Source organism: Triturus cristatus, chromosome 1_2 (genome assembly GCF_964204655.1).
Source record: "Triturus cristatus chromosome 1_2, aTriCri1.1, whole genome shotgun sequence".
Classification (NCBI taxonomy): Eukaryota; Metazoa; Chordata; class Amphibia; order Caudata; family Salamandridae; genus Triturus; species Triturus cristatus.
Genome location: NC_140580.1, coordinates 89,268,320 through 89,845,035, shown reverse-complemented (window position 1 = coordinate 89,845,035; position 576,716 = coordinate 89,268,320). Strand labels below are relative to the sequence as shown.

Sequence of the window (576,716 nt, the reverse complement as noted above, 5' to 3'; positions counted from 1 at the left end):
GGTGTATAGTGGGCTTTCTGACCCCCCGAAGGGGCAGATTAGGGGCCAATGCCCCATATGCCCCCCGGGGGGGCAGAAATACTGTGATAATTGGGGGGTCTGCCCGTTTTGGGCAGCCCCCACCCCTATTTTTTTTTTATTTTTAATTCCCTGGTGTCTAGTGTCTGCCCCCCAGGGAGGGCAAAAAGACTAAATTTGGCCAAAATTATTTGGGGGGTGCAAAGGCCCTTGCCCAAGGGGCCGCTCCCCCCTCCCTGGTGTCTAGTGGGTGGATCCCTGCTTGGGGATCGCCCTCCTGAGGCTATTTTCACTCAAAGGGAATCAATCTGGTGCCCGCACCAGAGGAATTTCCCAGGGAATGCCTCATGACGAGCTGGACTCGTCATGGGCACAGCGCGACTGTGCTCCATGACGAGTCCATCTCGTCATGGGCACACAAGGGGTTAATGTATCACAAGAGGCAAACATATGATTAAGATCTGCCTGATGAAGAGAGCATCGGGGACAAAAAGTCCCTTTCCCTGTCCCCCATTTTGTGATCTTTTTTGGGGTGTAATAAAGGGAAAAGCAGGTTTTGTAGTATGGGCTTGAAGCCGCGCAGGAATTAACACACTTTGTGATAATCCGATAGAATGAAAAAACAAGTCCTCGGGTGTCACAATATCCGATTCCCATTTCCTGGCCCGTGTAATCAAATCATCAGACATTAGCACATTTAAAGAATTATATACATTGCCAATGGTTAAATGTTTCTTTCTCAGGCCATCAATAACAGAATTACTTATAAATCCTAATGGGCCACCGCATTTTTTCCTCAAAAAATCCCGTATTTGCAAATATTAAAAAAAGTCCCTCCAGTCTAATCCATACCCTTCTTTAAGTTTTTCAAATGAATCTATCTAGGATGAAGAAGAAAAAAAATCACCAATTTTAACCAAGCCTTTGATTTGCCATTTTTTCATTATTGGGTCTTTGAAAATTTCTGGTAGGTTAAAATTATTGTAGATCGGGGGTGTAATAATTCAAGCGACCCAGGCTTGGTATTTTGCGAGCGGCTTTCATGGTCTTGAATCAGGCGATTAAAGTCTTGAAACTAACTTTCTTATAATGAGAATCATTCAAAAATTTCCATAACCATCCCCAAGAATCTCTGCCCATTATAAGTTCTATTGGGGTTGGTATACCCCCGGCTGATTATCAGTTAGTGTATCGGAAAAAAGGGTACGGTTATGCAAAAGAGTTGTTGCCCAGTAGTAAAGTTTTATATTTGGTAGGGCGAGGCCCCCCCTTTTGGGTAAGGAAAGATATTTGTAAGCTCTTCTAGGTTTTCCGTAGCCCCAGATAAATCGAGAGAACAGGTCCTCAATCTTTTTCAAGTAGCTGGCACTGAATTCTAACGGGATGGCTCTTAGCAAGTAAAGACATTTTGGGAAAAAAAAGCATTTTGATTAGATTACATTGCCCAATTATTGAGAGGTGTAGATTATGTAATCGAAATAGTTTGGGTTTGATTTTATTTATTAACGGGTCTATATTGCTGTCCACAATTGCTTCAACGTTAGCCACAATATCGACACCAAGGTATGTAGCCTTATCAACTTGTCGAATATCGCCTCCCATACTAACATTTTTGCAAATGATCTAGGTTTTGGTTTTGTTGAGGGAGTAGCCAGATAAAAAAACAAATCTTTCTGCCTCTATTTCAACCTCCTCCATGGATATTCCAGGATTTGCTGTTACCAGGGCAATGTCATCGGCGTAAGACAGGATTTTCGTTTCCCAATTATGAAAAATAATAGGACAGATTTTTTGATTAGCTTCCAACTGTCGTAAAAAAAGATCTGTATATAATGCAAATAATAATGGTGAGCTTGGGCATCCCTGGCGAGTACCTCTAGTTATTTTAAATGTCTCTGTTAATGTGCCATTTAAAAATAGTTGAGCAGTTGGTTGGGTGTATAACATCTTGAATGCCTGTATAAAGCCCTGGCCGAGGCCGACCCTGGACAGGGTCTCCCACAAAAAAGACCAGCAGACCCTGTCAAAGGCCTTCTCGGCATCAAGTAAGATAAGTGCAATTGGATCCCTAGAAATATGAGCAGCGTCAAACAATGAAATAGTGCGCCGAATATGATCTATTGTGCCACGTCTCGGGATGAATCCGTGTTGCCTGGGTGATATTACTTTATGTATCACCCCGGCTAAGCGGAACGCTAGTATTTTTGAATAGATTTTGCTATCAACGTTTATCAAGGTTATAGGGTCGGTAGGAGGCAGGTTCGAGAGCAGATTTGTGTTTTTTCAGAAAAAGTATGATTTTTGCTTGTGACCATGTTCCAGGTGTTCTCCCCCCCTTAAATACATGCACAAACAAACAGAGCATAGCCTCTTTTAATTCGGTAGAAAATGTTTTATAAAATTCTGCTGGGATATTGTCCAGTCCAGGAGCTTTACCATTAGGAAGACTATTTATACAAAGGAGGGTGTCTATCCGTTGGGGAGGCTCCTCAAGTAAAGCCTGATCATCTTGGGCTAATTGTGCCCCCGGAATTGAATTAAGATAGGCTGAAATATCATTTGCTTCTGCAACACTAGATTCCTGATATAAGGCTTGATAATATAAAAAAAACACTTGTCGGATGCCCTCTGGATCTGAAATTATTTTTTGTGTTGAATCTTTAATAGATGTTATATTATTCCTAGTGCTTTTTTGTCTTGCCCGTATTGCAAGGTGATGCCCAACCTTTTCACTGCATTCATATGCTTCTTCCCGCCAAATTGATAATCTGTCAGCCACTTTCTTGGCAATTTGTGCCATCACGGATGATTTTGCTGAGATTACCCTGGCCAAAGCATCCGCCGGGTCAATATCATCCCTAAGAGCAGATATTAAATTTTCCTCAGCGGCAGCTAATTGGGTCTGTAATTTATCCATAAATTGGCGCTTTTCTCTGTTTAAAAAAAGTGAAAAGCTCAGAGTCTCGCCTCTTATTGATGCTTTTAATGCATCCCAAACTGATTCGATCCCGGTGCTGTCTATGTTTTCTTTAATAAATTGTGGAATCCAATATCTAATATATTTGCAATATTCATCATTTAAAAGCAGGGATCGATCAAAGGTCCAGTTGTTCAATTTTCTAGGAATGCCGATGCCCCCTTTTATTTCGACAACTAAGGGATTATGGTCTGAGACTATACGTGGGGATTTCTCAATTGAACATAAATGAAGAATTGAATGAGATACAGAAATAAAGTCTAATCTAACCATTTTGTTATGTGGAAAGGAGTAAAAGGTATAGCCGGGGTCAGTGGGATATTGTGTACGCCAAATATCTATAAGGGCCTGTTCTTTACATAACGTTCTTAAGGCTTTGAAAACTTTTGGTTTACGCCCATGATATACCCAATTTTCATCAGAAGCTATGTTCTTATTAGAAGGCAGATTGATGTTGAAATCACCACAGATAATTAAAGGCAGTGGCCATGTGGCCAGTTCATTATTCATAGCTTCAAAGATTGCAGGGTCATCTGCATTACTACCGTATACAGTACAAATCGTAAGGGGATCTCCATTCTTCCGGCGACACACCATAATAACCCACCTCCCATATTGATCAGTTAGTGTACGTATAAATTGAATTGAATGTTTCGCGGACAATATTGCCACCCCGCGTATCCTAGTGCCTTTTTTTGTAGCCCCAACCACAGTGTAGCCGAGAGAATCTAACAGATGGATCTGTGTTCTCTCAACATGAGTTTCCTGTATACATAAGATATCGGCCCTAAGTAATCTAAGAGCTATGGCAGTGTTACGACGTTTCTTCGGATCGTTAAGACCACATACATTGATCGTTGCAATGCGTAGCTTACTCATTAAGGCTAAAAAAAAAACTTCCTATTCCAAAAAGCCATAAAACAAATTGCAAAAACATATTCAACCTGTTCAAGACATCCTCCTTGTGCCAACCCTTCCCCTCACCCGACCCCAACCCCCACCGACCCACCCCAAGAAACCCACCCACCACCAACCACTGAGGCTACCTGGTTCAGTGAACCAGGATGAGGGCATCTGAGGAAGCGGAATCCCGCTTCACCACCGGTCCGGCCTGTGTCCTAAACTTCTGAATCTAACTAAATCTATTTGTTCTATAGTTTCACCAAGTTATTACATTTAATGTGGGCCTAAAGCCTTGAAATCATAGCTATTAAACCTTGTTTCTATCTTTTCTTGTATCTGTGATTTCTTGCAGGTAGGTTTGAGCCTGAACTTCGGAGATAAAACTAACAAGTGACCCCATTAAAAATAATTTTCAGACGTGCAGGATTTTGCAGATACACTGTGGCTCCGATTTGTTGAAACGGTGTAAATAATTGCCGTAGTCTCCATCGTCGCTCTACAGTAGCATGTGCAAAGTCTGGCCTTGTGAAGAAGGTAACACCATTGAATTCCTTCTTACTTGTCGGCCTGGCTGAGTCAAAAAGAGCATGCCATTGAAGAAAGTTTCCAAAATAGACTAGAATTGCGCGGGGGTATTGATCCTGAGAGACAGGCCGTTTCGAAAGTGTCAGGGGAAATCTGTGAGCGCGTTGTATTTCTTTGTCCCAGTCCCAGGATTGCATCTCCAGAAATGCACCTTTAAAAAGTGATATTATATAGGCCCTAGGGTCGTTCCCTTCCAGCCCCTCCGGGACCCCAAGGATGCGGAGATTGTTGCATCTCATCCGATTCTCCTGTTCTTCAATCTTGGCCATTAATTCTTTAACAATACCATCATGCGACTCTGTTTGTTCTTTCAGTAAGGAAACATCTTTTTCTAGATTTTCATTGCGCACCTCTACCGACGACATTCTATCTGCAATTTCGGTGCAGGTTCGGCCCACTTTCCTGATTGCCCCCTGCAACTTTTGTGTGGCTTGCCGATTTTTTCTATTATCCAGTTTGACCTCTTCTTGAAAGCCCTTGATTGAACGTAAGACTTCGGAAAGGGTTGGTTCTTCAGAATCTCTGGATTTCCTGCTGCCTGACTTAGTCCTTGCTGAGAGATTGCCTGCTGACCGTATGGTGCCGTCTGATGGAGTCGCAAACTGGGAAGACGAATAGTCCCATCTAAGCTCAGGGTTACTGCTTAGATCGGTAGTTTCACCACTTTTATGGCCACTTTTTCTCCCCTTTTTCTTCTCTGATTTCTTTTTTCCCCGAGCGGCCGATTGCCATAGGGTTGCTGAGTCCGTACTACTTCCCCAGTCGTGTTTCCCTCCGTCATCCTCCCCTTCACTGGAGGTGGATATACCAGTCTCATAAAGTTCTGATTCGTCTGTGACTGCATAAGGTTTCTCCAGGATGTCAGGGCATTCGGGGTTTTCAGAGCTTTCAGTATTTCCTTGTAATGATTGATTTGCATTAAGTTCAGGAGTAAAGGATCTTGAATCCAGGGTCGGAGTAGTGGCTAAGGAAGCATCTACTGGTTGTATGATCTCTACCATTGTTGCAGGAATGATCTTTACCATTGTAGCAGGAATCAACGGCGAGGGGGGAGCATAATTTGGAATACCCCCGCCAGCTGTTGCAACTGTTGCAGATGTCACTGGCTTCGGTAATACAGGTAATATAGTTTTTTCCATGGACTCATTGTGCTGACTTCCCACCTCTAATGGGCTAAACATAATTGAGATTAAGGGTTGAGAATGATGGGCTAGGGCAGTATCCAAGAGTTTTGTGCTATTATTTTGTGTCCTTTTGCTTAACTTTGTCACTCGGTCTGGCCTGTCCATTGGTATCACCTGCTCCGGCTGCTCCTTGTTTTTTAGCCCCCTTGTTTCTGGGCGATTAGGATGTATACCCTTAGTCATCATGGGGGCCGATGATTGATTATTTGGATTTGTGGCTTTTAAACTTTTCCCCCCTCGCCCCGACATCCTTACTTGTTTGTAGGAAATGTAGCGAGAAACCAGAAAACAAAGTATCCAATATTGACCCCTGTAGCGATGATTCGGTGGAGCTGGGTTGACTGCCGTCGTCAGGAAGCTGTAGAGCACCGATGGTCTCGCTTGGATGCAGTACATTGAGAGCGGCCGCAGGGCGCTGAGCGGAGATGCCGGGATCCGGCTGCCTGTGCATGACGCGATCGTCATGCGGGTTACCGCTCTACAGCCGTGCCGGTACCGCGATGGATTTCGAATCGCTGTCATGCGGCGGGTGCTGCAATTCCTCCTTTCTTGTCAGGGCTGTCAGATCAGATCATCATATCATAGCCCAGCATGCTTTAGGTATGAAAACAGGTCAGTCTTTAATTTTTGGGACCGGACCGGCGAGACGATGTGAGTGGCCGCTACTCGGATGCCATCTTTCCTCCGTCATGGATACTTCTTACTGTACGAAAAAAGTTAATGATCATGTAATGGATACCTCAACATACCTTCTCCTGGATAAGGATCCAACAATCACCTTACAAAGGATGCTACAAGAAATTTTGGACCAAGTTGAAGAAACTGGAATAATAATTTCACAATTAAAGTCTTACCTTACTACAACCAAACCTAGGAGACCCAAGATTTACATGATACCAAAGATACATAAACATCCAACAGATACTCCATTTCGTCCTATTGTTTCTGGATGCGGGTCAATATTTGATCCTTTAGGCAGGTTCCTCGATCATTTCTTTCAAAATTTTGTGCAAGGATGGTGCACATATACCAAAGACATCACAGATTTTTTTTAAAAACTTGAGATGATTGCCCCTTTCTTTTGTGAGGATTGGATACTCTGTACAATAGATGTGACTGCACTCTACACCTCTATAGCTCACACAGAAGGTAGAGAAGCCACAGAATGGGCTCTTCTTCAAATGGATTTAACAGAATAATTCAGTGTATTTTTACTTAAACTTTTGTTTTTTTGTCTTCACAACAGTTATTTTTTATGGCAAGACAATTTTTTTTGGACAACTCACTGGAACTTCCATGGGTTATTCCGGTGCCCCAACACACGCCAACATCTTCATGTCAAAATTTGAAAATGATTTCATACTCACTGATGACAATTGGACCAAAGGATTGGTACAATATAGCAGATACATAGATGATATATTCTTAATATGGTCACAACCACTGACAAAACTGGAGAATCTGATTGATCAACTTAACACAAGGAACCCCAGAATTCAAGTTACCCATACTATTAGCAATAACCAAGCTAACTTTTTGGATGTTTCAATCAAGAAGGATCAGACCAAACAAAAAATTAATCACAGAAATGTTCATGAAACCCACGGATAGAAATAGCACTTTACAATTCACCAGCTTTCATCCAAGAAGTCTTATCTCCAATTTACCTTATTCACAATTCTTAAGGATCAAACGGATCTGTTCTGAACCAGAGACAGCAACAATGAAAATTGAACAATTTATACAATGATTTGAACAAAGAGGATATCCCTCTGAAGTTATAGAGAAAAGCATCATTAAGCTGAAAAACAAAGATAGGAAATCATTACTCAATGAAAATACCAAAATTCAAAAAACCACACCTACTTTTGTATCCAAGTATTCTACTGGTTCGAACCAAATCAGGAAAATTATAAATAAAAGATGGGAGCTGCTACAAAATGAGCCCGACTTTAATGGAATCTTTAAGGAAAAACCAACATTTTCCTACACTCGGGGTAGGAATTTATAAGAATTGATTAAAATACCTGATAGATTACCAATCAGGCAAACTTCAAAGGGCACAACTAGATGCAATAACTGCACGCATTGCAATAATATAACTTTGGGCAATATACTTACACACCCCGTTACTGGTAAAAACATGAAATTGAATCACACATCTGACTGTAACACCACCAACATAATCTATTGTTTAAAATGCCCATGCGGCAAGGCATACATAGGCAAAACGGAACATAAGTTCAAAGTTCGCTTAACAGAACAGAAAAGTACCATACGTACTGGTAGCAAAACCGCAAGCGTAGCCGTTCATTGGGCAGAAGCGAAACATAGTATATTTCAGCTCAGAGCACAAATAGTCGAGGTTGTCCCTAAACATGAAGGAGTTGATAACAACAATAAATTGTTACAAAGAGAAATATATTGGATTGACTTTTTACAAACTTTATCCCCTACGGCTCTTAATGACAAAATGGAAATGATTTGTTTTCTGTGATTATATCGGATATTTTTGGAAACTGTACAATACATATAATTCTCTTATTCACACTACTTTAAAAATTCTACATTAGTTGGTTAGTAGAAGTGAATTTCCACATTAACTAATATCCATTGTTCTCTTGAATCCATTTAAATCTCAATCCACTAACATCCTCTTCTATTTTTATACAAGGTATTTGTTTTGAGCATTTCACTACTGCTAACATCCACGTTTACTTTTACCGACTTTTTATTCAATACGCGTCTAATGTTCAACTTGACGTATTAGTTTCAAGCACTTAACCACTGCTAACATTCACGTTTACTTCCATTGATTTTTCATTTAGCACGAGTTTAACGCTTTATCCGATACATCATTTGTGTTATATTTCACCATCTATCACGCTTATTTATCTACTAAACACAATAAACGACATTTCCCATAACTCTTTCACCACACACGCTGCTAGATAGCGTACCGGCATAGTCCCATCTCTAGTTCATAACGACGCAGACGGACATGTTCTAAACCGCTGCTTGCACACACAGCATTTCTCGAGAAGCAAAAATCAGCACGCAGTTGCACTGAGTTTCTTCTTCCATAGACGGTAAGAATTGATTCTCTTCCATTTAGTACGCATTTATTAGTTTAGAATGGTACCTTATGCAATTTATTTGCAAACAGATCCGTTACTCGTGAGTGCTTAAAGACATCCCCAGAACTCAGGGCGAATCCAGGAAGCCCCGATCAGATTATATACAAATGTGTGTTACACGATGCCCCTGGTGTGTGAGTGCACGCATTATTGTGCTGCCTTTCGGCCTGGGTATTGGCGGCTCAAAGGGGTATCATCTGTCATGGGCAGAGTGCACATCCTAGATCACATGTGACAAACAGTAAAGAGTAATTTGTAGATTTGTGTTGCAGTATGCTCTGTTGTCAGGCTTTACCAGTATAGTAGTGTATCATATGTGAGACTTTCAGATTCACGTTTGACATGCATTGCTTAACTATAATGACCGTTATCACTGTGTATGACGTAGCCTCACTGCTGATCCTCCCTCCATCCGAGCACATTTACATGTGTGCGCTTCGCGATAGCAACACTTTCAAAAATACCGCACACCATTGACATGCGCATATCCACAAGTTTGACAACGACATGTGATGTTGTCCATTCAATGTTTTCGGACAGCATCTCATTAGAGATAGTTGTCGCCCTCCCGGTACATGCTACATTGATGTAAATTGCGGATTGTGCGACGTCAAAACTGCAACAGGGACAAACACATAAGTACGCTTCCTGCCCAGGAACAACGCCCAGGTCCCCGGAATAATTATTCACACCCCTACACTGGCCTGGCATACGCAAGCCAAGCCCACTTTGCGTATGTATAAATAGGATAACGACGACGCCACAGGTCCCAGTTCTTCCACACTGCTTCAGGTGATATGGCTGCATCCACCTCGCATATCACAATGCGCAATTAAAAAAAAGGTATACATGAGGTGTATATCATCCTGGCAATCAAAAATCCATCTGAATTTGATCCCTGCTGGACGTCGTGTTTGGACACAAACTAATGACAGCAGGTGAGCAGTGGGGCCTTCGGGCACAGGGGCTGCAATTCAGCGTGGTGCGGCGGAAGGGATGGGGTGCATCAGACTGGGTGCACAGGTGCAAACAAGCGATGTTGCCGTGTATAATGATGTGATCTCTGACCTCATTCAGTCACATCTCTCTCTCATTTTAATGACCTGCTGGACCGTACTGTAGGCCTGAGCCAGCTGCCCTACAGACACATGGCGTTGGCTTTTGGGGCACTGTAGTGATCTGGTTACTAAGTGTACATGCACACAGACTTGCCCAACTGCATTGCACGCGCACATTATCCTTCTAGCATGCGCTCTGTTCCTTTGTATGTGAACGTTGGCATAATATATTATTATTTACCCTTGTGTATTCTCGTGCACTCCAACTCCTCTTTGAACCACAATTACCACTAACAGTTGGTAGATCGTACTTCAATAAGGAAGGATGCACTCAACTGGTGTTCTCTCTTAAGCTTGAAATAAACCTTCATTTACCTTAAGACGTTTCCGCCATTATATTATTTCTCCCTTTTCAGACACTGAGTTAGTGGCACCATAATTGGCGGAGCGGATGCTCAACCCGTGATGAGGCCATGGGCATTCTGACACCTTCCATCGTGGTATCAAGACACCGTCCCTGACCGGAGACCTGCTGTGCCACCCTAAGAGCGGCACCCCAGAGTTGGAGCTCGCACCGGTTGTGACAGGTGAGCAGTGAATCCTCGGTGCGCAGGAGCTGCAATTGAGCACAGTGCGGGGGAATGGGCTGGGGTGCAGCAGCCTGGGTGCACAGGTGCAGACAAGCGATGTTGCCGTAGATAATAATATCATCTCTGGCCTCATTCATATCTCTGTTTCATTTGAAAGACTTGCTGGACCGCACTCTTTCTCGCGGACCCCAGCGACCCAGACACACGGGTGACGGGAGTTGAACAGTGAGGGCTGGGTGCAGTAGGCTGACGCTCTGTCTCCTCCTCTCTCTGACTCTCCCTCCCCTTCTCCCTTCCACCCACTCACTCTCTGTCCAATTCTCACTTTCTTCCTTTCATTCGGACTACCTTTCTTTATAGATCTCACCTACGCAGTGCGCATGCACTGCATAGGAGACCTTTAGTCATCGTGCAGCTCTTTTTACAAAGCACATACTTGTGCTTGTGGCGGCATACGGCTTGCGGGAGTGCACAGCCACGCGCCACAAGCACGAGTATGTGCTTCGAAAAAGAGCAGGATGTGCGATCACGCACCCGCTCATCGCCAGCGCACTCACTCAAGAGCCTCTGAACACCACTCGCGAGCTTTTTAAATTTTCTTTTAGCGCGCGTGCACGCACACAGCTTGTTATTTCATTGAATTTATTTTGACGTTTTTAGTGCGCCTAAGTGGCGCCTTACGAGAACTTTAGGGCACATGCTGGTATTGCCTCTTTTCTGATGCCAGCTCATGAGCGCGGCTTAAGGCTGCCTCTGGTCTCATGCGGTGAGCCAATGGTGATGAGTTTTAGGGATAGGAACCTCATACTGTGAGCAGGAGCCAGTGTCACTGGGCAGGGTGCCTTGGGTCAAAGGGCAAGGAGCCTTTAGTCTTGTGTAGAGGGTGCTTGCTTGAAATGTAAATTGTGCAGGGCTTTAAGTGGCCGGGTCCCTCCCGGTCTTAGACTTGCCAGCAATTAACAAGCATTTGCAATGCAATAGGTCTCGCATTTACGTGAGTTTGAGCTATTGACAATGCAAATAACAATGCCTTTTATTTTTGTTTTCGTTTTTAAAACATCAATAAAAGGCATTGTCATTTGCAATGCCAATAGCTTAAACTCATGTTAATGCGAGACCTATTGCATTGCAAATGCTTGTTCTCTTGGACATGGCACACATACTTATGTTTCTTTTTTCTCTTGCAGGTTTTGTACGCTGCTCCCGGAGGAGTCCCACCCACTTCTTTCATGTTTTACTGTTGTTCGAATAAAGTTACGTTTCCATTGATTTGTGTTGTTTTAATAAAACAATAAATAAGTGGGTGTATGGGTCTTCTTTTTCTGACAACACTTGTCTGTAGTTTATTGTGAAAATCGGCGGTTGATAGTAGGTTATGAGGGAAAACATTTTTAATTTTGCGGTGCACCTACCAAATATAAACCAACAGACTATTACATAAATGAAGCATGGGTAATTCTACAATGGCAAGGGTTCTATGAGTGTATCACTTTATAACACCATGAGTACTGCCCGTGTGATTACAGAACCAATAAGGCACTGCCTAGGGCCACCGAGGCTTCAAGGACTGGCGAGGCCCACCCTGCATATTTAAGTAAAGCCCCGGAGGTTGCCGATCCCCGGTCTTGAGTTGGCCTCGAAGCCCCCCAAACATTTCGTAAACAATTCCTGGGGAGGTGTCGATCTCCTAGTCTGCAAAACGTCTCTGCGCCCTCCTGCGCCTACTTTACATGTGAGATTAAGGTCCCCAGTGCTGCAGAGACCCCGCAATATAATAATAGGATTGGCCCCGGAACATTACCCACCAGTGGGCTCATTTAAATGAATGGGTGAGACCACGCTTCATTTTTTTTTCTCCATTTTTACCATCCGGATCCGCTTTATTGAAGCAATACGAGGTTTTCCTCCTCTCGCTTCAACAAGGCAAGGCAAACAAGAATTTACTATCACAGGGTGGAAGCAATGCTCCCGCCCTGTAATATCAAACATAAATGTCCCACGGATGCACACCCCTTGACATTGTATGGCCTGGAAGGTGGCGCTCCATAGGGCCATGATGCATTGGTTAATGCATAACTACAGAATTAGTATAAACGCATACTAACACTACTTGCACACGTGTAGTACAGCAACCAGAGTGTAGTGAAGAGGCAGAGGAAGCCCAAAACCAAAAAATATAAATCCTACCAGAGGTAGGATCACATAGTTCGATGAGCCGACGACCCTGGGATGAGTAGATACAGCTTCACCAAGAAAACGGATCTTCGGCAGAATGCAAGCAAGCTCAAAATCTTGGTGAGTGCTGCCTTCTTTTTACCTTCTCCCGCTCGTCTTTAAATTTATGTAGTGAAGAGGAAGACACCAGTGGATCCGATAAGTAGATTTATTGCAGGAAAAGAAGACATCTTAAACAGACACCAACAGGACCAGACAGCAAGGCAACCGTCTTCTCCAGCACCGTGTACAAACTCCCCAAGATTCCCCTCATGACAGCCCTACATTCTAACATTACATACATACATTATAGTAGCATTACATACTAACATTCTACTATGACTTACATTAAAATACTACACAGAGCACATGACTTTACAGCAATGAGCTCATGGTTTCATCCACGAGTCTTGAGACCGGTAGGGGTGAGTAGTTTGCGTCCCACTCACTGTATTGTATAAATGCAAACTAACACTACTTCCACAGGTATGCTACAGCGCCCATAGCACATCACTTTACAACAATGAGCTCACGGTTTAATCCCCAAATCTTCAGACCAGTAGGGGTGAGTAGTTCGCTTCCCACTCTCTGTATAGTATAAACGCATACTAACACTACTTACACAGTTATACTACAGCGGCCAGTATGCTACAGCGCCCACAGCCCATCACTTTACAACAATCAGCTCGGTTTGATCCCCGAGTCTTCACACCGGTAGGCGTGAGTACTTCGCTTCCCACTTCCGGTATAGTATAAACGCACGGTAGAGGTCAGTAGTTCGCTTCCCTCTCCCTGTATGGTATAAACGCCTACTAACACTACTTCCACAGGTATGCTACAAACACCAGAGCACATCACTTTACAGCAATGACCTCACGGTTTAGGCTCTCCGTTTCATACCCGAGTGTAGCAGCATCTCATCTCAGCACCATGTCACTCTGAGCAACACCGCACTTTCAGTCCGGTAGGCGTGACTACTTCGCTTCACACTCCCCCACAGAGGTTACAATGCTCCTATCCTCCTGTTTCCTTCTCTTTTCGCCCTTTTTCACCATTACTCATTTCAACGGAATCACAAAATGGCTGTCAACACTTCCTAGTTGCAACCGCTCGCACCGCTCACAGCCAATAAGCAGCAAGCTCGTGCACGTAACGCCTCAGCCAATCAGATTGCAGAATTCCCTAATATCGATATCTGTAAATTTCTATATTTCTCCAAAACTACTGAACGGATTTACACCAAATAAACAAAAGCGTGCTTTCTAGACCAAGACCCTTCTCCCTGCCAAATTTGGGGTAATTCCTTTCACCCGTTCGACCTGTAGCCTTGTCTAAAATTTCCTATGGAAATTAACATGGAGAAAATATGTTTTGGGACCCTCCTTTTTTCTCGGCCCCCCTTGACGAATCACCCCCAAACTTTCAACATAGGAGCTGATATGAACAAAGAATTAGTTTGGAAAATTTCTTTAAGATTCATCAAATGACGCCAAAGATATAAGCAAAACAAAGAATGTTCTTCCTATGGAAACTTGGTCCTAACTATAACTACCTACTGGTGAATATATATATATATATATATATATATATATATATATATATTCACTTAAAAAACCATAGGTTTCACACATGTTATAGTTAGCTGGACATTTCAAACATGAAAAACCATTGAAATTCCCCCGTTATAGTTAGTGCAGGCAACTATAACTCACGCGACCGCAATCCTCTGCTGATGACGTCAGATATTACATCACTGTATTTAGACACCTATTTACCCATGTCTTCTTCCATTAATCTTTAGCTATACATATATTACAAATATTTTTTTTTCAGAAAGACACATATGTCATCAGTGATGTAATATCTGACGTCATCAGCAGAGGATTGCGGTCGCGTGAGTTATAGTTGCCTGCACTAACTATAACGGGGGAATTTCAATGGTTTTTCATGAGTGAAATGTCCAGCTAACTATAACATGTGTGAAACCTATGGTTTTTTAAGTGAATTTGCAAGGTTTTTTAAATGCTAATTCCTAACTATAACGTGTGTGAAACCTATGGTTTTTTCAGTGAATTTGTACGTTTTTTTAAATGCTAAGTTATGTATTTATTTATTTAAGGTTTTTCACCGTGCGCGTACCGTACGCGCACGGTGCGCTTTGCGCACCGCGCGCCCACGTTACGCAGTTCGCGGAATTTTTCCATTTCTACCGTACACGCACGCTCTGCGCACTCCGCGATTTTTCGGAAAAAAAATTAAAAGAAATTTTGGCCCTTGGGGGTCCTTCTGGGACCCCCTGACAAAGGCTAGGGGGTCAGGAACTGTCCACCCTGCCCCCTTTTCACGTTCTCCACCTTTGTTTTTCACCCCCTCAGACTGCGAGAGACAAAATGGCAGCCGACACTTCCTGGTTTCGACCGATTCGAATGTTTACTAAGATCTAACAACCAATCAGAATCGCGCTCGCGCACGGCAGCGTGCGCGTACGGTACATTTTACCGTACGCGCACGGAGCGCGCCTATAGATATATATATTGATTTAAATGCTATTTTCTCAGGAAATATTGAACAGATTTACACCAGACCTGCAAAAGGCACATCCCTGACCTGAGGACTACCTCTCTGCCAAATTTCAAGTAATTCTGTTCAGCCGTTCAGGCTGTAGCTTGGACTAAATGTCCTATGGAAAAATGCATGGGGAAAACGTGTTTTGGGACCCCCCCTTTTTCTCAGCCCCCGCTTGACAAATCCCCCCGAGACTTTCAGGGAAGGAGCGGAGCGGAGCGCCCCACCTATTTTGAAAATTTCGCGAAGATTCGTCAATCGGCGCCAAAGTTATTCCAAATAGAATGTTGCGGATTTCCTATGGAAACACAATCCTAACTATAACTATCTACTGGCGACCGCCAGTAGATAATATATATATATATATATATATATATATCACAAAGCCAGTTCCGATGAAGACGAAGGCTGTCTAATAGGGCGGTCCGTGTCGGGGGTAATCGGAAGCCCCAATTATGCAGCTTTACACACTCCTTCTTCAAAAAAGTATACACGGACACCGGGGAGATTTGCAGATTCAAAAATCGGTTTTAATGAACTGCACTCGCTACGCGTTTCAGCTTTCGCCTTGTTCACGCTGAAGCACAGTTTTTTTGTGTAAAGTTATATACAATTCATAAACGAAAAATAGACAACAGACTCTTCACATCAACAGAATGTAATGCAGAGACATGGTAATTTGGCGGCCATCTTAGCCTAGTGCGAAATTCATTATACAAGTGTATATTACCCAGTAACATATATAAAATAAAGTTACATGTATCATAGCATATATACAAAAAGTGGCTGTATATCCAAATAAATTTTGGAAAAGGGTGCAGATGAAATCATATTATCATTTTAAAAAATAATATGAACACACTATACATAATATACAAAATATGTACAAAAGTTAAGCCCCAGTGGGCAGGTTTACAAAATGTTCCAGCTAATATTAGCAATATACACCCAGACCACATGAAAATCTTATTTGTGAATATGCCATCACATCACCCTAGTGGGTATACTGGAAAAATATATAATACTGTAAATGCAACTCGAAGTTCCTGAAGGGCCACAGCATGATTCAATACCAATCTCTAAAAAAGTAAGAATAAGATCAATTTTAGTATATCATAAACAGAGCCACAATGTGATGATATATCTTACTTATGCAAATGTACAGATAGCTCTTCACTGGAATTCAACCCTCTCGGGACCATTGTGTCAAAGTCCACAATATATCTAGATTCTAATTGTCTCAGGAGGAGTAATCTATTACCTCCACGTGCAGTGTCCATGACAGCATCAATCACCACCATTTTCAACAATTTCTCATTTTGAGCATGTTCTTCGAAGAAATGTCGTGCAACTGGATATTGTTTGTTGTTATGGCATAAGGCCCTTACATGTTCTAATACTCTCTTTTTTGCGCGATGGATTGTGCTGCCGATGTATGCCTTGTTGCATGGGCAGGTTAGCGCATAAACACAGTACATAGTATTACAAGTTAAGGCTTTCTTGATGGTAAACTTGCTATTCATACTGGAAAATTGTACCTCCATGCAATCGATGCTATTTCTACAGGCCTTACAATTTCTGCAGCAACGGAATCCTGGCCTACCAACATTCTTAGAAGATATAGTACTAGTTATTACACTAGGGCTTAGCTCATCCCTCAAAGAGTTACTTCTCTTGAATGTAACTTGCGGATGACTAGTCAAATGTTCTTTGAGATGGCTATCAGTTAATAAGACATGCCAGTGTTTGTCTAGGACACGGCGCAGATCATGCGCTTGTCCTGAATATGTAGTGATGAAACGTAGACTCTCAGTTTCCGATATTCGTGGCACAGGGTGTAGTAGCCCATTACGTGCAACACTATCCACTTTGCTACAAGCTTCTTGGATCGTGCGTGGATGGTAGCCCCTCTCTCTGAAGCGTTGTACCATGTTGTTTTTTTCAATAGCATAACTCCTCTCCGTGCTACAATTGCGTTTGGCATGCAATAGTTCCCCATATGGGATGCTGTACACTAGCGTGCGAGGATGCGAGCTGGAAGCACTCAAGATACTATTACCGGCAGTCAATTTCCGGTAAAGATGTGTATGCATAGATTGTTCTTTGATCTCCACAGTGACATCGAGGAACTCCACAGTGGTCCTGCTGACGTGTTCTGTGAAGACCAAATTGTGTGGGTTGTCATTCAGTATATTGACAAATGCAGTGGCAGAGTTCATATCACCCTTCCAAATTAAAAAGATGTCGTCAATATATCGGAGCCACAAGACACAGTTAGAGAATTGTTCCAATTGTGAGGCCACCTGCTCCTCCCACCAGCCCATGACAAGATTGGCATAGCTGGGGGCGAAGCAGATGCCCATCGCTGTGCCCTGTGACTGCCGATAGACGACATCATCAAACAGAAAGAAATTGTTTGTCAAACAATATTCAATCATAGCCATGATCATCTCTGAATGGTGTAATAAAGAGATGGAACGACTCTTGAGGAAATGTTGCACAGCCTTCAAACCTAGCTGATGTTGAATGCTGGTATAAAGGCTGCCAACATCCAGGGTAACCAAGGTATAATCAGGTTCCCAGTGAATTCCATCAATAATGGTCAAGAAATGGGTAGTGTCGCGTAAATAAGCTGGTAAGGCAACAACATAAGGTCGTAAGTAGTGGTCGAGAACACCTCTCGGTACATCGACCACTACTTACGACCTTATGTTGTTGCCTTACCAGCTTATTTACGCGACACTACCCATTTCTTGACCATTATTGGGAACCTGATTGTACCTTGGTTACCATGGATGGTTACCCTGACTCAAGAGTCGTTCCATCTCTTTATTACACCATTCAGAGATGATCATGGCTATGATTGAATATTGTTTGACAAACAATTGCTGGCCATCGGGCCCTCCAAGGGATCGGCCAAATCCAGGTGGTCCAGTGCATTGTTGGAGTTGTAGTATTGCCTGATACAAAGTTTTAGGCTACTATGTTACTCCCCTGGACCCAGTGAAGTTCCCAAAGCTGTTTGTTGTGCTTACTGCTGACTTGGCTTTGTGGTCACCAGTCCGGTACACAATCCCCACACTTGATGCTGCATGTACAGAGAACACCGTGCAACCATCATCCGACATTAGCAGTTGTGTACCTGTTGTGTTTTTGCATGTTGTTTCTTGCCGTACTATGTAAGTGGTAAAATCAGCACCACCCATGTCTCCCGTTCAATACCAAGGACGCCAGAACAACTCTGCACCCAGACACCACGGCCTCTGTAAAATTGATCTGACTGTTGTGGCCTGGTCCTGGGGCCCACATGACCGTAACCCTATAAGGGTTCTCAGTAACGCGACCTGCAAGTGACCAATTGTCACTAGTGCATTTTGCCATTTACCGCAATGTTATTTTATCTATGTATTTTCCTGCACTGATTTAATATTGCTTAAAAAATCTATAACTCCGGTTATATGTATGCTATTCCATTCATTTCAGTGTTCAAATTAAGATAAAAATACAGATTATTTTTATAAATTGGTTTTGGATTTCTCTCGAGTCGTGTCAATTTCTTCCATGCTAGTACTCAGAAATGCTTAACACATGCTCCTCTAGTAAAGCCTGACTGCTCTTTGCCACTCTAACAGGACTGAGCTAAGGATTTATTAGTGTGAATCCAAGATTTATCTTTAGGGTATTGTGATAATATTACATGGTAAGGCTACCCGGCCCTACCACATAATATTCCACTTTCCTGAATGTGCTCCATACTGCCTTAGGACATTCCCTGTGATACAAGCGCCCCCACCAGGTAGCATCAGTGTAGGCGCTGCAGGGGGACCTTTTACCTCTCACACTTGTTCCAGTGCTATCCCGGAAAGAGGATTTGGGCCCATTCATGCCTGCCAACGTCCAGTGTTTCAAAGTATTTCCAAAGACCGATTCAGATTTCTGTATTAAGCTGGCCCACCCTCCTTTTGAAATAGAGAGTGCTCTGAATACTCAGCACTCGCCCCTGCCAGTCCATTTCAGGGTCTCCCAAGAGCTGATATTATCTCATGCTAGTCCACGCCTGCAGCCTCATGGCTCCCTTGGACATCGCAGTGAGATGCTTGCCTCTACATGATTATCACCTCCAGTCCCTTCCTCTGCCCAGCTCAACCATCTTCTGGTCTAGCAAGACCACTGCAGCAGCCCCCTGCTAGGATGCCAGCATTGCTTTGTGTCATCCCCGGAGAACCCCTCACACACGCTACCTACAATTCAACAGTCCCAGATACACCCCACCCGCAGCCATCAGGCTGGTGCCTAGAGCTGGATGTATGATGTTACAACGCAAACTATTACAATGTATACCTTTACAACAGGGTTTTTACGATACAACTTCCAATACAACACATGTTCCATTACAACGCAAGCCATTACAACGCATGTTCCATTACAACGAAAATTACTATTCTAACACCGCTGGGTGCTTACCTCAGAGAAGGTGCTGGTCAGTGAGGGATATGCGTTGTAATGGCAAGCGTTGTAATGGAACTTGCGTTGTATTGACCGTGTTGTAAAGGCATTGCGTTGTAATGGATGTTCAGAAATTCCTCAGTCCAGTCTTCATGTCTGCTCTTGCTCGCGCCAATTTACACCTTTTCAGAACTATCCCTTCGAGGCATCCCCTTTAACACAAACATCAGTTCTGCTACAAAACCAAAATGAATAATGTGGTGGCACTCAGAAGTAATTACATTGTGTACATATTATAGAATTTGGGTTTTGGGGTGCCCCCTACATGATTATTTTTGGTTTTCAATTGCTGATGGTAGAGAGCAACTACCCCTTGAGGTGCACTCTTCGCTGGACAGTATCCCCATTCCTTTGCACTGCCGTTTTTCCTCTACAAGATGAACATGCATCTCCCTGGCTCGGCATCCCCAGACTCACACACCACCTCCTTCAGCTCAAGCCCCCACTGCCCAGTCTCCTGCCCCCACGGTCACCGTCAAGCTGACGCATTCCCTGTTGGTCACCCCTGGATTTTAGTGTATCAGGCTCATTGGACCTGGAGGGTTTGTCCTGCAGTGCCTCACTCACCACCCTCACTCCTTCCTAAACACTGGCTTTCAGTTACCATCCACCAAGTTCCTACGCAAACGGTTTAATGTAAACTCTACGCAGCATTTCATTTAGAAACATTATGTAAATAAATACACACAAGGCCCCTTTCAGTATCTGCTTGGCTCTGCTGTCAGTCCGACTGTCCGAGCACCCTGTCTCCATCCACCGACCTGCAGAGCGTGGACGGCGCGGGCACGCCTACTTTTCTTCACTGTTAACCATTGAAAGCACGGATAGGGTTGGGGGATGAGGAGAACCCCAACAACACGGCGCCCTGCAAGAGGCTGGGCATCAGCCATGGGAGCCAGGGTCCCTTCTTAACTGGTGGGGCCAAGGTCACTTGAGCAGATCCACAGAGGTGAGATGAGTGCACAGTGCTCCATGGAAAAGGCAGGGAATGAAATAACTCACCCTGACTGAAGAACAATAAATAATCAAGCTATTCATCCATTGTGCGTAGCACCAAGCCAGTGCTGGGGGCCCAAGCTTGCCATCCCTTGAACCCCAAAAGTAGGGACTGGGTTCCAGAAAAAATAGGAAGGAAATAATTAGCTTAATCAATGCGCATTGACGTAATTTCAACATTGGAAGGGATGTCACAGCCGTATTGTCTCCTTTAAAGTGATAGGAGAGGTAAAAAAAACAGCATTGTGTGTTATGAAGGCAAGTAAATATGAGGTTTACAGAGATCATTTTCGCATATAAATCATATGCAGGGATCTCAGAGGTTTATGATCATCTTTTGTTTTTATTGATGCCCTGTACATGCTTCTTTTTTTTAGCTCTAGTAAAAAAGAAAAGAGCCCCTAATCTCAAAGGATAATGTAAAAAGAACAGTTGTTATATTACCTCTTGTAAGTCACATGCATATTTTCTACGTTTTGAAGAGTTGAACTTATGAGTCAAAATGACATCTAAAAAGTGGGCCCACTTAGTGCATTGTTTTGAATTACTTCTTTAAGTATGCCTCTTACACCCCACCCCAGTCCCTTTGGAAATGTTGTTTACTTTTTCACACCTTGTCTTTCAGAAATGAGGCGCACAACAATGCATGACCCTGGGGTTCTTACTGTAGTCTGTAAATGGGTGGTAGGCCTAGCTCTACGAGTCTTATAACCTGGCGCCTGGGGCAAAGGCTGCGATAGCTGCACTAACATTTATTTGACATCATCCGAGCTTCTGACTGCACCACAACCGGAAGTGACGTGGGAGGGCTGGAAACATCACCCCTGTGCCCCACTTTTAGATAGTTAGATGCTGGTGTGCAGGTGTTGGCTGCTTCACTGACCACTGTAATGCTGGAAAGAGGTCACAGACAGCTGCCTCCTTGGCTCCACCCCTCCCCCCCACCCAGGGACCCCCACCGCTGTGTCCTCTATTCCCCAGCCAGCAGCAGTTAAACGTTATAGGCAAGAAGAGGGAAGGAGGTGGAAGGCTCGTAAGGGCATCACGTTTAAGGGTATTTCTTGGAGAAGGGTAATACGTGTGCTCTACGGCATCAAGGAAACTGAAATGTATGCGTACTGGGCATTATCTGCAGGCGGGGACATTATGGAAAAGAGCAATGAGTGTAGAGTTGGGCACTGTGGAAGCAGGCAAGGTTTAGTGCTGACATAGGCAACCTGCCCCCGCAAGCAGAACATAGTATGCACACCAATACAATAAACATACAAGACATGTTTGCTGGAAAACATTTTCCTGCAGGATGATTTCATACAAGAAATATATACCAATGTGGTGGGTTAACTTACGGGCGATCCAAAGGCAGGCAACGGTGACTAACCTGCCCTGCCCGCCTGATGAGCCAACTGCACCGTGGTCAACCCAATCGGTGCTACCATTTTGTGGGAATTATACCCATTAAATACCATGGACCACTAGTCCATCCCTTTACTCACGCCTTTTTAGGGGCGGAGCGTGTCCAAGCAAGCCCCCGGTTGCTCAGGCTTACAACCGCCTGAAGGACTAGCAGGGCGCCGTCGTTTTCCTTCAGGGTCCTGCCGTAAAGACTCCTGGGGTTGTTTGGCATCTGCACCCCCATTTTGCTCCTGAAGAGGTGACCCCTATGTACAATTCAGCCTGCAGATCGCCCTATAACTCCGCCTGCAACACAAATGAACAAGTTTGTTACCTGGCTACGCACCCCAGCCAACACGCCGGGTATGCGGTAGGAAATAGCATCGAGTATTTTAGGCCTCTATCTCTCAGGTCTCGCTTCACCGATAGGAATGTCCTCCTTTGCCTCTGCACTCTTTGAGTAAAGTCCGGGAAGAAGGAGATGTCGGCGTTTCATATTTTGGAGGATAACGTCTCTATCTCGGAAGTTTAAGACCCGAGCCAACATGGGCTGCGGGGGAGCGCCTGGCTTGGGTCGGCTGCCCGGGACCCTGTGGGCTCGCTCGATCACAAAGAATTTACTGAGGCCTTTGGATTTCAAATGGTTGAGAATGAGTTCCTCAACAAAGAGGTCTGGGGTTATTCTGCTTTTTATTCAAGACTGAGAACAATGACAGTAAGGGAACACAATGTGCGCAACTAACGCATACAGTACCACCCAATTGAAAAATGTTAGATGCTCAACTTCCTGTGGTTCACTGTCATCAAAACCACAATCAAAAAAAGAGTCCAGGTAGGAAGGAACATCCATTAAATCTTTCCTTCAGGTTTCAGTAACCTTTTATTTATTTTATTATTATTTTTTTTTTCTCTCTTATTTCAAATTTGCTGATTCTTTCAACGAGTTGCTTCAATCGACAATACAAAATCGATGTGTAGATCACAGTTTCATTTTCTATAGATCAACAGCCTTTCTGCCTACGCGTTTCATCCTTCCCTTAGGACTTCATCAGGGGTGGAATTCCATCAATTCTTATTTCTCATAATTTCTTCAATACTCCTCTTTTCACTATGTTCAAAAGATAATCACTTGAAAATAATCAATTATTATTTTTCTGAAATTCTTCAGTCCTCCTCCTTTCACTAAGTTCAAAATCTTTCACTCTATCAATCTTATTTCACAGCGATCCTCTCTCCTGCCGCGGGCCCGATAAATCCCAAGCGGTCTTTTCATTCATTTTACCTTTGCTGCTGGTCTGCTTCTTTGCACTTTTTGCTCCTGCTCTCTGTTCGCATACCCGCATTTTAAAACGTGAAATCTTTTAATCCATTTTTGCACTTCCTCACACTGATGCTGCTTACTGGGGTGAGGGGGCTAAGTTCACTTCCTGGAAGTCCCGTGGTGCCGCCGAGAGATGCCATTTTGTCAGTTGGCATTCTAGCTCTCTGGCACTCAGGCTTATTTGAATGCGCGCTGAACGGACGCGCAGCGGGCGCCGCTGGCACGCCAAAGGCGCGCCTAAGGCAAGCCTGTCTGCGCCCGTCAGCGTCCCGGAGGCGGCCAGCGCCAGCCATGCTGCCCGAAAGCCCTTGGGAGTTGAACTGAGAAGAATCCATTCTGGAGCTATGTTAAGAGCGCTGGATGCTGAGGCCTGTTGCCACCCTCACAACTGGGATGTGGCGATGACTTCATCAGCCGCCTGCCCAGTATGTGGCTTCAAATTGGGGTGGGGGCTTGTTCCCCCTGGTTAATGAGGGTTGCCTACCCGAACAGCGGGCTAAGGACTCTCATATCCTGGCAGCTATGATCAACGCCCGTTCTCTTAGGAAACATCATGAGGATGTATTTGATCTTTTAGAGGACAATTCATTAGACATATTGTTCCTAACAGAGATTTGGCTTGATCCTACTTCTGACCCCATTGTCTCCTTTGCCATTCCAGTGGGTTATAAGATCTCTAGAGCTGACCGTCAGGGGAGGAGAGGAGGTGGTGTGGCCGTTATATATAAAAACATATGGGAACTTTGTTTGGGGGACACTATTGCATGGGCAGGCTGTGAGGTGCTTGATTTTAGCATCCGTTTTTCAGCCCACTTTACCATGGGAGCCTCCCTGATCTATAGGCCCCCTGGACCTGCGGGTCCATTTCTCCTGACCTGTGGGGACGCTATCGTCTCTAGGGCGGTAAGGTTTTCCCACTATATGGTTCTGGGTGATTTTAATATCCATTTGGATCCACCTGATACCAAGGAGGTGATTGACCTGCTGGATATATTACAACTGGCTCAACTCAACCAGCATGTCCGCCTTCCTACTCATCAGGCCGGCCATATTTTGGACCCGATTTGCTCCAATTTCCCCATCTCCATAAGGGATCCTTGCCCGGTGACCTGGTCTGATCATTTTATATCCTACTTCTCTTGGATGGTTTCTAACGCTGAGACACAGGTGCGCTCCTACCAGAAGCCAGCTTTTGGGAAAATTGATCCTCTGGAACTCAGACAGGCTCTGGAATATTCTAGGCCTGTCCTGTCAGGTGAACTGGAGAAGTGCATGTCGGGGTTTACTGGTTGGGTGGCTAGGGCGGCTGACTCTGTGGCTTCTCTTCGGCCCACCAGACCCGCCAGAGAGGCGCCCTCTAATCCTTGGTTTAACTTGACTCTTAAAGCTGCTAAGCATGATTGCAAGATTTTGGAGCGAGCTTGGCGCAGGAGTGGTTACTGCCCCATAGCCAAGAGGAAGTTTAGAGCAATGAAAAACATCTACTACGATGCCATTGCCGCGGCTAAAGGGCAATTCTTCGCAGCTCGCATTGATTCTGCCAGGAACAATGCTAAAGAAATCTTTGCCATAGTGCAGAGTTTTACGTCTCCGCTGGCTCAAGCGAGTGTGATTCCATCTTCTCTCGCCTGGTGTAACACGCTCTCTTGCTGCTTCACAGATAAAATTCAGGCCATCCAGGCTACATTTCCTTCTGGTAATGGTTGCCGTGAGGGGCCTTTGGCGGTGCAACTCGCTGCCTCCACCTGCTCTCTGTCAGCATTCAGAGCAGTTGACCCCCTGGAATCTCTTAAAATCCTCAGGGGGCTCAAGTCTGGTTCTCTTTCGGACTCCTGCCCGTCCAGGCTTTTAGCAGCGGTGGCAGAGAGAGTACATATAGAGGTGAACCTTATCATCAATCTGTCTGTTCAGACAGTGGCTGTTCCTCATGGGTGGAAGCAGGCGAAGATCTTGCCGCTTCCTAAAAAACCTTCTCTGGATCCCCTTTAACCCAGGGAACTATCGGCCCATCTCCCTCCGTCCGGCTATCGCCAAGGTCTGTGAGAAGGTGGTCAATAAACAATATATGTGGAGACTGAGGCACTTCTGCATCCAGCTCAATCAGGGTTTCAAGCCTCTCACAGCCCTGAGACTGTCTTAGTAGAGGTGGCGGAGGCCATCCGGGAGTGCCTCGATGCCGGCAGGAGGACGGCATTAATCTTGCTGGACCTCACGGCGGCATTCAACATGGTCCCACACGCTCTTCTCTTGGCTCGATTAGCAGAGATTGGTGTGTCGGGAGCTGTTTGGGGTTGGCTTAGGTCTTTCCTGGAGGAGCGGGTTGAGCAGATTTGGCTCCATCCTTTCTCCTCCTCCCCTCAGCTGGTTACTACTGGAGTCCCGCAGGGTTCCTCCCTTAGCCCTCTCCTCTTTAACATTTATGTTACGCCACTGATATATCTGGCAGAGGAGTCTGGGGCTAAGGTGATGGCCTATGCGGACGATACCCAGTTGTTGTTTACCTGGGACAAAACATCTGATTCCGTCTCAGCGGCGCAACAGTGCCTAGTTTCCATTTTTAAATGGTTGGCCGATGCACAGCTTAAGTGCAATGAACAAAAATCTGAGATTCTGCTCTTTGGTAAGTTCCCCACTGACTTCCGAGAGCAGCTGTGGCCGCCCGACTCTTTACTGTCCCTTTCCTAAGGACAGCCCGCTAAAAATCCGGGAGTGTGGTTCGATGAGAGTCTTTCTTTCTCAACACACATTGAGAAACTGGCCGGCTTCTGCTTCGGCCTTCTTAAGACTCCTAGGAACTTTTTTCCACTCCTCCCCCAAGCGGCAAGAGAAACTGTCACGTGTGCTTTGATTTTGGCACAATTAGATTATGCCAATGCCCTCTATGCTGGCGCCCCTGGCTACCTGCTTAAAAAGCTACAGGTGGTTCAGAATACGGCGGCCAGATTGTTATTGGGCATTTCGGCAAGGAATAGTGTGGTTCTCCAATTGCACTCTCTCCATTGGCTGCCTGTGGTGGACAGGGTCAAGTTTAAATCTTTGTTTCTGGCCCATCGTGCTCTCCACGGTTATGGCCCTCTTTATCTTCAAAGGCGCTTCTCTTTTTATGTTCCTTCGCAAACCCTCCGTTCCACGTCCCTTCATTTTGCTTGGGTCCCGCGCTTCAAGTTCCGGAGGCTAGGGGGCAGCTCTTTTGTGGTGAAGGCAAGTGTGGCCTGGAATGCCCTCCCCCTTGCCTTGCGGTCCATCCAGGACCCAGCTGTGTTCAAAAGGAAACTTAAGACTCATTTCTTTGCTTGATAGCTTCTTGTTGCACCCATCTGGCATCGCGCCGGGACACTCACGAATATCCGAGCGTGTTATAAATGGATATAACATAACATAACTTAAACTATCCCGCAATAGTGCTGTTTTTTAAAAAGTCCACTATTCTAAATTGCAAAGTTTGCAATACCAAATTCTGCTTGAAGTGCAACATATCTAGATGTATATGGTATTTGTAGAGCGCATGTTTAGCCAACAGCAGGGTCAAAGGCAGAGATGCAGTAAATGTATGACTGGAGGGCTGCTGGTTTATAAGGGCAAGAGGGGGCGGTTCGTGATCTTTAAAAAGGTGCATTTTTAACTCTTTCCTAAACTGGAACAGTGTTGGGGCAGTCCTGATGGATACTGGGCTGTTGTTCTATACCTTGCATGCATAGATTGAACAGTTCTGCTCCTTTGTTTTTGATTCTTGTACATATTAGCCTCCAGTCTGATGGTGTCCCAGCTGCAGGTTTACTGAGAGTCACTGGAGATGGTGGGTTCACTAGTCAAGCAGGCCGGGGTGCCGACTGCGATGGCTTTGTAGATGATACAAATGGTTTTGAAGATGGGGCGGGCCAGCAAGGGGAGCCAGTGGAGTTCCATCAGGGAGGTAGTGATGTGGCTGTGTTTCTTTAGGCATTTGATGGGGCATGCTGTTGCGTGGAGGATGGCCTATGGGGAGGGGTGTCTGCAGGACCCCGGGTCCCGATGTGGCATTGCCTCTATCTAGGTGCCAGAATCCAAAAGCTTGAATGGCAATTCTGAAGTCACTTCTATAAGGAATGGCTTCCCTTTCTTTAGTACACAAGTAACTCCCTCATTCTTACAGCACATGTTTTTTACAACATAATTCCACTATTTGAGAACTGACAGAGTGTTTTAGCAATAATTTACTGATAGGAAACATCTTTGGAATTACAAGCTGTCAATATCAAACATTCAGTTCCCTACTACAAATCAACTAGGAGCTTAAAGTGAAATCACACGTTCTAGAATTAATGAAAAATATAAGGTGAAATTAGACAAATATGCCAGCAATTTTAGTTCGATATACAAAAATTATCCAGAATAACAAACATACATACTTTATTTATTTTACCTAATTACTTATGAGCTTTGAAAAGGGCTGCACAGTGCCAAGGTCAGAGTGTTAGAAAAGAAAGAAAAGGCAAAAGCTCAAGAATACTAGGAACAAGGGAGTAAGCAGTGCTTAATTTATAAAATATGAAGTGCAGGTGCTCAATTTTTTTTTAGGAGGCCATATCCACTTCCCCGGCTCCGCCCACATCCTCTAGTGGCTCCACCCACTTCCTTAATTGGCTCTGCCCCTATCCACAAACCTCAACACATCAGACCCACCTCCTCACTTCTTGAGTTCCGCAAGAAGCTGAAGACCTGGCTCTTCACAAAAGCACCTCAGGGAACTCACACCTAAACACCTTCCGAAGCACCTGGATACACACTCGGGTGATTAGTGAGTTATACAAATCAATATAACACAACATAATATAACATATGGGTAGCCTAAGACAACAACTTAAAAGTGAACTTGAATTAGAGAATGTGTGTAAATCTTAAAATGCAGCTTTAGGAAAGGTCATTTGAGGACCTGAGGTAGCTTCGCAAACTAAAGAGAGTGTGCTTGTACTGTGCTGTTTAAAAGAGATGAAGAAAGGAATGCATTAAACATTAAAGAAAGCAGCAATACATGCAGGCGGGAAGGGGAGCACTGGAGTGAGGAAATAAATAAGTAATGGACGAAAGAAGGAGGAACAAAGAAAATAATGTGAAAGGAAGAAATGAAGAGATAGAGGGAGAAAGGAAGTGAACGATGTGTAATGGATGAATAGAAAGAAAAAGGCAAGTTAGCACCCAGCCAGATGTATAGTAAGAGCTTAGATCATCTGGAATTCCTTTGACTATTCCCAAGACTTAGTTGAAAGTCTGTATGAACATCCATTTTTTAGGAGTTTCCTGAATTGATTGTAACGAGCTTCAGTTTAGAGTCGGGGGTTAGTGCTGCTTTACATATTCGTACACCAACGACCTTCTGTCACATATCAGGCTTTTATTGGGGCAATGTTGGACCATGTGGGTCACAGAGGAAAGCAAGGTTCTGGCTGGAATATAGTGGTATGCTAGATTCCGAGGATAACCAGGACCTCCGTCCAAGTACGCGTTTTGCAACATGTTGTGAATTCAACTAAGAGCCTGCGGAGAGTATAATGTGGCCATATCTTGTGAAAGTAGGCACAAACTAGCTGCCTAATTTCCCCCACTTTACAATCTAAGGATGAGTTTTTACAGATAGTCATGTAAACTGCATTACTACATTATCATAGTGCAAAAGAGCATGTGTTAGTTCTATTCTGTGGTTGGTTTGGAGCAACATGAGGATTTTCTAAAGGAGGGGAAGTTAGGATTTCGTTAATTTCCTAAAAGCTGTGATCTATTAAACAAATTTGAGGCCCAAGTAAAAAACGGTCCTCTAAATAATGACCCTTTGAGAGGGGACCAAGGTTAAGGGCGTAGTCCAAGGAAAGAAACCACGAGTCAAATCCACCTGTATTTCAACTTCAGTCTGTGTACAGTTCAAATAAAGGATACTTTCTTCATCCAGAAGTAATCACAGATGCAGCCCTCACAAAAATAGTGTGCTTCCCTACAACGTTCTATAGGAGGGTGTTAACTTGGTAATATCTAGCGGGAGCCATTGTGGAGAGATTCAAGCTTCTCTCCTGAGCATTTGTGTATCGTCTGCAATCAACTGTAATTTTGCCTGAAGTTGCCCAAGTACTCTAGGCAATGGATGCATGTTGATATTGAGGAGTAGAGGGTGCAGGGAGAGCCTTAAGAACTTCCACTGTGTACTTTACGATGGGCTAAAACACAAGACTGTGTAATTGTTCACTCCGGGTTAAGAAATGGTTCGATACACTCAGGTGCATCCCAGAAACCTTGTCCATTCCATATGCCGTCTGAAGAGGAGTGCGGACCGCGATGTAGGTGACCAAGAGGTAAATGAGGACCAGGGCTGCTCGCTGACCTTCATGAAGGGCAACAAGGAAGACTTCTTAAATGTTTATCAGAGCTGCTTCTGTCCCTCAAGTGGGCCTGAATCAGACTGGAGATTCTTCAGGGTAAGGTTTTCCTCTTTGTGCTCCTCTGGGTGAGTGACTGAGAAATCCGCACAACACTTGTACACCAATATAGTCATCATAGCACTAAGGACCCAGCAGAAAAAGGAGAAAAGAGTAGAATAGCAAAGGCACAAAAGCAAAGGCGCAACACAAATCAAAGCTTTTAAAGCTTCCCCAAAGGCATGGTCAGAAGAGAAACTTTTAAAATGTAGATACAAATCCTTCAAAACTTGGGGATGAGCGACAGCCCAAACGAGAACATTTTGCACGCTGAAGACAGAAAAGTAGATGTGCTGTGGAGCGATCTAGTGACAACCTAGTGAACATTAAGTTGCAATAGGACATTTCTCTGTTTCATAGAAAGAATAAGTCTGTTTTTTACTGGAAGCCAATGAAACCCGATTAGGGATTATGTGACATGATCAAACAAGCATTGGCATAGCCAATAGGTCTCGCCTTTGGGACCCTATAAGTGTTTAGCCATGCAACAGTTGCATAACTAAACACTTATAAGGTCCCAAAAGCGAGACCTATTGGGTATGCCAATGCTTGTTTTAACTGCTGCAACCTATTGAAGCCTCATCGAGAACATCAAAGCGGCCGTGTGGCCGCGAAAGTGATCGCGATCAAACATCAAAGCGGCCATGCGGCCGTGAAAGTGAAAGTAATAGCGGTAAAGCGCGACGGGCGCATCCGCGCACATGCACTGTAGGTCTAGACTGGCCTGGTAGCACTTTTTGGAGCCCTCACAAAAATTCTCGCCAGACCAGCGCATGCGCTGGGTCAGATGAAACCTAAAAATTTGAATACTTTGCCGTTTAGTCAACGAAGTCTCTGTGAATCCTAGATTTAGGATGTTACTTTATTTTAGCCTGGAAACGAGACATACAGACACTACTTTGGCATGCAAGTGCCTAGGTAAAAATGGAGAGACCTGTTTAAGCAAATGCAACAAGTAAAAGCAAGATGAGACAGAGTTGGTTTGGGCTGACAGAGAGAGGCCGCAATCGAGTCTGACTTCTAAGGATTTTTCTTTAGTTGCAGGAGGAGGAGAATTACCTAGCAGTTAAGCAACAGAGGATGGTGCCAATGATCCCTGTGGTTCACACAGTGTAAGTGCTTTGCTTTGTTGACATTAATCTTAAGAAAAATACAATACATTGAATCCTGGATCCTCTGCAAACAGGTGGTGAGGCGTGTGGCTGTGAGGGGAGCAGGATGATCTAAGCGGATAATCCGCTGGGTAACTTCAGCGCACACAACGGCAGTACAGCAAGATGACCTGATTAAGCAGAACAAAGGCTAGATAAAATGAACAGGAAATAGAGACAATTCTTGTGGGGCTCCAAATGTGATAGGACCAATAGGTCGAAGATTGAAATGGATGAAGCATAAAAGAATGAGTGTGTGCATCAAGAAGCAATAGATTCAGGCAGCTACTGAGCCGTTGAGGCCAATGTCAGAAAGTCGATTTGAAAGTAGGGAGTGATTGATCATATCAAAGGCTGCCAATAAATCAATCAAAATAAGGGCATAAATAAGCCTGAGCTTGAGTGATGAGCATTGACGTGCAAAAACCAAGGTGCCAAGAGTCTAGAAGGCTGTGATCTTCCAGATACTTGGATAGTTAGTTTACAATTACATACTCAGGGAGTTTTTCCAAAGCAGCAAGATAATGGATCTATAGTTCTGTAAACCATTGCTCTGATTTTTTGTTTTTGTAAAATAAAAGAGTAACTACGCCAGCCTAAAGAGGGACTGTTAGAAGGTGGTTCTGACACTATGGGCTGCCCAGAGTTTTACATTTTTTTGAGCACCTAATTGTTGAGCTTTCACTGTGGGGGAGCCTCATAAGTTGGGACTCGCGCACAGTGAACTCAGGATGAAAGATACTGCATGGGTATTTTACTGGTGTCCCCCTGGCTTGACCAGGCCACTGCGCAGCAGCTGGAGTAAGGGACACCAGGCTGGTTACATGCAGACACATGTACATGCATGTGCACACGTGTAGGGGCTGCACAGGGGAGACTCCTAGCGTGCGCAGCCACTGGTGTGGAAGGACTTATGCAGAATGGGGTGGTGACATGGAATACGCTTTATACACTGGGAAGAAACATGCCAGGGAAAGCCAGGGTGTTTTACTGTGGTTTTCACTTCATTATTCCCGTATGGGGATGTGGAGCCCATGGACTAGATTAACTTTCCTAAGGCCTACAGATTCCAGACACGCACTAAAGTCCACTGTAACAGGTGTGAGAAGAAGTATTCTGCGGAGTCCAAAGTCATATTTGTACTGCTTTTGGGTCATCCAGAAATGTCATATTTCTCTGAGTCAGCTCATAATCAAGACCTGGCTGGGGTCTGGTCCTGGCAGGTTAGATTAATGACCTTTCTTCCCAGAGCTAAGGCCTCCTCTCCACAAAGAGAAGATGGGTGGGGCTACAGACTCATCCATCAGCAGCTATCACTGGGGGCCAGGCACCAGGCTGCACCAAGGAGGGAAGGCAGTAAGGGGGAAGGGGCTTTTTCAGAGACCATGTGGCAAGAGACCCTGGACGACGCCATTTTGAACAAACCCAGAAGCTGGGCAGGAAGGAGGGAGCCGGGGCAGTCAAGTGATGTGTCGCTGTTTGATAGGACAAACAGAGACTTCCTGCCAGCCCCCTACTCAACTTTTAAAAAGTGCTTGCACAGGAAGAGAAGCTCTCTGGGGTGTGGTCTGCTGAGGCAGAAGGTGCTGGAGCCTGGCACAATGGGCAGTTGAAAGGAGGAACCCCCTGACTGCCCCCAGGGTCCTGAACAGCACCGGAAGAAGAGTCCAGGACCAGTGCGCAGAAGCCTCTGCTCAGGGAGAAGAGAGGCCCAGGAGGAGAGCAGGCGAAAGGCTGGCTCAGGGAGCCAGTGAAGACCGCTCCCTGCAGAGTGCATCCTCTTGGAGATAAGGAGGGCGAAGGAGAGTGCTCCCAGTGGCTGAAGAGGCCAAAATGAAGCCGATTGGACCCCTGGGGGCCGAGATATGCCCCCGGAAGATAGGCGACATTTGACCCCTAGGAAGAACGACGACAAAGCACGTGGGGCTCCGCCGCCGGTCTCAGATATGCCCCCGGGGTGGGTCAGGTCCAGGGGCTGCCCCCAAAACGAATTCAAGCCGGGGGGGGGTGCCGTCACGCTCCCCGTGAAGGTGACCAAAGGGACCCGGGACCCCATCCTTGGGCCACACAGAAGAGCCAAGTCAGGGAGTGCCATCGCGCTCCCCGTGAAGAGGGCACTGAGGAGGAGGGGGGCGCGCCGTCGTGCAAACCCTCTCGCGGCCGAAGTAAAGCCAGATGGTGTCCGGGGGTACTAGGGGCCTACCTCGGCCCCCGGCGTGAAGAGTGAAGTCGGGGGGGTGCCGGACCCCATCCCCGGGCCCGAAGTGAGGAGGAGATGGGAGGAGCGCTGTCACACTCCCCAGAAGAACCGCCTGCGAGGGAGCAGCCTCCGCGTCTGCCCGCTGGAGCAGGCAGACCAGAATGCACACGCTGGCTCCCTCAGCCGCACACAAGAGTGCGGACCAGGAGGGAGCCGGCAGGGGCAGGCGGGGTTGGGCTCCCCGGGCTGCCCTCCAACAAAGAAGGCAGGCGGGGGTCCCGGGTGGGACCGGGACCCTGGAAACCACAGTGGAGCACTTCGGGGCCCGGGTGGGACCGAGCACTGCGAAAAATAAGCGGATCGGCCGGGGGTGGGCTCCCCGAGCCGCGCACTCACCTGAGGGCCCGGGTGGGACCGGGCCCCCCACCGGGGCCCAGGAAGGCAGAGAAGTGCCAGCACCACCAGCGTGGGTCTCCCCGGCACTGCTAGGGTGTCTGGCTGTATATGCGTAATCCTCTGATTTCATCTGTGATGCCTTTAGAGGCTGTAATTGTAATTCATTCTAATGATCCACAAATGTGATGAGCACTGTCATTCCAAGGTGATGCTTAAACATGTATTCTTGCTGCTGCGCTTAAGTGAAGAACCCAGACTGCTAGCCCTTAAGATGTAGAGGTGTATACTCCATGGTCAATAGGAAATGCTCAGTCAGGGCTATGTGTCACAAAGGCAGGGTTACCTATTTTAAATGCGTGTTGAGGTAATGGGGTGGATCGCCACTGGGATGGTGCCAGTGCACAGGGCCCTTGCTCCAGGTTATGTTCAACTAACTGCATTGGGGGCAAAATGATGTGCATACACGGGAGTGGTGGTACTAGATCCCACCCCCCCTGCGGTAGGGGTGGAGATGTTATGCAATGTCACAAAGTATTTCCAACAGCTTATGTATATTTGTAAATTGGTGCATAGTATTGAGTAGTGTGTGTGTTTAATAAATGTACTCTTACTTTTATAAAGCAAAGTACAGACTGGACAATCAATTATTGAGTGTTATTCCTGCGCACCTGCAAATGGCGATTACTAGCCAACATCACATCCCTTGAGTAAGCCTCAGACTGCTCTGCACCGCTACCCTCTGAGAGTCAGTCGCTGCAATTGGGTGTTTGGTTCCCAGTGAAGGACAAATGTAGTCATGTTATTTGTGCAGGTCTCACAGATGCTGCCTCGTTTTCCAACAGGGACTTTACCAGAAGAGATAGATTTGGGGCTGCAGTTATTAGAGGGCCCATGGCCTGAATGCAAGTATGAAGAAAGGAAGCTGGATGGATATCATCTGGTGAGCTACACTTAATCCGATGAAGCAGAGCGGTAAATTCGCTAGAGTGGTGAACCAAAATTGTCCCAAGAGCAAGATGGCATGGAAAAGGGGGATTGATGAAATTAAGGAGTTGGTATTCAAGGATAGTTGGTGACCGGACTGTGTTAACCACCTTATCTTCCATGCTGTATTTTTTTTTATCCCTGGTTTTGCTTCCTTACTGCCTGCCTACTATTTAATGCAATTTCGTCTGTTTTTATTTACAGTATGTAAGTAAAGCGCTCTGATACCTACGGGTCAAGCTAGCGCTATATGAAACTTTTAAAATAAAATAAATAAAATACAAAAGGAGTGACTCACTTCAAAGTCCTTGATATTTCAGTATATGCAGGGCACAAGTCCTAAAAAAAGAAGTGGGGGGGACTGGCCAAGTCAGGCAGCATGAGTGACATCATGACACGTGCTATCAAAGCAGATGACGTCACGACACGTGACATTTCACGTGGCATCACAGGAAGTGACCTCACTGGAAGTGATGCTCTAATATGTGTATGTTATAACAAATAAATGCCAACTGAAAATGCAATAAAATATGTTTTTTTTAAAGTTGTATCCTGCAAAGCATACCATGTAACATGCAGATCACAGATTTTTATTTTATGTAGCTAGGTAAGTGGATTACTACTATGAACACAGAGATCCTTTTGTTACTTGCAGTTAATAAATAGTAGACCACAGTGAGCTATGAAGTGTATTTGACTCCTACACCTTGTAACACTGACTGTCTCATGTAACACATCTTGTACATTAATTTACACACTTACATGATTTATTTGGAATGGATAATATGTATGTTATGTAAAGTGCTCTAACACTCTGCATTGGCATGAGTCGCGCTATAAAAGAAACAAGCATTTACAATGCAATAGGTCTCGCATTATTAAAGTTTGAGCTATTGGTGTTGCATTCTTTATTACCAACCCAAGACACCAAATCAAAGCACAAACAACAAAATAAAAAGTAAAATACAGTACAAGAACGGCACAGGACTTTAACAAAAACCATAATAAAATGTTAATGAAAAATAAAAAACACTCAGTAGTTGCAGGTTTCAACTGAGCTACTGTAATAAAAAAAAACACTCCATAACAGGAATCAGTGCACCCTGTTATGCTCCTCAGTGGAGGAGAAAGAATATATATATATATATATATATATATATATATATATTACCTACTGGCGGTCGCCAGTAGGTAGTTATAGTTAGGACCCCTTTTCCATAGGAAAACCTCAACATTCTATTTTGAATAACTTTGGCGCCGGTCGATGAATCCTCGCGAATTTCTTAAAATAGGTGGGGCGCTACACTCCGCTCCTACCCTGAAAGTCTCGGGGGGATTCGTCAAGCGGGGGCTGAGATAAAAGGGGGGTCCCAAAACGTGTTTTTCCCATGCATTTTTCCATAGGACCTTTAGAACGAGCTACAGCCCGAACGGCTGAACAGAATTACTAGAAATTTGGCAGAGAGGTAGTCCCTAGGTCAAGGAAGTGCCTTTTGTAGGTTTGGTGTAAATCTGTTCAGTAGATTCTGTGAAAATAGCCTTTAAATCAATATATATATCTGAGCCCGCTTACGGTACGCTTACCGTACGCTTACCGTAAGCGTACGGTGGCGTGCGCGAGCGCGATTCTGATTGGCTCTTAGATCTTAGTAAACATTCGAATCGGCCGAAACCAGGAAGCGGCGGCCGCCATTTTGTCTCTCGCACTGAGTGTTGTTTATCAAACAAGATGGCCAAAAACATGTTACGGGGCTGTTTTGACAACTCCCTCCCACATAGTCATGTTGAGGGAGTCCCCAAACATCCCCCAAGAGCAAAAACGGTTTTATTTTTTTTTCGGCAATTTCGCCGAGTACGCTTACCGTACGCTTACCGTAAGCGTACGGTAAAAAAAAACAAAAAAAAAAAACACTATCCACACTTACCCCACCCCCTGTGCTTTTGGTGGCCGTAGGCCACCAAATGTACAGGGCTTATTAATAGGTAAAAAAAACTAAATTTTGGCAACATGAAATTATAAAATCGAAATAAAAAAAACACTATCCACATTGACCCCACCCCCTGTGCTTTTGGTGGCCGAAGGCCACCAAATGTACAGGGCTTATTAAAGTTGATAAAAACCGTGCACGGAACGAACTGCGTTAAGTGGGCGCGCACGCCTCGAATGGCGTAAAGTAACTTAGCATTTAAAAAACCGTACAAATTCACTGAAAAAACCATAGGTTTCACACACGTTATAGTTAGGATTTAGCATTTAAAAAACCTTGCAAATTCGCTGAAAAAACCATAGGTTTCACACATGTTATAGTTAGCGGAAATTTTACTGATAAAAAACCAGTGAAATTGCCCCGTTATAGTTAGTGCTGGCAACTATAACTCACGCGACCGCAATCTTCTGCTGATGACATATGTGTCTTTATGAAAAAAAAATATTTGTAATATATGTATAGCTAAAAATGTATGGAAGAAGACATGGGCAAATAAGTGTCTAAATACAGTATTAGCATCAGCAGAGGATTGCGGTCGCGTGAGTTATAGTTGCCAGCACTAACTATAACGGGGCAATTTCACTGGTTTTTTATCAGTAAAATTTCCGCTAACTATAACATGTGTGAAACCTATGGTTTTTTCAGTGAATATATATATATATATATATATACAAACAGGACCATGCTAGTGAGCTCAATGTCAGGGACAACCAGTAAATCAAGACAATGTCCCATAGTCAATAACCACAGTAAGGTATAGCGAACAATAATAATAAATGGCCCTCAAATAAAACGGAACCTTATGTGTAAAGCAATAAGTCTAAAACGCAAAATGCGTCAGCGTAACAGCACCCTCACTCTCCTTACCCGTATCGAAGGTCCAAATGTAACCATCTGTGTAAGCGAGTACTGCTCGCACCAAGGGCCCATTTAACATGAAGTAGTACCTCCCCCTCTGGAGGCGCAAACAATCACAGCTCGGAAGATTTAATGAGAGAGGAATAGTAGAACGGAAACACAAGCTGGAAAGCGGTGTCACGTTTCTAAGCGCCGCCGCCGAATAGCGTGTGAAGGCACTATTGCGAAAATAGCGAACACCGAATCGTACAGGCTGGAACTGGTGAAAGTAAAAAGGAAACCGCCATGATGGAGAGGTTCCCAGAGTGTCAAATGTTAAGTAAAGTGCGGCGCTCCAAAACCAATTAAATGCCAGGTTGCTAATAAGAGTAGCAAAACGAATTGCCATTTCCGGAGCACATTAAATACAAAAATCAATTAATCAAGCCATGTTTAGCTGGTCGTAAGTTAGCAGGAAATCAATGTGGGGTGGGTGGTGACACTAATATTGCCACGGAAAGGAACCGCCATGATGGAGAGATCTAAAGGAGCGCCAACTCATAAGTAAATTGCGGCACTTTTTGATACAAACGAGAGGAGGAGTGGTCATAATGCTAAATCACATGTGGTATTAAATATGCAGACATGTGTAGCCATATTAATTGCCATATGTGGGCGAGATGAAGAGTAAGGTAATGCGGGTGATCTCATCACCCGTAAGTGGAACTTGTAAAGTAAAGATCATAGGTAATAAAGCACCAACGTGAAAACAGAGTCAATCCAACAATGGTATTGAGTAGCCAAAACGCGAGCAGGCACCCATACAAACGAGTGGTGCGCATGCGCACTACAGCGAGCGATCTGTTTCCAATTATCGCGCCCGTGTCTGGGCACTATAATTCAAACCAGATGTCGTCGTGCGGGTAACAGACACCAATAGGACATGGGCGGAGCAACACGACCGCCTTTGGCCTATTGCGTGCTGTCTTTCTGAAAAAGACCACCGCAAACGCCAATACCGTGGACCAAAAGGAATCGCACACGCACGAGCGTGTTCGATTCCAGTGACTGTTTTAGAACCCTCCACTAAAGGACTCTCGCCTGCGCAGGCAGTGCCGCGTACTACATCGCTAGGCGCGAGACCTAATAAAAAAGTGCTATTTAAATTGTTATTGTGTAAATACTGAGACAGACCAACCCATCTGACATTCTTACAGTGCATATACTTATATACAACAAAGTAAAAAGCATACATCTCTGTGCTCTGACTTTGGTCCTAGGATCGCACTCTCCCCTCCAGCTCCGCTGTGCTCTGTGTCACCTGGCAGCCCCACCGTTGCAGGGTTCAAGACTACCCTGATTCTGGTCTTTTTTTTTCTTTTTTTTCAATCTGTGCCTCTTTATATTCATTGTATTGTGCCTTACTTTTGCTTAATTCTTGTATTGTGCCTCACTGTTGTTGGTTTTATTTTTCACCATTCCCCTATTTTCCCTATGCGTTCCCCCCATTTTCCCCCCGTTCCCGCCACCGCATTGAACCGTGACCCCTCCCACTGACCGCCCCACACCTGCCTCCCAGCTGCACGTCCCTCCCTCCTCCCCTACATAATGGGGGCCGCTGCACGGTTGTGCAGCTGACGTGCGTAGCGGGCGCACCGCTGGCGTGCCGAAGGCGCGCCTAAGGCAAGCCCGTCTGCGCCTGTCCGTGACTCGACCGCTGCCAGCGCCAGGAACTCTGGATCTCCAGGAACCCACCGATACAACTCCGTGACACTCCACGCACTCAACCCCAGAAGACACACCAACTGCGAAAGATCCTCGCCCATCACCACCCATGGACAGTTCTCGTGTAGACTCTGCCGCAGATCCTTCACCGTCGGCAAAACCACCTCAACCGCCTAAGGCCCGCATTATGATGCACGCACCGCCGAAACCCTAACTTGCATCCTCCTCAATGTGCGCTCCCTCCACCGACACGCCATAGAGATCTGGGACTTGATCGACACCCTCTCACCTGACGTTGCCTTCTTCACAGAAACCTGAACCAACGCCACCTCCGGCTCCGACATCGCCATAGTCATCCCCGACGGCTACAAGATCCAGAGAATGGACAAGTCCCACCGCCCTGGAGGTGGACTCGCCATTGCACTCAAGACCCCCCTCCGACTCTCCACATCCAGCATGAGTGACCCCCATGCCAACACAGAACACCTCCACTTCCAGATCCAGACCAGCCCCAGAACCACGCTATGCGGCACCCTCATGTACAGACCACGGGACCTCGCACCCAGTCCGCGATGGACGCACCCCACCCCACGCCATCACCTCCACGGACTACATCCTACTCGGGGACCTGAATTTCCACCTCTACAACCGCGACGACCCCGACTCCACGACTCTCCTCGACAACCTCGGACTGAAGCTGCTGGTCAACGCGCCCACGCACAAAGCTGGACACACCCTTGACCCAATCTTTGCGGGTGGGACAAACATCTGCTTCAGCCACTCCACCCAGCCCCTCTGAACGGACCACCACTGCGTCCACTTCACCTTCAACACCACCACCGCACCCAAGCCCCCCCGCACCCGCCACGAAGGAACTGGAGCAAGATCTCAGAGGAACTCCTCAACACTACCCTCCTCCAAACACCCCCAGTGCCTCGACCAACACCAACTTCACAGCCAGGGAATTCCACCGCTGTATCTCCTGCTGCGCCGACAAACTCGCACCCCTCCGCCGCCCCACCAAACAACGCCCCATGAAGGCCACCTGGTTCACCACAGAACTACAAGAGGCCAGACGCTCCTGCAGACGCCTAAAGAAAACCTGGCGAAACCAGAAAACCACAGAAGCACGGAACAATCACAGGAGCGCCCTGAAGGAATACCACCAGCGCATAAGAGACACCAAACAGACCTTCATAAGAGACAAAGTCCAGACCAACGCAACCAATGCCAAGGAACTGTTCAATGTCATACAGCAGTTCGCAAAACCCCCCAGCGAAGCCACGGACATCACACCTTCCCAAGAACTCTGTGACAAGCTCAGCTCCTACTTCCATCGGAAGATCAAGGTCCTCTACGACACTACGACAACTTCAACAAACAGACGCCGGATACCACCCCCTCCCCCCCTAACTCGCCGCCGATAAGCCATCCATCATGACCTGGAATCCCGCCACCATAGAGCACATCAGTGCGACCATGAAGAAAACCCACTCAGGAGCCCCAATGGACCCCTGCCCACTGCACATATTCCACAGGGCCGCCGCTACCATCGCACCCAAACTAGGACGGACCATCAACACCTCCTTCAGGTCCGGCATCTTCCCAGACGACTGGAAGCAGGAGGAGATTAAACCCCTCCTCAAGAACCAACCGCCGACCCAACAGACCTGAAAAACTACCGGCCCATCTCTCTCAACCCCTTCACTGCCAAAGTCACTGAGAGACTCGTAAATGCCCAACTGAGGCTCATCAAAGAGAACTCCACCCTGGACGCCTCCCACTCTGGAATCCGCAGAAACCACAGCACCGAGACCACCCTCCTCGCCACCACTAACTACATCTGCATGCTACTCGACCAGGGACACACCGCGGCCCTCATTCTTTTGGACCGCTCCGCAGCCTTCGACACCGTTTCACATCGTACACTCGCAGCCAGACTCCATGACGCGGGGATACAAGGAACCACCGTCGACTGGATACAACCCTTCCTCTCTGGCTGGGCCCAGAGGACCAGACTCCCTCCCTTCGTCTCCGAACCCACCGATATCAACTGCGGAGTACCCCAAGGATCATCGCTCAGCTCCACGCTCTTCCACATCTAGATGGCCCCCTGCGCCGCCATCGTCAGATAGCATGGGCTCAGCATTGTATCCTACGCCGATGACACCCAGCTCATCCTCTCACTCACGAAGAAGCCCGAATACACCAGACTCTGCTTCCAGGAAGGAATGAAGGATGTGGCAGCCTGGACGAAAGACAGTTGTTTGAAGCTCAACTCTGAGAAGACCGAGGTCCTCATCCTCGGGCCCTGCACCTCCGTCTGGGACAACACCTCGTGGCCCGCCGCCGTCGGGAGCCTACCCACCCCCACAGACCACGCACGAAACCTCGGCATCATCCTCGACTCCTCCCTCTCCATGAACCACCAGATCAATGTCATTGCCTCCACCAGTTTCAACTGCCTAAGCATCCTCCGCAAGATTTTCTAATGTATCCCCCCCGACTGCAGAAGAACTGTCACCCACGCACTCATAACCAGCAGACTGGACAACGGCAACGCCCTATACACCGTAATCAACAGAACCCTTCTACACAAACTCCAAACCATCCAGAACGCCGCAGCCATACTCAACCTCGGGACTCCACATCACGAACACATGACCCAACACCTACGAGACCTCCACTGGCTCCCCGTCGAGAAGAGGGTCACCTTCAAACTCCTACCCACGCCTATAAATCACTCAACAACATCGGACCCAAATACCTCAATGAGAGATTATCCTTCCACGCACCCAAGAGGAACCTCTGATCCGCCGACCTCGCTCTGGCATAGGTCCCCCGCATCCGCAGAAACATAACAGGCGGGAGAGCCTTCTCCCACATCGCAGCCAAGACATGGAACGAGCTCCCTGTGAACACAAGACACTCCCCGACCCTGCACTCGTTCAGGAAGGACCTCAAGACCTGGCTCTTCAACTGATCCGGAGCTGACCCCCCCCCAGCGCCTTGAGACCCTCACGGGTGAGTAGCGCGCTATATAAAATCCTGATTGATTGATCTCTTAAGTACCTGTAAAGAGATAACAAGCTGTGTGCTTTTGTTTTCTCCCAGATGTATTTGCATTTGTGAGGTTCCAGGACGCCTCCAGTCCCATACTGGATCAAAAGGAGGCCTGATGGCCTCTTAACTTCTGTCTTTATCTTTGCCCAGCTGGAGGTGAGAAAAAAAAGCTCCCTCCCTGCATGCACGTTGCTGCTGGGGATCGAAAGCAGACAACGTGCAAGAGCTGATGAATGTGTCCCGGTGTTTCAAAATTACACTGGGACAAGTTTAATATATTTCTGTGGGGCCTAACTTCTTAAGAGGGGAGACGGAGTCCACCCTGTGAAAAGAGTGGGTGGACACCGTATACACCTGCGTGTGCCCCTGACTTGTGCCCTGAGTATATGTTTTCAATTTGTGGTGTAAAAGAATTGGGCCAGATCTTCACAAAATGCACAAGATGATGGGCCAGACACGTCGGCACAGGAAGGTTTGTAAATGCATTTTAGAGTTGTGAATAGTGTTTTTTTGCAGAGTCAATAGCATGAAGAATTTGATTATGAAGGATTTTAGATTTGGAAGTAAAAAGTTGATTTTATTCAGTTGCCTACTTGCTATCCTGTCCAAGAGTTTGCTTAGATGCGAGAGGGTTGATGTAGTCGATAGCTGGAAGGACTGGCTTGGACGAGCTTTAAGACATCTGCAGGCTAGGGGAGTCCCTAACCCCCCAAATGATAATCATCCTAAATGCTGGGATTAACCTCAGCACAGGTGATATGAATAGCCACTGATAAGGGGAAGCTAAGGTTGCATCAAGAGGTTTGTCTATAGATGTGTGTGACCCCAGGATTATTGCTCTGACAAGGTGACTAAGGGTGGGGTCCCCTGGATGGACCAGGAGACCTTCAGTCTAGTAGATGCCAACAAAGGCTTTGGCGAAGTGGACTGACTTACAGATGTGCGACTCCCAAGGGGCTCCTGTGGAGCGGCACTTACGCAGGCAGAGGTGCCGCTGGAAGAGCCAGGGAGGGCATAAGGCCCCTAGTGAGACAGTGGAACAATTCATGCCATTTTCCGAGAGGTGCCTGGTCCTGCGCTGTGTCAGCAAGAAAGTTCCAAACTACAGAGTTAACATCTTTGAAGCAGCTGGCCTGTGATGTGGAGGAGTTGACTTTTCCCCAGCATACGTTCCAGACAACACGTACCAGTGATGCAGCCTGGAAATCAGCCATAAGAAGATGTTCTGCTGGGTGATGCCTTAAAGGCTCTGTCTGATGGAAAGCTTTGGATAGTGGTGTCTGCATGCACACATGGTTCAGAAGTAAGAGGAAGGTAGGCTGAGCAGCTTGAGGGACTGAGAGGCGGCGCAGAGAGTTGTTCCTCAACGAGCTTCTGCTCCCTGTGCAAATGGAGGTGTTTCTCTGGCGAGTGCTTGAGTCCACTAGACCCCAGGTTGGTAGTAATAATTCTTCTGGGCCTTGGTCCCAACAGCACAGTCTACGAGTGCCACAACAGCTTGGTGCCAAAGGTAGACAGACGGAGTAAGACTCTGGGGGTCAATGGAATGTGCCAGTATGGAGAGATTATATACTTCTTTTTTAAAACCTTGTTTTTATTAAACAGTTGCTTCAGGCACAACTCTGTACAGTACATGGATAAGATGAAGCATAGTCGGCCTTAAATCAAAGAGTAAACACTTAATCCTTTTACGGTGTTATATACAGTCAGCATTCATGACTTCCCGGATCTTCCTTCTGTAACTCAGACCCGCAACCCCCTTCCCTTCCCTTCCCCTCCCCATGTGACACTCCCTGAGTTAGCTCCTATAATTCCTCCAAGCGTCCCAGATCTTTTCCCACTTATGGGGACAACCCCTCCATTGATAAATAGTGTTTTCGGCCTGTTGGCACCAGTCTAAATCCCTTTCCAAACTCCATTCTTTGGAGCCCCGACAGCTCCCAATGCTTGCGCCGTATTTTTGCATATTTTTGCCAGACCATCTCTCCTGTTACTCCAATATATACCATTGTGCGTCGACCGGGACCTGTAGGACCACTACTGTCGTCATCACTTGGGCAATCCCTCTCCAGTATTGTTGGATTTGGGGACAGGACCACAGAAAATGGAAGAATGTGCCTGTCTCCCCACACCCTCTGACACATTAGCCCGAGTCGCAACAACCGATGTGCTGTTGCAGTGTCCTAGGGGCATATGATGGGTACAGGATCCGAAGTTGGATCAATCAAAACAGCACCCAAATAGCTATTTCTCTGGAGTTCTGTATGGCTTCCTCCCAATCGTCATCTTCCAAGAGCCCTACATCTGATTCCCATGCCATCCTTATGGGGCCTAAACAATCTAGGGAGTTGTTCATGATTTTCCTATATGTTAGGGAGATAGCTTTGTTGATCATTGGGTCAAGTAATAGTCTGTCTTCTAGCGGGGAATATTTAGGCAACACTTTCCCCTCTGTCACATGGCATCTGAGGGCATGTATCAATTGGAGGTTTCAAAAATATTCCCCCCTCTCCATCTGGTATTCCGCCTGCAATTTTCCAAACTAGACCAGAGCCCCACCATAGCAGACATCTCCCAAACATTCTATCCCAATGAGCTCCCACTTGTTAAATCCTCGCAGGTGCCGAATCTCACTCAGCAGATCGCAGTACCAGAGTGGGGTTCCCTCCATCAGCCTCGCATCCCACCCTAAGAATTTTGTGGCTTTTTTCCATGCCTGAACTGCTGTCTGCGTATGTGCATGATTTGAACTGTAAAGGACGGCTGGGTAACTGCCTTTTCCCATCGCTGGCGGTCCATTCGGTGCACGGGCTCAGAAATTGGAGCGAAAACCCGGTCATTGATATTAATGAGGAATGACGCCAAATAGTAGTTCCTAATGTCCGGGACCGCCAGACCACCATCGTATACCCCTCGCTGCAGTTTGTGTAGCGCAATGCATCGCCCCCTCACAACACAGTATGTTGCTCAGTCTCAATCGCCCGTAAGACAGCCTCCGGTATCTAGTACAGGATTTTTTGCAGTACATATATCAGGCGGGGGAGGGACATCATTTTGAACAAGACTTCCCTGCCCATAAGGGACACTGGCAGGCGCCGCCAATGGGCCACAACCTCCTGTAACTTCTCTAACTGGGCAATCACATTTTGTTTCAGAAATTCCTCTTTCGATGTAGTGATCCAGATACCTAGATACTTGAACTCTTCTTTGTGGACCAAGGCCGCACACGCCGACATCAGGGAGTGCACCCCACTGGTCAGGGAGAAAACTAAGGACCTATCCCAGTTTATCCGGTAGCCCGAGTAACTACCGAACAATTGGAAGATGTGGAGAAGTCTGTGAAACATTTGACGGGGTTTATTTGCATAAAGCAGGATGTCATTTGCGTATAGGGATATGCGCTTCTCCCAGCCACCCCCTACATCAATGCCGTGCACGAGTGGATATCTCTGCACCCATGCTGCCAGAGGCTCGAGTGGCAGCGCAAAAAGCAAAGGGGAGAGCGCGCACCCCTGCGCAGCTTGAATGGTCTGGATACTACCCCATTTACCCGGACCCTTGCCAGCGGAGCACTATATAGGAGCTTGACCCAGGCGCAGAATTGCGGCCCAAACCCTAGTCTAGAAAGAACCACAAAGAGATATGGCCATTCAATACTATCGAATGCCATTTGCGCATCAAGTGATAGCAATGCGGCTGCCTCATTCGGTTGACCCGCTACCATGTGCATAACTTCATATAGGCATCGACGATTCAGTCTGGTGCTTCTATGCGGCATAAATCCGTACTAATCAGGGTGGATAACCAAGGATATCACTGAGCCTAACCGGTTGACCAACACCTTCGCTAGTACCTTAACCTCAAAGTTGAGTATGGTAATGGGTCTATAGGAGCTGCACAGCTCGGTAGGCTTCCCTTTTTTATTTAGGATAACTACAATGGTTGCCAACCTCAGGTCTGTTGGCAGCTGACTATCCGTTCTTGCAGTGAGAAACATATTGAGCATGTGTTGGGCCACGCTATCTGCCACACACTTATATAGCTCAGCAGGGAACCCATTTGGGCCCGCTGCCTTCTCAGACTACACATCCCCCATGGCCCCGATTACTTCTTCTTTTGTCAGGTCATGGTCAAGTACCTCCTCATCTTCCACCGAGAGTACTGGCAGTTGAATCCCTCTAAGCAGTTCGGCACTATCTTTGCCCGACCTCCCAGAGACCGGTCGATATAGGTCTTCATAGTATGATGCGAAGGCCCCTGCTATCTCAGCGCTTGACCTCCGCTGGGGGCCATCGGGGGTCCGCAGCTCCGGGACCCAGTTTCTACTTCTGTCTCTCTTTTCTAACGAGGCTATCAGCTTGTCAGCTTTATCACCGAGGTTGTATACCCGTCTCTGCACGGCTACTGCATGCGCTTGGGCCGCGTTTTCTCCTAGATCTTGGAGTTCTCTTTGTTTGAGACTCAACCTTTGTTTCAGGGTTGAGTCGGTTTTCTCCTTTGACTCCAGCTCAACGTCCATATCTGCAATTTCTTGCTCCAGCGTCTCACATCAGCCCCCGCTGCTGCCTATACAAATCCCCAAGCTACAACTTTATATGCTACCCAAAGAATGCTATGTGAGTCTACTGAGCCTGTAATCTCATCAAAATATTGCTGCGTACGTTCCCTACACTGGTCTCAGAACGCATGGTCTTTAAAGCAGCAGGGGTCCATGCATGGTGGCATGTTATAGTCTCGGGTAGGGCTCTCCAGGATCACTTCAACCGGGGAGTGATCTGATATGCCTCTTGCCCTGTGTTATGCCTCCCGGAACTGTCCAGTGTGTGTAAAGATGTAATCCAGCCGAGATCAGCTACCATGTGTCGCCGATATGTGTGTATAGTGCCCCACGGTTGGGTTATGCATCCTCCCTAAATCCACAAGTCCCAATGCCCCCCCGAAGGCTCTCAGTTGCTGCTATCCTGTTGATCGGGGGTAGTCTCTGTCTAGTTTTACTGACATAATAGCATTCATGTCCTCCTCAGTATAAGGGTACCTGTGGGCATTTCTTACATCAGTTTGCTAACTTCTGGCAGAGTCTTTGCCTGCAGCCTCATCGGCACATAAACGGAGCAGAGCTTAAGGGTCCTACCTTCCCATAACCCAGTTATCGCCACATATCTACCCAGCGGATCATACCACGTGCGCTGAGGCATTAGGGGGACTGTATTTTTAACTATTATTGCGTTTCCTCTAGATTCTGACCCCTGCATGTGCCAACAGAGTATATACGAATTGGTTGAGTGCTAGGCAGTTGTCACCCTTCAAATGTGTCTCCTGGAGGAGTACTAAGTCAGGGGATTGCCTGTGTAGGTATTGTAACACCATGGTATGCTTGATTTTTATCTCCCAGACCATTGACGTTCCACGTCATGACCTTCATTACTGTTGCGTGTTGTGGAGACATGGCAATAATGGTTTAGAATGTCTCCTTTTCAGTTTCCTCACCTTCCCACCATCAGGCCATGATTCACCTAATGCAATTATTAGTGTCCCTGAAGCTGAATTCGAATAGGTCTGCAACTTATCATATAACCAACAATTTGGACCCATGCTCATATAACGCTTCCCCCTCCCTGCTACCCTGCACCGTAGGTTTACAACTACCCACATCCCCAATTCCCAGAGTGCCTGTCGAACAAATAAACAGTAAATGTGTGATGGGGTCGGCTAGTGCTGCTTTCTATGGGCTGATGTTGGCCCTCCTGCCACCCGTTCCATTAGATGTTTTGAAGTTCAGTGCATATCTGTCTCTTTAGGGCTATGCAGCCCCAGAACTTACAGTGTCACCGAGAATGTAGAATGTCTGTTGTTTTCTGCCTTATGCAGCATTCTCGTTCCGCTCTAGGTTTAATACTGTACCTATGCTGTATCAAGTTTGTCCTCTGCCAGGAATGCGGCCAAGTGCTACAGCTCCTCTGTCCCACTCATACAATTAGGTTCACCGAGTCTTGGTTCTGGGACAGTCTCTCGTCCACTTCATCGCCTCGTGGACCACTGGAGGCCCACCTGCTCTGGTTTCAGTGCTTTCATCGATCTCGCCCCGCTTGGTGATCCTGCCTGTTCACCCGTCCTCCCTTCAGTTAGTCCCACACCTCCTTGGGCTCTGTGAAGTATTGTGAATTGCTGTTATCTAGTACTCGGAGCTTTGCTGAAAAGAGCATCATATATTTGAGGCCCTAGTCTCTTCACCTCATCGAATGTGCAACGCTGCATCAGGAGGGTAAAGTCTGGAAAAAAACGGATGACAGTATTCTCGTAGGGAAGGTCCCCCTTGATCCACGCGGCTTTCAGGATGGCATCCCGATCTCTATAATTCAAAATCCTGGCTATGATTGGCCTAGGTAGGGCTCAGGGCCGCAACAGAGGTACCGGAGCTCTGTGCGCTCTTTCAATTGTGAAAAAGGTTGATAATCGTTTCGGCTTAAGATGATTCAATATGAGGTTCTCTAGGAACAGGTCCACGCTTGGCCCCTCTGCGCCCTCCGGAACCCCCACTACTCATATATTATTCCTGGGGGCCCTTCCCTCCTGATCTTCTAGTTTTGCAGCCATAAGTTGGTGCTATTGGGCCCTCTGCTGTACCCGATCTTCCAACTTGCGAGTAGCCGTCTGGAGTTCAGAAATGTTAGTTTTTGCTGTGGAAACCACCTTTGAGGTTTAATTCATGTCCACACAGATGAGATTCATTTCTATGGTGACTTTGTCTATTTTTGTTTCGAGGGTCATTTCCAGTTCCTGGATGGCTACCATTAAGGCTCCAAGCAAGGACTCCGACCCTACCTCCCGACCCCCCGTTGCACCTTCTTCCGAGGTCGTCTGCCATGGCACTGCATACTTGTCCAACTTGTTTATTGTATGGGAGGGGGCTCCCTTCAGCCGCATTTTGGAGGGTTTGGTGGTGTGCTCTGTGACCTCCAGGTCTGCGCTTTCTGCATTGCGCTTGATCACAGTTGCAGGCCTTCCAACTCCAACTGTGCTTCTTTCTCTCAATTGTTAGGGGTCGACCTTGCAGGATGCAGTGTTTCCAGGCGGCTTTGTGTTGGTTCAAATGTTTGTTACTACAGCCCTCAAGATCCATCAGGAATCGCCGTCCCCAGCCAGGCCAACATGCCGGCACCACCTATTCGTGCACCAGGGTTCATGTATCAGTGCCGCAATGTATCACTCTGATAATGCCGGTCCGCTTAAGTCCATCCGTGCCCTGCTGCGTCACTTGGCTCGATGGCTGGTGATGGTGTCTCAAACATTTCCCCCCATCCTCCACTTCTCATCAACTTGTTTTGTGGACTTGCCGATTGCCCATTTGTTGTATGGCACTGCGCTAGCGCAGAGGTCTCTCGCCCGCGCACCCCTCTCGGCCCGTTCAATACCCAAGGGCCCATTTCGCTTGCAGGCCGGGTCTATAGTCTGCAATGTGCAGATCAACGTTATATGCTTATATGAATGGGGGTGGTGTCCCTATCCCCAATTGTATCCCCAATTGCTGCTGACCCATCTGAGGATGAACCTCCGGCTGGAGGCCTCTGTCCGCTCCTCACCTTCCCATCCACACCGCTCTTGCCTGTTCTTACTTCCTCAGCGGCGGTGGCACCAGCCTGGGGTATCGCCATCTGCCCCAACCTCTTTGGCTTCTCCGCTGGACCAAAGGGGTGGGAAAATGCTCATGGTTCTGTGCTCTAGGTCCTTCTCTTCGGGCCGCTGCCTCTCTCACCCCTGCTCACTGTCTGCTTTCCTTCGCAACCGCGCTGGTCCTGGCGATCGCTTCCTGTCAGAGCCGCAGGTCCGGTACCGGCTTCTTCAGTTTCTTCGCTGGGCAAAACTGAGGGGGAAAGGCATCCTCCCTCCGCATACGCCTCCCGGGCCTTCTCAGGGGTCGATGCATTTGCAATCCGCTCCCACTCACAGCGCTCACTCCCCGGCTACGCCTCGGTCTCAGTTCTGGGGGAAGCAGCACTGCAGGGTGGGTGCTTTAGTACCCTGGACCGCACCAGTTACTGCGGACTAACGCCGGATTTTAGGGCTGGCAGGGGGACCCACGGCGGAGCTCTCGGTCTACGCTGCCATCTTGGCTGGTGCGAAGCAACGCCCGAGAAATTATATACTAAGGTGCAAATGTAGTGTAGTGATTTGGTTATGTAATGATATGTTGATTTGTATAGTGCACAACCACCAGACAGGGTATCCAGGCACTCGGGCAGGTGTGTGGGTGTGTGGTCACAAGGTGTTTATATGAAGAGCCAGGTCTTCAGCTTCTTGCGGAACTCAAGAACTGAGGAGGAGGCTCTGATGTCTTGATCATCTAGATTGCAATCTTAGCTTCTCCTTTGGCATCACCGTTTGTTCTTGGACAGATCACCTCATCTTCATGTTTGTCTGTAAACATTTGTAGTGTTTACAAATAGGATGGTATCAAGTATCATATACCCAACAAAACATTTGTATTACTCATCGGCAATATCAGAGAGGGCAAGGACTGTAAGGGTTCTGACCTTCTCCCCCATACCCACCTTCTCAAACAGGTATACTGTAGTGAAGCGATGGAATGAAGCTAACAACGCTTCTCAGGAGATCAACTTTATATCAGAAGGCCAGACGGCTAAGCAGGGTAGGTGCTCGCATAGGCATTTGGTGTGACCTGCAGGTGACACGTTCAGATCTGAGGAAGGTGATCTCAGCTGTTCATCCTTTAAACCTTGATAAAAGGAGTACTGTTAAAATGGGTGATAATACCATGGCCTGGTAATTACAGCAAACAACCTGGTAAAATACTGTGATAGGAATCCCCTATAAGTAAGTCATTATAATTTTTCTTTAAAATGGACATTACTAGTACCTCTCAGCTGGATAGCTATACTTTTATGGCACAGGCAGCTCTCCTCAGCAGACACATTCACAAAGTCTCAGCAGGGTTATTTCTTATGCTTCGAAGGATACTGTACCAGCACTTCTCAGAAGCCTTGAATAGCGCTTCTCAGTAGGGCTTGCATACTTTTAATGATGATGTTTTGCAATTGATAGAACTCACTTATACCCAAAAAAGGTGTAAGGGCCCGTTTACATGCACATTTTAGCAGTTAAAAATGAATACATCATTTTCATGAGCTCCATACGGCACTTATTCCATTTCTAACAGGTGTTAACCACCTTTAACCCTCGGAAGGCTGGGTTAGCCTTGCTGGGATTCAAGCCTGTAAACTGTGGGTCACTCTAAATGTCAGTGGTGGCCATCTTCTGGCCATGTGGCCTGTACAGGGGGTCAAAATATTCCTGGGTTGTATAGCAATGAGTAGGTGTAGGAGCAGTATAAAGGTGCACCAGGAGTTTGTTACATCATGGGCAATAAATGAACGTGGTGAGGCAGGCAAAGGATGCACCTCACACCTAAACATTTTTCAATCTAATGAATATTTCATGACTCGTTTGGTTTCTATTGTTGATAATCCTACAGCAAGCATAAAGGGGCTGCGTTCTGGAACATTCTGTCACACCAATAATGTACATTTATACGTGCGACAGTTCATTAAAGGACCCAGTAGTCATTTCAGAGTCTTTGGAACTTTTTTGGATGTATCAAGCTCAATTATCCATATGCTTACTCTTTTTAGGTCATAGTGGACCAGACAGCGACTACAGCGATATGGGCAGTCATTCTGCCAGTTGCAGCAGGTCTGTGAACCAGTACTGTTGTGGTAAGGTGGGTGCTATGGTGATCAAACTGCAGGGTTTCCTTTAAATTTTAGTGGCCACTCTTGTCAGAAGGTGAATTGGTGGAAAGGCGTAAGCAAACATCTTGCACCATCCAATCGAAAGAGTTGCTGATTGTCATTTTTTTATTGCCATTCAAAGTGAAAGGTCTGTCTTTGGTTTCCCCTAGACAAGGAATCCTTTTTACACGAAAGTGTCCTTCAACAACTAGTTGTGGCCTTCTTTCAGTCTTCTGCTGAAGTAGCCTTCTTGGTCTTTTTTTATCCCTGGAAGATGTTAGAGCAATTCAGTGGTAAATTGGCCAATGCCATAACATTGGAGCTTCTGTTGACAGGACCCGAGAGCGTGTTGTGCCCTGTTTGTTTATTCAGAACATTGTGTAGTGGTGACCGTTTGGACCAACACCTCTGAATTCTGGACATGAGGGTGAAAAGATTAGTGTTCTGCTGATCACTCTAAACTTGAGCAGATTTACATGTAGATGTCTTCCTTGTTGAGTCCAAAGTCATCTGGCTGAAAGCTCCACAATGTGAGTGACCCACCCATCCACCAAATGTAAATCCAGGAAACGGACGTTTACAGACCTTCACACCATGAACTTTCATGTAGTGCCGCCTTCCCCTACCGCCGCAGTAATTTCAATATGCGACTCGTTTTCCATCAACTGCAATTTTTTAGATACTACCTCGACCACCGGTCGTCTTGTGATTTCCTCCAGAAGCGTAGTACCCCTTCAATGCAGCACCAACTACTCTCACTTAATCTTACCGTCTCCACCCATCATCCTATCTGGGTTCGATGCTAGATAATTTTAAGTCGTGGGCATAATTTAAGTGCTGATGATGATCCCCATATTAATAAATGGAATCGAAACGTCATCGACATACAGTACCACGACTATTGCAAATACCATTGTTTTACAAATTCAATAGCATTGGTACCAAAACATTGTGATAGAATCTTCGTAGCATTGTTTTAGGTCACTTTTATTTTTAAATGTCTGAGTTGTAAAGTATCCCCCGGGTTGTTTTTTGTCTTATGTTTCCCGCTTTCATTACGTTTTTTTGTTATGTGATCGAATAAACACTTAAATATTTTTCTTATTTAAAAGCTCTTGTTACAGAGAACTTATTTATTTTCTGGGCTCATTGATTTGTGTAATTCCATATCCTTGATAAACCATCCATCCACCGAGGCTTCTGAGATGACCACAAAGTGATACTGAGGTTGAAGGAATGAGAGGCCTGAAACTGTACTCTCTGGTATTGTCCACCAGGAAAGTGTCTTTTTTCACATGTTTGTAGTTATGGCTTCATTGTCTTTAACCCCTTCGCTGCAGCGCTGGGGGGTTTTGGGGGGGGGTTGACGGCGCCGCTGTGCTCATGACGGAACCACGCCGTCATGAGTCAAGGGTGAGCTGTGCTCATGACGGCGTGATTCCGTCATGACTCCACCCACTGCGCTAATCGCCCGCACAGGCGGGGAATTAGCGCCGCGTGGGAGGAGCGGCCGCCAATGGCCGCAGCATGACGGAACCACTCCGTCATGAGCACAGCGCACCCGTGGCTCATGACGGAGTGGTTCCGTCATGAGCGGGGAAGGGCTTAAAACAACCAGAGAACTGATCCCACTGCTTGTTCAATTCTTCTTGGATAGACCATATGTGCAGTCTACAGAACTGTATTAACAATCTACATGATGGCATCACACCCATATATTGCTTCAGTAGGCATACTTTCACTTCTGTTTGTTTCAGTATTTTTGTCTTTGTTGATGGATAAGCCTTTGTTTTCCTGGTATCTCCTAAGAAGTGGATGCTTCGAGACAGTGTAAGGGAAGATTTGTTTTCATTGATTTCAAGTCTTAGTGACTTGAAGAGTCTGATACAGGAGGTTATTGAATTGTTTGTAGAGACTACAGACAAGTCTTTGGCCATTCAGTTGTCTAAGTCAGGGTAGACCTAATGCCTTGGATGCCAAAGGAAGGCTGCGACTTGTGGCATGCATTTGTTGACGATTCTGGGTGCAGAGTGAAGGCCGAAAGGAAGAACTCGAATTTGTAAATCAGAGATATTTTTGGTATTCTCTGTGAATTTGAATATGGAAATAAGCATTGATGATATTTAATCATGCTATGGATTTGTTCCTCATTAGGAACAGTAATACCTCTTGTAGTGTCACCATCCTGAATAATTGTTGTCATTGAAAGAGATTGTGTTGTTTTAAGTACAGAATGGGCCTCCACACTTTCAAGGTTTTATGTACCTGGAATAGAATCCGACATTTTGATGATGTTTTGGAACCATTTCTATGGCTTATTTCTATAGCATGTTGTGAATATTTGCCTTCAACAAAGTGTAGGTACTCGTGTCATTCCTTGGATAGAGAAGTTGTTGGTGGATACTGTACAATCTCTAGAGTGTACTGATAATAGATCACAACCAGCACCCTTTTGATTGTGATAATTGCCTTCTAGTTGTGGTAGAAGGTCGAGATTCTGCCATATATGGCCCTATATACTTGGGATATGTAAAGTGTTATCTTGTGCCTGAAAATCATCAATGACATCTTGAAGTCTGACCTTTTCTTGACCTTTATGTTTTTGTGGTCTGCTTGGTTAGGACTGCAGCTGTGTCTTTCTTTATGGTGGTTGCTATTGACAGGGCCCATAATCTTGGTGGTACAACTGAGGATGATAGGAGGGTTGCTAGAATGGATACACCTTGGTATGGATGCATAAGGATTGAAGTTTCGTAGGCTGTAGAGGCCAGAGGATCTAGCCGTCAGTGTAGCCACTTTAATACTCTGCAAAGCTTCATCCACATGTTTCCTGAATAGTAATTCCCAGTTTAATGGAATGCCCATGATTTTATTCTGGATCTCTGGTTTGAAGGAATTAGCTCTTAACCACCCTTATTTTCATAAGACAGAGGCTTTAGCCCGTTGCCTGAAGCCATTGCAGAATCTGAGTGCAGTCAAAGCTTTCTCCTCATGAAGAATAGATTTAACTTCACCCATCTTCTCCTCTGGCAGGAGTTCTAGATATGGTGTTACATCTGACCACAATTGTCTGTAGTACCTGGCAGTAATCACCATGGCATTAGTTGTCCAGATGGACATAGCTGCTATCGAGGAGAATCACTTGCCTGACAAGTCCATCCTGAGGCCTTCTCGATCCAGCGGTGTTGAACAGTGTGTCATCAGGTTTCTGAAATGCCACTTGCATGACAACTGAGTCTGCTTTGGGATGACCAAGGAGAGAAGCCAGAGACTTTTTGTGGGGTCTTGCATTTCTTATCTATCCTGGTTACCACCACCACCACCACTGAAGATAGAGTTTGCAATATTATTATTTCCACATGCCAAATGTGGTCCACAAAAGGAATAGCCTTTACTGATTTCCTTGCTTGTTTCTTGTATAGGAAACAGTCCATTTCTTTGATGGTAGTGGGCAAGTCAAATCCCTGTGCTTCTCTAGCCCCTCGTGTGTGGAGCTTGCTGATGTCATCTGCTGGTAAATCAATAGGAGGAAGGCTTGGTGTGTCTGTTGCAAGGAGGTTGTAATCATTCCACTCATCACCCTTTGGTCTACCTGTTGAAGGTATTTAACTCTTCTCTATATGAGCGTATTCATCATCCGATGCGCCTACTAGGATAGACACTTCAGGTATGAAGTGCTGTATATGTTGATCTGGAGTTGGAAGTGTGAAATGTTCTCCTTCCTGACTTGATAACTCTGGTGTAGTTACAGATGAAGCCAGAAGAGAATGGGGAGGTTCAAGTTGATGTTCAAAACCCAAAGTGAATTTTGCATAATAGTCTGTAATCATATAGTGTATGTCTTTTATAAGGTGGCATACTCATCATGGGGCGTGGTTCATAATTCTCATACACTGACTCATACCAAAGTGGCAGTTAGAAAACTCCCTCTCTTCTCAATGATGGGGAAGATAATTCAGATGAAAGGTTTCAGGTTGTTCCTTCACGCAAATATGCCTGTTTTTCTGTGTCTTGATACTTGATTTTTACCGGTCTTGGACTATAGGCAGTCCATAAAAGGTAATCAAGAGCCATCATTTTCAGCTTCCATGTGTAGAGCTTAGCTAGTGGCTGGGAAGGAATTTGTTGGGAGAAGTATGCTCTGGCCGCAGTGTAGTCATGACTAATAAAGAGGTTGACAGTAACTTTGTCGACGGTGTTGTTCTGCCGTCAGTTGTTGATCTCATCAATGGGTGAGTCATCAGCGATTTTTCCTCTGTCATCCTCAGCAACAAGACCATCAATACAACTTTCATCGAGGATTCTGTTGATTATGAATAGTGGTATTGATGAACATTTGGGAGACAACAATTTAAAAATGCCTGACTGTACCAGCTCTTTGCTCACCTCCAGCAGTGTTGAAGAGAGTTAATCAACAAACTTACCATCGACAGCGAGGTTGTCTTAGACTTTTTAAGTCAGAGAACGATGGTAGTGGGAGAATGAATCTTTTTATGCTACTCGCCTGAAGAATCTGACCCTGCTGATTTTTTTAGAGCATTTTTGTGTTTCTTTTCCTTAGGCTCTTTTGATCTTGAATTTTCCCTTGAGGCTTCAGCTATATCAGGCTTTATTTTACTACCTTTCGCTCTCCAGACTTTTAAGAACTAGCCTCAGATTTTCATTGACAGGGAATGTGTTCTGCAGATTTTACAATTCTTAGCTTGTTTGTTTTTGGAAGAGGGAGTAAATGCACCTTTTCTAAAAATAAATAATTATTATTTTACACACAGGAATCACAGACTTGAAAACAGCTCATCTTGGATTTCTGCAGGGTGTTGCCGTTTCTCAGATGCAGTAGGGTCAGAGACCTACATTTACAGTCTAAGGAAAGCCTTTAAGAGTTGACTTCTCTTACTTGAAGCAAGAGCAAAACTCTGGAATTCTCTTCCACACAATGTGTGATCAGAATCAAGGTGTGAAAACATTTGGGGGTGGTGAGGCAGAGAACACTCTCACTTCATTGACTGTTCGGTTCCCTTAAAATAAGGTGGATGTGCTAACAAAGCGGGCACAGTCTGGGCCTTTCAACCTATCAGTGCCTTGTACTGGTATGATAAAGTTACAGAGGGACTCCTACTTTGGCGACAAAGAACGATTCAAGCCAGTGGATCTATGAAATATCTAATGCTGGAAATGTATTTTTTACGATTAAATAGCTATCAAATGGAGGCGGATGTCCTATGATCAAAATCTGAGTTGTATTTTTCGTACATTTGTAGTCCAAGATCTTGCCAAAGGAGGCAGCAACAACTTTAAATGCCCCCCCCCAGTATCCTTTAGCATGGATTCACTGCTGTGCATCTTGAAATCTTGAAAGATGGGGATGGCCACTTATAAACTTGAATAGCAAAACATTCACTCAAAAGAGACAAAAGCACCCTTGGGGAAAACTAAAAGAATACATTTTGTGTGCTGTTATAGAAGAAATACTAGCTGTACTTCTTCAGTAACTACTTGGAAGGAGTGATGCAAGTTGCTCCTGGCCGAGGAGCCGTCCAGATTAGTGCAGGAATAGAGAGGACCCTTAGCTCTGAAATCCTGGCCACATTTCTCAGTGGCATGAAGCAGCCTTCCAGGCTAGAGCCAGACAGACCAAACACGAGTAGTAATTTTTGGTGGTGAAGCATCCTTGTCTGTGGCTAACATCAGAACTGTATTTAAGGGGGCGTGGCCACGACGCCGAGCAAGATGGCCGCCTGACGCGGGACCTCCGATGCACCGGAGCTTCTCTTCTTTGCCGGTTCTTCTCCGGAGAGGATTTTAACATCATGAACATCGGTTTTTGATGTGGGAATGCAGCGCGCTTCTGGTGAGCGCTTTTTGACACACTTTTAAGACCGGGCTGCCTCTTTTTTCACCGCGTCCGTTCTCTCCTCAGAGAGCGGCCGCCATTTTGTTTATCTGAGGCGCGATGCTCGTCTTGCTGCTGGCTTGCCTCCATTTACTTCACATTGCCCTTTTTTAGGGTCCTGCACCTCCTGAATGCCGATTCATCCTCTTTTTTGGACACTGCCTTGCCACATGACTACCTTACTGCTTGTGCTGCTTCACGCTACTGGAATGAGGTAACCTTTGATGAGGACTTCCATACTATGTTTCTGCCTCTGATGGGAGCGTCCTTGGCCTGGTTGCTCACTGACCCTGCACTCTTCATTTTTGCATAGTCCGGCATTGGCCTGTCTCTATCTGTTTATTCTGGACTGTCTCCCGGAACATTTCTTTATTCACTCCACAAGCCTATGGTTACTGCTTCATCTTATATGTGACTGAACACCTTCACTTTTTGGTCTTACCTTATAATCGCCCTCTTCCTTGCTGCTGGTCATTTCCGATTGGCTTCTATGGGCAAGTTACGTAACCCAAAATTTGTCTTTACTCCTTCGGGGAACTCTCCTGTGGTAACTTCTTCACCTCACTCAACGGCGGACTCTCCTCCCAAGGCAGCCCCAATGGCGGGAGTAGCTCTCCCTCGCTCCTCCTCAACACAGCCGCCTTTAAACAAATCCTCGCCTCCGTCAGCAACATCTTCTAAGCGTCTCAAACAAGATGCCTCTTCTTCAGAGAAGTCACCATCCCCTATTTCCATGGAGATGCTTTTTGAGGAGATTCGTGCCCTTCGGCCATTTGTGGAGGAGACCAACAGTAAGATGCAGTTTCTTGAGGAGAAATGGTCGTCCATGGACACCAGAGTTACATCTGTGGAGCAACAGATTTCGGATCTTCAATCTACTTCCCAGAGGGTCTCCTCCTTGGAAAAATCTGTTTTGGCGCTTCAACAGCATACGGAGGAGTTGGAAAATAGAAACAGGAGGAATAACCTTCGTATTTATGGTTTACCGGAATCTTTAGAAGGGGATGACCCTGTGCTCTTTTTCTCCTTCTTTCTCCCGAAGCTTTTGGATATGCCGTCCACCACTTCCCTCAATATTCAGAGAGCACATAGACTTGGTCCTCGCTCGTCCACATCAACCAAACCGAGGGGAGTCATTATCCTTTTTTTGAAGTTCACAGATCTTCTCTCTGTTCTCTCAGCAGCCAGGACCAAGCGTCAGATCTCCTGGTTGGGTCAGAGAGTGTACCTCTCCCAAGATGTTTCAAATGCTACTGCCTCTCGTCGGAAGGAATTTTTGTCTCTACGAGCTCCTTTGAGGTCTCTTGGTGCTAGATATGGTCTATTCCACCCATGCACTTTCAAAGTTACGCACCAGAATCAGACTTGGACTTTCCAGGATCCTGCTGAACTCAAAAATTTCATTCATATCCGCTCTAATTTTGCCATGGAGACCTCTTCCTCTTCTTGTGGCTGATTGTTCAATTGTTTTTTACACTTTCAGATTACTTGAAAATGTCTAACTTTTGCTTCCCTTACAGGTCATCCATTTTTGTCCCTGTCTTTGTTTCTCTCCATTTATTAGTCTTTTCGTATTGAGTATAAATATACTTTCTTGTTCCTTCGTATCTAATTTTCATCTCCCTCTATCCTTTATTTAATAATTGCATCTTGTTATTGTCCCTCATCATTCCTTCTTGATTTCTTTGCTTCTTGCTTCCTCAATTCTTTCCTCTATGTATCGCTCTTGGATTTTTACCCTTTGATTGTCATAGTGTCTTTTCTTATTCTCATATGTTACACATTTTTTATTCATTTATCTAGATGGACCGACTGCCTCTTCATCTGGCTCTTCGGTTATGTTCCTTGTTCCGGTGCGATCTGGTCTGGTCTCCCGTTTTGGGGGATCTGTCTCGTTGAGTGTCGCCATTTCCCCGTTGTCCTATTTCGTTCTCCCCTCAGGTATGTTTTCTTCAGTCATCCCTTTGGGATATGTGCTGTCTCTCCTTGTATTCGCTTTCCTTTCCCGCTTCCTTTCTCCTTTTCTCTCCCCTTTACTGGTTGATCAATTCCGATTCTCCTTTATTTCTTTTTATCCCTCTCCTTCCTTTTTCAACCTACCTTACCGATATTTCTCAAAGTTTTCTCTTTTTCGGCTTGTCTTTTGCGCATGACCTCTCTTTTTCACTTTTTCTGTCCTATTTGATTCTATGTTATTTGTTCATTCAAAGTTGTTACTTGGAATGTAAAAGGTTTCATTAACCCTATTAAGCGGCAGAGAGTTCTGTCCCATTTGGCTTCCTATAACCCAGATATAGCTCTTTTGCAAGAAACCCACCTTAATGATGTTGAATCTCTGAAGTTAAAAAGAAGTTGGGTGGGTACAGTTTTATTTTCACCCTCTGACAACAAAAAGAATGGAGTCGCTATCCTCTGTCACAAAAGACTTAAATGTACGGTTCTGTCCCAGGAGACGGACTCTGAAGGTCGTTGGATACTAGCCAGATTACTGCTGAACTCTATTCCTTTGACTGTTTTCAATGTTTATGGGCCTGTACAAGCAGATTGTTCTTTTTGGCCTTTAATTACAAAGAAATGTATTCAATATAAGGATGTATCATTTATTTTGGGTGGTGATTGCAACCAGATTGTTGACCCGTTCCTTGACCGTAAATCCACAGTCCGTTTCACACCGCACAAACCCCACAAACAATTCCTTAATTCTATTTCACAATCACACCTTATTGACTCTTGGCGTCTTACACATCCTGACACATTGGACTATTCCTTTTTCTCTCCTCCTCACTCATCTTTTTCTCGCCTTGACTATATTTTCCTCTCTAATTCTTTATCTCAGAATGTTCTGTCTTCTTCCATTGAACCTATTGTTATCTCGGACCACGCTCCCATCGTAACAGATTTTGACTTACTCCCACCACATCCTAAACCCTCCCGATGGCGCTTTAATAGTGCACTTCTTACTGATCCCAACTTTTCTTCCTCTTTTCGCTCCTTTGTGGAAGAATTATTTTCTCTTAATTCGGATCCTAGTATTTCTTCCCACACTCTGTGGGACTCCTTTAAAGCCTCTGCGAGGGGGTTCATCATTGACTTTGTCTCCCGGAAGAAAAAACAGTTTACTCAAAAGCGGAAATCTTCCTTGGCCCATATAAAATTCCTGGAGCATCAGTTCTACACATCTTCTGACAAATTTACGTCACCGGATCTCCTGCGAGCTAAATTGGAATTCAACAAATTAACTACTGATAATGCTTCTTCGGTTCTTCTCCGCAGTAGTGCAAGGTATTACGGAGGTCGCAATAAATCTGGTAAGCTCTTGGCCAATTATCTTAAATCCCGTAAGGAACGCACTCTTATAGATTCTATATATTCTTCTGTTGGCACTCTTCTCCACAAAGACAAAGAAATCCTTGAGCAGTTTCAATTGTTTTACCAGAACCTTTATACCCCAGAATGCCCTCCCACTCCTTCTCTTATTCAGAGTTATTTTGACAAGCTCCCTAAACCTTCTAATTCTCACCTTAATTTTCCGGATCTTGACCTCGATCTTTCACTACATGAACTCTCTGCAGCCTTGACATCCCTTACTAAAGGCAAAACCCCTGGCCCTGACGGCTTTCCTGTGGAATTTTATTTGCATTTTTCAGACATTTTACTGCCTAAACTTTTAACCCTCTTTCAATCATTTGCTCATCCGGCAAGGCAGAAGGCACTTTTCAAGATGCCACCATTTGTCTGATTCCCAAAGAGGGTCGCGATCACCAATTTTGTAAAAATTACCGACCGATTTCGTTAGTCAATGTAGACTACAAAATCTTTGCCAAATTACTTGCAATGCGCCTAGACCCCCTTATGCCTCACCTCATTGGCAAAGAGCAATGTGGCTTCGTTAAGGGCAGGCTTACCTCGGACAACTCTCGCCTTTTTCTTAACGTCCTAAATAAGGCTCCCTCACTCTCAACCCCTCTTGCTGCTATCTCTGTTGACGCAGAGAAGGCCTTTGACAGGGTTGACTGGTCTTTTTTGTTTGCTTCATTGCGATGGCATGGCTTTGGTCCCAAATTTATATCCCTTATCTCTCTCCTATATTCTGCTCCCAAGGCTTCGGTACTTGTGAATGGACAACTTTCTCCATCTTTTAATCTTCAGAGGGGTGTTCGTCAAGGTTGTCCTCTTTCCCCACTCCTTTTTGTCTTATCTCTTGAACCCTTTTTATCCTCCATTCGCAATAATACTTCCATTTCTGGTTTCCCATATGGTTCTAATCAATTGAAACTTTCTGCCTATGCGGACGATATCTTATTGTTTATTTCTGATCCTGAATCCTCCGTACCCCCCTTGCTGTCCGAGTTTAACTCTTTCTCTTTGGTTTCAGGTTATAAGATCAATTCGGACAAAACTGAAATTCTACCTCTCACCTCATCCTGTCTCCCCCATCTTTTCTCTGCGACTGGTTTCGCCTGGAGTAGCTCCAAGATTAAGTACCTTGGCATTTTGTTTTCCAACTCCATCTCATCCTCGGTTAAATTAAATATGTCGGCAGTTATTTCCAGGATTGATCAATCGCTCTCAGCCTGGAATCCCCTCTTTCTTTCCTGGTGGGGTCGATTGGATTCAATTAAAATGATGATTGCTCCTATTTTAATGTATACCTTTTCTATGTTACCGGTTCATATCCCTACATTTTACTTATCGATTCTCTTCTTTCTCGATTTCTTTGGAAAAATAAGAAATCCAGAATTTCTCTTGCCACCCTCCGTAAGCCCAAATCGAATGGTGGAGTTAACTTTCCTGATTTCCGTCTTTATCATAGATCCTTTTCTTTACGTCAGGCTTCGAGATGGATCTCATCAACTCTTTCTCGCCCCTTTGGCTGCTCATTGAACACTCTTTACTATTACCCTTCTCCTTTGCTGAGGTGGTACGATTCTCTGCCAGGAATCCCTACTCTCTCTGTCCCCTATTCAAACATACCTCCTCTCTTTTAAATCCTTTGGTACTTCCCTCCATGGTCACACGCACGTCCTTTTTGAATTCTCCTATCTGGTATAACTCTCTTATTCTTCTAAAAAATAGACCCATTTTTTGGAGATCGTGGAGGGTAAAGGGCGTATTGTGGGTCAACCAACTTTTTGATGGCATATCCCCTTGCTCTTTTCCCCAATTTCAACTTTTATTCCGATGCCCTCGTTCCTTTCTTCGGAAATTCACAACCCTCATGGCAATTATCCTAGATCGTTATTATTCTCTCCCCTCTACAGCATCACCGTCACCTCCCCCTCCCCTTCTAAGTATTCTTGCTACACTCCCTAAAGCATCTCTCATCTATAAATCTTTTATAGCTCCTAATCCTAATCGCGTCAAGACTAAAGTGGAGCTTTCTTGGGAAACAGATTTTTGTTGTACTTGGCCGATTGCTCTCTGGGATAAGCTGTGGTCCAGATCTTTAAAAATTTCTCGCTCTGCTTCTCTTACTCAATCCTTATTTTATCTGTATCACAGACTCTACCTCTCTCCCCTTTCTTTATCCCGTTTTTCCCCCTCCTCTGACTCTAAATGCTGGTCTTGTGGCTCTTCTGGTGCCGACCTTTTCCACATGTTTTTTCTGTGCCCAGTCATTTCCACCTTCTGGGGGAAAGTGTGGTCATGCCTCTCTCGTATCTTCTCTCTCCCTTCCTCTTTCACAAACTCTTTTCTCTTTTTGGGTAGCCTCTCTGAACCTTTGAACCTACCCGCTCATCTACACGGTCTCTTTGACCTAGCGCTTGCTCTTGCCTTCCAACACATTTCTTCCAACTGGAAATCTCTAGCTTCTATTTCCCTACAAGGCTGGTGGAATTCTTTATGCCATTTTCACAGACTGGATGTCTCCTTTGCCTCCACTTGTAAACCTGTTCTTAACGTTGATCTTTTCTGGTTGCCTCTCACCACGTATCTGGACTGCTTGGCCCTAAAGAAACCCATACGTCTCAATGCAGAAAATTTTAGGCCCCCTTGATGTCTTGAACTCTCTCCTTTTGTTATCCCGTATACGTTTATTTAATACTATTGCTTGTTTATGATGGTAATTTTGCATCGCTGATTTATATAGTTTGAATATATGCCGTAAATATTGGATAATGAATGGTCTATATTATTTCTTTATATCTTCCCCTCTCCTTCCCCCTCTTTTCCTCCCTTATCCTATCCCTTCTCTTGTCTCCCTCAATGTTAAAATTCTCTTAAAATGCTTTGTGGGTTTCTAACAGTGATATCAGCAGTATTAAGTTTTCCCATTGGATTCTGTATTATTGCAATGTTTGCTGATATCTTCCTTTTGTTGTCAATTCTTTAATAAAGCTTTCAAACATAAAAAAGAACTGTATTTAAGGAGTTAGTCCAGAAAAAGACAATGGTGAGGCACGGTCTGGCTCCTATGATTAGTCTCCTAATTGCCCAGTCCTTAGGGTTTAGAGGACAGTACTAGCACTTGATAGCAGCTGGCTAGAATTTTCCTTTCTCCTAGCTCAGGATATAAGTTGGATATTGAAGCGTTCCCTCGAGCAAAATCAATGGCCGGCTGGGTGTTTTAGTTTGGCAGCAGCCTTAGATTGTCTATAATTCATCTCTAGTGGATGCCTTAGAAATTAGCATGTTGGCCCTGTTCCTTCAAATTAAAATGTTGTGGACAGATCGGATAGCTTGGGTTGATGGATACGTCTGACTAGCACGACTCTCTGGCAGTGGCAGGAACATCCTAGAGCAGGACTCTTGCCGGAACTGATCCTAGTTTTCAATGGTTTGGTTTTTATTTAACATTTTTTTTTTATTGACAGTATTCTGGATGGGGCTGGTCTGGTATAATCCTCTGACAGTGTCCATTTTCCTGCTCATGTACCAACTTAAGGACTTTCTCCTTCGATTTTTCACTTCGTACTTCCTTCATTGTTCTTGTTGGTGCCCCTTTGACTTCTTCGGATAGTTTCCTGGTTTTCTCGTTTTGGTTCTATAAAGTAATTGTTGATAATGGTATCTTGACAGCTCAACTCTCCATGTGGAGGTTTTGCCGTCTTTCCGACTTGTGTGTTTTTCACTCTCCTGGACTTGGTAAATATCTGATGAAGAAAAATAAATGCCGGTCCTCAAAAAAAAGTGCTGTGGCCCCCACTGGTTCACATTTAAGCACTGAATTGCCCTTATATTTCCTGTCTGATCTAGAACTTTGTGCACTTTACAGTAGTAAAGTGTCTGTGTTTCCACTACAAAATGTGTAGTGCAATCGGAACTCCCTGTCAAGAATATTTAACTTCCCTTTAAGTCCATTGTGGATGGTGCCCATGATGCACCTATTGCATGGAAGGATGTCATACATGGGCTGTAGTGTGTATTTGTGCCACTCACCTATACATGACAAAAATGCAGGTCTGCCAGGAGTGCTACTGATCGAGCTTGGCTGCAGTGTAAAGGCACTACGGTAACGCAAGGAAAGGTGCTTTCACCATATGAGAAAACCCAGTTTTATATTTTAATAAGTCACCCCCAAAGTGTATCTTGTAACCTCACAATGTAGGGTGCTTAATATATAAAAAGGGACACACTCCATATTTAACAGGCATTGGCCAAGTCTCACCATCATAACGTGAGTGCCACACTTTGAACTTTGCCAATGTTTGTTTGTGAAGCATTGTTTGAAAAAAAGTAAATGAAAAAATATTCAAAATTCTGGAGAAAAAGCAAACACGTATCTCAAACCAGTATATTGAAGTCAATATGTTTAACTTTATAAATGGCACAATTAATTTTTCAAATACTTTTCACCCAGGAATATCTAGCTGAGCAGAATATAAAAAGAATAAGGAAATCCTTGTCGATGCCTAATCTTCTTTCCAATTGAATCAGAACTCAAGTAAATGATTAGCCATTTAGTCCACTGCAGTAGCTCCATGAGCAGATTTACGGGTCTCCCATAGAAGCGAAATTTCCTTTGCAGTCATACTAAGTGCACATTCTGTTTCAAACATCAGCCGAGTCAGTGCTGCAGCGGACCTCTGCCCAGCATCATACAAGCCTTTTGAGTGCCAAGGCCTGGGCTTTCATGCAAGACCCAGAATGCAGGATATAATTCAACCAACCCTTACAGGCTGTATTTTTATAATACCCTGGCAAAAATATACTTATTGCTGTGCTTTTACAGACAAGCTAGGAAGAGTGGAACGAAGCACAGAGCACACAGGGGCAGACATTTTAGAGAAAGTAAGAAAATACGTGCTCTCCTGAAATAAGTGTTGATTTTACAAGATAAAAGTAGTTTCCTGAATGTGAATAGTGGAAGGATACAAGTCATTCAATCAAAAGGATGGTGAGCTATGCTCCAGGGAAAAGACGAACACGGGAAGAGGAAGGAAAGCCACCATCAAGAGGAAGCAAGCAAATAAATGACAAAAAACCCCACCAGTGGTAATCAGTGAGCTGACACAAAGACTACTGTAAGTTTTTGGTATGGTCCACAAGAGGTCTTTCGACAACAGAAAACTAAATGTTGTGTCCAGACAGTGACTTAAGGCCTAAAAATCTGTTTCACTGTGTGGGTGCCGCTAAATTGTTCAGAGCGATCAGCTGGAGGACCTCGTCTCTTTAAGGTCCTCAAAGTGTAGGAAGGTAAGGGGGGAGGTGGGCAATCATACTCCTCGGGACAATGAAGGAGGGGATAGGGTAACTGATGGCTCTGTCAGGAGCCCAAGCAGAGTACTTTCTGCAGGTCACAATCCTCCATGCAAGTGCACTTTCATGAAAAGCTTTTAAAACCCAATTCCAAACAAGTAGACACACAGGCACAGATAGACATCCTTCCACGTATAGTTACAGTCCTTCAGCATTACAGGGCTGTACAATAGCCAACCTTTCTAAGATGGACAAGGTGGCAGGTCACTGTGGGTGCCAAAGATGGGCCAAGCTGAGCCCTGTGCCCTGACCGAGCATACTGGCTGCATCTCCAATCAGAGTAGGAATATCAAGTGAGGCAACGACTTCTCCATCACACCTCTCTGTCAGTGAGTGGTGGTTTCACAAGCTGGGTCCAGCATCCTGCTTTATGCATGTTTCTTCTGTTGCTGTTGTCTGTGTGGTTTACTTCTCATTTGACTACTACAGCGACCCCAACTCTCCCATAAAAAAAGAAAGCCTCCTCTCTTCGACCTGCAGCAGATGCACAGCAAACATCTTCATGATGGCACTGCCTAAGCATCTCCCCCTGCTTTGACGTGCCCCGCTGGAGCATCTTTACTACACTGTGACTGTAGATAGATTCAATAGGAGGCTATTGCTTAAACTGAATGCTGAAGAGGTTTCGATGAGCAGGAAGCGGTGTCCTATTATTTATTATGGTAGAGGATGAGGCAGGGTTTCATGGTGTGTGAATTTTATGAGGCTGACTAGTTCACATGTTTTAGGAGCCCATAGAAATGGCAATTTTTAACAGGCAAATGTTTCCAGGCTTAAGTAACATACACTTATTGGCACAGGAAAAGCACTACTAGCATGGGGCAACTTAAATCGGAGAATAAGGTGGGAGAATTTAAGAAAGTTCTCAAAAAGCAATGTAGGGTACATTAACTCGTAAGACACTCATGAACTTAAAATACCGGTATATTTGGGGAGAGGGGTGTGGTTCTATCTGGATTACATGTTTTTAGAAGAGGACAGCAAAATTGTATATGTGAAAGTAACCTGGGCGAGTGACCTTGGACAAAACTTTATAATAACTAGGAGAATTTATTGGTTCTGTTCCCAGACAATGCTTTGACATTAGAGCATAACTGTGCCAGCAACAATGTTAATAACGTAATATGCTATGAAAATAACTTTAAAACATCCTCCCCTTTCTTTGCATGCCTCTCCTGAGTGTTTCTTTTTTCTTTTCAGACCCGTCTTTCTGTCATCTCCCTCCTTATCTCACTCTCCCTATCCGTTCATCTTGTGCGTAATCCTTTTCTCCTCCTTCTATTTGCTGTCGCATCTTTTTCTTCTCTATTCTCTTGTTTAACAAGTTTATTTTATGCTCTGTTTCTCCTCTTTTCATTACTTTCTATTTTGCTACCTCCTATTTTACATCCCTTCTACATTTCATCTTTCACTTTCTGCACTTTACTCCCATTAACAATCCTTCTATTTCTGTGTGTGCGTGTGTATATATTTCCCCTGCGTCTTTTTCACTTTCTCCAATATAGATTTTTGCTTTCCCTCTTTCTTGCCTTCCACCATTTTTTCGACCCCTTCATTCCTTTTCCATCCTTCTTTCTACTTCTTTCTCTCTCTCTTCCACCAAATGCCTTCCATCTACTCTTGCCTCACTCGTCCTTGTAATGTAGGTGTAACTGGGCCAGTATCCTTTGAATGTACAGCTGAAGAGAGCTTTCACTCTTGAGGCTTGACCCATTTATGTACAGTGGATTGGAAGAAATGTTTTTGAAAAGCCCTTGACACATACAGAACTGGTGAAACATGCTAGCTACAAGGAACCACTGGCACCATTGTATTATTTAATTGGTGTGCAAACTGCACCCTTCTCCTAATTAGTCCTGGTCACCGTGAAGCATTGCCGGCGTAGTACGGTAATTTCATCTATTACAGAGGCGTTGACTTCATAATCATTCAATGTTTCCGAAGTTTAGGAACAAGATATGGCAAGGAAAACCAGAACTTGCTTAATCCAGTGGGCAACAGAAGAACTATTTATTCATCCTTGTTCTAAAATCTCTTAAATATGTCTGTATGTATCAAATCTGACTATTTAATCATTTATCTCCTACTTATCTAGGAAAGGTGCTCATTGCTGCATCGGGTCTTGGGTGAGTACAGATTTAACTATGCTGCCCTTTTTAGGTCTCGCCTGAGCCAGCGCTTTAGCGTTGCTCTGGCAAGAGCTTTAGTAAACGGGGGATTTGGAAGTGCAAACTAGTGCTTTTCAGGCTTCCAAATGCAGTGCATGTGCGCCGGGCGCGCGCACCATTTGGCAGCCTGCTTGATCACTTTTGCAGCCGCTTTGATGTTCTCAGTGAACATCAAAGCGGCCACGAAAGTGATCACCATTTGCCACCCCCTCCCTTATCCCACTTCTCTTCTCCCTCGCATACTTGCCTCGTTCCTCTGTTGTCCCTTTGTAGCCCTAACGTAAAGTTCACTTAAAACCCCACTTCTCTTCTCCCTCGTCAACACACTACTGACCCTCTCTTGTTGATTCAGACCTGTGATGCAGGGACACCCCTGCCAGGCTCAGACTGTAGAAATGCTGTATTTGCTTCTTTCTGCGAACCCTTTCTTAACGCAGGCTTGTCATCACTGTGCCCCCACACTAGGCCTAGGCTGTCACTGGGAGACGCACACAGGAGTAACTGTTGTTCGTGTCTCCTCTCTTCTTGGATCCGGACCAGTTCTGAAGAGACGAGATAGGGAGCCTGGTCCAGAAGGCTGAGCATCGTGTCATGCAGCTGACAGCTCTGGGCTGACGAATAGATTGCTGATGCTCAAGCCTGGCTCTTAAAGATAAAACATATATATGAGTTATTCATTTAGATTGAAAGTTTGGTGTCAGCACAGACTCTCACATTGGAATATGGTAGGTAACTTGGCATGAAATGCCACACCGGCATGAGATCTAAGCTGTCTGAGAGAGCCTTGTGCTTGCCTGCAGCCAGCTAAAGGGGGTCAATACATTTCAGCTGGAGAAGCAGAGGCCCTACTCACATCATAATGACATTGTTTGCAATCTACCAAACTCTGGCTACACAGGGGTGATTTACCAAACCAAGAAATTGGGTCGGATAATTGTTCCAAAATTGCCAAATTGTGTTTTAGTATTCTTAGAATTCGGTCATCCTATATTTTTCAAGACGCAGTCTGTCCCTGGCATCGTGACTTCTCTGCCCGGCGGGTAATGTACATAGCGAGGGACAGCAAGAAGGGTCGGAATGTCTTTGGTGTGAGCTGGGCTAAACTCGCAACTGGAGCTTGAAGGAGAGAGAGCTCCTGCTGACTTCACCAGAATGCCTCCCTGCAAGGGTTGGCACTTAGGCTGGCTGCTACCTACCTCCTGGACAGAACTCATCTTAAATGAAGGGAAAGTGGGAGGAAACAATGGAGATTTTTTATGTTTAGAGAACTGGACTAGGGTCACCCCCCACTGCATTATAATGAACACTGCAGGAACTCGCTGAACTGCATACGTGCCGTTCATAAGTAGCTTATATTGGAACACGAAGGTACCACATGTGTGCCTACTAGCAGAAGCCTCAACTAGGGAGAATGTCCCCCTCTTAGAAATCAAGCAGGCTAGAAGACTGAGAAGGCCAGAGTCAAAGAGCCCTGATGGAAAGGCCAAGAAACCCTGCTAAAAGGCGTGCTGATGGAGAGCTGTGGCGATGTGCCGCAGATGAAGGAACCCATCCAGAGAACTTAAACAACCAACAGAAACACCAGCTCAGAAACTGGATGTCTCAGCTAGAACACCACTCCTGTAATTAAACACCATCAAAACTGAGGCAAAGAGGCAACTTGAAGCTCGCAGGTAACTGTCTCTATGAACATCATCGAGGGGAGTTGAACTGTCTGGGTGCCCTGCTGCCTTCTGCCTTTAGACTTGCGACCCCCTCTGACAGTGTCTGCAATCATACGCAGCTCACTTCCCCCACTCGCAATAACATTGAGATGACCTAACACCAAACTGTATCACAAATGTAATCCCAGCCCGTGGCGCTCTAACTAACACAAATTAACAAGTTGCTGTGAGAAAGCTTCACAGGAACCCCAACAGCGACGCCATATGAACAGCAGGCAGCCACAACACTTCTCCCCCAACTTTGCGAGGAGGAACGGGGTGATGACTGCAGTGTGCACTTTTACGGGCGCCAAGGGCCCGTTATTAAAAAATGCTTTAAGTTCAACAGGAAACTTCTACAAGGGCCGTAGTGTCCTCGCGTTCAGCAGCCTTGCATGTTGTCATGTGCTGTGGCATTATATTAAGCCACTCTTGAACACTGCCTGCTCCTGCGTATTAAGTTTCCGAGGGGGACGGTGTTACACCTGCAGTGTGCGCTCTTTCATGCCATGCTTTTAGGCCTAATGTGTTGTCCTTTAGTTATCACGTGCTCCTGGCTTCCGTTTACTTTTACAAAGTATATGTAACAGAGCACTGAATAACTTTGCGAAGAGGGACGGGGTACGACTGCAATGTGCACTCCTTCGCCACCATGCTTTGTTGTCCTTTACTTATAATGTTTATGGAGCGGCACGCACGGACCATCTGTTTTTAAAAAGTGCTTTCAATTAAATAACAAGCATTGGCATAGCCAATAGGTCTCGCATTTGGGACCTTAAAAGTATTTAGTTATCCAGCACAATATCCTTGGTGCAACAACATCAACTGTTGCATGGCTAAACACTTATAAGGTCCCAAAGGCGAGACCTATTGGCTATGCCAATGCTTGTTTACTCTGGCAATTTACACAACCCAGGGACAGATGCAGCTGTGCAACGCCTCTTGATCCAGAAGGAGCAATCAGCTAATCATCTATTTTCCTCGGAGTTGCCCTGTGCAGGGCTATGTCCAAATGTCCAGCATGTCACTGTCTGCTGCAGAAGGCTTAGCACTGCACTATTAATAGCAGCGAGCCAGTTACAATTAGTGAGAATACCAGTATTACATATGTGTGCAACCACCTTATGTAAGATTTAGGGTCAATCTGAGTTCATGGACTGAAACACGTGACAGTTTAGCAGAGCTCATATATTGTTTCAATATCGTGATTCAGTAAATTCACCAGCATTGTATATTCCATTGATTCACATGCTCGAATCATTCCCTGCCGTTGAAGTGCGAGTCATAGTGTCCACTTTTTTTTTAGCACATCCACCTCACTTTAAAGGAACAAGACTTCAGTTAATTAGGTGAGAGTGGTCTCTGCCTCGCCCCTTCCAAAGATCTTCACATCTTAGGCTTTTACAGCATTTCATCTGGAAGGGAGTTCCAGAGCTTTGGTCTTGCTACAAATCAGATAAGCCAACTTTTCTTGCCTTTCCCTGGGCTATAGGTGTAGATCTCTGATCCTTTGCCTCGAGAAAAGGCAACTTCTTGGAGAAATCCAAGGGAAGCCTTTTTCAAGCCTGTGATCCTACTGCCTCTACCTTGATCACAAAGCTCAGAATTGTAAAATCTGCAGAACATTCTCTGCCAAGACCCTCGATGACCATGAGGGAAGATTTAAGATAAATCCCGAAAAATAAGTCTACGTAGCATCCCTCATCAGGGAATGAATCTGAGGGCAGCTCTTATAACTCAGGTGAGGGAAAGGCAATACAAAAAAGAAAGCCCGATATAGCTGATGCGTCAAGAAAAAAATCAAGACCAAAAGATACTTCGTTAAGTGAACCTGAGGAAAAGTAACACAAAAGGGTTCTAAGAAATCCTCAGGGTCAGATTCTCCAGACAAGGAGTGCAAAAAGATGCATTCTTCCACTACTATTCGTACAAGTTACTTACCTTCGGTAACGATGTATCTGGTAGAGACGATTCTAGCCGCAGATTCCTTAACGTAAAATTATCCCCAGCCATGAGACTGGACCCGGAAAACTTTCTTGCCCAGCATCTCTGCGCGATGGGGGGCGGTACCACGCGACTCCGCCCGGACATCCTTCGCAGGCGTGATGTCAGCGAGGTCACATAAGCCCCACCCCGGCGCGCTGACGTTAGTTTGCTTCGGAGAACTTTTCCACGCCACAACGCGAAGCCATCACAACAAAACTGAGGAGAGCATGGAAACAGTGTGCGAAAAAAACAGAGAAACAAAATAGAGAGAAACAAAAGGTGAGAAACAGCACCAGGTGGCACTAAGGCACCAGAAGGCGACAACAGGAGGCCAGAGCAGGAAAAGAGCAGAACATCACTCTGAGGAACAACTGTGCAAGCCAAGGTGAAAGCACCTGGTCGCATTAAAGCACCAAAAGGCCAGAGCAGCGTAGCCATAGCCAGAAAAGCGTAAGCTCCACTCCGTGGAACCACCTGGCAAGCCAAGGCAACAGCCCTCCTGGAGGCACGAGCATGTGAAAGCACCGTGACAGAAAGGGAAAGAGAGCGAGAGAGAGCCTGCAACCACAACCACAACCACAAGGGGAAGGGCCACAAGCCCGGAACAGAGAGCAACTGCAATCCATCCCCAGACCACACCGCCAAGGATGGCCAAATCTCATGAAAGGAGCAGGAGGTCAAAGGACAGTGAATCCATCTGCAGACTACAGTGCCAAGGAGGGCCATAACCTCTGAAAAGAGTAGGAATTCAAAGGACAGGTAAAAGAAGACGGGTGGGAATCAGAGACTCCGACAACAGAGGGAAAGAGCAAAAGTAGGCCTACACGTTGCAGAGAAACCAGCTGGAGGGATGACTGACCGGAAGAAAACGAAGAGGACACCCACAGAAGACAAGTCACCCAGAGGGAGGCGACTGCAGAAACCCAAGCAGAGGGTCCTTGCAGAACGGGGAGGAAGGGCCGGTCATGAAGGAATCTGCGGCTAGAATTATCTCTACCAGATACATCGTTACCGAAGGTAAGTAACTTGTACCTCTGATAGAGACTACTAGCCACAGATTCCTTAACGTAGAATAGATACCGTATCCATACCCAGAACGGAGGAGGGCCTGCGAGAGAGCCACCCCACCAGGAGAGACACAGGGCCCCAGCAGGGGACATGTCACAGGGACAAGGGAAAGGCCAGGAAATCCTAAGCCCAACCAAGGGAGAACCGCCAAACAACCCGCAGGGGCAGACAGCACCCTAAAAGCCTCAAGGAACACAAGGACCACCTCAACCCCCAGGGAGAAGAGGTAGAACAGGAGGCAGGGCCCACCTGAAGAAACACATACACAGTGACAGAAAGAGAAGCACACACCCCGACCGCAAGCAGCAGACAAGGCAGGGATGGTTGCACCGCCAAAAGTGCAGACGGAAGTAGAAGAACACAAGAGAATGCATCAAAGGCCACAACGGTGTAGCAGAACAAGAGGCCAGCACTGGCATGCACAGCCAGCAGCAGACAACACCACGGAACTGTGCACCCAGGACAAGCTAGGCGCCAGCCAAAGGCAGAGGCCAGGAAGGGCCAAGAAGGGCCAGGACACCCCCCAAGGGAGGGGCTGGCACACACTGACCCACGAATGAAGTGGAACCAGGCATATAGAAAGAGAGGGAGGGATGCACCAAGCAGTCCACCAGAACACAAAAACCAGGGAAACCAGTCCCCCCCGGAACACCAGACAGAGGACCAAGGCGGACAGAAAGGCAAAAACGCTACAACGCAATGCCGCAGACAGCAGGCTGGACTAGGCTAGCGACACAGCGATCCAGGAGGACGGACGGACCGGGGAGCCACGCAAGCCATTTCAAAACCATCAGCAAGAACATCGCACCTGCGACATACCGTGACGCCACGGAGAGCAGAAGCCCGAAGGACGACCACACCTCCCCAGCACAGGATAGAGCTATATAATAGCTACCAGTACCCCACATAGGGCATGTTACGTCCCAGAAATAGGGAACCCTCTTAGGAAAAAATTCCCGCAGCAGAGGACAAATAGAAAAACCTGCGGAGAAAACTGCAGTTGGCTTGCCAAGCAGCCAATAAAGAATACACAGAAGGCCTAATCTCAGGGCCTACACAGCTTACAAACAGCCAAAACCACAAGTCAAACAAGGGCCGGACCAGCAGCCAACAGCACCAAAGTCCTAACAAAAGGACCTGAAGGCACATCAACCACACAAAACGGACGACGAAGCCCCGCAAGAAACCTCTGATTGGCAGAATCCGCAGGGGCGTGGAACAAAAGAGTACCATCAAAGGGAAGGTCCACCAGCCGTTCCCTAACGTTCTCCGGGAACACACTATCCCATAGCCAGGCATGCCGACGAAGGGCCACTGAAGAAGCCATGGTACGACCAAGCACCTCCGAAATGTCCAGAGCCGAGCGAAGAATAAACGCGAGCTCCCGGCCATCCAACACATGATGCCTCAGATCAACACTGGCACCCTACTGAGAATCAGCAGACATAAGGGACTCCGCCGAATCCCACAAGCAAGAAGTGGCCCTAGCCAATACACAAAGAGTGTTAAAGGCCTGCAAAGCCGCACTGGTGGAGGCTTAGATATTGCGCCCCCAGGAATCCAACCAGTGGGTCTACCGTGATGGGGGAGACAACACCGATGGCAGGGAGGGAAAGGCAATCTGTAAAAGAGGGCCCCTGGTGGAGGGAAAGACAGACAGGATCATGCGGTGCAGGACGGTGGTGGTGCAGAAGTTGTTGGGGCACCGGGTCCCCCGTGGCGGGCCGCTCCCAAAAGAGAAGTGTGGAGCGAAGCCTCGAAGGGAAGAAGCAGCTTCCGACCACCAGAACCCCGATGGAGGACCACCAGAAGATGATCCGTGGGTAAACGGGCAGCTGGATCGCCCATGCGCAGGATACCCGCAGCCGTGAAAACAGCCCGAGCGAACGCAGCACTTGCCATCGTAGAGCTCAGCGGTGGGGAAAGCAGTTCCTCCGTGGGCGACGGCTGCAAGCTAAGGCGGCTGTCTCCCAGCCCAACCGGAGGAAGGAAAGGCCAAGCCCGAAGCGGGGGGAGGGTGGGCCGATGAATGGGGAACCTGAGGCGCCTTCGGCGAAGACAGCGGGCACGGCGACAGCGCAGAGCCGTCCTTGGAGGACGCCGGGGAAAAGGCCACGATGTGATGACCCGTCTCCAGAGAAGATAAAACCAACAACCGCCGAACCTCTGGAGAAGAGGGGGCGTCCAAAGACGAATCAACAACCCGACGTCGGCCCGGCGCCGTAGTGGCGCCACCGGCGTCAGGTCAACGACGACCGGCACCAAAGGGGACACTGGAACGACCTCCACCAGAACGCGCGGCGCAGGAGACCGAGGTGGGATCAGATCCAGGGCGGCTAAGGAACGGGGCTGGAAAGGCGTCGATTCGACCTCCGACGAGGCAGCCGCCTGTGGGGAGGGACGGGAGGGGCCCGGGGACACGCCCCGACCCCTAGCCGGCCCCTGCAGCGCCGCCAGTGCCAGCAGCCGCCAGCACCCGAGCGGTGTCACCACAGCCTCGGATAAGGCAGCCGCCTGCCCAGAGGACCGAGGGGGACTCGAGGACACGCCCCGGGCCCTGGCAACCTCCCGTGACACCACAGGGACCCCCGCTGGGGTTTGCGGCGAGGCAGAGGCGCCGTGGTCTGAAGGAGGGAACCCTGAAGGGCCTCACCCCGACTGAAATCCACATGACCCATTGTTATTGCCATTGCGCATTGTAAGTACCATTATAGTACACTATTGCTCCCACAAGAACCCTTGTTTCTTGACATATACTGAACCCGACGGCACCACATGATCCGAACCTGTCGGTGCCGGAGCTGGAGCCGCCGGCGACGTCGCAGGAGTCCCCGCACGCGGCAAGGGATCCGCAGATGTCCCAGGAAGAGAAGGAGAAGAAGGAAGAGCCAAAGAGGCCTGCCAGGCCGCCGCATAGGCCTCCATCTGGGCTCTGGTCGCCCCCGCGCTGGGGAACGGCGGATAGGGTGGCGACATGCGGGGCCGCACCACCCGCAGGGACCCCACGCCCCCAACAGGCCGGGGACCGGGCCTCGGGGACAAACTGCAACACTTACCAACAGGTGAGCGACACCCCTGCGGCCTGGGAGAGGGACGATGTCGGAGACGGAAGAGGCGGGACTTGAAGCCTTCCGGAGGGGATGGGCGTGGCGACAACGACGACCGGGACATGCATGCCGAAAGGAGTTTCATCCGGCGCTCCTGCCGGGACTTCGGCTTCATTTGCTCCCCCAAACACCACATGCAGATGGGGTGAGGATCCGTTGCCGATATCTGGCGCACACAAGACGAGCACGTATTAAAGGCCTAAGGCATTCGCACACTGTTCTCAAGAAAATAGTTTAAAAGTGGAAAAAGAAGGCGTGAAACAGGCCAGGGACAAGATCCGGATCCGCGTTGCACGCGGAAAAGAAGAAAACTGACGTTAGCGCACCGGGGTGTGGCTTATGTGACCTCGCTGACGTCACGCTCCCGCGGAGGATGTCGGTGCGGAGTCGCGTGGTACCGCCCCCTGGCGCGCAGAGATGCTGGGCAAGAAAGTTTTCCGGGTCCAATCTCATGCCTGGGGATAATTCTACATTAAGGAATCTGCGGCTAGTAGTCTCTATCAGATCTCTGTCATCATCTACTCTGACTAAAAAGTTGAAGGCAGCCCCTCTGTCAACAATAATACCACTGACGACAACCTTCAAAGAACCTTCGCCAATACCACTGATGGTGAGAAAACTGCTGACCCAGTCAAGCTTTCTGAAGTCACCTTCTCCCAAAGCTTCACCGATACCACTGTTGATGACAGAATCATTGATGAGAGATGTATCAACATGCTTGGTGCTGAAGCAGACTCCGCAAAAACCATAGACAATGATACTATCAATGGCTTTATTAGCCATGACTTCTCTGCAGCCAGAACGTACTTCCGCCAGCAAAGTTCTACCACAGCCACCAGCTAATCTACTGGACACAGAATTTAAGGATAAATTGGCTCCTGATGACCCTCTGAGGGCGGACTATAGTCAAAAAGATGAGAAAATCAAGCATCAAGACACGAAAGAACTGTATGCTTTAAACCTTTCATCCAAGTTACCCTCCACAACATTGAGAAGAAAGGGAGTCTTATGATCACCACTTTAACCCTCACGAGTCAGTGTATGTCAATTATGAACAACGCCCTATGATGAGGGTGCCAGTAGATCTTACTAAATCATTTGAGCTTTTGTTAATTATGTTTAGATGTAGTAAGTGTTTCTTACGTAATAATTGATTGGGTGAGAATGATTTGTTAGTCCAAGGATAGGGGAATGTGGAGCCTTAAGAGTAATTGAGTTTAAGTGATCATATGAGTACAGGTGCTGTTGAGAAACTAATTCTATTTTTTTACACTTGAAGTGATAATTGACCGATTACTGATAACAGGATGCTGATTGACACGTGGTGAGCCTGTACATACAGTTTTTGATGAATAGGGGGAATAATAATATTTCTATATTTTAGTGGAGATGTGTTTACTGAACGATCTGTATACGCGTCTCAGGGAAAGACGTCCTCACATTAGCACTCCAAAGCGGAAGAGTCCGCTGTAAAAAAGTAGTACAAACGGTATAACTTGATTCTTTGCTTGTTTAATTCATATTAGCTTCATATAACTGTTCCAGTAGTATGATACTGCTCATACTGACAAAAGTGGATTCAAACCACGAGACAGTTCACTAGATTATATCCATCGTATTTAGCAAGCCATTTTTCAAATGTCCCCGATGCATTTCGGGACAAGCCCTTCGTCAGGGGGAATTCTACGAAAGAAATAAAAGGAGGACATAAAGCTGGGATCCAGGATGTATGCGAACAAGAGTAGATAAACAGTGGACGCTTCAGTTGCCGTAGTGTCTATGATGTTTAAAGTGAGTAAAATATCAGCGTGCTAAACAGTGCTACGGCGGTGAACTATTGAAACGGAGTAGGCGCATCAAATGCCACAGTGTCTATAATATATAGAGATGGTGAACGAAATATCAACATGCTAAACAGTGCTGTGGTGGTGAGCTAGTGACAAACGGGGATAACATAGTATCCGTATAAATTGCAGAACTGGTGCTTGTAACGCACAAAGCGTAAAAGAGGAAAAGATTAGGTGTTAACACTCGTGTGTTAAATAAAGTTAAAAAAACAAAAGATAATCCGTTCTGAGTGCCTAATGGTAATAACTTAAAACCAGTGGTGTTAAGAATAGCGTGAATCTAGGGGAGTAAGAAAAGATTATCAAGAAAGGATAACGGGAGCAAATAAGTACCTGAATGGCGCCGATGGTGTGAGATTTTTAGGAACCTCGTCCGAAAGGGTGAAGACATGCGAGCTTAGCTCCGGAACTAAATATCAAGTACCCGGAAGTAGTAAACCAAGTGAAACGCGCGAGCGGGTCATGTGACTGAAAGGAGCTAGAAGAAAGACTAGCGAGCGTTAGTGGGTGACCAGAAATGAAGAAATCAAAATAAAAATAAATAATAAATAACGTAGATTAAGAAAACTAGTAAACATGAAGTAACATGTATACAATAAATGAATGTAGAAAGAAAAAAGGCAATATCAACAATAGTAAGAAGTAAAAGGTGGAAATATACAGTGAAAGAAAAAGAATATAACTGGGAGGTTCAGCAACAGGATACAAATGAGTATGCATAAGAGGTTAATTACAAAAAACAGCTGAATTCAAAGCGTTCATTAAGACCATGCGGGTAAACCGAATTCAATCTGTGTATCCAATAAAGTTCGCGCTGTAACAGAACAGCTCCATTGTCTTTCCCTCTTTGGATCTTGACTTGTTCTAGAATCAAGAATCTCAGTTGACTGCAATTGTGATTGTTTTCCATAAAGTGTCTTGCCACAGTCGATTTCATATTCTTAGTTCGAATATTGCTTTTGTGCTCTATGAGCCTGGTTTTCATTTTTCTTTCTGTTTTACCCACATACGGGAGTCCACATGGACATTTAAGCAGATACACTATGTTGCTGCTGTCACAAGTTGCTGTAACTCTGAGTTGGATGGGTGTTCCTTTAGAGGGATGCATGAGGGTCGTACCCTTAATGATGTTGTTGCAGCCACCACAATTTAAGCAGGGGATGGTTCCTTTGTGTGTTTTCGCGGAGTCCGGAGGGCTCTTGTTAAGAAGTTGCTGTAAATTTTGTGTTCTTTGGTAAGCAAAAATTGGCAAATCATTAAAAATGCCTTTGAAGTCAGGTTCCGATTGTAGAAGCAGCCAATATTTTCGGATAGTAGTTTTGATTTTTTGACTTTGTTTTGAGTATTTGGACACAAAAACTGATCGTGAATCATTCATAGTTTTGGAAACTTGTGTTTGTAATAGGTCTCCACGGTTTTTTGTTTGTGCTCTTTTGACTGCTTCTTGCAAAATAGAATCGGGGTAAGCTCTCTTCTTGAATTTGTCGATCAGTAGACGACTCTGTTCCTGAAAGATCTCTTCCGTTGATGAGATCCGTTTGATTCTCAAAAGTTGAGAATAAGGTAGGTGTTTTTTCAATAATTTTTGGTGAAAACTAGAGAAATGTAATAAGTTGTTGCGATCAGTGCTTTTGGTGAATACTGATGTGATTAGTTGATGATTGAATATGGAAATGTCAACATCCAAAAAAGTGATGTGATTGTAGTTAATTTCATGAGTGAATTGAATGCGTTCATTGATAGTATTGAGTTGTGTTATCAGTGTCAATAATTCCGTCTGGGTACCTTTCCAAATTAGAAAAATATCATCAATGTATCTGTAAAACATCAGTAGATTTTTTGACCAGGACTCTTGGGTTAAAATGTAATCCAGTTCAAAACGATGCATGAAAAGATTGGCATATGCTGGAGCAGCACAATTTCCCATGGATGTTCCGGAGAGTTGAATGTAGTAGTTGTTGTTCCACGAGAAATAACTGTGGTATAAAGTGAAATGTATGAGTTCGAGTAAAAAAATGTTCATGTCTTCCTCTTTGTCAGTATCAATCAAAAGAGATTCAATAGCCTGTATACCTAGGTTGTGTGGAATGGAAGTATACAAAGACTTAACGTCTATGGTACATAGAAGAAGCTGGTCATAATCTTGAACATTTATGTGATTAAGTTTGGTAAGGAAATCCGTGGGATCTTTTAAGTAAGTAGACATAGTTTGAACAAGAGGTTGCAAATGTTTGTCAATATATTTTCCGATGGGTTCATGGATTGAATTTCTTGTGCTGACAATGGGTCTGAATGGTGGTTTCTCCAGGTTTTTATGAATCTTCGGTATCATGTATAGGTACGGAACACTAGGGTTTTCTACAATGAGAAAGCGTTTATCTCTGTCATTGATAGTGCCTAGCTGTAGTGCTTTATTGATGATAGTCGATAAGATAAGAGAAAATTCCGTGGTGGGGTCTGACGTCAATTTTTGATAGGTATTTGGATCGCTTACATGAGTTTCAACGTTTTCAACGTTTTCCATGTAAAAAAGAGTGTCCAAAATAACAAGAGCACCGCCTTTATCCGCCTTGCAAAATGTGATTTCTTTATCCATAGATAATTGTTGGATGGTGTTTCATTCTTTTAAAGACAAATTACTGGTTTTCGATTGTTTTTCAGAAAATAGGTTGGTTAACTCCTTTCCTACAATTAATTCGAAGTTGTCAAGCACTTTGTGGCTTGTAGGAGCCATAAATTTGCTTTTGGGACGTAAATCCATAAGTGTTCCTTTGACTTGGGTCGTAGTTGGTTCAATGACATTGGTGAAAAAATGTTTAAGTCGGAGGTTTCGCATGAATTTGAACAAACATACTTGTGTTTCCAAATTATTCGTATTGTACGTCGGTACAAAAGACGTCCCTTTTTGAAGTGTTTGGATTTGCTGAGGTGTTAGAATCTTTTTTGAAATGTTGATTTCGCTATGGGCGTATCCTTGGTTCTTACGTTGGGACCTCCTGGTTTGTCTCGTACGGATGAACCTCTTCCTAAAAAAGGGATCGATTCGTTGGAAATGTCTGCTGAGGTAGAAGGTTGATTATCACTTGAGCCACCAGTTTGTTTGGGTATGGGTCTCCTAGATTGTATTTGTGAGTCATCAGATGAAGTTGTTTCACCATCTGTAGATCGGTTATACGGTCTTTGTTGTCTGCGTGTAGCATACACTTCGGCCCATGTATACACCTCTCCTAGCTTATAATCAACGGTGTCTCTCTTAAATTTGCGTAGTTTTCTTTCGTCGATTTCTTTTTGGTACTTATCAAGTTGACTGTTGATGTCCTCGAGTGTTTTAATCATTTCTTCTGGGGTCATATTTTCACTCAGGTCTTTTTTGAGTTGCGTCACTTCTTTATCTAATTCTTCAAGAAGGATAGATAGTTCTTCAACTATCAGAAGAATAAGGTCTAAAGAGCATTTATTTAGAATAGCATACCAACGCTCAGTGAATCTCGTGTTGTTTTTACAAAGGGTTGACTTTAATGGAATACGTAATCCTCTGGGTATACGTTGAACTTTGTGGTAGCGAATTAGGGTACTAGCATGCAATCTCTGGTTAATCTCGCGTTTAGCTGTGAATAAAAGTTGTCTGATAATGGATTGTGTTGAAGCAGTATTAGTGATAAGGCATTCTGGATCCTGGATCAAAGCATAAATCCTGCTTGTCTCTTCTGTTGAAAAACCAAAGGTGTCTGCTTTGTTTGCAGTAAGTTTGGCGATGTCGTCATAGGACATGTTTGAAGGTTATTCGGGTGCCAACCGTGTCGATTACTCACTTTAAACATCATAGACACTACGGCAACTGAAGCGTCCACTGTTTATCTACTCTTGTTCGCATACATCCTGGATCCCAGCTTTATGTCCTCCTTTTATTTCTTTCGTAGAATTCCCCCTGACGAAGGGCTTGTCCCGAAATGCATCGGGGACATTTGAAAAATGGCTTGCTAAATACGATGGATATAATCTAGTGAACTGTCTCGTGGTTTGAATCACTTTTGTCAGTATGAGCAGTATCATACTACTGGAACAGTTATATGAAGCTAATATGAATTAAACAAGCAAAGAATCAAGTTATACCGTTTGTACTACTTTTTTACAGCGGACTCTTCCGCTTTGGAGTGCTAATGTGAGGACGTCTTTCCCCGAGACGCGTATACACATTGTTACTTACACCTCAACGATTAGGAGGTGGTCTCACCAGCACCAGAGTATTTACACAAGGATTACCCGAATTATTATGTTTTATCTGTGAGTGCAACCGCTCCACATTTTTATCTATTTACTGAACGATCAACATTTATGTTATGAGGTACTCTCCATTTTAGGCACGTGCACTTTATACACAATGGAGTTTGATTAATTTTGGGAGCATGAGCAGATGAGAACACAAGTTGAGGTCTGTCTTATTTTAGTCAGTACAATATGTAATTTGCAAAAAATTATTTTCATATGATAAAGCTATTTCACACACGTGATGGGGATTTCCCTGAATATTATTGATATATAATTTTAAGTGCTTGCTCCACTTGCTGTTTAGTTTGTGGCACTATTTTAGTTGGTGGTGGTAATATTAGAATTTGATTATGAAACAATTATTTTAGGAGTGTTAAATTTGTTTATCGCCCTGATGAAGTCAGAGGCAAATATTCCATAACGATGAAACAAGTGTTGGCCTGAGTGGATATCAAGAGATGTGGGCCTGTGGATTACAAGTAGGCGGAGGATTTGATTTGGAAGATTGGTATGAATATTCAGGAATACTATTGGACTGCCAACAATGATGCTATATACATTTCTGGTAAGGCTGTGATTGTTGGGTTTTTATGCGTTTTTCATGTATTCGAAGTGCACTGGTCCACTACTTTGTCACCAGGTTGTCTAGGACAACATGGTGCTTTGCATATACCTGTATACTCTGAATTACCTACTGTTTCAATGCTTTCTTTGTCCCTCACTTTAGTGCGTGCCCCCAACACCCTCGGTCTAGAGTACCATGGCCTTCCTGATCCTGTCTCACACATTTTTTTTACTCGAAAAGAGTGACCTTCAAGCTTCCAACACACGCCTACAAAGCCCTACACAACACCGGACCCCAATACCTCAACAAAAGAATCTCCTTCCACGCCCCCATGAGAAACATCCAAATTGCCCACCTAGCCCTGGCCAAAATCCCCAGCATCCACAGAGCCAGAACGGGAGGCAGATCCTTCTCCTACATCGCGGCCAAGACCTGGAACAAACTCCCCCCACAGCATCAGACGAAGCCCTAGACTGCAAAGTTGAGCATATGAGAGCACACTATAAAACTCTTCTCTTTCTTTGTATTGAGTTGGTACATCTTGGACAGTTGGCTTTTGCGGTTTGTATGTTTCTTTTTACAGTTTCCAATGAAGAGTAATGTTACCAACAACTCCAGACTCACAGGTGGAGTAACGCCCAATCTAGTGGGTGTACCAAAGGGGTTTAATAAGAAAAGTAGCATAGGGATCCAGTTTGTCCTGATGAATGCCGGGTAAAGAACCTATAACCGGCTGAAACATGTCGACCTCTATGCAGAACGGAGAGGTGGTGAGCACTTAATCTACTCCCACCACCATCATATGTAGGTATATTTATTATTCCATTTTTAGCTCCGACTATGGAATCAAGGAATAAAAACATTATACTGATATCCCATAGCCAGTTTTAAATCACGATTTTTCTGCACTTTCATAGGATCCTTTCTTTTCCTTTCTTCTTTATCACTGTTGTATTGTCTATCCCTCCCTAATGCTCTGCCTCTAGCGTTGGTCTGCGCAGAGGCGTTAGTAGCAGCCCTATGATGAAGCATGCCACAACTTGTTGTGAGTGAGGGCAGTTTTTACAAAGTAGTTGTGCTCCCCTGATTAACTAAGTTCGGTAAAACAGAAATAGGACGACTGTTACTTGCTCTACCTCTTTGTATGTGTTTGCATTATTTCTGAGGAGGATGAGGTAGGGTTGATCCTTCACCCCCTTTACTTTATTGTGCGTACTGTTACTAGCTCTTTACCCCAGATGCCAAATTCAGTGTGCAGGAGTTCACGTTTGCAAGCCACCATGAGACCAGACCCTGTTAGGACTCGGTCTTTCTGCTGCAGCTGGTCATCCAGTAATCTAGGATAGTGATTGATTTATTCACAAGGGGGGGGGGGGTAACAACGTAGACTCAAATTAATTTTGTTTCTTGCCATTCTGACCTCTCGCCTGCAGCATTCATGTCACTGGAAAGATTCTGTATATCCGGATATTAAATGACTGGATGCATGATATATTTTCATTTGAAAAATAGTACAATGCTACAAAAAACACTAAGAGGATTGGGGATTGTTTATTATGATTGGCCTAGCAACTGGGAGACCGGAAAATGCAGCTACCTCTTCAAACAACTGACAATGGTAGTTAATGGAGATGAGAGTTCGGTTTAAATTGTTATTTGAATTATTTCCAGCCTCTACCTATACTTGCACCTGGGTTTAATTTTGATTCCTTAATAACAAAAGCCACCTTGTTTCAACTTATGTTTTTGATCCACTATTTTTAAATATATACCAGCTGCCACTTTCAATCATATATTAACTGAAGGACAACTTGGTGTCCAATTCTTTTGCTTGTAACGTTCTTGGAAAGGCTGCTTTAATATGTTACATTTTACCTTCTTTTTCCCCCCAAAAAATCTTGAAATGAGGGAGAGGAGGTGGAGTTGCCAAGCTGCCCTGTATAATAGCATTAAGATTTGTTTAAGGTGTAAACAACCGACTTCCCTGGTGGGCAAGGTTGCAGCTCACTACGCAGGATTAGCGTCAAGCTGATTGGTCATTGGGGAGCCAATCAGCCACCCGGTTGGTCGTAGGCAGTGGAGGGGGCTTGCCACACCTACTTAAGGAGAAGCATGGCGTGTCCGCGCCTGTAATGCTGATCGCCTTTCAAACCATTACATAGAGAACTGTTTTAACTGATTTTATATAGTACTTGCACTGGGGGAATATTTAATTGTGTTTTTAACTCGAATCTGACTGTAGTATATTCTTACCTGGGCTTACCCGACTTCTCTGCTGGGTGAGGTTGCAGCTCGCTATGCAGGACTAGCTGTGAGATGATTGGTCATTGGGGAGCCAATCAGCCACCCGGTTGGTCGTAGGCAGTGGAGGGGGCTTGCCACGCCTACTTCAGGAGAAGCATCGCGCATCCGCACAGCAGAAGCGCGCAGTAGGCACGTCGGTGGCGTGCCGAAGGCAAGCCCGTCTGCACTTGTCCGCGGCCGGCCGGGGCCAGTCACTATGCCCCTCGCATCACCTATGTTAGGAAAGATCTCATGGCCCTCAACCTAGTGAAGCAAACCATTCTTCCCTGTTAGACCGGGCACCATTGGCGTGGGTCTCCCTTCCATTTTTTCTGCTGTTGCCTCATCTGTTTTTGCTGGCCTAGACGCTTTGGGCACTTTGCCACTGCTGTTCAGTGCCAAAGTGCAAGTGCTCCCTTTGTAAATTGATGTGATGGATTAGTGATTCCATGATTGGCTGATTTGATTTACTTATCAGACACTAGTACAGTGCACCATGTCTTCCCAGGGCCTGTAAATCAAATGCTGCTGGTGGGTTTGCAGCACTGATTGTGCCACCCACAGAAGCAGCTTGTAAAATGTGGCTCAGGCCTACCATTGCAGAGCCTGAGTGCAGTCTGGAACCGCCATGTCGACTTGGCAAGTGCACACACTTGCCAGTCCCTAAACCTTCCCTTTTCTGCATGTTAGTCACCCCTAAAGTAGGCCCAAGGTACCCCTTTGGGCAGGGTGCATTGTATGTGAAAGGTAGAACATGCCCTGATGTGTGTCGCATGCCCTCATAGTGATATACTGCCAATTTCGTTTTTCACTATTGCAAGGCTATCTGTTCCCATAGGGCAGAATGGGCAGTTTGTTTATAACATCTTATAAACATAACTGACCCTAGGAACAAGATCACTGCTTGCTGCCAAGGAAAGGAGAAGAAGGACTTTGCTGCTTTGCTTTGTCATCCGCTTGAAGAAAAGATCTCCAAGGGCCTGAAACTGAGCTTGCCTCCTGTTCTGAAGTCTCAGGAACACAAAGACTTCACCCCTTCTGTCATTCTGCATCTAGAACTGCTGTTTTAGCTGCTACAGAAGGAAATTGCAACACCGACGCCGGCGAGCGATGCCGTACTCTGCACCGAAGCCGTGAGCGCTGCTCCGACTTGCAAAGTAGACCTGACGCCGGCCGCCGTGCCGCATCAACTCCGAGGCCGACTTCATCATCACGGAGCCGATCCTCGACATGGGTGACTCCCCGAATCCATAGACATCGAGCCATCGTAAAGAACAGTGTTTTCAGCGCCATTGTGACGTCATCTCCCCGATGCAGTAAGGAACCGTCGTCTCACCTTCCCTGCGCTGCATTAAGGAACAGAGGCTGCACCTCCCCTGGGGTCGTGATGAGTCGAACGCCGCACAGCGCCAACGTAGCCGCACCTCCCCAACGCCATTAACTGACTTTATTTTCACCATCTTCCAAAGTACTGTTCTGTGTGGGTCCGACGCCGAGCACCTCGCGGTCAGCGTTGTACTTTGGGATTTTCACCAGTCACGACGTCGTTATAACTCCAAGCTATTTTTGAAGATAACTTGATAACTGTACTGTGGATTTTTGTCGTTTGGTCCGGTTTTAACTTTAGATAAAGATTACTTATTTTTTAAACTGGTGTGGTGTCCATTTGTAGTGTTTTCACTGTATTACTATATGTGTTCCAAAATGCTTTACACACTGCCTCTGAGATAAGCCTGTCTGCTCGTGCCAAGCTACCAAGGGGGTGAGCAGGGGTTATTTTAGGAGTGTATCTCCCTTACCCTGACTAGAAGCAAGGGCCCCTATTTGGACAAAGGTACCTACCTCTGCCAACTAGAGACCCCCATTTCTAACACTCCCCCACTCACAATGTTACTAAAGGAACTAGGTATATTGGGCTCCCCTAAAGAAGTGGCCTACGAAATCTGTAGCCACCTTAGCACTCAAACGACCAATACACCAAGCACCAGTCCTACCACTATAACTAACGAGGTAGATCAGTCTGAAGTTCAGATGATATACTTGAATACTCACTTCTTAGTGAAGCATCAGGATGAAATCTTTTACCTCCTGGAGTCCCAGTCCCCAGTCATAATATTATTAACGGAGACACTGATCACAGAGGAGTCCTCTCCTGACATACTCTCGGCTCTTCCAGATCAGTATTACATTCTGCAAACTAATAGGACAACAGGGAAGAAGGGGGTGGGGTGGTATTGCAGCCATCATTAAGAAAGAGCTTCGATATGCAAAGTTGACCCTCTAGACCTACCCTTGGTGGAGAACTTAGTAATTCATCTGGAGTCGTTGACGTCATCCCTCACTTGTGTTCTGTTATACAGGCCCCGAACTACATGCAGGAATTCTGTCCGGCCATTGGAGAATCTATTGTGCCTCTAATTATAGATCACACCAATGCAAGCTATTGATCTCTCCACCACTTAGCGACTTGCACATGGAACAACTAGTAAATCTCCTGACTCATATTAAAGGTCACATTTTGGACCACCAAATTTCCGGTGAGGAAGCAGAGTATAGCCCCATATGGGTGGTCAGATCATCACCTGATCTCATTCTCTGTGTCGCTGCCTAATGGGATATGTCCTCCTACTGGACCTGACATTATCTCTAGAAACTGGGCCCGGGTCAACTTTGCGGCCTTCTGCAGGGAACTAAGGAAGTAACTGCCTGAACCTAAGAAAGACATTGAAGTTTATGAGCATGAAGTTACAAGCTGGCTGAGGGAAGTCAGCGATGACCATGCACCACTTCGTCAAGAGGCCACAAGGCCAATAAATGGTTCTCGCACAATCTGAAATTGGCCAAACGTAATCTTCGATGAGCAGAAAGGAAAAGGCAGTCTAAGTACTCGCCAGACCTTAAAATAAGGCATATCCAACAACTTAAAACCTACAAATATATTTTAAGGCAAACGAAAGTGAGTTATTTCACAAGTAAAATCTTGAATGCCCCCAATAGATCCAAAGAGATATTTAAGATTGTCACAGACCTCTGCAACCCAGATAGAGTCACTCTCCCGGTTATACCCACTCAGAATCTGTGTGACTCTCTCAATGCTTTCTTTGTGAACAAGATTGAGGCTATTAAAAAAAGCATTCCCTCTGGCCCCTCTTATAATAATTCATCACTAGGCGATATGAACAGTCACGCGATCTTCTGTTTTCCCAATATATCGCAAGAGGACCTAGCTAAATTACTGACTAAAGTTAAGTCAGGTTCTCCTAATTATATCTGCCCCCTGAAGGTCCTAAGAGTAGTAGCGACCTCTTTTGTCGACAATATATTGTCCCTGCTCAATCAATCCATTAATTCTGAGTTGGTCCACAGATCCTTCAAAAAAGCAATTATTGTACCTCTTCTAAAGAAAGTGGGAGCAGATCCCACAGATATGAAACATTTTAGTCCCTTCTCTCTACTACCATATTAGGCAAAACTTTATGAGGCACCATGTAGCCTCCATCTCTGCTCAATTGTAGAGGAGTCAGATTTCCTTGACCCCAGTCAAGAGCGATTTCAGCCCTCACACTCCAACGAAGGAGTGATTAGGTCAGTTGTTGACGACATGCGTAAGAAAGTAGACAATGGAAATACTCAAGCTTTGGTGTTACTAGACTTGTCTGTGGCCTTTGACATGGTCGACCACATCATTTTGACTGACCAGGTTAGGGCCGCAGGGCTGCGGGGTACAGCCCTGAAGTGGATCATATTATTTTTGAGTGATAGATCCCAATCGGTTAGGTTACCCCCTTTTTATTTCAGCAGAGGTTCAACTGAACTGTGGGGTACCACATGGCTCCTCTTTTTCTCCTCACCTCTTCAATATCTATAGCCGTCCCTTGGTCAACTCCCTTAAAAACATGAGTCAAATTTTTTAACTATGCCGATGATATGCAATTGTTATTCACGATCAATGACAGCTCCACATCCAGACAGCAATTCCAAGATACTATGCTGTTCATCCGGGATTGGATGAACATCAACCATTTGAAGCTAAACTCTGACAAATCAGAGATAGTCATCACAAAGAATAGGGTGGACCACTGGAACCCCCCTTCTGGCCCAGCAAAATGCCCCCCACACCCAAAAAGGCAGTAAAGAGCCTTGGTGTCATCATTGATGAGGACGATCATTCAATCAGCAGGTTAGCGAAGTGACATCGGCTTGCTTCTGCCAATTGCAACATATAAAAAAGATAAATACATTCCTCACTAGGGAGGCTCTGACCCAAGTAATAATAGCCTTAGTCATGTCCAGGATTGACTATGGTAAATCTCTTTATTAGGGTCTCCCCACGTTTCTTCTGCGCAGGAGCCAGCTAATTCAAAACAAGGCCCCCCAGCTGAAATCCCACCTGCTGAGATATGGCCATATTTCTCTGGTGACCAAGGACCTTCACTGGTTGCCAGTGGCACAGAGAACTAGGTTCAAGGTGTGCTGTACGGTCTTTAAGGCCTTATATCTGAACTGTCCTTCCTTCGTAAAGTCTTGGATTATTAAATACTGAGATCCAGCCACCTACACAACCTAATCATTCCCTTTCACAAAAACAAAGGACCTTTATTACCGAGTCTAAATTCTTACACAAACAGCAAATGTTTACAAATGTCTTGTGGTGTGTAATTATGATTCTCTCTTCGACATACCTATACCATGAATATTACCATTGAGAATAACTATTATCAAATATTATTTACATTGTTCGCAGGAACCACTGTTCCTTGTTATATATTCTGAACATTCGTTCCACCGCCCCCGGTTTAGCAGCAGACTACAACTCTGATCGCTCCCGAGGACTCACGTTCCCATTGCTGACGCAGCATGTTCCATTCTCAGATCTCCTTCCTCAACTGGGCTAAGTAGCATCTCTGCTGCAGATGACTGCGATAGAAACGCCAGACAGGGCTTCAAACACCAGGTCGGGCCAAGCATGGTGGACGAACTTTCGCTTGGAGAGGTGCTGTCGCCTTTGAGCCCGCTTTGCCAAAATGTTAATTTCCATGTGATTTATTGGAGTTTAAAATAGTACATGACAATGTTCTTCAAGTTAAAAGTTGATGAGTGGTGAAGGGAGTCTGTTTTTGTGGGATTGTTTTTATTGCTGTGTAGGTAACTATTGTGGTGGTGTTATGTGCTGAGTTGTGTTTGTGCGATGTTTTTGCTGTGTGTTACTGTGCTGCAGTGTTTTTTTTAAGTTGAGCAGTTTTGCATTGTTGGTGTTGTGGTATCTCACAGAATTTTGTTAATTATATACCATCTTTTATTATGGATTTATGTTGCCTTTTGCTGATGTTCAGCTACGTAGTTATGTTGTGAAGCCACACTGTTGTGTTGTGCTATTGTGGATTGACCATCAGAGTAGTTACTGAGGGCTTGAAAGGGTTCATTTTTAGTCTATCTTAACCACTGCTTGAAAGCTGGTGAAGCATAAAAAAATGCTTGTGCAAATTCAAAATCAGATACAGCTTGCTGCCCAATTATCTGTCATTACACACAACAGTTATTGTTGTAGTGCAGATCAAAAATACCTCTGCAATTTAGAACTTCAATATCACCTTGCAATCCCACCAACCCTTTGTTCAATGCATTCGAAATCTGAAACCTTGCAAAGAACACTGGTAGAAAGGATCAAGTGACTGATAAAAATATAGGTAGGTCCACCAATCTGCATTACATTTATTAGCGAGGACGCATATACACTACTAAGCCAAAGCATCAAAAGAAAAGCTGACTAAAGTTCTACCTTCAAGCCTAGTTTGGTGCAATTCTGCTCAGCAGTTTTCACTATGGCTTAGAGCAACAATTGCTATGGGACTTGAAATGGCAAATCTAATGTCCAATCACCGCAATCACTTCAACCCATCCCACCCTTTGATCAATCTAGACGAAACTTGAAACCAAGAACATGAGTTGAATGCACAAAGCAGCTGCCAAATTTTGTGCAGATTCATGATAAACTGCAGATGTTACTAGCCACAACAATAAGCCCATTTACTATGTAAAGTGAAACTCCGCCATATCTCGAGTGGTTATGGCGTACACTTTCGGGTATACTACTTGTAGTTAGCAATAGACTTCAAATTACGGTTTAGAAGCTTAGAACATTTTTTTTATTTAATAATGTTGGCCATGTTTGACAATTCTGCACAAAACTTGGCAGCAATTTGTCTGTTTTCATCTACTAAGGACTTCCTTTCAAATGTACTGAATATTGGTCCGGGGAGGCCAAAGTTATTGGAGTCTCTCTGTAAGGGGCATTTTCATTGTTAATGGGTTTTCTATAAGCTACCACAAACACTGCTGAACAAATTTACATGAAACTTGGTATTAAGACAGAAACGTACTCAACACATCCTTTTTGTGGTCAGTGTAGTTGCATTCAGCGTTTTTTTTTTTTTTTTTAGATATTTCTGTTCCAAAAAGGTACTGGGGTAGAGGAATTCGTCATTTGTTAATCAGAACCATTAAGTTCATGAAGCGTTTGCAGAAGAGAAGCATTCAAATTGATGTGGTGTCCTGATTGGCTGATCAGAAATTCAAATTTTACTCTAGCCACCTTTTTGTGTAGTCGCTTGATGTCCATGAACTGATGTGAGGTCCGTGAGACTCGTTCTGGAAAGAAATATTTTTTATTTAGCAGCAGAGTTTGTAAACCGTCCATTGACTATTTTAACATTTTTCCATCAAGTCGAAGTTCAGATGCATTAACGTAAGTCATTAATTCAAATCAAAGCTCACATAACATTAATGTAGGTCTCTACCTTATAACTTTAACATTATACTAGGACTCCGCAGTACCAGTGGTGAGTGCAACCACTGAGATATCAAATTTTGAATTGCTAGGAAGTTTGGCCTTCTATGAATAATCTGCATTAAAGGCTTCCAAACAACGATATATGCAGTTTAGATCTTCGGACTGTGTGCAGATTGGTGAAGGTGCAGTTATAATGGGTGCGCCAAACGGTGCATTTTCCATTGAAATACCGGAAGAGAATTATGGACAAGAATATGAAAACTTTGGATTGAGTACTGTGCTGAGTTGATACAGGGAGTGGTGGCAGTGGAACGATTGAAGGCACCACGAGGCCAGTGCCAGCTGGACTCAACTAAAGGTCGTGATCCGCGAACAGTCGGATTAGGCTATTAGAAAAACCATGGAGTGTGCTCAAGGCACATTCCGTTAATTTGGATTCCTCAATACTTTGCTCATGACTTCTTGCATTCCCTCTGACATGTTACATATGACGTCACAAAATACATCACCTGTGACATCACTGGCTCTATCACTTCACCACTGATATCACTGAGGCCGCTAAACAGGCTTTGAAAATGAGTGCACTAATCCTTTATGGGTTACAGAGTAGCGAGCTACTCGCCAATAAAGCGCTTCAACACCTCATCAGGGGTGACAAGCGCTTTATAAATGCAATCCTTTTTTCCCGCTTCTATCCCTCCGCTATCCTTCTGTTTCCAAATAACGGACTAATCTATCCACGACTCAAATTACTTTCATATTTCACTATACTAATTCAACACTAATCCTTTATGGGTTCCGGAGTAGTGTGCTACTCGCCGAAAAAGCGCTTTGATGCCTCGTCAGGGGTAGTAAGCGCTATATAAATGCAATTACAATACAATATGCCATATCCAGTGGGCTCTTGGGTTACAAGTGTTCCTGCAAGGAAAACCCTGCCGTTATCTGCTATGGGACGCATAGTTGTGGCTAAAATGGTGATGCTTCTCCACCTCCTATACAATTTTGCTTAATATTCCGGTAATCCCTGTAGACTGACATTCTGACACCTGAATAAATTACTAGAAGATCTAATATGGCATAACTGGCGGTGGTTGGTAGCCCTAAAAAGTTTTCAGCTCCCTTCGAATGCAAGTGTCTTAAGTGCCCCAACTTTTGAGCTATATTTCTTAGCGGCCCAGCTGCAGTGGCTCACCCGATGTTTAGCAGGGCAGGGACTAGAGGAAATGGGAACGCCTACATACTCTTTGAGGTGGACGAGAATACAATTGCTAACGGCACCAGAGGGGCACCTATCACGAAGGCTCAACTGCATGACCCGCATAGCCTTACAGTGCCTAATTAGACGACGCTAGCAGAGCCGGAATTCCTCTACCTAGGCACTTTCTGTCCTCCTGTCGGGCCATCCCAACTTACCAGACAAGACCTGCAATTATGGGATGGAGTGAGAACTCAGAACTGTTGGCCACCTGTTCGAGAATGGACAACTGCAAGCATTTGAAGACTTGTAAACCAAACATGACTTACTACCTGGCCAGTTCCTTACCCATGCTTCCATTAGCAGACTCTTGCGACACCAATGGCAGATAGAAGTTACAGATCGAACCTCAAATACCCCTATTGATTGCCTGTACACACTGGGTAACGGACATAGCCCACTCACCTGGATCATGAGGGCATTGGTGACCCACAACAAGGCCCTCCTCAAACCTCTATGAGACACCTGGGAAGCCGAGTTCAGTAGGGTGCTGCACGACAGAGTCTCTCAGAATGCCTGATTCCAACTGATACAGTTTTAAGTCCAACATGGAGCTTGCCTCTCAATCCTAAGCTTAGACCCCATATTCCCCACTGTCGCAGACACTTTTGGTCGCTGTGGATCTTCGATGGCGGACCTTGAACATGTTATGGGACTACGTGACGTGTACACATTTTTGGCGGGAGGTCATCCAAATGCTTTCAGCGATCACAGACCCTCGTTAGACAGTTGGGTGCCCTGAGGATTTACAAAAGGATGAAGAAATGCAAAACAGCCTTGGGTTTTATTGATCTGGCCCACATATTAGCAAAGTGGGGGACCACGTTGAAGTGGAATAATGTTACCCCTCCTAGCAGTGCAGCATGGAGCGGTAAAACGATGGTCAGAGGCAACAACCCTGCACAGAGAGGAGGCTAAGGCCCCTTACCACCACGAGAGGAGGATGGCACAGGGCAGGTCCGCTCCCGTCTACAGAGAACCGAGCAGCCCGCGCATGATTAATAGACAGAGTGCATTATTACCGTGGTCTTCTACACAACGTAAACACTCATTCTCCCATTTGTTACAGTTATATTCTTTACCTCCTTTGAGGAAGACACTCTCACGCGCATTATAGACAAGACAACCTAATAGACCGAACCCTCCCTCCTTAGTCTGCCACGGTGCATTTACCACAAAGTTTAATCGTGGAGGGGATATCCAAAGACCTACCCACATCTCAAAATCCTGTAATGTAGATTTCGGTCACAAATTGTAAGTATTTTTACAGATACAAAATTCAATAAAAGTGTTCTAAAAATAAAAGGGTGATAGTGCAATGTTTGGGCTAGATTTAGGCAAGGCCCTGTAGCCAAAGCCGGCTGGGCATGGCTGAAGGCCACGACCAGTGGGTGCTGAGTGCAAACCCAAGTGAAGACACTGCCAAAAGGCAGGCCCTGCTCCCAGAGCTCAATGGGCACTAAAGAAGCCTGTCCTCAGAGGGATATTGGGGTAGGAGCAATTAGTGTAGGGGCTGACAGAAGTACTCCAAATTTTCTAAAAAACACACAGACACACACATCTGTGTGTACACATTATGACAAGCATTCTTTAAGTGCAGTTGAATATGCTTGACAAAACAAACATTTTATACTATGTATTTTTGTACGGTCCAGTTACTCATTGCTTGCTTGCTTTAAATGACTATATTACTTTGTGGATGAACCCCACCACGCTTGCATATTAGACTTATGTTGGATGCAATGTTTTGGAAAATAGTATTTTCTGAAAAGGCCATTTAAGGATTGCTAGTTTGTTTGCTTGAATCATCGTCCCTCCTACAGAAACATGTTTCTAACCTATAGTTTGAAGCACAGCATCGAAAGAATTGAGTGAGATACAATGTCTGCCTGTGAATGGCCAAGAAAATAAATAAAAGCTGCTTCAGAGAAACCCAGTGTCACACATGCAAAAAAATAAACAAGATTACTGTGAATTTTCTTGACAGTAAATTCAATTAATTTTTTGTGTAGTTTACCGCCTCACTGGTCAGCCCCTGTAGTATAACAAGGTGCAGGAAGATGCTCACAGTGATGCTGAAGTAATGACAACCTACTGCAGATGCATCATGAAGGTACGTCTTCCTGCAGAGCCAGGACGGATCCCAGCAGTGAGGAAAGAGCAGAAGGTGGCTCCTGGCACTAGAATGTTGGGAGAGGAAGACACATTCTAATACATTTACGCACTGTTGGTTACTGTAACACATAGCTTTACATTTGATCACACACCAGAAAGCCTTGTTAAGCACTTCAGTGACATCAGCCATTTTTGGAGCATTGCAAATCACTAACGCAGACACTTGGATCCCATGGGATTCTTCATTTATTTGAGCCGGTCCAGTGAATAAATATTTCGGGAGCCTTATAATTGTTCAGTGTAGTACTGCTTTACAAGACGTTTGCAAAATCCCATTGGGTGCCACTCTGCACAACCAAGCTGCCCTGTCGTGTTGAGAAGCTGTGGTTGGCCTCGCCCGCTATTCCCACAATGACTCCGCCCCAGCCGTGGCTATGCTGGACTTCATAAAAACGGGTCTGGCATCTCTTCAGCTTCGATAAAGCACCATCCGCTCGGCACATGTCTGCCCCACAAGCGAGGCATATTGCTGCACCGCCGCCTCGTCACTTGGACCTTTGCGCCTCTTCTTGTACATACCATACGGCATCACTGCACGCTTGTGCAGTACACGCACACGGCTAAGCTCTTTCAGGTGGTTTACATCCACTACAGGAGAAAAACAGGAAAATGCTCACAGTCATGTCATACACTTTAAAATCAGAATCATCGTACTGCCTTCTATTTGGATACATTATAATTTATTCCTCATACCAAAGTTACACTGCCCTAGTTTAAAATCAGTGAAGCACTTTAAATAAATATAAACACATTACATATATAACATTGAGCAGTCCAACAACTTCCCCGGTTAAATGTTTGCGTATGTAAGCAATCTTACTTTTGACATGTTGCACAGTTCAAAGTGGAGCACGTTTTAAATAATGCCCACTTTGATCCTACCTAAACATTTAATGTTTATATTAATAAATTATCATTTGAGTGCAGTTTTATTTGCAAACTCATCAAAATGGGCATGATCCGTTTTAGTTGGAAAAAAGAGAACCAAAAAGAGCAATAAACAAAATAGGATCCACACAAAGCAACTACAACGACTCAGAAGGAAAAACTGTGCCAACTGTAGCGAAGATTAGACAAACCAGTCAAGGGAATATTTTGCATCTCTTTAGATTAAATTGAACCCGGGCCTTAAAAACACAGGACTCCCTAGCAATATTAAACCCCCGAACCCCCTCTGCCTTTGAGAGAAAACAAATCTAGGATGAGATTATCAATAACCTCGAAACCTCACCAGCCCCTTCCATGACAGAGGCTTCCCTGTTTAGTTTTGAACCCTTTACAGTGATCCTAGAGAAGCCCTGGAGATCACATCACACCCTGCACTGTGCCTTAAAAAGCTGCTACCAAAGATGGGACCGCAATTCTAGAATGTCCTTAACACACTGCTCGCCAGCGGTCAATTCTGCTACGCAAGAAACGGGCAAGACTTACTCCACTTTAAAGGAGACCCAGAGATGATCTTGAGCTCCATAGCAGCTAACTGACATTAACTAATGACACAAGACAATGCATCTGCCCCGGTTTCACAACTGCCAAACTGGGCTTCGGTGCTCTATAGGGACCAAAACTGATTTCAAGCAGTTGAGAAGTTTCCTATCCACCATGATTCACCACGACCTATGTCCATGCGGTTCGGATAAAAAAAAAAAAAAGGCTTAAGAAATGACAGGAATTTCAAGGGCCAACTTGAAATGGATTATAACATGTCTTAGTAAATGTAATCAGACATCAGAAAACGAGGTTTAAGGGCCTAAAAATCATCCACTCAGGAATCCTATATGGCGTACCGCAAGACTGGGTTAAACTCCTCTTCTCTACCTACACATATAATAACATAACACACACACTCATTTATCTCTGCCCGGGCAGGCAGGGGTAACCATGCTAACATAAAAAAGTGCCTGCATCACATCTACTATTGGGCGAGGGAGAGCCCTCCCACAGATTAGAAGAGTTAGAACAGGTACTTATATGTATATTTGTTTATTACTGATATTTTAGCCCCAAACTGGAATTCTACTAAATGTCTTGGCTTGGAAATCAACCTTACAACTTGTGGTTGCCAACTGCTAGTACTCTATCTACAGTTACTTGCAGGACATCCAGAGAGTACTTCTACAGAGTGCCCAAAACACAGTGTTTTTCCTCTAGCCCCCATGCTAAAAATCACACAACAAACAAGATTGACCCAATTGTCAATGAGAGGGAGATATATGTCCAGCTGCATCTTAGTGTCAAGCTTTCTTTTACTAGAAAGTATAAATGGGAGCTATGTAAGTGTGAGTTCTCCACAGAATAATTCTGATAAGTGAGAGGCAACTTTTGTTTGGCCTATAAAAACTATTTAAAAAGTGCTCTAGTCTCAGTGAAAAGGGCTTAATCGATTCCAAGTCTAACCACATAATCGTAATTCTAAAATGGTGTAGAAAACTAACAACGGGAGATACTAGGATCCTTCATTTACACCAAGCGAGTAGATGATGGTGAAGTTCCCAAATGCATCACAGAGTCAAGAGGGTGAGTTGCCAGGGGGGCCACAGGGTGTGTTGGAACCTGGGGTAGAATCCTGGCTTGAGTCAGAGTTGGTGGTGACTTATTCTTGTCACCTTCGGAAATAACAACAACAATCAAATGGCACATGGCACATCTAAAAGGAGTGTTATTTTAAAAAAAATGCCATTAAAGTAGTCATATCAGTGCATGATTTCCAAATGTAAAAAATTGCTATCAAAGCTTGCGGCAGCCACATATTGGTTTTATACTTTTCTTTTTTGTAAAATATGCTTGCAATAAAAAAATAAACAGCTTGTCAACGCCGGACATGCTGGTTTTTCCAATGCTTGTTTACCAATGGCAATTTTAATGCAATGAGCCTGACAATTGGGGTCCACACCATCACAGTCCTTTGGCGTTAAGCATATACTTTTAAAAAAAAAACTGCCAATAATGTGACACAAAATATCCTAGACAAACAGCATAGTGATCTAGAAAATGCCTTTTCGAAGTGTGAAGCTGTTTTCAATTAGCCGCTGACACTGGTGCAGGCGACTGCCTAGGCCTGCAGGTCACTTCCTTGGGGAGAACCAGTCTTCGTGCTTGGGCTCTACCAAACACAGGCCTGTCACCAGCACCTCAAGGAAGCCAGGAAGCTGGGAAGAGTTAAACAAGGCGGAGGTGAGAATAAAGGCTCCATGCCTTATGAGAGGACGGCAAGCATTCATGGTGTAGATTTAGAAGTGCACATAATTGAACATGAGCCCTGCTAAGCTCAACAGAGGCTGGTCCAGGTGTTGCTGCCGATGATGAGATCCAGAAGGGACACAGACCGACGGGCAGCGTCAAGAACCCCGTTTCATAGTTTTTCACTTGGTCTCAGACTTACAAAGCTAACAATTCTAAACACAAAGGCTGCTGCCAGCAATTGCGGGCGCTGATCAATTTTCATCAGTAGTAATCAATTCATGCAATTTCTTTTTTCTTAGCATTTATTTACTTAAACAGTAAATAGGAGAGGTGGGCGTGCCATGAAATTTGCACGGACAGCTGCTGTAAGCTGAATACAGCGAGCAGCATCTAAAGAAAGGGGCGCGGCCACCTTTAAGTGGTCTAGCATTCACGATGCTTTGAGCTATTACCAATATAAATAACAAGGCCTTATTTATGTGTTGGTTTTCAAAACACATAAATAAAAGGCATTGTAATTTACAATATCTTAAACTCTCGCAAATGCGAGACCTACTGCATTCCAAATGGTTGTTGGACTTCTGTCCGGGTGTCTCGATAGCTTTCTCCAAAGTAGATACATGTCTCGGTTTTTCACTTGAAATGCTGCTCATAAATCAGACCCTGTTCTGTGATTAGTCTTATAGTGCATTCGAAAGATAGTCATCTCTTTTCCCAAAACAAGTGCTACATTCGATCAACTTCATTCAGGAAGAAGAGGTTGCTGCAGAGCTTAACATGTCATATGCCACACATCATGGCTTAGTTTTGTGGCATGTGCCCTTTTAAAAGCAGTTTCAAAAGCGGCCTTTTGTGATCTACAAATCAGGTGCGACTATAAAAGAACTAGAACATTCACAGCACTATCCCGGTCATGACTCAGTCACTGCCATGTTTTTATACCGTAAATGGACATTTACTATGGATAAAACATTTGCATTTAATATCCTCTGCGAATGTCTAATGTTGTGAAATGAGTGTCGGTATTAGTATATTCGTCATATGTATGTAAAATAGTTTCTAGCTTTTGTGATATTGTAGAAAAAAGGCCCAATACGTTGAATAGTACCGGGGTAAAGATAAAATCACATGAAAAATCACATGCAAGTCATCTGCAATTACGAGAAATACCCCTTGAGGTTTTATTGCATAGATTTACCACCTGCTCTGATCAAGAGGTAAAGGTATGTGCAGGCCTAGTGGTGTGGTTGAGGGAGAAGTTGAGGGGAGTCTGGGAGAGAAAAGGAATAATTTTTCTAGCAACAAAAGGTGTAATGAGACTCGGCTGTAATTATCTGCGCACGCCACGACATGCGGCGCAGAACACCACATACGACGTGCGGCGCAGAACACCGCATTCGGCTACAATACTCACCTGATGCTTTACGGGGCACGCAGTACTGTTTTCCATACCATGCGAGACTTCCTCATCTCTTTTGCCCTCCAGTGACAGGCGGCTGATTTAAAAATACTGTATCAACGCATAGTACAGGGTGGAACGCATCAAAATCACCCTTTCTACTTATTCGTATTCATGATGGCGCCCCCCTCATGAACTGGTTACCCTAGCATTCGTACAGACGGTCTCCACATTGAAAATCGGCATCAGTTACCACGTCTACAGGTCGCTTGATTTTTCAAGCACCCTAAACTTTTCTTAATATTCACTGCCAGATGCTTCTGTTAAGGTTCTATTATTAAATCATACATGGCTTCCTGATGAAGGTACATCGCCGAAACGCGTGTAGGACACAGATTTTCAACAGCCATGCCAAATATGATTGTACTTCAATGAAATGAAGTGACTCTTTTCTGTATAAGCCATGTTTCTTCTCTTAAAAAATAATATAATCCTTGTATGACATTTCTACATATCATATTATGTACAATACGCACTGTGTGAATGTATCCGCATGACTGAATATTTACAGTAGGAATCATGCTTTCACAATCCAGTAGAATGAATTAAGCATATCATTATAGTACATATTGGGATATGGTCTTGAGGAGAAAATTCTCATTCTTTTTCCTCTTTTTATTATTGACAACAGAGACAAAATTGTTTATATAAATAAAATATATTTTTCATACCCAATACATGGGTGTGTACACATTGTTCTTGTAAAATTCCAGGTCCACGTTTTTCAATAAATTTCCTAAATGTTTTTTTCACATTTGAAATGCATACCCCGATTTAGGAAATTCTGTCAGGGGTACCCCTATTTTTGCCAACATGAGACTCGGCTGCTACATCCAAAGGCCCGCATTTGAGGCATTCAGGGCCCCCTTTCCCTCCCCAGGTGTCGTGTCGGGTCGACTCTCTTTCATGAGCCTGGATCATTTGAATATCTGTGCAGAGTGGCAATAGTAACTTAACAACCGGACCACTTCTAGATGCGATATATGTTATTAGAAATTGTATATCGGACAGGCTTCCATGTACAATATTATGATTTGTGAAAAGGTCTAAAGGACCCCCACCCCCCTTTTTTTCTTTTCCTTTTTTTACTCCTTATCCACACGAGGCGTTATCTCGCTGTATGCAGATTGTGCAGGGTCCCTAAGCAGCAGTGGCCTTACTTATGTTCAGGTGTGTTTCACCATAGTGAACCAATCTGTCAACAAAGAGACATGGCATCATTTGCATTTTTTTTTTATATCATAGTGAAGTTAAGAAAACATGCCTCATTTACAGAACGTCCCCCCACCCCCCATCTTTTTATAACACTTCACTGAAGCAGTGTTTTGAAAAAAACCGATGCAATCCGCAAATGTGGGTCACTTTTTTTACGGTACCCGAGCCAATTTTTTATCCCAATCCAACCCTGCGGATGGGTTCAATCCAGGGGCGCTGTGAATTCTGTCACTTTCAAATGATTCTTGCGAATCCCATTCCGTTGTCGCAAGTCATAAACTCATAATCAAACCCCAAAGGTGCCTAAAGAAGCTCCAATTACTAAACACGCCACACTGACCCAAATAAATACCCATAGGCGCTAAACAAATGGAAGTCTAACGGGAGCCTGTTAATCTCGCCAGCTTTATTTCAGGGTTACACGGCGGGCAGGGAGGGGACCGGTTCCTGCCTAAAGCCTCCGTCACCACGCCTGCCTGGGATGGTGCGAAAGCCCGGGTTTATGCGTTTCTCCTCTGAAGCGAGGGGGTTTTTAGGGGATCAAATGAAAAATGAAAACAGGCTGCGACTCGGCGGCAGTTTAAGGCCGGGGCTCTAACCTCAGAAGCTGACTGAGCCCTCGGCCATGTGGCGTGCAGCTGGGGGCGAGAGGCAGGATGGGGGGTAAAGGGTGGGGGGGTATGATTGACATTTTATCAAACAGCGGGGGAGGCTGCCACCCCTACGCCTAAACAGAGAAAGCCACAGCATTCCTTGGGCAGGCCCCGCCTTGAGAGCTTGGCTTCTCGTTTCCTGACGTGCGCCTTTTGATTCGTCTTTCTAGCAAGGCTGGGGCAAGTACCCTGCAGGACAAACTGGAGAGCTCGCTAATGCAGCGCCGCGGCGGCACGCTTCTGTGCGCTCGACGCTGCACGCCGCAGGCGGAGCATGTGGCTCGGTGTGGTGGGGGCGTCTAGCAGTCTTCTAATAACACCTCTAGTAGCGTCTAGAGGTTAACACGCGCAGTAGAATTAAAAAGCATACTCTGAGGCACTTACCGTAGTGAGTATCAGGGATGTTGGTGGACCCAGACTTACAATGACTGCCGAGGCCTCACCATGCCAACTGGGTCTGCCTATTCACCCGTACAAGAGGGCCACCCTGCGTCTCCAGCTCGGTTCTGGATGCCCCCATCCTTCCCTACGTTTGGATCCGGCTTTGGGGGTTGGAATTCACAAGCACATCTCCAGCCAGAGGCCTGGACTTTCTACCACTCCCCCCTACTGGCTCAGGCAAGCGGAGAGCTTCATGGACTTTTAAGGTTGATGAACACTTAAGAAGAAAACACAGCATCTGTTCTATGCCACACCTGAGTTGTGACCGACGGATGGCAGCGTGAGACCAGCTTGGCAAGAATACTGCCAAGGGCTGGTTATAGGAGGGGAGAGGGGGGCTTCTAGGAGCAGGAGCGTACTGTTGGTGCGTCGTGTTACAGTTGTCTAGAAAGGTGGTGCATCTTCAAGCCTTTGCTTAATTGGGGGGCTGAGATCCTGGGTGACTGGTATCAGTTACTGATATGTGCGGGCACCAAGGTGATATCCAGGAACAACAAGTCCCATATTAAAAATGTCTGTCCCCTAGGCACGACCTAGATTCAGGCCTCCCAGTCTGGAACAGCCTTGGACGTATTATCCATTTTGAGCTATTTCAAGTCGACGTGGTACCAAGCAATATTCTTTTACATGTTAGACCTAAAGAAGCGGGGCACACACAACAGCCGACATGCTTAAGCTATAGTGTCGTCCAGCAAAATAGTACCAAAAGACAGCGTGAACAAGCATTGATAAAACCTTTTCTTTTCGCGGTTATGTACATTGCACTTGAAACTTTAGCTTTAATTTCCAGAGCTTCGTAATCACAAATAATTATTGAGAACCTGAGAACAAAGACCAGCGGTGGAAAGAGCGGTGAAGGTAGGTTAAATAACAAATGAATGGTAAGGTAAACTGAGAGGTTACTTAGTGAGACAGAGATGGAAGAGATGAGGCAGCGAGAGAGATGTGAGGTAGAGAGAGAAATGAGGTAAAGAGAGTTATTGAGAGATGTTTTACAGACATGTAGAAAGAGGTGAATTAAAGACAGAAGAGGTTGAGAGACAGGTGAAGCAGATGAACGGGAGTCCCAGGAAGGGGATATGGAACAGAGCAGTGAGACATGAGGTTATCGACACAGCTGGGCTACAGAGAGAGAGGTATAGTGAGACAGAGATGCAATGGTAGGTCCAGAAAGTGGTAGATAGAGTCATCCTTACCAGGGGCTACTGACCACTGGGACCATCTCTTAAAACGTCTCTGGGGCCAACAATGAAAGGATATTGCACAACGAGTAAGAGGGAACGGGGAGCAGTGAGCCAAAGCAATGCACGTTCAACATGTGTGCGTGAGCCGAGGGGCAACCAAAGACTGCATTCAAACATTCCTCGAAAGGGATGATGAGCGGTGTGCACCAGAAGCATGCAACTACTAAAGGAACGGGGAGAATATAGATCCTAGCCACCGAACAAACATCCGAAGAGGGGAGAGTTACAACGAAAAGTGTGAAACGTACCTCACTTGCCGAATATACCAACAGGCAACAACTGTGTTGTGCAGGAAGGGGCCTGGACACAGAAGCACTAGTACAGCTACTGTCATTGTGTCACTCAAAATATTTTGGTTTACGTAACTGCTGAAAAATATGTTACATTAGATTGTTGACAAAGAAAGCTAGTGGAGGGGTTAAATCCCTGTAAAGGAGTCAGAGTATTGTATATTAATAAATAATACAGTCAAGTAAGGACCACACAACATGGCCTCCTGCACCCGAATGCAGAAAGTGGCTGACTGGGTTAAGACCCTGGCAGTTCTGCGCCCATGGTCTGTGGTCCCAAACATTGCTCTTCTGTCCGCAGTGCCTAGATGAGCTCCATGGACTAGCTTTCTACAGAGTATGCAGTTGAAAGATATCATTCATGCAGAGATTTGGTGCAGCAATGATCAACGTCATGGCTGGGATCACCACTCTATGACACCGACACAGTTCCTTCTAAAGCACGGGTCACGGTGCACAAGAGAGCAATGACGGTCCTAGTTTGGATATCAAGTCTGAGCTCCTAAACCATTGTGGCAAATTTAAGTCCAGGTCGGCAGTAGTACCAAACATTTCTCCTCACAACATCCAAAGCCTGACTCTACCTTCTAAGGACAGGTGGCATTTGTGGGATAGGGCCCCTTCCAGACATACCTGCTTTGGGATTCTGGTTAAGGCGGGCATACTTGGATTGCTCCAGCTTAGGCAGGCACTTTTCAATATCCACCCAGGTATATGTGTCTGGGCACAGCAGATCAGACGGGCGGTACTGTCCCTAGGAGAGAAAGGAGCACTGTGTAACCACAATGGCAGATAAAACAGCATTGCTGACAATCAGATAGGGCATTAATGCCTTAGAAGCTAAGACCTGTTCAACATTTCACACAAAATTATATGTATTTTTATGACAGAGATTATTCAGTAGACATCAAAGGCTGGATCACCAAGGCATTATATACCAACAGGGCCGAAATGGCCGTAGCGGGCATTTTCCCAGTGAGGCCGCTAGGGTAGGGGCCGGTTTCGGCCCTCCGGGGGGCCGTATTTGTTACTGGGGGCCGGCAATATCGGCCCCCTGTAACAAATTCGGCCGAAATCGGCCCTAGCGCACAGCTCGGCCGTACCCCCCCTCCTACCCCTAGGGGGCCGGGCAGAGCAGTTTGCCATGGCCGATTTCGGTGCCCAGTCCGGACCTGTATACCATACCAGTGTTGTAGAAGTGGACTCCAGGTTGCTTGTGATCTGTAGAAGCATACTATAACATAACATATATATGCACACATCAAGTAAACTAATATAGAACAACCTTAAAAGGAACAAAAACACTCAAAGAAAATCACATTTGTGCAAACTAATTTGAAAACTAACTTTGAACTTGCATCAAACATTACATTTGAATGCCACACAATTATTTGGAAATAGTTAATGAAGTACAGATTTCTTTTTGGAGGGGAAGTAGTTTCTATGACTATTTGTCATTATGACCCTTGAAGAGCTGCTGCTTGCTCAACTCTCTCAGCTTTTCACTGTAAGCCTCTGTAGTTTTCTTACTCTCAGTGGCAGAGACAGCACTGCATGCCATGGTCTTAGGGAAGAGGAAGTATCCGTTTAGATTCTCACCTCCTTCTAGGTCAACAGATACTGTATAAAGTTCTGGACCTTCATGTGATGGCCAAAAGCATTCTGGGTGCTGTAGACTTGTTTTGCTTCAATTTAATTAACAATGATTAGTTCAGGACTGGAGACAGTGGGCCCGATTCCCAAATTTTAGTATGAATGCGTATATCTTCAACATCTAGGTGTTCATATTTTTGCTTTCATTATTTCTAAGAGGAGATTTACACCTACATGTAGACATGAGAGCCTTAACCTGCTCAAATGAGAGCGTGGACACTCCTACAACAGGACTTAAAAAGAGTAAAATTACCATTAGTTACTTTCCAACCAGGGTTGAGATCTTCTTCAAGGAAAATGTAGGGGAATTCAATAGTCTATTATTTTATTAAAGAAATTAAAATAATTTTAAGCACAATACTAATTTAGGACTACTTGAATATATAAAATATACTAACTCTTACAATTAACTTTGTACTACATTGCTTTAAATTGTAAACCCCTTTAAACATATTGATATGCATGAAATGTATAAAATGTAAAAATATTTAATAATATTTTATTAAAATTACCTATCCTCACAAACATTTGCATTTTTATTTAATTTGCAACAAAGTTGGTTACAATGTATGATCAATTATTATGTTTTGACATTTTAAACTAACATTTGAACTGAAATTCCTTTCAATGTAAGTATGTTAAATTAAAAAAGTAATACAATTGAACATCAATTATCCTTAAGTTTTTTCAATTTACAAAACTGCATGTCACTATATAATACATTTAGAATTAATTTATTTTACATTATTTCCTATCATGTTTTAGTGTTATAGCTTTCCTCCATCATTTTCTATGGGAGTGTGTTGCAATACCAGTGATTGGCCATGTGTGGTGTTTGACTTACTCGAAGGCTAGGCTAGAGTACATTTAAGGCTATTTTATTGCTATTAGTGCTGCAGTAGAATTGAAGAAGTTACTTGCCTTCGGTAAAACGTTTTCTGGTATGGACTATCTAACTGATGATTGTTCTTATGATAGAGACTACTAACAAAACATTCCTCACCTTACAATAGATAACCAAGCAATACCTCTCTGGAAGTTGGTGTGCACACTGGCTCATTTCAGTAAATCCGGGAGGACCGAATGGGCAAAACGCCCATCTGAACGGACCTGACTGTCCAAGCAGTAGTGCTTCGTGAGCGAGTGGAGTGATGCCCACATAGAAGCTTGGTAGATGGCCAGGACAAGTATTCCGCACGCTAACACAATAGTTGCGGCCTTGGCCCTGGTGGAATGGTCTTGCCAGCTGTCAGGTGGCTGCTTCTTAGATAGTGTGTAGCATATCTTGATGCAAAGTAGAATCCATAAAGATATGGTTCTATTTTGCACAGCCTGCCTTTCTTTGCTCGTATGAAAACAATAAGGAACTGATCGTCACTCCTGGAGTCTTTGGTACGGTCAATGTAAAAACAAAAGCTCATTTTAGATCCAACCAGTGAAGCCTCTCCTCTTCCTTGGATGGGGTGGAGTGAAAAATGTCAGCAACATGATGTTTTGTCCGAAATGGAATGGAGTCACCACCTCTAGCAGGAAGGAGGTGCGAGTCCTAAGAAATCAGTTTGTTCGGGTAGAAGCTGGTATAGGAACAATTAACTGAAAGAGCTTGAAGCTCACTGAACCTCCTGGCTGATGCAATGGCCACTTAAAAGACCGTTTTAAGAGTCCAAAGTTTCAGAGACCAGCCATTAAGATGATTTGGGCCTGGTTGGTCCTGATCCATTTGAGAACCCGAGGCAGGAGAGAGATTGGCAGAAAAGCGTACATGAGTCTTTGGTTCCATTCTAAGCAGAATACGTCTCTGAGAGAGAGTTGGTTTAGAAATTCAAATGCACAGAAGCAATGACATTGTGTGTTCTTAGCTGTGGTGAATAGATCGAGCCGAGGTTCTCCCCATTCTCGGAAGAGAGACTGCGCCACCTACTGATGTAGACGCCATTCTTGACCTGCAAGTCATCGATGGCTGAGTGAATTATTCTGCCCACCCTGGCATCCAGAGATCCTGCTAGGTGCTGAATGACCAGGAAGTTGTCCTTGCACTCCAGACAATTCCAGAGTTGCAGGGCCTCCTGACACAGTCAAACCCCCACCCTGCCCTGTCTGTTGCAATACAACATGATAGTGGTGTTGTCTGCCCACCTGAACAAGCCTTCCCTTGATGGACGTGAGATAGGCCTTCAATAGCTCGCAGCTCTAGGAGATTGATATGGAGCTGGGATTCTGCAGAAGGACAGAGTCCTCTGATCTCTACCTCTCCCAACACAGAAGTTTTGCATCCGCCATCACGGTCAGCTCTGGATGGGAAGGGAGAGGGTTATCTATCTAGTCATCCCGCATTTGTTTTCCCCGCAGGGAATCACAACGCGGTCATTACAACGACCGTGTTGTGATTCCGCATACCATTACTCCGCAAGTCGGAACAACGACTTGCGGAGGGGGGCGCTGGATGTTGGAATAGTATAATTTACTATTCCAACTGCAGTCTGTGCGCACACTAGGGAAGGTGTTGGATTTTAAATCCAACACCCCCCCCCCCCATCCGCAAGTAATTGTTCCGACTTGCGGAGTAATGGTATGCAGAATCACAACGCGGTCGTTGTAACGACCGCGTTGTGATTCCCTGCGGGGACAAAGTTTGGCAGTAAACGTTGTTTACCGGGAGAGGGGTTTGCTGCTGATCCAATTGCGGTTCATCAATCACCACGGCAGATCTTTTGAAGTCTACCTTGAAATCTGGACCAGGTCAGGGAAATGCCCCTGGTATTGTGCCCACTGAGACTTCAGTTCCCACTGCAGAGTCCACATATGCTATCAAGCATGCTTCACCAGCCGCATGCAGGAGGCCAGCAGACACAGTATCCTCAGAGTCAGTCTCACAGAAATCCAGGACTAAGGTTGAAACATCAGGATCATAGTCTGAATGTCCTTGACTCTCCGTTCCGGAGGGTAGGTGTGGTACTTCACAGTGTCAAGAATGGCTCTGATGAAAGAGCGTATGAGGAGTCAGGTGTGACTTCGGCATGCTGATGCTGAACCTCAGAGATTGCAGAAAGTTCACCTTAGTCTGAAGGGGGGGGGGGGGGGGGGGGGGAAGACTTCCCTAGGCGAGCCAACTTTCAACAGCCATTCATCGCGGTATGGGGAAGAGTGGGTCCCCTGATCCCAGCAGGTGTAATGCAACCACCACCATCACTTTAGTGAACACCCGAGGGACACTGGCGAGGCTAAGAGGAGCACAGTTAAGAAGAAATGCTCGTGGCTTACCATGAACTGCTAGAAATTCCTGTGGGCCTGTAGGACGTGAATGAGAAAATATCTGTACTGAAGGTCTAGCGCCATCATCCAGTCTCCAGGATTCAATACAGACAGAACCTGAGCCAAGGTGAGCATCTTGAATTTCTATCTGTAGAAAGGGGGGGGTCTAGTATGGAGCAGAGGTTTCCGTACTTTTGTGGCACCAGCATGTAGCATGAATAACAACCACATGCTATTTCTGACGCTGGCACCCTCTCAATGGCTGCTTTGGCCTGCAGTGCCTGCACTTCCTGACAGAGCAAAAAAGACATGGCCCTTTGTCAGCTATTCTGCAGATGGTGGCAAGGTAGGCGGGGTTTCCAGCAATGGAAGGTCATAACCCTGCTGCACAATTTGGAGCACCCACTTGTCCCAGGTTATCACTTGCCAGCAGGATCGGTGTGCTGTGTTGAAGACAAAGTAAAAAGGTTTGTTGTTTTTGTCGGGAACCAGCAGCGACTCAACTCTCCTTAAAGCCCTTGAGCACCGTGTCTGCCTTATCTTCGTTGCATCCCGGCCATCTATTAGAGCCTGGTTTAAGATGGCCAAGCCCTCTTCGGGCAGCATGAGGAGCAGCTGCGCAACTGAGTCTCACAATGCATGGGTATACCGGCTCAAAAGGCATGCATTGTTCACTGGCAGTAATCAATCAATAAGGAGCTGCAGAGGGAGAGGACAAACAGGTCACCCTCCAATCAACGTACAATATAAACACAAAGACCTGTTTGTCAAAAGGCACTTTGTATTAAGGAACGTTATATAAGTGGAGGAATGGGTTCCATCACTCTTTTTCCATAAACACTCCTCAATTTCACCAGAGGTAGTGTCCTCCCACTTTACTACCTAAATTGTCTTTAAAAAAAAAAAAAAACTTTTACATACGTCAGTCTCTACACATCCATACCCCCTATACATATAGGGATGTATCTTTGATAATATATCAGGACGAGGTCACATCAATCTATGTGTGAACTTCAATAAAAAATGTGAGAGGACAAAATGGCACCTCACGTGCGCACCATCAATAGAGCTTGCTGATTGGTACTCACCAGCTATGCCCACCTTTCTCATTATTGGTAGCCATTTTGCCTTAAATAATAAAGATGTGTCCCAAAAATGAGTGCAAAAAAGTAAACATGTGATGTGTGTATCACAACTACCACACAAACAAGACCCCGTGAAAGTAAAATTGAAATAGGTGGTACAATAACCAACTTTATTATTCACTTGTACACCTATTCAAATTTAAAACAGGCTGCATTTATGCAGACCACTTCGTACTAAGCCGACATGTTTCATTGCCAACAATGCTTTAAGGCAATTTCGTCAGGGCAGTAGGGTCATCAATCACCAATCATGGACAATGGTGTTGTTCTGTATAGTGACTGTCAAATGCAAAAAGAGACACAGCTTGGTTACTCAAACGAGTTTCTCCCTTACCAGAATTAAACACACATTATTACTCAAATGCACACGCTGTCATTACCATGTAGGAGCCAAAGTCACTCGTACCAGCTCTCCACTTCGTCACAGTGAGGTTAACTCCAACCGGTAGTTCCTCTTGTTAGTGTGTACTCTGTCGTAGTACAAGGTCTAACAACAATAGGGACATAGAATGATTCAAACAACAGTATTTTGTAATCACAGCGCAACTCGCCACAATAGTTTTATGCCCATTTAGCTTCATTGCCACGAGCAGGTACCATATTTAAAAATATTCACTCTGTAAATTTAACCTCACCCCTTGTTTCAAGGCTGTCTTCAACGTTACTAAAGAACCTGGTACTCTCAGTGGCTCACTTCCACCCAGAGTTAAACTCCTAAAAACCTTACCGCCTTCTCAACAAGCAGCGCGTTCTCTCATCCCTCGCTCTCCGCAGTCAGGCGCTTTGATTTAAAAACACATCCAGTGCAGTCACCATATCACGTGACTACTCTCACACTCGCGGGCGTGTTTTTTTCTTTCTTCAGTGCCGCTTGCATTTTCTTGCGTGCAGCTTATGTGTTATCGTTTTTACAAAATATTGGCATGTACTGTCTTCAGCCGTAGCGTTATACTGCAGAGCGCCTTCTCGCTCTTTTGAGCGTCCACACCGAGAAGCTGTTCTGAAACCTGCCATATTACCACTCTCGGAGCAGTGGGCACGAGAGCAGAGCACTGACAAGGAGCGAGCCTAACTCTATTTTAATGTGCGTCCCATGGTTGCTTGGATACCGTCCGTGACCTGGAAACTGCAAGGTCTACTTACGGACACGTTTTGTTGATGTTGCATCAGAATTGGTGAACAAGGAACCGGGATGGAATCTGCTGGACAGCAAAGTGAGTGTCGAGCGCGTTTGAAAATGGGGATGGGGGCTTTGGAGTGCTTGAATGGTGTGTATTCAGTGTCACTGGCTGCGAACACCGGGGTCTTTGACGCCTCTTGTACACATAGTATGTAGTGCCACCTGGAATTTACAGGACATCAGGGCACTCGCCTGGTCCCCCCGCGTCCCCCACCACCTCTTAGAGTCAGACGGAGATAGAAGTATGTGTAGTTGGTGAGTTTATAATACCTAAACTGAGGTACACCAGCACTTTTGAAGGTGCTCTTGGCCCGCTATTTTTTGTAGATCCCAAGATGGAAACCTGAGAACATGAGAGGCTCTCACTCTGTTGCTTAATAGTTGATCAGGATGCTTTAGATTGTTATGTTTCTAGTTTTTGTTCCATTTATATACTGGCTGTGATTTTATAACATTCGTGGGAGATGTGGGACTTTTATTTCCCTTAAAGGATCAATTAGATTTTTCCAAGTGTGACGCAGTTTCAGAGTTATCACAGAAAGTGCAGCAGGATCTCTGTCTGGAATCGCCTCACTGTCCTTTCAAATTAAGACCCCTTTCCCACCAATCCTTTTTGGTGAAATGTTCTTTTCTCTCTTGCTGTCCGTTATCTGACAGAATCTGACACACAAGGTCTTCAGAGAAGCAGGGACGCTGACTATTTGATGTTAAATAGTTTTTCCCCAAAATTCTTAGGACCAGAGCAATTCCTTGTGTTTTTACATGAGAACCATATATTAACAGCGATGCTAGCCCGCATGCTCAGTTGCTATCTTTACTGAGAAAAGGTTCATACTCTAGGCATCTTTCCTTTGGCCTAGACAGGCTTTAGGCAGCGAATAGAATCACTGGACAATGTAGCATACGATGGAGAGAGAGGATGCTTATTGGCCAAGATGGCAAGGCCTTCCTGGTTGACAGGCATTCCCAGTGCAGTGTAGGAGAATCTTTTTGGCCTAGATACTTGAGTGGGCACTATAGTCAAAAGCCTAGCAAGGCAGCGGGGGAGTGAGTCGAGATTGTGTCATTGCACTGATCCTCTTTGTGATTTATGCAGGTGACCTATCAGTCTAAGTTGATTCCTCGCTTCTGAAGTTGAGCTGACCTAGAACCTATGGTTTTGGCTCTTCAAGGAAGTCTGTACCGACTCTAAACACATAATCTCAAGGGAATTACCTTTCTGTAAATCACATGAAGACCAGGCTGCTTTTGGCATTTGGGGAGCCAAAAACTAGTAGTAGTCAGCCAGTGCAATTTTTAAAATGTTACATTTTATATAGTGTCACTCTACCTGTGAAATGGGGATAATGCACTTTACAATGAACAAACACCAATTTTCTTTACATTTAATTTTAAGCGAATAAAATAAGGGAAGGGAGAATTAAACGATCGCCAAGTACATAATTTGAGTGCAACATCTTCTTCCAAAAAGGTAGGAATGGATAATGAGACGTATGTGGTTGTGTGTGTGTGTGTGTTTGGCTGTGTGTGTGGTTGTGGTTGTGTGTGTGTGTAATTGTGTGTGTGTAATTGTGTGTGGTTGTGTGTGAGTGTGGTTGTGTGTGTGTGTGTGGTTGGGTGGCTGTGTGTGGTTGTGTGTGTGTGGTTGTGTGTATGTGTGTGGTTGTGTGTGTATGTAATTGTGTGTGGTTGTGTGTGTGTGTGTGGTTGCGTGTGTGGTTGTATGTGTGTGGATGTGTGGTTGGGTGTGATTACACATCACAGAATTACACTGTATTCAATACAACATAAATACACTCCACATACCACTCAGTACTACATAATTGCACATCACATAATTACTCTCTACTTAATGCAAGATAAATACACTCCACACAATACCACTCTGTGCCACATAATAACACAACACATAATTACACTGCACTCAATGCAACATAAATACACACCTTTCACTCAAGTTTGTGCTATATAAAAAAACCACAAAAAAACCCAATTGCAATGCAATAGGTCTCGCATTACTGAATCTTTGAGCTGCTATTGGTGTTGCATTATTATTAGCAATGCCAACAGCCCTAACTTTAATAATGCGAGACCTATTGCATTGAAAATGCTTGTTTTTAAAGATATGTTTATTGGCATTTAGTAATTCTCACATACAAAGAGAAACTTAGAATGTGTCCATGAATTTCAATCCAGCAAAGGTGTACAGGTACACAGCAAATAGAGGTAGTTATATGTTGCACATATCAACATATTTGCTTTCGGTGTATATTCTACAAGTGACTGATTTTTACTATAAGGTGTTTTCCTGTAGCAACATTTGCTTGCTATCCTGGGAGCGGACCCTGTTTGTTGTCTCCTATGGTAGGCAACAGCTGGGAGCACTTCTCTGGACAACCGGGAAGCAACAGGAGAGGTACCCCCCCCAATGATTGGGCTAATGGCTAGAATATGGGACAGGACGACTAAACGACTTATTAAGGGGGGGCGCTATGCACCAGAGGCAGATATTTGGAACATGCCCAGGTTTGCTCATATAGAACGAGTAATGTCGACTGAAAAATAGAAAGAGGGGGTTGCCTGATGTTGTCGGACCTATACCCTGAAAATAGGTTTATCACTTATCAGGATGCAGTAGACACGTTTGAATTGGGGGCAGGCACTTGCAATATGCCAAGGTAGCAGCTACGGCCCAACAACTTTTGCCGACATTTCCAGAAGCCCCGGAACACACACGTACACTGGTCACCATGATTGCAATGATGGGAGGCTGGAAACTGGTCACTCACTTGTACAGGGCACTCAGAGAAGATAAAAAGATTGAATCCCTGAAGGTGGAGGCGAAATGGCAGGAGGTCAGTCCGCAAGCAATCACGAAAAGAGAGTGGGTCACAAATCGCTTTAGAGTAATGCCAAGGGAGGAGTGGGAAGATAAAGAAAACTATGAAATATAAAGTGCATCAATAGAGCCTCGGGGGATGTACATCCTGGTCAATAGGGAATATATCATTGGCAGTGTTGGCTGGTGCTAATCATCACTGTGTGCGCATCTCATGGTGTCTACAGAATAAACTTCTAAGTCCGGGTGTGGGGGGGCAGCGTAGTATGCACTGTGCGCCAGTGGGCATAGGTTATGTATGGCTTGAGGTACAGTGTGGAATAACCAGACCCACAAATCACCTATTACCCTTCGAGAATTTCCCTACTGATCTCTTCGTCTGAATCCGTTCTCTTGTCCCTTTCCTCACGGTTGCCCGGGTCACTCCATTCCGAGTCTCCTCACAGTCTCCTGGTTCACTCTATTCTGAGTCTGTGCATCCTTCCGGGTGCTCCCAGCTCCGTCAGACCCCCCTGGTCTCTTCTCAGCGGAGGGTTCTTTCCTCTGCCTCAGCCCATGTCATAATGTCTCTCACCAGGTCTCTAGCACTGGGCCCCTTCCCGACTTTCATGTCATTGAATTTCTACTTTTAGCCAAGGCAAGCAGAAGGTCTATAAATCTAGTGCCTATTCTATGCACGTTGGGTCTGGTGAACCCTCCCAGGAGAAAGGCGTCCATTGTACAAGGAAGAATGCGTCCTAGTGTGCTATGAAGTTGGTGAAAAACAGCGATCCAGAAATTTTTAGCACGGGTCACCTCCATGTCATATGACAAAAGTCTGCATCGGGGTAAGGTAGGTCATGTGTAGATAGTTTAATTCTATATATTTTAGTCTTGGATTGCAAAAGATGCTTTTAGGGTAAGCCAATATCCTATTCCATTCTCTATCAGCAATTTCCAGGCTCAAGATCCCATCCAGTCCTGAGGGTTACCCACGGTCTCTGCCTAATATTGCTCAAGGAACAGTAGAACCACATCACCAGGTGTCGTGCCGAGCCCATGGAGAGTAGGAGTTGGAGTACTGCATGAGGCGACAGTTCCTCTCGCCCCATAAATCTGCAAAAGTCTGCACCAATGCCTCATAGTTCAGAAACAGACCTTGGGGTAGGGTTTATTGTTCTGTTAAGTCTTCCAGGGGTATGAGAGCGTCCATCGTGAAGCAGTCCTCCACCGTCATAAGCTCAGCCTCTGTTCAGCCGGAGAGTTGGGCGACAGTTATACAGGTTATAGGGTTCCTGTGGGCCAGGCCCACCCTCAGTAAAACTGGGGCCTACAACGGGGACTTCGGGGGCATACCAGGCAACGGCGCTAGAATCGCAGGGCCACCTGCAGAAATGTACTGGGCTGTGGTATGGCTACCTTGGAGCGTAGCAGTCAGGCCAAAAGAAGGTCCTGGTGGGAAGCTAGACCCATAAGGTGCAATCCGCTTCTTTGAGTTTCATCAAGCCACCTGGCCACCCATTGCAATTGCACCATCAAATAATACAGTTCGAAGTCCTATGCCTCCATCGTTCGGTGGGCGTCTCAGGACCTCAAAGGACACTATGGCGGCCACCATCTCAAATTAGTTAACTGCACAGGGCATCCACCTGTTTGAACAATGACCTGGAAATTTTAACCAGGAGATTTGTTAAAAAAAGTACAATAAACGGGGAGCATCACCATTTGGAAAATTGATACTCAGTTCATAAGTGATAGCCGCAAGGATCTCCACAAGGTGACACAGGCCGCGAGGGAGTGAATGCCCCCCCTAGGTTTCCTTCCCGTAAATAGTCTAGATCGTGGTACACGTTAATGCCTAGATATTTAAAGGTTGTGGATGACCATATTAGTCCCTGAGGGAGGCCCAGTGGTTGGGGGAGCCCCCTGGGTACATTTTGGTTCAGTTCACTCTCAAGCCTAATGAAGTTGCGAATTCCTCAAGGAAACCGATCACATCCTGTGCGACGTCCAATAAGTATACAAGAAGGTCACCCGCATATCCATCTATCGTTATCTCTACCCTCAATCCAAAATTGTTCCACAAAGGGCTCTATAGCCAGGGCAAAGAGCAGGGGAGATTGCGGGCAGCCCGGTCTACTGACCCTGAATATGCCATATGTGGCAAAGATCATGGAACCAGTCTTTACTCAGGCCGTCAGGTCACAATACAGTAGGGTTACCCATTTAACCCAGTCATCACCCAAGCCTATCCTACTCACGACTCTCAATACGAAGTCCCACCGTATTGTGTTGAAGGTCTTCTCAAGGTCCACCAACATAAGCAAGACCTCGGGCATGGCTTCTACTTCTGGGTGGTAAAGGATATGGTGCAGTCGCCTGAGGTTAAGGGAGGTGCTACGGTTTGGTATGATCCGTTTTGTTCTCTATGAACCAGAACCCGAGATATGGGGGAGCAGTCACCATGCCAAAACTTTACTTTGGATCTTGAAGTCCATGTTTAACATGGACTGTGGGCGAAACGCCGACGTGGTTGGTCTTGGGGAGGGGCGAATCACAATGGTGCTTCTCGTGGACTCTGGTAGACGGCCTGGTTCCATAGATTCAGCATAGAGTGTCTCTAATTTTGGGGCTAGGGAACCAAAAAAAATCAGAGTAAAATTCCGCTGGGAGACAATTGGGGCCTGGAGTCTTGCCAGTAGCCTTTTCCTTAATAACATTTCGTATTTCCTGGATGCCACCAGTCCCCCAAGAGTCTTGCGAGCCCCGTGTGGTAGTGTTGAGAGGGTCCAGGAAGTTATCTTGTAGGCTTTCCGATAGTGTCTCAGGGAGGCAATAAAGTGCCTCACAGTATATACCGAACTTATCATTGACGGCCCCCTGGGACTAAATGTGTGCCCCAGTAGCGAATGTTAGATGTGTAATGGGGGAACCTCTCAGTTCAGGGCGAATGAGTCACGTTAGTAGTCCCCCAGATTTACCCTCTTCATTGTGGGCTCTAGGACAGTATTGTAGCGTTCTTTCATTTCCACTAGCCTTCCCTGGGTATCGGGGTCAACTCCCAAGTTGTTGTCCAATGTTTATAATGTATTATCTAGTCTGGTAATTCTTCATTAAGTTCACTACAGAGGCAATGGCCCCGGACTACAACCTTGTAGGCTTCCAATTCGATCAGGGCAGATGAAGCGGAGCCTTGATTGATTGTGAAATACTCTGTGATGGTGTTGTGAAGTGATTCCCTAAAGCAGGCATCCTCTAGTGCCACCGGGTGGAGCCACCACATAGGGATCACCGGCCTATCATCTATCGGCCTAAACTCCACGAGTAGGAGACTGTGGTCGGAGATGGCTCGTCTCAGGTATTCAGAAAATGTTGAATTTTGGCTCAACCTCTCCGAGCACACAAATCTGTCCAGTCAAGTGTGGAGAGAATGCATGTGTGAATAATAAGAGTAATCTCTTTCCATTCCATGTTGGATACGCCACAGGTCTGTCAGTGGGGAGCAGCGGTGAAGGAGCACATCTGTGACACAACTTAAGTACCCTCCCATGCGCAAATCCCCTCCCCCACTGATTGCCCCAGAGGAGCTCATAATGAATGGAAGAATGCCAACTGGTCCTGGTTGGGTGCGTAAATGCTACACAAAGCGGTCCCAGCTCTGACCCAAATCAGTGCCCCCTTGCATAAGCAGAGGACAAGATGGCGTATAATTTCCCATGCCATCTACGGGGTAGAGGTTCCACCTCTATCCCTGTAAGATGGGTCTCTTGTAGCATGGCAATGTGTACTCACCTGTGTCTAAGATATCAATGAATATTATGGCGCTCAGCTACCGATCTCATCCCCCAAACATTCCAGATCATACAGTTAAGGCCCAGGTTTCTATTAGCCATTTAGACCATACACTTCCAGACTAACCACAAAGCCCTCCCACAGTGACAAAAAAGAACACATTTCCCAACAGCAAATTCCCCATTCCCGGGGCAGAGCAACAACAACTGTCAATCCACACTTATCATAACCAACAAACAAAGTTATTTGCAAGGCTCCACCAGATTCCTGGAAGGGTTCAGGAGGTAGGGCTTGAGCAAATGCGGTCCAATGTTCCTGTGTCCACTCCGGACCCCACTTGGCATGCATACTGGTGGTAAGTTAGGGCTTCCATCACAATCTACAGGAAGTCTGCATTCCAATTGCCCATGTGATGTAAAACTAAACAGTTACCTCAACTTTCCTGTGCAGCATTGTGGATCATTCAGTTGTTTCTCAGATGGTGGGTAGTGACCATGGTTGTCTCCTGCACACCCAACCATCTGACGACAGCAAGGCAGCAGACAAGGGTCAAGACAACACTGTGCAGTTGGTGTCCGTGAATCTAACTAGCTCATCAACATACTGTGGGGTCACCACAGGGAGGCCCCCCACCCAGCTCTGAACCCTCTGTTTGAGTCAGTTGGTTGTTTCGTCATGGAGAGCAGCTCTGCGATGTCGATCCAGTCCGTGCAGAAGTACCGCAGCTCTCCCCTTCTCAGTCTGAGTCAGAGTTGGCTGACTCAGCGCACTTCTACTCCTGGGCCTGCTGTGTCTTTTCTTGGGCCTGGGTCTGTTTTCCCGTGTCCACTGCAGATGGGTTGCCCCAGTCTTGTAAGCCTTCAGCCATGCCACTTGAGGTTCTTCACAGAAGTGGGTTTTACAAACCAGTAGGAAATTTAGTTTGGCTGGGAACATTAGAGAATATTGCAGTCCTTCTCTCTGAGCTTTTTTCACCTCTATACAAGAAGATCGCTTAGTTTGCACAGCAGCAGTGTAATTCGGAAACAGTGTAACCTTTCCATTTCCGATGAGGTATGGGCCATCCACAGAAGACCTTTATAGCAGGACATCTCTGTCTCAAAAGTGGAGGAGCCTGCCCACCACTGGACGGGGTGGCCGGCCAGGGGCTGGTGGTCTGGTTGGGACTTGGAGTGCACCTTCCAGGGTGAAAAAGCTTGTCAGGTGGTTCGGGGCAACCTCAGCCCGCATCCAATTTTCGAGCTAAGCACCATCTCTCTTTTTTCTGTATCCTACAGCACCGCTAACATGGAGTACAGCCTATATAACACCCTTAACCTACAGCCGTGCGTAGATGGAGCTTAACATCTTAAACAACGCCAATGCTAGTGATACACTAGATACATTAATGTTGTCTACTTGTGGCAGTGTGAAGCAAAGACAAGGGTGTATGGTGCTCCCAGTGTCCCTGGTAGAAGTGTGATAAAGTGCCATCTTTCTTGCATGGTATGCCCACACTTTTTGCTGAATTGCTGAATGTACTTTGACTGAGTGTGCCATGGACTCCTGCCAATCAGGTGCCCAGGGCCTATGTTGCTTCCCTAAAAACCAAAAACCCAAATTGGCAAACCCTGGCCACATGTCAGCCCCTGGCAAATGGTACCCTAGGTACCCAGGGCCTTGTGACCAGGGAAGGCCTCTAAGGGCTGCAGCACTCATTGTGCCACCCTTAAGAGGCCCTGTACCCTAACACACACACACACACACACACTGCCCTTGCAGGCTGAGTGTCTGGGTGCAAGACAAAACAAAGAGTCGACATGGCACACATCCCTGTGTGCCATGCCCACCACCTACACTGCCCTGGCATACATCAGCCACCCCTCTAGCTGGGTGCCCTATGCCAGTGGTGTGGGCACAGGGGCATGAGCCCTGCGCCCCTACAGTACCTAGGTCTATTCCTGGGCACTGTAAGTGCAGTGCTGCCATTTAAGAGTACATGGTGCTGAGAGCTCGTCAAACACGAACTCCACAGCACCATAATGGCAACACTGAAGACTGAGAAGTTTGGTATCAAACTTCTCAGCACATTAAATCCCACACTGGCATCAGTGCAGGTTTAATGTACCAAGCACCCCAGAGGGCATCTTAGAGATGCCCCTGAAACCTAACCTACAATCCACGTCTGGTCTGGGAGGCTGCCTAGGCTGCCACACAGCGGAAATGTTGCTGGACCCCTCGGTAGGAGAGCCCCCGCTCTCCTGGGCCTGCAACAATGCACATCCTGGGCGAGGTGTTAGATCTCCTCCCCCAGGATGGGCAGTTGGAAGCTTCAAAGGAATGCCGCCTCTGGGAGCTTCCCTAGGCCACTGGCAGCCCCCACTCAGGCGGGAAGCCTGGCCGGAAACCCCAAATAAGGACAGGGGATGTGCCAGCCTGCCAACCCCACCCCTCAGGTGGGGGAGGCGAGGTGAGGTGAGGTGAAGCACATCTCCGGGCGCTCGCCATCTTGAAGATGGGAGGCCCTACGCAATCAGGAAAAGGCTACTGCCCCCCTCCCACAGGAGAGAGGCAGGGTAGGGGGTGTACCCACCCCAGGACAGGGACCCATTGCTCCCTGCCCTTCACCTACCTGTAACGCCCCTAAATCTAGTATTTAGGGGCACCCTGAACCTTCCCTCCCCAGATTCCGAAATACAAAGAAGAGCGAGAAGAAAGAAGACCTGCCCTGTAGCTGCTAAGAAGAGGAAGACACCAACTGCTTTGGTCCCAGCCCTACCGGCCTGTCGACCCTCGAACCTGCTCCTGCTACAACTCGGCACCTCTTGTGGCCAGCAACCTCACAAACACCGGAGGACCTGGCTACCTTTTGGCTCTAAGCACCTGGGACTCCCATGAGTAGAGGCTCTACTCAAAATCTGCTTCTAATCCCTGGCATCATCCCGGAACCGCAAACCCTGCACACTCTGCACCCGCCAAGCCTGGCCTGGAGTGAAGAAAGACCACGAGGATGACCCCCCAGTGACTTTGACCCCGAGTCTGGCACCCAAGGACTTCCCTTGACACTCCTTATAACGCCTGCAGCCTCAGAACCAGGTACCCCCCCCCCCAAACCGCGATAAACAGAGGGTAAGATTTCCCGACACCAAAAGGCACCCCTGCACCTGGTGCCCTGCGGCCCCCTGTGCCCAACTCCTGGGTACCTACCTATCCTCCAACTACCCAACTTACCTCTCGAAGTGGTGGTGGCACCTGAAGAATCTTCGTCCCTGAGCTTGCAGTCTTTTTCCAAACCGGAGCTCTCCCATTGAAATTAATTGAGCGCCAGAAGGCTCAAAAGCACCCTGCACCCAGCCGCCTGAGTGGCCCTGGCAGTGTAACCTTTGCACCTATCTACTTCCCCATTTGCCCTGAGCAAGTGGCCAGGAGCCCAGCTCCCACAGCCGCATGGCATGCTAGTCAGCAGCCACCAACCAAGGCCCCCCTGCCTCCCATAGGATAACATTGGGCCTAACTCTCTCTGCACCCGGCTGCCCCTGTGCCGCTGAGGGCGAAACAACTGTACCTACCTGACCCTGGGAGACCCCTGAGTCTATGCCCAGAACCTTAACTTTGCCAGTCGAGTACTTACCTTAAAGCCGATAACTAAATTTTCTCCATAGAGTAACATTGACTGGTTTCTTCTGAAATTTTTTCTAAGTGTGGGACTTTCAAAACTTAAAATATTCACCAAAAATCAGCCGAGTAACGAAAACGAAAATACTCACCTGCTATTAGGTGAGCTCCCAGTGCTGGATCTTGGTGCCCAGCACCGACCCTGAAAAATATTCACAACCGTACTTACCAGTAACCCAATTTTCTTCCATAGGAAACCATTGACTGTTTTTCTGTGAAATTTCTTCTGTGTCGATTTCTGCAAACTTTAAATATTCTTTAAAAATCGCATAAATTGTGAAAACGTAATTACTAACCTGTTTTGGATAAAGGTCCCAGTACTGAGTCTAGGCACCCAGTACTGGATTACAAAAGTAACGAGAACATACTATACCTGCAACTTGAATTTTCTTCCATAGGGAATCATTGACTGTTTTCTATGAAATTGTCAACTTTTAAAATAGCAAAGTGTTACTTAAAATCCTAGTAGTAACTAAGTTGACTTTTATCACTTGTTTCCAAGTACTGTCCCAGGACTGAATCTAGGATCCAGTCCTGGAATCACAAAAGTAATCCTGAAAGTAATCTATTGCAAATAACTTGAAACTTCCATTGAACTCAATGCATTATTGTGTTTAAAATTGTGTTGCCGGAGGAGCCTAGCGCTTGACCAAGATGGCCGCGTGAGCACTGAGCTCCCACTACCCTCGCGCCCTCCTGCAATTATCCTGTCCTAAATCCTGATTTTCATGCACGGAATCCTGCAACTGAGTCACAGCTGGGGCGATTGACGTTGTCCGGGCATAGATCGCCCACCGGGGACCGAAGTTGTGCATGGCGGAAGATTGCGGCCTACCTCCGAAGGATGCCAGGGGCTTGCGTTGGCAGGATGCCCGGCCACTAATTGAACAACAGCGGCCTTGGGAGGTGGAACTGACGGACGGATGCCGCTGCACTTTCACTTTCGCTTTCTCGCCCTTTGTTCGCTCTGGGTTGGGAGTGCTTCACGCAGATCCTCTGTTGTCTGGAAGACCTCCACTCGGTCCTGACTGGCTGTTGAAGTCCTAGTTGACCCTGTTTCCTCCAGCTGAGTGAGGCACGTCCCTTGGCAACTGACCGTCCTGCTGTTCGGGATGTCGACCAAATCGGAGGCAGACAGGTCGAAGTCTAAGACTACCAGGCGGGGAGGCTATACCCAATCCAACAATATGGATCGTTATGCCCAGCAGAAGGGGTCGCCTGGCGGATCGGGACAGTCGCTGGAAGCACAGAAGGCCGATCCATCCCCAACCTCGGAGTTATCATTGCAGGATATCAAGGGGGCGATAGATGGGATGCAATCTTCGATTGGGCGACAGTTCGAGACCCTGGCGCACAAGGTGGACATGATTTTGATTGAGGTCAACTTGATTCGCGCAGACCTGGGCAAAAACAATGAGCGGGTCAAGTCACTGGACCTCAAGACCACTGGCCTCGCGGACGATGTCTCGTAACTCCAGGCTGAGGTTCGTAAGTTACGAACCGCGAATGACCTCTCCGCCCGCCGGTTCGAAGACTTTGAAGGTCGGGCCCGGCGCAACAATGTGCGCCTTATTGGGGTCCCGGAAACTTCAGAGGAGCTCTCCGTGGATCTATTCGTCGAGGATTTGGTGGTGAATCATCTTGCGCCTAAGGGCCTAGGCAAGTTTTTTGCGGTGGAGCGGGCTCACCGAGTGCCTGGAGGACGGCCTAAGGTGGGAGCCCCCCCGAGGCCGATTGTCGCCCGGATTTTTAATTTTCGGGATCGAGACGCTATCCTGCAAGCATCGAGGGTGACAGGCCCGGTGCCTTTTCAGAACGCCTCTGTGAGCTTTTACCCTGACTTCACCCAGATGGTGCAGAAACAGAGGCAAAGTTTCCTGGGGGTGAAGCGGCGGCTTAGGGATATGGACCTGAAGTATGCCATGCTTTTCCCTGCCAGGCTACGTGTGGTGTATGAGGATCGGACTTTCTTCTTCGAATCACCAGACATGGCAGGGGACTGGTTGGATGCGCTCCCTCGGCGACAGCCCGGCCGGGACAGCGTGGATGGAGCGGAAGGCGACCGGGATGGACAGAAGTGATACCTCCGGTGTCGGCATTTTTTGACTCAGCCCCGGACAGTGACTCGCACCTTCCTGCAGTAATGGGAGGGCGGCGGGGGGAAGATAGGAGCTCTTTCCTCCCTTGGGGTACTTTTTGTAGATTTGTTTTTGATAGGGCGACAGGCACACTGCAAGTTGGGGGGGCTTTGTAAGCTGACGCAGGGGTGCAGGGAGGGGGGGGATTCGGGATGTTGGGGTTGTTGGTGGGGGTGGTTTTTCTCTTGCAAGGCGTAGCAATGGTTGTCAGTATTGTCCGATCGTGGTTCTCCGGGGGGGCTGGAGGTCTCTTTGTGTTTGGGGATGGGGGATAGGGGCTTAAACATAATTAGCTGGAATGTTAATGGCTTAGGGGATCGTATCAAACGGGGGATAGTCCTGCAATTCTTGAAATGGACCTCGCCAGATGTGGTCCTCCTGCAGGAGACCCACCTTATAGGGAACATGTGTTATGCACTTAACAGAAAGGGTTATAAATTCATTGCTCACTCGGGGTTCTTCTCCGTCTCCAGGGGTGCGGGTATACTTGTTAGAGCTTCCCTACCATTTGAGGTTGACTCCACCATTGCCGATGACAGGGGGCGCTTTGTGGCTGTGGCGGGGAGGTGGGAGGGCAGAACGTTGGTGTTGGTTTCTGTTTATGTCCCTCCTGCCCTGCAGGCCTCCACGTTTGCTGATCTGGGCAAGGCCTTGTTGGAACTCCCCAAAGGGATGCTGGTGGTGGGAGGAGACTTCAATGCGGTTGGTTCTGGAATGCTCGATAGGTACCCACCCAGAGACACCGGGGGTGCTCAGAAGTGGCTTCCCGACTTTATAGATACTTTTGGTCTGGTAGACTGTTGGAGGCTACGGCACCCCACTCAGAGACAATATACCTTTCATTCCGGGGCCTACGGGAGTCTCTCTCGGATTGATTACTTGCTCACTCTGGCTGCGCACGCCTCTTTGGTATCTGAGGCTAGGCATCTGGCACGGGGCATATCTGATCATTCACCGGTGTGGGTCCGTCTGGATATTGGCTGGGTGGTGGGGGGCAGGGTGGCTCCCATTAACCCCTGGTACTTTCGTGACCCCAAGCTGCGCAGTGCGTTGCTGAAGACAGTTGACCACTATTTTCAAGATAATCAGGGTTCAGTTGAATCTGCAGTGTCCTTGTGGGAAGCTTTTAAGACTGTATTGAGAGGGGAGGCCCTTTCCTTGGTAGTGGCCGCCAAGCGGCGGAGAGACGCCGAGGTGACGCAAGTAGAGGACGAGATAGCGGCTTTAGAAGTGGCCTTGGAAGAGGATGTTGCACCGGCCACACTGCATAATTTGAGCTTGAAGCAACTGGAATATAGGGATCTGGTGACGAACGCTGCCAAGACCCTCAATAGGGAGCAGCAGGGTCGATTGTATGATGTTGGTGATAAGGCCGGGAAATTGCTGGCGTGGTTGGATAAAAAAGAGCGTGTCAATCGAGTGGTGCCGGAGTTGTCGACGGATGGGGGAGAGGTTGTCACTGACCCGGACGGTATAGTTCAGTGTTTCTCGGACTATTTTCGTACGGTATACACCTCGGTCTCGGATAGGCCGACTGAGGACTCGTGTGACCTCCTGCGTGATATCGCTCTGCCCTGCCTTTCTGCCATTGATAGGGATGACCTCGATGGAGAAATAACTGTCGACGAAGTGGCGTGTGCTATCCGCGCGTTGCGCTCCGGTAAGGCTTCGGGCCCAAATGGTTTGCCGATTGAGCTGTATAAGCTTCGTCCGGATAAGTTGGCTCCTCACCTGCGCGCCATGTTCGTGGAGGCGTGGGCGAATGGGTTTCTTCCGCTCGATCAACGGTTGGCGACGATTGTGGTAATACATAAAGACGGTAAGCCCCGGGACAAGTGTGGCTCCTATCGGCCGATATCACTTCTCAACGCCGAGCCGAAAATCCTTGCTAAGATGCTTGCTAACCGCCTGGTCCGGGTGCTTGGCGACTTGATCCACCCGGATCAGTCGGGCTTTATCCCGCACCGTAACACTGCACTGAATCTTAGACGCCTCCATGGAGTGATTGCTAGGACGGGCACGATGCGAGAGCCGGCTATTGTGGCGTCCCTAGATGCCACGATGGCCTTCGATACGGTGGAGTGGGCATACCTGTGGGCTGTGCTAGCCAAGTTCGGCTTTGGGCCTGGATTTGTGGGCTGGGTGAGGCTGCTCTATGAGGGGCCTCTTGCTAGCGTCGTGGTGAACGGGCGGGCGTCGGCACCGTTCGAGCTCGAGAGAGGCACCCGGCAGGGTTGTCCCCTGTCGCCGTTGTTGTTCGCCCTTGCTCTCGAGCCGCTGGCGGCGTGGATACGATGGCACCCGGATATACGTGGGATTCGTTGGTCGCCTGACCACGAAGACCGTATTTCACTTTACGCCGACGATATCCTGCTATACCTCACCTCGCCTAAGAACTCTCTGATAGTGGTTTGTGACGTCTTGACTTCTTTCGGTAGGAACTCTGGTCTTGTCATTAATTGGGGGAAGTCATACTTGTATGTCCTGTGTGGAGAGGTCCCGCCTGTCCCGCGCAACTGCTCGATCCAGATAGCCCAGCAGGGCTTTTTGTATTTGGGGATCTATATCTCCACCGACCCCATTTTACGATACGAGAGGAACTTGCTCCCTCCCTTGGCACGTCTGCGGCGGGACGTGGCGGGCTGGCGGCGGTTGCCGCTTTCCCTCCTTGGCCGTGCCGCTCTGTTCAAAATGATGTCTCTTCCCCGTTTCCTCTATGCCCTGCAGAATACCCTTGACTGGGTCCCGGCCAGTTATTTCCGTGAGGTCGAAAGCCACCAGCGCGCGCTATTGTGGGAAGGGCGTACGCGTATAGTGATTGCTAAGTTGACGCTTCCGTGGTACGACGGTGGTATCGCGCTTCCAGACATTCGACGCTACTACTGGGCCACCCAGTTGAGCGCGATTAACCATGGTGTGTATGGTCCAGCGCTGAGCCCCGGCTTCACCATGGACCGATGGTTGCTACGTGGGGGTAACTACCCCAGAGCGTTGTATTCGAAGTCGTTGGACTTAACCCTTACGGGGCCCACCAGAGTGGCCGTGCATGTATGGAAGGTCACGACGGATTCACTGGGCTGGAGGGGTAAGCTTACCCTCGCCACCCCTCTGTTTGACTCCGATGTTCTGGGAAAGCTTTGGCATAGAAAAGGGTTTGAGAAATGGGACCTGATCGGTATATCCAGGGTTGGAGACCTTTTGGTTAAGGGTAGGATAAAGTCATTCGAGGAGCTGCAGAAGGAATATGAGCTGGGGAGCACGGAGTTCTTCCGATACGCTCAAGTGTGCCACGCCCTGCGGTCAGTCCTTGTAGAAGGGGAGAAGGTGCCTGAGTCCTCTCCGTTAGAGGACCGGATCCTGGATGGCCATATGCCAGAGAGTACGATCTCGCTCATTTATAAGAAACTTATTAATGTTCGGGCGGATCTTCTTCTAGGGTTGCGTGATCAATGGACCAGAGATGGCCTTGAACTAGATGATGAGGATTGGCAGTACGCAGTTTCTTCTCCCAAAGAGGTTGCGATCCCCGCGCGCCTGCGGTTGGTGCAGCTTAAAATACTCCATAGGGTCTACGTGACGGGGCCCCGGCTGGTCCATATGGGTTTTTCTGAGGAGGGCTTATGTAAGAGAGGCTGTGGTATGGTGGGCACCTTCCTACATATTATTTGGGAATGTGGTGCGATTATGGAGTTTTGGAGGCGAATCCACGAGGTGATGGGGGAGGTGACGGGCATCGTCATGCAGCCTGAGGCGCGGTGTTGTCTCCTGAATGTTTGGGGTCCTACTGACCACGACGCGGCACAGACTCAGTGGGTGACCCTGGGGAACATGGTAGCCAAGCGCGACATCGCTCGTCTGTGGGACTCTAATGGGCCTCCTACATTGACAGCGTGGATGGAAAACATGGATTGGTGCATGTTTAGGGAGAAGACAGTGTATTGTGCTCGAGGCCGCCCTCGGAAATGGCACTCTGTATGGGGGCGATGGAACCAGTACAGAGGGGGCATATGCCTGCCCCCGGACCCGCCTGAGGAGCAGCTCTCCCCTTAGCTTCCTTTCCGGCTTTGAACTCCTTGCTGGTATGTGTTTGTCTTCTTGAGTCCCTGACTTCCCCTCCTTTCCCTTACTATAGACCTGTGTCAGTTGGACGAAATGGGGCTCGCTCCCCCTGATGGGAACCCCTTCTGGTGCTTACAGTACTTATCGCCTTGCTTGTGTTCAGGTTTGGGTTTGTGTTTATTTAAAATAGAACCTTTGATTCTCCTGTCAGTGTAATGTTGACGCTAGCATGTGTTGTGTTTTTAAAGCTGCCGTACCTCCGGGTTGTCGGCTGAACAGCTGTGTCACTGATTTCAAAGAATAAAGGTTTTTTTTTAAAAAAAAAATTAAAAAAAAAAATTGTGTTGCCTATTGCAAAAACTTGTAACTTTCTACAAAAGCCAATTGCATATTGCAAAAGTATTTATATAAAGCACCTCATTCTGGGAAAGTATATTTTAATACCTATTGTCGGTTCTAAAATAAAACAGACATATATTTTTTATATAAACCATTGGCCTAGAGTTGAGTTATTGAGTGTGTGAAATCATTTTGCTGACTGAGTGTGTACAACAAATGCTTTACACTGTCCTCTGATACTGCCTTACTGCTCGACCCAGCTACCACTTTAGAGAGTAAGGTTATATCTAACTTTAGCCTCTGCCAAACCTCTGGGGCTGTGGACTCTGTACACACTGTACCTATTGGGGAACAGTATACACAGAACCACTTTCTCACAATAAGAAACTCCGGTTTCTAATGAGAGCTTAGGAATCTGCTAAGAATGTTCCAGGTCTTTCATTTCCTGCCTTCCAGCTGAAGTCCCCAGATAGGAGCAGAACTGACTTCACCCTGGGTTAATTAGATGCTTTCAGTTTGCTCCGTGCTAATATTGACTAGTAAAACAAACAGTGTAAGCTGCAATTAGTTGTTCATTCCAGGGAAAGAGTATGAAGTTCACAGCAGTGGGAAATAATTAATAAAAGGAAGGACAGGGGCCAAGGAACGTCAGCTTAAATCCCTAGCCTAAACTTTACCAATTAGCCCGCCAAACGTTTCGGGCAGTAGAGAGCTGACAGAGAGCAGAGAGAGTGTGAGAAAGAGCAAAGAGGGTGTGTGGGAGCAGAGGATACAGGAGAGCAGATAGAGGTGATTAGAAAGAAATGTCAAGACAGTCATTATAAAAGGACAAGTGCACCAAGAAGGGAACTTTAAAAAGCAGGCAGCGTGTGATGGGAACAGAGTGCAGCTTATGGTGCCATTGGGAGAGTGCCAAATTTCTGGGGACCAAACAATGGCTTAAAGCAATGTTCTGCATCAGTTGCAACTTGCAGCTGGTGAGGGATGGGGTACTACCATAGTCAATATTTAATAATAAAGCCCTGACGAAAGAAGCTCTTCGAGATCTTGGGGAGGGAAGGTATGATCTTCCTCAAGAGGTGCAATTGGAAACAAGCATTTGCAATGCAATAGGTCTCGCTTTTACAAGAGTTTGAGCTATTAGCATTGTAATTGACAATGCCAATAGCTTAAACTCTCGCAAAAGCGAGACCTATTGCACAGCAAATGCAATTTTTGGAAAGCGCCCCACGCCACGCTTTCATGTTAATGTTGGCCAGGCCCCTTCCTTTAGACGAGCAGCATCAAAAGATAGAGGCGTAGCAGCCATTAAAGTAAGAGCGCGGTATGGGGCGCTTTTACAAAAAAAAGCATCTGTGTGCCAAGTTAACAAACAAATGCTTTTTTTTTTTGTAAAAGTGCTCCATGCCGCGGATTCACTTTAATAGCGTCTGTGCCGATTTCTTTAGTCGCGGCTCGTTTAAAGAAAGGGGCATGGCCGACATTAAAGTGAAAGCGCCCTATGGGGCGCTTTTACAGAAAAATATTTGCAATGCAGTAGGTCTCCTCAAACTTTCGTAAATGAGGAACCTATTTCAGTGCAAAGAAGCAGCCACGATTGTTCCGGGCTGCTCTGAAAGTGAAAGTGCGCATGGAGCGCTGAAAGTTGCAGGAAAGCATGTCGTGCCTGCAGTAGGAAAAAATCATTAAAGACAATAGTGCTTACAGACTAAATAAGACATACCGTTTAACAACAGAAGTAAAAGGGCCAGTCCTCATGAGAGGTTACAAATGAAGACAAGGCGGTACTAAGGAGGGACCAACAAGCCTAATTATGAATCAGAAGCCAGCAGTTACAAAGGACGATAACTCTAGCCAATGAAAAATATGGGCGGAGAGTGGACGAAGCTTCAAATCTTTACTCGAATACAGCATGCGTCGCAGAGCCGCACATGAACTATCCAGACTCTACTTAAAAATGGAGGACACAGCAGTATTAGCCAGCAGAACTAAATAAAGCACCTTCATCGATCAAAGTCCACGTTTTTTTCAGTCTGGCTTCACATCGCACCTGTTGCCAGAATTTATGTGATCAACAGAACAAGAGATTTCAGAAGTAGACTTATTATTGATAGAGGGGCTTTGGATCCATCCACATGTTGACTTCTTGGAGCACAGCATTTGATTGGGCAGAAGCTGTGCGCTGCCACTTAAAAGGAGAATGCTTGGATCTCTCTTTTTGCTTTGTGAGAAAGCTTATGCTCAACAAAGCAGGGTGTAGGCCCAGCATACTCATTGTGAAAAGCATATGTTACGTCAATAGGCATTTAATGTTGGAGTATATTAAAGTCTGGAAACTCAAAGATAACCGTACTTGCAGAGAGTTTTGGTGTTGGTTACACCCTCTGTTAAATGTGGGCGTCGAAGATTCCACTGCGTACACTCAGCAATGCTACCAAGTGTATTTATTCACACAATAGTTTCAAACATATATTTTATTTGTGGAGGAATGCACCCAAACGCACCCCCTTTTTTAATTATTTTTTTCGCTCTCCACTACTCTTTTACATTTACCCTTTACAACCCCTAATGCTTACCAATCCCTACACCTTAAATCCCTTAAAACCTTCACTACCAGCACCCTTACCCATCTCTGAAACCCTAAAAGAACCTTTACTACCCCGTACCCTTAACCATCCTTGAACCTTAAAAAAACATTTAAAAACTTTTACTACCCAGAACCCTTACCTGTCCCATGACGCTTAAAATCATTTTTTTTTAAAGAGATAATTATGTAATTTTTTTTTTTTTTAAGTAATTTAGCTGTGTGGCAAGGTACCGCGTGGAAATGATTTTAAAAAAATGCCCGCGTGGTAGTTACCTGCATGGTAAAGGCATGCTTGGTAACATCCTGTGTGGTAAAGACTGTATACCCTGTCACAGGCCGCTGTAGTTGTCATCCTGTGATAGCTGGAGGGCAAGGCCTTCAGACACAGGGGCGTCCGTCACGAAGGTAGGTGCGGAGTTCTTTAACATCATATAGCAGGGTCACAGCTCGCCAATTCACTGCATCGTTCGTTCCCTTTCCTTACACAGGCACACCAAGTGACGGCCAGGCAGGCCCTACCCTTGCAGGGCTGAGAGTAAGAGTCTGCTGAACCCAGTACGTGACCCACTTCTCCGTTCTGAAGTGAGAAATAATAGGGCAGCACATCACTAACGAACAGGCGCCATACCATCAGGCCAAGCCGAGGTCCAGCCCCGGAGCCGGCTCATGTTGCAGCGGGATACGGGGTGTGAAGGAGCCACGGCTGTCACGGGCTCCTCCCGAGGGCATAAGGAATCTACAAGAAAGGCAGACCCCAACGGGAACACGCCTGGGCTGCTCTAGGTATGGAGGAGACACGCTCAGATTCCAGGCTAGGCTCAGGGGGTGGCAGGGGGTTATGGCCTCTGCTGCAGCACCCTGGCACCAAAAGACGGCTCTGTCCTGGTGAAAATTATCAGGGCTGCCTGACTGCATCCATGCATGGACAGGCACATTCCACGAGTAGCACTCGCAGCGGGACAGGAGTCGGCTTTGAAATTCAAGGTGGAGGGGCAAGGTTCACCAAATCCCCCTCCCTGGCTGAAACAGAAGGTCTTCCTTCACACTCAGAGCCTCGGGTGGGTCCTTCAATTTACAAAGGTACACGGGGGTCAGAACACGCACTCTACCAATGCCCGGTTAGTACAGGGATGCCAGACAGCAGCTCCATATTATTCTCTACATTTGCCAGCGCCTTTTCAATGCACTGAGTGAAGAACTTCAAATTCTACTGTTGCAGGCAATGGCACTTCTCCATAAAGAATTTGAAAAATAATTATGGTGACAGAAATCCAGGCCCATTTATTTCTCAACCTGTTAAACATTCAACGTTGCCTGCCGTGATCCGGGGATGAACAACAGTCCGTCCATGATTTAATTACCTTCTCAAAATCTCAAAATGCTGCACCTCAGAAACAGTTTGTTGAGACAAGGCTCGGACTTCAAACAATGACCAGTCTGTATCATTACTGGACCCTATTCTTACACGAGAGATCCTTGACAGGCAATAGGAAAAAGAAACTTTAAAACAAGCTATTCTGTGCCTGTCTTGTTCTGGCTGCACTTTTTGATCACATTTCACGCACTCTATCCTGGCAAGCAACCAATCTAGGAGGACAGGTCTTGCTGTCTAGTTTTCTCCTTCTTGCATCTCTTGGTTTTCAATGCTGCAATGTTACTGCTACTGAAGCTGCATCTGCTGTCAGAAGAGACATGGGTTTACAGCAATCCAGTCACCAGAGCATTGCTTCCATGAGCAGTCATATGACAATTTTGACGTTTGGTCCCGCTTCTCCTCATCATGCTGGCAGGTCAGTTCTAATTCTCTAAGTAAAGACAGACTTAGCCAATGGCTGATATAATTATTGATTCTGAAATTTGCTAAAATTACAATTGCATTAGAAATATTTCCGCTCAGTTTTTAACTGCCTCCTGCCGGGTCATCACACTTGCCAGTAGAGGGGACTTCAATCCCCAGGAAGCCTTGCGCCAGGAGGCACCGACGCCCGTTTTGCACGCCTGGAGGCGCATAAAGCCAACTCGCGGGATGTGGGCGAGCCCAGGCCAAGGGCGGGCCGGTCTGTGCCCCTCAGAGGCCGGAAGAGGCAAGGCCGGGCCGGGCCTATTCTCTTGGTTCTACTGTTGTTTCTGTGAGCCCCTGGCGCTGTGAGTTGACCCCTGGAAGTCTGTCAGAGCCCGTCTACTTAGTAAGTCCTTCTCTACTAGTGACTGTGCGTTATTATTAGTATATTAAATTTGGGTCTTGAAAATGGCCAAAGGGAAGCAACAGGGGAACAGGGAGGGGACACCCAAGATCCTTCAAAACTCCACACTTGGCTGCTAACTAACTAAGGCTGCTTCAGTTATTGATAAAGAAATCCTGGCACTCAAACGTTGGTCATCCCTAGGGGGAAGCTCCCTTGTCACTCTGAACCAGGACCTAATGAATAGTGGGGTCTTTGAGGTCGTTGAATGTGGCGCTCCTGAAAGCGCACAATTACCAGTTGTATCTCCAGATGAAACAGTTTTAACCCCTGAAGAACCACACCATTCCTATCAAGTCCCTTCGTCATTTGTACCATCTGTGAAAAGGAAGAAAAAACTCAAACGCATGGATCCCACAGTGGGTGCGAGGACGAGGTCCAAGAAAAAGTTGCAGGAGATTCCACAAGGGACTAATAATACCCACTTAGTACCAGCTCCTGTCCAAGAACCTCAACAATCCCCCTTGGCCCCACCTTGCCAAGACACGGACTTGTTACTAAACCGGTTGGAAGAACTACTAATCAAAAATATTTCACCAGTTTTGTTTAGACTTGACAAGCTTGAGACTAATGTGGGAAATCTAACAAAATCTGTTACTTGTCTTCTGGAAGGGATAGGAAATGATAGGGGACTACAATCTGCTTGTACAGCCATGGAGGGATCTGCAGGTACTTTTAATAGGAGGGGGAACCAAAATAATAAAACCCCACTACCTAAGCCAACTGGGTGGTTGGGACTGCACTGGGGGAAGCTTATACTAAGAACGGGGGTTTAAAGCATACCAACCGCCTGGGTAATGGTGAGTCTGCTGGCGACTGATGTAGTTTCACAACCCAGAGCTCAACAATCCACTCAAATGGTATTGGTCCAGTGAGACAGCCTCTCCGCCAGAACAATTCTTTAACTCATTCATATAAACCATCAAATGAGGCCAAACTGGATCTTCCACACAAATGCTGTCCCTATGTTGCTATCCTTACTAATGTCCCCCCGGCTCCAGGGTAGTTTACAAGGATCCGCAGGCCAACTGAAAAATAAGGTATGTCACTGGCTATCTCTAAATACGGAATACGACAACTCCAGGTTCCAGGACATCTTGATGGTTAGAAGAGTAAGCCGGGTTGGTCCCCTATGCAAGTCCATTGAGGGTGATTGTATTGTCGAAACCCAGACCTCGCAGGATCCATAATTAGGAGTGTGAGAAACCAATACAGTCGGGGTCCAGATTATGGATAGACATAATGCAGTTGGGTTTCTTTTATAACCATCTAAAAACCTGCGGTCCAGTAAATCCACAAAATGCCCGTCTATCACGGTATGAGCAGTCGAGGAAGGAGCAATCCCTCCTTGCAACAAGTAATAGATATGAGGCACTAACAGACCTGGACAAATTAGATTGATTAGAGCCCAGTAATGCCCTTCACATGACAGCCCAGGTCATTCCTCAGGATGGTATTTCTATGGGAGACCAGACCCATTCCAGCCCCAAAGAAATAGCGGTCTATACCCCAGGCAGCCCACCTGTAAATAAGGATCTAACCACGGCCATAACAAGGGGTAACCCTCAAATAAGACATCTATCAAAGGGAGGAGCTACTACCGACCCCCAGCTGAACTTCATCTCATGGAATATTGCAGGGTTATGCTCTAAACTTAATGATCCTGAGTGGAGTAAATTAGTGGATAACTGCCATATCTGTCTCTTTTGTGGCCTGAATAGCGGAGCGCCCTTACCTGGGATTCATTGCTGGGGAAACCGGGCTGCTGGACAGTCTTGTGTGTTGGACGCTTTGCCTCCCGCTGCCGCTGCTGTTGGTGTTCGCAGCGGTCGCTGACCGGAGGGAAAGGACTTCGTTGTCCAGAATTCCCCCAGTGGTACCGCTCCCAAACACTCCCACTTCCGCGCCCGGAGGCGCCAAATACGTAAGGCTCCCTCGGTGGAGCGGGAAACACTTTTGTGGCCTGAATAGCGGAGCGCCCTTACCTGGGATTCATTGCTGGGGAAACCGGGCTGCTGGACAGTCTTGTGTGTTGGACGCTTTCCGTCCCGCTGCCGCTGCTGTTGGTGTTCGCAGCGGTCGCCGAGCGGAGGGAAAGGACTTCGTTGCCCAGAATTCCCCCAGTGGTACCGCCCCCAAACACTCCCACTTCCGCGCCCGGAGGCGCCAAATACGAAAGGCTCCCTCCGCGTCGCGGGACACGCGCTGGCGGCGCCGGGCTAAGCCCGGGCAAAGGGCGGGCCCTCCTAGGCCCTCAGAGGCTGGGCTGGGACACCCCTCTTACATCTTGTGCCCTTATTGCGCTCCAGGTGTTTGTAATGTTGGGTGGTTTTTGATTGTGTCTTATTTGATTTTGTGTCCTCGTTAAAGCGAGACACTAACTGGTGTTTATTAACCGTCTAGTATGGCTAAAGTTAGGAGCAAAACAGGCATGAAGGCAATGGGGAAGGGGACACTCGACGGTTATTTGAAACAGGTAGAAACGGTTGTTGCCAGGGAGATCGATTTAGTCGAGCATAGACTGTCCCTGGATCCCATTATCCACCTAGCTCCCCGGTCTTCAATTGCTCCTATTGACGTCCCATTGGATTGTTCACATCCCCACTTGACTTCCAATGGGTCAATAGCAGCTGACAATTCCATGATTTCTACTGCTCTTCCACCTGAAATCAGTATAGCCCCTTCCCCTGTGGCCATAGGCACTAGACTATTGAGGGCCGGACCACATACAGCAACTACTCGTAGTAAAACTGCCCCTATGAAAAGGAAGGCCAAAAACACTCTTCATGGTAGCCGGCAACAGGCAAAACAGCCAAGAAATAGTAAATCTGCATCTGGGCTGGCCCAAAATGAATTTATAGCTCCTATCATAGCTATTGAGAGCCGGGGGGAGGTTAGTAATGACTGTTTGAATTTAGACATTGAACATAGTGAGGAAAGTATGTTGGATTTTGTTAAAATTCTGGATGCACGTTTTAGGTCATTTGTTTCGCCCCTAATGGCCAAGCTGGAATCAATAGAAGATCGTCTTAAGTCTATTGAAACACATCTTAATATGAAGGACTTAAAGTTGGGGCCTTGTACTTCAGCAGCTCACTCATTAAAAGTAGCCACAGCCTCTGTTAATAACTTGTTGGACTCTATTATCACCCCACTTCAACAACCAGTACCCTTAGTTGCTCCCCAGAGGGCAGGCCTTAGTATTCCATCTTTAATGCCAAGAGTTACCAGAGCCACTAATGGTGAGAAACAGGGTCTCCGGAGTCCAGTGGAGAGATCAAGTTCTTTAGTACAGCCCCACGAGAGAGAACTGCCGTTACATTTACCTGCAGAGGCATCTCCCTATACTATAATACTTGCCAATGTCCCTAAAATTGAGGGTGGACAAAATGAACACTGGACCTGACTAAAAAATAAGGCCCTCCACTTTTTATCTAACAAAACAGTCTTGGGACAGCATTTGTATGATAATTTTTTGATGATAAGAAGGGTGCCGTGGGTGGGTAGGACTTAGAAAAGCTTAGATGGCGACTGTGTCGTCATAAGCTTTAGATCCCCCAGGCTGGTGGATAATATTCTGAGGCAGGCTGGGTCTGCCAGAATTCAAAATGAATATGTAAATGTATTCCCTTTGGTTTTTTTTTTTACCCCCCACATGACACTAGGCCAGTGAGCAGCGATCCATCTAAAGGGAGAGGCCCTTATGAATTCGCAGTCCCGGTCTGTAATAGATTTGACACACTTTCAAATCTGGGCGATATTGAATGACTACAGACTTGTGAGGATACTCTTCTCCCAGTTACCCCGGTTAGTGCCTGTATCTCAGGGACTTTGGCAAGAAAAGCTTCCCTTGTAGATGGGTGTGCTCTAGGGGTTAGGGGTATATCTGTAAAGCTGGTAACATGGAATGTTGCAGGCCTCAAACACAAAACTGATGATCCAGTTTGGAGGGATTTTGTAGGTCTGGGTGATATTATAGGATTACAAGAAACATGGGACATTGGGAATACACTGACATTGGATGGATACACTAGTTATTTTATTACGGCGGTTCCATCTAATATGGGGAGGGCGAAGGGTGGCCTGGTCACTCTAATTTCAGCCTCCATTCCCGGTACCCATACTCAACTAGATACGGGATCACGAAATTGCTTAGCTGTACAAATTTCTTTGAGCAATGCGAGAGTGGTTTTAATCATTAACTTTTATAATTCTTAGGATAGAGTTACCCCTACAGATCACGTTAAAACTTTTTTGGGCAGACTATAAGGAGGCTAATACTAATGAATGCTTTATTATTATTATGGGCGATTTTAATATTCATGGTTGCCCAGACAAATGTCTGTCACTAGATCTGTTAGGCCCAGTTGAGCAAGGGGACACTCATTTTGAACACTCTGCACAGGGTGATCTCCTTGAAATTATCCTGGCGGACAGTTTGATGCTTCCAACAACGATGGATGAGGAGATACTCACCTTTAAGGGGATTGGAAGTCACTCAGTTATTGACTATATTTTTTATTAGCTTAGCACTGGGAGATAGGATTCATGGTTATTTGCCGGTTTGGTCACAATTTAGTGACCATAATCCAGTGGTTCTCAGTGTCTTGGACCTGATTATTAAGCCTGAGGTAGTTAAAAATAGAAAGGACAAATTCGATATCTGTCCTACGGATCAGGCCCGTAGGATTAGATGGAATAGAGTCATACCGGGTGACTTTCATACAAATTTAATAAGAGAGGTAGGTCCTGAGTTGGACATATGTTTGAACCTGCAAGCAGATGATGCAGGGGTCTTAGAGGCTTACTCAAAAATCTGTACTCAGATCTCAGTAGATCTTAGTTGTACAGGGATAGCCAAAGATCCTGCTGAAAAGGGTTGGTTCGATCATAACTGTACGTCAGCCAACAAAAAGCTGAAGGCCGCCTTGAACTGTAAGCCAGTGAACCGGGCCACAGTGGCCTTATTAACCCCTTCAGCGCGGCGCGGATTTCCGCGCCACGCTGAAGGTTCTGAGCGCGGGCGGGGCCATGACGGAACGGTTCCGTCATACGCACAGCCCAACCGACGTGCATGACGGAACCGTTCCGTCATGCGCGTCGAAGGGGTTAAGGAAAAATTACAATAAAGCTTTGGAAACTAGAAAAAGGCAGATACCTGAGGATGCCTGGGAAGAATTAACCTCTGTGGACGTGCTTAGGAACAGCGCCAAATTTTGGGCTGTTGTAAATAAACCCTTTTTTCACAATCAATGCAATAATCAATTAGACTGTGGTATTCAGGAACAGTTGTGGTACTCTCATTTTAAGTCAGTCTATGAAGGGGATAATCTTGAGGAGGAGGTTATGTCTACCCCCATTTTTGACCCTTAGACTTTAACGGTTACTGAGAATGAGGTGGAGGACGCTATCGGCAAGTTGACGAGCAATAAGGCTCCGGGACCCGATGGCGTCCCAGCCGATCTCTTTAAATCAGATATCAAGACCTGGTCTAGAGTTTTAACCAATGTTTTTAATAGGGTATGTACTGTAGGGATTCCTGACACTTGGTCTGAATCTGTCATCATACACATTTTTAAGAAAGGTAATAGAGGAGACCCCAGTTGTTATCGCCCCATTTCTCTTATCGATTCTGCGGTTAAGGTGCTGGGGCGAGTGGTTCTAAGCAAAATAAATGATTGGCTGGAAGATACAGATACCCTTTCCTGTTTGCAATATGGGTTCAGGAAAGGGCGAGGGACCATAGATCAAAGCCTTAACCTCCACTTAATAATTGGAAAATACACCATTGCCAAAAGGGGCACCCTATATTTAGCTTTCATGGACCTTTCCTCGGCATTTGACCGTGTGAATAGGTCCAAACTCTGGGGATTGCTCCTTCAGCTGGGCATAGATAAAAATATTGTATATTTTATGGCCGATTTACACAGAGACCTAACAGCTACAGTTAGATATGATAGGTTAGGCAATTGTACGGGAAAGATTGGGATTATTAATGGGGTTAGGCAGAGGTGTTTCTTGGCCCCTCTGCTCTTTTCTCTCTATATCAATGATTTGGGTGTGACCCTTATGGGGGCGTCCCAAGATATTACAAGGGCTGGCAAGTTTTTTATTCCGGCTTTATTATATGCGGACGATGCCGCCCTTATAGCACGCACAGCGGTGGGGCTGCAATGTCTTTTAAATGTATTTGATAATTTTATGAAATTGTTGGATCTTAGTGTGAACTTTTCGAAATCACACGTAATGATTGTGGGCAGCAAGCCCAAAAGACTTAAGACTTTGCACTGTGAAGGGAACATTCTATCTAGGGTCTCAAGATTCCCATACCTGGGGGTGATTTTTGACGATAAGTCCACCTGGTTGCCCCAATTAGTAGCAAAACGCAATGCTTTCTCTAGGTCCATCCTGGCTGTTTTGGACTTTGCCCGTAATTTAGGGGCAAAACCTTTAGAGGCCGTATTGAAAACTTATGATGCAAAATGTATTTCAATAGCTATGTATGGAGCGGACCTGTGGGGGTGGAAAAATGTAAAGGCGTTGCAAGTAGCTGAGGATAAGTTCTTGAAAGCCATCTTATCTCTCCCCCAGTCGACACCTGGTTACATTGCTCATCAGGAGTGCGGGGTAGATTATCTTACAGATCGTATAGCCTTAGCCCCGCTACTTAAATGGATCTCATTATGGTTAAACCCTGAATTAGAGTTGAATCATGAGATTCTTAGGGATTGTTTAGCCCTTGAGCATGGTAATACCATTCCATGGTTGAATTATATCAAAAAATTAACCACAGAATTGGGTCGCCCAGAACCGTTTGATCATCCACAAAAGCTATTAAAGGGGGACGTGAAATGGGTGAAAGATACATATAAACAGTTGGCATATTTAGCAAGGGAAGAAATGGAATTATGCAAACCAACAGTAAGGGCTCACCAGCTGTTAATCACCACCAGTGGTTTAGAACCCTATCTGAGAATTGTTAACAATATGAATCATAGATATTTGTTAACTAAGTTTAGATTGAATAAATTCCATCTTCTGCTTACTGACTGCCCAGGGTGGACGAAGGGAACGGATTTGGAGATTTGTTCCTGTGATAGTTTTTCCATTAAAGACACTGTGCACTTTATTTTCTTCTGTAAACATCTTTGCCCCATTCGTAAAAAGTTAATTATTCCTCTTATTAAAGATGGAGATTTTAAACAGGTCAGACCCTCCCTTCTGTATTTACAGTTGTTGCAGAATTCCTGGTTGATTTTTAACTTAGCAAATTTTTTATCAATAGCACTAAGACTGAGGAAAAATATCAATTGGTCACAGCCTTACAGTGGGACATTATGAAATTTGTCCGTGTTTCCTGTTTCTCCTTTTTATAAAATTGTTTGTATATAAATGATTTTATGTGTATAGCTCATAACTACTTGTATTATTGTCTTGTCATATTTTATTTATGTGGTCCTGATATCGGTGTATTATGTAATATACTTTGATGGTTTTTGATATGAACCGAATAAAGTACTCTTGACTGACTGACTGTCTCTTCCAAGAAAGCTGGTCCACCGAACAGATCCACAGGGTGGGTTTTTCCACATTTAGTATAGAAGCAAGACGGTCACCATCTGGTAGACCAGCGGGAGGAATGCTGATCTGGGTCAAGACAACAGTAGCTTGAAAAATTGAGCACCTAGACAGACTCCCAGGAGATCCTTGCTATTGATCTGGTCTTGTTTAAAGGGGATACCCTTGTTAGGCTTATCAATGTATATAATAGGTTTAAAAGTCCTCACAAGCCCTCTGACACAGTCACAATGCTAACTGATTTCCTTGAATTCACCAAAAATGAATGCCCCCTTATTATAGCCAGAGATTTTAATACCACATACGATCCTGTTGAGTACATTCAGGAAATAGTCCAGGAGGAAGAAGACGCTAGAGGCATTAATAGGCTTCAGATCCCACCCTTTAAAAGATGCACTTGTGTTGCACATCAAGTCCTTTCGCTTACTCTTTCTCATGGGGTCCGTGCATGCAACCGGAGGACATGCTCAGATGCCAGCGCAGACTATACCTTTAAGAGGGGGAATGTCAAAAGCAGAATAGATATTATGGTTGATCTTGATCTTTGGCCACAAGTAAGCGATATGACCATCCTCAATCGTGAGGATAGTGACCATAACGCATTGCTTTTAAGTCTCTATGGGCTCCCGGTTTTACAGCCTCGGTTTAATTTAACGAAGGCACCGGTGGTAACGACCAACAACAACAGGAGAGTTAAATGGGCGAACATAGTCGGTTCGGTTCAAAATCTTTATTCGATTCATACAATGAATCATAAAAGCACAAAGTTAAAAAACATAATACACAATTAAGGTGATCCATCTGTAAAACAAAGATTACAATTCGAAAAATCCATCATACAGCATAAATACAAATCCGATGGCAAAGCACAGTTCTACAGCTAAATTATCCATAGCGTTTCCTAATCTGAAGTGAAACTCGTATAAAATTTAAAATGGCACAGCAAGTATCAACAGAAGATAATGACAGCAAATAATCGTAGCCTTCTTTATAGGTACATGGTTGCCGCCCCTTCAGGATAGGCTTAATAAATCTAATCCTTGGTTCTTGATATAAGGAGCAAAACAGGACAACATGTATAGTACTTTGGCTAACTCTGTCATTACAGGGACAAGGGGGTAGCCGCTCACACCAACCCCCTTGTTTAGGAAAGGCAAAAAGAAGATGAAGGATATTTAGCCTAAACCTCGTGAGGTAAAACCGCCATTGGACATTAGTTGTAAAAGTAAGATAAAATTGGTGCTGTAACTTAGGTACATAACTAGTTGGGCCTCCCAGACAAGGTGAACCTAAAAATTTCCAGTAATTTGACTTAATTTGGGTTTTTATGTTTCCCTGGATATTTGCAGGATTTTCATAAACATGACCCAAGCCTATCTTGTTCAACATGTCACTGACGTATGACAACCAGGGGATCTTTTTTGCGTTATCCAGGCTCATGCAGTCTGAGAGAATTTCTCTCGAGAGCTGCAGATCGTCAGATAACCATATTTTGCCCCATAATAATAGGGGCGACAGACGAATAATGTCAGTCACTTTGGTCATTCCCATTTCATTATGACAGAAGCTATTTGATGAACCCGATGGGATCAGTAATACCCGTTTTAGGAATTTATTTTCCATCACTTGTATCACTGAGGGGTTTTCGGTCCCCCATACTCCTGCCCCGTAGGTGGCCACAGATAAACATTTAGATATATAAAGGGTTTTAAGGTGCGCAACAGGTTTTTGACCCAGCTTACCACAAAAACGAAAAAGACCTTCTATGGAGCGGGTAGCACTCTGGACTCGAGCCTTCATTAGTGGGGCCCAACTTAATTTGCTATTGAAAAGATTTCCAAGGTAATTAGAATTTTCCACCTTTTCAATAGTAGAGTGATTCACCACAAATTTTCTTGGTTTTGTCCCTTTTGGACCACAGACCATTGCAAAGGATTTTCCAAAATTTACCTTCAGGTCAAGATCCAACATGAAGGTGTTAAAGGCATCTAGGCACACCTGCAAACTGTTTCCAGTGAGGGTCATTAAAACAGTGTCGTCTGCATATGAGAGTATAGGAATACTCCTACCGTTTATCTTTGGAAAATCACAACAGTGGTCCAACAAGTACTTCTCTAGTCCATTTGTGTATACTAGGAACAAGAAAGGCGCCAAAATGCAGCCTTGACGCACCCCCTCAGTTGAGGGAATAGGTTTTGTTGTTTCACCCCCAGGTCCGAATCTTATAGCCACGGACGTTGCTGCGTGTAGTCTGCGGAGAAGTGTCACCAGGGGTTCTTCGAAACCCATATCGTCCATCATCTGCCACAGCCTACTTCTACAAACAGTGTCAAAGGCGCTTGACAAGTCCATGAAGGCAAGGTAAATTGCAGAACTCCTTGCCTTCATGTACTTGCCAATAATTAGCGCCAAATTCAGACACTGCTCAACTGTCCCCTTCCCACTTCTGAATCCATACTGGGAATTCACAATTAGACCAACAGAGTCAGCCCATGTTTCTAATCTGGCCAAAATGACCCTCCCCAATAATTTACATGATGCATCAATCAAGGATATAGGGCGATAGCATCGGGGGTCACACCTATCGCCCTTCTTAAAAATCGGCACCACCACTGCCTCCTTCCACGATACAGGGATACGACCAAGAACAACAGCCCTAAAAACATTCAGTAATAATGGTGCCCAAGCTTCAATATTATATTTAAAAAAGTCCAAAGGGACAGCATCAGGGCCCGGGGCTTTTAATGATATGCCTTTCCTCAAAGCTTCTTCAACCTCTTCCAGTGTAAGTGAAGAGCTAAGAAGCGAAGCTGAAGATGGTACCACCAAATCCCCTACATCATCCAACAAATCCGAAAGTAATAATGCTTTGGGATTAAAAATTTTACCAAAGTGAGCTTCCCAAGATTCACCAGTAATCTGCGTCACTATACTTTCCTTGGTGTCACTTTTAAACAGGGGACGATTTACTACTTCCCAGAAGAGCCTACTATCTTTTAACTCAGAGGCCTTCTCTAGATCGTCCCAGGCACGATTTTTCAACTCCTGCTTCCTCTTTGTGATGGCCTCTTTATAAGCGCTTCTGGTCGATCTTATCAGTTCTTTATTTCTTGGTTTTTGTATAAGGGCCGCTTTTAAGGATTTATGTGAGGCGGAGCATGCGGAGTCAAACCATTTAAAACACCTTAAATTCTTTTTCCCCGCCGGTTTTTTAAGGTGCTCAGCCACGTGCCCACATAATTTTTCAAAACTCCCAATGACCTTGTCTGAGTCAGACGTCAGCGACAGGCATGATTCGATCTCAGTTTTACAAACATTCAGAATCTCTGCCTCAAGGCCTGCAGCATTTATTTTCCCCCACTTCATAGTGACTCCCTGATTTTTATTATATGTTATGGGTTGCTCCCAAACCAAATGTTTCCTACTAGCAGGAGCACACAAAGATAGCATTAAAGGGTTATGATCGCTTACAGCACTTACTATTACCTCAAGCCTATTAACATAATGGAGAAAGTTACTGGACACAAATACAAAATCGATAGTACTCATTGCACCTCTTGTTCCCTGAAAGGTTGGTATTGGCGATATGTTTGGGGCAGCCCAGGGCTCTACCATGCATAAATCATTTAGAACAATGATATTATTTAAAGCGTCCCCCTGGGGCGTGTGTTTAAAATGCATCAAGGGCTGTTCGTTTAGGTCATCGATGCCACAAACATTGGAGCCACCAAATTTGCACAATGTACAATTAAAATCGCCAACCCAAATAACTACTAATAAAGGTCGATCACTACGAGCCATACATATTGCTTCCTCCAAACTCTGAATTGTAGATACATCATTTCTATCAAAAACATTATGGTACCAATTAATTAATAACAAAGGCTCCGGGAACAGATTTTCCAACAAGAGCAACTGGTACCAAGGAGTATCCACTATTTTTGAGGTTATCAAGTTCTTTAGTTTGATGGAGAGAGCTGTCATTATCCCACCCCTTGCCCTCCCAGCTGGTGATGGGACCGCCAGAACATTAAAAGATTGAAAACCATCAATTTCCCCACCCGCTCTGCTCCATGTCTCCTGAAGGAACAGGATATCCTGACCACCCACATGCTCCAGCCAAGCTTCGTCCTCCATTCTACCCGCAAGACCTGCAATATTCCATGAGATTAGACACAGCCTAGGTTCCCCTAGGCTATCGTCCACAGACTTTTTGGGAGTTGCCAGGTCAGGCCCAGTAATTGGTGGGTTTAGCTCACAGGCTAAGTTACTGACAGTCTGAGTGTCCGAAAGCATATTAGGTTGTGCATTGTGGTCGAAAGCATCCACCACCTGGTTATCCTTCTGCCTTGTCCCCCCGTTTCCCCCATGGCCAAATCTGTGGTAAATAGAATGCTTTCCCTTTTCTTGTCTAATGGTCAATCTAAACCCTCCATTACCACCAGTGGGTCAAATCGGTTTCTTAATGGAATATTATTATTTGGCATCCACCCTAGGTATTCCTCCCCCTGAAATCTCCTTCTTGATTGGTCATAGGGGATTTGCCCAAAATTTTTGAAACTTGTTGGCCCCATGAGAGATCCATCACCCTGGTGCCACAAACCAGGATGATTTTGAGAGGGTCGAGATATAGTATTAATCTGTGTCCATCCAGAGTAACTATTACCCTGCAATCTCGACCCAGGGAAGCGAGGGTTAAGGGGAACATGATGCAGGTTGGGATAAAAATATTCAAGACCTATACATTGAATATCCCCCATTCTAGCAAACCTTGCTTTGTTACAGATCAAGTCCTTGACCCACCTGTCCCTAAAGTTAATTAGGATACAGTCCCCCCCTTCTTGCTTGGACCAACCCAAGGGACCCTTCGTACATTTAATATTTTTGTAACAGAGGCTGGGGGGAGTGGTCTATTGTTGTTGAGCCAAAATATAACTTTATTTAATAGGTCCTGATTTGATTCATGTTTATTTGGTGCGACCACCGGGACACCTGTCAGGATGGCCATAAAAGGTGCAGATTCGGGGGGTATATTCACACATATTAGTTTGCTTGGAGGTGCCATTTCATCCAGAACTAATGGGCCGCTCAGTGGAGTTAGTTTGACTTCAGATGAGGCTACTGGCTTAGATGTAATTAAGCTCGGTGCTGCTGCTATAGCCATAATCGACATTGACTGAGAGCCCCCGTCAGCCACCAATGCAGGTCTAATTGGGACTGATTGTACAGGGGTTCGCTGGGAATCAGCAGATGCAATAGGCTGGGGTGAATTACTTGGATTTTGAGTAAAGGTTTTGTGAGCCCCCTTCTTTATTTCGATACAATTCCCCAGGGCCTGAGGGAGTTTGCTATTATTAGCCAAAATTTCCAGCGAATGTGTGTTAACTGATATTAAATGCTCTAATTGGTCCAATTTTAGGTTAACAATTTGTGTTCTCTCTATAAGGGGCGTCAAAAGACTTTTTACCAGCTTCTCAATATGTATTAACAGATCTTTGTTATTGTTGTTTTGGCAGCAATGAGTCAGATAACCGGGGTCTCCCATTCGTGTTACCCTTCCCTTCAAGTGACCTCCCCCTCTTTTACGTTTACTAATTTTTGTGGCTTCTTGAACAGGAGCCGAAACTTTGGGTTGTAAGGAAATGGGGCCCAACAAGGTCAAATTAGGGTGTTGGATCCCATCCCCAATATTACTCGATACAGAACAATCTTCTATTGGACCGTTCACTACATCGCCCATAGATATTTCTTGATTATCTGGAGTAACGGCTAGATTTGGGCTGGCTTCCAAGTCGTTTACTATGCTCTTTTCGGGAGTGACCACAGATGCAAACCGTCCCAGAGATGAACGTTTCCCCGTAACTAAATCCAGAGACAAACGCTTTTCAGTAAGAGCAATTTCTTTATCTAATATCCCCGTGGCACGGGTAATAAAATCATCTAGGGTTCCAGTGGCTTTAACACTACTTGACTTTACTGTGACCCGCCTACCCTTTCTTAGTGATGAGGACATCATAAGACTAAAAAGTAAGAAATAGTGTGTACAATTTAAAATATAAATTAGATAAAAATTTAAAACTTCAATTACACACTATAACTACATTAAATATCTCATCACATTCATAACTAAAACATACTATGAGTCCTCGAATCCCGAATGTAAGAGAAAGGGCCCGGCCCGTCCCTGTACGTCCTTGGACGGCCTTAGACGGCCCGCCCTTTGCCCGGGCTTAGCCCCGCACGCTCCCGCGCAGCGGGGACAATATCCCGCAATAAACTGTAGCGTGGGCGGGGCAGGCAGGGAGAGCGACCCAGGTGTTGCGGGTCTGGACCTCACGCAGGGACTCCTGGTACACTGAGTCCCTGCGGGTCAGCTCGCAGCCCTGTGGTCCCGTTTACGCGCACACAATCGCGCCAGCTGCACCGCTGTTTATTCGTGAGAGGCACAGGAGGCAGGCAAGCCCAGCAGCAATCAGAGAAGCCCAGCAGGAGTCCAGAAGGCAAAGGCAGCGAAGCGGGACCCGCGAAGCGGGTCCGGCGAGGAGTAGCGGCAAAGAGGTATGTCCAGGAGCTCTCCGCTCGTGATTTTTAAAACAAATGGTGATCCCAACGATTTCCACCGGGGTATCTGCACTTAATAGCTGTAGCGTGGGCGGGGCAGGCAGGGAGAGCGACCCAGGTGTTGCGGGTCTGGACCTCACGCAGGGACTCCTGGTACACTGAGTCCCTGCGGGTCAGCTCGCAGCCCTGTGGTCCCGTTTACGCGCACACAATCGCGCCAGCTGCACCGCTGTTTATTCGTGAGAGGAACAGGAGGCAGGCAAGCCCAGCAGCAATCAGAGAAGCCCAGCAGGAGTCCAGAAGGCAAAGGCAGCGAAGCGGGACCCGCGAAGCGGGTCCGGCGAGGAGTAGCGGCAAAGAGGTATGTCCAGGAGCTCTCCGCTCGTGATTTTTAAAACAAATGGTGATCCCAACGATTTCCACCGGGGTATCTGCACTTAATAGCTGTAGCGTGGGCGGGGCAGGCAGGGAGAGCGACCCAGGTGTTGCGGGTCTGGACCTCACGCAGGGACTCCTGGTACACTGAGTCCCTGCGGGTCAGCTCGCAGCCCTGTGGTCCCGTTTACGCGCAAACAATCGCGCCAGCTGCACCGCTGTTTATTCGTGAGAGGCACAGGAGGCAGGCAAGCCCAGCAGCAATCAGAGAAGCCCAGCAGGAGTCCAGAAGGCAAAGGTAGCGAAGCGGGACCCGCGAAGCGGGTCCGGCGAGGAGTAGTGGCAAAGAGGTATGTCCAGGAGCTCTCCGCTCGTGATTTTTAAAACAAATGGTGATCCCAACGATTTCCACCGGGGTATCTGCACTTAATAGCTGTAGCGTGGGCGGGGCAGGCAGGGAGAGCGACCCAGGTGTTGCGGGTCTGGACCTCACGCAGGGACTCCTGGTACACTGAGTCCCTGCGGGTCAGCTCGCAGCCCTGTGGTCCCGTTTACGCGCACACAATCGCGCCAGCTGCACCGCTGTTTATTCGTGAGAGGCACAGGAGGCAGGCAAGCCCAGCAGCAATCAGAGAAGCCCAGCAGGAGTCCAGAAGGCAAAAGCAGCGAAGCGGGACCCGCGAAGCGGGTCCGGCGAGGAGTAGCGGCAAAGAGGTATGTCCAGGAGCTCTCCGCTCGTGATTTTTAAAACAAATGGTGATCCCAACGATTTCCACCGGGGTATCTGCACTTAATAGCTGTAGCGTGGGCGGGGCAGGCAGGGAGAGCGACCCAGGTGTTGCGGGTCTGGACCTCACGCAGGGACTCCTGGTACACTGAGTCCCTGCGGGTCAGCTCGCAGCCCTGTGGTCCCGTTTACGCGCACACAATCGCGCCAGCTGCACCGCTGTTTATTCGTGAGAGGCACAGGAGGCAGGCAAGCCCAGCAGCAATCAGAGAAGCCCAGCAGGAGTCCAGAAGGCAAAGGCAGCGAAGCGGGACCCGCGAAGCGGGTCCGGCGAGGAGTAGCGGCAAAGAGGTATGTCCAGGAGCTCTCCGCTCGTGATTTTTAAAACAAATGGTGATCCCAACGATTTCCACCGGGGTATCTGCACTTAATAGCTGTAGCGTGGGCGGGGCAGGCAGGGAGAGCGACCCAGGTGTTGCTGGTCTGTACCTCACGCAGGGACTCCTGGTACACTGAGTCCCTGCGGGTCAGCTCGCAGCCCTGTGGTCCCGTTTACGCGCACACAATCGCGCCAGCTGCACCGCTGTTTATTCGTGAGAGGCACAGGAGGCAGGCAAGCCCAGCAGCAATCAGAGAAGCCCAGCAGGAGTCCAGAAGGCAAAGGCAGCGAAGCGGGACCCGCGAAGCGGGTCCGGCGAGGAGTAGCGGCAAAGAGGTATGTCCAGGAGCTCTCCGCTCGTGATTTTTAAAACAAATGGTGATCCCAACGATTTCCACCGGGGTATCTGCACTTAATAGCTGTAGCGTGGGCGGGGCAGGCAGGGAGAGCGACCCAGGTGTTGCGGGTCTGGACCTCACGCAGGGACTCCTGGTACACTGAGTCCCTGCGGGTCAGCTCGCAGCCCTGTGGTCCCGTTTACGCGCACACAATCGCGCCAGCTGCACCGCTGTTTATTCGTGAGAGGCACAGGAGGCAGGCAAGCCCAGCAGCAATCAGAGAAGCCCAGCAGGAGTCCAGAAGGCAAAGGCAGCGAAGCGGGACCCGCGAAGCGGGTCCGGCGAGGAGTAGCGGCAAAGAGGTATGTCCAGGAGCTCTCCGCTCGTGATTTTTAAAACAAATGGTGATCCCAACGATTTCCACCGGGGTATCTGCACTTAATAGCTGTAGCGTGGGCGGGGCAGGCAGGGAGAGCGACCCAGGTGTTGCGGGTCTGGACCTCACGCAGGGACTCCTGGTACACTGAGTCCCTGCGGGTCAGCTCGCAGCCCTGTGGTCCCGTTTACGCGCAAACAATCGCGCCAGCTGCACCGCTGTTTATTCGTGAGAGGCACAGGAGGCAGGCAAGCCCAGCAGCAATCAGAGAAGCCCAGCAGGAGTCCAGAAGGCAAAGGCAGCGAAGCGGGACCCGCGAAGCGGGTCCGGCGAGGAGTAGTGGCAAAGAGGTATGTCCAGGAGCTCTCCGCTCGTGATTTTTAAAACAAATGGTGATCCCAACGATTTCCACCGGGGTATCTGCACTTAATAGCTGTAGCGTGGGCGGGGCAGGCAGGGAGAGCGACCCAGGTGTTGCGGGTCTGGACCTCACGCAGGGACTCCTGGTACACTGAGTCCCTGCGGGTCAGCTCGCAGCCCTGTGGTCCCGTTTACGCGCACACAATCGCGCCAGCTGCACCGCTGTTTATTCGTGAGAGGCACAGGAGGCAGGCAAGCCCAGCAGCAATCAGAGAAGCCCAGCAGGAGTCCAGAAGGCAAAAGCAGCGAAGCGGGACCCGCGAAGCGGGTCCGGCGAGGAGTAGCGGCAAAGAGGTATGTCCAGGAGCTCTCCGCTCGTGATTTTTAAAACAAATGGTGATCCCAACGATTTCCACCGGGGTATCTGCACTTAATAGCTGTAGCGTGGGCGGGGCAGGCAGGGAGAGCGACCCAGGTGTTGCGGGTCTGGACCTCACGCAGGGACTCCTGGTACACTGAGTCCCTGCGGGTCAGCTCGCAGCCCTGTGGTCCCGTTTACGCGCACACAATCGCGCCAGCTGCACCGCTGTTTATTCATGAGAGGCACAGGAGGCAGGCAAGCCCAGCAGCAATCAGAGAAGCCCAGCAGGAGTCCAGAAGGCAAAGGCAGCGAAGCGGGACCCGCGAAGCGGGTCCGGCGAGGAGTAGCGGCAAAGAGGTATGTCCAGGAGCTCAACGCTCGTGATTTTTAAAACAAATGGTGATCCCAACGATTTCCACCGGGGTATCTGCACTTAATAGCTGTAGCGTGGGCGGGGCAGGCAGGGAGAGCGACCCAGGTGTTGCGGGTCTGGACCTCACGCAGGGACTCCTGGTACACTGAGTCCCTGCGGGTCAGCTCGCAGCCCTGTGGTCCCGTTTACGCGCACACAATCGCGCCAGCTGCACCGCTGTTTATTCGTGAGAGGCACAGGAGGCAGGCAAGCCCAGCAGCAATCAGAGAAGCCCAGCAGGAGTCCAGAAGGCAAAGGCAGCGAAGCGGGACCCGCGAAGCGGGTCCGGCGAGGAGTAGCGGCAAAGAGGTATGTCCAGGAGCTCTCCGCTCGTGATTTTTAAAACAAATGGTGATCCGAACATAGTCACTGTTGGCAAGCTTCTCCCCAAAATGTATAAAGAGGTGGCACAGATCTTAGTGAAGATGTCTAATGCTAACATGAATGACAATACTATCCTGGCGAGTTATCAAGACCTGTCGAATAATATTACGCATTATTTTAGCACCCAGGGAAGGTCATCCATGCACAAAAGTAATAATGCCGCTTGGTATAATAAGGAATGCAGGAAGGCAAGAACAGCACTGATGGTGGCAGTAAAAGAGGGGATAAGGACCGACATAAATAACAAAAGGAGACTGTATAAGAATATTCAAGGGGAGGCTAAACGGAGCTGGGAGGTAGAAAATTGGTGTATCCTTGTTGAAGCATCCAGGCAAAACGACTGTTGGCTATTCTGACACCTTTACCCTAAAGGGGTAACTCATCAGGTTAGTGAAAATGATTTTTATATCCAGCCACACATCTGGGAAGAGTACTTTCAGGCACTATATTCTGTGAAGGATTGTGAGCTCGTAGGTGATGCAGAGGTGGTAGCGGGGGCTTGTAATAAAGTATTTGATCCAAATGAGGTAGTGAGTTTCTCCCTATCGGAGACCATAAATGCAATTAACTCACTACAAACTGGTAAAGCCCCTGGGCTAGATAGACTTCCATGAGCTCTATAGAAGTCTGAGCCCAAAATATAGGGCCCTCTGCTCCAGCTAGTCTTTAATGTAATGTAATGTAAATAAAACTTGTAGAGCGCGACTAATGCCCGAGAGTCTCTTGGCGCTATAGGAAAGCTGAGTCAGGTGTAGCAGGGATGAAAATTACTGCTATAGACGAGAGCTGCGAGAGGCTTATTATCCAGCTTGTATAAATAGCCAGGTTTTTAAGCCTTTTCTGAAACTAAGCAGTGAAGGTGCTGTTTTTAGGTCAAAAGGCAGTTGATTCCAAAGCATTGCTGTTGTCCTAAGGAAGCTTCTGCCTCCCCATGTGGCCTTCTTAGCTGGAGGGACCATCACACGTGGAAGAGACATCAAGGCAACATAGAAGGGTGCCGAAATAATCCAAATATTCAAAAAAGGGGGCAAAGGGGACCCTGCTAATTATAGGCCTATCAGCCTCATAGATGTGTTGCAAAAATTATTTAGCAAAATGATTTTATCACAGCTCCAAAATTGAATTGAGGATACTATACTCTCGCACCTCCAGGCTTGGTTCAGAGCAGCTACAAGCACCCTAGATCAAGTGTTTCGTTTCCTCATGCTTATATGGAAAGAGGTCAAGCTTATGAAGGATCATCTTTATGTAGTGTTTGTTGACCTCAAAACGGCATTTGATTCAATTGACTGCACCAGGCTCTGGTCAGTTTTACGGGACATGGGTCTCCCCCCTGGCCTACTCCGACTCCTAATCCGTCTACATGATGCCAACTATGCTAGAGTGAGATGGAACCCTGATGGGAGCCTGACTGACAAAATATCCATTAGGAGAGTTGTGCGCCAAGGGTGTGTGCTGAACCCTACTATGTTTACCATATACATAATGAGCTCATAAAAGAGCTGTATGATTGTGGAGGTGACCCACCGAAACTGGGAGGCAAGTAAATACCGTCCCTCCTGTTCGCTGACGATACGTTACTTATATAGAAAAACTCCTATGGGTATTCAGAATGTATTAACCAAATTTACGACAGCATGTAAAGTTCGGGCCTCAAAATCAATTGCTCAAAAAACAATTTTATGGTTTTCAATCCCTATAAATCAACCTAAGGGAAAGTGAGGCTCGAAGCCCAACTATTAGAACAGGTCAAGGCTTTTGACCATTTGGGTGTTAGAATTAGCGACAACTTGGCTTGGTCGCCCCAAATCGAGAAGTGTGTCCTCACACTCCAGCATGTGGACTGCAAATTGTAAAAAGAGTTAAACCCTCACCTTTTCGCCCAATCTCTCCCATACTAGAAATACATAGGGCCAAAGGTCTGGGCGCAGCCCTCTATGGGGCAGAACTGTGGGGTCTGGAGCATATTGACCAATTAGAAGTCGCTGAGAATAAATTCTTAAGAGCTCCCAAAGAGTATGCCCATACTACCCTTACGCCTCGACCTTGGGCTAAAATCTATTCCCCACTGAGCTGTCCTGAAGGTGCTTATGTTCTGGATTAGAATATGGACAAGTAACACCCAGGTACCAGTGAAAAATGCTGTGGAGGAATTACTAATCACTCAAAGGAAATCAGTTTTTTTGCCGTGGTTTAAAAAAGATAAAGGGTGGTTCATTAAAATAGGGCTTGTGAACATGTGGGATGATCCTCATTCCATAACCAAAAAATGATACCAATGTTAAAAATAACGTGTTGGAATTTTATTAATACTGTTTGCACTGAGTCTAGGTCATTTGGCACTTTAACAACATCTTTTTAAAATGTTAAATGTTGTTTTAGTTTTGAACCCTACATGGACGATGTTGAATCAGCTCAAGCATGTGCACTTTATATACAATTTAGATTTGGCACTTTACCTCTGAATGCTATGAGAAGTAGGTGGGTAAATTCTACCATTACTCCTTCGTGTCCGTTTTGTAAAATTACCACTGAAGCCATTGAACATTATGTTTTCTTTTGTCCTGCATATGCTATACTGAGGAAAAAATGGATAATTCCTGTATGTCGAGTACTGTCTTGCTCACGCCCTTCAGATGTGTTGCGTGTATTTAGTTCTGATGCGACCAAATGGCTTTCTTTCTTTCACCCTTTCTAGATATCTCCTCTACGCCTGGTGGCAGAGGTCCAAAATGGCTACTTAATCTCCGACTGCAGGAGTATGGGGATATTCAAAGAGGGGGCTTAGTCGCCGAGCCTAGTTAAAAAAACAACACAAAATAATGTAGGATAATGCAGCAGTCCCCCTCATTATAACATTATAGAATTGATTTTATCAATTTTAATCTTCTCTTTTATAATGTTTTATATTTGATTATGCGACACAATATGTAATTTCATATTTTTAACATGTATGTGCCTTTTTTAATCTTGTTTTTTTATTGATGAAATTATGCACTGAGATCTTTTAATATGTGTGTGTTTTTACTTTCTCTATATGATCATGCTATTGACCGAATAAATAAATATATAATAATTTTGACATTTCAGAACCGAAGCAATGATAATTGGTATCATGGGGTTTTTATCTTCAGGTGACGTGGGTCTTTAAGCTCAAGGATGTGTAAGTGAGGAAACCAAAGAACTTGGCACTGTTACTCCGCTGGGATGCAAACCCATCTACATTCATTGATGAGAGCAAGTTTTGAATTTGCTCAGTGTGTGGTGCAATGAGGACAAATTTGGTATTGTTTGTATTGAATTTGAAGAAAACATTAGACCAGCTTGAAAGTCAGATATCCACATTGTGTAGAAGGGAAATGCTACTTACCAGTATGCATCTGTTCTTGGCATGTAGAGTTGCAGATCCACACACTAGCATAGTAGATCGCTATCTGGTGTTGGGCTCGGATGCTTGCACCTTGTTGTTGTCTTGGAAGAAGTCTTTGTAGTCACGAGATAGGTGACTCCTCCCTTGGACGATAGTGCGCATGGGCATCGACTCCATCCTTAGATTGTTTTTCGCCATGATGGGAAATGGAGTTAGTAGAAGAAAAATTTTTTTCCATGTGTGTATATCTAAGTAAGATAGAACTGGAACAGATACAGGTCCCGGGGAGGTGGGTGGGCGTGTGTGGATCTGCATCTCTACATGCCAAGAACAGATGCATACTGGTAAGTAGCATTTCCCATTCGAGGCATATGAGCTGTAGATCACACACTAGCATAGACTATACAGCAGTATCTCCCCTAGCGGTGGTCACCTATATCGGTTGCAGTAGTTTGAAATAAAGTTTTAAGGACAGCTTGGCCCACAGAAGCTTGTTGCTTTGCTTGTACGTCAACACAATAGTGTTTAGTGAAGGTGTGTGTTGTAGACCATGTGGTGCCTTACAAATATCTTCTAAGGGAATGTTCCCGAAGAATGCCATGGAAGCCCCTAGTTTGCGTGTGGCATGCGCCCTAGGAGGAACTGTTAATGTGCGTTTAGCTTTTTGGTAGCATATTTGGATACATTTAACTATCCACCTAGCAATCCCATATTTGGAGATGGGGTTACTCTTATGTGGTGGAGAGAAAGCTAAAAACAACTGTTTTGTTTTGCGAAAAGATTTAGTTCTGTCAATGTAATAAAGAAGGGCTCTTTTTACATCCAAGGTGTGAAGAGCTCTCTCCACTACAGAGTCTGGGTTTGGAAAGAACACTTGTAACTCCACTGACTGGTTAAGATGAAAAGGAGATAGGACAAATACAAAATTCCTTCCAAAAGTCATAAGAACCACTTTGTTACGATGTAATTGTAAGAATGGTTCTTGTATGGTTAAAGCCTGGATCTCACTCACTCTTCTGAGAGATGTGATTGCAATAAGGAAAGCTGCTTTCCATGTAAGGAACTGCAGTTCGCATTTATGTAGAGGTTTAAATGGGGGTCCCATGAGCCTAGTAAGAACAATGTTTAGATTCCACACCGGAGAGGGTGGTAATCTGGGAGGAATACTTCTTTTAAATCCTTCCATTAAGGCTTTGATCGCAGGGACTCTAAAAAGTGACAAGTGTTGTCGATTTTGTAAGTAAGCTGCGAGTGCTGCTAGATGCAGTCGCATGGATGAGTATGCTAAGTTACATCTTTGCAAATGTAGTAAGTAGCAAATGATGTTCTGGATGGAGGCATCCAGTGGTTGTATATTATTGTTAGTGCAGTAAATGGCAAATCTTTTCCATTTTGCAGCATAGTAAGCTCTAGTAGTAGGTCTTCTTGCTTCTTTGATAATGTTCATGCAGTCCGGTGGAAGGTTAAGGTAACCGAACTCTAGGACTTCAGGAGCCAGATCGCTAGATTCAGTTGTTCTGGATCTGGATGTCTGATCTCTCCATGGTTCTGGGTTATTAAGGACGGGGAGAGACGTAGTTTTTGGTTTGGAACTAGTGAGAGTTCCAGTAGTGTTGTGAACCACGGTTGGCGTGCCCATGTGGGAGCTACTAGGATCAGTTTGAGAGATTGTTGCCTGAGTTTGCATACCACTAGTGGAATGAGCGGGAGAGGCGGAAAAGCGTACGCAAATCTGCCTGACCAGTTCATCCATATCGCATTTCCTTTTGACTGCGGGTGCGGAAACTTGGCAGCGAAGGTTGGGCATTTTGCGTTTTCTTGTGTGGTGAACAGATCTATGTCTGGTTGGCCCCACATTTGGAAAAAGGGTAGTAGAACTTGGGGAAGTAGTTCCCACTCGTGAATATGTTGTGTCCGTCGACTTAACAGATCCGCAATGTGATTGTGAACTCCTGGAAGGTGTTCTGCAAGTAGGTATATGTTCTGAGGTATGGCCCATCTCCAAATGTTCTGTGCAAGCTGGGACAGCTGCCGAGAATGTGTACCTCCTTGTTTTTGTATGTAATACATGGCTGTCATGTTGTCCGTCCGGATGAGGACAGCCTTGTTCTGTACATGTAGTTGGAAGGATTTTAGTGCTAGGAATATCGCCAGCAGTTCTAGGTGATTGATATGGAGTACTTTTTGTTGAGTGTTCCATTTGCCCTGAGTTGTGTGTCCGAGGAGATGGGCTCCCCATCCTGTATGTGATGCGTCTGTCATCTGCACTATCTGTGGAAGAGGCTCAAGAAACGGCCACCCTTTGGACAAGTTTGTTATGTTCCACCACTGTAGAGAGTGATGTGTGCAGCTGTCCACCAACACCAGATCTGTAAGTTGTCCTTGAGCCTGGTTCCACTGACGCGCTAGACATTCCTGTAAGGGAAGCATTTGAAGTCTTGCATAAGGCACAATGAAGATGCAAGATACCATCATGCCTATGAGTTACATGAACACTCTGGCTGGAAGAGAGTGTTGGTTTTGAAATTTTGTGATAAGAGTTTGTATAGTGGCTATCCTGGCTGGAGTGGGATATGCTAGCGCTGTGGAGGTGTTTATTGTGGCTCCTAGATATTGGTGTATATGAAAGGGCTGGAGATGCGACTTGGTGTAGTGGATGGTGAACCGCAAGTTGTGTAACATTTGGATGGTTTGGTGAGTGTGTAGAACACATTGGTCGAATGATTTGGCTTTTATTAGCCAGTCGTCTAGATATGGGAAGACATGAATTTGTTGCCTTCTGAGATGTACTGCTACTACCGCAAGACATTTCGTGAATACTCTGGGTGCGGTGGTCACTCCGAATGGAAGGACTCTGAACTGGTAGTGTTGTGCGTCCACTGCAAACCTTGGGTACTTCCTGTGAGGAGGATGTATGGGAAGGTGGAAGTAGGCGTCCTTGAGATCTAGTGTGGCAAGGAAATCGCCTTGTTGCAGCAGCGGGAGCACCTGTTGAAGGGTGATCATATGGAAATGATCTGAGTGTATATACAGATTTAGGGGTCTGAGGTCGAGTATTGGTCTCAGAGTCCCGACCTTTTTGGGTATTAGGAAGTACAGTGAGTAGACCCCTGTTCCTTGATGCTCTAAGGGAACTGGCTCTACTGCGTGCTTTTGAAGCAGTGAGAGAACCTCTTGTTTGAGGAGTGTAAGATGGTCTGCGGACATTGGACGCTGTTTGGGTGGTATGTGGGGGGGGGGGGGGGTAGCAGTAAGTTCCAGGCAGTAACCATACTGGATAATTTGTCTTACCCACCTGTCTGTTGTGATGGAATTCCAGACAGGAAGGAACTGTGTTAATCTGCCCCCGACCGGAGTGGAATGGTCTGGGGGGAGCGGAGGAATGTCAATGTTTTGTGGCAGGGGAGGTGCGAGTGTTATTACCTCGACCTCTTCCTTTATTGTTGTTTCCTCTGTTTCCATGTGCCTATATTTCTTATCTATTCTAGGGTTAAGAATCCTGGCACGTATGGGATCTTTAAATACTTCTGGGGCATGCTTAATGACTCCTTTGATCACTGTTAATATTTGCACTGACTTTTGGGATTGTTCAAATGTATCTAAAAGGAAGTCTTTCTCTGGTGCGTCTGAGTGCATTGTGACACCATGATAAAGTGCAGCCCTATTTATTAACTGTCCAAACCCAAGGTGATCATCTGGGGGAGATGGTTTTGAGGGATATGGCTGTGGGTCTGGGAGGTCTGGTAGATCTGTTGGGATAGGGTATGCCCAATCAATCAACTTGTGGTGAGGTATCTGGATCCATGAACGGGTCATTCGGATCACCCCGCCCAAGTCATCATGATCATCATCTGGAGGTGGTGTATGTGGTGGAGAAGTTAGAGGTAAGGGTGGTTTTGGCAGAGGTGGTTTAGAAGGCAGTATAGGAGAAGAAGGAGACATAGGTGATGTAGCAGAGTCCTTCTTCTGTACAGGAACTGGAGCAGGTGGTGTGTCCAGTTTCCTCTTTTTACATGGCACAGCCGTGACATGTCCTGTTTTTGGGTTTATATAAATCTTTTTCTGCCTTGGATCGATAGGATCTGGGTGAAAAAGTTCTTGTTCCTCGGGAACCGCTTTCAGTGCCGATTTTTTCGGTTCCGTGCGAGGTTGTGGTTGATCTTCATGGTCTTTGGCCTTAGGAGGAGTATTAGAGTCCTTAGGCTTCTGTTTCAGTGCCGAGGATGTTGGTTTCGGAGCCGAAGCCGGATCTTTAGGCTTGGAAATGTTCGAAGCCGGCTTATCCACGGGCCTCTGGGTTTTCGGGGCTGTTTTGGTGGAAGGCGTCGGAGCCGATTTCGGACCCGAGTGTTCCTTTGGCTTCGGTGCCGAAGGCGCCAGCGGGACAATTACATGAGGTTTGCTCGGTCCCGAGCTACCGGAAGGGTTGTCCCTTTTCTTCGGAGCGGAGCCCAGAGGCGGGGATTCTGAAGGATGTTTTCGGTCTCGACTGGGGCCAACAGGCGAAGTCTTGACCACTGCCTTCGGTTTTGGAGAGGTTGGGGAAGGGGCAGTAGTACTCACTTGTTGCCCAGGACTGATGGGGTCGTCTGAGTCTTCTGCCTTTGATACGATTGAGAGCTTCAGAATCTTCTTCCGGGACATCGGGGCCTTCATCAAAGATGTCCTCTGGTTCCGGAGCTGGTCTCTGCACCATGATGTCGTCGAGCTCTTCGATCTCGAATAGTCTTCTTCGATCAAAAGGATGCGCAGGCTAGACATCTGGACTCGTCGTGTTCAGGTGAAAGGCACAGATTGGAGACCTTGTGATGGTCACTGTGCGGGAACTTTGCTCCACACTGGGGGCATTTTTTGAATGGCGTCCTTTCCATGAGCCATTGGCCGTACGGTGTGGATAGGCCCAGTGGCCTGCGTCGAGGACCGGAATCGAGCCGATGAAGTCGGATCGAAGATGAAAGTGATTCCGATGATTTCTTGGAAGTTTTGCGCTTCGAAAAAGTTTGAAATTGAGATTTCGAACCGGAGCGGAAAAGTTGCATCCGAACCCAATGGCGGAAAAAAACAATCTAAGGATGGAGTTGATGCCCATGCGCACTATCGTCCAAGGGACGAGTCCCCTATCTCGGGACTACAAAGACTTCTTCCAAGACAACATCAAGGTGCAAGCATCCGAGCCCAACACCAGATGAAGATCTACTATGCTAGTGTGTGATCTGCAGCTCATATGCCTTCAACATAAAGATTTTCATGTAGAGTTGTGTGCCATCAATATGTTGATGCAGTTTGGTGTCCTTGCCATCTAGGAGATCTTTATGGGCTCCATGTAGCTGGTGACGATGATCAGAGCAAGGGCGGGGCTTTTGGTACACAACAGACACCCCTTCCAATCTGGAGGAGTTCCATCTGGAGAAGCTTTTCATTTCATGAGGTACAATTTGAGCCTCAGGAGTATGCATGCTACAAGCCCATTCTGGTGAAGGGGTGATGGGCAGGACTTGGTGGTCAACAGAGACTAAGGCTTCAGAGAGATCTAAGCTAAAGAGAGGATGCACTGCTGCTGTTGGTGGTGCAGAGGTCATTGCTGATCACTTGCATGGTGGCGGTCCTCAAAAAGCGGTCTGACCTAGATGAGTCTGTTGGAGGCTGTTTGTCTTGATTTTCTCGTGTATTGCAATGTTAATGGACTTTTTAAAGATGTTCTCTAGAAGGGGAAAGTAGGTGGTTGGGTGGTAATGAGTTAGGTCATCTAGGTCCAAATTGTGCTTCTTCATTAAGGGCAAAGTTATCTCAATCTATCTTCACAGAGGGACATGATGGTGTGAGTGATGATATGAGTTGGAGTGATGATATATGAGCGATGGTATATTGGACTGTGGTGGTGTGAAAGCGGATGTGTCTTGGTGGAATGTGTTTGATGGTGTGTAGATGTGTGGAATAGTGTGTATGTTTTTGTATGGTGGCATGTGTGCAGTGTTGAGATGTATGATGTGATGACTTATGTGATATAAGTCAGTGGTGGTTTAATTCTGCTTGTTGGTGTGTCTAGATCGGTGTGCTAGTGTGTATTAAGTGTGCCTCTAATGAATTAAAGGTCTCATACTGGAAGGTCTTTAATGATGGCGGCCAAGGCTATAAACTTCTCCATGGCTTACTGATCTCCTTCTGGGAGACAGCCGGTGTCAAACCCGCGTTCAAGTACCTTCCACCTTTTTTCTGGAGTTTTGTAGGTATAACAGGCCCTGTTGCTCCAACATCTCAGTGCATTCATTATGTAAAGCAAATCACCAAGCTGCAATGCGATACACTGCAATGGCAGACAACACTGTTTTCTGGCAGCTCCAGAGATTCGGTACAGGCTTGTCACTTTTGCTCCTCCTGGACCCTACTTTTGCCAACATCTTCGCCCTCTTCCGTGGCTTCGCCACTAGGTCCAAGGTTCATAGAAATCGACTTTTACACTCTGTTGTGCTTGTGCCCCAAAGAAGCTGAACGCGAGAACACGCAGCAGGCCGAGATGTGGAATAATTGGAGCCCCCACTGAACTCTTGCCCTGCCCGCGGAGGCCAAAATATTCCGAAAAATAATACTCGAAGGGATATGGAGTGAGATCGAGCCGACACGAAAGCAGGAGCGTTTATTTTTACAGTTTAACTTAAATTGAAAACTGAACACGCATGGAAAGCGAGGGGTGGAGGAGATGGTGGGAGAACAAAGAGAGGGGGAAATGGGCAGCGGGAGGAGCATTAAGGGCGAGCTTTCTAAACACACGTAGAGAAGAGGGAATTAATGAAAGCTCTTTCCCAACACGGGCAGCGGAGGAATGTGGAGACCACGTCCTTTTCACCAGACCAGGTATTCATCTGAGCGTCACCACAATGAGGCCTGTTGATCTTTTATTAAAAGTGAATTAAGGGCGCCTTCCTTCTTAAGATACTCCCCACCCCCTTTCAAGACTCCAAACAAACACAGGCTGCTTCCACTTGCCCCAGACGCCTAGTAAAGGCAGGGGAGAGGGTGGGAGGGGAGGGGGGGGGGGGATGCGCGCGAAGGTCGAGAGTAGGCTGAATTGAAGTCGGGCCCTGTGTAAGCTGACACCGGCGTAGCACAGCAGGCCGCGATACGCCCAGCTATATTACCCAAACACTTCAGTGTTATTCTCAGGACCCGGAGCCTTCTACCTAGATCTGCACATTTGCTCATTTCAGCCTTTGCTTGGGCCCAAGAAGTATGTGTTCCTGCGCCTGGACACGGAAGATAAATCGATACTTGTCTTACTGGTGCTCGGGTATCAAAGACAATGTGCCCTCATATGTGAAACATAAAGAGAGAGTGGGAACTTGCTGAGCTGAAAAGTATAGCTTTATAAAAGAGGCACACAATATACAAATATTCATCTCTTCAGTAAAGATTTTTTGGGAAGGGCAGGGCTTTAAGTCGGATGAAAAAACTGGTGGGTCTCTCAGAGGGGGCGTCACCGATGTAACTCAGGGGGTGGCATAAAATATTTAAACTAAAAATCTGTTTTTAGCATAGTGTGCTGCCCGATTGGTTTTTTGCTGCTTCTGTCATTGCATCCAGATATATAATACAGCAAGTGAAATTACTCCGATAACAACCAAGGGCTATTGGCTTTGCCAATGGTTGTTAGTTGCATAAGGTAAATAAGCAACAACTACAGCTTTACTGTATATAACAAAAATGATGAGAAAAAGTGGTTGAATAGAATGCTTGAATCTCAGCCACTGATAATTACTCGGGCCACATCCCAGTCCATCATTATTTTGCACACCATGCACCTCAGTTCGAACGCAGCCATATCCAAGCCAGTCCAGACCCTGCTCCAATGGGAACAGTCCAGCTTAAACTGCCAGGCATGGTCCTCCCTGATTTGTAACATAGGTCCGGTTTCGCCCTAGTTGGGTCTCATCAGCCAGGTAAAGCTTGGTTTCAAGCTATTTCTGGACGGGTATAAGCTATCTTGGACCCTTTGACTTTATCCGAAACTGGACTGGGAAGAGGACGCGGGTTACACGGAGAGTAAAGATTAATACAGTACTTGGTGCTCAGACTAGGATTCTGGCACATAAAACTTAATTAATGTTACTCGTCAGGATGGAACCAAAGAAAAAATACCCTCACAGATAAAGTGGCACTGCCAACAAGTACATTTTGATTGGCAACCTCTCACTTATATAAAAAAAAAAAGTATGGCAGAGAGGAAAGGTCTATGTCTTCTCTGCCCAATACATCCTCAGACTCAGCTTTGATCCTTTGCATGGAATTACTGACTGTTTGGCAAACACATAAGTAAACATTCTGTCACCATTAGAAAGAACACACTTGTTTGTCCAGGCTGGTAGAAACAACGTAGCAGGCAGCAGAGTCAGGAAACCACCTGAAGCTTCCAGAACAAGAACAACAGCGTAGAAGCCTGGGGTTCGAAAAGCCAAGGAAGAAAGACTTGGTGACACACATTTAGAGCGGTTCTACACTCACCAGCAAACCTCTATATCAGTTTGCGGAGCTGAACAAAAACAGTCATGTGTACAATCTAATATTTGCATTCTTCGAAAATTTCAAAGGATAAAGGGAAAAAAAGTTGATTATATAGAGTATTCTACCAGCACTTTAAAGAATTTGCACTTTTTTGATTAGACCTATTTGGTAAAGTTGCACTTATATGATGTACAGATAGTCCCCTCCAGTCTTTGGTTCTTCTCAACCCTATCTGGCTTTTATGTTCTATTCAAATGTTCCAGATATATTAAACCAAGCCTAGCATTTTTATTATATTCATTATATTTTTAACTTGTTAGATACATTTCCGGTTTTATTCTCTTTTAAACATTTTGTATTTAAATTGTGAACCTTTCAGTATTTGCAAATTGGCCAAAGCGGTACCTGTGGAATGTTTCTTTCTTTTAATTGTGTTTTATCAACCATTGTGTATGAATTGTTACTGTGTATCTTTTATGGTTTAAATTAAACCGAAATAAACATTAAAAAAAAAAACCAAAAAAGTTTCTTAAAACTTCCAGATTATTCAAAATCTCACTTGAAAATTAAGAAACAGGTTGCGAGGAGGGTTTGGGGACATTGGGGTGAGAATCAACACAAAGTTATTGTATAGCTGTTTTGTTGTGTATAAAATCAATAAACCCATTAAAAAAAGAAAAATTCATTTAAATTATTTAAAATCCTGTAAGAATGTATTCAACCATAATGTGCTTATAAAACCAAGGCATTCAGCGGACGTGTTTTACACAAATAGCTTTCCAGGGTGCTAAATCAAAAATTCATGTTTTATAAAAACGAAGATTCATAATCAAAGGAATTCAAACACGACTGTCACATTTGAAAATGAACAGTATTTCTGGTCCAGATCTAATCACTAAGTAGATATTGGGGTACCACTCGTCAAAGAATGGTATAAGTCCTGCAACATCCAGTGCCAGTCACATCACAGTTACCCCTCAAAACGACACCTTTATATAGAGAATTACCCTAATTTAGAGAGAAAAACAGCCAAGGCTGAAGATAGGGTTTGCTACACCAAGTGATCCTCGACACCCATGATACTAAGACATTGCACAGGCTCAATCTACTTCGACAACACTGAAACCGCTGACACTTTGAGAGCTGCGACAATGAAGACCCAGCCTCGGATAAACATGTGAAACAGGGACTTGAACAGAGTATGTTAACATGTGGGCTCTTAACAGCCAGTCATTTTCTGCATGTGCTGCTATGAGGGACGTTAGGCATGGTTCATTATGCTCCAAATATTGCCAAACTACAGCTCTTGCCTCTGTGAGCGATAGTCTCCATGAACAACAAATAGTCTTGGAAAAACACATTCTCTGATTCTGGGTGGCATCTTGAGCCAGGCAGGGCACTGGAGAAATTAAACCATAAACCAAAAATATCCAAACTTTGACTACAACCTTCCAACTCCACATTTATTTACTCTATGGTTCTGGTCAAACCTGTCCTTGTACTCTTTTTGGTACTCCATTATTATATTCTGTGTTTCCTCACTCAAACACAAATCACCTTTTTTAAATTTTTTTTACTTCTACTCAACCTTCTGTGATGAATTTTAGTCCCTGCTGATCTGCCTTTGATAATCTGAAACTGAGTTAAATTGGTGACTACATTGGGGGTAGTTCTGTGTGCCCACAATTTCTCTGTGAGTAAATCTCTAAGACTATTCCCACTTTGTATGGCTTGCCGTGCACAAGCCTTTACCACACTATTTATGCTTTTCACTAAATCACTTGCTTGTTCAGAATACAGTGCAGTTCTCATATGATTAACCCCCATAACCCTGAGGAACTCTTATTTCTGTAGACAAAAACTGAACTCCATTGTCAGTAACAATTATCTTTGGGACCACTCCTCTGGCAAACTAATCTTTGAGAAAATCAATCACAATTTGAGTAGTGAATATTAAAACAATTTGCAATAGGTTGAATGGTCCAACATTAACTAGACCCAATTTGCTTCAAGGTCTACATGGCACCATCACTGGTGACAAAAGAGCTTCTCTTGCCACCTTGCTCTTGTCGCAATCCACACACTGCATAAATCTTTCACCATTTGCTTAATTATATGATCATCACTGGCCAGCAATAACATTCACATACCTGGGCTGTAGTCCTGTTCGTCCCCAAATGCCCTTCATGGACCAAATTTGCCATCTTCTCTCTTAACCTTACAGACAGAACTAATCTTACCCCTCTGCAAAGAAATATCTCATCCATGGATAACACATTTCTAATATCTCTGAATGTCTTCTCATCTACTCATAACCCTTTCCCTTCAGGCCATCCTTTAACCACATAGCCACGCACTGAATCTCAAAGTTAATCAGCACTGAATCTAAAAGTTAATCGTCTTTGCTGCTCCCTTCCACTCTTTCTTGGAAACTGCATGCTCTTAAACCCAAAACTCACTTTTCTCTTCCACTTCCTGTTTACCATCTTCCACTGGTAGCCGAGATAAGCAATTTGCTCTCTGATTGGAAGATCCTGACACATATTCCACTTTGAAATTTAATTTCCTCACACCTTCAATCAACCTGTTAATGCATGAACTGGCTCTTTCACTAACTTTACACGAAAATATTTTGATTTCTCTACCCTTGAAGTTTATCAGTATGAGAGCAAAACCAATGACATCAATCATGGCAGCACCATAAGCAAAAGGTTTGATATCTGGTGAAAATAATTTTATTCCATCTCTGCTAAATGCATCATTCCAAATGCAATCCCCAACCAATGAATATGGTGAGCCAGAATAGGCCAGTACCGTCGATTCCTTCTCACCAACCAAGACCTTACACTCAGGCATCACCAATTCATCCTGATCACACCCCACCATATCAATCTTCTCCTCATTAGTGACCGCAAATACCATTTCTTCACATTTTCATTCAATTTCTCTATTTGACGCACAAGGTTATTTTCACTTTTAGACTCCAACCTGTTTTTACAAACGTGGGCATAATGTCCGGTCCCAGGATGCTTGTTTCTGCTTCAGGGAAGACCTGGCTTGGCAGTTCGGGCTGGACCGTTCCCATGAGGCACAGGGTCAAGACTGATTTGCATATAGCTGGGTCTGAACTGAAGTGAGCTAAAGAACGAGGATGGATTCAACCCAGATTTGTGACGGGGGGGGGGGTGAATATCATAGTTTCAGTGCTCCGTCCATCATCTCCTTGTGTTTGCTTTGTTCGCCCTAAGTTGGCAGGGTATGCCCAGACGTGGGTCCCTAGCTCACTTTGCCACTGGATTCAAGCTAGCCTTGCTGATGAGGGGTGTTACCCCGAAACCGGTCCCAGGATGCTTGTTTCCTGTTCAGGGAAGACCTGGCTTGACAGTATGGGCTGGACTGATCCACGAGGCACAGGGTCAAGACTGTTTGCCTATAGCTGGGTCTGAACTGAGGTGGCAAAGTGGGCTAAAGAAAGATGATGGATTCAACCCAGATCTGTGACTGGGGGTGAGTGTCTGAAAAGTTTCAGAGCTCCATCCATCATCTCCTTGTGTATTGCTATAATGTCCTTTCTTTCCAGATGTGATACATACAGCACTTTGGCAAACAATAAAGACTAATGGCTGTATGTTAACTGCTTCCACAACTATAGTACTTTGTTTTATTTGCAGCTGTTCTAAATGCTTGTTCTTTCATGGAAATCCCTTGCTTCAGTCCCTCAAATTTAGGTGCCACAAACCTAGACACCTCAGTTCCTTCATGTCCACTTTTCCTCATCTCCTTCCCCTAACCCACAGTGTGCTCCATCCCCTCAATTATCATAATGACATTTGTCAAATTAGGATTTCTTGCCAGAAGCTTTTCTTGAACTCTAATATCATTAGTGCATCTCACCAGCTGGTCCCTACTCAATGAATCTGTCAAATCTCTAAAGTCACAGGTTCTGGCAAGATTTCTCAAGGAAGACACAGTTTCCTATGCTTTCAGTTTTTCCTTGCTGCCTCACAAAAAAAGTATGCCTCTCCAATACGAGATTTATCTGTGTACCAAAAGGTTCCTCTAACATCTTTACAGACATTTCATACATATTCCTGGGTTTGCCTTCAGCATTTCCCACAGTTAATTTATTCAGACTTTCATAATCATTCCTTCCCTCCACACCCAGCTCATGTAGACATACACCCCATTTCTTGGATGCAGATAACGTTTCTCCACCTATGGCCACCAAAGAGGAATCAAATAATTTCTTCCATCATGCCACGCTAACATTGGTTCACCCGCATCACTCAAATTGAAGCGGTTCAGTCACTGCCATCATGAACAAAAAGAAATAACCAAAACAACGAATCAAAACTAGTAAATAACACAATTAAGATAATATTCTAAAATAACAAACCAGTCCTCAGTTTCCAACTCTTAAAGATGCGCGTAATTCACTTGCCTTTACCAGACAGTTGCATAATAAACAATCATACTAGTCACTGCATCTCTTCCATCTCATGGATGTAAAAAAAACGCATTAATACGACCCCAAGATATCCACTTGATGGGTAAGGTAACTGTCAGATGATAGGAAAAGCTACTCTTCTGTTGGACAACGAAGTACACTTCAGGCATAAGCAAACACCCAATGCAACATGGCAGTTACACAGCGTAATGACGCCATCGCCGTGCGTGTCTTTCCCAGTACGATTCGTAGAAATTTTACGCCTCAGGTTTCCGGATTAGCACCAGCTTCTAAATCAGCAAAGTGAACACAGGCGCTTGGCCGCTTCACATGCCTCTTCATGAGAACAAAAGAAGCCATAGCCAGACCCTTGTGCAACTTCTAAAGGTAAACGCGCTTGACTCTCACAACTGCAACGTACAGATGTACTCGCAAACTCTCGAAATTAAAAGCAGCTCCACAACTCCAAATGTCACCATAAGCCACAAGAGATAGGTGTCTTTTCTGCAGGAATCGTAAACACAGGGCCTGGTGTTGCTTAAGACTCATCCCCTGCATGAATCACATTTCGCCAAATTTCTTCTGCAATGTTCCACACAATGATCTCTTGAGAAGAAAAGCATTCCTGGACATTTCTCGTAGTTTTAGTATAATGTTTAATAGGTCACAGAAGAGCAACACCAAACAGACCTTTCCATGCAGGTTCCTTACCAATTGATCATGTTCACCAGTTTCAACTTAAAAAATCCAGATGACCTAGCTACTAATCCATTCTGGAACTAGGAAGCAAAAACATGTACAAACCTAATCACAACATATCCCAGCACAGGATGCACTAATTTACCCAGAGAAAACCAGACTGCACTCACTTAACCACAGTAATTTCGGAGTGAAAGCACTTACTGCCCTAGAGGCAACTCAGGACAGTTTCAAGTCGCTGTTATTCCAAGAACCATAGGCAGTCTGAATTCTATGTCAGGACTGGAGGCATGTATTATGCCTTCTTTCTTCACTTTTATTTTACAGCAACCATCATATTTTAAAATAAATAAACTAAGTTTCCCATGAATTCCTGGGAAAATGTAATACAAGAAAAACATCCAATTAGGAAACAGTCTGAACGTCCAATAATGGGCCTCAACAGCCCAACATAGTCCTTCTTCACTGGTTCTTCGCCCTCTTCGCTGCTGTGCAGCGGAGATAAGTGCCTCATTCCTTTCATTGTTTGAATGGTGTTTTTACATACGGTTTCTTAATATATTTGAATGCGATATGGTTTATGACTTGTTTACTTTGCTAGCGTGCGTCGTTATGCAGCCCTGCCGCGTCTTGAGGCGAGTAGTCCGACAGCGTTCTTTAAATTTTATTGGCTTTGTTTTTCCCTTTAAATGTTTGTCATTAATTGTTTTTTGTTACCGCGGCGCCGCATCTGCTGCCACTGTTTATTCCCCATGAGAGCAGCTTTGGGAAGCAAGATCGATCTCCGCTCTTACGTGTGCCGTCCTGGTGTGAGCCTCCGACCTCCTGCCACTAGAGGGAGCTGGAGCCAGGGCGCGAACGCGACGCGTACATTTGAAATTCTTCACAGAGGAGTTTCACTCGGCGCGCCGTGTCTGCTTCTGTTGCCGGCCTGAGGGAGACGCCTCAGTGGGGTCCGTAGCGAATCGAGCCTATAACAAAAGATAATCAGGCCGATCGCTATGTCACGCTCTGCAGCCCTGGGGAAACATATTGAGCTGCAGAGTGTGTATTGAGTCATTTCTTTACACCCATTTGGGGTCTGTACTGTTGGCCCCAGAGGCCTATAGGGACACGTATCCAGTCCGGTCCCTCTTAAAATTACTTTACGCACCAGGCAAGTGTCCCAGGGCTTAGACCCAAGCATAATCCTTGCGAGACCCTCGCATTTCAATAATTACGGACTGCCACCCAGTCCCCCAGTAAAGTGGTCGCCTTATAGGAGGGCTACTAGTCTGCCACCCAGCCTTCCTTATTTCAACTTTTTCCTCTCTAGTCCGCTAATTTTTACATTATCGACTTTGAGGATGACTCCAAAGGGGTGGAAGACACTATGGCCGACCTCACTTGGGATGATGATTTTGATGATGCAGTGGATGCCTCGATGTATCAAGCTTTTTGGGCTGCCCAATCTTCCTTACCGTAGGGTATGGGAGTTTACCACCTAAAGTTTCTGCCCCCCCCCCTCCCAATGGTTCAGGGGATCCAGACAACGAGCCCGGACCATCCAGATCGTGGCTCCCCTCTCGCCCATCCATACCTCCCAGGGCACCTCAGACATGCTTGATCCGGATGACATAGTTCATCCCCTGTCTTCTGAATGGGCACCGGCCGACAAGGTCGCATGTTACGCGGCAGGACGCATTCGCAGACCACTGGAGAAAGAACTGCCTCCAGGCAGGCTGAGTGCCCTCGTCCTTCACTGGAGAGAAAGATGACTCTCACCCCAAAATTGACTCTCGGATGGCCAACTTTCTACAAACATTTATGGAAAACCCTAAGAAGGGAATTGATCGGTCTTGGCGTGCATGGCAGGACAAGCTCCTGGATGCCCTGGGCCCCCTCACCAAGATCCTCAACATGGCTCAGGAAGCAAAACTAACGGGCTCCCCCATATCCCCAGAAACCCTTTCAGGATGGGCTCAAAGGGCTATTATTTTTTTGGGCAACGCAAATTACGCCCTGTCCACGGATCGTTGCCGCGCCCTCCTCATAAAGGTGGACCCTAAACGGGGGGACTTAGCAGATCCCGAAGCAGGGGCCGTTGTGCAGGGAGGGCTCTTTGGTGAGCCGTTCGTCAAGAAACTAGGGAAATTCATGAATACCTTCACCTCCCTAGATAAAGCACAGACGTCCATCAGAAAGGTGTTCCCTCGGGTTTTGCCCGGGGCCGGTCGAGGTGGGGGATGCTCGACCCGACACGCCTCCAACCAGTACCCTCAAAAAGGACAGGCCTCCAGGCAAGGCTAGTACCAGGACCATTACAGGTTCAGAAACTTCTACCCCACGAGGGGGCGACGAGGCAAAGGCAGAGGATACCGAGGAGCGGCAACTTCCTCAAGCTCCGGGTGAGTGTTCGCCCTTCTTCCCAATTAAAGATAGTGGGCGGCTGGCACATTTTTGCCAGGTTTGGACTTCCATCACAGGGGGTGCGTGGGTCCTTCAAACTATTCAGGGATTCCACATAGGGTTTTTCTGGGAACCCTCCCAACGAGGCCACTTTCGCCCCATCCAATTCTCACAACAGGATGCCACTCTGGTGGACCAAATTGTCACATCCCTCCTCTCCAAAGGCGCTATTTCCCTCTCCTCCCCCCACCCAGAGGGTTCATCAGCAATATCTTTCTGGTCGACAAGACCAACGGGGTCCAAAGACTGGCGATAAATCTCAGCGAGTTCCACGAGTGGGTGGTCTAATACCACTTCAAAATGGAGGGGATTCATCTCCTCAGGGATGTCCTGAGACCTTTGGATTGGATGGTTCGATTGGACTTCAAGGACGCCTATCTGGTAGTTCCGATTTTCCTGCCTAACCGCAGGTTCCTTCAGTTCATTTGGTACATGAGACATACGAGTTTGTGTCCCTTCCCTTCGGTCTATCCTCAGCCCGTGGTGTTTCACCAAGGTTCTCAAGCCAGTGGTGGAATATCTCTGGGCTCAGGGTATGCAAATGATGGTTTACCTAGACGATTTGCTCCTAATGGACCCATGCCCCCATCAACTGCTTTCTCATCGCTGGCTGGCGGTGAATTTGCTTCAGAGTCTAGGTTTCGTGATCAACAAGAAGAAGTCGCTTCTATCTCCTTCTCAGAAGGTGACATTTCTAGGTTTCGTGATAGACTCCACCTCATCTACTCTAAGCCTTCCTTCCAGAAAGGTGGCGAAGATTCGACACACGTTAAGACGTACTCTCGTACTCTGTCCAAACATCAGGTGTCTCTCAGACAACTAGCATGAGAAGTGGGACTTCTCTCCGCATCGATCCAGGCCATCTTCCCGGGGCCTCTCCACTACCGGGCTCTGCAGCGTCTAAAGGTGACCCACCTACGCAGAGGTTACCCCTACTCTCACAAAGTGTCGCTTTCCGTGGAGGCTCGAGAGGAAATCCAATGGTTGCTAGTCCACATGGACAAAGCCCTCTCGGACCTGGCGACCGGGCTTTGGCAGTATTGCCTGGGCCATCGGGTGTCGGTCACAGGGGAGTACGTACTTGCCAGGCCGGGAGAACCAAGCACCGGACTTCCAGTCCCGCAACCTCAGGGACTCAAGCCTTTGGAAGCTCGACCCAGAGGTGTTTGCAACTTTGAACGGCCATTTTGGTCCTTTCTCGTGGACATGTTTGCCTCGAGATTGGACCCCCAGCTTCCCCGCTTCTTCAGCTGGAGGCCGGACCCACTAGCAGTGCCCACCGATGCCTTTCTCCAGAACTGGTGTCGAGAGAAGGGGTACGCTTTTCCTCCCTTTGCAATGATTGCAAGGGTGACAGCGCAGGTCTGGAGTCAAGGGACGGAAGTGTTCTGATCAGCCCCTATGGAGATCTCAAGTCTGGTTTCTGGTTCCCGACCATGTTTCCCATCCTCTGGTGTGGCAGATTACCAGAGATGATGGAAGGTCCCGGGGCTTTCGGAGAAGGCTGAATTCCTCAGGTCCAAGGCTTGGGCAGATGGTCCCGTTGGTGTATGCGAAGGGACCTTAATCCCATGTACGCAGATGTAGTGCACATCCTCAATTTTGTAGCTCACTTGGCTCATAGGTGTTTGGTTTATGGATCGATTAATAAATCTGGTCAGCCATTTCAGCAGGGCATACCCCGATCAGTAAGGCGACAGTGGGGGGGAACACCAGCTAGTATGCAGACTGTTACGGGGTATCAGGCTTTCCTTTCCTCTGGTGCCCCTCTACTCTGCTCTCTGGGACGTCAACCAGGTCCTCAATCTGTTCCTCTCCTAGCAACCGAATCATTTTCTGTCTAGTAAAGAATTGTCTCCCAAGCTGGCCATGTAGCTTTGCCTAATTTCTTGCCGCCTTGTTTCTGATATGAGGGCGTTAGATATCACAGGCAGGATGTTTTCCCCAACCGGAGTAACTTTCACTCTCCACAGAAGAACAAAGTGCCACACAAGAGTCATTACTTACCCACAGTTCCCAGACTCTCCCAAACTGTATGTTGTCCGATGCTTAAAAGCACATGAGGAAATGACTGAAGAGATACGCCCTCCCGGTGAGCAACAACTCCTTATTGCCTTACGTAAGCCCTTTAAGGCGGTTTCTTCCTCTACCATGGCTAGGTGGGTTAGGTGGGTAAAGCAGGAAGCTAGTATCGCCCTTCGGATTTTTAGAGCACACTAGGCTATAGGTGCTATGGCTTCTAAATCATTTGGCTTAGGTGCCCGTTTGGATATCCTTAACGCAGCAGACTGGTCTTCGGACTCGACCTTTAAGATGTTCTACTTCAAGCCAGTGCTTAACATGGTTCACCTTGTGGTGAGCAAGCTTTAAACTAGCATAATACTCGTCTCCAGTCCCGACATAGAATGAAAGATTTGCTAGCTATCGTAACAGAAATTCTTTTAAGGACTCGCAGGTGAGGATTATTCCACCCTAGAGATTCCTTCAAGAAGATCGCCCTCCCGTAGCTGAGTAAGTAATTTATTTGAGTTTACAATCGTCTATTTAAAAGCGTTTGTCCTGATTGCACAGTATTTGCTTTCACTGTAGTTTCTCCCACAGGCTTTAGTGGTTAAAGGCCTAGGTGGTGACAATGTTCCTTGTCTTTGCGGGATGTGATGCAAATAAACAAGATTCGTGAGGCCGATCCAGTGGCTGACTTCGCGCAACGAAAGGACGAAGGGCCAGTGAAGGACGCTGTTGAGGCCCCTGATTGGATGTTCAGACAGTTTCCTAATTGGATGTTTTTCTTGTACTACATTTTTCCATGGTTTCATGGGAAACGTAGTTTATTTGTTTTCAAATATGATGGCTGCTGTAAAATAAAAGTGAAGAAAGAAGGCATAATCCTCGCCTCTGAGTCCTTAATAGAATTTCAACTTTCCGTTACGATAGTTAGGACATTTTTCATTCATTACCACATAAATAACGTTGACCAGGCGGCAGTCACTGCCACAGAGGCAACGTCCTCTTGAGGCCAACTGCCATTGACAGGTCACACTTGGCTGAGAAACTACCAGGCAGCTGCACTCTCTCGGGTGGAGGCAGGTTTGTGCATGCTGAAATCTCTGTATCACTGCTCTCTACCCAATAAAAAAATCTTGAACAAGCTGGACCCACATCCATACACAGAAGTGGTGCACACGCGTCCCCACCGGTCCCCCCCATAGCTGAATATTTGTCACTCCTATGATGGAAGACAGATTGCAGTTCATGCATAAAGTACAATTTCGACAGGCTGTCCCATCTGCACATATTTCTGGATTCATCCATGCAATGCCGATGCCGAACAGGTCACTGAGTTCCATCAGAGAGCACTACTAGCCCAACTGTCCCATCTCTTGCTGTATAGGCCTGGACAGGCTACCCTCCTGTCAGAGAGCGCCAGACTAGATCTTATCACTGTTTCATAATCCCACAAAGGCTGTAGTCCATGTCCCACAAAACAGACAGTCTGAGGTCAATTCCACCCAGTCATGCATTAACTATAGTATGTGCCCCACAGTCCGCGACAGACTACACTCACATGCTGTATAATCCCAGAATGCTGCATGACATGTACTTTAATTCTAACCTGCAGCCATGGGCAAAGTGAGCGGCTGCCACAGACTAAATTCATGCTATACAGTCACATGGAAACTGTACCACGGACACACAACAATCTATGCTGTGAAGTCCTGAAAGGCGCTGAAGCACCACAGGCTACCATCCCTGCATCTGGTTGCATGGAGTTGAAAAGCCATGAATGGTTCTTTGTTTGGGCTGGACACGTCCTGACGCCAGACCACCTCCATCCTCCTGCAGAGGCATGATGGGCTTCGCTTACTTTGGCCTCCACCCAAGTCTAGAGAAGGTCTGCATTCAAACACATTCTCAGGACCCCCTGAGAGGGATTGCAGTGGAGGTAACCATGGTTCAACCTAGCCCACAATTAGCATCGCAGAGTAGTATCACAGGTCATCAGTACCATTACACAGTATCAGAGTCCACCGTTACTATGAGAGCAAACCACAGGCTTCAACTCACATCACAGACTATCCCAGCACACAAAGCTGAGAGTGCCCCAGCCAAAAGTTTAGAGCCAATAGTATCGTAGCCCCCACTCACAGATTTGAGAGCTCCCAAGTCTAGCGCTCACATCACAGAATACAGCCAAGGCCACTATTCACAGAGCTGAGAGCATCATAGCACATTGATCCAATCAGACATCATTCTACCTCGGTACTCACACAAATGAAACTAGTACATCCCACTGCTTACAAAACTGGCAGTAACACAACCCACAACTCCAAGCACACCGTATTGCAGTCCACTACTCACATTAAATATATACTAGGTCAGTACTGAAGTCGAGAGTGCTCCAGGAAACCACTAGGATCACAGAAAAGCTCAGCCTATTGCTCCCAGGGCTCATAACAAGTGATCACCGACCCATCAACTATTCAGATCAGAGTAACACAACCTGTTGCAGGAGATGGAGCTCTGGTATGTTAGCATGCAGTCTTCGCCCTCTCACCAACCAGCACCGTTGGTGCAAATGGTATAAGGTGGGAAGATAGGCTTGCCCTACCTACTCTGTCACTGGGCATCTGTGTCCCAGGATCTGTTCCTGAAAGAGAGCTCCAATGATAGGGTATAGTTTGTGGGAGAAGAAGAGCTCTGGGTGCAAAAGAATATGCTACTAGCTTTTTACAGTTTCTGAATTATAATCATTATAAAAGGAAATTAACATATGAAAATGACAGCTAAAAATAATTTCCATGCAACCTTCTGCTTTAATGTGGAGTAATACTAATCAGTGCGCAAGGAAGACGCCTATTGCCTCCTACCTCATTCTAACTGTAACAAATTATAATAAACCTATCAAACAAACGCTCTGCCAAGACAGTAAAAGCATTTATCAAAATGGTTTGCTCAAATCCAACACATCTACATGCATTAGCCTTACTAAAGTGAGCAGTTGGTGTCTAGTTCAGGAACTCAGCATATCATGTTCTGCATTTCTCCTGGCTCTCCTCACTCTCTAATAACTGTTCTCCCAAAGATAAACAAGATGCAGAGTGAGAGGCACAGCATCAAATGTCATCATCACAAGTTGAATGAATGAATGAACGGGCTGAATCTCGATGGTTGCAACCCAGAAATGGACAAACAACAATAAGAAATGCAGCGAGAGAGAGAAAAAACATTTTTGCAGTACACACGTGCACACAAAATAATAATTGCAGCCTGAACGATGAAAAATAATGTTTTTCATTAATAAGAAATTAGATACTTTTCAAGACCACTGATCTATAAACAGTAAACTGGGAATAAAAACACTGCCAAAAAGCGACACAGACGCATAATAAAGCGCTACATTGAAGATGATTACGAACATATGTATTAAAAAGAAAATAAACAAGGAGATAAACTGAAGGGCGCACAGAAAATGAGGAGGTGAACCGCAGGTATAAAAATACAACATGGCTGTAACTCAAAAGAGAAGAGTATCTTGGTTACCGCTCTGACCTGAGTTTAAACCACCAATCAGAGAATTCAGAACCCCCGTAAACCACTGATATAACAGAGTGGAAAGTATCCCAGCTCAAACCTATCAAGTAGAAGAATACTTCTCCCCACCACTTAGATCCCAGTGTACTGCAGACCACGATTTACATCGGGGAATCACGAGCGACCCACCACTCACCTCACCAGGGACTATCCCAGTCCACCAGGTGTGTAACGCAGGCCCTTGCAGCATATGAGGGACCCCAGCCTTTCAGAGGGCCCCAATCGGCCCAAGGCCAATGAATATCTGTGAGCTAGGGGAAACACTGGGACCCTATCATATTGCACGGCACCGCTGCAGCCCACAGCTACCACGCTCTTAAGAGAATTACAGCCCACAGTCCATTACCGTACCTCAAGTGCACTACCCAGCAATTTCATTCTATTCGTACAATATTGAGAAAAGGATGCAAAAAAATGGATCCTGTGAAAATGGGCGATAAACTAGATGCTTCCTAAAAAGATGCAGCACACGTTGTATATAATATATGAAAGCACAGGAGTTGAAAAGATTTAATAAGTAATATTTCTGATTGATAAATCTGTTTGCAAGTGCTTCTTAATTCTGAGGATCCTTAACTCTTGAATTTCCAACAAGGATAAGCAAGACAAAAGGCCAAGTTTAATGTGCTAACTCACGCAGTGTAAGCACATTTAAGCCAAACAAAGAAACAAAAGTGGTTCTCTACTGAAATCTCCCTTCCCTTTGATACAATCCTGTTATTGTTTCTGTTTCTAACAAAGGTTAGCTGTCAATGAAGCTTTCATTATAATCTTTCTTTTTCTGTCATAGAAGCTGAAGAAGTACTATAATGAAGGCTCCCTTGTCACCAGATTTAACACACAGAAACAAATAGAACTGAAGTGAGTGCAAAGGTGGCTTCAATGTAGACTGCCTTTCGCTTCTAGGGAATTGAGATACCCAGCCCTAGTACTACTACGGAGAAGTCAGTGGCAGGGAAGAACGAGCAAGGGGAACGAAAGGGGGTGGTGGCCTGGAGGCAACGTGGAACACACAGTGGGAGGGAAGAGTGAGACTGGTGAAGGAACAGTAAGACAGACTAAAGGGAGCCAGAAGGATGCAACACATTCCAAGCACTGCCTTGGAGACAGAAAAAGCCAATCCAAGAACGAACAGCATCATGAGAGATAATTACTCTTCTGGGCTGAGCTAAGATGTCAGTGAGAAAGTCTCAAGGCAATGGTTAAAAGAAGGCTGGCTAAAAAAAGCCAATGAGTTAAGGTGCAGAATTAAAGTTCCGTTCAAGCATATTGGAAGCACAAGGTCTGCTTCACAGGTGCGAGATTATCTAAATCGAAAAAGGAAAGAAGTAAAATACATTGACATGTCTAATAGACTTATTTGATACAATAAGTCTGTTCCAATCTTTTAGATTTTTATGCCAAATGAAATACTGTTTTGCTTATATAGCATGTTTTGTAATTCTAAACGAAGATTTATTTTTTATATAAATGGGTGAAAGTTGTAGTCGTACGATAGGATAAGAATTTAATACGTTTTACTAAAACTTCAAGAAAAAAAAAATATAAGTATACTCCTGTGTAGATAATATCAGTCACTTGCCCGAATGATTTCCATTACAACACTTTGATTGCACAGGCCCTCTTCCTTCTGGGAACATCAGGATTACCATTATTTTTCTAAACATATACTAGCATACAATACCCTTCATACAGTACCCCAGGCCATGATTCACATCACAAAGGATCCCAGCCCTCATGCTTACATCTCATAGCGAATCCTAGCCAGAACTCAGAGCAGTCCAGCATAGTCTGCACACACAGTAAAGTTTCTCATCCGATCACTGCGAATATTCCAGCGCACCACTCACAGATTACTCCTAACCCATAGCTGTAAAGAAAAGCTGTAAAGAAAAGGTTATCACAGTATGCCAATCACAAAGAGCACAGGAACCTCTACTCACCGATCACAGGGCTGAGAATATCACAAGCAGTGCTCAGAAGGTCTGAGGGAATTTCAGGCCTCCACTCAAAGCTCAGAGTATCGCACACAAAAGTTTCCTTTTACTCCAGGAGCTCAAAGGATAGTCCAGTGCATAAAAGTTAAAGTTGCGCTCAACACTCACGGACCAGACGTCTAGCAGTGACCAATGCAATAGAAATATTTCCATTTAACTGCTGAATGGCGTCTTGGAGTTAGATAGTCCAAGCTGCCATTGGAAGAGTGTCCAAGTTTTGTCCTTGGTTGCCGACTTGCTGTTGGCTCCAATACCTTTCACTTCAAGGTCTTATCTTACAAAGAACAGTTGTGAGTGACTAATGCAAATGCATAGACCCTATGTCCATGACTGCGTCGTGGGTTAGGCTCTCTTTCAGAAATGGGTTGCTGGGATGTGGAACTGGAGAGTGGTAATAATCTAACATTGTAGAAGGATCTGCAAGTGCCCAGTTGGAGTTTGGCGGGTGGGGGCGGGGGGGGGGGGGGGGGGGGGGGGGGAGTGCCGACTGCGCTTGATGATGTAGCTGTGAAGAAAAAGTAACTTATTTCCTCAAACTACACACATTGTGTGGAGTCGTTAATCTTAGCACACTAAATGACTTTGACTGATCAGAGTTCCCAGAAACAAACCGCTCTTTTAGAAAACCACAGAGAGCTGCGCTAACTTTTGAGGCAATCACTGAACTGGAAACCACCCAGAAACCATGCCGGAGCATTGGCCAAGGCACCACCTTCATCAGACAAGAAGGTGGATGTTTAAGTCTTCCCTTGTCCACATCCTTAGACCCAAATCCAGCATTTTACCTTGGCATGAAGGCGTAGTTTGTATTCACTGAAAGCCTTTAAGTTCAGTCATTCCCAATCAATTGAAGCAGAAGAGACATACAATGCGCAAATCAAAGGTTACCAGCTTCCACAACAATGGAAGTAAACTAAAACACAGTTTTTTTTCATACCACCATAAATACAAACTATTCTGCAACGTAAAGAAATTAATAAAAGCAGCATACATCAACTGCAACATTAAAGACGAAGGCAAGATATTTGCCTTCCAGGAATCAAAAAGTAGATTGCCTCACGATCAGGTGGTGTTCCTGCTTCAAGTATTCTGGTTTTCTGTTGGCATCAGAAAGTTCAGCTATTGACAATAGCAGTCTTTTTTATTTTTTAACAACTTTTAAGAACTGTCAAGAATCAACTCACTAGGCGGCGGAGTTATGCAAAGCTTTTGGTTCTCTAAAAGAACCATGCTGCAACCAGAAACACTGGAGAGGCGAGGAGCGGATAGCAGTGCTCGAGCAGCTGAAAGAGAGTAAGAGGAAGACCAAGGCAGAAGAGCCTGTCAGGTTAAGATTGTGAAGCACTGTGGTGTTTAAGGGTAATCTCTTTCATGCCTCATGCTGGAGAAACAGGACAGGGCCCAGTTTAACGTGGCATGTTTTTCTAGAATAATCATGAGGTCTTTCGAACACCTGATCACAAGCACTAAAAGCTATCTGCTCAGCTGCCCTCTTCAACTTGAATAACTACAATGCTCAACACATCGCACATTTCCCATAAACCTATAGCAAATACACAATGCACAGGATTCCACATATATCCATTTTACTGAACAGTCAAAAAGTGAAACACCACAACTCCCTAAACCAGACCATACACCTAAGACCACTTGTGCGTTCTAAACCCTGGACAACGTATATAAAAAAAAAAAGCCAAATCATAACTCTTAACTCTCACCAAGCCAACACCAACTAGTACATAACAGCGCACCATGCACAAACCACAGCACGGCCACTAACAAAAGGACAACACAACGTCCTCCCTCATTTGCTACGAAACAAGGAACGCCTTGCCAAACTAAGTCACCAGATAAATATACCTCTCATCAGAAATGCGACAGAAACCGGGACATACAGTTCCACTTTTATTTTTACCCACCCATACCTCTCTGGAAAAATGTGAACGTGCTACAATCACAATTTCCGCATCAATATCATGTTGTTGTAGTGGCCACATAACCCATTATGTGGTGCAAAATTTGCAGATGTTAACTAAAAGTATCTGTAGCACAAACATATCAAAAGTGATTAAAACTGCTGAACACAGGGTGCAGCGCTGTGCAAGAGGCATAAGAACATTAACTGGTTTCCTTTTAGATGTAGATGTCATTATGACCCAGATAGCGAAAACTTCCCCCACTTAACAGACTGAGGAATGGTTTTTGTCTGCAACAGGAAAGAAAATCCGTAAATACTTAAGTAATGCAACAAGGGTAGTTAGTATCCTTTAATTACTTGCATGTTACTGTTTTCATTTCATTATTAACAGATATTCATATGCAAACAACAGACGCTACTCTCAAAACTGCAGTACTTCACCATGACACGCAGGCTTTAGAACAACTACAAATATGATGGCTCTCTTTTTTAAAGTCTCGTATACTAAAGTAATATGGAAAGTACTAAATAGTTCTGTAGAACTGTTTTCAAACGAAATAACTGCATCATAATTGCTGCATAATTTGCCACATAATTTAGTACACCAGTCAGATAACTTGGTCCTTGTCCTCCACTGATGTATAATTCCAGTGTCCGCAACTATACTACACACTACAGTGCATAAAAAAACACAGCAGAAATGGAAACTGCAATACCGGTGTCAGGAGAGAAATACACACAATAGAGGCAAACACAAATCCATCATTCCATGGGTATCCTTACAACTAAATGGATTCACTTTCTTATAACATGTATTGCCACACGTTTCTAATCTTTAGCATCTCATAAAAAGAGCATACTGCTAGGATATTTGAACTAGAAAATGTGCATGGTACACATAGAAACCTAAACTGTACATCTTACAATGTAACACTTGCAACAGGAGCGTTTTGTGAGAAACTCCAACTTTTTGATATGCTCCTTCTATTTCTGTTGTAATACTTTGAGCAACTGGTATTTGAACTGTGGAGTAGCTGTGGCCTTCTGACCAGACTTAAACTGCAAGCATGGGCGGCTCCTCCCCTAAGGCGGAGGAGCGTCGCCCTACTGCTTTTCACCAGTGTAAGGAAAAATAAAATGAAATAACTCAAAGTTCTTTGCTGCTGCGGCAGCTTTGGGGGCAGGGCGGGGCTGCTCTGCTGATAGAGCAGGAGAGGAGTGGTTTGCATACCCTAAGTGCGCATGAAAGTTTGGCCAGCCGTCTCAGGTAGGCCAAACATTTATGCGCACTTTGCATCTTCTCCACCCAGGCTGCATTACAGCCTAGGTGGAGAACATGCCCAGGCGTTGCAGCATTGTGATTGGCTCTGGGGAGCCTGGGTGCTTTCTGTTCCGGAGGGGAGGGACGAGGAGAGACGTGGCAAGAAGGACGTGGCGAGGAGGTAAGTGAAATTTGATTTTCATTTACCCTCTTCCATCCCCCACCCAGCCACTCCCAATCTGTGCCAGCCGCAATGGACTACAAGTGCTCTGTTACAATGGTTACAGAGTACCCTGTCTGCCAAGCTGTTTGTCTGCCCACCTCATTTAGAGACAGGCAAATTTAAAGTGTGCCAACGATGGAGCCTACTCTGGCTTCGTCGAAGATATACTCCTCCAACGGCCTATCAGGTTAGATATCCGATCACTCACCCTATTTAGCATGGGAGGTCGTAAGACTTTACATTTTGCTGGCAGTGAGGGACAGTAAGAACAAGAAAAATACCCCCACACCATGACAGAAAACTCCCATGGTCTGGGGGTCATTTGTTTTTCATTTTTCAAAAACAAACTCCCCTTCTAGGTCTTTGTTTTTGAAAAATGAAAAACTGTATTAAAGTTTGACAGGCGGCAGTCATGTTTGACAGAGCCATATATCAAACCGTTACAACATTGACAGGAGCAACCGTTACGTCAGTTCCTGATTTCCCGTCTTTGAAGAAGCAAGAAGGCTTCATTTCCTATCACCCATCTACACAGGACATAACTGGATTTACCATCATCCATGTGTAAAGGAATTTACATCACTAATTTCCTGCCCACAACCGCCTCACTCCTCCCCCTTCCCAGGACATACTTCATGGTGGTTTGAGCACGGACGTGCGCAGTTGGTGCAAAGGTAAACCCGTCAATGTGTGCACCACACCCAGCGTCAGGATCCCTTATTCTCCTCCTACCCACCACTACCCTGTTGCGCTCCTCTGTGTTCGTAACTCCGGCCACCTGTCGCCTCACTGATGCCACACAACACCACACTAGGCAGGAGTGTTCCCATGCACCTCCTGCAAGTTCTCATGCACTCTCCCACAGCCTACAACAACTCCCGCACCATCAGCACCCAGCAACCCACCCACTCACACAATCCCGCCATCCACTTACACAGACCAAACACCAACCACACAACATGTCACATTCACATGCGTGCACCTCAACACCTGTTGCTCATCAAACATGCCACAGATATGGGACCTACTGCACAAATAAGCTCCGAATCTGCTCTTCATTACAGGAACCCTATCTTTGCTACAGCCATCCCAGCTGGCTACAAGATAACTAACCAAGAACGTCAGCACAAGTCTGGAGATGGAGTCGCCATTATATTCAAAGATACCATCAGCTGCACCACCGGCTACATGGAACACCTTGCATTCAAGATACACATCACAGCCAACTTTTCCCTCAACGGAACCTTGATATACAGGCCACCAGTACCCTGCCCCAATTTCACCATCGTTATCAAGGACTTTGTCGCAACCCTCATCGTGAACGCCAGCACCTTCATTCTAATCGAAGAACTTAACTTTCAACTAGAAGACCGTACCGACAAATTCTACGGTCCTTCTTGAAAACTTCACAAACTCCTCAGCAAGTTACAGAACCCACCCAATTGGACCAGATGTTCTCCTCAATAGGCAACATCACAATAGAAAAGAGAGAAATGTTGACTTGGACAGACCTGGCCTCATCAGTTTCAGCATACCCATCTCGTACTGCCACTGACCTGCCACCATCAGAACCGCCCACCGCAGCTGAAAAAGCATCACATAAGAGGAATGGGCTGGCACCCTCTCCCAGCACTGGCCCGAGCACACCAGCAATTTGCTGAACGCATTCAAGAATCTCAACAGCTGGATCATCGCATGCATTAATACCTTGGCTCCCCTCAAGTGCTGCCCACAGCAAGAGTCCGACCACAGGCCAGCTGGTACGAAGAGAAATTCAAGTGGAGGAAGCGCCACTACAAGTAACTAGAGCACAAATGGAGAACAAGACAACACAAATAAAGGCATCTTCAAATCAGCCCTAAGTTGCAGATACAGAACACCAAGCGCACAGCTCTTGCAGATCACATCGACACCGGCACTAACAGCAAGAAAATCTTCGCCATAATCAAAGATTTTACGGCGCCTCCTGCCGCCTCCAGTAACATTCCCCCTCACAAGACCTTTTACAAAAAGCTCTCAGAATTCTTCTGTTACAAAACCACCTCCATATACGGCAACATTGACCCTCGACCGCAACCAGTCACCGTAGCAACTCAATTTCCCATCACAGCTGAAGAACCAATCCTAACCTCGTGGCCCACCAGCACCACTGACAAAATCTTTTCAACCATGTTGATCATTTACTCGAGGGCCCATCTGACCCTTGCTGCCACAAAGCCTTCACCAGAGTGAAGCACTAAAACCCATCTTCAACACCTCAATCGACTCAGTCACATTACTGGACATCCAGAAACATGCCACACCCTCGCTCAAGAAACGTTCCGCTGACCCAGAAACTTTCCAACTACAGACCCATCACCCTCCTAACATACCAGCAAAGGCTTTAGAAAACTAATCAACTGACGCCTCAGCGGCCACCTCAGCAACCAACAGCTCCTTGATGCCACACAGTCTAGATTCAGGTCCAACAATAGTACAGAAACAGCACTCCTAGCTGCCACAGACGACATCCGCATGATCCTTGACAAAGGACACAAGGCAGCACTCATTCTCCTGGACAGACATCACTGCATTTGATAGGGTCGCATACACCATCCTCATCAGGCTACTGCACTAGATTGGTATCCAAGGATCCGCTCTCCACTGGAGCTGCTCCTTCTTGACAGGTAGAACACACGCTGTCAGCCTGGTACCTTACTCCTTGGAATTCCACAAACTAATTTGTAGAGTGCCTCAAGGTATATCGCTCAGCCCTACCACCACCTTCACTGCATACATGATCCCTCTTGCCAACATCATCCAAACACACAACAACCTCGCCTATGCTGACGACAAGCAACTCACACTCTACCTTATGGACAAGACACCAACATGAGAAACAAGTTCACCGATTGCGTGATCAAAGTTGCAAACAGGATGATAGCCAACTATCTTAAGTTCATCACAGACAAGATCGAAGTAGAGATCTTTGGCAAGAACCATAGGACTCCAACTGGTGGCTGGCCGATCTTCGACCTATACCCACGCCAAGAACCTCGGAATAATCCGCAACAGTAAACTGGACATTCCTGCACAAATCAATGTTACTGCATCCTGTTTCAAAACCCTCAAGTTCCTGGTGAAGATGTTCAAATGGCTCCCAAGCAACACTAGAAAAACTGTCACTCATGTCCTAATCACCAGCAAGTTCGACTATGGGAACACCCTCTATGACGGGATTACCAAGCAACTCACTAGTAGACTATAAACCATCCAGAACTCGGCAACCAGACTCATCATTAACCGCCCATGCAGAATTTGTATTACTTTACATATCAGGGAGCTCCACTGGCTGCCAGTACACAAACACACTCATTTAAAATCCCTTATATTTACAGTTAAGGTGTTACACAACTTAGGCCCCACGTACTTGAACAGCCGCATCTTCTTCCATTAACCACCCAGACATCTCCGGTCTGCAGGACTCCTAGTCCCACACACACAACGATTAACATAACCAGATCAAGAGGTTGGGCGTTCTCCTAAAGCATGGAATTTCCTCCCACGCCACATTCGAGCCTCCTCCTCTCTTCTTGAATTCCACAAGAAACTGAAGACCTGGCTCTTCAATTAATAAACGTACCATAGGCATAACTACGCACACATCTGCTCAGTGACAGCAAACCCTTGCGGGTCCTTGCAATCCTGCCCGCCCTTTTTTTCCACAGTCCTGCCAAGCAGCCCAAAGCAGATATCTGCCTGCAGATTTGAAGAAAGGTCCACAACCAGGCAATCTTATGGTCACACACAACAGCTCTGTAGAGCTTTTGCAAAGCAACATCACTCTGACCCTGATCTTACAGAGATCTTCTGCCGTCTATGGCTATAAAATTGCATACATTCTCATGGGACTTCAGATAGCTTACATCTTTTCTTATTTTTATTTTTTTGTTAGTTTGACATTTGTGCTGCCTATGAATGGGTTCTCATGCATGTTATGACTAAGTTTATGAAGATGTTCTATATCGAGTAGATGTAAATCCATAGCAGACAATGATCAGGGTGTTCTCAGCTCAGTCTCTACAAACATCTCACATAACACTCCCACTCAACATCAGCACCACTTAGAGCACCCAATGAATCATTTCATTCTAGTCAGAGTGTAAAGCTACACATAAACCCGACAATGGAGAGACATGCCATAAAAGATGCCACAAAATGTCCAGCGACAAACTTTGGTTGTGCAAAGGGTCCTCCCAGACGCAGCCATCAAGGGTAGTTACTAACAGCCCATGGCATGCCTTTGTACTGTCACGTCTGTCTATCGTATGCTTCACAGTCTTGCTTTACATCAGTATTTGGGACAGATGAATCCTTTCCAGGCACACTATGAGAACTATGACCAATGTTGGTGACCTTCACTAAGGAGAATGAAGCGGAATCCTTACCTTGTACCTCATCTTGGGGCAGGAATGGATGTAGAAGCCCATGTAGTAGTAGCACAGTGAAGGGGCTGTCTCATGCAGCCGCCTGGTGAAAGCGATTTCTCTGGAAATATAAAGAGCAGAACATATAATGAATTAAAAAGAATTCTCGTGCACATAAAGGCAGAAGTGGCGATGAGAGGGGGGCATTACCAAATGCAAGGGAATGAAGGCAGACTCTCTGAGCCTGCTGTGGAGGAGTAGGAGTAGAATATGAAAGAGGCAAAGGAGAAAGAGACACCAGTGAAAAAGGAAGGAGGATGAGAATAGGCACAGGGAATAACAGAGAGTAGGAGTTAGGTGTGGAAGGGAGGTGAAAGTAGGTAATAAGAGCCAGACAAGGAAATACAGAGAGGGCAAAGTATTCGTTCTAAAGGAGGAGTCTGAGAGTGTAGAATCCTAATAAAGGATTGTAAAGAGTCATTGAGTGCTTGGTATGAGAACAGGAGAGCGTATTGTGGCTGGATGTCAACACTGTGGGAGCAGTAGGAGAGGTGGTTCATGCTGAGGGGGTCAGGAAAGCATCTTCTGTTTAGAGAGAATGGCAAGAGCAGCAAGTTGGTTAGTGGTGGGGGCTTTGATTTGGGAGGGGTTTGCAGCAAGTACTAACACAGACACCAGTCCTTAATGCGGTGTCAGAAGTGGCTCTTGTGCCTAAGAGGTAACAGAAGGCAGCAAAAGCCTGCCTGCCTGGCTTTCTTTCTTTTGTGGGAGAGAAGAGGAGCCTTGGGCTAAAGAGACACTAGAAAATTCTTGAGTGTGAGACCCGGAGTGTCTTGCCACTAAGTGGGGGTTTCACACAGAGAACGGAACAGACCAGGAGCTCAAGTTGCTACTCAGGTTTCTCTTTCTTAGCTAGGGCAAAAATCCAAACTCTAAGAAGTGTTTTCACTCAAGATATCCTCACTTTTCAGACAAACGTTTTTCTTCCCACTCCTGTAAGTACAAATATATGGGTAGTTTTTGTGCCACTCTCTGGAGCTAGGTAAACTTACTTCACAAGAGCAATCAAATAAACCAATCAGAGATCAAGAGAATCACAATCAGTAATCTAAGAGTGGACCCTCCATCTTCTCTGTGTGGCATCAAAGACACTAATGTATGGAGGTATCATTCCTATAGCAGAAAGGAGGAAGAAGAAGTAGTGATGGAAGTATTCAAAGGGATCCTTAGGATTATTGCTTGGTGCCCTCACACATCCAAAAGTATCTCATGCTTCATCATAGGGCCTGCTCCTCTTAGGGCCAGCACTGCAATACCCTATAAGCACTGCGAAGGGCCTCTTTATCCGAGATCTTTTTATTTTAAGCCATAATTAAGTATGCATGTGTAAGGTTGTGGAACGTGTGAAACGTGTGGGGTGGAGTAAGTGTGGAAGTGAGGCGAAGTGAAACTAAAACTGTCTAAGGAATACCAAATTACATTTTAATGTGGTGGCTCCCTTGACAGGGTTAAAATAGATAAAGGGAGGCTATTGTAAGGGCTCATTGAACCCAAATCGCCTAAATGCGTGGGTGTGGTCGGGTCGACATGTTTCGCGCTTATGGTCCAGCCAGATTCTCAGCGCTTCCTCAGGACCTAGAAAAGGTCCCTAGCCCACACATACGAAGTGATATATAGTGTTCAGTACTTCCCTATAGGACAATACATTTATAACAGAGTCGTCCAACCTAAATAAAACAAGAATATAAGAAGACATTAGGCAATCCAGTTGTCCTATTACATGGTCAGGTGCTTCTGAAGATTTGCACGATATTTTATTGTGTCACCTGATGGTAGACATGCTCATGCTATTATTGGCACTGAAAAGTTGCCACAACGTGAAGTGGTGTACACACACAAAAAAAAAAAAAAAAAACAGGTCAGGAACGTTGACACACGTGGTACAAATGGAAGTCAAGCTTGTATGATCAGTAGTTCCCCTTAGGTCAAAAGCAAAGGGTAGCGCACATCTGCTAAACTGTTAAAAAAAATTATGATAATAATAACAATAAAGGTATAGGAAATCAAGGAGACCTCCAAGAGGCACGGAAAGGTGATGGCAGCGTAAGGCTCAAAGTCACAACAGTACTCACATGGTCCTGTGCAGAGAGCGCCAGAGACCTACCCTCCTCTGCTTGCCTGGATCGGGGGTATGTAGAGGAAAGCAAGCGGTACACGAATTACCTGTGACTAATAAAATTGGAATCAGGTGTTCTTGTTATGGCCGCTAGATTAGAGGGCAGGGTCAAGGCATGGGTACACAGCGACCAACGGGCAAAGTCGTGAGCACCCTGCAGGTGTATCGGGGCCAAATGTGATGGACCGCTAGTGCGCATGCGTTTGCACACATCAAGGTAATAGTGGCCACTATCTTGGGAGTGTACATGAGGGAGTTTAGTGGTCCTAGAAAATGTACTGTCTCACTTACAGCCTCTGGAGTGGCACGTATTCAGAGTCAATGCCTGAATAAAATAAATGGAGATGTCGTCCGAAGACCAGGCATAAAAATGAATATTACATCGCATGGAATATCATGCGGGAGCGCCTTGAGGTCAATTGTGATGGACTGCTAGCGCATCTGCGTAGGTCAATGTTACAGTGGCCGCCATCTTGAAGTGCAAATGGAGGTGTCTGGAGACCCTAAATATTGTGCTATGTCAATTGGAGAATTCGTGTTGGCAAGCTTTTCAAAGTCAATGGCCTGACATAAATAAATGTGGCTCAGAGACCAAGCGCAAAGATAATGAAAGTTATGTTGCATGTGGAAGCATGTAGAAGCACGTGTTAGCGGTCAATGCAACAACGTGAACGCTATTATTGACAATTGCTGCTGTTCAGCGCCCTTGTATGGAGTGGTTCAGAGCAAAGTAATCTGATGCATGGTGATAATCAAACCAGTAGAAAAATGGGCCGTTGAGAAATGTTATGGGTGTGACCTCATGGTGATACTTTACAGATGGGAATCTGGTGAGCACATATTCCTCTAGGGATATTTAGTTAATTGTGGATCAGAGTATGGTTGTTACATCAGTTGTAACAGAATTTTGAAATAACTGGGGTTTAGGGGGATCATTGCACCTTAGAATTTCATTGTTCAGACCTCTTGTATTGGTGGAGGATCCACTGTTACTCTATTCTAAACTGTTGCATTATTCCACAGGTTGTTGGCTTCAAACAGATTCACCTCAGGTCATCTGGTGAGTGATTAGAGTCGCATAAGTGGTCACACATTTTAGTGGTGCTGCATCTGCAGTGAATGTTGCTCCGGAGTTCCATTATCCTTGTTTTTGCAGGTCTTGTGTTCAACCCCACATAATGAAGGCCGCAGGGAATGAGGTAGAGACAGTGGTCTGTATTGCAATTTGTGTGAATTTATTTTGTGTCCTAACACGGCCCGGACTCAATGAAACCTCTTTGGTAGGTTTGGTTAAAGGCAGACCCCACAGGGATAGTGTCCGGTGACAGGTGGTATGGTCCAGAGAGTGTTCTGTTTTGGTGTCTGCTTAATGTAAGGCCTGGTATGCACCAGGAGATCCTTCAGGTACTGGGTGCGTTTGTATGCGGTGTGGCAGTGGAATCTCCAGGGTCCCTGAACGTACGATACCCCAATGTCTCATGATAATGCGTTGGATCCGATTAGAATTTGGAGTGAAGGTGATCACGTAGTTTAGGACATCTTCAGTGGGTAGGGCGCTGGTCTCGAGGAGAGCTTCCCGGTGTCTGTTCCATGTTCTCTTTTGGCCCAGTTTGATGATTCTGGGAGGATAGTTGTGGAAAAACATTACTGCTGAGTTTTTCAGCTTGAACATCAGTCTTTCAACGTACTGCAGTTTCTCCTAAGGTGCAGAAATTGTCCATACAGTAGATTGTCCAGTAGGGCTTTGGAATGGTGGCTATCGAACAGGAGCAGACTGTTCCAGTCAGTGGTTTTCCTATAGGTCCTGGTAGACAAGCTCCCTTCATTGATGGAGATCAGTAAATCCAGAAATTGTATCTCCTTTTCTGAGATGGTCTGAGTACATCTTCGGAATGGGTTGAGCGAATGGATCCAAATACAAAATTCCTAGCACATAGTGATGGCGCCTTTCCAGAAGATAAGAATATAATCTATGTACTGTTGCCATGAAAGGATGGTTCCTTTAAAGGGGTTGACTTCAGCGAAGATATATTGTTCTTCAAAGGAGGCCATGTAGACAGGCCAGGCTAGGTTCAAATACGCTACCCACTGAAGTTGCTTGTATGTGATGGTAGCTCTGGGTTTTGAACTTGAAAAAGTTATTCTTCAGTATAACAGTGATGCATTCAACGATGAAGTCTATGGAGGTCGTTGCTGTCCAGGTCTGTGCTTGAAGGCAAGTCTCAACCTCAATGGTTGCATGCTGGGAAATGTTGGTATACAAAGACACTACATCCAGGGTCACTAGGAGGTTGATGTCTTTTTGGTGGTTTGTTTCTGCAATTAGATTCATTACATCCCTAGTGTCTTTCAAGAAGGAAGGGATCTTTGAGACCAATGGTTGGAGATAGTTCTTCACAGAACTTACTCAATGGTTCCAATAAGGATTCAATACCAGAGACAATTGGTCTCCCAGGTGGAGGGAGGGTCCCTTTGTGTATTTTGGGTAATATGTAAAAGTACGGAATCATGGGTGAGGTGTTTATCAAGAAGTCTGCTTCATATTTGGTAATCCATTATTGGGCCTCTGCAGTCTAGAGCAACAAATGGATTCATTTCATCAGTGTTTTGGTGGGGTCGGAGTCCAGGGGGGAGGTAGTATCTTCATTCCACTAGTTGGCACAGGTATTCTTGGTCATAGTCGGTAGTGTTTATCAACACTATCGAGCCACCATTATCTGCTGGTTTTATCATGATGACAGGGCCATCGGTGAGGGCCCTCGCTGCTTTACGTTGTCCGGATGACATGTTGTCAAAAGGTCTTGGGGCCCGTATCAGTGCGGTCTCCTTTAATACGGCTTTTTCAAAGGCGAGGACTTCACTGGGTATCATGACTGTTGTAGCTGGGAAATTGGACAGGTTGCGTAGTCCTCATTCATCAAGGTCAGGGATGATCTTTTGACCCTAGGGCAACTACTGATTGATCCAAAAGGTAAGATTTTTGCTCTCACCTGAGGATCAACTCACCATTCATTATATCCCATATGTCTTAATACAAGCTTGACTTCTGTTTGTACCACGTGTGTTCACTTGCCTGACCTGTTTTTTTATGAGTGTTTGTGGGTACACCGCTTCACGTTGCAGCAACTTGTCAGCGCCAATAATAGCATGAGCATGTCTACCATCAGAAGACAATAAAATATTGTGCAAAACTTGAAAAGCACCTGACCATGTAATATGACAACTGGTTTGTCTAATGTCTTCTTATATTTCTTGTTTTATTTAGGTTGGATGATCATTGTATTAAGTTATTTTCCTATATGGTAGTACCCAACACTATATACCATTTCCTAGGTGTGGGTTAGGGATCTTTTCTATGTCCTGAAGAAGCGTCGAGGATCCAGCTGGACCATAAGGTGGAAAAAATGTCGACCTGACCACACCCACTCATTTAGGCAATTTGGGTACAATGAGCCTTTACAATATTCTCCCTTCGTCTATTTTAACCCTGCCAAGGCAACCACCATATTAAAACTTAATTTGGTATCCCTTTGACAGTTTTAGCTTCACTTCACCTTACTTCACACACACTCTACCCCACACATTCTACGCCCTTAAACACGCATACCTCATTACGGCTTAAAATAAGAAGATTTCAGATAAAGTGACCCTTAGTTAAACCGTAGGGTATTGCAGTGCCAGCCCTAAGAGGGGCACGCCCTATGATGAAGCTTGAGATCCTTTTGGATGTGTGAGGGCACCAAGCAATAATCCTATCCCCTTGAATACGTCCGTCACTACTTCTTCTTCCTCCTTCTTTCTGCTATAGGAATGATACCGCCATACATTGGTGTCTTAGTGTTTTCGGAGTGTGGGTACTGGACCTTTATTTGCTCCCAATTCCCCCTTCTTTTTTTTATATAGGGTGTAAATTACTACATGATGTTTCCCCTTACAAATCCTGAGTAACATATGAATAACATTACATCACTTCACCCTTCAAACAGACATAAAAAAAAATAAAAAAATAATAATAATACCAATAACACTTATAGGTAATACACCCAACATACCACTTACTCAGGTAACATACCCCAAACACCCAGAATTACAGTTTAACGGAATCTAAATAATACATTCTAAGTGTGAGTACTTCTGCGAACCACATGCCTATCACTATCCTCCCTATCCGGAGACATCTGGTGGGTAAGCACTGACAGAGGCATGCTTGTTTTAATGACTCTCTCAACATTCCACCAATTGCGCCCATTGACTCTTACAGTATTCCCACATACTTTGTCAACCACAGTTGGTTCCTCAAGCTTAGCTTTTCTTAGTGTGAAAAGGCATTTTGGTATGGACAACATCCCGTACTTTATAAGAAGGTGTACATACTTTTTTCTTGCATCCAAAGAAAAATTCTGTTTAGCTTGCACTTAAGCTACATTACTTCTGGCATGATTATCAATGCCATTTATCACACCCTCCTTCACCCACTTATGCATTCATCCTGGGAATAGCTTGGAAGATGGTTTTTGCCCTCTCATTAACTCAAAATGAGATATCTTGGTAGTACAATGTGAAGTTGTGCTGTAAAAACCATAACCCTGAACGTGCAGCATTTGGAACTACACAATTGCTAGCCAAAGTCCACTGTACACACTCCACCAAAACACAGTTCATGCGTTCAACCAAACCATTCATTTGAGGATGATAACGTGAACTTTTGAGATGCCTGAGATGACCCTGTTTCAGGAACAGTTTCACTTCCATGCTGATAAATTACACCCCATTATCAAAAATTCTACAACATTTTTAAAAATCGGTTTTTCCACAAAACAAATTTTAGGCCACTTCAATATTAATCAGTTAGGACTAACGGAAAAACTAAATCTGTGTGTAAAGAGTTGAAAGGACCAACAAGATCAATTCCAAACTTTTCCCAGGTTTTGGATGGAAAATCATTAAGTTGTAGTGGAGGACTCTTAATATTAAGTCCTTTCTCACAACTGTCACATATTACAGTCACTTCCATACTCATCAGCATACAGGTTCATGCCAACCATCAGACCATCTCATGTACCATGCATTTAGTGAGAGTTCTTTCAAGGTGACCTTCATGGGCACTATTGATTACTTTGGATCGTAAACTTTCTGCAGAGACAAATCTCTGACCATACAGAAAATGCCATCTTCAAATGTACGCTCAGCAACTTTCACAAACGGTTGACAAGTATAAGGAACACTTCTCTCATTTGGTCAACCTTTTTTTTTTTTTTTTTAAATATAAAGTCCAAAACCTAGGATAACAACACATACTTGGATTACTCTTCCCTCCATTCATTCCAGCTAATTGTACACGTATCCTAAATCAATAGAAGCAATGATGCAACTCTCATTGCCTTTGTTCTCCATATCCTCTTGTGATATATTACTTGGCGATTCTGTGTGCTAAGATAGCTTCATACTAACCAACAGTCTGTTTTTCGCCCTAGTGAAAACAGTTAAACCTAGCTTTGCATCCTGCCAGGCAGAGAGAAGTTTTTATTCTTGTTCTACACAAAATCTCTTTTCAGGATAGCCTGTTTCCCATGACCTACTTAACATGCCATTTCTTCTTTTCGTTGTCTTTCTTTTGATCTGCGGGACCACAGATTAAGCATACATCCTTCAGGCCCATCAAAAGACATATCGCAACTAACAAGTGACTTATTGTCAGTAACTCTGTTTTGGATTTTTTATCTAACCACAGATTTGATACCTTCTGAATTACCCCAGGGCCGAGAATGGATCTAGAAGCTCCTACAATAGCTTCAGTGCGCCAACAGGTGGTGCCATTGATTTCCATTTATTTTATTTTTATTTTGAAGGTTTTGTATAGCGTGAACAAGACCCTTGCGGGTATCAGAGTGCTTTACAAGGTAATTGTAGGTGATGGACATAAACAAAGAAATCATATAAGGTGTACTAATACATAAGTGGAAACTATTTTGATGCAGTTACAGGATGGCAGATATATACGCGACTGTGTAACAAAAAAAAAATTCGAGTGAGAATTAGCTGATAAAACATATATATAAGAATAATATAATTTACAGGCTCGCAAATATATAAGTGTCTCTGTGTTCAAGTGAATTTGGCCATGAGAATCGCTCACTTCTTTTTTGAAAAAAGTAGCGGATGGGTTTTGTCTCGTTTCTACGGGCAAGGCATTCCAAATCCTGGGAGCCATTCCTGAAAAGGTACGGTTGTAAGTTTTCTTAGTAAATCGTTGAGGTTTCAGTAGAAGATTGGAGGAGCTCCTAGTGGTTCTGTTACCACCCGATAGTTCCAATTTCTCCGCTAGGTATCTCGGGTATTGTGATGCAATGCTTTGTGTGTCATACAGGCGATTTTCAGGTGGATTCTGGTCTCAAAAGGTAGCCAGTTGAGGGTACGAAGATCTGGGGAGATGTGACAATTCCTTTTAGAGCCTTGATGAGTCTGGCAGCTGCATTGATTGAAGCTCTTAGAGGGGCCGTCGTCAATCTGGGAAGGCCGCAAAGCGCGACACTCCCATAATCCACTCTGGGGGTTACTAGAGCTTGAACTGCCTGTTTGAAGTCATTTGCAGGTATGAAGGGTTTCATTCGTCTCAGGGTGTTCATCTGGAAATTTGCTCCTTTAGTTGCTGCGCTGAGGTGCTTCTGCATATTTAGCTTACTGTCCAGAGTAATTCCTAGCGATTTTGCAGAGTCAATAATAAGAGGTTGACCGTCGAGTGCTGTTAGATGCTTCATCCACTTGCGTATGATGGTAGTTAGGTTGGGGGCAGCGATTAGGAGAAATTCGGTTTTGAGTGTTGAGTTTTAAGTGGTTTATTGCAAGCCAGGTCTGCGTTTTTTGTAGCGTTGAGTTGAGGGATTTGATGTCCTCCGGTGAGTGGACCTTAATGTAGAGTTGAGTGTCGTCCACGTACATGTGGTAGTGGACGTTTGAGGAGTTAAGAATCTCTGTGAGTGGTTCCATAAACAGATTGAAGAGTGCTGCTCCAATATGCGTCCGGACAGAAGACAGAGTCACAAAGATGCCTCACCAGTGTGCAGACATCAGCTTTAAGTCTTAGTTCTTTCCGCACCCAAAGATGCAAAGCATAGCAAACAGATTTCACTTAAGCCGCCAGTGTGTTAAATCTAGCATGGAACGTTATTAAATCCTGTAAATCTGCTCCCTAGAAGAGAGGAGGTAGGCAGGAAGAGAGGAATCTGCAGTTAGATATATTATCCTCCAGGAAGAGCATTACTGAAGGCAAGTAATGTATTTCTCTGATGGATAAATCTAACCACAAATTCCATACCTTCTGAATCACTACCAGATCAATGCCCCCTCCAAAGCTGTGAGGAGTAGACTTTACACCAAGAAGTCCTAGAGAATTGAGGTGTCAAAATGACCCTCCCTGAAGACGTGTGAATCAATGAAGCACTGCCTGGTGAAAGTATGGACAGATTCTCAGGTGTCTAACTGCAGACGTCCAAAACTGGAGAGCCCGAGCAGAAGTGGAAGTTGCAACTTTTGCACTGGTGGAATGAACTCTAAGATCAAAAGGGTGATCCTTGCTAGCCAAGGGCTAGCACAGCTTGACCCAGAGGAAAACTCATTGGGGTAAGTATTTTTTTGAACCACCTAAGCTTTATTTTCAACAGTGACTCGGTCCAACAGCTCCCTGGCTCTATCAACAAAGTGCTCCCTGGTTCTATTATTATAGATGCAAAAGACACACGCTGGATCCAACCGGTGCAGTCTCGCCTCCTCTTAAGATGAATGTGGTAGTGAAAAGAATGCTGTGAGAATGATGGACTAGCCCATATCAAAAGGGAACATTATGTTCAGTAGAAAGGACACATCAGTCCTAACCACCAATGTATCTGCAAAGTAGGCAGTATGTGGAGACTAAACTGACAAAGCCTGCAATTTGTTGATATGAAACACAGATGATACTACAATAAGAAATACAGTCTTCAAGGTCAAGAGCTCAGAATACAACAATGGAAGAGGTTCAAAAAGGGGAACACATTAAGAATGTTAGAACCAAATTGAGATCCCGGTATACTGAAATGAGCATATATAAAAGCCCTTTTAAGAGGAGGAGATAGAAATAACAAGGGCTGACTAGTCAAATAAAAGAAGGTTGAAAGGGCCATAATGAACACTAAACATTGCCCACAAGAAAGTCTTGCTGGGCCACAGATGGTATTTATAGTAGCACATCAGCTATTCAAGCCTGTAGAGGGTCAACCAGTTTTTTTTCACAACAGGTGACACATTTGGATCACCAAACGGAATAAATAAATTAGGTGGAAGGGCAACAAACAGCCAAAATGGTAACCATCTCCTCCAACAGTAAATCAAAACCTCTCTGCTGGTTCTTCTCATTTGCCATGGTTCAAGAACAGATTGTAAAGGTTAGGATGCAGCACCCTCTCTTGATGCTGGGGCAGCTGATTATCCCAGAGACTAAGTCAAAGTGGGGTGAGGTGTGGCCAAGGGATGGGAAACACTCGGGGTCCAAGACCCAAATTGGGGTTAGTAGAATCAGCAGTGCTCGGTCAAGCCTGATTTTCTTCTCGATTAGCAACAGAAGTGCAAATGCATATAGGAAGCCAGAATCTCAATGATGGCCAAACAGCCCTTTTAGTGACCCAAGAAGAGGAAATGCAAAAATGCAAATGGCTCGACACGGAGTTCTGTCAGAGATAGTAAATAGGTCTACCCGGTGAGCAAAGCTACCCTGTGTCACCTCTGGGCACAGATGCGACTTGTAATTGGCAAGATGACATCTGCTGAGTTAGTCACCCTGATGTTGAGGGATCCTATCAGATCTATTGACCGGTAGTAAAATCCTAGGAAACACCAGCCAATCCCAAAGCTTCAGAGCTATAAAGCGTACCAGACCCCATTCACCTTGTTAGTTGTAGTAACACAAGGCAATTGTGTTGTCTGTCAGCACTTAGAGAGACTTATGTTCACACCATCACACCACTCCCAATTCTGTCACGGGGGTTTCTCCTTTTTCAGCACTAAGAGTTAGGAAACCGGGTACCAAATTCTTCCCGTATTGGTTAGGAGGGGGATCCCACATCACAGTAGACAAACACGCTTTCAGGGACAAAGTTGATGCACATCAAAGCAAGTACAAAGCTCAGTATGACACAAAACATGGAACCAAAGTCCCGCAATGGAAAGTGGGGGACTGGGTATGCATAAGGGTACCAAAGAGGTGCGAAGGTGAAACCAAGTTTTCAAGACCTATGCGCATCAAAGTGGTGAGGAACAACACAGCTATATTAGACAATGACCAAGTGTGGAGCATGGACAGGTTAGTGAAACTGCAAGGCTCACACAGCCAGTCCGACGATCAAGTTGCAATGCCACAAAACCCGGACACCAATGGGTTACCGGTCACTCGCAGAACATGCAGAGCTCCTGGGTGGCATTAAGACTTTATTAAGTATAAGTAGAGAATTGTAGCTAGTCATGTTATGTTTACTTTGTTTATTTACTTTAAGGGGGAAGATGTGTTACGATGTGTTTTTCCTACGTTGTGCCATGTTACTGACCAATATGTGTGCCAATGGTACATCCCTAAACCACCCCTACTGTAATTGGTTTGTCCCAAGTCCCTGAAGGCGACATTAGAATGTTGGTGAGGAAATGCATGCTGGTGGAGAGAGGAGTCAGGAATAAAGGACAGTACTCTTACCTTTTTGGAGTTTTCATCTTCATTGTATCAACTTACTTTAGGGCGACTTGGATTGGCCTACTCCTGATAGAAAGGACTTTAGGGAGAACTTTATGTCTCACAGCTCCAGAAGATTTATATGATTCCGTTGTTCAATACAGGGCCAGAATCTTAAGATCTCAACCTTATCAAAATCACCTACCCAGCATAGAGACTATGCATCTGTTACAAATATGAGCTATGAATAGGGAAAGGAGAATGGCCTGATGCACGTCAGACTTGTATCTGTCATCCACCACCAAACGTCCTAAACTACCTCATTGGATACACAGATCTTTCACGAAAAGCCTTACCAGTGCCAAGTACACTACAGCCGCAGATTTCATTGATGGGCATTAATGTGCCAATGGGCATAAAGCACTCAGAGGATTCATAATGCCACAAGCCTAGGAAGCCTCATAATCATCAAGGTAAAGGCCACAGCTGCTGCCTGAAACATCAGAATTGTAGCCTGACTGTCCAGTGCAGGATCCTGACCCCTACCAGCCTCGAGAGATAGGTGGAGGGCAAACTGCTGTTGTCGTCTGCTGGCACCACCTCTGCACCTGTCACCATGAAAAGTCTGCATGGATTGCTGCACATGCTGAGATGACTGTCTCTGGCAATACGCGAGACCCCCTTGAGTATTCTTTCAATTTTCTGTATTGCTTGTGGAACTGGCATGCAGGAGAAAGTAACTCCAGTGAGCAGACTGTAGCTTTCCTGCATGTCAATCTCCCGGACAATGCATCAGCCTTCCGCGAACAAGTCTAAATGCATCAAAAGACATGTCCATTAAAGAGGCCTGGACATTGCCAGAATTGACGGTTTAGCACATCCAGATAGGCCTGCTGATAATTACATTGTTGCCTATAGTGCAGGCAGGCGATAACGTAGCATCCAATACTGAGGAATAACACACTTTGCAGCATCTTGTCCTGACTGAGCAAAGGCATCACAGATATTATCTAGCAATGCTGACATCACGTGAGTCATGTCAAAACAATAGGTGGTAGTTGCAGCAAGCACCAAAATGTGCATGTTATTCCCCAAAACCTTATTTCTGAGCGCTATTCATCACGAAAGATCAATTCCGACTAAGTGGAGTTGGATTTTTTTCACGTTTGATAAATATCACACCAATTAGCAGGCCACTTGCAATGAGGGCTTATTCCTTATGTTTTCTCTAATTCATAAACTGTGGATCTAGTGACTAGGACAAAAACTGTTTCGATAGTTCTTTGATACATCTTAGTGGGCCTGGTACTATGCAAATAGGTGCATGCCAAGCCCCTACTCACATGCAGCTCTGCATTCTTGATCCTTTTTGGGACTCAGAGTAAGTCACATTTGCTGATTAGATCGTCCATTAGTTTTGTTGAATAGTAACAGGATATCTGTACATTCTTCAAATGCCAAGTGTTTCATACAATATTTTATTGTATGATGTATTTAATGAATAACAGTGAAATACAAGCACAAGGTTGACTCCTCACCTTATTACTGGTTACTCCTTTTGACTTTCATCTGATACAGAAATTACTTCTCCATGCTATGGGGGTCAGCAAAAATAGAAGGCAAAGTTCCAAGCTAGCAGTCACAGCAGCTTCATTGTGGTTCACCTTTACTAGCAGCCCTGTGTCTGCAGGACGTAGTGAAAATGTTCACTCAACAGCGGTGTTCTACAGCTCAGGGTATATAAATAAGAGACCGGAAAGCAGGGTAATCACAGGAAGCGCATCAACCAGCAGGAGAATCTGCGTACATTTATCCTATTCATTTTACTGCTGAAGTGGATGTGGGATAAACTAATCAGCACTCACCAGAGAGGAGATCAAGCACAGCAGCAATTTAAAGGAACCCTAGATCTAGACCCGGAATAAATCCTATTGACAGAAGAAAGTAACAGATTATATATGGTTCTCCACAAGAGCAAAACATGTCAGTCTCTCATCTAAATTCATCTGGTGAACAAAATGCCTCCTGCCATGTCCTAAGACATTATTAACTCTGTCATTGTCCTTCACCTCTAACTACCATCATTTCTTAACTGTTGTCTTGGAATTCTCAAGGTGCAGTTCTACCTCTGAAGCTGGTAAGGAAGTACATTAAGAGAGGCTATGTATGCTACAAATCTCTGGGTTTTACAGCCTTAACTATTCTCTAAGACACTATCACAGACAGGAATTTAATAGTGTGGTGCCGGGTTAACCTCAAATAGGAGGAGTTCATTTGGTAAAATTTGATTTTGTGACCATCAGCTGCAACCATGCTCGAGTTAGTACTTTGTTTAAATGAGCGGTCTAATCCTAAAAGTGTTTATCCTATTAGTCTATTGGGCACTTCTTGTCTGAGGCTTTGCCATTGGTCATGTGTTCTCACTTCCTTAAGCTCCGTATGTAACGGATAGTCAACTTGCAGCTGTGGGTCATCTAGATCGAACTCTCCGCAGTAGGGGGTGATGGGTGATTGAGGGGGATGGTGGAACACTGCCTCTAATCTATACACTACTCAGGTAGTAAAACGTGGGTGGAAAGAGCCGAATCCCAGCTAAACTTAGAAGGGAGAAGTTTTTAAGTTTTGTCAATGCGTGAGAGATTTCCAGAGTTTGGGTCCTGGAAGAGAAACACACCGAAGGCTAAATTATGACAAAGCTTCCCCACTGAATTTAAGGGGAGGTGGTGCAGGTAGGAGGAAATCCTGAAATTCAAACAAACTGAAGTAAACTGTACAATTTAACATGATTAATTAGTTCTCTAGTTTAAAAACTGAGCACCATCTGAACGGCACGCTCCATAGATATGGAGGTACAAAGGTCATGTTTACGGGAAGTCAGAAAACAGGACACTGAATTACATGAGCAAGGAGTGAAGGGTTGCTCAGATCACTTATGTTTTTTCGGGGCTCAGACAGCCAGTTCTAGATAGGCCTTCGCCATTTGAACTGTAAGCTTAAATATTTTTCCCCAGCTAATTGAAAGCAAAGATTTTCACAAATTCTGACGATTAATTTGTCAAAAAACAAAGACTATGGTAATGGATATAGAAGGTGAACATGTTAGAGCCATTGGAGTGACAAACCTTGTAAGCCAGAGAACTCTTCAAATCACTGTCCAACAGTTGAGGACAGTGTGAATAGCGATATCACAGGACATCTCAAGTTGGGCTAACGAAGGACGAGGTGAAAGAATTTCACCATACAGCATGTTCAATAAAAATTGAGGGAAACAAAAGAAATTATTAGCAGCACTAGAAGACCGACTTGAGTAAAGGGTTAGCGGGTCTGTATTAACTGGCATGAGGGGTCTATGAGAAGTAACAGTGAGACGAGCCGGCATGATTAAAGCAGTCTTACTTCTGTAAATTCACAGGAATATAACTTCTATCACCACTTTGCCAAATGGTTGGGTAGGTAAAAGATAAGCAAGAGAAGAATTGGCAAACTTTAAAAGAGTTAAAGCAAGATTTGTGGGAAAAAATGCAAAATCAGGCAGACAGCAGCTGAATATTGTGAGTTAATGGGTTTGATGGTGCTCATCATCTAAAGCACAAACTAAGAAGTGCTGCGAAAGGAGACATTTTCCATCGTCGGTGGCAATGGGATTTAAAGATGTGAATACACATACTAGGCAACCCCATGCTTCTCAGACACTTCAATAAAATGTATTTTCTTGAGAGGGTGGTTTTTACAGAAGGGCACCATTGGACTCTCGATATTGGAAGTATCAGCAATGAATACACCAGCAGGGGCTTTGCATGGGACGGATCTTAGCTGAAGCCTCGAAGGTGGGAAACAAACAACAATATAAATAATACAAAGCAGCTCACAAGAACAGCGCAGCTCACGACAACCAATGAAAAACCTTCTGACCACTGCCTTTCAAAGAATCCATTGCCTGAAAAATATTGCTTTTGCATAAAGCTTATTGATTTCATAATGTGTTTAATATTCCCTCTCAGAAGACTCCTACCCCTTTTAAACCCAAACATTACAAAAACATTTCTTAAGATCTAATGAAAACTACAGGGATGTATGTTAGCATCCATTTGGAATTACGGGTCAGTCATGATTTTTTGGTTTGAATGATTTCCTGGGTGGCTCTGGAAATACGTTTTAATACAAAACTACCCCTCCTGCACACCCCCTCCCACCCCACCACACACAGTGAGGTATTACAGTGCGTCATTTGGGTTGAGAAGGAGGTTGGATCCGACGTCTGACTGACGAGCGCTGGCAGATAAAACAAGGATTAAGACACTAACATCACACAATGGTGGAATTTTCATTTGAAATTTAAAAATTACGTTTTTTCAGACAAAAATCCACTCGCATAAAACAAAATATAGCTAGCATTAACGGGTTTGAAAGAACTGTGATCCACCAAATATGGACATGTTTCACTTGTTTGTTGTCAAAGAAGCTTATTAAATGGCTGTGAATCAGTGGAGATTAAGAGATTCCTCATCCATTTCACACAAAAAGGACATCTGCTACTTTTGTAAACTGGTTACCAAGCTATAGTTACAAATCTCCAACTACATCTCTTGTATACAGTTGGATGTAGATATGTAAAGTAATAGCAGGGCGACTGAGAAATGTCTGTAGCTATATGGAATCAAGAGAGCACAGAAAAATCCTGAGTTTATAGACTCTTTCAACACCAACCTTCCAATGGTCTGCAGCACAAACATTACACCCGAAAGAGAGAAATCTGGGAATTATAGTCAACAATAACCTATAAAATCCAATAAACAAGCCACAACAGTAATTAAGTATAGTAACTTTCAGCTTAATATATTGTAGCAATTCTTGTCTTTTAGTTCACAAGGGAATTGGAGCAGAGATGTTGCAGCTAATCAGTTGAATCAACTATGGGAAATTCTACCTATTACCTTTCACTGCACAGATCACATGTAAAACTATTACAAGTACTAAAATATTAACCGTTTGCTCTATTCTGCAATTTTGTTTTTAACTAAATCATCTTACCTCATCCTCTTCTCTACAGTCCACACTCAATTTCAATCCTACCTCCTGATCTCTTGAGTCCTTTATCACCTCCCTCCTCGTGTGCATTGTTGCTTACATAATCGTTTTAGTAACACAGGTGCTTACTTTTGTTTGATAAAATAATGCTATGCTTTGTGTTTTTCTGTTGTAGAGTGCACTAATATCACCGGCCAATACTCAAAATGAGCCAACTTTACTAGGTTACAGGCTTTGGGAATCGCTACAACCAATTAATTGAGAAACCAATCTAGTACGGAGAAAATTATAATTGCTCTGGGGTTTCTTTTCAGTCCATTATTTTTTTTTTGCTCACCACGCATGTGCTGGCAGGGCCCAACCTTATGTTAATCAGTATTAGTCAAGCCCCAAAATGATAATCCAGTGCATCCAAAAAGGACGGATCATGTCCCTTCTGTACGGGAACAAAAGCAATTCCAGACATATTTTGGAGCGGTCGGGCCTCATCGGTGGTGTGAACCTCGAGTTCTATGGCATAGTGACCAAGGAGATCAATGTTGGACTATTAAAGTCCAATACAACTTGATTCAATAAATGTTACTTGTTAAGCGTGACTTTGCGACTTTTCTAAAAAGGCAAAGGTAGTCAGGCAGTTGCAGGGCAGCATTTTCTGGTGTCCCTGTGGTGCAGCAAAATCATGGCCAGGATAGAAGATAGTGAGCAAGTTTAACAAGTGCTTATCCCAGGAACTGACAAATTGCTGTGGGTACCAATGTTTTGGTAGACTTAACTGTCAGTGAGGAAACGTAAGATGAAAAGATTTTGCTAACAGTCATGTTTTTCTTTCGCTACCAGGTTTTTGTTTGTCTGAAACACTTTGTTGATAGGATTCAGGGGTTCGAAGGGTAAGGGGCCATGGAGATCCACTAAAGAGGCCATCAAAGTTAATGAACTCAATCTACTGGTCGACTACTTGTTGTAGGACTTTAGCATGATGATGGGCAGAGACCAGCAGAGGAACCATGAGTCTCCGTAAATTTACAGAGCACATCACAGAAAAATGTAACAGTTTGTAATACGTGCAGGAGGTACTTACATTAATAATGATCAAGTCACCTAAAGGCCTCTGTACTTCTTGCTCCATCTATTTCAAGGTTTATGTGGATCATGCTATCAAGAGTAATGCCCAACTAACACCCACGATGGATGAGATGCTGGGTGCCTTAGAAATGTCTCATTTTTAGCAAAGCCTTTTAAAGAAGAAACTGACATGCAAGGCTCAGAACAGTCAAGGCACATCTTCACGAACAAACCTCAAGGTTCACATGGGAAATTGTATAGGGACCTTAATTGGCCAAGCCTACATCTCAATGGTTTGCCAAAGCATAAATGGACGGTAAAGCCATGTTCCCCCAACTGGGGAATCCATTTGAGGTTCCAGTCTGGATCAACAACGACCTTCACAACAAGGCACTTAAACACCTCTTTGGTCTTGGAAAGGCTATGCTGCGGGTACACCACATAGGAAGGTGTCTTGTTAGAGACGATGGCTTTTACCTGGAATTCATTTTCAATTGCAAAGAGACAGCAAATGTCTGTCTGTGAGATACTGCTAAAGTACAAGCTTAAGCAAGTAGGGCAAAGCCTAACCCGCAAGGCTGACTCCAGCAAATGAAATATGCACTGTGTGCTTTTCTCATCCCGGCTAGCTTAGTCCTAAAAGTCCCTACCATCATGCCAACAAATATATCAGAGAAGGAGTTGAGTTTAACATCATGAATGTCCACATGAGTGAGATTATTCAATGGTTTCCTACAGTATGAAACTCCTGTCCTGATACTCAGAAACAGCTTGTATTGCAAGGTTTTTGGTCCCACCTAAAGCCCAAGCCATGGCAGTGTGGACTGTGCATCATTGAGCAGACAGACTAAAATCTGATATTTTTAAGTGTCACTAATTTAAGACTCCTATAGAGGATCAACGTACTGAACTTCAACATAACCCATCACACAGCAAGCATCAGAAAACAGACAGACCCTACCCTACATTCTAAAAGGAATCAGAACCAGGACTCTCGAGGTTGTAAGTAGCCCCTCACTTAAGAGACCACCATAATAGTAATGCGGTTAGAAGTGACAAATGACCGTTGAACTTTTCCGACACAGAATATCCTTGCTCTTCTGATATCATGGAGTAGCAAACCTCAGATCACTTTCCCAGTCTGACACACTATGAAGGGTAGCTATATTTACACCCACCTCTCTCCTGCCTTAGCACCTCTAACCAACACTTCTATCAGCTCGACTAATAAGTTGTCTTATTTTCTGGGTGATCTGTTTCCTTGTCTATAAAGCACATCTTCTATTACAATTTCAGTCTTTCTTCCTGTGCTAGAAGATCAAAATGTGAGCTAAGACAATAGGATGCTAAAGGCCAAGACTTCATCAACTCCGACTCTATGCACCCTCTAAGAGTTAAGCATGGGACAGATTAGAAAGACAGTGCTGAGACCACTCATTGCAGACAAGAAGGTGTTCACAGGAAAAAAGAAATAAATGACCTTGCAGCTACAAAATCACCAGCCCTGAAAATTTCTGAACCACTTGGGAAAGATGTCAAAACACAAATACGTAGGTTGGTATGATGCATAAGACATGTATGTTTTGGGAGATACTTGATGGTGGGTGTCCTTGGCATGCCCAATCCTTACTTGATGTCATACACTGCCCTATACTATACGTCACGGGGGTTTGCAAAGCTCTATTTTACTACTTGCTACTCTTTATGCGTACTCTTCCCAGAGCACTCTCAAGTCACGAGAGGGTGGTTACCACTCCTCTACAAAAAACATAAATAAAAGTTATTTTAAAAGCTTTCTAACGTGCAACAGAGATTTGTTTTTTCTGAAAGTTACAGAGAAAGCGCCAAACTGAACTCTGCAAGAATGGGAAAGGATTCAAGCCAAAGTGTGCTTGGGAGATATTAATCTTATCTGGTCTACACAAATAGGACACCAGCACATTGGATTCAGACGAGAGAAAAGCTGCAACAGTGATGGCCACTAATGCAAGAGATGACGGTGCTTCGCAGGATGTAAAAAGAGACTCTTGGGCAGGGGAGTGGTTAGCAGAAAAGGCAAGAGAACCTGTTGATAATGTCAACTAAGTACAACGGCTTGTGCCCTGGAGAGGCCTATAACATGGCAGCAGGAGATGCAACCTCCCCTATACCTGATTTGGTATTGTCAGAATGTTCTGTGGTTGAAAGGTGTCAAGGCAACACTAGGAGAAGCCTAGTGTCTGTGTTGTGTCTAGAGTCTCTTGTGCTTTAGAATAGTGGCTTAGGTGATGTCCAGACCTAGGTACTTAAGTGTGGTTTGAAAGTGGTGCCTATGCCCCTATGCTTGGTGGATTCATGAAAGTGCCTTGCTGATGGGCATGGCATACAAAGGAACAGCAGGGATAGTGACATACATATGTTTGCAGCAACATCCAATGAGGGTCTTGTGTTAAGGAAAGGTCAGCGAGGAAACAGAAGATGACTCAAGTGCTTTGTGTAGTTCGACAAGATGGTCCACAGGTTGGAAGGCTTTAACGCTGGAGCAGCAAGTAGCTTCAGTGATTGGGGTGGTGTCAGACAAGGGTATTCTGATTCAGATGGGTGACAAGAGGAGCCAAAACAACATGCAGTGGATGGTGTCAAGTGTAGACAGGGTCTTATGCCCGAGTCAGATGACACCAGAGTGCAGCAGGAGACTGTCAAGCATGATCAATCAGCAGGGGGTACAGTGTTTGACACACCACAGACGCCTGCATTTCTAAAAGCATTAGGTCAGTGTATTATTGCTTTAAATGTCACATCAGTGTATTATTGCTTTGAATGTCACATCTGGGAAGCCAGGAGATTTTTGGCGTAGCAGCTGGTCACACAAAGCAGATCTCATCAGACGATGAGGTGATGGCGAAGGTCATTTATCCACAGGGGTTAGACTGCAATATTATGATCGTATTCTTCTAATGCATTTATCGAAATGGTATCTCTATGGGCGGAAAGTTTTAAATACATGCAGATGCTAGATCAAAATCAACACACTTTGATGATACAAGTTTCCATTACTTTAAGTTGTCCAACTGCAAGTTGTTAATGACTGGTTTTTCGAACAGTGGCAGTTGAGGCCTATACACTAGAGCTGGATATGTTCAACTGTCCACATTTTTAGGACTTTTTTTGGTTTCCAGATACCTTCATCTCTAACTCGAGCCATGCATGTTGTACTGAGGTGCTGATGAAGTGCACTGCGATTGAATGGCTGGGAAGGCAAACCAACACCTACTGTCGCATGGCTCTTGGTTGAGACGGTAAGGCTGCAGAAGTCCAAGCCCAGAGACCTTATAGGCATGTTGATGTTGGAAGACATTTGGAATAGAGGGAATGGAAGTCACACAAAGTCATATAGCGCTGCCGGAGTAATTCTAGCTCCAGAGACCTCAATGTCATATGTACTAGCAGCTAAGACATGCCCTAGAGCAAATATCACAAGTGTTAAACATCCTCCAGGAATTCAATCCAATAGAGGTGAAGGTGGTAATTGTCCCCTGGGGCTGGAAAAGCATTTCTCAAATGCACTAATCGTTGGTGGTGAATGCACAAGACTTATTCAATTGCTTGGGCCATTGCAGGGAATAGAATGTGACACAGCTGGAGGAAGAGGAATGGAGGGAAGCCAAGATGGCACCTCTGGAGTTGCCAATCTCAAGTTGGCTGCACCTGATTCCAGTTAAATTCCTGCACCAAACATATTATACCCCTGATAGACTATGGAAAATGCACAAATGACAGTCCCCAAGCAAATAACCTTATTAAGCGGTCTAGGGCACACATCAGAGGACAAGGGTCTGGTATCAAAACGTATGGAGAGCTGCACCTTTGTATAACATACTGCGTGACAAATTTCGGTGGGAAAAGGCTTCCTGTTTATAAAGTATTCTGGATGCATCACTATATGTGAAGTGGCACCTAGTACACTCTTGTATAAAGAAAGTCTTTGCATAATATTACATGGAAAGCTGCATTTCTGTGCATAATGTGATATGAGACAATGATTAAGGAAAAGCAGCATCTTGGTGCATAAAGAGCTTAAGATCACATAGCTGTGGGGGAAGTCTGTTTAATGTGCTATGTGACAAAGCTCTCTAGGAAGCTATACTTTAGTGCACACAGAAGGCTTTATGGGAAGATGTACCTCTATGTCAAAGAGCTAGGCACTAGGCAGAGCAGTATGCGATTTTACACTTTTGTGCGTTAAGTGCTCACAAAAGCATGTTTATATAAAAAGTGGCCTCTTTGAGACACAAAGCTGTAAGTGTAGGTGCACCTCTATGTGTGATGTTGTCTGGGGAGTGGAATTCTAGAGGAAGCTGCAGTACAGTTTCAGAAGGGCGTAGGATATGCCGAGCTGTAGGAGTGGTTAGCCTCGTCTAGACAAACGCATGTGAAGAGTAGACTTATTCCACCTCTTACCGCAGTGCAGAGTACACTCCAAGAGACAGAAAGGAGTAATCAGGATCATAGTACAGGTACACCGAGGACACACAGCTAGGCAGTATATCGAGGACTCCCACTGCAATAATCTTCCCATCAAGCCAGTACTGCTGGTGAAAGGAGCCATAGCCACAGTCGGGTCCGTCAGGTCGCATTTCTGCCTATATGGAGAGAAAAATAACACTGCATTCAACAGAAAAAGAGGACTGCTCCACAGTAGTGGCAAAAAGTTGAGCTGTGAAAAAACAGGATCTGATACATTTGAAATTCTATGTTAGGGGGTCCCCTCTGTGCAAACTACTGGCATGATGGTGAAGGATGGGTGTCTTGTTGACTATATGACAATGAAGGAAGGCCTAAGCCTCTATTGTGATGCTGAATGAAAGGGCCTCAGTCTCTATTATCATGATGAAAGAAAGGGTATGAGTCTTCATACGATGATGAAGTATGGATTTCTTAGTTTCTATGAGAGGAAAAGAGGGGGTCTTAGTTCCCACATGATAACAGATAGAAAGAAGTTTGTCTTAGTCTTTATATGACGATGTAAAAAGCGGGTCTTAATCTTCATAAGATGATGGGGTCTTTGCCTTCCATGACTACAAAGGGAGGAAGTCACACTCAATATAATAATAATGAGGGAAGAGAGTATGACAATGAAGGAAGAAGATCTTGGGGCCTAATTTAGAGTGCGACAGCCAGGTTATTCCACCACAAACATGATGGATATCCTGACTACCGTATTACATGTGCATTATATCCTGTGATACTTGTAATAAGGTGGTGATGGAATACCCATCTGCCAAACTCTAAGTTAAGCATTATATGATGAAGGATCGTGGAGTGGTCATGGATTTCATGCAATAATGAAGGAAGGGAGTTTGCCCAAGTCTCTATATGAGCATTAAGAGAGAGATATTATGACGATGGAAGAGGGAGACCATAGCTTGAATAGAGTAGGGAAAACCTCTTGGCAAAATAAGAGTCTGACATTGATGACAATGATAATGATTCAAGTTAACTGTCAGGAACCAAACTATGCAGTCCTTGAGGGCCTTTCTGTTCTAGTTTAGTTAAATGCCTTAATTCCCTTCACACATTGCACTTGTATCAGCAGAGTAAGGTCGGCACCTAGAAATTCTAAATGCTCATTAATGTGCATTAGAACATTGGAATGTTGGGAGCTCCATTGAAAACAATGGAGTGCTCCGGGCTTATAATGGCTGGTATAAGCCCGGAGCTTCAACATTCCAATGTGTCTTTGTTCACAGCTCTGGCTGTGAACAAAGACTTCAGGGAGCCTGAGGGGATTTCAATCCCCTCGCGCTCCCTGAAGGCTTTGTTTTGTTAGAACATTCTGCCCTCTAGTGGCAGCATGTTCTAATAGCCTTATAGCCCTTCGTAGCAGGGCTATACCGGCTTTTAAAGTCCCTCTGCTTTGTTAAAGTCCCTCGCCTTCGGCTCGGGCCTTTAATGCTGCAGCGGGCCTTTAACAGCCGGTATAGCCCGCTACGGCGGGCTATAAGGCTATAATATCAGTGCAATAATAAAGTAATTCATTCAATCCTTTTACCTCATCAGGGCAATACACTCAATGGAAGGTACCCACATGAGGAATTTAATGAAGAGGAAAACTAGAAGTAAACAAATCAACAATTGTACTGCTTCCAAGCAAGCTCGGCCTAGGCAACTACAAAGAGATTCAGTTAGAAGGAGCAAATAACTTTAGAGAGTATGCTTCGCAGGCCCAACCATGGTAGAAGTTGTGCAGGTCTCAAGGTGTCATGTAAAGCACAGGTCGGAATGTTTTTTGTGGAAATCGTGCAGATTAACACCAGTGATTTCTATAGGAAAAGAGGAGGAACTCTTTTAATCTACCCTTTTTCCATGCTGTGTAAATCAGAGGTGGAAGTTCACTTTAGGACTCCAGCCTACGGACCCTCCATCAACAACATGTAAAACATATGTGGGAGCCTCCTTTGAAGATACCCAGCAACATCATCATTTGTAACATGTAAACCAAGGTAGGAAAGAGTTCTCCTTGTGAACCTCCCATCTTCTCACCCCGCCACACGCCCCTCAATAATATGGGCAGAATAGGTGGCTGATCTTTTTTCTGAAACCAGCTTTCAACCTCTCTCCACTACCCCTACTGCACCCTGTATCCTAGAAGTAGGAGGACCTGCCCAGACTTTTGCATGATCACTTCATGGATTTCGGGGGGTTGTAGTAAAAACTTCAAGTATGGGAACAGTGTTGTAATGAGGAAGTCCCCGAAACTAGAGGTGTCACTTCCCTTTCAGTATCACACTCACTGAAATTTGTAAAACCAAGGAAGGAATTAAGCAGAGGTGGGAGTTTTCTTTGCGCTACTCTCACACTCACACATAACAACATAGCATGGGTGAGAGAACTCCGATGTGAACCCCGTAACATGTAAATCAAAAAAGGAATTTTAATTGTGCATTTCAAATGCACCTCATAACAACTTACAACTCTATTGGTGGATCCATCTATACTCACACTAATATGCAAGGCAAAGGGGTGAGTCAACCATGGATCCATCTCCCCTTCTGTACTATGCAGCCAGGGTTGGAACTTATATGTGCAAGACCACCAATCCTCGAAATCTAAGGTGAAGGCTCGCTTTAGACCCTCCTCCCCTCTCTGAAAAGAATCAGTTTTTCTTCTGTCAGATTTTATAATTTTATGGAATGCTGATCTACAGCTCCAACCGCACCTAGTGTAATTAATTTTAATGGCCCAGTCATCAAAGGGTGCAAGTAAGGGAATAACCAACTACACTTAGTGCTGGAGGTTGACAATCCTCAGGTTGTTTGCAGTAAAGCATGACATCACAGGTATTGTGGATCTTTCTCGTTAAAAGAAAGGATGAAGTCCTCCTTTTCGAGAATGCTGAATATTTATCAGACTGCCTGGGTATGTTTTGGGAACTTGGTCAGGCAAGTGACATCAGAGCATGTGCAAATCCACCCCACTAACACAAATGTAAACAGAACCTATGAGGTGGAGGAAGCATAATGAGCATTTGGCATTCCCTGATGGACTGGCTAATACAATCAGAGGTTCTGCTACTTTTGAAACCTTCATGCTAGCCAACAGCTTAAGCAAATGTTTTTGGTAGGACCTACACAATGGTCCCTGCTAGGTAGGTGGAGGTTGGCACAGCCAAGTATGTGCTGTCGTCTATGCATTGTCCCAAGACTTTCTTCCACCCCCGTCAGTCATGGTAATTCCTTAACTTGCTTAACCCTACATCTCTCCGCATCCTTATCACTTGTGTTCTTCTCAATCTGGCTGTACCAATGCTGGGAGTGGGCCACCCAAGAGATGGAAGTTGAAGATGCACTACAAAGAAATATTTTGTTACCAGAACTATTTTAATTTTCTTTTTTTACAATTTAAGCACTGGTTCCACCTACCTGAAAAGGACACCACTGCCCTTGTCCTTCAATAGAACTTTCCTAAATCACTGACTGACTATTTATCACACACTCTGCCTAGAAGATCTCTTGGGACGGAAAGCATTGCCTCATGCCTTACAATAAATACATTCTCAGCCTTTTTTTAAAATGTGAATAGTGTTTTGGTCCAACAGAATAAAAGGGGACATGGGAGTAGAATGATCTTCCATCTAAGCACTGGCAAAGCCATTTGGTCTGGAATTTGCTGTCAGCCTTTTTGGCTTTGTCAATGCTTGTTTTATTTTGTCATGGGATTTGCAAAACGTTATTGTTGGGGAACTGCTGGCCTACTAAATCGTTAATTAAACATAAAAAACCTAAAAGCAAAAATTAAATTAAAAGCAAGACTATGGTCTTAAAAAGCACCCCTTGCCATAGTATTCCCTGGCAATCAAGGGAACTATTTTGTACGTTGATGTACTCCTTGTGAAAAGGAAAAATGCCATAAGTCACAGTGAATGTAGCCAATGGCTGCAGTGGACTGACACACTGCCCAATGTTGTATGCTGTAGTGGGCAGAAGAAATTTGTAAATGACACAATAAGAGACCAATGGATGAAGCCAGCTGACTGTAAGGTCCTAAAAGCATTTTCAACTACTAATTTGACTAAGATCAAAAGGTCTTGGCTAACACCACACTTATAGGGGTGAGACTAAAATACACCTGTTGACTGATCCAAGATGTGGCTGACAAAGCATTGAGCCAATGGCTGAAAGTCCCGGAGCAAAACAAAGTTAATGGCTGAAGAAGGCTGGTACAAAGGCTAGTATAAGCTTAGAATACAATACGTTTGCCATGAATGATGCAAGGGCCATACATGTTCAATCTAAAAATGATAATTAGGCTCCCATGTCAGAAACACAGATGCAACACAGAACAGATCCCTCTTCAATCCTACCTTTAAGGACAGATTCTCCAAATTTGTAGGCTTAATATTACCCAACTTTGAATAAGAAAAGCTTTTCCATGCATGACTACGACTCGTTTCTGTCTGCAATCTTAATAGCTACACAACTGACTAACTTTAAACTTAGGTGAAAACCACCTTTGGTTTCCTTAGACTTCATTTTATGTACTTCTGTGACAACTCCCAGACTGCTGCAAATGGTATACAAGGTCAACAGAAAAAGTTAATTTAATTTGGCAACCCAGTTTCTGGTGGATACTTTATCTAACCACCGATTCTTCACCTTTAGAATATCCCTTGGTACCAGAATGGTTCTGGAAAACAATTCAGCAAAGCTCCCAACTGTCAATAAGTGGAGTTATGTGGCTTTGTGATGATTCCATACCATCCCGGAAGTGACAGGAGGGGAGCCGCATATAAGCGCTACACCTGTGCACTGACATCAATTTCTTGTATCTTTCTTCTTCAGCGCCCTCAAATGTGGAATATAGTGTAAATTGATTGAGACAGTGTGCTGGTTTCTCATGGGACCTTTTCAGGTGCTAAAAAGGCCACACCTCAGATTATTGAGGAAACAGCATCACTGAAGGTAAGTAACTTGTTCTTCTGACAGATAGTTCTACCTACAGATTACTCACCTTTAGAATAGACTCCGTAACAATGCTTCCCAAAGGTAGATGTTCTTGGGAGTGGAATTAGAACAAAAAGTCCTACAGAACTGCTAGGGCAAAGTGTTGTTGCCACTGGATCAGACTGTCAAGGCAGTCATGTTTTGTGAATGTATGCACCAACCCCAAATCACAACCTAGCAGATGACTCGAACAGGTACTCTTTGCCAAAGCTGTTGTAGCGGGTTGACCCTGGGGTAATGGGTCAACCCGCTACAACAGGGTACTGCTCTTGGCCAGTGTGTTGAAGATTTTGAGCACATGATAATCCACTTCGACAGGGTCCTCTTTTGCATCACCTTGTCTGTATTTGGACCAGAAAGCCTTATTAAGAACTCCTCATCCACACACTGTCTCTTTACCTTTATGCTGCTGATGTAAAAGCTCAGCGCCCCCTTTTGGGTCGAAGCAATGATGTCTCTCTTCCTCTTTCGATGGGTGAAGCAAGGCAAAAAACACAGGAATAGTGATCTTCTGACCAACGTGGAAGAAAGTCACCACCTTTCGTACGAAGCCCATCTATGTCCTCTATATCAATTTGTCTGGAAAGAAGGGGGTGTTGGGCTGTTGCACCAAAAGCAGCTGCAGTTCACTTATGTGGCGTGCTGATGCAGGACTGCTTTTAGAGTCAAAAGCCTTAAGGAACAGCTGTGCATAAACTCGAAGTGCTTGCACATGAGAAATGTCAAGACCAAGTTCAGATGCCACTGTAGCACAACAAATTGGTTTGGTAGGAAAACATGAGAGTCAAATCTTTAATAAAACGCTTCACAATTGGGGACTTAAACATAGACAGTTGGTCAATTACATACAGAAAGATCAAAAGGGCTGACAAATAACCTTTTACTGAGCCCACTTCAAGACATTACTGGTTTAATAAACTATCTAACAAAATAAAATCAGAAAGTCTTGTAAACCGTCAATCTTTCGGGTACCACCCCAAGCAACAAATTTGTCCCAGGACTCAGCATAGATCGACTTTGTGAAAGGGCGCCCGACTGCAAGGATGCCAACAACAACTTCAGTTGACAAGTACAACTAATTTAGCTGCTGCTGCTCACCCTCCACTTATTGAGGTGTAGGTGGTGAAGACTCCGGTGGAGGATCCTATGCTGTTGCTGAGACAGGCGGTCCTCCTGAAGTGGACATCTGATCGGAGGACAAATGCTCAGCTCTGGGTATTACACCCTCCTGGCCAAGTCAGACTCTGCAATAAGAATTAATTGGGCCCATTCTCTTTTGATCGTCATCAGAAATCAAGGCAGGAATGGTAGCAGTGGAAATGTGTATAGTAGTACTTCCCTCTTTTCCAGCCAGAATGTGCCATCTAATTAGTGCCCTGGAGGAAACTACAGCACACAGAATTGTTGACACTGCACCCACTGAACAGTAGCGCACAGATCTAGCCAAGACTTATTCCACTGCCCGAAGATGCCCTGTGCCACCATGGGATGAAATTGACAACTGCGGTCCACCAGAAAAATGCTAAATTGCTCAGCTTATCAGAGACCCCACCAGGTGGCTGGTGACCAAGAAGAAGTTCTGCTTGTCCAGCATTCTCTCTCCAGAGGTGCAGCACCCTGACAAAAAATTCAAGTCACTTACTCCGCCCTGCTTGTTGCAGGACCATATGGCTGTCATATTGTCTGCAAGGATCTGCATCAGCCATCCATTTAATGGATGGTATCCAGGCTTCTAAGGCCTAGATCGCTTGAAGCTTTAGAAGTTTGAAAGGGAGTTGTCGCTCTGTCTGAGACCAGAATCTTCTACCTTTCACCTCTCCCAGGTTACCATTCCTTCCAACCCAACAGTAATAAATCTATCGCCACTGTGCACTCTGGATGGGGGATGGAGACAAACAAAGTGCTTTTTCTGCTGGAGGTTCAGGTGGTGAGTCTAGCTTTATTTCAGGAGGTGTGCCTAGCCCATCAGCACTTTAAAGTATATATACAATAAATTCTCAGTATAACGAGGGGGAAGAAACTTGACCCCTTCTTCAACATCATCATCTCTATGTTGAGGGGCAGTGGCTTCTTCTTGCACAGGGTCAAAATCAAAACCAAAAAGAGTGCTAGCATTCTGCTAGGTCCGGCCTTAGGGCAGAGGCAATAGAATAGACTGTGAAAGGACTGTACAACCACTGGTTGTGCTTTTGTAATTTCATAGTAATGAAGTATGTCTGGATTGAGTTGAAACGGGTCCAGAGTTAGAGAGCACCGTCTGGATCATATCATCAATCTGTGCCAGCTGAGTTGGTAAAGAAACAAATGGCTTGGATCTTGGAAGTGGAGTAACAGTCAGTGTGCGGACAAAGGCCGGGTAGTGGGTCTGGCGTGTGCAGAAGGCATCAAGAGTGTTCTTGCCAGCAGAAGTGTGACTGGAAACTCTTGCAGCTATGTGGAGTCCAAAGGCGTGCCAGAGGGAGCAGGTGTTGCACTGAAGATCTGCAGCATGGCCTCTCAGGGGTCCGTAATTTGCTGTGGTGTGGTCAAGGTCCAATAAATTTGGGGTATGTCAGGACCAATTAAAGGATTCATTCTGAAGGCATTGTGGGAGTGTGATCTTTGTTTTGTGACCATCACACTGGACTTTTAGTGGTGGGAACGGATCAAGTGCCGCTTGGCTTAATTGTACTCGTGTTGAAACTTCGACTTGGACTTACAGGCAGACATCGACCAGGAGTGGATTTTAAATCGGAGTGGCTTTGAGAGCAGGAGTTACCTGGTCTGCCATTTGGAGCTGGACCTACGCTTCAGTTATTTTTGTTGTTTAGCCTCCCGGTCCTGAATCAACAAGGGATTTATGAGAGCACACCTGCTGCCTGCCATTAGAGACGTTCCCAGAGCCCAAGCACCACAAAAGTACCACGTTTGGGTCCATGGCCGAAATCTTCCTGCACAGCTTAGACCCTGCTGTTTTCAGTGGGGACATCGTTCAGCAGTCCAATTACTAAAGTTTTTGAAGTTGATGGAAAACAGACGAAATTGGGAGCTTTGGATTCATGTCGAAAGAAGAAAGAAGGGAACTTACTTCCACATGCAGAGGTGACGCTTGGCTTTGTCTTCATTCTGTAAGAATACTACTAGAAACAAAAATATTTTCCCTTTTGTGCTGTGACTTTGCCAAAGCATAAAGCTGCTAATCATCAATGATTAGAAGATGCATTGATCAACTATCTAAAGTGGGAAGATGGCCTAAATCGTGACAGTTATTTACAATTCTCAAGAATTACACGTTTTACTGCATGTATAAAATACATAACATTTTTATTTTTTGCTATCAAAACATATCCTTTTTTCCTTTGTGTAAAAATTAGTACAGTACAAAATAAATTCATATTTAATACACAATCCACATCACTTATCAATTCATTAAAAGATTTTCCTATTGTAACCCAATTTTTACAACGACCCTCTTCCTGCCAATTACCTAAAAGAGTTCATACCGCTGCTTCTGCCTCTATGGACCAAGATTATCAACACTTCTCTGTTTCAAGGAATCATTCCTGAAAGCCTTAAATCTGGCCAGGTATCACCCATCCTAAAGAAACCAACGGCAGACCACACAGACCTAAATAACTACCGCCCGATCTCTAATATCCCAACTTTGGCCAAACTCCTTGTAAAATGAGCTCACAGCCAGCTGGGAAACCACATTGACCATTTCAACCTGCTCAACCAATCCGGCTTTCGTGCAGGGTACAGTACTGAATCGGCCATGACTCACATAATAGATGAGGCACTAAAAATCCTTGACCAAAACGAAGCCTGTCTACTAATCCTTCTTGATCTCTCTTCGGCATTCGACACTGTCAAACATGATAATCTTCTAGACCTTCTCAGATATAGAATGGGCCTATCAGTATCAGCTCTAAATTGGTTTGCCTCTTTCCTCCAAAATAGATCCCAAAGATTTAGGGTCAATCAATCCCTATTTATGGCCGTCCCAGTCACTCTAGGAGTTCCACATGGTTCATCCCTCTCGCCTACACTCTTCAACCCTTTCATGGAACCCCTGACTGAAATTCTCAGCTCCTCAAACATACATTATCATATGAACGCTGACGACACACAACTATACTTAAAGATCACCTCTCTAGACGATGTCACAACTCTCAATTCAACTCTAAAAAAACCCAGACCTGGCAGGCAGACAACCACCAATGTAGAAGAATGGCTTAAACAGCTCACAGCGCTCAAATGCCAACCTCATATAGTTGACTCAGCAAAATCGCTAGGAATAATACTGGACAGAAATCTTAACATGCAGAAACATATCAGTGCTGTAACAAAAGGCGCAAATATTCAGATCAACAGTCTGAGAAAACTAAAACCATTCCTGCTCGCAAATGACTTCAAACTGGCTGTTCAAGCATTAGTAATCCCGAGACTAGACTATAGGAGTGCAACGCTATGCAGTCTTCCCAAATCATCAACGGGCCGTCTAAGAGCCTCACTCAATTCAGCGGCTAGGCTAATCATGGGCTCAAAAGAAATTGTCATATTACCCCCAACCTTAGAGCTCTTAACTGGCTTCCTTTCTAAGCCAGAATTGAACTAAAAATCGCTTGCATGACCTACAAAGCCCTACATCACAATACTACGAGATACTCGGCCCACAAATTGGTGCTCTCTTGTGGAAACAGAACCTCCAGAAGTACCAGCAATCTTCTACTGAAACCACAACGCTTTACCAAAAAGAAAACATACAACCGCGCCTTCTCTGGAATCGCTCCTAGGATTTGGAACGCACTGCCGCCTGAAACTAGATGGAACCCTTCTTTTACCTCCTTTAAAAAAGAAGTAAAATCCCTACTTTTAAGGAAATTCTCATGAAACATTGTACATTTGCATCTACGCAACTGAGAACTGTATTTCAAGTGTTAACTATGTATTCATATGTTCCTTTGTTTCCTACTCTCGACTCATGTAAAGCGCTCTGATTCCTGCAAGGGTCATGTTTGCACTATATATAACCTTCAAAATAAAATAAATAATAATATTCATGTCTCATAAGCACACATTATAAACACACAAAATAGGTTTCCTGTCAAACACATTAAATACAATTAACATTTTTGTTTTATTTTCTGTTGATGCAGCATTTCAGTGGTACATATAGTGGTTTACCCCACCTTCTTTAGGACATACTAATACATACTTTAAAATATCTTCCTAATTTGTCGTAGGATTATGTCAGTGTTCTTTGTTATCCCGACGTATATCCAAAGGTTTCAGATCCTAATTTCTTATGACAAGTTGAAGTATAATGTGCCAGGTTGTGCCACTAAATCTCCATACAATTAGGGAATTAATCATGTGTGCTCTATTTTGTCTCTTTATATAGAGTCACCGTGAACCCTAAATATTGCCAATCGATAGTTTTAGTGGGATAAAAAAAGGTATTCCTTTCCTTTGCAATCCAGATTTCAATTCAAACTCAAATCTGCATAGTTCCGATCTGACTGACTGAATATGCAGATTTGAGTTTGAATTTAAATCTGGACTGCAAAGGGCAGGAATACCTTTTTTTAATTCCACTAAAACTATTGTATGGCAATATCCAGGGAGCGCAGTGACTTCTTTATTTAAATTACGCAAAATCTATTAATTCAAATGTTAAAAGCCTTAGACAAACAAAAATCTGTGTTAACTCAACTATATTCATATTTTTTATTGTTATCTGCTCCACTTTTGCCCTACAAAGTGCCTGTAAGCCTTCTTTTTTATGCATAGTGCTGCCAATACCATACTTATCCAACTCTGTCTTCGCCACACTGTCTCGATTAAACAAAATCGCCATCTTCTAATAACAAACTAGTGCATGAAGTCATCCAATGCATTAGGACTTTCTCAAATTGCTTCATAAAACGGCTTTTGTCTACAGTGCCTTCCAGATCAAACTGTATTATCAGCCATGGTTCTAGATAACAAAGTATCACGATTTCGGCCTGGGTATCACTGTGTTTGTGCACACCGATTACTGTTTCCTGACTTTTGTTAGTCACATGCAGATAACTTTTAACCCACGCAAACACAGATGTACATTTGATATTCCAGTCTTACCTTTTTTAACACCCTTAAAAAGCTTGTTGGCTCAAGGAGCCAAAGAGGAACCCATGCTGGCTGAAAAAACCTTGTGCTCATATACTGAACAATAATTTGTTCAGAATATAACAAAAGTAAAAGCACCAAAATTCACCTACTGTTTGACTCGTATCTATCTCCATATTAGACATACAGAGTGCTCCCATCCATTCTCCATACAGTGTTTTTCTAAAGCATCCAAAGTCATGTGGAAAGCGGCATTTTGAACACTCTTTAGCCTTCAGTCACCCTCCTTCCTGCCAGGCCCTCCACACAGGAGACCAACTCCAGCAATCCACCCAACTGAGATATACTGCACAATGACTATGTAAGAAAGTGGGTATGGCTCGTCCTGGACAATCTTGTTTTTGGTTCCTTTGAGTGTGGAAGGAATGTTTTTGTTTCTAAACGAGACGCCAGCCCTCTACGTTTTCGCCTCGACGTCTCACAACATACATACACATACAAATATATACGCGTATGCTCAAGAGCTAGAAAAATACTGCAGGTGAGGAAGCACAGAAGTGAGATGCTATGTGAATGCGTCTCTCCTCAGTTCAAACCCAAATTCCTGGAGATATAGCTCAACTCAGAAGCGCCTCTTTTCAAAGTCCCATGGCTCAGATGTGGGCCCGGCCAGAGTGTAGAGATGCAGGTAGGACTGAAGCCTTTCAGAGGCAGTGCTGTGCTCAAAGCATCCTTTTGTTGGTCTGCAGCCACATGCCTCTAGGCTCTCACAGGAGAAGGTCATGGTCTGTAGGCTGTAAATGAACATTTATAGAAGCGGAGGGGATGAATCTGACTGCAACATATAGTCCGGGTGTACTGCCAAGGCAGATGCGAGGAAACATGAGCGCAGTGTCGTGAAAATGCTGTACCCCAATATCCTACCTTGGTTTGACGCTGCATTTCCTTCCCATTTGGTGCCATCCAGGCCTCCACCACTTATCATACCACATAAGTCATTCTTAGGAGTCACGATTTCTCAGTACAAGCCGCCAAGCTCTGGAACTATCTACCAGGCAATGTTAGAAGCACCCAGGAGCATACACACTCCGGAGACAGTTGAAAACATGGCTATCTCCTAGTTAACTGCACCACTCACATACCAGCAACAGAGCCCAGAAAACAGTCACACCCTCAAGCACAATCCTCAGCTTACAACCTATGAATTGCAAACAACTTAACTAGCAAACTGCTTTCAATATGCAGGTAACCTTAGAAGGGCTGACCTATTATTCACCATAGCATTATATAGTTATGTACTTGCATATCTAACAGTTATGGTCCACAATAATACTAAAACCATAATACGTAACTATTGGCAACAAATTATAACTTTTACGTCTTAAACTCACAAAAGACATATCTGTTATCAGAGTTGTCCATCACCAGCACTGTAGAGCCAAAAAACAGCCATCCCCAAATAAACAGGCATGAAATAATGGAAGAGATCTGTCACACATTGCTAGACAATTCGGAGGACATTAGTACAGTCCACCACTGCAGCTACCAAATAACTATCCAACATGACCGCCTCTTTACATCTCACAAAGACACTCAGATACGGAATTATAATAAAAATGCCCATCCAACCAGGTCTTTCCACTTCTCTTTCCCTCCAACCATTCCAGTTCCAGACCACAAATATACACAAAATCTCATATTAGACAACCCAGTGCAGCAACCAGCGAAGCAGAATAGATCATATTAAATACCACAAAAGGACATGCAGAGCTGTTCAAAGATACCAGCATACTGAAAACCATAAAACTGTGCATCTCTCGCACACATTATCATTCAACACACTGCTAAGTGCTGTCTCCCATACCACTATATAACCGCATCTCAGTGGTCATCAAGCATGACATGGAAACACTTCCCACATAGGTTCAAAACAAAGTCAATTTTCTTCCAACCACACACCCTACACGGTGGAGTTTTCTACTCATGTAGGCAAGCGCTTCAGAACTCCACATAGGGGAATTTTGCGCTATATTAATACTGCAATAATGCACAATAACACAAAATAAAACAAAGTGCAGCACAGCCTAATGGAGGCGGCATGAGTTCAGGTAGGCAGAATAGCCAGTTCATTTCAACTGCTTCACTCTTCCGCCAATGCAAGACCACGTCGTCGGAGCTGGGGATTTCACTCTGGTATCCTGCTCTATATCTCGTCCCAGCTCAGTCCTTATGTTTATGGGTGGGTAGGGTGATGTGGCTAGCTCTCAGTGCTATTCATTGAGCCAAGAATGGCTTTCCAGGTGGCACATAATGGAAAAAACAACTTACTAGGCTTGCCACCTAGTCAGTTTTTCACCAGACTGTCAGGTAACTATCACTTCATGGCTGGTGGGAATACATTTGTCTGGCAATTGTTTACTTCATTATAGTGTATACTGTGGGGCTACAGAGCAGGCAAGGGCGCCTCTTGTATGTAGACATTGGTATTAAAAGAGCAATGAAGTGCTGCACAGTAAGGGTAGTGTTGAAAGTTATCAAGCGAGAACTTTTCATCTTTGAATTACAGGCGATTTGTCCAAGATCTTAAAATGTTATACTCAATGTAAAGGTGCGATTCTAACCCCTGCCCACAGGCTCAAAGTTCGCGACTTTCCCATTAGACAAAACCTCTAGTTATGCATGCTTAACATTTTGAATCGGTAGAAGCAGAACGACCAATTTTGAATCCACACAGGGTCTGGTTACAGCTTGCTTCATTTGTTTTACGCAGTAGGTTATTAGACCCAATAAGCTCATTTTATTTATTATCAGCTGTGTTCTCAGACTACTTTCCGTGCTTTGACGTGGGTAGCGTGATAGCAATTTCCTGTGATATCATAGTTAGGTCACTGGTAATATATTTCTAATTGAGTCATTTTAATGCTAATTACCACTTTCACAGAATGTTTGTTGGCAAGTTGGGTACGCCTCACCACAAAGATGGCCGACCCCCCTCCCCCCCCCCCCCCCACCACACACGCACACACACACACATATCCAGGTCCGACCCTCCCGGAGCTGTGCAGTGACTCACACCGGCACGTGCCCGTTCCCTGCAGGAACTCACGCGCTCGGCAGGACTTCTTTTTACAAAACAGCGCCTCTACATTCCTCCTACCGGTTGTGTGTACACCCCCTTTACTCTTAACTGTATTTTAATCGAAGACATATGCCAGTGCAGTCAGAGAAAATGTAATTCAGGCCCCGAAGAATGCCCATAAAACGGGAGCGGTGGGGGCAGAGAAGGGCTGGCAGCCTGACCTCGCACAGAAGAGCCTGTGTGAGCCCTCAGCAGGCCTGATGAAGTGATAAAAGCCCTTTTCCTATAAATTGTAATAAGTACTGGTGTTCCAAAGCAGAGGAATGCGAGGAAAGTGGCCCACCGCAGCGCTTTCACGGGCCTTCTGCACACAGCAGCTTTGGCACACCTCTCCACCTGTTGCCTCAAAAAGTCAGGCATTTAAGAGGGTGATCCCTATAAGGTCAATGGGAAATGAATACTATTGGAGGGGGATACAGGTTGAAAAGCGTGTGACAGTTTTGTTTGTCAGGAGGATGAATGGAAGTAAATCGCTGCTTACTTACACGTATGCTTTGACTGCTATTCAATAGGCCCCCATGGCTTCAATCCCAAGCACTCGTGTGCCAGGTACTCGGCACTATGATTTCTTCAGTGCCCATTCGAAGACCCTGGACGAATAAACCCAGTGTAGATTCAGGCTATTAAATGCAATACTGAATCAAAGTGGGGTAAAGTTCTAACAAAGTGAGGGCAGCTGGAGGGACTGAGGCACAAGGAAAGGTGGTCTAGAGAGATGCTAAAGAGGAATGAAGCATGGAGTACAGAAGCAATGCAAATGGCAGAATCAAGAAAGGAGTGATGAGGAAGGAGAGGCCAAAGGAATGGTGTAGTGAGGGTGTGCTGTGGAACGGAAGGAGGAGTTGTCAGTAAGGGAAAGAGGGAAAGAGGGACTGAGGATAAACTAAGGAAAGAATCAAAAGTGAAGAATACGAGAACCATGTACGACACTTTGGAAAGCTGAAAGCAGACGAGTAAGGTGGGTACCTAGGAAGGCAGAAAGGAGAGAGGGGGAGTAATTTGAAGAGAGGGCAAGAAAACATGAAGGGGAGAGATGGATTGAGTTTTCAAGAGTGAAGAAATTATGCAACATAAGAGAGGATAGAAAACAGTCCTTAGAATTTCCACAAAGTTTAGCAGGCAGTGAGCCCTTGGAATTATATACGTCACACAACATCAACCATGTTCCAAAAAACAAACAGTCCCATTATCAATCCATGGAAGGAATTAGTGGTACAAAAGCTGTGCTGTCATTCTCATGCATCTCATTTCAAGAAAAAAAAGATGGAACAGCGAACACCCGGCTGCCAGTAGATGTATCCAAAAAAACTACTACAACAAAGCCCAAGGGGCATACTACTAGAGATAAAGCAAACATCACGGTTATCATTTCATAAGTTCTCTCCTCTGTCCTGTTGTCGATATTTAGTTGTAATAATGGCTAACGATATAACATGCAGTAGTCACCTTTTAATTAGGCCATATTGAAGCACTGACCAGAAGCTCTTGCCTCCCAGCAAGACAGGCGCTTGAGAAGTGATTTTCAAAACTCGCTGTTTAAGAAGACTGGTGATATTGCCAAACCTCATATCTAGATACACCTGAAGGACACACAACCTCCCAATTTCACTGCCTCTCATTATCTCATTCCTGCACCTACTGCTTGGATTATCCAAAACTTTACCCATGTGACTTGATTGTAGAAACGTCTGAAAATTGACAACGTGTTTCTTGCTCTGACTCTGGAAGCTCCTTTCTTGGCAAGGATCAGGGGACCAATGGACCAATGCCCCACAAAGAGCGGACTGTGCATCAGATTTACGTTGGTGCAATCTATAGTAAAGCTTAGTGTCCTCTTGCGTCCTAACAATTGAGTCTCTCTTCCTCCTTGGGGGGATATTGTGGAGCTAACAATGCTAGAAGGGGGGTCAGCCAGCCTGAAAATTAAGTGGAGTGACCAAATGTGACAGAAAACAAACTTCAATAGTCCACGCCAATCTATCTGGAAGAAATGATGTATAAGGTGGGTACATAGAAAGAGCCTGCAGATCGCTCACTTGCCTGGCTGATGTTAAGTCGATGATAAAGACCGTTTTCTACAGCACAAGCCTTAACAGACAACTATGAAGCAGCTCATAAGGGGTGCACTTCAAAAAAGTGAGAACTCAAATTCAAGTCCAACTGTGGCATCACAAATGATTTTGGCAGAAACAAGTGCTGCAAACATTTCACAAATCCAATCACAACACATGATTTATACAAAGTAGGCTGATCAGGCAACCACAAAAAAGCCAAGAGTCAACAAATAGCCTTTAGCAATGCCCAAAGCAAGTCCTTGATGGGCAAGAGATAAAAACAACAAAACTTCAGGTAACTTGGCTGCAATGGATCAATTTGCCAGGTGCAGCAACAAGCCACAAATTTGTCTGACGGGCTTATACAGATTTTATATAGGGACGTCTCGCCACCAAGATGATATCAATGACCTCATGAGGAAGGTCAAATGCAGTCAGCTACCACCACTCAATCTCTACGCATGAGATGCATATTGAGCAGGCTAGGGTAGAGATGAAGATCCTCCAGAAGCATCAGCTTAATCAGAGGACAGATGCTCATACCCAGGAGCTCCTCGTACCACACTCTCCTGGCCCAATGCATGCCATTAGGGTAACTCGGTCAGGTAATTCCTGATTTTCTTCAAAACTCTGGGCGGAAGAGGTAGCAGCAGAAACGCATACAGGAGGCCAGAGCTCTACTCTAGGCAGAATGCAAACAGAAAGTCCCCTTGGGAACTCCAACGTACAAAAGTGCTGACGTCTCCACAGTGGATTGAGCCAGAGTTTTCCCCATGGATGGAAGATGTGCTGGGCGACCTCTGGGTCTAGCTGTCACTCATAGTCTGGCTAGGAGTCGGAGGCTGTGTTGGTCAACCCTGGTGTTTAGATATTCCTCCAGGTGGTTCATTACCAGAAGATTTTCTGGCTCACCCAAGACTCTGTATTGCTTGCTGCAGTACCAAATGGCAGAGGTATTGTCCATGAGCCCCTGAACCAGCCATCCTCTGATAGTGTGCGGTAGGGCCTTCAATGCCAAGTGAATAGCACCCCAACAAACTGATGAGGAGTCGAGCTTCTGCTGGAAACCATAGGCCTCTGATCTTCACCTTTCCCGGATGGCATCCCCAACCCAGAAGCGATGTTATCTGTCACCACTGTCAAATCTGGGTGAGTTAAGCAGAGGCGTCTGCCACCGACCCAATTGAGGTCCAGCAGTCACCTCTACAGGTCTTTTGCAGTCTCCTCCAAAATCTGGATACAAGATTCCCTGGTATTCTGCCCATGGAACTTTAGGTCCCAGTACAGAGCCTGCATATGCCATCCAATATAATTCATCAGCTGGATGCAGGAGGCCAGCAATCCCAGCAACCTTACAGTCATCCAGACTGAAATGAAGGACAAGGCCTGAAACATTGGGATTGTGGTCCAAAATAATAAATTACTTACCCTGGGTAACACTCTTTCTGGTAGAGACCCGGTAAATATTTTCCAGGCGTCACAATAGAGCCAAAAACATTTCCATAGTACCTCCGTGCACCGTAGCGTGGTGCTGAGTGGCTCCACACAGGCGCCTTTCAGCTCCAGAAGTGATGTCAGTTGCTTTTGAGACTGTCCGCATCACCAGACGTAGAGCCCCAAAAGCAAATTGATAGACGAGTGTACAGATTCCTAGACTTGGGATCTTACTAATGGACAGAGTTTAATCACAGAATAGGGAGGATAGGAGGGTCTGTGAGGATTCTGCGGTTAGATAAAGTCTCTACCAGAAAGAGTTATTGAAGGTAAGTAACTTACTTCTTCTGCTAGGGACTTCTGCCCTCGTATTCCTCACCTTCTGACTAGATATCCAAAGCACTAACGAATTGGAGGAGGGCTGTGAATGGACTCAACCAGAAAGTCCTTGGCTGTCCAGTCAACAGTGCTTTGAAAACTAATGGAGAGACGCCCACATGCTTGGCATATGTCTAGGACAGGGACTCTGAGTGCTAGGGCAGTGGTAGCAGCTTTAGCCCTGGCAGAATGAGCATGCAGTTCTTACAGAGGCTGCTTTTTAGCCAGTGCATAGCAGATCTTAATGCAGAGCACAATGTGAGATGGTATGCTTCAGCACAGCCTTGTCTTTTTACACTCTGGCGAACCCACAAAGAAATGATAGTCTACCCAGTGGTCCCTGGTACAATCAATGTAGAAACTGAGCACTTTTTTGGGGTCCAAGCGATGGAGTCTCCCCTCCTCTTTAGAGGGGTGAGGCGGAACATAGAATGCCGGTAAGGTGATGGTTTGACAGACGAGGGAGGGCATTACAACTTTCGGTAGAAAGGATGCCCTAGTTCGCAGAACCAGCTTATCAAGGAAGAAGGTGGTGTATCGTGGATGAACACACAGAACCTGAAGCTCACTTACATGCCATACTAAGGTAATGGCAATCAGGAACATGGTTTTGATGGTGAGGAGCCGTAGGGAACAGCTGTGGAGCAGCTGCAATGGAGTACACATTAAAAAAACATAAGGACAAGATCGAGGTCCCATTGAAGAAATGGGAACCAGAAGCTGCAACCCTTTCAAAAACCTCATCACAACCAGTGATTTAAATAATGAAGGTTGATCAGGCAATCGCAGGAAGGCCAAAAGATAACCTTTAAAACATGCAAAAAGCAAGACCTTACCGGGTGAGGGACAGAACAAACAACAGTACATAGACAAATTGGAATTGCACCAAACCATGAACTTGTCCCAGTGACAGGTTTACACTCTGTCAAGGGATGTCTGGCAACCAAGATGAGATCAACTACGTCTGGAGGGAGATCTAAGACATTCAGCTGGTGCTGCTCAATTTCCATGCATGATGGTGAAGATTGTGAAGGCCGGGTGGAAAACCGGTCCTTTCTGCGGCGACAGCAGATCCTTCCGGAGGGGCAGTCTGATTAAAGGGCAAATGCCCAAGCCCTGGAGTTCTAGATACCATACTCTTTGTGCCCAGTCTGGAGCCATTAAGAGGACTTGGGTGTGGTTGGTTCTGCTCTTGAGAACTCTGGCCAGGAGTGGAATCATTGGAGAGGTATAAAGGAGTCCAGAGTTCCACCCGAACCAGAACGCGTCTCTGAGTGAGAGACACCTTGGAAACTCCAACGTGCACTGATGGCCTTCTGCATCCTGTTGGTCGAGCATGCCAGGTGGCATAGGTGGATCTGAGGTCCCAGTGGACCTTACATCAAGGGGACCACTATGACCAAGTTCAGATTTCAGAGGAGATTGAGAAAGATCTGCAATGGTGTTTACTGGACTGTGATTGGATAAGTGGCAGACCCCTCCCCATTCCCCATCCAGAAATGACAGTGGTGTCTGGTGAGTCAATTCTGGGCAGGAGCGACCACCTGGGAGAGATGGAGCTCAGAGTCCTCTGGTCTTCAGCAGAGCCCCGGCTCCATATCAACCTTATGCACCTGAGGCCATCTGCTTGAAGCAGCAAGCCTTCCGGCTGTTCAACAAGGGGAGGCTGATACAGATGCACACGGACAACACCACCGCCATGTGGTACTGCAACAAACAGGGTGGGGTGGAGTTATGGACCCTGTGCTAGGAAATGGCTGGACCACTAAGGAATCTTCCTGGTGGTCAACCACTTGGCAGGTTAATTGAACGCCAGGGCTGACAAACCCAGCTATCGGCGCCTAGCAGATCACGAGTGGTGGTTACACCTGGAGGAAGAGCAAGGTTTTTTCTACAAACGGGAAAAAAATTGGCTAAATCTATTCACCACTGCTGAAAACACGCAATGTCAGAACTTCCCTCACTGAAATCCAGGACCGAGGCTGAAAGATCAGGATTATAGCCTGAATGCACTTGACTCTTTCCGGGGGAAAGGCACGAAACCGAATAATGTTCAGATTGGCTCCAATGAAGGGGAGTGTCTTAGAAAGAGTCAGGTGTGAATTCCAAGGATGCCAGGTAGTTTGGATGTGGTTGGTGACTGCTTGGTGCGAGCCCTCCGCTTCAACAGCCAGTTGTCAAGGTAGGAGAAGACTCCAATTTCTGACCTCCAACGGTGTGCTGCCACCACCACCATTATTTTTGATGAACACGAGAGGGGTGCTGGTGAGACCAAATTGGGGCACAGAGGACAGAAACTGCTCCTGTCCTACCATGAACCGCAGGTAGCGCCGAAGTGGCGGAATGATGGGTATACGGAAATAGGCAAAATCCAGGTCCAATGTCAGTATGCAGTCTCCAGAGTCAAGGGCAAACAAAACTCGGGTGAGGGTGAGCATTTTGAATTTCTCCTTCCAGGAAGAAGGCTTTGAGATGGAGCAGATCTTCAATAGGCTAAACACCTCTGTCCTTCTATGGCACCAGAAAGTGGTGGGGTATCACAACCATGTCCTACTTCTTGCACTGGCACCCTCTCAACAGTCCTTTGGCAAAATGGGCATGCACTTCATGCCACAAAATGAAGATATTGTCCTCAGTCATTTGCTGGGTGGACGGTGAAAAATGCTGTGGGGACGATGTGGCTAAGGTGGGTGGAGAGGACAGAGGGCTGGATGGCACGTTGACCTAGGCCACGGGGGTAGTGGGTACATCTGCCTCAAAACTTCTGGGTTCCCAGCTGAGGTGGGCCAGGCTGGCAGCAAGAGATGCCTCAGCCGAAACCACGAAAAAAACAGTGAAATTGCTGTGAGTGGCGAAGCTGGGCAGACAGGCCAATGAGATTGAGTGGTGGCCCTACTCTCCTTGAAGCGGTCAGCCTTATCCCCAATTAGGCATGTCCCATCAAATAGCATGTCCATCAGGGAGGGCTGGACATTGCCCAAGAACTCAGTAGATCGCAGCCACACATGGCGATGAATGGCAACACTGGTGCTTATAGCTGGCCCAGCGAAGTCGGTGGTGACCAAGCCACAACAAATTGTGAACTTGGCTGAATCACAGCCATCTTGAATCCTATGCAAAAGAACAGGGCGAAGATCTTCCGGTACAACAGGGAGAACTTGTGCCACAGTATCCCAAAGGGCATGAGTGTTACAGCCCAACAAACAGTAGGCATTGATCGGTCATAGGGCTACATTTCCTGATTAGGTGGTATTTTTCAAAAATTCTTCACTCACTTGCATTCCCTGAGGTTTAGCTGGTGGAAGCCTACAAGACAAGGCTCTCTGGAGAAGGGTGTTGTGACAAAATGGCAGGGCTGCCTGGAGCAGGGTGATGGCGCCTGGCAATTTGTCTGTTAACTGGAGTGCCAGTACAAGGTTTGGCCCAAGCCCCTAGGAGGGTGTCTGTCAGGGCCTTATTGAAAGGGAGAAAAGGCTCAGAAGTAGTCTGGCCCATTTGTGGGTCCTTAGTCAGCAAATCTGTTTTCACCACCATGGTGGGGGCTGGAGATCAAGGATTTCAGCTGCCCTACGCATAAGCAAAGTATAGGGGTAGGTTCTTCTGTGCCTGGGCAAGGAGGTGAGAAAAAATAGCAGACTCCGGTGAGGTATCTAGCCCACTAGCCTCCTGCAAGTTCTAGTACTAATTATCCTCGGCATAGGACTGAGCAAACTCATCTCCCTAGTCATAGTCGCTGTCAGAGTCAGTGCCGAAGATGGAATGCAATGAATGTTGCCTACCATGCGTAAGTTCAAGTACAGGGGCTGGTGCCTCCTTCAGATTCAGGCGCATCATCGTCTGTAGAAGGCCCAGTATTGAGTTGGTGTTGGAAAAGACATTCGGCACCACCTCGTTAGAAGGCGAGGTCGGCATTGACAAACCCAGACCTGACTTCGGTTTGGGTGCTGAGTGCAGCATCAGAACTGGAGCTGAGCGCAGAAGTGGCTCAGAGTGTCCAGCTAACGCCGAGGTCAAGCATGGCAGTGGTAGTCCATGTGGAAGGCCACTTGCCTCCATTGGACCCAAAACAAGCCAGAGGAGCCGGTAGAGATACGAAGAGCCAGAGCATAGCAGGGAGGAACACTTCAATTTGGTGCAGCATGGCTGAAGGCCCTGGAAACTCAGGTTGTGCCAGAACCAGCTGCGGATCAGCTCAGAAGTCGGCTGACTTTGAGAGCGGGAACGAGACAGTTGGTGCTACCCATGCACTTCATCAGGGGAGTGGGAATGGCACGAAGGAGTGGAACTCCTGCTCGACTTCTTGTGTTTTCTGTGCTTACCGGACGATTTGGAGTTCGACAAAGACCAGGCTTTAGAGAGGCCCCATCGACTCCAGGAACAGGAGTGTTACTGGAATAGAGCCTTGGAGCAGGATTTGGGAGTGGTCCCGACGCTGCGTCTTCTTGTGTTGGGAACAAAGTATCGCCTTGAGATCCTTGATGGCCTTTGAGTTCAGAGTTGCACAGTCTCTCCAGCTGCTCTAGGAGTCATGGCCTGACTCCAGACACCACTGGCATACCTGGAGGGTCTCTGTCAATGACATCATCTGCATGTGACAGTTATTAGGAGGTGACATCTATTGCGCACTGAAAAAAAATTGTGAGAAGAAAAATCGAGTTAAGGGTCTCTGACATACTAGAAGCAGCTCTGGACTTGTGTCTGGTGGTGCGTAAAGAAAGGAACTGACGTCCGCGCACAGGAGTGGCACCTATATAGGCAAAGAATGTCATTTCCGGATCGGAACGGCGTCAGTGAAGAGCCACACAGCACCATCTTCCAGCACGCAGAGGTACTATGGAAATGTTTCCGGATTCAGTCTGACACCTGGGGAATATTCAAAAGATGAGCAATCTACTGCTAGAACTCTCTATTAGAAGATCTGGGCTCTACACTCAGAGTCAAATTTGACAGCGGATTTGAATCCCAACGATATCAGGAAGTTCTCTGTCCTGCAGGTGGTTGCTAGCTGCCTGGGGCATGCCCACCATCAATTCAGTGGCAAAAGATAACTTCCATCAAAATAGATACAATAATTTGGTTTGAGCCACTAAAGTTAGAAAGGAGTGCGAAATCCTTGTCAACCTTCTGACTAGAGCCTCAATCTCCTCTATGAAGAATGCCAAGATGCACCTAACATGGATGCGATTTCCCCTTCAACATACTCAGAGGGTTCTCTCTCCAGGAAGAGGCAGAACCGGCTTCTTCTGTTCTCTAGCTCCACACATAGATAGCATACAGACAAAGCATCCCTGAATTATCCAGTCAGAATACAAGAGGTTGCATAGTCTATGAACTGGACTCCTAGTTCAGAATATCTGCTACGGTTGATCAAGCAAGAGCTTTTTTTCTGCTCAGGGTAGTGAAGATCACACATGACTGGGACCAAAGGTGGGTGGGCAAAATAAAGCATGTGACCCAATTCTTGCTAGGGTAAAAATGTGTTTTTGCCATATTTCAGCGGGAAATTCAATTATGTCAATCTCAAGAAGAACTAAACACCTCTAGAATACCCCAATGTTGGAGTATGGGTGATATCAGAGCCTACTCATTGGTCAAGAAGATTTCATTGACTTGAGGACAAGCCAAATCACAGGTTAACATATCACGGCACCGAGAAAGTGTATCAAAGTCCATGAGGTCTCCTCCACACATTCTTCCAAACTCACATCAGAGTCATGGTCTTGCCTCTCTGAGAGCCTAAATCCCTATCCAGGAATTTAGCCTTCAAGAGTAAGGAATTAAAAATGTGTCATTACCCACTGGGCTCAGGGCTTGTGAAGTAGCCAGAATGCCAGGGATGGGGGTAGATTAGTTGAAGACCATGGAGCGGAGATGAAAGTTATCAAACCAGAGCCAGTACCAGACCTGGCAGAAGTTGTTTTTTAGCTGGTGAAGTAACTTGAGATGGGACTAGGTGCAGAATCTTGGAAAACAATTCAGTAAAATGCCCAGAAGAGTACCATAGTACTAATAATGAAGACACATGGAGCAGCAGGTCAGCATTCCCCAGATTACAGATCCTGGCAAATGTACAAGGAGTGATGTACTAGAGCCGGGCAATATATTAGCTGAGGGAAGTACAAATTAGCTAGGCAGAAGTTCAGTGTTTGCCAGGGAAGGTGTTAGCCATGGAGAATAGCTTGTTTGCCCTCCGGCTACAGCACCAGACAAGGCACGTATTGAAAATGGCAATGGGAAATAGGCTATCCACTGAGAAAAGCAGGCTACGCAAGGGAAGTAATGCAAATGTCAAGGAGAATACCTAGATGCCGCATGTCTACACATGTGGAAACATGGAAAATGTTAGCTCTTTTGGTGATATGTAGAGCTGTAGTTTTTACCAAGTGATTACTTGATTCTAGTGACCACAATAATTAGAATGGCATTGTCAATTTGAAAACTACATGTAGCATATTGCACTGGGGTCACATCTGTGCTGACATTCATGACTTGTTTGAGTGCTCTTATGTGAAAATGCAACTGACCAGTTCAAAAAGATTAGGAATTCCATGATGACCAGTGGAATACTATGATAGCCAGAGGTTTACCAATTTATTGAGACCAACAGACCATATTTATTTTAAAGAAATATTATGTTTGATGATTTTGTATTTGATTGACCATTCTGGATTTGCTTTTGATTCATATGACCAGTCAGTCTGTCATTCTTCAGCTTGTAAATTACACTGTGGTGATCCAAAAGGGTAGAAACTATTTCAAAGCCAATGTGTCATTCTTACCTCCAGGGGTGAATCACAGAGGAAGCGTGTGAACTGGAGTGCCAGCAGTGAAATGAAATGATCCCAGGACATGCAAAAGAAAGAGAAGTAAAACAAGACAAAAAGAAAACACATTAATATCACAAGACCAGTCACAATGAAATATACATATATGCATATATATATATACCGCCATGTAAAAGTTTTCCGGTAGCCAGCCAACAAACAACCCTATTAGCCAAACCATTTGTCGGGGAAATGGACAGAGCCACATTTTCAAGACTTTCCACCAATCCATAGCCACTTCTGTCTCCTACCCGGTCCTTATTAAAACAACAGATTGACAGCCCAGAACTCCTTGCGTAAGCACATAAGACTTCACTCCACTCCTGCTGTTGGTACTCCTGGTGTCAGTGCTATTCCATCTTATGCACCTTGCCTTCAAATGTATGCCCTGTTGGACTGGAAAAATACATCCAATCGGCTCCCCCTATTGGCATTGTGCTTAAGTTAACATTTGCGGCACCATGTTGCCCACAGCCGCCATTTTGTGTGATGATCAAAACTAACTTCTATCTCATTCTGTCTGCCTCAGCAGAAAGCAGCGCTGATATTTTGTATTTCTTCAAGGTTGAACTCCGCTGTCTTAATGAATACATGAATGTGCCTTTGCATACCTTCCTTGTTCTCATGCTCTACCGTAGCTGGCATGGGCAAAGTAACTTTGAAGTGAAGATAACATGTACCCGATCCCAGGAACGCAACTCATCTTCTGTGTCTCCTTTGTTAGCCTGCCCCAACTTGAATTTTCCAGTTTTGGGTAGGTCTCGCTGGGCATTGGAAATGTATAACAACTAATGTATGGTTGGGGAGAGTCAGTCCCCTCTGTAGCAACTCAGGAGGCTAGTCAGACTGGACTCCGCTAGAGCGAATACTAATAAATACCTTGGTTTGTATTCTCTACTATCTGACCGACTCTTCATTTGTGTGGAAGGCTGCGAGGTGATCGCGAGTGACCCGGGTGGCCCTAATCGGGTCACTTCCTTCAGCTCCAACATTCTTTGAGAGTTCAAATATTTTTTGGGACATTTTTTATGGCAGTATTACAAATTATATACAAAAAGACAAACTACCCCAGTTTTGAACTGAGGTAGTTGGGACAAAAAAGATAGAAAAGAGAATGCAAAATAAATACTGGACCTTTGAATAGCTGAGGCTATAGTAAATCTCTACTGACATTGAGGTGGGGTTGTAGGTGTGTTCACTGTACTATGTGTGGGTTTACAGTATCTTCTGAGCAGTATATTGTTTGAATTTGTTATACAAAGGGCTTACTTTTGAAATATTCACTCTACTTGTATAAATTCAATAAACCCTTCATAAGGTGCATAAAATTAATCAATGAAGGTGTCTGACATCTATGATTTCATTTCCAAGGGAGTGCAAAATATTATCGAGGAAACAAGCAAATAGGTTTTTACGGTTCATAAAATCCACTGATGTGCCATAATCGAACACCCAATAACCAATTTTGAATTTAATACTAATTCCAAGGGACTCCAGATAGGAGAGAGTCATTTTTTTGCTATTCAAGCTTGCTATAATAAAACTAGAACTGTGAGATAATAACGGATTTGGCATCAGAAAAGTCCAGGCATAATAAGCTTTGTATCACGGTGGCAAAGATGCCTGATGCTTATAGTTTTGAATCCTAATTGAAAGAAAAACTCCAACCTCTAAACACTGGATGGAGTCAGTCACCTCGGGTGAAGAAGCCAAAGGAAGGCACTGCTGGCTCACCTCTTAAAATACACGAGTTTGCTAACCTTAGAGTTAGGAATTCAGCAAAATTCAAGCTAATTTACACCAATTGGAAACAAAGTGTCCTAAAAACTGACTGCTGGCAGCGTTTTTAATTTAACAGGCGAGCAAGTTTTAGTAAACTCCCATCATGCTGCTTAGACAAAACAGAAAACAAGCATTGGCATAACCAATAGGTCTCGCCTTTGGGGCCTTATAAGTGTTTAGCCAGAGCTATTAACTTTGCCAAGGTATTTAAGCTGTGCTGTAGAGAAGTGTGGCTCCTGAGCAGCATGCTGAAGATTTTTAATAAAAAAGTGTCAGAAGCATTTTGTTACCTTATATATGACCAAGAAGGCATTATGTACAACTGAACGACCATATTAAAAAAAGTATTAACAATAAAAAATGTACTCAGTTTTCTTTTGTTCTTGCAATGCTGGCAACTTGATTCTGCCAATTCCAATGGTTGTTAAAGTCTTTTTTGAGGGGGCATAAACAATCGGAAGGTGAAGGTTGGGAACTAGTACCTGTATTATAACACTAGCAGCGGCCAGACGCTAGGGGAGAATCAACAGATGCCAGATTCCGAGAGCAGGCTGAGGTGATGGTGAGGTGGTAGTGGTGGTGGTGACTGGTGCACAGACGATGCTGAGGTGATGCTGAATGATACTCAGGTCTTGCTGAGTGATGATGATGTGGTGGTGTACTAGTGCAAAGGCGATGCTGAGTGATACTGATGTGGCCCTGAGTGATGCTGGGGTGGCCATGAGTGATGCTGGGGTGGCCATGAGTGATGCTGGGGTGGCCCTGAGGGATGCTGGGGTGGCCCTGAGGGATGCTGGGGTGGCCCTGAGGGATGCTGGGGTGGCCCTGAGGGATGCTGGGGTGGCCCTGAGGGATGCTGGGGTGGCCCTGAGGGATGCTGGGGTGGCCCTGAGGGATGCTGGGGTGGCCCTGAGGGATGCTGGGGTGGCCCTGAGGGATGCTGGGGTGGCCCTGAGGGATGCTGGGGTGGCCCTGAGGGATGCTGGGGTGGCCCTGAGGGATGCTGGGGTGGCCCTGAGGGATGCTGGGGTGGCCCTGAGTGATGCTGGGGTGGCCCGGAGTGATGCTGGGGTGGCCCGGAGTGATGCTGGGGTGGCCCGGAGTGATGCTGGGGTGGCCCTGAGTGATGCTGGGGTGGCCCTGAGTGATGCTGGGGTGGCCCTGAGTGATGCTGGGGTGGCCCTGAGTGATGCTGGGGTGGCCCTGAGTGATGCTGGGGTGGCCCTGAGTGATGCTGGGGTGGCCCTGAGTGATGCTGGGGTGGCCCTGAGTGATGCTGGGGTGGCCCTGAGTGATGATGGGTAGCGCTAAGTGTCAAGATGGAGTGATGAGGATGTAAAATCTGCATATGGGAGGCAAAATAATATGGGGAGGGCAACTATGAGAACAGGAAAGAAAAGCACCAAGGATGGCAACAAGTTGAATGCTACTTTATAAAGGGAAAAACAAGGCAGGTAACAACGTAAGATGAACTACAGGGTGGTCAAAGAACATAATAAAGAATTAAGGGATAAATGTGAGTGTTGTGGACAACAAGTGGTCTAAAAAAACAAACCTGGCAATGGGTTTGTTAGAGCACCAGAAAGGTATGGAGTTCGATATTTGAAAATAACGTAGTAATCAAACGATGAAGGACAATATATAGGTTACATTTCTGCGCGAAACAATAAATAAACAGGAAATCTTTGAAAGATGGTGAATAGACCAACGCTTCCCAATATGCAGAAGAAATTACTGAGATTATCCTCTGGGGTAACGAATGGGAGAAAGTGATCTATGAAAAGCAACGTATTGTGTATATTGTCCTTTTGTGTTAGCGTGATGTAATAAACAATAAGGAGGTAAATTACAGGAGTTCGAGGCAGGTGAGGGACGGGGAACAGGATTTACAAAGCGACACGGTGGAGTGCTGCAGAGCGAGTCAGCTCCGCCGACTATTAGCTGCTGGGGCAGGATTTAGAAAGTGACACGGTGGAGTGCTTCAGAGCGAGTCAGCTCCACACACGATTATTAGTCGCCGGGAACAGCAGGGGGAGGCAGGATTTAGAAAGCGACATGGGTGGAGTGCTGAAGAGCGAGTCAGCTCCACCAATGTTTATTAGCAGCTCCACTCATAAGTATTAATTGCCGGGAGTGTATGTGTGTTTTTAAGCAGAGGTGTCCGAGCTGCGCCGTGTTAAACATTAGAAAGGTGCAGCCAGTATACTTGAAGATAAAACGCGGCGCACTCAAAAAAAAATAAAACATAATTGTTTTAAAAGTTGAGTTTGGTGAGCAGCGCAGAACAATAGAAAGGCATGCGTCCTCCATTGTTAAACATAAAGCACAGGAAGAAAAAGAAAAGTGACCAGCAAAAGAAGCCGAGAGTGTCTGCGGGCAAGCAAAAAACGGCGCGAGAACATTCAATGAACAAGGAGGACCGTCTGGCGAGTGGTGTGTTAATGAGCCAGGACGAGAGAGGAAAGTCAGTTGGTGCCTCTGCGCGTAACCGCACGCTTTAGGCCACACAAAAAGCTGTGGTCGGCTTTTTGAAGCCAACTTACTAAAAGTCTCACCAGCGCTTGCGCTGGCTCAGGCGAGACCTAAAAAACTATGGGGCACATGCATCAACAATGCCATTTGCGATTCCTTATTAGCGAAAAATAAGGAATCGCTAATAAGGAATAGCAAAAGGCTATGCATGTAGGAATCGCTATTCAAATAGCGATTCCTTAACTTTCCTTAATTGCTACTAGCAAATTGCGAGTAGCAATTAAGGAATGCCATCCCAATCATTCCTATGGGCCTCCAGGCCCATAGGAATGAATTGGAGATTGCATGAGCAAATAGAGAGTACCAGTAGGTTCTCGCAAATTGCTCATGCAATTTCAAGGGTGCAAGGGTGTCAAAATGATACCCTATTGCACCCCTGAAATTGATATGTGCACATATGTTGCACACACACATGCTCTAAGGGCATGTGTGTGCGCAACATGAAACTTTGAAAAATGCACAAAAGTGCATTTTTCAAACTTTTAGCAAATTACCATGCAGTTCATCTTCATGGTAATTTGCTCCCCCTATTAGCGAATTCGCTAATTTTTTAACTTTCATGCATTGCATTTAAGGAATCCCAAATTGAGATTCCTTAAATTAAGGAATCTCTATTTGGGATTCCTTAAATGCTATCGCTATTTAAGGAATCGCTATTTAAGGATTCCTTAAATAGCGATTTTTGCTTTTGGGTTGATGCATTGGGATTGGGTATTTTTAACTCAAAACCGGGAGCTATTAGCGAATCGGTATTTTACCGACTGGATTTTGGCTTGATGCAGGAGGCTGAAAGTATGTTAAAAAATATATTTTTTTAAAAAGTCAAACTTGGAAAAAGGAAACTAACGGGGAACATTAAATTAGCCATCAGACTTCAAAAATAACCAAACTATGGCTCAAAAATATAATAGCAATTTAAATATCCACAGATCCACAAGGAATAGCTACAAAGAGGAACCAATATAATTCCCAGTTGATAAGCAGCTTTCCGACATTATAATGGCAAAACAAAATGCAAAAAACTTTTAGATTTGGACATTTTATTTATAAATGTTGGAGAACCTTCTCTGTTTTAGGGAAAGATTCAAAGCACATGGATGTACAGTGGAGAGTGATTGTGATTTGACTTTCACCCATACAGCAGTACATTGGTTACCCATCGCTCACTGCACTGTAGCAGTTAAGAAGGGAGCGAGGAAGCAGAGCATGGCTGGGATGCAAGCTTCGGACACCTTCCTCATGTACTTCTGCTTCAAGGGGCTTGTTTACAGCCCAGTTTTCCTTTAAGTGCTGGCTTTTCAAAGAGGTTAAAACCTTGCTGGAATTTGAAAGTGTGGTTAACAATTCCCAGGTAGTTTTGTAGCCACTGGAGAGGTTAGTCATGCCTTCTTTAGGCTTAGCCACTTCTAAAGGAGCATCAATTGAAAGCAGGTGATCCACTTTGGCAAATTATCTACATTTTAACCATTTTTATTCAAATTCTTTGTTGTTAACATAAAAATGTTACGCATTGTTTAATAAAGTGATATCAAGTTCTTTAAAATCTACGAAGAATGCCATCAGAATTAGAGCTCTAATAGAACATCAGCCTGTTAAACAGATTGTTATGCACCTTTCATCTGACCTATCAACTCTAGTTCAGTAGGCCTAGAGAAAATACTAGCAAGGCTGGTTGGTAATCACCTTGCAGGAGGTGCTACGATCCAGTCAATGAAAGGGTGACATCAGGCAGAAACCAAAACTCTGGCGGCATCCCAGCAAGAGTCTCTGAATTATCGCTCAACCTCATATAAAAGGGTAAAGAACTATCACTATTGGTTCAACTAACTGGTCTAAGGACAGGGCAACCACTGAAGCCAGGAGGAAGGCTCTGAAGAAGCAACAAGAAAACAAACAAGCTAATGAACTTTGTTAAGTGCCTCGTAAGTTACCTGCTGAGTTACCCTCTGAGTAAAGTGCCAAAGAGCCTGCTTTTAGGGTCTTTGCTGAGGGAACCTACCACGAACTACGAAGGATTTCTGTAAAATTTGTAAATACGTCAAGATTAGGGAACGTTTCAAGCTCATCCTCACAATGCTGTTTCTTCCTCAGAATGACCGAATAAGAAGACCTGTGCTCAAGAGTCTTGCCATCAAAGACTCTTCCTACTAGCTTGAATGTCATGGAAATTGAAGACTATCAGCATTAGTCAAGACTATCAGCATCTGGTTGTGCAAGTACCACACTATATGCCCAGCAATGTGGCCCACAGTGCATAGTTTCAATAAATGATATCTGGCACACATCTTAGCAGTCTTGTCCAAAAATACACAGTTTCATTTGTCAACGTGCTCTTTTTCAATATCACAAAGACGTCTTGGCCAGGTTCAGGAGCATTTGTCTGCAATGGAGAACTCTGTGACAGCACCGACTGCCCGGTCCAAACATAGCCTGATAGCACAGGAGGCCTTACTCTCAAGGCAGTCGCAGAATCATGTATCTGTCATAATAATTGTGCAGGCGAGCAATAATTGGACATGGTGGCACTCCAAAGATCGATGAGCAGGCTATATCACAAACATAATGGTGAAGTTGCCCTGGCCAACATTTCCATCTTCATATTTTCCATAAAGATCTCTGGTTTGACTAAGTGCATAGACTGCGCCAGGCCCAAAATCCTGATATGTTTAAAGCGAGTTCGCACTTCAAGATCTTCATCTGTTGCTGTGTCTGTGGTCAGTGCTTTCATCAGCACTTTTAACTTAGTGGCCTTACCCACATTGTCATCCTCCAGATCAAAGATACAGCATTCTATGCCATCCAAGCGCACATTGTGACTATCCAGATCATCAAGGTGAGTCGACATGTCATCCAACTTCACACTGATTGTTGATAAACATGAGTGGAGTTCAAGAAGCAGTGGTTTTGTTTTGTGATCAAATCCCTGTGACATCTCATGGTCTGTGTTGGGCTGAACTGCTTGTTCTCTTGTGCTCCTGCATTTTTCAAATGATAATTTAGACTGCTTTTGATCAGTTTTCCCCATGTTTATTTAGCTTAAGGTATTGTGAATGTGGAAAACTGCAGTCTAATCTGGTCATGTAGCATAGCACAAGTATATAGCAGCACCACTGTTGAGGCACTTGACACCCAGTAATCATAGCGGCAAAGTAATGAATAGGTATATAGTCACACAGCCATTATGCCAGTAGTATCGTAATAAGTCATGTAGTGAGCATTGGAGTAGGCCCAATAAATGAGCATCTGCCAAAACATAGAGGGTAAATCAGATAGGACACCATTCACCATATATAAAGGGCAGCATTGGTTTGCTATTTGTGTGTATGCCTAGATACCTGTAATTGTGCCAACGTTTAGCAGGGGAAGTGTGCCGACATGGTCGCTATCTCCTTTGATGTTTAAATATGAGAGGGGAATGTCAATGAATGTGGCATGTGACTGTAGGCAGCAGCCACACCACAAGCCTGCACCCGTGACCCTGTAGTCCCAGCCCAGCTCACGGGCAAGCAAATGTGTCGCCTCAGAAACCCCACTTAACAGAGAGCGGTTGTCGCCATTGCAAAAAGTCTATGCCTCCAGCCCACCTGAACTCTGCATAGGACGTAGGTATCATGGGAGAGAACGTCCGTCAGGAACCATGGATCCACCCGTTCAGAAGATCCTATATATCAACTGGCTGTGCCCAGTCCGTCAAATATGAGAAGGTATGTCTCAAATGGCCTGTAGGGAGCGGGGCTGCAAGACGCTGGGAGACCTGTACCCAGGAGAACTATTCCTGACATTTGAGGAGGCTAGGAAGGCCTTTGGAATTGCGACCGGACAATTCCTGCAATTTGCAAAACTGGGTTGCACTGCCAGGGAAATCTGGGCTAGCTTGTCAGAAACACCGCCTAGTACAGGGACCCTGATCTTCGAATGGGAGAGGTGGGGTGGAGGGGGGAGAGAATTAGTGTTGCGACTGTACAAGACGTTGAAGGAGGAAAAACCGCCCTGACGCACAGGGGTCGTGCAGCTTGGGATGCGGACCTACAGTCCCCACTAACTGATAAAGAATGTTAACATACTTACACACAGGTCCAAGTGATGGGCAGCAAAGCTAGATTTAAGCTGCTTCACTTCCACTTTCTACACAGGACATAAATGACGCCAGGAAGATTACACAGAATCTACCCTAACAGGCCATCGATATGCCCCAGGTGCATGAAGTGAGACACTGCTTTCTTACATATGACGTGGACATGTGGTGGGAGGGATGGCCTACTGGGAAGAGGTGCTGCCACGATTATAGAGTAACACGGGTCCTGATCCAGAGATCAATCGGACCATGTTTACAGAGTATACTCCCTAAACCCAAATGTGGGGCAATCCTATATAAATATTCAAAGTTGTATTGAGATCTCTGCATGGATTCAGGACGTACGTGAGTGGATACTAGCCGAGGAGATGCACATGAAAAGGTGTTGCAGAGTTTAAAAACTAGAGGATGACCTAGGCTCTGGAGGGAGCTTTGTCATGACCTACTTGCCGACGGTCGTCGGGCAAATTCCCCATGTGTATCGGCTGGGGGAAGTGTTGTGGGTGCTGAAGGGGAGGGGGACTAAATGTGTTTAACACTTGGCTATGGACAATGGAGCAGGAGGGTAGTACCGTGTCTTGAACTGCTACCACCTTAATGCATGATCACATGATCTTTTTTGCTGGTTTCGAAATGCACACCTGTGTTATGTTATTTGTAAAATCTTATATGCAACATCGGGTCTATTCCTAGCGAAACGCTGCATTGCAATACATTGGCTGACGGTGAGGGGACCCACAGTGCAGAAATGGATGGCAGACCTACAGGAAGGGGCACTTGCAGAAGAGATCAGACTGAGAAGTGTCAGGATTGATGAACTAGTAGAGGAAGATTTGAGGGACTAGGCAGACATGATGGCACAATTAGTGGAGAGGCCACCTGCAGAGGATACCAGACTGTCCTGGAACACTGATATATGGCCTTCCTGTGCAGAGTCCTACCTGTGCATACAGGCGATGGGTACGAGTGGCGTGCCAACCAGGGCAGATTGGGCGGGGTCAGAAGTCATCATCAATGATGTAATTTGAGATGTTATCAGTGATGTTATAAAACATGTCATGAGTGCTAGACTATGTGAGGTCATAAGCAGTGCAGGACAGGGGCACAGTTATAGTTAGCTCTGCTAAATAAAACTGGTGAATTTCTGTGTTTTTTTCAGTTCCAAACGTTAATGTTATTACTGACATATCCACCCAACTATACCGTTACTTTAAGCATTGTTTATTTCAGGGAGAGAAGAAAAAAAATTATATATATATACACACACACACATACATAGATACATATATATTTTCCACGCAGTTAGAAATAGACACAGATAAACAAAAACACACGGCTGAGCCCGTACCACAAACCATTAAAGCCTACGCTGACCTGCTGCTGTGAAACCTCATGCAAGGCTATAAACTTTAACAACAGTCACTAAAAACGGCCACTAAAAACAGCAACAGAAAATGAAGCTATCATCGCTTAGCTTTGACACACCAGGCCATAAACAGCACAGGAGAGCTGAAATAAACCCTTTTTACACACCAAGTCTCTCCAGTTACCCCGCCCCCTCCCGGACAACCCCCGCTACCTCTGTTAACTCACCCATGACAAATAAATCAACAAGCGGGATTAGCGGAGACTGGAGGCGTGGGCGAGAGCCCTGCCCTCGGCGTCGGTTCAAACAGGAACAATAAGCGAGCTGTCAGAAGCCGGGAGCATGGGAAGGTGTGTCTGACGGCAGCCTGCTGGGCTCAGCTGGGAGAGGTGAAGATCTCTGCCCAGCAGCACCGAACGCGGCGCGAGCCAGCTGCGACCTTAGGGGCTAAGAGATGCCCAGAGAAGCATGGGGAGATGACGGGTAAATACGTGTCAGGAGCCGGGTGCATGGGAAGGTGTGTCACTCTGACGAGGGCCTGTTGGGCTCAGCTAGGAGAGGCGAAAAGCTCTGACCAGCAGCACCGCACGCGGCGCGAGGCGGCAGCGGCCTTATGGGCTGAGATGCACAGAGAAGCGCGGGGAGCTGACGGAGTAAATATGTGTCATAAGCCGGGTGCATGAGAAGGTGTGTATGCAGAAATAACGCCTAGTATAAATGAGACTGCCTCAGAATGTCCTATGCAGAAATAACGCCTAGCATAAATGAGACTGCCTCAGAATGTCCTATGCAGAAATAACGCCTGGCATAAATATGACTGCGTCAGAATGTCCTATACAGAAATAACGCCTAGCATAAATGAGACTGCCTCAGAATGTCCTATGCAGAAATAACGCCCGACATAAATACTGTGTACCAAATACCCTTTACCACAATGCTGTCCCACAGGGACTAGGTTTTCTATTATTCACTCCAAGTGGTGACATGTTGTATACGATACCTCTACCACCAACTCTGATGGGAGAGGTTCCAGGACAGGTGGGATGTAGCATTGGAAGTGCCTCTCTCAGATTCCGAATGGAAAAGGGTAAACGAAGGGGTTAAACAAATTAGTTCCAAAACTAGATTTCAACTCATCCAATTTAATTTTGCTAAAACTCAATGGGAGAGGTGCAGCAGAGGCCAACGAAAGACAGGAGCAGATCTGATCAGCGACCGAGAAGGCAGGAGCAGATTTCCCGGGACAGACCGGGACATGGTTCCTAAACAGAGGAGGGCAGGGTCCGCAGAAAGTGTCCAGGACATTGAGGTGCCGCAGCGGGTTCGACCATGAAAGATACAAGAAGCATGTCTGCGACAGCGAGTGACGAGGGCAGCTGGAACACTACGATGAGGGGTAGGGGGTCCAGGATTGGGAGGGTCAGGGGCAACAGGCCCATCAAAAAGAAGCTCAGAACATGATCTAGGACGGTGAGGGGCATGGGCATCGATCTGGGACCAAGACTGAGAGGAACAGAGGGTGCAGGACCACGGCGGAAAGGGGCATCAGATCCAGGAGTGTGAAGGCCAGGGGCAGTGGGTACAGGGCTGTGAGGCACAGCATAACCAGAACAGCGAGGAGGCACCAAGAAAGTGAGGGGCAGGAGCGCCAGAGCACCAGGTGCAAAACCATAAGGGACAGAAGCAGTAGGTTAAATAGGATTAGCGGCAGATGTGAGGCATTTTCTTTAGGCCCTGGAGAAGTCCACGTTTAATGGGCAGTATCCAGTGAGGGGACTATTGTTTAACACTATTGTACCAGGGCCATAACACTGCTGCACTCCCACTGGATGGGCCAGATAGTGCCTTTAGGCAGATGACTCCCCCAGGTCACTGAGGGCGAGCAGCCGTGCTTTGCTTCAAGCGCTGGAGGTTGTTAAACACTCTGTAACGTGTCACAATTAAATTCACACAAAAAGCAAAGAGGTACTAGAACCTTTTGGACACCAAACGTCTTTGTAGAGCTTTAACACTATGCGCCAATTAAAACATATATTATTTGCCTTAAGGGTTTTCTTTCACGTCTGCATGGAGCTCTTTGGCAGAGTTCACGTCTCTGTGTTCTTCAGAGGGGAAGACTGAAAGGATGCAATTATGCATATGGAAATGTGAACTTTACTTTCATGTATTAGCTTAGTACTCAAAAGAAGCTCAGGTGGTCAATTATTTAAAAAAAAAATAGGACTACATCTAATGTTAAATCAAACAAAATATCTATCCCCAAATACACATAATTCAAACAAGAAGATCCTCGCCCTCAGGAAATATTTAAAGTGTCCCTGGTGATCTCAACGTGACCTGGTGCTCTATTAGGAGCAAAGTGGGTCAGGTTTTTTACATAGGAATAATGAAGGATAGTAAGCCAGCCTCCTCTACATGTCATAGGAGGTGCCTTAGACGTTCAAGTGCTCCTAACAACGGCTGCACCAGGCATGGAGAGTAGAGTCATCAACAGCAGGTCAAGGTGGCACAAGCCACTATCACGGTCAATGTAGTCTTTACCATGGTTACAACCAGTAATATCTGCAGACTGAAGGAGCTAGAAAGATGGTTCAAACTATTCCAGAATTATGACAACACCCCTGGAGGCTCAGTGCCAACGCTGTGAAGACATTATCTCTCGTGACCCCACTGGTTTGGATGCAGGGTGAGAAGGGACACTATGAATGCTAGGGAAGGGTTGAGGGTGAAGCTTGCTCACCCTTTTTAATCTAAGGAGAAGATGAGGCAGGATCTCAATCCAGATATTGTTCTTGCTTTTCCTGTACATCAGGTCTTGGGTAACCTTGAAACTCTCCTGGGTAGTCTTAGACAGCCAAGATGTCGATTCCAGTGTCAACTTTCCTAACAATCAGGCAACTCATCACAGCCACAACCCAGCTCTCCGGCACACCTGTAATTCCTTCTCCTCTTCCCAGGTTGCAGCAGCTAGGTGACTCCCTGGGCTTTCCCAGACTTAAATCCTACTCTAGGGCGAGGGTAGCAATCTGGCAACATACTAACCCTGGTCCTGAAATATTCTCTACCAAGTGTGGGTTGTAGGCCTCCTCGGTGCTGAGTCAATGATGTTCAAAGTACTGGCTGACTGGTCCAGTAATTCTTGTGATGCACATTGTGACCTGCCCTCTGTCAGAACCAACCAGAGGGCACGCCACATTCAAATATTCGTCAGCTCCTTAAGTCCTGGGAACGCATTCCGTTGATGGATAACCATTGAAGGCTTCCTGCCCAGTGTGCAAACAGAGGGTAATTCTGCAACGTGTCTCTTCCTAGAAGCTCCCTCCGCTCCACAGCCATGGGAGGTGGTCGAAGCACAGGCTACAAGAGATGGGTGACTTCACCTAGGCAGCAGAAACCTACATGTAGGAGGACTAAGGGAACAAGGCACATCCTTCCCACGATGCAAACCAATGTCAGGGAGGCAGACTAGACCTGTAGGCTGGGATGTCCAAGATGGACATAACCAGCCCACCAGAAAAGAAACCACCATTTGGTATACATGCATCCACATACACAATTTGAAAAACACATTCCCAACAGACATCTTTCTTGTATGTGCCAGGTATGATGAGGGCACAAGACTCAAAAAATGGACATTGAACTGACATTTTACAGAAGAGCTGTGACTCACTACTAACATGTTGCTGCTGCCTCTATCAATAATGGCACAATCTAGACTCAGATGGCAGTGGCCACTCTCTCTCAAAGCAACTCTGATGTCAACAAAATCAACAAACACGGGGAGCACTTCCAGCGGGCTCGCATAATTCTCCAGCTTACCGGGAACAGAGGGCTGTCCAGAAAACAAGCGGCACGGCATTACAAGAGTTGTAGACAGCACTTATTCCAAAAGCATGGGCAGCAGAGCCAAGCAATGAAAGACAGAGGGCAGCTGGTCGAGAAAGACAAGTCTGCAGCACCTAATACAGGACAGTGACAGGGAAGGCCCAAGCATCAGTGCAGTATAGGAGGAGACAGCCAAAGGCAGCTGACTGACCCAGGGTTGGCTCTACGGCTTCCTCCCATGTCCAGGGTTGCCATTTCCAATCCCGTTAAGGTTTTTCTCCACTTCCTGGTGGCTTATTGGACAACGGATTGAGCAAACAATATTCACTCTTTACACATTAAACAAGAAGTGTAATGCCAAGCATTTGTAAACAAAAATCAAACACTTATTCAAGTGTCTATAATTGGAATAAGCCATGATTTCGCACTCTTTGACACTGCACCGCAGTTGCTGATTTGGCCACAGAATCCACCCATGTGTCTTCATACATTCACAAGGGCCACCGGAACTATGCGACTGTATGACAGAAGCGTTCTTTGCATAATTATCGATTTGCCAAATAACCCCTCATCTGCAGCATAATATGCAGATTTGAACAAAAAAGTGTTTGCCTTTAGCTTAAACGGTTCCAAATTTACTAAAAATGCAGCAACACGTCTTGCTGCACAGTGGAAGGCCCTTTGAAAGGTTGCCTGGTCACCTTTCTGTTGTTTATTTCTGTATTTGGGTCCCAAACTGGTGCTAACGAGGTGCTACCAATGCCCTGACCGTGTTTACCGGGGAAAAGTTCCCACTGCCCATCACACACAGTTGGGGAGAGGTGCACACTGCCCAGCAATCAAATCTGAGGAGAGGGGTTCTCATTTCTCAACACTTTCATTCCTCACTTTCATCCCTGTCCTAGCGCGAGGCAGGGTTCACCCTCGTGCTTGTTGACTCCCAGCTCGCAGGGCGGTCAGAGAGACGGAATGGAAAACCTATTTCTGCCCTACTGAGTAATAGATTTTTATATTCTTTTACACCTTTTTAGACGCGGCTTCTCGGAGGCTTACAGGCCCAGAGCCGCCAAAACTAATATTTAGCTACGGGCTCTGCAAGGGGCCGCGCGGATACATTTCCACTGGAAAGTCCAGGCCTTACGTTCACTTTTCCATAAACTTGTCACTCTCCACGACCAGAATAGACAGAAGTATAGAGCCATGCGTGACTGGTAGGTCCAAATCACCATAATCCGCCTCTGTGCCCTCCCCCTATTCCCCACATCCTCGTGTTGGGAGCCATGTTGAACTACCAGCACTTTCTCGAGGCGGGCCACCAGCAGGGCATGCAGCACACGCCCATTCTGCGTGTTTTTTTTATAACATCGCAGGCTCCCACATATGGAGAAATGCACAACGCAAGAAACTAAAAGGCGGATTGAACTAAAACAGTCTTTAATGAGAAGTCTCCACATACCGCTGTTGCGGTGAGGAAATAGACGAAGACTCTTTCAGCCCAAAACACAGAAATGTTGGACAGCCCCAAGAATTTATACTTGACCAGTTAATTGCCCATTGACAGCATATGGGGTTTTGGACATTTTGGGGGCGAGAAGCACAAGGATTAGTGCATGGGTATGTGTGTGTCTAATGCACAGAAATGAGAAATTCTGTAGGCGAAACAGGCCTACTCGCAGATTATATTCAGATTTTCTACATAGTCGTTCAGTAGATGGCCAAAAACAGATTTCATCAACTGAAACCATTCGTAACTGGTTAACAGGAATATAAACTATGACCAGCGCTAGGTAGACAGGAGCCTACATACAAGCGACGTCACATGCTTTGCCTCTGCACTTGCACTATAAAGGCTACAGGCACGGCCGAGATCACTCAACGTCAGAATGTATGCACTGTGAGTGTGTGAGGGAGCGAGAGAGGTTGTGAGTGTGTGTGTGAGAAAGCGACACCATCTCTGTGTGTATAAGGGCGGGGAAGTGCTAGTGTTGAATGCAGGACTGAAAGCAATGCATCCTGCAGTCATTCACAACTGTGAGGTTTTCACTGCTTGCTTAGCCAATTACAACGCTCAGCACTGTTGAAAGGGACCCTTTTTGAGTGGTCATCCCAGTTTTCAAATGTTATTGGGACTGAACTGCTGGTAATCTTGAACTGTAACACTGGGACAATGCTGGCCAGTGCCCAGTGTGTGTGCTCTGATCCCTAAAAGATGTTGAAATTGGCATAAAACCAGATAGGCACATTTAACTTTCTTATAAGGCCAGAGAATTTGGGGATTTGGTGTAGAAATACACCCTTGGTATGGAAAGGTAAATGCCACGTGGACTGCAGCACTTCTTGAGCAAACCATTACGGTGGCAGTGAAAACATGGATTCAAGTCTAGCCTTTGTCGACTGACAGCAGCAACTTAAACCCTGCCGCCCAGACCTGTCATAATCACACTTTTGACAAGTAGGAGAACCCAATTTAAAATAATAACTCACCCTTCAGCACCCCCAGCTGCCCACAAGATAAGGTGCATAATTTTAAAGATGGAAACATATGTAACATTAAAACTGGCATGTTCCCCAAGTGACTAGGCCCAATACAACATAGTCCCCTGGTAGCATTTTGCTGGCACATGGGGAAAGTCAAAGTATTGATTAAACACTTTACACTCACTCTAATGTTTGATGGCTACCAGTCTCAGACTCCATTTAAAGAATGATTTTCATATTTAACAATAATCCAAACTAATGACAAAGTCTGGTTTTTATTAACTATATGGGAAATGTAACATTTATTATGTTACCTTTACTCTGCATGAAGATACTGGAGGTTAGTTTGTGTTAGCTCTCCAGCAGCTGCCCAACCAGTGCTTTGCCTACATTATGTGTGAAAGACGTGTGAAAACTGCTCTCCGAGCAGAGACACTGGCCTGGGAATGGGCGTTGGCCCAGAAACTTCTCTGACATAAGTAATTGTAAGGTGACACTAGGAAAGGCCCAGCTTTTGTACCCCTAGTCAGGTAGTCAGGCTGTCAAAAACCCAGTGGGAGGAAAGTTACCACAGAACAGGTTTTGAATTACCACAGAGGAGGGGACTGCTCATTACCCTGGCCATACCTCTGGGAGGGTACACAGCTTTAGCACAAAGGGAAAAGGGTTTCCTCATTTTGGAAATAGGGTACACTGTGGGATTGTTTGCAGTAAGGCAAACAGGAGCTACAGAAAAGTGGGTTCATTCACTTGATAGGTGGAAACAGGCTAGAAGGGTCTTAGCGCCCAGTGTGTGGCCCTACACATAAGCTGGTGGACCCTACAAAGTAGTGCCCTCACCTAGCCATCGTCAGAAAACTTTCTGGACCTGCGGAAGATCATAAGAGGACTGGAGCTGCTGTCTGTGACCCAAGAGGATCCCTGAAGGACTGGACTTGCTCCCTCTTGCACCCAGGAGAAATAAGGTAGTCCAAGGCTCAGCTGGCTGACTTCCAATGTGGCTAAAAGGACACAAATGCTTCAAGATACCTTTTCCTGAAAGTACCCAGCTGACCAGAGGCAACTGGACTTTGCTGTGGGCCTCTGCATGTTGCCCAGAGAGTCTCACAGGGCCTGCCATTGAGGTCCTGGGGCCTTAGAGGTGTACCGACTGGTTGCTTGGGCACCAGAAGAAAGTTTAGAAACTTTGAAAAACTTTTCTTCCAGAATTTCAGGAGGATTTGTTAGGAAAAAGTATTTGAACGTCAGTTCCACAGCATCAGATTGAATTTCAGCTGCAGTCCAGGCCAATGCTCCAAGCAGCTCTGAAAATATAACAAAGTCCCATTCTGAGTTGGAACATGGAAATTTCCAACAAGAAATCTCCAAATCTCCATAGCTCCAACAGGACAGTCCTGCTTCAAGTATCCAGCCTTCCTTTACTCTACAGCAGCTACAGTTTGAGCAGCAGCCCAGTCACGAAGGATTGTCATTCTCAAAAAGTGAATATGTCCCTTTCTGTGTTGAAATGTAGAAATAGTTTCAAACTTCTGGACTTGTAGACTTTCACCAGGACCAATCCGCTTGTATCTGACCAGGGTTGATTGCAGTCAGTCTCAAATCATGCCTAGGTCCAAGCCTGTCACTTCCATAGACTATTATTTGCACTTTGTGTCTTTTTGGCACTATTTTCACTTAAACCTTTACAAATTTATAGAGTTGTTCTCTAATTGGATTTTTGTCATTTTGGGCTTATTTTACTTCAAAAGTGTTCTATTTGTTTTCAAATTGGCTGTGAAAGTTTATTATGTTTCTTGTGTGACATTTGCTCCTGTCTATATAAACGTATTAAATATTTTACACTCTGCCTTTGATTTAAGCTTAACTGATTCGAGTCAAGTTACCAGGGACGGAGCACAGATTTATTGTATTTAATTTGTGACATCTAGTAAGAGTTGGCCTTATCCTTTGAGGTGGACTCTCAGCCACTCTAAAAAATAATCCACGTTCCTACAGGCAACAAAAAGAAAGACTTCACATTCTGTGCCCATGCAGTCCTTGGTCTTTATACTAAGACATCAAGAAGACTGAAACAGTTTACTTAAGACATGACTATATGCCCAGTGCGTTTCAGTCAGAGGACAAAGACTCAATGGCTGACCGGTAGAACTTCTGTTGTACACGTCAAAGAAGACAGTGCTTCTACTGCTAGGGCTATACTGTGTGACAGTTCCACAGTACTCAAAATACCCCATAATGGAAAAGGTGGTTATCTACTTCATTGGCAGTGGCAAAAATCGATACCTCTAGGAAACGGAAGCCATCCTCCACGTCCACAGCACTGAATGGATACAACAAATTATGACCGTGGTTTCACACAATAGATGTACTCCAGATGCCCATATTGGAGACAACTTGGTGATAGTTCCTGTCACCTTGACATCGGAGTATGTTGGCCCAGCACATGAACGGTACAGGTAGAAAGGGGGAACTGTACAGGTGAGAAATACAGGAGCCCGTAAGGAAGGTCAATGCCAAATGAGTTTCCCATTGTGAAATACCACATAAAATGGCACTTTTATAGTACTTTGTTTGTAATGTGCTGAAATGTTTTGGGATTCTACATACAATTATTAAGGCTACAAGTACCAATGTTATGTTTTCTCTAATGCTGGGCTAGTATTTTGGGACTGCACAAAGAGGCTGACCCAAAAAAACCCTCTAATGCAACTGAGGATTATAGCATCAAGGAATAGAAGATGTGAATTAAGCATGATGACCTTAATGCATTTTATGTTTAATTTTGTTTTCAGAAACTTGTTCAATGTTGAGATTATGTGTTGATTTTGCAGGTTATGTAGTGCCAGCAGTAACAGTTATAATTCACGGATGTAGATATATTTCAAAATCCCCAAGTATCAATAACAAAACTTTAAAAAGGAATGATGTCCTAGTGGGGTGTCTGTTATGCACTAGGGTACTTCTGCCGCCCAATAGCGGGGTCTGTAAATAATAAAAAATTGAAAAGAGGGGGAGGAGCCTAGCGCGCAACCAAGATGGCCGCGTAGGCTTACGGCTCTCGAGGGCCTCCGCAACCTCCCACGTCTATCCTGACTTAATCCTGGTTTATTTGACGGGCTTTTGCAGATGAACTTGCGCTGAGGTGCCACCCGTTTTCCAAATTCAGATCGGACGCCGGGAGCCGGAATGGTTGCACTCCGAAGTTTGCGGCCTGCTCTTGCCTTGGTCCCAATCTCGAGCTGGTGAAGTGCCCGGGTACGAAGTGAACAACAGCGGCTGGCTGGGCTTGACCTGTCACGGACCCCGCACTTTCACTTTCGTTTTCAAGCTTGTTTTCTGATATCGGCTGAGAGACTTTGGTGTTTCAGAGGGGTGCGGACGGCGGAGTGTCTGGCCTGCCTCTCGGACTCTACATGGGCTTACTGTCGGCGACGGCTGTGTTCAATTGAATTAGCCACCTGGTTCCCTTTTTCCTGGTGCGGGCGGGTGCCAACCTTGGTGGCCTCCGGACGATGGCGGCGAGACTAGACGGAGACAAGTCGAAACCCAAGTCAACCCGGAGGGGTGCCTATACCCAGGTCAATAATATGGATCGATATGCGCAGGCAAAGGGATCACCTAGTGGCTCGCATAAATCGCCTGAGAGGTCTAAAGAGGTCTCAGACCCATCGTCAGAATTGACTTTGCTGGACGTCATGGGCGCCATTGAGGAGATGAATACCGCTGTGGGTCAGCAGTTTGATACCCTGGCTCATAAATTGGATGCGGTCCTGATCGATGTGAATTTGGTCAGGGCAGACCTGTCCAAGACTAACGAGCGGGTCGACTCCTTGAGTCAAGCGGCGTCGAGCTTAACTGTGGACGTGGCCGCCCTGCAGACGGAGGTCCGTAGGTTGCGGCTAGCCAGTGACCTGACGGACCGTCGACTTGAGGACTCCGAAAGCAGGGCTAGACGGAACAACGTTCGTATCATTGGAGTGCCGGAAAGATCGGAGGAATCTGCTGCGGATCTTTTTGTGGAGGACCTGGTGACCAATCGTCTCGCGCCCAAGGGACTGAGCAAGTTCTTTGCGGTGGAGCGGGCCCACAGGATTCCGGGTGGTGCGCCGAAAGTGGGTGCTCCCCCGCGGCCAATAATCGCCCGGCTCTTTAACTTTCGGGATAGGGATGCTATCCTTCAGGCGTCGAGGGTGGCCGGGCCGCTGAAGTTTGAGAACTCTAATGTCAGCTTTTACCCGGACTTCACGCAAGCGGTCCAAAAACAACGGCTGGGATTTTTGGGCGTCAAACGGCGCTTGAGGGACATTGAGCTGAAATATGCGATGCTATTCCCGGCTAGGCTGCGGGTTGAGTTCCGGGGTTGCTCACACTTTTTCGACCGGCCGGAGGCGGTTGGAGACTGGTTGGATGCCCTGCCTCGGGGACAGGATCGAGACAGTCGGACGGCGGAGAGCGGACGGGATTTGGTGGAGCAGGACTAGAACTTGGTTCCTGGTGATGGACTGGACTGGTGACGTTTTGTACCTTGGCTCAACTGGACCCTAGTTTGGCACAATATGCCCTCCAAATGCCCGGGGGTTGTGGGGAGCTTATTGGGGTCCTTTCCTCCTTCTGGGGTTCTTTTTGTGGTATATGTTAGGGCGACAGGCACACTGCGAGTTGGGGGGGGGCTGTTTGGGCTCATGCAGGGGTGCAGGGAGGGGGGAGTTGTGGTTTGGGGATTGTGGGGGAGGGGGGTTGTTGGGGATTGTTTGTTTGTTTCGCAAGGCAATGTGAAGTTCTCTGCTGACTTATCCGGTTTGTGCTTTCTGGGATGTGGGTATCATGCACGGGATTGAGAATCCTTTCGTGGAATGTGAATGGACTGGGGGACAGGATCAAGCGCGGGGTGGTGTTGCAGTTTTTGAAACGGATCTCGTCCGACATTGTTTTCCTGCAGGAGACACATTTGATTGGGAACTCCTTCCATGCCCTAAATAGGAGGGGCTATCGCCTTGCTGCTCACTCTGGTTTCACTTCTGGCTCTAGGGGAGTGGGTATTTTGGTTAGGGCCTCTCTCCCCTTGGAGGTGGACGAGGTGCTTCACGATGATAGGGGGCGCTATGTGGCACTGGTGGGGAGATGGGAGGGTAGGACTGTTTCGCTCGTTGCTGTGTATGTGCCTCCGGGGTTACAGACAGCTACATTTGCTGATTTGGGGCGTTTGGTCCTGGGACTCCCTGGGGGGGTTCTGGTCTTGGGGGGTGACTTTAATGCTGTTGTCTCCGGGTTGGAGGACCGTCACCCCCCCAGGGATCTCCCTAGGGCTCAGGCCTGGTTGGGTGGCTTTTTGGACACTTTGGGACTTGTAGATTGCTGGAGATTGATGCACCCGGGACAGGCGCAATATACCTTTCACTCGGGGGCCCATGGGAGTCTCTCGAGACTTGATTACATGCTTATGCCGGCGATCCAAGCTGGTATGATTGGGGAGGTGCGTCATTTAGCCCGAGGTATTTCTGACCATTCCCCTATATGGTTGCAATTGAAGGTTGTCCCTAGGGCAGAGGGGAGAGTGGCACCCATTAGCCCCTGGTATATACGTAACCCTAAGATCCGCGCGGAACTGGTCAAGTCCACTGATCACTACTTCAATGATAATGTGGGGTCGGTGTCGTCGGCCGTCTCCCTATGGGAGGCTTATAAAGTGGTGATCAGGGGGCAGGCCTTGTCCCTTATCTCCTATGCTAAGAGGTGCGAGAGAGCAGAGGTGGTTCGCCTGGAAACTGAAATAGCTGAAATGGAGGAGGACTTGGAGCGGGGAGTTACTGATGAGAAATTGCACGTTTTCAGCCTCAAACAATCAGATTATAGAGCGCTAGTCACGGAAGCCGCTAAAGGGATGAGTAGAGAGCAGCAAGGACGACTGTATGATGTGGGGGATAAGGCCGGAAAGTTGATTGCTTGGTTGGATAAGAAGGAGAGAGCGAGCAGGGTGGTGCCCGTTGTGGAGAGAATGGATGGAGTGCGTGTGACTGACCCGGTGGAGATCGTTGACTGCTTCGCGGATGGTTTCCGCGGGGTATACTCTCCGGTTTCGGTGCGTTCGGAGGAGGACTCTCATCTGTTGCTTAGAGACATTGCATTGCAAACCCTATCGGAGGCTGATGCAGTGTTGATGGAGGCGAAGTTGTCGTCAGATGAGATCGCTCTGGCCATTCGCTCGATCGCATCGGGTAAGGCTGTGGGTCCTAATGGTCTTCCCATCGAACTATATAAGTTGCGTCCCGATAAGATAGCGCCGTATCTTCGGGACATGTTTTTCGCGGCACGTGCGGCGGGCTTCCTCCCCCCTGACCAACGCCTCGCCAACATAGTTGTGATACACAAAGAGGGGAAGCCGCGAGATCGCTGCGCCTCCTATAGGCCCATTTCGCTGTAGAACGCAGAACCCAAAATACTGGCTAATCGACTGGTTCGGGTCGAGGGCGACTTGATTCATCAGGATCAGTCCGGTTTCATACCCCATCGGAATACCGCTCTGAATTTGAGGCGGTTGCACGGCGTGCTTGCTCGAGCGGGGTTTATACGTTAGCCGGCCATATTGGCATCTTTAGATGCTACTATGGCGTTCGACACTTTGGAGTGGCCGTATATTTGGGCCGTGTTGGCGAAATTTGGGTTCGGCCCTGAGTTTATTGGTTGGGTAAAATTACTATATGCTGACCCACTGGCTCAGGTGGTGGTGAATGGTAGGGTGTCGGCTCCCTTCGCACTGGGGAGAGGTACGCGGCAGGGATGTCCGTTGTCACCCCTTCTCTTTGCACTTTCTTTGGAGCCTCTCGCCGCCTGGTTGCGTTGGGAGCCGTCGCTGCGAGGCATTAGATGGACGCCGGAGTTTGAAGACCGTGTCTCCCTTTACGCGGACGACATCCTTCTGTATCTCACCTCCCCCCGACAGTCGCTAATCGTATTGGTGGACGTACTGAATTCCTTTGGTCGCAACTCTGGCCTGGTTATCAACTGGGCCAAGTCGTGTGTTTACGTCCTCTCGGGCGAGGCCCCCCTCCTGCCACGGGATTGCCCCATCCAGATTGCTACACTGGGGTTCAAATACTTGGGAATCTTTATCTCTCTGGATCCCGCGGTCCGCTATGAGCGAAATCTTCTCCCTCCCCTCCAGCGATTGAAGGCCGACGTCTCGAGGTGGCGACGACTTCCGCTTTCGCCGCTCGGACGGGCGGCATTGTTTAAAATGATGTCGCTACCTCGCTTCTTGTATGCGTTGCAAAATACTTTAGATGTCCTGCCAGCCCGTTATTTTCGGGAGGTGGAGGGTCTTCAGCGCCAACTGTTTTGGGACGGGCGGCCGCGGATCGCTCTCGCCAAGTTGACGCTCCCTTGGTACGATGGGGGGGGGTCGCCCTCCCCGATATTAAACTATACTATTGGGCGTCTCAGTTGGCGGCAGTGAACCATGGGATATACGGTCCTGCCTTGAATCCGGCCTTCGAGATGGATAAATTTCTGCTCCCGGGTGGGGATTACAATAGGGCGCTGTACTCGTTGACCCCGGACACGCGGTTGACGGGACCCACACGGGTTGCGGTACGTGTGTGGCACGCGGCGAGTGCTGCGATGGGGTGGAGGGATCGCTTGACTCGGGCGACGCCGTTGGATGCCTCCGGGCGGCTGGGCTGTTTGTGGAGATCGAAAGGCTTTGAGAAATGGGATATGATTGGTATATGTAAGGTAGGTGATCTTTGGGCGAAGGGGTCTTCCAAAATGTTTGAAATGCTTAAAACTGAATACAAATTAAATGATAGAGAGTACTTCCGGTATGCGCAAGTCTACCACGCGCTGTGTTCGGTTTTTCCGGACGTTGCTGCTATCCCCGAGTATTCCCCACTGGAGGATAGAGTGTTGGATGGCTACGTGCCCGACAGCACTATTTCTCTTATTTATAAGAAACTCATTAATGATCGCGCGGACTTGCTTCTCCGTCTGCGGGAGGCATGGACGGGCGATGGCTTGGAACTGGACGATGAGGACTGGGTATCGGCGGTGGCCTCCCCGAAAGAGGTGGCGATCCCGGCCCGCTTACGATTCGTACAGCTGAAGATCCTTCATAGAGTGTATGTCACGGGGCCCGGTTTGCTGCGTATGGGTTACTCGAGGGATGGACTGTGTAAGCGTGGGAATGTTCGGAGGTTGTGCGATTTTGGAACGGTATCCACACCGTAATGGAGGAGGTCACGCACGTTGCTCTGTTGCCAGAGGCTAGGAGGTGTTTGTTGAATGTCTGGGAACCGAATGATTATAAAGCGGCACAGACGCAGTGGGTGACTTTGGGGTACATGGTGGCTAAGCGTAACATTGCACAGCTGTGGGGCTCCCCGAGGCCGCCCACGATCGAGGTATGGAAGGAGAATATGGACTGGTGTATGTTTAGGGAAAAGACGGTGTATGTGGCGAGAGGAGAGCCAGGGAAATGGACTAAGGTATCGGGTCCATGGAATTTATATCGTGGACGTATCTGCACCCCGCCTCTGCCATTAGAGGTCGATATTGCTTTGTCCCCCTAGCCACACATTCTGCGGGATTGTGTGAGGTGTGTTCCATGTTTTGTCTTCCCGTTGCCCCCTACTACCGCTTTCAGACAAGAACTGCTTTGGACACTGTACGTTGTTCCCCGTCCTGGGAAGAGCACGCTGCTATTTCGGACTCTCATTGCCTTGAGTGTGTTTTGTATTTAATAGAAAATGAAACTGTTTTTTCCGATTGCTCCTGGCCTATGGCCACGGCCTGTTATATGTGCTTACGAACTGCCGGGAACTTTGCCTCTGGTTCATTTGAATGTGTGGCGTCGCATTGCTGTCCCTCGGGCTCTATAGCGGCCGGCCTTGGTGGTTGTAGGCCCTTGTCTGTATTTTATCGTATAATAACAGTTTCTAATAAAAAAAAAAAAAAAAAAAAAAAAAAATTGAGAAGACATCTGCGGGTGTCAGAGGGAGTGTCTATCCAGACGCTAAAGCTCTCAGGTTAAACACACCTTCCAATGCTTCTTGGCGAGGTTGGGTGGAGTACCGGAGCATTCTTAGCAAGCATCAAAATGTTGAAGTTTTAAGTAATTAACTTTTCTAACATAGGTCTATAACCGCTTTACATGGTTTAGATAAACTGAAAGTAGAATCCTAGCAGCAGTGGGCTAGGGATAAGGTAAATCAGTGGTAGTTTAGTCTACTTAAGTGTCCTCTAAGCAACAGATTTCAAGAAGTAATGCATGCAACTGGTTTGTGGAAGGTTTCCTAGTGGTGTCTCATTTACACTTACAGTCTTGTGAAAGAAACCTTAGAATTGGCAAGCAAATCATTTGAAACTGATTGAGTCACTACACGTCATCCTCCCCAACATTCCCGCAGCAAACACAAGCTTGGTACGGATCACCCCCACCTCCTCCAAGAAGAGGTGCCTGCACTTACACAAAAGGGGGGCGTATAACACATACCCACACAACATCAGGAGGCAGGGGTATAGTCACTGTATTTCTGGATACCCAAAAAAGGATGGGTCTATCCAACCAATACTCCATCTCAGTCCCCTCATCCGCTACGTCAGAGAGGTGTGGACCACTAGTGAGCCTGGAGGGACCTGGCCCTTAATGCACATGCGGTCATTAGGTGAAACTTTAAGGATAATGGGGCACATGCATCAAGGTATGATTTTGCGAGTCCTTAATTGCGATAATTAAGGAATCGCAATTAAGGACTCCCAAAAGCCTATGCATGTAGGAATCGCTATAAAAATAGCGATTCCTAAACATTCCTTAATTGCGACTCGCAAATTACGAGTCGCAATTAAGGAACGGCTCCCCATTCTTTCCTATGGGGAATGAATGGGAAATTGCATGCGCAATTTGCGAGTACCAATAGGTACTCACAAATCGCGCATGCAATTTCAAGGGTGCAAGGGTGACAAAAGGACACCCTATTGCACCCCTGGAATTGTGATGTGCACCCATGTTGCGCACACACATGCCCCAAGAGCATGTGTGTGTGTAACATGAAACTTTGAAAAATGCACTTTAGTGCATTTTTCAAAGTTTTAGCAAATTACCGACCAGTTCAATTGCTTGGTAATCTGCAGCCCCAAATAGCAAAATCGCTATTTAAAAGTGGTTATTGCATTGCATTTAAGGAATTGCAAACTGCGATTCCTTAAATGCAATCGCAATTTAAGAAATCGCAATTGCGAGTGCCGTACATTTTGATGCATCGCAAAAGCCATTTTTGCGGGCGCAAACAGCCGATTTTTCGAATCGCACCGTTTGCGCTCGCAAAAAAGGTTGATGCATGTGCCTGAACGTTACTTAACCAGTAAGCATCTGTCCTTGGCATGTAGAGCTGTAGATTCACATGCTTTGCATACTTCTGCCATCTAGTGTTGGGTCCGGATGTTTACAAGTCGTTTTTCTTCAAAGTCGTCTTTCCACTTACACGGTCAGGTGACTCTTCCTTTCGGTGATAGTGCACATGGGCATCAACTTCATTGTTAGATTGCGTTCCAACACAGAGTGAGAATGGAGTTAGGAAGTGTAGAACAGAGATGTCCATGCGTATGTATGTATGTAAATTGAGAACTGTAACAACTACAGGTGACCGGGGAGGCGGGTGGGCGCATGTGAATCTACAGCTCCACATGCCAAGTACAGATGCTTACTGGGTAAGTAACATTATCCGTTCGAGGCATGTAAGCTGTAGATTACATGCTTTGCAAGGACTATAAAGCAGTATGCTCCCAGAGCGGTGGCTAACCTATAGCTGTTGTAGTTGGTCGAAACAATGTTTTGAGAACTGCCTGGCCTACATTAGCTTGTTGCCTCGCTAACACATCTACACAATAATTTTTGGTGAATGTGTGCGGTGTAGATCATATTGCTGCCTTACAGATGTCAGCTAGGGGAATAGTCCCCAAGAAGGCCAAAGTAGCCCCTATTTTGTGAGTGGAATGTGCTCTAGGAGGTATAATCAAAGTTCTCTTTGCTTTCGTATAACATGTTTGGATACATTTTACAATCCATCTTGCAATGCCTGATTTAGATATGGAATTGCCTTTGTGTGGTGGAGCAAAAGCAATAAAGAGTTGCCTTTTCTTGCAAAATTGTTTTGTTCTTTCAACGTAATCTAGTAGAGCTCTTCTAACATCAAGGGTGGGTAGAGCTCGTTCTGCTAACGAGTCAGGCTGAGGAAAGAACACAGGTAACTCAACAGATTGGTTGATATGAAAGGCAGAATCTACTTTAGGGAGAAATTTAGGACTGGTGCAAAGAACCACCTTGCCTCTGTGAAGCTGAAAGAAAAGCTCTTGTATAGTTAATGCCTGGAGTTCACCAACTCTCCTCAGTGAAGTTATTGCGATAAGGAAAGCAACCTTCCATGAGAGGAATTGCAATTGGCACCTATGCATTGGTTCGAATGGTGGACCCATTAGCCTTGTAAGGACTATGTTTAGGTTCCACACTGGTGAAGGGACTCTTGGTGGTATCACTCATTTTACCCCTTCCATAAAAGCTTTTATCAGCAGGTACTCTGAATAGAGACATGCGTTGTCTGTTTTGTAAGTATGTAGCTACTGCTACCAGATGTAAGCGAATGGATGTGTAGGCTGGTCCAGATTGCTATAAATGTAACAGGTAATGGATGTGTAAGCTAGTCCAGATTGCTGTAAATGTAACAGGTAACAGATGACGTTCTGTACAGAAGCATCAAAAGGATTGGTATTGTTACAATAGATAACAAATCGCTTCCATTTTGCTGCATAACATGCCCTGATAGTAGGCCTTCTAGCCTCTTAGGAAATTCATACAGTCTGGTTTTAGGTGTAACTAACCAAACTATGACTTCAGGAGCCAGATCGCCAGGTTGAGTTCTTTGGGATTTGGATGCCTGATTTTTCCATGGCTCTGAATGAGGAGACTGGAGGTGAGATGCAGATTTTGGTGTGGAACTACCGACAGCTCCAGCAGGGTGGTGAAACAGGGTTGACGGGCCCATGTGGGAGCTATGAGAATTAGTCTGAAGGATGTTTGCCTGAGATTCCGAAATACCAGTGGAATGAGTGGGAGAGGCAGAAAAGCGTAGGCAAATATTCCTGACCAGTTCATCTGTAGGGCATTGCCTTTGGAGAGCGGGTGTGGGAACCTGGAGGCGAAGCTTTGGCATTTTGCGTTTTCTGCTGTGGCGAATAGGTCTATCTGAGGAAATCCCCATTCCTGAAAGTAGGGGCGGAGAACCTGAGAATGAAGTTTCCACTCGTGGCTTTGCTGCCTCTGTCAGCTGAGAAGGTCGGAAATCTGATTGTTTATCTACCAGGATATAAATCATGTGGTGTATGGCCCATTTCCAAATTGCTTGTGCTAGGCGTGACAGTTGGAAAGAGTGTGTGTGCCCCAGTTTTTGTATATAGTACGTAGCTGTCATGTTGTCAGAGTGGACTGGGACAACTATGCCTACGAGATGAGTCTGACAGGCTTGGAGCGCTTGAAACGTAGCTAGTAGCTCCAGGTGGTCTATATGGAGATTTGAGTGCTTTAGACTCCACAAGCCTTGAGTTGTGTGATCCTGTAAGTGAGCACCCCAACCAGTGAGCGCTGCGTCTGCTGTTAGCACTGTCTCTGGAACAGGGTTGATGAAGGGCCACCCTTTGGATACATTCTGTGAGATCCACTACTGCAGAGAGCGATGGGTGCGGCCATCTACCAACATTAAATCGGTTTATCGACCCTGTGACTGGTTCCACTGACTTGCTAATCATTTTTGAAGCGCACGCATGTGAAGTCTTGCATGGGGTACAATTATGATGCAAGACGCCATCATTCCCAGCAGTTGCATGAAGACTCTGGCTGGTAATGAGTGATTGGGCTGAAACTGAGTGAGACGAAACGGAATACTGTTAATTCTGGCTCCATTGGCAGAGGCTAGAGCTTTTTGAGTGTCTATGGTGGCTCCCAGAGAAGGCTGGGTGTTTGAAGGCTGCAGATGGGATTTCAAAGCAGTCACTGTAAACCCTAGTTGATGTAGTAGGTGAATTGTGGATTGAGTGTGTTGGAGACACTTCTGCTAAGTGCCGGCTTTGATGAGCCAGTCATCCAGGTAGGGGAAGAAGTGGATGTGCGGTCTTCTAGGATGAAGCAAAACCAAAGGGGATGATGGACGGAGTGTTGAACATTGCAAGCACTCACCCCCAGTCAACTGATCTGGGTTAACTCCATCATCATTCTTTAGCTCACTCCGCCATCCCAGTTCAGACATGGCCATATGCAAATCAGTCTGACCCTGTGCCTTATGGGAACAGTCCAGCCCGAACTGCCAAGCCATGTCTTCCCATCTCTATACTGGGGTGTATGTATGACATTGTTCTGCATTCTGTCCATCAATAGTATGCTCAGACGTGAGTCCCGTGCTCTCCATGCCACTGGAATCAAGCTATCCTGGCTGAAGAGAGGTGAAACCCCGAAACCGGTCCTAGGATGCTGGTTTCCAGTCCAGGAAGGACCTGGCCTGGCAGTTCGGGCTGGACTGTTCCCATGAGGCACAGGGTCAAGACTGATTTGCATATGGCTGGGTCCAAACTGGAATGGCATGGTGAGCAAAAAAACGATGGATTTAGGCACAGATCTCTGTACTGGTGTGAATGTATGATATTGTTCTGCATTCTGTCCATCAATAGCTCGTTTTGCATTTGTCTTCTAGGATGAGCAGTGACTACTGCCAAGTATTTGGTAAATACTCTAGGAGCAGTGGTGACTCCAAACGCTAGCACTTTGAATTGCTAATGTTGACCCGCTATCACAAATCTGAGATATTTGCGATGAGCAGTGTGAATTGGAATGTGGAAATATGCGTCTTTTAAGTCTAGAGTAGACATAAAGTCGCCCTGTAGTAAAAAGGAAAGAAGCCCTAGTTTGAAGGAGATTGTAAGGCTTCCATAGATTTAGCTACCTCAGTGTCTTTTTTCATTTTCTCTAATGCCTGATTAACTTCAGGCCCGAAAAGATGCTCATCATTAAACGGAGTGTTTAATACGAATTGCTGGACTTCAGGTTTGAAACCAGAAATCCTTAACCAGTTGTGTCTCCTAAGTAACACACTAGTGTTAATTTCTCGAGCTACGGTATCAGCAGCATCTAAGGCACATCTAATAGAGGAATTCAAGATAAGCTTTCCTTCCTGTATTAAATCCTGTGCTTTAGCTTTGTGCTCATCTGGGAGATATTGGAGGAATTACTCAATTTTGTCCCAGTGCGCTCTATCATACCTGGCTAAGAGGGCCTGGGTGTTGGCAATGCACCAATGATTCGCGCCCTGGGCAGCTATTTGTTTGCCAGAGGCGTCCATTAATTTTGACTCATTGTCTGGAGGTGGGGGGCATCTCCAGAGGTTTGTGAATTAGCTCGTTTACGGCCTTTAGAGACAACATGGGAGTCTAGGGGTAACTGTCCATTAATGAAGACTGGGTCAGACGGTTAACGAAAACAATGGCTCCTGTGGAATAATATCAAAGTGATAATGATATGCTTATGCACAATGGCAATGAATAGGGTTAGAGTGATGTCAAAAGGAGAAATGGCCTCATACACCTTAATTTTTGTATTTCACAATCAAGTTTATATAAATCTTGAAAGAAATCAAGATATGTACAAGGAAATAATATAACAGTAGTGCGTAGTGTCCCCAGTGAGAAAAAAGGAACCTAAAATATTGGTGACATATTTGTGACATATGTACAAGGTTTCCAATTAATCATAGAGTCGACCATTTGTAAGTATACAAAATGTACACCGCATTTCTTATACAATGATAAGCGCTGGTTTAATGGTTCACTTCTGTTATCTGCCGACAACGTTTCGACCCTTTGCGCAATGTAGGGTCTCTTCAGGACCTACAAATGTAGGGACATCTACAAAGAAAGGGATAATATCAGTGTGTGGCCAAGGTGTAGGCGGGGTCGCTTGAAAAGGAGCACATGGGTTTGTATAGTACTTGAAGGGTGGTTTGCGCAACCGTGTAGTAGATGTGAGCCACAAGTGAGTATAGGAAAGAGACACAGAAGATGAAGATACTCTCAAGGGTCCCAGCCGGGCGCTGTATATGTGAGAGAACATTCATATATTAGTGGAGAACTGGTAACACAAGGGCCCTGGAAATGAGAAATAATCGCTAATGCAAGCTTACCCCATGTGAGGGTAGAGTAGAGGGTAGAGTAGGGTGGGCAGCCTGTGGTGTAGCACGACGTGAGGATTTGACGTGTTGAAACCTGCTTCTAACAGCACAACAGTGCATGCGTTCCTGGTACGATCTCTGTGAAGAGAGTGGATGTGTGTTAAATCCACTCTAAGGCGATCAGTGTGAATGCCATACGAATGGTCAACAGTAGTGAGAATGAAGGGCTTACCCATTTTCTATGAATGACGTGCACACAGGAGGGGCGTCCGCTCTGTACTGTTCTGTGGGTTATGGATCACTTCCTATGTATTAGGCTGGATTAGCGTTACCTAGAATACAGCGAAGGGATGCACTAGTAACAAGACCGAGACTGTGTGTTATTACTGACATGTAGCACGGGTAAACAGGGGTTCTTACTTGTTTAAAATAGGTAGATGAATGCCGGAGGTGCAGTCACTCAGTGTTGGGGTTAGAAGGTGCCACCGACCGAGTCAATCAGTCATTTATGTGGTCGACCTGTAAGTCAATGCGAGGGTGATATTAGAGGGAGTAACCAGAATACAATGTATTCAAATGCATGGCTACAGGGTGTCTCAGCCACTTACCTCTAAAGTATGTTGAAAGGAGATCAGCCCAGCCTGCTGATGCAGCGCGTGGGAGCAGGACAGCATGTGTCTGTCTGCTTGGCCTAATGACAGAGAACCTGTGAGGCGCCAAAGGATATATAAGCTAGTTTCCCGCTTAAAGCCAGCCCTCAATCACAGGGCAGGCATTTCTGTAGGGTGCCGCCTTTCGGAGTGATGCAGTTCTCTGCTATCCACAGCGGAAATAGAAGAAAGACCGGTGCACATGGGGAATGGCAAAATGCCAAGAAAATAAATTAGACGCAAGGGTGAAAATAGAAAATAGTGTAGTTTGAAAGAATATTAGTGTGACAAAAGCCAAAGAAAGGATGAAAATCAAATTAGTGTCTCTTTATACTCACTTGTGGCACACATCTACTACACGGCTGCGCAAACCACCCTTCAGGTACTATACAAACCCATGTGCTCCTTTTCAAGCGACCCAGCCTACACCTTGGCCACACACTGATATTATCCCTTTCTTTGTAGATGTCCCTACATTTCTATGTCCCGAAGAGACCCTACATTGCACAAAGGGTCGAAACGTCGTCGGCAGATAACAGAAGTGAACCATTAAACCAGCGCTTATCATTGTGTAAGAAATGGGGCGTACATTTTGTATACTTACAACACTACACAATAGTGTTTAGTGAAAGTGTGCGGTGTTGACCATGTAGCTGCTCTGCAGATATCATCTAATGGGATGTTCCCTAGAAATGCCATTGAAGCCCCTATTTTACGTGTAGAGTGGGCTTTTGGGGGAACGGATAGCGTTCGTTTTGCAATTCTGAATGCATTTGACAATCCACCTAGCTATCCCTGACTTGGAGATGGGGTTGCCTTTGTGTGGTGGTGAGAAAGAGACAAACAGTTGTCTTACGAAAAGGTTGTGTTTTCTCGATGTAGTAGAGTAAGGCTTGTTTGACATCTAATGTGTGAAGAGCTCTTTCTGCAACGGACTGTGGTTGCGAGAAGAATACTGGTAGTTCTACAGATAGATTTAGGTGAAAAGGAGAAATTACTTTAGGGAGGAATTTTGGGTTAGTACTGAGAACAACATTGTTATGGTGCATTTGGTGAAAAGGTTCTTGAATGGTAAGTGCTTGTATCTCACTGACCCTTCTGAGGGAAGTGATGGCTACAAGAAAGGCGATTTTCCATGTTAGGAAGTTCACATTTGTGTAGAGGTTCAAAGGGAGGTCCCATTAGTCTGGTGAGAACTATATTTAAGTTCCACACAGGTGAGGGTGGCACTCTGGGGGAAATTATTCTTTTGAGGCCTTCCATGAAGGCTTTAATGGCAGGTACTCTAAAAAGTGATAGATGTTGCCTGTTTTGTAGATAAGCTGCTATAGCTGCAAGTTGCAGTCTAATGGACGTATAGGCTACATTGCATCTTTGCAGGTGTAGTAAATAGCCTATGATGTGTGGAATGGACACATCTAGGGGATTGATCGTATTGTTGTGACAATACACAACAAAACGTTTCCACTTGGCTGCGTAGCACGCTCTAGTGGTGGGTTGCCTAGCTTCTTTAATGAAGTTCATGCAGTCAGGGGGAAGATTTAGATAACCAAATACTAGGATTTCAGGAGCCAGATCGCAAGGTTTAGCTGAGCTGGGTCCGGGTGCCTGATCTCTCCATGGTTCTGGGTTAAGAGGTGTAGAGAGAGGTGTAACTTTTGGTGCAGTACTACAGATAGTTCCAGCAGTGTGGTGTACCACGGTTGTCTGGCCCAAGTTGGAGCTACTAGGATTAGCGTGAGGGAGTGTTGTTGTAGTTTGCGCACCACTAATGGAATGAGTGGGAGAGGCGGAAAAGCTTATGCAAATCTGCCTGACCAGTTCATCCATATCGCATTGCCTTTGGACAATGGGTGTGGATATCTGGAGGCGAAGCTTGGGCATTTGGCGTTTTCGTGGGTGGCGAAGAGGTCGATCTGTGGATGCCCCCACATTTGAAAGTACAGGTGAAGAACTTGCGGGTGGAGTTCCCACTCGTGGAGTTGTGTTTGTCTGCTGAGCAGATCTGCCATAGTGTTTTGGACTCCTGGGACATGCTGGGTTAGGAGAAAGATTTTCTGGGGGATGGCCCATCTCCATATGCTCTGTGCTAGCTGAGAGAGCGTTGGAGAGTGCGTGCCGCCTTGTTTTTGTATATAGTACATGGCTGTCATGTTGTCTGTGCGGACTAGGACTGCTTTGCCTGAAATCTGTGTTTGAAAAGATTTTAGGGCTAAAAATATGGCTAGTAACTCCAGATGGTTGATGTGGAGTAACTTTTGTTGAGATGTCCATCTGCCCTGCATGGTGTGATGTAATAGGTGAGCTCCCCAGCCGGAGAGCGATGCGTCCGTTGTCAGTACTACCTGAGGGACCCGGTCCAGGAACGGTCACTCTTTGGAAAGGCTTTTGGTGGTCCACCACTGCAGAGAGCGATGGGTACGACCGTCTACCAACACCAGATCTGTTCATTGACCCCGGGCCTGGTTCCATTGGAGTGCTAGGCACTCTTGGAGAGGACGCAATTGGAGTCTTGCGTGGGGTACTATGAATATGCAAGAGGCCTTCATTCCTATTAGTTGCATGAACACTCGAGCTGGAAGAGAGTGTTGTGGCTGAAAGTTTGCGCGTAGAGCTTGAATGCTTGCTATCCTGGCGGGACTGGGGTAGGCTAGCGCTCTTGAGCGGTCTATAGTGGCACCCAGATATTGTTTTACGTGGGACGGTTGGAGATGGGACTTTGCGTGGTTTACCGTGAAGCCCAGTTGGTGAAGTAGTTGGATAGTGGCGTGCGTGTGTTGTACACACTGGTTGTATGAACTGGCTTTTATTAGCCAGTCGTCTAGGTATGGGAAGACATGGATGTGTTGTCTCGCAGGTGTGCTGCCACTACTGCTAGGCACATGGTGAATACTCGTGAGGCTGTGATGACTCCAAATGGGGGTACTTTGAATTGGTAGTGTTGGCCGTCCACTACAAATCTGAGGAACTTCCTGTGAGCTTTGTGAACAGGAATGTGGAAATAGGCGTCTTTGAGGTCTAAAGTGGTCAGGAAATCGTTGTGGGAGAGCAGTGGAAGTACCTGCTGAAGTGTTACCATGTGAAAATGGTCTGAGTGTATGTATTAGTTTAGAGGCCTGAGGTATAGGATGGGTCGTAGAGTGTTGTCCCTTTTTGGTATGAGAAAATATAGGGAGTAGAACCCCATATTTTGTTGGTTGGTAGGAACCCTTTCTATCGCCCCCTTTTGTAGGAGGGAGATTACCTCCTGCATTAGTAGTGTCAGATATTCCTGTGACATTGGGCGTTGTCGGGGTGGAATGTTTGGGGGGGTAGATATTAGTTCTAGGCAGTAGCCTGACCGAATTATTTGTGTTACCCATTTGTCTGAGGTGATGGTAGTCCAGACAGGAAGGAAAATGTGGAGTCTGCCCCCGACCGGAGTGGGATGGTCTGGGGGGAGTGGAGGGGAGTCATTGAGTAGGTGCGGAGGCGGAGCGGGCGGTGTGTGTCTTGCCTCTGCCTTTATTATTGTTGCCTCTGTAGCCACCTCTTTGGGAACCCCTTGTAAAGGTGGATTGGGTAGGGGCCTTATATGAAGTGGAAGCGGTGTCACAGGAGTAGCCTCTGGACGTTCTCCGAAAGGAACAGCGGCGAAAGGAGCGCCTGGGAGGGTGTGATTGTAAGGCTCCCATAGACTTCGCCTTATCTGTGTCTTTTTTCATTTTTTCTAGCGCCTCATCCACTTTTGGGCCGAACAGATGTTCCTAGTCAAAGGGGTGGTTAAGGATGGAAGCTTGCACTTCTGGTTTAAATCCTTAGCCAGGCATGGCGGCTGAGGAGGGTGCTGGTATTAGTGTCAGCTGCATCTAGGGCACAGCGGATGGAGGTATTGGTAATAGTTTTGCCCTCCTGAATTAACTCATTTGCCCTATTTTTATATTTGTCAGGGAGGTGTTGCATTATGGCTTCTAGTTCGTCATAATGGGCCCCGTCGTTTCTTGCCAGTAGCGCTTGTGTATTAGCGATGCGCCATATGTTGGCAGCTTGGGATGCAGTGCGCTTGGCTTATGCGTTCAAGAGTTTTGACTCTTTGTCCGGTGGTGGTGCTTCGCCTGACGCTTGGGAGTTTGCCCTCTTTCGTGCTGTAGACACTACTAGGGATCCTAGTGGTGCTGGCCCTCTGATGTAGGCAGGATCTGCAGGGGCGGCTTTATATTTTTTGTCTATGCACGGGTTAATGACCCTGGCTCTGACTGGGTCTTTAAAGACCTCCGGCGCGTGTTTGATAACCCCTTTGAGCATGGGCAGTATGGAGGTGGCCCTACGCGTGGTGTCAAAAGTATCGAGAAGGAAGTCCTCCACGGGGTCGGTATGGAGATCCACCCCGTGATAGTGTGCAGCCCTTTGGAGTAAGTGGTTGAACCCCAATGAGTCTTCTGGTGGGGATGGTCTCAAAGGGTAGAGATCATCTTGCGGGACGTTAGGAATGTCAGGGATGTTATAGCCGTCCCATGGGTCTGGGGAGCCTGCTGTGGGAGTGTAGGTAAGTCATAGGGTACGTCCCCTATGACATCATAGACAACATCATTATCATCATCCGGAGCGGGTGTGGGGGAACGATGAGGTGGGGGGGTGGAGGAGGGGAAGGTGGAGAGGGTGGAGGAGGGGGTGAAGGCATTCTGAAAGGGGAGGTAGCAGAATCCTTCCTCTTAGGAGGTGGAGCTGGGGCAGGCTTTTCCAGCTGTCTCTTTCTGATACTGAGCATTAAATGTCCGGTTTTGGGGTCCTTGATCAATGTCTTTTGCAATGGATCAGGTGCAAAAACTTCTTCCGAGGGTGGTTTGTCTGTCGGCGTCGAAGGCACCGGGGTCGTCGGTTTGCTTGTTTTAGAGTCTGCGCTAGTCCGCTGTTTGGAACTATGCACCTGGTAAAGGGCTGTCTGTTTACTCGGTGCCGAGATATTGGTGTCGGTGGCCTTGTGTTTTTTGCTCGGTTCCGAGGATGGTGTCGGTACCGATGAGCAGGAGCTGGTTTTCGGCACCGAGTGTTTCGGTGTGGAGCTCGGTGCCGAGGAGGAAGCCATTTTCTTTTTCGGCGTCGGTGCGGAGGAGTGTTCCTCGGCACCGACGCAGCCGGAAGGCTTAATAGGCTTCTTTACCGGTCCCGAAGGTGCGGTGTGGGAAGCAGTGTGTTTGGTCTTGCCTAGGCCTGGAGGCGAAGGAGTGACCGAAGCCTTTTTCGGTGCCGTCGAGGGTGTGAGGGGGGGGACTTCGGTACTCACGACCCTCTGTGCCGGAGTGATGTCCTCCACATCTGAATCGTCGGCTTTGGAGGCGCTGACGAGGCCCTCGTCGGTGTGTTGTTCTTCTGGAGCGTCGACGCCTTCCCCGAAGATGTTGTCTGGAATCGTCGTCGACGAGTGTGCCATGGTTCTTCTCGCCCTTCGGTCTCGATTGGTTTTCTTGGACCGGAAGGACTTGCACGCCGGACAGTCTCGAGCCTCGTGTTCAGGGGAGAGGCAAAGGTTACAGACTTCGTGAAGGTCGGTGTGTGGGAATTTGGACCCACATCGAGGGCACTTCTTGAAAGGAGTCCTTTCCATTAGCCAGGACCGGAGCATGGGTAGGCCCGAAGGCCGTCGTCGACGACTGGAATCGAAGGTCTTGATCGATGAGAGCCGCGTCGAGTGTGGAGATCGCGATCAAAAACAATACCGCGAATGAAGTGAGGATTGCATGTCGATAGAGGAACTGGAAACTGTTCGGAACCGGAGCGCGAAGATCACACCCGAGCCCGATGGCGGAAAAAAAACAATCTGAGGATGGAGCCAAAGCCCATGCGCAATACGATCCAAAGGAGGAGTCACATACCTCGTGACTACCAAAGACTTTCCAAGAGGAAAAACAACTGCAAACATCCGGGCCCAACACCAGATGGCGATCTATGCACAGTGTGTAATCTGCAGCTCATATGCCTCGAACATCCTCTTCTATCTCCGAGTCCAATTATGGCACGGATAAAGCCTGCCCTTCTTGTTCCTCTATGGCACCTTGTGCATCGAATTCGTCTTGCTCGGATCCTTCACCTTCGAATTCGTCTTGCTCGGATCTTTCACCGAAGTTGTCTGGCGTGTATTTGATGTTCTGGCTTTGCATTTCATGGCGTCGAGCCAGACTATCGCGAAGAGTTTTCTTGGATCGAAACAATCTACATGTACCACAGTCCTGTTCATTGTGCTCCGGAGATAAGCACAAGTTGCAAACTTTGTGCGAGTCGGTGATCGGACCGATACTTTGCGTGGCACCGAAGACATAATTTCAATGGAGCCTGTTCAATCGACTGCGAGGTGGACCAACGAGGTTAGGCCCAAAGGCCTTCCACGGGTCTTCCGATCGAAATTGAAATCTTTTTCGACTGATATGATAAGCAGAGAAGTGGGATAAGCGTATGAAACAATACCGACGTGGGTAGAATGGATTGCGCACCAAGGGAAACCCGAAGAACGGTTTCAAACCAGAGCGCAGCAATACACGTTTAAACCTGATGGCGGAAAAAAACAATCTAACAATGGAGTCGAAACCCATGCGCACTATCACCGAAAGGAGGAGTCACCTTACCTCGTGACTGGAAAGACTTCTTCAAAGAAAAATCACATGCAAACATCTGGACCCAACACTAGATGGCAGGAGTATGCAAAAAATGTGATCTACAGCTCACATGTCTTGAACACAAATTTTCCATCCAAGGGGTGACTACCCTGGTTCTTTTGGGGTCTTTGAAGTTTTTCGGGTCAAACTTGAACATTTTATTCAGCATAGGGAGAAATTGGACCAATCTCTCAGATTTTGCAAGGGTCTCCACTAGAAAAATCACCCACCTCCAGGACTACATGCATGTCTATCTTATGGTAGGTGGCAGCCTGCTGGATGACCTTGTGATATGAGGTGGTTTCACCTGGAATGGAGGGGCAAAAAGATTAGTGATCCAGTTCAGCATCCCCTGCTGGAACTACAGGATCGTCTTTCCGTGGGATGTTTGTTGGTCCTCCATCTACAGCATGATCGTACAGAACAAAAGGTCTGTAAGGGGATCAGTTGGGGAGGTCTGAAGCAATGGTGGTGTGCTTTTTGGAGTTGAAGGAGTAGGCTTTGGAGCCAATGCAGCTTTCAGTGCCAAATTGGAGATTGGGATGATTTCAGAGCCAATGTAGGCTTCAGTGTCAGAGTCGAATGCAGGGTGTGGCCAATCTGGGTGAGAGGCATGTGTCAGGTACAGGGTCAGTGATCAGAATGATATACAGTCACTAACCTTTGTTGCGGGACTCAGCAGGAACGATGGCAGTCGTGTGATCCCCCTTCTCCCAAAGGCGCCCCCCCCTCACAGTGAAAATACACTCGACTGCGTGAGGAGACCCCCAGGGGAAAAGGGAAAAATAAAGGGGAAAAACAACAAGGGTAGTGATGGCAGGTGAGGTGTCCCCCTGGGCTGTTCGTGAGGACCGGACTTCCCGTGAGTGGAGTGCTCTGGAGTGGGAACAAAACAACAAGGATTACGAGTTCTCCTAACTGTTCGCTCGCTAATGACCCCTTGTGCTTCTCTCCCTAAGTTGCCCGTTCCACTCACCAGGATTCCCCTGCAACCAGGACACTATTCCTTGTTTCTCGTGTCAAGCGCCTAGGAGGCAGAGGTCTGCTTTCACCTGTAAGTGTCACGTCAAATGAAATAATGATGTCTGCAGTAACCTTAGTTGAGAAAGAACCAAGGGACAGAAGGCGCCTGCAGAAAGTCTCGTAACTCAACAAAAAAGGAAGGCTTCCTAATAAACGGGTAATGGTCCCTTTAAGTCTCGCAGCGCAGAGGAAGGAACCATGCGCCGGGGATCTATGAAGCGGTTTCTGTCACCGCTTCTTCGTTTCCTTGGAATTGGCCCCGGTAACTGCAAGGGTACTGGAAAGCGTATGTCAGCTTAAAGCGGGTCAACATAAAGCGGGTCAAAAGAACTGAACTCGGCGTGAGAACGCTGCTCGTAGCGTTCTGTGTTGAGACGACAGGCCCGGCTATCGTGGAGTTTTGAAGGGAGACAGAGCAAAGCAGTGCGCGCTCAGCCCGTCCCACGAATACCTATGTCTTTGCTTCGCTAGGGCAGCTCCGCGGTTCCTCCGACTCGGCTGGGCTTCGACGACTGGAAAGACGCAGTAAATGCTTCTCGCTGGAATCCGGCGGGGAGCACCATCCGCCATATCCTCTTGGTCATGGATTGTCAAGCACCTTCCTCTGGAGGAGGAGGTGCTTATATACAGGGTGTTCCCAACTTCCTTTGGAGGCGGCCCATGGCATGCTGGGACATGTAGTATCCCGGGCCTTTTCTCCACCGGCTTCCTGGAGGAGGGTTATGTTGGTATCTACCTAGTGCCTTCCTAACTGTGGCCCCTCGAGTGATCGCTACAGTACCCCCTCTCAAGGACCGCCGACTCAGCGGGCGTCCTGGTTTGCCCGGATGAGCAGCATGAAACTGTTCCAGCAATTCGGGACAATGGAGGTTGCTTACGGGTTCCCATGTTCTGTCCTCCACCCCGAACCCCTTCCAATCTACCAAGTATTGCACCCTCCCTCTGACCAATCTGGAGTCCAGGAGCTCTCTCACTTCGTACTCCTCCTGCCCATCTATCTCTACAGGGAGTGGCTTATCGGGGAGTCTCATCGTTAAAGGGCATGGTCGAAGCAGGGACACATGAAATACAGGGTGAATGTGCCATGAAGTGGGCAAAGACAGTCTCATGGCAACAGGATTGATGATTTCTTCAATGGAATACGGCCCCACGTACTTGGGTTTCAACCTGGTTATTCCTTTCAGATGCAAGTTTTTTGTGGATAACCACACTTTATCCCCCACTTGATACTGGGGTTCAGGCGTTCGTCTTTTGTCTGCGTTACGCTTTAAGTTGTACTTTGGCTTCAATCAACACCGCCCGCAGGTGGGCATGATGTTCCTGAATACTGGGCAGTCTCGAGGTGGTGGGCCATTCAAAAGGGAGCATGTTCGGATGGTAGCCATAACTACAGAAGAAAGGAGAACATCCCAGTGTTGTATGCGTAGCGTTGTTGTAGGCAAATTCGGCCATCCATAACAAGGTGGACCAGTTCAGGGGTTTCTGTAAGGTAAAACAGCGCAGATACTGCTCCAGGGTCTGATTTAGGCACTCCGTCTTCCCATCCGTCTGAGGGTGGTAACTGGAGGAAAGCCGGGCCTCGATAGTCAGCGTCTTGCATAGGGCCTTCCAAAAACGGGACGTGAATTGCGGTCCTCTGTCTGTGATTAATGCGCTGGGAATTCCGTGAGCCCTCACGACATGTTGGAGGAACACTCTGGCTAATTCAGCTGATGTAGGTAGATGAGCCAGTGCTATAAAATGCCCCATCTTCGTCAGGTGATCTACGATGACTAGCACTACGGTGTTCCCCTCACAGGGGGGCATGTCCACTATGAAATCCATTGAGATGGCATGCCAGGGTCGTGGAGGGATAGGGAGGTTTTGTAGCAGACCTGGGGGTTTGGTGTGACTGGCCTTTCCCTGTGCACACGTTGCACATGTACCTACATAGGTTTTAACGTCTTTTCTCAGTGAAGGCCACCAAAAGGATCTTTCCACACCGGCTATGGTCTTATAGATTCCTGCATGTCCACCCAGCGTGGAGTCATGCTCCCAGGCTAGTACTCGTTGTTGTAGCTGCGTGTCCGGGATGTACAGGGCATGGTAATGGTACGCCAAATCCCCGACGAGCGATCGGTGTTCGGGTTCCTCATTCACCCAGGCTTGGACGTCCTCCTCGGCTACTGACACGAGCAAATCTTCAAGAAAATCCTGAGAGGTGATTAGTGCGATGGTTTGTTCCGGGAATACTGCTTCCGACAAGATGAAAGGCGGCTCAGCCCCTTCTTCTGTTGGTTGGTTCTCTGGTTCTTCTCTGCGGGACAAGGCATCGGCCTTTCCGTTTTGTGGTCCTGGTCTGTATTTTATAACAAAATCATAAATCGGAGAAGAACAATGTCCAACGTAGTTGCCGGGGTTTCAGGGCCTTGGCCGTCTTTAGAAACAACAAATTCCGATGGTCGGTGTAAATTTCCACTGTATGAAGCGCACCCAATAGGTAATGTCGCCACTCTTCGCATGCTCTCTTTATGGCTAACAATTCCTTGTCGGTTATGGTGTAGTTGACTTCACAGGGAGTGAGTTTCTTTGAGTAGTAGGCGATCGGGTGTACTTGCCCTGTCTCTGGGTGTCGTTGAGACAGCACTCCTCCCACTGCATAAGATGACGCGTCTGCTTCCAAGATATATGGGAGCTGTGGGTCTGGATGACGCAGAATCGGAGCCTGAGTGAATTTGTTTTTCAAAAGCTGGAAGGCTTGGGATGCCTCTGGACCCCATAAAAAAGGGGTGTTTTTTCGGAGTAGGCTGGAAATGGGATGAATGATCTTCGAGAAAGAGGGAATGAACCGCCGATAGTAATTGGCGAAGCCAAGAAAGCTCTGTACTGATTTCACATTTTGCGGGGTTTCCCAATTGGTAATGGCTTCGACTTTACTGGCGTCCATTTGAAACCCCTGGGCGTTGATGACATATCCCAGAAAGGTCACTTCTTGAGCATGAAAGAGACATTTCTCCAGCTTGGCGTACAACGAATGATGTGTCAGTCGGTCTAAGACTGCCTTCACATGCGCCACATGTTCCTGGAACGTTGGTGAATTATTTAAAATATCGTCGATGTAGACAATACAAAAGCGGTCCAGGTAGCCCCGCAACACCTCATCCATAAAATATTTGAAGGCAGCAGGGGCGTTGCATAGTCCAAAGGGCATCACCCTGTACTCAAAAAGACCGAAATTTGTCCGGAACGCGGTCTTCCACTCATCTCCCTTTTTTACCCGCACCAGGTGGTAAGCCCCTCTGAGATCAAGTTTGGTGAAGTACCGAGCCCCTTTCAACTGGTCCAGGAGCACCGGAATGAGTGGCAACGGATACCGATTTTTCACGGTGATTCGGTTCAGAGCACGGTAATCGATGCATGTACGTAGATTGTCACAGTCTTTCTTCGGAATGAAGAAAAGAGGAGACGAGGCAGGGGACGAGGAATGTGTAATGAACCCTGAAGCAAGATTTTCTTCGAGGTAGTTCTTTAGATAACGTGTTTCTGGCTCCGTCAATGCATATACCCTACTACAGGGTACGTTGGCTCCTGGTACTAGTTCAATGCAGCAATCATACACCCGATGGGGTGGTAACCGGGTTGCCTTCTGCTTATTAAACAAGGCGTGATATTCAGTATAAAGCTCCGGTAAGGTGGTGGCCTCGCCTTGCAGAGGTTGGCTGCAAGCTGACGCCAGGAGTACAGCAGCCGTTTGTTCTTCGTTCTTCCGCGGACCCTCCTTCTGCGTACAATACGACCTGCAATAAGGTGAACTCAAGGCGACTGTGCGTGCTGCCCAACAAACCACTATCATTCACTGGTAATACATAATGATAAAGTTTATTTTTATGAATTTGTGTTGGATTTCTATAGCATCTTATCGATTTCTTCAATTGTTTGGGTGCTGTTTAAATGCTTTACACTGGTTCCTTCGTGTAAGCCTTGCTGCTAAGAGCCACAGCTACCCAGGGTTGAGGAGCTGAAGGTTTGACAAACGAAACCTACTTGTCGTAAAGGGGTTGGCAAGTGTATTACAAGGTGAGGTCACACAACCACACTATATATATTTATAATTACCCTTTACAGGTGGCCCTACCAGCTTAAACTGTGGCGCACTGTGTCCCCCACCATCCATATCCCTCTGGCCCTCAAAAACACTTCTAGAGACGCCACTGCCAATGAGCCCATTTCCCTCACTGTTCCAAAACTTTATACTCTACTGAGGCTTTAGCTCCTGACCTAAAATGTTTTATAAGTCATAAATGAAGCATTCTGACCAGAAAAAATAGGTGTCTACATTATTTAAAGCAAAACCAAAGGGGGTGATGGACAGAGTGTTGAACATTGCAAGCACTCACCCCCAGTCAACTAATCTGGGTTTAATCCATCATCATTCTGTAGCTCACTCCGCCACCCCAGTTCAGACATGGCCATATGCAAATCAGTCTGACCCCGTGCGTCATGGGAACAGTCCAGCCCGAACTGCCAAGCCACGTCTTCCCTGGACCGGAAACAAGCATCCTGCAACCGGTTTCGGTTTCATAACCCTCATCAGCCAGGCTATCTTGAATCCAGTGGCAAAGTGAGCAAGGGACCCACGTCTGGGCATACCCTGCCAACTTAGGGCGAACAAAGCAAAACCAACGTCTACATGAGCCCCCTCGCGGCCATCGCACGCCAACACAACCTCAACATAATCTCCTACGCCGACGACACCCAGCTGATCCTCTCCCTGACCAACGACCCCGCCGCCGCCAGAGCCAACCTGCACGAAGGGATGAGAAAGGTAGCCGAGTGGATGACGACGAGCCGCCTGAAGCTGAACACAGATAAGACGGAGGTCCTCATCCTGGGCTCCTCGCCCTCCGCCTGGGACGACTCCTGGTGGCCCCCTGCCCTGGGCACCGCACCCAAACCGACGGACCACGCACGCAACCTGGGTTTCATCTTGGACTCCTCCCTCTCCATGACCAGGCAAGTCAACGCCGTCTCCTCGTCATGCTTCAACATCCTGCGCATGCTTCGGAAGATCTTCTGGTGGATCCCCACAGAGACCAGGAAGACCGTCACCCAGGCCCTCGTCACCAGCCGAATGGACTACGGCAACGCACTCTATGCCAGAACCACCGCCAAGATCCAGAAGAGACTCCAGCGCATCCAGAACGCCTCAGCCAGACTCATCCTCGACATCCCACGACACAGCCACATCTCCGGACACCTAAGAGACCTGCACTGGCTCCCGGTCAACAAGAGAATCACCTTCCGCCTCCTTACCCACGCACACAAAGCTCTCCACGACCAAGGCCCGAGCTACCTCAACAACCGAATCAACTTCTACGCCCCCAAACGCCACCTCCGATCCGCCAGCCACACCCTCGCCGCCATCCCACGCATCCGCAGAGCCACTACAGGAGGAAGGTCCTTCTCCTACCTGGCCGCCAAGACCTGGAACTCTCTCCCGGCCGACCTGCGCCTGACCCAAGACCACCTCTCCTTCAGGAAGAAGCTCAAGACCTGGCTGTTCGAGCAGTAGCAGCACCCCCCCCCCCGCCCCCCCCAAGCGCCTCGAGACCCTACGGGTAGGTAGTGCGCTCTATAAATGTCTTTGATTGATTGATTGAAAGGGGATGATGGACGGAGTGTTGAACATTGCAAGCACTCACCCCCAGTCAACTGATCTGGGTTTAATCCATCATCATTCTTTAGCTCACTCCGCCACCCCAGTTCAGACATGGCCATATGCAAATCAGTCTGAACCTGTGCCTCATGGGAACAGTCCAGCCTCGAAGTCCTGAAGCTCAGGTAAGTCGAAAAAATAGTAAAAAACATATGACATCCAATCATGGCTCTTCCTTCCTGCCCCAGTTACTTCCACCCCTCAGAGTCATTCCTTAGCTTTGGAACAGATTCCGACTTTGCCCCCATTGCTTAACCATTTTCCTAGGGCTTCGGCGATGCGCAACATCTCCATTAGCTGAGGTTGTCCATGGATCTAATCTTTGGTACTCATCCAAATCTCGCTGGAGCGCCTTCGGGCCCTAAGGATTCAAGGTGACCTCCAGACAGATTACCACCATCGGATCTGTCCCCGATGTCAAATGCATCACTCTAAGTGAACAAGTAGGTGATCGGAGTCTAAGACCATACAGCAGCTACAGTCTGTTCACCATAACAGTGATAGCTTTGACAAACAATGAACTCCTTGAAGTCAGGAAAAAGCACAAAAGTAGGAATTTAGGTTATTGTACAAGATACGTTGGATACTCAACAGTGCATAACATTTCAAATCTACCTACGGCATACAATTCCAGTCCTCGTCCATCAGTTTCAAACAGGAATTGAAGGCGAGAGTGGCCAGCACTATGTTAGTGTGAATCCCCTAATGTCAGAAGAAGGTTTAAAACATAACAGCTTTTACCTTATCATCTGGTTCAAAGTACTCAAAAGCTGCAGATAAGAAAGGCTTTGAAGAAACAATTAACAAGCATATTCTCCCAACTAGATAGATTTAGACACACTTATACCACCATTATGTTGAGAAAGAGAGAACATAATAAGGTCTGCCAATACTATGGGGTACAGCTCACACCATCACTATCCTCATCATGAAATCAACATTACTTGAACGCTTTTTTGCCCACAGCTGTGGTCTTTACCACCTCTCCACCATCAAACTTAACCATGCATGATGAGCTAGGAGGTCAGATATTTTAACATGACAATTCAAGCTGCACTCTCCCAGATTCAACCACAAGCATTCTATCTGAACTGAGCCAGCTTGAAGTTTTGAGGCAAAAGCAACATTCTGCCTCATTCATCCTCAATGCAACTGAGACCTACGAACACAAACATTGTAAAAGAAGAGAAGAGCATGCATACTGCATTTGGGAAGCATACCTCTATATCGTTGCACTCTTGTGGTGCATCCTTGTGAATCGCCATCTGATACTTGGCATAGAGCGCTGCAGACTGGCAGAAGGTTGATGAAAATTCTGGGTCATCCATGGAGACAGGTACTAACCTCACCTTCAGAGCAAGGGAAATTCAAGCAGAGGGTGGTGAAATAAATATTTCTGACACCAAGATGCTTCTGAAGGGAAGGCAAGTGGAAGGTCTCCTCAGGCCGGTTTCCAAAGCTCAGCCACGTGTTTACAAAATCAACCAACAAGTCCTCAACAGCAGAACGATGCAAGGTCACCCACCTCTACTTACTAACTGATTGCACAAAAGTTCTGTGCCCATTGATGACCCAATGGAAGGAAAGCACTGCACTCCCCAAGAGACCTGCAACTGGAGAAAGTCCTTCGATACCAAGAGCAGGAGAAGAACATGCAATCTCTAGAATTGGCTGGATATAAACTGCAATATCCAATGCTATAGGCAGGTATGCCAGCCGCTACTGGACAGAGGCCTACAACACATCCAGCAGGATTCATTCCTGAGATTCATGTGGCTGGCTCAAAGTGGACATAGAATCTGCCTCACAGAGACTATTGAGCCTTTGCAGTGAAAGACAGTTTGGCCTCTTAAGGCTCATGGTCTGAAAGTCCATGAATTTGGAGCACTTTTAATTTTCAATTAATCACTGATTTTTTTGCCTCAGCAAGTGTCCGGCTTGCATGAATGAGGAAACGTCATTCAGTTACTGGCTGTGTCATGAAATTTATAACAGGATTATTGGATGGGCTGAGTGGAACATGCTGAGGCTAGCATGCTGGGACTTGCCTACAGGAATTACTTCTATAGACAGAGGAATGCCTTTACTATGGGGTGGGACATTCCTGAGCAGTGGAGAGGCATGCTCAAACTCTGGAGAGAGTTCCAATGGACTAAGGAGAGGGCACACTGTGGCTACAGCGAGCGCAGCAGTAGGTAGTTCTTATCACAGGATAGCCCGCTTCCCAGGAGAAAGAGATGAAGAGATTAATGAAGAGAGCTTCATTCATTGGCTCTCCACATAGAATCAAACACTGCGGTTTGTCAAAAAAAAGTAAAGCTCTACCTATTATTTTCTTCCCCACACACTCACTTTCCTATCATTTAACAGTACATTAACAGAGCGATTCACAAACAGAACCTACACTAAGTATTTGGGAAACCAAAGGGTTCACTGGTTGCACGGAACTGACAACTATGGAAGACTCTGACCTGGCTGACGGTCGGCTTATCAGGCGGATCCCCATGCACTGTCATCTGGTAGCGCTTGTACACCTGGTAAGACTCCTGGAACGTGGCTTTGAATTGGGAACTGGCGGGAGAGGACTGCACCAGCCTCACCTTCAGAAGGAGTGAAAGACAGAGGCATTACTCAACTATCACAACCGAGAAAAGCAAGATTTTAAACTTCAATAGTTCTGACAATGCAACACGCCTGGATGGAGCCTGTTTTCCATTGTTGACACTTTTTTTTTTTTTAAACAAACTTTACTGCTTTTACATATAAAGTTAGATATCTATATCTGGCAAAAAGGAAGCATTGCATTATGTGCGTCATTTCCATCATCAACATTTCATGAGTCAGTTGGCAGCAATAGTAGTAATTTAGACATTAACAATTTCACCAATGCAAAAATTGGCCCCTCAATGTGCAGCACAAATTTAAATCTACATGCAAGTCAATAATACTTCAGTAAACCCTGGTGCACAACCACACATTACTGGGCTTAAGCAGGGACATTAGTTATGAGGACACTTAGAAGTCTAAGACCATGCCGGAGGGAGGAACAACATGATCTAAAGACTCTAAGGCATGGTTGAGTAGTAAAAGAGAATTTAACTAGAATTAAGAGTCTCAGGCCCAAGGAGGAAATAGGAGAAGACGGACATGAGTTTTCAAAGGCCAGGCCAGGAGGTAGGACAGCAGTAATGTGAGGGGGGTCACAACAGGTTTAGGATTCATTCGAGCACCTGCTTGAGCGATCACAAACTTTGCCAAGACTTCTGACAAGAAACAAGTTGCTTACCTGTAACAATAGGTTTGCTGCAGATTAATATTAATCAAGTTTCTTGAAATGTCAGATAAATGCCATCAGTGTTTATCTACTAAGTCCAAATAAATTATATTTTCCAAAAGGGACACAATTGGGGGGGAAGGGGAGGGATTGAGACTCCTTTATGCAGTCATCTAGGCACACAATACATTAAGCATTAGTGCTAATTTCAGATAGATTATGCCTATTGGTTATTATATTGTATTGCAACATTTATATGTTGACCTCTGATTAAGTATAAACACCTCTAGTTTGTACTCTACTAGTCACTGAAAAGATTTAATTCATGACAAAAGCAAAATGTTTAGCTTTAAATCTGGGATATCTTCAAACAATGACCTTGCTGCTATGAAACCCTATAAAGTCCTCTTTAACATAGAGGTGTTACAATTCACAAACACTTCTCAATTCAGAGATTGGTATTAAAAACATCACTTTCTACGGCCTTTCTACAAGTGGGGCCATTTCAGTACGAGTTCAATAGGTGAGCTTGAGTTGACATCACTGCACAAATAAGTCTGTCTAAAAGCTCCGATAGGGAGCTTCTAAAGAGAGATCCATTTTGTTCTGACTTGTATCACAGCGAAGCCCTAAAATGTGCTTTTATTGAGTTGTACAGTAGACCCGTGTGAGGCAAATGCAGCTCAAAGTATGTCACCGCCTATTCTAACACTACAAGACAAGTTGCCACAACTTAACAGAATAATCTGCCCTCACAATAGGCCTTCTTGTTTCTCTAAGAACTAGCATGCATTTTAGTGATCCTTAGAAGAAGTGAAACAAAAGAAGCCAGGCTACTAAATTGGACACTGCGATCCAGACGGCAGGCAGTTTCCTAATCAATATATCAGTGCAAAACGTAACTTCTTGTACAGGACAACAACGGCTATCCCACATTAGAAGCGAATAACATGACTGGCTCACCAGTGTGGGTGTAAGCACTGCCATACTCACTGGAGATCTTCCTGCGGACATGATGTATCAGTGGAATTAAAGTAGTAACAGTAGCGCATATTCTATACCAATATATACTGCGAAGAGTTCTGTAGTGGAAATTTCACAGAAAAGCTTTGTTTTTAAAAATTCATTGTGAATAGGTCTATTCCAGTATTCCTGCCTACAAAATAGTTAAGCTGCCCGATTATCAATATTTATATTTTGTGGATTTAAGTAGTGTTTTCTCAATGTTTTTCAAACCTTTTGAACTCTGTTTATTAAGCTGACTGACCCCTACAATAGACAAAAACAATGTTCTTATAGTATTTACAAAACATGTTTTAAAAAAAGTAAATGTTTATTGCTTTCAAGTACAACAATAGTTGCTATCACAAGGTAAACAAAGTGCACTGTACTTCGCACGGATACTCACCTCCACCCACATTCCCACCAATACAAAAAGTGCTTACCATATCTGACCACGACAGCCATAACCTTCCACACTATTATAGATCCACCATTAGTTCTAAACCATCTCATATTTGCGGGGACACCCTCGTGTTGTATATATATTTTCTCTTCCAGATTCGGGCACTAATCCATACCTTTCTTACAAGCTGCGCTGGCAGAAAAAGTAGGGGAGTTCTAGATTTTGGCTATATCCCTTTTGGCCAGCAATGTGCCCAGCCCTACCTGCATCCAGCCCCTCCACCCCGCATTTCCTCCATAATGCCCAGTATAGCGAGTCTAGGCTTTGCGTCGGTGTGTAGTCCCACCACTCGGGAAAAAATTAAGAGAATACTTACCAGTATGCTGTATGACAGGGCTGGCCTATACTGTGTGGTAGAAATCCCCTCTAGGCTCCGGGCTCCTAATGCATGTAGGTGAGGGGCAGACCCGGGCCTTCCAGAGACGGTAGGGTATGAGGTAAACTTGATGGAGATATTTAAACTGTATGAGCCTAAACCATGCAGAGATTGCCAGAGTGCAGGCTGCCAATCAGGCATCCCTCCAAACCATCTCTTCCCGGGAGCCTATCCACTCCTCCTACCTCATCCTCAGGGGCCCCTACAGGTAATGAGAATGTGTAACCAAGGGTTTATAGATTTGTGAAATCCACACCCCTTTTCCCAGGGAACCCATAAGTACTTTCCGCTCAAATAGGCTGCATTCCAGGACCTCACCTAGCTCTTCCTTGTCATCTGAAAGAGCATGCTTACGTTGCAAGTGAAAAAAGAACTGGGATTTATGCATATGGAACTCGGATTGAAGATTCTGAAATGATTTAATTTGGTCTCTGTCACATACATCTCCCAAGCGCTATATCCCAGTGCGGTTCCACGAGGTTCACCATGCGCTCCACCCAGCGGCCCACCCACAGGGGAGTCTCCAGCCTGAGCCTGCAGTCCCATCCCATCCACTGTAACATCGCATTTCACACATGGTACACCCTGCGACAATCTTGCAGTGTTTTTCATTAATAAAATAAACACCATTATTCAAAACCTGAAAACACCTCCCTCTTCGGGAACTTCCAACACGCAGGGACCAGACACCAGCTCTCGAAACTTGTCGTCTCCAGGCTCTGTCCTTTTGGCTAGACTACGGGAATTTCCCCCAATCCCGGCCTCCGAGTTTGAAAGACTGGCGCTTGGTATCACCTCGGGTTCTCCACTCGACCCCCTACCTCCAAAAGCTTGGAAAAATTTTGGAAATGATCTTTTTGGCACCATGCGCCTAATATGTAACCAGTCTTTGCACAGTGGCTTTGTCCCAACCCCGTGGAAACAGGCGCTAATCACCCCTCTCTTGAAGAAAACCTCCCTGAGCCCAGATTGTCTTTCAAACTACCGACCCATCTCCCTGCTGCCTTTCCCAGCGAAGATCGCCGAACGATGGGTCAGTTCGTGCCTGTCCGCCCACCTAGAACAAAACAACCTTCTTGACGATCACCAGTTCGGGTTCCGTCCTGCCCACGGCACCGAAACAGCAGTCTTAACAGCCATGGAGGATCTTCGCTTGCGTGCAGACAGGGGCCAACCAGTGGCGCTGATACTGCTGGACCTGTCTGCCGCATTCGATACGGTCAACCATGGTATGCTGCTGCAGAGACTTGGTGAAGTGGGAGTGGAAGGCACTGCACTGCTCTGGTTTCACTCCTACCTTCGGGACAGAAGACAGGCTGTCTCCCTTCCCCCATTCCAATCCACCTTTGCACCAGTACCCCAGGGAGTCCCTCAGGGCTCCTCCATCAGCCCCATCCTTTTTAACGTGTACCTCATCCCGCTAATCAAGCTAATCCAATCCTATGGGATCAAAACAATAAATTACGCTGATGACACGCAGCTCATCCTCTCTTGGGAAGGTGAAGATGCCATTTCTTTTTCCACCTTCCACGACTGCCTAAGAGAGACGGCTGGATGGCTACACAGAAACTCCCTCCAGTTTAATTCCTCTAAAACGGAGGTCCTGTTTTGTTCAGGCACCATGATACCCCGCAAGTTTCCGAATGAATTCTGGCCCCCAGAGATTAGAGACAAACCTCTGCCAGTTGCCTCGGTTCGCAACCTGGGAGCCATGCTGGACAACAAATTAAGTATGGAAACCCAGGTAACGAAAACTGTGGGGATCTGCACAGCCCTGCTTCGCTCACTGCGGAAAATCATGCCTCTTCTCCCGGCACAAGCCAGGGCGTCGATAGTCAGGTGTACGATACTCAGTCGCCTCGACTATTGTAACGCCCTGCTCCTGGAGTCTCCAGTCACGTTGATGGATCGACTACAGCGAATTCAATCTGCCGCCGCCAAGCTGGCTCTGGGCTGGACGAGGAGGGCTTCGGCCACAGCAGCTCTGGCTGAGCTACACTGGCTACCCTTAAAACAACGTGTGGCCTTCAAGTCCCTCTGCATTGTCTTTAAGGCTCTGCACGGACTTGGACCCAAACCTCTGCAAGCCCTGTTTCGGTGGTACACTCCTGCCAGAGATTTACGATCATTCTCGGCCTGTCTGGTAAAGGTACCCAGATTCAATAAAACCAGAACAGGGGGCAGATCCTTCAGGGTTGCAGCGGCCAAGCGGTGGAACAGCTTGCCCACTGACATACGTCAGATTTCACAGCTTCTTCCATTCAGGAGACGTATCAAGACCTGGCTTTTCCCCCAATAAATGTCCGTCTGACTGTTCCCCCGGTTATCCGTCAGCAGAGTACTCTCCAGCGCCAGGAAGCCTGCAAGGTATCAGTCGCGCTTTACAAATTCTCAAAATAAATAAAATAAATACCCTCCCTGGTCAGTTCCGGGATCAGCGCACCATAAAGGATACTTGTTATGTTTTCCAGTTCTGCTATGGCTATCTCTCCTCGGTATGCTGGGTCCTCCCAGCCCCTCTGTAATCAGTCATTCATTATCAGGATGTGTGCCGACCAGAAGCATAGACGGATATCAGACATGGAAAGTCCACAGTCGAATACAACACGGATGCATTCATAGAAATGAGACTTCCTGGGATTATTTATCCACATGAACTATCTCAAGAGCGCAGCCTGGGTATTGAACCAGGTCTGCAGAATGTGGAGGGGAAAGTTCAGGAGAGCATAGAGCAGACGTGGGAGGATCATCATCATAAAGAGGGCTACCATTCCCATGAGATTAAGGGGTAGCTTGTCCCATCAAGTCATGTCCCGACAGCCCCTTTGTGGCAAGGAGCAGAGGTTGATGCTCCAGGTGAGTTCCTGCACCCAGGATATATGACCTCCCAGGTATAGAAAACTAAGACGGCGTATGGAGATCCCCAGGTGCCATGTCTCATCGTATTGGGATTTATCCCAGTTGACCCACAGACCAGAGACCAAGCCAAACGTGTTAAGGATGTGAATCAAGAGCAGGACGTCATCCATGTATAAGGCGATCCATCGACAGTCCCTAGTCAAAGTAGCATATCTGCACCTCGCAAAGCACCCAGGCCGCACAGGCTCAATGGCTAGTGCAAAAAGAAGGAGATGAAACATCCCCTGCATAGTGCCCCGTCTGAGGAGAAATCTACGGGATAAGGATCCATTTATTCTCACTTGTGCCTGCTGGGCCGCATACAGGACCCAGATGTAGGCCCGATATCGGTATCGTGGACCAAAGCCCATCTTTCCAAGGGCTTTATCCAGAAACAACCAATGCAGGGTATTGAATGCTTTTTCAAAATTAATAGGGATAAATGCTGCTGGGTCACCTAGTGACTGAATGCGAGCTAGCGCCAGGTGAACCCTTCTGATACAGTGTCTTGTGCTGCGGTGTAGGATGAAACTGTGCTGGTCTGAGTGGTCCTTTAGGAAGCGGTTAAAAAATCATTTAGCATAGAGTGTGACCTCCTTGTTGATTAAGTAGTTTGGGCAGAATGAGTCACATTGGTCTTGTGGGCAGCCCGATTTTAGCAGGACAACCAACGCTGCAAGGTCTATTTCCGCCAGAAACTGTCCTTCGAAGATCCCCTCCATGAACAGATCTAAAATAGAGGAAAGGATCTCCGGACTGAGCTTACGGCAATATTCCACCGGATAACCATCTGTTCCGGGGGGTTTCCTGAAGCTGAGGTCCGAGAGTGCATCGCCCACCTCCTTGAGCGTGAGTAGAGGCTCAAGGGCATCCCTGTTGGCCGTTGACAGCGGAGGTAGCGGTAAGTCCGCAAACAGCGGAGTCCCAATCTCGCACCACAGGTGGATTTGTTCCACATCTAAAACGTCATAGTATAGTGCAAAGACAGCTGACATTTCTAGTGACTTCTTTACCAACACCCCATTTCCATCGGTCACTCTGGGAACCACCCTTGATACTGTGTTATTCCTAGCTAACCAGTAGATGATCTGTCCCCTCTCTCCCAAACTTTCTGTGTGGAGGCTATCCAGCACCTGCAGGCATCATCCAGGCATAGCTGGCGCAGAGAGGAAATATCTTGGGCCAAACAGCGCTGCATCCTGTCTGTTTGGAGGCCTTGTGCAATATGGTCCTGTGATAGTATGGAAGTTTTTAGCTCAGTGATCTTAGCCAGCCTTTCGCGTTCTTTACTCCGAGCATATGTGCGGGCCATTCCTCACATGGAAACCTTACAGGTGCCCCTTAGCACACTGGCTGAGTCTACTGTGTCCTTGGGGAGGTCTAGAAAAATCTTCAATTCATCAGCAAAGTATGCAGAGACGCATTAAGACGCCACACAGCCCTTTCCCCTGCGGAAGGAGAGCAGAAGTGTGCCATTACTGGAGCATGATCAGAGATCCCTCGAAGTAATATGTGACCCTGTTGTGTGCGTGAGGTCAGGGGCCAGGAGTAACAGGTTGTTGATGTGGGACAGCGAGCCAACGCATGTGTATATTCATGGTGTCCGGGATTCCATATTCTCCATACATCACTAAGTCCCAGTCCGGTGGTCCAGTCAGACAGGATCCTCCCCGTCCTCTATGGCGCTTTAGTGAGCCTGCGCCAGTCTTATTCAGTCATGATATAATTGAAATCTCCCCCTACAATCGAAACGCCTTCTGGTAGGGCAACTATGAGCTTTCCGAGGCTCACCAATGTAGACCATGCCATGGTGGGTGCGGGGTCACATGTACATATCAGATTGTAGGGGGCACCCTCCATAGATCATTCCAAGACCACAGACCTTCCATATGCATCTCTGGACATCCTGGAGATCACTAGGAGCAAGGTTTTGTGAAGTAGTATGGCCACCCACCCGTTGAACCTCTGCAACAACCAGAAAGGAACACTCAGCCGTGCCGCTGGCAGGCCAGGAACAGGCAACTGATACCTTGTAGGTGAGTCTCCTGGAACAGGATTGCTTTGGTAAGTTGATACACAAACTGCATTACCACCCCGCTTAATCCAGTCCAGAAGCCCATTAATGTTCCAAGTTTTTACCATGAAGGCACACATTGCAGTGGTGATGGCCGGGAGTGGCGTAGGACAGTGTATCATGAAAAAGGGCCTATGGTGCCAAAGACCTTCTGGTAGATCGCTCCCCCCCCCCGCTGCAGTGCCGCCTGCACCCCCGCTGTCTGCTGCCGCCGGTGGAATTCGAGGCCCTCCACCACCCGCAGGCTTCCACCTGCGCCTCATCCCTGGTGGCCAGTGGTGGCCTTAGGTACGTCTCACTTGCTGCCTTTGTGCCTCCGTGCCCCTTGATTCTGTGCCTGTGACTGTCTGTGCCCCCTGCCCCCCGCTCGCCGCTCTGCTTCTGTGCCCCCTTTTTATTTCTGTACCCCACGCCGTCCACTGTACCCCTGTGTTTACTTTGTGCCTGTGACCCTGATTTTGTACCCCTTCTCTCTTCTGTGCCCCGCGCCGGTCTCCTTTTCCCCTGTCCCCGCCGCTGCCTCCCCTGCGGCCCAGCCCCTCCGCGCCCATTCGTCACACCCGTCCCTCGCCTCCCAGTTGCTCCTCCCTCCCCACCTCCCCATATATGGCGGCCGCTGCGCGGCCGCAAAGGCGCACCTAAGGCAAGCCCGTCTGCGCCCGTCCGCGCCTGGACCGCGCCCGGACCGCGCCCAGCGCCAGAACCCCTGGCCCCCGCAGCAGCCTTAAAGACCGCCTCCACTACGACCCCAAAACCCTCGTCGCTCTCAACCCAGGAAGGACCCACACCTGCTGCAAGGCCACCCCGAAGCGCACCCACGGCCCCTTCACCTGCTGGAACTGCAACTTCTCCTGCCATGAAAGCGCCAAGACACCCACCACAACGGAAGCCAACAAGCTCAGATGCATCCTGATCAACACCCGCTCTGCACACAAACACGCCGTCGAACTCTGGGACCTACTCGACACCACATCACCGGACGTCGCCTTCCTGACCGAGACCTGGATGAACGAAGCCTCCTCGCCAGACATCGCCATAGCCATCCCAGACGGGTACAAGATCACCCGCAGAGACCGCTTTAACAGGGCCGGAGGAGGAATTGCCATCGTCCACAAAAACACCATCAAGATCTCAACAAACACCAACGACACCCTCAGCACCGCCGAACACATGCACTTCCAGATCCACACGGACCCCAAGACCACCCTAAGAGGCACCCTCATCTACAGACCGCCAGGACCCCGGCCTCAACTCTGACTCCCTCGCCGACCTCATCAGCACGCACGCGCTGACCTCCACCGACTACATCCTCCTCAGAGACCTGAACTATCATCTGGAGAACAACAACGACAACAACTCTTCCACCCTGATCGACAATCTCGCCAACCTCGGACTGAAACAGCTCGTCACGACGCCGACCCACATCGCCGGCCACACGCTTGATGCCATCTTCTCCTCAAGCCCCCACGTCACCTTCAGCCACGCCTCCGAACTCTCCTGGACAGACCACCACTGCATCCACTTCTCCTTCCGAAAACCACTCACACACCACCGCACCCCACAGACCCCCCGCTGCCGCTGGGGCAAAATCACTGAAGAACAACTACAGACAAGCCTCGCACTCAACCCTCCGACGAACCCCACCAACCCGGATGAAGGTGCACTCTCCCTCGAACGCTGGATGAACGACTGCGCCAACACCGCCGCTCCGCTGAAAAACTCCACCAACAGAGGACACCAGCAGAAGAGTCAGCTGGTTCACCCCGGAACTCCTCTACTCCAAACGCACCTGCCGGAAACGGAAAAACATATGGCACAGCAACAAGACGCCAGAAAGCCGCACTGCCCACAAAGATGCTATCTGCAACCACCACCACCTCATCAGGACCACCAAAAGAACCTCCTTCACAGACCGCCTTGACAACAACGCGCACAACAGCAAGGAGCTCTTCACCATCGTGAAGGAACTCTCCAACCCCAGCTCCAACGCCAACGACATCCCACCATCGCACCATCGCAAGCCCTGTGTGACTCCCCCGCCACCTTCTTTCACTGGAAACTCACCGACATCCATGACAGCTTCAGACCACGGACGACCGCTGCCGACCACACCGCACCGAACCCACCGCACCCCACTGTCCACGACACCCTGACAACCTGGGCCAACGTGAGCATCGAGGACACAATCAAGACCATGGGAACAATCCACTCCGGTTCCCCGTCCGACCCTCTCCCGCACCACATCTTCAACAAAGCCAGCAAGTCCATCGCACCCAACCTGCACAAAATCATCAACCTCTCCTTCGAGAATGCCACCTTCCCTGAGAACTGGAAGCACGCAGAGATCAACGCCCTACTGAAGAAACCCAAGGCGGACCCGAGCGACCTCAAGAACTTCCGGCCCATCTCCTTGCTTCCGTTCCCAGCAAAGGTCATCGAGAAGATAGTAAACACCCAGTTCACCCGGCACCTCGAAGACAACAACATCCTAGACCCGTTCCAATCAGGATTCCGCAGCAACCACAGCACTGAGACCACCCTCATCGCCGCCACAGACGACATCAGGATCCTGCTAGACAATGGCGAGACGGCGGCCCTCATGCTCCTGGACCTCTCCGCCGCATTCGACACCGTCTGCCATCGCACACTACGCACGCGCCTCCACGACGCAGGGATCCGAAACAAAGCCCTGGAATGGACCACCTCCTTCCTCTCCGGCAGAACTCAGAGTCCGCCTCCCCCCGTTCCGATCCGAGGCCTCTGAGATCATCTGTGGCGTCCCTCAACGATACTCCCTCAGCCCGACGCTGTTCAACGTCTACATGGCACCACTAGCACGCATCGCCCGACAGCACGACCTCAACATAATCTCCTACGCCGACGACACTCAGCTGATCCTCTCCCTCCCCAAGGACCCCCTCACCGCTAAATCCAACCTCCACCAGGGAATGAAGGCCGTCGCCGACTGGATGGAGGACAGCCACCTCAAACTGAACACAGACAAGACGGAAATACTCATTCTCGGGTCCAACCCCTCCGCATGGGACGACTCTTGGTGGCCCACATCACTGGGGTCCCCCCCGGCCCCCACGCAACCTGGGAGTCATCCTCGACTCGAAACTTTCCATGACCAAACAAGTCAACGCAGTCTCCTCCACCTGTTTCAACACCCTCCGCATGCTCCGCAAGATCTACAGATGGATCCAGACAAACATGAGGAAAACAGTCACCCAGGCCCTAGTCAGCAGCAGACTTGACTACGGAAACGCCCTCTACGCCAGAGCCTCGTCCAAGCTCATCAGCAGACTACAGAGAATCCAGAATGCCTCGGCACGCCTGATCCTCGACGTCCCGCGCCGTGACCACATCAACCCCACCTGAGGAACCTGCACTGGCTCCCCGTCGACAAAAGAATCTCCTTCAAGCTCCTGATCCACGCATACCAGCCCAGTCTATCTCAACATTCGAGTCTCCACTCCTTCGTACCCAACAGGAAACTCCGCTCCGCTGACCACAACCTGGACACAGTCCCACGCATCCGGAGAACTACTTCCGGAGGCAGATCCTTCTCCCATCGCGTCAAGACCTGGAACACCCTCCCCCTCTACCTGCGACAAACCGAAGACCTGCTGACCTTCAGGAGACAATTCAAGACCTGGCTCTTCGACCAGTAACAGCAACACCCCCCCCCCCCCAGCGCCTTGAAACCCTCCCAGGTATGTAGTGCGCTTTACAAATTATGTGATTGAATGATTGATTGAAGAGGCGATATAAATACTGACAGTAGTGGGGCTTATCAAGTTTGTAATGGGAGTGTGCGAAGAGCAAACTTAGTACTTGGAGCGACTGAGCAACAATAAAATACAAAGTAACCAAACAACCAAAGCAAACACCGACTGCCCCAACTAACCCCACTTTATACTTCCCTCCATGAAGAAGCATCTGTCACCCAAACCCCCAAATTAACACAGAACTAACTCGGGATTGGTGCAATTAGATGGTAATGACAGTTAACCCATCTGCGGCTCCGCATGGGAAAGGATAAAACCATGTCACATGGGTACAAACCATTATCAACAAGGGGGATGGGGTGAGGGAATTAGGACAGCATTCCCCTATGGCGGAGGATACCAAAGATATGCAATGGATAATTCAATAGGATTCAATGGTGCTGGCATGCACTGCTTTGTTATGCAGTATGGTCATCAGAGGAGCCCTCTCTGGGGGCCCAACTCGGGCGGTGGCAGAATCCGAGGGCACCTTCTGGCACTACAGTGCTTTGGCATCATTCTAGTTCCGGTATTCCCCCTCCGACTAAGTGGAGGCCTGGATATACATTGAGCCTTGAGATTCCACCATCGGGTTAATTTCCACTGCCTCGCTTCACAGGTCCTCCCAGTCCCTGCCTCCCTGGTTTCGAGGGGGTAGTCGAGTGCCATTTGGGGGGCTGGTGCACTGTAAGGGGTTGCCGCTCTATAAACCAGGCCCAAGCCTCCTTTGGAGTATCATAGAAAATGACTTGGAATCGAGAAGCACCTGCAACCGTGCTTGGACATGGAGAGTATAGTCATAGAAGATCATAATGCGGCCAGAATTATGCATTAGTTGACCCTTCGCCCCTGCCTCTTTCAGAAAGGCGTCCCTGTCTATACAGTTTAAAAGAATTGCTATCAAAGGGAGGAGTGGACCTCCCGGAAGAGGTTTCTGAGCCAGTGACCTGTGGGCCCTTTCAATTATAAAGCAAAAGGACAGACAATCCTTGTCCATCCATCATCGGATCCACTGCTCTTGAAATATTTACTGTGCTGAGCCCTCTGTTCCCTCTGGGAACCCAACAAATTGAAGATTATTACATTGGGCCCCTTCTATTTTCAGCATTCTTCACTCAATTCTGGAGAGCCTTGGCAATATGTTAAAAGCAGACCACTTCAGAGGAGAGGCTCCACACGGTATGTTCCAATTCAGAGATCCTACCTTCCAACTCAGAGCGGCACCACAGCAGGTGAGCCTCTCAGCGATGCACCCAGATCACTCCGCCTCTGATCGGGGTGGTATGCGTGTGCCGGCTTCCTCCCCTTATCAAGTGGGCCCACCCTGTTGGAACTGCTTGGTCAATCCGCACTCCGCACTCCAAGCTCCCGGCAGATCTTCGCCCGGCACTCAGGGACGCCACGCACAACAAAGGCCACATAGTGCATACGGGCCCGATCCTCAGCCCTGGGCTGCCATCTTGTCGGTGAAGTCCTCTGTCACCGACACTCGGGAACAATGTTTTCCCTACTTCATCAGGCCCAACGACGCGACCTCTCCTTCCTTAGCTCAGCGGACTCTCAGAGCCAGGCGTCGACCCCACTTAGAGCACCCCAGCACCCAGAAAATCATTCCACCACAGAAGCAGGATGGGAGCTCAGAAAAACACATCAGCCATCTTGGCCGTCCAGGCCCCGTCACCACAAAACATGTTTTTAAAGTGATTGTTCACGAATACAGGCTTGTGTTCCACTGTAATTAATTCACATGTTTTGCTTATTTCATTTATTTGTATAATAAATTGCCCTTATCTGGCTGGATAACGGCTAAAATATAGTACCGATTGGGGCTATATTGATTTCCTCTCCACTCCTTGCTTACTCAGGGACCACTGTCTCTCAAAATAAGTTAGCTACAAAGGTCCCTGACCGATCTGAATTGTGTTCCCCTGTACTTCATAAACATACTAAGAGCAATCGCCTGATTGCAAGGGTCTTTGCTCTGATTCCCCTTGTCTCAAGTGGGTTGCTTTCCCGTTCCCCTACACTTACATACTTTCTTTATCTTCTCCTACCACTTAACACTTCGTTTATTAGGGATATGTCAGATCATGCACCACTATACACATACGATTATATTGAAAAAGATCTTTGAGGAGACGGCTGCAGTACATCAAACAGAACACAAAACTGCCAGAACCGCAAAAGAGAGGCGGGGTCAAGCGACAACACTGGCAGAACCCCCCAGGAGAACGACGGAACCACTACCAGTGGTAACCAGCTCAGTAGGAAGAACCAACATGTCAGACAACCTATCGATGACCATCTTTAACCTGTCCACATATCAACTCACTGACTCAGAACTGCCACTATTAAGCAAGGGTCTCTCATTTGTTCCCACCACCCACACTAACTTTCTAGACCTACAGACAGAAGTCCTTAGATTTTTCCTCAAAATAAGGCTTCAGGTCTTCTTATTACTCAACCCTCGCCCAGCCCTATCTCCCAACACACCCCTAAGACCTCCTACCTTCTCACCTTTTTCAAACATGGTACCAGCTTTTGAGAAATTGATCCTTAATGACCTTACTCTAATGGAAAAAGGGCGCCGTTTTATTCCATTTAATATTTCCCTGGAAGAAAAAGCCGCATTGAATACACTGAAATCAAACAAACACAATCATAAAGCCAGCGGAAAAAGGTAGGGGTATAGTTCTGCAAGAACTTGCCCTCTACAAAAAGGAAATTATGAGAACATTGGAGAACACTGATCATTACTGTAAATTACCCACCACCGAGCTACAGAAAATGATTCTTCAAGTTATCACAGAAGGCCTTGAACAGGGTTTCTTGAGCAAACTAGAACACCAATTCCTCAATACCAAATCACCCCGCACGCCACTAATCTACACTCTCCCAAAGGTGCATAAAAACCAAGAAAACCCGCCAGGGTGACCCATTGTGTCGGGTTGTGGCTCTATTTTAGAGCCACTGGGACTTTATGTTGATTTCTTTATAAAAGAATTTGTCCCGATCACGGATTGCTATGTACGCGACAGCATGGCAATGATCAACCTCGTGGAAAACCATCCCTTTGATCCGTTAACAGACACCTAGTGTACCCTCGATGTGGAATCATTGTACACAAACATTCCCCAAATTTACTCATTGTTAGTTATTGAAGGCATTCTCAACACACGCCCTCGTCCCCATGCAGTGCCCACGATCTTCATACTGCAACTATTAGAAACTTGTCTCACTAGGAATTTTTTCCCTTTTGACAGTCAATACTATCAACAAACCAAAGGTACATCCATGGGAACTGTTTTTGCTCCCAATTTGGCAATACTTTACATGGATGCCCTTGAGACTAATTCCATTTGTTCATTCCCGAATCCCTTGTACATTGCCATCACAATGTGGAAGAGATACATTGATGATATCTTTATGATCTGGCACGACTCCCAAACTCTCCTTTTACAGTTTCTGCATTGGCTAAATAACAACTGTGGCGGTCTCAAATTCACACTATCACATAGCAGGACGTCCATCCCCTTCCTTGACTTCAACATCCAGCATAAAGAGCTGATTACCAGTCTCTTTAGGAAACCCACAGAGCGAAACACCCTGCTGAAATACGACAGTAATCATCCGCGAGCACTTAGGGATTCACTCCCCTCCTCCCAATTCCTCCGTATCAGACGGAATTGCACATTAAAGGATGACTATTTTTCTGAAGCAAAGATCCTCAGCACTAAACTCACCACCAGGGGATACCCCCGTAGATTAGTACGTAATGCTCTAAAGAGAACGTGGTATTGTCCTAGAGATTGCCTCCTTGAACCCAAAACCAAACAGCCACAAAACCGCATAGTATGCGTAACCACTTTCTCTCCAGCGTCACACAAGTTACGTAAGAGCATACTCAAACATTGGAATGTCATCAACGCTGGTATCCTAAACTTGGAACGCCCACTTTTTGCTTTTAAGAAAAGCAAAAACATTAAGGATCATCTTGTTAGAGCCGCGCTCCCCAGCTCCACATGTACAGGTACACTTCTCGATCATTGGGGTCTACCTCCACTGACAGGGCATGCTAAATGTGGAAATTGTACAGTCTGTAAATTCACCACCGAGTGTAAAGAATTTGTATTGGAAATATAAAATTTGTACTGAAAGAATTTTCTAATTGCAACACCTGCAATGTGATTTATGGCATCCTATCCCCTTGCAACAAGATCTACATCGGCTAGATGACACAAAAAGTCTGGATCAGGATTTGCCAGCACAGGAGCAGGCTTGCTGCAACACACCAAATGCCCCTCTGGTTGAGCATTTCCAAACCATGGGCCATACCTAGGATGATATACGCTGGACAATAATAAGCGCCGTCAAACTGCCACTATGCGGAGCTAATCTCTCACAAATGCTAAACAAAGAAGAACTCAAAGGGATCCTGCGCACTGGCAGTATCCACACAGCCCTGAACCGTCTGGAGGATTGGACAACATTAATATAATGGGCTACTGTTACATCAGGCTTTTACAAGCCCTCAATAAGACATTTGAAGCATCTATGCCAGTTTGACATCCTCCCCACTTATGTGGGAGCATGTCCTGTATATATATTATGTCTCGTTCTACTTCCTCTTTCTTATGTCATAATGTTTTCATTCACAGTTGCTTAATTTCTGTTGGACAATGCTCTTTTTTATTTCTAATCCTCTGATCGACACAATTGATGCGTCCACTCGTACCGCTTTTAAATTCATAGAGGTACAATTGCAATGCTCTCATTTTGAAATGTCATTTCGTAATCTGACACAACGATGCCCTTCCGTAATGCTGACATTATATTATTACATTGCGCTTAAGTATTTTATTTGTTGTTCTCTTTCACCAGTCTGTTCTCTCTTTTCTATTTCTAAAACACACTCGCTTCTTGATGCGTAGCGCAACACAGGCGTGCTCCTCTCTTTTCCACTCCAATATGGCCGCCACGTTACCCTGGTCACATGACCGCGTGACACACTACTTAGTTCTGACCCAGCCCGGCTTCCCTACTTCCCGTCCAGGAGAAGCAGATGCCATTTTGCCGCAATCTACTTATTGACCGGTAAGCCCATCTCCCATGCGCAGACATCATTATAGCATCGCTTTCCCCACACCTGGTAATCTTAGAGATCGTTTTTTGCCCCAGTTTCTAGAATAACAAATTTTCTGTTGGTTGCAGACCATGTATTGACCCGTTACACGGACCTCAACAACCCTACAGGATTCCCCGTGGCCAGGTCACCCTCGATGCAGGCTGTCCTTTATCGCCTAGTGGACGCTCATCTACTTCCATGCAATTGAGATACCCTAAATAGGTAAGCATTCCTGCTTGCCTTACTATGTGGTTGCTCCTCCTTCATTTTCTGCTTCCCCCCCATAACACCCTCCTTTTACCTTAAGGTCCAACGATTGCTTCCTGTGATTATTGCATCACTTCGCTACATCCCCTACCTTCCATCACTGCTTCGCTCCCCCGGCTTGACACGAGGTATTGAATCATTTTCCCTTAGATTGTCCCTACCTTCACTTACTAGTTACACGAGGCAATTATTCCGCCTTTAATCACGTCCGGTTCGCTAGTCGATAAACCATTTCTCACTCACTTTTCATAGATGTTGCCTGGCTCCCACATTACTGTGGTTTATTTCTGTTCACTCGCTAATAACACAGCCTAATTTATTCACGGCGAGATATATCTACCTGGATTAATGGCATTGAATCCCCGCGTAAAATCTAACTGGCTCCTCCTGAGGTTTCAATGTTCTTGTAATACAAGAAACAGCTTGTCTTTTTTAACTATGCAACGCTACTGATTATAGCCCTTATTCACAGTCTAACTTTATGTTATCTCCCTCTTCTTTTTCCATACTCTGTATTTTCCCTTCTCTTGATTTAGTAATTACAGGCAATTGTTTTCAGGCACTATATCTTTGAAAGTCCTCATGATGATCCTATATCTCTTATGGATCGAAATGCCGTTGACAAGTTGTCAACCTTATACACAGTGATTTGTATGTTATATTATGTGTAAAGGTGACCCTTCTGCAAATGTTTGTTTTATTGTGATTACTCGATACAGACAACTACATAGTGCCTGAGCCTTTTTTCATTTTCCCTTGTTACGCGAGTTCATGGATACAGGCTTGTGTCCCACTGTAATTAATTCATATTTTGTTGATTTCATTTATTTGTATATTAAATTGCCCTTATCCGGCTGGATAACGGCTAAAATATAGTACCGATTGGGGCTATATTGATTTCCTCTACTCTTTGCTTACTCAGGGACCACTGTCTCTCAAAATAAGTCCACCCCACTTAGGGCACCCCAGCACCCAGAAAATCATTCCACCACAGGAGTTGGATGGGAGCTCAGAAAAACACATCAGCCATCTTGGCCGTCCAGGCCCCATCACCACAAAACATGTTTTTAAAGTGATTTTTATAAAACACACATGTATTTTTAGGGAGAAGTAGGCTGTATTTTTATGCTATGTTATCTGCAATTGCTTTAGCGCGTAAACAAATCACCCCAAAGGAATATTTTGGCCCTAGGCTAATCAGGCAAGCAGTATCCAAGGAGCTGAACCAATCAACAAGAATAGCTGTGTTTTTAAAAGCTTTTTTTTTTACTTTCCAAACTCCAAGCATAGTCGGATATGCAGAGGTAGTTTGTTCCAATGGAAGGGACTCAGATAGGAGAATGCTCTTGTGTCATATCTGGCAGTGTGGATTCGTGGAATTTGAAAAAGTCTTTGTCTTTAGATTTTAACAGTCTAGTCGGGTTATGCTGTTTGAGACTGATTTGTAAGTAAGATGGGGTATTCCCATTGAGTGACTTATGTGTAAAGACAGCATATCCTAAAGATGAGCCTTTTCCTGATGGGTAACCAGAGCGAAGAGCTTAGAATCGGGGCAGATGTGGATCTAGGTGCAAGACTGCAAACCAGTCTGCTGCCATGTTCTGTACCACAAGTTATTTGGGCAACAAAGTCTTGTTTGCAGCAGCCAGTAAAGCATTGCTGCAGTCTAAACGACTTGTGATCAAAGCTTGCACTAAAGATTTTCTGGAAGTTGGAGGGAGCCAAAGGAAAGCTTTTTTCAATAAGCTCATGGCAGCGAAGCAGGTTCAACAAATCATGGATGCCTGCTCTTTCAAAGGTTGAGAACCAACTTGATGCCCAGGTTTTTTGTTACTTCCTTTGGGGATAGGACTGATCCCTGCTCGGGGTCTTAGATCTTAAACCCAAGGATGACCTACTGTTTTCCAGTCTCAGGTTTCACTGCAATTCGAAGGGTGGGCACTCTTTCACCTATCTAGTGGCCAAAGCCTGGAATGAGACACCGCTTTTCCTGCACCAGATCTCTAATGAACCACAGTTTAGGAAACAACTTAAGATGTGGCTGTTTAGTAAATAAGCTAGGTGGAAAGATTTTCTTTGCTTTTAGTGCCAAGAAGCCTAGTTGGGCAGCTGTGCACTTTAGAAATCCCACTGTATTGCGTTGTACAAGTAGTGTAGGGTATGTACTGTCTTCCCATGGGCATTGTGTCTAATGTACTTCTGTTAGCATAGAAAGTCTGTGTATTGCACTCTCAAACATCTCATTAACTCACAGACTATCGATGTCAGGACTCTGTATGGTTTCTAGGACTATTAACAGATTAATGTCTGGTTTATAGGACTATTAACCGATTAAAAATGTAGGAGCGATCAATTCAAATGTTTTAATGAACACATTTGTGAAAGAGTTGGGCCTCACTGACCTATTCCTTACTGAGTAAGGGTGGTCAACCTTGCCAACAGCATGGTACCTTGTGAAACCTTCACAATTTTGAATTACACCAGATTCATTTGTAGTCCTGCAGTCTAAGGTACCTGAAACTTGATATTTTAATCATGTGTGCTGCTGCTTTTCTGCATTATTTGCCTGACTACATTAATGTGGTGCTGCTGTTTTTCGCAAAAACAACATTCATAGCTGCCATGTATCCAAATGTAGCAAATGTCACACTTTGTCTGTCCTTAAATCTTAACAGACATTACATTGTATTCTGGGGCTTGAAAATATGCTATCATTATTGTAATATAGGCTCAAAAACCCCAGCAGTAAAGTGCAGTTGGGTATAAATCCAGGATTATCTAAAGGTATCACACATACCAAGGGAACACATTAAGCTATGGATTTTATTGGCATGTGGAAAGTCTTGTTTTATGTTTTCAGCACTATCCAATGTGCATAAGGACAGCATAGAGGTACTGTCACTGCACCATGCATTGAATGTTTAAACCCTGGGGTGTTTGACAGGTGACCTGCTATCAATATTTGCTTGTGAGAAAAGTGTTTTACCCATTCTTTGAGTAAACGTGATAGTACATATCGGCCAAGATTTTAATGATGCAGTCACTTAACCAATGAAGGGATTAAACACTCCCAAAGGATCACATATGCTTTTATTCTTTTCAGATTATCTACAGTGTATAACATAATTAGATCAGAGCTAAACCATGCTTTTAAACCAAGCACATTTAATCTAAGTACACAAAAACAGAGGAAACAAAAGGAAGAAGAAACAATAAGTAACATCCCAAAACAACAAAACTCAAACAAAACAATCTTAGACCAATCTTTCATGCTGCTTCATTGTATAAAAAAGGTCCATTGTGTTGCCCTATTCTGAAAGAAATTAAAATGATTCCCTCGCTTTTACTTTTCTTTCTCTGAATGGAAATTTTAGTTTGTGGTTGTACAGGTTCTTATCAGTGCTTATCTTTTTAAAAGGATGAGCCGTTTCCCTTTCAGTGGGGATTTACCAGTTATTATAGGGTAAACTTAAAACAGGATAGCCAACAAATAGTTAGTCATACTGATGTTTAGTTCCGATACATCATGTGCCTTCCTTCATAACTGGAAGCCCACAATTAGGTAAGAGCTTGATTTCACCCTCTCAGTCCTGAGCTATACTACTGTACCTTGTTCCTGTGTAATTTCTTAAAGCATTTGAACAAGTGCGTTTTCTTTAATCATCACGTATTGACGTGAGAGTTTACTGTTTTAAAGGTCAATTTTCCTCATTGTTCCAAAATGACTTAATTCGACAACATAGTGCCTCAAAATCATCTTTCATAAATAAATCTGCATAATTAAGATCCACCTTGTGGTGTCAGGGTGATTATGTGTGCTTTCCACTACACTAGGGAAGTATCTTTTGAAATGGGCACCTCTATGCCTGAGAATCCCTTTGCTCTTGATAAAATGTGTACATTAAAACTACACAAGCATTTCACAAACTTCATTGTTTTAGACACTTGTTTCCCCCAGACACCCAGAGCTTGTGGTCACTTTCTATCCAACCACTAGCAACTTGATCAGTTCCCTTTATTTAGTCCTCCATAACTTTAATAACGTTAATGCATGCTCCATCATATTTTTTTTAAAAAGCACGCTGGGATGTTTTGGAATACTGTATCCTGCATGTTAGTGTAGCATAGTTTGTGCCCTTTGGTGAATCTGCGTTTCTCACTGCTTACATATTAAAGTCGGTGACAAGGGCTTTGTAGATCTGGTTCAATCGAATTTTACATACAAAAACCTTTTTTTACATGTTAACTTTACGGCCGTCTGACTAATCGATATCAAATTTGACACACCATTAGAAAAAGTGGGTAAGCTTTGGCATGCACCATTTTGTGCAGATCTGTGAAGGATAAAACAATTAAGGGGGGCATTAAAAACACGAATTTCTCCCATTTGAGTTTCCAATACAATGCTGCATTCAGCACTCAGAGTTGACATTTAGAGGTATTTCTGCCGTTTAAGCTCATGAGCTGAAAACTCACTAGTTCTATCAATCACATTTGAATTTTTACTAATTGGCTGATGGAGGGCTTCAATTTTTTCCCGCCAATTTGAAATGCAAGAATTCACAAAATCTCACGAATTTAGCACCTTAGGAAAGAAAACGCAGAAAATGGGAAACCTGATTGCTAGTTCTAGGCCACAACGGAGAGTAAACAGGTACTCCGATGGACAAGAAAAATGATTTTAAAAAATTACAAAAATTGAATTAGTGGAGAGCTCATAAATGTGCAATAATTCTAATTTACAAGCATATTGCCACCATTTTGTCATCAGTCAGGAGTGTCATTTCACAAACTACCGGATTTCCCAAAAATAATAATAATCATACAAAGCACCACTGAAAGCAAGACTATGGGACAGACATTATAAAAGCTCTGCTGTTGTCACTCGGGCCGGTTATATATGTGTTGATTTTTCAAGTAGTAACCGTTAAGTAGTATCTAGATCACTGTTATATGGGAGCAGCCCAGCCACAGCCTTAGGAATTATGCTCAAGGCAGGTAAACAAGCACCAACTTCTTCAGAAAGGTTTTGAATCTGAGATCTGGTTGACCCAGTAAAATATAGTGAATTTGTCCAGGTGGCATTTTTGGACACGGGGACACATTTCAGGAGCGCCTGCATGTTGTCTGCTCTCTGGTGAGAGCAGCTACCTGCAGGCGACGAGAAGGCGCTCTTATTTTCTCTTGCAGCTGGGACTAAAATAAAAAGACCTGATTTAAAGGCTCATCTTCCCCTTTCTTTTCGAGAATTATCCAGGCAAAGAGCTACCTAGAGCCTAACACCCAGATTCCATGGAAATAAAAGCACACAGCTTATCACTTCACAAGTACTTAGGAGAAAGCACGATTAGGAGGCAGGTTTTTAACTTTGTTCAACGCTCCATTTAAGATAAGTGATTGCATTCTAATAAAGCTAGATGTATCAGTGCATAAGAGTAATTACAAAAATAATGATTTTATTAGCACAAAATTTATTTTCAATTCTTTTAGAGCACTAGTCATCCCAATGAAAGGGATCAGAGTGCTTTACCTCACACAGAGAGACAATAAATAAAACAAGCGTGTAAATCAATGTACAGAAAATGTTACGCAAAACAATGAGGGTTATAAGGTGTAGGAGTCACATATCGTTCATACTTACAGACACTATATGTGGAGTGCATGGTCCGAAGAAACACAAAGTCAGGATTCAAATCTTAATGTAGTGGTTGGGGTTTTCTCTACTAACAAGACCTTATTAATACCCAAAGGAACCCTTTGTTGCAGACTTACAATAATAACAGATTGAGAAAAAAGTAATACAGATCTAATCCCAGGACTTGCATTTCACATGCAGATCTGTGATGCCAGTTAATACCACAATGTGATATTAAAAGAACCTAAAATATGGAAGTGACAAAAGGATTTATGTATCAAACGCAGTAACCCACTTCGCTATCTACATAAAATACAAATCTCTCTTCTGCATTTTATACGAAGTGCTTTGCAGCAGGCACTTTAACCCTCTATGATACTTTATGAGTCAACGTTGACTAGACAAAACAGATCTCTCCAGCAAGTGCGTTAACCACCAGAGTTATCGGACCTTTCTTATTATCCCCTGACCTTTGCCAGGAACACAAACATCTCTGCAGCAGATGCCTTAACCTGTAGAAGATATTAAAATAGACCGTTTTTGTTAACAACAATGGTCCATGGTGCCTATTTCTTTGTGGCAAATTAAAATATATATATATGTGTGAGGTGACTGTCAGACTCCGCTTTTCACTACACCTCCCTCGTGAGTCCACCCCCTTTTCTCTGCCACATCTAGACCACAAAATGAACGGGTTTCCAGAGTTATTTGTTTTGCAATTCTTTCTAGGACTGCCTGTACAAAATGGTGAGGGCGCCGCCTCTGTGCATTCTTATTAACTTTAGAAATATAGTTCTCATTCGTCTGCCTCACTAAGTCATAAAAGCATTCATGGCGGTTTGGCGCCCTCAACCGTTGAACGGCAGTAGTAAAATCCTCATTAGAAAGCAATACTGTTGCGTTTATTTGACTTGCAGGGTCCATCGTGCTAATGTGCTGCAACTGCATAACCCGGGACTGCACGCGCCTCCGTTCCAGATTACACCTTCCCATGGAACGTTACAAGAAATCCGATCCGATCTATTAGCGCACTCTAGGATGCCAGGCCCTATGCCCGTCGGCATATCGTGTGTATGCACGCATCATGTGTTGTTTCTAGGAAGACCATTAAAATGAAGCCATGAGAACATAATATGAAGTTTTGAACCGTGCACCACTGCCACCTACAGTGTATCTTCACCGAATGCAGCGCCTCCTTTACTGTCTTAACTGTATGCAGTACTGCCTCCTATACTGTATCTTAACTCTATGCACCACTGCCTACTGTACGGTATCTCCACAGTATGCAGCGTCTCCTTTGCTGTGTTCACTGTATGCACCACTGCCTCCTATATTATCTTCACTGTATGCACCACCGCCTCCTATACTATCATTATACTATATGCGGTAATGCTTCCTACACTGTCTTTATACTATATGCGGTACTGCCTCCTATACCGTCTTTACCGTATGCAGCACTGCCTTCTATATTATCTTTACTGTATACACCAGTGACTCCAATACTATCATTATACTACATGCGGTAATGCTTCCTACACTGTCTTTATACTATATGCGGTACTGCCTCCTATACCGTCTTTACCGTCTGCAACACTGCCTTCTATATTATCTTTACTGTATACACCAGTGACTCCAATACTATCATTATACTACATGCGGTAATGCTTCCTACACTGTCTTTATACTATATGCGGTACTGCCTCCTATACCGTCTTTACCGTCTGCAGCACTGCCTTCTATATTATTTTTACTGTATACACCAGTGTCTCCAATACTGTATCTATATTGCATGCAGCACTCTCTCTTATACTGATGCTTTACAGTATGCAGCACTGACGCCGATACGGTCTTGACTATATACACCACCGCCTCCTATATTATCTCTATACTATATGTGCAACTGCCTCCTATACTGTCTTTACCGTATGCAGCATTGCCGCCTATACTATATCTTGACTCTATACACCACTGGCTCCTATATTATCTTCATTCTATGTACCACCGACAGCTATAGTGTCTCTACACTGCATGCAGCACTGCCTCCTATACTGCCTTCACTGTATGCACCACTGCCTTGTATAATTTATCTACAATGCATGTATCGCTGCCTCCTATGCTATATGTTCACAATATGCACCACTGCCTCCTATAGTGTGGCATCACCTCAAGCACCACTGCCTCCTACTGTGTGTCCTCACTGCCAGCATCACTGCTTCCTACTGTGTGTCCTCACTGCCAGCATCACTGCTTCCTACACTGTGCACTCACAGCTAGCATCACTGCTTCCTACACTGTGCCCTCACTTCAAGCATCGCTGCTTCCTGCCCTCACTGCAAGCATCACTGCTTCCAACACTGTGCCCTCACTGCCAGCATCACTGCTTCCTACACTGTGCCCTCACTGTCAGCATCACTGCTTCCTACACTGTGCCCTCACTTCAAGCATCACTGCTTCCTGCCCTCACTGCAAGCATCACTGCTTCCAACACTGTGCCCTCACTGCCAGCATCACTGCTTCCTACACTGTGCACTCACAGCTAGCATCACTGCTTCCTACACTGTGCACTCACAGCTAGCATCACTGCTTCCTACACTGTGCCCTCACTGCCAGCATCACTGCTTCCTACACTGTGCCCTCACTTCAAGCATCGCTGCTTCCTGCCCTCACTGCAAGCATCACTGCTTCCAACACTGTGCCCTCACTGCCAGCATCACTGCTTCCTACACTGTGCCCTCACTGTCAGCATCACTGCTTCCTACACTGTGCCCTCACTTCAAGCATCACTGCTTCCTGCCCTCACTGCAAGCATCACTGCTTCCAACACTGTGCCCTCACTGCCAGCATCACTGCTTCCTACACTGTGCACTCACAGCTAGCATCACTGCTTCCTACACTGTGCCCTCACTGCCAGCATCACTGCTTCCTACACTGTGCACTCACAGCTAGCATCACCGCGTCCTCACTGCATGTCCCGCTGATTAAGACTGAGTGCATGAACCACTGGCTGGTATACTGTATTTACTGTGGGCACCACCAACCCCTAAACAGGGCCGGCCCCGTACAGTATACACAGCGAGCGGCACCGCCTGTACCATATCCTCAGCAGGCATGGAACACTGGTTCCCATCCTGTGCCTCTTTACTGTGCACGGACCGCGTACTTTCTTCCCTCCATGAAAGCACGGGGCGGGCTACAATACTTTACCAAAGGCTGACTCCAGCAAGGGCGAAATTTGTCGTTTCAATATCATTGCGAGCAAAAATCCGAGCCTGTCCCTCTCCGTGCCCTTCCGGAGCTCCCCCACTTCCCCGCCCCTACAAATAATAACCTCCTTTCCAGAACACCCACACACAGCCAGGGCCTGCCACAGGCCTGGAATAGTAGCCAAGCTGGCCCCGGATCCGCTCCATGAAATACCGCGAACACTAACACTGCGGCGCGGCCCGTCGGAGGACAGCTGGCAGCCATTAACAGGCAAGCAAGAAAAATACAATCCGCACTTTTAAAAAAAATAAACAGGAATCGAAACATAACATGGAAGGAGATGTTTAGAAGCAGATGAAGTGCAGTGTGTGGCGGGGTACTAGGAGGCCGAGAGGAACCAGCTCTGCACCATGGGCCCCTGGGCCTGTATAATAAACCGCGTTTCCGCACAGGCTGCCAGCGCACACCCACAGACTCCATGTCATTTCACACACGATGAACTGGGGAAATCAATTAAACACAATATAAACAATACCCTGAAACCTCCATGTGTGAATGGATTGGTCAAATAAGATACAAGCAGAGTCGCCAGAGGGGATACTTATCAGGTGATCTTACACTAAAAAGACAGATCAATCAATCAAGGATTTAGAAAGTGTGGATAATCACCCGAAAGGGTAGCAAGGCGCTTCCTGGCCCCTGAGGTCATTCGGACAGCCAAGTCTTAACAACCCTTCGGTATTCCAGAAGGGAGGTTATAGTCCGCAGTTGCGAAGGTAGGCTGCTCCAGGCAGGGTGTGCATTGAGATTAGAAATCGGCCCGGGGACGCAATAAAAAGTGGCCCACATTTGCATAATGCCTTTCCTCAAAACACTGCTTCAGCGAAGTTTTATAAACACCTGAAAACAAGTTAGGCCACTTCTGATCAGGCCCCCTGCCCCCGCTCAGTATGCACACATGAAGTGGCGGGCCCAGCAAGATAAGGGAGTGCCACCTCTGCCCGTTGATAAAAGGGAGGTAATGGACGCCCAATCCGCCTCCAGAAAGGCCACTCAAGCACCCACCGGGCCGCTGTACAGGGAGCCAGTGGAGTTGCCGGAGGTGGGGTGTGATATGGATTCGTCGAGGGAGGATGAGTTTGGCTGCGGCATTCTGTATGTTCAGGAGTCTCTGTAGGTGGTGGGAGGCAATTCCCTTGCAGAGAGCGCTGCCGTACTCCAATCGGCTGGTGATGTGGGCCTATGTGACAGTGCGTCTCGTGTGCAGGGGAAGCCACTTAAGTACCATGCGCAGAGTATAGAAGCACGCGGAGGAGACTGCGTTAATTTGTTATTTCATGGTGTGCTTGTCGTCGATGATGATGATTCCGAGATTTCCGGCGTGGTTGGAGGGAGTGGGTGCAGGTCCTAGGTCAGATGGCCACCAGGAGTCGTTCCATGTGTTCCTGCTGCTGCCGAAGATCAGTACTTACATCTTTTCTGTGTTCAGCTATAGGTAGTTTTTCTTAATCCAGTCGCCAATGCTTAGCATGCACCTGCGGAAGTTGGTTCTGGTGGAGGTGGATCATCAGTGAGTGACATAAGATGGGTGCCATCTGCGTAGGAAATTATGTTAAGACCGTGGGATATGATGATGTTGGCCAACGGGGGTCATATATGCGTTGAAAAGCTTCGGGCTGAGGGATGAGCCAGGGGACACCACAGGCAATATCCTTGGGTTCGGAGGTGAACAGTGGGAGGTGAATCCTCTGGGTTCTTCCGGTGGGGAAGGAGGTGATCCATCTGAGCGCATCCCCTTGGATCCCAATGTAGTAGAGTCTTTCAATAAGTATGTGGTGGGATGTAGTGTCGAAAGCTGCTGAGAGGTCCAGGAGGATCAGAGCTGCTGTTTCTCCTCAGTCAAGGAGGTTTCGGATGTCATCGATGGCTGCGATCAGTGAAGTCTCTGTGTTTAGATTGCTGCAGAAGCCGCATTGTGAGGCGTCCTGTAGCTAGTTCCGCTCCAAGTTTATCAGGAGTTTCTTATTGATGATCTTTTCCAGTACCTTCGCTGGGAATGGGAGCAGGGAGACTGGTCAGTGATTTTGAATTTGCTGGGTTCGGTGGAAGGTGTTTTGAGTGGTGGTCTGACTTTAGCATGTTTCCAGGCATCGGGAAAAGTAGCGGGGGTGTCATAGTAGTGTTGAGCAGGGTGGTGAGTTCATGGCCAAATTTTTTGGTGTACGAGAATGAAGATGTGGTGAGAGCATGGGCCTGAGTGAATGAATTTCATGGTGGAGGTTGTTTCCAGGGTGCAGAGAAGGTTTCAGGTGGTCTGTCTGTGGTTTCTGTGGGTTGCGGTGGTGGCACATCTGTCAAGGAGGACCGTAGGTCTGGGCTGGGGTTAGACGTTTTTGTATATAATTGAGATCTTGTTGTGAAAGAAGTGGCTTGGTTGTCGCATAGCTCCTGGGAGGGTGTGTTGATGTTTTTGCTGGCAGCTGGGTCGGAGAATTTCTTAACGATGTTGAAAAGTTCCTTGGTGCAGTTGGCGCTGGTTTCAATGTGTGCAACAAGGGCGGTCTTCTTTGTTACCCTCAGTAGGTGGTGGTAGAAGTTGAGGGAGGTCTTGAAGGCTGCTCTGTCGGAGGTGTCCTTGGTGGCGTGCCATCTCCTCTTCAGTTGTCTGTTGTCATTTTTCGTGCTCACTCTCTCTCTCTCTCTCCCTCTCTCTTAACAGATCAGCTGCTGATGCTATAAGAATGTGAAATGCACTGAAAAGACAAGAGTTAATGGTACAAAAGCAATGCCTCGTCAGGGGTAGTAAGTGCTATATAAATGCAACTTAAATGCATAAGGTGATGACATCAACATGTGCGATCACATTTCCTCAGGACAACCATTCATGGAACAACAGCTGAAGATATCTCAATGTGTGTGATCTTGCACAAAGAGGTACAGCCTTCAAGAGACCGACAGCTGATGACATCAAAACGTGTGCACAAGACTGAACACCTTCAATGAAACGACCATTGATAATATTACTATATGTTCCCTCATTAACTCCGCCCGTGAAAGGAAGAAATGCAGGCATTGAAAGGCCACCTGTCTAGTGTAGACTCACAATATGACAATCTCATCTCAAATTGTTCTTTCCTTGTGGGTGCACATTGTGATGTCATTAGCTGCCTTTCCAGGAGATTGCGCTTCCTGTGTAGGCACACATGGTGATGTATTCTTCGGACGTTTAATTAAATATTCTTATAGTGTGAGTGCACACTGTGATGTCACCAGCTCTTTTTCCCTTATAGGTTGTTCTTTAGGTGTCGGCAGGTTATTTTAATGTCGGTGCAAATTATGTCATCAGCAATTGTTCCATTAAAGGATGTTTGCTTAGTGAAGTGTTGGCAAACATTGTGATATCATGAGCCAACGTTCTCCTACAAGTGCCCTTATAGAGTGCCACTTTGAGATGTCATCAGCTGTTCCTGTAAATCTAAGTGTTGATATTTGTAAAGCACAAACCTAGATGAAGAGCACAGAGCACTGAACAGGGGGCATGGCCCATACAATTATTGGGGGGAGGTTAAGGGTAGATTATTGGGTAGTGCTCATTGAAGAGGTGTTGTCAATGTTTTTCAACTTTTTCTGAAGTGTAGGAGTTTTGACGCTGATATTGATATGGATACTGTTCCAGCTCCTTTGGGATTGAACACAGACGTCTGGCATTCTGTTTTTAACTACTTGCAATGTTTTGTCTCCAATCTGGTGATATCTAGGCTCATGTGCTGGTATTGTCCATCAGGCATGGCTAGTTTATTTGCCTTGAATGCTGGTGTATTGTTGAGGGCTTTAGAAGTGATGCAACTCATTTTGAAGATGATTCAGGATGGAAGGGGAAGACAATGCAGGTCTTTCAACCTGGGGGCTTGGGGGAGGGGAATGTGACTCAATTTTTTTGAGCCCTTGATTAACTGTACTGCTGCATGTAGGATACCCTTCATGGGTGCCAAGATGGTACTAGGCAGATTGCTTGAGCAAGGTGTTGCGTCCATATGGAGAAGATGAGGGCTTATACGGTTGGGGATGAATCCCAGAGATTTTGCATGGTCAGCCAGCTTGGGGGTGAGGGGAGTTTGAAGGGTGAAGCCTGGTAGGTTTAAGTGGGAGAGCCATTCCAGGAGGAATAACATCTTTGTGGATTTAGCTTCAGGAAGTTAGTTGATATCCAAGACAGGAGGGGTTCGAGTCAAGATTTGAGACTCTGTATTTCGTTATTTGAGGATATTTTTTGATAGTGATGGTCAGCATCTGTATATTGATAGATTTTGATGATCGAAGAATGGGTCCATTAGGTTCAATATAGAGGTTAAAGAATATGGGAGAAAGAATAAAGCCCTAGGGCACAGCACACAAGATGAGGAGTGTCCCTGATTTTGTGGAACCTAGTTGCATGATCTGCCTCAGTTGGTGGGGAAGGATGTGAACAGTTTGAAGATAGTGCTAGAAAATCCCATGCACGTTTTCAGGGTACTGATCAGAGCTGGATGGTCGACTTTGTTGAAGGCTGCAGAGAGGTCAAACAGGACAAAGAGGCAGGGGTCATGTCTGTTGTTGAGGATGAGGGCTTGCTTTACTACCTGCAGCAGGACTTCCTCAGTGCTGTAGCGTGGTCTGAGACCTGATTGGTAGTCCTGTAGAAGATTATTCTTGCTAATATGCTTCTCTAGCTAAATAATTACTCCTTTCACGATTATTCTTCCTATGAATGAAGAGTAGGAAATAGGGCAAAGGTTGGTGAGGTCTGCTAGGTCCAGGCATGTTTTCTATAGTTTGAGAAGGATTTGACCTGTCTTAAGGGCTTCTGGGGAATTTTCTTTAGTGCAGGGAGGTGGTGGTGATGATGATGTGGAGAAGGGGTGTGTGAGCCTCTCAGAGTGATTTCATGATGGGAGAAGGAGGGTTTTATTTTCATAGGAAGTTGCCTTGAGAAAGTTCAGAATATTGATGGTGACTGTTAGAGATGTATGGCTGTGCAAAGAGAATACCATTTTTTCTTTACTCTGGATGGTGCCATTATAGTAATCACCATCACTAAAAGCAAGGCCATTTACACTCTGAGGTTTCTTCTGACTCTTCCACATTTACCCACCTACTCTGCCTCAAATAGGACTTCTAAATAAACCTGTTTATGATTCTTTCTCTGGATCGCATTCTTCTACAAGTCTTAACAACTCCACATTCCTAGTATTTCTTTTAAAGTTGGGATTTTTACTCAACGCCATTAAACCAACTGGAATAACTACAGTGCAAAACAAGTATGTAAAAAACAAAAGGTCTGTTAACAAGCTGGCAGGATGGTTAACATTTTTAAATCTGGTAAATACCACCACAAAATACTAATAACAAAGATAACATGCCGGTGCCTTCTCACAGGCTATTATACTTAGAACAGGTGCAGAACCATTTTTAATTTTAAGGCACATCACAGTGAAATAAGATTGTTATTGGTTAAGAAGAATATGTTCTATTGGACTTGAATTGCTGTGACATTTGGATTTAGTTTAAACACAACAGGATAACTAAAAATGATTAATTAAAAAAAAAAAAAATGATTGAAAATAATAAAAAGCATTGATAAAGCTCGTCGAATAGGACGTCCCTTCTCGCTCCAACCAGATAACACTGGATGACTAAATAGGTGTTCTTCTCGACGTTTGGGGACACATATTTAAGGAGCTAAACGGAAGCATAAAGATGCGTGTACAAGTAGTATTCTGACAACGCCTATGAGAACAGTTGCAGAGAAGGTGGGTTGAATAAACGTGGGATGAATCACGTGGGGAATTAGATCCATGTAGACAATTAAACACTGCAGGAATACGCAGTGGCTGTCGATGCAGTCTATTGTTATGGATTACGCACCTATTGCATATGGATTAGATACATTTTTGGAGTGATTGATGTTTCTTTGTTTTTTAGAATTTAGATTATCCAAGACCTAACTTTTGCCCTGAAGAAGTCCTGTGAGGTTGGGATGAAATGCGGAGGGTGTGCTTTGGCTGTACCTTGATATATATGTACAACTATATGAAGATATACAAATAAAAGAAGATAAAAGTAAGGACACAAAGAGTACGGTTTTCAAAAGGAGAAAGTGGCTGTGTTGTCTCTTATTTAAAAGAAACCCCCACTATGAATGTATGATATATGCTCCATGCCTTAAATAATTGAGATTCTGATGTAAACTAGTAACACCTATGATTACTGTGCTCCTCTACTCCTGCTATTGTTCAGGTAGTTCAATTATGTTATAAGGAAAAATGGCAAGGAAGTAAGCCAGTTGATGAATTGAGCTTGCTCACTTCCCAATGGCTGACAAAAAAACAAAAAAAAAAAAAAAACAATTATATATATATATATATATATTTCTTCAAGCGTTACCTCGTCAAAAGACACAAGAACGTGGCGCACACTCTCGATGATAATCAAATTTCCATTTATTCCGTTTTCAAGGCAGACAAACGCGTTTCGGCCATGCTGGCCTTTGTCAATGTCAACGCACATTCTGTTTGCACGGTTTAAATAATCATTATTCAACCTACGTCATTTTAGGTTACAACAGAAAGAGGACTGTTACATTTGTGGAAACCTCCAAAGGGCAGATCTAATTGGCAGCCATTTTGGACTAGTACAGAAATGTCTATTCCTATACCTAGTTTCCCAAATTTATCATCATATATACATATATACAAATCAAACATTGTAATTACATATCCAGGTAGTCCCTAAATTTATCGGAATACCAATGCTAAATGTTTTCTTACGCCCTGGATGGGCAGAGACATACGTATATAATAATAGACATCAGAAATTAATTCATTCATGTTCCATCTCGCCCTGGATGGGCCATTGTCTATGCTAAACCACACTTCTGTTGATTCATCTGTAGGTTCAGATATTTTACAAATAAAATCACTCAAAATTTTAAACAAAATATAATTCATTTCAGGAGGGAGAAGTTTTCTTCAAAACATATATCTATAAAGTATATGAACTTGTTCTGAGTGGCACACCATTAATTCATTTGAGTTGCTCTAATTTTACCATGCCAATCTTCCTTTTTATTGTTTCCAATATTGATCTTCATTTATCACCATCAGCTCTTATCCCACATATTTGTATTTCATCATTTTCACCTGATACCCTAACATCCTCTTATGTCACATTTATTTCTAACAGTTTCACAATTCCTTCTAATGTTCTAACCAACATGAATCCACATTTCTTCCTCACAGTTTAAACCATTCGGTGCCAAGGTGCGTAATTCTAGGATATATTTTGATTCCAGCTGTCTAAGAGTCCTTATCCTGTCACCCCCTCTCCTAAGCGGTGGAACTCGATCTAAACAGAAAAATTTCAGGAGATTACTATTGCTATTATGTTTTTCGGCAAAGTGCCTGGCTACCGGGTAGTTGGTGTCAATTTTAGTTATAGCACGCATGTGCTCCAATATTCTCTTCTTCGTTTGGTGTATCGTGCTTCCCACGTATTGAAGGTTGCACGGACACACTAAACAATACACTGTGAAGTCTGAATTGCAGTTCAATAATTTGTTTATACTTTTTTGTTGGTTACTTCCTGGGGTCTGGTAAGTTTTTATGACTTTACTGTTCTTACATGCCTTACATTTTAGGCAAGGGTAGTAGCCTTTGATATTATGGTGGCATGTGTCCTTTTTGGAAAAGTAACTGTGCACTAACATATCCTTTAAGGAAACGTTTTTCCTATAGGTGATGCTAGGTTGTTTAGTCATTCTCCTGCCGATAATTATATCTGCTTGGAGAATCCCCCAATGTCTCTTGAGAATTTTATAAATTTCTCCTGAGTCTGCGGAGTAGGTGAAAATGAGTCTGGTGACATCATCATCATTGGTTTTTGGGGCCTTGTGTAAAAGATCTTCTCGTTTACGAGTTTCTGCCCTATTTTTCCGCTACCTTGAGAATTTGTTGTGGGTACCCTCTCTGTTTGAAACGCTCCATCGCTTCTCTGGTTGCAATTTCATAATTCTCTTTGGTGGTGTTATTTCTTTTTAAACGCAGACATTCCCCATATGGTATACTGTTCACCAGACAGCGTGGATGCTGGCTGGTGAAATGCAAAGTTGCATTCCCTGCAGTGGGTTTACGGAATAATCTGGTTTTGAGTGTACCATTCTCAGCATATACCATAAGGTCTAAATATGGTACTTCCCTTTTACTGATGGTTCCCGTAAAATGAAGATTAACATCATTTTTGTTCAGGCTTTCAAGGTATTCGTCTAATTCTTGTCTGCTGCCCATCCATGTAAAGAAAATATCATCAATGAAGCGGGTCCAGATTCCTATTTTCTGTGCCCATGCTTCATTTGTTCCTGCCCAGGCCACGTGCTTCTCCCACCAGCCCACGAAAAGATTCGCGTAGCTGGGGGCGAAGAAGGTGCCCATCGCAGTACCTTGTTTTTGAATGTACAGTTGTTCACCAAAGGTGAAAATGTTGTTTCTCAGACAGAATGACAAAAATTGTAGGATCATTTCACTATGTTCCATATATTTCAATGATCTCGATTTCAAGAAGGATTTTACAGCAATTTCCCCCTGGCCATGGTTAATACTTGTATACAAGCTTGTAATGTCCAGCGTTACAAGAAAGAAAGAGTCTTCCCAGTTTGTGTTATCAATTATCTTGATAAAGTCTGTGCTATCTTTTATATATGACACCAGTTCATACACAAATGGGCATAATATGCTGTTTACCAAGATAGAGGTGTTTTCCAGGAGGCTTCCCATCGATGAGACTATTGGTCTCCCTGGGGGCCTCTTGTCATCTTTGTGGAGTTTCGGGATGTGATAAAAGGTTGGAGTGATTGGATGTTCTGTTTTGATGAAGTCATATTCGTCTTGACCAAGGATTCCCTTATTCTTCCAGAAATCAATCATCCCATAAAATTCCAAAATACTTTGATTATAGTCTCTAGTTGTGATTTTTTCATAGCACATGTTATCATTTAGTTGTCTTAAGGCTTCATGTTCATACGCTACACCATCTTGAATGACAATATTTCCGCCTTTATCTGACGGTTTTATTACAATTGTCAAATCTTCTTGTAGAGATTTTATGGCTTGACGTTGTTCCAACGTGATGTTTTGATTTTTCTTCCTTATTTCTTTCGGTTTAGATCTTAATTTATCCAAATCCCTGATTACTACGTCATGGAAGCTGTCAATCATGTCATACGCTGAAAAAAAAAAAAAAAAAAAAAAAAAATATATATATATATATATATATATATATATATATATATATATATATATTTATTTACACACACATATATCATATATCTCCCCAAAAAAACAAAGGTTGAAGGAACGTTCTAGTTAGGTTCAGAGTTTGTACACATGAAACCAAAGAAATTCACCTGTTATAGTTAGAGTTATGTCAAGAAACTAACTTTTGCTCTAAAGTAACTATAACTTGCACCCACATCACGCACAATTCTCTCATCAATAATTTTATAGCAAATGTTGCACAGACATTATCCATGATGTCATAGAAGATATCAGGAGTGATGTAATATGTGGGGTAACTAGCAGTGCATGGTGAGTGCGTGGGTTATTGTTACGTTAGGGCACGAGTTATAGTTTCATGACATCATTCTAACTATAACTGCTGTCTTTCTATCATTTTGTGTGTAAATTCGGAACCTACTATAACGTCCCTGTAACAATTGATTTTTTCAGTGAATTTCTCTCTTTTTCTTTTTTTTGTGAAAGTTATGTAATAATTAATAACCTTACATTATTCCAACCCCCGCCCAGCATGGCCAGGCCCTGGAAACAAACTCCCCAGAATCACCCAGTCCCGCATAGCCTTCAGCTATGTGCACCAGGGGGTGGAGTCAGCTGGGCCTTGAGGCCAACCCCCAGCAGCCACCCAACCTCGTGCCACACACTGTCTTTGGCCATGCTCAGCGTGGAGTTGGCCAAGGGAAGGGCCTGTGGCCAGGCCCTTTGGCAAACCCCCCCACATGCGATCAACCCAGGAGAGAAGCACGCATTTCCCTTACTGGGGCCAATGACTGCCTCGGGGAACCCATCCCCTGGGGCCCTTTCCTTATAGTAAATGGGAGAGGGGCACGCAGCTCCCCCTCTGGGCAGATATCGGCCCTGGGAACCCCAACTCCTGGGATCCAGCCATCAAAAATTAGAGAAACATGTTGCCCACTTTTCCCCAGGCCAATATGGCCCCGGGGCTCTGTGCCTCTTTAAACTGGGAGGGGAGCACGCAGCCCCCCTCCCTGGGCCAGTATTGGCCCCAGGAACCCCATCCCCAGGGCCTGGCCAATACAAAATAAAGGGGTTGGGGGGCTGCGTGCCCCCCTCCCTGGGTCTATTTCGGCCACGGGGACCCAGTCTCCCATAGTCCGGCTAATAAATGCTAGGGCAGGGGGGTGGCACGCTCTCTGCGGCTGATTTTTCCCTATGGACCCCATCGCCTGGGACCCGGCCAGTTAATGGTTGGTGCCTGACCTCACCCATTGTATGTTTGTTGGGGGCTGCGGGCAAAAAATGATACTCCCTGTGTGTGGGAGGCATTTTTCCATCTGTTTCCCTGCCCACTTCACAGCGGGCAGGATAACAGGTGCAACGTCCGCACCCAGCGGGCGGGAGGATTTTTAATGCTCCCGCCTGTTGGTGTTTGCTCTTGCTTGGCAGGAGATTTAAAATTGCTCCCGCCAAGCAAGAACAAACACTACATGGCCAAGTAGTAGACACCTCGAGAAATAGCAGGAGCCAGGCCCTGCCAGTATTTTCTTAGGCTGTGCCCTAGGGGGTGGCAGTCACCAGGGCCAAAAGTGGCCCAGGGAGTCGGCCACGCGTGCCCCCCTCACCCTGTAATTGAAAGGCACTGATCCCCCGGAACCAGGCTCGAAAAACCAAGCGCCAAAGCTCACGTTTTTCAGCCCGCAGTTACACTGCGAATTCGCAGCATAAACCTTTTTTAAAAACCTTTTTGGCCCCCTGCCGGGTTTCTGTGACCTAGGTATTCCTACCCTGCTCCCTTTTGTTGCTTTTTGCAATTTGGTTTGGCACTTGAGCTCAGGTTGAAATCTTGGCAGCCAATCAGATATCATTCTGAAATCTGTTGCATCTGTGGAGAATTTGTGTCTCTAGAGATATATATATATATATATATATATATCTTCCCAACTACTGACTGGATCTACAACAAATCACAAAAAGAGAACTTGCTGAACCAAAATATAGCTTGCTGCCAAATTTGGTGTAATTTAGATCATCAGTTTGGGCTTTAGTCGTGTCTAAATTCCCTGTGGGAAATCGCATGGGGAAAACTTATTTTGAGACCCCCCCCCCCCCCCCCGCTTTTCTCGGGCCCGCGCGACGGAGCGATCCGAAATTTTCTAGACAGCAGCTGAAGTGACTGACCCACTAGTTTTAGTAATTTTACGAAGATTCGTCAAACGGCGCCAAAGTATTTGCAAATCAAAAAACCCTTTTCCTATGGAATCTAGGTCCTAACTATAACTAGCTACTGGAGATATATATTTATACATATATATTTACTTACCCTGTAAGCAAAGCATCTGTTTATGGCATGTAGTGTTGTAGATTCACATGCTCTGCATACTCCTGCAATCCAGTGTTGGGTTCATTCGGAGTTGTGCAACTTGTTTTTCTTCGAAGAAGGCTTTCGAGTCACGAGGTAGAGTGACTCCCCCTCTCAGTGATACTGCGCATGGGCATAGACTCCTTTGTTAGATTGTTTTCCCGCACACGGGTGACAAAGGAGTGCAAGTAGAGTATCAGTATAAAGATGTCCATGCTAAAGGAATTGTGTAAAGTGTAACAGCAACGCTCACAAGCATCCGAAGCGGGCGCATGTGAATCTTCAGCACTACATGCCACAAACAGATGCTTACAGGTGAACATAATCCGTTTGATGGCATGTGTGGCTAGAGATACACATGCTTTGCACAAACTGTAAAGAAGTCCCTCCTAAGAAGCGGTGGCTAGCATGTGGGAGGTGCAGTCGTTTGAAAAAATGTGCGTAGCACTGCCTGACCTACATTGGCTTGTTGGCATGCTAACACATCTACACAGTGGTGTTTAGTAAATGTATGTGGTTTAGCTCATGTAGCTGCTTTACAAATTTCATCTATGGGGATATTTCCTAAAAATATAATTGTTGCTCACTTCTTACGAGTAGGGTGTGCTCTGGGAGAGACAGATAAAGGTCTTTTAGCTTTAATGTAGCCAAGTTTGAATATATTTTACTAACCATCTGGGTATGTCGGATTTGGATATAGGGTTACCTTTATGTAGTGGCGATAAAGCTACAAACAGTGGTTTTGTTTTCCTGAAAGTTTTAATTATATCTATGTAGAACATGAGTGCTCTTTTAACATCTAAGGTGTGAAGAGCTCTTTCTGCCACAGAAACAGGTTTACGGAAAATGACAGGTAGTTCAATGGATTGATTTAAATGGAATTGAGAAACTATCTTTGATATGAATTGTGATTAGTCTGAAATACTAATTTTTGATTATGTATTTGAATAAATGGTTTTTCTAAAGTCTGGACCTCACTAACACACCGGAGTGATTTTGGCAACTAAAGATGCCACTTTCCATGATAGAAATTGAAGCGAGCATGAGTGTAACAGCTCCAAAGGAGGAACCATGATCCTAGTAAGCACAATGTTTAGGTTCCAGGTTGGTGCTGGAGGCACACTAGGTGGAATGATTTGTTTGAGTCCTTCCATGAATGCGTTAATGACAGGATTTCTGAAGAGTGATAGATGCTGTCTATTTTGGAGAAAGGCAGTTATTGCAGCAAGACATAATCGAATGGAAGTTCATGCCAACTTGAAATTTTGCAAATGAAGAAAATAGCACATAATGTCCTGCTCAGTGGCTTTGAAAGGATGAAAGAGTTTTGGTTGGCAATAGCAAACAAACTGCTTCCATTTTGTAGCGTAACAGGCTTTAGTTGTGGGTCTGCATGTCTTTTTAAGAATATCCATGCATTCTGATGGTAAGTTTAAATAACAAAACTGTTAAGACCTCAGGAGCCAAATCGCTAGGTTGAGCATCTTGGGGTCGTGGTGCCTAATTTGTCCTCGATCCCGAGTGAGAAAATCCAGCCTTTTTGTGAGCCTCTCGTGAGGGACTACTGAGAGATCCAGGAGTTCTGTGAACTAGGGCTGACTTGTCCAAGTGGGAGCTACTAGGATCCTGGTGAGAGATGTTTGCCTGAGTTTCTGAAACAGAAATGGAATGAGAGGGATAGGTGGAAAAGCATAGACAAATGTATGTGACCAATTCATCCATAGTGTATTGCCCTTGGATAGTAGGTCTAGGAACCTGGATGCGAAGTATGGGCATTTTGGATTTTCTTTTGTGGCTAACAGGTCTATGTGAGCAGCCCTCCACTTTTGAAAGTATCAACGGAGGACTTGTAGGTTGAGTTCCCATGTAGGAGTTGGTTGTTGCATACTGCTGAGCAAGTCCGCAAGATGGTTGTCCGTCACCGGCAGATATTCTGCCAACAAATGAATGTGATGGTGAAGAGTCCAGATCCATATGGTCTGACAAAGGTGTGACAACTGAGAAGGCCTTGTCCCCCCTGTCCGCCCCCCCCCCCATCCTGTTTTTTTAGATAGTACATGACTGTCATATTGTCCATCTAGACAAGGACAACTTTGTGAGATACAGTGGGGAAAGGAACACTTTCAGTGCAAGGAATACTGCCTTAAGTTTCAAGAAGTTGATGTGTAGGGACTGAGGTTTGGCATCTCACAGACCTTATATTGTGTGGTTGTTGAGATGTGCACCACAACCAGGCTCTGAAGCGTCTGTAGTTAGTGATTTGAGGAACACGGTCCAGAAAAGGTCACCCTTTCAACCAATTGTAGGGATGCCACCATTGCAGAGAACGGTGAGTCTGGCATTCAATCAACATTAGATCATGGAGGTGAACCTGTGACTAGGACCACTGACGAGAAAGAGATTGCTGTAGTGGGCGCATGTTTAGTCTTGCGTTGGGAACTATGGCAATGCAAGATGACACCATACCAAGTAGATGCATAACAGTCCGAACTGTGAGTGTACTGTTTGTCTGACATTGCATTTAGGTTAAAGTGCCTGAAAGTTTTGTATCCAAGTGGGATTGGGGTAAGCTAGGCCTGTGTATCGAGTATTGCTCCCAAGTATTATTGAATTTGAAGACGTTGATGGTGGGACTTGGGGACATTAATGGTGAATCCCAATTTGTGTAGCTGGTCTATTGTCATTTGTATGTGCCGACACTGTAGATGGGTGTTGGCTTTGATTAGGCAATCGTCCAAGTACGGGAATACATGAATGTTTTGTAGACGTAGGTGTGCTGCTACTACTGCTAGGCACTTTGTAAAAACCCTTGGTGCTGTAGTGACACCGAAGGGGAGAACCTTGAACTAGTAATGTTTTCCTGCTATGACAAACCTGAGGTATCTGAGGTATCTAAAGGGGCCATAAAGTCACCCATACGTAGAAGTGGAATGGCATCCTGTAGAGTGACCATGTGAAAGTGTTCTTAAAGGATGTAGTAGTTGAGAGTTCTGAGATTGAGATCAGTGACCCGTTTTTCTTTGGTATTGGAAAGAACAGGGAATACGCCAGGGAACCTTGTGGATGAAGGGGTTGGATCTTTTTAGAAGAGGTAATTGACCTTGTGATAGTCTGTGATTGTGATGTGGAATTTTGGGTAGAGTGGTAATGAGCTAAAGACAGTAGCACTGTTGGATAATGGCTAGTACCCATTGGATGGTTATGATGGCTTCCCAGATTGGGTAAAAGGATGTAGTCCTCCCCGACAGGTGTTATGTGATCAGGAGGGAAGGGTAGGGCAGTCACTTCTTGGCGCGGAGGCTGCACCATGTGTTGAAGCACCCCTACCTCTTCCTCGATTATTTCCTCTAAAGGAGCCTTTGTAAAATCCTTTAGTGTAAGTGGATTGCTCCTCCTTTTGCTGGGAAGTGGGGGCATCTGTGGCAAAGGATTTGTATCCCCCTTATAGCCTGAGCAGTGAAAGGAACCACAAGGTGTAGGAGTTTGTAGTGATCCCATTGCTTTTGCGGTGTCAGTGTCTTTTTTCATTTTGTTTAAAGTGGAATCCACTTGAGGGCCAAATAAATGACCCTTAACAAAAGGCATGTTCAAAACTGCCTGTTGAACTTCTGGTTTAAAAACTGAGCCAGGCATGCCTTCTGGGCAATACAATGGTGTTGATGCCCCTAAAGGCGGTGTTTGCTGCATCCAAGACACATCTGATTGAATTATTGGTGATGGGCTGAACTTCGCAAACTACTTGTTGACCCCTATTTGAGTGTTCTTCTGGAAGATATTGCAGCAGTTCTTTCATTTCATCCCAGTTGGACCTATTGTAACGTGCAAGTAGGGCTTGGGAGTTAGCAATACACCAATGATTGGCTGCTTGAGCTGCAACCCGTTTACAATCAGGATCAATGCGTTAGCTCTCTTTCTCAGGAGGTGGGGGTGTCTCCACTTGCCTAACTATTTGCTTGTTTAAGAGCTGTGGTAGCCACAATGAAGTCCGGTGGGCTAAGTGTAAAAAAGTGGTTCGGCGGGAGCTTCTTTATATTTTTTATCAACCTGTGGTGTTATGACTTGGGTACGTACGTATGTCATCTGCGTGCCGTAACATGCCTGGAAGCATGGGCAGAAACTGGGTTTCCTTATGGGTGGATGACAACATGTCAAATAGGAAGTCTTATTCTACGGATTCCCTATGAAGTTGGACTCCATGCTAGGTTGCGGAATCAGTCGTTCTGGCTGTTTTTTATGTATCGGGGTAAGTATCCTAGTTCTTTTGCACCTGTCTTTAGCACTGACCCGCATTGACCATGGCCTCCTTCTGAAGCCCCTGCATCAGGGCTTAGAGGCACAATGCTCGATCGGTACTGCTCTTTCCTCAGGTTGAGTAGTACTCATAATGTTGTGATATCTTGTGTTTCTTCTGGGGTCAAGCCGTTGACCGGTAACATTCCACAAGACTCCTATTGGTTATGCAGCAGTTTAATGATTTTAAAGTGTACATTTATCCTCTGTGCATCCAACCCAGTCACAAGATTTTAACTTTTATCTGCACATCAGGGCCTTTTCTATTTGGATAAAACCATGGGCTTAGAAGACACAATATTCATCTGTGTATGTTGTATATATGTGGCTCGGTGGCAAGTAAATGGCTCAAACTTAATTCTGAGAAGGCAAATCATAGTTGTGGGTGCCACAGAAGACCTCTCAGCCTGAATTTTTGAGACCTAGCATGGTGTCTCTCCCTCTCTCAAGTAAGTGAAAAATCTTGGGGTCACAAGAAACTCATCCCTCTCCCTTGATGGCCATGTTGGTGGTGTCTTCTGCCCGTTTCATTCATCTCTAGATTATTGTAAATCCTATCACGCATGACACCATGGCATCTGTGGTCTCCAAAGTGACCTGGTTCTAAACTTCCCGGTTCTGAACCAGTTCTGAGCATTTGTGTGCGGTACCATAAGGATGGCATGCCTAGGATATTCGTCAAGTACTTAACTTGTTAAACCCCTTACAACAGCTGACCTCCGTCCATTGGTAATGCAAGTGCTTATCTTGTAAAACTCATGCAATAGCTGACCTCCCTCCATGGCTACTACTATTATAAGTTACAAACTATTCATTATGTCTGGTCGGTGCAGCCTCTGACAGCCTCCAGCCTAAACTCTCATCCTAATACTCGCCTTGCGATAAAATGATTGTGCCATCCAACTGAGCAAGTTATGTGCTACGAAAGGGAATAGGGGTCCACACTACCTCTAAATATCAGAGTTCCAGGCACAATCATGAGGAAAGTGCCATAAAGATCGCCAAGCCTGCCAGGAAATGATCACTGCAACCACCTAGTTAGAGACAATAAATATTGACAAACAGAGTCAGGCACCAATGTCTCAATTTACAGATTGTGTCTGATCACTAAGAATTCTACTGGCGTACTGTTTTCATCCCGCTCGACCTTAAGAGCAATTTAAAATGCAGAGCAAATTACAGTGCTGTGCAGAGTAAGCCCTTACTGCAGGCACGTACAATGTGTCCCAAGGTTGCAGTGATCATGGTCAATATCGACTCCTGAATTAGCTGGTCTTCATCTGGAAAGTGATACATTATAACTAGTTACTTTAAAAATTTCAGTTTTAAGTGGCTCCAAATTTTGGGCCCAAGGAAAAGGCATCAGCACCCAGAGGAATGAACCCTGGCAGAATGAAAAGAAGGAGAACAGTGTGAAATTATCAATTACTATCCCTGCGTCAAGCTAACACATCTAATTCTTATACAGCTGAGATCAAACACCTACCTCCAGTTCATGTGCAGGCTTCTCCAGTGAGGCCTCTGTAAGGAAGTCTTCAATAGACTTGGCCATACCACCATCAGACTTTACTGGACCCCCATCAGTCTTATTTGGTGAGCTTGCAGCTGCCTCTTTCACTGCAGGCTGTATATCATCGGTTGCCGTCTGCTTCTGCAGCAGCTTTTGCAATTTGCGCTCCCTGCGGAGGTCTTTAGCTTTCCGGCAAGGCGGGCGGCTGGTATCAGCCCCTTTGCCTAAGGAAACAGATGTGTGTTATACTTAAGATGGCATTAACATTCAACCTACAAATCTGTAGAAAATCAGATTCTCAAAATACTTCCCCAACATCCTCATGCACATTTTGAACATCCAACGGTAGATTGTTAAGCAATGAAGCTAAAGAGGTGTCCTATTCACGCCCCACCCTCCTACTGATGTTGCCAAGTCAACTGGAAATTGGTGACATGAATCGTGGAAGCAGCAAGTGGTTCTAGTTGTGCCTTCTAGGGAGAATGTATAAGCAGCCTACCATGATATCAAAGACCGCCACACTGCTATAAGGTTGCAGAACAGAAAGGCAAGAACGGCATCTAAAAGCTCACTTTGAATATACAGAGTGGACGTTACAACACTTCAAACCACACATGCCTGTTTTAGAAGGCTACAGCGCTCTTTATTTAGGATGATTTGGGGTGGAGAATATTGGTTGAAACAAACTAAAGACAAAGCAACAATATAAACAGATCTAGATCCCCTTCTGAGCACCCCCCCTTGTTAACCGTTTGACAAAGCAGTGAACAGATTGGAGGTTATTGTATAGATGGTTGGTGAGTAACTGGGTTACCAACAATAAGCAATGAGGAAGATACAAATCAATAGTATTTACGTTTTCGGGAACAGTTTCTGAAAAGCGCATAATTGTTTTTAGACGCTTCTAGTACAAAGCCATGCCATCCAGTAACAGTGACTAGACAAATGTTTTACATGGGCCCCCCCTGACTTTCAAGGTATAAGCACTTGTCAGAGGCTAGCTTAGTATATGGTACTCACATAAGTAAGTGTAGCACCCTGCACTAATCCAGACAACTCTTATGGTGATTTTACTGGTCTTAGACAACCTTAGAAAGCGATCAAAGTGGTAGCTGTGGAGAGCTGCCTTCAGGCATAGTCCAGAAGGCTGCGTAAAACAGCTTGCTTTGCCAGTACTTAATCTTATGGTATAGGTTATGTGGAAAAGAACCGCACAGTGTAGGTATAAAAATATGTATTTATTATTAACACTCACTGACACAATGTATTATCTCCTACTGGGAGATATAAACTCAATACTTTGTCAATAGAATAAGAAAGTAGCACAGAATACACACTGGTCTCCATGGGGGAGGCCAAACCATATATTAAAATAGTGGAATGCGAACCACGACTTAAGTCGAGAACGGACCCAGAAGATGTAGAAGAGTCGGGGACCCAAAGAACCACCCAAGGTGAGGCCGTGTGCTAAGTGGGAACATGACCGCGGACTCAACAGAAGTCAACAGGTAAGTTGTGATTGCAGTTTTAAAGAAGAAGCACCCTTCCCAGCGGACCCTGAGGAAACCCTGTGGAAGATGGAAGCTTGGAGAATCACCCCACCCGTGGATACCCCAAAAACCAGGATACCTACACCAGGCAAGCCGGATGCATAGGTGCGAAGGGACGTTGGAAACCACCGTAGACCACAAAGGAGGACTTCTTAAAAGATGCCGCTGGCGAAGAAGGTGAAAGTGTCCGGTAGAACCCAAAGGTGGGGACAGAGTCTATGCCACTCAGAAGTGACTAGTAGGCACGGAACACGAATGCCCACCGATGTCGGAGATGCAGGAGAGTTAATGGTTCCCCTTGAAGTTGCAGCTGTACAGACCAGGCGACGCAGATGAGGACCAGGAGCCCTGTACAAGCTGTCCCAGTCAGATGTCAAGAGCCAAGGGGTCAGTGTCCGGCAGGGGCACCAACAAGCCTTGGCAACGGAAACCTACGTAGTTGAAAAAAAAGGTGCAGTGTCAGGACCGGCAAGGTTCAAGTGACTCACCACGAGCAGGTAAGCCCCTAGCAAGCAGGAGAAAAAGAAGACCCTCAAGAGGACCCACGTGTTGGAGGCACAGGAGTCGCAAGAGAACGTCAAGCAGCTCACAGAAGGATAAAGGTCCACGGTGCAAAGGATGCGATGCAGGCTAAGATCTTGGCTGCAGGAGATGCTTGAAGCTAGAGCTTCTTAGACCCTGAAGATCTCTGGAGGAGACATTCAACAAGCCTTGACAACAGCAAGTCAATGCGGTCCGTAGGGGTGCTGTTACAGCGGTTCCAACGAGGGACACTGGTCTCAAACTTGGTGAGAAGACCGTGTAGGCGTCAAGGGAGTTCCAGAACCACCACCTGTGTTGCTGAGCCTTTCAGAGTCCATGGGAGCCCAGGATCAGCACACCGGTCAGCTGTGTTGCGGTGCCTGCAGATGCAGGGGAGTGACTCCTTCACTCCAAGGGAGATTCCTTCAGGTGTCTCGGATGTCCACATGCCTTGTGAAGAACCTGTATGGAGCACAGACGTTGCAGCAGACCTCCAGGACGATGAGACCAGGGGCAGCAGGAGTTTTCCCAGTTGCAGTCTTGGTTCCCAGTGTCAAGTCCAGGTAGGTCCAGAGTGCCCACACGGTTTAAGCTGAAGTAGTATTTGATTTAAATCTTGTTACACAACAAATCTAGGGACCCACCCATAGGTAAGCCCTTAAGTACCCTAAGGAAAGGGTTGGGACAATTCAGGTGTCCCTCCCAGAAGAGTGGCTTAACAGTGGGGAGGATACCCCCATGTCCTTTGTCCTGTTTCGCACCAGAGCGGGAGCCAACAGCTCCCTGAACTGGTTTGAACTAGAGTATGCAAGGAGGGCACCCAATGTGCCCTTCAAGCAGTCTCAGTGTCGCTGGAAAACGCTCCCACCCTGGCCCAACACACAAAGTCCTGTCTGGGAAGTGGTCACACCTCCCTGTGACAGGAAACCTATTGTCCTGCCTTCCCCTGCTTGAGCTTGGCTCAGCAGGAGGAGGACAAAATCGTGTCTCTGGTCGGCAGGATCCATAGTTTGCTGTCCGGGTCTAGAAGACTGGTACCGGGAGCACGGAGGGCCTCCCGGAGGAGTTTTGCACTGCATTAAATCATAAACCGTTGACGGTGTTGGGGGTATGATTCCAATATGTTTGATACCAAACACGACAGGGTTTGTTACAGCCAGTTTAGAGGTAGCCATTCCGTAGTGACGCATGGCAACTCTATGCATCTGTAGTGTAGTTCCAATAGTACCCTTCATGCAGGACCTACACGTTTGCGGATAACAAACTGTGGGTCTGGTGGCAGACGGACTCTGTACACCCCTGACGAATATGTTAGCCTGTTTTCACATTAGCTAGCTCGTGGTGCTACTAGAATCTCCTGTTATCAGAGAGATTCGTTTTTGCAACCTCAGAACACAATAACCTCAGACTCGTGGAAACAATATACTACTTTTCACCCAGTCACTTGTGCTTGCTTGTTTTGCTCTCAGAGAGATACACAGAAGAAACAGTTGGGCGTGTTTAGAATAAGAATTTATTTTAACATTGTTCTTCTCATGTAAAACAAATGTGCTGCTACAACTGTAACACAGTAGCAGAGATATAGAACCAGCAGTACAGTGAATAAAAAGGAATATTATTGTTCAACCATTTTGCAATAGTCATGAACACATACATGAATATAAAATGCATTTATAAAATAAAGTGCGTACTCCTAAGATGCCTGTCTAGATGTGCCTGAGTGTGCCTAGCATGTAAGTAGGTGCGAAAGAGCTACTAAGCCTAAGAGCCCAATACCGAAGATCTAAGAGCCAAGAATCCTGCTAGGATTTAGTCGAACCTCCATACCTGAATAGTGAGATTGTGGGACTTCGTCCTAGACTGGAGTTGGACACCCAGTCAGGGATAGTTAGACCACTGTCAGCTGGAGAGATGGCATGCCGGAGCGTCTCTGGTCAGTGTGTCGGCCTTGAAGTCTCGGTTCCCTCCTGACTACTGATAGCAAGAGGTGCTGTATTTATACAGTCTATGTGCATATGTTACTCATTGTTCAGTATGAGGAGGACGTTGGGGATTAAACCGTTGTGCGTAGATAGGAGAGGTGAAGTATGCCCCCCTGGAGAGTGTACTCATAAATTATTCATATGTGCTAAGGATGATGTCCTAGCAATATCGATTCGGGCAGAACCCACCCTCGTCATAGAACTAGGTGAAAGGTTTAGTCCTTAAAAGGCGTCAGTCCTTATAAGGCGTTCAGTCCCTATAAGGCATTCTGTCCTTATTTGGAGTTATGTCCTTATAAGGCTCGTTCATATGAAATGAAGGAGAGATGATGTAGGGTAAGAGTACGATGTTCTCTAAACCTATATTAGGGTACCGATATGAAATATAACATGGCTGAAGCACTTACAACCTGGGAGAATGGACTCCGAAAGTTGTAGAGGTGTCCTGCTCATGCAGGGGCACCATCACACTTACAACCGAGCACCCTGCCTTCAGGATTGAAAGACTTGCCTTAGGGGTGACTTATAGGTTTTAAGTACAGGGACCTCAGATATAAGGAAACTTATGTCTGTCGCAAGTGGTGCTAGCACCAGGTTACACAAGCTGCAATGTCAGGCCTGCAGTCACCATTCAAGTTGCTCATTTCATGGATGGCATAATGCATTCTTCAGCCCATGGGAGACCGCTGGTGTACCTATGCCTTGGGTACCTTAGTACCATATACTAGGGACTTACCAGCCAATCTGGAGTGTGCCTAAGTACTCACCAAGTCTAATTTAGGGAAGAAGCACAGAGACTGGGGTTCTGATTAGCCGGATCTAGACTAGTCAGTAAAACATAATGACACCAGCAAAAAGTAGGGGTGACTATGAAAGCAGATCTTACTTTCCAACAGCACCCATACTTGGTGATTATTTGCTGTGTCATCAAATGCAGTCCTATATGTGGAGTGCTAAGCGCCCATTTGATCAACGCAAAAGTGCCATCCTATGGTAAAGCACTTTCACAGTCTGAACCAAGAAGCATTAATCTTTTCAGCCAATGTGTTTGGATCAGGGCTGATGCACAGTTCGGCTGACCTGAGGTGCCTTTAGGATTTGTTTGGTGAGATGTTTTTGCTGATGCTTCCATGGGCTGCTCTGGTAAGGCGGCTGTAGGCCAGGTATAGGATTTTGATGTAGATCCTTCCTCTTCCTGGCAGCCAGTGAAAGTTTAGAGGATGGAGAGTGCAATGTCCCTTTCATTACGGCTGACAAGGAGTCGGGCACCCTTGTGTGTTGTACTTTTTAACAGGTGGTAGATTTGATAGTCAGATTCAGATGCATACATATTGTAGACCTCATCACATTTTGTGACTAGAACGACAGCGATGTATCAGAAAGGTCAGAAAAAGAAGGGATATTCCGAGCTTGCAGACGTGTAGCAGATCGGTCATACATGGGACAAGCATTACCAACAGAGAACTTGGAAGATGATTGGCAGCAAACACTTTAACCACACCAAACCTCCTGGCTTATCAATATGAGGACTACAGCATTTCACTAAGACCCTAAAAATCTACAGATGTTTAGACTTCAAGGTCTCAGGAGCATGGCATGCATTCTTATAAATACTGGTTAGAGTTATCGACGAAGTTGTAGTCCTCTGTGTTTGTTACATGATGTTGCTGGAGAAATTAAGGGAGAAAGTTTATGGATAATTATTCCCAAAATAGAATTCATGATTGGTCGAGAATAAAGTAGGTCACAATGGTCCTCCCTCTCTCAGCACATCACTCTTGGCAGGTCTTCGTGCAGTGAGTGAGTTGGCTACTTGCTAAGCAAAGAAGCAAAGGCCAAAGTTCAAAATACGTATCTTAGTAGACGAAGGCACCCTGTGCTTTGACCCTTCCTATCTGACCCAGTCGAAATCACAATCCCCGCCTGCTCAATCACTACAGTTGACCATTATGGAACGTAATGCAAGTCTTGATCGGATCTACTTGCAACACCTTCCAAGAAACATCACGTTCTTACTCGAACAAGGCCCACTGTTTTGTAAATATGGCTGAGGCATATTTACCTAACGTGTGGTTGTATGTGGTAAAACTGCAGTCAACAACGTAAATGTCCCCATTAAGGCCCAACTATCCTAACCAAAGAATCCACATTTCTACTGACTATTTGTAAATGCTCAAATACACATACTACGGTCATTGCTCTGCTGAAAGGCCTAATACACAAATCAATACATAGCAAATGAAATTAATGGAAAGCTATAATTGGTTGGTTTTCATGCAAAGACAATACAACTAAAGCCATTTAACAAGAACTAAAGTATTAAGGGTTACATCAGTGCAGTGATGCAACATCTGATTAAGGCCTTGTGAGTTTCGGCCCAGCTGTTTTCTCCCGTAAAGTCCTGGTACCATGGAACCTATGAAGTAGTGAATTTTTTATGCTAATTATACTAGGGTGAGAAAATGGAACTTGACGTTTGCACCGCAGTCATAAACCTGTGAATGTACATTTATGAGTCAATTTGACCTAATAACAGGTTTTATTGGTTACAGCCAACATTATTACATCTTAAAAAAACAGTAAAAGGAAAAGAAATTCAAAAGTTATGCTGTTCAAGCAACCTTCCCTTAACATCAATTACTGATGTGTTATCTTTATTGCGTTATATTGATTACTCTTTGTGCAGCCATGTTATGTAATGTATTATGATTTTCAAAGGTAGAATGTATTTTTTGGTTTTAATGTCGTCAGAATGGTGTGTTTGTGATGTCATTATGATTTTAGCTTGCAATTTGGTTGGCTTTTGTACGTTTGGTGAATGTCAGCAGATTTTTCTAAAAGTGGTCACTTCATTATTTTGTCATGGTTTTGTCATTGTTTAATGTCTTTGCATGTCACATTTTGTGCTGTTTGTTTTAAAGGAATGAGCGTGTTGGTATAGATTAATAGAGGTATGGAGTATTTATCTGACGCTGAATCATTTTTTTCCTTACTGCCACTATTGAAGGGTGACTACATGGGTACTAAAGACAGAGCAGTGGAAGATAGAAAAATACAGGCAACCAGAATTTTCCATCCATCTCTGGAAGGAGAACCACAGCCCAGTATCTATCAGGACGGTCCTTATCCTTCTTCAATTTGAGAAGACTAGCTAGAGACACATCCCTCTGAAGACATCCGTAATGGCACAGTAAAGAGTCCATCTTCCCATACCCTCCACCAAGTCTGACTCTCCGACTGGGTCTATGCCTTCAATCCTGTACAACGCACTACCACCTTCGCCATGATATCATTGCAAACAACACATATGTACATGCATACTTTAACTTCAGAATTTCACTAAATATTAGACTTTACTATTTTAACGCTTAACACTTTTTTGATTGTGCTGCACCTATTAGTTTCTGGGACGAAAGTTTCTCTTCGTTGTATATATAGGTTTAAACACAAGTGCACACAGTGGGAGCTGCATTCGGTATGTGTGGAACAGTGAAACCTGTGTGCATTGAGTGTGTGTAACACTGGGGTGAATGTAAGATTGTATGAAGGTTCAGCACGCGGAGGGGTTTCCATGTTTTAATGTCTGAACATCCATGGAAATGTATTTCTTTGGTGTGTATATCTAATGATGGATGCGTAGCATTTCATGTTTGGATGCAATAAAGATGTGTTTAAGTTTACTTCTTGATTCCGCTTACGGTAGCTTTGATTAGGAGGCACCTTCCTAAAAGTCATGCAGAAGTGCATCAAACACAGGAAGAAGAGGGTTGCGCACTTGTCTCTGTGAGCGGTTTAATGTAATTTTAATAGAAAGATTGGAGTGTTTCTAAATTCATCGTCCACACAATATTCTGTATGATGCACCTGTACTGCTCCCACAAATCAATCTGATATATGAATTTTATTTTTTAGCATCCAATTTCAAATTCCTTTACATTTACAGTATTTTTTGATATTTTCAATTGTACATTCAACTTTATTTATATACACTTTATTAATCTGTTAATATGTTATTATCCAAGTAGGCCCGGACCCCTGAGGAGGCTTGGTGGAGCCCTAAGGGTCCCTAGACCACAGTTTTGGAACCACTGCAATAGAGCATAAAGCATGGGACAACTGGTCAACCACTGGCTACTGTGAGTGAGGCATTCTGCTCTTTCCCAAACAGTGCATCCTCAGAATTTGTTCCATTCAGTACCAGGGACTGCTATGGTAAAGTGCACTTTGTGAGACCACAACAAAATATTTTTGCTTTTAGGGTCTGGTAGCTACTCAAAACACAACGAAATAAGCACACATGGACACTGAGCTCAACCCCATGGTAGCTGTGGGACAAATCAGACAGGCTTAACTTAGGGCAATGCGTCAAGCATTTATGTAGTATCAAAAAAGCGATAAGGTTGAAATGAAAAACATTAAAAATCCCAAGCCAAATTAGGAAAACAGAGTAATAAACAAAATGACAAAAATCCAATAAAGGAGAAGTTTTAAGTAGAATTGCGCCAAGAAACATAAAATGCCAAAGACAGTCACATTAGACAGGGAGACCTACGCACAGTTTGACGCTGACCGTGTTATGAGCTCGGGTCGGATACACCAACCAGGTTCATCGAGGTCAAAGATTTTACCTGCTGACTTTAGTCCTTTAAGTCTCCAACCACCTTAGGAGTACACTTCCTAAGGCCTCCAGGACCACAGGGGCCACTTTAAGAGACTCAAAGGTGTCAGGCAGAGGACAACAGAAGGGTGCAGTCCAGGTCCAATTGCCTCTGATCAGCTCATCAGCCGTGGAAAAGGCCCTTTGGAGCTTGTTTGTCTCCCTGTAGCTACACAGGAGGTCAGCCAACCGACCCCTGGAGTCCACTTCTTTGTCCAGGGGTAGAAGAGAGCAAGTTCAGTCCTTCGGGACCCCTCTTCGGTCACATACAGCAGGTCCAGTCATCATCTGTTCTTACCCAGGCCCAGCAGTGTCCATGAGACTCCTTTGAGCTCTAACCAAATATCGGCAGCCACCGGTTGCTGCCCTCCGTCCCTCCCCGTGGCTGCAGAAGCATTTTCTGCCTTGATTCCAGCCTGGTTATCACACCCTCCTGACGTGTCCAGGATAGGCGCCTCCTCCTCACCCCAAGGCTAACTCAGGCAACACCATTATCACCACCTTGTCATCTGATGATCAATTGAAGATCGAGTACCGGTGTTCACGCCTCGCGCCACCTCAACGACGCCTCGTACTCTATTACCCTAATGAAAGCGTATAACTCATATCAAGCAACTTTGTAAATTGTAGTCCTGAGGATGATCCCACTGTATTAGGAGCTAGGGATCGAAACGTCGACTTTCCATAACAGCACCACAATTTATCCACTGTGTAAAATATATTGTGGTTTCTGTTGGTCTGAGCTTACTTGAGTTTTTTTATTCTATTGTAAGCCTCCTTGTTTGCTCCCAAAAGTTTTTGCCTGTTATTCTTTTCTTCCTTTCATTTCCTTGTTGAAAACTAGGTACAGGATTGTGCCCTTGTTTCATTGCTTTCGTGCTTCCTTATCTTGTTTAAAAACTTTTTGTAATTCTCCAAATAAATGTTCCTCTGTCCGGCTGGACACTGGAAGAATGTGCATAGGTCTTATCTAAGTCTATGTGAATATAGTTACATTATTTATGTTTAAGCTAAGGACCTTTGTTCTTTAAAATAATACGTAATAACCCGAGGTCCAAAGCTACCTATATCGGGTACCCTTGTTACGGATACTGACACCATACCAGTATAAGCATGAAAGATAGAAACAGCACCAGCCATATACCAGAACCAAGGAAAGAGAGAGGAAGAATGCCTCCTCTCAGTGTAATGGTGCACTCGAGAAGACACAAAGAGAGGCAACCAGAGCCTGCCAGGCTACGGTCAAGGGCCAAAGGCTAAGAGGTAGAAACCAGCAATGTTTCTAGAATTGTAGGCGGGGACAAGAACACCGCCAAGTGCACACCCAGCCCCAAAAAGGGGAAAAAACAGGGGTGAACAGTGACATTGTGAAGCACGCAGAAGCAGGCCATCAAAGAAACATGCGCAGAGCAAACAGCCATAGAGACCAGAAGGTGGTGCATCTAAAATAAGCACAAGGCCGCTCGACCAGGCAGTTGGATGGCCAAAGTGAGAGCCAGCACATGAAATACAGATACGCAGGGCGTAGACCTAAGTCGACTGATAGTAGAAGAGTTGTCCTGTATGCCCAGCTGATATCAAATAGATAGCAAACTAGGGTGAACTGAAAGAAGGAGGCACCTCCGAAGTAAGGAGCAGCAGAGACACCAAAGGACTAAGGCGTCAAGCTGCATAATTGAAGACCACACCCTCTGAATGGAAGAAGAAAAACCTCTGTCCAAAAAATAGATTGTTCAGGAACTGGAAACAACTCCAGTAAGTGGAACACAAAAGAGTGCTTTGTCAGCGATGCCGTATGCATAACTGAATAACTCACTGAAACATGGAGACTTCCGACCCTACGTCGCCGCCTCGAAGAGCGGGGAAGAGGTAGGAAGAAGAGTACTCAAGAAACTTGTATGTATATATATATATATATATATATATATATATATATATATATATATATATATATATATATGTATATGTGGCAAACAAGGGTAAACCATGCACAACCATGGAACAGAGTCGTAGAGGAACACATCCGGTACATTAATGGCAGACAGAAGCTGCCGTCAAGCGTGAAAACACTCTGATAAGCTCCCAAGGAGTAGAAGGAAGCAATTAGCAAGAGGATGTATAAAGTACAGAAGACGACGCCAAGGCCCAACAGTGAGTGCCGTACAATCGGCAGACAAGAGTACCAGAGGAGGCATAGAGGCCAAGGAATCCCATAGGCCCAGTTGACCCAAACGGAGCTATATAATAGCAAACAAGTACCCCACACGGAGTATGAACACCCCAACAACGGGGAACACCCATCAGGGCAAGCCACAATCCAAGGAACAATCTGTGGAACACTGCCACAGTCGGCTAATTGCCAGTTTAAAACGCATAATGCACCCAAACGATGCCAATGAAAGGGTAATCACCCCTGACCATACAAAAGAAAGACCCGAGGCTTACTGCCAGCCAAAAACACAGAACGCATCAATTGGATGCTGAACGAAAGGGTACCACTCCAGGACAAACAAGAAACACAGGTCTAAGGTGGGAGGCGAAAGCCTGCAAGAAGACGCCGAACAGCCGATTCGGCGTGTGCATCAAACAATAAAACCCCATCAAAGGGCAAATCAACAAGTCTTTCCCGGATATTTTCTGGAATGACGCTATCGCGCAACCAAGCATGGCGCTGCAAGGCGACTGAACCAGTCAAAGCCCGGCCTAAGGAATCTACAGTATCCAAGGCGGAGCAAATGGTAAACTCAGCAAGGTCACGGCCGTCCCGGAGAAGGTGAAGGAGGTCAACACGAGAGCCTTCAGTGCTGGCGGAGAGCAAAGACTCCGCAGAGTCCCAGAGGGCAGAAGCAGCCCGAGCTAGGACACTCACTGTATTCAGTGACCATAGTGCGGCACTAGTGGAGGCAAAGATGTTCCGACCCCATGACTCAAGCCATCTGGACTCCCGGGAGGGAGGAAGTACCAGCTGTGGCAGGGAAGGGAAGGCAGTTTGCACAACAAACCCTTGCACGTCCGCTGCACAAATAAGCAGACCGGATCATGTGGAGCAGGACGGTAGCGGTGCAAGATCGAACGAGCCACCGGTTCACCAGAAGCTGGCCAAACCCAGGTACCCAAAAGGGCGTCATAAAGAGAGGCTTCGAAGGGCAGAAGCGGCTCCACATTCCCTGACCCCCGGTGAAGAACATCAAGTAAAGGGTCCACAGAGAGGGGTACCGAAGGGGCTTGCATATTCAGAACCGAGTGGCCAAAGAGACCACTCGCAGAAAGGCTGCACCAGCCTCAGTAGTTCTCCGAGGAGACAGCAGCTCATCATTAGGAGAGGGCTGTAGGCTAACCCTCTCAAGACAGTGAGGGTGTGACCAATGCTCCACTGAGGGGAGCCCCATTGAAGAATGGGGGTCCTGACGAGGCTCCTGAAGAGGTGAGGAGTCCGTCGGTTGTGGACCCGCTTGAGGAGGCGGGGATCCTGCCGGCTCCACATATTTTAAAGGAGGCACAGGCAAGAATACTACCGGCGTTGACGGGGGTGAGTCTATCGCCACGCTTTCTTCCAACGCTTCTGGAGAAGACTCATCAACAACCCTGCGTCGATGCGGCACCAAAACCGCAGCCGGCACCGACTGCACAGCGCCTGGCGCCGACCCAACTCCATCCGGCGCCGAGGCGGCGCCGTCCGGCGTCGAGGCGGCTCCGTCCTGCGCCGAATCCACAACCAGCTCCTCTTCCGAAGAAGATGAAGGAGAATGAGCAGGATCCGGGAGGCAAGCCTTCGGCGCCGCACCGGCACCGACTCCATCTCGACCACAGAAGGCCCTGACTCCGGAGAAAGAAGCAGAGGCAGAGCCAGGGAGACAAGTCTACGGCACCAGGCCGGCCCCGGCTCCCGACTGGCATCCGCCTGCCCGGAAGACCGAGGCGTGCACAAAGCGAAGCTTCGGGCACTAGCAACCGCCTGCGATGCCACAGGGAGCCCTGTGGGACTATGTGGCATGGAAGGGTTACAGGGGGTCGCAGAGGGGGACCCAGCCGGGCCGCACCGTGACGACGCCCTAGGGATAGTACAGGGAGACCCAGCCAAGCCAAGCCCTGACGATACCACATCTCCGACGTCCCTGGAGGGCAAGAGCTCATTTGATGCCGGAGGCGAACCCCCTGGTGAGTCCGTCGGGGACCCCACAGATAGCGGAGGCCCCGAGGACGCCCCAGGAACGGGAGAGGACCCAAGTGAGGCCTTTAAGGCCGTGGTATAGGCCGCCATTTGGGCCAGAGGCACCCTCGCACCCGGATATGGTGGGTAGGGCGAGGGTGACTCGCTGGGGCGCGGGACCAGAATGTCCCGAGAACCAGCGCCCCTGAAGAAGGTGGAGGTCGATGACCTCGGCGACATATGTCGCAAATTACCAAGAAGTGGTGAACGACGGCCTTGGGCCCCAGAGGGCGAACGACGGCGGAACTTCGTTGAAGAGGTCGGGAGGCACGACGACTCCGACCGGGACAGCAGTGCCGAAAGAAGCTTTATCCGGTGCTCCTGCCGGGACTTTGGTTTGAGTTGTTGGCAGGCGTCGCAGTCTGTGGAGTCGGGGTGCTCGCCGAGACACCACATACAAATAGGATGCGGGTCCGGTGCGGACATTTGCCGCGAACAGGATGTACAGGATTTAAAGCCAGAGGGCATCGCACATTGTTCCAGACGCAAAACGTCGATGAAAGGCCTGAAAACAGGCCAAGGGAACCGCTCCCTCCGGATCCGCGTTGTACGCGGAAAAGAAGGAAACTTGATGTCAGCACGCCGGGAGGGACTTAAATGACCTCGCTGACGTCACGTACGTGGACGACGTCAGGGCGGGGTTGTGTGGCGCCGGCGCGCAGAGGTACTGCTGCAAAGTTTTTTCCGGATCCCGTCTGACGCCTGGGGATATTCTAAGTTAAGGAATCTGTGGCTAGATGTCTCTATCAGATACAGCTATACAAATAGGAAAAAGGCGAACAATAAAAAGTGACTACGCAGAAAAGCTGGATTTCCAACATATTGATTCTCCCAAATGGGAAACCAGTTCCAGCCCCAAGTAGGATGAAGCATGTAAATATGGCAGAATGTTGAGAGAAGTTAATTAAGTTCTATGTCAGGATCAAGGCGAGGATAGCTGCATCTTTCTTTCTTTATTTCTCTAGCAGCCAAGAAAAAAATAAATAATAACTATATTTCCCATGAGAACTCGGGAAATCTATGAGCAAAACAACAACCAATCACAGTCTGTCATAGTCCATAATAGTAATTTGTCAGCCTCTATGATCCTCTTTCTTCACTGCTCCAATAAAAGCAGTTAATTTCCCTTGCGATTACCTTAATTTTTAGAAAATTATGTTTGTTTAGTTGTTTGGTGCATTCAAGGTGATAACCGCTCCTTTTCTTTCGTTCAGGGTACCGTGGGGACGTCTAGTGTGTTGCTTATGTGGCAAAAAACAGATTCTTTCTGAGGCAGTCAGAGCATGTGCGGATCGGTCCGCTGACCACTAGAGGGTGCTTCAGCTCCTGCTGAAGAGTCTTTCTGGAGCTACACATGGTCTCCGCAGCCAACGCAGTCCTCATTTTTAGGTCTTGCCTGAGCCAGCGCGCTTGCTCTGCACTGCGAGGCTTATTGTAAGGACTTCCAACTCCCAGAGCTTTTCCTCGTGTTGTTTTTTTCTCACGGCCATGCATTTGATTGGCCACTGCGTAAGGCTTCCATAAAAGAAAGCACGCAAATGGCCAAAGGCTCGGGTATGTCCCCCCTTATCTTTAAATGTCCCCTCCCACAGCCTATGTGTCTCGGGAGCGAGCGCTGTCAGCGGCGCGCTGTGTGCCAGCGGCGCGCTGTGTGCCAGCTGCACAGCAGGCTGCATTCCAGTATCAGGTTACTTGTCTGGTTTTTGTTTTGCGTCCGAGTCCGCGCACGCATGGGCGATCTGTTTTTTCACGTTACCTCTATGCCGCTCTCGACCTTAAACCTGCCGTTTTCATTTGCCAGCTCATCCCTTCCTCCAGTGAACGGCACGTCACAGGTTTGAATCTCTTCATAGGCACCTTAGCCTTCTAGCCTCCAGTGGGCGGGAAATGAGGTACCTTACTTTGGGTAACGTTTATATCTTCTCAGTTTGGGCTTCAAACAGTACCTATGCAGTTTCGAAGCTCTAATGTAAAAAAAAAAAGTTTATATTATTTACCACTTCCTCCACTTTCCCGTTACCCCCATCTCCGTCCTTCCTTGCAGGACTCCCCCAGCGCCCCGCCTTTCCTGTACCCTTCCCCCACATTCTCTTTACCCTTTGCCCCACCTCCCCTTTTCCACCTCAGCGACATTCCCGTTAACCCTTTCAGCCCTTTCTTCAGTCGCGTCGCTCTTTCCCACACACAACACTTTTAAATGTAGCCCGACAGAGCTCTCCCTCACCTTATACTTTTTTATTTTTTATTTTAAATTCCGACCATGCACCTCACTCAAACTGTTCCAACTCCAGGTTTCGCTTCTCACCTCTCTGGCAAACGAGCTCTTCTGGTCATGGTCAGACTCCGCGCCCCTTGGCCAAGGTCTCGCCACTTCTGCACTCAACTTCTGCTTCCACATTTACACGTTCAGACTATCGTTTCACGTGCACAGGTATTTTCAAGTACAAAAATTGCTGCGTCAATTTATTTTATGGTCGTTTTTTGTATCTTCCTCCAACTTTTGCATCATGCAATGGGGAATTATGTGGCCCTCTGCGGATTATCGTTTTTTTTTGCCGATTTATATGGCGCGAACTAGACCGGAAGGTATTGGAGCGCTTTACATGAGCAACAGTTACGTTACACAATGACACATTTGTTGTTTTTGCACACTGTCACCTTTACACAATTTCCTGCAAGTGCTACCTGGATAAAATTTCACATGTAAAAACCTCGAGAGTTTGCGTTGAATTTCACACCTTACCGCAGGACCAAACACGAAGCTCTAACGTTTGTTGGTTTACGTATGCCCCTGGTTTTCCTCGCCTATTGTACTCGTGTGCGGGGTTTTTTTTGTAGGGCAAATCTAGGTGCACAAGAATAATTGATTGTTTTCCTACAGTGCTAGCATCTGCAGTTTTGTAGTTGCATTACCACCAACTGCCTTAAAGGTAGTACTTTTATCAACCTAGGCAAGATTAAATGGCACTTTGGCCCTGCATCACATGCGAAAATGTACTTAGCAAAGCATGTTACAAACACTAACTTAATACATTCGATTTTTTGTTCTTACTATCAACTGCCAACTATGGGCGACATCTGTGTGCGTGGTAATTCAGCGAGAGTCGCAGCTGGAGTGAAGCACCGTGATGTCATGTTAAGATATATATGAATGACGCGCCACGCCAGCCTGGGTTGCCTCAAAGCGCTGGGGGTTGGAGGGCCACACCAGGTTCGGAATTGCAGCATGGCCTCCCTGTTTGTATAGCATATTTGTAACAAAGCATCCCTATGTAGCAACTACAATGCCCATTTTATTTTGTGTTGCTCTGACACACATTTTAAAAATAACAAATTACAAGCTACATATGTAATAGACCTGGCAAGTTTCCACTGCTTCTCGTGCTACGAAAGCAGATGGAATCTGTTAAGATAGGTTCAGAAACCCTATTTGGATACCTTTCACTTTGAGGAAAATGGGTATTTGTGCTGCCCAGTTGTTTTGTTGGATGTGGTTGAAGAATCTGTGCCACATTGCATTCTTGATGCTGTGCGCCTGGAAACTACGAAGGAGAGGTGCTAGATCAGTATCTAATAAGTCAACAGCAAGTATATTGAGCACTCCTTGTACAAATACTAAATCCTGCTGAAACAAGTTCCCAATCAGTCCCTTACCTGTGATCCTTGAAACAGTGATTGCTTTTGGAGGAAAAGTCAATGCAGGTGAGGATAGCAGTAAGAACTGACTGAAAAATAAACAAGCATTGGCATAGCCAATAGGTCTGGCCTTTGGGACTTTATAAGTGTTTAGTTATCCAGCACAATTTCCTTGGTGCAACAACATCAACTGTTGCATGGCTAAACACTTATAAGGTCCCAAAGGCGAGACCTATTGGCTATGCCAATGCTTGTTCCTCTCTCAGACACCACACTGACCGCGGAGCCTCTTGCTGTTATTCCTGCTGTCCTTGAAGTCTGACGCCCCACATGTGGGGTCTGTAACAGTGGTTATTCTGCTTCACAGGGTTTGGCTATTTGAACCCCCACTCCACACGGAGGTCAATAAAAAATAAATCACACAATTAGGACATCGACCTGTACACATATCCCATAGACATGATGGTGTATAGGGTCCCATTCTTAGGCTTATAATTGGGTCCCTCTCAGCTCCCCAAAAAATATACTGGTAACCCCAGCTGGACTTGGCAGAGTCAGATACGGAAGATGACTAAATGTCCTGTACCCCGTGCAGCAACACATTTTATGAGGCGGTTGATGCCTGCATCTAGAAGGCAATCTGCTTCGTCGACCCCCCTCCAGAGCATAAATTAATGCGTCTGCAGCAGAAAGTCAGGCAATCCCTATTTGACAGGGAGACCCTTGCAGAGGATTCCTATGAACACTCTCAGAGAGAGCTGAACACGGCACCGGCTAAAGTTTCAGGTAAAAAGGAAACACACAGAGCGTCAACCTCACCACATTAGAAACACTCAAGAAGGTGTTCCCGGCAAAATGTGTTACATCTTTAAGTCTTCAGCTAACCTCGACAAGCCCAGAGCCACCTATTGAAAGGGCAGCTCCCCCTCACATCCTTCAGCCTTACACCCCAGACTTCCACAACAATGTCTCCCCAGGAGACTCGGATGATGACTGAAGGCGCAACAGATAATGGCGCTTCACTTGTCAGAACTTCAGAATAACGAGCCTGAAGACACGGAACCGGGGACAGAAGAAGCAATCACGGTTTCAGATATACTGAAGCCATAGTACCTTTTACATCCCCACTCCTCTGAACGACTCCTCAGGAGAGACGGTGGCAGCATATGTGGCCAACAGATTACGCAAGCCATTGGAGAAAAGAGTTAGGAACTGCCTCAGGGCGAAAACGCCCCTGTCCGTCGCTGGACACTAAAGTGACTCAAACGCGGAAAGCAATGCCAAAATGGCCACATTTAAAAAAAAAAAGAAATACGTCACCCAAAGAAAAGCATTGAGCGGTCATGGCGATTGTGCCAGAACAAGCTCCTGGACATCACAAGCCCCCTCACTAAAATCCTCAATATGACTGAGGAGGCCAAGACATCATGGTCCATTATCTCCCTGGATATACTCTCCAGCTGGGCTCAACATGTGATTATCTTTTTAGTTATCGCAAACTGTGCTCTATCCCAGGATAGACGTTGCTCCTTGATTATCTAGATCAACCCCAAATTGGGGGACCTGTCCTCTTCAGAGACAGGCAAGACTGCCCAAAGGGGCATCTTCAGAGAACCTTTCATGAATGAACTGGGTAAGTTTGTTGCCACCTTCTCATATCTGGATAAGGCGCAGGCTTCAATGAAGCAAATCTTTGCATTCAAGGATTTCTCAAGGGCCAACCAGGGCTGTGGGCACGGGCGGCCAATTAGGGTACGGCTTGAGAGTGTAGGAGAGAAGTAGGTCAACTTGAGATTAGCAGAAGGAAACAAAGACAGAAAGTGAGGCACACAATGTGTGCAATAGAAAAATAAGGGAGGTAAGGCTGGGGGAGAAGTAGATAGAGGTGAAAGTAGAGACACAAGGAGTTGCAGGTATAGAGCTGATGCAGTGAGAGAAGTATACAGATGCAAGATAGAGTGAGGGAAAAGAGTGTTGAAATGAGATGTGCAGTATAGAAATACAGGTCAAGTAAAGAGCAGTGAGGCAGAAAACAATGTAGAGAGGGGTGAATTGTAGAATGATAGATGAGATGTAGAAAAAAGGTGTGAGTGATATAGTGGGCGAGGGAGAAAGTGAGGTAGCGAGAAAGTGATGAAGGAGAGAGGGAGGTTAGTCAGACTTAAAGATAGAGATAGATGAGGTAGAAAAAGTGAGTAGATAAAGAAATCCACAGCTTGGAGTGCGCCAGACTCCTAGAGGAGCAAGACATAAAACTGGCTTTCATCACGGAAACCTGGATGGATAAGGCCTCAGTGCCACACCTAGTGGCTGCCACTCCACCTGGTTTCCTGTGTTCCACCTTAAACAGGCCAACAGGGAGAGGAAGGGGGCTAGCAATAATTTATCACAACACCATTAAACTAGCATTCCATACAATTAAAAACGCAGCATGCGAAGCGCTTTCATTCAACGCAGGACTATCGCCCCACCACTCCTTCAAGGGGATCCTGCTGTACCGACCGCCAGGGTCCAGAACCTTCTTTTTTAACCACACTAGGGACTGTACAAGAAGAAGGACTCTGCTCCAGCTCATTTACCATCCTGGGGGACTTTAATTTCTACCTGGAAGCCGCCTTAGACCCTGATACTAAAGCCTAATTAGATTTGATGGGCAGCGCAAGTCTTACCCAACTTGTAAACGAGCCCACCCACACTGCAGGTCACACCTTGGATAGGCTCTCTTCCAGCGACCCTTTCTTAACCTTTACAGGGACGGTACCTCTGGTCTGGACCGACCATGCAGGAATATTATTTGTAGTTATCACCCTGGTGGACCACCACAAGCCGGGGGGGAAGGGGGGGGGGGGGGGGCGGTAATCAGATAAAAACAAGGGCCTGGAATAAAGTGGTAGGATCTGAAATACAGGAACTATTTAAGACCACCATGCGGCCGCAGCCAACAAAGGTCGAAAAAGGCGCAGAATAGTATACTCAATGGGTAGAGTCAGCCTGCAAAAAGCCAGCCCCGGTTAAACTAGTGCATCCCAAACGAGTGTCGCCAACTGCACCCTGGTACTCTCAGAGGAGATTAGCAAACAGAAACTTACCTGTAAATGGCTAGAACGCAATTGGCGAAGGAAATATAACCCAGCCGATAAAGAACCCTATAAGCAAAGCCTCACTGCATATAAACAAGCAGTTTTAAATGCAAAAAAATCCTTCTTTATCAATCAAATCAGCCTTGGAAGAAACTCTTCCAAAGAACTCTACAAAACCGTAGCTAGGCTGGCAACCCCAAACACACCTAGGGTCGAATCAAGCTAAGAACTGATCAAAAAAATTGCAAGGTTCTTCCAGAACAAGGTAGAAGTCATTTTCGGTGCCTTCAACAAACTCCCACTATGAGCTACAGGAAACCCGATGACATGTACTAAAATAGGCACAGAAGCATGTCCCACACTGGAGAAATTTAACCCGCTTGGTATCAACGAGAGAAAGAAGCTTCTGGGCTCCATCAAGTCGGGATCCCCCTACAGCCCCTGTCCAGTGACGGTAGGCAACCTAGCCACAGAACCCATTGCCACTATACTGACATCAGTATTCAATACCATGTTTGAACTAGATTTCCCCAGTTCAAGGATAACGGCCTCAATACTCCCATTGCTGGGAAAAAAATTGGGATCCAAACAAATATAGACCAATATCCCGCCTCCTGTTGCCAGCAAAAATGGCGAAGAAAGAAATAAATGCCCAGCTGAGTGCCTTTTTCTATGAGAATAAGCTATTGGATCCCACTCAGTATGGGTTCAGAGAAGGGCACAGTATCGAGACCGCTTTGATTAAATCAACAGAAGAAATTAAAGTCTTGGACCAGGGAGGCGAGGCTGCCCTCATTATGATGGACTTATTCGTGGCCTTCGACACGGTCCATCATGACCTCCTGATGGACCATTTGTCGGAGGCTGGAGTCAAAGACAAGGTACGGAAGCTACTAAAAGTGTTTGACATACAGGAAGCAAATAGTAGCCTTAGGGATTATTTATTCCAATCCTTTTTCGCTGCCATGTGGAGCCCCTCAGGGATCGTCCCTTAGCCCGACCCTCGTTAATATATATGTGGCACCCCTGGCCCATCTCATTAGAACTCATGGTTTTAGCCTCAACTCATATGCAGATGACACACAAATTGTAGTGTTGCTGCTACCAGGGCAGGAAGTAGGGATGGGCAAAAGATTTCATGACTGAATGAGGGCAGTCAAATTCTGGATGTCACAGAATTGCCTAAAACTAAACTCAGGCAAAACAGAGAGCCTAATGTTCCGAAATAAGCCCAATTTCTGGACCCCAGACTGGTGGCCAGCAGATCTGGGCATTCTCCCCAAACCCATGAGGAAGGCAAAAAATTTGGTGGTACTAGTAGATGACAGATTGAACTTTGAGGATCAGATACATGCTACAACCTCGGCCAACTTTCACTCCCCTCAAACTGCTTAAAAAGGTCAAACCTTTCCTGCCAGAAGACAGCCTACAAACAGTCGTATCATCCCTCATCTTTTCACGGCTGGACTACTGTAATGGGCTCTACCTAAATAATCAAGAGTGGCATCTAAATAGATTGCAGACTCTGCAAAACGCGGCAGCAAGACTAGTGACTGGCACCCCCAAATTCGAATCGGTAGCCAAAGAAATCAAAAGACTACCCTGGCTGCCCATTAAGATACAGGTGCTATTTAAGTCACTATGTATTGTCTTTAAGGCACTACATGGGCTGGGCCCTGCCTACCTAACACACCAGTTCAAATGGTACACTCCCACAAGAACCCTACGCTCTCTTGGTGCCAAACTGGTGAGCATACCACCCGTAAAGAAAGCCTCGCGGGGAGGGAAAAGTTTCATCACAGGTGCGGCCAAAGTGTGGAATGCCCTACCCTGGAGTTTGAGGAACTCCTCCGACCTCCTCGCATTCAGGAAGCAACTGAAAACTTGGCTCTTTGAACCATAGTCCCCTCCAGCTACACGTCCATGCTACCCTATCTCAATAGAGTTAAGCTGCCAGGACACCCTTGGGTAATCGCGCACTTTACAAGTATTACTAACATAACATACTAACAAAATTAGGTACAGAGTGATGCGAGAGAATGTAATGATAAAGAGAAAGCAATAGAGGGCAGCAAAAGATAGCAAGAAAGGCGTAAGAGGAGATGTAGAGAGAACACAGCTAGAAAGATGGATGGACAGATGCAGAGACAGGGTAACAAATGAATGATTATGCAAGTAGAGAGATTAGGTAGTAAGAGGGAAGTGATAGAGAGATGAGATAGGGAGAGATGCAAGGAAGAGAGAGGAATGAGGTACAGGAAGCAGAGAGAGGTAGAGTGACGGGAGGAACAAACGTAGTCAGAGCTAGGTGATGTTGGGAGAGAGGTGAAGTAGATGGAGGAGTGACCCAGTGTGGTGAGATGGAAAGAGGTGTGAGCTGCAGAGAGATAGAGGTGAGGTAGAGAGAACTAGGATAGAGAGGCAACTATACATATAGGGTCTGAGTAGTAGAGACAATCGTGGAAAGAGCAAAGTCAGCTTGATGTAGTGAGATGAGGTTATGTGAGACAGGTGGGTAGAAAGAGGGGGATGGGATGCTGACAAGTGAACAAGAGCAAAAAGGGACATGGGATTATGTAGACAGAAATTTAGAGATTAGCGGAGAGAGAGAGAGAGTTAAAGAGAGAAGGGTGTAGTAGGAGAGTTGAAGCAAAATATGGAGACAGATAGGAGAGAGAAAGAAAGGTAGTAGAGAGGCAACGTCAGAGAGGGGTATATAGAAAAGCAAGGCAGAAAGAAAGACAGGCGGTTTAGTGATTGGTGATGTACAGAGATGAGATAGGGCAAGAAAGAGAGGTAGAGATAGATGTAGTAGAAAAAGGTGAGGCAGAATGAGAGCTGAGACGTAGAAAGAAAGGCAAGGTTAACGGAGGGAGGTAATGGCAATTTAGATGCTGGTAAACAGAAGAAGAGAAGGGTAAAGTGGGGTAAGCAAGGTAGGGAGAAAGGTGATTGAGTTAAATATAGGTGAGGTAGGTCGAAAGGTAGAGTGGTGACATGGGGTAGGTAGATCGCCAATGACAGATCTAGAGGGAGGTAGAGAGGGTGTAAGGAGAAGATAGAAAAAAAGACGAAAGTCAGACATACACTCAGTCTACTGGTTTTCCTAATCACGTTAGCAGCGGGACCTTAGAGGATGGAGCACTTAGAAGACAGAGCCCTCAAAAGAAGGGGCCCTAGGTAATTTGCTTGCACCTTAAACATCTCTGGCTCTCTGTTGCCAAAGACCCAGAGTCTAAAGGAGAGGGACATGCTTAGCCGGGAGGCCTCTTCCGTTAGAAAACCTGCTAGAGCATAAGAGAGGGCACTAGAAGTGAGAGGGGGGGGGGCAAGAAGAGAGATACCTCCCTCAATGCAAAAGCAAGCCACCAGAAACCAGAGGTTGGGAGCCTTGACATCCTAACCTGTCAAACGCAGAAGATGTACCATCACAGACCAAGAGTGCACATGATTTCTCCCTACAGAGACCCAAACGTCAAAAAGTCTTTGTGCTCTTGAGTGCTCCAGTTTTCCCATGCTCCATCCAGACACATCTGCTTCTGCTCTCACTCCTCTGGGGACGAAGTAACACCGGAGACCACGCACACCGAAATACGTTTCAATCCCACCCGCACCTCTTCAAATAACAAACACATCCTGCGGCCATGTGTGACATGTCCCAAGGAGGCTGGTGGCCTTAATGGGGCTCACCAAGCGTGTCATTCAAAGCATACTCCACCCACGCCTGCAATGTCGTCTGAGGAATGCCAGCGCTCCAAGTCTCATCATTAGGTCAGGGCCAGCCTGAGACAGAAAATAGGCTACATTAGCTAATCAGATAGCTAACACAATTGGCCCATATTTAGAGATGGCAGCAGTTTTGAAGTTTTATAGACACACTGTGAGAATGGCTGAAGGTGTTTTACAAGATATTTGAAAATGCCTCAAATGTACAAGGGAGTAGCAGATACTACATTCCACTGGGGAGAGCGGAGCTAGTTGTTTGGCATGAGTCTAAGACCTGAGCCATCAAATGATGTAAATCAGGCAACAAATGTAATGGAAAAAATATGATAAAGACTACTGTTAATCACCACATTGAATGATATTTATTGAAAGTAACCCCTGCCAACTTTCCAAAATATGCTAATTTTTTCAGTGGCGGCTGGTGACATTTGGAAGTGGTAGGGCGTAAAAGTTGTTGATGAGTGTCGTGTTGCGAGAATTTTGAAAATAAGTGGGAAAATAGTGCATTTGAAAGTACATTTGATGAAGCAAGATGGTTTATGAAGCAATTGTGACAGTGTAGATTTGGAATATTGAACTATTAAAAATACTCCATATTTACAATTAAAATTGCTTAGTTACTGATCGTAATGGCAGGTTACAAACAACATTACAGCAACAACAGAATATTTAAGACATCGGCGACAGCAAGTGTGTATAATAACAAACTTTAGGAGAACAAGAGAGCCATATAAACCACGAGAGGGATCGGTTGAAAGGGGTTAGTCTGATAACGGATCAAGTGCGTGTCCGTTCACCTCACCTACCGAACGAATCGATTGATTTATCATTTAATTTCACCCTCACTTTGTCTTTCGTTCGGTCTGACTCAGCCGGTCTCTCTCGAGCCCCCAGCACCTGACTCATTTCTCCTCTATCTATCTAATTAACTAGCGGACACTGTCTGTCTCTAACCCACTCTTTCTCCACCTTTCTCTGTTGCCACATTTATAGACACACCCCTCACAGGCACACATGCACAACAGGCAGAACCATGCATCCACGCACGCCACACATACAATGTACCCACGCACACACGGCTCTGGACTGTCATTCTTAGGGCACCCGCTCCGTTCCCAAGTCCTCGGAGCAGACGTACCCAAGGGGGTTGCAATCACGAAGCATTCGGTCCCCCTAATCACTGACTTTGCCACTGCAAACCCTTCAGGCTCAAAGTACTAGAGGCACCAAGACTCCTAACTACCTTCGTGACGCACTATGTATGAACTGAGAAGAAGAGGGGGCGGGTGTGTGAAACGAAATCTATCGGGTTTTGGAACTGCGAGTTTGGTCGGCACCCACTTTGACATTGGACTCCTCAAAGGGTGGTACTGCACAGTCGCGGCCAGCATTATGGGCGGGGGGGTGGAAACGGGGTCGTCAGGTGGGGTATGGGGGGAGGCGGGAGGGGTTTAATAATTATTAACTTACTTCAAAATATAAATAAAACTTTTAACTTACTGAGCTTCTGGATGGGTCCGACGACTTCCGACTCCCGCCGTCCGGTCCTGCGCTAATTCCTGCAGCTCCTCGTCAACTGAAAAGGCCGCCTCGCTCCTCGTCAACTGGAAAGGCCGCCTCCCTCCCTCCCTCCACCAATCTCAATGCTGGTGAGGCGCTGGGGAGAGCGCCCCAGCCGCGCCATTTTCTCCCGCATAGGGAAAAAGGAGAGTGGGCGGTCGTGCTAGAGGGCAGGGGGGGGAGTGGCTTACCCACTGTTGTGGGTATTGACTGTTTGGTAGGCTCAGGGCCGACGGCCAAACAGTCAGTACCTACAACAGTGGGTAAGCCACTCCCCCCTGCCCTCGAGCAGGACCCGCCCACCCTCCCGCCCCCAACCAAGCACAGAGGCACTTCTGGTTTCTCGCAATGCGAGAAGGCAGAAACATAAATGGCCGTTTTTTTACCATGTATGTTTCTGCCTTTCTCGCACCGCGAGAAAGCAGTGGGGCAACGCCCCAACGCCCTAATGGGGGAGCCGCCACTGAATTTTTTTATGTTCTGGGTTTATAGAGCCAGAAAACAATCGTTTTTCTAGTAGAGACTCTACGTAGCTGTAGATTCCTCACCTTATGAATATTCCCCAGGTTTGAGGCTAGATCCAGAATCTTTTCAGCAGCACCTCTGTGCACTGGTAGCTGCTCCGCACTGACACAGTTCTGTTCCGGAAATGACATGCTCATTCTATATAGTTATCGCTCCTGTGCACCGACTTCAGTTGCTTTCTCGTCTGTCCGCGTCCTTGGATGCAGAGCCCCAAAATCAAATTTCTGTGACCAGTGTGCAGATTCCTAGGCTTGGGATATTATTAATAAATAGAGAACTACCACAGAATGGGAGGGAGGGAGGGCCAGTGAGGAATCTGTGGCTAGACAGAGTCTCTACCATGAAGAACATTACCAAAGGTAAGTGAGTAACTTGTTCTTAGATAGAGACTTCCAGTCGCAGATTACTCACCTTATGAATAGATACCAAATCACTCCATGTTTGGAGGTGGGTTTATGGATGGACTCAAACAAGAAAGTTCTGCAGGACTAAGTGGGCAAAATGCCCCTCTAGGCTTACCTGACTATTCATAAAACAGTGCTTCTTGAACGTATGGAGGGACGCTCTTATAGTCATCTGGCTAATGTTTAGGAGAAGGAGTCCGCGTGCTAACGCAGTGGTTGCAGCTTTGGCCCTGGTAGAATGAGTATGGAGTCCTTCTGGAGGCTGCTTTTCAGCGAATGCATAGCAGATCTTAATGCAGAGCATGATTCACGGGAAGATGGTTCACTTCGCACAGCCTTGCCTTTTTTACATTCCAGAAAATCCATAGCGGCTCAAATGCACTGCATATCAAAACTATGAGGACCAAGTTAAGGTCAAAACAGTGGTATGACAAAGGGAGAGGGGGCAAACAAGTGTTGCAAAACATTCAACAAGCGCATAACAGGTGGAGACTTTAACAAAGAGTGCTGATTAGGCAACCGCCAAAAGGCTGAAAGGTACCCTTTAACTGTGCCCAGAGCAAGGCCTTGCAGAGATAGGGGTAGAATAAACAACAAAACGTCAGATAACTTTGCTTGAAGGGGGTCTAACTGCGAATACTGCACAAGCCAAAGCGAAAAATTTGTCGCAAAGACAGATGTATATAATTTTTTTTGAGGCACATTGAAGGTGTTCAGCTGTCGTTGCTCAATCTCCAAGCATGAAGGCGAAGATTGTGAAGGCCTGGGTGCAGAAACCTGCACTGCTGCTGTGACAGCGGATCCTTCCGTAGAGGCAGCTTCATCGGAAGACAGATGTTCATGCGCACGAGTTCTGGATACCATACTACCCGTGCATGGTCCGGGGCTACTAGGATCACTTGTCCCGGTCGGTCTTGATCTTCTTGAGGACTTGGGAAGGAGTAGCAACGACAGAAAGACATACAGGAGTTCAGAGTTTCACTACAGAAGGAACTAATCTTTGAGCGAGAGACGCCTTGGAAACTGCAATGCCAGAAGTGCTACCTTCGACGAACGGACCAAGGTAAGATTCTCCTCATTCGCGATAAAGACCTGGCACCACCTCCAGATGTAACTGCAACTCTTGATCCTCTAGGGGCAGATGCCGGAGCTTGTACTCCCTGGTATTCAGTGATCCTACCAGGTGTTTCATCATCAGGAAGATGACTTGGTGGTGTAGCCATGCCGGAGGTGTAAGACTTTCTGGCACAGGGTCAATGCCCGCACCCTACACGGACAACTGCATGTATCACATGGCGGTGGTGTTGTGCGTGAGCACCTGTACCAGCCTCCTCCTTTTGCTGGATGGAAGGAAGGCTTTCAATGCCAAACAAACGGCCCTCAGATCCAAAAAGTTCATATGGATCTGGTAATCCACCAAAGACCAGAGGCCTCAGATCTCCATCCTTCCTAGATGGCCATCTCATCCCAGAAGTGAAGCACTAGTCACTACTGTGAGATCCAGGTGGGGGAGGAAGAGGGGTCTGCAGCTAACCCAATTGCGGTCCAGTAACCATCACTGCACATCTTTTGCAGTCTCCTCCGAAATATGAACATGATCGGAGAGGTTCCACTGATTTTAGGCCCACAGACCTCAGATCCCAAGACAGAGCCCGCATAGGCCAACTGGCATGCTTGACCAGTAGGATGTGAAAGGCATCAGTCCCAGCAGCCTTAAAGTCAACCTCACTGAAATCCAGGAAAGAGGCTGAAAGATCGAGATCATAGCCTGAATTACCAAAGGAAAAGTAAGGAAACCAAACCGTGTCCATAATGGCTCCAATGAAGTGAAGCATCTGAGAAAGAGTCAGGCATGACCTCGGCACAGTGATAGTAAACCCCAAAGAGGACAAGAGGTTTGCGGTTGTCTGGAGGTGGTTCACAACTGCTTTAAAAAGCTAGTTATCGAGCTAGGCGAAAACTGGCATCCCTGACCAATGAAGATGTGCCATCACTTTGGTTAACACCCTAATGGCACTCGTGAGACCAAAGGGGCAAATACTCCTGCCCACCACGAATGCAGGAAGCACAGGCATTTGGAAAGAAGAGTCCTACATGTTCAACACCAACATACAGCCTCCAGTTTGGAGGGCAAACAAGACCTGGGGGCAGTGTGAGAATTTTGAATTTTTCCTTCCAGAGGAAGGTGTTAAGAAGGTACAGGTCTAAAATCGGACAAAGGCCTCTGTCCTTCTTTAGCATCAGAAAGTAGCAGGAATAACAACCACGTCTTACTTCTGGCAAGGGCACCCTCCTAATCGCCCCTTTGGCCAAAAGGGCTTGCACTTCCTGCAACAAAACAAAGAAGGTCCTCTTTTTACTCGCTGGGGAGATGGTGGATAGCGTGGCAAACATCAAGAATAGGTAGGGCATAGTATGTCTGCACAATTTGCATGACCCAACTGTCTAATGTTATGACCTGCTAACCGGACAAGAAACATCACATCCTGCCTCCTACAGGGTGGCTGTGTTCCAATAAGGGAACACTTCAAGGGCTTTGGGGGGTGGAGCAGTGGACTAGGCAGCTCCTTGATCTTGACCGCAGCGCCACGACTGTGAAACTGCTTGGCACCATGCTGGGGTTGGATTGGCCGACGGTATGGGGTACTTTTGCCAAAGCCACAAAAGGAACAGAAGGGCTAATGCGGCTCGCAAGGCGGGGCAGATAAGCCCAGGGAGAGTGCCATGGCCCTGCTCTCCTTTTAACAGAAAGTGGAGTCAGCCTTATCCCCAAACAGACATTCCCCTCGAATGACATATCCATGAGGGACGATTGGATATCGCCAGAAAAAACGGTGGACCACAGCCAAGCGCGGCTGTGAATGGTAACACTGGTACCAATGGAATTGGTGGTGACCAAGCCACAAAGAATTGTGAACTTGGCTGCATTGTAGAGAATCCTGAAAGGCTTGGGCGCGGACCGATCTGAGATTATCTGCACCACCAAGCATTCAGGTGTGGGGTGCGGAGATAAAAATGTAAGGTCCCCTGGGGCAGGACACCGATATCGTGCAATTGATCGAGGGCCAGAGCAAGGTTTGGCCAATGCCCCCAAAAATGTATTTGTAAGGGCCTCGTTTGATGGTAAGAGGCACTCCTTCGATGTCTGCCCCGACATTGGTCTTGCCCTCCAAGGTGGGGAGCTGAAGGTCAAAGACTTCGGCCGCCCTGCCATGGCATAGGAAGCACTCGCCTCAGTGGCAAGGCCAGGGGATGAGAGGAAAGGGAGGTACCAATTATCCTTGTGATAAGGTTGGCTATCTCATCAATGAATCTTAATCATTATTCAAATCTGTGCCGAAGAGGGAATGTAGGGTGTGCGTTTGTCATAGTGGAGACAGATAAAGAGGAGAGAATGGAGTCTCAACAGCAGCCGGGTGGTGACTTCAAGCAAGGTCAAGCTGGCACCGACTCTGCATCAGAGGACAATTGGAGCCTAGTCTCCCAGCGTAGACAGTCTGCATTTGCGTCATGGAGCCAGAGGTGGAGTCGAGAGTAGAGCTCGAGGTGGCCCCGTTATGGGTGTGGTGGGTCCAGCTGGCACCCTAGGCAAACATGTCGATGGTAACCCAGGTGGATAAACTTTCTGTTCCATGGGGCCCGCAGGCATGCCAAAGGGATTCAGCAAGGATCTGAAGAGTCGGAGAATGGCCTTGTGGAACTTTCCGATCTGCTTAGGAGTGGCAGACGGTGCTGGAAACTTGGGTTGTGCTGGAACAAGTTGCTGGATGGGCTCCATAGCTAAACTACTTTGGGAGCGTGATAGAGATGTTTACCCCTTCCTGCCACTCACTCTCCCCTGAGTAGGTGTGGAAATGGAGCCTAAGTTCAGCATAGATTTTGTGCGCTTTTTCTTCGATTTACCGTAATATTTGGATCACGGGAGAACACCGACCCTTGGAAGGACTTCAGCATCTAGAATGGGACCAAAATATCAACTTGGACCAGTCTCATCACGGAGAAACTGATGCAGGCAGGCAGGCAGGAGTAGTGCTTAAATAAGCTCTGCACAGCATTTCGTGAATGGAGCGGTACCAGTGCAGAACCGTGAGGGGCAACCAACCGGCTGGCAGAAGTAGTGCTACAAAGGCTCTGGATCCAGTCTAACGTTTAAAATACCAAAATTATATAATTAACAAAACTGGTCTCAGAACCTTCACAGCAGTGCTTAATTTGAGCTTGTGGTGTCTGGTACTTGGCACTATATTGTAAACATCGGCTCTTAGAACAGCCATCCGTATGGTGGCGCTGTTTACCTAATGTTGTGAGGAGCACAACAACAGTTGTTCAATAATTAAATATATTAAAATCATAAATTACTCGCTACCGAAAGCTATAAGAATAGCCTGGGCAGCATGTATTAGTAACTTTTAATGCACATTTAAAGGTAGAATTGTCACTCTTGAATTAATGTGATGGTTAGTTGTGATAGTACTGTCATTGGCAGCGCTAGTGTGGGCAATGGATGGTGCAAGCTGCAGTGGCCTTCTGACAAGGGCTCTTACAAATAAAGTACTGCTCTACAGACACGGCTCATCAAACTACAGCACTTTAGTGGGACTTGGAGGATGTGCAGCATGGCTTCAGAGAGAGATGCTGTCTACCATGGTTTAATCTCCAAACTCTAAATATGATCTAAACCGTATAGCTGCACTTAATGTAAGGACATTTACCATGGGTGCACTTTTCAGACTTTCTTTAATAATTGGACCCCAAATTTGGTCTGGCGTGGACCAAGACCTTTTGCGTTTATTAAAATTCTGTCTCTCTCTCTCTGTATTGGCTGGCTTAACTGTGAGTGACAGCATTATGCTCATTCACAAGGAGCATATCGACACACAAAGTAGTTTTGTTCAGTCCCAGTAACTACTGTGGCAGTGTGTACTTTGAGACCAAAAACAATTTTTGCTTTTGCCAAGGTTTGTTATAATGGCGAGGACCCAGCAGCTTCCACACCAATAAGGTTTTACAAAAACCATGTCAAAACAATTCACACATTGACTAAACTAAAAATATGACCACCAATTTCAGACCTACTGGCTTTGCCAATGCTCCTTATTTTTGTTTCCCATAATCCTTTTGAAACTGGTTACACTGATTTTCTATTATGAAAATTTTTGGGAAATATTAGCATGCATCAACACATGTTACTAAATGATGCTACCAAGAAACGGTATCTGAAATTGTACAATAGTTTAGCGAATGTTTTTTTCCTGCTTTAATTTTTTTATGAACATTTTGTTTTGAAAGCAAAGAAATAAGTTACTTACCTGTAACTGCAGTTATCCAGTATTGGTATCTTTCATAAATTCACATGCCTGAATCATTTCCCGTCGTCCAAGTGGGAGTCCCAGGGTATATATAACAAAGTAGTAAATAGTAAATTCCATAGGTTTTCATGGAGGTAACTATGTATTCAATAGCCTATCAGCCTCCTTTTATAACAAGCATTGGCATAGCCAATAGGTCTCGCATTTGGGACCTATAAGTGTTTAGCTATGCAACAGTTGCATAACTAAATACTTATAAGGTCCCAAAGGCGAGACCTATTGGCTATACAAAGCGGCCGGGCGGCCGCGAAAGTGAAAGTGATCGCGATCACGATCAAACATCAAAGCGGCCGTGCGGCCGCGAAAGTGAAAGTAATCGCGATAAAGCGCGGCGTGCGTGCCCGCGCACATGCACTGTAGCTCTATGCTGGCCTGGTAGCACTTTTTGGAGCCCTCTCAATTAGTCTCGCCAGACCACCGCATGCGCTAGGTCAGGCGAGACCTAAAAAGGACCCAACTCAAAACACGTCCAATCAGCAACCAGTACCCTCTAGAACCTTCGCAAGAGAGGCTGAAACCCTCAGATTTTTTAGCACAAGTGTAGCTAATAGTACTGTAATTCAGAGGAGCCTCTCCGGGGAGGAGGGTGGGTTGCATGTGTATCTATGAAAGATACCAATACTGGATAACAGCAGTTACAGGTAAGTAACTTATTTCTTATCCAGTATTGGGGTATCTTTAACAGATTCACATGCCTGAATCAGAGTAGTAAGCAGTTATATATATATATATATATGTGTAGAATATTCACGCTACATCCCAAGCGCGAAATCAAGCCCTCCAGTCAGACGTCAGGTAAGACAATTTTTTATTTATCCACAGGCAAGCATTACGCGTTTCGACCTCCAAGTGGGTCTTAATCATATGCAAATGCGAGGGTCAGTGACATTGGGTTTTAAATACACTGGGGTCATCAACAGTGAAGAAGGACTATGGGTGCACCACATAACATTTTCATTCAAAACCGTTTTTTACTCAAGTATTAGGAGCCAGGAAATGTTTTCAATTTTGTAATACTCTTACAATAACATGGCTGTTGCCCACTATTACCTAGTGTCCGAGTTTACACAGTCCTGGTTATGCATCCTGTTTTTTAAGGGACTACCATGCCCATAATGCACTGCAGTTCATGTACTATGCACCGTGATGTCCTTCATTCTTTAAAATCCTTGTGTGCCTTAATAAGCCTCAATGAAAAACAGACTGACATAAGCTGGCTTTAAAAGGAACAGTTCCATGTCGTGCCAAATGACAGTTTATCTCATTTTACCTTTAAGGCACTGTCCCTCGTGTGCTCATTGTTCCAATCTTCCAATGTAGCAGCCTGTTGATTATTTACACTTCATCTGCCTGTGCATGGGTTATACAACTCAATATGGGCATGGTAATCCCTTAAAAAACAGGATGCATAACCAGGACTGTGTAAACTCGGACACTAGGTAATAGTGGGCAACAGCCATGTTATTGTAAGAGTATTACACAATTGAAAACATTTCCTGGCTCCTAATACTTGAGTAAAAAACGGTTTTGAATGAAAATGTTATGTGGTGCACCCATAGTCCTTCTTCACTGTTGATGACCCCAGTGTATTTAAAACCCAATGTCACTGACCCTCGCATTTGCATATGATTAAGACCCACTTGGAGGTCGAAACGCGTAATGCTTGCCTGTGGATAAATAAAAAATTGTCTTACCTGACGTCTGACTGGAGGGTTTGATTTCGCGCTTGGGATGTAGCGTGAATATTCTACTGATTTATGGCGGTCTGGATGGGCTTTCCTTCGTCGCTTTTGCTTTGGATTTATATATATATATATATATATATATATATATATATATATATATATATATATATATATATATATACACACACACACACACATCCTTCTAGTAAGCACTTAAGTGGAGGGTGGGTAGTGCTAAAATAAACACCAATGCAATGCTAATATTGAAAGTAATGGCTTGAATACTAAACACTGTTATATCGCACAGATTAATGGTATTAAGAAAAAAAAAACAGATATATATACATATATACTTAATTTGTAACATCTTTCTAATAATTCCTCTGTTTAAAGAGGCTTAGCTTTACTGAAATAGGTTCCATAACACTGCCTGTCCCACGGATGCGTCGGCACGCTGTGAAGACTCCAGGCAGAAATGCTGCGTAAACCTGTGCGTGGTTTCCCACGTTGCAGCTCTGCAGATCTTTTCAAGTGGTATTCCGGCAAACAGAGCAGCTGATGTGGAAAGTGCCCTGGTGGAGTGCGCTTTTACAGGCCTTGATAATGGTTTGCCAGCCTTGTCGTGAGTGAATTGAATTGCGCTTGCTATCCATCTGGCGATAGTAGCCTTAGAAACTGCAACGCCCTGGCGGCTTTGTCCATAGGCTACTAATAGCTGATCTAACTTGCATAAAGTTTTAGTCCATTCCAAGTAGTATTTAAGACATCTCTTGATGTCTAAAGTGTGTAGCGTTCTTTCAGCAGGCATCGAAGGGTTAGGGAAGAAAGTTCTCAGGATGACCGGTTCATTCAAATGGAACTGAGAGGGAACCTTCAGGATGAATTTAGGATTCGTTCTAAGAATGACCAATTCATCAGTGAAGCGCACAAAAGTATGCGCTATGGTAAAAGCCTGTATTTCACTAACCCTTCTTGTTGATGCGAGTGCCAAAAGAAGAGTGACTTTCCATGTTAAGTACTTTATGTCTGCCTTGTGGATGGGCTCAAAGGGTTGCTTTAGCAGTTGAGATAATACTACATTTAGCTGCCACTCTGGGGGTGGAGCTCGGAAGGGTGGGAAAGTTCAAAACAGTCCTTTCATAAATTGCTTCACGATTCTTGAGGACCATAGGGATGGACATTTAGATGAGCGCCTGTTATCTAGTTATAGCAGCGAGGAGAACTTTAACTGATGAGTGTGCCAATCCAGATTTTGCTAAGGAGAGCAAATAAGGCACAACTTCTTCTGAAGCAGAGAGGAAAGGATGTACTTCATTACGCCTGCACCATAGACAAAAACGCTTCCATTTCAGTCTGTATGTCTTATTGGTGCGGTCAGCACGGGATCTAGTAATTATGTCTTTGCAGTCTTGTGCAATGGTCAGATCTTCAAATTCGAAGAATTCAGGAGCCATGCATGCAGCTGCAGAGTAGCTGGTTCCGGATGACATATTTGGCCTTGGCTCCTGGTCAACAGTGTTGGTGTTGGCAAGAGGCGGATGGACTGAGCTTCTGACAACAGGAGAAGTTCCGTATACCAATGTTGTCTGGGCCACCTGGGGGATATTAGTAGAATGTGACAGTGTTCCCATTACATTTTCATGAGGACCCTGGGTATCAGAAGAATGGGGGGAAGCGTATGCATAGATCCCTGACCAGCGCATTAAAAGAGCATTCCCCCGAGAGTTTGGGAGAGGGAATCTGCTTGCCGAGAATCGGCATTTGGAGTTGATTTGGGTTGCAAACAGGTCCAGCGCTGGTTTTCCCCAGACTGCAAATATTCTGTCCAGTTGGTTCTGTTCCAGTTCCCACTCGTGGCAACTGCCGTTGGTTCTGCTCAAGGCCTCCGTCAAGGTATTCCGGAGGCCTGGAACATGCTACGCTGTTCGGGAAATTTGGTGGAGAGTCAACCAGTTCCATAACAGTTGAGCATCCTGTAAGAGAGATAGGGATTTGGTGCCTCCCTGCTTGTTGATATAGAACATGCTTGTGGTGTTGTCCGTGCGGATCAACACCGATGATCCCTGTATTCGAGAGAGGAAAGCCTGAAGGGAGAGAAAAATGGCTTTCAACTCCAACCTGTTGATGTGCATTTGATGTTGAGCAGGGGACCACTTTCCCTGAATTTGCAAGTCCTGCAAGTGTCCTCCCCAACCTTCCATAGAAGCATCTGCTGTTACTAAATAATCTGGAATAACTGGGAGAAGGGATAGGCCCTGGCACAGATGTGATCTTTGTGCTCACCACTGGAAAGGCTCTTTCATACGTGGGGTGATATTTACCACGTCGTCGAAAGATCCTGTGGTTTGAATCAATTGGCATTGTAGTTCCTCTTGGAAAGGCCTCATATGTAAGCGAGCCAGCGGCACTAAATCGATTGCAGAAGAGAGCATTCCCAGCAGAGACTTGAAAACTCTCACTGATACGTATTTTTTTCTGGAAAGTTTGAGTGCCAATGCTTGCAACCGTTGTTGTCTTTCCTGGGAGAGGAAGACTTTGTTCTGAATGGTGTTCAAGCTGGCTCCCAGAAATGTCATTGTCTGGGTTGGGAGGACAGAAGATTTTTGGTAATTTATCGAGATCCCCACTTTGCGGAACAGGGTTAGACAATCGTCTGTTGCAGCCTTTACTAGATGAGCTGATGGGGCCTTCAGCAGCCAATCGTCTAAGAATGGGAATACCTGATGACCTTGGTTCCGCAAGGCTGGTGCCACAGGAGCCAGAAACTTTGTGAAAGTTTGTAGAGCCAATTGGAGGCCAAATGGAAGGACTCTGAATTGATAGTCGGTACCAGCCACTGTAAAACAGAGGAATTGTCTGTGCTTTGGATGTATAGGGACATGAAAATACGCATGTTCTAGATACAATGAAGTCAACGTTGTTGAGGCGTCGCAGGATGTCGGAGAGTGTGACCATCCTGAATGTTTGACTTTTTGGGAATTTGTTTAATTTCCTGAGGTGTAAGATAGGCCTCCACTCCCCCGATTTTTTGAGAATAAGGAAGAAGCAGGAGTAGAAACACTTCCTTCTCTGAGGAAAAGGGACCTTTTCTATTGCCCTTTCTGGAGCATGATCTTCGCTTCCTTTTTGAGTAAGAGAAGACAAGGGATGTGCGATCCCCTGGGAGGGGTATTGGGAGGTATTTGGGTAAATTCCAAAGTGTGGCCATAAGAGATGAGATCTAGGACCCACTTGTCTGACGTGATGTTGCGCCACTGGTGGATATGGTTGGAAATCTTCGCACCGGTTGGGGAGACAGGAGATATAACTGGTACCCTGTTGTAATCACTAGTTGGGACCGGAGTCACGGGCTTGAGACACTGACTTTCGTCTGGACCAGTGTCTAGAGAAACCAGCCGTTGTTGGTTGGCGGTAGGATTGTTGCTGGTATACTTGGCGATATTGTGGCTGGTAGGACTGGTAAGTCTGGGCCCGACGGTAATTTCCTCTGTATCCAGAAAAGCCATGGCCTCAAGCTCCCTGAAAGGGCACTTTACGGTACTGAAGGGTACCTAGTGCTTTGGCAGTATCCGCATCCTTCTTAATTGCGGTAAGCTCCTCATCAATGTGACTGCCAAATAGGCTATCACCATCGCATGCCACATGAAGAATTTTCGACTGGACTTCTGGGCGGAAGCTTGTTGCTCTTAGCCACCCCTGGCGCTTTAGAACGGCCGCACCCGCTAGCTGACAAAAGCTTGTAGCGGCAAGGTCTATTGCGCAGTCAATGATTTCTGACGCTGCTCTTTTGCCTTCCGCAAGGATCTTATTAGATTCCTCTTTTCCTCTGGGATAAGGCCTCTCATTGTCCCCATATCAGACCACATTTGCTGATCATAGAGGCCCAATATGGCTAAAGCGTTAGAAGCTCTGACTGAAATTGCTGCCAAAGAGGAAAATCTTTTTCCAATGGAGTCGAGACATCGACCATCCTTATCCGGTGGAGATGTGATGGGAGTAGACGGATTCTTTGATCTTCTCTGGGGTGCCTGTGAGATCACCGAGTCAGGCTTGGGATGACCCGTGAGACACGCAGTAGAGTCCTCTGGAGCCCTATATTTTTTATCAAGTCTCGGTAGCACAGGAACCACCGAAGCTGGCGTCTTCATTACTTTGACACCCTCTTGCCAAATGTTATCAATTATAGGGATTGACCCGACTGTCTTTCTTGATTGCTCTTTAAAATCGTATAGAAAACAGTCCGACTGCTGTACAATTGTGGGCAAGTGGAATCTGGCAGTGGCTCTGTCCATAATATTGTGGAAACCTCGAATATCCTCAGGAGGCGAGTCTGAAGGATGATGAGGTGAAGGGGACGTTGTTGTTCCTATATAATCATCCCATTCATCAGTGGGTGGAGCAGGATCATGGATTTCTACCTCCTCAGGCTCTTCCTCAGAGGTGGTAGGATCCTCTCTGGGAGGCAAAGGAATTATGGGACGTGGCGTTAACCTGGGTGTAGCAGGAGGTGGTGGTGGCAGTGATTGAGGAGCTACAGGCGGAGGTGGGGGCACTGTGACATTGTCCTCTTGAAGAGGAAACCTCCTTTTATAATCTACCAACATATTTTGTAGGTCCAATATTAGTGTCGGAGGAAGTTGAGCAGGTTGTTGCCTAGGCTGCTCAAAGTATCTGAATTGATGATACTGAGCATGAGGGACCGGATAGTGTTGATAATATTGCTCCTCATCATCATAGTCTTCGTCGTCTTCTTGATATTTCACGTTGAGCTCACAAGGGCTATGCGCAGTTCCAAATTGGCCCTCATCCTCATCAGAATCCTCCACATCTAAAAGATGACTGGGAGGTAGTGGTGAACTTTTTGGTGTCCTAAATTCCATTTGTGTAGATTGTAGGAACGGAGTTGAAGAACCTGCAGACAAAAGTGTAAATTTTGTCGATGAGGCAGTCGTCAACGGTAAAATTTTCATCGTCGACGGCTATATAGCCGTAGACGGTGGGAATGCATCGACAATGGAGGGGCCATCGACGATGGAGGGGCGCCAGTGATGGAGGGGGTCGTCGGCGATGGAGACACACTGATGAGGCGCTTACCGAAATTAAGAAGGATACGGATACTGCCAAAGCGCTAGGTACCCTTCAGTACCGTAAAGTGCCCTTTCGGGGAGCTCGAGGCCGTGGCTTTTCTGGATACAGAGGAAATTACCAACATGCCCAGACTTACCAGTCCTACCAGCCACAATATCGCCAAGGATACCAGCAACAATCCTACCGCCAACCAACAACGGCTGGTTTCTCTAGACACGGGTCCAGGCGAAAGTCAGTGTCTCAAGCCTGCCCAAGATCACAACAGGAGTAAGGAGTGGGAATCTAGGTAATAGCAGGATGCCCCAGAGTGAACTTCTAAAGATGACATTAGCAGTCTGCTCTTAAAGGAGTCAAGTGGACACTCAAGGTGCCTGGGGAGGTGGCCCCATACAGGTAAAACTTTAGATTACTTTCCCAATGTCACACTAAGAGTCAGAAGTGAAGACACTGCAGCGGAGTCTTGGAAGGACTATGTAAACATCCCAACAGGCTAGTCTTTGGATGGGCCCAAGATCACACTGGGATTCTGAAGTGCACTATATTAGGGCTGAGCATACATTAATGTGCAAACACCATTTCAGATTTTCCTATGGTCATACTGGCGAAGAGCAAGGATTGTCCCTAATCAATATACCCCATGATAAACCGGGTGGGTCTTGAGAATGCACCAGGTGAAAGCTTTGAGAAAATGCTGTAATCAGTGCTACAAAGTGAAGAAAGAGGAAGATTCTGGCTACTACTGTAGTAATCTCTGATGGATGGTTAAACAGCGGCAGAAAAGAACCATGACCTAACAGGTAGCTCAGGTTTTCTGGCCCCTCCCCTGACTGAAAATGGGCAGAAAGAAAAAGTGAGCCTCTTTGGTCAATAACAGCCAAAGATGCTCAACTCATTTGTCCAAGCTCTTCTCCTCAAACGAACAGTGGGGTGGGGGGGGCGCAAGTGCCCAATTCACTGTGCTAGGTACAGAAGTGATCTCTTTTGGCCTGCTGCCTAAGGCAGATAAGATGAAGCAGCAGCCATTACTATAATGAGAGTATTAAGCGGATGGAGGTGTCCCGTTATCAAGGCTCACCAGCCTGGCCTCATACCACCCAAGCAAAGATACTGGTTGAAAAACTTGACCCAAGTGGCACCATCAGCTGGCACCAGTGGAGTTAGTGCACTGGAGGGCACGACCCGGGCAAGGAAAGACCCAGCATCTACAGGCCACCGAGTCTGCATATTCATAGAATTTTCTCTACCCATATTTATCTCACTTCCCCTACCTTAATTGCAAGCTCAGTTTTAGAAGAGGACTAAGAGGGCCAGCCACCCCAAGGAAGCCCCCTCCCCCTAGCCCATCAAAGGTCCATGCACAAGTGGAAAGGCCACCATATTTGTTTTTGTAATGCTTAAAATATGCATGCAGCTCACTCTCAGCTTAGCTTTCATGATGATAAGCAAAGATTTGGGCAACTCTAAGAGCCTTGGGACTGGATGTGAATTGAGCATTGTGGAAGTCGATGCCTTCATACCATCCCAAAGCACAAATGCACAAGAGGGTATGCGGATATACTCCTATTAAAGCACTGGAGACTGCATGGGACCACCAGGAGATAATTGAGAGACTCAGTGACAGGGCAAAGAAAGTAAAAATGATTATTCCTTATCAAAAAATGTAAATGAAAATGTGCATACATAACAAAAATATATTGTGATAACTGTTTTATTCCTAACTTGTGGCTGTATATGAAACATTGTAAGAAAAGTGATCAAATGAAATGTTGCAACATGCAGCCACCTTGTCTTAAGAACATTCTACATTTTATTGAAGTCACATGAGATCAGCGGCAAAGCAAAAATGACAAAGGCGCCAATGCAAGCAAAGGAAAAGGGCCATCCTGCATCCATCTGAGTAGTAATGGACAGACATCTGGAGGACAGTCAACCCCCACACTCCCTTGGGCCCCACTACTGGTGCGCCAACCTCACTATTGATTGCTAAGTCCCTGTATGATCTTCAAGCAAATCTAGATGTATATGTGGATAATTAAATTTCTGCAAATTATGAAAAATAATTCAAAAGGAACGCTATAGTTCCTGTTAAATACAGGTTCTGAAACTAATGCTGGAAAAAAGTTAGAATTATGACCCTAAAAAAAAAACATTGTTCTTCACAATTTATTATTACATGTGGTACCACAAAACCCATAATTCATAGCTCAAACACTAGAGACGTGCCCAGTAGCTAGCACAAAATACCCTTGAGTGCGATACTTGCTGGACATGGATACTATGCAGGAAAAACGTTTGCAATACAGAGAACTGTACACACCTCCTGGCTTATTGCCCTCTACTAATGAGGTGTAATTTTCGCATCTTCAACATGTCGGTGTCTAAATGATTTCTCAAAACAGTTTGTTTTCACACACTCCCCCATGCTTCACCATGGCCCACCCCAAGCTTCTTTATAGTTCTCCCAGATCCACAATCCTGGTGCAAGGCCAACTTACTGTCCTGTTCAGTCCACTCACTCAGTAAAACCACTGCAGATCACAGGACGTTTGAACCTGCGCTGTGGGAAGTTTCTATTTAAAATCTGCAAGTGAGCAAGACAGTGAGTCTCTTTCAAAGAAAGTGCAGCAACAATAGAAACACTGGTCAAGACAGTGTGCTGCCCCCTTTACATTATAACCATTTTAAAGGGGCCTGGTGCGTATCAGTCCATAAAGCCAGAGCAAACTTTTACTTACCATGTAAGCATCGGTTAGGGGCATGTAGTGCCCTGTATACTCCTACCATCTAGAGTTGGTTTCGGACATGTGCAACTAGTTTTTCTCTTCGAAGAAGTCTTTTGAATCATGAGATATAGTGACTCTCCCCATTAGTAGATTTGCGCATGGACATAGACTCCATTGTTAGATTGTTTTTCGGAACAGCGGACAAGGAAGGAATGGAGAGTAGGCATGCATAAGATGTCCATGTGAGAATAAAGTAAAGATAGAAAAAGGCATCTGCAAATGCCGTCGGCTTCCGGGGAGGAGTGTAGGTGTATGTGAATTTAAAGCACAACATGACACAAACAGATGCTTACAGGGTAAGTAACATTTTCCGTTCGTGGCATGTCTACCTGTAGATAAACATGCTGCGCATAGACTGTAAAGCAGTTCTCCCCTAAGCGGTGGCTAGCTGAAGGATGTTGCAGAGGAATGGAAAAGAGTACGAAGTACATTCTGACCAATGTTGACTTGTTGGCATGCTAGAACATACACACAACAGTGTTTGGTAAGAGTGTTGAGTAGATCATGTAGCTACCTCAACTTAGAAGCCGGGGAACCGGTTTCATGTCTCGGCAGGGACGCTCAACATCCTATGATTCTGGGCACATCACTCTGTCTGCCAAAATGAATGTGTCAGTCTGTAAAGCAACTGGTGCTCATGTAAAGCACTGTAATACCTTCTAGTCAAGTTTACGCTATATAAAACATTTTGAAAAAACAAGCCAACTATGAGGATATTACCTAAAAAGGCTATGGATGCCCCTTTCTTACAGATAGACTAGGGTCTGAGAGGGACAGGCAAGTGTCATTTAGCTTTGACATGACCGGTCTGAATACATTTTACCAACCACCGTGCTATACCTGCTTTGGAAAAAGCACAGCCCTTGTGTGGTTCAGAGAAGGAGACAAAAAGCTGTTTTGTCGTATCTAATGGCTTTTTCCTACCAATATGGTACATGAGGGCTCATTTAATATCAAGTGTATGGCGAGCCCTCTCTGCTACTGAGTCTCGGGAGGGGAAGAACACAAAGTTTTATGGTTTGGTTAAGGTAGAAAGAGGAGACCATCTTTGGGAAACATTTAGGGTAGGTTCGAAGAACCACCCTGTCCCCATGTACTTACTTGGAGGAAAGACTCTTCCAGGGTTAGAGCCTGAAGCTCACTGGCACATCTGAGGAAAGTGATGGCTACCAGAAAAGCTGCCTTCCATGAAAGGAACTGCAAGAGACAAGAGTGTAGTGGCTCGAATAGAGGGCCCATAAGTCATAAGGACAACAATAAGGTACCACACCAGAGCCGGTGGGATTCTTGGGGGGAGGGGGGCATTACTCATTTGAGTCCCTCCAAGAAGGCCTTAATGAAAGGAACTCTTAACCAATCTGAGGTGTGTTCCTGTTCTGAAGGTAGGCAGCCACTGCAGTCAAGTGAAGCCTGACAGAAGTTAAGGCTAGGCTTGAGTTTTGAAGGTGATACCAATAGCAGATGATGTCCAGCACGGATGCATGTAATGGGGAGACCGTAGTGCACAATCCATAGGCCTCCTTGAGGAGGACCATGCACTCTGGAGGAACGTTAGGGTAATCCAACTCTAGTAGCTCATAAGCCAAATAGCAAGACTGAGCTACTTGGGGTTTGGGTGCTGGATCACTGATTCTGTGTGAGAAATTCTGGCCAGTTGGGCAGGTTCCCATGTGGGACTACGGAGAGGTCGAGTAGGGTAGTGAATATGGGATGCCTGGCCCAAGAGGGAGCCACCAGATTGAGGGCGAGGGACGTGTGCCAGAGCCTACACACCACAAACGGAAGGAAAGGCATAGGCAAATATCTTTCACCAGTTGATCCATAATGCATTGTCTAGGGACTGTGGGTGTGAGTACCTGTAGGCAAAGCTTGGGCATTTTCGTGTTTTTCTGCAGTGGTGAAGAGATCTACGTCGGTGAACCCTCAAAGGTGGAAGTACGGGAACAGGACTTGTGGGTGGAGTTCCCAATTGTGGACTTGTTGCTGCATCCTGCTGAGCAGTTCTGCAAAGTTGCAGCCTAGGAACGTAAAACAAGTTGCAACTAAACTCGGAGTTCTCAACTAAGACCTCATCTTTTCTTATCTAAGGAATGGGCTAGTACCAAACAGCCTTACACAGGGCCTGATACAATCGCAGTTTAAAAAAAAATGTATCTCTAGATCCCACGGCACCTGGGAAACTTTCTGCCAACTAGAGACAAACCTCTTGAAAATAGCATGGAAACAACTCCAAAACAGCTGGCTTTCCATGGTTTCCTACACCCTTAACAAATCAGACTTAAAACCATACACTGTAGCTGGGTGGAGGTAGAGTAGCCTGATTATGTAACTAAAATACTGAACCCAGCAGGACCAAGATGTAATTGACAATGCCTCAAGCGAAAACCAAAGGGGGCTCACCCAATCAAGCCAGTGGTTTGAAGAGGGTAGACCCAAATCCCACACTCTATGTACTTACCACAAAAGATTACCTTTGCCATATTTAGAAAGGCAAAATCCAGGATGTGTGCACTGGTATAGAGTCACCTCAGGACATGAAATCTCTGCAACAGTTCAGACTGAGAATAATGATGCACTTCATTCCAAAAAGTGACAGACATCCCCGTAAGAGGCACAAGGAACACTGTGCTAGGCTATTATGATAGTTTGCATATTGTTCTGCTGGTCTGACAAATACACTAAAAAAGACTGCAAGTCCCAGATAAATTGCCTTATGACTAGTCCATAGCTCTAAGAAAAAAGATTATGCCTATATTGAGCCACAAAACCCTCAATTGGTAAAGAAATACATTCTCAAAATGTATTCAGCTGGTAACATTAGGCAAAAAATCTTGAGTTCTAAAGAACAAAAAGCAGTACAGCTCTGATATTAATCATAAACAGTGTACTATCAAAGTCAAACATGAAGAAATGAGAGCTCACCTACAAAGAAATTACATAATCCTATTAATTTAATGTAAATACCATCAGCACCCCTTTGATGAATTATCACAAAAAACATACCTTTGCAAGAGGTAGAATAGTGACATATACAGTAGCAGCAGATGTGTGTTTTGCACCACAAGAGCTTTTCCAAGCCTTTCAATATTCCTAAGCAGATGTGCGTTTTACACCACTGTAGCTTTTCCAAGCCTTTCAATATTCCTAAGCATTTTATCACCTGTGGAGCTTAACATGCGGTGGCCGCTATATGCAATAATTTAGATATGGCAATATTTTACCAGCTGCTAAGGAGGGATGTTAAATAATTCTACAAAATGTGGCATTGCCCTAAATGCAACACAAAAATAAAAACAATTTTAGAAATGTGCTCATTTGTTGTGCTCTACCTTTCACATAATCTAAAAAAAGCCCATTTCACCCATTAAATTCTATGCGGTTCCATATTTAAGTTCAATTAATCAGTGCTACACTCCCAGAAGAACACACCAGTTTACAAATTTCCGTTCATGGACCTGTGACACAGAGTGCCTGACTTCAGATCATTCACAATATCAATTAAACCCCCTCTCCAAACAAGCATTTACAATGCAATGGTCTCGGCATTGGTAAAGTTAGAGCTATTGGCATTGCTCATGACATTATTTTTGTTTATGTTTTTTGTTTTTAAAACATTTAAAGACACGGCATTGTCATGAGCAATGCCAATAGCTCTAACTTTAACAATGCCGAGACCGTTGCATTGTAAATGCTTGTTACTATGACCTGCTGGCTAGCTGTTTTTACGAGTCGAAATGATGCAGAGCTGAAGGAGTTCTCTCATTCCTCTCGGACTGGGCAAGCAAGTGGGGAGTAGAGAGCAGAGGCTAACGCTTCCGTCATCCCCCTGCAAGGCGGGGAATGGACATTGTTAGACCTTAAGACATCCTGAAGGCACTGATTGGCACAATCACCAGAGCATCATTACCCAAAGAGAGGAGGGCCCTGAAGCACAGTTGGCTGCCTGGAGTACCCAGAAGGGGAAGGAAGGGGAAAGGAGAAACAGAAATGGGAAAAGGGGAAAAGAAAGGTAATTTAGAAAGGAAGGGAGAGAGAGTCAAAGAGAAAGTTATTTCTGGGCCAAGAAAGGAGGACACATTTTCACAGACTATGGTTTTGACGAGTATGGGATACTGAAAAAATATATATAGGAAACCATCATTAAAATACTTGTAGTGATGTACAAATTGATCAATATCCAGAATCAAACATAACTATCACACTTAGAAATTGATTTGAAAATTCATTCTTTAATATAAAATGTTTGACAAATTGTAAATCATAGATTAATTTAGAACAATTTAGTTACATTGTGTTAGGAAGCTACATTGATACACACACGAATTATGTGTTAGATTAATAAGGGAAAAGAAAAGCCAAAAAAAGTATATAAGTTTACAAAAATATTAAAGAATGAATTTTCAAATCAATTTCTAAGTGTGATAGTTATGTTTGATTCTGGATATTGATCAATTTGTACATCACTACAAGTATTTTAATGATGGTTTCCTATATATATTTTTTCAGTATTATTTACTTTAAAACCCTGAGATAGGAAACTAAATTAGGGGTACCCTTGTTATGTTGCAAATTATTTTTGACGAGTATGGGTGCTGGACATCAGTGTCAATTACACCGAGTGCAGGAAGGAATCAAAGCGACACTGATGCAAAAGAACCCATGCCGTCATCTACTGTGAAACTTAGGGAAAATCTCATAAAAGACACTCGTTATAATGTAGCAAGAAAACGTGCAAGAGAGCTGAAGTGCTAAGGTAGAAATTCTACACTCACCCACACTTGCATTCCTTCTTTCAGGCCCACAGTTCACTGGCAGCATCTTCAGTGCACTATTCTCCAGCGTTTTGGGGCTTATGGTAGACAGTCTACAACCTCCAGGTCCCCCCCCCCCGCCTGCAGTACATCCAGCCACCAGCCTTTGACGTGGGAGTCCTGCCAACAATAATCCCATCAGCGCGAGTTCACCGATATATTCCACAATAAGGCCTACACTTCTGTCTCTTCCTGTTTCTGCCCCTCTCTGACGCCTGTCCGCTACCTTTAATCACTTTCCACCCCGTTTGCCCTCACTGTTCTCGCCGCCTGCCCTTTACCTCTGCCCTGTTTCTGCCCTTGCTCCTCGTGCCCTGCCCCCGAGTGCCCGGACCTGCAGCTCAGCAGCAGCGCTCTCTCCACAGCCCAATGAAGCCTATCCTCTGCCCAGAGCTGTCCCAGACACCAAGGGCCGGGGGGGGGTTGGGGGGGAGGGGGTGTGTACGAATGGGCGTGCACTTAGGGGCCTTTCACAAACAAAAGTGACTCGGGAGGGAGAGCGCGGCGGAGGGGGCGGGGGTTAGGAAAGGCCAAAGTGAGAGCAGAGTCACCAGCAGCCCAGGTGCCCCCCATATCTCCGCAGAGATCACGCTGCCCCACCCCACCCCTTCCGAGGAAAACACACCCATACACCATGCACCGGGTCTGACCCGCAAGGGGCTGCTTTCCAACCCCCCCCCCCCCCCAGCAGGGACCACCAGGGGGCCTGCCTGGGAAAACAAGCACGCCAAATGGGAGGACGCCTGAGAAAACGGGCTGTAGTGGGGGAAGAGGGGCTCCTACAAATCAAAACGGGATGGAGGCCGCCTGCAAATTAAACGTCTGCGGCCAAAATGTCAATTCAAAAACACGTCACTACAACAATACCACGTCCAGTAACTGACGTCACTGTGACATCATACAACCCATGACGCCCCTCACCTGATGAAGTGCGCTGATACCATCGACGTTGGTGCAACATGAGAGCAGAGTCACCAGCAGCCCAGGTGCCCCCCATATCTCCGCAGAGATCACGCTGCCCCACCCCACCCCTTCCGAGGAAAACACACCCATACACCATGCACAGGGTCTGACCCGCACCTCTGCGAATAACATGTTCAGCCTTGTACATACAAACTGCGTTTAAAACACAGACACTAGCTGATATTTCAATAGGATGGTGCCGTTCTCATAAGGCACTGACTGAGTTGCGGTTTAAGATACTGCCCTTTCCCACCCTTAACGGGAGGCTATGCATAACAAACAAAAAATACAAGTTTAACTGCCGTAAACATATTCAATACCAAATTTTCTTAAATGCAAAGGGAGAGTTTTTTTTGAGTCCTATAAATTAACTCACGGGTAGTGCGATGTCCCGAGCGCAGCAGCAGCTCCTTCTCCTCCCTTTATTTTCTCGCCAAACTCGCCGCCATTTTCCTTTCGCTGTTTATGCAAATAAGAGAAAACACTCCCAGTGAACAAACGGCAGAGGCCCCGTCTGCCCGAAACAACCGCAAGTGTCCATGGGAACTGCAGTTTGAACCCTGTACGAAGAGATGGCCTTGCCAATCACACAATCGACAATCGGAAACCACAGGTCCCAGAGTTCCATGCGTTGAGCGGTTGAAACAACAGAGACAATGAACCCCACAGATATTTTTGTTTGGTTAAAAAGCAGGTATATTTTTAGTCGCTCTTGAGGGGTGAAAATTAAACAACCAACAGAACCACGCACGTCTTAGCTTTCACGCCTATTTATGTGTAAATGTTTGTCAAACAATCCAAGGTGGCTAAGAAGCAGGTGAGGGAGCAACGCCGGGACACCACCGCCTTTCTCCGAGGCAGAGAAGAACTGCCTCGGAGAAACGCAGCCTCGGTTTCGGATTCGGGGGCGTGTTTCTTTTTCTCTCCTCTTGCCATTGGCTGGAGGAGAGAAAAACACGCCCTGCGAAAAGCAACGAAAAAACACGCCCCCCGATCCGAAAAAGACGGGGCTTCAACGGAGTGACTGGACCTCTTCTCCAGTGGCTGGCCAGCATTTAAGAGGCCAGCCAATGGAGAACAGGATAGAAGAGGGGCGGGTGCAAGCCCCTCTTCTCAAAGTCACTCCAACTCATTAAATCTCGGAGCGAGACTGCGCAAGCGCAGCCTTTCGCAGCCGAGACCTAAAAAGTCTGTAGCAAAACTAGTTACAGCAGGAACTTCTCTCCCATATTCACTCCTACAGCAGGTTGCTGCACAGAGATGGGCGGTTATCTTTTAGTGCATGCTATTTAAATTGTTTGCACTCTTTCACTTAGATATTTTTACCACTTATAAGATATCCTCTGTATTTCCAACTCTATTATTTTCAAGAAATTTAAGGCAGCCCTATGCCTTGAATTTGTCACTTTCTTCCCCCCACGAGAAGTAAGAGGAATCTTACATTTTGTATTTGCCTCATGCTCTCCTGGACTTTTAGGAATGCTCGGTTTTTTCGTGTGTTTTTATTATTACAGGTTCCCAATATCCGGACTGATTATAAATTGCGATGCAGAATTTTTCTGTCTGCCTCCTCTGTTAAGACTATTCATGACCGCTACCATATTTTCGGTACCTGACTCTCTTCTCACCAGTTTGGCATGAAGGCGAGCCACACCGGAGCTTTCTAATGCCGTTATCAGGTTTCATTGTGGTGGAAAAATGGAAGCATTTACCCTATTGGTCTTGGTCACAGTGCATTTACTTCTGGTCCTCCCTGGAAAGTTTTCCATTCAAAACAATGCAACTAGCGCTCACGTAAAGCACTCAACGCTTTCAGGTCACTTGAGTTCACATTATATAAACAAGCATCAGAGAAAATGCCATAAGATTGCCCAAATCATGCTCTTAACTGTGCTGCAAGGTTGACCTGCTGTAGGTCCGGTGACCGAGGCTCGAGAAACAAAAGTAGCGAAGTGGGAGGGTCCTGGGGGGAAATCCTCTCACTTTGAAGAGAATTAAAGAGCCGATTTTTAAAACAGCGTCTGACATTTCATCTCGGTTAAGACTAGATTAAGTGACGGGTAAACAATGACACGAGCAAGAATCAATGAAAAAATAGTCCTCAAAATTAACACAGAAAGGGCAATTTTAACAGTTATTGAGCTGTGCTCTGTGGGAGGAAACCACAAAAAAGAGGGACAAAGGGGAAGGATTAACCACTAGCAAGCAAGTATTTTTGAACGACAATTGAAGGGACAAATAAGACAATGGGCGGGCTTTAAGCCCACGGAGTGAATCCAGCATGTCTCTAAAAGACAGCGCATGCGCTGCCTAGGCTCGACCTAAAAATGGCTGAACCGTATTACACCTGTCTTTACTCAGAAAGCATGCTTTTTGTTAGATGGTGTAAATCCAAGTAGCTGTTTGAGCGATTTCCATTTAAATGATAGCAATATATGGACGGTTGGTCCTGCAGGATTCCTGCAATACTGCAAATTAATTTTTTTTTTAAAAAGAGTGATCTGATAGGCTTAGAGGGCTAGTTTTATCCCCATCAGTCGTTTTTGGCTCATGGGACCAAGTGATATGATTGGTTGGCCGCAACATGAAGAAAAATGTTGCAGCACCATTTACAGGACTCATGGACTCTGTATTCAGTCCCTGATGTAAAAATTAAAATAACATAAGGAGATCAGGTATGGGTTTTACATTTCTCACGCACCAGTGGAACAAAAGAGCATAATATTTACTCGTGTGTGATTTCACAGATATACCCCATATTCTGCTTGTTGCGAAAGGATACGCTATTAATACTACATAAATCAAATACAGTTGGTCGCACTCTGCTCGTCACACCAGCAAGTTGCCCCAAGGAACTATGGTCAATGTAGTGGCGACGGCGAGTACGCCTGTGCCATAGTGTTTACAAAAAAGTATGTGTCGCATTAGCCATCCCTGGACACGTGTTTCGAGGTAGTTGCCTCTCGTCAGCAGGGAGCAGGTAAGTGTATAGGGGTGCCGCGTGGACTGCCAAAAAGTAATTAAAACAGGTAGAGTACCTCTCATGGCGCGCAGGTGCACTGTGGCACAGGCGTACTCGCCGTCGCCACTACATTGACCATAGTTCCTTGGGGCAACTTGCTGGTGTGACGAGCAGAGTGCGACCAACTGTATTTGATTTAGCTATTAATACTACGGATGTTATGGAAAACTGGGTCCAAGCGTACATTGTGGAAACATTCCAATATGATAAGCTAATAGCCAATTGTCATATCCATTGGCAGATGCCATTAGTGATGCTATTTAACATATCATGAGCAGTACATGGTGATGACCCAATTTAAAGTTAGCTCAGTAAACTACAACTGGTGACGTGAATTTCGATTTCTTTTTGGTTTTAACCTTTGCCACACTTAACTGTAACGCTACTTTAACCTTTGGGGGATGAATATGAAGGTTACTACGCAACAGCAGATTTAGACAGAAAGTTGGCAACAATAATGGACATATCCACAATGTTGAAAAGGCAGTGTTGAACGACTAGAGCTTCATCATAGACATTAATACAAATGGCTGCTGAGACTTATATTTTAGTATTCATCCGATCACTTTTAAAGGTTCTTCCATAAAAGGTGACTGACTCCTTCAAATAACCTTATTGCCAGAGTAAACGGCCTGCCCTTGTGTGAACATTTCACACTTAGAAAAATAATGGATTTTGAAAATCATAAAGAAAAACCCTTGGTCAGTCTCTTGATATGCAATCATACAGAGAGGTAGCCTACTATAGAAGTGCTACTAAAACGTTTATCCGATACATGTATATATCATGGTAAAAAAACCTCAGCCTAAAAGAGGCTTTTCTAAAACATTTTGTCTTTTCACCATGCACAGACATGTTCCAAATTGGTAATGGACTCCAGGAGATCCCTGGCTTACATGCAACTGTCATATGAATGCTAAAGCATCTGGGCGCACATGGAAGTTCAGTGTTGCTGGGTTGAGGTGCGAGGCATCCTCTTCCCTCTATGACAACAGCTCCCCTTCTCTAGGTGCATGATCAGGTAGTAAGGAGGGCTGGGGTCCTTGAACGTGTGTATTCGCATGCACAAAATGTGAATTAAATGAAAGCATAAGGCACTGGTAAAAGAAAAAAAATATATTGACCCTCTCCTAGGGAGCACTGACACAAAAATGTAAACCAATGGCCAAGTAATTGAGTACACATGGTAGGTAATTGAGTCAACATGGTGAAAAAGGGGTGTCCTATTAAACCAAGCATTATCGGAGTTTCTCTGAAACAAGCAAAGAAGAATGTGGGTTTCATCTGCTATGCTGAGCAGGTCCAACAAGGTGGTTCTTTTTCCCCCACTTAGCTACTAAAATAATGCTTTGCGCAAGAATCTAAGCAGAGACCTGCTATCCTCTAATAATCCCTGCTTTCTTACATATCTACAGTATTACATCTACAGGTGAGCTCAGCCAGCTAGGCAGAATGCACATACATACTTTCCACTGAGAATTGATAAAACTGCCATAGATCCAAGACCTACACTCAAATACACACCTAACTTCCGCAACATTGACAATGGTTCAGGAAGCTTGTGGCAAGAAACTTCAGGGAAGTTACCCCAAGTACGAATCACCTGCATATCACACCAGTACTCTTCCTCCAGCCTATATCTTGCAGACAGCAGTGCCGTAGCGATCACTCGTCATTAACCTGGCTGTATGACCGTGAGTGAGATTCAAACAGGGAGAAAGAAGTACAACTGCAATTTCATTGTCTCATGCAGCGTGGCCACTTTAGACAGAAACAAGGCCATGGATCTACCAATAATCCAGCTGCAGGTCAGCGTAGGTGCTCAGAGTGGGGAAAAGTGTGCTTCAGGTCACTGTGTGAGCTTCGTGCAGGGTGAACGGAATGCAGCAGCAACTCATCATGTCTGGGTCGTTTTAGAACTTTACATAAGGGAAAATAGACACAGCTGCCACTCACCTGGTTTGGGGCCGGAATGGGTACTTGGAGCTGTACTGGATGGCTCTCCGCAATCTGTGTTAGCGGTCGGTAGGTGTGCCTCTGAGCTCTTTTCTGATGCCTGGCTTTCATTGCTCGTTTCATTCTCCAGGACCTCATTTTCCAGACCTTCCTTCAGCTCGGACACTAGCAGTCTCTGCTTACACTCAGACTCTTCCAATCTGACCTCCTTGATAAAGTTGCAAGGGTTGGGATCATCAATCTGTGAATCCATTGGCTCTCCTGGGGGGAAAATAGCATGCAGTTGTTTAAATGTTAATAGATAGGAGGAAGGCATGCCAATTGCCTACAAACTTCTAAAGCAGTACGAAGAATGTTCACTAATTAGAACATGTTCTTTAGGGACATTACCTGCTCCTCTTAAGCAGCTTAGTCTTACTTTAGACGAGCGCATTGGGTTATTTTTGCTTTCCCAAAATGTGTTCTACCTGCAGAGGTAGCTGGTTCCCAAAAAAAGCTGAACCAGACCGTCTTAGACCTCTCCAATATCCGCAGAAATTATGGCCAACTTGCTGCAAGTAAGCTGTTCACTGTAGTGGTGCAGTTTATCTGCTAATCTGGTCAGAATGAGAGAAGGCAGAATTTTACTAGCCGGAGTTTTAAATGACTAACAAATAGCCTCTTTTACATGAGCCACAATGTAGGTGTGCAAAACAGTTTACATATCCCTGGGATAAAGTGCAAGTTAACTCATTCAAATTGCCCTTTTTGCAAGTCTATTTGCCCATCAGAATGACTGCCAAGAAGGAGTTTTCCAGACAAAAACTGGCACTATACATTGATACTCCAGCTCTTCTTCGGAGCAAGCCATGTCCAGGGCTCTTTCCAAAGAGTCTGACAATCACTTTTTTCACAGTATCACATTCAGAATTTATGAAGTAGAAGACATGGTTATTGAGGGACACGGACCTGCAGACACTGATGCTTTTTTCTTTCAGTTTTTTTTTCTTTCTCTTTCCTTATTCGGGTCCAGACTGAAGTATGCAAGCACAGTCCATGACAGAGGCAGTAATCTATGTGTGTGTTCTGGTCAACATGGAGAACCTGGTGCCTCAAAAGTGATACCTCATCCATTAAGGCCTCATTTGGTATCACTGAAACATTTCACCACACTTTACAAAATCAGTTATAAATACATATATCATAATATATAGATACAAAAATTTCAAGAAATGTTAAAAGTCTAAAACATACCATTTCATTTTGGGGTGAGATAAAAAATGAACACGCAATCTCCAGTAAAAACATACCAAATCTCCCAACAGGTGAATATAAATAAAGCCTCTGTGGAACATGCAACACTGTACACTAAAAGAAGATATTGAATGCCCTCTTTACAAAACTCACATATACCGTTTTCCCATTTTACTTCTTTCCATTCACAAGTAATAAATCTCGAAGGCAACACATTCAGCCTCGTTTAAAAACCACTCTTTGAATTTTTTATGTTCTTACCTTCTTTGTCTAAAAATGAGACTGGGTTCTGATCATGTTTTAATTGAATGTTATATTTCAAAGGAATTCAGAGGGTGGTTAGTTTGAGCCAGGGAGAGGAGGAGATATGGGGTGTGGATTGCCGCAGTTGTTCAGGGCTGAATGAAGTGTTTACTTGCTCCTTTTTCCATTTATGTAAATGCCAGGGCGACTCCTCCATTTAAGCGGAGGAGCGTCGCCCCACAAACCCCAGAGCTGAAAATTAAATGGTAATAAAGTTTATTTATTACAGTTTTATTTTTCAGCAACCCGTCCTGTGCTGCCGAGTGGCAGCAGCCGGGAGCTAAGCACTTTAAAATGCACATGTCTCTTTGGTAGGCCGTCTTGGGACGGCCAACCAGACATGCGCATTTTAAAGTTCACTAACCTTGCTGTCTTAGACAGCTGGGTTAGATAAAGCGCAAGCCTCCAGTGCTCTTAGGAGCGATTGGAGACCCTGTTCTATCCAATCCTGGCATTGCTTTCATGCTGTGCAAGGAGCAACAGGATTGGGTAATGCAGTTTCCTGCATCGGCCAAGCAAGATAAGTTTATTTTCTTTAATATAATTTATTTTTTGTTGTGCCCCCGCTACTCCCCCCCCACCCCCCACACGCTCTGTGCATGCCACCCGTCACTGATAAATGCTGGTAGGTTGTGTGATGAGCGGGTGTGGCATATGAGCAGGATGGCAAGGTGTATAGGTGTTGGGAAGGAAGAAGACGGTGAGGTGGAACAGGCAGTAAGGGAAAGTGTGGAGTTTGACTGTGTGGGCAAATCTTAAATCATGTTGAGGCTTCCTTTAATTTCAATGGAAGGACCTAGTATAGCTTGGGAAATTATTGGAGTGATATTATGGGACCTGTGTGGGATAAGAATGGTGATTATGTCATTGTTTTGGTAGCCATGGATTATTTTTCTAAATGGCTAGAGGTGGCTTTTGTCAAAGTCATCAATTCTGAAAATGTGCTCAGATTTCTGGATGAGTTGGTCCAGTGGGAAGGTCTACCCATAAAGATAATTACTGATAATGGCACACAGTTTAGGGCAGAGGGCGAATCATTCTTTTAACGTGTGGAGCATAAATGTACTTCTGATTATCATCCAGAAGGGTATGGTGAAGTTGAGAGGTTCAACAGTGTGATCAAGGGCGCTTTGCAGATGCACAATAACAAAAAGAACGAGCATTGGCAATGCTAATAGGTCTCGCCGCATAGTGGAGTTTGGTGGCATGGATAGCAGTGAAGAGTGGTGATTGAAGTAGCATGAAGTGTTGTGGAGGGAGTATAGTGATGTAGAGTAGACTGCAGTATTATAATTGAGTATAGTGTTGTAGAGTGAAGTCTTTTACAGTGTTGTGTTGTGTTGTGGTGTAGAGTATATTGTAGTAGTGTAGAGGGTGCTGTGTAAAGTGTTGTGGAGCACAGTGGCATAGAACGCAGTATATTATATAGTCTAGGAGTATAGTGTTTTAGAATATAGTAAGAGTAAAGTGATATGTAGTATATAGATGGAGTTACGTACAGCGTGGCATAGTGGATTATAATGGAGTAGTGGTGTTGAATGGCAGATAGTGGAGTGCAGTGCTGTAGAGTGGAGTGGTATATAGTGGATTAGAGTGTTATTGGAGTATAGTTTAATGGAGTCTAGTATTATATAGTATTGTAAAGTGCCACGGCTTGTTTGCGTGTGTGTTGTGTTTTTAAATATATTGTTAGATGGCGTAGCCAGTAGGTCTCGCCGTTTGGACCATATAAGTGTTTAGCAATTCAGCACATTATCCTGGGTGATGTGCTGCCAGGTATTGAAGAACCATACAATTACTACATACTAGGTCATACAGTGTGATTCAGGAATGCATGCTTCCCTCAGAAACATTTATGGAGACATTCTAAGGTTTTTTAATGTATAGACAGAAAGACACGTGCTTTGATACAAGTCAACAGCACTATAATATTCTCTGTGTGACTGCATCACTAGAGTATTGCTGGACCTGGCCCTTTATGCAGGTTTATCCCCTACTTTTTGCCTGCTATTTTTCTGACCTGTTTTTGTTGGCTTTAGGACTCTGGGCACTTTACCACTACTGATCAGTGCTAAAGTGCATTTGCTCTCTGTAAATTGTAATTCTGATTAGTTCTCCATGATTGGCATCTTTGATTTACTGACCAGTCTCTAGTACAGTGCACTTGGTGTGCCCAGGGCCTGTAAAGCAAATGCTACTAAGTGCGCCTGCTGCATTGGTAGTGCCACTTACATGAGAAGCATTGTAAACTTGTCTCAGGCCTGCCAATGCAGTATCTAAGTGCAGCTTTTAACTGCCATGTCGACCTGCAAGTGCACCCACTTGCTAGGCCTCAACCTTCCGATTCGCTACATGTATTGCACCCCCAAGGTACCCCAATGGGCAGGGTGCAGTGTATGTGAAAGATAGGACATGTACTTGTGTGTTTTACATGTCCTGATAGTGAAATACTGCCAATTTCGTTTTTCACTAGAGCAAGGCCTAGATGTCCTATACTATCATTGGAGCTGCCTTGTCACTTATTACAAGTGTAACTTTCAACTGGGAACAGCTAGAGATTTGGCGTTTGGGCTCTCTGAGCTCAGAATTTAAAAACACATCTTTTAGTAAGGTTTATTTTTAAAATTGTGTGTTTGACAATACCACTTTTAGAAAGTGGCCATTTTCTTGTTTAACCATCCGGTGCCTCTGCCTGCCTGTGGAATCAACTTCTGGTTTAGACTGACAGGGGCCTGTTGGTGAATTCACTCTAGACAGTCACACAAAAGAAGTTGAGGTGTGGCTTGCATATCCTGATGGCCCATCACCAGGCTGATAGGTCATCCTGAGCTAGAATGGCAGGAGGAGTTGTCACCTGCACCAGATTAGGACTGTGACCGGCTTCTCGTAATACTGTCTCCACCCCTCTGGAGTTTGTCTGGATACAAGACCAGGCAGGTCAAGGACAAGAACGTGTGCACTACAAAGACAATCCTTTGAAGAATGCCTACTTCAAAGGCCAACAAATTTAGAAGTACTGGCCTTAAAATCCCAAACTTTTTAAATGCTTCTGGATCTCTGCCAAGGAGAAGAGCTGTGAGGAGGAGAACTGCCCTTTTTAATCAGTGCTGCTTTGCTGAGTTGGCTTGCAGTTGCTACTTCTGCTTTGGAGAGGAAAAGGACTCAACTTTGCTTTGTATCCTACTTGTGAAGTTTCTCCAAGGGCTTGTAAGTGCTTGCCTCCCATTAAGTATCAGGGCCAGTAAAGACTTCCCCTGTAGCATCCCTGAACTCCACTGCTGGGAGATCTGACCTGCCAAGTGCTGCCAATTCCAGTTCTTTGCCATCAAAATCGACGTATTGCCCTTCCAGTTTTTCTGACGCAGCACCACCGTGCGGGAGAAGTTTCCACGCACCAACGCCGTGTGGCTAAAGAAATCAAAACAGTGCCTGCTCGCAGCTGAGGAAACCGCAGCAGCCCAAGTTCAGTGCACCATGCCTCTGAAGTCCGAGATCACTGACTCCGACGCAGGCCCTGCTGCTGTACGGCTGACAAGACCGACGCATCATAGAAACCGACGCAGCGCCTGTTTGCTTCCGCTGCATCGATCTCCAGTGCATCCAGTTTTCCAAGTAACGTACCAATGCGACAAGTTTCCCAACGCATCACCTGCAGATCAGAACCGCATTGCTCCCCTCTACAGTCTGGATCCAATGCAACAATCCTGCGTGCAGCAGAAGGGATGCATCGCCTCCCCCAGGACTCAGGAAACGACACATCGCTGTATTTTCCAAAGTTTCCCTCCGCTGCGGCTGTCTTGTGGATTTTGACGTAACTGAGGTACTTTGTGTAAAATCACAGCATCCATAGAGTTCTATAGACAGCATTGCCTGAAACATTTTAAAAGTCATATTTTGAGTTTTGTGGGTTGGATTTTTGTTGTTGTGATCTTGTTTGGTTTAGATAAAGATGCTTTATGATACTAAACTAGTGTGGTGTTCATTTGCAGTGTTTTCACTTTGTTACTGTGTGTGGTATATACAAATACTTTACACATTGCCGCTGAGATAAGCCTGACTGCTCATGCCGAGCTACCAAGGGGTGAGCAGGGGTTATCTGGGTGTGTAACTCACTTAACCTGAGGAGAAGGAAGGGTGCCTACTTGGACAGGATGAAAAACACTGCCAACTAGAGACCCTCATTTCTAATAAGTATTGAACAGCCTATGAAAACAAGCAACAACGGAAGGACGGAGGGAAATTGTATCTGAAACAGAATTAGCACCATGATATAATAATGATCTTGTGCTTGAGGAAAGTGTAGCTGCAAAATACAGTGCATCACTGAAAAGTGACTAACAAAACCTCATTGCTTGTTGTAAAATAGCGTGGTAGGTTCAGCCCTTGCTGCTGTGATCTGTGTACAACCTGCAAGTTATTGCTTTGAATCCTAGTAGATGTTCAGAGATTTCAGTTGTAAAGAAATTATCTTTAATTTGGAGCAATAGTAATCAAGAACACTAATATTTACAGTGATATAAATCTGCAAGCACATTTGATTTGTAGATGGCACGTTTGTACTAATGGATTTGAAAAGGCCTGCTCACACTTTAACTTTGAAAGTGAGCTTTTCAGTTAGAAATGAAAATGTTCCTTGCTTAACTAATTGGAAGCAATCTTCGACCACCAATAACTTTTACAATTATATTTTTTTTAATGGAGGAGAGTAGTCAGAACTAACAGCATTCGGGCCTTCAGGAGCTGGTGCTGGTAGTAGTCGTACATCTGCCCATTTAAGGTTTCGGCCTTGTATTTCCACCAGCAAGGATGAAAGACAGCGAAGACTAGACAGAGGCAATGCACAGCAGAGCTGTCTCCCAAGTAAATAAAACACACCAAGATAAGCTGCCCAGCTCCTCAAGCATTTGTTACACCAGTGCCAAGACACCCATGATGGTATTACTGTTGGAAAACATGCATTCGTTTTGTTTACAAGCAGGAGCAGGAGAGTGCAAACATCTCAGAGAACCCCCAGGAAGAGGTGGGTGCTAGGCTGAGGGAGGGCTAGCTTCTGAGGTCGCAGGTCTGTAAGGAGAGGGCTCCAATACCCCCCACACTTAGAAGAGATTCGTTTTTTGTCAGGGAAAGTCTTACCTGCCGGAAAGGAGGGCAACTAACGGGGGTGAGAGAGAGAGAGATGGCAGCTGGACCAACCGATGGAGTGCATACCAGTCAACTTCAAGAATAATCTCAACATGAGGAGGGGGCGGGGCCATGAGGGGGTGAGATCTTGTGCAAAGAAGTACCTATGAGGAACTTCTGAACCTAACCCCTCCCTGATTCCCCTCCTCCCTCTCACAAATATAAAGCGGAGGCTGGTGCCATTGTCCTGGGGTGTTTTCATACCACTTAATGGATGTCAGCAGTTCAAAACCTCAGAAAACAAGCTGGAAAAACAGTATTTTCAGTGGTTTTCAGCTCGCTTTCCCTGCCACCTTGTGATATCGGCTCTTCACCGGGAGACCGTGTGATGGGAGCTGATATCATGAGTCATGCGGTGGCACCATGCGAGTTGGCAGGTAAGGGAGTGAACATACAAGAAACCTTTGGTTTGCACCCTACAACACATACATGCTGGAACGTTTAAACCCATGCCCGTATAGCGGAAAATGAAACTGTCCAGCGCCAGGGCACTTTGTCGTCTAGTCTGTTTGATCCCTCAAGTGCTCTGCTGCCCAGTGACAACTTTTGCAATAAGAATATGCGTCCATAAGAAGTGAAAGTTTCTCACTCATAAAAAGCGTATATGATATGCTGTGGCATAAAACTTCTTGAGTGTAACTTGCCCACAATCAGGTTGTGAGAGTTATAGTTTGAGGGATGTATGAACAGGACACAGGGAAGCAACCTGATTTACAGTGATAGTGCAAGAAGATGTCATAAGCAGGAGTGCACACACGTGTCTTAGAGACGCATATACAGATGGGACATACGCGTATATTTGAGCAGCAGCCAGCACGGAAGGATGGTGGGACGGGCAACAATGAAAGTAGACTGGCAACAACACAGAGAAAAAAACAGAAGGCGGGAGGGCAAGTGAGTGGGATGGGCAAGCACCAGAGAAGGGGCAGGAATATACAAGCGAGCCAGCTGAATAAGACCTCATCTTTAAGAGTGCTTTAAACAAAGACGAGCCATGGCAGTGCTATAAACTTTATTTACTTCCTGAGGCGTGCTAAATACTGCAAAGTTTTCACGTTATATTCTGATTTTGCTACAGACATTACCTAGTCACCAAGCTGACAACCATCAGATCAAACTTAGAGCAGCCATAGCTTTAAACCATTATTTGCCATCTTCAAGAATCTGTCAAGACACCCTAGTAGTTCAAACATGTCCAAGTCAACTAAATGCTCTTAAAATAAATAAAAACCTATGGACATTTTCACCACAAACTGAAACTGTACATTTTTAGTTTTACGAGGTATAAATAGCAGCAGGGTCTGGTTTAATTTAACAGCACTTTTGTACGCATTAACCCCACTGTCACTAACTGAAAGTTTGCAAATTCATTAAGAGGCAACTAGTTTGACTTATGTATGGTGCATGTACCATGAGGGAGCACTTGCACACTCACACTGCACATATGTGGAGAGATCAACGTGCCCCCACATACTGATTTATGTATTCACATGCAAAAGAAAATGTATATCCAATGGAAAAAACACAATCATCTTTTAGGCAATGTAAGATAAGGAAAAACCCATCATCGGCCAACTTGGTTCCATTAAACAGTGCCAAAATCGGACAGTTATGGCTGCATTTTAGAGCCCTGAAGATTTTATATGCAGTGCATTTACCATGTATGGTGCATGAACACTCAAGACCAAACCTGACCGGGAACTTCATAGAATAAGAGGCCATTTTGAAAATTCGGCAGCAAGCATGGCAAAGATAAATGCCTAGACCAGTTAGGACCGCATTCTGGCTCTTCACATAATGGTACTTAAAAAGAGGAGGAACAGGGGCTGTTTATGACAGGTCCAGCATACATAGCCCAGATGTACTCGAATAAGTAAGAAAGTATGCTGTTCCTAAAGAGAATTACTGGTGAAAAAAGAGATAAATGAGTCCCTGAGGTCAGGAGGAAAATCCTCCTTTAGGAAAAAGACCCTCACACACCCGGCAGACTAGCTGTCATATGTCGTCAGCATGTGGCCCAGATGTAAAGTGTCATCATCGGGTCTGCTCCGAATCGGGGCGGCGCTGCAATCCCCGATCGGCGACCCCAATGGCGCCTTTTAATGGAGATCTTTATTCCATAGTTGCCGGTGGGTGAATGCAGGTGAGGGCCTTCAAGTGAGAAGTGTGTGGTGAGGGGAGTGTATTAAAAATAAGTAGTGGGGAACCTGAATGGTGTTTATTAAATGACTGGGGTCCCACTCTTACAATAAAAACAATAGAGTGCGTAATATTACAGTTAGATTGACTGTATTACGCTGTGGTCATAGATGGTCAACATGTTTCTTGCTTAAGTAAAGTAACCGCAATTCTTCAGGACCAGGTGATTCACACACTCATTGGTAGTGGTAGTGGCTTAATTTTGACACTTACCACACATACAGCACCCTAATAAGTGGTGACTAGTGCAGGTTAGGAAAAAATGCCTGAAAGAGAAAAATATATACAGGGACACAAACATACATGTAAATAACAATCACATTGCGACAAGCATTATAGATCTTATCTCTTAACAACTACGATAATCAGTTGTCATGCAAATTCAATACTGCCAAGTGTTCAGCTATAAGGTGGTACTAGTGGTGAACACCCTATAGAAGTGGACTAAAAACGGGAGAATTTTAAAAAAATATGTATTTTTGACCACTTCCCACTGTGACTGGTGCTAGGGCAGAAAATTAAGAACGCCGGATGCGCGAGGTGTTTGGTGGCATCGGGGCAGAGATAACAGTTTATTTTAGTTCAACCACTCACCCTTCACTGCAGGGCTGTAAAATCCAACGAGCTGGCGCTGGAGGCAGACACCGGATAGTACAGTGTCCTAATGATACACAGAGCGGCGACCAGCGGGCAGAAGGTGCAGCCGCAAGAAAATGGAATAGAGAGCTGATCATTTAGTAGCATGATCATATAGTAAGGAAATCCGCATAAAATGAGGACCCAGATGCCACGAGGGGATACTTACAGAAGTCCGTAGTACAGGACGCCTATCCACCTACCCTTGATCCACGCCGACTCGGGGGACGAATCTCAGAACTCCCGAAGGGATTATCTAGCGCAGACCAGCCAATCCGAGCCGTGCACTAATTGCTACGTCAGAGAGGTGCTGGCGGAGAGACTAGTGCGCGATGTTTACATCCGGTAGAGGAAAAGAGAGGGATATGGGCGTGTAGCAGGACGCGCCGTGTAAACCACAGTCTCTCCGCCAGCACCTCTCTGACGTAGCAATTAGTGCACGGCTCGGATTGGCTGGTCTGCGCTAGATAATCCCTTCGGGAGTTCTGAGATCAAGGGTAGGTGGATAGGCGTCCTGTACTACGGACTTCTGTAAGTATCCCCTCGTGGCATCTGGGTCCTCATTTTATGCGGATTTCCTTACTATATGATCATGCTACTAAATGATCAGCTCTCTATTCCATTTTCTTGCGGCTGCACCTTCTGCCCGCTGGTCGCCGCTCTGTGTATCATTAGGACACTGTACTATCCGGTGTCTGCCTCCAGCGCCAGCTCGTTGGATTTTACAGCCCTGCAGTGAGGGGTGAGTGGTTGAACTAAAATAAACTGTTATCTCTGCCCCGATGCCACCAAACACCTCGCGCATCCGGCGTTCTTAATTTTCTGCCCTAGCACCAGTCACAGTGGGAAGTGGTCAAAAATACATATTTTTTTAAAATTCTCCCGTTTTTAGTCCACTTCTATAGGGTGTTCACCACTAGTACCACCTTATAGCTGAACACTTGGCAGTATTGAATTTGCATGACAACTGATTATCGTAGTTGTTAAGAGATAAGATCTATAATGCTTGTCGCAATGTGATTGTTATTTACATGTATGTTTGTGTCCCTGTATATATTTTTCTCTTTCAGGCATTTTTTCCTAACCTGCACTAGTCACCACTTATTAGGGTGCTGTATGTGTGGTAAGTGTCAAAATTAAGCCACTACCACTACCAATGAGTGTGTGAATCACCTGGTCCTGAAGAATTGCGGTTACTTTACTTAAGCAAGAAACATGTTGACCATCTATGACCACAGCGTAATACAGTCAATCTAACTGTAATATTACGCACTCTATTGTTTTTATTGTAAGAGTGGGACCCCAGTCATTTAATAAACACCATTCAGGTTCCCCACTACTTATTTTTAATACACTCCCCTCACCACACACTTCTCACTTGAAGGCCCTCACCTGCATTCACCCACCGGCAACTATGGAATAAAGATCTCCATTAAAAGGCGCCATTGGGGTCGCCGATCGGGGATTGCAGCGCCGCCCCGATTCGGAGCAGACCCGATGATGACACTTTACATCTGGGCCACATGCTGACGACATATGACAGCTAGTCTGCCGGGTGTGTGAGGGTCTTTTTCCTAAAGGAGGATTTTCCTCCTGACCTCAGGGACTCATTTATCTCTTTTTTCACCAGTAATTCTCTTTAGGAACAGCATACTTTCTTACTTATTCTTCACATAATCAAACAACAGTCCAACTGACAGAATACAACAGTCCAGAGCCTTGCTCCACAACGTGAGCGAGCAACAATTTGAATCAATGGTTTATAAACCGAAGACAAATACACGCTTAGGTCATCAAATAATATTGGTCTAGCAGAACCGGTAGCCACTGATACTTTAAACAGAACTACAATTGCACTTTTTAGTAATATGAAACTCCAGCCCCTTATTTGCTCATATTCCCCTTTACAAAGCACAGCCGACAGCTGCCCTTCCCCTACAGCAGCTTTGCTTTCCCTACACACCAAGAGGAGTAGAATTTGCAGGCGCTAGGGATTTATTTAAAAGTACAAAGCGGTGTGGCATCTATACCAGATGTGCGCAACTTTTGGAAAGAAACACCAAATGCAGCACGAGGTTGCAAAAGCACTAATAACAGAAATGTTACAAGGTGCCTACCTCATGCCATCCTGAAGAGACGCCAAAATATAGCCATCCAACAGTAAAACTGCAAAATATGTTAATACTGAAGCAGGATCCGCGGTGCAAAATGATTGTCCCCATTTCAAGCCGAGTAAACCATGTCAAAGGCATGCATCCCTGTGCGGTAGCAGAACGAGCTCACCGACCCCACGGACAACACCACACTTACACTAAACATCATAGAACAGGCATGTGTCCCTTACCCACAGGATACAATGACCAATGAATAGACTATGCTCGTCCAGCCCAATGAGAGAGAGACAACACTAACATATAAAGGCAAAGTCACGCGAGAAGCCTCTGAAAACAAAGGCACGCATCAAACCTCTGAAAACACAAATTTCAAAATACTAAGACTCAAACCATTTTTTTTTTAAAAACAGGTGCTCTCACTTACACGACGCAAAACACTAAGAAGATAAAGGGAAAGGCACCCATGAAACCACTGAAAACAGAGGCACGCACTAAGCCACTGAAAACACGGCTGTATACGAAGCCACTAAAAACAGTCGTATGTGTAAAAAGCAGTTCAAATTCACAAAAAAAGTCCCTGAACAGTAAGTAATATAGAAAAAAAGCCGAAGCCTACAGGTTCTGCGGCAATACTCCAGAGGAGTGAACAACGAAGCCAATTATGCACGGGCAAGCCAGGATTTTTACAGACAACCTAAAAGACAAATTCAAAGCAATGAGAGAAATCAAACCGCACAAAGTACATACAACAGATTACCCAACAGAACAAGCGCTGTTGATGCCCAACCTAAAAAGTGGATGTTGGAAGTAAAAAAAAAAAAAATGGTGTGTATGGATCATCTTACACCGGGGGTTACAGGTTACAGTCCCTTTACGGTCATGCGTGGAAGAGTCCCGTTCACTAAGGATTCTCAGGAGTGGATGAGGAATTCCAAGCAGGTTCAGAAGAGGGCTTGAAGCCCCGCCCCTCATTTCCATTGGCCTGCGTCGCGGTGGGCTGCCATTGGAAATGAGGGTTTTGGGTTCACGCCCTTTCGCCTCCAATCCGGACTCAGTGGCCTGCTTTGCTGCTGTCGCAAAGCACTTTCTTATCTTTATGGAGCCATGTGTTTCTAATCAGAAACACATGGGCCCATAAAGACAAGAGATCGATGCTTGTTTGTGTTGCATTGCATTCTATTGAGTTTCCCGCCGTCTCTTATTTACAGCGGCTTAGCAGAACGCGCGCATAGCACGCTTTTACTTTCTTTACTCACCGCTTTCAGTATCTTTTCTCCCCGCTTTAACTTTCTTTTGCATTGTCTGCTACTATTTAGAATGCGCACATAACGCGCTTTCACTTTTTATTGGTATAACTTGTCACAGTCTAGTTGTTTGGAATGAGCTGTCTCAGGGCACGGCATCTGCTCGAGCTGCCACCAGGCTTCTCTTTCCCGCCAATGCCTCTGACACTCGTGCTAATTACCGGGCCTGGTGCTTCGCACGCACCCGCAAATTACGTGCCCCCCCTCCTTTCGCACATAATGCCTAATAAAAATGGGGTTCTGTACGGTGGCTTCTGCAGGAAACTTGGGCACAACGTTCGACAGTGACAGATACGCTTTCCAGAACACACATGAACCATCTGCACCGGTGGCTGGACACTAGTGGTTCCTAGTTCTGATCCAGCCAGGGCTGGGAGTTTCCGGTCTGTGAATGTGCCTCCTTATCATTGCAGTCACAATGGTATTCTCCTTGCTTCCCCCTGCGCATGAACGCGACAAACCATTGAAAGAAGAGTGAAGAAAACCTTCTCAGCACAACTCGGGGTAGGTAGCCTTTTTGTGACGGATTCCATAACAAATTCTGTGTGAAAAGTAAACAAGAAACAAATTCTGTTCCAGCGAGCTCCAAACAAGTTGTTGTTTTTCCTGTTGCAGAGCAGTATGGATCCAGGTGCAGGGGTTCGCCTGGCGCCCAAGCGCTGTTATGCAATCCAGCCACGAACACGAACAAAAGCAATATTTCGGTTCCAGGAGGCGCAGAGTGTTGTCTGGGATAGATGTTACTCAGTGATAGCAATCAGAGGCTGAATAAATTAGCAAGCTATGAGCTGGCACAGAGAGCTTTTTAGGTCCAGTAATTAACACACTTATGTCACAGCCCCATAATATGTCATTTGATTCAAACTACTTTTTAGGTCTCGCCTGAGCCAGCGTTTTAGCGCGGCTCTGGAGAGAGTTTTAGTAAGTGGGATTTGGAAGTGCAAACTAGTGGCTTTTTGTAGGCTCTAACTTTAACAAATGTGAGATATTTGGCAGTTAGATGGCGCCCCTGGAGATCGCATTCAAAGGACAGGATTGTTCACCCGAGTCTGCAAAATAAAATACTGGCTCCCTCACCTAAATGTCCCAATACGAATAGGGTGGCTAAATACACATTGGAGGCATTTGTAAAACAGCAAGGAAGTGCATTTGAATAATTACACCTGGAATTTGTGTGTGTCGCATACAATAACAAATTCATAAGAAGCGAGGTCTGTTGCTTTTGAATTTTTTTGCTTTTCCGGCTGTGAAAACAAGCATTGGCATAGCCAATAGGTCTCGCCTTTGGGACCTTATAAGTGTTTAGTTATCCAGCACAATATCCTTGGTGCAACAACATCAAGTGTTGCATAGATAAACACTTATAAGGGCCCAAAGGCGAGACCTATTGGCTATGCCAATGCTTGTTATATTTATTTCCATGTTAGGTTGGTTAATTACAAACAAAACCTGTGTCCTCTTCGTAAGCACGAGTTTTGAATGCACGCGCACACCTACAAAATAACTTGGTCACCTCATCATCACCACTCCCTTTCCCTCAGGCGTCCGGCAAATTAGGCCATTAATGATTGCTGGTGCCAGGGCCCACTGAAAGTTTAAATCTTCGGGGCTCGTGCTCTAGGAGAGCAGAGCTGCGAGAGTGGCATCCCGCTGCCAGCCTCAGGCATTCCCGCTGGTCCTCTAAGGGCTTCCACGTCTGTCCTCGACTCTTCCACATGACAGGGCCCCAGGGTGGCCCTTTTGTCCCAAAAAACTCCAAAACCGAGCAGATCTTGAACCTTTCAACTGCTGTGTTGACAAGTGCGTGCGTCAATGATGAAATGCTGAGCCGCCCAGCACCATCAGGTTTGAGCTGCACTAGCGTGCACTTGGCTGATGCACCAAATCTGATCCCTGCTTGTCAGCTGTGTGAGCTCCTAGCTCTTTTCAAGAATTCTTTGTGGGCTTTCAAAGCACAAATCTAACCTAACTAGCACAGCACAAAGGCCTCTCTGTGGCACGTATTTCAGATAAATTACCGCCTGCCAAAACTAAATGATTATTTTTTTTCTGCTCTGAGGTAAACCACAAAACGTACACGGATTTTGTACTGAAAGGAGTCTCCCGAAAGGGCTTTGATGAACATTTTCTGCCTCTTTAGTACCCAGGCAGCAGGTGTCAATGAAGCAGGGGGTGGTGGCGGGAGAGCGGTGTTCCTCCTTTCATTGACACCTTTCACCCCTTCCTCGTGGTGAGGGACTCTGTGAAGCCGAAACCACTTAGCTGTCCTCCACGAGACCAGCCACGCAGGGCATAGCAGTGCTTAATTTGAGCCGGTGGTTGCTGTTCAGGCTCACTTATACTCCGATTTTGGGACCGGCACTTACTGTTCCTCATCAGACCTTCACCCAGAGCAAGAAAGAAAACACAAAAGGAGGAAAGAAAGGAAAAGAAAAAAGCAGAACAGTGAAGTAAACAGTGAAGCAAGTATGAAAAAGTACAAGAAAGAGTGAGATAAAGGAGCAGGGAGTGGTAGATAAAAGAGGCATGAGCTGGAATAAAAAATATATCTGTCAAAAAGAGAGCATTCTACTACTTAGCAACCTTACTCTACGAGATCATACACAGAAAGCCTCCAATGCACCTTAATTAATCCATTTCCTGCTTCACTCGAGCCAGAAACATTTCCAGACATCCACAACTTTCTGCCGCAAAACCCCCACAAGCTCTGTGAAAGACTGAGGTTCATCAATAGAATTTTTTGAGTGAAACTTCATAATGACCTGCAAGGTTTCGCTGCCTATCCCTCTGTACAAGGACACCCCGCAGTTCAACCTACCTATATCAGAGCCCATCAGTGGCTACAGTTTAGAATTCCATCATTCCCAAAATGCCTTATGACTTAAATGCCATATCTTGTTTTCCAGGTCCTGCACCCGACACAAAAAGCAGCACAACATTAACAAGCATTTGCAAAGCAATAGGTCTCGCATTTACGCGAGTTTGAGATATTGACATTGGCAAATGACAATGCCGTTTATTAATTTATTTCGTTTTTAAAACATAAATAAAAGGCATTATTATTTACAAAGGCAATAGCTTAAACTTGTGTAAATGCGAGACCTGTTGCATAGCAAATGCTTGCTTATTTATGCTTTGGTTTTTAAAACATAAATAAAAGGCATTGTCATTTTCAATGCCAATAGCCTAAACTTGCGTAAATTGCAGAGCACAGGCCCCCAAACTCCAGGTGGCACCCTCAGCACAGTACAATGGCCTGAGAGCGCCCGAGAAGACTCCAAAACTACATTACTATGCTATCCCCCGCAGTGGGACATGGTTTTGCCTAGACGAGCTGCATTGGAATAAGCATGGACATGAACAAGCCTGGGCGGAAAAATGTACCGCAGTAAGAATGTTCACAGGGCATGTGTACAAATGTAATTTACAACTTACTTGGTCACCTGCCTCCTGCCATTTGCAAATTAATTCGTTGAGTTGCGGGAGCTTCTTATGTGCGGCACAGAGAGAAGGAGAGGCGCTTTGGGACAAATGAAAACAGATGTGACCCAGTCTTGCCACATTGGTCTGAATAAAATGTCAGCAAACCTCGCTCTTCCAAACACAAATTTGTTGCATTTGAAATCGATACAGCATAGATAGACAGTAGGTAGTCTTGCTGTCTGTGGCGGGGAATGGGCGCCTTCCTTAAGTTTGCTCTACAAAACTATGAAGCAATTCGCCCAGCTATGGCGAGCATGTGCCTTCTATTCACTTCAGGAGACAGTGCACAACTCACATGCATGCTTCGAGGACATAAGAGACTGCCGGCGTGCATCGCTTCTCGGCCTCACACAAAGTCTACGTCATCGTCTATATTTGGGATGGCGTTAAAGATAGCTCCTTCTCCGTCTTAATCACATGCCAGTCTTTGCGTGACGAGCCATCTGAATTTGTTTTCTTGTCTGCTTGCGAGGTAAGAGAGTGTCGAGTTGGGTCTGGCAGAGGAGCGCGAGGGAGGATACATAAGGTAGAGATCCGTTTCAAGCTTCGGGATTAGCACACGGGTGCCACTCAGCAGCTATACATTTCTAGCTCTGTGGCGAGCCCAGATGGCACGCGTAAATACATCACTGCTGAAAATGGAGTCTGCTTCAGACCTGCTTTCATGGGGATAGACAAGTCTATATTTAATTTCTAGCTAGCACGAAGGTAGTCATCGCTTGGCACAAACACCACTGTAGATTGATCCCAGAGGCTTAGACATTGAGATACGCAGCAAAAACACAGATAGTCGATTTGAGCTGGTGGGGACAGGGTGTTGAAAATGTGCTGGTTCCTTATATCACCTGAGTCATAAGAAATGGAGAATCGCAATCTGTTTTCTTAAGAACAAAGCGCTCGCCATTGCGGGATGGCAGCAGCTTGTTTATATTTGCATTGCGCTATCACTTTAAGTGAAAGTGCGATGCAAAAATAAACATGCGGCTGAGTGAAACAGATGTTGAGATAAGAAACTGCTCAACGACAGCCGTGAAGCAGACGAGCTAGTCCGGATGGGCAGGACGAAAGGGAGAAAGGGCAGTGGCCAAAAAGCATCATTTTCAATGGGAAGTCAGCGTTTAGCATAAACGCTGACGCGACCCAATGAAAATGATGGGCAGGCCTTCAAGCCCCCTTCTGAAATCTCCTCTCTCACAATAGGTCTCGCCGAGCGAGCAGCGCATGCGTGCTTCAACGCTAGGCGAGATCTAAAAATGCAAAGGATAAGTACACATTGTATAAAAACAGTAAATCAGGGGCCCATATGATGGGGATGCAAGTTGGTGAAATGGTAAGAGTAAAAAAGTCAGGCAAAGGAAGTAGATTTTCCAAACGGTTGACTGTGGATGAAGTTTAGGAAAATGCTGCTAGGTTGAGTGATGAACAGGTGTGGCATATGAGCAGTATGGCAAGGTGTGAAGGTGTTGGGTAGGAAGAGGCTGGTGATATGGTTAAGAGGTGTTATGATTGGTTGAGGGAGGTTTACACAAGGTGTGAGAATGACATGGAAAAAAAGGTTGTGGAGGGAGTAGAAGATATATACTGCAATGGTGATCAGGAGGCTTGTGGTAGGAATGATACCCAATTTGGTGAGCACAGAAGGCTGGTGCAAAATAAATCAAGATGCACTGTCAAGAAACCGGTGTACTTAAATGATTATGTTATGTGAAGGGTTGTTATTATTTCGAGTTTAAATATGGGTTGTTGGCTCATCAATTGTAAATTTATCTGGGTCGTGTTGTGGGTTCTTTTTAATGTTATTAGTTGTTGGTTTAGGAGAGATTCTTACCTGATTTGTCTCCTGCATGAGACTGGGGTCAGGGGGCTCCGATTATGATGTAATGGAATGTTATATTTCAAAGGAATTCAGAGGGTGGTCAGTTTGAGCCAGGGAGAGGTGGAGATATGAGGTGTAGATGCTGGCAGCTGTTCAGGGATGAATAAAGTGTGCACTTGTTCCTTTTACCTTGAGTGGAGACTTCCAACGTACACCACAGAACTCCATGATCAAAATTTCTCTTCTGATACATTTGTGGGATTTTTTCCTTACAAGAGGAACTAATAAGGAGAATCTTATTTTTACTATTACAGACAAATCTCTATCCATTTGCATGCTAAGAGCTGGACAAGATTTTTTAAGGAATAATTTTAACTCCACCCTAGCCCTACCCATAAATACTTCTTTTCCAGCTTAAATTAATCTATTACAGATTTTTGTGAAATATCAAATTAAGACGATTCGCCTTCACAATGTCAATGGCTAATAATCTTCTCAAAGCATTCACTTTAGAATGCACCAGAATAAGCCCCCAGAGCAATACTGCAGCCATACCCACCACATATGCGCTGGTGAGACCTAAACCTAACCAGATCAAATAAGTCGGTACTAGTCTATTTAGGGAACATAGCTTTCAAAAAATGTTCCACTATGCTAAATTCATAGAAGTCCAATTCCGAAGGTCAATTGTTTGCAGTGCATATAATAGACACATGGGAGTTTTTAATTTCATATATATTTTTAAAAGATCTACAAAATGTCCATGTGTATTATAAACTCTTCGCAGCCCAACTGCAGGGCTGGCTGTTCTCTGAGTAATATGGGAGACATGTGCATTTTAATTTAGTGAAGTACTAAAAGTCTGATCAATTAAATTGAATTTTTCTTGAAAATTCTGCCCTTAAAGATTAAGATTTTACTTTCAGCCCTATTGATTTTCAATAAATGACAGTCAGCAAAACTTATTAGATTATTCAATCATCTTTACAAACATATAGATCTAGCATTACAATGTAGTCGGCATAGAGCAGACAAGATACGTTTTTAAATGTCGACTGCAGGGGGAGAGGGGGCGGGATCTCCAGTGGACTTTGAAAATACCATTGGCAAATCATGGGTATATAATGAAAATAATAACAGAACGTATTTGTAAAGCACACGTTCACCCAAGAGTATCTTAGCGCTGAATAACAGATGCTTATTGTTACTCAACTCAATGGCACTCATTTTATCGACTTCAGAAGGATGAAAGGCTGAGTGGGCCGCCGGGATTTGAACCTGTGACCATGAGGTCAAACACAGGCATTAGTCCACTAAGCCACCAGACCCATTGACTTTGTACTGCTTATTTTTTAATTTTGTAATAAAACTTTTAACTTTTCTTTGATATAGAACTCGGTTATTGATTGGGCCCACTCAATGTTTATTCATAGTGTATTTTTACTGATTTGGGTGCTTTGGGAAGTGCCTTTACGTTGGGACACATTGCTTCATAAAATTAAGGTTTAACACCATCTCCAATCCAGTAAATTGGGGGACGTCTGGTTTGGGGTGTCTCAATTTTTGAGTACCCGTAATTTGCTTATACACCTACCAGATAGCACAAGCTGTCTGGTTGCAAAGACATATTCAGAGCTTACCAAGAATTTGTAGTGGGTTTGCAACCCGCCCATTGCTTACCACTAGTTGGCTTTGTGGTGTAGTGGGTTTGCAACCCGCCCATTGCTTACCACTGGTTGGCTTTGTGGTCACTCTTGTTTGCTTGCTTCCTATTCATTGGCTTGTACTGGCATGCCTTCATCTCTGTGCATTTGTCCCTCCCGTGGAGCGGACTTTTATCCTACCACTGCTCATTTGTAGATAACTACTTTTTCCAGTTTGAGCACTCCATGAGAGTGCATGTGTTTCCTACCTCTCCTTCCTGTGCTTCTCCTTCACCGCTCCATGTTTTTTTTTCCTCTCTCTCTCACTCTCTCTTCTCCCACTCTGTCCCTCGTGTTCATCTCAACCACTCTGTTGCTGCCTCTGTAGTGTGCCACTTTTTTCCTCATCAGGGTCAGACTGGCCTACAGGGTAATCAGGCAGTACCTCACGGGCAGATCTCACATGTCAGTGTGTGGGCCTGTTCTTTAGTCTGCTGGGCCTGTTTTTTTTGTTGATTTCCCGGATATTAAAGCAAACATTACCTGCTGATAGCTCTAAACCATACAGTCTACCATAGATTAGAAAACAGTTATACAGCTTGAAAAAAAGTTCAAAACAGCCACAATTTGCAAAATGGGCCACTTTTAACCTTTAGCTTTCTAATTCACTAATGATGCCACTTATGGTGCCTGGGCCTTTTTTATGTCTCTGTCCGACGCTGCTCCACACCCGGCTTTATTTTTGTTGCGCTCATTTCGCGGCTCCCTGTAGTCTTTTTTTGTTTTTTATATTTTATTTTATTTTTGGGGGGGGGAGGGCCAGTAATCAAATTGCATCCTGTCCCTGTGCCTTAAAGTAAGCGTTTACGCTACACTAATTAAATAGTTTTTATACATTGACAGATCCATCCTTTGATTGGCACATAAAAAACAATGGTGCCCAGGTTATTTAGTATGCTTGTGCATGTGTGGTAATACATGCGGACACCTATGAGATGACATTGCAACTTTCTTCCCACTTTTTTTTCTTCTTCTGGCCAACGCTTCGTTGTAAAGCCCAAAAAATGGCTTTTGTCAATGCTGTATATCATCACAAAAAAGCACAAAGATAGCCAACAGTTCCCAAAGGCGAAACCTATTGGCTTTGCCAATGCTTGTTTTAACTTCCTGTACAACTATTGGTCTTTAATCAAACCTTAGGGAGATTAAGTTGAGACATCAACTGTTTTGCTACCATCCCTGCAAAGTTTTAATGAAGAGGATGAGCCTCCACAACTGTGAGGAAAGCAAGGCTTGCCTGGTAGATTATACGATTACAATGATATTTCATCAGTGCGCTTTCAAAGTCGCTCTATGTTCAACCAATTCAAGTGAATGCAGCAATTAGCCTGTTTTTTATTTAAAAATATTCTATAGTGAGAACCTTGCAGAGCTTTTAAAGGGCGAGGTTGGGAGGTCGCTCTTTTTGTCTGTGCCCCCAAACATTGGAATGGGCCACCTTTACATTTAGGCCAGCAAACAAATCACTTTGCCTTCAGGACATCATTAAAGACCTTGCTTTTTAGCACATAACACAAGCACCATTAGCTAGTAGTCTCTCTCTGATCAAATATATAGCGTCAGAATCGCTGAGGAGTAACAGTTTGAGCTTTTATACAACATTAACTTTAGCATCCATCAAAACCCAGGATTACTTGACCAGTCCAGTCTGAGTTAGGTGTTTAAGCACCACCACGTTCAATGATATTTAGGTGCCAATGGTTTTCTGACATGCAGACATACCATGACTGGAGTACAAAGGTGCCAATTATTAGAAGAACATAGAGGGGAGAAACCGATAGCTCAGAGAAGCAAACCTGAGTAGTTGTACAAAGAATTACATTCAGTAATCACATGACTTGACCTACTGTCACCACAGACCTGAGGAGCCCAAGGCTCTGCAGCTGCACGACAGTAAGAAAACAGAGGTGAGAAGTGCAAATGCCCATCTAGGAGCACAGTCCTTTAGCCATCCATACAAATATGGTGTGGGTTTATGGTGTGTGTCAGCACGAGTATCAGAGCAAGCGTGGAGCGTATGCATCAGAGCGCCTGATGCATGGCCTCCAAGAGCTAAACGTGGACAGGGGACATGTAAGTACCACCAAAGGGAATAGCGGGGACTCCACAGAATGGCTTTCCTAATGCGGACTCCACCCACTAGCCCAAACGAACAAGAGCAAATCCAACCGCAACGGTCTGATGTGCAGAATACACCTGCTAGTTTATTTTTAAACCTCTACTCACTGCCCATCTGAGAAAGGTTTACCACCCTCCCATGTTCTGGGCAGGCATTTAAACATTATCAAAGCTACAAGAGAAACTAACTCTTGCCTCCTAAACATTAAGCCTAAACATTCTCCCTTCTGAAAATTAAATAAAAGTTTCAGAGAGAGGATAGTCAGGAATCATCTTATAGATACAACCTGAATTATGTGCAACTGGATTGCAGCCGGGATCGACAAGCATTGGAAAAGCCAATAGGTCTCACCTTTTCGACTGTCTGCTTTGCCAATGCTTTTGACCAACGATCTACAGCAGCAGAAAGGGGAAATGTCAAGTCAATGCAGGGGTGGGAGTAATGCACAGTGGCGGAGGAGCAAGGTAGGAGCTTGAGTTGGGGGCAGTGGAGGAAATAAATGGATACATTGAGGGAGGGAACGAGTTAGCAACAGGGTGTGCTGGGGGGAAGGGGAGGCAGACGAGCATGCAATAGAGAGAGCAATAAAACACATGAACTATAAAGTAGTTCTCTGAATGCGAGTATTGGAAAAAAGCAAGTCATCTATTCTGGAAGATGGTAAAGAAATTATGTGAAAAATACGAGAAGGAAGCAATCGAATAAGAAGCCAATGGCCGATGCAAGCACTACCTCCCTGGTGCGGCGCAAGTCCATTGGCCGTCACCAGGAAGGCCCCCCTTTAAACCTCCGGTGCAAAGCAAAGCAAGATTGTTTTTTTATTTCCCCTGGGGGACGACACGGAAGGCTTTCTGCATCTCCTCCCACCCATCTGTGACGTCAGCGCGCCGCAAGGCGCTCTGACGTCACTGATTTCCCCACCTGAGTCGAGGACAGCCTCAGGTAAGGCAGCACTCGACTCCAATGGGGAAATCCATCGGAAAACGGCCTCCCCAGCTTTCAGGGAGGCCTTGTTTGAAAGGGGAGAGTCTCCCCTTTCAAACAAGGCCTTCCTGAAAGGGTTTCCTGGCCGCTGCTGCGATCCACGGCCAGGAAACCCCACTACTAGACACCAGGGATGTCTTTGGGGGGGGGGGGGGGGGGGGGGGCAGCCCTCGTAGATGATATATATATATATATATATATATATAACGATTCCGAACCAAGGTCTACCTTTCTGCCAAATTTGGTGTAATTCCGTTCAGCAGTTCAGGCTGTAGCTGCGACTAACAGTCCCTATGGAAAATTGCATGGGGAAAACATGTTTTGTGCCCCCTTTTTTCTCGGCCCCCGCTTGACGAATCACCCTATGACTTTCAGGACAGGAGCGGAACGGAGCAGGACACGAGTTTTGAAAATTTCGCGAAGATTCGTCAACCGGCGTCAAAGTTATTCCAAATAGAATATTGCGGATTTCTTATGGATAATAGGTCCTAACTAGAACTACCTACTGGCAACCGCCAGTAGGTAATATATATGCTCTTTGATGCACCGTGAACGGCGCACTCGCGGACTGGTGCTTTAGAAACGCGGGGGTGCGCCAGCGATATTTATCCAAGCTCTGTTGCGTTGCCAATAAAGTCTAGCAACTGCCCCCGCGAGTGCTGGTTTTCTTTTTGGGAAACAAGGAAACGGAGCTTTGAAGTTACATGAAAGGCAGTAAAGAATGGTACTGCTGCAGAGTACAAATAAAAATTCCTGCTAGATAGAGATGTCGGACTTTTGTCTAGTGGCAGTTTTGACGCCATAAAGGCCATGCGGGAAAGAACAGATCTGTATTATGTGGATAGCTAAGTGGATTAGTAAAGACAAAGGAGGTCATAGTGTGCAATTGTAAAGCACACATTCATCCATAGGCATCTTAGCGCCAAAATGATGGTCGCACTGGCTTCCACCAGCGCTAAAAGGCTGCGATGATGGGTATGTGGCAGGGTAAAGTAATACCGTGTCTTTTTTCTCTCTTTCTTAGTCTTTTTGTAGAGCGTACGGATTTCGCAAAGCAAAGGTAAGGTGACTGTCATTATTGACTGTTAAACACTTCACTCACGCACACACCCACCTACACTTTAACACCAACAACCTATCTACCTCCTACGTAGGATAGTGTTTTAAAAGGATAGTTTTAGGCACTAGCAGAGATGGCATATCGTTGGATGAATGCTGGCCAGGCCCTAAGTCTGGTTCTGGAGTCCAGCTCAGAGGCAGAATCAGAGACTGAGACAGCAGATACTGAGACAGCATCTGAGGGAGAGGACAACGGAGCCAAATCTGAGAGTGATTTTTCAGTCGGCGCAGTTCCATCCGACGATTCATCTTCCAGCGATTCTGAAGGAGACAATGTCAGTCGTGCTGTCCCTTTGCCAGCACAGTCTGTGCAGCAGGACACCAGTAACAGGTTAGAGCAACCCAGATTGCAGGCACGTGCGGCAGCAAGCACAGATGGAGTGCTGTCTTGGCAGCCTCCCAATTTAGCTCAGCCCCAAATTCCGCCTTTCACTGGCGACGCTGGATGTAAAGTCGATACAGCAAATTTTTTGCCAATTGACTATGTCCATCTCTTTTTGGATGTTGACTTCCTTGACTGTGCAGCAAACAAATTTGCGTGCCGAACAATTTCTGAGGGAGCAAGAAGGCACTCTTGGGCCTCATTCTAGGGCGTGCAAGTGGACTCCCACTTCTTTAGGGGAGTTGAAGATATTTTTGGGCCTCACACTTAAAATGGGGGTAGTGTATGAGCCAACCTTGCTATCCTACTGGTCTACTCTCACGGTTTGGTTAACCCCCATCTTCGCACCATACATGAGCAGAGATCGTTTTTTGCTATTGCAGCGCATGCTGCATTTCAGTGACAATTCTGCTGCATTGCCCCGGGACCATCCAGACCATGACCGGTTGTTCAAAATTCGGCCTGTTGTGGAACATTTGTCTGCCAGGTTTCCAGAGGTTTATACTCCTGGAAAGAATATAGCCATTGAGGAGTCCTTGATCTTGTATAAAGGGCGGCTGCAGTTTAGGCAGTACATTCCGAGCAAACGCGCTCGCTATGGCATCAAGCTGTAAATGCTGTGTAAGAGCTCGACTGGCTATATGTACAGCTTGAGAGTGTATACAGGGAAGGACACAACTCTTAACCCTGTAGGTTGCCTTGCCATGCTAGGGGTCACAGGAAAGATCGTATGGGAGCTTGTCTAGCCTCTTCTTCACAAAGGTTATAACCTTTATGTGGACAATTTCTATACAGGAATAGAGCTGTTCAGTGATCTCTACAAAGCTGGCACCGTGGCTTGCGGTACAATTCGTTGTCGCCGCAAAGGATTCCCGCAGGAGCTGGTTTGCAAGAAGCTCCAGAGCACTGCTTTGCGTTCCAACAAACTGCTCGCAGTCAAGTTCTCAGATAGGCGCGACGTGTACGTGCTCACTACAATTCATGCTGAGAGCACTTCCCCTGTCACGGTATGGGGTCAGATGGACGAAGTCCACAAGCCCACCTGTATACTTGATTACAAGTACATGGGCGGAGTGGACAAGAAAGACCAGGTTCTTCAGCCATACAATGCGAGTCGTAAAACTCGCACTTGGTATAAGAAACTGTTTACGCACCTGATCCAGATGGCTACATACAATGCGTATGTTGTTTATCGTGAGACCACCACAGGAAGACTCATGTCTTTCCTTGACTTTCAGTTGTCTGTGATTGAAAGTCTCACTGCTACAGAAGCAGCAGCCTCCACTACATGTGTTCTGGAGGACGTGGCAAGGCTGCAGGAGCGACACTTTGCTGATAAAATTCCTGCGGAATTGGCACCTAACTTGGTACTTACTAATCGACTTGGCCTTGCTGCCATTAAGTCAAACCCAGAACTGTTCTTCCAGTTTAATAGCAGGTGCACACCTGCGAGGTTGTCCAAAGGGAAAAAGATAACCCTATAAATAGGCATTGGTTCACAGAATTTGCTTTGCACATAGAGGTTTTTTTGGGTGTAGGGAGTTTCACCAGCATAGGACAGACAACTAGAAGAGTTTTTTAGACAGACCAATACAACTCGATCACGATGGACGGCGACACCTTCGCTTACAGCGAAGAACATATCTCAAAATTGATCAATGATCCTCCTCTTTTTGCTTCGGTGACATTGAGCGCTACAGCCAAAATCACAAATGAATCTGATCGGCTGATCAGATTGAAGAAAAAACAAATTAGAACGGACCTCCACGGCCACTTTCTTGTGGAACATCTAAGGGCAGGAACAATACCAGGAGGCTTACAAATACGCAATGTACCTGTAATCTTTACAGAGGATCCGACCTATAAAAAGGGTTACAGCCTTATTGAAACTAAATGCAGTAGGGACCTAATGGTCCTTACCGTGGAGACAGCACAAAGACTATCGAAACAACAACTAGAAGAGATAGCCATCTTGGAATCAGAAATAAAAACAAACCAATTGATTACGGATTCAAAAACGCTCCTGGATAAAGTGGATAAAGAAATCTTGGAGTTTAAAGATTTTTCAATCAATCAAAAGGGAGCAAAGTTTGAAAAAGACAGAAACAACTTTTCAATGGAGAAAACTTATCCCTACCTCCAATCAGATTTCTAGTCGAGACCGGAATCACGTAGGTTCCTACCTGAATTTCAAGGGAGATCAAGGAATAACTTTATTACCTTTTCTGACACAACATCATCCAGTGGAAGTGAGGCAGAAACCCCGAACAACCGCCAATAGTTTAACAGACGAGGAAACTACCAACAAAACTTCCAACAACAACCGTCTTTTTTAGGAAGGGGCCGTCAAAAACCACGAGGCAGGATGCGTTACAGCAACCAACCATGGGAAATGTCAACGAGGAGACACAACTACAAAAATTAGACAAATCACTGATCTACAATCTATCAGATAAAACTTTAACACATGCGGAATTGAGCGTGCTGGAAAAAGGCTTGACCTTTGTTCCCTCTAGAGACACCAACTTCATCCAAATCAAAACTGAATTCATCGAATTCTGCAGAAAAATCCGTCTGACCACCTTCTTTAAAGATAACCCGACAATCACCAACGTCGAATCCACAGGTTTAAAGAAAAAATCCACATTCTGCCCTCCACCAGGAAAGATTCCTAAAGAGGTCATCTTGTTTGAGAAAGTCGTATTATCTGCCATAACAGATGTTGAACAAAAACGGAAACGACACACAAAATCAAACATCACCAAAATTCAAAGAGATGCCTTAATGGAATTAAAAAATGATCCATCAATAACAATAAAACAAGCAGACAAGGGCGGTTCAATTGTGGTATGGGGTACAGATCGCTACACGGCAGAGGTGAACAAACAACTTAACAACGAACGTTGTTACAAAAAGATATCTTATGACCCAACTTTTGAATTACAAGGAAAGCTTTTCAACATACTCCAAAAAGGCTTTGACCAAGGTTTTCTAGGCAAACGCGAATATGAATTCTTGAGAAACAAACATCCACGTATTCCAGTATTCTATGTTTTACCTAAAGTTCACAAGGATTTGAATTGCCCCCCAGGCAGACCAATTGTGTCGGGCTGCGAGTCACTGCTAGAACCGATCTCTAAGTTTGTAGACTATTTTCTAAAACCGTTTATGGAGGAAGTAAAATCTTACCTTCGAGACACCACAGACTTTCTCAAAAAATTAGATCAGATGACATTTGTGGAAGGCACCAATTTCCTAGTGACGCTAGACGTTGTATCCCTATACACAGAGATACCGCAGGATGAGGGACTAGCAGTACTGGACAGCTTTCTCAATACACGATCAAAACCAGAGAAAGTCCCTTCCCAATTCATAATGGAACTAGCCACATTTGCACTGAAAAACAACTATTTCAGCTTCAAAGATGAGTTCTTCTACCAGATAAAAGGCGTGGCCATGGGCTGTCCTTTTGCCCCGGAATTAGCGGTCTTATTCATGTCAAAATATGAAGAAACTTTCATTTACCACAACAATCCCTTTACAGAGTATATTGGGAGTTGGGTCCGATACATAGATGACATCTTTATGGTTTGGACTGGGGAAGAAGAACAACTACAATCCTTTTTCCTGTGGCTCAATAACCGCACAGAGGATATAAAATTCAGCATGAACCATTCCAAATCTAAAATGGCATTCCTTGACGTTGAAATCTACATCACGGACGGCTATTTGGCCACGACACTCTTCAAAAAAAAGACCGACAGGAACAAGGCTCTACATTTCTCCAGTAATCATCCACGAAGCCTCAAGGAAAATCTACCCTATGGGCAATTTTTGCGCATTCGTCGCAATTGCACTTTTAAAGATGAATATTTTTTCCACTCAGAGACCCTGAAGAATAACCTTTTGCTACGAGGTTACCCTAAGAAACTCCCAAAAAGAGCCATAAAAAGAGCGTGGTGGACCCCGCGAGAGACACTGCTAGAAAAGCAAACACCAGCGAAGATCAACAGGATAGTCTGTGTGACCACATTCGGCCCAACATCAAACTGGCTGAAAAAAACAATCAATCAAAACTGGCACTTAGTTAGACAGCTGGACCCGTTACTAAAAGAAACTCCTCTTTTTGCCTTCAAAAAGGACAAAAGTATCGCCAACCAAATTGTACGGGCAGCTATGCCCAAAACCAAAAATGCTACAATCAGAAGCTTCCTCAGCTTACCTCCCATACAAGGGCACCACAAATGTGGCACCTGCACATGCTGCGAGTCAACCATCGAGGGCGATTTTTTCTCACACAATGGTATCAACTGGAAACATGTAACATTTTCAAATTGTAAATCGAAATTCGTGGTATATGGAATACTATGCCCCTGCATGAAGTTGTACATTGGGAAGACCAATCAAGAAATCAGACAGAGGATCCAACAACACAAATCAAGAATTCGCAAACATATTGTTAATGCACCGCTTGTCAATCACTGGTCGTCAAAAAACCACACAGAAAGAGAGCTGAGATGGACCATCATTTCCAAAGTCGAAAAGGACGCGAGAGGTGGTGATCTGGACTCAAAACTATTGAGACGGGAAGCAATGTTGATCATTAAATTCAACACGTCAGTTGACGGACTAAACGAACTCTCTGAAATTTTCAACCTATAAAATCAGAGATTAGGAAGGAAGGTGACAACGACTAGATGGTACACTCTAAAGCGCTAATTCAAACCATCATGACATCTAAAACACCCTCCGTGAATCTTCACGGACTATGTAAGTTTACGGAATCAAGATATCAAAAACAAAGACAAACTGAACTCAAAGAACTGTGAGGTTCACCTGCCACAGTTTCGGGCCTTACCGGCCACAGCTCAGAGGCGTCATGATCATCCACCTGGCAAATAAAATACTACAATCTTTCCAAAACTTAAAAATTGACCTGACATAACAAGTGGAATCCGATTGGGAATTTGCCATCTCCAATAAAGAATTCTTTAGCGATCTATATAAAATATCACCGTCCCCTCTTGTCGGACAAAACAAAGTTTGCTGTTCAAAAAAGAGGCCACCAGCTCTCAAGAACTACATTTCCCAAGAGCACTCAGACTGACGCCACGTTCTTACGTAACGCGCCAATCATTCAAGAATACTCCTTTACGAGAACGGGAACCGAGCAGCACAGCGAAGTCAAAGAACCCCAACGAGACGCGGGAAATTCGTTCCATTAAGGTGAGATTCGAACGACCAGCATTGCTGTATATACAAACAACAACCAAGAAAATATGTATATGAGTTCCGCTTTCTTTTTGACACACAGTGTTACGAATACAATCGGCAAACTTTGGAGCCATTTCTTTAAACAAACGGCCGGTGTCAAGACTACCAGTCACACCGAAGAGTCGGAAAGAACTAACCAAGACCCCAGAGATTTTGCACCTTGACGGACACTTCAAGTAAGCAGATTGACTTCTGACGTAGAGAGTTTTATCTGTTGTTGTATGTTAAGGTAGGCCAGATTTCATCTTGTGTATTATCTGGTTTGACAGAAAAAGTCGGGCTCGACAGATCGAGGCAGAAGGCTAAATACATCCCCTGTGAGGCATTGACTGCATCGAAGTTGCAGGTGAGAACTTTAAATATAGCGCAACCACCCCAGTTTTTAAGAGACAGGACATTGGGTAAACAATTTTCTGTTCATCTATTTCAGTACATTGGTCCTGATGAGGTTCCCAGCAAGATACGGGTTCCGAAACGCGTAGACCTTACGAGCAAAGGCCAATCGATCATCTTAAAAACCTTTTTTCAAGAAAAGAAAGAGTATAGGCAACGAAAGTACAAATAACCTTTCTGGATGGCCTTCACGTGTCATTTGACACAGTGTTCACTTAGTTTTGTATATTTATTGAAGACTATGAATGGGTGTGTATGGGTATGAATGTGGAAGAGTTGAATGTCTTTTTTGTTTAAAATTGTATTTTGGAGGGTGTCGAAATCTTACAAATTTGTATTTATATTGTGTCACAAAGGTATTGTGCAAAACACGGTGCAGTCTTTTTATGAAGAGATCATGAGTTGTTTAAAAATGTAAAATGAAAAATATGATGTAATTGAGTTACCTCTTTGATTAAATCTGACCGAAAAAGTAGTCTACTATGTGATTGTTTAATTCAACACACAGTCAAAATAGGAGTAGGCTAAAGCCTTGTGCAGCATTGGCACCTAACTTGGTACTTACTTGATAAAATTCCTGCAACACCCAAAAAGGAGCGACCATGTCGTCGTCGTAAAGTGTGCTCGATGCAGGGAAAGAGGCAGGAGACTCGTGTTTACTGTCCCCAGTGCCCCAAGTAAGCCTGCCTTCTGTTTTCCTACTTGCTTTATGTTGTATCACACTAAAGCAAAATACTGGGAAATTGACTGAGGTGGAGCTGCCAATCAATCAATCAGGAACATTTGTAGAGCGCGCTACTCACCCACGAGGGTCTCAAGGCTCTGGGAGGGGGGGTGCCGCTACTGCTCGAAAAGCCAGGTCTTGAGATGGTCCTGGGTCAGTCGTAGGGGGGTGGGGAGGGAGTTCCACGTCTTGGCCGCCAGGTAGGAGAAATATCTTCCTCCGGTGGTGGTTCTGCGAATCCGTGGGACGAGGGCGAAGCTGGCGGAGCGGAGCGGAGCTGGCGGGTAGGTGTGTAGAACGTGAGGCGGGTATTGAGGTATTCGGGGCCCCTGTCGTGGAGAGCCTTGTGGGCGTGGGTGAGGAGTCTGAAGGTGATCCTCTTGCTGACGGGGAGCCAGTGCAGGTCTCTCAGGTGTGCAGAGATGTGGCTGTGTCAGGGAATGTCCAGGATGAGTCGTGCAGATGCGTTCTGAATGCGCCTGAGTCTTTTCTGTAGATTGGCGGTGGTTCCAGCGTAGAGGGCGTTCCCGTAGTCCAGTCGGCTGGTGACGAGGGCCTGGGTGACTGTCTTCCTGGTTCCAGTGGGGATCCACCGGAAGATCTTTCGGAGCATGCGGAGGGTGCTGAAGCAGGAAGATGTAACGGCTTGCTTAGTCATCGTGAGGGAGGAGTCAAGGATGAACCCAGGTTGCATGCGTGGTCCGTGGGCTTGGGGGCGGTGCCCAGAGCAGGGGGCCACCAGGAGTCATCCCAGGCAGAGGGGGGATGGTCTGAGGATGAGGACTTCCGTTTTGTCTGAGTTCAGCTTCAGACGGCTGAGCTTCATCCATTCCGTGACGTCTTTCATTCCTTCCTGGAAGCTGGCTCTGGCGGTGGCGGGGTCATTGGTGAGGGAGAGGATCAGTTGGGTGTCGTCAGCGTAGGTGATGATGTTGAGGTTGTGTTTGCGTGCAATGGCTGCAAGGGGGCTCATGTAGACGTTGAAGAGGGTAGGGCTGAGCGAGGATCCTTGGGGTACGCGGCAGATGATCTTGGTGGCCGCTGCGCGGAAGGGCGGGAGACGGACACTCTGAGTTCTGTCCGAGAGGAAGGAGGTGATCCATTCCTTGGATCCCGGCGTGGTGGAGGTGGGTTGTCAGGGTGTGGTGGCAGACAGTGTCGAATGCGGCTGACAGGTCGAGGAGGATGAGGGCGGCAGTTTCACTGTTGTCAAGCAGGGTCCTGATGTCGTTGGCGGCTGCGATGAGGGTGTTCTCGGTGCTGTGGTTCGCTCGGAATCCGGACTGCGATGGGTCGAGGGAGCTGTTCGTCTCGAGGAAGGTGGTCAGCTGTTTGTTGACGGTTTTCTCGATGACTTTTGCAGGGAAGGGGAGGAGCGAGATGGGACGGAAGTTCTTGAGGTCTGTGGGGTCCGCGGTGGGTTTCTTCAGGAGGGCGCTGATCTCTGCATGCTTCCAGCTCTCCGGGAAAGTGGCGGACGTGAAGGAGTTGTTAATGATGTCCCGGAGATGGGGTGCGATGATGGAGTCGGCTCTGTTGAAGATGTGGTGTGGGCAGGGGTCGGCTGGGGAGCCGGAATGGATGGTGTTCATCATGTGGGTGGTGTCTTCCATGCTGACGGGGTTCCAGGAGCACAGGGTGGTGGTGGGGAGCGTAGGTTCAGCGGCTGGGTACGTAGTCTGAGCGCCGAAGCTGTCGTGTATATCGGCGATCTTGCGGTGGAAGAACGTGGCGAGTGAGAGTCGCAGAGGTCTTGCGAAGGCGTGATGTCGTTGTTGCTGGCGCTGGGGTTGGAGAGCTCTTTGATGATGCTGAAGAGTTCCTTGCTGCTGTGGGTGTTGTTGTCCAGTCGGTCTCTGAATTAAGTCAGTTTGGTGGTGCGGATCAGCTGGTGGTGTTTGCGGATGGCGTTCTTGAGGGCTGTCATGTTTTCTGTTGACTGGTCGTGGCGCCAGGCTTTTTCGAGGGTGCGGCAGGATTTCTTGGAGTCTTTGAGATCGTCGGTGAACCATGAGGCTTTCTTGCTGTCGGGGTTGCTTGGAGGGTTCTTCAGTGGTGCAAGGGCGTCGGCGCAGTTGGTGATCCACTGCGTGAGATTGCGGGCTGCTTCGTTGGGGTCCGTGGTGTTAGTGGGTTGGTTTTGGCCCAGGGAGGTGGTGAGCTGGTCGGTGGTGATCTTGCTCCAGTATCTACGGGGGGCTTGTTGCGGGCGGAGGGGAGTCGTGGGTTTCCTGAAGTTGAAGTGGACGCAGCTGTGATCGGTCCAGTGAAGTCCAGTGGAGTGGCTGAAGGAGATGTGGTTGCTGGAGGAGAAGATGGGGTCAAGCGTGTGGCCATCGTAGTGGGTGGGGGTGCTGACCAGTTGCTTGAGTCCGAGGTTGGCGAGGTTGTCTAGCAGGGTGGTGGTGTTGTTGTCCTTGCTGTTCTCCAGGTGGAAGTTGAGGTCCCCTAGGATGATGTAGTCGGAGGAGGCGAGGGCGAGCGGGCTGATGAAGTCTGCGATGGCTTCGCAGAATTGTGTGCGTGTTCCCGGGGGTCTGTAGATGAGAGTGCCTCTGAGGGTGGTCTTGGGGTCGGTGTGTATCTGGAAGTGAAGGAGCTCGGCGGTGGTGAGGGTGTCGTCGGTGTTGGTCGTGATGCGGATGGTGCTTCTGTAGACAATGGCGATGCCACCTCCTGCTTGGTTGACGTGGTCCCTCCGGGTGATCTTATAGCCGTCCGGGATGGCTATGGCGATGTCGGGGGATGAGGAGGCGTTCATCCAGGTTTCCGTGAGGAAGGAGACGTCCGGTGCTGTTGTGTTGAGGAGGTCCCAGAGTTCGACGGCGTGCTTGTGGACGGAGCGGGTGTTGAGCAGGATGCACTTGAGGTGGTTGTTGTTGGCGCCTGTTCTGACGGGCTCGGTGCAGGTCCGGAGGCAGGTGTACTTGCAGGCATGGCAGGTGAAGGCTCCATGGGTGCGTTTCGGGGTGGCACGGTAGCAGGCTGGCTGTCGGTCGGTGTTGAGTGCGTGAAGGGCGGCGGCGTCGTATCTCCTTCGGGTGGGTTGGCTCCGGCGAGGGCCAGGGGTCCTGGCACTGGGCGCCGTCCAGGCGCGGACGGGCGCAGACTGGCTTGACTTAGGTGCGCCTTAGGCGCGCCCGCTGCGCGCGCCCGCTGCGCGGCCTCCATTTAAGGGGGTAGTGAGAGGGAGGAAAAGCTGGGAGGCGGGAGCGGGGTGGCGAATGGGACAGCTGGGGGCGGGACGCAGCGGCGGAAGGTGGACTGGTGGAAAACGGGGGAGGGGGTCACGGGGGCATAGGCAAGCGAGGGGGCACCAAGGAAGGGGTACAGAAGAGAAAACGGGGGCACAGTCAGAAGACAGGGGACAACAGGCAAAAAGCGAGGGGGCACCAAGGAGCAGGGGTACAGAAGAGAAAACGGGGGCACTGGCAAAATATGGGGGACAGCAGGCACAGAAGGGCTTACTCGGCGGCGGCGAGGTCGCTGGCAGGCAGCAGCACAGGAGGACCGTGTGGCGGCTGGGGGAGCGACCTACCTGCTGGCAGGGTCAAAGGTCGCTCCCTTCAGCGCTGCGCGGCCTCCATTTAAGGGGGTAGTGGGAGGGAGGAGCAGCTGGGAGGCGGGAGCGGGGTGGCGAATGGGACAGCGGGGGGCGGAGCCGCGGGACGCAGCGGCAGGAAGGTGGACCGGTGGAAAACGGGGGAAGGGGTCACGAGGGCACAGGCAAGCGAGGGGGCACCAAGGAAGGGGTACAGAAGAGAAAACGGGGGCACAGTCAGAAGACGGGGGACAACAGGCAAAAAGCGAGGGGGCACCAAGGAGCAGGGGTACAGAAGAGAAAACGGGGGCACAGGCACAATACGGGGGACAGCAGGCACAGAAGGGCTTACTCGGCGGCGGCGAGGTCGCTGGCAGGCAGCAGCACAGGAGGACCGTGTGGCAGCTGGGGGGGCGACCTACCTGCTGGCAGGGTCAAAGGTAAACCTTTCAATTGGTGTGAATGGATACCTACTCTCTGTGGGCCACTCCTTCACTACACAAGCAGCTGCAGAATATTTCTTCCTCTAGTTCAGGAAATCATGGACTTCTCAACAACTTTATGCCTTGAGAATGTGGCAGTTGTGCTGTTCGCCAATCGACAAGTGCATTATAGTCCCCACGCTGCACATACTGGTGGACAGAACATACGCCACATTGTCACAGAGTACCCGTGTTTCACATTCAACCGCTCTTCATAGTTTATGGTGTTCGCTTTAGAAAGCTTTTGAAAATTTCCAGCATGTTTGCCTTAGCTTCAAAGGTAGATATGCTTGCTCAGCTCGAGGAATGGCTTTGTGGCAAACTCGGGCACCCCACAACCTGCATCCACAAACTGGAAGGAGTTAGATTTAGCACAGTCAGAGCATTGATAGCACATGACAGTAATATTTTCTCATGCTTCAAGTAGCTAGAGATGGAAGGCATTAGTTTAGGGTCTCTTGACAATTAGACAGGATTAGTTAGGACTCCGATGAAGACAGACACGCAAACAGGTTAGAACAGCTTAAGGTAGGTGCACTTTCCGAGGAACGTTGCAAAGGTAGAAGGCAGATAGTAAAGGTAATATAGATACACGCCATAACTTCATCTTCACCCATGGATTCAAATCCATTGCTGCCACACTCACACTGAATTTACTATAGTACTTATGGGTCAATGCTGCTTGCCATGTTCATCCTCCGTTAGAACTTAGTAGTTGGTCAGTTTGCTGTATGATGAGTGGATTACAGTCACTGCACATAACGGTGGATTGGACATATGCTACGTTGTCACGGACTACCCGTGTTTCACATTCATCCGTTCTTCATAGTTTATAATGTTATCTTTTGAAATGTACCAGCATGTTTGCCTTAGTTTCAAAGGTAGATATGCTCGCTCAGTTTGAGATATGGCCTACAAGGATACTCGGACACCCCCCAACTTGCATCCACAAACTGGAAGGAGTTGGATTTAGCATAGTAAGTGCGCTAAAGGCGCATGAAAGACATGTCTTCCTGAGCCTCATGTGGCAGTCATGGAAGCCATTAGTAAAGGCTCACTCGGCATGCATTCGGTAACGTTCAGGAAGAAGGAGGGGGAGACTTGACAGGTGGTTAAATGTAGTCAAACTCATTATGTCTTGTGGCATATGAATGTGATGGGCCCTTGCATGGCGGCGGTATGTTTGTGTGAGTGCAAGTGATTTGGTTGTTTGGGCCCGTGGCTGGCGGTATGGAAGTCTTGTGTGGGGTGTGTGAATGGACCATAAAGCGGTTGGTGCCGTGAAGTGGCTTTATGGCTCCCCTTCAGAAGGCTTGGCTTCAATATTTATATACTTTGATAAGTATTTGTGCTTTGAAGCCAGCGTTTCTGGAGGTGCTAAAACCAACCAGTTTAAGTGGTGGATTAGCTTTATCAAATCAGTGTTAGATTTATATTTGTGGCGGTGTAATGGCCTTTAGTAAGATTTTTTTCTTCTCAATATGGGTAGCATGGAACTTTGTGCCCAAGCTCAGCCGTCACCTAGGCAAGCCTTCATATTTTTGAGTAGTAGACAAAGGGGGGGGGGGGGAAGTACAAGGGTGATGGACTTGCGTGCCTCTCACTGTTTTTTTACCCAACATACCCTAAAAAGTTCAAATTTAGTTGAAAAAACTCTTTTTCCATACATTTTTGTGTGGGAAAGTTGTGGGATCACCGGGCTGACACAAATTTCCGACCACCCAGCGTTCCCCCAGGTCTCCCGATAAAAATGGTGCCTCACTCGTGTGGGAGGCCCAAGTACCCGTGATAGGCAAGGGCTCAAAACGTATTGAGGAGACATCAAAATTGCCTATCACAAAGCAACCGGGATTTGCAAGGGGGGTCACCTGGGTTTTTGGCCCCGTGCTAAGCGGCTAGCTAGGGAAACCTACCAAACCCACACATTTCTGAAAACTAGAAACTCGGGGGATTCCAGGGAGGTATTGGTTGCGTGGATCCCCCAAAGTTTTCTTACCCAGAATCCCCTGCAAACCTCAAAATTTAGCTAAAAGAAAAAAATCACTTTTTCCACACAAGTTGTGGTATCACCGGGCTGACACAAATTTTCTACCACCCAGCATTCCCCCAGGTCTCCCGATAAAAATGGTGCCTCACTCGTGTGGGAGGCCCAAGTACCCGTGACAGGCAAGGGCCCAAAACATATTGAGGAGACATCAAAATTGCCTATCACAAAGCAACCTGGTTTTGCAAGGGGGGTCACCTAGGTTTTTGGCCCCGTGCTCGGCAGCCAGCTAGGGAATCCTACCAAACCCACACATTTCTGAAAACTAGACTGATGTATGATGGATGCTATGAGTTTGTAAACAAAAGGTGAATTTGGATGTCTGTTGTATTTAGAATAACCTTAGTATCTAAAAAGCAGTATGAAATAGTGCTTTCTGTATTTTGTTAAGTGGGTTTGAGTGAGTGCGACTGGTTTGGGTTAGTTTTTAGTTTTGTACAGTAGTGTAGATTAAGTGGATAAGCAAATGCTGTTTGAGGTGTTATGAGTGTTGTAGATTGGCGTGGTGTGTGGTAGTTTGTACAAGTGTGTGGGTTACTGGATTGGGGTTGATTATTTTGGAGTGGTGTATTACTGGAGTAGTTAGGACGGTGGTTGTTTGGAATGGAGTGGGATGTGACTTTTATTGTGAATGTGATGGTTTTCAGTAGTTAGTAGGCTCTGATTCTGGGAGGCGCACTCCTCCCAGGGAGACGTGACCATAGCCATCTAAAAGCAATGGTGGGCGCATATAATCACCATGGCGGAGCAATCCGTGGTTGAGAGCAGAACGCTGGAAAAGTATCCTGTCTTTTGAACTCTGTTTGACTTAAAGGCGATGTTTATTTTATTGACTCAATGCAGGAAAGGTAACACAGTGGGGGCGCAAAACTAACAGCAGATCGTCAAATCGGGAAGTATATCTAAAACGAGACTGCTTGTGGAAATATTGTAGCCTTTCTGTCTGTGAGTCCACAGCTTCTTTATTGCTTAAACAGGATTGTTACCATAACGAGGCGACAAACAAAGAGCTTGTTATTTGCACAAAATGATCCCACAGGAAAACTTAGTTGTATGCTCTACTAAGAGCATACAACTAACTAACTAACTAACCTACTGTGACGGTGAAAGCAGGAACCTCAGGGGGGAAGAGGCAACTGAAACGGAGAATGAAAACACGAGCACTCGTGTGTTTACAAGAGAGAACCTCATCACACTCGAATAAAAAATTTGTAATGAAAAGAAACGTAAGATCCCTAGCTGTAACGGAGTCAGAAAAAAAGAAAATATTTAGGTACGCAAGCTCATGGCGAGTGAGTGGTTTTAACACAAAAAAGCAATTTGATCATACAAGCGCGGCCGCGAAAGTGAAAGCGAACGCGATGGGTTTAATTAGTAACCTGATCCACGACGGCCACGACGAGGGAGGAATGCAGCTGGCACCCTGCACACCGCTGCTCGCTCCAGAGAGCAAAAAGCCGTGGGAGTGAACCTTTGGAGAAGAGGTGGGACATACACCTGCCTTTGGCCATTTACGTGCTTTCATTATTGAAAGCCACACGCAAAGGCCAATCCAATGTGTGGGAGGAGTCAGACCCACAAAGAGAAGTTTCGGGGAAGTTTGGAGTGCTCACAAGAAGCCTCCCACAGAGCAGCGCATGCGGGCTTCGCTAGGCTTGCCCTAAAAAAGTTGCAAGCCAATAGCTGAAGAGGTTAGCCGAAGAAACCCAATGGTTGGAAGATACAGACCCAAAGCCCCATATGTGTATTGCAAGCAGTACATATGCCCAATAGCTGCGCTAACAAATACCAGAGAATGGAATGGGTTAAAAAAAAAAAAAACACCCATGTTCCTTTGTACTAGGATCTAAATGATCCCTTCAATTATCTAGCTTAGGAAAGTCCATATTGTACTACAGGCATTAAACTCCTTTCTGTAGCAACAAATATCCACCCGCCTCAAAGTTCCCAGAAGTTCAGGAAACACGTTGGTCTTGTTTGTGGGTTACTTGCTCAATTTCCTACTGATGTTCTAGTTGGCTGCGACAAGGTTCCGGAAAGTTTGCTCGCTTGCAGTAATTTTGGCAGGGGCATAGCTATCATTAGAGTAGCATGTGTAGTGGCACAGGGACACCGGAGCGTGATCAGCAAACTGGAGCCAGCTTAGGGCTTTCTTACTACCCTACTAGACTAAAGGTGCAGACATTTTCCTGGTTTGCAGGCACCCTGATACACCACTGGGTTCTGGAATGGACAAGGTTTTATAGAGGTAGGGGATACAAGTACATGTTGATTTAGGATTGGCTAAGAGATACTTTAATGCTGAGATATTTTTGGCTCAAAAAAATAATCTTTACTTTGCTTCAATGACATTCCCTACTACCTGCATCAGGTACAACATCACACATTAGTGTAATGCTCATTCTCAGTGTAGACTATACAGATTAGTGTTGATGTCTGGTATGCAGCACCCTAAAATCGGAGTAAATAGGTTCTCCATTTGTCTCAAACATGAGAAGATCTGGATGTGAGGTCAATTGTGTGGCGTCAACAGTGTGCAGTTGGATGTGGCAACATACAGATCAAGTAGTGAAAATGTGTCTGTTAAAATAGTTGCCATCCTGGACTGTACCGATTACAGAGAGTAAGGGGGGTTTAAACACCCAAACTGGGCTGTCATATTTCAAATGGCTTGCTGCTGTCCAAGGAATTCATACTAAACGTCTCCTTACACTTTCTGTGAGATCAAACATGCAAAAACAATTAGCAAACCACCTATACACACTTAGGTAGCATGGCGCAAAACCTGATATTCCTATGTCCTCAAATAAAAAGGAATTGCAGCCTCATATGATGTCCTTAGCAAGGGGCAGAAAGAGGACAAGAATCCTGAGAAAAGTGTCCAGGTGGTACTCTTGTAACCAGACACAGGCCCCAGAAGACAGAAAAGAGTAACCAAACAGTAAAACGTCAACAGCAAACATGCATGGGAAAAAACAAATCTCTAACATCACCTGCGCATCTCTGTGGGCTGGGACTTCTTGCAGTCCTCTTAATATACTTCAAGAAGGTAAAGGTACATGTAGCGTGAATAGAAATAAAAATAAATGCAGGCAGCTTTGCTCTAACAACTAACCAGACTGAGGCATCTCCTAACTGGCTTTCCATATAGCGCTGGTGGATATGCTGCTGCTGCAACCTTATCTCGGCAGAGCTGATGTGATCACCTCCCAGGAATACACAGCAAATGGTGCACCACTGGTTCACTTTTAAAAGAGTAAGAGGGATATGCATCTGGCACCCAAAGTAGACCAGTTAAAAGAATGGTGTAGAGGCTATGCTCCAGGACAAGGACAAACACAAGAAGAGATGGCAAGCCATCTGAACAAGGAGCATGCAAATGAGAGTGGCTATAAAGCCAATGAATGGTAAGCAGTGGGAGAGCTGTACGTTCACAATACGTCTTTCACAACACGTCTTTCACAACCTCCCAGCTTGCCCTCCCTGGTAGACTGATCTAAAAATAAACAAAATCAGTCAAGCCTTTGGCACGATTGGCTTTTTTTTTCCCCATATATGTTTATATTGATTTATAGCCGTTCAAACAGAGTACAATACTTTGGACCAGCGTTACATTTCGTAAACAATTATATATAAGAGGTAACCCCTCAAGGATATAATACCATCCTATCAAGAAATAAATGCACATAATCAACATTTTGTATCAATACATACAGTATTGTAACATAGATAGGTCAGTCTTATCAAGAAAAACATAACATCATAACTTTAACTTGCCCATCCCCCTTTCCCCCCTCACCCCCCCCCCCCCAGAGTCACATAAGGAAAACTATGATCACGATACTTGTAATACAGGCCAGATGATGCATGTGTTCAGACATTTCTACACAGCGCTCAGGGTAAGAGGTCTGTGGACTTGCTACCTTGTAAGGACTGTCACCTCAAATATTTTGTTCTCCTGTCACTTGTGAGGTAAGGCCCTCCCCTTGTGGACTTGCGTGATCCTGACATACCAGGCCCTCGCATCTTCTTCTAGTTTATCATCCCTTCGGACCCGTCTCATCCAAATTAGCTCTGCCATCGCCGATTCCCGCAAATCCCCAGTCCACTTCCACACCGTGGGAGGCACCAGATTCAACCAACTAATCGCGATCGTTCTCTTGGCCAAAATCAACCCCAACTGGAGGAATCTGCGTGTAAGCTTTTTCCCTTTAGGTCTAGGGAGTAGTCCCAGCAACACCTCTTTAAAAGATTGGGGTAGCGTCCACCCAGTCACTCGACGTAAATCCTCCAGTATTGAACCCCAGAAGAGAGACAGCTCTGGACAATCCCATATCATATGTAAGAACTGGGCGTCGCCGTGCCCACACCTGGGTCCTCTAGCAGGTCGATTCGGGTATATTTTATGGAGTACACTTGGTGTCAGGTAGGTTTGGTGTACTATATTAAATTGTGTAAGATTAAATCTGGTATTTGAACTTATGCTTTTAACCCCTTCATGTACCTTTTGCCATTCAGAGTCTGTTAGGGGCTCTCCCAGCACCGCATCCTACTTAGCTTGAATAGGGAGTGGGTGCATATTCAAGTCCCCCCTCAGTGCCCTATAAATGTGTGATACTAGTATAGGACCCCCACCAAGGTCACGAGATCCTGAAGCGTGGCGGTAATTGGTGGCTCCTCGGGGAATGTCGGCCACACCTCCCGTGCGACCGCTGAAATCTTGGCGTATTGGCGATATTGGAGAAAGTGGATTCCGCCTCCTCCCTGGTGATGAACTTTTGTCCCAAATATAAATCCCCCATCGTGCAACAGCCCCCCTCCGTCCATCTGAGAATGGACATGGTTTGACTTATTCGTTTAAACGGCACCACCGCCCACAGCGGGGCCTCCGTAGCATAGGGTGCTCGTGGCACTATTGGCTTTGGCAGTGCCTCTTAGCCATGCTGTACATCTGCAAGATGCTGTGCAGTAGAGAGAAAAGTTTCATAGTAAAAATAAACAATTACAAAAGGCACAATGATGCAGCTGCATATTTTGGTAGGTGTGTACATGGTCGCCTACAAAATTATGCGGTGCTAATTTTTTTTAACCGATCCAAGGTTTACAAAGGGACTTTTAAAATGGACAAGCTGTCAGCAATTTGCTGCCTGGTCCTCGCCCCAAAAATAAATAAATCAATATTTTTTAAAAAGAGACAGATGGAGAATGAGAGGGGACAGCAACAGGCAACAGGAGGGTGACGGGGAAAAGCAGCACTCAAGGAAGAATTACTAGAGTGAGAAAGCAACACAAGGGGGAGGAGCACATCAGGATGAGCAAAAAATAAAGGAGCACGGGAGAATCACATGTGGGACAGCAACATGGGGCACGGTGTTGGGGGGGAAGAGAATTACACAAGGGAGACAGCAAAAAAACATATGCACTCTTCCGGTGTGCTCAACCAAATTGAAAAACGTAGTTCCTGAAAAGTAAGCAGTGGAAGGACACAAGCAAATAGAAAATCCTCCAGGGCAGGGACAAACATAGAAGAGGAAGCCTAACCCACACAAGGAAACAATGAAAAGTAAGTAATGCAAGTTTCAATAAAGTCAACCAATGATTAGCAACGGGCGGGCTCTAAGACCAGTGTAAGTTCATAATCGGTCTTTCACAACCCAGTCGATATCCAATTAGGGTCATAGACAGCAATTAGCCTTCGGTTGAGCCAATTCTGTCCTTGGAAAGCAGTGCAATCAGCACTCACAGCAGTGTTCTGTTCATTCAGAGATAAACAGGTCTAGGGTAGAGTCAATCTAATCAGGTTCACTTCACAGAAGTAAACGTGAGCTTACATGAGCAGACTTTTCAAGTACTTCGGAGTAGTAAAAAGGGCTCTGTTACTGAAACTATCAGTTATTATTGGATTTTAAATATCTGTCACGTTGTTTTCCAAATATGTACTTGTCTGGTTTTGATATTATGAGCACAAAATAAGATGTTCCTATTGTTGTATCACCTCTTTATTGTTACTAGGATATTTTGAAAAAAAAACTTGCGACTATAAAAGAAATCATTTGTGTAAAATAAAATTAAATATAATTTAAAATAGCCCAATCAGAATTGCAAAAGGTGCAGTGTTACCCAAGTAAATTACTTTTTTAAAGGTATTTTTAAAAACAAGTCATTTTGAATGAAGCTAACTATCAGCTTTCTTTGCACTCCATGCGAAAACAGAACTTTCCGTTATGCTTTAAGAAAAAAGCTATAAATAAAATTATATGATTCAGTGTTCTTGCTGTCGTAAATTATCTATATGGATCGCACTTTACAGTACAATCAAATTGGCACCTGCTATTGCAGTATTCAGTGATCTGAATATTGATGAACACATGGGACGCTCATCACGCCAGCGAGCCTATTGCTTATGAGATTACACTTGAAATACTGGATAGCGCCTAGTTTGCCCAAATGTTTACTGTTAACAGCAAATCTGTCATCACCAAGAAGCAAGTTTCCGCTCCTGTTCGACAAATCACTATTTAGGCCACTGAGTAGTATCTTTAAACCAGGAAATACAAAAACAATCCGGCAACTGATGCAAGGGATAGACTGGTTCTCTTACTTTATAAACCTCAGAACGATGAAAGGTGAAGTTAATCTGGTGGGTATTCAAAACTAGGACCTAGTAGTGGAGCTCAGATCCCAGCACCAGAAACATTAAGAGTGTGCTGTCAATTTACACCACGCAAGCTTAGTTCTGCAAAATGCTGGAGCTGTGAACTTTGCAGATCTGCGTATCAGAGCACTGGACCTTTTCTTTGTATTCTCGTACTTGTAGTTCTACTTATCCCACTGTAAACTAATCTACCTCACTAATTATGATCTGTCAAGCGACTGCTCTTCCATTTGTCATTGGCCTATTTGTGCATTCAATGAACAGGAAGTGGGGGCATTCCTATAGTACCATCCACATACAGGCTGTTTACCTTTGACTACATTCTGTGGTGTTTATCTTTACAGGGATATTGTTGCCCTGATAATCCCAGTCACAATCACCAACTAGGTGGACTGGTGAAGGTCACTTTGCAGGTAGAAGCTTATGGTCTTGACCTGGGAGCAGAAGGTAAGGTGAGTGGACAAAAAAGTGGGTGGTGGAAGTACTGATTTTAGGTGGTGAAAGTCCAAAATGACTTGGTCTTGGAGCCACGGTGTTTGAGGTTGCTCAAGTTCATTCATTACTCTATTAAGTGCAACCAGTCAGCTTTGTAAGAGACATCAATGTTGAGACAGTAGCCCAAGAAAAGATAGGGAGTTATCAAGGTAGATGAGAATATAGGGCCTAGGCTCCTTGTGAGATTAAGTCAACTGAAAGATGACAGGGGAGAAGAAGAACCTTGCCAAAACACACACAGGTCATGGATACAACGGGCTGTGTGTGTTAGTTTTGTTTGTTAGAGGTGAAGGGAGGTAAGTGTCTGGGTATAGTATATTTGCCGTGAGAGGCATGGAATGGAAGGAAACTGGCTGATGACTCAAATTGGTGTACCTGCATTTATAGGCAGACCTGACCAGTTGTGCTGCATGCTTTAGGGGGCTGCCCTAAAAACAAGTTTGATATTTTCTACTCTTTACCATCTTCTTTCTCTATTTATTAAGGTGAGAGACTATTTTCCATTGTAGTGTACGAAAATCCCTTAAAGTAACCGGTGGAAGGAAGTGAATGTGAAGTTTTCAAACAACATATGGCAGTATCTGAAAGATGCAGACAGCCGTACTAGAGTTTCCACTTGAAAACTTGATTCTTCTATTTTTGTTTTTAAAGTGAACTATTGTACACTGGGGCCACACTGTGGCCAAGGCCTGTGTGATCACTATCAAGTCATGAAGTGATGAGGCTTTAAGCGCAGCATAGGTAATAGAGCCCTATCATCATCCTAGGAACCACAGGGAACAATGCCCTCATGTCCTTCAATCTCTATTAAACATGTGAGAGAGAACCATTTCTACTACCTCGCATTCATCTTTATGATTAAGGGGTCTTCGAAGTAGCAACATGCTTAGACTCACATGAGGTTTTGTTTCCAAGATGTGCTAAGGCGCTTGCCTTTTAGTAGTGTGTTTACATGCCACCTTCAATCTAGAAATCAACATTCATGCTGATGCTATGGATTCTCAGGCTTTTGGTGTCAATGGAGGAGTTGTATTCAAGAACGTTTGGTTTATACATAGGTTGCCGCATGGGGGGGGGGGGGGGGGGGGGGGTCATCCCTTGACAACAGAAAAGGAGATCTTGACTAATCTGAGGGTCTTTTCAAATATGTAACACATGAAACTAAAGAGCTTGAAGTACAAGTTACTTGCCTTCGATAACCATGTATCTGCTAGAGACGATTCTAGCCGCAGATTCCTTAACGTAGAAATATCCCCAGGCGTCAGACTGGACCTGGAAAACTTTCATGCCCAGCATCCCTGCGCACCGGGGTGCGGTACCACGCGATTCCGCCCTGACGTCTTCTGCGGGCGTGACGTCAGCGAGATTACATAAGCCCCACCCCAGCACGCTGACGTCAGTTTGCTTCGATAACTTTTCTGTGCCACTACGCGGAGCCATCACAACAAAACTGAGGAGAGCATGGGAACAGTGTGCGAAAAATACAGAAAAACAAAAGAGAGAAACAAAAGATGAGGAACAGCACTAGTCGGCACCAAAGTACCAGGAGGCTACAACAGCACGGCCAGCGCAGGGAAAGAGCAGGGCACCACTTTTAGGAACAACTGTGCAAGCCAAGGCTATAGCACCAAAGTAACAGAAGGCCATAGCAGCGAAAAGCACCGTGGGACCACCGGAGAGAGACAGAGTCTGTCCAACAGAGAGACAGAGAGAGAGACAGAGAGAGAGACAGAGAGAGAGACAGAGAGAGAGACAGAGAGAGCGACTGTAACCACAAACCACACAGTGACGGGCCACCAGCCCGGAACAGAGGAGCAACAGCAATCCACCCCCAGACTACTCCACCAAGGAGGGCCATATCCCCTGAAAGGAGCAGGAGGCTAAAGGACAGGCAAAATAATCCCCAACGGAGAAGACCGCAAGGGGAGCAGAAACCCCAACAACAGAGGGGAAAAAAGCAAAAGTAGGCCCCTACACTGGAGAGAAACGAGCGAGAGGGATGCCTGACCGGAAGAAAACGAAGAGGACACCCACAGAAGACAAGCCACCCAGAGGGAGGCGAGCGCAGAAACCCAAGCTGAGGGTCCTCGCAGAACGGGCAGGTCGTGAAGGAATCTGCGGCTAGAATCGTCTCTACCAGATATATCGTTACCGAAGGTAAGTAACTTGTACATCTGATAGAGACTACTAGCCGCATATTCCTTAACGTAGAATAGATACCCTAGCCATACCCAGAAGGGAGGAGGGCCTGCGAGAGAGACTCCCCACCAGGAGAGACACAGGCCCCAGCAGGGGGACATGCCATAGGTACAAGAAGGGAAAGGCCAGGATATCTTAAGCCCAACCAACGGAGAACCGCCCAACATCCCGCAGGGGCAGGCAGCGCCCAAAAGCCCCAAGGAACACAAGGACCACCTTAAACCCCTTGGAGAAGAGGTAGAACCGGAGGCAGGTCCCACCGTAATAAACACATACACAGAGATAGAAAATAGCTGAACACACCTTGGCCGCAAGTAGCGGACAAGGCAGGAACGGCTCCGCCGCCAATAGCACAGGCGGCAGAAGAAAGGCACAGTTGCGCACTTAGCAACTGGCGAGCGACACCCTTGCGGCCTCTGAGGAGGACGATGTCAGAGACGGAAGCGGCGGTTCCTGGACCCTTCCGCGGGGGACGGACGCGAAGACTATGCCGACCTGGACATGCGGGCAGAAAGGAGCTTCATCCGGCGTTCCCGCCGGGACTTCGGCTTCATCTGCTGACAAGCCTTGCAGTCCGTTGACTCACGCACGTCTTAAAACCCAAAGGCATTCGCACACTGCTCTCAAAAAAGAAACGCAAAGCTTGAAAAGAAGGCCTGAAAACACGTCAGGGACACAATACGGATCCGCGTGGCACGCGGAAAAGTAGGAAACTGGCGTCAGCGCGCCGGGGTGGGGCTTATGTGATCTCGCTGACGTCACGCCCGAAGACGTCAGGCCAGAGTCACGTGGTGCCGCCCCCTGGCATGCAGAGATGCTGGGCAAGAAAGTTTTCCGGGTCCAGTCTCATGCCTGGGGATAATTCTACGTTAAGGAATCTGCGGCTAGTAGTCTCTATCAGATGAGTTTGTAGAGGCAACTTAAAGTCTGAGGCACTACCCTGACTGAGACTTCAAAACCTTGACATTGTAACATGTCTTGTAGAACAAAGTCCTCCTTTACCCTTCCCATCCATTTCCTTACCCTGGGCAAGGTTTTTAAATTGAGGGCCTTAAGCAGAGCGGTCTCATCATCTGTAGCACAGGCATGAGCGAAATGTAAATTATGCCGGAGTAATTCACATAATTTTGGTAATTAGGACAATTTTGTTTTATGGTTGTTACGCAAAATTCCCAAAATGATCTAATTATTGCATAATGATCTAGCATTTGTGGTAAACATTTACTGAAAATCCATCATACATGGTAAAAATTAACTGCAAGTGTCCAGAAAAACCAGAGGGCAAGCGGTTGATTGTGGTGCTTTCGTGTTTTTTGCACTATTTTTTAGCATGAAATGCCTCTTCAAAAGAAATCAGAGCGAAGACTGGTCCTAGACTTAACTTTGAAAGTGGTCAATAATTTTATTGAGGCTTCCTAAAACAAGCATTAGAAAAGCCAATAGGACTCGGCAATGCCCGAGCTACTAACCTTGTCAATGTGAATGTCTGAGACAGTTAGTAAATTTGATGCTCCACTCTGGACACGCTTAGCAACATAATTCTCAAGAGTGTGAAGTGTGAAAGTAGAGAGATTTTAGACACAATTTACATAGGATTTTCCAAATGCAAGTCAGCCTTATGCCTAGAGAAAGGTGTGATGTACTCCTGTGGAAGACAAGCATGATTCAGAGAGATTACGATACAAGCATAAGTGAGTAAAATAAGAGAAATGCATGGGATGCATAACATATAGATGTGTCCTAGGCACTACCACCTGCTTCTTTTAGAGGAATATATTCTAACTTTTAATAGAAAGGTTTTATGACTAATGACTATAGTTGTACGAGGATGTAATTTATGTATAATGTACGTTACATTAATTTTTGTAAATCATGTATCTCTAACATCACTTTCCAAATATCGACTAGTAATGTGGATATAGTGTGTTAGTTAGTGCCACCACCTCCCTTGCAACACAGATAAATGCAATTCGCCCCACAAAGACTTTCAGCAGTTAAAAAACTACATTTTGTTACAGATAAGAGGTTCAAGTTTGAAGTGATATTTTAACGTGGAACATTATATATACACATCTCAAATGTTTTGCTTTTCAGATTAATCAGAATATCATAAAATATACAAATATCTAGAGGTGGAAGCAAAAATAGACATGAAAGCAACTATTACAGAAACCCTTAAAAAAGAATGTTACAGATTTAAAAGATGCATGTAAAATGTGTCAGAAAATACATCCAAATATGATACTAATTCAAGCAGGTAGTCTAAATAAATAACAATGAAATGCAACAGTTACAAAACTAGTCCTTTGGCTTAGCTGAACATAATTCTGCATTTGAGGGGTGAGAAGCTGCAGTGCGGGGCAATTTAAATGATAAAACACCCCTCAATTTTTACCAGCATATTGAACAGAAGTATAGCTCAAAGCAAAGCCATTGCTTCCTCATAAGACAATAGAATGAATGCAGGAGGAAAAGGATAGTTTTAGTATTAACCATAGGATTATTTGACACAAAGATCAGTGCTGCTTTTATTGTACCAAGTACAAAGCCAGCAGGAGAACTCAACATTCGTAAAGAGAGTGTATGCATAATTTTGATTGAATATATGCAAAATTTGACTTCTTTATACTTCTAGTTGATATGTTTTAAGATATTGTATGCAAGTTAATATTAAAGTAAATTAACTTTGCAGTGGGCAAAACAGCCACCGTGGAAACTATTGCTCCTGCAGCACCACCAAGAGGTAAACAGTACATTGTCAGAAAGATCGGTTTCTGATGCACTCTAGTCCCTTAGGCACATGTATTCTTAAAATATGTTTCTTTCATTCATAGAATGTATTCACCATTATTTTAGCACATACAAAATTCTCATAACTGCATGCATTTACGTACTAGAAGCGGCGTTTACTGCAAGTCTAACAAAAGACATTTAGAATGTAGTTGTATGCAGAGGTCTCGGTTCTGGATGCAAACTAGGTATCAGTTGTGATATATGCAGTTTTCACAGAGCAAGGAAAATGCAAAGTGGTCAGTGCCTCAATTTGGCCACTAGATGTCGATATAGGACAAGCTACTCAACCGACCTTCACTCGACGAGAAAGTTCTCCACGATTAACACGTAACTGTTGAATGATCCCTATCTTGATGGTGCAACCTAATTTTACCTTCATTTTTAGTTAAGAAAAAAAGTTTAGATGCTTACACCGAGGCTTTAAAATGTTTAATTCAGTGGAATAAAAACACTGCTGTCTACTTGCCAGTTTCACATGCGCCTGCTACTAGTTAAACTAGGCAGCAGCATGGGATTTTTAATTAAAACATCACTCCTCGAAATTAAAACTAACGGGGGGGGGGTCGAGGGATGGGGTGTCATCCATATCCAAAAATAAAAATGTAGTCCCAAAACAACAGATTAAAATATCCGCTGCATATGTTTACCAGCAGTAGTTGGCTGGCGCTCTCAGGGTGGCCTAAACACCGGAAGAGTGCCAGCAAATGGGAATTCTATAGGTGTAAGCCCGCAAAGTAGATACAGCATGTCTCTGTTCAAGACAGGGCATGCGCGCCATCTAGAGACAAGACCTAAACAAGCACTGGCATAGCCAATAGGTCTCGCCTTTGGGACCTTATAAGTGTTTAGCCAGAGGTTGCTAAAGTCTTTAAGCAATGTTGTAGAACAGTGTGGCTGTTTTGCATCATGTTGAAAAGTTACAATAAAAAAGTGTTATAAGCATTTTTGTTAATATATATTACCTACTGTCGCCAGTAGGTAATTATAGCTACAACCTACTTTCCAAAGCATTTTTTGATTTGCTAATAACTTTGGCGTCGTTTGATGAATCTTTATGAAATGTTCCAAAAAGTTGCACTTTTTAGGTTAGTATCTTGAAAGTTTGGGGGTGATTCGTCAAGTGGGGGCTGAGAAAAAAGGGGGGTCCCAAAACGCATTTTCCCCAAGTTAATTTCCCTAGGAAATTTTGCGACGAGCTACAGCCCTAACTGCTGAACGGAATTACCTGAAATTTAGCAGAAAGGTATAGCTTGGTTCAGAAAGCGACCTTTTTTTTAAATGGTGTAAATCCGTTGAGTAGTTTTTGCGAAATTCAAAAAATAAGAGTCAAAAAATCAATTTCCAATAGGAAACTTTGTGCAAGGCTACAGCTGAAACTACTGAACGGAATTACCCCAAATTTGGCCCAAAGGTAGTGCGTAGGTCAGAAAGCAACCTTTTTTTTTTAATGGTGTAAATCCGTTCAGTAGTTGATGAGAAATTAGAAAAATAAAAGTTGCTATCTGGGCGGAGCCTAAGTCCTGTGCACGGGCTTTACTGTGATTGGCTGCCAACACTCCAAACCAGGAAGTGTTGGCAGCCATCTTGGGGCTCGGTAGAAGCGAATCGCTAGAAAACAGAGAAACGAAGGTAGAAAACAAGAGTAGGGGGCAGGGTAGAAACACCCTGTTTTTTTAAATCGCGCAATTCGCGCTGGGGTGGCAGATTCCCGTGTTTTATTTTAATGAGACCCTGGGGTTGGTAGTCCCAGGGGCGTTTCTTAAAAAGTAACAGCGGGGGCCCGCTGGGGTCCCCGCAGTCTCGGGGCTTCACTCATGTTGGGAGGAAGGTTGCGCGGCCCCCCTCCTGAAGCCCTCCATCTGCTTATAACTGTGGCGTCGTTTGACGATTCATTACGAAATTTTCCAAAAAGTTTTTCTTTTTTGATCAGCTCCTATCTTGAAAGTTTAGGGGTGATTGGTCAAGGGGGTGCTGAGAAAAAAAGGGGAGTCCCAAAATGTGTTTTCTAAATGAATTTTGCATAGGATACTTTAGACAAGGCTACAGGTCAAACTGCTGAACGGAATTACGCCAAATTTGGCAGGGAGAAAGGTTGTGGTCCAGAAAGCGCGCTTTTGTTGAAATTGTGTAAATCCGTTCAGTCGTTTTTGACAAATATCAAATTTTACAGATAGCGATATTTGAGAATTCTGACAACTGATTAGCTGAGGGGTTACGAGCTCGAGCTTGCTGCTCATTGGCTGTGAATGGTTGAAACTAGGAAGTGTTGGCAGGCATTTTGTGACTTAGTCCGTCAGCTCGTATCTCTCTGTGTAGAAGCCATTGGGTCTGTAGTTTTACCTCTACGAGGCAACACTGGCATCTGTGTCTGGGTGAGATACCCCTTTCACGCTACCTTTACCCACATCACCAGGTCACGGCTATGTATTTTGAAGACAGTCGGTCGGCTCGGAGCTCTGTGAGTCAGTCCGTCGGCATGACCCACTACACTACCCAAACACTACTGCACTAACCTAAACACTAAAACTACTCCCAGCACAACCTCCTACACCACTGCACTATCGTAAAACACTACCCCAGCACGATCTCTTACACTACACAAACACCACTGCACTACCCTAAACCGTAAAACGCTATCCCCAGCACGACCCCGTACACTACCCAAACACCACTGCACCATCCTAAACCCTAAAACAGTAACCACAGGACGAAATTAGCATTTTAAAAAACCTTTGAAATTCCCTGAAAAAAACCATAGGTTTCAGGGACGTTAAAGTTACAAATTAACATTTAAAAAACCTTTAAAATTCACTGAAAAAGCATAGGTTTCAGGGACGTTATAGTTAGACATTTCACTCATACAAAACCATAGAAATTCCGCCGTTATAGTTAGTTGAGCTAACTATAACTCGCGCCCCCGCAATGCACTGCTGAAGACGTCACATATTACATCATTCATGACATGGTCAATGAATAAAACGTGCAGAAGAGTAAAAATAAAGGAAGGGTTGGAGTCAAGATATAAAAAAAAAAAAGAGCTGAACGTTAAGATCTTTGCAATGCTTTTTAGTGGTATTAAAAGACAGATTTGTATTTGAGGTACAATTATATAGCATTTCTAACAGACATCCTATCGCTTTCAGTATCGCTTTCAGTAGTAGAAGGTATCATACATAACATGGGACACTTGGCGCTATGCAAGCTCTCAATGTTTCACAAACAGAAACTGAATGAGATACTCAAGGCATGTCAATATTACTCAAACTCCTTTATGTATTCTATTTAGGAACAATTACTCTTCAATGTCGTCTCTCACAATTTAAGGGCATTCTGCTTGCGCTGCTTAGTTGCATATAGCAGACTCATGTGTTCCTCTCTCGTGACCCCTGGTCTCTCACTAGTACCCGTGAATTTAAGGTTTTCAGCGCCACAAAAACACAGAAAGAGCAAATCTTCATTGGTCGTCCTGCTGTTCCTACACCATCTGCTGCAGGCAGTTGGATTTATCACCGCTTTGAAGTTTCACCATGGTTTCTGTTAGGGGAGGGTGGCATGGTGATTAAGGGCGAAAAGTGGTGGACAGAAAAAGTGAAAGGCATGCCTGAAACTAACCAGATTTGGTACCATTCATGAAACTGCAAAAGCAAATGAAAACCTGCAAGATACAAATGCACTAAAACACCGCTTTTCACAAATGATAAAGAGTTGTGAAAAGGAGACGTTTATTTCTTGCTGTCGGTTGTTTGTGTGTTAGTTAAGACAATGTGTGAAAACTTCTTTTTTTCATTTTTAGCAAGAATTTTGGCAACAAAAGAAACGACCTGACGTCTGGACATTCACGGAGAAAGCAGGGGTCACAAGTCGAAGGCAATGGCCAAATACGGACTTAATGGTGAACTCCAAGAGGCGGCGAACCGGACAACTATGTAGTAAGTGAACACTTGGTCAGCAAAGACCGAACCTAGTTGACACTGCCTGAAGTCGAGCCTCAAATGGAGAATCAATGACACTCTCCGGCTACCTCTGATCTCTTCATACCAGGCATTATGAATCATCAATCCTGTGCTGCGGCCCATAAACGGGGACATCTGGTGGACGCTCTTCTCCCCCTACAGATGTGTTGGGCAACGGGATTTAGGCCCTTTGCAAAGTTGGGGTGGCGGGCAGTTTCTATACCGTCTTGCAGGGAAGCAGGGAGGGGGGAGGGATCCAGGGTTAATAAGGGGCGTTTTATTTTGGTTCATTGGTTTGTTTTGTCAGGTTTTCAGGCGCACTATCAGTTTGTGTTGACAACTTCACCAGAATTCTACAGTCCTCTAGACCGTTCCTTCCACACCGGCACCACACCACATGATCACTACTCCTGACGCCACCCCAGCAAGACCAAAGGCGCATGCAAGTCCTGCCCTTAATTTCCTGGAATGTGAATGGCCCCCGCGACAAGCTAAAGCACGGATTAGTCCTCCAATATCTAAAGCGTAAGGCGCCAGCGATAACACTGTTGCAAGAGACCCATGTGACGGGGGCTACATGTAAAGCACTTGACAGATGGGGTTTCAAATTCGCGGTCCACTCTGAGTTTACGACCGGCTCTCGCTGGGTGGGGATTCTCATCAGAAAACAGTGCCCAATCGTAGTCAAAAAGACATATACAGATGACCAGGGCCGGTTCGCGGCACTGACATGTCAATGGGAGGGCCGTCTACTTAACATAGTCTCAGTCTATCTCCCCCGAGCACTCCACTATATGACATACCCGGCGCTGGGAGCGTTCCTACTACAGCTCCCCCAGGGCAATTTAATTATCGTGGCGATCTCAACGCTACGTTGGATGACACCATCGACCGCACACCTCCGCGACATCAGCATAGGGCACACTCGGCACTCACGGACTTCATGGATACACTGGGCCTCGCGGATGTCTGGAGGCACCGTTACCCGCAGGAGCAACAATACACATACCACTCGGGCGCCCATAACAGCTTTTCACGAATAGATCACATATTGGCACCGGCGGGCGAGATAGCACACTTCTCGGAGGTTTCCCACCTGGCGAGAGGTATCTCAGACCATTCCCCACTTAGCACTATTTACACTTGGCACACACTAAATACACGTAGGACATACCCGATCTATCCTGGATATTTGAAAAATCCAGCAATAGCGAAGGGTCTATTAGAAGCTACCACGTATTATTTTACCGAAAACTAAACCTCAGTCCCCTTACCGCTTACCCTATGGGAGGCATACAAAACCGTATTCCGGGGGCAGGCAATCTCCCTCATAACAGAACATAGGCGTGAAAAAACCAAGCAAATGGAGATACTTGAGGGAGAGATCGCCAATATGGAGAGGGATCTGGGCTCAGAGCCCTCTGACGATCTCGCACATAGGCTATTGGTCAAACAGCAAGAATACAAAGGCCATCTGTGGGAAGGTACCAAGTCACGGCTATCGGCAACACAACATACGATATACGAAATGGGCGACAAAGCTGGCAAACTGCTAGCCTGGCTTGGTAAGCGCGAGACCACGGACAGATGGGTTACAAAACTCAGCCTGCCCACGGGAGATACCACGCAGAGCCCACAGGAGGTGGTACATCTCCTAGCACAACATTACGAACAAGTCTATGCCTCCGCACATTCACACACGCAGGAGGAGCTAGATGACTTCCTCCGTGACATCAGACTCCCTAAACTAGCGGAGTCTCAACTTCTAGAAGCAAAGCTTACGGCAGACAAACTGGCCTTAGCAATTCATAAACTCCAGTCGGGGAAGGCCCTCGGCCCCAACGGAATCCCCGTGGAATGGTTTAAGCGTAACGCTACGACCTTGGCACCCCATCTCTTAACGAGGTTTGAGGCGGGCCTGGCGGTGGGCGAATTACCACGAGATCAGCGCTTGGCGACTATAGTGGCCATCTGCAAACCCGGGAAGCCCCGGACAGACTGTACCTCCTACAGGCCTATATCCCCGATAAATGCGGAAGCCAAAATTTTGGCCAAAACCTTTGCCAACCGACTCACGCCGTATCTACCCAAATTAATACACCCCGACCAATCGTGCTTCATGCCAGGGAGAAATACGGCTCTAAACCTACAGCTCTTACATGGTGTTATGGGACGCAGGCACACGATTCAAGAGGACGCCATTATACTCTCATTAGATGCAAGAATGGCCTTCAACACGGTCGAGTGGCCTTTCCTATTTGATGTCCTCAAAAAGCTAGGATTTGGCCCCAAGTTCTGCTCGTGGATACAACTCCTCTACACTAATCCCCTGGCGCACGTGGTGGCGAATGGCCACATCTCCAGGGAATTTGCACTGCAGCGTGGCACACGACAGGGTTGCCCACTATCGCCACTGCTCTTCACCCTCATACTGGAGCCCCTGGCGGGATGGGTACGGCAGGACCCGCTCATACGTGGGCTTCGATGGACTGCCGACTATGAAGACCGTATATCGCTGTACGCAGACGATATCCTCCTATACCTGGCCTCTCCGAGCAGATCCTTGTCCTGCCTCCTAGATATCTGTGAGTCCTATGGGAGATTCTCAGGATACACTATCAATTGGGCAAAGTCAGTGCTCTATGTTTTACACGGCCCCCCACCTCGACTACCAGTTGGCTGTAACGTTAAAATAGTGACAGACCACTTCAAATACCTAGGGATACATATAACGGACAGCCCCGAGATATTCACAGCCCTCAATCTCCACGCCCCACTGCAGAGGTTGCAGCGAGACACTAAGTACTGGCAATCGCTACCGTTAACACTCCTAGGTAGGGCAGCGCTCTTTAAAATGATGGCTCTGCCACGTTTTCTGTACGCCCTCCAAAATACCCCTTTCCTGCTTCCCCAATCATACTTCCGGGCTATAGAAGCAGAGGTCACTAAGCTCCTCTGGGACCAAAAGCCGGCTCGAATAGCAATGGTTAAGCTGTGTCGAACATGGTACGATGGTGGAATCGCACTCCCTAATATCCAGACCTATTATTGGGCTTCCCAATTAACCGTAATATATAATTGGCTCCATGTCCCTCACACGGACCCGGCTTATGGGCTAGACTGGGTAGGAATGGGAGACGAAGGTCTGTATCGCGCAATCTACGATAAACCTCAGGCCCTGCTAGATCCGACGAAGCACACCCTCCAAATATGGCAAACAGTACATAGAAAACTGGGCTGGCAGAACAAAATCAAACAGGCCACTCCACTTTGGGTCACGAACAGACTGGGTAGTCTGAGTAAGATCAAGGGATTCCACAAATGGGATGCTATCGGCATCTCCAGGGTCGGGGACCTCTGGATACGGGGGAAGATGATTACATTCGAGCAACTCCAATCCAAATATGGGATGGCACCAACTGAGCTTTTCCGATATTATCAAATAAAGCACACCTTAGAGGCGGCAATCCCGCCCACCACCAACTTACCCGAGGCATCCCTACTAGAAGACAGGCTACTCACAGAGCATATGGGCAAAAGGGTAATTTCCATGACATACCGGAAAATCATTAATAACGCACCTGACCCCATGCAAAAGCTCCGTGATAAATGGGTCGCTGACCTGGGAGAGCTGGACGACTCAGACTGGCAGGACGCATTAACCTCACCCAGGGAAGTGGCAATCCCATCCTGACTTTGTCTGATACAACTTAAGATCCTCCACAGAGTGTACTACACACGACTGACACTTCACCACATGGGGAGAGCAGACATTCCACATTGCTTGAGGGGGTGTGGGGCACCTGGCACTTTTTTCCACACTATCTGGGAATGCCCTGTGATAGTGAAATATTGGAGATTGGTAATGGGGAAAATCACACGATTCAGCGGTAACCCAGTCCCGCCCGAACCCAAGCGTTGCCTTTTAAATATATGGGAACCCACAGACCTTAATATCACACGACAAACATGGGCAACCTTGGGAATGATGATGGCAAAAAAGAATATCGCAAGACACTGGGGTACAGCGGCCGTCCCCACACTCGAAGAATGGTGTAAAGACATGGACATAGCTATGGTAGCTGAAAAAATTGTATACGTACACAGGCGGTGCCCGAAAAAATGGATACGGCTATGGAAAGGGTGGAACATATACAGGGGGGAGCTATGTACATTACCGATTATAGCACTTGACCCTGACGAAATGATGTGAAGTGGACATTTATAACAGAATACTGTGATTTGCTTATGGGATGTTACGTGCATGGGTGGGACGACACATGACTGTAGTTCACAACCCACTCAATAGATGTCTTAAAAAAACAAGTTGAATATAAGATGGAATATCTGGATGTCTATATGCTTTGACCGTGTGCCTCCTGATTATTGGTATTTTCTTGAAAATAAAAATAAATTTATAAATAAATAAATAAATAAAAAACGACAAGTGAGGCACGGTGACGGGACATATGGAGGAGGATTGCTCCGGAGGCAAAACTCCAGATAAAGCCTCAGACAGAGAAGTGGGGTAGCGTGAAATAGTCAGCATAGAGGGATACATTGGTCAATGGCAAGGCTGGGTGGCTGACTGCTCAGCCGGGGGAGATTAACATCTGAAATGGCAGCCGTTGTGAGCATAGACCAACGAGGAGAGAGGTTGCTGAGGGATGGGGCTCCCATTCGTCTGGGGATTCATTTTGAAACATAATTATTGTTCTGTAAGTGCGCCTCCTCATGAGGCCTCCCTCTGTGTGAGGGGCCAAACACCTCTGCTCCAACTGGATAGGGATGCGCGGGAGGTGGGGGCAATGGGCCAGGAAAAGCAGCGACAGCCGGGAGATGACGGAGGAGGGTGAGATCAGGGAACGCAAGCGGAGGCAAAAGAATAAGTAGTGCAGCAAACCTACTTACATGGCCAGAATGGAATGCCTCTAAGTAACAGGGCCAGTCGCCAGGGACAGGTACCACCCACTGAAAGGAGGGACAAGTGTGAAAAGTGGCCACAGGAAATAAGGGACTTTAGACAGGCAAACAAAGTAACCAATTGGGAGCAAGGGGTCTGATCAATGCCAATAGAGAGATTACCCATGCCTCGCAGAGCACCACATGCGCTGCTAGGCTCGACCTAAAAAGGCCTCAAAAGACTACCACATGTAGTCATTAGATGGCAAAAGAAGCAAGAAAGTTCTATACTGAGAAAATAGGACGATTGAGAATCTCTGAGGAGCTCACAGACTTTATATTCAATCAACAGCAGCCCTTACATCGCTAGACCACAAGCGGAACACAGTAAGGCAATAGGGCATCCCTTGGTCCCTCTCACCAGTGCGGCCTAAAGAAATAACTCACCGTCATGGGAGGATTTTGCAGCAGAGTTCTTGCTCAGGTACTTCAGCATCTTCTTCAAAACTTTCTTGTGGGACTTGTGAGGTTGAAAGTGCAAACAGGAACATCTTTAGAATAGAACAAATGTGTTGAACTGTGAATTTTAACAGAGAAGTGAACCATACAGGTAAATCAATCAGGAGCCCAAAGGCCACACAAATTATGTTGCACACTGCAAATAGTTATTACAATAAATCACAGTTATTTTATAGTAAATAAAATATACTCGGATGAGGGCTCGTCAGCAGCAAAAGATGAAAAATAAATCCACATTCTCATAGGGCATGGGCAGAGGGACTCGTGAAAGAAAAAGGCATTTGCAAAGTCAATAGGTCTCTCCTTTAGGAATCAATTGCTTTTGGTGTTGCTATACTGCGTTGGGATGCTGTGCAGCATTATCAAAATAAAAAATGTAAATTTAAAAAAGTGCAATGGTGGTTGCCTTATTCCGATGCCTACGAACAGGTGTGCACCAGTGAAGCGATGCAGGCACCATTTCCTTTTCCTTTTTATTTACCAATCCTACACGGCGGACTGGGGGGAAGGAAGGGGAAAAGCAGAAATTAGAGGGCGAGTAGCACAAAAGGGAGAATACACCAACGGAAGCACACAGTCAAGACAGGGCAACACGAAGCAAGGGGTGGGAGGATAGAAGCACACGGATGAGAGGGAGCAGCCAGGGAGAAAGAAACACACAGACAAGAGAGAGCAACAACGAGCTCGAGGGTTAAAAAAGCATATAATGGAGACAGCTGGAAAACAGATGAATTTGAGGTGTATAAGCAATAAGACACGAGAGCGAGCAGAGAAAAGTGAAAAAAGCAGACGGACGAGAGACAGCAACACATGTTGGGAGAAACTAAAAGGCAGGAAAATGGCAAATTTCTAAAAGTGCCAGAAATATGCGAATGCACTCCTTCCCTTTAACTTGTAATCATTTTACTTGAACATCGTGCTTGTAATGCATGCGATCAGCTCTGTGGACCGTCCCATGTCACAGATCGTAAAAAATACAACCAAGAGGGTGCAACATACGTTCCCCCAGCTGTCGCATTGCAAAAACCTTTTAAGTGAAACCATTTCCTCCTTGTTTACTCATTTTCAACGTAGTATAGCAAACTTATATGTATCTAATGCTGATCCATATTCCTGTGTATTTTATTCACTCCATAGACAGCATGGTTGCGCCAGAATACTTTATTCCACAGTTTCAAATGCTACTGCTGCCCATTCAAGCTTAAAACAGCAACACGGGAGGTCAACCATAATACAAAGCAGACTCTTATGGATTGCCCAATGCATTTTGAGCCATGTGGCTCTTCTTCAGGGGTCTCTGAAATAAATGAAAACATCAACTCAACCGACTGCTCGATGCGATCTAATCTTATGCAAAATACTGCTTAAACAACGGTACTTCTGTCACCCAAGGACTCCACCCTCATTGATCCACCCCCCCTTAACCATCATAATGCCATGTTTTCATTTAATTCAGAGACCCCTGAAGAAGAGCCACATGGCTCGAAATGCATTGGGCAATCAATAAGAGTCTACTTTGTATTATGGTTATCACATGATCCCCTGCTCTAGAGGAGAAATGTCAGGCTTTAGGATATCCATATAAGATAAAATACTAATACCAGTTAGTCTAAATGTAACTCAATTACATAGTCGACACTACCCTGAAACTTTGGCATGGATCTTACCTTGCTGAACCTAGACTAGACACTCCGTTCTAGAGCCATGACTGCAGAGGGTATCCTTACCTCCTCTACGCTCTATTTAAAAACTAATTTTATTTCAGAGGAATATGAAATTCTCTACCACACCTCGCCTTCTCTTTCAAACTAAACAGATGCATGTCCACGTGTTTCTATCTTCTTTAGGATCCTATTTCCTTTCATCCTCTTAAAGGCTCAGTGACTGTTAGTGTTACAATCTACCTCTCTGCTATGGGAAGGCTAAAGTGAGTGAGGAGTATCTTAGGAGCTGAATAGACAAGTTTCCAGGCGCTTCAGCAAAATAAAGCACATAGGCAGAGGCACGGAGTTTCAGTGATTAATTGGTAGGAAACAGAAAGCTCTCCATTAGGCGATTTCCTAGTGTGGCTTACAGCAAAAAGAAAAGCTGTGAAGTAAAGAAAAGAAGAGGCTGGGAACCTCTTTTCGAGGTAAGGGGGTCAAAGCCCTTAACGGGCCCAGTGGATCAAACGGACGGACTTGAACATGGAACGCTTGCCAATCAGGAGACAATGCCGCCTGCGACGATCGGGGATAACCGAGGTCCGAGGTGAAAATCCACGAATAAGGCAAACAGCTGCATTCTGCAACACTTGCCAGGAGCACATTAGAAAGAGGGAAGCCCAGACAAGAGGATACTGCAGTAGTGCAGGCAGGGCATAATGATCACATGAATCATTTTGATAGCAGATAAGGGAAGCAAAGGGATGATTTTTCGAGGCATACAAAAGGTAAAAGAAGTTGAAAGCAGCAGGGCATTCAATTTGCTTAGAAAAGGAGAGTAAGCGAGGAGTCAAAAATTAGTCCTAGGTACCTTGCAGTAAGGACTCCGTTTTGGGAGGTGGATGGGGTGTGGCGGTCTAACTCCTGATGGCCACCAATAGGAGGATGAGATGGAGGAGGAGGATTAGAAAATAGTGACCTCCATTTTGCCATTATTGAGCTTGATACTCAATTGGACATATCCAACAAAGAATGACAAAAATTGGCTTGGTTGTGGAAAAAGTGACGTTGGTCAGTACAATAATTTGGGGAACATCAGCGTAAGGCAAAATCTCTAAGCCAAAAGAACTAATAAGTCGGATGAGAGGAGTGATATAGATATTAAGAGGCATGAGGTTCAAGAAGGAACCCTGCAGTGTCGTCACAGGAAGGAGGCAGAACGGAATGGAGGAAGATAACTGTTTGTGTACGATTTGTCAGAAAACTGCCATCGAAGCAAGCACTTGTTCACATATTCCACAATCAAAAAGCGGGTCAATAAGAACATCATGAGAGACCACATCAAGAGCTGTGGACAGATAATGTAGGATCTAGGTGGCAAAGTATCCCGATTCAAAATGGTACAGATATCACAGTTTCTGGACCATGACTGGAACATAACCATGACGGGGCATCTTCCAGAAGATTGCTTACTTAGATGAAGGAGAAGAGTTGGGAATAAATTATTTGTCCAATGGTTTTAACAGTGAAGGGAAGTAAGGCAAAAAGACCAGTAGTTGCTAAGCACTGTAGGAACTACCTGAACCTTTTAGTAGAGGAGTGTCTAGATACCGAGGACCATAGAAGTTGCAAGAGAAAAATTACAGAGTTCAGGCAGCAGAGGTGCTATAAAATCGTCTGCAAGGGCAGAAAGAGACTCAACAGTTAAATTGGTAAAGGCCAGTAAAGCGGCAGCATTAGAAAGACTCCGAGGGTAAGAAGAGAGGAGGGATTTGATAGATACCAAAGAGAGATCAGGAGTGAAAGCACTAAATTTTGCAATCTTAATTTGAAAACAGAAAGCTAGCTCTGATCAGAGCTTTTAGGAAGGGGGAATACAACTTTTAAAGGCAAAAGGGTCACACAAATCTTTGAAAATAGCAGAGATTTCACATGAACATTTGTCAACATTGAAAGAGATTGGCCTGCTTAAAAAGGATTTTGCATTTCTTAATGGTCAGGGAGTAGTTCGTTTTCAGGATGAGATCAGAATCTAGCCTCCATTTACATTTCAATGCCTTGCAATTACTTTGAGCAATCCTAAACTCATTACATCAGGGGCTGAGGGAGATCTGCAATGAGGCAGGCAAAGTTTGAGAGGAATAACGGGGTTGCAAGCGGAGGAGATCCAGGTGCTCAAATTGCTGCATTGAGATTCAAGATCCTGGATTAGAGCTACCAATACCGATAGCTGCCCCCTGCATGGTGCTCAACTCCAACAATACAGAGATCATTTGCTTCTCTGTATCCACTTTAAGCCAATCCTTCTTTCAACTCCCTACTGAATGTAGTCATCATCCCACCTCTGCATAAACCCCTAGGATTTTGTTAAACAAAAAACAAGATTTTAGACCATCATGAGAACAACCACTCTGCCAGCTGTCATATGCTTGAAATCTGTGAAATCCACACCATCCTCTCAGTCATGAAGTTTATTAATCCTGTAGTCATGAGCTATTACGGTTTGTAGGCAGACCAGTGCACACAGAGAATAATGTTACTGAACAAACTCCCTCCACACATACAATACAACAACATACAGGACTCCTGCAGACGTGAAAGCTCATCTCTACCAATCAACTTACAACTCTTGAGCTAACTGCAACCTACCTCTGCAGTACACTTCCTGTAGGAATATCGATCGACCCGAGGCTGGTATCATCACTCAGCCTCTTTACAGTTGGTTAGTGGCTGCCTTGGTGTCATCCAAGACTACTTTTCATCACACTCCCTGCCCTTGCTTGTAGTACTGAAAACAACTTCAGCATGGCAGCTGCCATGGTTCTCCCCAGGATCTACTTCCACACTTCCTTCAGTACCACCCCGAGTACTCAAAAACTGCTCATAATGCAAAATATAACACAATGTGTGTATATATGTATGTACGTTGTATTTCCTTTGAGTCAACCTAGCCAAAAGGCAGTGGATCGCTGTACATGGTCAAAGGCAAACTTTAAATCAGCCAGTAATATGAGAGGAAGCAGAGCTGTAGACAGTAAATGCAGTGTGATGTAGTGTCCTTTAAAGAGGGGAGTCTTAAACTCTTTCTTACAGTAGAGCAGCGTTGGGATGATCCTGATGGATCCAGAGATGTTGTTCCAGATCCTGGGTGCATTGATGGAAAAAGGCGTTTGTCTTCTTTTTACTTGTTTTACACTTTTCAATCTACAGTTTGATTGTATCATGACTGAGTGTGCTGAGAACCACCAGGGATGGTGAGCTTTCCTGGAAGATAAGCAAGAGTGCTGGTCGTGATGCTCTTAATATGAAGCAGCTGGTTTTGAAGATGGTGCGGGTTGGCAAGGGGAGCCAATGGAGTTCCATCATGGTGGGGGTGATGTGATCATAATTCTTCAGGTCATGGAAGAGACGTGCAGCAGCTGACACTAGTGCCAGTGTGGAGTCTGGGAGGCCATTTAGCAGTGCATTACCACCATCTGGATGAGAGAATACAAGGGTTTGGACAGCAGTTCTGAATTTGCTTTCTGGAAGAAACTATTTGACTTTCTTTAGACGAGAGAGCTGGTACCAGACCATCTTTGTTTTTTTGGCAATGGATTCCTTGATATTGAGACTGGTGTCCAGGGTGAATTCAATTGATCTGGCAATCGGTGAAAGTTGGGGTTCGAAGAGATCAAGGTTATGTCATTGAGCCAGGTTTGCACTGTATCTTAATTGCTGGGTACTTGTAAAGTGCACAGGTATCTTGGCAGTGAATAACAAAGGTTTATTGTTACCGAACTAATTTGCGGCCATTTAATCTACTTCAGAGGGGTGATAGGCAGAGTGCACCCTTTGAAATGTACATTTGTGACCTTAAAGTCAAAACAGATTCCTGAAGTGGATACATTAGCCCACTGAGCCACCACACCCAGACCAACTAGGGTGTGTTTCAGACAAATATATGAAATGATGCTTAGCACGCTGGATAACAAGGTCCTCCACTCCAGTATCAACGTAATACTTTTTCAACCTCCTGAAAATCCTCAGTTTTTCCCCTCCTTTAATATTCACAGGTATACCCCGCCATCACCTACAGACATCAGTCAGGCTTATTCAGTGTACCATTAGCTCCTATACAAGTCCCTCATTCTAGAATTAGAACATAACTCCACGAGCCATGTCTGCCCCTCTAATTTGCACAGGCCATCTCCCTGTACTTCCAGAGAGCAGACAATAAAACTTAGAACCACCCTAAGCCCTCTGCCACCACCCATAAACTTTAGGTAATTTACTGGCACCTGGACCATTTCCTATTCATGCTGCAGCAGTTATCTGCCATTTCTCTAAGCATCATTAAAATTATCAAACACACCTTCCGTCAACATGAAGTCACATCTCTCCCACTTCCACATGGTAGACACCACGTACATCGGTTACATTATTCACTTTTCTCTGATGTGTGAAGTTCACTAACTGCTGTAATGGGACTTGTATCACCACGTTCACCACTTCTCTCAAGTCGTTTTTTTGTTACCACTCCATTATGGTGCTAGGCACTGTAAAATGCGACCACAAAAGTCTGTTTAACAAGTGCAGTGGTTAAATAAATACTAATGCATAAGACTTATGATGGAGGACTAGCACCATTCTGCAAGTTTCACTGTGAACTGTCTTCCAATCCAGCTACATCTTGTTAGAGATGTAACTTCCAGAACTGGACACAACGCTCAAAACTACATCTACCACAACAAACAGCACGTAAAGTCTCTTGGCTATGCTTTAATAAGTCCTGCTTAATTAAACAAGCTCATCCGCAACTTTTGCCTTGAAGGCAGCAAGAGTAGTTGAGAGCCTAATGTTGAGGCATTTCACACAGAGTGCGCCTACATGGAAAACGACTGAATGCTCAGCCACCTCAGATACTCAGATGCAATCTAGAAACTACTAATACTGACTTCTCTTTACTTTGTAGATTGCTACTAGGAGATAATTTTGTGATCTGGAGGTAAGGTTCTGAGTGTCCTGATGGAATTTGAAAGCAAAGCATACTACCATAAAGGAGATGCAGTTGATAACTGGGATCCAGCGCAGTACTCTGTGAGCCACGGACCCAGATTCAATCTAATAATGTACGTGCTACTTACAAAAGTCAGCACCTCACTGTGTCTCAGTAATTCTTAAGCCTTTTCGGAAATAATGTCTAGAATCAATAATTCTCAATTTGCCTACAAAAATTATAAACAACATTGTAACAGTGGGCCAATTTGTTTTCTAACATAAGTATCTCAATGTATTAATTGCTGCGAGATTTGTATATAAGCAAACAAACAAAACATACATTTGTTCATGTACAGTCATTCGTTTTTATACACATGCTGTGGGGGTTTTAGGCAAAACCAACAATTTGGTTGTCAATGATGTATGCAATCATTTGCCAGACCACTACTCTGATATGAATTAGCAACTTATTTGTGTGTACTGTGAAGAAAGACCTCAGGTGAATGAACTTTAGTTCTCAGAAGGAAGTTTTAAATGTAGCTCTGGCATTAAGCAAACATGTTTGTTCTCTTCATCAGACGATGATTAGACAATTTAAATAATGTATATATTTCTCGATTTTTGGTGGGCGCTGCTGTCTTGGATGCACAGTGTGCTTGGTGAGAGGGACTGTGTGCTGCTGTGAGTGTTACCCGATTTATGTGAGTAGTTATACTTCTCTGATCCTCTGCTTTTTGACATTGCTCAAACTTATCAAAAGCAATTAAGCTGATGTTGATTTATTCCACTTGGTACATAATCTCGAGGAAGATATAGAGTGTCAGATGTATTTAGAACATTTCGGTCAGTTGTTGATTTCAGCCAAGACAATGCACAGTTTAAAATCATGATCACATTATCCCATGTTTACTCCATCTGTTTTGCCTCCTCGGACTTACAAGTCACCTGGCTGGTATACTCACCTTTAAATTTCAGTGTGGGCTTTTGACACGTGTAGCTGCATGCGATTCATCTCTCATATCGTAATATGTTTGGGGGATACTTCAGTACCTTACCTCAAAATTTACTCTAGGCTTCCTCTATAATCACGCCCCTCAGCAAAGACAAACTGCTTATTTCACTACTAGATATTCTAATATTTGACCAGTGGAGATTTATAACAGTTAGTAATACCCCTCACTTAAAAACAGGAATGCTCCAACAAATGCAGACTTTTTCCTGGCAAAGACTCAACCAAATCATTAAAGAGGGGTCAAAATGCCATCTTAATTAGTTTTGGATGGAGTAAACTAGATGACTGAAGTTACACAACCAAAGAAATACATCAGAAATACTGGGCCTGATATTCCATTAGTGAAAATCCGCGGCCTTGGTTTCTCGGATCATAACTCTTCAAGATGTTCCACCTCTCATTTTCATACAATTCCATTACTTTTTCCACCACAAGGTTTGGTTTTCAGAACTCCAATCTCAAATTTTTCCTATGCTTCCACTTTTGTGAAGGTCCTTTCTGAGAGCCGCAAGGCAAGCAGGAGTTGTGGGGACCAACCGTGAGGGTTGAGCCTTTTCCTCCGGGTGTCCCAGTGCCCGACCCTCTATGGGTCCTCAGCAACTGGGTCAAGTGCCCCTTTAGCACTTGACTCTCAGTGGTAGCCACAGGACAAGAAGTTTAACACTTCTCTAGGGGAGGGGGAGGTAGGAGGTGAACACAGGCTCACAACTCAAAATAAGTTTCAACAGTATCAATAAATGATTGTCCAGTCAAATACTTTCTTTATGACAAAAGGAGTATTTATATACGAGCATAAAGTAAATATGACATGCATAAACAATGCACACAGGCCTTAAGGTAAGGGCTCTAGTGTTCAATAGGCAGGTCCCAGAGTCCCACTTCCCTTTCTCTAGCGGTAGTGGTTATTCCACATTCTTTAAAGGCGACATTCACGTTAGGTCCCCACTAGTAGTCAGTCTCTCCGGAGTCCCATTCCAACTCTCGGCAAAGTTGAAAGTGTCCAAGCACCCGAAGCGCTAAGTAGCAGAACAAGTTTCCACTGGGGCCTTCCAGATCAGCAATCAGTCTTACCTGCTCGGGCAAGGTTAGCGGGACCAGAGTCTCAGCAGGGAGCGGCTGCAGCTACAGGTGGTGAGTAGCACTCTTCGCTTTGCAGGGACAGTGCCTGGGCGTCCACGGCACTACCTTCAGTGAGAATTAAGTTCCTCTGAACCGTTCAACAGGTGGAGGGTAGGATGCTTTGGTTCCGGGCCTCAGTCGAGGCTCAGGTCGCACAGGTCACAAAGGAGGTCTCTCCTCATAGCAACGGCTTGAACCACTCAATAGTCCCTGTTATTTCCGGTGGCCTCACCAGGCATTCAGGGTCACTGTCCTTACTCCATGCATGGCCAACAGCCTGGTCAGCATGGAAGGAATATTCACGGCAGCCCCACCTGGTATACAGGGTTGCAGGCTTCCTTCTGCACCAGTTATTGCTCGAGCGCCATGGCAGTGATGCTGACCACTGCTAACTTCATGCCGGATCCCTCTGGCACACAAGTCGCAGACTAAAACCTACACACGGGCGATGGTCCGATCGGTTGAGCAGCAATCTCCTCAAACTCAGAAATCTTGCAGAGCTTCTCCTCTACGCACACCCCAACTAGCTGCTTGACAGTTGACAAATTTGGAGGCCTAGAACTCCCCTTCTTAAAAACTATTCTAGACACCAAATTTTATATAGGGTCTGAGGCTTACGTTTTTATTGAGGGTCTGCTTTATTTTGTACTGACCACTCCTTTGCCCTGACCTTCCTCCAGAAAGCAGTATGTCCCAGCAGAAGCAACTCCAAATCTGATAACCCCAAATCACAGGCCATGGGAGTAACTATACTTTCAGACCTGGATGTAAGCCACAGTAATATGTGCCTGAAAAGGTTACCCCAGGGACCTGCCCTGCTCTTTATGATCCTCTTATCAGCCCCATCTCCTTCCTGAGATGTGTCCAGACTCCTTTCCAGAATCAAAGAGCACCCTTTGAAGTGTACAGAAGTGTCTCGCTCTTCTTCCTCTAGAGTGTGTGTCCCACCCAGCTCACAAGTATGCAGCAATCCACAAATCTGTCTGAGTGGGCATTCCCCTACCTCTTCATGCTCATCCAGTCAGCCCTGGGTCTCCAAAAAAGGTATCTAGAATATTTTATGTATTGTACCATTCACAGGCACAGGTACACCCAGCACATTCAAACAACACACCTGCACTGCACAGCACTACATACTAACTTGATGTAGACCAAGAGTGAGTTAAGCACACAGCAGCAGACCTTTACATGAGTGAGCCTGTAGGCCTCACTCCAATGACAAAAGTAAAAGGCCTTCTACTTAACTACTGACAAAGGCAGTAGCCTTTCATTACTATGAGGGCATCATTTTGGGCACCCCACCCAGTCCAACAAGACAGCAATCCTTGAGACAGGACTTTGTCGTGGTGCACACGCATGATTCGTGTTAGCCCATGTCAACAAAAATCTGCAGCAGAGATCCAGATATGATTGCAGCTGGGGCATTCAGGGCAGTGTTACACGTCTGTCACCATGCAAGGAATTTTTCCATCCCAACACACACAAACTATTTTTTTTGTCCAGCTGCATCAAGTTGGTCTCCAATGTCCAATAAATAGTTTAGCAGTGATTCTCTGCAAACCCTCCTCAGCTCCCTCAGGAAGGATGATTCAAACTGATTTGCAACCCTACCAAACTTTAGTTTTGCTATCACGAACCATACTCTTACCTTAATAAATGAGCTTCTATACACATTGGTGCATCTAATGTAGCACTATGGATGCAAAAGCGTTTCCAATGAGTATTTATCGCAAAGGAATGTCACCAGTTTCCATTCAGCAATTTTTTTGCAGGACCTCAACACCATCTTCATGACAACTTCACATTTGCTTTCTCTCTACTACCAATGTATTCAAACAAGGAGTATCTGGGAAGTTAGGTTATGTATATTTGTAAACCACACTATCACCCGCAAGGTTACCCTGGCCCTGAGCAGCAGTGTCCCTAGCCCTTCCTATGGTACGTTGGTCAGATGTTTGATTGCCTGGGGTTTCCTTCCTCCGAGCATATATGGCTTTCCTTTATCACTTTTGTATCTGCCTTTCCATGGTGTTATTTCTACTTCTTGACAGACAACAGTTTTACTCGTACTACTTCTGCCACATAATTTAAGCACATGGAGCACATCTTTTCACCTGTATAATTGTTTTTGCTAGAGTAAATATAATAATTTAAGGACTACATCAGAGAAGAAGAAAAGTTCAAGATTTTTCTCATAAATACATGTATAACCCATTCAGCCTGAGCATATGCACACACACAGAACACAAGGAGTGCAAACTCCATTCCCACACACAACACTTAAAGCACAAGGAGCTGCAGTTAAATGGTACAAAATAGGCAACAGTGCAAGCTTCATACGCAGCCGAGATACAGCACAGGCAAGCTTCCCAAGGAAAATACACCCACGCACAGAAAGCACGCCTTACCTTATAGTGTACTGGGGACAACATGTTCGGTTCATCAGCGGTTTGTACACATACTTTCCACTCCTGCAATGGTAATAAAGAGTGCCATGGTATCAATCACAAACACAAGTCAATAACAACATGTGCATAGAATTTGTGCCAAGTGTTTCTCTTTTGTGAATAAAGTGATTATGTTCCATAGCTATGAATAAATTAGCAACTTAAACTGCTAAGCAATCCCAAGAGTATCATGTGTAATACTAAGCATAGCTCAGTTCACTTTTATGCCCAAAATAGTGTAAGCCTTCTAAACAGGCTTGTGACAGGACTCAGACGCCTTATGTAAATGTGGGCACAACTAGGGGGCTAGGAAGGTCTTGGAGCATTACCGATCTACACGCTTACCCCAGTCTATGACATTGGGGAGGTGAAAATGGAGTGCCTTCGAGGGGTCTCAAACTTGCAAGTCAGAAGTTTGAAAAGCAGCATGGCTTGCTCAGTACATTTGTCCTTCAGAAGTAGATAAAATCAGAACTATTCCATTAGGTTTTAAGAACAATTACTTACGCTCCAAAAGACATTTTAAGTTTTTGATGTGTGCTCCATGCGGAATGAATATACATAAGAAAAATGGACATTACATCCTGCAGAACAAGTACACAGTGTACATCTCTGAAATCTGACGGAGGTCTCCATGTTTAAATAGACTGAGGTCACAAGCCTAGGACTAGTCCATAGACATACACCATGTACCAGAAAAGCGCAATCTAAATTTCTTTTAAGAAAACCTCAAATACACAATATTTCTTGTCAAAATGCCTAGAAGCCACAATCTAAGGTTTTCATTAATATACTTTTATGCAACAGTCACAATTGCACCTCTGCTACTACTGATAGATTTCACTTTGTGTAGGATGTTTTGTTTTTCACATACCTTTGGCACGGTTTAGCAACATAAACAGATATGATAGTAGCATCCACCCTATGATTATTTTCAAGGTACATGAATCTCATGGAAGCAATCCTGTTGATACTGGTGAGATAGAGTCTCACCCACATTATTGTGGTATGCTTAATCATCAGCTTATTTATCCTACCTTCATACAACGATACAGTGACCTTCACCTCACAGCGAAGGAGTTAATAATAAATAGTATTGGATAAGTGTAGGATCCAGGATGTAGTAAAGAGCCTCAGTATAAACCCAAAGGAATTCCCTTTATTCAGAGGGGACACAGGGCAGGGCTAAAATAAATTATTGATGAGAATCTAGGTCTCAATCATCCTCTGGTTGTTTGTGTGCCAACATGTTTCAGTCCTTACATAAGATCACATTGGGTTTCGGACCTTCATCAGGCACACTGGATGCCTACTATCCATGCTAATCCTTTGTACGTGTAATAAGGTAGAAGTAAGTCTTACCTATCGACTACTTGTTTGTTTATTAATATCCACCATAACATCAAGGGATTAATGACTCCGTGGTCTCAGGGGGACTCCTGTAGTCAAAAATTATTCAAAGGATTTTGCAAGCAACAGCCTATTCGCAGTCTCCGGCGAGACCTAATGATGTGGCACGTCAGAAGAAACAGAATTCTGAGTTATCCGTGCCCAGAATTAGACCTAGTAAAGATTTTTGTAGTAAACACTGCTGAGCTTTCAAAGCCAAACTACAGAATTGGAAGCCAAATTCACTTAAAGTGACAATACACAACCCACTAGAATTGTGTACATTCCTAAACGCAAATCATGACAACAGAGAGCTTCAACGGCGGATCGGTAGAGATTTTACCAGAGTTTGTGCTGATCCACTACATCTAAGTATTTTCTGGAAGACTAGGGTCACATAGCTTTTCTGTCCCCTTAAACTGTCTGTAATCATAGCCACAGAGAGGACTATCCGGCATTACAAATGATTTGGTTTACAGTCAGACAAGTCTGAAGACAAGTACCAGCGGTTTTCAACTTGCGGATCAGATGCTCAGGCTCACAAACCATTTGCTACAGTCTTATCGGAATCTAATCAATTTCCTTCAGCTTTTCGGAATGCTCCTACCATCTTTGCAAATGTGCCCACCCCACATTCCCGCTAAAGAGTCCTGCTTGGCACGCATAACACTTTAGAAACCACTATTCAATAAACAGTCCGGATTGCAATAAGCTGCTTATTACCATTGTTGAGTGTGGGAAGTGGCCATAAGTCACAAGAGGCAAAGTTTTGCCTGGGTCAGGAAGTCATTCCCATGAAATACATCAAATGGCAAAAGAAGAAAAAAATATATAATATATATATATATATTACCTACTGGCGGTCGCCAGTAGGTAGTTATAGTTAGGACCCTGTTTCCATAGGAAATCCGCAACATTCTATTTGGAATAACTTTGGCGCCGGTCGACGAATCCTCGCGAAATTTTCAAAATAGGTGGGGCGCTACGCTCCGCTCCTACCCTGAAAGTCTCGGGGGGATTCGTCAAGCGGGGGCTGAGAAAAAAGGGGGGTCCCAAAACGCGTTTTTCCCATGCATTTTTCCATAGGACCTTTAGACACAGCTACAGCCCGAACGGCTGAACAGAATTATTTGAAATTTGGCAGAGAGGTAGTCCTCAGGTCAAGGAAGTGCCTTTTGTAGGTCTGGTGTAAATCTGTTCAGTAGTTCCTGAGAAAATAGCATTTAAATCAATATATATATCTGAGGCAGCTTACGGTGCGCTTACCGTGCGCTTACGGTAAGCTTACCGTACGCGTACGGTGACGTGCGCGAGCGCGATTCTGATTGGCTGTTAGATCTTAGTAAACATTCTAATCGGTCGAAACCAGGAAGCGGCGGCCGCCATTTTCTCTCTCGCACTCTGAGGGGGGGAGGAAAAACTAAGGCAAAAAACATGTAAAGGGGCTGTTTAGACAGCTCCTAACCACCTAGCCTTGATGAAGGTGTCCCCAAAGAACCCCCAAGGCAAAAAGTCAATATTTTTTTTTCTTCGAAAAATCGCCGATTACGCTTACCGTACGCGTACGGTAAAAAATATTTAAAAAAAAAAAATGAACCATACTCTTCCCCCCCCCCCCCCGTGTGCAAATGGTTCCCGAAGGGCACCATTTGTACATGGCATATAAATACAATGAAAATGTAAATGTTTAAAAAAAAAAAAATTAACCATACTCTCCCCACCCCGTGTGCAAATGCCGCCCGAAGAGCACCATTTGTGCATGACATATATAAGCAATGAAAATCTAAAAGTTTACCTTGCACAACGAAGCACATAATATGCCCTCCATGTGCGCACGGTGCGCGAAGCGCACCGTGGCTACATGGCCCATCCAGCGTAATGTGGGCACGCGGTGCGCGTAGCGCACCGCGTGCCCACCGTGCGTGCACGGCACTAACTGCGTAAAGTGGGCGCGCGGTGCGCGAAGCGCACCGCGTGCTCACTGTGCGCGCACCGTGCGCGAAGCGCACCGTGCGCGCACGGAACGAACTGCGTTAAGTGGGCGCGCACGCCACGAATGGCGTAAAGTAACTTAGCATTTAAAAAACCGTACAAATTCACTGAAAAAACCATAGGTTTCACACACGTTATAGTTAGGAATTAGCATTTAAAAAACCTTGCAAATTCACTGAAAAAACCATAGGTTTCACACATGTTATAGTTAGCTGGACATTTTACTGATAAAAAACCTATGAAATTCCCCCGTTATAGTTAGTGCAGGCAACTATAACTCACGCAACCGCAATCCTCTGCTGATGACATATGTGTCTTTATGAAAAAAAAATATTTGTAATATATGTATAGCTAAAATTTAATGGAAGAAGACATGGGCAAATAAGTGTCTAAATACAGTATTAGCATCAGCAGAGGATTGCGGTTGCGTGAGTTATAGTTGCCTGCACTAACTATAACGGGGGAATTTCATAGGTTTTTTATCAGTAAAATGTCCAGCTAACTATAACATGTGTGAAACCTATGGTTTTTTCAGTGAATATATATATATATATATTCACTTAAAAAACCATAGGTTTCACACATGTTATAGTTAGCTGGACATTTCCCTCGTAAAAAACCAATGATATTCCCCTGTTATAGTTAGTGCAGGCAACTATAACTCACGCGACCGCAATCCTCTGCTGATGACGTCAGATATTACATCACTGTATTTAGACACCTATTTACCCATGTCTTCTTCCATTAATCTTTAGCTATACATATATTACAAATATTTATTTTTCAGAAAGACATATGTCATCAGTGATGTAATATCTGACGTCATCAGCAGAGGATTGCGGTCGCGTGAGTTATAGTTGCCTGCACTAACTATAACGGGGGAATTTCATTGGTTTTTTACGAGGGAAATGTCCAGCTAACTATAACGTGTGTGAAACCTATGGTTTTTTAAGTGAATTTGCAAGGTTTTTTAAATGCTAATTCCAAACTATAACGTGTGTGAAACCTATGGTTTTTTAAGTGAATTTGAACGGTGCGCGTGCTATGGGCACTCGGTGCGCTTCGCGCTCCGAGCCCCAAGATGCCTTGTGCGTGCCGTGCGCGCACGGTGCGCGCACCCCGCGCTTTTTTGTCAAAAAAATAAATGTTTTTTTCGCCCTTGGGGGTCCTTCAGTGACCCCCTGACAAAGGCTAGGGGGGTCAGGAACTGTCCACCCTGCCCCCTTTTCACGTTCTCCACCTTTGTTTTTCACTGCCTCAGACTGCGAGAGACAAAATGGCGGCCGACACTTCCTGATTTCGACCGATTCGAATGTTTACTGACATCTAACAACCAATCAGAATTGCGCTCACGCACGTCACCTTGCGCGCGCTTATAGATATATATGTACTTTTAACTGACATTTTCTCAGGAACTACTGAACAGATTAACTCCAGATATTCAAAAGGCACATCCCTGACCTGAGGACTACCTCTCTGCCAAATTTCAAGTAATTCTGTTAAGCCGTTCGGGCTGTACCTTGGACTAAAGGTCCCTATGGAAAAATGCATGGGGAAAACGCGTTTTGGGACCCCCCTTTTCTTGACTAATCACCCCGAGACTTTCAGGGTAGGAGCGGAGAGCCCCACCTATTTTGAAAAATTTGCGAGGATTCGTCAACCGGCGCCAAAGTTATTCAAAATAGAATTTTCAGATTTCCTATGGAAACACGGTCCGTAGAATATATATATATATATATATATATATATATATATATATATATATATATATATATATATATATATATGTATATATATATATATATATATCTTTGCAGACCTGCATACATGGTTTATACCATTCTGGGTGTCTTCTTTTTTTCTTTTTTTTTTTTTTGCAAAGCTGTTTAGCTTTTGTTAAGGTTAAAAATAAAATCACTTACCAAAAACAAAAGGGGCAGAAGGAAGATAATTCCTTACAGTGGGATAAAATCACTGACTGGGCCTTTTGTTAGCACTGTTATTTTCAACTCTAAAGTCACTGTAACATGCAAAATATTAGGCAGTAATGAATGAGTTATTACCTTACTTACATTGTGGCAATAACTTGTAATTTGACCATTGAACCGCACTAGTAAATAAATAAATGTAAATTTATCACAACAGTTTTCTGAATTCAATTATTTACTGGTCCACTTTCATCAACATAGGTATGGAAAAAATATATATTTAAAGAATTTCAAAACCTATGAATAATATGTGCTATTACAAACACTGCATGCTTCCTTACCGTCGCCAGCCACGGTCTACGAGATCCTGATAATCCTGAACGGTCAATGAATGGGCCCACATACCTAGGAGGCAAAAGAGAGGGGTGAGCATCCCTTCAAGGAACATTCCAGAAGCTACTGAAACAGACTTATTATTAGATTAGTGAGCTATTTTTGTTATCCCTTTCGAAGTTCTTGCAGTAGAAATCAGGGCTAATTTACATAGTCAAGCTGTTGCTATAATAATAACTTTGGTCCATTTACAGGCGATATGTCTTCCTTCAAGAAGCACTGTTGCTGTAAATTGGTGCTTTAAAGTCTAAAAATGCCAATCTAAGACTGTATTCACCTTATGCCCAAGTCTGTGTAGGCCATGGTCTACCACATGTATTCTATCACAAAGTATTGGATGGACTGCTTGAATTAATCTCAGCAACTGTCCACCATTTTTTACCCACAGTGCCACTCGAGACAGTGACTATATGTGGGCAAATAAGTCTTCGCTCTTGGACCTGCTTCAACAGGAACTGTCTAGCCTGAACCCCTAGAATGGGTCCAATGGAGATAGGAACACAAGCAACCTCAGACCAGATCTCAGTTTACCTAGACATCATCAGTGAGGCATAGCTTGAGTCATGTGGTACAGTAAGATAAGGACCTCGTCTGGGGATACCTGTCACACATAAGGTGTCAAATACAATAACAAAGTGATGCAAGGAATTCTTGAATTAGTCTCAGCCACTGGCAGTCTCTCGAGACGCATTTCAGTCCTTTGTCACCCACTGTCTTGCCATACATGAGAGGTGGGATCAGACTTGTGCCCCAGACTAACTGCGACACATGACTCAAGCCATACGTCATCAGTCAGGTCGAACTAGGCCAATATCGGTCTGGAGTTTGCTTGCGTTCCCGTGATGACCTAGCCTTGAAGGTCAAGCTGGATTGTACCTCTTTGAGCAGGCTGATTTGTGTAGGCTGGATCTTGTTTGATGGGGAAAAGATTACCAATGTCTGTGATAATTCAAAATTCCACCTATCAGATTTTGCACTGCCTGAAACAAAGAGCAAGTACTGACCACTACATCACTCTTACTAAATCAGCTGTGATCTCTTTCACATGCAGGATGAAGAAAGAACAGTGTTCCTTGATCCAGAAGTTACAAACTTTATGGTTTGAAAGGTAGTTCAGAAAAAGAGGGTGTAGCAGATAAGAGCAAAGGAACGGTCGTCAGTTATGCAAGTCTTCGGATTTCTGCTAGATTTCAATGCACCGCAATCCTGACATAGCACTGCATCTTAAATGCACATAAAGGTACTACAGGCGATAAAAACGTAATCTTCAAAGAACTGAAGCAATTTTGTGCTCGAGTTGTAGTGTTCCACGATTTGTGCCTTCAGCAAAACTATCAGGGCAGCATTTATCAGCATTGTAAAGTACAACATTTAAACATTTTTTTTAAAACATCTCTGGAATTTTTAACTTCCTGAAAAATATTTCGAGACTAGACTTAGAATAGTAAATACGCCTTCTGGTCCAATTCAGGGGAAATGTACACTTTTCCCAAACATTCTTGGACTACAGTTGTAACAATAAAATTGCCTTCCAAATGTCTATGAAACCCTGTGCAGCCCAGGAGAAAGAAATCACAATAGTCTGAGTTTATTTGCATGCCTCATAGGTTGCTCTACAGTATACAGAAAAGTGATGGGTGGAATGGTAATTACTCTGGCTGCATCTCAGCCACTGGTAATTACTTGGGCCACATCGCAGTACATTGTTATTTTGTACACCATGCCACCTCATTTTGGACCCAGCTATATGCAAATCAGGCTTGACCCTGTTCCAGTGGGAACAGTCAATCTCAACTGCCAATCCAGGTCCTCTCTGAACTGGAACTCAAGCAACCCAGGACAGGTTTTGCCCCAGTAAGGATGGACTGGCATACGGCCTAAGCGATTGCCAGAGGCTGAGATTAATACAAGCATTCCACTGATCACCTTGTTGTTGTTGTTGCAGTTGGTGCCACAAGTGCGATGGGTATGCCCAGATGTGGATCCCATGCTCACTGTACCACTGGAACCAAGCTATTACTGCTTAATGAATCCTAATCAGGAAGAAAACAGTTCTAGGTTGCTTGTACTCCGGCTCAGGGACGACCTGGCCTGGCAGTTCGGGCTGGATTGTTCCCATTGGAGCAGTGTGCAGACTTATTTGCATGTGGCTGGGTCCAAACTGAGGTGGGATGGTGGGTGAAAAACTATGGGCTGGTATGCGGCCCAACCGCTTGCCTGTAGCTGAGATTAATTCAAGCATTCCATCCATCATCTTGTTGTTGCAGTGATTTTCTGCTTTGTCACCTCCTAAAACGTATGGCAAAGCAAACCTATGGCACCTACACAAACCACCACTGCACTGTTGACATTCTGGGGAGCATTTTGGTCAAGAAACACTGGGAATTCAACAAGGTGAAATACCTGGACATCCCCTTTAATATTCTGTATGGATTGGTCCTTTGGCATCACTCACTGAAATAAAGTTTTCTAACTTGAAAGGCTGAAGTGAATTAAGCATCATGATCTACTTAAACCCTAGAAGGTGTACTACACCAATATATGTCATCCTAAATAGAAAACGCATACTTAATGAAACTTTTCAATGTTTTGCTGCCTTATTTAATAAGACTTCATTTTCTTTAATGGAGGGTAAACTCTCCCATTTGTATATAGCGGGTCAGTAATCAGTCACCTCAATTCTTATGGAACTCCATTGTCTCTCCTTGTCAGCCAGCACCATCTTCTAAATCAGCTCCATCTTTTACAAAGCCATCACAACAGGCACCCCACCTAATTTTGCAGGCAAGCTCACCTTCTTTGGTGGTTCTTGGCACACCTGTCGAAGGGCACTTTCACTGTAACTAATAGGTGTTTAAAAAGAAAAAAGCAAGGCAGCAGGCCTTTCAGACTGACTCCGAGGGTCACAAAAAGAAGCATATAGAAGTGGGGATATCACATTTTACTCACAATAGTAATCATTTGTTGGCAATGTCATACTACTATTAGGAACACTGGTCAGTTCTGAGGTGACTGCCGCCTGCAAAAAAGCTGATCCTCTGCTGGGATCTGATACAACATGTTTGTCAGGAAAAGGTTTTCTCTCGTGATTTTCTAATAGAGGTTACAGAAGGTGCGCTAGAAGCAACGTAGAGAATACATTTTCTGTAAATCAACAAATATCCTCCTCAGCCACCAAGAGAAAAAAGTTTGACAACTGAGTAAAATCTACTTCCAACAGCATTGGTTCATTCCACAGTGTTTTGTGGCAGCTTTGCCATAGAGTTGTAATAAATACTAACATTTCATATCCATGACAAATGCGAGACACATCTGAACGCCATTTCCAGGGCAAACAAATTGTTGAATTAAAAGCCTTTCCTCCTGAGTAGGCTGAAGTACACAAAACGAGGGCTTCTTTCCATCATACAAATGATAGGTTCTCTAGAAAGCTAAAATGATGACCCATTTCCTATAAATTCTTAAATGTCTTCCACATCCATGTCAGATAGAACATCTGTCATGATGAGTGAAACATGTACATCCAAAACCAGCAGCAATCTGTTAGTTGACTCCCCAGTGAGGCACAGCAGCTTCACCATAGAGTTCCAATAAACAACTAGAAAGCGAACATTGTTTATTCAAGATAAAAGTGAGACACTCTTGAACGCCATTTTGTTGGAGTTGTTGAAATTGAAGTTTAATCTGGGAGCAGGTTGAAGTACATTTTCAAATAGTAACATTCTGGCTGATATCAAATATTTTAATCATACATTTAAATATGCGAGTAGATTTTTAGAGGAGTGAGGAGGCTCTTTACAGACAACTCATAATTAAAATAAACAGATTGTGCTCCAATGGTTAGTGTGACTTATAGAAGGTGTTTCTGTTTTGACATTTACTTTGTCTTTTTATCTCTTCATAATTCCTTGTCAGTAGTTGCATCTCCCTGCACGTGTGCACTGGCTTCAAAATAATTTTTATTGCGACTCAAATATAAGGAAATGATAAAACATATTTAAAACTTTATATTTATTGTCTATGAAAACGTCTTCCTTTAGACCTTATAAAATGGTAAATTGAAGAATACGGGTGAAGGAAGGCAGGTATTAGCCTCCACTCGCTCCGCACGTTTATTCTTCTCATTCGTGGTAACCTTTATTGACCCTCCTCGACAGCCATCAGTGATGCATTGCATACAAGGAGGCTGCGCAGCTGTTTGGCTGACTTTTCTGAAAACTTTTTCCATTTTGCTGCCAAGCAAAGAAAGCTCACCCTGCCTCTCCCCCATTAACTGAGTGGCAGCGCTCCGAACACAAACCTGTGTCCTAGCAGGGCCTCTGACCGCAGCACCAGGAATCGGAGAAGAAACCGTGTGCTGCTGCAGACAGCAGGTGAGGGAAGAGCCATGCTGTAATGGTAAGCAGAAAGTAATTAGGTAATTGAGGTAACACGGTCTGCCTGGGGGCTGGTGCGTTAGGTGGGAAAGCTAACAAAGGATTCTTGAAAATTACATTAAATAAAGGCCATCTGAAACACCCACTGTACCATAAGGATGTTTTACATTTCAAAATGCACACGTTAGGTTGTTGGAAACGTGTGATTTCGTTATTTTTGTTATCTGGTACAAAAAAGGGCATATAAAAACATTTTAAGTGATTGGAAATTTGTTCAATGGGGCAATGTGTCGCTCTTCTATAAAAAAGTTCTTACAGGTACCCCAAATGGCATACCTAAAGAGTAAAGATGTGGATTTGTGTTGACTCAGTAGAAGTCTCTAATATCATCTGCACTACAGCTCCTTCCGCCCAGTCGCCCATTCACAGATCCTTCACTGATGATGTTCAGAATGACAAGCTACTTGCAGCATCATGGCTGCACATAATGTTCACAATTACAAGATAGCAACGGGGTTAAATTTATTATGGTATTAATCAAGATTGATCGGCTAAATTTTGTTTTAAAAAGCAGTAGGGTAGTGACCTAGCACGAAAACTTCAATCATGAGCAGAGCAGCAGTTTTAAGGCACTTTTTAAACTATCGTATTGCACAAAATATGTGAACTCTGCCTGATTAGAAGTTTTTAACTGCTTCTTTGACTCATAATAAAGTGTCACATGTGGCAGTGAAAAGTCCCATCAGCACTCATGAGCGTACTTAATACTTGGCAGCAATAAAAGGTACTAACTACAAATTTCCTAGGTAAAAATAGACACACTAAGAGACAATCATTTTTAGTAGGGTACAACTGTTTTACAATACCCTTAAGAACAAGGGCACTAATCACCTAAGTGCTTAATTAGCAATGCAATAAAACCAGGAGCCCAAAGCTTTTCTCGGAAACCGGTCAACAGTTCTGCCAAATGTTGTGGATGCTGTCAGCACTTTTTACATCAAAAGGGCCCATTGATATATCAGGGCTATGTGTGAGTCTCTTTAAGAGACGAAAGCCCTCAACACAATTATAGAATTTACCCAGAAAATAAACACACAGGAAGTTCTATTTGAGACAAGGTTCAAAGTACAAACTATAAGGGTTTGTTTTAAATTGCCAAATGGCTAGTTTGTATATCCCTTCAGACAGAGACACCATACAGTCACTGTGGTTAAATGAAGAAAGTTTCATTACTAAACCCAATACCAAAAACAGAAAATACATCATGTGGTATGACTTTTTTTTCACATCTATTCACCTCCGTTTGGCTGAAGGAAGTGGCCCTCAATTGCACACAGTTGTAAAGCTGATCTGACCACGAACAAGATAAACAGAACATAATACATTTAACAGTGCAAGCAAGACCATAGAGCTAACTGAATTTCGTACATTTGATAGGACAATGAAGGTCACAGCTGAGGCTCCCTGGTTCGTAGACAGGGAGAGTGAAAACGGGTTAGTTTTAGAAACTGCTCCTCACGAGCATTTTAAAAGTGCAAGTTTGAAATCACAACTAGGCCAAGCTCATCTCAACCTATAAGCTATGTTATATTTATCACAGTAAAAAACATTCCATCTACCTCTCACTAATATTAATTAAAGTACAAACGTATCTACTGTGTAATCTGCAGTTCCTCCTTCTGATGTTAGGTAATCACAAACCCACACTATCAAACCTTTTCACAATTCACACACTGCCTTTTACGTCTTGAATCCTGCAGTGCATGCAAGCCATCAAATACCTCAGCCTTGGTATCTTCCAACTCGTATTCAACCCATTTTTCTTCCTTAGTCAAGGTAATTTCTACTTTTATATGCCCACAATTTGACCCTCTTCTACATAATATTACACCAAAGAACTTAAGAAGTATCAAACTCTGATGTTAGGTAATCCCAAACCTACACTATCAAACCTTTTCATAATTCACACACTGCTTTTAAGGTCTCGCCTGGTGTAGGCTGCGCGCATGCGCAGTCTCGCTGGTGAGATTTAATGATACTGGGTATTTTCTGTAAGGGGCATTAAGACCACCCCTCTTTTCCATTGGCTGGCGTCACCGTTTATGCTAAACGGTGGCCAGCCATTGGAAAAGAGCTCCTTGTGATGTATTCGCTCTGCTTTTTTGGCCGTCCTATTTGGACGGCCTCGTCTGCTTTTCGTTAGTCGCAAAAGGTTTCTTATCTTTATGGGGCCAAACACATGGCCCCATAAAGACAAGAAACCTTTTAGCAGGCGAGAAAGCAGAGCAAATATGTCATGGCAAGCGCTTGTTTTCACGTTAGTTTTTGGAAGCGGTGGTAAATAAAGCCTCCCTCCCTGATTGGGCCCCGCGCTGTCACGTGACCAGTATTATCGTCTGCACGCCTCACACGGTGGTGCTGAACCTCAGCTCGGCTCCCGCACCAGCTTGTTGGCGCAGCTGGCGTACTCCTAATTTTTAATAATAAAAATACGTCGGGCTGATGGGAGCAGAGCTTTCTGTTTGTTGTGGTGTTTTTCGTTGAGCCTGGCGTGTTGTTAGAATGGAGTTCTAGATGCCGTTGTCTGGAGGGGTGGAGTTTACTGACAGCCACTGAGAGCGTGTGCTGTGACGGTAGCCTGCAACATGGTGGAGAGCTGCACCTGGCTGCTGGTGCTCAGCTTAGTCTTTCTCTGCAACCTATTTAAAATCCTGCTCCCCTCTTTTTCCTCTATAGTAAGTAAAACCGGATGGGGTCGCTAGTATGCTGAAAGACTTATATGGTTCCAGGGACTGGGTTATTTTGTGCGGAAGCAAACGTGGTTTCAGCTGGGTATTATGACCATGCCTCTTGATACCTGTTCGTGCCAGTCCTTTGTATGATGGAAACGCAAAGTGCAAGCACCGTACCCCTCCGTTTCCTTTTCTCACAGCCATTCAGAGTAATGTTCCGAATGAACTTTTTTTAAAAAATTCACCAGATGTTTCCAGGGATTATCTCCGTGCAGCGTAAAACCAGGCTACACAAAGGGCTGGTGGTGCAACAGAGTAATGATCAGGCAAGTTACCACAGCACTATAAACATGCATGGGGGGTTGATTGGAAAACACCCAGATCAACTGCCGTTGGTCATTCTCCGTTGGGAGACGTGAGGGTCTCAATACTTGGGTATCTGGGTTACACACACCGATGCAGAACATAAGCTCAGGAATGTAGACAAGATGATGAACGAACTCAAGAATTCAATTAAGTTTTGGAACAAGCTCCTTCTTTCCGTGATGGATTGCGCGTCCATACGAAAATGTTTTTCCTCCCGCCCTGCCTGTACCTTGTTCAAAACTCACTTTTCCCCTCTGAAAGCTAGGTTTTTTCACAAGCTTGATAGCCTGTTCGTCTCTCTGACATGGGCAGGGAAGCGCAGCAGGGTGGCATTTATGGGGCTTAAAAGGGACATGGAGGATGGAGACTTAGCTGTCCCAGAGTCAGGTGGTGGGTGATCTCTATCTCTGTGTGTGACTTTAATCACCTTTCAAGAATCAAAGGACTCCTTTGGGGTTAGCTCAGACCTTTTTTACACTATGCCAAACTAGAGTGTGTTGTCAAGGGGGTGTGGTGTGATTTTCCAAGGTACTGCGGCCCTCGTAGGTGCTTAGTGGCCTGCACGCTGTGGGCCCCACCTTTTACATCCGGCTTTTGTTGGGTCCAGGCATGTCGAGGGCAGGTGCTGCCACGAATTGTGGATACCAGTGTAATAACGGTTCATCTGACGCCAAAAGCTTGATTATTGGGAGTAGTGGGTTGACCTAGGGGATGGAAAATCTATTGACAATAAAGGTTATAGTGATTTTCTCTCTGCCCAACCTTCAGCTTTCAGCGAGATAATTACAATAATTGGGTATTAAGATGTGCTCTGCCACGAAACAAGTTATCTGGTTAAGAGCCAAAATTGTTACCAATTTTCTAGTCTGATCAAGAAGAACTCTCGGATTCTAAATATCACAGGCAAATATGGCAGATACACAACACAAACATCAACAAAAACATAGTAGACTGAATGCAACTTTCATACGATATGCCTATCAAAATATGACACCAGTCCACTTTGATCGTGTTCATTCACATTTCACATATGTACCAACACTAGCGACAAAACTTAGATATTACCCTGGCTACAATCATGGCAAAAATAAGGTTCCAAGACAGTTATCTGGCTAACCTTTGTCCATCTCAGCAATACATTCATATAAAATTACATCTGGATCATGGCTCTACACCATGTAGTTGGCTAAGTAGTTGCCACTTCAAAAGCACATAAGTATTAAGTTATGGTCATATCTAGTTCTACGCCAACAAAAGATGTTCCCTAGCGCCATCATATATGTTGCAAGGTTCCAAGCCATTTAGGAGGCTAACTAATACCACCTGTAGAACACATCGACCTAATTAAATTTGCATACAACATTACATCAATGTCAGAGATTGAGCAAAGATGCCTCTGAACTTGACAGCCACCCAGGCTCAGCAGGGGACAGACAACCTTGCACTTCAACAGAACAAACTAACCAGCGGAGTCCTTAGCCACGTGCACAACACGGATCGAGCTTGCCACGGTGTGATATGATTACCCTCTAAACAATAAATTAGCGTATTCTAAACTTCGTGGCCACTATCAAATATATGCAACCAATGGAGAGGCAGCAATCCACAGTAAATTCCTTTTTACACAGGTAAACTTGTGACTCACAAATGTATTTGCACAATAAGGAATTTACTGTGGATTCTTGCATCTCCATTGGTTGTATTCTTCTAACAGTGGGTTGTTGGACAACTAAACCAGAGAGGTGGGCAATTTGTTGCATGAAAGAACAAGCATTGGCATAGCCAATAGGTCTCGCTTTTGGGACCTTATAAGTATTTAGTTATGCAGCACAATATCCTTGGTACAACAACATTAACTGTTGCATGGTTAAACACTTATAAGGTCCCAAAGGCGAGACCTATTGGCTATGCCAATGCTTGTTACATTTCGAATCCTGCAGTGCATGCAAGCCATCACATACCTCAGCCTTGATATCTTCCAACTCGTATTCAGCCCATTTATCTTCCCTAGTCAAGGTAATTTCTACTTTTATATGCCCACAATTTGCCCCTCTTCCACAAAATATTACACCAAAGAACTTAAGAAGAATTATCAAACCTATTACACACAATAGGATTAGGATAACTGATGCTAATATTTTACTTCACATGCCACTAACTAAATCTCCAAACCATTCACCAACCTTCGAAATTCCATCTCCTTTCACAGTAAGCCATGGACTAACTGCTTCCCATGCACCAATCTCTTCAACAGCCTCTGCATCACAAAAAACATTTGTTATATTATATATGTATCAATTATTTAGCCCACTAGGAGTAGGAATAGGAACACAACCCTGCCTCAATTTCAACACACTGCATTCACAGTCTGTTGTAAGAAGAGCATTCACGTCAATCGAATCAATCTGTTTGCAAGAACATAGCATACAAAGCAATAATTCCTCATTAATCTTGGTTAGTGCACCATGCATTATTAGTTCCAAGACAATCAACTAAAGTTGACAACAGCAGATCTTCACATTATTTAAAGCAACACCAAAAGGTGGAATCAATACATCGAAAATATCCATAAATACTTGTCCAAATCCACGTTTCACTCACCTAATTCACATGGTACACCGTAGGAAACAGTAAAGTTAGAGAGCAGCTATCCACCCAATTTAGTGGTAGGTTAAATTAAGCCATTTTACCACAACCATGATAAATCCCTCTCTATATAGATTCTTCACTCTCTAAAATTTCATCAGCAACCACAATATTATAATTACATTCACTCTCTTCAATATCATACGACTCTAAACAATCAGATTTCTTACACATACACACAATTTCTTTTCTCTCTTGTTCAATTCTAAGTCTAGAATGGATCTTTGAACATCTAAATCTCTCTTCATTCAATTCAATCTCTTCCGCTTAATCCAAATTTCTACTAAGTTTCACTCTTCTCTCATTAAATTCTCTAATAAAATTAAATATCACTCTCTGTACACACACTCTTTTCAACGCATGTTAGTAGTACTAACAGATTTAATCCTTAAATGTTCTGCAATAGAACCTATGGCTCCAAAAATAGGTCATTTCTCTAACTGAAGATCAATATCATCACTAATTTCATCATGAAGAGTTAACGTCAAAATGCTGCAGGAAAACGCATATGGAAACGGCAGTTGATTGTAGGTCACCACCCCAGCAACAAAAAAGGCATATACATGCAAACGTAACAATTCACGACATTCATAATAGTTTAATACTCATTCAACAAGATGGCATAAGTATTCTCATTAAATTCATTTATAGGCACATTATAATCAAACCTCTTAACCCTTGAACTGTTAGTACTAATATACGATTCAATTTTAGATTAGGCATAGCCAGCTGAAGAGTGAATGAAGGCGGACCAGAATACCTACCAAGATTATCAATAAAAATAACAGAAAATATCTTTAATGCTAAATAACTGTCCTTCTTAATTTTAGCAATTACTCCTTCTGAAAAAATTCCAATAAAAAATTCAAAAATCCAAATTATTTATATTACTAGATAGGGTGCAAACTTGAAACTCAAAAACCCTTCAAAATGTCAATATTTTATCAGTGATAGGCCCCATTCAGGAAACGTTCACCTACTCTCTTCGCCTGGATACCTAAGCTAGGTGCAAAAATGAATCTTCTTTCAAATACAGAATCAGAGTCTAATTAAGAAATAGTGTAATCACTTTTGAAAAATTCAAAACAAAAAATGCAATATTCAGTTCTCCATATATGTTATAAGCATTGATTTTCTACATCTTTCTTCCCCCCACAAGTTCATGTTGGTTCTTCAAAAATGAAACAATACACTCTTAGGTCAATGTTACTTTGCTCAGGTTTGATTTTCAACTGATCCGGCCATTCAGATTCTGCATACTACTTATCCAACACTCTTGCAGCTCTTGACCATTTGTTGCACTGGCTCTTTGTCACTCAAATCTGATTCTGACTGTGCCGTTTTCAGTTCAATCTCTCCTCTAACTGCTTTGAGTCTGCAGCTTTCTTTCAACACTCTCAGGCTAATATTCTTGTAGCCAGTTTTCATGTATGGACCTACCTAGGACAACTGCTGCATCTTCATCTTCACTTGCCATTTGATCTACACACTTTTTGGCTGAAACAGCTTGACCTGCTCTGAGGGTTTTTGAAAAACTCACACTTTTGCCTGCACTCCTCCTGACTCACTTGGTGAGGTTCATGCCACCATGCGTCCAGCACATTCTTCTTCACCAAGACCCCATTAACAGGTAAGAGGTCATGGCAGGGCTCCTCACTTGATGATCATGTATTTAACTTAGTCTTGCAAGACACAGGGCATACTGCATCAGCCAAGCTCTTGACCATACAAGGCCAACAGAAATATTTACAAGTACAGCAGAATCATTTATCAAAATGTCATGGGCAGGTGATCCTTCAAGTGGAAACTTTTTCTCCCACTTGAGCTGAAGAAAGCAGTAATCTTAGCACTTGTCATCTCTAAAATAGATTACTGCAATACATTATTTGTAGGATCTCAAACAAGAGTCCTCAATAAACTTCAGACGCTCCAAAATGCAGCATCCAGAGTTCTTCTAAATCTTCCAAATGTATGATTGGTCACTAAGTCTATAAGAGAGTTACACTGGCTCCCTATCAGAGCACATATTCAATTTAAAGCACTCTCCTGTTGTCATGTCCTTTAGGCTAGTCCTGTCATGTATGCCCCTTTTTACATACATTGTCCTATCCACACAACAATAACAGTTCTGAAACAGGTGACCTTTTACCTAGTAGCTTGCTCCTGTCACTTCGACACCAGGCTCTTCGTATTCTATCATAATCCCTGTACCTGACGTACATAAACATGCCCTCAGACAATGCATAATTATTCTGTAGAAGGGTCACCACTTTTTCATCCTTGGCCATGAGCCCGCTGTGCATGATCGCATTGTTTTAGAAAACATTTAGGACTGTTTCCAAAACATTTATGATAGTTTTCAAAACATATTGATTCTAGAAGAAACCCAGGAGTGACAACACTAGTATATAAGATCCTTATTCCCCCCTGCAAATTAGAGGAGAATTCCTTCCATGCTGACACGGGGTCCTCCATGCTTAAGTTTCGACATGCAGCGGTCTGATATCCCTGGTGGGATGTTATCCTCGGAGCAGAGATGGGGTCCTTCATTCTCTAGCATCAGGTGAGGGGGGTTGGTTCTTCCCTAGGGGATTCTTGGCTATATACATGCTACACCTACTAGGCTAGGTACATTTAGGCAAATTACGTAGGGCACGCATTATAGGAGTATACAAATACTACTGTTTTATCTAAACTGTATATGTTCATCTTTTTAGCACTATGGTAGATATGTATCTACTGTTTACTATATTAGTACTTGTGATTTCTTTCGTATGCTTCTGTCTTCTGATTGTCTCAGCAAATACGTTTTACACAAGACTGACGGTGGACCAATAAACACTTATTGAAACGTCCTAATCGCCGTCCCATGTCTTTTCTGAGAATAAGTAAGCACGAGTGACTGAGCGAAAAGTGCTGCACTGTTTGACAATCCCTGAGGAATCAGGGTTGTCCTATTCCGTGGTTGGCAGAAACTACCTACACCACTGTGTGGTAGTGACACTGTAGAGCTAGCTGGTCTAACGGCTGACATATCCTGTGGGGGTGTCCGGAAGCGGTTTGGACGCCAAGCCCTCAGTTTAGGTCTTTCCAAAATGCGCAGGGCCTGGGGATTCATTAGGAACTACACGACACTGGGTTCACAAAGGGCTGCACAAAGAGGGCCCATCCTTTCTGCAGGACATCTTTAAGTGGTACAACCCACCACAAACATTACACTCTAGCACTGCTAAGAAGGTTCAAGTACCCCGAATTTAAAAAGTCCCCAATAGGGTGGGAGAAGGTTCTCCCACTTTGCCTCCAAATGGTAGAACCTGCTTCCAGACCACCTGAGAATCCAAGATAACCTATTGAAATTCAGGAAAGATCAAAAAACTTGGCTGTTTAAATCTCCTCTCTAATTGTATATTTTAACAATCTCAATCCATTGTTTAATCATATGTCAGCGGCTTACCAACATATCTCATATCTTCAATGCTGATCTGGTGACTCAATGGTGAAATTATGTTAGTGCCAAGACGCCTTTTTGGTATTAGCGCGCTCTAAGACCCCCCATAACATAACATCTCCCTCACAAGCACCAGCTGCAAACGTTTTGAGAATGGCACCCATTGTCAAGCTAGGTTAACCAATCTCAATTAACCAATCACAATTCAATTTCAAAATGAGACTCGAAATACAAAATAACAAATTTTAAAGCAATAAAATTTTGCCTGTCTACCGGAATACAGGAAGGGAAATCAAACTCACTTCTAACAGGGAAAATTCTAAATAACTTCAGTCACACCAGGAATAAATCTACCTCATGGTCTGTGCGTCTATATCCAGTGCACAAAGAAATGAACAACACAACCATGATTAGTTTAATGCAACTAGACCATTTGGGACGTAAAAAAGAAAAACCTTAGACATGTTGACGCACGCATTCAGTAGACAACCAACTTAAATTTTTTTTGCATGAGATCGTGGATTACTTTAAATCCAATAACCCAAAAATCAAAACACAAAATTTTAATACACACAATTTAAAACATATTCAGCATTTCATGTGACACCTTTACAATGCAATGCAGATTTCAACTTCAACATGATTGATGCCCAAGAAAACGTAAAGCATGAAACCACTAATAAGACAAGACAAAGGTCACCACACCACTAAACTATTACTCACTAAAAGTCACATTTGCCGCACAACAATCCACATAACACGCCATGTGCAAGACAAGTCACTTCACAAAGCCCGGTTCATAATCACGTAATGGAACTTCAGCAAATGCAGGATTAGATCAGCATAACAGGATACCGTTGAACTGGGATTTGGGAGAGTTCTCTACCACTAATCCTGAAGAAGGTGCAAGTTCTAATTGCAGAACTGCACTTGAACCAATTGCAAAATCATCTCGATTGCCAAAACCATTCCAGTTTGCAGAAACCATCCTATGCTAACGAAACCTGTTTGTGCCTTTTACATCAAAAGGGCCAACTGATGGCACCCTCCGATCCCGGACGAGTATCACCACATGCTCTGTCGTTCGACTGTATTATCGCTTTGCTGGGATGAACGTTGTTGAATCTGCTGAATCATGTGCTATGTCTTGGAGATTGACCACTGTCTCCATAATGTTTGTATTACTGCTTTACCTGCATGTTCGGCAGGGATAGTTTATTATCATGAAAATGGTTATCGATGCAACTATTATCCATATGCTCATACATTTCATTGTAGGGCTTACGCCCGTTATATCGCAAAATAACCAAATAAAATTTTGTTTTAAAAAAGGACCAATTGATGGATCAGAGGTATTTGTGAGTCTCTATGAGACAAGAGACATATACACAATCATAGGACTTACCCAGAAATTTTAAAAAAGAGGAGAATTCGCTTGAGACAAGGTTTAATGTACAAACCACAAAGGTACCTTATGTAAAGCGCTCTGATACCTCCGGGTCTAGCCAGCACTATATAAAACTCTTTAAATAAATAAAATAAATTCATTTTATATTAAAGAATCATTATAAAAAGGCAAAAAGATATCATTTTAGTCAATTCAAAATATGCAAAATGCAAATATATGCAAATCTCACTAGCAGTGAAATTTAAGCCCTAATTTATTCAATAGCCAAACCCAAATACTACAAAGCAAATAAGAATACAAGAGCATATGTCATAAGGACTGCTCGGTATAGGCAGGAGAGAACATGAAGAATAGTCTAAGTATTGCTTGATAAACAGACCCAAATGCAGTCTCCTCTCTAAGAGGGCTCATTTCCAAAATGGTGAGTTATTATTCACTTTCAGGCAGAGAAAGTGTACAGTCACTGTGGTATGATTGAGAAAGGTACATTACAAAGCCCATAACAAAACAGAAAACTCATCACATTATATAATGATTTTTACTCCACATCTATTTAATAAACCCGTGTTATACTCTACACAGAAAATAATACATCATTCAAAATATAAATAGCACATGCGTTTGCCTGAAGATAGTGGCCTTCAATTGTGTACAGTTATAAATCAGTTCTCTCCAGGAACACGATGAACCGAAAATAATACATTTTAAAAATGTCACAGTGCAAGCAAGACCATAGAGCTAATTGAAATTTTTACATTCAATACAACAATGACGGTCACAGATGAGGTCGCTCAGTACACAGGCATAGGGAGAAAACATATTTGTTTTAAGCAATGCTCCTCACACGCATTTTAAAATCGTGTAAAATCATGACTAGGCCAAGCTCATGTCAACCGATAGGCTACATTATCATATATGCCAAAAGACCAAATTCAGGCAGGAGACTTGCGATTTGCTAAGCCTCAAATGGCTTTAGTTTATGTGTCTCCTGCCTAAAACCTCCTGCCTAAAATCTCCTCCTCTTCAATGTGGGTCAATGGAGAAAATCAATTACCTGGATTTTTTCCTCCGAAATCCCCCCCTTACAACGTTCAAAATGTTGGCATGTATGCATCATATTAAACACAGAAAAAAATGCACTCGTCTCCCTAATGTTAATCAAAGCACAAAATTATCTACTGTAGAATCTGTTCCCACATTGCCGAATACCACAGCAGTTGTCTTTGATTCCACCTCATGCCTCCTTAATCAACGATCCTATGCTTTCTGTGCCTTTATCTAACTCTTACAGGTTCTTGTTAACACCTACTTTCTCTATTTGTCACCGTTTTCTCATCCCCCGTTTCTAACCTTCTCTTATGCTAGATCAAAGTCTGATAATGAAAACTAAGTCCCAGGGCCCAAAAATAAGTGCCAGTGAATCCCACCTGCAACCACCTACTCAAATTAAGCACAGCTGCAGAGGTGACAGATCACCTGTAGAACAAACAAGAAAAGTTTACCAGTCTCAAGTGGGGCCATCAAGATTACTAAAAAGCGGGCAGGATTGGTCTATCAAATAATCGTGGGGGTGATTTATTAACCGTTATTATGAGAAGGATACGATATTGATACATTTGAAGGTGGGACAAAGGTTTTTGTGTCACTGGGTTTTTAACATGCACAGCTTACTTAGGAGTGAGCGCTAAAAAACAATATCAATGAAACTTGTAGAAATCGCAAAGGATGGGATGTTTCAAAGTGACTTATAAGTGGAGGTGGGTCATTCTCTCTAGTAGTTGCACCTCTGCTCCAAGAAGGGTCGATTTCGCTTTTACTTTTCCATGTGCTAGTTCCTAGTTCGCATAACAGAGCATCCCGATACCCACTCTATCTCTTCCCTCCTATTACCGTGGGACATGTTCCCGGTCTCGCTACGGCAGTATCCACAACGGTAGCCATCCTCTCCCCCGAAGTATTCCAGGATACTGGGGCCCGAGCCCCCTTGGCCGGCCATGACAGACGGGCGGTGTCTCTCAGCTGTAGCTTCAACACCCAATGGGAGCTAACGCTCTCTGCGCATGTGCGACAAACCCGGCTAAAATTCGTTTGCGGGCATTCACTGATAACACTAAACTCATCTAGAAAAGTCAGCCTTCCCTTCTAGCGATTTACCTCATCTGGCTGGCGCACGGCAAAATTCACGTTCCCGACAATATTAGTATTAACATCGTGGCATCATCCATCCTGGGTTAGAATTTTCAATGCAATATATAAATAAGATTCGTATTGTTTATCTTACGCAACACATAGGCAGCCTTTCTTCTCGTTATTTTCCAAAGTGTGGGTTCCGATTGCTGCGCCTCGTTAAACGCAAACACCATTCTGACATGGCCGCCAGTCTTCCACGAGAAGAGGCTATTGCTTCGTCCGGTTTTCACGAACGAGCGAAAATATATTTATAGACATAGAAAACAGACTGTGTATACTATGCCAGTTCTCAGGTGATCACATTCTTGGAAAAATAGTCTACGTCCACCTAGAAATGTAGCTGTAGATGAAGGCCTGCACATAGTTTTAAGCCAGGCAATAACCTAGAACTCTCGATTTTATATTTTTTTAGGTCTAGGTTGAGCCAAAACCTTTTTTTAATGATGTAATTAAGACCTTTTGATTTTACTAAAAGCATTTGTATGATATATTTACTTTTACTTTCTCCCAGTCCTCTTAATTTATTGGTCTATTGTTGTGTAATTCAATCTTTTTTCACCATTTCAGCATGCAGCATGGGACAATGCAGGGCTTCCCCAGGCCCACGCAGGTGGCCCTCCTAAGAGGGCGGCCCCACCTTAGTGCCACAGGATAGCACACGACGAGTTGGCCTCCCAGTGTTTGGGACCCTCGAGGGTCCCCCATGCCCACGTCACTTCCGGGCAGGAGGGGTTTGGGGGAGAGGTACATATACCTCTCCCGCCCACTGGTCACCCTCTTTCCCCGCTGACCTGACGCCGTTTGCTTTGTCCTGGTATGGCATCGGGTTTTCTTGAGCCGGTGAGTGCCTTGCTGGGTGATGCTCGCGGGGATCTGGGCCCTCGACTGCGCTAAAGTGATGGAGGGTTTGTGGCCAGAGCTGCGGCCCTTTGGCGCGCGGGAAAGCCGGTTTGATCCTTGGTCTGGGATAACAAATATAAATATGTCATTTTCTCTCTGGGACCGGGAAAGAGCGAATATTTGAGGTCGACGTCGTGGAATACTGAGGTAGTCCTGGCGAATAAATTGATTTATTGAAGGTAGATCTCTGTGACTGTTTACGCGTACGGATCAATTGCTTCACCGCCCTGAGTTGGAGAGGCTTGTCACACGTGGGGTTCTCCATAGCTTGTCGAGGTAGATTTATACAGATTGCTGGCAGCCGTCCCAGACAAATTAGGGGCTGATTAACATGTAAACGGACTAATACAAATCAATGCACACGTGCGGTTGAAGTTGCAGCTTTCTGGGGCAGTATTAATATTCGTTGATGACAGTTTTGGTGGAGTTTGTGTTCGCGCATGCTTATGTACTCGTAATTGTGTGACCACCCCCCCCCCCCCCCCCGAGAAATTGGGGAGTAAGCCCAGGATGTCAAGCGTCTCAACTTTTTGAGTGTTAACGGAGGGTGGGTGACTTCTAGTGTCTTTGGATCCCGTTTTATTGAACGGACATGGCTTCTGTAGAGGGTGAGGGAGGTTTACAGGGCGAATGACTAACCTTCAAGTATGTGGGAATCTTTTTTAAACTAAGGTAAATGCAAGATGGATGACTCTTCAAAAGAGAGTGAGTGTAGAGCTATGCATTCAGTCCTCACTAGTATGGGGACTTAACATGAGCATTCCAAGGGCGCATGAGCGTGAAGGATCCCCAGCGGCGGTGGTTTATAGGGGATGGTCCTGTTTCCGAATGTTTACACCAGGGCATGGAGGAGGGGCTCGGGTAGTCCGGCTGCGACACAAGGAGGAGATACTGGATGGCGGCTTGCTCCTCCTCCCCCTTCTGTTTCAGGTGCTTTAGGGGAGTCTGCTTGCCCGTGGGATCCTGTTGTGGCAGTGAGCATCACGGGGCTCCATCCCCAGTTCATGGAGGCCCCCCCTTATCAGTTGGACGGGGCCGGTGGCTGCGTTGGGGGGAGTGCAAGGGGCTAGGCTCCCCGTGTGTGGTCACCCCGTAAGGCGTGTGTCGCGGTGCTGCCCTGCGTTAACCTGTGCTTCGGCGCTGGGTTGGCTCTTAGGGTGGCCTATGGGTTCCCCGATTGGCACGCTGTGCCTGACTGGTCGGGCGAGTCGCGTGTGTCGGATTGCTCTTGGTGAGCGGCGGGGCGTGGTTAGCAATTACCTTTCTTCAACATACTCCTTTTGAGTGTGGCCGTCCGCAGCACAGCAGGTTGTGTGTCTGTGGTTGGTGCCGACGGTTCCTCACGCCCGGGGACACGCCAGTCCGGGCGTAGTACTTGGGGCGGCTTGGGCGCTTGTTTGTCGTGGGGGCTATAGGCGGGGATTTTTCGGGTTGGCACGGGCTTCGTGCACGAATTCAACCTAGTGTCCGCTGCCCATTTTCTTTCTGATGTTTAGTTTCCCGCGGCTGGGTTGGTCAGATAGTTACTGAATTGCTTATTGGCTGTGGAGTCTGCACGTGGGTTTGCGACTTGTGTTTTCGGTGGTTGATTTGCACTCCTCCGATGCATTGACATGTCATGGCTTTGCTGCTTGTCTTATAGGTTGGGTGGACATTGCTAGTGAATTCGACCGAGCTGAAAGCTTTCGGTGTGCACGTGTGTGAGCCGCCCACCTTGGAGGCAATCTTCATTAAGGGGTAATGTGAAAACAGCAGCCATCTGGGAGTAGGTGTCCACCGCCATTGCACACTACCTCTTGGGCCCGGGTGGGACAATCACACAGGGTGAGGGGTCCGTTTTGGTTGTGTCCGTCAATGTCTCTTGGCCAGGAACGATGTGTGATTTCTTGGTTATTGCCTGCTTGGGGCAAGGCAGGCTGACCTATTGTGTGAGTTCTTTGTGTGGCCATAGGGTGCTGCCGTGCAGCCTGTCGGGTCACAGGCCGGGCTCTTGGTCGCGGCGAATAGAAGTTGCTTTGTCTAAGGGGCAGGCTGTGCTCCCAGTGCCAGGGAATGTAGTTTGATTGTTTTCCGACTACTTATTTGCAATCAAAGATGTCTCGTGATTCATAGGCCGGGGAAGTAACCTGTTTGGCGGCATCTTGGCAACCTCTGTGGAAATCAAGAAGAACCCAACACAGATGTAAGCGGTTATTTTTTAAACACAGCCCTCCTTTTCACTGTCAACGTTATTATATTTGTTCACAAGGTGATTGAGTGCATACCTTTCACCTAATTTGTTTATTTTTTTTATTATGTCTGCAATATATTTCCGAGCATCCTTGTACCGTGTCAAAGCGTTGCTCTTTAAAACGAAACTTTTCTGTCTTACACCGGTCGTAGGGTTGTATGTATATGCTTGAAACCCCTACACCACGGCAAATGGGGCCGGCCAACGACTAGAATGAGGTTGTTCTATGTCCTAAAAGCCAGTTCGTGGCTTTTTGTGGCCTACCAGTCCAAACCGGACTAGATTTACCTTATGCAACTAACGACCATTGATAAAGCCAGTGGTCCTGACTTGATGTACGTGTAATGTTAGGTGTTTAATTGGAGGCAATGGCAGAAGCAGCAAAGTGTCGGGCGGCACACTAGGCTACGCACAGAATTTTAGCATACATGTTTTTAGCAGTTTATCATGATGAGCGTTACTGCATTGCCTGCGATTACATGCAACCTGAGATCGGAAGCGAAAACAAATTTACAGCGTTTTCAGTTAGGAATTTATTACGCCTATTTGGAGTGCGAGTAGGGGGTGTGGTTGCCAGCGTTTTTGTGCATGCTCATGGGCCTCCCAGTTTCTTGTTATGGACGGCGGACTGCTGTTTTGTGTGGTTGCGATGGGCGGGGCGGCCCGTTTACACCGCCGTAGCTCCACCCGCTGGACATTCTGAGTAATTAGCAGGTTTGCCCGTTGGTCGCATCTCACCTGGGCGACTGGAAGTCATCGCTCTCTCTGGTTTTACGGAGGGTTGGGGGAACCCCCAACTCACAGGGGGAGGTTGTGCCAATGTGGCAGAGAGGAGGGCAATTTGTTTGGAGTTGCTTGGCGTGATAGGCGTTTGAGGCCAATTTGGTGATTCGATGCAAACTGTTGCCCTGATTGCGGAAGTTTTGGCCATGGGCAGGGTAAGGGCCATTCTGGCGAAATGGGTCCCCCGTGGGCAAAGGGCTACATCACAGCCGGGCACGGTAGGAGCGGTTGGTACGGTGATTTTGACCAACACTGCCGCGCCCCCTCTTGCCTCTCGGGGATACTGGTGGGAGGCCTGAAGCTCGCATCACACATTGCCCCTGCTGCTGATAGTAACAACACAACTACTCACTTCGGCCTATTTCAGCCTCCCATAGCTATAAGAATGGCATTGGAGACAGGGATCAGGAATTTAACATAATATCAATGAGTAACTGTTGTCGTGGTCATCTATAATTTAGCTGGGCTGCGCCACCTCGTGGAGGCCGTTACAAGCTCCGGGCGATGTGTGAGGAGATATTAGTTAATTTGCAGAAATGTTTCTGTTGGTTCCACTCAACATCTATATAGACCAAAACAGGACCTCTAAGTGAGAATTGGTGGGTGTCACAGATATTCTTGCAGTAATGTTAGTGAGCTGCTGCGGTGTTCCTATTTGGACAACACATGTCACTATCCCTCTTTTTGATGCTTAACGGCATTTTATCTCTTGCATATTGCCGACTGGTATTCCCCAACTCCTCACTGCAGAGACAGCCATGGGGTCGGTTCTTGGTTCATTGCCTGGCCAGTTATTGTTCCTTTTCTTAAAGACACCAATCTGCACAGACCTTTGGCCTGTATTAGCCACACACCTTTGTGCCAGCTTCGGGTGTGGGTGCTAAGCTTTGGTCTATCATCCTTTGTCAAGTTGAACACTGACAGACTAGTAGTGACTGGTGGGAAATGACATTCACCAATACCACTTGGGGTTACATCACTGACTTTTGTTGAATGTAAGGGATCCCTTTCGCAATAATTGTGAGCTTCCTGGGGGAGGATTTGGTGTCATTTATGTCTGCTTCTAGCATTGATGGGCCTTTGCACATGTCGCTTTGCCTCCGATTGAGATAATCACTCAGGGACAGGGCCCATTGCGGTAGTCAGCATGGGAATGAGGCAGGCCTAGAAAAAACACTCTCCTATTGGGCCTGCAAATTACAGCACTATCTCTAGCCTTGCTGGAGGGGTAAGGCAAGGGAAAGATTATGTCCATGGAGGCAATGACAGAAGAGGGTGAAAATGCCCAAAGGGTGGGCATTCAGGACACATGCTATTTGTTCCACCTACCCGGTAGAGGTAACCACACATCTTCAGCAATGTTAAACATTACTGGTCAAGAGTGGCGCTTAGTGGTTTGCAACAAGACCCCTGCAGCAGTGACGACCGCTATGCGGCAAGGAGATGAAGGGAGGAAAGGACTGGCAGGTCCCGCCGGGTGCCGGCCACATGGCCACTTGCAGGTCGTGTATATGTGATTCATAAGGGCTTAGGAGGGGTCATGGCAAGGTAAAACCTGGACCGATTCACCTGCTGGGGGTGGTCCCTACCTCTTTTCTCAGGAGCACTCCCTGTCGGGTCTTACGATCATCCCAGTTAGCATGTAGAACAGGGTCAAACAGGCAGGGGACTGACTTGGGGAGGCACAATAGACATTTCCCCTAGGGTACCGTACCGGACCATGCAGCGACATTGCTTCATCACAGTTGCATCAACAATCCAGGGGAGTGGTCAACCTGTGGCCAGTTCACGGGATCGTCCCTCAGCATAACCAGGGTGTGCACCGGTACAGCTACGCATCATCAGTCATAACCCTTAGCAGGATGGGGGATTGGAGTCTGTTCAGCCTGTCCCCCTGTTCTCACCACCCCCTTGCCGGCTGCCTGGTATACACTAACATAGGTCTGGGCGAGCTTCCCTAGCACCTAGGACCTTCATGCGATACAGGGCATGTGTGGCTAAGTTCTGTGCAGTAGCGGGCGCATGGGAGGAAGGGAGTTCTTCTCTGGAGAGCAACTAACATTGGTTTGGCATAGGGCCACTCATGCCAGGGTTGGGTCAGAAGGAGGGTGGCGCAGAAGCAATAGATTGCTGTCAGACGGGGAGGAACCTGCAGGCATTTGGGAGACAACAACCGCTGGTTATTGGGCTACATTGCTAGTTTTAACAGGCAGCCTGGCGGATTGCGCTAGTTTGTCTTGCTTATGAAGCAGACCACAGGGGTCAGGTGCGGTGCCAGGGCATTACTGGGCCATGCAAGGGCAGATAGGTACAGTGCCAGGAACCGCAGGATCCCTGAAGCTAGCTATGGGCAATCACCAGCGGAGCGCATCTGGCAGGAGGGGGTCGTTGGGAATCCCTAGGTTTTAAAAGGTACAGCCGTCCGCAGCCACCCCGGGGAGTGGCCGGAAGACAGGTTAAGGTAGCATGTGCAATGCAAACTTGGAGTATTCCTAAGGCACACTGTAAGGCACAAGAGGTTTGATTGGGTGCTGTGTTAATGTGCAACTATGTGCCAGCTGGAGTAGTTGTTTACACTGGTGTGCAGTTTTCAATAAAGGGTGTTAGCATCCTAGCATTCCTTTACTCTGCCAGGATCAAAGGACTGTCCGTGCAGGCTGGGATTGACGCGACGGGAGAAATTCTAAATAGGGAGGCATGGGTTTCCACCACTGACTTATTTGGTTGAGGGGCCCAGGCATGCACTAGAACTGCTTGCTGGAGAAGCTGCGGCACTCCACTGAGATAAGTTGGGGGTCCCAAGCATGCGCTGGTACAGCTGGCTGTAGAAGCAGCGGCACAGACTGGGGGGGTGTTTCCCCTCCAAAAGTTAGGTCGGACACCGGGGAGGCATGATTCTACTTTCCGGGATAGGAGGGCACTGCGGCCAGGAATGAAATACTCTGGGTGTAAGTTAGGCAACCTATGGTAGGCATGGGTGTTACGATGGGCAGAGATAACCCCACTTGGAGTGTGGCGAGGGGCTCGGTCTGTCAGGAAGCCGAGAGCACAAGCGATGGAATCGCGCGCCTGCATTGCCTACAACTCCCAGCCTGCCCACAGTTCGGGGGAGGAGTCACGCCTACAAAACCGAAGAGACGCCCCATGGACGCTGTGCGTAATTCTAAGAAGCACGTCCCCCGTCGAGCCAGTGGGAGAAGCATCCTCGCCATGGCGTTATACCGGTGAGGACGAAAAGAATGCGTGGAGCCTGCAACCGATAGAAGCCGCGGAGAAGAAGCGAGCGAGTCGGAGACAGGTCCGCGGGTTCTCAGTCGACGGAAGACGTCTTTCGGAGGAGGCTCCCAGAGTACAGATAAGTGCAACATTCTCTCGGACAGGAGAGAACCGAGTCGGACCCTAAGGAACCGTTTCCCGGGCCCAAGAGCAAGCAGCAGGATTCTCAGTTGCTTAAGGTTACCGTGCCAGTGAGCGGGTAACAGGATTCATAGTAGTGATTAGTTTTCTTGTTTCCATAGCGCTGGGGTGAGTGTTAGAGGTGTATATAATTCGTACTTTTCAGCCCAAAAACTATATACCCCTCGATTCCCATTTTCCTGCAGTAAAAGGAATATTTCGAAAAGAAGGTGGGGTGGCGAGACTTTGTACTTAAGTGAGGTACGACTCACTACGAGACTTTCGAACTGTAGTAAAATACTCTTTGGTCAGAACTGGGAGCAGTTCATCTGTATGATTTTGTCATGTTGAGTCTCTAACGGTACGGATAGAGGGGGCCGTCTTTCCAGACGTGAGAAGGTGGTGTTAGTTAGTAAACGTTTAAGCTCTTGCCTCTGCTAGGACCTCATGTTGTGGACTGCTTGTTAACGCTCAGGTTCAAACTATAGCCTCAGAAAATATCTATGCTTCCATGACTAGAGAAAATGAGTGATGTTAATCTAATGTTGGCATAGGCGGAAAGACGGTGTCTTTCCAGAGGGTTAGCCCACAGAAAGGGTCTGAGGTTAGCGAGAAGGAATGAGAGTAGCATTACAGAGATATAGGTATTGCTTTGTGTATTTTTTCGTTACAGGTTCTACTCCCCGCTGTTCCCTTCCTTCCCTTCCCTCACTTGATCGCTCTATACCTCCGTGCCTTTAGTGCAGGAGTTGGGGATATCAAGAGGTGGATACCATATGGCATCGCTCGAATCCTGAGGAGTACTGGACCGTGGACGGATCGTGACAGAATTACGCACCCACGTATTAATACTCCTCCCGGTTCGGGGGGTGGATATAGGGCCACAGTATGGAGGACGTTTTGCAGGCACTAGCAGCAGTTCAGCAGGAACTGTCAGCCTCCAGAGTAGAAACCGCCGCATTAAGAGATCAAGTAGACAGGTTGTCTAGAAACCCCTTCAATGTAAGCACAGGATCTAATCCTATACATGTGACTGTGCCCTCACCCATACCATTAGCCAACCCTGAACGCTATACAGGAGACCCCCAGAAAATTCAGGTATTTCTAACGCAGATCTTGATGCATTTTTCCTGTAGACCATCCTCTTTTCCAAACAACCACTCAAGAGTGGCGTTTGCCATCTCTTATTTGGCGGGAGATGCAGCCAATTGGGCAGTGCCATTGGTCAGGAACAACGATCCGATATTGTCCGATTGGGACGAGTTTAGGGTCGCTCTGGAAGGAGTTTTCGACAGACGCACGACGACATTCAGTGCAGACAGGGAGTTGTTAGAACTAAGACAGGGACGGAATGAATTGGTGACTTACTTGACCTCATTCAATCGGCTGGTGGCAGAAGCCGATTGGCCGGAAGAAAAAAGGATGTCACTCTTCTACCAGGGGCTTTGTAATGAGTTAAAAGACGTCATAGCCCGCATAGACCCTCAACCCCGTACATGTGCCGCTCTGGTCAGCTTGGCTCTAAGGTTAGATGGGCGCATATCAGATAGAGGAGGGTATAGGTTTAGGGGAGAAAAAGGCAAGAAAGAGACGGCAGGTACCGACCTGGCACCAGAACCCATGGAGGTAGGTGCCATTCGTGCCTCGTTGTCTCGTACTGAAAGAGAGAGCAGGAGAACTCAGGGGCTCTGTATGTATTGCGGGAAGAAAGGACATTATGTTCGAGAATGCCCGGCTAGGCCCAAGAAACCAGGGGTAAACAATCGCTATAGAAAAAATATAGCAGTAGTCACCAGTCCTGAAGGGGGCTCCGCTTCCGCGGAAGCTCCAGAGACGTCGTAGGGCAAACTCTGGAGAATCCCTTCTGTGGCTACCACGCAACAGGGACAAACCGAAAGACACATAGAGTTGGTTATGTGGTTGGACAACGGCCGTAGCCTTTATCAGGTGAAAGCCATGTTGGACTCAGGAGCGACGGGAAATTTCATACATTCCGGGTTGGTGGAACAGTTGGGTATTACAAAGGTGGCTAGGGAGATTCCAGAGGAAGTATTGGCGGTAGACGGAAAGCCGCTTACTTCAGGTTTACTCATTGAACAAACAGAGGACCTAATCCTAACAACCAGAACGGAAGAAGGGAGACACGTAGAAACCGTAGCCTTAAACATTATTGAGGCCCCTCAGTATGAGGTGATCCTGGGTATGCCATGGTTCTGTCTTCATAACCCAACTATAGACTGGAAAAAGAAGACAGTGTTCTTCAGGTCAGAAATCTGTAACGAACATTGCATTCAGGGGAAGGACTCCGTTGCTGCTGCTTTAGCCTGCCCTTTTGTCGCCGCTACTGCAGCAGAAAAAGAAGTGAGTCTACCCAGGGAATACGCTACTTACGCTGATGTTTTCAGCAAATCTCAGGCCGAATCACTTCCACCCCATAGATCTTATGATTGCCAGATCGATCTGGTGGAGGGAGCCAGCATGCCCACCTGTCGGGTGTATGCTCTCTCGGAACCTGAGACGAAACACCTCAGAGAATACCTGGATCACTTCCTAGATATAGGGTTTATTCGTCCTTCCCGGTCCCCGGCGGCGTCACCGTTATTTTTCATAAATAAGGCGAATGGGGAATTGAGAGCCTGCTGTGATTATCGCATGTTGAACAAGAACACCGTTCGCAACAGATACCCGTTGCCACTCATCCCCGTCTTGTTGGATCAAGTGCGTGAGGCCAAGATATATACCCGACTGGATCTCAGGGGGGCTTATCACTTGGTGCGCATTCGCAAAGGGGATGAGTGGAAGACGGCGTTTAAAACCCGGTATGGGCTTTTTGAGTATCTGGTAATGCCGTTCGGGTTGTGTAACGCCCCGGCGGCATTCCAGTACTTCTTAAATGACGTCTTGCGAGAGTACATAGACAGAACAGTTATAGTGTACATAGACGATATCTTGGTTTACTCAGAGGCCAAGAGCTGTCATCAGGAACACGTGAAACAAGTGTTACAGGTTTTGAGGAAACATAGGCTGTTTTGCAAGCTGAGTAAATGCGAGTTTGGGGTGTCGGAAGTCGAGTTCTTGGGAGTTATACTCCGTCCTGAGGGTATGTGTATGGCAGAACGGAAAATCCAAGCGGTGCAGGAGTGGCCAGTGCCAGGTAATGTGAGGGAAGTCCAGTGTTTCCTGGGCTTCGCTAATTACTATAGGCGCTTCATTCATGGGTTTTCCAGTATTGCCATACCGATTACACGGCTTCTCAGAAAAGGAGTGCCGTTTGTTTGGACCCCCGAAGCAGAACAGGCTTTCGGGTATCTCAAGGGAGCATTTACTACGGCTCCGGTGTTGCGTCACCCTCAGCTCGATACCCCATTCATAGTGGAAGCCGATGCCTCCAAAGAGGCCATTGGGGCCATTCTCTCCCAGAGAGACAAAGACACTGGGCAGCTGCACCCGGTAGCCTACCTATCCAGGAAATTGCTCCCCGCGGAAAAGAACTATAATATCGCCGAAAAGGAGTTGTTGTCCATTAAGAAGGCTTTTCAGGAGTGGCGTCCCTATTTGTGGGGTGCCAGATTTCCGGTCACCGTATATTCCGATCATCGGAATTTACAATACTTAAAGGCTGCTAGACACCTGTCTCCCCGTCAGATGAGGTGGATGCTCTTTTTTGAGGAGTACAACTTTGTTATCACCTTCAGACCGGGGGTGGATAACCGGAAAGCGGATTCGCTATCTAGGGTGTGGACCGCAGAAGGGGCAGTGGAGGCACCCGAAGAGGCTATCATACCTCCGGCCAAGGTCCTATGCACCATCAAGGCAGAGAATTATCTTGATGACATCCGAAAATACAAGAGCCCCGAGGCCTGGGGCCGATGGGCTGAACAAAGACCGGATCGACTGATCCGGCAGGGTCTGCCTTTTCAACAGAATGGTCTGTTTGTACCCTCACTGTCTCTTCGGAAAAAGGCCTTTGAGTGGTGCCATAAATCGCTGTTAGCAGGACATCAGGGCATTCAGAAGACCATCCTTTTGATGAAAAGATCGTTTTGGTGGGATTCGATGGTCTCAGACGTCACGGAATGGGTATCCCGATGTGAGGACTGCGCCCGAGGGAAATCGAACAACGCCTCAGCTAGGGGACTACTCTGTCCCATGCCCACGCCGCGTTCACCGTGGCAGAACATTAGCGTGGATTTTATAACAGGACTCCCGGTGGATCAAGGGTGCTCAGCCATCCTTGTGGTGGTAGATAGCCTGACCAAGATGGGGCATTTCATCCCATGCAAAAACTTACCCACGGCTAGCCAAACAGCCCAGTTATTGTTGCAACACGTGGTGCGGATTCATGGCGTCCCCCGAGTCATAGTGTCCGACAGGGGCCCTCAGTTCATCGCCAGTTTCTGGAAAGGGTGGTGCCATTCCCTGCGCATAGACTCAGCAGTTTCCACAAGCTTCCACCCTCAGACAGACGGGCAAACGGAACGACTTAATCAAACATTAAAGAAATATCTGAGATGCTATGCTACAGAGGCACAGGACTCTTGGGTTTCTTTGCTGTGGATGGCCGAACTGTCCTATAACAACACAACGCACAGTTCCATAGGCACATCTCCCTTTTCAGCCAATTACGGCTTCAACGCCAACGTCCTACCCATAATCGTGCCCAGAGGGGCGTGTAATCAACCATCGGTTCACGACCGAATGAGGTTGTTGCGCGAAGGACACGTGCTAGTACGGAAGCTTTTGGGTAAAGCGAAACTGACGTACAAAAAATGGGCAGACAGACATCGAGTGGCAGGACCTCAGTATCAGGAAGGAGACATGGTATGGTTGTCCACTAAAAATATCCGTTTCAAACTGAGGAGTGTTTTCCACCCCAGATATATCGGTCCATATCAAGTGATAAAAAGGATTAACCCGGTGGCTTACAAATTGCGCCTTCCAGGCTCTCTTCGGATACACCCAGTATTCCACTGCAATCTCCTGAAGCCGGCAAAAGGGGGGGTAAAGAAAGCTCCTCCGGACATCTCTGCAGACGGACAGGAGTACGAGGTACGGCGCATATTGGATGCCAAATTCCGAGGTGGTAGTCTTTGGTTCCTGGTCTCATGGGCCGGTTACACTGCAGAAGAGGATTCGTGGGTGCCGTGTCGTGACGTCCATGCCCCGGCCAGGATTAGGTCCTTCTATCAACGGCACCCGGACAAGCCCGGTTCTAGGAGGCGCTGGGCAGGGGGACCTACTGTCAGGAAGCCGAGAGCACAAGCGATGGAATCGCGCGCCTGCATTGCCTACAACTCCCAGCCTGCCCACAGTTCGGGGGAGGAGTCACGCCTACAAAACCGAAGAGACGCCCCATGGACGCTGTGCGTAATTCTAAGAAGCACGTCCGTCGTCGAGCCAGTGGGAGAAGCATCCTCGCCATGGCGTTATACCGGTGAGGACGAAAAGAATGCGTGGAGCCTGCAACCGATAGAAGCCGCGGAGAAGAAGCGAGCGAGTCGGAGACAGGTCCGCGGGTTCTCAGTCGACGGAAGACGTCTTTCGGAGGAGGCTCCCAGAGTACAGATAAGTGCAACATTCTCTCGGACAGGAGAGAACCGAGTCGGACCCTAAGGAACCGTTTCCCGGGCCCAAGAGCAAGCAGCAGGATTCTCAGTTGCTTAAGGTTACCGTGCCAGTGAGCGGGTAACAGGATTCATAGTAGTGATTAGTTTTCTTGTTTCCATAGCGCTGGGGTGAGTGTTAGAGGTGTATATAATTCGTACTTTTCAGCCCAAAAACTATATACCCCTCGATTCCCATTTTCCTGCAGTAAAAGGAATATTTCGAAAAGAAGGTGGGGTGGCGAGACTTTGTACTTAAGTGAGGTACGACTCACTACGAGACTTTCGAACTGTAGTAAAATACTCTTTGGTCAGAACTGGGAGCAGTTCATCTGTATGATTTTGTCATGTTGAGTCTCTAACGGTACGGATAGAGGGGGCCCTCTTTCCAGACGTGAGAAGGTGGTGTTAGTTAGTAAACGTTTAAGCTCTTGCCTCTGCTAGGACCTCATGTTGTGGACTGCTTGTTAACGCTCAGGTTCAAACTATAGCCTCAGAAAATATCTATGCTTCCATGACTAGAGAAAATGAGTGATGTTAATCTAATGTTGGCATAGGCGGAAAGACGGTGTCTTTCCAGAGGGTTAGCCCACAGAAAGGGTCTGAGGTTAGCGAGAAGGAATGAGAGTAGCATTACAGAGATATAGGTATTGCTTTGTGTATTTTTTCGTTACAGGTTCTACTCCCCGCTGTTCCCTTCCTTCCCTTCCCTCACTTGATCGCTCTATACCTCCGTGCCTTTAGTGCAGGAGTTGGGGATATCAAGAGGTGGATACCATATGGCATCGCTCGAATCCTGAGGAGTACTGGACCGTGGACGGATCGTGACACGGTCAGAGGTTGCCGGGGATTCCTCATGCAGCAGAGTTTACAGTGCCAGGCGCAGTTTCGAGGAATAGGGGGTTTGGTCCATCAGGCATTGGCATGCTGCATGCTAAGTCCACTGAGAGTTTGAATGAGGAGGGGGCGCACCTCCCAGAGTGGGCATAGACTTATTTGGCTGGACTTGGGAGAGGCCCTGGAATCAGCAAGAAGGAGGTGAAGAGGCCTATCTTGGTGGGGGGCCCTGGCTGTGACGGTGGCCACACCCAGAGCTGTGGCGGAGTTACAGGGCGATCCAGAGGCAGTAAGGTACAGAAGGGTACCCTCTGCACGAACACAGTAAGGGTGCTAAAGCCAAATATCCCCAGGGAGGTCCTCGCGTTGGACCCTGGAGGAGCGACGGCGCCCCGTTAGTCCTACGGGCGGTTGTGGACCTGAGCAACCGGGGGTTGCCTCAACGCTCCGCCCCTCTTAGGAAGGGGGCGTGAGTAAGGGAGTGGACTGGTGGTCCACCGGTGGGAGCGGCTATCCCCTCCCCCAAATCTAACAAACACCGGTTGCCTAGGGCCACGGTGAATTGTGGCTCATCAGGTGGGCAGGCGGCGAGGGGCTGCCTTCCCTGGGATCGCCCGTAAGATAACCCACCATGTTGGCATATTTGTTATGCAAATAAACCTGCAGCAATTTTCTCCACTAAGAATGTGTCTTGTCTGATTATTTCTCTACGATATTGCTGTGGGAGGGATGGGGAGTGTTGCCGATATTGGCACTATGCAGGGCTGCCCCGGGCCCCCGCAGGGGGCCCTCCTAAGAGGGCAGCCCCACCTTAGTGCCACAGGATGGCACACGACGAGTTAGCCTCCCAGTGTTTGGGACCCTCGAGGGTCCCCCATGTCCACGTCACTTCCGGGCAGGAGGGGTTTGGGGGAGAGGTACATATACCTCTCCCGCCCACTGGTCACCCTCTTTCCCCGCTGCCCTGACGCCGTTTCCCTCCCTAGTGCTTACCCGGCATTCAGGCAGGTGGTGGGGGGTGAGTTTGTCTAACTTATTATTTTGTGTTGCAGGCGGAGTTACAGGGCGATCCAGAGGCTGTAAGGTACAGAAGGGTACCCTCTGCACGAGCACAGAAAGGGTGCTAAAGCCAATTATCCCCAGGAAGGTCCTCGCGTTGGACCCTGGAGGAGCGACGGCGCCCCGTTAGTCCTACGGGCGGTTGTGGACCTGAGCAACCGGGGGTTGCCTCAACGCTCCGCCCCTCTTAGGGGGGGGTGTGAGTAAGGGAGTGGACTGGTGGTCCACCGGTGGGAGGGGCTATCCCCTCCCCCAAATCTAACAAACACCGGTTGCCTAGGGCCACGGTGAATTGTGGCTCATCAGGCGGGCAGGCGGCGAGGGGCTGCCTTCCCTGGGATCGCCCGTAAGATAACCCACCATGTTGGCATATTTGCCGATATTGGCACTATAGGTCAGCTCTTGTTGGCCCCTGAAGCCCTTAAGGGTCCAGTGCCATTGCACCTGCAACACTAATGATAGCTACACCCTTGAGCGAGGATAAACTAGAATAGGGTTACAGCACTCTGTAGCCTCTCAGCCTTTCCCGCTTCTTATATGATTTCACTTAATCTATTTCACAAAAGAGCAGGGAGCTGCCGGTCAAGCAGAGAGACAGTTTACTTGAGCATTAAAAGACCAGTGATGGGGCCACTGAATAAGTCCTCTTCTCTCACTAAGTCGCCAGCATTGTGAAAGACTGTACTTCAAATATCTGTCTACACACATAACCGCCACTGTTTCCTCAACTTTCAAATATTAGCCTAAATACCAAAATATGACTAAGGCAACATGGTGGACCTTACAGAACCCAGGCAGCACGAAAAAAACCAATGCCAAAGGTGTCAGTCATGAGTATCAGAAAACAACTGCAGACAATGTCTAAATGTGTACACCACTGTGCCCCCTCTAAAGTTTCATTTTGTTTTACTTATGATGTTTCAATACACTGAATTCTTGATAATGCTAAAAATGCAGTTTTGTCAGGCCATAGAAAATAGCACTCCTAAGTATCTAATTTGGCTTCGTATGTGATGTTAGTACTGCTTTAAATTAAACAAACATGGCGTATACATTTAAATGGAAAGCTGAATGTAGATTGGGAGCACTATGTATTTGAAAGACAGGTATAGTGCTTAAATCTGTTTATCAGTAACCCTCTGCCTCACTGACTAATTGGGTGCCAGGTCTCTAGTATGCAGTTTCAGGTTGGCAGCCAGGGCCTGCGCCTGGTCACACTAGCTGTGGCAGGAGATGGCTCACACTAAAAGGTTTTCCCTCTTTCTACATGGATACCCGTCCGCATCTCCTCCTTCCGTTTGTTTCAGTTTAGGAGTAGATCTGGGCGGTAAATTCCGTTCCGCTTGCGGAATTTGCAGAATTTGGGTAATTTTGCGTTCCGCGGAGAACGTGAAATTGCCCAAAATTCTGCATTCCGCGGCTTTGCGGAATTGTTTGCTTGTTCGCGTTCTCAAAATGCGTGTTTGCGAGATATTTCCCCCCGAGCATGCAAACAGCATTCACGAATAGGAAAAAAGCATCGCGAACAAGCAATTCCGCGTGTTAGCGGAATTTCTGCGTGCTCGTGGAGATTTTTTACCGTTTCGCGGAGCTTTGCGTAGCGCGACTACGCAAATTCCGCCCACCCCTATTTAGGAGCTCTCGGACACCCTTCAGTCGGTTGGCAGAGCCATAATGACTGCTGGGGTGAGACATCTGGACTTTGCCGTTTCAGACTGGCAGCTAGGTGCTGAGCCAGCAGTGCTACATTTTTAAAACAATAAGTGCCAGCGCTGCCAATCACAGTGCCAACACAGCTACTAACCATCACACTCCTACAAGTGTGACATTTCAGACAATTCCAGCCCCCTCCTCCCCACCCCCAGCTATAAAATGGCTTGGCCGGCAGGTATTACTAATTGTTAATATATATTGCATTAATGGTCGTGCTCATCTCTAAATTAGAGGGAACAAATGGCCATAAGTGCTGGTATTGACAATTAAGTGCCGGTGCCGAGTTCCGGAAACCACCGGCTCAAATTAAGCCCTGGGCAGCTTACTCACACCTTAGTCTGTGACATTAGATTGCACACACTAAAAGTTATTTCCTCATTGCATGTCCACGCCCAGCCCCTCTTCTTCCTTTCTTTTGATTTCAATTGACGAGTTTTCTGTCACTAAACCCACAGTCTCCTCTCTGCAGCTTCCAGGAAAGTGCTCTAGACAGCTACAGTGGGTCGATGGTATTGACTATTGCCACAATTTTGAGATAGGAGCCTAATAGCGTACTACTGAAGCGCTGCAGGAGGTATCAGCTAATATAAAAAGAGAGGTGGGACCTCGGGTAGGTGGCAGACACAAAGTAATTACAACAGGCAATTGACTACGGAGAAAGTGGTTGGAAGAGCATGGTGTGACCAACCTGATGTCACTGAGAATTCTGGAGTCAGAAAGATCCTAGAGCTAAAGCAATGCTGAGTGTGGGCCTTAAAGTGGCAAGTTACCTTTTCACAGGACACGTGTCCGGGTATGTTCTTTGCAGGATATGAAATAGTATTTACACTTAACATCAAGGGAGTAACCATAAAAAATATCCAACTCTTTAAATCATATTGCTCTTTATGAGTGAGAGAAGCATGTGATCCAAACCTTTTCTATGAAGGCACGCTTGATGTGTTCCCCTTTTCGTCCTCCTTACTTTCTTGCATTATCGCTTCTCTTTTTTACATTTCTATCCTTTCTTTCTATTGTTTCATTCCTTCCAGGCGTCTTTTTACCCTGCTTTCTTTTTTCCTCTTTGCATTTTCCTTTCTTGCACACTCATTCCATTTGCCTCCCATTTATTTGATCACTTCTTTTGGAAAACTGCCTTTCTGAGTGGCCACCCCGTATTTTGTGCCTGTTGCCGGGCCCTATGTTTTTGCCGGCTTTAGAAACTGTGCACGCTTTAACCCTGTTAACCAGTGCTAAAGTGCCTCGGCTCCCACATTTAACATAGTCGTATTGGCATGTTCCTAAATGTTTTTTTAGCTTACATAAAGTATACGGGACAACATGTACAGGGGTTTGCAAGTTAAATGTCACTAGTGGCATGCAGCTCCTATTGAGCCATCCATTGCAGTGATAGTGCAGGGTATCCTGACGGTAACCGGGTCCGGTGGATTTGGGGACTAATGAGTCTACTGTAGGGGTCTGTTTTCGACGTCATGGTCACAGGTTTAAATCCCGGCGGGTAGACTCAGTCTTTTATCCTTCTAAGGTCAATTAAATGAGTACCACTGAGGTGGGTAACAATAAACATCTGTTATTCAGCGCCAAGATGCACTTGAGCGAATGTGCGCTTTACAAAAATACACGTTATGTTATGTTCTGTTAGCAGTGTAAAAAATGCAATTCAATTTGTCAAAATAAACCCTTGTGACAGATTTATACGTCCCCTTTAAGTATTAATAAGTTTCCCCTATGTAGGCCTTTGTGCCCACAAGTTAGGGGCCATAGTTTCTAGTAGGACATGCAGAAAGTTTAAGACATGTACAAATGTAAAGTTAAAATGTCCTTACAGTTACTAACACTCAGAAGCAATTTTTCACTATGGCAGGCCTAACAGTCTATGTAGAAACCAAGGTACACAGTAAAATGCTAGTACTATATGTCAAGAATGTGATTAGCTAGAAAGGTAATTAAAAAACAATTTTAATTGTTATTAAAAATACAAGTCAATGGTGGTAGTAGGGTTTTTAATAAATATTAAGACTGTCTTCGACTTAGTTCTGAGGCACAAGCTATGGCTCGTGCTCAATGATACGGGGATTCCTCCACCTATCCTCAGCTTGCTGGTTCGATTGCATGAGGGGAATTATGCACAGATCAGATGGGGGCGACAGAGACAACTCACAGAGAATATCCCAGTTAGTAGGAGAGTGTGCCAAGGTTGTGTCTTGGCTCCCACCCTTTTTTCATTATACATGAATGGGGTGGTCAGCTTTCTGCAACAAGAACCTGCAGACGCACCAACCTTGGGGGAAAACAAGGTATCAACCCTACTGTTTGCAGCAATACCCTGCTTATGTCTAAGACCCCGGCGGGACTTCAGCTTCTGCTCAATAGATTCCAATCATTCTGTGACACTAGGGGTTTGATTATTAACACTACCAAAACTAAATTCATGAACTGTAATTCGCATAAGTCCTTTAAAGGCAGTGTAGTGTTAGATGGGTCCCCCCAGGAAAGAGTCAGTACCTTTGACTACCTAGTTGCCCGCCTTTCAGATAGAATGTCTTGGCATCCCCACATAACCAAGATGTTACTGAGCCACAAGCGTGTTACGGGTGCACCAGGGAAGGAACATCGCTCCTTGCATAGTAGACCGGTTGCTGTCGCTTTACAGGTCTATGATCTGAAGGCGGTTAGCGCAGTGCTGTATGGTGCAGAGCTGTGGGGCTTTAACAAGACATCCGAGCTTAGTACCTCAGAAAACAAATTTCTAAGGAACCTCGTGATGCTTCTCCAAAGTACCCCGCTTAAACACTTAATGCTCGATATGAGTAGACGCACTATTAGCGACTGAGCGAGGCTCTGCCCACTGCTTAATTGGGCACACATTATGAGGACACCGGAGCTACTGCCCTTCGCGGAAGCTCTGGCAGAGGTCATCCGCCATGACACGTGTAATAAGGTAGGGTGGATTAGAAATGTCAGGAAATTGGTGTCAGATATCGGGCTCCAGGGTCTTTGGGACAAGCCAGACCCCACCCTGCTTCAAAAAGAGGTCCTGAGGCAATATTATTGGAAATGGGTGGAGCAACGCAAGTCTATCAAGCCTAATCAGTGGAAACTCATTGAGGAATTCCTGCTCCACAAATAGGTTAGATCGTTGTAACCCTACCTAGACATAATCCAGATGCCCCAGGACAGACCGTTATATATTCAATTCAGGTTTGGTATCCTTCCTGTGAGTGAGGTTACAGCTAAGTGGCACCCTAACTCTCCAAGTCCAAGCAAGTGTCCTGGTTGCAATGCCCCGGTAGAGTCCATAGCCCATGTGCTGTTTGAATGCCCTGCTTACGCGCAGACCAGGGACAAGTGCCTCAAACCGGTTTGCCGACAAGTGGGAACATGGAACCACTGGGATGCACTTCGCATACTGAAGTTGGACACCAGGCCCCACTTTGCCTGCTCTATGTCTACGTTTTTAAGCCACATGTGGGGTATTAGAAGGAAGGTACTTACGAGAGCACCTCAGCAAAGATCAGGTTGACCCCCAGTCTGAGTTGCTTTTCAGGTCCTAGTGACTAAACTCAGGCTACCCTCACTTGCACTAAATGTTTCACAAGCACTTTATTATAGATTGATTGCATAACTCTATTGCTAGGGGAGGACCCTTAGGTCAAACCTGTGACATCCTTTGTTAGATGCTTTTTATTATTGTTTTAATTAGTTATTATATTTTATGCTAGCTTTTAACCAACAAATCCTATTTTTAAATGTATGAAAGATTTTATGATGTATAACTCAATTGGCTGTTGCCGAAAAGATATGGTATCCATTTGCCGGCTGATCATGGACTTGTCTTCAATTTTAATTGTTGCGGGCAGTTGAATTGAGGACCCTATGTAATTTTTTTTTCATACTGGTCTAACATGTTTTAGTTATGTAGGTAACTTGCCGCCAAATATCAATCTTGTGATACAACTTTTCACATGTCTGCTGCTTGATGCCCTGTGCAACTTCTTTCTTTCTTACATATTTAACTGTGTTTTATTACGTATGTCTTTTGTAGCTTTTATGACTTGAATAGTTTAAATAAAGCTTAAATGGTGATGATAAATAAATATTAAGGGAAGGTAGCTTTTCAGAAAGTTACCTTTTCCCTGAAGACTAAATTTCCATTTGCTCTCCCACTTCTGCCAGCCAGTAATTAGCATTTGAATGGGTGTGAAAAAGTGCCAAGTGCCCCCCAGAAGAATCCAAAAGGCTGACCTAAATGGGCAGAGATGACTCCTCTGAAGCAGGAAGACTATGCAGGGTGGGTCTGTGAGCATCATATTTCACATAACAGTGTTAAATCCTGCTTGAATGTCAAAACCTGCTTGACAAGTCTGCTGGGTTTTGCATATAACAATGAGGCTGCACAAGGAAGGAAGGGAACCAAGAATCCAAAACAATTCTTGTGTATCCATTGTCTGATCTCTGAGGGACCTGCATTGTCCTACCAGTCATCTGCCTCTGGGTTTTTACATATAATCTTGGTCATCATTGAAAAGAAGATAAACAGAATGCAAAAACAATTATTGTGTATCCATTGTCTGGTTGCTGAAGGATCTGCTTTGTCCTACCAGACATCTTCCTGTGGGTTTTTACTTATAACCCTTGGGGCACCCTTGAAAAGAAGGGAAACTGGATGCCAAACATTTTTTGTGTATCGATTGTCTGATTGCTGGAAACCATGCTTTGTTCTACCAGACTTCTGTCTCTGGGTTTATTGTGGGTACAGTGAATGCCCCAAACAGGATTTTAGTGTTAGATGTGGGAGGACACCACGAGTACCATAGTACACTTCCAGCACTCTTCCAGCCCTCAGACCACGTGTTGAGCATGGGCGAAGACTTCTGCCATCTTGAAAATGCCCAAAGTGGGTAGAGTAAGCCCCAGGAACATTTACCTGTTGGTTAGGGCATGGCCATGAGTCATTCCCACCCACTACAAGCTCATGGCAGGCATAAATGTGGCATCTCCGGGCACTCACTTCAGAACACTCCTGGACCTGTGGAAGGTCAGAAGAAGGCTGAGCCTGCTGTCTGAGACCTGAGAAGAAGCTAGAAGACTGTAATTGCTCTCCCTTTTGTAGCCAGGACAAAGAAACAGACACCAAGAGTCATGAGGCAAACCTATTAAAGCTACAGGGACACAAGAAGCTATAAGAGACCTTTTCCTGCAACAGCCTATCAGACCAGTGGTACAGGACTTGGAAAGTACCCTACTGTTGACCTCTGACTGCCACCGTTTGAGCATCTAAGTGCCCCTCCTGAGGTCATGGGGATCTTTAGAAGTGACGGATTGGGACTTAAAGGACTAAAGTCACAATCCAAAATCTTTGACCAGGACGAACCTAGTTGGTGTATCCGACCCACGCTTCACTGCGGTCAGCTCTTAGTCCCAGTCTACCATGACCATCGACTATCATTGGCACTTTATGCTTTTTGGCGCTATTCCTACTTAAAACTTTAAAAAATCTTATTTCTGGTTCTCTTATAGTTTCTTTTGTCATTTTGGTGTCATTTTGTTCAATACATTTTATTTTATTTTCCTAATTTGGAATTTATATTGTGTTTAGACTTTAGAACTGTTTTGGCACTGCATAAATACTTTACATAGTGCACTAACTTAAGCCTGTCTGCTCTGTGGTATAGCTACCAGGCTTTCAGCTAAGGTTAACTTAGTGACCTTGAGGGTTCAGCTGACAAGGCTTGTGATTGTTCCTTGAGGTGAGTAGTCACCCACCCCAAATAACAATCCAGTTTCTTACAACTTCTTTTTCTCTACCCATGTTTTGTTCCATTGCCACTTCTTTTTCACTCCTTGAAACTGTGGTGCCGCATCTTCTTTCTTGCAGTGTTATTCATTAGCTTTTGCTTCTGTCTTGTGACCTGCAAGTCACAAGTTAAACCTAAAAGTGGCCATCGGTAACCATTTAATTTGTCTAATGGCCCCCCTATAAAACTTGTATAGTGAGTGTTTGCTCAACAGCATTTCTCTCCAGTGCATGTGCACTGTAGTGGTCTAAAAAGGGCTTAGTACTGGTAATGCTGGTGGGAGGAGGTTTGACCTGTGATGTGCATCAGAAGAGACCTAGTTTCGCTTCTGAGGAAAGGATGACGGTAAGGAGTTGCATCATAGGGGCAGGGCTTGTGGTGTCATAGAGAGGGTCAGATCATACTTTGGTGGCCAACTAGCGCGTGGTGTACCTCATAGCGAGCTTTGACAATGGTAGTGGGCATAGCGAATGTGAATACAAGGCAGATCCTGATTTCCAGTTGAAAGGCCATGCATGCGCTATGACATAGGAATGACGGCCTATCTCACAGTAGAAAAATATCAGAGTATAGCACGCAATTTGGTTAAGTGGCACATTCCAAACTGCAAGTGGGATGCCCATTCACCCCTATTTTGCTCAAATATGCCATGAAGAAGATCTTATCCCTCATTCATGAGATGGTGGTTGCATTAATTGCAGTAGAATATATGCAACACTACAGGAGTAGAGTTGACATGAAGAAGTGGTGGCATAAACAGAAGCACAGTTCAAGGTTGAATTTATCACTGGAAGGAACTTGATATCATAGTATGAGATTAAAGCAGGAGTGAGGGTACGCTGTAACTTTATGATATGTTAGTGTGCGATTTGATTTGCTGCATATAGTGTGCAGTTACCAAAAGGGCTACGGCTGCATGAATTACTCCCAGGTGGAGACGGTGGAGACATAACATTAAGTTAAAAAATTGCTTAAGACACAAAGGGTAAGAGCAGTACTAAGAGAGCAATGGTAAAAATTGAGTCTACATGGAGGACACAGTAAAGAGAAGGAAATAAAAGTCTGGATGGGTCAGGCAAAACGAATCTGTCATCAGATGCCATATATACAGAGACCAAGCAATTTATCGGCTAATGTAGCATGCATATTCAAGTTAGAAACAAGAACTATTGGTTAAAGCTGTAAGTATCCCCTTTTTTTCATATGTATGCTGTAAAATGCTGCTGGTTTCAGCATTTTGCAAAAGAGAGTAGTGCATTCTTAAAATACCTTATTCGAGGCCAAAGTGGGAAGGCTTGTTATTTGTGGATTGCTACCTACTAAGCAATAAAGACAGCATTTTGATTCAATTTGTGGATAAACTTACAGAAAGCAGTTTGTTTGGGAAGTAAAAAAAATGTAAAAAGCTTTTAACAATATTGTACTATGCAGCTGATATGGGCATGTATCGTGCCATTGCTACCTGCACTTAATCTTTGAGATTGACAGCACCTGCAAAGTTACAAGTTCTCTGTTCTATAGCTTACAGCAAATATTTGGATCAATGGTAATACTGTTATCTAGAGAAGCATGGCTCAGTGTTCAGTGGTTGACCATGTAGCGGTCTAGTTTCTTTTGGACTGCCACCCCGGGACCCCTGGCCCAGAAGGGCCTCTACACTTTGGATCAACCTCTGGCCAGGCGTGGCCAGAGGGTATAAATAAACGTGCGGAGGTCACTCGGGGCTTCCGGCCCATACAGTGTACTAAGTTTGTGGTGTCCGTTATTGTGTAGCCCCAGTGTTAGGCCCCAACGTTCTGGTGAGCCAACATCACACTGGCGAGAAGGGTGGGCACTTCATCGTCCATCCGACGTACCGTGCCCCACCTGTCTCCTGGTGCTTGATCCCAGCCCAGCGAAGCCTCGTCAACCCCCCCCCCCCCCCGCTGCAGGTGAATGAAGACCGGGAGGCCGTGAAGAAGCAGTGCTGCGGCTGTGACGCCGTGCCACGCTCCCCCCAGTGACGCAGAGCCCTCCTGCCTACAGCCTCAACCGCCCCAGCAATGCAAGCCCAGTTGAAGCCCAAGCAGTGGTGCAGCGGTGCGCGCATATGCACAACTACCGGCAGAGCTCCCGGTGACGGCATGCACGTGTGTTAAGCCACGCTGACCCCAACAACACTCTGCCAAGATATAGGGCCACGTGGCGACGACTCTGACTGAGGACAACCTCTATTGTGCTAACCACCCCCAATGGCCTACACCAAGAAGAAGGTGGGGTCATATAGAAAGAGCCTCAGTACACTCCCATCAGCAGCAGCAAAATATCTCAGAGCGCACATTGCAGCAGCAACAGGCACTTGAAACCAGCAAGGTACCAGTTTCCATCAGCACTCTCAAGCCACACCTACGTGGAAAGAAAGACACAGCACAAGAGGCACCACACACATTCAAGCATGTCAAACCCAGCGGCTCAAGCAGCACCTCAACTTCAGCCGCCCACCCAACAAGCAGGGCTCCCAACAGCAAGCGCCTTGACACCCTCGGGTGAATGGTTCGCGCTCTCCAAGTCTCCGTTTCATTTCATTTCATTTCAACTCAACAACCGACGTCACAGATCAACGTGCTGCCCCCATTCAGCGACCTCATTGACCCAGCCACAGCGTCTCCTAGATGGACACTCTGGATCAGTAGGCTAGGCAACTACGTTACAGCGACGTGGGAGACGGACGGAGCGGTAAAAAGGTCCCTACTGCTACACTTTGCAGGCAATGAAATCTACAAGCTATTTGCCCACCTTCCTAACACCGGAGCGCCAAATGACTACAATGCTGCTGTCAGGAACCTGAACGCGCATTTCGACCCACAACTAAACCCGGATTACGAGAGGTTTAAGCTGCGCCAGGCGCGTCAGAGGGAAGGGGAATCGATGGACACGTTCCACGCACGTCTGCGTGAGCTGGCAAGCACCTGCACTAGAACAGAGGTGAGGGCACAAGTAATCCAAGGGTGCTGGAACAAGAACCTTTGGACCCTCATCCTGCGCCAGCCAGGTATTACCATGGAGGACATCCTCATTATGGCCAGGTCGCACGATCTATCCGATGCTAGGGTGATGGCAATGGACATTGCGATCACTCAACAAGCGGAAAAACCAGCTACGATCAAGACTGAGAGGGTGGACGCGATCAAGCCCCAGAACAGAGGCGCCCGAGGACAGTGGCCAGGAAGAAGTGCACAAAGCTCTCGCTGTGGATACTGCGGCAGGGAGGAACATCCGCAGGAAAAATGCCCAGCGCAAGGGCGAACATGTTCCAAGTGTGGCACACCCAACCACTTCACAATAGCGTGCAGAGGAGGCCCGCGAAGTCCAGGAGCCCGAGGGTGAAGGCCGCCATCGAGGGCAGTCAAGCACTTATCACTGGAAGAGCCCGAAAACCCAAGAGTAACCCGGATGCCTATTAGACAGAAACACTACCTCGAAGACTCATCAACTGATGAAGAGGGCGAGTGCTATCTGATCTCATTTGCGAGTGACCTCAAACGGAAGAGACGGCCACAGCCCACGTGTGCCATAGACATTGCCGGATCCCAGATTACCGCGCTGATAGACACAGGAGCCTCGGTGAATGTGATGGGGTGCCAACACAATAAACGACTCAACCCACGGCCCACACTATCTCCATCGCATGTCAGGATCCTCACGTATGGCAGCCAGACCCCCCCTGCCGCTAAAAGGACAAGCATTTGCAATGCAATAGGTCTCGCATTTGCGAGACGTTGAGCTACTGGCATTGTAAATGACAAACCTTTTATCTATGTGTTGGTTTTGCAAACATATCAATAAAAGGTCCTTTACAATGCCAATAGCTTAAAATTTCGCAAATGCGAGACCTATTGCATTGCAAATGCTTGTTTTTAAAGATAGGGCTTTGAGAAGTTTTAATACTGAACAAGTATAGGCAGCAAGGGGATCTGTTTGCCGCACTACCACGTGTGTTATCAAATCTTGATCAGAATTCTCATACGAAATCGCCCACCTCAAAAAAGGCTAGCCACCAACATTAGCCTTTATGATTCGTCTGCCCATTCCAGCATACAGCATGGTGAAAACGGTCAGCCATCTTCAGCCACTTGCTAACTTCACTGCGAGTGACAGCATTCTGCCCTTTCACAGGGAGCACAATCACACACAAAGTGGTCCCATTCAATGCCTGGGTTGACTATGGCAAGTGCTTTTTGTGATAAAAAAAAAATCTTTTGATTTTAGCCAATGTTTTTATTTTTTTATATAAAGGCGAGGGCCCAGCAGCGCTCCCAACAATAATGTTTTCCATAACACCTGATAAAACAAAACAAACATGGAAAAAGTCCAAGGGTTTGCAGCAAAAGCTAGATCAATCGATCAATCAATCACTGCATTTGTAAAGCGTGCTACATACCCGAGAGGGTCTCAAGGCGCTGGGGGGTGTGGTAGGGGGGGGCTTACTGGTCGAAGAGCCAGGTCTTGAGGAGTCTTCTGAAGGCCAGCAGGTCCAGGGTCTGTTGTAGGATGAGAGGGAGAGTGTTCCAGGTCTTGGCGGCGAGGTAGGAGAAGGATCTGCCGCCGGCGGTAGTTTTTCGGATGCGGGGGACTGTGGCGAGGGCGAGGTTGGCTGAGCGGAGGCTTCGGGTGGGGGTGTGGAAGCTGAGTCGGTTGTTGAGGTAGGTGGGTCCGGTGTTGTGCAGTGCTTTGTGTGCGTGGATGAGGAGTTTGAAGGTGATCCTTTTGTTGACAGGGAGCCAGTGAAGGCCTCTCAGGTGGGGTGTGATGTGGCTGCGGCGGGGGACGTCGAGGATGAGTCGGGCCGAGGCGTTCTGGATGCGTTGGAGTCGTCTCAGGAGCTTGTTTGTAGTTCCTGAGTAGAGTGCGTTCCCGTAGTCGAGTCTGTTGGTGATGAGGGCCTGGGTGACGGTTTTTCTCGTGTCGAGGGGGAGCCATTTGAAGATCCTGTGGAGCATACGGAGGGTGTTGAAGCAGGACGCGGAGACGGCGTTGACTTGCCTGGTCATGGAGAGAGTGGAGTCGAGGATGACCCCCAGGTTGCGTGCGTGGTCCGTGGGTTCCGGTGCTGTGCCTAGTGACGTGGGCCACCAAGAGTCGTCCCAGGCTGATGGGGTGGGTCCGAGAATGAGGACCTCTGTCTTGTCTGAGTTCAGCTTCAGTCTGCTGTCCTTCATCCAGTCGGCTACGGCCTTCATTCCTCTGTGGAGGTTAGCTTTGGCGGTGTGGGGATCTTCGGTGAGAGATATGATCAGCTGGGTGTCGTCGGCGTAGGAGATGATGTTGAGGTTGTGTTGTCGTGCGACGTGGGCGAGAGGAGCCATGTAGATATTGAACAGCGTCGGGCTGAGGGAGGATCCCTGTGGGACGCCGCAGATGATCTCGGTGGTTTTGGAGCGGAAGGGGGGGGAGGCGGACGCTCTGGGTTCTGCCAGGAAAGGAAGAATGTGGTCCAGGCCAGGGCCTTCTCTTGGATGCCGGCGTCATGGAGGCGTGCTGATAGGGTGCGGTGGCAGACCGTGTCAAAGGCTGCTGATAAGTCCAGGAGGATGAGGACGGCTGTTTCTCCTTTGTCCATCAGGGTCCGGATGTCGTCAGTGGCGGCGATGAGGGCCGTATTCGGTGCTGTGGTTGCTGCGGAAACCGTATTGGGAAGGGTCCAGGATGTTGTTAACTTCGAGGTAGCGGGTCAGCTGTTTGTTGACAATCTTCTCGGTCACTTTTGCCGGGAAAGGGAGCAGGGAGATGGGCCGGAAGTTCTTGAGGTCCTTGGGGTCCTCCTTGGGCTTCTTCAGAAGGGCGTTGATCTCGGCGTGCTTCCAGCTTTCTGGGAAGGTTGATTGTTTTCCGGAGGTGGGGCGCGATGGTTGTGCTGGCTTTGTTGAAGACGTGGTGAGGCCAGGGGTCCGACGGGGATCCGGAGTGGATGGAGTTCATGGTTTTGATGGTGTCTACGTCGCTGACGCTGGATCAGACGGGCGACTGGTGCGAGTGGTGGTCGCAGGGGTGGTGGACTCGGTGGTGGGTGCGGGGAGGTCGGAGTTGAAGCTGCCGTTGATGTCGGTGATCTTGCGGTGGAAGAAGGTGGCCAGGGAGTCGCATAGGTTTTGAGATGGCGGGATGTCGTTGGTGTTGGAGCTGGGGTTGGAGAGCTCTTTCACGATACTGAAGAGCTCTTTGGTGTTGTGTGCGTTGTTGTCTATGTGGTCCTTGAAGGCGGTCTTCTTGGCGGTCCTGATGAGTTGGTGGTGTCTGCGGGTGGCGCTCTTGAGGGCTGTGTGGTTGTCTGGTGTTCGGTCGTGGAGCCATTTCTTCTCCAGCTTCCGACAGGTGTGCTTGGAGATCCGGAGGTCCTCGGTGGACCAGGCGGCTTTCTTGTTGGTGTGGTTGGTTGTAGAGGTCTTGAGAGGGGCGAGGGTGTTGGCGCAGTCGTTGATCCAGTGTGTGGGTATGCCAATGATTATTTTAACTTTTGAAAACGTCCTCCTTACGTCCACACACAAGGATTGAAGCTGCAAATGGAACTGAGTTGCATTGACTTTACATAAGCAACATACGCACAGCAGCCCTTCCAACAGGTAATGGGGGTCACTTGGAAAGAACTCTCATGATGAAACAAAAAATGTGAATGTCCACCACCGGAATCGACAGCGCTATCAGGAATGCTTTATTGTTTCAGTCCCGCTCTGTGCAGAATGTAAAGCAAGGTGCCCGCCAGATGGTAACAGCTGATTTCAAATGGAAAATCAGAAAGTTGCTTCTAAGAGAAACTGAGATAACTCTGGTAAATGTTGTATTCTTGCTTTCAGTTCCACTGATCGTCATCAGATCTGTGCCAAACATGTCTGCCTTTTCCTTCACACCAGGGCTGTACTGCTGCCACAGAAATAAAATCAGGCCTGGATGATACAAGCAAACCAAGCGTGTATTTAAGGGGGGAGTAGCTCTATGGCTCTACAAAATCCTGCTGGGTCGTTATTAGTAGATGTACACTCCTAACCAATATCAAATAAAGACAAGCACAGTGCCCCCCCCCCCTCCTTGCAAAGTACATGGCGGGCTCCCCCTACGGACTCACTCAGGAGCTCTCAGGTCAAGTAACTGTGCTGAGGGGAGGGCTGGCGGGCCCTGGGGTACCCCCGCCTACCCCCTCTCCCACCTCACCCCCCACACACACAAACACCCGCACTGCGGGGGCCTTTGTTACGCCACTGGACAGGCCTTACTCCCTTTTAACACCTTCAGAGTTTGGGTCGCATCCTGTCGGCCGGCAGAATGGGCATTTAGACATCAGCTGAAATCTGAAGCTCTTGCCGTCCCACCTGACACCGCAGTCCGCAGAAGATGCGCCCTGCTTACAATATCCCTGACAGGATGATGAGAGAGCTCCTGTCAGGCGCCGGCCAGCCTGATGTCGAGACAAAATGTACGGCCCCAGTTGACTAGTTAGAGGCAGGCTGGTGATGTACAATTATATAGGCAGATGACAAGCCTTCACGCGTGGCTGGCTAGAAAACCGATGACACGGCGCAAACAGCAATCCTCCCAAGCCCTGGTCACAGAACAGCAATAAGTCAACTGATGCGCTATTGTAAAATCATGATTTATTCTTTTGCTTTAAATACATAAGAGCATGGCATGATGTTCTGGTAGACTACCGCCGCAAGTTCACTGGGGTCCGCCTAAACATCTTGGAGTCTGCCTGCAGCGTGCATGACATCAGTGTCCTCGTGCAGCCGAGGCAACAAACACTGGCCCTGCAGTTTAATAATTCACAGCAGGCCTGGGTGGAAGTAAACTGCTTCCCCCTTACGTGCTTCTCCGCTCAAAGTCGAGGCCACAAAATACATATTAGTCAAAATTAATACCGTTCAAAACTTCTGGCGTCCAAATTTACTGTATATAAACACACTGAAGAGGCAGCAAACCCCAGGCGCGCGTCCTCGGTGTTTGTTTGGGTTTAACATTCCAAGGGCTATCAGCGATTTGCTTTCTCTTTCTGCCTATCAGCAGCAGGAGCTCCGAGCTGAAATGGTATCTACACACAGAACCGGAAAAAATGACCTTGGTTGCAGAGAGTGTGTCGGGTCCACTCCGACTCCAGTCCCCTCAGCAAGCAGCAAGGCTAACAAGCTCTCGCCATTGAGCAAAGGCAGCTGCTTGTTTAAATTTGCATCGCGCTTTAACTTTAAGTGAAAGCGCGATGCAAAAATAAACACGCGGCCGCCCTTGCCAAAGGCGACTGGAAAAACATAGTGCCGACAGGACTAAGGAAGGAGACCGTGTAACGCCGCAAGTGAAAAATCCTGTCTGGATGGGCGAGCCCAAAAGGAGACAGGGCGGTGGTAACAAAGAAGCCTTGTTTTCAATGGGAAGCCAACGTTTAGCATAAACGATGATGCCAGCCAATAGGAATGATGGGTGGGGCTTCAAGTCCCCTTCTGAAATCTACCCGATTACAAAAAGCCTCGCAGAGCGAGCAGCGCATATGCACTGCAACGCAGGTCTGCGAGACCGAAAAATGACCATTCAAGTCAAAGCGGAAGGGCGTGAAGTCACAACCACATTCCACGTGGTGGTCGACAGAGAAGTAGACATTCTGGTGGGCAGCCACACAGCCGAAGACCCTGGCCTAGTTACATTTCCCAACTCGATCAAGACACTCCAAACTGAAGAAGTCCTGAACCTCTTCCCACAACTGTTCAAAGGACTCGGATGCATAAAGACAGCCCCGATCAAACTACATATTGACAAAGCAGTAAAGCCAATAGCCCTGAGACACCGATGAGTACCATTCCACCTGAAAACCCTAGTTGAGAAGGAGCTACAACAACTAGAACAACAACGCGCCATTGAGAAGGTTACAGGTCCGACGCCATGGATATCCCCCATGGTGATCGCGGAGAAGCCAAAGCAGCCCGGAAAAATCCGGCTATGTAACTACATGCGCCTACCCAATCAAACAATCAAGCGGGAAAAACACCTGACGCCCACCGTAGATGACATCCTAGCTGATCTCAACGGGTCACGCTGGTTCTCCAAGCTAGACCTCAATGCAGGATACCACCAGCTGAGGCTAGCTGAAGAGAGCCGGTACATCACAACATTTACGACTCACATGGGCCTACGCCGATACAAAAGACTCAACTTCAGCATATCCTCAGCCGCAGAGATCTTCCAGAACACTATCCGGGAGGTACTGTCAGGACTCCATGGAGTACTCAATGTCAGCGATGACATACTGATACACTCCGCGACCATGGAAGAACACCATCGCCACCTCCGAGCCACGCTTCAACGTCTCGCTGAGCATGGAGCCTCCCTCCACCTAGACAAGTGTTCGTTCTTTCAAGAGTCTATTGAATTCTTTGGGTATGTGTTCAGCCAAGACGGGGTGAGATTAGACCCTAGAAAATCGCAGGCGATACAACAAGCCACTGCACCAATGTCAGCATCGTAAGTGAGAAGCTTCCTTGGAATGGCCACCTACTGCGGGAGGTTCATACCGAACCTGGCAACACTAGCTGAACCTCTACGTGCCCTGAGCAAGAAAGATGTGACCTGGAAGTGGGGACAAGAAGAAAACGCCTTCCAAAAGATCAAAGACACGCTGCTGGGAAGAACCCCCATGGCATATTTTGATACCACGCAAGCGACAGAACTCCTCGTGGACGCGAGTCCCGTTGGACATGGGGCTCGCCTGACCCAGGAGACGGAAGCCGGAAAGTGGACCCCACTTGCCTTTGCAAGCAAGGCACTCCCGCCAACAGTGTCCAGGTATTTTCAGATCAAGAGGGAAGCGCTAGCCATCAAGTGGGCCTGCAACCACTTTCACCTGTGCGTCAGCAGACATCCATTCAGGGAAGTGACCGACCACCAGCCACTGATCCCGCTGTTCCGAGTCACGGCACGGCACCCTCCACCAAGAATCAAGCACTGGGCCATACAGCTGCAGCACTACCAGTTGGAGGTGGTATACCGACCAGGAACGAAGAATCTGACAGATTTCCTATCAAGACACCTGCCAGAGACCAATGGAGATGGCGGTGAACAAGAAACAAAGACAGAAGAATACATAGACATGGTGTCTCAATGGTCCTGCCCGCGAGCCATCACCCTAGATGAGATCAAGGCTGAAACCGGAATGGACACTGTACTAATGAAGGTACTGCATTCACTCAGGAGAGGGTCCTGGGGAGAGTTCCTACATGGGGCAAACGGATGGAATGAATCCGACAGAGACAGGCTGAACAAACTCTGGAGAGTGCACGATGAACTGAGCACCACGGCAGACGGAAGAGAACTATGAAAATCTCAAATAGTTATCCCCGCCAGCCTACATGAGTGAGCCACGACCTTAGCCCACGAAGGGTACCAAGGAACAATGCGAATGACGTCTCGCATGAGGGAGAAAGTGTGGTTCCCTGGGCTCAAGGCTGCGGTGGACACGCTCGTGAGCAATTGTTGGCCATGGCAGCTCATGAGTAGCCAAGAAAATCCTGCCCCTGTAATAACGGAAGACCCAACCACTACTCCGTGGGCGAGAATTAGCATAGACTTCGGGAGTTTCCCAGATGGACGAGTAACTGCAGTAATAATTGACAGCCATACAAAATATCCCATAGTGGATGTTATTGCGTCCACATCATTTGTACACCTACAACCCGTACTAGAGAGAACATTCTCGCTATTTGGACTTCAACAACAGATCAAGTCCGACAATGGACCCCCTTTTCAGGGGACCAAGTTCAAAGACATGCTAGCATCGCTAGGAATCCACCATCACCAAATCACCCCTCAATGGCCCCAAGCCAACGGAGAAGCAGAATGCTTCATGAGGACTCTCAATAAGTTATTGTGGATCGCCGTTTCCAAACAGATCGATCCAGAAGTAGCCATGCACAGTTTCCTACGGGAATACCACAGCACCCCACACTGTATCACCCAGCGGTCACCTTGGTCGTTGATGCTGGCAGGGCCATGGCTAGACACGCTCCCCGCTGCTGAGGGATGGGCCCCAGAACCGTACGACCCCGCACAGACCCAAGCACGGAGAACAGCAACCAATGTGCGAGCTAGCAAGAAAAGAAATGCTAAGCCGAGAAACATCCTGCCAGGCTGCACCGTCCTAGTTAGGAATCGCCGCAGCGGAGGGAAGTTTCATACCTCGTACGAGCCTGAGGCGTGGACTGTGCTGAAAACCAACGGGACCACCATCACAGTCCAGGAAGGAACTGAAGTCATCACCCGGATCATATCCTGGTTCAAACGAGTCCATGACACAAGCGTCGACTGGAGGTCACCTAGACATGCTGAAAATGGAGAAGATGCCGCCGATAGCCAATCACTGGGTCTCGAGGATAATCAGACTGCAGTAGGTCTACCATCCCGATGACTGTGGAAGCTGGGACTACCGCAACTGATGTCGCCACCAGGCCACCAAACAGCCCTCAGGCGAGTCGTGGAGTCCAGTCCCAAAGGTACGAACTGAGGCCTAACCCAAGACCGAGCCAAAGACTCACTGACTTCATGTGCTAACTTTGTGGTGATTGTTTTGGGATGGGATGGGATGTAGCGCTCAAGTTTCTTTTGGACTGCCACCCGAGACCCCTGGCTCGGAAGGGCCTCTACACTTTGTATCAACCTCTGGCTAGGCATGGCCAGAGGGTAAAAATAAACGGGCATTGGTCACTCTGGACTTCCGGCCCAATCAGTGTACTAAGGTTGTGGTGTCCGTTATTGTGTATCTCCATTGTTAGGCCCCAACGTTCTGGTGAGCCAACATCACAGACCACACGTTTGAAACTGATAATGGTCATTGTTAATCATTATCCTTCCTTTGCTTTGATATTTTAAGAGGTTGTAATTAAAATGTGACATACGAATCAAAAATGATTCATATGTGTATTCTGTGATGCAGTTCTCCTGCTTGAGGTAGCGTATGTGGTTCTGTGTGTGTCTACGAATTAGGGTATACTGTAAATGTGGTTAGCGTATGGTAGGCATTCATGACATGTTGATGCCCAACCTTGGTAATATGCTGTCACTAGCATAATGGTGATAATTTGGGAGCATCTATAATGGTGCCTATCCTTGGCGGTGTAGCCAATGGAATAATGGTGGTAATCCTTGACATATTGTGGGCATCCATGGAAGTATGATGGCCTTTACGCATTTGTGGTCTAATGCTGACAGATAATTACGTAAACAAAGACTGAAAGGTAATGTTGAAAACTGATGCAGACGGTTTTATTGAAAGTTCTGTCTAAGCATCATATTCAAGCCTTAGCAGAATCGCAAAACGTCAACAAGAAGCTAATATTTTTCTCTGGAAAGGTGGCCATGTACAAATGCAACTTAAAACAAGCATTTGCAATGGAATAGGTCTTGCATTTACACGAGTTTGAGCTATTGACATTGCAAATAACAATGCCTTTTATTTTTGTTTTTGTTTTTAAAACATAAATAAAAGGCTTTGTTATTTACAATACCAATAGCTTAAACTCGCATAAATGCAAGACCTATCGCATAGCAAAGGCTAGTTAGGTAAACATGCCATTAGAACTGGATACAGAATTGACTACGAAGCTGGCACACTTTGTAGGAGGGAGGTAACCGGTTTTGGAGCAAGCAGCACAGTGGATGCGCATCCCCACTTCCCGATTAAATGTACAAATTGATTTCAAGTCGTGCCAAGTAGCGTGAAAATAAATTCGCCCGTTTTTAATGTTTGCGAGGCCTGGCAAGTGATGCCTGGTGGCCGTCCGCACTAGACGTCACGCTTATGCACAAAATAATGCAGCAAAAAGGGTACGGGCGAAGAACCGTTCCCTTCCCCCAAACACCTCCCACGGCCGCTAGCATGTGAGGAACAGATGATAGCATGTACTTAAGTAGTTCGACCTACTTCAAAGGAGGCACCCTGACGAGCCGCTGCCGCTGGAAGGCCCTGCATTGTAATGTGCGGCTAAAACAAAACGCCATCTCACCGAGTTATCTACGCCTCAGTGGGCTGACACTGTCAAGGCTCGTAGTAGTGAATTTGGCTAGGCACAACCGACAGACAGTCCCTTCACACTTTACAATAAACGAGTGCCTCACAGTTTATTTTTTTAATCCATTTTACACAGCAATCACATATTTACAGAACTTTATTTTAGTTGTTTTTTGTGGTTTTATATGGGATAACCCACATCGTGTCTCTAGCATTGTGCATTACAGTTCGCAGAGAAAATGAGCTTTGTGAGAAACGCAGCAATATAACGCTGATATGATTACGACTGGAACTTGACACTGATAAGTAAAGCGCGAGCCGTCTCAAGTCGACAAGAAGGGATTTTGCAGTTGGAGAAAATTAGAGTTGCCAGAGGTGCAGCTATATGACATATATAACTTGACATAACATAAACTTGAAAATGCAGTCATTGATAAAAATCCATATTTGTTGTGTCCTTGCTGTTTATAAAGAGATATTTGTATTAAAAAAGTGAACGGTGTGTATTTCCTGTGTTCCGAGCTGTAGTTTCAGTTTATGGGGATATTTGATGGCTAACTCCTCGTTCTTCCGTGTTCAGGGTGCTGCCCCTGAGAAGGAGTGATAGATGGTGTTCTATTTGTTGAATTTCAAAATTATAAACACTAGAGGCGGACGAGCCAACAGATTAAGGGAGAGAGCCAAACCACGGATCTGAGCTGGCTCGTAGAGTCCGTGAACGAGCCGAGCCCTGAAAAAAGTTGGCACGTTATGCAAAAACCATGATATACAAGTATCCCCCACCCCTCTTTTCATGCAAGTGGCAAAGGTAGAACAGCAATGACCAATGCACAAGTTTTGCTGTCTGCTGCAGCGTCGACCACTCACCGCAGTCATAGTTCCTGCCTTGCAAAGTAAAATCGCACTTTCCGCCAAAACTACAAAACGCCGCAATCCCGAACTACTTAATTTTTTTTAAGCTAAAATGCCTAAAGCGGATGAAAACTGTAATTAGGCAGTGCTGCTTCCAGAATAAACGGAAGTGACGTTTTGGATCCACAGCCAATAATAAGCCCGCTGACAAAAGCAATGCCTGAGTTAACCAATGGCAAGTGGCAGAAGAAATTACCTGGCAATAGGTGGCGTTTCACCCTTCATACGGATTACGTTATGCCTAGGAGAGGCAGGCGAGACCTAAAAAACTATTGGAACAATTTGCCCTGGATTCCTTCAAGCCAGCAGTTTCCCACAGTACCTTTTTGCTACTGAGAAGTGTCTCCCCTCATTAAAGTACTGCGCACTACATAAGAAGTACTGAATGCTCCCTTTCAAATAAAAGAAGAGAGGTTCTCAGTACTTTGGGTACCTGCCCACTTTGAAGAACTACTAGCACAATTCTAGAACTTAGTTATCCATCTAGTTCTTTGATTAGATCTCTCTCATTTGAAACATGATCACGTTGCCATGCAACAGGTCAGCGCGGGACGTCCGGAAGTAAACAGATGACACACACGCGCAGAGGACAGCGTCAGCTGTGCGCCATGAGTCGACCGTTGATGGTCTGCTCTGCTGGCTGCATAGGTTGCGGGAGAGCGTTGTCTGCAGACGGGGTCGTTTATTGGAGGCGGCAGTCACGCAGACAGGAATGTGGCCCGTGCGCCTACCTTAAGGACGGGATCCCTGTAATTGCGTAACAATGCGAAACGAACTGAGATCCGCGCTTCAGTGAACTATATGCCGCCATACCGTGTTTCACCTTGCCCTCGATGGCGCCGCAGTATCCACAGCGGCCGCGCTCCCGCAATCCCCGATACTCCGTTAGAGAGGGCATGGCGCCTGTATTGCTCTGTGGAAGGGCGGCCCTTGTTGCCCCTCCTATAACACGAGGGCGGGGATGGGTGAACGCAGGGTAGACTGCTTCTTTTCGATACTAGGTACTTGTATGGGTTCTAGCCGCGTTGGAAATAGCTTGTTTTATATAGCACTAAATTTGACAGGTTGCTGCAAAGAAAAGGTGTATTGACAGGTATTATGACGTGTAATTCATCCAATTTATCAATATGGAAAGCACAAGTTGAGTTCGCCCTCTTGGGGTTAAAACGTGTGATTTGTTCTACAAACAAAGCTTGATGCTAATGTCAACAGCGAGCACTTAACTTGCATAACGGTGAAGTAGTCTACCAGTGTAGTTGTAGTACAGATAGAGGGAATACCTTAGCGGCAAGGCGGTGTATACATGGACACTGAGAGAAGTGAAAGCACCAACAGGCCATATAGCACACAAGGAAAGAGTATTAATTGGGGGCAGTCTAGGAGTACAATATGGTGGGCAATAGGGTGCACATCTTGGTAGGAAAAGAGGAATTGTATATTCGTTCTGCAGTAAGAATTAGTTAAAAAGTCTTGGACAGTTGTACCTTGTTGCACACGTGTCATTGTGGGCGTAAGAACACAGGGCATAGGTGGAAGCTATGGAATAAAAGAATATAACAAGCATTACCAATGCCTGAGCTGTTGGCTTTGTCAATGTGAATGTCTTTTAGCCATGTTGTCTAGAAGCGCATCTGCTGTTCAGCATGGCTGAAAGTCAAGAATTGCAGGATGTTGAGGCAACGGCAAGTCCTGCCCTTTATGTTGAGTTTATTGTCCTGCCGCTCCCAACACAAACAAGCATTGGCATAGCCAATAGTTCTCGCCTTTGGGACCTTATAAGTGTTTAGCCATGCAACAGTTGCATAACTAATTACTTATAAGGTCCCAAAAGCGAGACCTATTGGCTATGCAAAGCGAAATTGAAAGTGATCGCGATCAAACATCAAAGCGGCCGTGCGGCCGCAAAAGTGAAAGTAATCGTGGTAAAGCGCTGCGCGCGCGCCCGCGCACATGCACTGTAGCTCTAGGCGGGCCTGTAGCACTTTTTGGAGCCCTCTCAATAAGTCTCGCCAGATCAGCGCATGCGCCGGGTCAGGCGAGACCTAAAAAGCGATATGATATGTCCTGTGCTGGGCACATCGTAGGTTTTTTTCTGTGATTTTCAGCCATGCTAAAAAGTGGACGTGCTGCCAGACAACATGGCCAAAATACATTCATATTGAAAAGGGCCAATAGCTCGGGCATTGCTGAGATCCATTGGCTTTGCCAATGCTTGTTCAATGTTGATGGGGTCTTCCTGAACAAATGTGGAAGTGATAGTAAGAAACAGTTGAGGAGCTTTAACCCCTTCGCTGCTAGGCCTTTCCCCCCCTTGCTAAGCCATTGTTTTTGGCTATTTGGGGTAGTTCGCGCTTAGGCCCTGTGGTAATGAAGACAGCAAGTTGAAATAGGTTCGAAGAAGAACTTTTTATTAACAGCCCCTGCACATGTGAATGGCTCTGCAGCTCTCTGATAACGGACGGTGCCAGTGTAACATAACTGTTTACACACAGAATAACGGGAAAAACTGTCAGTGGAACATTGGGGGACCAATAGATAATGCTAACTTGGCCGCGTGCAATAGTGTGCAGTTGATCACGTCATTCACCGTCGCGTGCCAAAGCCTTGGCATGCGGCAGTGGTACCGTTACAACACATCTTCCCCTCTTTGAACATTGCACAAAAGAAAAGTTGGTCACAAATAAAGTCATCGTATTTTTTGGGTTTGCTGATGGGTCTACCGAATCTTCCAGAGACACTGTGACTGTCCGCACCAACATCTGAGTCTTAACTTGTTACATCACCTAGACAAGGTGGGTAGTGATCAGTAGGTGCCCTGGAAGTATGGATAGCACCATCATCATAACCACTGTTACTTGCAAACAATTCATTATGCATATTAATTGACTTGTCAACCACAACATCAGGGTCAGAGTGTGGATCTTTTTCATCACTCTGATCAGATGGGTGGTGATTAGTTGGTGCAGAGAAATTAGGTTGGACATCTTCATCAGAACCACTGTTTCTTGCCAGCAATTCATCATGCACATTAGATGACCTGTTAACATTACAAGGTTCATCATAATTAGGCTGTCCAGAAATCGGTTTAATACGATTGTCCCGGACAGTACCCTACCGGATAAAAATCAGCTGACCCGGTTGAAACCGAGTGTCACTGATTTTTCGCATTTGTTGCACTGCTTGGCCACTTGAGGACGCCAAAGCAGTACCAAACATATTGAGACAGGCTGATGCGATGCGTTTAATGGTGCCCAGTCAGCGCTGTAGCAGTGGCACACCTCCCAGTAGGTAGGATTGTGGGGGGCTGAGTCCTCAGAACCCTCCCTCCCCCGAAAATCTGAAGCAGGCATCTCAAATCGGGAGTTAACACACTCTCCTACTTTGTCCTTTTGACGAGTTCACTGATGTTTCATCAATACTGGCAGCTTCCCCTACATGTTCCTTCCTCATCGCCGTATTTGAGCAGCTGCTTTCATCCAATAACTCATTTAAATCAGATTAGTAAATCTTTAGTAGAAGTTTTGCCTGGAGGTCGCTGTTTTCATTAAGGCTAATACTGCTGCGAACAAACTGAATTTTTAACTTGGCAATTGTCCCCAAATGCTCAAAGAATGTGGCTGATAGAGGCTCTTTCTGTAGCAATAATTATTTTCTTAAACACACATTTATATGATGTGACTGAAAAAAGATTTTGCCGTTTTAGTACTTGCTTGACTGCGTAAAGCAGCAAGCAATGACTGAAAAGTGCACAACCATGTGACTTATGCAAAGAACGCGGCACTGTTGACTCTTTGTCATTCTTTCCAGTTTTATCAGATCAAAAACAATGTGTTGAAAACTACAAATTATAATGCAGCAGATGCTAAATTATGTCATTATGTTTACAATACAGAGCTTTTGTTTAAAACATCAAAAATGCACAGGGCCCAATTTGAGAGGTGCACACAGAGACGGCCCAATCACTCCCTTGGACAGAAGGAAATATGCCGCCCTTGCTGGTATGCCTTTTTCACAGATCAGTGGCGGCAGAGGGTGAGGGGTTGATGGGAGGGCAAGGTAGGGGGTTAATGGGAGCTAAAAGACATTGATTGCAGCACGTTAAGAACGATTGAGAGTACTTTAAACGGAATCACTCCAGCCAAGGTAGGGGGCGTTGCTGGGTGTAGCACATTTATGCAAATAGTTCTTTTCACCCCTCTGAAGATTGGCGCCTCGGCACAGCTCGCCCATGCCATGCCAAAAGCCAGTCCTGGGTCCAAGAGTGAAATATTGTTCAGACATGATTTCTGCGCCTATCTTTTCACTTTGTGCGCATTACACGATGAACTGAAATAGATTTCACTGATTGATGTAAATTGTGACAACAGAACAATACTCTGGGAAAGGCGAAAAGACTGTTTTCATACGTTATTCACCTTTGTCACTGAAGAACCACTGGAGTGCCAAAACCAATCTGCTCTGGTGCGCAAACGGTCTTACAACCATTAATAGCTCCAAACAGGATCAAAGCTGCAGACTCCGTTAACTTTATGTGGCTGCACCAGAATAATACACTTGATAAACGTTGTTTACAAAAAAGGAAATCCCAGGAATGGATACATGTTTAGTAAATGAGGAACTTCGTGAATACTTTCAATGTGAAATATGTTCGTACCAGAGTGATGCAGGATCTGAATGATAGTGCTACATGTCTATTATTAAAGCAAATAAGTAAAAGATGGCACGGGCATTCAGAATGCACGCTATGAAAGAGGCCAATAATGGGATGGGCATGCAGGGTGCTTTTTTATTGTTAACTGGGGTGATCATTTAAAAGAGAGCAAGGGTTCGATGTGCAAGAAAAAATAATTATTATATATTGCAGTGGAAGCGATTTCTCTGTGGAGAGACCAAGGAATTCATCAGTCTTGCTTCCACACCATTCCTTTCACTTCAAATGTTTTTCCCCATCAGCCATTAAATAATAAAAGAACGTGAAGCATAAATCTTTCTAGAATAAGTTACACATCAATCCCTGCCAGCCCAGCCCTCTATGAAGATGTATTTCTCCTAGAAACATGAAATGTGGCAGTAGATAAAAGACACCTAGTCCCACCTTGGGAGCTAATTTTCAGCCTCTACTTCACAGAGGCCCGGAGATTTAACTTTGCTTTCGTAATACTATTGCCATCAAATGTATTAATGCAAATTAGTATTGAATTAATTCAATTTACTGTTTTCTAAGACTCCTATAACTAGATAAAACAAGGTCTTTTGTGCCTTAGAAAAGTTCAGAAACTTGGTCTTACACTAGTGGGAAGTTGCCATCACTGAGAAGGCCCAGCCACCTAGCAATTCTATCCTCACCTTTAAGATTTGAAGGATACATTGTGTTTATGACTTGAGAGCCCGAGGGTGGTAGTACATGGTTACACACAATCTGAGGGGAACGTGCAACATAACATTTAAGGTTTCATGTAGCAAGCATGAGGGTTTGAAAAATACTCGTTGTTTAACAGTAAGCCAGTGTAGTGAAGTTAAGGCAGGAGTTGCATGGTCTATTTTGGCCGGACCCAACACCATTCTGGGCCCAGAGTTTCTGACCAGCTAAAGAGACTGAAGGGAACAATCTGTAAGACTGAGTTACTGAGCACTGCAGTGGCCAAGCCACAAAGAGACAAAAGGGTTCAAGATCTGAACTTTATGATAGGAGAAGGGCAACAAATAAAAACAAGAGCTGATTATTACTTTAATTTATGTTTTGGCGTTGCCCATCTTCAGTGGCAATGTTGAGAGGGCCCTTTCACATATAAAAGTTTACATGGGCGGAAAGAGCAAACACTCATGACCAAACACTCTCTAAAGACGTATAGTATGGTGTGCTACAATAAGTTTTATTTGTAAAAATGTATTTGGAAACATATACACGGTATGTACACTGTCATTATACCATGCATCAGTGCAGGAAGCAAGCAATAATAAAAGCAAAACATTCCATAAGCACAGGAAAAACACTGTTTCTGATGTTTTTAATGCCGCAAAAATGTGTAACCACTGATAACCACTGTTTTTTTAAGGTATTGAAATGACTAGAAAACACAAAAAACCCCACCAGAATTCACCAAAAATAGAAACTGAAAACAGGAAAGCCTTATCATAATCAACCCATAAGTCATCCTCGGCATTTCTTGCACAAGGCTGAATCAGCTGTTTGCCGTCATAGCTACACTTGGCTAGTCTGTTCATGTGTCACACTTTCCCATCACTGAGTTTGACTGAACATTTGTATACTTTACTTATGCGAAGGGGTAATGGGTATCTACTTTCCCACTTCTTTACTTTCCTTTCAAAGCGAACTTTGACAAGATCACTGTCAGGTTTCCTCGGAGTTGCGCTAATGCTCAATGGGGTCCACCTCTTGACTGCCCCAAGTCCGGAATAGATATAAACATGGACTAGTGAAGTAGTCAAGCGAGGGAAGGAAAGGGTAGGGACTGCATGGAGGGAGATCTGGAAGAAGAGACAAGAAACACACTATTAATTCTTGTTGCTCACCCCCACCTATCACCTCAGACAATGGAGAACAGTGGAATTCCTATACAGTCAAGCCCCCTACCTGTAAAGGAAGAAAACGATGCAAATCCTGCCAGAAGAGTGAAGGGGGTGAGTACACTGATTCAGCCTGCAAGGGACCAGAAAGGAGAACACATCAAGCATGCACGCTATCATCAGACACTTCGTTATCAACACCCTCGCTCTCCCTCTACCCTGAGTAAGGGTGGAAAGTCCTCCTCACCTACCCGAGGAAAGCGATAAACCAGGTCGTAGGGCAATGCAGTGTTCTTAGGTTCACCCTTCTATTCCTTTTCTCTCTCCTGGAACAAAGAAACAAATAACGTGCAGGTGTACGTGATGAGCTATTTCGTAGCATAGATATCATCACCTTCGAAGCAATGCATTTATAAACCCACTACAATACAGGCTGAGCCCATCAGCCGTCGCTGTACAAGAAGCGTTTGGTCTTTGTTTCCTGGGACAACTATAGCTCCCTGCGTGGAAATAACTGTCTTTCCACTCGTAGTTCTGCCCAACCGCCACTATCTGTTGTGGCAGGGCTTCCTACGTTCCTCTGCAATGGGACAGGATAACTGCCCCTTCCAACAGAGGAGCGTACGTGAAAGTTGATGGCCTTAGGCGTTTAAGCGTTCCCCTGCATGAGACCTGGGCAAAGGGTCTCGCCAACAGAGAGACGAGCGCGGTGTTCCTCTTACCTCAGAGGACACTCTGCTGCTATCAAGAGCAACGAATAAACGGAAAGAGGAGTGCCAAAACGCTCCTTTGCAAGCGACGTGATTCGAGGGCCCCTCAGGAAGGAACAGGATGGACGGGGTGCCCAGGCGCTCCTCTGCATGAGACGCGGAAAGCAGTCTCGCCAACGGAGGAGCGCGTTCGGAAGTAACCACACCCTCTCAACAATAATCTCTCCTGGAGTACTCACGGTACCGGGACTGGATGGAGAGGCTCCGCGATCGGATCAGGAAACGCCGTGGATAAGTCGGGACTGAGATCCTGGGAAGAATATCCAGCACAGCTTGTTCTTCCGGCAGGGTAAAGTGGCGGAACTTTGCACGGCGTCCAAGTCACGTGGGGCGTGACTCGCGCCATGCCTGTCGGGAGATGTAGTTCCCGAACGGAAACTGTCTGTCTGTGTGTGGACAGTCAGTGTTTACCGGGCGCGCTGCCTGACAGTACATCCACCTTTTGGAGGACACTGACTAGCACCCGGCTTACCTGGATACCGGTCATGAAATGCCGTAATCAGACGGTCTGCATGCACCGCCTCTGCCGGTTCCCAAGAGTTTTCTTCCGGGCCATACCCTTTCCATGCCACCAGGTACCAGAGTTTCTGCCGAACAATTTTGGAATCTAGGATTCCCTGGACCTCATACTCGAGATCTTGTTGTACCCATATGGGTATGGGCTTCTTCTTTATCGGGCAATGAGAAGGTTTCAGTAGGGAAACATGGAAGACAGGATGCAAACGGAGGTGAGGAGGCAATTTGAGTTTTACTGCGACTGGATTGATGTGTTTAATTACTCGGTAAGGGCCGATGAACTTGGGGTGAAACACACTATGCTTCTTAAATTTTATGTGTTTCGTTGACAGCCAGACCCACTCCCCTTTCTTATAGATGGGGCCTGGTCATCGATGTTTGTCTGCCTGGGCTTTGTACCTTGTCTTGGCTTGGAGCAGATTATTCCGGGTGTCTATCAATGTGGTACGGATGTGATCGAGTCTTGCTTGTACATCGGGGAGTTTGGAGTTCTGACTGGGAAGAATTAGTGGAGTAAAACGGGGGTGAAAACCATAAGTGCTAAAGAAAGGAGTGTGTTGTGTGGAGGCGTGTTTGGCGTAATTATACGCTATCTCTGCTACCCATAGCCACTCTACCCATGCTTCTGTGTTGTTGTTGTTGACATAACACCTTAGATATTGTTTCAAGGTTTGATTGAGCCTTTCGGTCTGTCCGTCTGTTTGGGGGCGAAAACTGGTGGACAGTGATGATTCAATCTTGAATTCGGAGCACCAGGTCTTCCAGAAACGAGTTGTGAACTGGGCCCCTCTATCAGATACGATGACTTTCGGAAGGCCATGGAGTCGGATTACTTGAGTTAGTAGTAGTTTGGCTAACAGTCCAGCGGTCGGGACCTGTTTACAGGCGATGAAATGCCCCATTTTTGACAAATAATAAACCACTACCACGATTGCGGTGCACCCTTGGTCTCGGGGTAACCCTATGATGAATTCCACCGAAAACCGTTCCCATGGAGTGTCAGGTGTGGGCCTTCATCTGAGCGCAGGTGGAGCAGCTTTTTACCCAAGAAAGCACGTCAGGACGAACCGTTGGCCACCAGAATTGCCGTAGCACTCTCTCCAAGGTCTTCCCTCCGGTATGCCCTGCACAGGGAAGGTCATGACACCAGGCGAATACCGTCTTTTTCAGTTCTTGTGTTGGGACTAAGAGTTGTTGACCTTTCATGGGAAGACTTTGCCGGCTCCGCCATTCCGGGTGTCGTTTCAGCCAGGTTTTTCAGGTAAAAGATTGTATCCCTCGCTGAATCTTTTGTAGGAACATGTCTGTGTGTGTGGCACCGATCACTCGGCTAGGCTCGATAATGGCCCTCTCCTCCATTTTAGGCTGTTGCGTTGGGTTTTCTTGCCTCGTGAGTGTATCGGCCTTCTTATTATCTCGGCCAGGGCGAAACGTGACAATGAAGTGGAACTCAGCAAAGAACAACATCCAACGAAGTTGGCGAGGGGTGAGATGGCGGGCTGCTCGCATGAACTGGAGGTTTCTGTGATCTGTGTAGACTGTCACTTGATGGATAGCTCCTAGCAGACAATGTCTCCACTCCAGAAACGCATCCCGAATGGCCAGAAGTTCTTTCTCGGCGATGGTGTAATTTTGTTCCGCTGACTTGAGTTTTCTAGACATGAAAGCGATGGGATGGAGGTGTCCTGTCTCTTCATGTCGCTGGGACAAAACGGCTCCCACCGCCACTTCGGAGGCATCGGCTTCTACAATGAAGGGCGTCTCAGGACGGGCATGGGCAAGAACGGGAGCAGACTTAAAGGACTTTTTGAGGAGTTCGAACGCCTCTTGTGCCTCGTCAGACCAGCGGAAAGGCGTCTTCTTTCGCGTCAGACTGGTGAGAGGGGTTACCTTGTCCGAGAAATCGTGGATGAACCGTCTGTAGAAGTTGGCGAATCACAGAAAACTCTGAACGTCCCTCACGTTCTGTGGTTGTGGCCAGTCGGTGATCGCCTTTACTTTTCTTTCTGCCATAACCTGGCCCGAGGGGGTAAGTATGACCCCTAGGAATTCCACGGAGGTCACGTGAAACTCGCATTTGGTTATCTTGCAGAACAGTCTGTGGTCTTGAAGTGCTTGTAATACATGTCCTACATGGACCTCGTGTTCTTCTTCGTCAGCAGAATAAACCAGGATATCGTCTATATAGACGACAACGAACCGGTCCAAGAAGTCCTTCAGGACGTCGTTGAGGAAAAACTGGAATGCGGCGGGGGCATTGCATAGCCCGAAGGGCACGACCAAATACTCGAACAGCCCGTACCGCGTTTTGAAGGCTGTCTTCCATTCATCGCCTTCGCGCATACGGACCAGGTGATACGCCCCTCGAAGGTCCAACTTGGTGTATATCGTTGCTGTTCGCACCTGTTCCAAAAGAACGGGGATCAGAGGCAACGGGTATTGGTTTCCGACGGTGATGGCATTCAACGCTCTGTAATCGATACAGCATCTCAACTCTCCATTGGCCTTAGGTATGAAGAAGAGGGGAGAAGCCGCCGGCGATCTGGAGGGGCGGATAAACCCCAGGGCCAGGTATTTGTCGAGGTGTTCCCGGAGGTGGAGAGTTTCTGGGGCAGTCAGTGCATAAATCCTACCGCATGGTATCGCCGCTCCCGGAACCAGTTCTATCCGGCAATCATAGGTCCGGTGTTGGGGCAATTCTTCTGCCCTGGTGTCACTGAACACCTCAGCGTATCTCTCGTAGCACTTGGGTATGGACACGTCTTTTTCTGCCACAGTGGCCAGGTGAAAACAAGCGGCTAGGGTTTCCGAAGGCCGTGGGGGTGCTCGGTTACACACAGCCTGACAGTAGGCGGACTGGAGGGACAACCTCATGTTGGTCCAGTGTATGGTTGGTTCGTGTCTCCGTAACCAGGGAAGACCCAGTATCACTCCGTAGTGAGGTGCTTGGATAACTTGAAAGGAGATCCATTCATGGTGATACCCCCCACAGACGAGTTCGTGTTCTTCGGTGACATAACTGATGGGGCCTGACTCCAACTCCTTGCCATCCCCTGCATAGACGCGTTCAGGAGTCCGTTTGGGAATGAGACGTATCTTCAGCCTTTGTGCTTCCTTGCGATCCATAAAGCACCCTGTGGCACCGGAATCCACCATGGCCTTTATTCTTTTGAGGTCTTGGTTGACGCAGAGATCCAACGCTATGAAGAAGTGTTTTGAATCCAAGAAAGCGTTTTGGGTCATAGAAGGGATAATGTATTCGCTTGATGGTTCCCCTTCTTGTACCTTCAAGCCTTGTAGTTTTCCGAGTCCTTGCCTGTGGTTACGGCGGCCATTTGCCCCGGTCGGGAGCGACCGTATTTCGGTCTAACGGGACAATCACGGAGGAAGTGTCCCTTCTTTCCACAGTAGAGACAAAGGCCTTGTTTCCGTCTATGGTCCTTTTCGCTCAGAGTCAACGACGCTCTAACTGCCCCTACTTCCATAAGTTCTGGCCGGGTCACGGTATGTTCCATAGAAGGAACCCGATCGGGTTGTGGGGAGTACCGGTCCTTCTTCTTGTGGTCTCCCTTCCGTTCTTTCAGACCGTGATCCAGTCGTAAGGTCAGTTCGATGAGGGCGGTACATGTTTGAGGTTGTGGATCGATCTGAGCGAGGACGTCCTTCAGCTCCTCTTTCAACCCCTGATAAAAAATGGCGGCTTGCTTAGACTCCGGCCAATCAGTTTCGGCCACCAGCCGACGAAAGCTGTTTAAGTAGGAAATCAGGTCCATGTTCCCCTGTCGGAGCTCTAGCAAGTCTCTGTCTGCTGCGAAGGACTCTGTTCTATGATCAAATGTTTTCTCGAATTCGGCTCGAAAAGCGTCCCAGTCGTAGAGTAACGGGTCGTCTCGTCTCACCAAAGGTACTGCCCACTGCGCTGCTTCCCCTGCCAAATAGGAGATCACAAAGGCCACCCTAGCCTGGTTGGTAGAGAACAGTTTAGGTTTACAGTTAAAATGAAGCAGCGCTTGAGTCATGAATACCTGAACTTTCTGACATCTGATTCTTCTCACCTCGCGGGGATTTGGTTCGTCCTTAAGGGACTAAATGTGTAAACTATACTGTTATGATGTACAAAGTCAATAAGGAGAAAGGTTTTCCTTTGGAATTTATATAAAAACATGATATATTCATGTGTACACTGTACTGTTCTAATACATCAACACAAAAAGGAGAATAGGTCTTTTGAACTGTATATAATTTGTTACAAGACACATTAAATTTAATGATTTCTTATGAAGAACATATGTTGGGACATTACTGTTTTTTCCTATTCATCAAAAAAAGTGCTTCAGTTCTTATTTGAGTGATAGTATTTGGGGACAGCAAGGACCATTTGTATTGGTACTGCATATTTGTGTTATATCCTAAATTATTTTGACTGACATTGTCATCAGCAACACTTGAGTGCCGGGATAGTACCCAGTTAGAAAACGTTAGTGATAACAAGTGCCCCTCCCCGGGTCTTGTTGTCGGTCACATCCAAGGTAGTGGGATGTATTTCCTATCCCGATGGGCACCTAGAACTGTTCAGGCAATTGTGAAATAGATGTGCGACTGGTATTTCCATTACTATCAATCGTAGTATTGTGTAAATCTTCAATACCTTCATTAGGTAAGGGTAATCAACTTAAAAAGTCTGCTACCTTGTTTTTGAGACCTGGCCAGTATTCAACTGTGTACTGATAAGCAATTTTATGGACATTTTGCTAAGTCTGGGGGAGGCATTTTGTAATCCTGCAGCTGAAAGAATTTTGATTAGGGGTTTGTGATCAGTACGCAAAATTACATTGTAACCCCAAACATATACTCTGAAGTAGTTGAGTGCCCATGAGCAAGCAAGCATTTCTCGTTCAATTACTGAATATTTTTCTTCAGCTGGGGTTAGAGAACGAGAAGCAAATGCTACAACCCATCTTGTTGTTATCAAGGTCTTTCTGTGAAAGGACAGCACCAAGTCTTTTGTTGCTGGCGTCAGTGGTTACAATAATTTGAGCCGAAGGATAAAAACCTTTAAGAAAAGGTGCACTACTGATTTCTTTTTTGATGTTGTCAAACGTCAACTGGCATGGATGGGACCAAGAGAATTTCACTTTGTTCTTAAGTTGTCGAATATGGTAAGTTTTTTCCGAAAAACCTTGTATATATTTTGAATAGAATTCAGTTAGTCCTAGGAAGGCTCTCACATCATCTTTTCTGGTGGGGCAAGGTGCTTGGAGAATGGCTTCCACTAGACATTGTTTTGGTTTGATACCTTCCTGACTTATACAATGACCCAAATAATTGACACTGGATTGAGAAAACTTACATTTATCAAGTTCAACAGTTAATCCATTACATTTTAAAATTTCTCAAACATGTTTTAAACGAGCATCATGCTCCATTTGGTTACTGCCCATAACCAGGATATCGTCTTGGAAAAACTTAAAGCCGACAGCATCCTCAAAGATGATTGACATTACTCTTTGAAAGAGTGCTGCGGCCGAAGCCAATCCAAAATGGTACCCGAGTGAAACGATAACAACCAAATGGAGTGATAAAAGTAGTGAATTTACTTGAATCATTATGTAACGGTATCTGGTGATAAGCCGATTTTAAATCCATAATCGAAAACACCTTCATGTCTTTGGTCGCTGTGAATATTTCATTAATACGCGGAAGTGGAAATTGGTCGACAATAATGTTTTTGTTGAGATCTCTAAGATCAAGGCAGAGTCTGATCTTGCCATTAGGGCGTTTAACAACTACTAAGGGAGAAATCCACTCTGCAGATTCCACTTTCTCAATGACACCGATGGTGACCAAATTATTAAGTACAGTTTGTACATCAATCTCTGATGGATAACGGTAAGTGTCTTACCTTATGAATGCATGGTGAAGAGTTATTTTTTAATTCAATTTTATGTTCAAAACAACGGAGTAACCCCACTTTCCTAGAGAAAACCTCAGTGTATTGCATACGTAAGTTATCACCAAATTCACATTTATTGCTAATATACATGACAGGGTCAATATTGTTGGGATTTAGAATTATTCCCAATTCAGCTTGGTCATACCACCACCCTAATACAGATGGCCCTTTTTTTATGCAACAAAAATTTGCAATTGGCTCTCCTCCCTTTGAATTCAAATTCCAATTCGTGAGTGCCAATGAATTCTATATTTTCCCCCGTGTAACTTTTGGCAATGACGTTAGATTTTTCAAGGGAAGATCCCAATTTATTTACAAAAAATTGCTTCCATGTGTTGTTATTGACTATAGTAAACGGGGAGCCAGAGTCGGCAACAACATTCATCAATACCCCACCCATATTTATTTCACAAATGGGCTTCTTTACTTTCGTGGGACTAATTCCTAGAATGTCATATTCAATAGAAAATATGTAATTGATTTCATCAGACTCAGATTCTTGACAACATAAGGTATCCACACCAAATGTGCGTCCTTCTCTTCCAACATCATGGGGATTCTAAAGGTACCCAGGATTTGTTGATTCCCCTGGAGGGGACCCAGAAATTAGCCAAAATACATCTACATTTTTTTTGTTTTGGAAAAATTGAAAAAAAGTGCTACAAATGAAAGCGTCTTTTTTTTTCCCTGCAAATGGTATTAACAAAGGGTTTGAGGGGCTGAAATCACCATTTTCCCAGCTTTTAGGGACTGACAGACTTTTGTCAGAAAACCAACATTTTTTACACAGTTTTGGCATTTTACTGGGACATAGCCTATTTTTGTGCTTTCAACCTTCTTCCAGTTAATGGTAGAAATGGGTATGAAAGTAATAATGGATCCAGGAAAGCTATACATTTTAGAAAAGCAGACAACATTCTGAATTCAGCAAGGGGTCATTTGTGTAGATCCTTCAAGGTTTCTTTATAACAAGCATAAAAAATGCAATAGGTCTCGCCTTTGATTAAGTTAAAGCCATTTGCTTTGCTAATGGTATTGTATAGCAAAGCAAATGGCTTTAACTTAATCAAAGGCGAGATCTATTGCATTTTTAATGCTTGTTTCACTTTACTATAGAGTACTGATATTGGCATATTTATTCCCTATATAGCCTTTGCTTTTTTGCATAGTAGTTCTAGAGTCTGCATAAGAACCCGCAGGATCGCTATAAAAATAGGAGAGTCTTTGTCTTTCGTCCCCGGGTTTTGTTTGTTGTGCGTATTCATGGTTCCTCTCACCCTATCGTTTGATTAGAAAGCTTTCAAGACAGGCGGGCAACTAGAGCTATATTTTGGGGGGGGCTGAAAAAGAGTCAGAGAGACTGGGAAAGAAGTAGCACGATATGCAATAGAGAGAAAAAAAGAGGGAAGAAGATGGAGAGGAAAGATGACAAAGAGAGTGTCATAGAAGTGTGGGGCATAGAGGGTGAAAAGGACACCGAAAAGAAAAAGGAGAGACTGACAGAAGGAGTTAGAAAGAAGAGGACTAGCGAGAAAGGAAGAGAACACGTGAGAAGAGAGAAAGAGTTGAGGAAGGAGAGTGGGAGACAGCATGATGGGAGAGGGAAAGAAAGAGATGAGAGTAACAGAAAGAAGAGGAGAGGGACAGAAAGTGAGAGGAACAGAGAGAGAAAAGGAGAAGATAGCAAGCAATGAAAGTAACAGAGTGAGAAAGAATAGGAGACAGGGAGGGGGTTAAAGTGCGCAGACGCCTCTCCTGACCCACGCAGGGCAGGCAGCTTCCAGGTGTCCTATTAAGAGGCTGCGCTCCCGGCTGTGAAGGCAGGCGAGAGATATGGGCGGGAAGGGTCATATTTCATGGGGGGGGGGGCGCAGTTAGCAGGAGATTGTGAAAGCCGGCAACGAGCCCCTGTTTGTGATCACATTCCTTAGCAGTGTAGTCTGAACACAAAAACACAAGTAGAAGCTTACTAGGGCACATTTCACACTACAAACACACGCGCAGAACATCTCACACGTTATCACTGCTACTGCATATACAGGCTGGAAGACACTGAACAACTTATTTAAAAAGTTATATATAGCGCTAGCTTTACCCGTGGGTATCAGAGCGCTTTACATACACAAACAGTAAAGACAGAAGAGAATTGCATTACATAGTAGGAAGGCGGTAAGGAAGCAAAACCGAGATAAAAATACAATATGAAAAATAGGTAATCAGTGCAGGGGAGGGAGAGAAAACAAACAAAGGTGGCAACACAGTCCGGTCACCAATCAATCTCTCTTTGTCTCACACACACACGGACAAACACATGAACAGTTAATCACCACTGTGACACACACACTGAGGTACGGTTCTCAGTCACGCCGAACCCCAAAAGCTGCCTCACACCCACACGTCACTTAGTCACAAAATGTAGACGGCGGCGAGGTGGACGTGCAAATCCCTCCCTGGGTAGAAGATGTGCTGGCGTAGGGGCACTGGTGTAAAATAAATAAACGGAGCGTGGTGTCCCTAAAGTGGGTATCGCACTCCTGAAGTAAAGTAAGAAATAATACCAGCCGCTTATGCACACACTGGATGACGTCAGGACCCTGCAAAGACCGGCTACTGTGCACCAGGACTCGGCGAGGGCTGGGGCGGCGGGCAGCCAAAAATGTGTTGGGAAACTGCCAGACTCCCATCAATATAAAAACAAACAGTTTAACTGCAAAATTATTTTTCTCTCAAAAAACACACATTGACATAATATTCCCTGTAACTGAAGGGAACTACTTTGTAGGGATTTGTCCCTTTTGAAGGGGAAGAAAGCTGTCACTCACAGTGAAGTTAGTTAAAATTCAATTTGCAGCATTTCTAGACTGCACAGCTGCCTCCGGAGAGGCGTGCCGGTGCTAGTGGAGAGCTCAAGGCAGAAAAAGACAAAAAAGAGATCAGGACTAATTAGCCTACTACGTAGGAGTCAAAAAGCAGGATCTGAATACTGTCGAAAGCAGGGTTTAGAAGGGCTGCATTGCCAACTAAGAGGCAGTGCATTCCAAAGTCTGGGAGCCAGATATGAGAAATAACTCCCACCTCTTCTTGCTTTGTAAATGTGAGGGACTTGGAACAGTTTCAGCTTGTTTGATCTTAAGGGTCTGGTTTGCAGATAGGGCTTCCGATGTCAATGTCTTAAGTGGGCTGACCACTTACCCCATGCTGTAGTGGAAGGAAGAAAAATGTGAATGACAGTAGAGCAATGGATGAAGAGGACTGCCTGAAGGCACTTGTATGTCTATTACATATATAATTGTACTGAAAGCATAAGGTGTTGGCTAACTCCAGACTGCAAATATACATCAAGAGGGTTTGACAGGCCCGTGCAGTTTAATTCACTTCAGCTGTACGACTCATTAAGACATCGGAGTTCAGATTATACCCAAACATTCCATGCCTCTAAATCCATCTTTCTATATCTAAATCTGTCTATCGAGCTATATGTATACCTAGCTCTATATCTCCCTAAATCTTTATAGAACTATATATCTATATTTAACTATATATCTATATCTAAAAATACTCGTGAAATGGCTGCTACTTAACAAGCAATTTGGGCCTGTACTAAATTTCGATTGAGAGTGCGTCCTCGAACAGAGGTTCTTTGGAATAAAAAATATTGGGCGGTAAACCAACCGCGAGGATTGCACCGCCTGCCAAGTAAGGATCACGGAGACAAAGAACTATTCACGTTCTACCGGTGATGAATCGAAAGACATGCACGGATAATCTACAACTCGGAGGCCCACTGGAGGGCTCAATAGTACATATTTGAGCGCAGAAACCAACTACTGGGGACACAACAATCAGCCTGACTAAGGCGGAACTACATATCCCAGCATGCTGCATTGGCGGACTCACCTGTTGCCTACTAAAGGAGTTGACTAATTACATGCTGTGGTCTGTTCATTTCTCTGCACATTCATGCTGTGCCTGTGAACAAGGAGCTGACCGCTCTGAAACGCGTAAGGCTGCATGATTAATCTGGGGAGAGAGAAGCTGTTGCCTGTACTAAATTTCGATTCAGAGTGCGTCCTCGAACAGAGGTTCTTTGGAATAAAAAATATTGGGCGGTAAACCAACCGCGAGGATTGCACCGCCTGCCAAGTAAGGATCACGGAGACAAAGAACTATTCACGTTCTCCCAGTGATGAATCGAAAGACATGCACGGATAATCTACAACTCGGAGGCCCACTGGAGGGCTCAATAGTACATATTTGAGCGCAGAAACCAACTATTGGGGACACAACAATCAGCCTGACTAAGGCAGAACTACATATCCCAGCATGCCGCATTGGCGGACTCACCTGTTGCCTACTAAAGGAGTTGACTAATTACATGCTGTGGTCTGTTCATTTCTCTGCGCATTCACGCTGTGCCTGTGAACAAGGAGCTGACCGCTCTGAAACGCGTAAGGCTGCATGATTAATCTGGGGAGAGAGAAGCTGTTGCCTGTACTAAATTTCGATTCAGAGTGCGTCCTCGAACAGAGGTTCTTTGGAATAAAAAATATTGGGCGGTAAACCAACCGCGAGGATTGCACCGCCTGCCAAGTAAGGATCACAGAGACAAAGAACTATTCACGTTCTCCCGGTGATGAATCGAAAGACATGCACGGATAATCTACAACTCGGAGGCCCACTGGAGGGCTCAATAGTACATATTTGAGCGCAGAAACCAACTATTGGGGACACAACAATCAGCCTGACTAAGGCGGAACTACATATCCCAGCATGCTGCATTGGCGGACTCACCTGTTGCCTACTAAAGGAGTTGACTAATTACATGCTGTGGTCTGTTCATTTCTCTGCGCATTCATGCTGTGCCTGTGAACAAGGAGCTGACCGCTCTGAAACGCGTAAGGCTGCATGATTAATCTGGGGAGAGAGAAGCTGTTGCCTGTACTAAATTTCGATTCAGAGTGCGTCCTCGAACAGAGGTTCTTTGGAATAAAAAATATTGGGCGGTAAACCAACCGCGAGGATTGCACCGCCTGCCAAGTAAGGATCACGGAGACAAAGAACTATTCACGTTCTCCCAGTGATGAATCGAAAGACATGCACGGATAATCTACAACTCGGAGGCCCACTGGAGGGCTCAATAGTACATATTTGAGCGCAGAAACCAACTATTGGGGACACAACAATCAGCCTGACTAAGGCAGAACTACATATCCCAGCATGCCGCATTGGCGGACTCACCTGTTGCCTACTAAAGGAGTTGACTAATTACATGCTGTGGTCTGTTCATTTCTCTGCGCATTCACGCTGTGCCTGTGAACAAGGAGCTGACCGCTCTGAAACGCGTAAGGCTGCATGATTAATCTGGGGAGAGAGAAGCTGTTGCCTGTACTAAATTTTTATTCATAGTGCGTCCTCGAACAGAGGTTCTTTGGAATAAAAAATATTGGGCGGTAAACCAACCGCGAGGATTGCACCGCCTGCCAAGTAAGGATCACGGAGACAAAGAACTATTCACGTTCTCCCGGTGATGAATCGAAAGACATGCACGGATAATCTACAACTCGGAGGCCCACTGGAGGGCTCAATAGTACATATTTGAGCGCAGAAACCAACTATTGGGGACACAACAATCAGCCTGACTAAGGCGGAACTACATATCCCAGCATGCCGCATTGGCGGACTCACCTGTTGCCTACTAAAGGAGTTGACTAATTACATGCTGTGGTCTGTTGCATTCACGCTGTGCCTGTGAACAAGGAGCTGACCGCTCTGAAACGCGTAAGGCTGCATGATTAATCTGGGGAGAGAGAAGCTGTTGCCTGTACTAAATTTCGATTCAGAGTGCGTCCTCGAACAGAGGTTCTTTGGAATAAAAAATATTGGGCGGTAAACCAACCGCGAGGATTGCACCGCCTGCCAAGTAAGGATCACGGAGACAAAGAACTATTCACGTTCTCCCGGTGATGAATCGAAAGACATGCACGGATAATCTACAACTCGGAGGCCCACTGGAGGGCTCAATAGTACATATTTGAGCGCAGAAACCAACTATTGGGGACACAACAATCAGCCTGACTAAGGCGGAACTACATATCCCAGCATGCCGCATTGGCGGACTCACCTGTTGCCTACTAAAGGAGTTGACTAATTACATGCTGTGGTCTGTTCATTTCTCTGCGCATTCACGCTGTGCCTGTGAACAAGGAGCTGACCGCTCTGAAACGCGTAAGGCTGCATGATTAATCTGGGGAGAGAGAAGCTGTTGCCTGTACTAAATTCCGATTCCGAGTGCGTCCTCGAACAGAGGTTCTTTGGAATAAAAAACTATATATCTATATTTAACTATATATCCATATCTAAAAGTACACGTGAAATGGCTGCTACTTAACAAGCAATTTGGGACCAGGCCACCAAACTAATAATTTCACAATTAATAAATACCACTTCACAAGCAGCAAGCAATCTCATAATCGAATCAGATGTGCTTCAGACCAACTCCCTCCGAACCAGAATGCCCTTTTACAGGGCATACCACACCTGGATTCAACCCATTGGCCCGAGAAGGTTTGACCCTACCGGAAGTGTGATTGTAAACTGCATTCAAACGTTTTCAAACGCAAGTGAATGTTACGGCTCACCGCGGCGGCCGAAGGAACAGTGCAGGCTCGTCGGCGTTGCCATGACACCGGCGCCGGGAAGAACTACACTCCCCAAGCACCGCTGGTCGCAGACGTGAGTGACGTCATCACGCTGCCGGAAGCCGTTAAGAAACCTTCCGGACGATGCCGTTGATTCCAGAATTATGTCCCGTGTGCACGCTCCAGGCAGAACCACGGAAGGCTGGTAGGGGTGCCCTGAGCACCAACCCTTTGCTAATTCCTTGATCCTTTGAAACAGCCTCCCTTTGATTCTCCGTGACTTTGTGCAATTTCGTATGGCACCCTGTTGGACGAGCCGAGAGGCTCTTGCGGAGCGTGCCCCTTTACCGGCGCTATTTCAGTGACTTACTTTGCCTAGCGCCGCATTTCATAGTTCTTTTCTCTAACAACCCCAAGTCTTTGGCTCACGGAAACCCAGCGGCTGCTGGGAACGAACCCCCGTCCTCACTCTAAATGCAAAGCGGAAGGGCCGGGAGGGACTTTGGCCTCATTGGGGTCGTAACTACGATTACGTTCATAAGGCTAACGCCTACCATTGTTGTAGCCCTATTATGTGTTATGTTGTGATTTTATGCACCATATACTTGCATTGAAACCACACAGAGGTGTGGAGATAAACCTGAGTTTGAAATCCGTGCTCCCGAGGCACCCCAAAACCATTGCCTAATAGAACACAGGATGTTTCAGTAGCTGTGGTGTCTTTTCTTGCAGTTTTGTTTTTGCTATAATTGTATATATAGGAGGATTGGCGCAGCAAGTACAGTGAATCGCTTCGCTCCTCCTTCCCTCTATTGGCTACCCGACAGACGCATAGGTGGCTAGGTGCTACACTTCCCGCTGGTATTCATGAGAGAATGTCTACACTGCTTACTCGCTTTTACAGGTATAGCGCAAGGCATAGCGTATGTTTCCTTGTATTCCTAGTGCTGTAACTGTATGGTGAAATTCATAGTGCTTTGCTCTCGTTTCAGGTCTCCCTCCCCGCTGTCCCCATCCTTTCCTTCCCTCACTTGATCCCTCCAATGAGTCTGTTTATTTCACCCAGACTTTGGGGATATCAAGGGGTGGAACCCACTTGAGCATCGTACGACTCCGAGGATTCAAGGACCTTGACAGAATCAACGGCCCAAGGATTATTATCCTCCCAGTCGTACGGTGGTATAGCCACCTTGGAAGATGTGATGTCCGCGTTGGCTCTGGTACAAGCCGAACTAGCGGCCTCCAGGTCAGAAAGGGCAACCCTTCAGGCACAGGATGGCTAGAAACCCGATTGACGTAGGGTTATCTCATGTTTCACACCGGCCTCCGTGGTTGTGGAAATCCCTACGCCCATGCCTTTAGCCACACCCGAGAGATTTTATGGGGACACTAGTAAGGTTCAGGTATTCCTCACGCAAGTCATGCTAAATTTCACCTGTAAAGTTAAAGCTTTTAACACCAATCACGCTAGAGTAGACTTTTTAATATCCTATCTAGCAGGGGAGGCGGCCCAATGGGCGGTGCCACTTGTAAAAAGGGACGATCCCTTACTGTAGGATTGGCATTCCTTTCTCAAGGAATTCGAGAGAACTTTCAATCGTAGGGCTGCCACTCTCTCAGCCGATCGAGACCTACTAGAACTAAAGCAAGGAAATCGGGACCTGATTGCCTACCTCAATGATTTCCGAAGATTGGTGACGGAAACGGAGTGGCCTGAGTCCAAACAGGCGGCTGTCTTCCATCAAGGCCTTCGAGAGGACATGAAGGATGTTTTGGCCCAAATCGACCCCCAACCCACTACTTGTGAGGACCTAATTAGCCTGGTTCTAAGACTGGATCATCGTCTAGGAGAAAGAAAGGGGGAGCATAAGAGGAGGGACCACTCCAGACCCATGGACCTAAAACAGGAACCAAGATCCGAACCAATGGAGATAGGAACGGTTTGTGCACCTCTTACCTTGGAGGTAAGGGAGTATCGTCGGAAAAAGGGGTTGTGCATATACTGCGGGAAGAAAGGTCACTTCATAAAAGAGTGCCCTGTTAAATCCAGGTACCCAAGAACAGATTTCAAAAAGGTGTCGGTGGTTACATCCGAGTCCTATGCGGGAAACGAACAAGCTTGAAGACGGCAGAGGGGACCTCTTCAAGCCAAGTGCATATCCCTTCACTGGAAGGAGAAGCGGCGAAAGATACCCTTCATTTTTTTGTGGATATACAGCTGTTGATACAAAACGATTGGCGATGGGTTAAGGCCATGCTGGACTCCGGAGCCACAGGTTGTTTCATGGACCAAGAACAGGCTCAGCTGGTAGATCTACCGCTACAAGAGAAGGAAACGCCAGAAGCAGTTTTTGCGGTGGATGGGAGAAGGTTGACTTTGGGACCCATCCGTCTTCAAACCGGAGCCTTCACGATGAGGCAAGGTAAAGATCACCAGGAGAACATGGTGTTTAGTATCATCCAGGCCCCACAATACGGTGTCATACTGGGACTACCATGGCTTAGAAAACATAACCCTCAGGTAGATTGGGAAGAGCAAACAGTACGGTTCACATCTGAGTATTGCAGGCATTATTGTAACCTGCCCCATTCCAATCCGGCGAGGGCCTTGGCTTTTACCCATCGTGTTGCCACTGCGGTGGAGCACGATGTAACCTTGCCCGAGGCATACCACCATTATAGGGAAGTGTTCAACGAAACCAACGCGGAAGAACTGCCCCCTCATCGACCCTACGATTGCCAAATAGATTTGGTACCAGGGGCGATCATACCCGCAGGGAGGGTATACACCCTCACTGAGCCAGAGAACGTCCATCTACGTGCCTACCTCGATAAACATCTGGCATTGGGATTTATACGCGTTTCCAAGTCCCCTGCAGCCTCCCCGTTGTTTTTTATTCCCAAGGCTAACGGCGAGTTGCGCGCCTATGTGGATTTCAGGGCATTAAACGCCATCACCATTAAGAACAGATATCCGCTTCCGTTGATCAACGTTCTGCTGGAGCAAGTGAAGAAAGCGGTGATTTACACGAGGCTGGATTTGAAGGGAGCCTATCACTTAGTCCGGATGCGGAGCGGGGATGAATGGAAGATGGCGTTTAAAACTCGTTACGGGCTTTACGAGTATCTGGTTATGCTGTACGGCCTATGCAACTCTGCCGCGGCTTTTCAATTTTTCTTGAACGATGTCTTGCGGGAGTACATAGACCAATTCGTGGTGGTTTACATCGACGACATCTTAATCTATTCGTCCAACCCCGAAGAACACGAAAACCACGTCCGGACCATTCTAGCAACCTTACAGAAACACCATTTCTATTGTAAAATCAGCAAATGTGAGTTCAGCGTGACGACGGTCGAATTCCTGGGGGTGAATCTAACTCCCTGGGGGCAGGAAATGTCCGAAAGAAAAGTTAAGGCAGTGAAGGAATGGCCCACACCCAAGAACGCTCGTGATATCCAATGTTTTCTTGGCTATGCCAATTTCTATCGCCGTTTTATTGATCGCTTTTCTGACCTAGCAGCCCCTCTCACAAGATTTCTGAGGAAGAAGGTCGTGTATCAGTGGACGGAAGAGGCTCAAACAGGGTTTGAAGCATTGAAACACGCGTTTACTTCAGCTCCCGTTCTGGTGCATGCCGATCCGGATCGACCGTTCATCGTTGAAATAGACGCTTCGGACGCCGCAGTGGGGGCGGTTCTCTCCCAACATCATACCTCAACGGGTCAGTTACACCCCGTGGCATATATGTCAAGAAACCTGAATCCCGCTGAAAGGAACTATGTGATAGCCGAAAAAGAATTACTTGCCATCAAACAGGCGTTTCTAGACTGGAGGCATTTCCTGATGGGGGCTAAACACATAGTGACCGTATTCACAGATCACCGCAACCTCCAATTTACGACAGCAGCTGGGCATCTCACTCCAAGGCAACTGCGATGGATGTTGTTTTTTGCGGAGTATCATTTCCTAGTTACCTATCGACCCGGAAGCGAAAACAAGAAAGCAGATGCTTTAACTCGCCAGGACTCCCTGTCCAGCCTTGAAGAAACCCCCCCAAAAGCCATCATAAAGCCACAAAACATAATCAATGCTACCTGCACAGAGGTGTTCCTGCAAAGCGTCTCATGTGCCATCGACAGCCGAAAGTGGAAGAACTGGCTACAAAGGAACAAGGAGTGGAAAATAACCAAGGGAATTCCGGTTCAGGGAAAACAACTCCTCTTACCCATTCGTCCTCTACGGAAACAAGTTTTTCGATGGTGTCACATCCTGCCCTGTGCGGGGCACAACGGCAAAGAAAAGACTCTGGACAGAGTGTTGCGGCAATTCTGGTGGCCTACAGTCACAAAGGACATAACCTCATGGGTTGCTGATTGCACAGTATGCACTCAAAACAAACCTTTGCATGGACGTCCAGCAGGGCTCCTACAACCACTTCCGACTCCAGACCAGCCCTGGGAACATATATCGATTGATTTTGTGGTGGAAATGCCAGCCGATGAGGGGCATACAATCATCTTAGTTGTGGTGGACTATTTGACCAAAATGGCGCACTTCGTGGCTTGTAAACAAATGCCTTGCGCTAGTTTGCTACCTCAGATGTTATTAACCCACATATTAAGACTACACGGAATACCCAAAGTCATAATCACAGACAGGGGAGGTCAGTTCACGGCCAACTTTTGGAAGACATGGTGTTCAGCACTGGGAATAGCAGCTCACACATCAACTAGCTTCCACCCCCAAACAGATGGCCAACCAGAAAGGGTAAACCAAACCCTAAAACAGTACCTAAGATGCTATACTGACGTAGCCACCGAGGCCTGGGTAGAGAGACTCTGGTTAGCAGAAGTAGACTATAACAGCGCGACCCATAGTTCGACAAAGTTTGCCCCGTTCTATTGCACCTATGGGTATCATCCAGTGTTTACCCCTTTCTTACATCCAGCACAAGCAAAAAGGGTGCCCGAGGTGCAGGAAAGAATTAAGCTTATACAAACCACCCTGAGGGCTGCTCAGGAAAACTTAAAAATGGCCAAAGTACAATACAAAGCTTTCGCAGACAGAGCCAGGCGCCATAGGGGAGTATGTGTGGCTGTCAACCAAGCACATACGGTTCAAAAGATATAGCATATTTAACCCGCGGTACATCGGACCGTATAAGATAACCAAACTAATGAACCTTGGGGTGGTCAAGCTGGCCTTGCCCTCCACCCTGAGAATACACCCCACCTTTCACGTGTCTTTGGTCAAGCCAGCTCGGAAACAGAGCCTCAGAAAGCCTCCACCGATTATGATTAATCATGAGGAGGAATACGAAGTAAGGGGTATTGTTGACTCCAAAATACACCGAACTAAACTCTGGTATTTGGTGGCATGGAAGGGGTACGGAAACGAAGAGAACTCCTGGGAGCCGGCCACTGGGGTTCACGATCCTAGGTACACTAATCTCTTTCACAAAAAATTCCCCTTGAAACCATGCCTCTGCCAGTGTTCCTCAGGGGAGGGATGTACTGTTACGGCTCACCGCGGCGGCCGAAGGAACACTGCAGGCTCGTCGGTGTTGCCATGACACCGGCGCCGGGAAGAACTACACTTCCCAAGCACCGCTGGTCGCAGACGTGAGTGACGTCATCACGCTGCCGGAAGCCATTAAGAAACCTTCCGGGGCATCGGACGATGCCGTTGATTCCAGGATTATGTCCTGTGTGCACGCTCCAGGCAGAACCACGGAAGGCTGGTAGTGGTGCCCTGAGCACCAACCCTTTGCTAATTCCTTGATCCTTTGAAACAGCCTCCCTTTGATTCTCCGTGACTTTGTGCAATTTCGTATGGCACCCTGTTGGACGAGCCGAGAGGCACTTGCGGAGCGTGCCTCTTTACCGGAGCTATTTCAGTGACTTACTTTGCCTAGCGCCGCATTTCATAGTTCTTTTCTCTAACAGCCCCAAGTCTTTGGCTCACGGAAACCCAGCGGCTGATGGGAACGAACCCCCGTCCTCACTCTAAACGCAAAGCGGAAGGGCCGGGGGGGACTTTGGCCTCATTGGGGTCGTAACTACGATTATGTTCATAAGGCTAACGCCTACCATTGTTGTAGCCCTATTATGTGTTATGTTGTGATTGTATGCACCATATACTTGCATTGAAACCACACAGAGGTGTGGAGATAAACCTGAGTTCGAAATCCATGCTCCCGAGGCACCCCAAAACCATTGCCTAGTAGAACGCAGGATGTTTCAGTAGCTGTGGTGTCTTTTCTTGCAGTTTTGTTTTTGCTATAATTGTATATATAGGAGGATTGGCGCAGCAAGTACAGAGAATCGCTTCGGTCCTCCTTCCCTCTATTGGCTACCCGACAAACGCACAGGTGGCTAGGTGCTACACTTCCCGCTGGTATTCATGAGAGAATGTCTACACTGCTTACTTTCTTTTACAGGTATAGCGCAAGGCGTAGCGTATGTTTCCTTGTATTACTATTTCCTAGTGCTGTAATTGTATGGTGAAATTCATAGTGCTTTGCTCTCGTTTCAGGTCTCCCTCCCCGCTGTCCCCATCCTTTCCTTCCCACACTTGATCCCTCCAACGAGTCTGTTTAATTCACCCACACCTTGGGGATATCAAGGGGTGGAACCCACTTGAGCATTGTACGACTCCGAGGATTCAAGGACCTTGACAGTGAAAACATACATGACTACAAACTGTATTTACAGATTCTTGTAAGTTAGGATCTTATGTCAACAAATGTTGTGCAAGTAGTAAATTACTACTGAAACAAATCTCTCTCCTAATAAAGTAGTACATTCACGGCGGAAATGCTACGACGTTCATATGCAATGTAGCCCAGCCCTTATGATTGCTGAATGCGGGTTCTCTTCGCCTGTATGTCCTACACAGGTGCGGAGTTACTAGGGGTAGGTGAACAAGGGACATTTCAAGGAGGGACACAAACAAGGAGTGAGTCTAACCTGGAGAAACCAGAAATAAATCCTAGCACATTCACGAGGGAATAAGGCCAGCTACTATGGGCGTAGCTACAATTGGTGCAGCAGGGGCAGTGACAACGGGGCACAGGGCCTTCAGGGGCCCATTGTATCCCGATCATTACTGTAGTTTCATTGCCTGCATCGGCATCCTTGCTACTGTTCGCCACTTCCGTATTTGGGGTCGGGTGTTGGGTTTGACCACATAAGGTATCCACACCAAATTTGCGTCCTTTGTTTCCAACATCATGGGGATTCTAAAGGTACCCAGGGTTTGTGGATTCCCCTGGAGGGGATCCAGAAATTAGCCAAAATACAACTTCCTTTTTTTTTGTTTTGGAAAAGTTGGAAAACAGTGCTGCAAATGAAAGTGTTTGTTTTTTTCCCTGCAAATGGTATCAACAAAGGGTTTGAGGGGCTGAAATCACCATTTTCCCAGCTTTTAGGGACTGACAGACTTTTGTCCGGAAACCAACATTTTTTACACAGTTTTGGCATTTTACTGGGGCAGCCTATTTTTGCTTTGTTTTGTGCTTTTAACCTTCTTCCAGTTAATGGTAGAAATGGTTATGAAAGTAATAATGGATCCTGGAAAGCTATACATTTTAGAAAACATTCTGAATTTGGCAAGGGGTCATGTGTGTAAATCCTTCAAGGTTTCTTTATAACAAGCATAAAAAATGCAATAGGTCGCGCCTTTGATTAATTCAAAGCCATTTGCTTTGCTAATGGTATTGTATAGCAAAGCAAATGGCTTTAACTTAATCAAAGGCGAGATCTATTGCATTTTTAATGCTTGTTTCACTTTACTATAGAGTACGGATATTGGCATATTTATTCCCTATATAGCCTTTGCTTTTTTGCATAGTAGTTCTAGAGTCTGCATAAGAACCCGCAGGATCGCTATAAAAATAGGAGAGTCTTTGTCTTTCGTCCCCGGGTTTTGTTTGTTGTGCGTATTCATGGTTCCTCTCACCCTATCGTTTGATTAGAAAGCTTTCAAGACAGGCGGGCAACTAGAGCTATATTTCGGGGGGGGGCTGAAAAGAGTCAGAGAGACTGGGAAAGAAGTAGCGCGATATGCAATGGAGAGAAAAAAGAGGGAAGAAGATGGAGAGGAAAGATGACAAAGAGAGTGTCATAGAAGTGTGGGGCATAGAGGGTGAAAAGGACACCCAAAAGAAAAAGGAGAGACTGACAGAAGGAGTTAGAAAGAAGAGGACTAGCGAGAAAGGAAGAGAACACGTGAGAAGAGAGAAAGAGTTGAGGAAGGAGAGTGGGAGACAGCATGATGGGGGAGGGAAAGAAAGAGGTGAGAGTAACCGAAAGATGAGAAGAGGAGAGGGACAGAAAGTGAGAGGAACGGAGAGAGAAAAGGAGAGCGATAGCAAGCAATGAAAGTAACAGAATGAGAAAGAATAGGAGACAGGGAAGGGGTTAAAGTGCGCAGACGCCTCTCCTGACCCACGCAGGGCAGGCAGCTTCCAGGTGCCCTATGAAGAGGCTGCGCTCCCGGCTGTGAAGGCAGGCGAGAGATGGGGAGGGAAGGGTCGTATTTTATGGGGGGGGGGTAAGCAGTTAGCAGGGGATTGTGAAAGCAGGCAATGAGCCCCTGTTTGTGATCACATTCATTAGCAGTGTAGTCTGTACATAAAAACACAAGTAGAAGCATACTAGGGCACATTTCACACTACAAACACACGCGCAGAACATCTCACACGTCATGACTGCTCCTGCATACACAGGCTGGAGGACAATTAACGCTACCAACACGTACGACAGGCACCAACAGATAGAATTTTTTTTTTTTATTTATTTAAAAAGTTATATATAGCGCTAGCTCCTGTGGGTATCAGAGCGCTTTACATACACAAACAGTAAAGACAGAAGAAAATTGCATTACATAGTAGGAAGGCGGTAAGGAAGCAAAACAGAGATAAAAATACAATTTGAAAAATAGGTAAGCAGTGCAGGGGAGGGAGCAAAAATAAACGAAGGTGGCAACACAATCCGGTCGCCAATCAATCTCTCTTTGTCTCACACACACACACAAACAAACACAAAGTGAATTTGCACAGAGTATCTTATTCCCCTGGTTCAGAGCTCTGTACTGTGGAGAACTTCCTGCCATAAGAATAGGATCTCACCGGGAATGTCGCGTGACCTCCCAGAGTATGCCTGGAAACGTGTCTGGTACAGCTTTCCAGGCACACTCCTAGAAAATCTAAGTACGGAGGTCCTTTCCATCCTATCTTTGTAAATGGGGGCTATGTGTGCAAATTGAACTTAAATGCGAAAATGACTTGGCGAATTGGTCCTCTAACAGTTTTCCAGGTGCAGGGGAGAATCACTACAGGGTCGAATGTTGCCCCTGCCCAGGATTGAGGTGCTATAGGATGTATAAAGACATGCTGCATAGAGCCAGACATTGTTGAATAAGCATGTAATAATGCACGGAGAACCATCACTGCAGGTGTGAAATAGACCACTGCTTCATGCGAGATCTCAATAGGAGAAATAAAACAGATGCCCAGCGTGGTGCTGCGGCTGCAGGTGGAAGATGACGCAAGACGTCAGGCGGTCACGAAAGTTGGAGCAGACACCAAGGCACAGGGTGCAGTCACTATCAGAGCAGTGGGTGCTGTGCTCTCCGAGAATGCAAGACAAGCACAAGACTGAGGCACTACAGGGCGATCAGGGACTGAGGCGCAGGGTGCACTCAATGTAGGAGTAGATGCTGATGCAAAGGATGAAGTACTCTAGGAGAAAGCAAAACATGTATAGAGTAGAGAGTGAGTACAGGGTGAATGATGCACATGGAGTAGTTTAAGATTAATAGGACCAGAGGGCAAGTCATGGGACGCAGTCACTATAAGAGAAATAAATACAGTTTGAGATGACTGAGTCGCTCTAGGCTGAATAGAGGTTGATGCAAAGGATCCAATCACAGTTGAAGGAATGGCCTCGGGGACATGGTGCTGCTACTATAACAGGAAGCAAAAGCAATGTCCAGGAAGAGCCCGTGGTCAAAATGCAGTCACTTTCGAAAGCACAGAGACTGATCTGAAGGGTGCTGTCACAAGAGAAACAGACTAACGGAAAGGGTACTGTCAATACTGGATGAACAGAGACCGACAATGCACAGTGTGCAGTCAGTAAAGGAGTAAAAAGACAAACGACAGATGTCAGCTGCTGTTAACAAAGACGAGAACAGGATGCAGTCTCTGTAAGATGCCAAACACTGCTGATCGTGAAGTGACAATGGGGGAAGGGGTCCAATGACAGGAGGACAGACACCAGTGCACATGGAGGGGGCACTGTTGAGCAGGCAAGAGAGAGACAAGCGCGGCCCCGGTGAGCCTCGCATACAGGAAGGGGCCGCGAGACGCGCTCTGTGGTGGGGGGAGGAGCATTGAGGCGCAAAAGCGAAAGCAGGCTGGCTGGCGAGTGGTGTGCGATGTGCGCGCACCATGACGAGAGAGGAAAGCCATATGGCGCCTCTGCTCGCAATTGTGCGTGTAACCGCATGCCCGTCGCCAGTGGGCTGAAGCGCTTCACAAAAGCGGATTGCATGGCGGCACGATGCACGTGATTGTGCGCGTGCTCGCCATGCAATCGCTTTTGGGAGCACTTTTGGGAGCCCCTTACTATAGTCTCGCATTGCGATTGCTATCGCAATAGCTAGGCGAGACCTAATAATACAAGCCGCTTATGCACACACTGGATGACGTCAGGACCCTGCAAAGACCGGCTACTGTGCACCAGGACTCGGCGAGGGCTGGGGCGGAGGGCAGCCAAAAATGTGTTGGGAAACTGCCAGACTACCATCAATCTAAAAACAAACAGTTTAACAGCAAAATTATTTTTCTCTCAAAAAACACACATTGACATAATATTCCCTGTAACTGAAGGGAACTACTTTGTAGGGATTTGTCCCTTTTGAAGGGGAAGAAAGCTGTCACTCACAGTGAAGTTAGTTAAGATTCAATTCATGGCATTTCTAGACCGCACAGCTGCCTCCGGAGAGGCGTGCCGGTGCTAGTGGAGAGCTCAAGGCAGAAAAAGACAAAAAAGAGATCAGGACTAATTAGCCTACTAGGTAGGAGTCAAAAAGCAGGATCTGAATACTGTCGAAAGCAGGGTTTAGAAGGGCTGCATTGCCAACTAAGAGGCAGTGCATTCCAAAGTCTGGGAGCCAGATATGAGAAATAACTCCCACCTCTTCTTCCTTTGTAAATGTGAGGGACTTGGAACAGTTTCAGCTTGTTCGATCTTAAGGGTCTGGTTTGCAGATAGGGCTTCCGATGTCAATGTCTAAAGTGGGCTGACCACTTACCCCATGCTGTAGTGGAAGGAAGAAAAATGTGAATGACAGTAGAGCAATGGATGAAGAGGACTGCCTGAAGGCACTTGTATGTCTATTACATATATAATTGTACTGAAAGCATAAGGTGTTGGCTAACTCCAGACTGCAAATATACATCATGAGGGTTTGACAGGCCCGTGCAGTTTAATTCACTTCAGCTGTACGACTCATTAAGACATCAGAGTTCAGAATATACCCAAACATTCCATGCCTTAAAAAATATATCTATATTATATCTATCTCTAAATCCATCTTTCTATATCTAAATCTATCTATCGAGCTATATGTACATCTATCTCTGTATCTCCCTAAATCTTTATAGAACTATATATCTATATTTAACTATATATCTATATCGAAAAATACACGTGAAATGGCTGCTACTTAACAAGCAATTTGGGACCAGGCCACCAAATTAATAATTTCACAATTAATAAATACCACTTCACAAGCAGCAAGCAATCTCATAATCAAATCAGGTGTGCTTCAGACCAACTCCCTCCGAACCAGAATGCCCTTTCACAGGGCATACCACACCTGGATTCAACCCATTGGCCCGAGAAGGTTTAACCCTACCGGAAGTGTGATTGTAAACTGCATTCAGACGTTTTCAAACGCAAGTGAAAACATACATGACTACAAACTGTATTTACCGATTCTTGTAAATTAGGATCGTATGTCAACAAATGTTGTGCAGGTAGTAAATTACTACTGAAACGAATCTCTCTCCTAATACAGTAGTACATTTACGGCGGAAATGCACGACGTTCATATGCAATGTAGCCCAGCCCTTGTGATTGCTGAATGCGGGTTCTCTTTGCCTGTATGTCCTACACAGGTGTGGAGTTACTAGGGGTAGGTGAACAAGGGACATTTCAAGGAGGGACACGAACGAGGAGAGAGTCTAACCTGGAGAAACCAGAAATAAATCCTAGCACATTCACGAGGGAATAAGGCCAGCTACTATGGGCGTAGCTACAATTGGTGCAGCAGGGGCAGTGACAACGGGGCACAGGGCCTTCAGGGGCCCATTGTATCCTGATCATTACTGTAGTGTCATTGCCTGCATCGGCATCCTTGCTACTGTTCGCTGCTACCGTATTTGGGGGTGGGTGTTGGGTTTGGGTGCCAGTGCGCCCCTGAAAAGTTTAAGATCTCCTTTTACCGCGGGATGACGTTGAAGAGGGGGGGCAGTTAGCACCAATATGTTTTAAACAAGAATCAAGTATTTTTAAATTGACTACTTACGTTAGGTTAAAGGTGTACGCACGGTGCAACGGTAAGATCTCTGTGCTGCGGCGCTACAAGGACTTTTCAAATTTGCGGCAGCGAAGCTGAAGTACAGAGCAGACCCACGGCAGGTCTGTTTTTGTGAATTAAGATTGTGTTCACTAGGACAGAAGAACTAAGCGTTGAGGGGGCACGCGTAGGCTGTTCATGTCCTTTATATAAATAAGATCGTATAAGAGGAGTTCAGCGTTTTAAAAAAACGTGGCACTCGAAGACAATGTAAAAGCTCTGGGGGCCCCAGTCACTTACCAATACACTTGTCTCTGAGCCGGAGTGGGGGTACCTCAGTCAGCTAGGATGAGCACACGCACACCCACTTTATCTGATACAGAAAAAGAATTGTGTCCCACCTCACCTGCGACAAGCACAGCACTGCGCATGGGCATATTATGCCATTCCCGGCAAAAGCCTGAAGTCCACTCACCAGCCAGCAACAGACCAATGAGAGAGCTGACTGGCGCATGCGCCAGGCGTGAAGCCATCGTGGTTGCAGGACATCTGGTGCATGCTTCTTCACGGCTCACTTGTGAAGACATTTCTTATCAGCTTGTTAAATAAACAAGCTGATAAGAAATGTCTTCACGACAGACGCAATCCAGGCGAGCTAGTCCGGCTCGGAGAGAAAGGGCGTCTCCAGAAAACCCTCATTTCCAATAGCAGGCCACTGTCTAGCATAAACGGTGACGCCAGCCAATAGAAATGAGGGGTGGGTCTTAAAGCCCTCTTCTGAAAGTCCTCTCTTACAAAATCTCTCGCGGAGGCGGAGCAGGGTTCTGCCCTGCAACGCCAAGCGAGACCTAAAAACTAACAGTTGAATATAGGAAAAATTGAAAATTAGTTGAAAAAAACAGCCATTTGTGCCAACGTTTTCACCTGTAATTTCTTCTAATTATGACAGCTGTTTGAAAGCAATATACCGTTACATTCGCTGGACCTTTCTGGTTGTGGGGATATATAGGACTTGTAGGTTCACCAAGAACCCGACGTACCCAGAGCCAATAACTGAGAAGCGTCTTGCAATGGTTTTTTATTATGTACCGGGTATATAGCAATTAATTTGGCAAAATATATACATGGAAAAACCGGTATGAAAGACACCTATGAATTTCTGAAATTGGAACAAAATATAGATTTTAGAAACAGTAGCTATTTGCACATTTCCGAAATTTTGAGTACCCATACTAGCAAGAGAATTATAAGACATTTTTCAAAGTGACTTCTTTTTTACACATTGTCTTCCAGTTGGAAGGCAGAAATGCATCGAAAGTCAATAGGTAATAACAGTTGCTCTACAATTCTGTGTTACCCTAAGTCCCCCAATAAAAATAATACCTCACTTGTGTGGGTAGGCCTAGTGCCCGCGACAGGAAACGGCTCAAAACGCAACGTAGACACACTTTATTTTTACAGTGACAACCAACCCTTTTTTTGCAAAGTGCCTAGCTGTAGATTTTGAATCCTAGCTCTGCCAGCACCTAGGGAAACCTAGCAAACCTATACATTTTTGAAAACTTAGACACCCAGGGGCATCCAGGATGGGGTGACTTGTCTGGCTCTCAGCAGGTTCGGTTACCCAGAATCCCTTGCAAACCTCAAAATGTATAAAAACACACATTTTCCCACATTTCTGTGGTGGAAAGTTCTGGAATCTTGGTGGATCCACAAAATTACACCCACCCCGCATTCCCCAACGTCTTTTCAGAAAAATGGTTCCACACTTGTGTGGGTAGGCCTAGTGCCCGCGATAGGAAACGGCCCAAAACGCAACGTGGACACATCAAATTTTCACAGTGAAAAAGGACCCTTTTTTTGCAAAGTACCTAGCTGTAGATTTTGAACCCTAGCTCTGCCGGCACCTAGGGAAACCTAGCAAACCAATACAATTTTGAAAACTAGATACCCAGGGTAATCCAGGATGGGGTGACTTGTCTGGCTCTCACCAGGTTCTGTTACCCAGAAAACCTTGCAAACCTCAAAATGTGTCAAAAAAACACATTTTCCTCACATTTCTGTGGTGGAAAGTTCTGGAATCTGCGTGGATCCACAAAATTCCACCCACCCCGCATTTCCCAAAGTCTTCCGGTGAAAAATGGTACCTCACTTGTGTTGATAGGCCTAGTGCCTGCGACAGGAAGTGGCCCAAAACGCAACGTGGACACACCACATTTTCACAGTGAAAACTGACCCTTTTTTTGCAAAGTGCCTAGCTGTAGATTTGAACCCTAGCTCTGCCGGCACCTAGGGAAACCTAGCAAACCTATACATTTTTTAAAACTAGACACCCAGGGTAATCCAGGATGTGGTGACTTGTCTGGCTCTCACCAGGTTCTGTTACCCAGAAACCCTTGCAAACCTCAAAATTTGTCAAAAAAACACATTTCCTCACATTTCTGTGGTGAAAAGTTCTGGAATCTGCGTGGATCCACAAAATTCCACGCACCCCGCATTTCCCAAAGTCTTCCGAGAAAAATGGTACCTCACTTGTATTGGTAGGACTAGTGCCCGCAACAGGAAATGGCCCAAAACGCAACGTGGACACACCACATTTTCACATATGAAAACTGACCCTTTTTTTGCAAAGTGCCTAGCTAGATTTTGAACCCTAGCTCTACCGGCACATAGGGAAACCTAGCAAATCTATAAATTTTTTAAAAGTAGACACCCAGGGGGATCCAGGATGGGGTGACCTGTCTGGCTCTCACCAGGGTCTGTTATTACCCAGAATCCCGTGCAAACCGCAAAAATTGTCAAAAAAACACATTTTCCTCACATGTCTGTGGTGGAAAGTTCTTGAATCTACGTGGATCCACAAAATTCCACCCACCCCGCATTCCCCAAAGTCTTCAGAGAAAAATGGCACTTCACTTGTGTGGGTAGGCCTAGTGCCCGCGACAGGAAATGGCCCAAAACGCAATGTGGACACACCACATTTTCACAGTGAAAATGGACCCTTTTTTTGCAAAAAAAACTAGACACCCAGGGGAATCCAAGATGGAGTGACTTGTCTGGCTCTCCCACGGTTCTGTTACCCAGAATCCATTGCAAATCTCAAAATTTATAAGAAAACACATTTTCCTCACATCTCTGTGGTGGAAAGTTCTGGAATCTGTGTGGATCCACAAAATTCCACCCACCCTCTATTCCCCAAAGTCTTCCGAGAAATATGGTACCTCACTTGTGTGGGTGGGTCAAGTACCTGCAACAGGCAAGGGCCCAAAACCTATTGAGGCGACTATAAAACTTCCCATCACAAAACAACGTGGTTTTGCACGGTGGGTCCCATGAGTTTTTGGCCCCGGGCTCGGCAGCCATCTAGGGAAACCTACCAAACCCACACATTTCTGAAAACTAGACACCCGTGGAAGTCCATCAAGGTATAGCTTGCGTGGATCCCCCAACGTTTTCCTACCCAGAATGCCCTGCAAACCTCAAATTTAGCTGAAAGAAAACACATTTTCCACATAGTTTTGGGTGGAATCACGGTGCCCGCACTATTGTCCTACCCCACAGCGTTCCCCTCAGTCTCCTGAGTAAAATGATACCTCACTTGTGTGGATGGGGCAAGGGTCTGTGACTGGGAAGAGCCCAAAACATAGGGATTAAGGGTATAGTACCAAGAATTCTAAGCGCTACATATTTTTAAAAAATACGTTGTTAGCCAATTCTGCATTGGACACCCACACAAGTGAGGTATCATTTTACTCAGGACACTAAGGATAATGCTCTGGGGTAGGACATTTGTTCCAGCACGGTGATTTTAGACAAAAATATGTGGAAAATGTGTTTATTTCAGCAAAATTTGAGGTTTACAGGGGATTCTGGGTAGGGAAACGTTGGGGGATCCATGCAAGCCATACCTTATTGGACTCCCTAGGGTGTCTAGTTTTCAGAAATGTGTGGGTTTGGTAGGTTTCCCTAGATGGCGGCAAGCCTGGGGCTAAAAACTCATGGGACCCCCCCTTGTAAAACCAGGTTGTTTTGAGATAGGTAATTTTGATGTCGCCTCAGTAGGTTTTGGGCCTTTGCCTGTCGCGGGTACTTGACCCACCCACACGGGTGAGGTACCATTTTTATCGGGAGACCTGGGGAAATGCTGTGTAGAAGGAAATGTGTGGATCCACGCAGATTCCAGAACTTTCCCACACAGAAATTTGAGAAAAAAGTGATTTGTTCAGCTAAATTTGAGGTTTGCAGGGGATTCTGGGTAGGGAAATGTTGGGGGACCCACGCAAGCCATACCTTGCTGCACTCCCCTGGGTGTCTACTTTTCAGAAATGTGTGGGTTTGGTAGGCTTCCCTACATGGCCGCTGAGCCCGGGGCCCAAAACCCATGGGACCCCTGTGCAAAACCAGGTGGTTTTGTGATAGGAAATTTTGAGGTCGCCTCAATAGGTTTTGGGCCCTTGCCTGTCGTGGGTACTTGACCCACCCACACAAGTGAGGTACTATTTTTCTCGGAAGACTTTAGGAAATGTGGGGTGGAATTTTGTGGATCCACACAGATTCCAGAATTTTCCACCACAGAAATGTGAGGAAAATGTGTTTTTTTGGACAAAGTTTGAGGTTTGCAACGGATTTTGGGTAAAAGGACCTGGTGTGAGCCAGACAAGTCACCCCATCCTGGATTCCCCTGGGGGGGAACAACCTTTACAACGCAACTGTTACAACGCACTACACTTACAACGCATTTTTTACAACGCATAATCTATTACAACGCACTACACTTACAACGCATGACACTACAACGCATTTTTAAAAACTACCTTTACAACGCATACCATTACAACGCCTACCATTACAACGCATAATATTACACTACACTATCCAACACTTACCCTACTGTTGCACCCTCTGGAGTTAGAATAGTAATTTTTACCCCTATACTATCCAACACTTACCCTACTGTTGCACCCCCTGGAGTTAGAATAGTAATTTTTACCCCTATACTATCCAACACTTACCCTACTGTTGCACCCCCTGGAGTTAGAATAGTAATTTTTACCCCTATACTATCCAACACTTACCCTACTGTTGCACCCCCTGGAGTTAGAATAGTAATTTTTACCCCTATACTATCCAACACTTACCCTACTGTTGCACCCCCTTGAGTTAGAATAGTAATTTTTACCTCTATACTTTCCAACACTTACCCTACTGTTGCAACCCCTGGAGTTAGAATAGCAATTTTTACCCCTATACTATCCAACACTTACCCTACTGTTGCATGCCCTGGAGTTAGAATAGCAATTTTTACCCCTATACTATCCAACACTTACCCTACTGTTGCACCCCCTGGAGTTAGAATAGTAATTTTTACCCCTATACTATCCAACACTTACCCTACTGTTGCACCCCCTGGAGTTAGAATAGCAATTTTTACCCCTATACTATCCAACACTTACCCTACTGTTGCACCCCCTGGAGTTAGAATAGCAATTTTTACCCCTATACTATCCAACACTTACCCTACTGTTGCACCCCCTGGAGTTAGAATAGTAATTTTTACCCCTATACTATCCAACACTTACCCTACTGTTGCACCCCCTGGAGTTAGAATAGTAATTTTTACCCCTATACTATCCAACACTTACCCTACTGTTGCACCCCCTGGAGTTAGAATAGTAATTTTTACCCCTATACTTTCCAACACTTACCCTACTGTTGCACCCCCTGGAGTTAGAATAGCAATTTTTACCCCTATACTATCCAACACTTACCCTACTGTTGCACGCCCTGGAGTTAGAATAGCAATTTTTACCCCTATACTATCCAACACTTACCCTACTGTTGCACCCCCTGGAGTTAGAATAGTAATTTTTACCCCTATACTATCCAACACTTACCCTACTGTTGCATCCCCTGGAGTTAGAATAGCAATTTTTACCCCTATACTATCCAACACTTACCCTACTGTTGCACCCCCTGGAGTTAGAATAGCAATTTTTACCCCTATACTATCCAACACTTACCCTACTGTTGCACCCCCTGGAGTTAGAATAGTAATTTTTACCCCTATACTATCCAACACTTACCCTACTGTTGCACCCCCTGGAGTTAGAATAGTAATTTTTACCCCTATACTATCCAACATTTACCCTACTGTTGCACCCCCTGGAGTTACAAAAGTAATTTTTACCCCTATACTATCTAATACTTACCTTAAATGCAATTTAATATTATGCTTTGTAATGGTATGCGTTGTAAAGGTAGTTTTTAAAAATGCATTGTAGTGTCATGCGTTGTAAGTGTAGTGCGTTGTAATGGATTATGCGTTGTAAAAAATGCGTTGTAAGTGCATGCGTTGTAAAAGTGTGCGTTGTAACGTCACACATCCCCCCTGGGTGTCCAGTTTTTAAAAATGTATAGGTTTGCTAGGTTTCCCTAGGTGCCGGCAGAGCTAGTATTCAAAATCTACCGCTAGGCACTTTGCAAAAAAAAGGGTCAGTTTTAACTTTGAAAATGTGGTGTGTCCATTTTGGGCCGTTTCCTGTAGCGTGCACTAGGCCTACCCACACAAGTGAGGTACCATTTTTCTCAGAAGACTTTGGGAAATGCGGTGTGTGTGTGTGGAGTTTTCTGGATCCGCGCAGATTCCAGAACTTTCTACCACAGAAATGTGAGGTAATGTGTTTTGTTTTACAAAGTTTGAGGTTTGCAAGGGATTCTGGGTAACAGAACCTAGTGGGAGCCAGACAAGTCACCCCATCCTGGGTTCCCCTGGGTGTCTAGTTGTCAAAAATGTATAGGTTTGCTAGGTTTCCCTAGGTGCCGGCAGAGGTAGGGTTCAAAATCTACAGCTAGGTACTTTGCAAAAAAATGGTCAGTTTTTACTGTAAAAATGAGGTGTGTCCACGTTGCGTTTTGGGCCGTTTCCTGTTGCAGGCACTAGGCGTACCCACACAAGTGAGGGACCATTTTTCTTGGAAGACTTTGGGAAATGCGTGGTGGTTGGAATTTTGTGGATCCATGCAGATTCCAGAACTTTCCATCACAGAAATGTGAGGGAAATGTGTTTTTTTAAAACAAAGTTTGAGGTTTGCAAGGGATTCTGGGTAACAGAACCTAGTGAGAGCCACACAAATCCCACCCATCCTGGATTTCCCTCAGTGTCTAGTTTTAAAAAATATATTGGTTTGCTATGTTTCCCGAGGTGCCGGCTGCGATAGGACCCAAAATCCACAGGTAGGCACATTCCAAAAAAAAGTCAGTGCCTAGTAGGCTTTCAGCTGCCCTGGGGAGGGGGGAAATCGGGGGCTATTGCTGTGGCTATTCTTTGGGGGGTCGGGGCATTGGGATGCCCTATCTGGTCAGCCCGCACCCCTGCGTATAAAAAAGCCAGCATAATCGCTGGTGCACAGTGGGCTTTCTGCCCCCCCGGGGGGCAGATCAGGGGCTACTGCCCCATCTGCCTCCTGGGAGGAGCAGACAGACTGTGGCATCTTTTTTAGGGTGGGTGGGGGCATTGACATGCCCATTCTTTGGCAGCCCCACCCCAAACTTGGAGGCAAGTGGACTTTCTACCCCACTGGGGGGGGCAGAAAAGGTGCTATTGCCCCATCTGCCACCCGGAGGGGGGACAGAAAGACTGTATCATGTTTTTTGGGGGTGGGGGCATTGACATGCCCATTCTGGGCAGCCCCTACCTATATAAAAAAAAAATCCCTGGCGCTTAGTGGGCTTTCTACCCCAGGGGGATCAGGGGCTGTTGCCCCAACTGACTCCTGGGGGGGCAGAAAGTCTTTTGTTTTCTTGGGGGTTAGGGTGGGGGCGTTTGCAAGCCCATTCTGGGCAGCCCCCTCCCGGTGTAGTGTACTTCCTATTTCCCTTATAGGATCTGCGCATTGGAATAATATTTACTATAGTTTTTGCATAGGACTAAGGTCAGTATGCTCCTATCGAGTACATTAAACTTAATTACTTGTGTGTGCCAGCTAACTCAGAGGTCACTAGAAACTTCTCGAATGAACAAGAAGGGATTAGTTTCTGACAACTGCATAAACATGACAACATTGTTTCCCTTAGAAATTTGTCTACCGTTGTTGGTGATAGGTCGATTACCTCATTTAGAAGACTAACTGCACATAGATGTGAAGCATCGTCAGTAGCAGTGTTCATTGCCAATGTTACCTGTGTGCCTGTTAATCCATCTCGTACCTCAGCAGTAGCATGTTGCGTCTGTGAGATCTCAATGAATGCCTTCATCAGGATTGGTAGCCTCTGGGGACAACACAGAGCATGGGCCGTTACCGGGTCCAGCAGAATATCGATATCCGTTGGCATGACTGATGGGAGTGTTAGACAGATGTCTAGCACGCATTCTTCACCGCAAAGCAGGCAGCGTAGAACAGGTAGGATGCAATCTTGCCAGATTGGTCTGAACGACAGAAACCATGTGGTATTAAGTTCTCGTAGACGAGGTAAACCCAATAGTTGCACTATGCGCTCACGACACTTCCTTTCCAGGAGAGCATTCTCCAAGGTGCTGGGAGTGACGCTGGTGGAGTGGTTTGCCATAGCTTAGCAATAGAAATAAAAACAGGATTCCTGCAACGAGTGCTAGAATTAGCGGCAGACCTCCAAATACCGACTGCATGAAGTCCCGAACATATGGTCTTAAATACATGCACAATACCGCTTGCATCTGACATGTTTAAGATACGTCCCAACATTTCTGTAAAATGTGTAGGGCAATTTGTCCTTAACAGAGCCTGTATCTCAGCCGAAGTCCTTGCGACTTGTAGGTCATAGGTTTCTTTGGCCGAGGTCAAAGGCACAGTTTGTTGTAAAAGAATGGCTTATATTCTGCTTAAAGTATCAAATGTTTTATTGTTTACTCTGTTGGCATTATTTTTAACTCCATTATTTTAACCTTGTTTATACTCATTTTTAGTTAGTGCACCGTGTCTTAAACTTGTAAGCATCCACATTTAAAACTTACTTGAGTCAGCGTAGTGTTGTTGCGGGCGGTGGGTGAGGCTTGGGATTCCGCACTGACTTCCCCGAGACGGTCGGAGCAGCTCCGCCATCTTGGATAGGGGGGAAGTTGGCGGTGTAGTTGCCCGGCCGGACCTTCCCAGACTCCCATAAATGTTCACAATGCTGCGACCGCGCAGCGGACGCGCGCAGTGGGCGCGCCTAAGGCAAGCCCGTCTGCGCCCGTCCGCGCCGGACCGGCGCAGGGCGCTGGTACTCTGGGTAACACCGTGCCTGATCCCATCAAATATTCACGGGAGGAACTTATTGCCCTGGCCTCTACATGTCCTTCATTACTCTGGCTTCCGCATGAACAGTCTTTTTACTGTAAACTATGTTCGTTTGAACTGACTCCGGTTCAGAGGGCTACGTGCCCATCCGGGTTTAAGGAATTTAAATTCCTGAGTCTTAATTGCCGCTCTTTGATAAAGCACCATGCTGAGGTCTTTGATCTTTTATCCGATGAGTCTCCAGATGCTCTCTTCCTCACAGATACCTGGCTTAACCAGGACGTCGTGGCAATACCTTGGCTGGCTCTCCCGCCTGGCTATGTATTGAAAACTCTGAATAGGGAGGAGGGGAGAGGGGGTGGGGTGGCAATGGTAGTCAAGGAAGCATATAGGGTCAGCTTGGAGAGCGCATTTATAGTGGGCTGTGAATTTGCTTCGTTTAAAATCAGGCTAACACATAATTTTTCACTGGCCGGTCTCCTGATCTATAGGCCTCCCGGTCCAGCAAACAGTTTTAGGGAAGACCTATTAAATAAAGTGGGTCACCTTGCCAGCAAGGCAACCAACTTTACCATTCTGGGCGATCTCAACCTCCATTTTGAGAACACTGAAAAAGTGGAGATTGTTAGTTTTTTGGCAGACCTAGAAGCCTTTCAATTAAGGCAGTACGTGCTTGAGGCCACTCATGTAGCTGGTCATTTATTAGATCCAGTTATTTCTAATCTTCCTTAGATTATAATGCGCACTCCCATCCCACAGGCTTGGACTGACCATTTTGTGGTCTCCTTTTCCCTGCAATTTCAGACTAAGGATGATTCTAGCTGCCCCTCGAAAACTCTGAAACGCACTTGGCATAGGTTCAACCCAGAGGTTCTCTCTGTTTGGTTATCTAGCCACCAACCGCAGCTACCCTTGTGCGCTGATGCAGCGAATCAGTGCCATCATGATTGGCTGACGGCGGGCCTGGATAATCACATTCCTGCTAAATGGGGAAGGAAAGGTCGCGGGCCATCTAATCCGTGGTTTAAAGACACCCTTTCCCTAGCCAAAAAGGGTTGTAAACAGTTGGAGCACGTCTGGAGACACACTTATGATGTGACTGCAAAATTGGAATATCAAACAGCCCTTAAGTTATACCATAAAGATATTCGTAGAGCGCGGGTGGATTTTGTGGCCAGCAAAATTCTGGGCAGCTCCAACCCAGCCAAGACTATTTTTTCTTTACTGGGCGACATGAAGAATCCTGGCGGCAATGGGGTTTCTCCGATTGCCTCCAATCACCAATGCGATGAGCTAGCCCTACACTTTATCAATAAGGTGGAACTGATCTATCAGGGACTTCTGCAAGTAGTTCCCCTGTCTGCAGAGGCGGACCCATTAGGGGGTGAGATTGTGGATGGTCGTAGTCTGGTGGTATTTCCATCCATCACGCCTTTGGAGTTTGTGGCTCTATGCTCAAAAATCAAATCTGGCTCCCCAGCAGACCCAGTGACTCCCACTCGCTTCCGTCAGCTCTATTCTTCCATCTCAGAGGTTTGCCTGGATGTGGTTAATCTGTCATTGTCTACGGCATCAGTCCCACGAGCTTGGAGACATGCTAAAGTCGTCCCCTTGTTGAAAAAACCCTCCTTAGACACTGCCGAACCAGGAAACTATCGTCCCATTTCGCAGTTACCCTTTCTGGCTAAAGTGACGGAGGCGCATGTAAATTCCATCTTGGCTGGCTTTGTTGAGCAACATGCCATATTTGACTCCGCTCAACACGGCTTTCGACCCCGGCACAGCACTGAATCTGCGCTTCTGGTTGTGTCGGAAACAATTAAGAGCCATTTAGATGTAGGTGATTCAGCGGCTATGGTCCTGTCAGACTTAAGTGCCGCTTTTGATACGGTATCTCATAAAATACTCCTGAAACGTCTGCATGATATTGGGGTCAGGGACTTGGCCTTGGCCTGGATTAAGTCATTTTTATCAGAAAGATCTTTTCAGGTCTCGGCACCTCCCTTTGCCTCACAAGAGTGTGCTCTATATCAGGGGGTACCACAGGGCTCTATACTGAGCCCATTATTATTCAACCTTTACGTCAGCCCATTGGCGGAGCTGGCTAAGGGAAGGGGGCTGTCATTGGTATCATATGCTGATGACACCCAATTGATGATAGCCTTCTCTAAGAAATGTACCACCAATTTAAATAACTTTAGAGAAGATCTGCTGGCTATTTCTGACTGGATGGCAGTAAACTGCCTACAGCTGAACTCCGGGAAATCTGAAATCCTGCTATTCGGGAAGGCTAGGTAGTTATGGACTGATTTCCATTGACCGGACCGTTTAAAACCTGCCCCAGTCCCTAGGGACACTGTAAAAAATCTTGGGATATAGTTTGACCGAGGAATGACCTTTGAGAAACAAACAAAGGCCGTTGCTGGGGGGGAACAACGTTTACAACGCAACTGTTACAACGCACTACACTTACAACGCATTTTTTACAACGCAACATCCACTACAACGCATTCCATTACATAGCATGACACTACAACGCATTTTTAAAAACTACCATTACAACGCATTCCATTACATCGCATACTACCTTTACAACGCATACCATTACAACGCATAATATTACACTACTCTATCCAACACTTACCCTACTGTTGCACCCCCTGGAGTTAGAATAGTAATTTTTACCCCTATACTATCCCACACTTATCCTACTGTTGCACCCCCTGGAGTTAGAATAGTAATTTTTACCCCTATACTATCCAACACTTACCCTACTGTTGCACCCCCTGGAGTTAGAATAGTAATTTTTACCCCTATACTATCCAACACTTACCCTACTGTTGCACCCCCTGGAGTTAGAATAGTAATTTTTACCCCTATACTATCCAACACTTACCCTTCTGTTGCACCCCCTGGAGTTAGAATAGTAATTTTTACCCCTATACTATCCAACACTTTCCCTACTGTTGCACCCCCTGGAGTTAGAATAGTAATTTTTACCCCTATACTATCCAACACTTACCCTACTGTTGCACCCCCTGGAGTTAGAATAGTAATTTTTACCCCTATACTATCCAACACTTTCCCTACTGTTGCACCCCCTGGAGTTAGAATAGTAATTTTTACCCCTATACTATCCAACACTTACCCTACTGTTGCACCCCCTGGAGTTAGAATAGTCATTTTTACCCCTATACTATCCAATACTTACCTTAAATGCAATTTAATATTATGCGTTGTAATGGTATGCGTTGTAAAGGTAGTATGCGATGTAATGGAATGCGTTGTAAAGGTAGTTTTTAAAAATGCGTTGTAGTGTCATGCTATGTAATGGAATGCGTTGTAGTGGATGTTGCGTTGTAAAAAATGCGTTGTAAGTGCATGCGTTGTAAAAGTGTGCGTTGTAACGACATACATCCGTTGCTGGGGTTTGTTTTGGACTCCTGCGGGGTCTTAAGCCATTGCTCGTTTTTTTTCCCCCTCCGGTGCGGCAGACTATCATCCAAGCGTCAGTTCTCTCTAGATTAGACTACGGTAACTGCCTTTATCTGGGAGCTACTAGGGCTAGCGTAAACCGCCTCCAGAGGGTCCAGAATGCAGCAGCACGGATCCTGGTTTCACTACCCAAGCATTGCTCAGTCGCCCAGATGCTTCCTAAACTTCATTGGCTGCCAGTGGGTAAGCAGATACAGTTTAAAGCAGTGTGTATCTCACACAAGATTTTAGCAAAGCAGGCTCCGCCGGGCCTTTTACATTTGTTGGAGGCTTATGTACCTGAGCGCTCACTGCGATCTGTTGAACTAACTTTGGTCTGTGCTCCTCGAGTGCGGAGGGCTAGGGCAGGGGGCCGCTCGTTTCGATACCTGGCAGCCAAATTGTGGAATTCACTTCCGACATCTATTAGAATTATTTCTAACCATCTGGCTTTCCTTAAGGCTTTGAAGACTTGGCTTTTCCCCTTTCTCCCATTTAACTACTGTGACCTGCTCTCGCTCTCGTTTCTGGTTCCTGCTGCTGCCCTGGGACGCCTCGTTGCTGTGGCAGCCATGCGCACTACAAATCTCCTAATAATAATAATTTGTATAGAGATGTTCAGTGAAGGCCACAAAGGCGATTCTCTGACTGTGTCTATTTGGGGAACAAGACTTGCATACAGCAAGTGACCCTGGAAGTAACCGTTACTAGATATGTGACACCTGGCAACATGCCACAACAGCTCTGATCATTCAACATGAGGAAACTCCCATTTGAAAGTTGTCCAAACGTTGGATTAATCACAGCGACTGGTGAACCTTGCAGGTGGCAGGATAAATTTGTAGAGGAACCGCTACAGGCCCCGTGTAAACTAATATCCCGACATATGAGTGAACCGCTTAGTAAATTTTCACAGTGTGTACCGCTAATAAACACTTCACGCCCCCACTCCAAAATCTGTGTATGTAAGGTAAATCCCAGGATGTCCTGATGTATTCTTTACCCAACCTTTCATATTTGCCTACTGGCATTTGTCTAAGGCAATCCTGAAAATGGAAAGTTGTAACAGGCAGAGTTATTTTGATATGTATGATCCATTCTGTAGCTGGTTTTTCTGCTACCGTAAATGGCAATTTTTCCAGTTTTTCAATGCTCAGCACTGTATACTTTGCTCCCCTTTGTGCCAGTTCGATCTGTTTATCAGTGAGATTGTAATTAGAAAACAGAGAAGATGTGTTGATGAAACGCCAAGGCACATAGCCTGCACACAGGTTTTGTAGCGTCCAGATAAATAACAGAATATAACGTAATTGAGACTGGCCATGGCACAGCAGGACCAAATCGTGTTCCACAATGTCTATAGCAGAGGATACAATGTTGCCCAATAAAAATATCCTGGATGACAGAGTTGTTAATCCATTGTCGACTACAGCAAGGGATTTCTCTAAATAAATACGATCAATTTCTCGTATTCTTTTTGCAGCGTCTGCTTAGGTAACCTTCCATATTTCATTATAAGCAGCATAGATGCTGGCATATATGAAACGTTTTTGATGCGGTTTTCTTGGACCTAGCAAGAATTCCCTAAGGTCTGCGTCTTATTTAAGGAAAGATAAGTGTTGTTTCACATCCTCTAGTGTAGATGTCTGTAGCCAGTCAAGGCATGGTTTTCCTACACTGTATGTTGTTACTACCCCTGGATGCTGTCTTTGAACATATCATGGGTCTGGCCTATTGATTGTCAAACCTTGTATCTTGTTCAGGAATCTTTCTTGACAGATGTTTGTTTCTGTGGGCCAGAGCAACCATTTTTTCCATTCAGAATCTGATCTGTTGTTTTGTAGGATAGTATGTACGTCAACCACCCCTTGTGTAGTACTATTACTTGCAGGTGCAGGTATGGATGATGTGTTCATGTTTTTGATCTTGGCTAACCCAAGGAAAGATGTTTGTTGGACAGTGTCATTCAAAAATATTATCTGCTGTGGGATGATGCAGGCTCTAGTCTAAACAAAGCTTCTATCCCCTGTACTTGCCAATCTTTTGTACCCCAGAAAGTTTTCGTGTCGATTGTGTTTTTCCAAAACTCAAAACCCTGTCTAGACAGTTGGGCAATAAAGGTTGCAGAATAAATCTGTTTTGTATTAGTTAACATATTTTTCGTTCCTGTTTTGTTCACATTTTTAAAGTAAAATGTTTCTGGATTGCATATATTGTACCCTAAAAAATATGGAAACTTCATTTCAAACGTTTTTGAGCTACCCCTTGGTGGTGTAGGACAATGTTCCCATTGGTTATACATAAATACATTTCTAGGTGTTGCAGATTTATGCAAGAAATGATGACCATAGTGGTTATAACAAAAAAGCTGGTCCTAGTCAGTTGAACCCTCTTAGTATTCATGGTTGGAGAATGCAGCAGACCTTTCTAGATCAGACATCATGTTATTAACAGTCTCAAAGTCCCAATCATAAGAATCGGTACTAGAGGTAATAAAGTCACTTAATGATATCTTAAATAAGTGTGGAATCTTCAAAAGTTCTGACGGACCGAATATATCATAATCCGTTTTGTCCCAAACTATACCATCTTGTATAGGAACGGCCGTGATGTTCACTGCTGACAAGTCTCTTGCTTCACGATGGGATGATTTGTGTGGTTTTAAAAGTAAGTTCACATTTTTACTTTCTGTGTCCAAGTGAATATATCTTCCATTTATCAGCATACTCAGAGTCATTACTAAGGTTAGCCAAAGCAGAAAGAAAAATATTCCAGAAATAATCCATAGTTCAATCCCTGGTGAAACCAGATAAGTCTTTTTCACGTGATGAAAGAAGTCTTGGGCTTGTTCTTTGAAAGTATTTTTGGCTGGCGTCGTTTCAGGTTCGCTGGAATCCTCAGAAAACGTATCAAAGTTAATGAAATAGCCAGAGGCAGTTCTGTCAATGGTTGAAATTGCATCAGGATTCGTTGAAATCGCTGGAACCAGTTGATTACTTGTTACGTTGGTGTAGACAGGTGATTCAGGATGAACTGTTATTTGGGTTTCAAGAGGACAGAGTTCCATAGCATTGTTGCCTAGTCCTTCATTTCTTACTGTTGGATTCTCAATGGTGATGAGTCTTTCAGTTTGAACCTCTTGCATAGCAGCTAAAGGAGTGCATCTGCTACTTGGTCGGAGTCCACAAGGCCTACTGTTTAGTATTGGCCACATAGTGTGGTTTGATGAGGTTGATGGACACACATCTTTTCTCCTTTCTACTAGCAAGGGGCGGCAGAAGTACTGTTCTTGATCCGTGGATTGCTAGGACAGGTACCGGTTGTCTGTAAGAAGGCCCAAATTCCTTATTGTCCGCGATCTTCTCTCTGACTAGATCCCCAAGCTTTGGGATCCAGACAGGCCTTGCTGGGACGGCTGGATTATCCCCAGTGGTGGTTTGTTTCAGGAACACATTGCTTTGTTTTGATCTTAGTTCATTTAAGTCCTGTAAAACAGCCAAACCATCTTTGATATCAAATGGTTTATTTTCCAGCACTGTGCCTTTACATTCGAGATCAGGAACCCACATTCTTGTCCCAAATAGGACCTCATATGGAGTGACCCCCCTCCCCCAGAGAACTTCTTGGCAAATTGTTTAATGAGCGTTGGACCCCATAAAGATGTTTGACCCACCCATAACCCGAACCTAATACCCTAGCTGTTATAGACCGCTTTATGTCCCGGTTTTTCCACAACAGAATTTCCCTCAGGATGGAATGGAGAGGAGTGCCGCAATGCAACGCCCAAACTGGCCATGGCTTCTGTGTAAGCCCGAGAGCTAAACGCAGGGCCCTGGTCAGAGTGTAGCGTGCCTATTGCGTATGTGCCGATAAAGACTCGCAAATCTTTTATAACAGTTCGAGCGTCAGCTGAGCGCTGAGGCCACATCCATAGGAACCTTGAGCACGAATCCACTGCGACCATGATATATTTATAGTTACCATCCCTTTGCAAGGGACCGCAGTGATCCAGCTAAAAACAAGCTAATGGTTTATCTGAAATTAACAGGGGCGTCTGCGCAGGACGTTTCACTGTAGAGATTTTCATCTTTTGGCATATTTCACATTCCAAAACATAGTTTTTGGTCTGTTTCCTAATGCCCGGCCACCAATATCTCTGTTATAACAACAATACTGTGGCGGAAACACCTGCATGGGCAGAGGCTTTTGTAAGAAAGTGGCTCTGTATATACTGTTCCCAAATAGGTACAGTGTGCACAGAGTCCACAGTCCTCAGAGGTTTGGCAGAGGCTAAAGTTAAATATAACCTTACTCTCTAAAGTGGTAGCTTGATCGAGCAGTAAGGCAGTATCAGAGGACAGTGTAAAGCATTTGTTGTACACACTGAGTCAGCAAATGGTCTCACGCACTCAAGAACTGAACTCTAGGCCAATGGTTTGTATATAAAAATATATGGTTGTTTTATTTTAGAACCAACAATAGGTATCAAAATATACTTTCTCAGAATGAGATGCTTTAGTTAAATACTTTCAATAGGCAATAGAATTTTGAATGCAATAGATACAGTTGTTGCAATAGGCAACACAATTCAAACACAATTATAACATTGAGTTCAATGGGACTTTTTAAGTAAATGCAACTTTAGTTACTCTACGAATGATTTTCTTACTCAGGGTTGGATCCTGGATTCAACCCTGGTGCATTTCCTGTAAACAGTTGAAAGAAATCGTTTTTGTTACACAGGCGATTTTTAAGGAATATTTGTAAGTTTGAAAAATCGACAAAAGAATTTCTGGCAAGTTATAGGTAAGTACGGTTGTAATTACTTTTCAGGGTCAGTGCTGAGCACCAAGATCCAGCACTGGGATCTCTCCTGATAGCAGGTGAGTAATTTCGTTTTCGTCGATCGGCTGATTTTTAGTGAATATTTTAACGTTTCAAAACCCGACAATTAGAAGAATTTCCAAGTGAAACCAGTCAATGTTACCCTATGGAAGAAAAGTGAGTTATTGGCTTTTGGGTAAGTACTCCTGGCAGAGTTAAGGTTCTGGGCATAGACTCAGGGGTCTTCCAGGGTCAGGTAGGTACAGTTGTTACACCCTCAGCGGCACAGGGGCAGTCGGGTGCAGAGAGAGTGAGGCCCAATGTTATCCTGTGGCGGGCAGGGGGCCTTTGGTTGGTGGTTGCTGGCAAGCAGGCCACGTGGCTGTGGGAGCTGTGCTCCTGGTCACTTACTCAGGGCAAGTGGGGAAGTAGATTAGGATAAATGTTGCACTCCCAGGGGCACTCAGGCGGCTGGGTGCAGGGTGCTTTTGAGCCGTCGGGCGCTCAATGGATTTCAATGGAGAAGCTCAGTGACGAACAAAGGCTGCAAACTCGGGGACGAAGATTCTTCAGGTGCGACCACCACTTCGAGAGATAAGTTGGGAAGCTGTAGGTTAGGTAGGCACCCAGGAGCTGGGCACAGGGGGCCGCAGGGCGCCGGGTGCAGGGCTGTCTTTTCGCGTCGGGAAATCTTACCCTCAGCTGGTTGCGGTTGGGGGGGGTCTCTGGTGTTGAGGCTGCAGGCGTCGTCAGGAGCATCGAGGAGGGTCCTTGGGTGCTGGATTCGGGGTCACAGTCGCCGGGGGGACGTCCTCGTGGTCTTTGTCCACTCCGGCACAGGCCAGGCTTGGCGGGTGCAGAGTGTGCAGGAGTCGCGGTTCCTGGCTGGTGCCAGGAACCGCAGTAACCGCTGCCTTTGCTTGAAGCATTGACAGCCAATAATATCTCAATGTCTATTTTCGTTTTTGAACGAGTGATCGCAGCTACGGAAGCCGCTTGCACAGCCCCCTTTGCGGCTTCGTCAGCCAATAAATTCCCTGCAACATAAACGCCATCACGTTGATGACTCAGCGTGTGTATCACATTAGTGTTTTGTAGTCTGTTTCGCAACTGAACTACTTGTTCCCAAAGCTTTTTATGCTTGATTGTGCCACCTTTTGCATCTCCATTTTGAAGCCAATTCTGTAAATATTCATTATATGATTGTACACAGTAAAAAGAATCATACACTATAAGTGTGGGGAATTTGCGATACATATTTTCAAGTGCCAATTTGAATGCTTGTAGTTCAGATCGCTGAGCTGTACAATCTCCTAGAGATTGTGTTTTAGTGGCCATCGGTCGTAATTTACCATTATGCATACGACCTTTAACGATTGCGCATGCTGCACTGTAAGCTTGCTTACTTTCCGGAGCGGGTTGTGCTGATCCGTCAGTATAAATTATAAATTCATACTGATCAAGAGGGAGAATCTCAATAGGCAGAGGACATTCGTGTTCGTATGGCAGGAATGCTTATGTTTTTAAATTAGGATCAAAAACATATTCAACATCTGTTGCAGCAAGAGAATTAACCCATTGTATCCATCTTGGATGCAAAGCTTTTGCATTTGGAATGCTTACTTTTGTAACCGCCTCTAAGACTGGAACCGGAGTCACGACAATAATGCGTTTCCCCTGAGCTAGAGCTCTTTCTTTTGCTACAGCGGTTGAAACTGCTGTCAGAAGTGAAGCGCATTTCGGTTTGTGTATACAAATGTGATTTGTATGCAATTGGTACATTTTCACCTTCATTAAAAGTTAAGTAGGTGAATGAGCATTGACCCGAAATTATTCGGATCACTAAATTGCGTGCATTTACGCATGTTTGTAAGTGATCGGCTGCTAACATGTCAGCTTGAAGTGAACGCAGGATTTCTGTGCGTTCCTGTGTCCAATCTTTGTTTTTTAAATCAGGTTTGATTAATTTGTAGAGAGGTTTAACCCTTTCTGCGTAATTTAGAATGTAAATTCTTCCAAAATTCAGGAAACCTAGAATCGACTAAGTTTTTCAGTGTTTTTGGAGGTTGGAGCAGCGCACAATTTTCTAAATAGTTAGCTGCCAGGTTTTTGCCTTCACTTGAAAGCTCATATCCTAGGAATAGGACATTAAGATAGGCAATTCTTGATTTTTTTTAAATTGAATTTGTAGCCCTCAGAGGCAAAGCCCAGTATAATGGTATTTACCCTGTTCAAGTGCCTTTCCAGGTCATCGTCTGTCAGATAGATATCATCGACATATGACTATGACTCGTCATCATAAATTTGTAGTAACTCTGTTACTCTTGCTGAGAATAACCCCGGGCTGTTCTTGAACCCTTGTGGGAGTCGACAAAAGTGACGCTGTGTACCCAATATTGAGAAAGCTGTCAAGTACCTACTTTCAGGTGCTATGTTTTGACAAAAGAAACCATTTGAAATATCCAATGTGGTTTTATATTTTTTACGCACAATGTTATTCATTAGTGCTGTACTGTGTGCATTTTGTACTGCAAAAGTTTTAGAACAAGTGTTCAGGTGTCTGTAATCCAGAACTAGACGATATGTGTTGTCTGGGTTGGAAACAGGAAACAAAGGATTGTTCATTGATGAGGTGCATGTTTCAATCACCCCTTGGTATTCAAGTTGATCTAAGATCTCCCTGACCTGTTTTGTAGCTTCTTGTTTAATTGGGTACTCTCTTTGTGCAGTAGGTTGACATTTTAATTGGATTTTATGGTGAGGTGGGTCTTCATCCCATCCTACATGATTCTTGTATAATACTGGAGCCTGGGCAACTGCCCATTTCCTGGCATAAGTATATTTTAAATTTATAGGAACATGGTTGGAGAAGGCTGGCATAACGATGTCTTCGCCATGTGGGCACTCCCTGACAAATTTTGGTGGCCAGTCTTGTTCTGCTAGAAGTATGTCATAAACCCTTGAACGTTTTTCCCAAAAGAATGCTTTCACTTTTCTTCGTATGTCTCCCTCCATCCGCAGTGTTATTTCATATAGCTTTTGTGGAGAACTAACCCTGGTGTCTACAGTCTCAACTGTGATATACTCATTCAAGTCCACTATCTCCAGAATTTCCAACAGGTTCTGGCGAGCTATTGTTACTTCTGCTGCACTGTCCAGCATTGTCTGAGCCCATTCTCCGTTCTTGAGTTGTGTTCTCAGAATTCTCGGCATGTCTGATCTCACTTTTTCTTAGTGAATTGAGGTTTTGGTTTGTTTTTCTGAATGTGTTGATCGTCTCTGGACTTTACGCGTTCTTCCTGGTGATCTGACTGTCCTCTTCTTCCGTATGTCTGCGAAGATGTATGAAAGGTACGTGTATCAGTATCTTTTTTTTTTTTGAAACCGTTTATTACAGAATCCAAAAAATATACAAAGATGGGCCTACAACCTTCAGGCCGGCCGCTAGCAAACAGAAGGAGCATGTAATACAGACAATAGAACGCACACTGCGGCAAAAGGGAATTCACAGGAGTTGAAAGAGGCGTTGGCAGCCACACCATCCGGACCCCACCCGACGGTTTCATTTTTATATAAATAACAACAAAAAACAAGTCCACAAGGCAACCCACAGTCGGAAACAACAGCATGTGCTCCCCTAGGGGGGGGACCCCACCGATTCATAGGAATATCGAGGGGGGGAATAGGTCAGGACGGGGACTAAGTAAACTCATTGCCCAGAACCGGGAAGACAAACAGGCTAAGGAGACGGGGCCGGTGACGGATCAGGCAGTAGCGGCGGGGTACAGATTCCCCCACGGTAAGCGTTCCAGGGGCCCCATACTTTCACCCATGTCCCAGGCTTACCTCTCGCAACATACACCACCTTTTCCCGAAACATACACCAATCCATGTTGTCCTTCCACGCCGAGACAGTCGGCGACCTCTGGGAACCCCACAGTTGCGCAATGTCACATTTGGCCACCATATATCCCAGAGTCGCCCACCACGTCTGCGGCACTGAGTAGTTGGTTGGCTCCCATACATTCAAAAGACATCTCCTCGCTTCAGGCAACAGCGGCACATGCGTAACTACCTGCAAAACCTCATGCACACCACGCCAGAATCGCACCACCTCCGGGCATTCCCACAGAATATGGAGAAAGGTCCCCAAAGAACCACACCCACGCTTACACAACCCGTCCACAGCATAGCCCATACGCATCAGCCTCGGCCCCGTAACATAGACCCTATGGAGTATCTTGAGCTGGACGAAGCGAAGGCGGGCCGGTATGGCCACCTCTTTCGGGGAGGCCACCGCAGACACCCAGTCCTCGTCATCCAGCTCCAATCCATCAGCCCCCCACGCCTCACGAAGGCCGGTCAGCAGTCCCGAACGGTCATTGATGAGCTTTTTGTAAATTAATGAAATCGTGCCCATCTAGCACTCTATCCTCCAGAGGGGAGTACTCCGGGATGGAGGCAACGTCCGGAAATACGGAGCACAACGCATGACGGATCTGCATATAACGAAAGTACTCCCTGTCCTCCAGCTGGAATTCTGTCTGCAGCACATCGAACGTTTTGAATCCCCCCCTCGTCCAGAGATCGCCCACCCTGCTGATGCCTATCATGTCCCACTTCTCAAAGCCCTTCGAGGTCCACAGGGAGCCCAGCCGCTCAGATGCGTATAGTGGCGTCGCCCGGGTCAAGCGATCCTTCCACCCCATCGCCACGTTAGCCGTGTGCCACACCCGTACCATGACCCTCGTGGGGCCCGTCAGCCGCGCGTCATGCGAGCTAGAATAAAGCGCCCGATTATAGTCACCACCCGGCAGTAACATTTTATCCATCTCAAAGGCCGGGTTTAGGGCGGGCCCGTAAAGGCCGTGATTGATCGCAGCCAGCTGGGAGGCCCAGTAATATCGCTTGATATCTGGGAGGGCAACCCCCCCGTCGTACCACGGGAGCGTCAGCTTCGCCAGGGCGATACGCGGCCTACCCTCCCAGAACAGTCGGCGCTGCAAACTCTCCACCTCGCGAAAGTAGCGCGCCGGGACAACGTCCATTGTATTCTGCAAAGCATACAGGAAACGTGGCAGCGACATCATCTTAAACAATGCCGCCCGGCCGAGCGGCGAGAGCGGCAAGCGCCTCCAACGCGCGACGTCCTCCTTCAGGCGCTGGAGGGGGGGAAGCAAGTTCTGGTTATATCGGGCCTCCGCGTCCAGGGTAATGAAGACACCCAGGTACCTAAATCCCCGCGGGGCGATCTGGATAGGACAACCCCGCGGAAGGATAGGATCCTCCCCAGAGAGGACATACACACACGATTTAGCCCAGTTGATGACCAGGCCGGAGTTGAGGCCAAATGAGTGCAATACATCAACCAGTACTATCAGTGATTTACGTGGGGAAGCCAGGTACAGAAGAATATCATCAGCGTAAAGAGATACGCGGTCCTCATACTCGGGGGTCCATCGGAGACCACGAATAGAAGGTTCCCACCGCAGGGGCTCCAGGGCAAGCGCGAAGAGGAGCGGTGATAATGGGCAACCCTGCCGTGTGCCCCTGCCCAGCTCAAACAGAGCCGACACTCTACCGTTCACAACCACCTGCGCCAGCGGTCCCGAGTACAACAATTTCACCCAACCGATGAATCCCGGGCCAAACCCAAACTTCGCCAGTGTCGCCCAAATATATGGCCACTCAAGTGTGTCAAACGCCATAGTGGCGTCCAGGGATGCCAAAATGGCCGGTTCCCGTATAAACGGGACACGCGCGAGCACCCCATGCAAGCGCCGCAGGTTAAGCGCAGTGTTGCGATGGGGGATAAAGCCGGACTGATCCTGGTGAATCAAATCGCACACCACGCCAACCAGCCGATTGGCCAACACCTTGGCGAGAATTTTGGGCTCCGCATTCAGCAGCGAAATAGGCCGGTAGGACGTGACCCGGTCCCGCGGCCTCCCCTCCTTGTGAATGACCACGATAGTAGCCAGACGCTGGTCTAGCGGGAGGGAACCCGCCGAACGGGCCGCGAGGAACATCGCACGGAGATGCGGCGCCAGCGTATCCGGTCGCAGCTTGTACAATTCGATGGGAAGACCATTAGGACCCATGGCCTTGCCGGAAGCGACCGAGCGTATGGCGAGGGCAATTTCTTCAGAGGTTGGGGCGGCGTCCAACGACACTCTGTCCTCCTCCGAAAGGGAAGGCAGCGCGATATCCCTAAGCAGGGCATGGGAATCCTCTTCCGAGCGGGAGGACACCGGGGAATACACCCCACGGAAATATTCTGCAAAGCAATCGACTATTTCTTCCGGTTCCGTGACACACACACCATCCAGTTTCTCAATCGACGGGACAACTCGACTCGCTCTCTCCTTTTTATCCAGCCACGCAATCAATTTCCCAGCCTTATCACCCACATCAAACAGTCTCCCCTGTTGCTCTCTACTGAGGCCCCTGGCCGCCTCCGTGACGAGGGCCTTATAGGCCGCCTGCTAGAGTCGGAGAACATGTAATTTGTCATCCGTCACCCCACATTCGAGGTCGCCCTCCAACTCAGTTATTTCAGTTTCAACACGGGTCACCTCCTCCCGCTCGCGCCTCCGGGAATGGGAAATAAGGGACAGGGCATCCCCCCGAATCACCGTCTTAAATGCCTCCCATAGCGAGACCGCAGATGACACCGACCCCACATTATCATCAAAATATCGCTTAAGGGACTTAACCAACTCTGCGCGAATGGTGGGGTCACGCAGGTACCAGGGATTAATCGGGGCCACCCTACCCTCTCCCCTCGGGAGAATATCGAAGTGCAATAAGAGCGGGGAGTGGTCTGAAATACCCCGCGCCAAATGGCGCACCTCCCCGATCCTCCCCGCATGCGCCGCCGGCACCAGGACATAGTCTAGTCTTGATAGACTGCCATGGGCCCCGGAATGAAAAGTGTACTGTTTCTGCGTAGGATGTTTCAAACGCCAACAATCCACCAGCCCCAAGGCATCCAATAGGCCAGACAACCACGCTTGGGCACGGGGGAGATCCCTAGGGGGGTGACGGTCCTCAGTTCCGGAAACCACAGCGTTAAAATCCCCCCCAACCACCAGAATCCCCTCCGGAAGGCCAAGGAGGAGGCGCCCCAGATCCTCAAAGGTGGTCGTCTGCAACCCTGGCGGGACATAGACAGAAACAAAAATAATCACTCTGCCCTCCATTCTACCCACCAGAACCGTGTAACGTCCCCTGTCATCATGGAGCACCTCATCAACTTCCAACGGGAGCGAGGTCTTGGCCATGATGCCCACACCCCTTGAACCCGACGTGAAGCCCGAATGGGCCAGAAGGCGTTAGCCCCGTCGGTTCATAGCACGAAAGGAGTTGCCAATGAGGTGCGTCTCCTGCAGAAAAACTATGTCAGGTGAAATTCGTTTCAGGAACTGCAGGACCACACCTCGTTTTATCCTGTCCCCCAGTCCATTAACGTTCCAGGACAAAAGACTCAGTGGCCTACCCCCCATCATAAACGAAAGCAATCACTCGTCCCCCCGAGAGCACTTTGGAAATAGCACGACGATACTTTTGCCTTGTGGTACAAATGAACAACACCCCACCCCAACCCAACCGCCCCAACAAAACTCCCCCCTCCCTGCACCCCTGCATGAGCCCAAACAGCCCCCCCAACTTGCAGTGTGCCTGTCGCCCCTATATAGTTGAAACTAGGTAAACCCCCTAGAGGAGGAAAGAGTACCCCTTTGAGACCCCGCACCACCTACAAAGGAGGGAGAACGAGTACAAAAAACGAGAGACCCTAAGCTTGGCCGAAAGCGGCAGCATCTTCGTCCAGAGTGAGTCCCAGTATCAGCACCTCAGTCCCGGTCCAGTGGGCCTTCTCCTCCCGCAGCCCCCCCCCCCCGCCATCCCGATCCCGACCCCCAGACAAAGTGTCCAGCCAGTCCCCGGCCGTTTCAGGACGGTCAAAAAAGTGAGTGCGACCATCCACCTCCACCCGCAGCCTGGCCGGGAAGAGCATGGCGTATTTTAAGTTCATGTCCCGAAGCCGCCGCTTGACGCCCAAGAAGCTCAGTCTCTGCTTCTGGACCGCTTGGGTGAAGTCAGGATAAAAGTTCACCTCCATGTTCTTCAACTTAATCGGCCCTTGCAGTCTGGAGGCTTGCAGAATCGCATCCCTGTCCCGAAAATTAAAGATACGGGCAATAAGAGGCCGCGGAGGGGCTCCGACCTTCGGCCTTCCCCCGGGAACTCTATGAGCCCTCTCCACCGCAAACAATTTACTCAGTCCCCGAGGCTGGAGATGGGTAGTGATCAGGTCCTCCACAAAAAGATCCGCCGCCGACTCCTCCCGTCCCTCAGGTACTCCGATGATGCGGATATTATTCCTCCGGGCCCGGCTCTCGGAATCCTCCAGGCGCCGATCCATGAGCGCACTCGCCTGACGAAGCCGGTGTACCTCCTTCTGAAGGGCCGCCACCTCAGTCGTGAGGCCCGACGCGGTGTGGGCCAAAGAATCGACCCGGTCGTTGGTCTTCGAGAGATCAGCTCTCACCAGGTTGACATCAACGAGGACCGCGTCGATTTTATGCGCTAACGTGTCAAACCGCTGGCCCACCGAGGCCTTCATCTCAGCAATGGCGCCCATGACGTCTTGCAGAGTCAGATCTGTGGGCAAATCCGGGGCATCCGGGGGGCACTCAGAGGACTTGTGCGGTCCACCGGGAGATCCCTTCGGGAGGGTGTAGCGGTCCATGATGTTGGCCTGATGTGCGGCGCCACGCCGGGTCGACTTGGCCTTCAACCGATCTCCATCTTGTTTAGTGGCCATCGTCGCGGGTCTCACACCCTCACCAGCCACGCAGTAAAAAGCGAGCAATCAAGGCCACGAGCTCCGGGGGGCCACCCCAGGACGGCGGAGCGGGCCACAGCAGGCAGGCAGGCAGGGTCTCCCAGCGAGGCCACCCCAACACCAAGAGCGCCGCGATCCCACTTGCAAAGACAGCAAGGGGGCGCGAAAGTGAAAGTGCGGGGTACGCGACTCACCAGGCCCAGCCCGCCGTTGTTGTTCACTTTGCCACCGGGTCGCCCCCAAACGCGAATCCGGGGTCAGGAGAGAAGTAGGCCGCAAACTTCAATCGGTGCTCACTCCGGCACCCGAGGTCCGATTCGAAAACGGGAAACGGGTACCACCTCGGCTCAGGCTCACCGACACAGTTCCCTCAACCGATGCAGGATGAAGTCAGGATAAACGTAGGAGGTTGCGGAGGTCCTCGGGAGCCTCGCACCTACGCGGCCATCTTGGTTGCGCGCTAGGCTCCTCCCCCGTGTATCAGTATCTTGATACCTGTCAGGTTTTTTCAAATTATCCCTATTCCTGAGGTTATACCTCCTGTCAGAGGGCTCCTTTTGAGGAGACCTACCTCGGGATTGAGAACGTTTCTCTTTTGATTGTTGTTTGTTGTTTTCCCACTTCTTTTTAGAAGATGTAGGGTTGTGTTTAATTGAATTCTTTTCTGGACCCTCAGACAGTTGTGGTTTAACTGGTTTTCCACCCAAACTGCCTAATTCTTCACCGGATTTCTCTATTATTCTGGGTAGTTCATGTTGATGTTCTGTTACATCAAATTCCCTTAATTTTTGTCGGATCGACACTGCTGCTGCCTCCCCTTTACTATTAGATAATATTATTGTTGAGACCTGGTCGAAGTTCTTTAGTAATTTCATACCTAGATTCAGAGCAGGCTCTGCCCCGTATTCATTTTGAATTTGTTTCAGGACATCAGGTATTGCCGCAATAGACGGAACACCATGTGTTTTAGTATAGATGGCAGCAAAGACTGTGCCCCAAGTGGTGCAGTCTTCCAGATGTGGTGTGATCCCCATTTGTAGACAGATTGTTAATATTCTGTGTTTCTCGTAAGGGCTAGTATTAGGAAATACTGCTTCGATTTGAGTAATTTTTTGAGCTATCCAGAACGGAATTTGTTCACGTTTTGTGGGCATTTTACCCATGACTGCGTGTAAAGTCTGTGGAGTAATCTTTAGTGTATTCCCCTGGTGAGGAGTTTTACTTGGAATGGTTATTGGTGGTTGGACTGTTAAAGTCTGCATGACATATTGTACTAACTGTCTGTAATTTTTTATTAACTTCTTGAGTTGAGTGAGTAATTCATCCTCTGACATCTCTTCAATATCAGGATGAGGTGTGTAGCCGGCTAAAATCGGCCATGTTGCTCCTGATCTACCTAGTGGACCGAGCCTGGTAATGTGATTGAAATGTTTTAGGGCGCCTTTAAACCAGACCTGATGCTCCTAGTATGCGAGTGGAATTTCAATATCCTCAAAGGGAATGTATTCCTCAGGTGGTTCATCTTCTTTGAAGAAGTGAAATACATGTGTTACTGGATTTGATTCTGGGAATGTAATCCACAAATAGAATACCTCTGTCTGAAAAGATTCATGTGCCTCTATCACAAAAACTGCTCTACCACCTCTTGGTGTTAGGCCATTTTTTTAAAGGTTTTAGAGTGATGGCTCTCCTTAAGTTTAACCCTCATCGGTTTCATTTAAACCTGTAGCATTAAAAGCTGTTGCGACTTGGTCAGCCGCAGCTTCATTATTATCCCCGTTTTGGGACATTGTTTTTGAAAAATGTAGAACAAGTTTCGAGGAAACAAAGATAATGGGCACAATATTTTGGAACACTGTATCCTTCAACGTTGAACAAACCAAACAGCTAATACATAGGATTCTCGTCCTACTCAGCTATGGCGGATATTATCCCTACCCACTCCAGACGTCTAATGGAGTATTATGAGTAAGGGTCTCTGAGAAAAGCACGACTGAGTTACTTCAGTATCTAGCGTTAAATTAGTGCCTTTCCAAACGTTGGGTGCCATGTAGTGTAGTTCCTATTTCCCTTATAGACTCTGTGCATTGGAATAATATACATTATAGTTTTTACATAGGACTACGGTCAGTATGCTCCTATCGAGTACATTAAACTTAATTACTTGTGTGTGCCAGCTAACTCAGAGGTCACTAGAAACTTCTCGCATGAACAAGAAGGGATTCGTTTCTGACAACCGCATAAACATGACAACTTTGTTTCCCTTAGAATTGAATTGTGTCTCAGAATTGTGGAAACAATAGATAACAGTTTCCCTCAGTCAATCGTGCATGCTTAGTTTCTTCAGCGCTACACAGAAATAGATAGACGGGCGCTTAAATAAAAAGGGATTTATTGAACAGTCTTGTTTCTCGTGCAAGAGATGCGAGCTGTTACAATCATTAGACAGTAAGCAAGATATAATACACACAGCGTAAGCAGTAAGAAGAAATAATACTGCACTAGCATTTTCTTTTAGCTATGACATATATTCATATAAACATACATAAATAACACTGGCTAAAAAGTGAGTACTCGTCTGATGCTTCTAAATAGTTTTACCCCAGTGTACCTAACCTAAGTGCAGTGCAAGGTAAGAGTAGGTGCTGTTTTCTATAGTATGATATATACTAAGTTTGTATGCCAAGAGTCCCTCTAGGTTCTTGTCAACTCCATGCCTTAGAATGAGAGAGGTGGGAATCTCTTTCCGGGTCTCAAACTCTAACACCCCGCGAAGGGAGTCAAAACTCTGGAAGCTGGATTCTCTGCGAGCAGGGATGACAGAGTCTGGTCGGTGCATCAGACCGGGATATGGTCTCTTCCGAACTTGCCTTGGTGAACCGTGCAGTCAAGTCGTGCCGAGCCGTGCCATGCCGTAGTTAGCCATGGTAAGGGAAGGCATATTTATACCTGGAAGGTGTTTAGGAATGCTAGCATTGACGTAAAGTCGGGCACAGGAAGACGTCATGGATGAACCCCTAAGGAATAGCAGTTCATACATAATAGATGAGTTCTTGGAGAAATCAATAATCTTAGCTAGGGAAGTCCCGATGGTTGGAATTTTGTGGAAGGGAGGGGTCGGGGCATTGGCATGCCCATCTTTGGCAACTCCCACCCCTAAATTCATCGGGGGGAAAAACCTGGTGTCTAGTGGGCTTTCTGTCCCGCCGGGGGGGCACATTGGGGGCTACTGCCCCTCAGGGGGGCAGAAAGATTGTAATTATGCGGGGGTGGGGGCATCGGCATGCCCATATTGGGCAGCCCCCACTCCTAATTTGCATTTAAAACAAAATCCCAGCAGTGGGTAAGACCATCTTGCGGTCCGTTGGTGTTATCATAGAGGTAAGCCCTGAGTTAATCATGTTCGGGACATCCCAGCAGATTAAAGATAAATATGATTTGCAAATAAAATGCCATTATTTGATCTTTTACTTAATACTACTAGCAAGAAGACACATATGTACACTTTGGGCTCAATCGGAGGCCCCCACTGGGCAGGGCTGGATGAAAGTACTCTTGGGTTTTGGAATTTGTTAAAATATTGACGATCTCTCTGTCCAATGATTACACCCTCTCATTTCAGTAACTGGGAGGTCAGAACAAAACTTCAAAAATAACCCAGTAATTCTGATTGATCTGTATCCGATTTTGGGCACTCATGAAGGGCGTATTGACTGGTGCTAATCGGTGGTGAAATGAGGAATAAAAAATAATCCCTGGTTTCTAGTGGGCTTTCTGCCCCCCGGGGGAGCAGATTGGTGGCTACTACCCCCATCTGCTGGGGCAGAAAGACTGTCATTTTGCGGCGGGGGGTGGGGGCATTGACATGCCCATATTGGGCAGCCCCCATTCCTATTACAAAGTAAAAAAAAATCCCTGGTATCTAGTGGGTTTTCTGCCCCCATCTTCCCCCCAGGGGTGGCTGAAAGACTGAATCATGCCAAAATAATATGGGGGGAGCAAAGGCCCTTGCCCAAGTGGCAGCTCCCCCCTCCCTGATGCCTAGTGGATGGATCCCTGCTTGGGGATCGCCCTCCTGGGGCAATCTCCAAGCAGGGATCCACTAGGGAGGGGTACCATTGGAAAGGGGAGATTCTCCCCTTTCCAACGATACTTCTCCTGACTTTCTACAGGCTCAGGGGGCTGAGATAGTCCCCTGAGCACGTAGAAAGCGAAACTGAAATGAGCCTCTTGGCTCATTGCGGTTTTACTGAAATGATGTCAGCACGACGTGCGCGCTGATCGTCGTTTCAGGGAAACCGTGCATGCAGCCTCAGGAGCAGGGGAAGCTCTTCCCCAGCTCCCGAGGCTGTTGGGGGGGGGTTAAGGGAATCCCTTTGGTGCCCACACCAGAGAGATTCCCTGTGCCATGTGCGAGGACGGCCGGGGCCGTCATACACACATGAGCACTGGTTCGTCGGATGCCCCCCCACCGTCCGATGCACAGAAGGGGTTAAAGTGCAGCAAGGATGTGTTGTTATGGCCAGAGCTGCCGATATGGAAACTGGGAAACCAGTTTCAAATCACGGGTCGGCTGAACAGTTTGTGATTCTGAGCAAATCACTTCTACTTCCCCCTGCGTACAACAATGAATGTGTCATTGTTTAATGTAACTGGTGAGCACTTAAAGTGCTCCAATATCATTGGCTGTTGTTAGCACTATGGCGATATAGAGAACGGAACAACGTTCCAATACCATCGGATCATGCAAAAAAAGAAAAGCACCTGCAACGAGGGAGGTAGTGGGGAAACTGCTCAAGCAAGGAGGTAGGAGGGGATGAAAGATGGGCAAGCAATGACGGTAGAGGGCGGGAGGAAGCAACAATAAAGGGGGAAAATACTTTAATTAAAGTCGGATCAGTGACAAAAATGAATGTGTCATAGTGGAATACAACTGGTGAGCATTTAAATCGCTCCAATGCAATCTGCTTGTGTTCGCCATATGGCAAGACTGAGCGAACACTCCAATACCATCGAACTGTGCAAAATAAAAGTGCTGTTCTTGTTTTAACTTTTTAAGAAATGCATTAGTTTATGTACACACGCATGCATTTTAGTGGTATGAGTACAAGGGAGACCACGGAAAGACGGAGGACAGAAAGAGCTCCAAAACAGGGTGTACAAAACAAATAAAAGCAGAAACGAGCAGCGCAGTGGGGGGACAGGTCAAGCAGGAAAGCAGGAGGGGATGGAGAGATGGGCAAGCAACAACAGGAGAGGGCAGAAGAAACCAACAATGAGGGGGTAAAAAAATACCTTCATTGAAGCAGGAGCTGCGACAAAAATGAATGTGTCATAGTGGAATGTAACTGATGAACACTTAAAGCGCTCCAATATCAATAGCTCGTGTTCGCATTATGGCAAGATGGGGCAAGATCTCCAATACCATGGGATTGTGCCAAAAAAAAAAAAGTTGTGTTTGTGTTATAAAAACTTTTTGAAGAATGCATTTGTTTATGTACACATGCATGCTTTTTAGTAGTATGTGTACAAGGGAAACGGCCTGAAAACACAAGTACTCCTTTGGAGTGCTTGAAAACAACGGAAAAAATAGCTCCAATAACCGGGAGCAGTGTAAGGAGACATGTACTTGGTCCATGTGCTATCGAAAGGCTAAACACAAGAAGAGGGCATGATACCCACATTCCATGATGAATGGCATCAAAGAAAATTAGAGCGACGCTCAGTGGTTGGATGTGGGCGGCCTGTAAACCCACAGACAAAACACAACACGTCTATTGAGAAGGGGCATGTGCTGGGTATCTGATACCTAAAAACAATAGCTATAGTACAAGCGAAACATACTGGCTTTGCCAATGCTTGTTGTAGTTGGAAACGGAGATTTAAGTGACTTTTCCATAATCACAAAATGTGGAACTGAGGTCGAGGCTAGGAGATGGTATGGTGTAGTTTCAGGAGGGGATGCAGTGTAAGGGCCAGAGTTGCCAACTATGGAACTTGGAAACCGGGTTTGAGTTTCAGCATCAGCTTAACATCCTTGATTTTGGGCAAATCACTTAATCTCACGGTGCCTACAAAAATGATTGTGTAAAGTTACTGGTGCTAATGTAAAGCGCTCCAATACCTTTGGGTGGTGTTGGCGCTATATAAAACTGCACAAAATAAAGTGAAAAGCAGATTCTGTGCAACGGAGTTCAGTGGGGCAAGCATCGACGGACGGGAGGTGGACGGGCAACCAACAGCAAATGTGGGCTGCCACATGGAGATTAAGTGATTTGGACATAATCACAAAATGTGGAACTGGGGCTAGGGAGAGGATGTGGTTTCCTCTTGAGAGAGGATGTGCCGTAAGCTGCTTACTATGGAGCTAGGAAACCGGGTTTGAGTTTCAGTGTCGGCTTAACATCCTTGATTCTGGGCAAATCACTTAATCTCCCCATGCTTACAATAATGAAAGTGTCCTTGTGTAAAGTAACTGGTGCTAATGAAAAGCGCTCCAATACTTTTGGGTTGTGTTTGGTACTACATATAAAACTGCACAAAAAAAACCTGGTGCATATGTAAAGCGCTGTAATTACTTTGGTGGTGTTTGTGCTACATAAAACTGCACCAAAAAATACCAAATGTGAAAATCCGAGTTGGGGGAGGAGGGGATCTTTGCAACAGGAGTCCAGCATGGGCAAGTAGCGAAAGGCGGGAGGTGGATTTAATTTTTAATAACTTTGTATTTTTTTAACATATGTATATTTTTATTTGTTTACTATGTTTTTGAAATTATTTTATTGTGTTGAAGAGAATTTGTTTCTAATGTTGCATTGACTGCAGTGGGAATAGTACATTTTACCCCTCTGCAATCCAACACTTTCCCTACTGTTGCACTCATTGGAGTGGGAATAGTAAATTTTACCCCTCGTCAATCTAACACTTTCCCTACTGTTGAACTGACTGTAGTGGGAATAGTAAATTTCACCCGTCCGCAATCCAACACTTTCTCTACTGTTGCACTGCCTGTAAGGGGAATAGTAAATGTTATCCCTCCGCAATACAACACTTTCCCTACTTTTACACTGACTGGAGTGGGATTAGTAAATTTTACCCCTCCACAATCCAACACCTTCCCTACTATTGTACGGACTGGAGTGGGAATAGTAAATGATACCTCTTCGTAATCCATCATTTTCCCTACTGTTGAACTGAGTGGAGTGGGAACAGTTAATTTTACCTCTCTGCAATCCAACACTTTCTCTACTGTTGCATTGACTGTAGTGGAACTTGTACATTTTACACCTCCCGAGTACAACATTTTGTCTACTCGTATAAATTGTAGTGGGAAAAGTATATTAATTTTACAGTTTTGTAGTTTACTTTATATTGTTTAAATTTATAATAATATGTTCTTAGTTATTTCAAATTATAATATTTATAATTATTAATGTTTTTAATACTTATTTTTAGTAAATGTAAGATTTTTATTTTGCTTCATTTTGTATGTGTAACGAAAATGGTTTGTGTTTAAAAAGATTATGTTATTGGATATATTAATATATATTTAAAATTGTTACATTTACATATTTTTAAAAGAATATACATTCAAAATATTAATTTCATATTAAATTAGATGTATGTAAAAACATTTATATCTATTAACATGTTTGTTTTAATTTTTTTTAAACAATTATTTTTCCCAAAACATTATTGGATATATTTTATGTTAATAGTATTATTTAATTTAATTCCTGTTTACTACTTACATATATATATATTCAAATATAGATACTTTAGACAACTATATTAGTGACAACTATATTTTTTCACAATAGTTTTGTAATTTTTATTACAAGTATAGAAAGTCGATATATATTTGTATGTAGATATTTTGTCAGTGAACCGGGCAAATCACGTAATCTCGTGGTGCCTACAAAAATGATTGTGTAAAGTAACTGGTGCTAAATGTAAAGCACTCTAATATCTTTGGGTGTTGTTGATGCTAAATAAAACTGCACAAAAAAGGTAACTGGTGCTAATGTAAATCTCCACAATACCTAAACGCAGTGTTGGCGCAATGTAAAACTGGACAAAAAAAAGTAATTGATTCTAATGTAAAGCACTACACTACCTTCGGGTGGTGTTGGCGCTATATAAAACTGCACAAAAAAACTGAAGAATCACAGTGCTAGGCTGGTTTATAGTAGTGAACATGAGGAAATACATTGCATTGGCAACCACATTAAAAGGTCTACTTTTGCCATGGACTCTGAGGGGCAGGCAGACCTTATTGACATCAAGACTCAGCCTGGCTCCTTTGAAGAGAATTCCAACTAAGCAATGTTGGTGCACGGAAACACTTCACCAGTGAACGCAGAATAAGTAAGAAAGTGTCTCGATGGGAGAAACAGTAGCTTGGTCAGCAAGATTAGGGGGTATGAGTGTCAGGTTTCCCAACAACCATGCTGGCATATCATGTTAGAATACATTAAAAGAGAAGCATTGCAGAAGGTTAGTTTAAGAGACGGTGGAAAGGAAGCATGGTGCAGATTGTTATGGATACTTAAAACAATACTTTTTAATATGACCAACATTTTTTAAGACCTTCAAAACAGAGACAGTGGTGCCGATCACGATCCGGTAAAAAATTCCCCCGTGCGACTCGTATCCGGTCTTTTTACCCTACGAATTGTACAAGTGCCGTACGAACTGGCAATCACGATTCGCATGGTAAAAAGTCCCTACGAACCGCATTGGGAATATTTCCCCACACGTCCTCGGGTCGGAAAATGTGTCCGATACGTCCTCGGACGATTTACCGTACAAACGTGAAAAGTCAAGTCCGACCGAGGAATCACGATCCATCCCGTGCGTCCGAACTCACAACCGTATGGAAAAAACACCGTCCGCACCGAACTCCTACAGCAACCATGGAGACATGTGCCCGCATACGTGCCCAACACTCCCCCCAGCCCCCGTACGTCCGACACGTACCCCCCGTGTATGTACACCCCCACCCGTCTAGGTACACCCCAGTACGTCCGAGTCCTACCCCCACACCTGTACGTGTCATACCCCCGTGTACCCACACCCCAGTACGTGTCGTCCCACCGTCTATGTACACCCCAGTACGTTCCAGTCGTACCCCCACCCCAGTACGTGCCGTACCCCCGTGTACCCCCACCCCAGTACGTGTCGTACCACCGTCTATGTACACCCCAGTACGTTCCAGTCGTACCCCCACCCCAGTACGTGTCGTACCACCGTCAATGTACACCCCAGTACGTTCCAGTCCTACCCCCACCCCAGTACGTGTCGTACCACCGTCAATGTACACCCCAGTACGTTCCAGTCCTACCCCCACCCCAGTACGTGTCGTACCATCGTCAATGTACACCCCAGTACATTCCAGTCCTACCCCCACCCCAGTACGTGTCGTACCACCGTGTACCCCCACCCCAGTACGTGTCGTACCACCGTCTATGTACACCCCAGTACGTTCCAGTCGTACCCCCACCCCAGTACGTGTCGTACCACCGTCAATGTACACCCCAGTACGTTCCAGTCCTACCCCCACCCCAGTACGTGTCGCACCACCGTCAATGTACACCCCAGTACGTTCCAGTCCTACCCCCACCCCAGTACGTGTCGTACCATCGTCAATGTACACCCCAGTACGTTCCAGTCCTACCCCCACCCCAGTACGTGTCGTACCACCGTCAATGTACACCCCAGTACGTTCCAGTCCTACCCCCACCCCAGTACGTGTCGTACCATCGTCAATGTACACCCCAGTACGTTCCAGTCCTACCCCCACCCCAGTACGTGTCGTACCCCCGTGTACCCCCACCCCAGTACGTGTCGTACCACCGTCTATGTACACCCCAGTACGTTCCAGTCGTACCCCCACCCCAGTACGTGTCGTACCACCGTCAATGTACACCCCAGTACGTTCCAGTCCTACCCCCACCCCAGTACGTGTCGTACCACCGTCAATGTACACCCCAGTAAGTTCCAGTCCTACCCCCACCCCAGTACGTGTCGTACCATCGTCAATGTACACCCCAGTACGTTCCAGTCCTACCCCTACCCCAGTACGTGTCGTACCACCGTGTACCTACACCCTAGTACGTTCCAGTCGTACCCCCACCCCAGTACGTGTCGTACCACCGTGTACCTACACCCTAGTACGTTCCAGTCGTACCCCCACCCCAGTACGTGTCGTACCCCCGTGTACCCCCACCCCAGTATGTGTCGTACCACCGTCTATGTACACCCCAGTACGTTCCAGTCGTACCCCCACCCCAGTACGTGTCGTACCACCATCAATGTACACCCCAGTACGTTCCAGTCCTACCCCCACCCCAGTACGTGTCGTCCCACCGTCTATGTACACCCCAGTACGTTCCAGTCGTACCCCCACCCCAGTACGTGTCGTACCACCGTGTACCTACACCCTAGTACGTTCCAGTCGTACCCCCACCCCAGTACGTGTCGTACCACCGTCTATGTACACCCCAGTACGTTCGAGCCCCACCCCAGTATGTGTCATACCCCCATGTACCTACACCCCAGTACGTTCCAGTCCTACCCCCACCCCAGTACGTGTCGTACCACCGTCAATGTACACCCCAGTACGTTCCAGTCCTACCCCCACCCCAGTACGTGTCGTTCCACCGTGTACCTACACCCTAGTACGTTCCAGTCGTAGCCCCACCCCAGTACGTGTCGTACCCCCGTGTACCCCCACCCCAGTACGTGTCGTACCACCGTCTATGTACACCCCAGTACGTTCCAGTCCTACCCCCACCCCAGTACGTGTTGTACCATCGTCAATGTACACCCCAGTACGTTCCAGTCCTACCCCCACCCCAGTACGTGTCGTCCCACCGTCTATGTACACCCCAGTACGTTCCAGTCGTACCCCCACCCCAGTACGTGTCGTCCCACCGTGTACCTACACCCTAGTACGTTCCAGTCGTACCCCCACCCCAGTACGTGTCGTACCACCGTCTATGTACACCCCAGTACGTTCGAGCCCCACCCCCACCCCAGTACGTTCCGGTCCTACCCCCAACACAACCTCCTAAGTACGGAGCGCACCCCAGGCCCCAACATCACCACCGCATGTACGAGTCGTACCAACCCACACACAAGGACAGCACCGTACAACCAAATGGCCCATGTACACACCGTACACACGCTCAAAACGCACGTACACAACCAGGACAAAACAAAACAACACAAGAATACACCATTCGAATGGCACAAAGCCACTAAACATGTCCAACAACCACTAAAACAACACATTCACTGACCTGCAACTGCCAAAAACAAACAGAGGCCAAATACACCACCACTCCTTATAACCAACCCACCCAAGATTCAAACACAGCCACACCCACCAATGGACCAATAAAAAGGGCCCACACACACAAACCATGAGCCTTTGCAACAGACTCACTGCTGCCAGACACCACAGAACCACACTACAAGCTACACCACATCTTACACTTGCACACCTTCACACAACCACCCTCACAAACACCCCCTCATCACATTCACACACACACACACACAACCAACCACACACCCCCCAACATCCACACACCCCCCCCCACCATCCCCACCCACACCCCTCACCATGCCCACCACCAAGAATCCAAAGTTCAGTAACCGAGAATTGGAGGTCCTTGTTGATCAAATCCTCAGAGTCGAGCCACAGATCTTTGGAACATTGGTCAGAAGCACCAGCCTGGCAGCAAAAACTGCCATGTGGCAGACCATCGTCGATGCTGTGAATGCTGTTGCGGACACCAGACGGACCAAGCAGGAATGCCAGAACAGGTGGTACGATCTGCGGAGGAGGGTCCGAGCCAAGAGGCAGGATGAACACGACCAGGCCAACGCCACCGGAGGAGGGCCCTCCCGCAGACCCGTACACTACCATCCCTGGGAGGAGAGGGTGATGGCCATACTGCCGGTGGAGGCAGTCGAAGGATTAGAAGGACTCCGAGACCCGGGTGAGTACACAAACAACGCACCTCACAAGGGGGGAACGGCATCCACAACCAACATCACCAACAGGCACGCAACCACCACAAGCCATCGCATGACTCAACCACACTCCATGAGCACGCACATGCCACTGCTGCCACCATGCCCCATGCACCCAGCTGGACAATGGCAAGTCACAGGCCACAGAAGACAACAACACATGACACGGTAACCCGGATGGCGGCAGGCTGGGCCCAAAAAAGCACATAGTGCAACTCAGAAGCAGACAACAATTCACTCTACCCATATGGCTTAGGTCACAGCCAGACAAACAGTGTGTCCCAACACAGGAATGACTTGCCAGCAAATGGCGGACGCCTTGCATCAACACATGGGGGTGAAGGCACTGTTTTGCACATGACAGCAGCTAATGAACAGCCAACATTGTGAACGAGTGGCAGCACACACCACCACAGCAGCAGCGCACAGACACAGACACTACACCCAATGGGTGCCTGGAGATCAGAAACAAACTCACATCAACAATCCAAGGGCCACTCAAAGATCTGCTAACAGTGTGTGCCCAGGAAGCTGGGCAGAGGTGACAGAGGGTGACACACGGAGGGAGGGAGAGGGGGACAGAGAGGGAGGGAGACGGACAGAGGGAGGAGGCTGACACACGGAGGGAGGCAGAGGGGGACTGAGAGGGAGGGAGAGGGGGACAGAGAGGGAGGGAGAGGGGGACAGAGAAGGAGGGAGAGGGGGACAGAGAGGGAGGGAGAGGGGGACAGAGATGGAGGGAGAGGGGGACAGAGATGGAGGGATAGGGGGACAGAGATGGAGGGAGAGGGGGACAGAGAGGGAGGGAGAGGGGGACAGAGATGGAGGGAGAGGGGGACAGAGAGGGAGCGAGAGGGGGACACAGAGGGAGCGAGACACAGGGAGAGCC

General features: G+C 45.8%; 1 protein-coding gene across 8 annotated transcripts; it reads right to left on the bottom strand.

The window, feature by feature from the left end:
* Positions 1–95,959: 95,959 nt before the first annotated feature.
* Positions 95,960–505,329, bottom strand: ATE1 (arginyltransferase 1). Of its 8 annotated transcripts, none has more exons than XM_085602676.1 (13): positions 505,202–505,329; positions 450,925–450,988; positions 445,236–445,298; positions 434,002–434,105; positions 375,524–375,784; positions 323,971–324,218; positions 280,932–281,060; positions 279,681–279,809; positions 233,161–233,193; positions 208,245–208,426; positions 185,866–185,965; positions 104,910–105,030; positions 95,960–96,379 (listed from the first exon to the last, which is right to left on the bottom strand). In XM_085602676.1, exons 1-13 carry the CDS (start codon positions 505,284–505,286, stop codon positions 96,201–96,203), a joined length of 1,698 nt encoding a protein of 565 aa, XP_085458802.1. In that variant the 5' UTR covers positions 505,287–505,329; the 3' UTR covers positions 95,960–96,200. The 8 variants fall into 8 exon arrangements, with proteins under 8 accessions (XP_085458802.1, XP_085458811.1, XP_085458793.1 ...); XM_085602685.1 differs by lacking the exon at positions 505,202–505,329 and adding an exon at positions 468,234–468,350; XM_085602667.1 differs by lacking the exon at positions 505,202–505,329 and adding an exon at positions 467,843–468,006.
* Between the last annotated feature and the right edge of the window lie 71,387 nt (positions 505,330–576,716).

What these genes read in the sequence shown, in the direction of transcription:
- ATE1 (XM_085602667.1), bottom strand. Translation starts at nt 467,948, where the DNA reads ATGGCCGGCCAAGGGGGCTCGGGCCCCAGTATCCTGGAATACTTCGGG. An exon ending in GTAGACCGTGGCTGGCGACG is followed by an intron (nt 445,299 to 450,924) that starts GTAAGGAAGCAT and finishes TTACCATTGCAG; the next exon opens with GAGTGGAAAGTATGTGTACA. An exon ending in TGTCCCCAGTACACTATAAG is followed by an intron (nt 434,106 to 445,235) that starts GTAAGGCGTGCT and finishes TCTATTCTAAAG; the next exon opens with ATGTTCCTGTTTGCACTTTC.